This window comes from Balaenoptera physalus, assembly GCF_965194825.1.
Source record: "Balaenoptera physalus genome assembly, chromosome: 14".
NCBI classification, from domain to species: Eukaryota; Metazoa; Chordata; class Mammalia; order Artiodactyla; family Balaenopteridae; genus Balaenoptera; species Balaenoptera physalus.
The window spans coordinates 84,137,455-84,625,041 of NC_138893.1; the positions used below are offsets into that span (position 1 = coordinate 84,137,455).

The 487,587-nt window shown below is 38.3% G+C and overlaps 3 protein-coding genes, 4 long non-coding RNA genes and 1 pseudogene across 16 annotated transcripts in view; 4 read left to right on the top strand and 4 right to left on the bottom strand.

Annotated features, from left to right (window-relative positions):
* Positions 1 to 179,731, bottom strand: part of MCU (mitochondrial calcium uniporter) — a 221,220-nt gene extending 41,489 nt beyond the window's left edge. The window contains exons 1-2 of the mRNA XM_082424565.1: positions 179,556 to 179,731; positions 8,870 to 8,936 (exon numbers count right to left, since the gene is read on the bottom strand). Coding sequence (XP_082280691.1) covers positions 8,870 to 8,936; positions 179,556 to 179,702 — 214 coding nt within the window. The 5' untranslated portion in view covers positions 179,703 to 179,731. The remainder of the gene's footprint in view (positions 1 to 8,869; positions 8,937 to 179,555) is intronic.
* Positions 1 to 192,848, top strand: part of LOC309642731 — a 414,473-nt gene extending 221,625 nt beyond the window's left edge. Inside the window, exon 2 of the long non-coding RNA XR_014253347.1 lies at positions 187,615 to 192,848. This is a non-coding gene — a long non-coding RNA (uncharacterized lncRNA). The remainder of the gene's footprint in view (positions 1 to 187,614) is intronic.
* LOC309642739 lies at positions 109,564 to 114,870 on the top strand. Its single transcript, XR_014253355.1, has 2 exons — positions 109,564 to 110,348; positions 110,698 to 114,870. It is a non-coding gene; the product is annotated as an uncharacterized lncRNA (long non-coding RNA).
* On the bottom strand, positions 170,261 to 173,311 carry LOC309642660 (ATP-dependent RNA helicase DDX50 pseudogene; annotated as a pseudogene). Its single transcript has one exon. The product of its transcript is annotated as an ATP-dependent RNA helicase DDX50 pseudogene (transcript).
* A 47,489-nt stretch (positions 192,849 to 240,337) lies between the features above and the next one.
* Positions 240,338 to 457,728, top strand: MICU1 (mitochondrial calcium uptake 1). 2 transcript variants are annotated; one of them, XM_082424548.1, is made up of 13 exons: positions 240,338 to 240,482; positions 276,365 to 276,526; positions 280,677 to 280,851; positions 293,349 to 293,511; positions 318,140 to 318,183; positions 340,923 to 340,985; positions 341,812 to 341,926; positions 374,446 to 374,528; positions 380,427 to 380,624; positions 416,705 to 416,842; positions 426,307 to 426,415; positions 450,422 to 450,511; positions 456,736 to 457,728. In XM_082424548.1, the coding sequence occupies exons 2-13, from the start codon at positions 276,366 to 276,368 to the stop codon at positions 456,894 to 456,896; spliced, it is 1,500 nt and encodes a 499-aa protein (XP_082280674.1). In that variant the 5' UTR covers positions 240,338 to 240,482; position 276,365; the 3' UTR covers positions 456,897 to 457,728. The 2 variants fall into 2 exon arrangements, with proteins under 2 accessions (XP_082280674.1, XP_082280673.1); XM_082424547.1 differs by lacking the exon at positions 340,923 to 340,985 and having other exon boundaries at positions 240,339 to 240,482.
* LOC309642720 lies at positions 318,970 to 348,318 on the bottom strand. Of its 2 annotated transcripts, XR_014253333.1 has the most exons (3): positions 343,310 to 348,318; positions 333,387 to 337,301; positions 318,970 to 320,759 (listed from the first exon to the last, which is right to left on the bottom strand). It is a non-coding gene; the product is annotated as an uncharacterized lncRNA (long non-coding RNA). The 2 variants fall into 2 exon arrangements; XR_014253334.1 differs by lacking the exon at positions 318,970 to 320,759 and having other exon boundaries at positions 327,279 to 337,301.
* On the bottom strand, positions 454,338 to 467,209 carry LOC309642726. 3 transcript variants are annotated; one of them, XR_014253342.1, is made up of 4 exons: positions 465,711 to 467,209; positions 460,720 to 460,884; positions 454,930 to 455,039; positions 454,338 to 454,657 (listed from the first exon to the last, which is right to left on the bottom strand). It is a non-coding gene; the product is annotated as an uncharacterized lncRNA (long non-coding RNA). The 3 variants fall into 3 exon arrangements; XR_014253343.1 differs by having other exon boundaries at positions 454,338 to 455,039; XR_014253341.1 differs by lacking the exon at positions 460,720 to 460,884 and having other exon boundaries at positions 454,338 to 455,039.
* Positions 467,210 to 467,272: 63 nt separating this feature from the next.
* DNAJB12 (DnaJ heat shock protein family (Hsp40) member B12) lies at positions 467,273 to 486,540 on the top strand. Of its 5 annotated transcripts, none has more exons than XM_082424554.1 (9): positions 467,273 to 467,505; positions 475,181 to 475,361; positions 476,572 to 476,717; positions 478,727 to 478,912; positions 479,032 to 479,111; positions 481,047 to 481,156; positions 482,631 to 482,803; positions 483,400 to 483,550; positions 484,674 to 486,540. In XM_082424554.1, the coding sequence occupies exons 1-8, from the start codon at positions 467,373 to 467,375 to the stop codon at positions 483,519 to 483,521; spliced, it is 1,131 nt and encodes a 376-aa protein (XP_082280680.1). In that variant the 5' UTR covers positions 467,273 to 467,372; the 3' UTR covers positions 483,522 to 483,550; positions 484,674 to 486,540. The 5 variants fall into 5 exon arrangements, with proteins under 5 accessions (XP_082280680.1, XP_082280682.1, XP_082280683.1 ...); XM_082424556.1 differs by having other exon boundaries at positions 485,759 to 486,540; XM_082424557.1 differs by having other exon boundaries at positions 485,796 to 486,540.
* Positions 486,541 to 487,587: the final 1,047 nt, after the last annotated feature.

Genomic DNA, 487,587 nt, shown 5'->3' on the forward strand with positions numbered 1-487,587 from the left:
TGTTCCACTGAGGGCAACAAGGGGAAAAAAAGCTTAAGTTATACAAACAAATTCCATGTGCCTAGGTATTTTTGGATAATAGACCTCCTTGAGAACCTGAAGAAGGTATGGATTCCCTTCTTAGACCTACTTCTTGAAAAAATTCAAAGTGATTTATACATAAAAATTTTAGATACCATCATTTTGTTGCATTGGAAAATGACTTCCTTCATATTACCTGCTATGGACTGAATTGTGATATCCCAAAATTTGTATTTTGAAGCTCGAATTCCCCATGTGACTATCTGGAGATAGTGTCTTTAAGAGGTGATTAAGGTTAAAGGAGAAGATAAGGGTGGGGCTCTAATCTGATAGGACAATGGCTTTATATGAAGAGTAAGAGCTTTCCCCACCCCCCACCCCCCACCATGTGGGGACACAGTGAGAAGGTGGTCATCTGGAAGCTAGGAATAGTTCTTACCAGAGCCTAACCATGCTGGCACACTGATCTTGGACTTCTAGTCTCCAAAACTGTGAGAAAATAAAATTTTGTTGTTTAAGCCACCCAGTCTACAGTATTTTGTTATGAGCAGACTACTGCATTGCAGTATTTTAAAAATAAATGTTTAGAAAAACTGAAGCATTTTACCTAATTTTAAATCGAAATTAACAGCCATTTTCTGTTGTTTCTTTTTTTTTTAAGAAATAAAACAAAAATTTACAAATTAAAACAGAAAACAAACTTTAATTCTATATAAAAGAACATTTCAATTACAAGGCTGCTATTGTTTGGCTTGAATAAAGAAGTCACATAGTGGCCTGGTTTGGGAACATGATAACTTGGACATTATCTTTGATATCTAAAAAGGTTGTACCTTTCTGTTTTGATGAAAAGAAGTTGTAAAAACTCTGAGACTCTAGGAGAGGTATGTGGTAACAAACATAATCACAGCTCTCATAGTTCACTTTACCAGATGATGCTTGGCTAGGCATGTGCAAGGAACCTAAGATTTCTCTAAGACTCTTAGAATTGAATTCATATCACTCACTGTTTTGATGCAATATCAATAGTGAAACGATTGGAAATCCGAGTTCCAGTTTTAAGGTTTCTGAGTGGAGGTAATCTTCAAGAGCTCTAAGGTTTTTCTAATTCTTGTAGAGAAACTGACAAACCTCTCCATTCATGACTAGCCTAGAGAGAAACTTCCTACAGCAGCTGGAAAATTCACAAGGTTGTCTATTTCTACCTACTGCACAGCTACAGCTTGGTTGAAAGGGTTCATGATTTTTCTACCAAATCCATAATAATGACTGTAAGGTCTTGAATTGGAAGATTATGCTCATTCATAAAGGCCCAAATATCCCCAAGTAAATCAAGCCACAACTAAACACTTCCTTGTGATAAACTTTCTCTTCTCTTAAAAAGCAAACTCCTCTCCAAAGTTTAATCCAGCAAAGGAAAAATTTCTATTTTGATTCTTTTTCTCATAAAATCTTGTTCTCATAATAGTGATTACTTCTGTGGTAGCAGGCAGGCCTTCTTTTAGGGCTGTTCAAAGTCTTCACTGCCAGTATGTGCCAATGAAAAAAACCAATGTATTATTGCAATGGGTAGAGCTCCTTTCTTCTCTGAGGCCGTATACGTATGCATGTCTCTAAGTTTGGAAGATGTGCCATCTGTTCATAGAGTACCAAGATCTTCCTTAGAGTAAAAAAAAAAAATTTTTTTCCTGGTAGTTATTTTGGAAAAGAAATTTAACACTATTTCAAAGATGGTGATAGCCATTAATGTTAACAGCTTTTCTAATTTCCACAAGAAATCACATATTTGGGATTTTTCTTTGTATCAACATGCATATTAACAGACAAAAACTAGAAACTAACTCCTTAGAGCAATATCAGTAGTTTCATGAAGTCGCATGCATTCTGGACAAAAATTGGATAGTTTCCAATTCCCTCAAAACTTACTTCAAAATATTGAAACAAATGACAGCAATCCTAGAATGGATAACATCACCTGAAATTTGACATAAATTTACTTCTGCTCCACACTAAGCCAGTTTAAATACTGTCAGCACATAAAGCTTAAACGTCTTTCCATGTTCATGTGGCTGTTTTTCTTAGCAATGTGAAAGTCAATTTTATACAAGCCTTCAAAAAAAGACTTTTGTGATGGAACACGTTCAACCATATTTTGGTATTTTCAAAATATGAAACTTCTACTTACAAAAAAAATTCAACTGTAGGATATATTTTTAAAATGGAAAAATAAAATGGTGTTTCAGCTTTCCCAACTTCACATTTAGGTTGATGAGAACTCTGCCCACATTAAAACACTGTGGCTTTCTCTTCTATCATTTTTCATGATTTCATTACTTTCATTTCTTTTTTGTTGTCAAGTTTTTAAAAGTTGGAATGAAAGACAGTGGTGGGGTATGTTTATGTCCTCAATATAATGATGACAATAAATATAGAATCTCCAACTGTATATGAGCAGCTATTAATAATAAAACATGATTTAAAAAGTCCACCCTTTCCCACAAAATTATTTTAAAAGTAACAGGAAAAATTCTAGAATATAAAAAGAACCCTTACAAATCAATACTAAGAAGACAGTCCATTTTTTTAAATGGGCAAAAAGTTTGGGCACTTCATCAAAGAAAATATTTGAATGGTTAATGAGTATATTAACAGATGCCCAACATCTTGGTCATCAGTGAAATGCAAATTAAAACCACAGTGAAATAATACTACAAATCCACTACAATGTCTATAATCAAGAAGACTGATCATACCAAGTGTTGGGGAGGATACAGGGAAACTGGAACACTTAAACACTGTTGGTAGGAATGCAAAGTGGGACAGCCACTTTGGAAAACAATTTTGCAGTTTCTTAAAAAGTTAAGCACATGATGAAAGAAACTGAAGACCACACAAACAGTTGGAAAGATATACCGTGTTCTTGTATTGGAAGAATCAATATTGTTAAAATGACCACACTACTCAAGGCAGTGTAAAGATTTAATGCAATCCCTGTCAAATTACCAATGGCATTTTTCACAGAACTGGAACAAAAAATTTTTAAGTTTGTATGGAAACACAAAAGACCCTGAATAGCCAAAACAATCTTGAGAAAGAAGAACAGAGCTGGAGGAATCATGCTACCTGACTTCAGACCATACTACGAAGCTACAGTCATCAAAACAGTATGGTACTGGCACAAAAACAGACACATAGATCAATGGAATAGGACAGAAGGCCCAGAAATAAACCCACGCACTTACGGTCAATTAATCTATGACAAAGGAGGCAAGAATACAATGGAGAAAAGAAAGTCTCTTCAATAAGTGGTGCTGGGAAAACTGGGCAGCTACATGTAAAATAATGAAATCAGAAGATTCTCTAACACCATATATAAAAATAAACTAAAAATGGATTAAAGACCTAAATGTAAGACTGGATACTATAAAACTCCTAGAGGAAAACATAAGCAGAACACTCTTTGACATAAATCATAGCAATAATTTTTGGCTCTGTCTCCTAGAATAATAGAAACAAAAGCAAAAATAAACAAATGGGACCTAATTAAACTTAAAAGGTTTTGCACAGCAAAGGAAACCATAAACAAAACAAAATGAAAAGATAACATACAGAATGGGAGAAAATATTTGCAAATGAATTGACCGACAAGGGCTTACTTTCCAAAATATACAAAGTTTGTACAGCTCAATACTAAAAAAAACCCAACCCAATAAAAAAAATGGGCAGAAGACCTAAATAGACATTTCTCCAAAGGAGACATACAAGACGCACATGGAAAGATGTTCAACATCACTAATTATTAGAGAAATGCAAATCAAAACTACAATGAGGTACCACCTAACACCAGTCAGAATGGCCATCATCAAAAAGTCTACAAATAATAAATGCTGGAAAGGGTGTGGAGAAAAGGGAACCCTCCTACACTGTTGGTGGGAATGTAAACTGATGTAGTCACTATGGAGAAAAGTATGGAGTTTCCTTAAAAAACTAAAGATAGAGTTACCATATGATCCAGCAATCCCACTCCTGGGCATATATATGGAAAAGACGAAAACTCTAATTTGAAAAGATACATGCATCCCAATGTTCATAGCAGCAAGACATGGAACCAATCTAAATGTTCATCGACAGATGAATGGATAAAGAAGTGGTATATATATACAATGGAAATAATGCCATTTGCAGCAATATGGATGGACCTAGAGATTATCATACTAAGTGAAGTCAGACAGAGAGACAAATATTATATGATATCATTCATATATGGAATCTAAAAAAAAATACAAATGAACTTATTTACAAAACAAAATAGACTCACAGACATAGAGAACAAACTTATGGTTACCCAAAGGAAAAGGGGGGTGAGGATAAATTGGGAATTTGGTATTAAGAGATACACACTACTGTATATAAAATAGTTAAAAAACAAGGACCTATTGTATAGCACAGGGAACTATATTAAATATCTTGTAATAACATATAATGGGAAAAAAATCTGAAAAAGAATATATATATGTATGTAAACTGAATCACTTTGTTGTACACCTGAAACATTATAAATCAACTGTACTTCAATTAAAAAATATTACGCACATACTTACCATATGACCCAGTCATTCTACTCCTAAGTATCTACCCAAGAGATATGAAAACATATATCCATACAGGATATGTAAAAGAAGCTAGATGCAAAAGACTACATATTGAATGAGTCCATTTATATGACATTTTTAGAAAAGGTTTAACTACAGAGAGAAAAAGCAGACTAGTGTTTGCCTCAGGTTTAGGGTAGGAGCAGGGATTGGTTGCAAAACAGGAACAAGAGAACTTTTAGGGGTGAAGGAAATAGTCTAAAGCTGGATTGTTACTATGCTTGCATGATGATAGGTGAATTTTATGATATATAAAATATACATCAATAAAGTTTTTAAAAAAAGGAATGGGACAAAAACCAAAGAAAAAACTGGGGCATATATCCAGTTCCCCAAACCATCCACAGACTTTACTTAGGTTAAGAATTTACATATATTATCTATATTTGGGTTAGTTAAACAGATGATTGTTTATTATTAAACAGGAACTTCAATAACTGTTCAATGCTAACATTATTTGTCCTCAAACAATTTTTGTAAGGAAATCCTACATTTTTTGTTAACTACAAAAAAGACACAGCTTTCTACCGCAATTCCCAATACAAGGCTAATTGAGTAACATTACATTTCTGGATAGAGAAATGAAGGCAGCCAGAGAGACTATTTTTCTTGCTCTTACTCTAGCTTACCTACAGTGAAGACGTGTCCTGGTTTACCATATTTAAAATTGTCAGGACAACTCTGGGTGTCCTCCTTTTACTCTCAAAAGTGTCCTGGGTTGAATGATAAATTATACAGTCAACCTGTCTCTAACAGAATTACTTTCATCATTAATCCTTAATTTTCATTACCATGAAGGGGAACCCCTGAAAGATTTGAAAGACTTTAAATAGGCTATAAGCCATACAATCATAAAAATTTCAGTTAGTCATTTTACAATTGAGGATATGGGGCACAGAAAAATTAAAACAAGAAGCCCCAAACCACATTTTTTTGATTAGGGGTCTTTAACACTACCACAGCACTTTTTATAGAAGAAGAGTTTCTGGGAACTTCCCTGGTAGAGCAGCGGTTAAGACTCCGAGCTCCCAATGCAGGGGGCCTGGGTTTGATCCCTGGTCAGGGAACTAGATCCCACATGCATATCGCAACTAAGAGTTTGCATGCCACAACTAAGGAGCCCGCAAGCCACAATTAAAGAACACACGTGCCGCAACTAAAAGAGCCAGTGAGCTGCAACAAAGGAGCCCGCCGGCCTCAACTAAGGAGCCCACGTACCGCAACTAAGGAGCCGGTGAGCCACAACTAAGGTGCCTGTGAGCCGCAACTGAGGAGCCTGCCAGCCGCAACTAAGAAGCACATGTGCTGCAACTAAAGGAGCTGGCAAGTTGCAACTAAGGAGCCCGCCTACCACAACTAAGACCCGGTGCAACTAAGACCAAATAAATAAATAAATAAATAAATATTAAAAAAAGAAAAGAATAAGAGTTTCTGATGGGTAAGTACTATTTCTGTACGGTAAGTACATTTCTCTCTTGGAGGTGGTAATTATTACTATCTCCATTTCACACATGAGGAAGGAGGTTTTAAGAAGTTCATTACTTTGCCTAAGGTTAAAAGGTGGTCGAGTGGTGGAATTGGGATGCAAACCTTGATTCCAAAGCTTGACACTTAACCTCTAAGCATAATGCCTCTCATGAAAGGGAACACGGGCATGGGTACAGGGATGTGCATGTGCACCTGTGTGCAGTGTAGCCAAAGCAGTTCTTCTGAGGTTCAGTTCTTTTGAGCAGTTCAGTTGAGGTTCATGAGACTAGGGATTCCATGAGCTGGTTTGAGAGCCTGTATCATTAAGAAATTATATATAACATTTCCTATGTGTATATAACATTTTTTTTCTAGAGAGAGAATCTAGAGCTTTCACCAGATCCTCAAAAGTATTTATGACACAAGAAAAATTAAGAACCTTTTAGATTGCTTTGGTAGGGAGGTTAAACTTTTAAGATAACCTATATATTTTACATCGGCTATCATAGTCATAACTAGAAGATTTTGTCAAACAACAAAACTAACAAGTAATTATCGAGAGGCAGTATATATTAGGTATATATATTATATACTAGGTATATAAATATCACAATTATATAATGTGGTATTTTAGATTTTGTATTTTTTAAAAAAAAGGGTCAAGCCCTCACTTGCTATAGAATATGACCCAGTAGTCATAACAAGAAGCAATGAATGATGGTAGAGATGTTTACTAATGGTGGCTAAATTCTGTTGAAGTAGCTGTGTATTAAGCAGAGTTTTCATATATGCTATACCAGCCTAAGGTAAGATTAATTTAGAAGTACAACATAAGAAAGGTATATGATTTGGGAGTAGTAAGGACACTAAGTTGCATTAAATCAAATCATTTTCTGCTTCTGTTTCTTGATAATTAATACGAGTTGATTTTCTTAAGAAGGGCAATAGTATTGGTAGGAATTTTGGGAGCATCTCTTTCTTTTTTTTTTCTTTTTTAAGTATGTATCCTTTTACCTCTGTAAAAATATTGTCTTCAACCCCTCACACAACACAGAGGCAACATACTAGCATTTTTGTCCTGGGGTAACATTCAGCCAGATACTCCAGTACAACTGTACATTGTTACATTACTGAAAGACTTCCATACAGATTGTTATTAGGATAATAGTAACTGTATTACATGGTGAAATTCATAATAAAAATTTCAGTATGAATTCATTAGTTCAAATTATTTGCCACTGAATATCATAACAACTACTGGCACAAGTGTCCTGTTGTAGTGTGACTTAGTTGCCACTGAATATATATAACTTAATGAATATATATAAATACTGACCCTGAATATTTAAGTTTTCGACAACATTATAAAAACAAGAAATTTTTAAATGAATTGCTGCTAGTTCAGCAAAAGCTGAGAGGATTCAGCACTATGAACAATATTTTTATATTGGAGAAATTCTCTCTTTATTGAAACTATCCAATGATGTAATCCTGCAGTGGCAATGGAGGACAGTAATAAGACCTTGGAGTGGTGCTGGTATAGATGTGGACAGCCCCCATTTGGCTGTTTAATGGGCCAAGACAGTTCTAAGGGCAAGAGTGATACCCACCTACTGCTTTTTAATTTATATACTAATATCACTTTATCAACTCTGTATGTCTCTAAGAGATAGGAAAAAGAAAGCCAGCTACCATTTTTCATTATTTTGATTCTGGCCTATTTTTCCTTTTAACCTTTCCATACTACAAATGAGTAATCAAAAATGGATATTTCCTCCAAGTTTAGGGACTATGAGCACACTGTCTGTGTATTCCGACAACTAAACAGCTTTGGGACGGGTTCTGATAACACTGCAAATATCTATACTGATTAATTACAGGGGATCCTAGGAGTTTCAAATGATTCATCTGAGGTTTCTTCAACTTCAGGTGTCCTTGTACATTTGCAGGATGCTCTTTCAATGGTTGCTATGCCTATGAATTAATGTTTATAAGGTTGAAGTTAGAGTTCTATCACACTAAACTTTACAAAGAGAAAATATATTTAACAGTCAACTCTAAGCAAATAGTCTAAACTGTAAATGTGTAATGCTGGGTAAAAGAAATGAGAAGAAGAGTTGTAAACTTATCTCCTCCACTACTGTAAATAAAATCAAAGCTTAGATCCTCTTGCCAATTTGTATCATCATGGACTTTTCCAAAGGACTGTGGTCCCCAAGCATCTTTCTTCAATTTTTTCTCACAACAGAGAAGAGTATTACAGCCCTGAGCGTAAGGGAAGAAAAAGACAAGAAAGGACAGGAGGTTTCAGACTTTGAATTGCTTCTGTCTAGGCTCTGATACCCTGAAGGAGCTGGAGTGTTTGATCATTATCCATAGTATGAAGACTCAATGGTTAGGAAATTCCAAAGGTGGTCCTTCTGCAATCTTCACATTAACTATGTTCCCAGTTTTAAAACATAAATGGAAAGAGTTGACAGTATTATTCCATGATCTATGAAAACTTAAGTCTATTAGTTTTTCTTCCTGATCTCTCTTCCAAATTTACTATATCCTCATTCAAATTTTATTTCTCTTCTTTAGTCCCTCCCAACACCTTCTCCCTCTGACTCCAAGCCCACCTCAAGTGAAAGAGTAGGGTTTATAAATCTATATGTCAGTTTGAGAATGGGAAACAGAGTTAAAGAAAAAAAAGCATTGGACATAAAAATGGATTTGCTGAAACTCACCATCAGAGGGCACAACAGTACTGCAATAAACAACTCCACTAGGCCAAGAAGAGAGCCTCTGGTGCACCTAGAAAATGCAAAAAGACACATCCATTGTCAGGACGAAACAACAAATGTTATATGCATATGTGTATGTATATAATAAATAATAGCTTTTTAATTATTTAAATAGTATGTATCCTTTGAGAAAAATTTAAAAATACAGATAAAAGAAAAGACTCTCAAACTCCTATCATCCTAAGATGATAGTGATGAACATTTTGGTTTATTTCAAGATAAACCAGTATTTCACCATAATTGTAATTTGCATTTTTTGTACTAAGAGTGATAATCTATACATGTTTTAATCTAAGAGTTAGTTGTATTTGCTTTTCTATGCACTGAGTATTTACATCTTTTGCCATTTTTTAAGTTTGGATCTTGGTCTTTGAATATTATTTTGTAGAAGTTCTTTAAATATTAAGAAAATTATCCCTTGGTCAACAAAATATGTTACAAAAATTTCCCTGTTTTTATTTTTACTTTGCTAATGGTGTTTTTGTATGCACACAATTTTCAAGTTTTAAGAGTCAAACTTTTCAATCTTTTCTGTGTGGTTTAACGGTCCTGTGTCATATATCAGCAGCTTTCCCTACTTCGAGAATACTATAAAACTCTTCCATGGCTTCTAGTTTGATTTTTCAAGTTTAAATCTTTGATTTATTAGGAATTAATTTTAGTCAGTTAAGAAGCAGCAATCCAACTAACCTCTAATGATAACACAGCTATCCCTTATATTTAATAATTCATTTTTCCCTCTTATTTGAAATGCTACCTTTATAATTTTCCAAACACCTATATGAATTTGGATCTTTTTCTGTCCAATGATCTATATGCTCATGTCATAGTAGCCACACTGTTTTAAATATCCTAGCTTTATATTTTTACATCTGGTAGGGTGGGATAGTTTCCCTTATTACTTTCCTTTAAGAATTTTCCTGGCTATTTTTGCTTATTTGTACCTCCATATGAACTTCAGAGTCAGTATTTCTAGTTACACACAGACACACACACACACACACAATCAGCTTCAAAAATAACACAGCATTGTGATTAAGAGCATAGAATCTATAATCACTCCTGAGTTCAGATTCTGATTCTGTAACTTACTCTAACTGCAACCTTTGCAAGTTCATTAGCCTCTTTGTGCCTCAAGTTTCTTCACTGAAAAATGGACAAAACGTAATACTAGCACCTGCCACATAAAGTTGCTGTAAGGACTAAATGATGAATACACATAAAGCACTTAGAACAGTGCCTGGCATAGAATAAGTATTCAATAAATGTTAGTTTTTTTGTTTGTTTGTTTTGAAGTTGAGATCTTATTAACTCAATGGATTAACATAAGGAAACTGACATCTATGTGATTTTTGAGTCATTCTTAATCAAGAACCTTGTAAGCCTTTCTATTTTAGTCTTTGTGTTCCTGAGAAGCATTTAAAGGTTTTCTTTATTCAGATCTTATATGTCCCCTTTAATCTAATGTAATTCTTTTTGTACTAAGTCTTGTCCAATACTAGGATCATGACCCCTGAATTTTTTCCTTTTAGTTTGCAAATGCCTGTTAATGCTCTGCCTGTCCTTTAATTTTGTTACTTTTCCTGAGTTTCTTTGTTTTATGACTCTATAGCTTTCTTTGTGATCTAATCTGGGATTCTTTTAATAGAAAAGTTTAGCCTGTTTATATTTATTAATATAACGTATATTTAATGTCCTTTCAGTCGTCAAATTTTATGCTATAAAATTTTTATGTTTTTTGTTTTTATTGCTGCTCTTTCTTCTTAAAAATAGTTTACTAAATGGTCTATGTTTGCTTTGTTTTAGTTAAACACGTACTTCTAATATTCATATGGAAAGTTTTTTTTTTTTGGATTAGTAGTCATTTTAGAGTAAGATCTAAGTTCTTTGAACTGCCTTTAAGGCCCAATATTATCTGATACCCAATTATCTCTCTGACTTCACCTCATACCACTCTCTCAATCATTCTGCTTTAGCCCCTAGGCTCTTTTCTGGTTTTTGTACATACCAGCTATACTCTTGTTCCAGAACCTTTGCAATAGCTATTACCTCTACTTAGAATACCGTTTCTCCAGAAAACTATCAAGCTCCCTCACTTCCTTCAAATCTTTGTTCACATTTCACTTTTTGAGTGAGGTCTACTCTAGCCAACCCAATTAAAAATGGCAATTCCATCAGTTGGTACTCCTGATATATAGATGTATATATATATTTTTTCTCTTATTATGAGCAATGATGAACTTATAGTTACGTGTCTTTTTCCCTCCCTTCTACTATCCAGTTTATTTTATTTATTTATTATGTAACTTTTCTTAGTGTTTATCTATCTATCATCTATCTACCTATATACCTCCCCCCAACCCCACACACTTCTTTTATTGAATTTATTGATTTTAGATGACATATTTTGACAGCTTGTTAAAAAACTGGGGTTTCTACCACTTTACATCATTTGTCCTGCACCCTTCCAACTTTCGTTAGAAAACTGTCAACATTGTCAAAATTTTAAACATTCATACTCTGCAAAATCTAATCTTCACATTTGTTTTAATCTTAATTTTATAGATTGATGGACTCTAGGCTTACTAACAATACTTTAACTGTCATTTTTCCTTTCATTTCTTGATTGGCTGAACTTCATCTTATAGAGGTAGGACTCATGGAGCTAAATTCCCTATAGCTTGGCATGTTAAAAAATGTTTGTCTTTGCCTTTATATTGAATGATTATTTGGATTGGCACAAGATTCCTAAATTAATCTTTCCTTGAGGACTTCGTGGGTAGTGTTAGTGTTGATTGCTGCTTTGGAGAAGTCTGAGGCCAGCCACTTATTTTGGAGAACCAAGCTCTCTCAGCTTTGCTGGGGATCTGCAACCATATCATAGGCATCCTCTCTTGGGGTCTTCTCACACACTCTCTTTACTAGATCTGGCAGCCGTTCTTCAGTATTGTGCTTTGGGATTGCAGAGAGCTCTCTGGTTGTACTGAAGATGGAGCTTGTATTTCTGTTTCTTATTCTCCTTTCTATTTCAAAGTGATTCCAAGAGAAGGAAGAAACTGCTGCCTTTACTGGGCCATTATTTATTTAAGTGGTAACTTTTTCATATGGACTTTTTCAAACTTACATAGAAGTAGAGAACACAGTGTAATGAATTTCTTCCATTCACCCATCATCTGCTTCTATATTTACCAACATTTGGTCAAACCTGGTTCATCTATATGAACCAGGTCTTTTCCACAGAGTATCTTAAAGGAAATTCCAAACATCATATTGCTTTACCTGAAAATATTTCAGTATACATCTACTAGGCCATTTTAAAACAGGAAATCCTCTGTCTTCTATGATTTTACAGATTATCCTCAACTTTAATAAAAGATGTATTTCTGGGGCAGAGAACTAAATAAACACATGGCTGTTTATGAATATTATTTGTTAGAATGCTATAGAACATGGGTTGGCAGGCCAGCCACCAGTTACACCAGTTACAAAAGTAAATGAAGTTTTATTAGAACACAAACAAACTCATTTATTTACTTACTATCTAGAGCTCATTCATCTACTTTGACACTACAACAGCAGAATTGAGTAGTTGTGTAGTTGCAGGAGAGTTGAGTAGCTGCAACAGAGACCATATGGCCCACAAAGCCCGAAATATTTACCATATGGCCCTTTAAGAAAATGTTTGCTGATCTTTGTTGTAGAACCCCTCTGTTGTTTTGAGATAATTCACTTTCCCACTTTCCCAAAGTCTTCCCAGTCACTTCTACAATGACATTGGCAATTACAAAATATTACTTAGTAAGTGTCCACAAACACACATATAGGTCCTTTTCCTTCTTTAACCCTTCTAATAGCCTATAGTCTAATAAGGCCAATGGGAACAAAAATGATTTTGCTCTTGCCTTTTTTCTTTGAAATATGGCAACAATAACAACAACAAACAAAAGCAAAACAAAGACAAAAAAATATAAGGAAAGGAATATAAGTGTTCAAGACCAAAGAGGCACTGGCATTCTAAATTGTATTCCATGACTCTCCTAGACTGAAATGTATTTTGTTGTTTAAATTGTATGTTCTTAATAAATCACAAGAAAATAGGAAGAGTTTAATAAATACTTGACTGATGCTGAACATTTTAAAAATATGTCAAGAAAGTAAAAAAAGAAAAACATTCAGGCAAATGGCATGTATTATTCACATATTTAAATTTCATAGGCAGAGAACAAGATTAAGGTTAAGAAAGTAAATATTCAGAATGAGCAGAAATCATCAGAGAAAGAGTAAACCTCTAGGCAATCAATGCCAACTGAACAAGGTGATTTGGTGCCTACTCGGTCCCTTGAAAAGAAAATACAAATTTATACTTTTGGTATGAGATAGTCCATATCTTTGATAAGTAACTTGAGAACCTCTAGGAAAAACAGGGCTTTGAGTGAAAGTAAAGGAAAGTATTAACAACTGCCCTGGTATTACAACCATTACCCTTAAATCTTAACCCCAGGAGAAGAAAAATGCTAGCATTATCAAGTTAAGAGTCTGAGTACAAAGCACTGTAACTTTATTTTCCCAAGTCATAAGATTCAAGATAATTTTAAAAATCAAACTTTATTATTATAAAAAGACATTCCATTACCCCAGAGAAAATTATTAAATTCAAGTCAAAACTAACTTTAAAATCCTTTAGTTCTATCATAAATTATGCAATTTCCCCTACACACACCATTCACTGTTCAGAAGAGCAAACTCAGCAATGTATTCCTGCCAGCAACTTGGGAAGACTGTCAAGTCTAAATAACCTGTCAATACCCTCCAAATATTCACAGCCAGTTGGACATTAAACCAGAGGCGGGGAAATAGAAAAAAATAGAGAAAAAAAGAAAGAGGAAAAAGGTATTTCCATATTAACCCAGTTCCCTTTATTTACGAAAATTTTGGGACCTAATTTCATTAGGAAACAAATATCTGTTACCTATGTTAAACTGTATAAAAAATATATTAATTATGTCAAAAAGCTTTAGATGGAATAATTATATATACTTGTCCATGGCTAAAACCTTGTTATAAATAGCCTTACTATATCATGAGTTTAGATGTCAAATGATATTCCCGTTACATTTCCCGTAGTATATATAACAAGGAATGCTTATGAGAATGGATCCTTTCAATACATGTTCCAAAAGTTTCTCTTCTTTAAGACCAGGGTACCCAGGTTTCAACAACTTTGCCAAACTTACCTTTAGAATCCAGTGCTTACAAGCATACTAGGATTAACAGTGTAAAACTATTTCAGGTGTTCTAAAGCAGGACACACCGATAACAGCTTCTACAATTTGGCATCAGTTTTATCCGTGCCCTTGACGTAATAAAACTGTTGAAGCATTACATCAGTAATAATTTTTCACTACTTCAACTCTACCAATATACTAAAATAAGCACCATGACTTCAAACCCACAAGATACAGGAGATCTGCAGTTAGAAGAGTTGGGGCCAGCTGAAATCTTGAATTTCAACCCCAAAGTCTCAGTTTCCCCAGCTGTTAAATAAGACAGCAATGACAACAAAACTATTTCACAAGGCTGATTTCATTTAAGGATAAGTGACAGTATAAATGTGACAACATGTGAATGCCCAACATCCTACCAAAATTTAAGATATTCAGAAATATAAACTCAAAACAGGGACTTCCCTGGAGGTCCAGTGGTCTCCACTGCAGGGGGCACAAGTTCAATCCCTGGTCTGGGAACTAAGATCCTGCATGCTGCGTGGCGCAGCCAAAAAAAAACCCCCAGAACTCAAAACAAATCAATCTCTTTAAGGGCCTCTTATTAAAAAGAATTTAGTAAGTTTAACACATTTCAAAAGCCACAACCATCTCTAAACAAAGAGATATTATACAATATAAACACCTTGTGATGTTAAAGCTAGAAACCTGAAGGTTTAAACGAGAATCTCTTCAGAAAGCACTGTAAAAAACACTTAAAGGGTTAGACTAACTACAGGGCATATTTTATTCTTCTTTCAATAACTCACCAAGGAAACAAAGTTTCTGATACAGTTTAAGTGAAAGTGGTATATTTTGTGAGTTAAATTATATAATACAGTTTAATATTGGAAAATTATTTTCTCCTTGAATATATTATTTTAAATGGTTCCTACATTTTATTATAACATTGGCAACATTTCCCCATTAGAATATATTGTTACTTCATAATGGAAGTCATGATTGAGTTTATATACCTTTGATTTTCAAGAGAATTTCACATCTACAAAACAAGGCAATATGAAGGACTTTTCGTTGTATCTTTCAATATCAGTTTTCTAATTAGGAAATCAAATCTAGCTTCCAAATTATCAATAAGGTATTTAAAAAGTAATACTTGTTCAACAACTCACAGTGCTTTGAGGATCGAACGTATATAAAGACATATGTATATAATAGCATACATGTATATAAAAGCATACAAAGCAAGACCTTAGCCACACAATCTTCACTGCTGATCTAACAACAGACTAAAATAATCAGAGCATTCAAACCTTAACCATAACTAGCTGTATATCATATCATTTAACATAATATGAATTGACATAAAGGTCATTTAAAAATCCAAGTAAATACAAATATCTATCCATTTAATAGTATCAAGAAATGCTCATTAAAGCAAATTCTCTTAAATTAGGTTTTGAAATCAATATCTAGGCTCTAAGATTGAAAATATTACCAATATTTCTAGTATATCACTACTTATTAAGTTAATTTGGTATAAATTAAATTCATTGATAAACAATGTTTCTATTTAAGATTTTGATATTACCCCAAAATTACAACCTATCGTTTATACTGCATAAGAACTAGAGTCCAATATCTATTAAAATTTCATTGTGTAGTCGAAACCCCTAGTATCTGAGGCAATTCTACACCTACGTTTGGAATGTCCTCGCACCCTGATGGTTGCTACATTTTCCTTAATGGATGCACTTTTACTCTCTTGGGTCTCAGGACAGACACGTTCATGATACCAGTGCAAGGCATTTCTGCTTTACTTAAGTGACAACCTGCCTTCCCCACTGTGAACTGGTAAGTTCTCTTCTATTTTGTTCCTTTCCTTCTATTTATTAAGAACCTACACTCACTCACAAGAAAAGTAAAAATTGTGGCCCCTCTATATCATACTATATGTTTTTTTATAACTATTATTTTATCCAACATTTTATTATGAAACTTCAAACAAACAGCAAAGTTGAATTTTACAGTCAAAACTCTTTTTATACCTTTCACCTAGACTCTATATTATCATGTAATCTATCCATCCTCTTTTATAGAAATTCTGAATTCTCGTAGTTTCTTTAATCATTTTTAAAATATATTACATTCTCTAACTCCATTTCCTCTGCAACTTTCCTGCACTGCTCCTAGATTTTGTCCATACCTGTTTTCATTTGTCACACTGTATTCTAATTATCTGTTTGGATGCCTGCCTCCCCTTCAGAGCAATGATCACCTTGAAGACTGCCTTCGTTTCTTTCTTTTTTTTTTTTTTTTAATTTTATTTATTTATTTATTTATTTATTTTTGTCTGTGTTGGGTCTTCGTTTCTGTGCGAGGGCTCTCTAGTTGCAGTGAGCAGGGGCCACTCTTCATCGCGGTACGCGGGCCTCTCACTATCGCGGCCTCTCTTGTTGCGGAGCACAGGCTCCAGACGCGCAGGCTCAGTAGTTGTGGCTCACGGGCATAGTTGCTCCGCGGCATGCGGGATCTTCCCAGACCAGGGCTCGAACCTGTGTCCCCTGCATTGGCAGGCAGACTCTCAACCACTGCGCCACCAGGGAAGCCCAGTTTCTTTTTATATTGGTACCCCACCCCCCTACACTAGGAGAAAGTAGAAGCTTAATTAATATTTATCTGAGTTGTCTTCCTCCTTATACCTCACTATCCTTGACATGTTTTATGACTTTGCCTTGTTATTTTACTGCTAAAACTACTCTGAGTAACAATGAAGTAATTATTACTTCTATAAGCATTTTGGGAGATATTCAGAGAACAAATTTCTTCATATATATGAAATGTCTTTTATATTTATTTGCTCCAGTTACAAATGTATTCCATGTAGTATTGAGATGGCCACTAAGTATACTGCTAGTTATTCTTTTTAAACAACAACAAAAAACCCAAATGCAAAATCCTTAAAACCTAGCATTTGTACCTTTCAATAATCATTTAGACAATTCAAAACAGCATACAGACTTAGATATAAAGGAATGAAATCAGAATGTAAACTACATGGGAGTGTGAACTCTCAGTATTTGTTAAATGAATAAAGGTAGCTGGTTTAAAAGATCTTTTTATTGAGAGTAAAAATGGAACTTCATTGGTTGTGCTTTTTGACTGACAGTTCAGTTTGACTATGGTTCTTTTCATCACCTGAATTAATATTTCCTTCCTTAGTACCATTAAAGTCTGTGGAATCTCAGTATATAACAATATTGGGGAAATAGGTAGTTGCATCTATAAATTAATATATTGGGATAAAACTCCCTTCTCTAAAGTGACATAAAAGTTAGGAAAACAAGAACTCTAAAAAAAATTTTTCTTTTGCAGGTTCTTATTAGTTATCTATTTTATACATATTAGTGTATATATGTCAATCCCAATCTCCCAAATCATCCCACCCGCCCCCCGCCCCGCTTTCCCCCCTTGGTGTCCATACGTTTGTTCTCTACATCTGTGTCTCTATTTCTGCCTTGCAAACCAGTTCATGTGTACCTTTTTTCTAGATTCCATATATATGCGTTAATACACGATATTTGAGGAAAACAAGAACTTTTAAAAGTATTTTATTTTGGCTTGATGATGAGTAAATAGGTATTAGTTATATTATTCTCTATACTTTACATAACCTAAGTATTTTGTAGTTTTTTCTACTTTGCTGGTGTCCGGAGGCTATGAGATTTCTGTGCTGGTTCTAGATAACTGCTACTCAACATGTAGTTCACGGATCTGCAGCATCAGCATCGGATGAACATGTTAGAAATGCAGGTTCTCAGGCCCTATCTCAGACTTACTGATTCATAATTTGCATTTCAACAACATGACTAGGAAATTCACATGCACATTAAAGTCTGAGAAGCATGGCTGTAGTTCATCCAGATGAGATTACATTAGTTATTACATTAGGGATACATTAGTTAGTTAGGTGTCGTAGTCTCAGACATTTTACCTTTCGCATTTATCAAGACCCCAACACAAGCAACAAGGGCTCATGGGGAGGCAACATGACATAAAAGAAAGAATATTGCATTAAGAGTTTGAAAAGCCAGATTCTAATCTCATCTCTGGTGTGTGACCTTGAACTTCAGTTCTTCTCATCTGTAAAATGAGTGAGTTATACAACATACATTGTAAGGCCCTTCCAACTCTGAAAGTCTATGAATATATGAAAATAAATACTAATAGGTATTTGCGGAAATGATTCAACTGTATGTGATATCTTACGAAATTGGGCTTACTTTTAATGCTACAGGGGCCTTGTCCATCAATTACTTTATATTTATTTAGGTTTGAAAATCAACCTCTATCTTTCATTTTCACACTTGGTTTCTGAAAGATGCATAGTGGTGAATAACTGAGGAAGTGGGTGGCTGCTATTAATAATTCCCCTCACTGCTTCCTTTGTTCTTGAATGCTGATAAAACACAGGTAATAGACAGGATTCATGAAAAAGTAAAATCAGATTCTGTATTTTGAACAAGAGCAGGAGAATATTTTTGTTCTTAGGAAAAACATGGCTGAAGCATTTATAGCTGAAGGATTAGGATGTGTGACACTGTCAAATAAAGCAGAAAATAATAAATAATAGTATGCCTGTATATATATATACACGTGTGTGTAAAGAGAGAGAAATAAAGCAAATGTGGCAAAGTATTAATAATTGATGAATCTAGGTAAAGGGTGTAAGACTGTATATTGTAATCTCTCTGCAACTTTTCTGTAGGTTTGAAATTTTTTCCAAATAAAAGTTGAGAAAGAAAAATAATTAACATAAATATAATATTTACTGACCCCCAAATATCTTGTTGTATTATTCTCTCTTTTTTAAAGTATAGTGGATTTATTTATTTTTCTGAAACCTTTAAAATGCATGAGAAAAGCTAGGATGGAAGGGGAAAAAAAATCATTATATATAAAATTTCAGTAACTTATACCCCCATATTGCTCCTATATTTTGTCTTTTAGTTACAGACTTGCTTAATTTTTTATTAGCTTAGGATAAAATAAAAGGGGAGAAAGAAGTGGTAGTGAGAAGTTGTGTCACATCTTCCTTACATTAATGAAGTAAACGATTTCAAGCCAAAAGTAGGCCTTCTGTGATTTTTATTTTCACTCTAGCTTCAGCTAATAATGAAAAAGAATGTAGTTACCACTCACGAATATAAGTAACTACAGGCTCTTTTTATTCCTCTGCAACGAGAGGGACACAACAGCTGCTATAAAAATCACTCTCTACCCTCCCGTGTATTGTATAAGTGTAACAGACTTATACCATGAGAAGAGCAAAACATAAAATGGGAAAGTAGCTATTTTGTTTCAGAATTCCTTTTTCATTTATTGTAAGTTATTGTACCTAATTAAAAACAAAATAAACATGCTGCCTACATTTCTAATGTAACTGTCCTGTGTAATTGTAAATCTCAATTTGGAATACGAGCAAAAGAATCATGTACTAGCTGACTGGTGTTCTTCCTTCATTCCTTCCAGAATTTATCCAACAGGAACACCATAAGAACAACAAATCCAGCTTCAACTAATAGGAAATTTTAAAACATTCAGAAGTCTTATTTGTCTTTAACACTCTGGCCTCATATAGAAACACAGATTTTGGTTAACTTTCCTCCTTTTACTATCTTTAGTGAAGGGGATTTATCTTAATTTGCTTGATCTTTAAATATATTCTTAACAAAGCTGTTCCAGGGTGTAACTTCAGATAATAAATACATTACTGAAAATTAAAACAAAGGAATAATAGTCGTTAAAGGTTTTAGTAAGTACAAAGGGTAAGACCAAATATGATAGTTAAGATGATTTTCATATATAATTCAAAGCTGAAAACACTCAACCCAGAATCTTCCTCAGCCCACTCTGACTCCAGCTGACCTCTCCATCTGTTTAGGAATCACATGGGGGCCAATCTCTTAGCTAACAATTCTTTTTTTTCTTTCTTTAAAAAAAATTTTTTTTGAAGTATAGTTGATTTACAATGTTGTGTTTAAGTTCTGTTGTACAGCAAAGTGACTCAGTTATACATATATATATTCTTTTTCATATTCTTTTCCATTATGGTTTATCACAGGATATTGAATAGCTCCCTAGGCTACACAGTAGGACCGTGTTGTTTATCCATCCTATGTATAATAGTTTGTATATCCTAATCCCAAACTCCCAATCCTTCCCTTCCCCACCCCCCTCCCCCTTGGCTACCACAAGTCTGTTCCCTATGTCTGTGAGTCTGTTTTTGTTTCTCAGATATGTTCAACTGTGTTGTATTTTAAATTCCACATATAAGCGGTATCATATGGTATTTGTCTTTCTGTTTCTGACTTACTTCTCTTAGTATGATAATCTCTAGGTCCATCCATGTTGCTGCAAATGGCATTATTTCATTTTTAATTTTAAAAATTTTTTAAATTTTTGGCTGCGTTGGGTCTTCGTTGCTGCGCGCGGGCTTTCTCTAGTGGTGGCGAGCGGGGGCTTATATTCATTGCGGTGCGAGGGCTTCTCATCGCAGTGTCTTGTTGCAGAGCACGGGCTCTAGGTGCATGGGCTTCAGTAGTTGTGGCTTGTGGGCTCTAGAGCGCAGGCTCAGTAGTTGTGGCGCACGGGCTTAGTTGCTCCGTGGCATGTGGGATCTTCCCGGACCAGGGCTCGAACCCATGTCCCGTGCATTGGCAGGTGGATTCTTAACCACTGTGCCACCAGGGAAGCCCCCATTCTTTTTAATGGCTAAGTAATATTCCATTGTATATAAATATCACATTTTTTGTGTGTGTGTGGCTGCGTGGGGTCTTTGTTGCTGTGTGCAGGGGCTACTCTTCGTTGTAGTGTGTGGGCCTCTCCTTGCAGCGGCTTCTCTTGTTGCAGAGCACTGGCTCTAGGCATGCGGGCTTCAGTAGTTATAGCACACGGGCTCAGTAGATGTGGCTCACGGGCTCTAGAGCGCAGTCTCAGTAGTTGTGGCACACAGGCTTAGTTGCTCTGTGGCATGTGGGATCTTCCCAGACCAGGGCTCGAACCTGCGTCCCTTACATTGGCAGGCGGATTCTCAACCCTTGAGCCACCAGGGAAGCCCAAATACCACATTTTCTTTATCCATTCATCTGTTGATGGACATTTAGGTTGTTTCTGTGTCCTGGCTAACATGTGAATAGTGTGCTGTCTTAGCTAACAATTCTGGTCACAACTTTACGCAACTGAGACTGAGACTGAGAGACTAGCAGATCCTTATCTATATACAGAGAGAGGTCATTACCACTATCATTACCATCATCTTCATCTTCTAAGCATGCACAAGGTCTAAGTTTTCAAATTATTTTATTTATCCTTCGTCTGTTGTACAAAGAATTTGAGGCAACTATAATATAAACACACCACAAAATGGTGGTAAATTTTTTTAGAATTCTGAAATTGAAATTAAAAAACCAGGACCAAGAAAAATAAAAATATTAGAAAATAAAAATTGGGAGAAAAGAAGTTTTGATGTGGCCCATCAAAATCTTCAATGAGGTCAAGACTTCCCTGGTGGCACAGTGGTTAAGACTCTATGCTCCCAATGCAGGGGGCCCGGGTTCGATCCCTGGTCGGGAAACTAGATCCCACGTGCATGCTGCAACTAAGAGTTTGCATGTCACAACCAGAAAGTCCACATGCTGCAACTAAGAGTCTGCATGCCGCAACAAAGATCCTGTGTGCTGCAACTAAGACTCAGCGTGCCTAAATAAATAAATATTAAAAACAAAAACAAAAACCTTCAACAAGGCTAAATTAAGTTCCATACTTGGCTCTAAGTCTCTGCAGTAGCCAGAATAACACCCTTCCCCTGCTGCGCCCCTGCCCCACAAGATGTCCATGTCCCGATCTCTGGATTTTGTGGGCATGTTTACTTAGGCAAGGGAAAATTAAGGCTGCAGATGGGATTAAGGTTGCCAATAAACTGAGTTTAAAATAGGGAGATTATCTGGATAGGACAAATGTTATCACAGGGACCTTCAAATAGAGGAAGGTGTGCCTATAGAGAACCAGAAAGATGTAAGTGTGACAAAGACCAAGAAGGACTCTCCCCAGTGTTGCTAGAGGAAGAGGCCATGGCAAGGGTGTAGCCTCTGGAAGCTGGAAAAGGCAAGTAAACAGAGTCTCCCTTAGAGCCTCCATAAAGGAACACAGACTTGCTGACACCTTGGTTTTAGCCCAGTGAGACTTGTATTGGACTTCTAACCTACTGAACTATATAAGATAATACATTTATGCTGTTTTAAGCCACAAAGTTTGTTGTAATTTGTTAGAGAAATAATAAAAAACTATTACGGCCTCCTAGCCTCCAAGACAAAAAGGCGACATAATCAGTGATAATTCTCATTAATAGAAGGGACAAAGCATAGCAATTTGTCAGGAAAGGCAAATATTTTCTAGCACAAAGTTCTAAAAGAAATTTTTGATGCAGCGCTTGATATAGTAAGCTCTGAGTAATAATAGTGGATACAGGGATACCCCCCAAATTCTGGATATTAAATAAGAAATTTCACAAGGTTGTTTCTTATATCACTTTTTGATAAAAGATGAGACAGTATCATCTTAAAGTACAATTGAGTAAAGGCAATCTTTGAGGGAGTACAATAATACAAATCAAGTTGTTTTTTTTTTTTGGCAGAGTCAGCTTGATTTCAAAAGATTATAATTTAGAACAGCATAAAATATTATGAACAATTAAGTGCAATAATTCATATAGTAAAGTTCATTTAGAATTAAGAGCTATTAATAGATCTATAAGTTGATAAATCTCAAGATTTAAAAATTATAGAAAGATAAGCAAGTTAGAGTACTCTGTATGTTAAGTTTAAAAGAAACAAATATATACATACATATTATTGTTTTCCTTTTCACATGTATTTATATATAGTATATACAATAATATATTTAAATATTAACTATTAAAATAAATGGGAAAGATATTTTTATGGTAATACTCTCTGGGGAAAAAGGGTTTTGGAATTGGGGATGGGAACAAAGGTAGCATTGACTTTATTGTATTGTACTGTATATTTATTGTTTATTTTCTTAGTAAAAAAGATCTGATACAAATATATCAAAACACAAATATTTAGATTAAGGATAACTGTTTTTGTATAATTCTCCATAATCTTCTGTGTTAAAAATTTCCAAATTATTAAAAAGAAAGAAAAAAAAAAGAGCAGTTTATCCTTTAAACAGTCTTTGACAAACACCATTTCTCCAGTTAGGCTTTTCAGCCTGGAAAAAAGGTAGATTTTGTTTTCTGATAAAGGCCTGGACTTTATATTAATGGAACCATACAGAATTTATTAATTTGAATTTGGCTTTTGTTATCAACATTATATGTATTAGATTCATCCATGTTGTTGAGTACAGCAGTAGTTAGTTCTTTTTCATCATTGCATATCTATGTATCCATTATATGAATCCATTGTATGAATATTCCAAAAGGGACATTTGGGCTATTTCCAGATTTGGCTAATAATGCTCTGATGAACATTCTTTACGTCTTTTGGTGCACTTATGTATGCACATCCTCTGTCTGGGTATATAGCTAGGAGTAGAATTGCTCAGTCATAGGATATTCATATGTTCAGTTTTAACAGATATAGCCAGTTTTGCAAAATAGCAGGTAACAACTTAGACACCTACTAGCGTTAAAGAGTTCCAGATATTCCATATTCTTTTTTTTTTTAATTTATTTATTTTATTTATTTATTTATTTTTGGCTGTGTTGGGTCTTTGTTGCTGTGCGCAGGTGTTCTTTAGTTGTGGTGAGTGGGGGCTACTCTTCGTTGCGATGCGCAGGCTTCTCATTGCGGTGGCTTCTCTTGTTGCGGAACACGGGCTCTAGGTACACAGGCTTCAGTAGTTGCAGCATGTGGGCTCAGTAGTTGTGGCTCACGGGCTCTAGAGCGCAGGCTCAGTAGTTGTGGCGAACGGGCTTAGTTGCTCTGTGGCATGTGGGACCTTCCCGGACCAGGGTTCGAACCCATGTCCCCTGCATTGGCAGGCAGGTTCTTAACCACTGCGCCACTAGGGAAGCCCAACTCCACGTTCTTGTGAATACGTGGTATTGTCAGTTTTGTTAAATTGTGGCCATTCTGGTAGGTGTGTATGTTATCTCCGAGTAGTTTTACTCCTTGATGATTAATGAGGTTGAGATCCTTTTCCTATATTTAGTGAACATTTAGATATCCTCTTGTGAGTATCCATTCAAGACTCTCACTCAGTTTTTTGTCAGATAACCTTTTTTTCTTATTGATTATTAAATTTCTTAATATAGTTGGTATATGAGCCCTTTGTCAGATACACATATTGTTAGTATCTTTTCTCAGTCTGTAGCTTGCTGCTTCTCTCTTAATGGTACCTTGATGAACAAAAATTTTTAATGTTAATCCAATTAGCAATCTTTTCCTTTATCATTAGTACTTTTTGTATCTTATTTAAGATATGTTTTCCTACTCCAAGGTCATAAGGATATTCTGTGTTTTAACAAGTTTTATTATTTTACTTTTCACATTTATATCTATATTTTACCAGGAAGTTTTTTTTTAACTGCTGTGAGGTGAAGCCAAGATTAAATTTATTTTTTCTATATGGCATCAAATTGACCCAGCACCATGTATTGAAAGGACCATCCTCTCTCCACTGAATTGAGATGGAGGATTTGCCATAATCAGGTGTGTGGGTCTATCTCTGTGTTTTCTACTTTGTTCCATTTGTCTATTCATCTATTCTTGCACCAGTTCTACATTACCTTATTTACTATAGCTTTACTAAGTCTTAATATTTGATATTGTAAATACTTCAATTTTGTTTTTCTTAATGATAGTCTTGACTATTCTTAGCCCTCTGCATTTCCTTATACATTTTAAAATCAGTTTATTAATTCCCACAAAAATTTTTCCTGGGTTGTATACTGGATACATAGATCAATTTAGGGAGAAGTGACAATTAAACAATGTTTAGTCTTCCAAAATTTGTTTTATGGCCTAGCTTATGGTCAGTTTTGGAAAACGTTCAATGTACATTTGAAAATAGCCAAGTACCTACAGTTGTTGGATGTGGTGTTGCCAGAGGCTTTTAATACCACTGAGTTAAAGCTGACAATTTTTGGTGACAATTAAAGGGCTTAACTTTGTTTGTTGCTTGACTAGAAAGCAATTCTACTCCTGCAAAGAAACATGCTGTTTCAAGAAACTGTTGTGAGGAACTTTCCAAACAGAATAAACTGCTTCCCTAAACATGGTGGGGTTAAAGTCAAGCAGAAAAGCATGTTCGTTTCCTTCTGATGATTAGATAGATTTCATGTTAAGAACTCAAGCGTGCACATTAATCTTATTAAGAATGGAAGCAAAGGTTGGACTGGTTGTTTTACTCTTTAGAGCTACATGACTAATTGGTTTTTAAACCCGTTTTCTAGAAAGAATATACATTCTTCAAAAAGCTTATCACATATAACGGATAATACTTAAATACCAAATGAAGTTTAAAATTAGCTGATTACTTCACTATATTTTACATGAAGGGAGCACTTAATTAGGAAAATATCTATCTTGTATTTCATGCAGGCTTTGGGGACCAAATGTTTTGATGAAAAAGAATTTTTTAAGCCCTTATAAACTTTTGCTCTTTGAGTTTCATAACAGATCATTGTTCCCTTTCTAGTCTGTTTCCTGCAGTACAGAAGCCTATTGCTTCTCCTAGACAAGAGTAATGATCACAAGGGAGTTAGAAAGTTAAAAATGGGACAACACTTTAGAGATAAAGTAAAAATTAATTTCAGTTGGCAGAATGGGCACTGAATTGAGGAATAGAATTTGATGTACAAAGTTCAAATCCTGGTGTCAAAACTGAGTTGAAAGCAGATGACTGTGTGGAATCTAGTATCATGTCAACATTTGCGGAAAAACAAACAAACAGACAGAACACATACAGGATGTGGTAGGGAATAACTACTGACCAAAACACTGTGAAACTTCATGTTATTATTCCATTAAAAAAATCCTTGTCAATTGGATGAATAAGAAGTCCAAAAGGAGACATCTACTTGATGATTTGCCAGTAAAATATCAAATAATTCCTTGCTATGCCTCTCTTTCAAAGCAAAGCATGAGTAATTGTGACAATCAGCTAAACATTTGTCCTCCAGCTAACATAAGCATGAAGGCAAAGCAGCACCGAGATACCAAAAATATTTATTTCCTTCCAACAATGAAGCTGGGCAGTTCATGAGTATAGCTTGTCTAAGAGGAGAATGAGAAAAATTATTAAGAATCAAATCTAACAGTCCTTATGATACATGGCACATAATATCTTATTTCTTACTGACAAAATTCTCTACAAATGTTAGCAAGCAACAGCAATAAAAACACAAGGTTTGTAAATATATATTACACACATGCACAGCACAGATGAAATATTCTTTGAAGCACAAATGTAAGGCAAATGGATCACGCCTTTCAACAGATATTCACGGATGAAAGATGCCCACTTCAAGCACAATTATTACTTCCTGCACTGTAATGGATATATACTACTCAAATTCATAGAATAAATGGCAAACACTTTCCCTTCAAACTGATTTTCTTTTTTTTCAATATAATTTTTTAAAAATTTATTGATTTAGGGGGATTGGTTCAAGATGGCAGAGTAGAAGGACATGCTCTCACTCTCTCTTGCGAGAACACCGGAAGCACGACTAACTGCTGAAAAATCACCTACAGGAAGACACTGGAACTCACCAAAAAAGATACCCCACATCCAAAGACAAAGGAGAAGTCACAATGAGATGGTAGGAGGGGTGCAATCACAATAAAATCAAAACCCATAACTGCTGGGTGGGTGACTCAAACTGGAGAACACTTATACCACAGAAGTCCACCCACTGGAGTGAAGGTTCTGAGCTCCATGTCAGGCTTCCGAACCGGGGGGGTCCGGCAACGGGAGGAGGAATTCCTAGAGAATCAGACTTTGAAGGCTAGTGGGATTTGATTGCAGGACTTTGACAGGACTGGGGGAAAGAGAAACTCCACTCTTGGAGGGCACACACAAAGAAGTGTGCGCATCGGGACCCAGGGGAAGGAGCAGTGACCCCATAGGAGACTGAACCAGACTGACCTGCTGGTGCTGGAGGGACTCCTGCAGAGGCGGGGGGTGGCTGTGGCTCACCATGAGGACAAGGACACGGGCAGCAGAAGTTCTGGGAAGTACTCCTTGGCGGGAGCCCCCCCAGAGTCCGCCATTACCCCCAACAAAGAGCCCACATAGGCTCCAGTGTTGGGTCCCCTCAGACCAAACAACCAATAGGGAGGGAACACAGCCCCACCTATCAGCACACAAGTGGATTAAAGTTTTACTGAGCTCTGCGCACCAGAGCAACAGCCAGCTCTATCCACCACCAGTCCCTCCCATCAGGAAACTTGCCTCTTAAATAGCCTCATCCACCAGAGGGCAGACAGCAGAAGCAAGAAGAACTACAATCCTGCAGCCTGTGGAACAAGAACCACATTCACAGAAAGACAGACAAGATGAAAAGGCAGAGGGCTATGTACCAGATGAAGGAACAAGATAAAACCCAAGAAAAACAACTAAATAAAGTGGAGATAGGCAATCTTCCAGAAAAAGAATTCAGAATAATGATAGTGAAGATGATCCAGGACCTCGGAAAAAGAATGGAGGCAAAGATCGAGAAAATGCAAGAAATGTTTAACAACGATCTAGAAGAATTAAAGAACAAAAAACAGAGATGAACAATACAGAACTGAAATGAAAACTACACTAGAAGGAATCAATAGCAGAATAACTGAGGCAGAAGAATGGATAAGTGACCTGGAAGACAGAATGGTGGAATTCACTGCTGTGGAACAGATTAAGGAAAAAAGAATGAAAAGAAATGAAGACAGCCTAAGAGACCTCTGGGACAACATTAAATGCAACAACATTCGCATTATAGGGGTCCCAGAAGGAAAAGAGAGGAGAAAGGACCTGAGAAAATATTTGAAGAGATTATAGTTGAAAACTTCCCTAACATGGGAAAGGAAAGAGCCACCCAAGTCCAGGAAGCTCAGAGACTCCCATACAGGATAAACCCAAGGAGAAACATACCGAGACATATAATAATCAAATTGGCAAAAATTAAAGACAAAGAAAAATTATTGAAAGCAGCAAGGGAAAAACGACAAATAACATACAAGGGAACTCCCATAAGGTTAACAGCTGATTTCTCAGCAGAAACTCTACAAACCAGAAGGGAGTGGCATTATATACTTAAAGTGATGAAAGGAAAGAACCTACAACCAAGATTACTCTACCCAGCAAGGATCTCATTCAGATTTGATGGAGAAATCAAAAGCTCTACAGACAAGCAAAAGCTAAGAGAATTCAGCACCACCAAACCAGCCTACAACAAATGCTAAAGGAACTTCTCTAAGTGGGAAACACAAGAGAAGAAAAGGACCTACAAAAACAAACCCAAAACAATTAAGAAAATGGTAATAGGAACATACATATTGATAATTACCGTAAATGTGAATGGATTAAATGTTCCAACCAAAAGACACAGGCTCACTGAATGGATACAAAAACAAGACCCATATATATGCTGTGTACAAGAGAACCACTTCAGACCTAGGGACACATACCGACTGAAAGTGAGGGGATGGAAAAAGATATTCCATGCAAATGGAAATCAAAAGAAAGCTGGAGTAGCAATACTCATATCAGATAAAATAGACTTTAAAATAAAGAATGTTACGAAAGACAAGAAAGGACACTATATAATGATCCAGGGATCAATCCAAGAAGAAGATATAACAATTATAAATATATATGCACCCAACATAGGAGCACCTCAATACATAAGGCAACTGCTAACAGCTATAAAAGAGGAAATCGACAGTAACACAATAATAGTGGGGGACTTTAACACTTCACTTACACCAATGGACAGATCATCCAAAATGAAAATAAATAAGGAAACAGAAGCTTTAAATGACACAATAGACCAGATAGATTTAATTGATATATATAGGACATTCCATCCAAAAACAGCAGATTACACATTCTTCTCAAGTGCGCACGGAACATTCTCCAGGATAGATCACATCTTGGGTCACAAATCAAGCCTCAGTAAATTTAAGAAAATTGAAAACGGAGCTGGAGGAATCAGACTCCCTGACTTCAGACTATACTACAAAGCTACAGTAATCAAGACAATATGGTACTGGCACAAAAACAGAAACATAGATCAATGGAACAAGATAGAAAGCCCAGAGATTAACCCATGCACCTATGGTCAACTAATCTATGACAAAGGAGGCAAGGATATATAATGGAGAAAAGACAGTCTCTTCAATAAGTGGTGCCGGGAAAACTGGACAGCTACATGTAAAAGAATGAAATTAGAGCACTTCTAAACACCATACACAAAAATAAACTCAAAATAGATTAGAGACCTAAATGAAGGACCAGACACTATGGAACTCTTAGAGGAAAACATAGGCAGAACACTCTTTGACATAAATCACAGCAATATCTTTTTTGATCCACTTCCTAGAGTAATGGAAATAAAAACAAAAATAAACAAATGGGACCTAATGAAACTTAAAACCTTTTGCACAACAAAGGAAACCATAAACAAGACGAAAAGACAACCCTCAGAATGGGAGAAAATATTTGCAAACGAATTAATGGACAAAGGATTAATCTCTAAAATATATAAACAGCTCATGCAGCTCAATATTAAAAAAACAAACAACCCAATCCAAAAATGGGCAGAAGACCTAAATAGACATTTCTCCAAAGAAGACATACAGATGGCCAAGAAGCACATGAAAAGCTGCTCAACATCACTATTAGAGAAATGCAAATCAAAACTACAATGAGGTATCACCTCACACCAGTTAGAATGGGCATCATCAGAAAATCTACAAACAACAAATGCTGGAGTGGGTGTCGAGAAAAGGGAACCCTCTTGCACTGTTGGTGGGAATGTAAATTGATACAGCCACTATGGAGAACATTATGGAGGTTCCTTGAAAAACTAAAAATAGAATTACCATATGACCCAGCAATCCCACTACTGGGCATATACCCAGAGAAAACCATAATTCAAAAAGACACATGCACCCCAATGTTCACTGCAGCATTATTTACAATAGCCAGGACATGGAAGCAACGTAAATGCCCATCGACAGATGAATGGATAAAGAAGATGTGGTACATATATACAATGGAATATTACTCAGCCATAAAAAGGAACGAAATTGGGTGATTTGTAGAGACGTGGATGGATCTAGAGACTGTCATACAGAGTGAAGTAAGTCAGAAAGAGAAAAACAAATATTGTATATTAACACATATATGTGGAACCTAGAAAAATGGTACAGATGAACCTGTTTGCAGGGCAGAAATTGAGACACAGATGTAGAGAACAAACGTATGGACACCAAGGGGGGAAAGCGGTGGGAGGTGGGGGTGGTGGTGTGATGAATTGGGAGATTGGGATTGACATGTAAACACTGATGTGTATATTATATAATGGATGACTAATAAGAACCTGCTGCATAAAAAAATAAATAAAATAAAATTTTTTTAAAAATTTATTTATTTATTTATTTATTTTTGGCTGTGTTGGGTCTTAGTTGATGCATGCGGGCTTTCTCTAGTTGCAGTGACAAGGGACTACTCTTCGTTGCGGTGCGCGGGCTTCTTATTGCAGTGGCTTCTCTTGTTGCGGAGCACAGGATCTAGGCGCACAGGCTTCAGTAGTTGTGGCAGGTGGGCTCAGCAGTTGTGGCTCGTGGGCTCTAGAGTGCAGGCTCAGTAGCTGTGGCGCACAGGGCTTAGTTGCTCTGCAGCCTGTGGGATCTTCCTGGAACCCATGTTGCCTGCATGGGCGGGCAGATTCTTAACCACTGTGCCACCAGGGAAGTCTCCAAACTGATTTTCAAGGGGGAAAATGTATTTATCTTTGAGGTGGGCAGAAAAAAACATGTTTCCTTGAGTCAACAATACCATCTAATTATGATATGTTTCAATACACTATTAGTTAATAGCATTGTTTCAGTGCTAAATTTCTTGAGTAATAACTACATTATGGTTACACAGAAAAATGTTCTTCCTCTTGGAAAACACAGGCTGCACTTTTTTATGGATGAAGTGTTAATGATGTCTCAAAAGCCTCAGTAGGGGAAAAAAATCATAATTTGGCAAAATGTTAACAATTAGTGAATCTATATAAAAGGAATTTGGATGTCCACTATACTGTTCTTTCAACTTTTCTGTAGATTTAACATTTTTCTACATAAAAAGTTAAAAAGGAAAGCATTTACTAAAAATCCACAAGTGCAAAGGCTGATAGGCTATTATAGACTAGAGAACTGCAAGTACTAAATACTTATACTATTCTAAGCTCCTTGAATGAAAAAACTTTCTTCTCTGACTGCTTCTTATATATATCTTGATATTTTAAACTTAGTGTGCTGATATCTAAACTTCCTGATGAGTATTTAACATGTTGGGGTGAAGCAAACAGTGGGAAATAGGAGTAGCAACAAGTGATGAAAGGACTAACAACTTGCCTTAACATTGTGCACGTGCATGCATGTGTGTCTTAGTTCTTCCTTGAAACCCTTGCCTAAAAAAATACTCTTAATTTTAGGATACATTAAGATCTTCAATATCCCAAAGCTAATCTAAGCAGAAGAGAAGGAAGGTAATAAATTCCTCTATTAGTAAGTCAAATAGGAGCTGCTACAGTCATGATGGGCTATTTTGTTAGTCAAAAACACTTTGCAATATCTAAATGGAGGCCTAATGGTGACAGACTGGCAGTGGTTCAGGAGATTTACTCCTGCCCTCACTACTCTCCAATGGGAGGGTCTCAGTAATGCCTCCTTTAGTGTTTCTATATGAAATGCAGTGTCAATCCCTAAAGCCCATCTTTCATTAAATAAACATGCAAACATGTTTTCTCCTCTCTTTTCTTTCTCTATTACCACTCTCCCTTCTCACCAAAATGTCGGACTTGCACTGAAAGCTATTTCCTCAAAGCAGCTTTTCAGTTGAACTATGCAAGTTATAAGGCCTATCCTGGTTCACCCCAATTTGTCAAAATAATAAAAATTGACCTAAATCTCTCTTGCCTATTGATTTTTAGAGATGCTGGTTAGGATCCAGAAACCATTCTCTATGAGGTTCACCCACCAAATTTTCAAATGGCACTCAATATCTCAAATCTTTTCCTATCATACGGAGCAGAAGAAAGTATTTTAGATATACAACAACCAAAACTGACATCTGTTTATATACTGAATTAATGTTCTTATAAAAGGAGGAGTAAGAGCATTAAGAGCTAAAAGTTACTTTTGGGACTTCCTGGTGGTTTAGTGGTTAAGAACCTGTTTTGCAACGCAGGGGACGCGGGTTCGATCCCTGGTCAGGGAATTAAGATCCCGCATGCAACGGCGCAACTAAGCCCGTGCGCTGCAACTACTGAGCCCATGCGCCACAACAAGAGAGCCTGTGTGCTGCAACTAGAGAGAAGCCCGTGCGCCGCAAACAAAAGATCCCGTGTGCTGCAACTAAGACCTGACACAGCCAATAAATACATACATATATACATACATACCTGACCTGATTTTTAAAAAAAAAAAAGTTGAAAGTTATTTTTATTTCCAGTATATAAGAACATCCAGTGCCAATATGTTTAATGTCTCTGAATAGCATCATTTAAACAATGCTCTGAGTCAATGCTGTCTTTACATACCTTGACATCACAAGCTCTTTGAGGATGGCCACAATATTAAATTCTCTCTCTTTTAATTCAACACTACTAAATAATTCAATAGTTGATCTTCAGTAACAATTGCAATAAATAGAAGCTAGTTGATTCTTTAATCAGGTTGTGTTAAAGGAGTTCAAGGTTCTAAAATAGAAATAATCACAGAAGTCAGGAAGGCCAAAGGAAACTTAAGTGGCTTCCCTGAACAGTACCTTCTGTTTTAATTTCATAGAGTAAGTTAGCAAAAACACTGTGAACATCATTATTACCACAACAGACCAATCATGACTTGCTCACACTTAGTACACCCTTCCCATTAATCATTCTACATTTGAAGCACATGAAAATCTGAGAAGTCACAGAAGAGGACAAAGACCTATATTACCAAGTGAAACTTTACATTCAAAATCACATTTTTTCAATCCTATAATACAGCTAGAACAGTTGTTCAATTATAAGCTGTTTAAGTCTTTTAGGTTTTCTACTCTATTATTGCCCTATCATCTAATTCCTTTCCAAGAAGGAAGCTGAACACTGTTGATTTTGCCTATTTTCAAACAGCTGTTTTCCATTTTAAATAATTCTAAAAGAATAAAACAAGTCAAAATATTATCCACATTTAGAGATTAGAATTACTACTTGATTGAATTTTTGAAGTACTTAGTACATGCAAGGCACTCAATAAACATTAATTTCCTTTGGGATAACATTTCAGAGTCCTCTGGGTCACTCAAGTTCACTAAGTCTCCACTACTCTCCCTCTATCACTTTACTAATACAAAATAAGATACTTCCAGCTTTTACTGACATTTGTAATACTTTTCCCAAATAGATTGCAAGCCCTTTGAAAACAGAAACAGTGTCATGTACTTCTCTTAATACTAATTTATAGTAGCCACTTAGTAACTGTCATGTTAAAGACAATAATAATTCTAATACCAAGGCCATTGGCCGCTGCAAGCAACACCTAAAGAACAGATTCAAATGCTTATCCAAAATAAAATAACATTACGTTTCCTTATAAAGTATTAGCAAGCCAGCATACCTCACGCTACTATCAAGAAGGTGGTAAGGCTGGGACTGGTGGAAGTGGTTACGAATCCTCCTGCCAATGCAGGGGACACGGGTTTGAGCCGTGGTCTGGGAAGATCCCACATGCCGCGGAACAACTAAGCCCCTGCCCCACAACTACTGAGCCTGCACTCTAGAGCCCGCGAGCCACAACTACTGAGCCCGTGAGCCACTACTACTGAAGCCCATGCACCTAGAGCCCGTGCTCCGCAACAAGAGAAGCCACTGCAATGAGAAGCCCGTGCACCACAACAAAGAGTAGCCCCCGCTCGCCGCAACTAGAGAAAGCCCGCATGCAGCGACGAAGACCCAACACAGCCAAAAATAAATAAATAAATAAAGATAAATTTATATATTAAAAAAAAGAAGGTGGTAAGGTCAATAAAACCAAATAATATTGGCACTCCGCAGGGAAAGGATATGTGATGAGATGAAACTAGCTAAGACTAAAAGGTTCTATTACTGTATTGTGTAAATGCTGCCAGGTAGAAGAGTAAGAAACAAACATACCTGAGGAGAGTCTACCCTCCAAAGTAAAAGCTTACTTACATAATCATGTTATTTGAAATGTATATATACAAGGCAACAGAGTAATAGAGGTTATAAGGAGAGAACCAACCAAACACTATTTTCTGAATCCTTCTGGATTAAACGGATTTTAGAGTGTATGCCAGGGGAGGAGTATGAAGGAAACCAACTCCAATAAGTAACTATAAATTCACAGCAATGAAAAGAAATAGAAAAAAAAAAAAGATTGACAAAAAGTTTGCTGCATAACACTTTTTGTTAATCAATCAAACTGTTAAATTCAACTATTTAAATTATGACATTATGCTACCAACTCCTCATCCTGCTTATATGGACTTGCTTGTTTGCCTGGTTTCTCAGAAGACTATAATGAAGCTCAGTAACTTCACCAGGTTATGTCTTAGGTTATGCCTTATAATTATATCCTGTATTAGCTACTCGAAAGCACACACCAACTGGAATACTTTTCAGTGACTAAAGTACAGGAAGCAAGAGGAAATTTCATTTTATTTAAATGACTACTAAAAACTCTACTATACAACCAAATGAATTCTTATTTTTGGCCCCTTCCAACACATTTTTACATGTTATTCTTAGAGTACTTAAAAGTTTTCATTGAATTATCTGAAGAAAAAGGATCTGGTGTAAAACTGAAGAATTGCTAATGAGTGATGCATCACATGACATTCTTAAAAGATCCCTCTAGATTAAAGAAAAAAATTATGAAAAATATTAAGAGCCCAGAGCAATTTTTTACCTATGTTCAACTTTAAGGAGTATTTATTGATTACATGCTATGCAAGATGAAGAAAGGAGCACATTTATACTTCCTTTTATGCCCCTTCCCCACCTGATTTGTTAATTTTATTATTTTTATAATATCATAGTTTATAAATTTATAATCTATTCTAAAAGTATAATTTCCACTGAGGGATATAAGTTCTGTAATGAAATGAATTTAATTTCTCACTGTTACACTATTTTGTCATGGTTTACTTCTGAATATTTTGATTCATCTTTTGATTATATCGTATTTTATTACGATATAATTTTTTTATTTTTAAAATTTTTAAAATAAATTTATTTATTTATTTTTGGCTGCGTTGGGTCTTCGTTGTTGTGAGTGGGCTTTCTCTAGTTGCGATGAGTGGGGGCTACTATTCATTGTGGTGCGCAGGCTTCTCATTGAGGTGGCTTCTCTTGTTGCAGAGCACTGGCTCTAGGCACGTGCGCTTCAGTAGTTGTGGCACACGGGCTCAGTAGTTGTGGCTTGTGGCCTCTAGAGCGCAGGCTCAGTAGTTGTGGCACACGGGCTTAGTTGCTCTGCAGCATGTGGGATCTTCCTGGACCAGGGCTCGAACCCATGTCTCCTGAATTGGCAGGCGGACTCTTAACCACTGCGCTACCAGGGAAATCCTACAATTTGTTTTAAAAAGGTCTTATGGGTATTATGTTTGTTGAGCTTTTCCATGCTCGAGTACATTTATGTGTTGTAGTCATGCTTAAAGTATTTGGCTGGTTGAAAAATACTAGATAAACCTCAGGACATGGTAGACATTCCCCTGTTGTTTTCTAACATTGTTTCTTGTTGAGGAAAAAGCTAAAGTTCTGTCCCCCACCCCACTATCTAGATGTCCACAGAACTCTTTCTTTATTCTTCAAGTTCAGTAATTTGGCCAAAACATGCCTTGATATCAGCTCATCTATATTAATTATTCCCAGGCCAAAGGGTAGTCGTTTTGATTCAAGGTTTTGATTATTTCAGGAAAATTTTTCTTCTATTATAGTTCTAAATATTTTTTCAGTTCCATTTGTTGTTTTCATTAAGAACAGAGGTTGGCAAACAGAGCAGGCAAGATCCAGCCTACCACTTGTTTCTGTACATAATTTTTTATTGGAACAAAGCCATACATAGCATCTATGGTTTCTTTTGCACTATAAGAGACAGAGCTGAATGGCTGCAACAGAAGCTGTACTGACCACAGAGGCCTAAAATATTTACTGTCTCTTTACAGAATAAGTTCGCTGACCCCATATAGATGTTAGATCTCCTTTATTTTCCCTTATCATCTTGTCTATAATTTTTATATCTTATATTTTCTTATTTAACGTTATTAAATTTCTTCAAGCCTTTCAGCCATGTCTCTGACTACATTTACTCTCTCTTAAAATTTCTAATATGATTTTCATTATTCTAATGATTTTCCTTTTCTCTTATACTTCTTTCCTGAGGTTTACCCACTGATATTTCATCTCCTTCTATTGTCCTAATATCTCTTAACATTTGTGTTGGTGAGGTTTTAAAAAAATTGTTACTATATTTTCTGTTACAGATCATACCTATAATTTCTTTGAGTCTATGAACAAAGACATGTCACAACTCCAATAAAGGCTCACTGGTTAGACCTTTAAAGTATTACAACACTTACTTTTAGCAAAATCAGTGTATTGCTTGGGATTCCAAGGAGGGGTTCAGACATCCTTCTGCATGTGGTCTAGATTTTATAGTATTTACAGTATGTTTCTTTCCTTTTAAAATTATTTATTTATTTATCTGTCTGTCTATCTATCTATCTATCTATCTATCTATCTGTCTGCGCCGGGTCTTAGTTGTGGCACACGGGATCTCTGTTGCCGCATGCGGGATCTTCCTCGTGGCATGCGGGCCCTTTTAGTTGCGGCATGCGGGCTCTGGTTCCCCGACCAGGGATCAAACCCGTGTCCCCTGCATTAGGAGTGCAGTCTTAACTAATGGACCACCAGGGAAGTCCCAGCAAATTATGTTTCATTGTTTGTATTTTGGGGCTTAGCCTTATGCCTCGTTTCTCTAATGATGGACTTCTTTTCTATTTTCCTGTCTTCTTATTTTTAGTGAGTTTCAAAGGAGAAGGGAAGAGTAAAACTTTCTTCACTCTGCTACCTTTAACTGAAGTCTTCTCCTCACACACTATACTTTAAAATGAGTTAATCTTTTAAAGCAATAAATTATAGGCTTGATAGGTTTTAATGCATAGGGGAATGGAAGATAAAAATCCAACATCAGCAGTGTGAAAGAACTGCTTAGAAGAAGCCTGTGCCAGGAACAACATTTGTTTGGAGATCTGTTCGAGCAGCTGTGCCAAATCAGTTGTATCACTTGGATTAAAAGTAGTTGCAGAATGCTGTACTCTAAAAGACTTCCATAGCATGCTTACAATTAGGTTTAGGGTTACTATTAGCAGTTTCACCTGAGCATCCCTGAAATCCCTTGTTGTACTCTTTTATTCGATTTGGCCCTCATTTGTTGACACATATGTATATAATTGCTTTTACTTTTCCATCTTCTGCCACTCTGGTTCAAATATCTCCTCCAATTTTAGAAGGTTAGATTAAGTGATTTTTAATGCTTAAAATTCTTTGGGTCTAGGTCATGCTATTAGTTATAATATACATTGTGCAGTATGAAGCTGAATTATGTTTTAAAAACATCTATTTATTGACTTGAAGGACATGTGCCAAACAGATTTTAGGTGATTATATCTGTATAGTTCCCAAATTATTTACAGTAATCATGTATTATTTCACAATCAGAAAAAAAAAAATCACAAAAATATGCTGTCCATAGTGCAGATTTCAAAAGATATGGTATTCACATTAACAAACCCTCTTACATTCTTTCCCAAATTTTGCCTGATTTTTTTTTTTTAAACATGCCTGATTTTTTAAAATCACCATCTATAATTGAAGGTTTGGGTTTCTGCAGTCTTCAGAGTTGTTTACATGTAGCTCTTGAGTCTTACATCACATTGCTGGTTGATGCCTTTGCTCATAAAAGGATCCTCTGTCCCTAAGTGTTAATTTCCAAGTTGGCTGGTCAGCAGCTCTCACCAGCAGTGTATGGCTGACTATATCATTTGAATTTGTGTTCCAGTGGGTTCTATTCATCTTGCTAAAAGCTTGCCTCATTTCAGCTTCCTTCCGGGAATCTGTTTGGATGACATGAGTCATCCTCAATATATGAAATTCCAGAACGTTGGGTTGGGCTACCGGACTAACAAATAGACTGTGTTCCAAGTGCTGGCAGCAGTGCGTCCTCATGCTATTTAATGTTTATTACAGCTTAGAAATGACACTGATGAAAGTGATCCAGGAATAAGATGTGACAGTTAAAGCACATTTTCAGTCTCCAAGCCACAGAGATGACTAAACTGTCAAGCTGTAGATCTTATGTTTACTCAAGGGCTGGATGTCCCGCTCCACCAATTTCCCGCAGGACACTAATAAACAGACAACATAAAACCTAAGTATTTGATAAAAAATTATTTAAAGCAGTAATGGGAAGAAAGCTCACTTCCTCTTTATATTGCTTTGCAAAAATTTGCTTCATATTGCAACAATAATACGTTTTGTTAGGTATTGTCAGAAAACAGCCCCTCACTTCAAATGCTATTTTAGAGCATATCTTCAATAATGAATACTAAAGATTATTCACTAGAGACCACCCCTGAAGCTCCTTTGCCCCTTCACATCCTGTATTCAACCTTTAAATCTCTTTATAGAATTCTGTTCTCTCTGGTCACTGATCAGAGGTCCCTTTTCTTCCTTTTGTCTCTTGCTCTGCCCACTGTCTCCACCTCACATCAATAATGAAGTATAAGAAACCCTGAAATTACAATTAAAAGCATTATACTTTCTATATTTTAAAAAATCACTATACACATCCAAAATGAATAGAGATAATATCGTTTCCTAAAATATATAAAAATATATCTAATATATATAAAATATTAAATATATAAAATATAGGAAATTGCCTTCAAGTGTATCTAGCATATAAATGACAAGGAACACAGGCTTGGCTGAGTGAAATTTGTTTTTCTCCTGAAATGTAAGGAAGACACAGGGAAATGTTTTAGGTTATACCTGTAATGAAAGAAAAGACATCATTTAGAATTCTATAGGTACCAAAATTAGACTGAAAAAGCAAGTAAGGTCTTTCGGTAAAATTCTTTTAAAAAAATATTCATGCTATCTTGAGAAATTATCATTTATCTTCAAGGATAAGTTGGTTAATATGAAATTTATTTTTCAAATATTTAAACAGTCTCATTACTCAGTCTCTGAATACAGAGATAAAAGGAAATCATTAAACGATAAGCTCAAAGACAACTTACGCATTTTTATAACAGTGTGCCTTTTCTATCAAACTAAACCGAGTTTGAAAGATTCCTTTCCTCCTGCTCTGAAATTCAAATGCACTGGTTGAAAGAAAAGCAAACAAGGATTGGGTGGCTTTCTAATCAGGAAAAGGAAATTCAATTGTAAAAATAATCTGAATGAGTCCCACTGATCTTACAGTACAAATCTTATTAAACGGATTTACAGAAGATCAAGTCTATTGGTTGTTACCCGAATAACTACAAAAGGCACAAGAAAATGCTTATCTCATAAAAATGCCAATTCAGTTCAACAAAAAACATATATGAACACATCAACAAGATATCAACAAATGTTATTTTGGCTTATCGACACTACAACGTGAGTTTCCTTTAACATCAATAACCTTTTTCTCAAAACAACAACTATTACAAAAAAAACTGAAAGGTAATGTGTACTTAAGTCTGATCATCTATTTTATAGTCTGTTTTTCTTACATTATAAATTATGCATTTTCATTTAAAGAAACTGGCAGTACAAGATCTGAGTTTAAACTCCTATCATAGGATGAGGCAAGGACTATTAAAAAAGGCAATATAATTGTCTTAACAGATATTGTTACAAATTCACATTATCCAACCTTAGCTAGATGATGAAGTTTGCTCAGTAAATGCTTTCACACGTTTCTAGTAGACACTCAGACTTTTTCCCTAAAGAGCCTTACAGAAGTGCTTCCTATACCTCTCAGTAAATGACCTCACCTCTTACTATACCAAGGTCAAGATCTTCTGAAATTCACTCCCAAGACTTCTTTCTTTTCCATACAAAAGCTTCTGAATTTTCTTTCTTCCTCTCTATCTACCTCTTTATCTATCTATCTATCTATCTATCATCTATCTATCTATCTATCTATCTATCGTATAGTTGAATTACAGTGTTGTATTAGTTTCTCTCTTAATCTATATCAGGAGATGAAGCATCTGTATTCCTTTTCAATGTTACTCTCTTTACTCCTTCAGTTTTGGCTCTTTTTCCCAACCTTAAACATGTTTATTTATGTATTATATACATTCATCCACCCAACAAACTCTACCTTCACTGATACTACTGTCGACCCAAACTAGTTTTTTCACTGTCAAATTTTCCATCACCTTTTCCTCATTTCTCATATATTAATACCTTTTGGCAACATTTGACACTACTGACTACCTCCTCCCTCTTGAAATTCTTTTCTTTGAATTTTATGACGCTATAAGAATTCCTGAATTTACTTCTTGTCCTACTGTGTCTTTGATTAGTTGTCTCTTTCATTGACTATTGCTCTTTCAGCTATCCCCAAAATACTCCTTATTTAGGTCTCTTCTTTGCCTTTCTCTTGTCACACTTCATTATGCCTAAAGAGCACAATCTTTTTTAGAACTTCAAGTTATTACCACAATGAAAATAATAACTTGAGTCCTTTCTGTACTGATTTTCAGATCCAAATTTCCAATTGCTAGATATCTCTATCAAATATACCTACATTTTCTTGAACTATATGTTCCCAAACCTGTTCCACTCCTGTGTTTCCCATTTTGATTAATTAACTCCAATCTTCTGGTTATTCCCTCAGGCTTTAAGCCTCACAGCCATCTTAGAATCTTCACTTCCTACTCCTAGCCAATTCCATAGCTTATTAAGTCCACCACCACCCTTGTAGCTCCTTTTTTACTCCTTTTAAATCTTTTTTTTTTTTTTAAACCAACATTGGTATAATTCAGAGGTTAAGAGCACAGGCCCTGAAGTTGCAAATGGATTTGATTCTCAGCTCCCCCATTTACTAGCTTTGTGATTTCGAGCAAGTTTTGCTTTTGTTTTTAACTACCTCAAACCTTAGTTTCTGCATCTGTAAGTCCAGAGGTGAGGTATCAAAGGGCTAATGTATAAAAGCACTGACACTGACACTCAAAAACACTAAAAAAAAAAAAAATTTGCTATTGTTAACTACTCCTGCAATAGCCCCCATCCTTCTAATATATTCATCAGAGTGGTACCAGTCACACCCCTAAATAAAGACAGGATGATACCATCCCCTCTTCAAAACACTTTCATTCGCTTCTCTTTGCTTAAAGGATAACACCAAAACTTCTTATAATTTTCAATGTTTTCCACAAAATAAACGAACCCAACTCTTCCTCAAAGTACTAGAAGGATACTTCCTTCTAAATCATGACCTTAAAAATGTGTGTTATTAGAGGCTTATTGTTTCCTTTATCTAACAGCTGTCTATCCCATGAATATGAAGAATTCACCTGAAAATTTAACAATGTTTTTTTCTTTGGGAAACTTTGTTCTTGTGTCAAATTGTAAAATATTTTCTTGGGGTTATATAAGCCTTCTGAAGTTAGTATTTCAGATGCCCATGACTGTTCCTATCTCACAAAAAATTTCTACAGTAGATTCATCTAATTTCAGGGCAAACATTAACTTGAATCCTTTTTTTATTTGGCTGGTCATGAGCTCTGCATCAGAGCCAAAGACAAGAGGATCTGGCTGAGTTTCAGAGATAGCAGGTGGGAGAAAAGGTAAGCCAACTGCTAAATATAATGACAAAAGAAACCTAATATCCATTAGGGATGATATGTTGTTGTAAAATATATCTATTTTTTAAATTCATGTTATTCTTTTCCTAAGTATTTCTTACAGAAATCATTTATAATCAAGTAAAATAAAATAAGTGTGTCTAAAAATTATCATAAAGTTTCCTATTTCATCTTGCTTACTGACTAGATTGTATCTAAGTGACTATTTCTATTTGGAAAAGTAATTAGATGTTTAAATAAGTAAATAGAATCTGGACAGAAATCAGTGATTGCTTTTCAAGTTTTTTCTTTCATTAGTTTATCTTGCTAATAATTTATAAATACACATTAACAGAATATGTTATTTTACAAATAATACATGTTCCTGGGTGAGAAAAGGGAAGAGATTCTCAGCGCCCTGCCTTCTGTTGGCCACCCCTTAGTATAGCCAGTAAACACTTAAAAGTCCAATATCAGGGACTTCCCTGCTGGCGCAGTAGTTAAGAATCTGCCTGCCGCACTTCCCTGGTGGTGCAGTGGTTAAGAATCCGCCTGCCAATGCAGGGGACAGGGGTTCGATCCCTGGTGTAGGAAGATCCCACATGCTGTGGAGCAACTAAGCCCGTGCGTCACAACTACTGAGCCTGTGCTCTAGAGCCCGCAAGCCACACTACTGAGCCCGCGAGCCACAACTACTGAGCCCGCATGTCACAACTACTGAAGCCTGCGCTCCTAAAGCCCATACTCTGCAACAAGAGAAGCCACTGCAATGAGAAGCCCACGTACCACAATGAAGAGTAGCCCCCGCTCGCCACAAGTAGAGAAAGCCCGCACACAGCAACAAAGACACAACGCAGCCAAAATTAATAAATAAATAAATTAAAAAAAAAAATCTGTCTGCCAATGCAGGGGACACAGGTTCAATCCCTGGTCCGGGGAGATCCCACATGCCGCAGAGCAACTAAGCCCGTGCGCCACAACTACTGAGCCTGCACTCTAGAGCCTGCGTGCCACAACTACTGAAGCCTGCGTGCCTAGAGCCCGTGCTCCGCAACAAGAGAAGCCACCACAATGAGAAGCCCGTGCACCACAATGAAGAGTGGCCCCCGCTCGCCGCAACTAGAGAAAGCCCGCATGCAGCAATGAAGACCCAATGCAGCCATAAATAAATAAATAAATAAATAAATAAATAAATAAATAAATAAATTTTAAAAATATGGAGAGAGAAGGAAAAGGAGGCAGAAAAATCAAAGAATTAGATTCACTGTTCCAATAAACAATTTAGAATTTAGTTAAAATCTGGGCTTTGATTATTTCATGATGACTAGCCTCCCTTGCTAATAAAAATGACAAAAAAAGAACTAATTTAACTTGAGCAAATTTCATTAGCTTTCTTGACTTAGATCACATTAAAAGTTACTGGCTCCAAGGAGAAGCACCTCAGTGTATATAAAAAATTGTTTTTTTCAGAAGAAGCACACTTGACCTAATGAAAAGTCATTAAAATATTAACATTAGGTAACATCTCCCTCAAGATTCTCCTTTAGGTTTTACTTCAGCTGATTGTGTTGTTAATGAGGAACTATTAAATTACTGTTGGCACGTCCCTGGTGGCGCAGTGGTTAAGAATTCGCCTGTCAATGCCGGGGACACGGGTTCCAGCCCCAGTCCGGGAAGATCCCACGTACCGCAGAGCTACTAAGCCCATGTGCCACAACTGCTGAGCTTGCGCTGCAGAGCCCACAAGCTACAACTACTAAGCCTGCGTGTCACAACTACCGAAGCCCGCGTGCCTAAAGCCCATGCTCTGCAACAAAAAAAGCCACTGCAATGAGAAGCCTACACACTGCAACGAAGAGTAGCCACCACTCGCCGCAACTAGAGAAAGCCCATGCACAGCAACGAAGACCCAAAGCAGTCAAAAATTTAAAAAATTAATTAATTAAAAAATATATATATTATTTAAAAAAATAAATAAATTACTGTCAAAGAGTCTTTCCCCCCGTCTCTAAGGATGAATCACTTTGTAATGGTATTTATGTATGGCTAAAGTCAGGTTTTTAAACTTAACTAGGTATCCAAATAATAAATGAAAATGCTGCTCCTGTGTGTGGAAAGCGGCACAATAATTCTTGTTTCTCAAGGACTTAAGAAACCACATTAATTACTAAAGCAATTGTCACTCTGTATAGCTGTGCCACACAGACTGTAAAAAAGTAAAACCTAGATAAACTGGAGTAATGCTATGAAATTCACTTCCACATTTGTGTTTTACACTGTGTTAGTGAAAAGAAGTTCTATGCAGCCAAGTGAGATCATGATAGATTATATAAAGCTCCTGTGTAATTTCAGAAAGAAAAAATGGTAGAATTGAGACATCACACCACACTCAGTAATGTATGTATGATTGACTCAAAAGAATCCGAGCAGTGGTAATCAGTACCATAATCATATTTCATGTTGGCCATTTAATGTTAGCAAAACATTATCACGTAAAACCAAGGCCACTTGAATTTTACTAGTCTCGTAATATGGTTTTACAGCTGTATAGGAGCTATATCCCTCTTTAACCTTATTTTGTACCTCTGTTACCCACATTCCATAGATCCCAGCCCAGTGCTTTCTTACAGTTCCTTGAACTCACCAACCTTGTTCTGGTCTCATGGCCTTACATAATTTCTCTGCCTAGAATGTTCCTCATGGATTGGTTCCTATTTGTCATTCAGGTTTCATTAAACATCCCCTACTCAGACGGGTCCTCTCTTTCTGGTCACTCAGAAGTAGCTCAACAGTCACTGTGAACACAAGAGTCTGCTTTATTTTATTCTTGGTGCTTCTCACTATGTGATTCTTTCTTATTGATTTATTTGTTTTTGTTCCCTTCCCTTCTGCCTACACCACTACTAGAGCACAAAGTTAATGACTGGTTCAACTATATGTTCCTGGCAATAAGAGGAATGTACCTAACACATAATGGACATGTTCACTCAAATACTATCTGCAAATTTGAATGAATTATTGAATTAAAGACCTCCATATAGCTCCCTGTAAAGCCCTTCATGACCTATTGCCGACCTATGTCTCACACCAGACTTCTCCTCACTCTCTGTAAGTCAGTATACACTGCTTTTGCACTTACTTACATTCTACATTCTCTTCCTTGGGCATGGGGGTCTTTCCTCATTCAGTCCATTTAAAGAAAGACCCCAGTTTATTCCTTCAGCTGATTAATGACTATTCATTTTTGCAGATCTCATTCAATCACTACTTCTTTGATAACCAAACTAGGACAATCCCCTTAAAATATGCTCTCAGAGTTCTTCATAGCTCTATTCTAAGCACTTAAAAATTATAACTTTATATTTAATTGCTAGATTATTTGATTAATATCTGTTCCTTTACTAGACTGTAAGCTCCATGAAAGCAGGAACCATGTTACTTTTACAGCGCCTGGCACATAGCAGGCTCTCAATAAGTATATATCATATGTATAAATACTTGTGGAATGACGAAGGAAAACAGGGCTTCCCTGATGGCGCAGTGGTTAAGAATCTGCCTGCCAATGCAGGGGACACTGGTTCGAGCCCTGGTCTGGGAAGATCCCACATGCCACGGAGCAACTAAGCCCGTGAGCCACAACTACTGAGCCTGTGCATCTGGAGCCTGTGCTCTGCAACGGGAGAGGCCGCGACAGTGAGAGGCCTGCACACCGGGATGAAGAGTGGCCCCCGCTCGCCGCAACTGGAGAAAGCCCTCACACAGAAACGAAGACCCGACACAGCCAAAAATAAATAAATAAAAATTTTTTTTAAAAAAAGAAGGAAAACAAAACTTAAGCGAATCTTCCTTAATGTAACTAAGTAGCTTTTACACTGTATAGTTTTCATTTAAGAAAGTCTATTCTGAAGAAAAAAGAATTAAAAGAATCGAGGACAGTCTCAGAGACCTCTGGAACAACATTAAATGGACCAACATTCAAATTATAGGGGTCCCAGAAGAAGAAGAGAAAAAGAAAGGGACTGAGAAAACATTTGAAGACATTATAGTTGAAAACTTCCCTAATATGGGAACGGAATAAGTTAATCAAGTCCAGGAAGTGCAGAGAGTCCCATACAGGACAAATCCAAGGAGAAACATGCCAAGACACATATTAATCAAACTATCAAAAATTAAATACAAAGAAAAAATATTAAAAGCAGCAAGGGAAAAAACAACAACTAACATACAAGGCAATCCCCATAAGGTTAACAGCTGATCTTTCAGCGGAAACTCTGCAAGCCAGAAGGGAGTGGCAGGACATATTTAAAGTGATGAAAGGGAAAAACCTACAACCAAGATTACTCTTGGTTGACATCCCAGCAAGGATGTCATTCAGATTCGACAGAGAAATTAAAACCTTTACAGACAAGCAAAAGTTAAGAGAATTCAGCACCACCAAACCAGCTTTACAACAAATTCTAAAGGAACTTCTCTAGGCAGGAAACACAAGAGAAGGAAAAGACCTACAATAACAAACCCAAAACAATTAAGAAAATGGTCATAGGAACATACATATCAATAATTACCTTAAATGTAAATGGATTAAATGCTCCAACAAAAAGACACAGACTGGCTAAATGGATACAAAAACAAGACTTAGGGCTTCCCTGGTGGCGCAGTGGTTGAGAATCTGCCTGCCAATGCAGGGGACACGGGTTCGAGCACTGGTCTGGGAAGATCCCACATGCCATGGAGCAACTGGGCCTGTGAGCCACAACTACTGAGCCTGCGCGTCTAGAGCCTGTGTTCCACAACAAGAGAGGCCGCGATAGTGAGAGGCCCACGCACCGCGATGAAGAGTGGCCCCCGCTTGCCACAACTAGAGAAACCCCTCGCACAGAAACGAAGACCCAACACAGCCAAAAATAAATAAATAAATTAATTAATTAAAAAAAAAAACAAGACCCATATATACGTTGTCTACAAGAGACCCACTTCAGACCTACGGACACATACAGACTTAAAGTGAGGGAATGGAAAAGGATTCCATGGAAATGGAAATCAAAAGAAAGCTGAAGTAACAATTCTCATATCAGACAAAATAGACTTTAAAAGAGAGACTATTACCAGAGACAAAGAAGGAAACTACATAATGATCAAGGGATCAATCCAAGAAGAGGATATAACAATTGTAAATATTTATGCACCCAACATAGGAGCACCTCAATACATAAGGCAAACGCTAACAACCATAAAAGGGGAAATCAACAGTAACACAATCACAGTAGGGGTCTTTAACACCCCACTTTCACCAATGGACAGATCATCCAAAAAGAAAATAAATAAGGAAACACAAGCTTTACATGATACATTAAACAAGATGGACTTAATTGATATTTCTAGGACATTCCATCCAAAAACAACAGAATACACTTTCTTCTCAAGTGCTCATGGAACATTCTCCAGGATAGATCATATCTTGGGTCACAAATCAAGTCCTGGTAAATTTAAGAAAACTGAAATTGTATCAAGTATCTTTTCTGACCACAACGCTATGAGACTAGATATCAATTACAGGAAAAAATCTGTAAAAAATACAAACACATGGAAGCTAAACAATACACTACTTAATAACCAAGAGATCACTGAAGAAATCAAAGAGGAAATCAAAAAATACCTAGAAACAAATGACAATGAAAACACGATGATCCAAAACCTATGGGATACAGCAAAGGCAGTTCTAAGAGGGAAGTTTATAGCAATACAATCCTACCTCAAGAAACAAGAAACATCTCAAATAAACAACCTAACCTTACACCTAAAGCAATTAGAGAAAGAAGAACAAAAAAACCCCAAAGTTAGCAGAAGGAAAGAAATCATAAAGATCAGATCAGAAGTAAATGAAAAAGAAATGAAGGAAATGATAGCAAAGATCAATAAAACTAAAAGCTGGTTCTTTGAGAAAATAAACAAAATTGATAAACCATTAGCCAGACTCATCAAGAAAAAAAGGGAGAAGACTCAAATCAGTAGAATTAGAAATGAAAAAGGAGAAGTAACAACTGACACTGCAGAAATACAAAGAATCATGAGAGATTACTACAAGCAACTAAAGGTCAATAAAATGGACAACCTGGAAGAAAGGGACAAATTTTTAGAAAAGCACAACCTTCCAAGACTGGACCAGGAAGAAATAGAAAATATAAACAGACCAATCACAAGCACTGAAATTGAGGCTGTGATTAAAAATCTTCCAACAAACAAAAAGCCCAGGACCAGATGGCTTCACAGGTGAATTCTATCAAAGATTTAGAGAAGAGCTAACACCTATCCTTCTCAAACTCTTCCAAAATATAGCAGAGGGAGGAACACTCCCAAACTCATTCTATGAGACCACCATCACCCTGATACCAAAACCAGACAAAGATGTCACAAAACAAGAAAACTACAGGCCAACATCACTGATGAACATAGATGCAAAAATCCTCAACAAAATACTGGCAAGCAGAATCCAACAGCACATTAAAAGGATCATACACCATGATCAAGTGGGGTTTATCCCAGGAATGCAAGGATTCTTCAATATATGCAAATCAATGTGATACACCATATTAACAAACTGAAGGAGAAAAACCAGATGATCATCTCAATAGATGCAGAAAAAGCTTTTAACAAAAGTCAACACCCATTTATGATAAAAACTTTCCAGAAAGTAGGCATAGAGGGAACACTCCTCAACTTAATAAAGGCCATATACGACAAACCCAGAGCCAACATCGTTCTCACTGGTGAAAAACTGAAACCATTTCCACTGAGATCAGGAACAAGACAAGGTTGCCCACTCTCACCACTATTATTCAATATAGTTTTGGAAGTTTTAGTCACAGCAATCAGAGGAGAAAAAGAAATAAAAGGAATCCAAATTGGAAAAGAAGAAGTAAATCTGTCACTGTTTGCAGATGACATGATACTATACGTAGAGAATCCTACAGATGCTACCAGAAAACTACTAGAGCTAATCAATGAATTTGGTAAAGTAGCAGGATACAAAATTAATGCACAGAAATGTCTTGCATTCCTATACACGAATGATGAAAAATCTGAAAGAGAAATTAAGGATACACTCCCATTTACCACTGCAACAAAAAGAATAAAATACCTAGGAATAAACCTACCTAAGGAGGCAAAAGACCTGTATGCAGAAAACTATAAGACACTGATGAAAGAAATTAAAGATGATACAAACAGATGGAGAGATATACCATGTTCTTGGATTGGAAGAATCAACATTGTGAAAATGACTATACTACCCAAAGCAATCTACAGATTCAAAGCAATCCCTATCAAACTACCACTGGTATTTTTCATAGAACTAGAACAAAAAAATTCACAATTTGTATGGAAACACAAACGACCCCAAATAACAAAAGCAATCTTGAGAAAGAAAAACGGAGCACGAGGAATCAGGCTCCCTGACTTCAGACTATATTACAAAGCTACAGTAATCAAGACAGTATGGTACTGGCACAAAAACAGAAACACAGATCAATGGAACAGGATAGAAAGCCCAGAGATAAACCCACGCACAAGCGGACACCTTATTTTTTAATAAATTTATTTATTTATTTATTTACTTTTGGCTGTGTTGGGTCTTTGTTGCTGCATGCGGGCTTCCTCTAGTTGCGGTGAGTGGGGGCTGCTCTTCATTGCGGTGCACGGGCTTCTCATTGCGGTAGCTTCTCTTGTTGTGAAGCACGGGCTTTAGGAGTGTGGGCTTCAGTAGTTGTGGCATGCAGGCTCAGTAGTTGCGGCCCATGGGCTCTGGAGCCCAGGCTCAGTACTTGTGGCTCATGGGCTTTGTTGCTCCACAGCATGTGGGATCTTCCTGGACCAGGGCTTGAAGCATTTCCCTGCATTGGCAGGCGGATTCTTAAGCACTGTGCCACCAGGGAAGCCCCTGGTCACCTTATGTTTGATAAAGGAGGCAAGAATATACAATGGAGAAAAGACAGCCGCTTCAATAAGTGGTGCTGGGAAAACTGGACAGCTACATGTAAAAGAATGAAATTAGAACACTCCCTAACACCATACACAAAAATAAACTCAAAATGGATTAAAGACCTAAATGTAAGGCCAGACACTATAAAACTCTTAGAGGAAAACATAGGCAGAACACTCTATGACATACATCACAGCAAGATCCTTTTTGACCCACCTCCTAGAGAAATGGAAATAAAAACAAAAATAAACAAATGGGACCTGATGAAACTTAAAAGCTTTTGCACAGCAAAGGAAACCATAAACAAAACGAAAAGACAACCCTCAGAATGGGAGAAAATATTTGCAAATGAAGCAACTGACAAAGGATTAATCTCCAAAATATACAAGCAGCTCATGCAGCTCAATATCAAAAAAACAAACAACCCAATCCAAAAATGGGCAGAAGACCTAAATAGACATTTCTCCAAAGAAGATATACAGATTGCCAGCAAACACATGAAAGAATGCTCAACATCACTAATCATTAGAGAAATGCAAATCAAAACTACAATGAGGTATCATCTTACACCAGTCAGAATGGCCATCATCAAAAAATCTACAAACAATAAATGCTGGAGAAGGTGTGAAGATAAGGGAATCCTCTTCCACTGTTGGTGCGAATGTAAATTGATAAAGGCACTATGGAGAACAGTATGGAGGTTCCTTAAAAAACTAAAAATAGAACTACCATATGACCCAGCAATCCCACTACTGGGCATATACCCTGAGAAAACCACAATTCAAAAACAGTCATGTACCAGAATGTTCATTGCAGCTCTATTTACAATAGCCAGGACATGGAAGCAACCTAAGTGTCCATCGACAGATGAATGGATAAAGATGTGGCACATATATACGATGGAATATTACTCAGCCATAAAAAGAAACGAAATTGAGTTATTTGTAGTGAGGTGGATGGACCTAGAGTCTGTCATACGGAGTGAAGTAAGTCAGAAAGAGAAAAACAAATACTGTATGCTAACACATAAATACGGAATCCAAAAAAAAAATGTTTCTGAAGAACCTACAGGCAGGACAGGAATAAAGACGCAGACGTAGAGAATGGACTTGAGGACATGGGGAGGGGGAAAGGTAAGCTGGGACGAAGTGAGAGAGTGGCATGGACTTATATATACTACCAAATGTAAAATAGGTAGCTAGTGGGAAGCAGCCGCATAGCACTGGGAGATCAACTCAGTGCTTTGTGACCACCTAGAGGGGTGGAATAGCGAGGGTGGGAGGGAGACACAAGAGGGAGGAGATATGGGGTTATATGTAAATGTATAGCTGATTCACTATGTTATAAAGCAGAAACTAACACACCATTGTAAAGCAATTATACTCCAATTAAGAAGTTAAAAAAAAAAAAAAAGAAGGTCTATTCTGGGAATTTGAATTGACCTGAGTCTTTTTTTTTTTGTTAAGAAAACATTACATGTCTAACATTAGAAAAGAAAAACATAAATTTGTTTTGGGATGTTAAAAGTTCCAAACTGATATATTAAAGCAAAGTTTCAACATCAGGTTTTTAGACTGCTTAAAAAAGTTAAACTGAAAATTGGGGGTAGTGCTAATATATCTTAACAAAAGGAGAGATATATAAACATTGTGCCCTCTGATGTGATGCAACAGGAAGTATACAGAATCACCTGAGATGTATTCTTGCCAAAAAATTGAACTAGAATGTGATTGCACCTCTACATTTAATTAACAATATGTAGGAATACAGGTGAGAGGAAAATATGTTAAAAGATATCACAAGGCTTAGCAAAGTTTATAGGGGATTTCTACAGCACAAGTCATCTGATTTGTCTCAAGAAATAAATGACAAGGGGAAAAAATTTAAGTGGAAGATTCAGTTCTCAATCATACCTAGCCAAAATGATGTTCTCTTTTGTCAGAAATATATTTGATAACACATGCATACAATTATAATGCACCATACCTTTTTTTCATTTTTGTTGGAAATAGCACAAAACAGAATTACTTGGTACTCCTATTTGTAGTAATACTATAAACAATGAGTGCATCTGTGTGTCAGTTTGCTCTTTTTTTGCACCCAAACTTTCGACAATAAAAAACAAATTTCAATCAACCATGCTAGAGAAAAGGCTGAATTAGTTTTTGCCCTCTATAGAAAAATACCTTAAAAAACTGTTGTCATATGAAGAAGTGATCAAAGAGTATGAAGACAAAAATATGTAGGCATCAAAAAGTACTACAGAAGTGTTTCAGGAAGTTAATTAATTAAAAAATTTGTTATTATTCTGGAATATGTATTTGTTGGCTTTTGAAATGTACAAATTGTTAAAGCTCTTTTCTCATTCTAAATAAATATTCACTTATATTGCTAAAAAAAAGGTGAGGGAATAGGAACCTATAGATTAAAAGAGAATATAATGTATGGTCCTTGTTTGGATTCTGCTTTAAATGAACCAACTGTAATAAAACATGTATGGGACAATTAGGAAAATTTGAACAATTACTAGTTATCTGATGACATGAAGGAAATATGTTGATATTTCTAGATGTGATGATGGTACTGTGGCTATCCTTATATGTCAGAGAAATATACTGAAGTATTTTTTTGAAAATGATATGATAAATGATTTGCATAAAACAATCCAGTATCTGTTTGTGTGTGTGCAAGGAAATAGGTGAGGGTAAAGATGAAATATCGGCCATTTGGTTGATAACTGATGACGTTAGGTAATGGATACATGGGATTCATTAAGCTATTCTTCCAACTTTCACAAAAGTTTAAAATTTTCATAACAAAATACTAAGAATACAAAATGGAAGCTTAAAGTTATTGATTACAAAAAAACTAGGAGGATAGGAATTCAGTACCTACTGGGATTCTCCAAGAAAAGCCTTCAAAGACAAGCCCCCTTTCCTGAGTTTTCAGTGTGCTTAGATAAATTAATAGTAGAGGATGCTACTCAGGAACAAACAGAACAATCCAGATTCACAGGTTTGGATTTTTGTTTCTTTGTGGCAAGTATTTTTTCATTCTTTCCACTATCGCATCATTAAATGAAAGTTCTGCAGTGTCCTTAGGCTCACTGAGTCTTTATTACAATAAGCAAGCAGAAGGCAGGGGAAAATAAAAGCCAACTGGATGAAAAAATACAGGAAAAATTAGAACTGCTGCTGATTTTGTGAAGAAATGGTTTCTAAAGCAAACACACAAGCAGGAAAAAAATAACCATCTACTCTGTGAGCTATATTCTCCTCCACAATAACATAAAACAGATTATCCAGATGGAAAAACCCACCTAATTTTGCTCCTGGAAAGTATTCTAAGTCTATCTTCTCTGACAATAAATCTCACAAAGAAGAATGGGGCAGGGTATTATTCTATTATAAGAGAAATAGAGAAACAATGAGTCATGAATAATACAAATGAAATACGATACAATTCTTTTGGTACATGACCTGAAGGTTGTACAGGGAATGAAACCACGTAGATTAAGCTGTAGTGAAAAGCTACTCAATGTAACTACATGGGAGTTACAAATATTTCAAAATAAGTTTGAGTGGTGATGTTTTTGTAAAGGATTGTACAGATTTACCAGCTCACTTTTTATAGGCATTTATAGAATAAGAAGAAATATATAAACAAATATTATTTTAATGTTGAAATAAAGGCATAAAACAGAAAACAGAAGGTGAATCTTTAAAGATTATGCAAAGAAATTAACGTTCTGTTTGCTTTTAAAAACAAAGGCTGAGGGCTTCCCTGGTGGTGCAGTGGTTAAGAGTCTGCTCCGCCTGCCAATGCAGGGGACGCGGATTCGAACCCTGGTCCGGGAAGATCTCACATGCCGCGGAACAACTAGTCCCGTGCGCCACAGCTACTGGGCCTGCGCTCTGGAGCCGGTGAGCCACAACTATTGAAGCCTGCATGCCTAGAGCCTGTGCTCCGCAACAGGAGAAGCCACCGCAATGGGAAGCCCGTGCACCGCAACAGAGAGTTGACCCAGCTCACCGCAACTGGAGAAAGCCTGCGTGCAGCCCTGAAGACCCAACGCAGCCTAAACAAACAAACAAATAAATAAAAACAAAGGCTGAATATTTTGAAGATATATACATACTGAATACAGTGGCACAAGGCTGTCTCTGAGAGCAGCGGCTATCCAACAGCCTAAAGCAGCTAAGTATTTGCCTTCACCATAATTTTCCTTTTTCACTCAGTTTCTGATGAAATTACAAATTTGTAGGCCTCATTTATAGGTCCCTGCCAGTTTCACTAAAGGACTTTTAAGACATTCAGAAGCCCTGACCAGAGCTATTAGCTTTGAGTCACTCATTAACCTTTATTTTCTTTTTTAAAGAAAACTCAAATAGGCTTGATTTGTATTTCAATTAAATACAAAATTATTTTTAAATGGAAATGGGGTTAACAAAATTTCTTTGTCTTGTTTATCTTTTATGCTTGCTAGACTCACTGAAAATGCTGAAGTTACTGAAGCAAAGGATAGATGATTGTCTCAAAGGAGGCAAGGAAAATCCTCAGAATACACTAAGAGTCTGCCTCTAGAACCATTTGAATCAGGAAATGCCTTTTGGCCTTCAGGATAGTACGGGCTGACCTCTCAACTGTGGAAGTTTCCATTTTTCAGTTGAGCACTTGGTATCACAATTCCTCAAAGGCCACATATGTATTCTTAAAGGAAATCTTACACGAATGTGGAAAACATGCTTAATTGAGGGTTACCTTGAATTAATTACCTAGAACCCTCAAGAAACAAGATATGTTTCCTATTTTCTTTTAGAATATTGTAGCAATTTTCAAGAAAACAAGCTGGCAAAGAATTACCAAAGATAACCTTCTAAGAAATCTGTGGGTCAGAGTCAGTCCAAGCCTCTCAAAAAGAAATTGGGCTTGTGGGAAGAACACGTGACTCGAGTCAGAAGGCCAGAGTTCTAATGTTAGCTCCATTACTGGCTAAGACCATGACCTTTCTCAAGTCCCTCACCTTTCTCTGAACTTTGGTTTTTCCATCTGAGACGTGAGGACTGGATTAGATGATTTTTAAGGTCCTGACTATAAAATTCTATCAAATCATTTTCATCCTACAGCTTCTATAATACAATCCTAGAAGATGAAAAATAAATTTATATTCAAAATAATGTCCCTGAAGTTATTATACCTGGCATTATAATCATTCAAGAAAGAGTCATATTAACACACTGTATACCTATAAAATCAACAGAATAGATCTTTTGAAAATACTTGCAGCAAAAAGGACTAGAAGTGTCCAGTTAATACTAATTATCTAGAAAAATTATTTAATCAATTTGAACCCCTCACCACCTCAATTTTTAAAGCATTTTAAATTTCTATCACATAGTAATAGTTACCTAGCTTAACAGACAATATTGTATTGTAACACTAGAAGTACTACAAATTTTTTAGAGGGCAGTCTTCAAAGCACTATGGATATGGTCTCTGCCTACCCCCACCTCCCCAAGTTAATGATAATATGCTAAACTTTTTGGTTTCTCCCTTCACTGAAACAGTTTTTTAAAAATCCAACACCTAAAATTTGTGTGCTTAATTGGATGTAAATTATATTTCGGTTAAAAAAATGTTTTAGTGCTTGCTGGCAAGATTAAAAAAATCATCCAAACACAATTCAATTCAAAGATTTTCTTTAGGAAAGTACAACTTTCTCTTTTTTCAGTATTCTGTTAGAGGATGTTTGCCTTTATTTTCAGTGATTTTCAGGCTTTCAAATGAAGAGACTAACTCAGAGGACATAATTTCTAGACAGGGTAGATATATGGATTCATTAAGTCATTCAGTAAGAAAATTTTTACTTGCTGATAGATGAAAAAGAGGCTTTTCCATCTTTTTGCATTATTTGTCAGATTCACTATAAAAAAAAAAAATAGAAACTATAATGATCCAACCGTTAGATGTCTAATATATTTCAAAAGTAATTTATGACACACTTATCATATATTATTTACAATCCTTAAGATACAAATAAGCAATTCATAAAAGAATACAAATGGCCAAATAACCAGAAAAAATGTTCAATCTTAATAATGACAGTTATGAAAAACAATGAAATGAGTTGGGCTTTTCTTTAGAATAAAGAGATTTAGTAGTATCTAACAGGTGCTCTTTGCCCCAACAGTTCTGCTTTCATTTTTAATACTGAACTTGTCACAAGTATATAGATATGAGTGTTCACTGGAGAATAACTTCATGAAGGCTCCAAATTTAGTTTTGTTTACCACCATGTTTTCAAAACCAAAAACAGTGCGGGCTTCCCTGGTGGCGCAGTGGTTGAGAATCTGCCTGCCAATGCAGGGAACATGGGTTCGAGCCCTGGTCTGGGAAGATCCCACATGCCGCAGAACAACTGGGCCTGTGAGCCACAACTACTGAGCCTGCGTGTCTGGAGCCTGTGCTCCGCAACAAGAGAGGCCGCGATAGTGAGAGGCTGGCGCACCGCGATGAAGAGTGGCCCCCGCTCGCCGCAACTGGAGAAAGCCCTCGCACAGAAACGAAGACCCAACACAGCCAAAAATAAATAAATAAATTAATTAATTAAAAAAAAAAAAACAGTGCTTAGCACACAGAGGGTGCTCATTAAATATTTACTGAATGAATGAATGTTCACTATAGCACTGTTTATTATAGTGAATATTTGGAAACAATCTAAATAAATTATGATATAGCAATACAGTGAAATACTATATAGCTGTTAAAAAAGAATGAGGTTGATCCACATACAAATCTTTGAAAAGAATGTATCATGGACCTCTTATGTACAAAAATTAAGTTATAAAATTAAATACAGTATGATTTTATATTTGTGTTAAAATATATAATATGATTCTGTATTTGTGCTTAAAATATATCCACACATTTGTATATGCATAGAGAAGTCTGGAATCTACATCAAACTGTTAATGGTTTTATCTCTTAGGAGAGATGACTCACTTTTTACTCTATAACACTTTTGTATTTTCTGACTTACTTACAAATATCACATATTACTCTAATAAGAAAAGATTTCTAAAATTAAAAAAAAATTTTTTTAATGCACATAGAAAAAGGTTCTGGGAGGATGCAATAAAAATACATTGGTTACCTGTGGATGCTGGGATAATGGGTAGCTATTTTTTCCCTTTAATGCATTTAGTTTAATAAGAAATAATGCCACACTGGGTAGTTTTCTTACCCCTTTATTCATTTCTATAAATATCAAATTGAAACCTGCTGTATAGCACAGGGAGCTCAGCTCAGTGCTCTGTGATGACCTAGATGGGTGGGATGGAGGTGGGGAGGGAGGTCCAAGAGGGAGGGGATATATGTATACCTATAGCTGATTCACTTCATTGTACAGCAAAAACTAACAAAACACTGTAAAGCAATTATACTCCAATTAAAAAAAAAATCAAATTGGGAGAGTTCCCCAGTGGCCTAATGGTTAGTATATCAGGCTTTCACTGCCATGGCCCAGGTTCAACCCCAGGTTGGGGAACTGAGATCCTGCAAGCTACACTGCGTGGCCAAAAAAAAAAAAAAAAAAAAATCAAGTATCAAGAATATGAATTATTTTTGTAATTAGGGAAAAATAACATAAAAAATGTCAAAATCTCAAGTTATTTAATTATGTTAATACTGTTTTACCATCAAACTGAAGCTCATAGAGGTTAGATAACATTTACAAGGTCACATAGCTAGAAAGAGATATCTAAGGCAGTTCCCTAAGAGTTATGATTCACAACAAAAATATAACAATTATGAACATCTGTGCACCAAATAGCACAGAAGCTATTTATCATAAAGTAGAGAGAAGAGATACAAGATGAAACACACAGAAATATATTAGTAACAGGAGACTTTCACTTCTTAGACCAACATCATCAGGTAGACAAAAATAATAGGGAAAAGGCTAGTTAATCTAGTTAATAAGCTAGAATATGTATGTATATAGGTATGTGGGTATATTCTGTACCTATCAAATGTCCATGGAACATTTATGAAAACTGACCACATTAAGTCACAATGAAAATATCAATAAATTCCAAAACGTAGCAAAAATAAAGGAAACATTCTGTAATCATAGTGCAATAAAACTAGAAATTTGTAGCAAAACCAGAAAATAAAAAAGTCCTTCTGCCTGGAAATTCAAAAACTTTTTGTTAAACAATTCTTGGTCAAAGAGGAAATAAGGATTGTTTAAATTTCCCTCTTAAGGCTTTGGCCTTGCCTTATATAGGATGCAATATCTCTATAATTGTTTTAAATGTTTCTATTCGAGAAATGTTAAGGCACTTGCGTGTAGTTTAGGGCAAAGGTAATCAGAGCATGGACCTGGCTTTCCTGGTGTTTTGTGGAAACCCCTGGTAGATCAATGAGCTCTAACAGTTACAAAGTAGCATTATTTTAAACCAATCTGTTCACTTGGGCCAAGAAACAGATACCACATCATAGGCACCTTATCAGAAGCCAGCATCTCCAGTCACCAGGATCTGTGATCCAACTGAGGGATGAATAAGTTAACAGTGTGCCCAGGTGTTATTTGGTGTTAGAGGAAAACTTGGCACAACTCCCTAGAGTTTATTTATCTTGGAGTCTGATAGAAAGTATTTTGATATTTCCCCACTTTTTGAAAGTTTGCTTTACCTACTTCACTTTTATGGAAGACTTACATTAGTACCTGGTTTCACTAACCAAAAGAAATCTGAAGATGATTTTCATTTTTATGAAAAAAGGCAAAAAGCAAAAATAGCATTCAGTATTTGTTTTGCAATGAGCCGTGGTAGAGGCAGTGCACAACCCGAGCAATGAGAGTGGCACTGCCAACCTCCTTCCCTGGGAACCACACTCAGCATCTTGGCATCAAGCCACCAGAGCTTTCAACTGTGTCTGTGAGAATCTGTGCTTTACTTAGATTTACTTTGTGCATCCATTAGCAAGAGCTGTCCTAAAGTAATTGCTTCTTTGTTTTATGCCATTTCTGCTTACAAAGTTTCATAGGAATGCTCTACTTTTGGATACCAGTGAAACCTTATACGTAAAAAGATAGGGCTTCCCTGGTAGCGCAGTGATTAAGAATCTGCCTGCCAGTGCGGGGGACACAGGTTTGAGCCCTGGTCTGGGAAGTTCCTATGTGCCGTGGAGCAACTAAGCCTGTGTGCCACAACTACTGAGCCTGCACTCTAGGGCCTGCGAGCCACAACTACTGAGCCCACGTGCCACAACTACTGAAGCCTGCATGCCTAATAAATAATTTATTTATTTAAAAAAAAGATATACATACTTAGTACATAGTAGAATTTAAAAATGTATGCAAGCTTCAAATGGGAATTTGAAAATGGGATTTCAAAGAAACTTCACACCTGCCAAAGATACCCTAGGGTCCTGAGGGGGTCTATTTCTCACTCTCTGTAGTTAGGGGTACTGCAGGAGAATAGCTTGAAAATCACCTGGTATAGTAACTTTTTTGGTTACAATGCCAGGCAAGATCCAGTAAAGTAAACAATGAGGTAGCTTTTGTGGATAAACAAAGTAATCATAAAATTAAAAAAAAAAAAAAAGGAAAAAATTGAGAACAAAAGTTTCAGTGCACAACTGTAGGTGACCAAAAGCACCATATAATAATGCCTCATTTACTTGGCACAATCAGAAAATTGAGTATCCCACATAAGTGACTTTTCCATGAAACTAAAGCTTACCCTTTTAAGTATAAAATCTTTTTAAGTTTTAATTTTCCTCTGAAGAACTCCCAAAGTATTTTTACTTTAACTTTTTATTTTATTTTACGCAAATATATTGTACAATGAATCCCCATGTACCCGTCACCCAGATTCAACAATTGCTAACTTATGGTTGATCTTATTTCATCTGCCCCACACTCCATTTCCCCCACTTATATATTATTTTGAAGCAAGTTCCCAGAAGCTATATCATTTTATACACTAATATTTCAATATCTCTAAAAGATAAAATTATTTTAAAATATAATCACAATTATCATACACACACATTTTCAATTTTTAAGCAGTTTTAATGGGAATTTTTCTTAAATTTACTCATTTTAGTTATGGATTATGAAACAACTTTTATTTGACAATCCAGAGTCAATATTCCTGGAAGTGGGGTGCTGCTATATCAAAAACCTAAAACATGTGGTGCTGACTCTGAAATGGGGTGGCAGGTGGAGGCACAATAGGCCTCAAGGAGACTGCTGTTGAGAGCTTAAAGGAAAATGAGGAAAATTTCATCAGAAGTTAGAGGAAATATATGTAGTGGTGGAAATTTTGGCAATACTGTCACCTGCGGTAATGTGGAAAAAAGGAAATGTACCTAATGAACTCAATGTTCTAGCTAAGGAGATTTTGAGGCAGAGTTTTAAAGGTGCTACCTACCTTCTTGTAGCTATCTATATTAAAATACAAGTGGAAGAGAGAAGCTATTAAAAAAAAAAAATCTACCTTTTTTCTTTTCAAAAAAATTTTAGAGGATATATAAATAACCTGGGATTTTCTGGGTTTGAAAATAACATTTTCTCATTTCAAAACTTATCTCTGGGGCTTCCCTGGTGGCGCAGTGGTTGAGAGTCTGCCTGCCAATGCAGGGGACACGGGTTCGAGCCCTGGTCTGGGAGGATCCCACATGCCGCGGAGCGGCTGGGCCCGTGAGCCACAAATGCTGAGCCTGCGCATCTGGAGCCTGTGCTCCGCAACAAGAGAGGCCGCGATGGTTAGAGGCCCGCGCATCGCGATGAAGAGTGGCCCCCGCTTGCCGCGACTGGAGAAGGCCCTCGCACGGAAACGAAGACCCAACACAGCCATAAATAAATAAATAAATAAATAAAAAAGAAGCAACTGTCATAGATTAATTGACAAAGTCAAATTAAAAAAAAAAAAAACTTATCTCTATAGAAGGCAAACTATTCTCAAATTAAGAAATAGGTTCTAATGGAAATAAAAACAAAAATAAACAAATGGGACCTGATGAAACTTAAAAGCTTTTGCACAGCAAAGGAAACCATAAACAAGATGAAAAGACAACCCTCAGAATGGGAGAAAATATTTGCAAATGAAGCAACTGACAAAGGATTAATCTCCAAAATATACAAGCAGCTCATGCAGCTCAATGTGAAAAAAACAAACAACCCAATCCAAAAATGGGCAGAAGACCTAATTAGACATTTCTCCAAAGAAGATATACAGATTGCCAACAAACACATGACAGGTTGCTCAACATCACTAATCATTAGAGAAATGCAAATCAAACTACAATGAAGTATCACCTCACACCAGTCAGAATGGCCATCATCAAAAAATCTACAAACAATAAATGCTGGAGAGGGTGTGGAGAAAAGGGAACCCTCTTGCACTGTTGGTTGGAATGTAAATTGACACAGCCACTATGGAGAACAGTATGGAGGCTCCTTAAAACACTAAAAATAGAACTACCATACGACCCAGCAATCCCACTACCGGGCATATACCCTGAGAAAACCCTAATTCAAAAAGAGTCATGTACCACAATGTTCATTGTGGCTCTATTTACAATAGCCAGGACATGGAAGCAACCTAAGTGTCCATCGACAGATGAATGGATAAAGAAGATGTGGCACATATATACAATGGAATATTACTCAGCCATAGAAAGAAACGAAATTGAGTGAGGTGGTGGACCTAGGGTCTGTCATACAGAGTGAAGTAAGTCAGAAAGAGAAAAACAAATACCGTATGCTAACACATATATATGTAATCTAAAAAAAAAAAAAAAGATTATGAAGAACCTAGGGGCAGGACAGGAATAGAGACGCAGACGTAGAGAATAGACTTGAGGACATGGGGAGGGGGAAGGGTAAGCTGGGACGAAGTGAGAGAGTGGCATGGACTTATATATACTACGAAATGTAAAATAGCTAGTGGGAAGCAGCCGCAAAGCACAGGGAGATCAACTTGGTGCTTTGTGACCACCTAGAGGGGTGGGATAGGGAGGGTGGGAGGGAGACGCAAGAGGGAGGAGATATGGGGATAGATGTATATGTATAGATGATTCACTTTGTTATAAAGCAGAAACGAACACACCATTGTAAAGCAATTATACTCCAATAAAGATGTTAAAAAAAAAAAAAGAAATAGGTTCTAGGCAAACATCAAATTGAAAGTGAACCTTTAAGAACCTTCATTAAGACCTTGACAAGACTTAAGGTGATGCCTTATAGATCCTTTCAAACAGAAAAAAAAAGGCTATCAATAAGGGCATGATGCCTCACAGATACTCTCCGTTAAACAACAGGGTTTCTAAGAATCTGAAGGGTCTTGTCCCGCTGCAGTCTCACTGGGAGCTCGAGGTTGAGAAGGGCTTACCTTGAAGAAATTTTTGGTGCGGGTTTGTCTAATGGAGTGAATTTATAAACTGATTTAATAAGAAGCCCGCAGAAGTTGGGATACAGAAACTGTACCGACATGGACAGAAAAGGTCAGAAACAAAACAAAATGAAGGGAGGCTTTGGACCTCCCAAACTTCTATAAGGTTACTCAAGAGCAAAAAAAAAAAAAAAGAAAAAAAAAAGAAGGAAAGAGACTAATTTTTAATGCAAAAGCAAGGATGACTCAGCAGAATCAAGAGCCCAGAGGGCAGAGCCAAGAATTTTAGCAAACAACCCCAAAGACACAAAGACTGAGCCTAATCAAGCAACTGGCAATATGTGTTTGGTTAGATTCCAGAACTGCTATCAATACGTGACTGCTATGTATGGCTTGTTTTTCCCTCTTTTTCAATGGGAGCATCTATCATGGTTATCCTATAGTACCTGTCCTGCCATTATATGTTGCAATGTATGTGGAGCAGATAACTTATCTCTTTAGTCACAGGCCTTCAAATCAAGAAGGGATGGTTCTCAAGGAGCTGTATGCAGGGAACTGTACCTGTGGTACCTCATTCACACCTGGACTTGATATAGATAAGATCCTAGACTTGGAGTTGCTGCTGTAATGGAATGTGAATTGAGGATCTTGGTAGAGGGATTGAATGTATTTTGCATGTGGAAATGAATGCTTGTGGATAGAGGGCAGACTGGAAAATTGTGTTTACTAAAGATGGCCACCACAACATATCCTATCCCACAGGTTTTTCTCACAGTATGATGAAGCCAATAATTCTTTCCATCAAGAGGAGGATCTATGATTCTTCAAATCTGGGTAGACCAGTGAATATGGAAGAAGTAATGATACGACTTCTGAAACTAAGTCATAAAAGGCAACAAAGCTTCCACCTGGCTCCTTTGAGAGATTCACTCTTGAAAGCCAGTCACCATGTGCTTAGAAATTCTAGGTCACATAGAGAGGCCACATATAGATATTCCATAATACAGCCCCAGCTGAGGTACAAGCTAACAGCCAGCCCAGCCAGACATGTGTGAGGAAGACCCCATCATCATCTGACTGTAACCACATGAGACACCCCAAGCATGAACTATCTCGCTGCACCCAATCAACCCACAAAACCATGAGAGATAATAATATAATAACTGTTGTTGTTTTAGGTCACTAAATTTCAAGGTGATTTGTTACAAAGTAATATATAACATGAACCCAGTCTACCCCTCCTGAATAAATTAAACCCTCATGGCCACAAAAGGATACAGGACTGTTTACCTATATATTAAGTGGCCCAAGACTACTGAGCTTCTATAAAAATTTTCTGATAGTTCTTCCTTTTTCTGGTTATTCTCTTTTTGAGTGGTTTCAATAGCTGTTGCTCCTACTCAGATTACTGCAGTAAACCTTGAAAAGCAGCATAATCATCATTGCCACCAGCATCTATTGGGCACTAACCATGTAACACACTATACCTTACATGCATTGATGTCATTTAATCTTCAAAAGAAACTCCTGAGGTGGTACTACCATTATTCCCATATTTACATGGAGATACTGAATGACTTTATCCAAGGTCACACAGCTAGGAAGCGGAATAGCCAGGATTCAAACTTGACTTCAAAGGCCCCACACTTTATTATTCATATGGTTCCTACTGATAAAGGGAACTGAGGTAGCAATCTCCTCTGGATAAAGTCATTTAAAAATGTCTGTTGCTTTTCAGCATTTAGAAAGAATTTCCCACACATAAGAAAACATGTTCAGAAGGGGAAAATTTTTTAATAAATTAATAGAATTTCATATTCTTACATAAATACGCAGAGATCAACTTACAAGTAATATACCTGCACTCAAACAGTAATTATTCAGATTAGTCGTACTTGGTGATTCATGGAATTTCAATAACTAAGGGAAAGCAAATTGGCTGAAAGCCTTCCTGATATAAACAAAAGTAATTTATCCTATATCTAAACAGGCTATATAATTAAACAGAAACTTCAAAGAAAGAGAAAGAGAAAGAATATAACTTTTTCAGCACTGTTTTAAAGAGAAAAACATTCTCTAAAGAGAATCCATCTAAGGACTAGCATAAAAAACTTTGATACCCTTTCCCCTAGACTAGGTGTATAGATGGTATGGTAAAGAGAGTAATAATACAGAAAGGAGTGAAAATAATAAATACTAATGATTACAGTTTGCAGTCCATACATGGCATTAAACGAAAATTCTCTTTTGTCCATTTTGCACAACTTTAAGAGACAGCTGGCCAGCAGCTGAGTTTTATAGACTTAAATTTGACTTGAAAACATTATAGTCATTTAATAATATAAAGAAACTTAAGACACAAGACCCATCACTAATTTTAAATTGTTGGGAACAAGTAGGGCAACAAAGACAAAAAGTGCCACTCACCACTTCTTAGCCCTCAACAATGAGAAGATCATTTCTCTTAAAATACTTTCAACCCCTCCCCCATCTACAAAGACTATCAAGAGTATATCATATGAGGGCTTCCCTGGTGGCGCAGTGGCTAAGAATCTGCCTGCCAATGCAGGGGACACGGGTTCGAGCCCTGGTCCAGGAAGATCCCACATGCCGCAGGGCAACTAAGCCCATGTGCCACAACTACTAAGCCTGCGCTCTACAGCCCGCAAGCCACAACTACTGAGCCCGCGTGCCACAACTACTGAGCCCACGTGCCACAACTACTGAAGCCTGCATGCCACAACTACTGAAGCCTGCGTGCCTAGAGCTCATGCTCCACAACAAAGAGAAGCCACCGCAATGAGAAGCCCACGCACCACACGAAGAGTAGCCCCCTCTCACCACAACTAGAGAAAGCCCGCGCACAGCAACGAAGACCCAATGCACCCAAAAATAAATAAATAAAATAAATAAATTTATTTAAAAAAAAAAGAGTATATCAATATGAACACTATTCCTTCCAGGGAGAATCAATCACTCTGAAGAATATCCACTAAACATATACCAATAGAGCAAGGCTTTCACGATTTTGAAATGCCTCTAAAATATCTGATCTATCTTTGTCAGGCCACAATATATTTCTTTGTTTCTTTGTTTCTTTTTAATCAAAATGAAAAGCACTATTATGATTTAAATTATATACTGGATATGAGATCCTAGGAGATTACATTTCAAATGAAGTGCTATTATTCACAAAACTACTTCTGCAATCAAAGCTTTCTGAGCATAGTGGCATATAGCATGCCTAGCAGCTCTTACTGTGTAGCCAGAGCCTTCCCTAGACACAAACTTATAAATAATAAGGACCAGGGAATCCCAGGAATACCCAGGGTTATTATTTTATCAAGCAAAAAGAGATTCAATTTAACAGGAGATGGGGACTTCCCTGGCGGTCCAGTGGTTAAGACTCCGCGCTTCCACTGCAGGGGTGCAGGTTCAATCCCTGGTCGGGGAACTAAGATCCCATATACTGCACGGCGCAGCCGAAAATAAACAAATCAAACCAAACCAAACCCAACAGGAGATGTGTATTTCAACTCCACACTTACTATACTTTCATCTGCATTTACTTACAAAATAATAGAATTCGAAAATAAAACACATCAGAATTATCTTGCAGAGTTTTCTTTTTAATACCACAGTTTCCAAGAGGAGTATATATGATTCACCTTAGACCTCATTCAGGTAACAATCTTCATATGTTTGTTTAGGCTGCTGGGAAGTATATGACACATACAACTTCCTGTGTATCTTACCCGCCACACCCAACCCCAAAGGGGGGTGGAAGAAGGGGGACAGAAAGTACTGAAAATAGACAAGTCTGGAACTAGCCTAAAGGTTACTGCCCTTCTCATTCTATTGAAAAAAGCCAACATTCACTTGATACAGATTCAGGGAACAGCTTTTCCTCCCTCTCCTTTGCTAAATTTTGCAACATGAAAGACACACACTAGAACCAGACCAAAATGCTGGACTGTAATGCTGTAGGGGTAAGAAAGATCTACAGAATTCAGAATTCTGATGTATATGTCTACAGTTTCAGTGGTCTATGACAATGCATGGCACAGAACAGGTTCCCACAAAGTCTCCTGAATTGAGCCACTGTTCAAACCAGAACCAAAGCCAGTAAATATATCAGAAGTAGCTGGTGGGCCATGTAGTGAGAAGAGGAACTGACATCCTTTTGAGGATCTCTGATCATGCTAGCTGGTCTTCAAATTTCTTTTCTAGTACTCCATATTTTATTGTGTGACTTAGATGGCTTGATGAAGTCTGAAATGCCTTTGAAAGAGGATAACTGCTTTAGTACCATGATTAGAAATATGAATCTAATTTCAGAAGCCCAGAAGGGTCACAAAGATTAATGTAGTGATAGTCTATCTTTTTCTTGGATGCAAATTTGATGGAGAATTCTGAGAGAACAGGACTCAATAGGGGTTAATAGGAACAGAAAGGGAAAGCTAGAAGCCTTGGAGATGAACTTCACCGATCTTACATTTGAATGAAGGGATGAGAGGAAGAGCTAATCCTGTGTGTCAAATATGGTTTAACCTTATTTTATCTGGATGTAGTATGAAAATGGAGCAATTTCCCCATAAAACAAGATCAGAGAGAGAAAGCTCAAATAAGATGATTAGACTATAAAATAATATAAAGCTAGCATTATAAATTCTTATAGCTTCAACACTTGCTTGACATCAAGCTAAAGCTAATGTAGTTCTAAATACATCACAGAAGCTATAAGACATTTGAGGAATGCCGTAATATAATGAATATGCATTAGCAATCACTCAAATTCCAGCCATTTGACTCTGTTATGTATTAAATGGTACTCATACTACCAACGACAGAATGTGAATTACATAATATTATTTAAATCTAAAACATCTTACTGCCTATTGTGCTAAGATTACACTCTTAAGTACCCTGTTTCCAAAATTTCTAGCCATTCAATCCCATTTTTGGAACTGGTCAAGTTATCCAGCATGTCAGTTCTGCTCACTTGACTGTGATAGGTTTTAAGGTCCCTAGAGTGTACCTGAGCATTGGTGAACTTAGAGATAGTCAATGGGAGGACCCAAAGAAAAGATGTGAGAAATTACAAGCCTGCCCTCTACTTTTTACTCATCTAATACCCCAAACTCACCCCTTATAATAAGCCTCAAGGCGTAGACACAGTAATCATTCGAGACAGGCGCACATGAACCAGTTACAGGACTCAAGGACTCTAAGCACCGTCTTATTCTTCCACTTAAGGAAAGAGATAACAAGACATAAAAGATTCAGGAAAACAGCAAAACTGGCTCCAAGACATCATGCCCCATTCTAGACTGTTGCCAGAGGAAGAAATTCAGACATACCCAATGCTTATTCTCTCGAGTCCCGACTTAGCAAATGTGAGGTTTATTACAACAAACCACCTGGTCCGTTACAGCAGCTTTTAAAACAGGGGATGTTATAGACTACCAAGCGAGCACTCTGTTGAGTCAACTACTCAAGATGTGCTACTAGGTGACAACGCAAAAATACAAAATGATTTTTTAAACACATCTTCTTTACCTATCCCTTAGCAATATGGTGTGGTGTAACATTTCTAAATAGAACGTATTAGATGAAATTTACTCATCACTAGTTTGTATGTGCAACTATTTATACAGCCTACTACCTATGTGGTTTCACTACAATCCCATCATTTCAGTGCTACATTGGAAAGCAGTAACTGAGTTGTTTAACTAGCTGGAGTCATACACTCAAAGTCAACAACTACTTGTTTTGGTAATGGCCTAGATACCTATTAAATGAACAGGCCAGAATTCCCTCCACAGACTAGAGTACGGAATAGACTCTGTCCTTGTTTCCTGACTATTGTTATCACTTTCCTCAAGAAAAAGGTATCAATTCAGTATGTATTATGTACAGAGCAACACTGGGGTGCTGTGAAGAAAATAGAGAGGATTAAGCCAAGGTCTGTGATGGCTAAGAGGTTACAATCTAATTAGCAACACATGATACAATCATAAAATGCACATACACTGGTTTATAACAATGTTTAAGTGCCAAATCAGAGGAAACTCAATGAAATTTAAATAACCAAGAGAAACTGAATTTTCAGTGAGTCAAGATTATTGTGGGCAGGGGTGACCAGAGAAGCTTTCTTGGAGGTGGGACCTCAGCTGGGTCCAGCAAGATATTTTATAAGGTGCAGGGGGCAGCAGGTTTGTCTTTCAAATTATGTTTTGTTTGGCTTAATACTAAAATCTTTTTATATTACATTATAAAGCTGATAGGAAGTTTACCCTTTTGAGATTAAAATATGGTCCCTGAAAAATCTTTCCCTCTCTCTATAGAAATTTTCTTGGCTATTTTGCTGTTTGAAGTTCAGAAGGTATAGATTTATAAGAGAGGGTAGGAGAGCACTAATTTGATGGTTTGCATAAGAACAAGTACTGCAGGAAATACCTAAAGCTTCAAACTCACATTTTCTACCAGTGTTGGCATGTTTCCAGGAGGACTGAATTCAGTGAGAAAACTGGAGAAACAATGTTTGTGTTTCAAAATAATTTAATCCCAACAAATCTGTGAATTAGTAACTATTATCCTAATCCTTCAAACGAGAAAACTGAGGTGCAGGGAAGTTATACAGCTAAGAATCAGCACAGCTAGGATTTGAAATCAGATGTATCTGATTCTAAAAACTCATCTCTTTCTGCCATATGTGACTTGTTTTTAGGTAGCAAAAAGAATGGCTGCTCACTCCAGGCTGATGTGTTCAAATACAGCATAAAACAGGTATGTGTGTGTGTGTATGTCTGTGTGTATAAACCTAGCCAGAATTCCACCAACAGCTACCCTGAACTACATTAACTAAACTGGGTGACATCTCTGAACACTAATCTCATGTCTAATGAAAATATTTCTATGGCAAATCAGTCCATTATGTATCATTCTATTCTTGAACTTCTACTGCATTGCTTAATACCTGATTTAAAACAGTCTTGTTCACTTACTGTTCCATAGGCAACTTTCATCTCCTCAAATTGGTAAGAAACACCTTGTAGACAAGGACATATTCTTCTTCTTTAGAATCTGTAAAGTGCTCAGTATGTTCCCATAGTATATATTCGATAAACATCTATTAATTAAGAGTCTCTGAGCAACACCCCTTTAATTTCTATTAAAAAAAAATCTCTTTTCCAAAAGGATTCCTTCAACCACTTCTACTATTAGGTAACTAACACTAAATTAAAATAAGTGGCTACACATATAATGGGTTTTTTTTCTTTTTTACAAATTATACTAAGGTGAATATTGCTGCTCTTGTAGGATCTTACTTGTAATAAGACAAGGGTCAGAGATAAAGTGAGCCCTTACTTCCATGAAAGGAGCCAACAAAAATTACATAAACACTAAAAAGTGAATACAATTGCAATTCTGGAATATATGCCAACACACAAAAGAAGCTCATTTCAATTTGTCGGATAAATGCCTACTCAACAAGCGTGACTTCCTAGAATATAGTCTATTTTATATTCTGTTTCCTTAATCTGCCACTAACTGTGACAATTAGAGAATGTTTTTGGACATTGAAATATATTTCTGTAATACACTGTTTAAAAAACTCTAAAATGTATTTTTTAAATGCACATCTAGTCCCTGCATACCATTTGCAAGTTTATAAACCTAAGTGGTAGGGGGTGGTAGCAGGAGGGGAGCTGGGGAAATGTGTGGAAGCAGAGAGAGAAGAGAAAAAGAAAGTTGTAGCTTCAGTAAATACACAGCCACTAACCTTGCTGCAGAGACACCAAGGTTACTGGAAACCTGCTAGCAGTAGGACTGCCAGGTTTGTGTGGAGCTGCCACTATAATCATTTGCTTCGCTGACCGTGTGATATATGTGGAAATTGGGGAGATTCTCCTGCTGGATCGTGAAACTATATCTGCATGCTAAGTATCTAAAGGAAGGAGGAGCCCTGGGGAATGGAAAAGAAGGGCAATCCCTGAACTATGTGGAATCCCAACTCCCCTGACAACAGTTAAGACTCTGCTTGAACAGCTCTATCAAGCAAGTAAAAGACATACACTAGGAATTGGTTGATTCACGTTTTAAAATCATCCCCTATGTGCTTTTTGCTCCTCACTCCGACAAGGGCATTATCACTTTAGAGCTGAAAATATATCAGCATTTAGGAATCTCCCCAAATTCACTGGGTAGCAGGAATTCCTCACACCAGTGCCCTGAAAAGGCAAGGTCGCTCTGCAATCTACTTCAGCCAGGGAGGCAGATCGCCCAGCAGCCCTCTCACACTCACCCACGCCTACCCAGGGACAGGCTTTTCCCCAGCACTGGCTCCCTGCATAGTGCCACATTAACATTTATGGGAGCTGCTGGGTGCACAGAGGGCTTTTCCTGACAAACAAGGGCATCCAGAGATCTAATCCCTGCCGACAACTGCTTTGCAGGACTTTCTGCCCTTCTTAGACATGCCAGCAGGCAGCCAGCTTACTTAAATCTATTCTTTAACCTCTCCTAAAACTATATGTACCCAGTTAAAAAGTGTAACTACCTTCAACAAAATGCTCAAGAAAATTATGCATGGCTATAAGACAGCTTGATTTTAAGTAAGTAACTTACGCACATTAGCTTTTAAAAACCACAATTACTATCTGCATAAGACACATGCTTCTAAGAGATCTATTAAGAAAACAGACCCACATTTTCCCAAATTTGACAGTATTAATTTGATAAGATCTGAAAAAACAAAAGTAAAGAAAACAAAAGCCTATGTACTTCCTTTTAGTCAAATTCAAAGCAAGCAGTCTCTCTCTCTCTCTCTGAATTAGGCATTCTCTTTTCACTGGTTCTCAAGAGGGAGTAGAAGGAAATATCTTAATGCAACCCCTCACAGATCCAAGTAAATGGGCTATTCAACCTTGCAGCACAACATGAAGGGTTAAGCAAGGAGCTACATCATCCAACAGTGCCTGGTCTTCCCCTGGCTTCCCTTGGATCAAGCAGCAGGGTTAATTATGTGGAAAGGCCAAAAAGGTACAGTAATTAGATATTGACTTTTGGGGGCTGGTAAATTTCAATAATGCCTATGGTTCTAGACTTCATAATAAGCTTCTATTTAACCTGCTTTTGAAACCAAAAACTCAAAGACAAAGTAAAAGAATTTTTTAAAAAAGAAAAGAAGAAAATAAAAAACAATATTGCTTTTTTTTTTTTAAACATTTGTAGTTAATTATGAAGAAGATCCTTCCCACATGCATCTGATTTTAGGGACTTATATTTTGTTCTCCACCTCACTCCACTCTTGTGTTTTTCTTGGTATGATCTCTGCTCTCTCCCTTCCTCTGATAACACTTTGGATACTACAGCTCTCCCCATGCCCCTGCCCCAAAAGCCTCTACTCATCCTGCAATGTTTAACTTGACATGTTTTTCCCTCAGCAGAAAATGGGCTAGAAATCCCAACACTGTTCCACTAACCAAGCTCTCCTAGGGAAGAAGAGAGTGTTCACACAGTACATGCAAAAGTCTCTCAGATGCCAAAGACAGGCCCAAAGTAGTGGCATGTGGTAATTCCATATCTGAGTCCAAAACGCACTCCTTCAAGGAGCCACTAGTTTGCTTTTATCATACCTTTTGTCCTAAATAATATTCTAAAATGAATAGCATCACACTTGTTTTGGACATGAGGGTAGGGGTGAAGGAACGGCAGGGAATTAAAAACCATAATCTAATCCTTCGAAATATCTAGAAGTTTCACTAGATGCACCCAGATGGCATACCTTTGTCAGGTAATAAAATCCAACTTGAAAACAATCTACACAATGACATTCTCTAGCCAAGGTGGAGCACAAGCAATGCAGTGGTTTCATTTGAACTGTTCAGTGAAGTACTGAGGGTGGATATTGATTATGCTTGAAGTGCATTCAGCAAAAAAATTCAAACCACTTGAGTTACTGTTTCTTTTTTTTTTTTTGTCTGGGAATTCCCTTCACACTTTCCTGTAGAACTATAGGCTACAAATTACTCAGGTTTGCCTTAGCAGAAGAAGGGTCCAGTGAGAGACACCACCAGTCACAAACATTTCTAAATTCTCTGCATTCTTGATCATTTATCTTTTGATAAATGGGCTAGTCCCTGATGTACTACTGTAGGATGTTGGCTCATGGTTAGACAGCTACACTAGAATCACAATAACCTCTGTTGTTCCTGGCTTTGCTAACTACCAGCCAAGATACAAATAAAGCATGAGTCCTACATATAAGGGACTTAAAAAACTAGTAAGGGAAACTAGACACACATCCTTGCAACGTTAAATAAGAAAACAAAAGTTAAAACTGGGTTCCTCAGAAGAGGTAGAAATTCAGTTAGACTTTTAAAAATAAGTAGGATTTAGAGAAAGAATAAAGAACATTTGGGAGTGCATGGGCTAAGGAATACATATGGTATGAAGGTGAGAATGTACCAGGCACGCTATAAGTGGAAATGGACCAGTTCAAGTACTGCTACACCTCTATAACCACTTCACAACGGAGATTTTTGGGTAAACTGAGAAGGGATATGCATTCCTCTGTATTGCCAATTCTTGAGTTCCTCCCACTGAATGTGTGGTTAGGGTATATTTTGTGGAATCAGCAATGGTGAAGAACGGATCCAGGACAGAGTATGGAGAATCACGATCCAAGGACTACAGAGGGGAGTCTGTAGTCTCGGCAATAACCACTGGTTTCCCTCATGGAAGTGACCCCCCACTCTGATGAGAGTGAAAAGGAGTCTCCCCTTTTTGTGGCCTATGCATGACCACAGATCACAGTGTCCTCATTTCATTAGAACTGACCATTTGGATCATCTACAGATCCTCTCACTAAAATGGGTTCCAGGATCACTGGCCCTTCGGCCAAGCCACAAAGACTTTAACTATATCAGAGCAACCACAGGAAGGAAAAAAAAAAAAAGAAAGGAACTGACATGAAAAGTAGATAGCTATTTTTCTAAAGTATGTTTGGGAACTAAGCAACTTGTCTTTCTCATCCTTCCCTAAGAATTAGCTCAGGTTAAGCTTTCACACTTAAGTCTCAATCAATTCCCAGAAAAACAAAACACCTGCTTCTAGTACAACCACACAACCATCTGTTTCTGAAAACAGACATAAACACCCCAACTCCCAAAGCCTTGTTTTAATCAAAAATGGAATGAATGGATGATGTTTCACACGCAGTATACTTTGTGTATATTTTGCCTTTGAGAATACTCACAACCTAAAACCTGGCTGGTCTTAAGATGAATTTAACCCCACAATTCATTTAAAATTATTAAATCTAAGAAACTGAAGAGGCTGTATCAAAAAGCAAAGTGTCAGCAGCAAAAAGTAACACATGGGGAGAAATTTTAAAAGCTGGCAGCCCAGGCTGAGGATATGATCAGTTTATACATCTAAACAAAGAGGTCCCTACTGGCTCCAAGTAGCCTCAGCCTCAACAACTTCTTATCCCCAAACTCCTTGCCTGACAAATTCAAACCATCAAATCTTTCCTGATTACCAATAACAAGACACCAAATTCTACAGCAAAAAGCTCTCTAACATTCCCTCCATAGTGTCATCTCCCTTCACCCCATTCCAGTGTTCCAATTCTTAAAATTAAATTAAGATGGCAAAAATATCCAGAAATAAATGAATAAACTATTCATTGAATTACTATCTCCACGTGCCTGTCAGACCAATTAAATGGGCATCACAATATCACCAAATTAAAAGAACATTCTGGGGACTTCCCTGGTGGCACAGTGGTTAAGAATCCGCCTGCCAATGCAGGGGGCCCGGGTTCGAGCCCTGGTCCGGGAAGATCCCACATGCCGCAGAGCAACTAAGCCCGTGTGCCACAACTACTGAGCCTGCACTCTGCAGCTCGCAAGCCACAACTACTGAAGCCTGTGCACCTAGAGCCTGTGCTCCACAACAAAGAGAAGCTACCGCAATGAGAAGCCCGCGCACCGCAACAAAGAGTAGCCCCTGCTCGCCGCCAACTAGAGAAAGCCTGTGCGCAGCAACGAAGACACAATGCAGCCAAAAATAAATAAATAAATAAATTTATTTTTAAAAAACCCCTATTTTCCCTCAAAATTTAGAGGTCATTTCTCCAATATTTAGTAGATTTCACTGTTGAGAAGCTTGAGCTTTGATTTCTGATCTTTTGTAGTAAAACTTGTTTTTCTCTTGATTCTGTATGATTTTCTTTTTTAAAATCATTACTATGAAATTTAAGAGGTCCTTTGATGTGGATCTCACTATGCTTGGCAACTGTTGGATTATTTCAATATAGAAACTTGTATTTCAGTTATGGAGAGTTTCTTGGAATGGCTTCTTTGATGATTTCTTCTCCTCCATTTCTACTATTCTCTATTTCTGGAACTCCTATTACTTGAACCTCTTTTGGTTATTGAATCTCTTGGACGGGTCCTCTAATTTTCTTACTCTTCTCTCCTAAATTATATTTCTTTCTTTTAGTTCTAGTTTCTTGGTCACTTCAAAACTTTTATGGAATACTCTGTTTTTAATTTCTAAAATCTGGTTTTCTGAAAGTTCCTTTTTTAGAGCACCATATACTAGATGGATTACTTTTTTTCTGAGGATTATTAGTGATATATTAAAATTTTTTTTTCCTTCTTCCTGCATAAGCTCTGTTCCCTTTAAATTGCTGTTTCCTATTTGCTTTGGCTTTGCTCATATTAAAACTGTTTCTCAAATATCTAGTGATCTTTCACTGATTCCTCATATTTAGGAGTGGGGAGTGATGGCTAAAAAGCTGATTGGAAACTTTATGCAAATAGTGGTCTTCACTGCAAAAGTGATCTGGTTGTGCTATTTCCCTGGGGATACCCACATGATTAGTATCTTTAAGTCTTTTCTTTCAGATTATGTCAGGTTCTCCAGAGAAAATTACCAATCTCTTACTTTGAAGGTAAAAGCTTGTCTGCCAATGTTCTCAGAGCCAAATGAGGGAAGCAGGCTAGAAATACCAATATTCAATACGTCAATTTCCATTTATTCCTCCTCTTTCAGTACATTACCCCTTGCCCTCATGGTGTCCAGGGTTCCTCATTCCAGAAAATCTCTGTTTCATTTTTTTGGGAGGATTAAATTTTCAGTTTTCTTCCAGGATAGGGGAAGAGAATCTGGGGGACTAAGTACCATGTAAAGAGATTTTCAATGAATCCTTCAACTAATTTCTCCTGTTGTCTCATTCCCATTTCACAAAGGTATTGGAAGATGTTTCAGGGTAAGCCAGGTTCCTTTTCAATTTACACCATTACTAATTTCAGGATTCAGTAAAGAAGTACTCATTCTTCTTCTCTTCAGATTTCTGAATCTAAAATTTCCAGTCCCTTCCATTTCCCTCCCCTTTCCTTTGTCTTTTGTTCCCATTGTGGATTTATGCCTAAAAAACCAAAAACCTTTGTTATTTTAGTGGAGTTTTGAGAAAGAGTGAAGGTAAATCTGTGTTCAATGAACCATCTGACTATAGTTAACGATCTAACAGTAGTCCCCCCTTATCTGCAGGGTATATGTTCCAAGACCCCCAATGGATGCCTGAAACTGTGGATAGGACCGAATCCTAGATATACTATGCTCTTTCCCATACATACATACCTATGATGAGGTTTAATTTATAAATTAGGCACAGTAAGAGAATATCCAAATTTCCAGCATCACTACTCTTGTGCTTTGGGACATTATTAAGTAAAATAAGGGTTACTTGAACACAAGCACTATGTTACTAAGACAGTCCATCTGATAACCTGGATGGCTATTAAATGACTAATGGGAGAGATATGCTGGACAAAGGGATGACTCACATCCTGGACAGGACAGAGCAGGATGGCAAGCACACTACTCAGAACAGCTCACAATTTAAAAATTATGAATTGTTTATTTCTGGAATTTTTCATTTAATATTTTCTGACCGTGATTGACCATGGGTAACTGAAACTGCAGAAAGCAAAACCATGAATAAGGGTATACTTATAAGAAAGTTGTTAACAGAATACACCCTAAGAGTTCTCACCAAAAAGAGAATTTTTTTTCTTCTTTTCTTTTTACTCTATCTATATGAAATGATGGCTGTTAACCAAACCTACTGTGATAATCATTTCACAACATATGTAAATCAAACTGTACATCATGCTCTACACCTTACATTTATACAGTGATGTATGTCAATTATTTCTCAATAAAGCTGGAAAAAAATCTACCATCTTTAACTGGAAGCACCCACATTTCTTTAGATCATATCTGAAATCCAATACTATAATCCAGGGGCCGATCAAGCCACAGAATTCCAAAAAGCTATCTTGGTGATAATAGTAACAGTAAAGTTAAGGTACACTGTCTACTATACTTTCCCCCAGCCTTTAAAATTTGCCACAAAGCCGAGAAAGAAAAAAGTATAATATTCTAATAACCATTAGGTGTTGATGGCCAAAGGTAGCTCGAAGGTTAACTTCAAGGTTTTGCGATGTTTGTTATGGTTTTAAAGAATGATAAGAGTAATGGAGGTGGCACTCATTGAAATGCATTAGCATATGCTAAATGACACACCCACAGGCACCAGGACAGTTCCAAGGCTAACCATAAAAGGCCAAAAAGTGGGCGGCGGCCCATATCCTGGAAATCCCCACCCCTTCTCCAAAATAGTTGGAATAATCCTCCCACTTGTTGGTCTATGAAATTACCCAGCCCATAAAAACTAACCACCCCGTATTTTGGGGCCACTCTTGACTTTTGAGATGGACCGCATTCTGTCTATGGAATGTGAATCTCTCTAAATAAATCCACGTCTTACCTATCAAAAAAAAAAAAAGAGTAATGGAGGTGGGGAGACATAGGGATGGACTTGAGAAGCAAATCACTTCTTTTCAAAATTTATTTTTCTAAATGTTTTCCACTGGGTACCATTTTCCTTACTGTCTTTAAGTTTCATAAAGAAAATCTATTCTGTCCCGCCCCTCAGGCTCCTTTTGGGTGGTGGGGCTGGTTGGGTTTCTGCTGTGCTGAGGCTGCTGGCTTTTGCTTTACTCCCAGCCTCTCTGGCTCTGCTGGCAGAGTCCCTGCGGACAGCCAGATTTCTAGACCCTGGGCTGCTACATGCCATATATAGGAATTTTACTCCCTGGAGTTATGCAGTACAGAGTTTGAAGGACTGTATGAATTGGTCTTTCCCAGAAATAAGCAGCTAAACATTTACTAGTTTGGAGTTTAAAGCATGTCATCATCGAAGTTTCAAAAAAGGACTTGTATCATTTTGTCACTTTCTATTCTATTTATTTTCTCTCTGATGATAGGTTTAAAAATGGGAAGACCAAATAAAGCTACTTCTGGAGATCCTTTTGGACTTGATCTTCTTCCAGAACTTCATTGATGAACTACTCACTTGGGGGAAAATTTTGATTCCCCAAAGAGTGACACAATCAGCAGTGAAACAAATATCAAGAATTTAAAGCTGTTGAGATCACTATGAAACCCTCCAAAACCTCTGAACCTTACCTGGGAGAACTGTCACTTCTGAATTATTAGTTACATGTATTTTATTACAGTTGGTACAGAAATCTACAATTTGGTGGAATCATCTTGTCTTGGAGCTTTGGGATCCCAGAATAGCCAGGAATTATCCACAAGGGAGACCCAGCCCCCGAGATGACACTGGCTCCAGCTTTTACCCTGAGAGGTTCTCAGTGTCCTTTGGTCATAGAAACTCACATGAAACAAATGCACTCAGCTGCAATTAGTGTACTAGTATTAGCCCTATCTTGGTACCCACCTGATTCAAATGATGAGAATGATGAAACTACTGATGACTTACTACCAACTATTTTGGATAAAGATCATACATATAATCTGAAGCAGAAAAGAAAGAGGAGTAAAATGGTCTTTTGTGAAGATAATACAGAAATTAGTGAAGATTTACACACTAAATTTCTTAGGTGTCTACTAAAAACAAGAGTTCTTAATTATGAGAATTTAAGTATTTATAAAGAAGTTAAAAAATAAACTGCTCCAAAGAAGGAAGGAAGGAAGGAAAGAAAGGGAGGGAGGGAGGGAGGGAGGGAGAGAGGGAGGGAGGGAGGGAGGAAGGAAGGAAGAAATCTATCTTAACTAACGAATAAATGAAACTTTTGAAAGTTTCTTAATACATATATTACACTGACCCTTCACCAGGCAAAGAAAATTCTATGATGGAACAGTATTCTAAGAAAGTAAGCTTAGGGGTGCATGGAACAAGGAAAATCTGGGGTCACTTTCCCTCAGGACTTGGGCTTCTATCACCAGTGTAAATCAAACATCTAGTGGCCTCTAAGTTATAAAAGACAACTAAGTAAAGAATGGATGGGGGATTGGAGGATTCCCTTATAACATGTGCCCAACTTTCATTGTTATTTCTCTTGTCTACCACCTCTGGCATGTGACGGTCAGGTAACAAGTGTTGGTCCAGATAATGACTACACAAAACTTTCATGCCGTGAAGAAATGGGAATACAAGCAGCCCAGCAGATTTTCTTCTCATAAACTAGTTTAAAAGCATGAATGAAATCACAGTACTGCTCAAGTAAAACAATTCTCGTTTCACTAGAACACCATACTGAGAGTCAAGAGAAGATTCTTCCCCCGCGCCACTCACCAAATTAGGAAATCACATAGAAGAATATTTTCCCCACAAATCTGCTCTCTCCCTTGTACTCCTCCTTTCAGAAAATGGTACTATCATTTAGTTGTTGAAATTATAAACTTGGCTATCATTCTTAACTTCTTCCTCCCACCTTCCTTCCTTCAGTCACCAAAAACTGTGAGTTCTAGCTTTTATATAGCTGTTAAATCCATCTGTTTCTGTATCTCCAAGTCCCTGCCTCCCATCTATCCTCCACAACATAACCAAAATTATCTTTCTAAAATGCTAATCTTTTCATGTCACTCTCTTGCTTAAAACCCATTTCACTAGCTTTAAGAATTTTTAAAAGTGCAAATATTTAAGGGGAAGAACAAAAGCAGTAACAGATTTCCAAGAGTTCACTGTCATGAGTATATACTTGGGAAAAGGCCAAAAGAAAAGATATGGATTAGTAAAATGCCAGGAGGAAAGAGAGGAGCAGCAGTGGGGGCCAGGCTGTGATTAAAGCCAATGCTAAAATTAAAGGCGGCATAAAAACTATTTTTAAAAATGAGTAAATTGCCTTTGTGGCACATTAAAATTGTAATATTACTTCACACAATAACTTAGATTTTTCAATTCAATAAATATTTAATAGAGCTTCTACTACATGGAAGGCTTTGGGTTATCCACTTATTTGCAATAAGCCACCATTCCAAACACTTGCCACAATTCCACTTCCCCCATAGCCTACCCACAAGATAACACCTTCTCTGACTTCACTTAAAAACAGAGTTACAAAGTATTTATGGATGGAATAATATGTTGTCTGTAATGTGATTTAAAATAATTCTGGGAAGGGAGCTAGTGGGGGGAGGGGAAAGATATAACAAGATTAGCAAAATGTTCATATGCTGAAGTTGAATAATGGGTATGTTGGGGTTCATGGATTAATTATATTATTCTCCTCACCTTGTGTATTTTGAAATTTTTCTATGATAAGAAGTAAAACTAAACCAAAAAATATTAAAAGAAAAAGTGACCCTAGTGCTAAAACACAATGCTTTTTTCATTCAGCAAGGTTTCATACAGGATAGGTAGGTAGATTTTCGTATTTCAGGCATTGATTTGATATGATTTTGAACCACAATTAGAAAGGCTATTCTTTCAAATTCAATTGTGTAACATAAAGACTTATACCAAAAATTAAAGAGAAAGTGTATGAGAAATCAAAGTTTATTTTCTTAGGTAACAGCTTCTGCAACTGACATACAGAAACCACATTTGCTTTAAGAAAACCTGAGTAGTGGTCTTTCCCTGTGGCGCAGTGGTTACGAATCCGCCTGTCAATGCAGGGGACACAGGTTTGAGCCCTGGTCCAGGAAGATCCCACGTGCTGCAGAGCAACTAAGCCCGTGTGTCAAAACTACTGAGCCTGCACTCTAGAGCCCGCGAGCCAGAACTATTGAACCTGCGTGCCACAACTACTGAAGCCCGCACACCTAGAGCCCGTGCTCTGCAACAAGAGAAGCCACCGTAATAAGAAGCCTGTGCACCGCAACTAAGAGTAGCCCCCACTCACCGCAACTAGAGAAAGCCTGCGTGCAGCAAGAAAGACCCAACACGGGCAAAAAAAAACACCAAAAAAAAAAAACCCGAGTAGCACCATACTTCCATTCTTTTGTTCCTTGATCCATTATAGAAAAAAAAATTTTTCTTAAAGTTAGTATCTATTTCACAAATACTTGATTTTAAGTAGTCCTGGTTGATATTATAGGATAGGCTACAGGGCGTTTTGTACTTCCAATAATGAAGTTTCTATGAATATGATCATGCTGTTCTCTTTATCTCTAAAACTACCCTTGGTGTTGGTTATAATGCCCTACAGCAGCAGTGGGGGTGGGGGAGCATGGTTCAGGTGGTAATGTGAGCGATGGGGAGCAATAGGGAGCGGCAGATGAAGCTTCGCTCACTTGCCCACCACTCACCTCTTGCTGTGCAGCCCGGTTCCCAACAGGACCAGTACCAATCTAGGGCCCAGGGGTTGGGGACCCTTGGCCTACAGCAGGGTTTCTTAACTTCAGTACTACTGACATTTTGGGCTGGAAAGTTCTTTGTTGTAGGGGGCTGTCCTGTGCATTGTAGTATGTTTAGAATCATCCTTGGCCTCTAGCCACTGACGCCAGAATCAATGCTGCCCCCAATCAGTTTTTGACAACCAAAAATGTCTCCAAATATCTCCGTGGGGGGTGGGAGGGCGGCAAAATTACCTCCTCTTGAGAACCACTGCCCTCCAGCAATTACACAATATAATTTTTGCTTACTTAAAAAATACCTGGGACTTCCCCAGTGGTGCAGTGGATAAGAATCCGCCTGCCAATGCAGGGGACATGCGTTCGATTCCTGGTCCGGGAAGATCTCACATGCCATGGAGCAACTAAGCCTGTGCGCCACAACTACTGAGCCCGTGTGCCGCAACTACTGAAACCCGTGTGCCTACAGCCTGTGCTCCGCAACAAGAGAAGCCACTGCAAGAAGTCCGTGCACAGCAATGAAGAGTAGCCCCTGCTCGCCACAACTAGAGAAAGCACCACGCAGCAATGAAGACCCAATGCAGCCAAAATAAATAAAATTAAATCTTTAAAAAAAAAATAACCTTACTTCAAAAATACATTTTCCTAATCTAAGACAGTAAGACACCCTGGAATGTGTGTATATGTTGCCATCATTACTTACAGGAACAGCTTCCTAGTCGCAGAATCATAGAAGTGTCTTAATGATCTAGTTTGATGTTCTCAATATGGACCACAGCCCAAATCTGTGGCTGTATATTCAAGAATTTAGGAGTTTTCTATAAAACATTTAAAATTTTCTGCGTTTACCACTGATGATCTTTGAAAATTTGGGTCATCTGAATGAATACTTTATAATTAAGTGTTGCCAGGATATTTGTGCCCATATTTGTATTTACCAACACAGGAAATCATCAGTTTCCCTCACTATCCTAGGCTAATGAGAAAAGTAGAGAGGCAGGCAATACAGTTGAGCCAGTAAAGGCCAAATGATATCACGATACACTAAATCAAAGATTTATAATAGTTTTAACAAAAACAACACGTCAGGAGAATTAAATTATCATCTCATGCACTGTAGTCTAGGTAGCCCAATGCAAAAGAACCTACAGTGTAGCAAGGAATAACATATTCACATGGGAAGCAGCATTTTAGTTTCAGCAAACCATTATCATTCATCATGCTGATGTTGTTAATACATTGGTTTTGTAGTTTTGTTTGTACTACACTTGTTTTGGTTTTGTAGCTCTACATGGATGTAGCAGAGGGAACTTCTATTTAGCTTCATGTTTGTCTACACTAAAGCTGAGTACATAATTAAGAACAACAACAATATAGTTTAAGTCAAGAGTTTGGATATTCCCTTGAAAGGATCTGCACAATACTCAAGTTTGAAAATTGCTGATCTAGTCCACTGTCTTCATTTTACTCAGAAGAAACTATAGTCCAATGGTATTAGTAACTTGTCCAAAAATCACACACCTAACCACTGGCAAAGAGAGCATTACAACTATAGGTCATCTCATGCACCAATTGTTATTGTATACCTCCGTGTCCTGTTTAAACAACATACTTAAGTAAACATAACTGGAAGTCTTTTCTTTTCGCATACCACTTTCTAAATTGAACTTATAAACAGTGAAATAACTCAGTATTAGAGATACAGTATAAACAGACTATAGCAGTACATTATTTTACATATATTTGCCTACAAAATAAGACTGAGCTATCATTCTATTAAAAAATAAAAAAGAGTATATGGATGTTACTCTTGATCATGAGCCATCCCAAAATTCAATCCTCCAATCCCACACCTCATAAGGCTTCTTGGCATTTTAGAGGTTGCTTAAATGTTGCATTTTTTTTTTTTAACAACTGTGAAACATTAGAAAAAGTTTTCTAACAATAAAGAATTGTTACATTACCAATAGTATGTTCATGTAACAGAACACTTGAATAAAGATAGTGACCATTTATTAAATGATACTGTGTATCAGATTTTGTGTTAAATGCTTCACATGACCTCATTTAATCTTTACAACAATCCTATAATTTATCTCCATTTTACAAATGAGGTTTATTTTCCAAGTCATGTGTTAAGCTGAAAAGTCCAGAATCAAAGTCTGATTCCAGATTCTGAACTTAAGCTTTATGAAAAACTGTCACGTATTAAAATTCTCATGTCAGTGTCACATGAAAATATATTCAATGTAATGCTATGTGATAAAAACAGCTTAGAAATAACATATACAGGAAAAGTCAGGAAGGTTCTATACCAAACTGTTAACAGTGAATGTATCACTAGGTCTTATTTTCACACAATTGCATTTTCTAATTTATTTGTAGTGAATAAATATCACTTGCTAAACAACAACAGAGTTTTAAATAATAAAAATCAAACCAGCCAACAGACTTAGGCTGGGCAACCTAGTCATTCAGGGCAGTCTTGGCAACAAGACCCCCATGCTCTAGTTACAAATTATGACTTAGGCTCCAAACAGCTTAAAAATAAAAAATCTTCCTTTCCCTGTTTCTTATACTAGGTAGTCTCAGTGAGGATTTACCTATAAATAAGAAAAAAAAAAAAAAAGGAAGAAGAGAAAAGGAAAAAAGAAAGCATGTCATTTTACAAATTTTTTTCTCACATCAGTGTTGAACATCTTTCATGTGATAATTACTTAATACATGGCAGTTTTCATACAGCTTCCCAATGACACAATTTGAGAATTATGCAGGAAATTTTATAACTGCATTAAATGTTAATCAGTTTCAAAAATAATACTGTATTTGTGAAACTTACTAGCTAACCATTTAAATGGAACATTCCTTTCACTGTGCTTTTAAAATCCATTTACTTCTGAAAAAAGCCTGTATTTGCTCAAAACAGAAGTCTTCGATAAGCCTGTGATGATAGAACTTATTAGCCTTTAATAGTTATTTTTTTTTTTTTTTTAATTTATTTATGGCTGTGTTGGGTCTTCGCTTCTGTGCGAGGGCTTTCTCTAGTTGCGGCAAGCGGGGGCCACTCCTCATCGCGGTGCGCGGGCCTCTCACCATCGTGGCCTCTCTTGTTGCGGAGCACAGGCTCCAGACGCGCAGGCTCAGTAATTGTGGCTCACGGGCCTAGTTGCTCTGCGGCATGTGGGATCTTCCCAGACCAGGGCTCGAACCCGTGACCCCTGCATTGGCAGGAGACTCTCAACCACTGCGCCACCAGGGAAGCCCCTAATAGTTAATTTTAAGTCTTGGTTTTGAGGCAACAATGTAAGCAATCATATTAGTAATACAGAACAAAAAGGAAAGCATTAATTTGGTAATGTATAATAATAACCTATGGGATTATTTGTGTGAATTTAATTAAACCTTTCTGCTCTGATCTACTTCTCATTTCACTTTTAGAAACAGAAGAAAGGTGACATCAGATAATCTTAGTGCAGTCTAACTGCTAGGATATAAAACTATGAAGATGCCTAAACCTTTAAAAGTCAGACAAGTTTTTCCTGAAACAAAAATCAAAGTACTCAGAAAATACAAATATTTTATTAGCACTAGACTACCTTCACCACAGAGTTACAGTAAGTCAGGTCTTCCTTGTTTTATTAGTTTCCTATTCTTTCTGTAATAAATTACCACAAAATTAGTGTTTTAAAATAACACATATTTATTCTCTTATAGTTCTGGAGGTCAGAAATTCGAAATGAGTCTCACTGGGCTAAATAAAGTCAAGGTTTCAGTAAGGCTAGTTTCTTCTAGAGGCTCTGAGACAAGAATCTGTTTCCTTACCCTTTTCCACTTCTAGAGGCCTCCTCCATTCCTTGGCTCATGACCCCTTCCTTCCTCACATCACATCTACCACTAACTTTCATCTCCTGTTTCCCTATTATAAGGACCCTTGTGATTATATCAGACCCATCTATATAATCCAAAATAATCTTCCCAAAGAGTTTAAGAGTAGCAAAGATTTGTCACTCAGCAGTGAGGTGTGTAACTATATTGCATCAAGTCTCTGGAACTAGTGAAACTAAGTATTTCACCTTCTGCTAGCTAATGCCTAAAGGCATTTTTCTATTTGATAACAAGTAACAGCAATGAAAGGCAACCTCATGGCTTAATGCTGTTATGAGCTAATCACAGATACCCTAGATGCAAAAACTACTTCACTGCATTCAACATCCAATAAGGCCCAAGGACAAATGGTTATACATTTTCAGTATTTTCAACTGTTTAGGCATAATAGAAAACAGTAAATAATATATCCTCTCATGTGTGTGCTGCATGTTCTTCACTAGCTTGTAACATATATAACATATAAAAACCCCATGTAAAAAAATTACTGCAACTTTTGCTATTTTAAGCCATTTTGATATTACTACACTTTTGTATGAGTGTTAAAGACATTATTAGAGCAACATTATGCAGCTTACAAATAGATATTGTTTTCTAAATTTGTAAATAAGTTGTAAGGAAATTTAGATACTATCAAGCCACAGTTGCTATTTCAGAGGAGAGCAACCAAGAAGGTAGGCCTTCCTCTACACCCAAATCCCAATGGAGGATTATGATATCTGCTAGGAGGGGCAGTCCACCTGCATTTCTCCTACTTCCACCTCTTTGTTGCAGAAGCTCTGTAAGAGACAAGAGCAGCTGAGAGGTCTGGTCCTCACTTCTTCCAGCCAGCCCCCACTTGTGGGACAAAAGTTATACCACAGCAGGCAAGCCAGGAACACTGGGATCCCAACTGCCCTTGCCCCAGCTTGCTCATTCGGTTAAAGTTTCTGCAACAGAAGACGCCCAGAAGACCAAGCAGCAGTGTCATTTCCAAGAGAAGGGGCCACTAGCTCACTCCCTACTCCAGGCAGTGGCAGAGGTTTAGCCCAGGGGTAAAGGCAGGACAGAAAAAGAGAGAAAGCTCCAAAGTGTTCCCCAAGGGAAATGACTTTATTTGGAACACAGTGTGGGAAAGTTAATAGTGATGGCACTGCAGAAGATAATAGAGATTCTGGTGGTAAGCAATTAAGAGACTGGTAAATCTTTGAGAGTAACAAGCTAGAACAGCTAGAATTTTACTAGGGAGAACCAGGGAAAGAAGCAGCTAAGAAAAGTCCTCCTGACAAAAAAACCTCAAAGGGTGGCTGCAAAATTACACCTGCAGTGAGGCCCAATATTAATTGCATCAGCCTGTGGAAGAATTTATGTTACAGGCATTACTGATAATGAGCTAATTATAATGATAATGAGCAATTAGCGGAAGCTAACAGATGGGTGTGATACCTATAAAGACAGACAGCTAAACAAAGAGAACAGAGAAAGAGACAGCCAAAGAGAGCCCTGCTAAAACCATCATCATCCTAGGATGATTCTGTGCATGCCAAAGACTGTGACTTCTGAGGAACAATATCAGTAGCTACACACTATAGGGAAAACAGACTTCACTAAAATGGTCCAGACAAGCCACTAAACAAATAAACAAGTAAACAACAACATCCAATTTGGTGAATGTGTGGGAATTGGGGGTGGAATCATATCCTCAGTTGCTACAATATGTTATCTAAAATATCCAGTTTTTACTATATATAAAATAAATAACTGGGGCTTCCCTGGTGGTGCAGTGGTTGAGAATCTGCCTGCCAATGCATGGGACACGGGTTCGAGCCCTGATCTGGGAAGATCCCACATGCCGCGGAGCAATTGGGCCCGTGAGCCACACCTACTGAGCCTGCGCGTCTGGAGCCTGTGCTCCGCAACAAGAGAGGCCGCGACAGTGAGAGGCCTGCGCACCGCGATGAAGAATGGCCCCCGCTTGCCGCAACTAGAGAAAGCCCTCGCACAGAAACGAAGACCCAACACAGCCAAAAATAAATAAATAAATTAAATTAAATTAAAAAAAAAAAAAGAATTTATGCACCACAGCTAAAGCCATGCTTAGATGGAAATTTTTTTAAAAATCTGGAAAAATCTATATAAAAAAATGGATAACTAATAAGGACCTACTGTATGGCACAGGGAACTCTACTCAATCCTCTGTAATGACCTATATGGGAAAAGAATCTAAAAAAGAGTGGATATATGAATATGTATAAATGATTCATTTTGCTGTTCAACAGAAACTAACACAACACTGTAAATCAACTATACTCCAATAAAAGTTAATTTAAAAAATAATTAAAATAAAATGTCCAGTTTTTGGTAAAAAATTATGAAACATGCAAAGAAACAGAAAAGTATGGGCCCTACATAAGAAAAAAGAGCAAGCAACAGAAATTGCCTTTGAAAGAGTTCAGATGTTGGACTTAGCAGGCAAAGACTTTAAAACAACTATTATAAATATGTCTAAAGAATTCAAGGGGCTTCCCTGGTGGCGCAGTGGTTGAGAGTCTGCCTGCCGGTGCAGGGGACATGGGTTCGAGCCCTGGTCCGGGAAGATCCCACATGCCGCGGAGCAACTGGGCCCGTGAGCCACAGCTACTGAGCCTGCGTGTCTGGAGCCTGTGCTCCGCAACAAGAGAGGCTGCGATAATGAGAAGCCCGCGCACCGCGATGAAGAGTGGCCCCCGCTTGCCGCAACTGGAGAAAGCCCTCGCACAGAAACAAAGACCCAACACAGCATAAATAATAAATAAATAAATAAGTAAATAAATAAATAATAAAAAGAAACGTCAATCTTTAAAGAAAAAAAGAATTAAAGGAAAAAATGCTTTAAAAAAGTAAAGGAAGCCATGATAATTTCTTGTCAAATAGACAATATCATTAAGATATAGAAATTATTTTAAATAATGGAAATTCAGGAGTTGAAAAGTATAATAACCAAGAAGAAAAATGCATTCCAGGGACTGAACAGTAAATATCAATTAGCAGAAATATCAGCAAACTTGAATATAGATGGATAGACATTGTACAATCTGAAGAACATAGAGAAAAAAGAATGAACACATATGAACAGTCTCAGAGAAAAGCGGAAAACCATAAAGCACTGCAACATATGCATGGTGAGAAGAGAGAAGAAAACTTTTTTCACAGAAGTAGAGAAAGGAAGAGAAAAAATACTCAAAGAAATAATGGCTAAAACCTTACCAAATTTGGTTAAAACAATCTACACTTCCAAGAAGCTCAACAAATTCCAAGTAGGAAAGCACAAAGAGACATCATACATATACAAGTCATATCATAGTAAATATCTTGAAAGCAGCAAGAGAAAAACAACTTCTCACTCACAAGGAAATCCCAAAAAGATTACACCAGATTTTTCATCAGAAATAATGAAGGCTAAAAGGCAGTGTGATGACATATTCAAAGTGCTGAAACCCAAAAAATACGTCAACCAAGAATCTTATATTCAGGGGACTTCCTTGGCGGTCCAGCGGTTGGGACTCTGTGCTTCCACTGTGCGGGGCATGGGTTCAATCCCTGGTTGGGGAACTAAGATCCAACATGCCATGCGCTGCAGCCCAAAAAAAAAAAAAAAAGAATCTTATATTCGGTAAAACCATAAACCATCTTTCAAAATGAAGACAGATAAAGACATTCCCAGATAAACAAACATTGAAAGAATTAATTGCTGAGAATTCATTGCTAGCAGACCTACCTTACAAGAAATAGTAAAGGAAACTATTCAGGTTGAAAGCATATGACCCCAAAAGTAATTCAAATCCACTTTAAAAAATCAAAGATATAATATAAATGCACATTTCTTCACCTCTCAACTATTTAAAAAGCAATTATTGAATATATAAAACAATATGTATATAGTTGTATTATTGAGCCTGCAACATTTAGGAATGTAATATATTTGATAATAACAGATAAGATAAGTAAGAAGAAGCAAAGTTGTATAGGAGTAAGGAAATGACACCAAAAAGTTACTTGAATTCACAGAAAGGAAGATAACAAATGATAAATAAGAAGATTTAGTATAAGAAACTCTATAACAAAAACTTGCTTCCATTCTTCTCTCTGCTTCTTTAAAAAGCATAAAATTATATAAAGTAATTATTATTACACTATTAGGTTTTTAACATACATAGCTATAATATATATAATAACAATAGCACAGAAGGGGAGGAGGAAATAGAGCTAATTTGGAGTATATTTTGATGTTTCACTGGAATTTAGTATAAATCTTAAGTAGATGTTGGCAAGTTATCTGTGGTGAGCCCTGAGCACTCAGTAAGAAAATAATTCAAAAAAAAAATTAGTGAGAATAATCATCAAAGGAATTAAAATGTTACCCTAGAAAATATTCACGTAATGCAAAAGAAAGCAGTAAAGAATAAACAGAAGAATAGGAACATAAGACATCACATGCTGGGCCATAAAACTAGCATCAATAAATTTAAAAGGACTGAAACCATAGAAAGTACATTCTCTGACCATAAAAAATACAACCAGAAATCAATAACAGAAGGAAATTTGGGAAATACACAAATTCGTGGAAATTAAAAAAACTTCTAAATAACCAATGGAACAAAGAAGAAATCACAAGGAAAATGAGAAGATACTTTGACATGAATGAAAATGAAGACACAACATAACAAACTTATGGAATGTAGTAGCTAAAGTGGTGCTCAGATGGAAACTCTCAAATCAATAACCTAATCTTCCACCTTAAGACCACACAGTGTATGATTCTATTCGAGAAATGTCCAAAGTAAGTAAATCCATACAGGATGTATACTACTGGTTACCTAGAAGTGGGAGGATTGAGGGGGAAATGGGTATGCGGTTTCTTTTTGAGGTGATGTAAATATCTGAAAACTGATTGTGGTGATGGCTGTACAACTCTATGAATATACTAAAAAATAATTATATACTTTAAATGAGTGAATTGTATGGTTTTAAATTATAACTCAATAGGCTGTTAAACACACTCAAAGAAATAAACAAATAAATACAGATACTACATTACATCAATACAAACTTTTTTTTTCACATGTTAACATCTGTGAAATCAAAATGCATCTACCTTCAATGGAATCTCTCACAGCAAAGCAACAACTGGACACAGTTGTCATTGCCTGTGCAAGCAAGAACTTAGTTTTCATGGAGTATCTGCAACTTCAACCTCTTTACTTCCTTCAACAAATCACTTAATGTTCATTTTAGAAAGAAATATGAGTCCTTCTGTTGAATGGACATTCCACTGACACTAAAATCAAGAAAGTGCCAACCTAGAGATTATCATACTAAGTGAAGTTAAGTCAGACAGAGAAAGACAAATACTATATATCACGTATATGTGGAATCTAAAAAATGGTACAAATGAACTTATTTACAAAACAGAAACAGACTCAAAGACATAGAAAACAAACTTTACCAAAGGGGAAGGAGGGAAGGATAAATTAGGAGTATGGGATTAACAGATACACAGTACCATATGTTAAATAGGTAAACAACAAAGATTTACTATATAGCACAGGGACCGATATTCAGTATCCTGTAATAACCTATAATGGAAATGAATCGAAAAAAAGATTATGTATATAACTGAATCACTTTGCTGCACACTTGAAACTAATACAATATTGTAAATCAACTATACTTCAATTAAAAAAAAGAAAAGAAAGTGCCAGCATCAAAAGGTATAGAACATATGTCAGGAGCTTGGAAGAAAACTCCAGAGACAATAGTGGAACATTTTCTAAAAACACAGGATGACACTGTATAGAAAAATATGGATATCCACAACTCTGGGTAAAAAAAAAATGATTCCCAAGACCTGGGCTCTGAATATTAAGAAGTTTTAAGGTTACCTTAAGCAATTTATTTCACTTATGTATTCCTTTTTATGTGTGATATGTAATTTTTATATATCTAAAGAAAATTTTCAATGAGCATGAAATTTTGCATGATGAAGCATTATGTCATAGTTCAATCATTTTTTAAAATGCTACATAAAATAATGGTGTATTTTACAACTAATGGCATCTTAGAGGCAATTAAATACAGTATATTAGTAACAACAATCAATGTGAGTGGACTAAAGTTGATCATTTAAGAGGCTAAAATTATCACCTTGCTAATTGAGTTCCTATAATGCACAGAGTTCAAGGTTGATTTGCCTAATTCTAATTTACTGGAATTCTAAAATGAATATTAAAGCCTAGATTTATTGAAAGGTTTTTAAATCAAGAAATGAATTACCAGAATCCCTAGTAGAGAAATTCTTCAGAACCTATTATTACTGACTATAAAGCAGATTTTTTTAAAACTTATTTATTGTTTTTTAAAATTTATTTATTTATTTATTTTTGGCTGCGTTGGGTCTTCGTTGCTGCGTGCAGGCTTTCTCTAGTTGTGGCAAGCGGGGGCTACTCTTCATTGCAGTGCACAGGCTGCTCACTGTGGTGGCTTCTCTTGTTGCAGAGCCCAGGCTCTAGGCGTGCGGGCTTCAGTAGTTGCGGCTCGCGGGCTCTAGAGCGCAGGCTCAGTAGTTGTGGCGCACAGGCTTAGTTGCTCCACGGCATGTGGGATCTTCCTAGACCAGGGATGGAACCCGTGTCCCCTGCACTGGCAGGCAGATTCTTAACCACTGCACCCCTGGGGAAGTCCCTATAAAGCAGATTTTTAAAGAGAACATGTCTATCTTGCAACCTGGACAAGAGGGGTGAATTTTTATAATACCAAAATGACGTCAGAGTCAAGTAGTTTCATTTAAGAGGATTCTAGGATGCCAGAGATAGAATGTATGAAAGATTCTATGGTAATTTTATTTTGAGCAGAAATAAATGCAATTTTAAAAAAGAAAATTATAAGTCATTTTTTTCTTATTTTCTTCTCAGGATCAAAAATTGACTACTCTTTATTTCCAATCTTCTTCTTTCCCCTTAGAAAATTTTCACTCTAACAGATAGTACATGTCATTTTAAGAGTCTTAGCATTCTCTATGTTCCCTTACAGGTTGTTGTTTTAAGTTGATCTGATCATCTAGCATGTGCCTAAATTAAAAGAACCTAACAAGAAGAAGACAAAACAACCAGTACAATCTCTCCCAAAATTAAATAGACTTCTGTCCATTCATACACTCTGTTTTAATTCCTATGACAACTCTGAATTTTAATTTTAATTTTGCAGATAAGAAAACTAAACTTCAGAAACCTGGTGATTTGATCAAAGTCACTTAAAAAGTGGGGCAGGGGGAGAGACTCAGCACAAATCCTAAACCCTTATTTTCATTCTTTATAAATTCATCAGAACCGGGACTTTCCTGGTGGAGCAATGGTTAAGAATCCACCTGCCAACACAGGGGACACAGGTTCGAGCCCTGGTCCCAGACGATTCCACATGCTGCTGAGCAACTGAGCCCATGTGTCACAGCTACTGAGCCTGCGCTCTAGAGCCTGCGAGCCACAACTACTGAGCCTGAGTGCTGCAACTACTGAAGCCCGCACGCCTAGAGCCTGTGCTCCACAACGAGAAGCCACCACAAATGAGAAGCCTGAGCACCGCAACGAAGAGTAGCCCCCGCTTGCCTCAACTAGAGAAAGCCCACATGCAGCAATGAAGACCCAATGCAGCCAAAAATAAATAAAATAAAATAAATTAATTTTTTAAAAAAATCAGAACTTAATGTGCTAGAGACAAAAGAGGTAAAAAGAACTGATTTGAAACAAAAATGCACAGACACAGTCAAATCAAAATAGATATTTTCATTCCCTTCATAGAACTTCCAACTGAGCTCCTTTTTCAACAAGCAAGAATTCACACTGTCCTATACTATCTCTGGGTCTCTATATCCGTGTCTCAGTTTTCTTATCTGTAAATTGCAGGTAATATCTTTCCTAGGAAACCTCAGTGCTAAGAGGACCACCATAAACAGCAGAAGGAAAACTGTTTTAATTTGGAAACCCCTGAAGTCCTAAACCAACGTAATCCATTAAAATAGTTTTAAAAAACATAAAATAATCCGAATTTCAAAAAAACAATACTTTTTAATACAGAATCTATAACTAATCTGTAATGTCAGAAGCAGGTTAACTGACATTCTGTGGCCAGAAGCAGAAAGAGATTAACTGCAAAGAGGCACAAGGGAACTTTTGGAGCAATGGAAATATTCTGTGTGACTGTGGTGGTGGTTACATAGATTTATATGCTTGTCAAAACTCAGTAATTGTACACTTAGGCTTAGTTCATTGCATGGTAAATTATACCTCAAAACAATTGATTTAAAAAGGAAAAGAAGCCACAGAATCAAGGCCAGGTGCTTTAGAAGAGTTCCCCCCCAACAAGGAACAATCTCTTGAGTAACACTTTCACATCTACTGGTTTTTGGAAAAGTATTTGATGAGCATATTTAAATCGTAAGAAATAAAGAATCGTTAATTCATAGACGTTCATTTGAAGAACCACAGAATGTTAAACAACTTGGTTTTCAATCATAATTGATTAATAAGTATCAGAAAACAGGATGAGAAGGCCATGAAGTAGTGTCTTACCAATTTTACAGAGAATCAGAAGTACTGGGAAATGGACTATAATCCTGAATGTTCAGTTTTAATACCCTAGCTATAAGATTCTGCAATCTTCTAAAAGCACATTTGAAAAAAGACAATTATTTTTTAAATTATTTAAGGGTAAGATTGAAAAGTACTTAAGGGTCTTAGGAGTCCAAGCAGCCCTAAGCTACAGATTGCTAGTTTATGACTTCAATTATCTAAATGTAATGATTAATGCAGATTTTCTGCTTCTTGCATATTTTGGACCTAGCAATACAGAGAGGTCATCAAAAAATAAAAGCTCATATTTGAACTTCAGAGACTGTGGCAAGCCTTGATTTTACCGTAAATTAGTAATGCTAATTAACAGGTGAGACTGCATTTAAGCTATCTGACATCCAAGAAAATCTAGTCTTGTTGGACCTTTCCTATAAGCACAAAAATTTTTTAAAGGGAAAAGAGCTACGAAAAAGGTACTTTTAATTTCAAACCTTCTCTTAATTTTATTCCAATTGATATAAACTTCAAGAAATGAAAAATATTAGTCTGGATTGTTTTTATGCTGGAAAGTTTTAGAGCTTCTGTAACTCACTGGTGAGAAAAAAGATTACTTATCCTTGATGAAGATATTTGCCTCTGATACCTGCAATACAAAGCCCTACAGGTTATTAAAATAATAATCTTTGAAACATAAGACATGTCCCAGGAAATAATAACTTTCCAGGAGGAACTGACATAAAGCAGAACAAAAGGCTAACAAACTTTTCCCTCCCTCTTACTCATTACCCTCTCCCATTATCTCTCATTTTTTATGAGTAGCTCTAATGAAACCATTTGTAGATTTTGCAACATTGTATAGACAAAACTTTTAAATAATACATTTCTAAACTATGAGATAGTCAAATTAACTATCCTATGCTATCAACCACTGAAATTTTTATAGACTCATTTCATTTGGGCAAAGCACAGTATTTTCACTAAGACCTTTGTTCTCTGTGCCCTAATATCTAATTGTTCCTAAAGGCAAAAATCACATCAATGTAAGTCTCAGTTTTATCTAATTCTATAACTTTGTGGTCATTAATGAATCTATATTGTGGCTACTAGTCAAAGAATTTACAGTGAACTTGTGCTATACAGAAATTCAGAACCACCCTGATAAACCCCATTCTCTTCATGTAGCCAAAAAGTAACATTAATCAACTTTGAACTTCATGGCAATTACATTTCTTAGTTACTCTATGTAGATTGTGCCCCATTTTTCAACTAGAAATATTAAAAATATAACCCCAAATCTATTTAAGGGAATGCAAACCATTTAAATTCAAATTATAATTATTCCCTACTGCATACTCTTCCTCATGAAAAGGTACAGTTTACTGCTTAAACATTTTATAGTTTAAGCAGTGTATGTAAGAACTATTAGTCCAGTTGGTGAGCAGAAAATATTTGGACACATGTGCTATAGCATGTTATGCTACCTTTCAGCTACCAGGCCAAGCGCAGACTCAACTTTCAAAATAACTAGAATTCCTAGCTATGTAATACATTAAATTGCTGTATTACAACAAGGAAAAAATACTATGTCTACATGTAAATTCCACTCTTAATCAGCAACCACCTCCCCTGAAGTTTTTTGATATCCTGAAGTAACAAGTTCCATCTGTGGTCACGATTATACAGTCCATTAAATTGAATAATGGACTACTTGGCAAGCCAGAAACTGGTTCAATCACTACAACATAACAAAGGAAAGAGAAAGTAAACTAGAATAGACTTCTACAATGCCCTGACTCCTTAAATCATTTAGTGGAAGTGAAAGCCACAGGGCAGGGAAAGGCAAAATATGTGGCCAGTCAACATTATGTATATGTGAGGTAGATGTCAAAGGGAAACAAGATTGCTCTTAAGGACAGAAAAATCTAACAGTTCAACCTCAACTGTTTTGCTTACTTACTGATGGTAAATGGCTAATTTTAGAGAAGGAAATTAAGAATTTAGGTTAACTCTCTAAAAGGCTCTTCTTTTACTTTGCATATGTGTATGAGGGGGAGAGTATTATTATTACCTTAACATCTCTCAAGTTTTTCTTTCTGTACTCTTCTATGTCATATGGTATGACCCAGTCACCTAAGCCAAAAACTCAATCAACTGAATTATATATAAAGATACCTGAACAAAAGTAACAGCCTTTTCACTGCCTCTTTACCTCCAGTCTTATTCTCCCTCAAGACAGCTGAGAATGATCCATCGAAAGTGAAATCTGATCATGTCAACCCCCTCCTCCCCGTTTCAAATTCTTCACTGTCATGCCATTGCCTATAAGATAAACCAAAGCTCTGAAGCATAATGTGCAAAGTCCCATCGTAATCAAATCTCTCTCCCCATCCCCCTATCTCTCCCTATTCCACCATCACATACATCTTGAATTTGTGGTTCCTTGAAAATAAACACATAAATAAACAGGCCATGCTATTTCACAATTCCATATACAGTATACTTATATAGCTTCCCTTAACTCAAATGCTTCTCCCCCGTTGAGACGGAACAAGCAGCCACCTCTCTATATGCCTCCTTCACCCAATTCAAGACTCAGCTGATCTCCTCCTGGAAGTTTTTCCTGGATCCCTGAAATGGGTTAGGTGCCCAACTTTTATTCTTCCTTGTGTGGCAGGCAAAATAATGCTCCCAAAATATGTCCACACTTTAATCCTGAAAAATCCATGAATATGTTACATGGTAAAAGGGACTGTATAGATATGGTTAAGGACTTCTGAGATGAGGATTTAAAATAATCATCCAGCACATATATACAATGGAATATTACTCAGCCATAAAAAGAAACGAAATTGAGTTATTTGTAGTGAGGTGGATGGACCTAGAGTCTGTCCTACAGAGTGAAGTTAAGTCAGAAGGAGAATAACAAATACCATATACTAACACATATATATGGAATCTAAAAAAAAAAAAAAAAAAAGGTTCTGAAGAACCTAGGGGCAGGACAGGAATAAAGACGCAGACCTAGAGAATGGACTTGACACGGGGAGGGGTAAGGGTAAGCTGGGATGAAGTGAGACAGTGGCATGGACATATATATACTACCAAATGTAAAATAGATAGCTAGTGGGAAGCAGCCGCATAGCACAGGGAGATCAGCTCTGTGCTTTGTGACCACCTAGAGGAGTGGGATAGGGAGGATGGGAGGGAGACGCAAGAGGGAGGAGATATGGAGATATATGTATATGTATAGCTGATTCACTTTGTTATAGAGCAGAAACTAACACACCATTGTAAAGCAATTACACTCCAATAAAGATGTTAAAAATAAATAAATAAAATAAAATAATCATCCAGGATTATCCAGGTGGGTCCAATCTAATCACATGAGTCCTTAAAATCAGAACACCATTCCCAGCTACAGAGACCCAAAGAGACGGCAGTGTGAAAAGAACTGGACCCCCATTGCTGCTGGTTTTGAAGATGGAGGAAAGGATTATGAGCCAAAGAACATGGGTGTCTTCTAGAAACTAGAAAAGGCAAGGAAACGAATTCTCCTGTAAAGTGTCCAGAAAGGAACACAGCCCTGATGACACCCTGATTTTAACCCAGTGAGATCCACATAAGATTTCTGACCTACAGAACTGAAGCTAATAAATTTATGTTCTTTTAAGCCACTAAGTTTACAGTAATTTCTTACTGCAGCAATACAATCTAATATACTTAGGGACTTTTTCTATTACTGGCTGTGTCTGCTTGAGGGTGGGAACTTTATCTTACTTTAAATTGTATTCTCAGTAACCTAGCACTGTTCTTGTCTATAGAGATGCTCAGTAGTATTTTAGAACTGATACATGTTCATTATTTAATTCCAAAGATCCTACTACTATAATTAAAACATTTTTCTTCAATTTAGAATTGGCAACATGAACTGCTTTCATTCCTCACCAGTCATTTCAGGCACAGAGATCTATTAATACTTGTTTACTTCTTTTGACTTGTCTCCTTTTATTAACAGGATAAGTACTCACTCACTATGACACAGTCTTCTCATGGAACTTCAGGTATGCAGCTTTTTTTATCCATGTTCCTGTGTCCTACCACCTATATCAATATTTTAAAAATCATATATATTGTCATTAGGAACATATTTTTAGTTCTATCTATCCCAATATCCATTAAGAACTACAGTTAACCCTTAAACAACATGAGTTTGAACTGCACAGGTCCACTTACACATGGACTTTTTTCAATAGTAAATACTACAGTACTACACTATCCAAGGTTAGTTGAATCCGAGGATGCAGAACCACAGATAAGGAGGAACTGCGTACATGGAAGGCTAACTAACTACTAAGTTATACAGGGATTTTCCACTGCATAGAGGATCAGCGCCCCTAACCCCAACTTGTTCAAGGGTCAACTGTATTTTATTTATCCACAGTGTTTTTAATTTAGGTCTCCTGAGTATCTGACAAAATAAATTAGTACTGGAAGTTCATCTCCTGAATCAAGGTTTTAGAAATATTTAGACGGTACAAAGTACCATTTTATAACCCTCTAAAATTGATGTTATTGTCCCCTCTTCAGAGGCATGGTCAATACCATAGTTCACAATGATATCAGCTAACATTTTTGAGGACGTAATATGTGCCCGTCTCTGTGGTAATTGTTTCACAAGCATTCTTTTTTAAAAAATATTTATTTATTTTTTGGCTGCATTGGGTCTTAGTTGTGACACGCGGGATCTTTCGTTGTGGCATGAGGGCTCTTCGTTGCAGTGCGCAGGCTTCTCTCTAGCTGTGGCACGCAGGCTCATTAGCTGTGCCATGTGGGCTTAGTTGCCGGGTGGCATGTGTGATCTTAGCTTCCTGACCAGGGATCGAACCAACGTCCACTGCATTTCAAGATGGATTCTTAACCACTGGACCCCCAGGGAAGTCCCAAGCATTCTTAATCTTCACAATGACCCTTTGAATGTGATTCTATTACCCCCAGTGGGTTGAGGGTGGGAGCTCAGAGGTATTAAGTATCTTGCCCAAGATTAATTATACAGCTCAAAAGTCGTGGAGTTGGGAATTCAAATCCAAAGTCAATTAAACAGTAAAAAGAAGTGAACTTTTTAGATCAATACCTATATAGCGGGCTTCCCTGGTGGCGCAGTGGTTGAGAATCTGCCTGCCAATGCAGAGGACACGGGTTCGAGCCCTGGTCTGGGAAGATCCCACATGCCGTGGAGCAACTGGGCCCGTGAGCCACAACTACTGAGCCTGCGCATCTGGAGCCTGTGCTCCGCAACAAGAGAGGCCGCGATAGTGAGAGGCCCGCGCACCACGATGAAGAGTGGCCCCCGCTTGCCACAACTAGAGAAAGCCCTCGCACAGAAACGAAGACCCAACACAGCCAAAAATAAATAAATAAATTTATTTTTTAAAAAAAAACCTATATAGCTTATTCTACTAATCAAAAATGGCATTTCGGAAAAGTCAACCTTCACACTTGACAAAGTTTTCAGAGTGACAGGTACCCATGAAGGTATGGCAGTGGTTATCATAAAATACCAAAAAGTACCATCATTTGAAAGTGAGAAAAGGTATCTGGCCATAACTTCATTATCTTTGTATCTTAGAATCTGTTTTCTAGGATGAAGACAGGTCAGTAAATCACATGTCAGTACTATCCATCTTTCTTAACAACTGTTACTTCCATTCTTTGAGAGATAAAAAGTAGAAAGATTCTAAATTTCAGGCTCAGTTTATGGTTTAAGATTGGTTCCATATGCAACTCATTTTGTTCAACATCTTCTGATATTTCTCATGACTAATGGTTAGCACTTACACAGGCTTAAAAATGGACTGCAAAACGTTAGCAATATTGATCTTCACTTCTCTAATTAGCTCTGCAATCTTAAGTCACTTCACTAAGTTTCTGGTCTTTGCACTCTGCCTGGCATTCTACTGAGTGCAGTACAGTAGTAGAAACACAGAAGGAATTAGAGTGTAATTTAAAAGCTTCAGAAGGACTCTGAATCTCATTCCTATCACTTAACTAACTATACAACATTGGGTAAGTCTTAGTTGCCTTATCTGTAAAATAGGGACAAAAATATCTACCACCTACAGTTCTTCTGAGGATTAAATTATTAAATACATTTTTTAAAAATGCACCTAAAATAATGCCTGGTGCTAAGTAAGTACTCATTAAATATTCCTTTCTTTCTCTTTTAAAATATATTTTATTGAAGTATAGTTGATTTACAATGTTGTGTAGTAGTATTCCTTTCTCTTAAAGTGTGACTTTTTAAGTGTTAAAACCAGGTTTTTCAGCGAGCCATTTCTTGAATGAAGATTTAAAAGTTTTGTAGGATTTAAAGATAATGTAATGTCAAGGGTATCTTAAGTCTACATGGGCTGCCATAACAAAAATACCATAGACTGGGTGGCTTAAACAAAAGACTTATTTTTCACAGTTATGGAGGCTAGAAGTCCCAGATAAAGGTCTGATGGGGTTGGCTTCTGGTGCTAACTTTCTTCCTGTAGACAGCCATCCTCGTGCTGTGAGTTATAGTGTTCCTTCCACTTCTTATAAGGGCACCAACCCTGCTGGATTGAGGCCCGACCCTTATGACTTCATTTAATTTTTATCGCCTCCCCACGGGGCCTGACTCCAAATACGGTCACATTAGAGGTTAGAGCTCCAACGTACGAATTTTGGGAGGACACAAGCATTCAGTCCATAACAAAGAGTATTACTGTATTTTTGTACTGAGGGGCTTTTATTTTGAAGCAAATTTTATAGACCTCATTCAAACCTCATGTAAAGTTTCTGCAATGAATAGAAATACTATTATCCTACATGGAGACTCGAGGAACAGACACGGAAAGGTTAAGGAATATAACCTTAACGATACAACTGAATAGAGGCAGAGTTACAAATAGAATTTGAGCCTTTTAACTTTGAAGCTCATCCTATTAAATAACATTGCATTTTTCAAACTTTTATTTCTAAATGTTTTATCATTGTCCTCTCTCACATTACTTCTAAAATCTGTCTTAAAATTCTTTCAACAGAAATTTTAAGTAATATTAAAGAAACAGAAGAGTTGAAAAAAATGACTAAAGTTCTCAAAGCCAAGGAAATAGATTAAACAGAGCCACGAAAATCAGAGTTTAATTAACCTTATGGTTTTGTGATTTCTTCTTTTAGAGAAAGCCAAAAAACTGGCACATTCAGCAAAGTCACTGGCTTGCTTCTTGACCAACACTCATCAAGGATGCTAATCCACCCACGGGCAAGTTGGAGTTAGATAATTATTTCCAGAAGCTGAAAGCTGCCTATTCATGCTTGCAGAAAACAGGAATGTATTACTTTAATAACTATATTTCACTTCCTCTGAGTGGCAGAGATTTTATAAACCATCTCTTTGAGAATCAAATACTACAGGACACCTTTGGTCATGATACAGCATAAAGGTTACTTCAAAGAACATTCTCATGGGGTGGGGGTATGCACTTCTTTAGTGGGGAAAAACACTGGCTTATATGTGATCGGTATCACTCCTCAGACCACTTTGGCTACGCATTAAGTTCCTTCCCTCTTTTTAGAGATTTTTTAAAAACCCATAAAACTAGGTGATGTTATTACAGTTTTTATGGCTTTTTAAAAATACTTTTACCCTTTAGCATTGACATGCAGGCTGGCACATCCTAGAAAAAGTGAGAAGCTTCCTCTTCAAAAATAGCAATTTTTACAGGGCTTTCTGTGCTTATGGGGGGCAGGGGAAAAAGAAATAGAGAGTTGAATCACATTGTACTTGTCTACCTAACCAAATTAAATAATATTTCTTTTTTTTTTTTTTCAGAAACGATGTTTGTACTCTGTGCAATAATGTTGTACCTCCCTGAGTTTCTTCAGCTAGAAGGGGTGGTGGTGGTAGTAGTGACTTTTTTCTAACATCTTTATTGGAGTATAATTGCTTTACAATGGTGTGATAGTTTCTGCTGTATAAAAAAGTGAATAAGCTATACATACACATATATCCCCACATCTCCTCCCTCTTGCGTCTCCCTCCCACCCTCCCTATCCAACCCCTCTAGGTGGTCACAAAGCACAGAGCTGATCTCCCTGTGCCATGCAGCTGCTTCCCACTAGCTATCTATTTTACATTTGGTAGTGTATATATGTCAATGCTATACTCTCACTTCATCCCATCATACCCTTCCCCCTTCCCGTGTCCTCAAGTCCATTCCCTACGTCTTCATCTTTATTCCTGTCCTGCCCCTAGATTCTTCAGAACCCTTTTTTTTTTTTTTTTTTTAGATTCCATATATATGTGTTAGCATACGGTATTTGTTTTTCTCTTTCTGACTCACTTCACTCTGTATGACAGACTCCAGGTCCATCCACCTCACTACAAATAACTCAATTTCATTTCTTTTTATGGCTGAGTAATATTCCATTGTATATGTGTGCCACATCTTCTTTATGCATTCATCTGTCAATGGACACTTAGGCTGCTTCCATGTCCTGGCTATTGTAAATAGAGCTGCAATGAACATTCTGGTACATGACTCTTTTTGAATTGTGGTTTTCGCAGGGTATATGCCCAGTGTGGGATTGCTGGGTCGCGTGGTAGTTCTATTTTTAGTTTTTTAAGGAACTTCCATACTGTTCTCCATAGTGGCTGTATCAATTTACATTACCAGCAACAGTGAAAGAGGATTCCCTTATCTCCACACAGTCTCCAGCATTTATTGTTTGTAGATTTTTTGATGATGACCATTCTGACTGGTGTGAGGTGATATCTCACTGTAGTTTTGATTTGCACTTCTCTGATGATTAGTGATGTTGAGCATCCTTTCATGTGTTTGCTGGCAATCTGTATATCTTCTTTGGAGAAATGTCTATTTAGGTCTTCTGCCCATTTTTGGATTGGGTTGTTTGTTTTTTTGATATTGAGCTGCATGAGCTGCTTGTATATTTTGGAGATTAATCCTTTCTCAGTTGCTTCATTGGCAAATATTTCCCCCCATTCTGAATGTTGTCTTTTCGTCTTGTTTATGGTTTCCTTTGCTGTGCAAAAGCTTTTAAGTTTCATTAGGTCCCATTTGTTCATTTTTGTTTGTATTTCCATTTCTCTAGGCGGTGGGTCAAAAAGGGTAGCTGTGCTTTATCTCATAGAGTGTTCTGCTTATGTTTTCCTCTAAGAGTTTTATAGTGTCTGGCCTTACATTTATGTTTTGTTTGTTTGTTTGTTTTTCTTTTTAACATCTTTATTGGAGTATAATTGCTTTACAATGGTGTGTTAGTTTCTGCTTTATAACAAAGTGAATCAGTTATACATATACATATGTTCCCATATCTCTTCCCTCTTGCATCTCCCTCCCTCCCACCCTCCCTATCCCACCCTCCCTATCCCACCCCTCTAGGTGGTCACAGAGCACCAAGCTGATCTCCCTGTGCTATGCGGCTGCTTCCCACTAGCTATCTATTTTACATTTGGTAGTGTATATATGTCCATGCCACTCTCTCACCCTGTCACATCTTACCCCTCCCCTCCCCATAACCTCAAGTCCATTCTCTAGTAGGTCTGTGTCTTTATTCCCGTCTTGCCACTAGGTTCTTCATGACCTTTTTTTTTTCCCTTAGATTCCATATATATGTGTTAGCATACTGTATTTGTTTTTCTCTTTCTGACTTACTTCACTCTGTATGACAGACTCTAACTCCATCTACCTCATTACAAATACCTCCATTTCATTTCTTTTTATGGCTGAGTAATAGTCCACTGTATATATGTGCCACATCTTCTTTATCCATTCATCTGTTGATGGACACTTAAGTTGCTTCCATGTCCTGGCTATTGTAAATAGAGCTGCAATGAACATTTTGGTACATGACTCTTTATGTATTATGGTTTGCTCAGGGTATATGCCCAGTAGTGGGATTGCTGGGTCATATGGTAGTTCTATTTGTAGTGTTTTAAGGACCCTCCATACTGTTCTCCATAGTGGCTGTATCAATTTACATTCCAACCAACAGTGCAAAAGGGTTCCCTTTTCTCCACACCATCTCCAGGGTTTTTAATCCATTTTGAGTTTATTTTTGTGTATGGTGTTAGAGTGTTCTAATTTCATTCTTTTATATGGAGCTCTCCAGTTTTCCCAGCACCACTTATTGAAGAAGCTGTCTTTTCTCCATTGTATATACGTGCCTCCTTTATCAAAGGTGACCATATGTGCGTGGGTTAATCTCTGGGCTTTCTATCCTGTTCCATTGAGCTATATTTCTGTTTTTGTGCCAGTACCATACTGTCTTGATTACTGTAGCTTTGTAATATAGTCTGAAGTCAGGGAGCCTGACAGCTCCGTTGTTCTTTCTCAAGATTGCTTTGGCCATTTGGGATCTTTTGTGTTTCCATACAAATTGCGAAATTTTTTTGTTCTAGTTCTGTGAAAAATCCTATTGGTAGTTTGATAGAGATTGCATTGGATCTGTAGATTGCTTTGGGTAGTATAGTCATTTTCACAATGTTGAGTCTTCCAATCCAAGAACATGGTATATCTCTCCATCTGTTTGTATCATCTTTAATTTCTTTCATCAGTGTCTTATAGTTTTCTGCATACAGCTCTTTTGCCTCCTTAGGTAGGTTTATTCCTAGGTATTTTATTCTTTTTGTTGCAATGGTAAATGGGAGTGTTTCCTTAATTTCTCTTTCAGATTTTTCATCATTGGTGTACAGGAATGCAGGAGATTTCTGTGCATTAATTTTGTATCCTGCTACGTTACCAAATTCATTGATTAGTTCTAGTAGTTTTCTGGTAGCATCTGTAGGATTCTCTACGTATAGTATCATGTCATCTGCAAACAGTGACAGATTTATTTCTGCTTGTCTGATTTGGATTCCTTTTATTTCTTTTTCTTCTCTGATTGCTGTGGCTAAAACTTCCAAAACTATGTTGAATAATCGTGGTGAGAGTGGGCAACCTTGTCTTGTTCCTGATCTTAGTGGAAATGGTTTCAGTTTTTCACCATTGAGAACGATCCTGGCTGTAGTTTGTCATATACAGCCTTTACTGTGTTGAGGTAAGTTCCCTCTATGCCTACTTTCTGGAGGGTTTTTATCATAAATGGGTGTTGAATTTTGTTGAAAGTTTTTTCTGCGTCTATTGAGATGATCATATGGTTTTTCTCTTTCAGTTTGTTAATATGGTGTATCACATTGATTGATTTGCGTATATTGAAGAATGCTTGCATTCCTGGCATAAACCCCACTTGATCATGGTGTATGATCCCTTTAATGTGCTGTTGAATTCTGTTTCCTAGTATTTTGTTGAGGATTTTTGCATCTACATTCATCAGTGATATTGGCCTGTAGTTTTCTTGGTTTGTGACATCTTTGTCCGGTTTTGGTATCAGGGTGATGGTGGTCTCATAGAATGAGTTTGGGAGTGTTCCTCCTTCTGCTATATTTTGGAAGAGTTTGAGAAGGATAGGTGTTAGCTCTTCTCTAAATGTTTGATAGAATTCGACTGTGAAGCCATCTGGTCCTGGGCTTTTGTTTGTTGGAAGATTTTTTTTTGGGGGGGAAGATTTTTAATCACAGTTTCAATTTTAGGACTTGTGATTGGTCTGTTTATATTTTCTATTTCTTCCTGGTTCAGTCTCAGAAGGCTGTGCTTTTCTAAGAATTTGTCTGTTTCTTCCAGGTTGTGCATTTTATTGACATATAGTTGCTTGTAGTAAACTCTCATGAACCTTTGTATTTCTGCCATGTCAGTTGTTACTTCTCCTTTTTCATTCTAATTCTATTGATTTCAGTCTTCTCCCTTTTGTTCTTGACGAGTCTGGCTAATGGTTTATCAATTTTGTTTTGTTTAGGCTTCCCAAGAACAAGCTTTTAGTTTTATTGATCTTTGCTACTGTTTCCTTCATTTCTTTTTCATTTATTTCTGATCTGATCTTTATGATTTCTTTCCTTCTGCTAACTTTGGGGTTTTTTTGTTCTTCTTTCTCTAATTGCTTTAGGTGTAAGGTTAGGTTGTTTATTTAAATGTTTCTTGTTTCTTGAGGAAGGATTGTATTGCTATAAACTTCCCTCTTAAAACTGTCTTTGCTGTATCCCATAAGTTTTGGGTCATCGTGTTTTCATTGTCATTTGTTTCTAGGTATTTTTTGATTTCTTCAGTGATCTCATGGTTATTAAGTAGTGTATTGTTTAGCTTGCATGTGTTTGTATTTTTTACAGATTTTTTTCCTGTAATTGATGTCTAGTCTCATAGCGTTGTGGTCGAAAAAGATACTTGATACGATTTCAATTTTCTTAAAATACCAAGGCATGATTTGTGACCCAAGATATGATCTATCCTGGAGAATGTTCCATGAGCACTTGAGAAGAAAGTGCATTCTGTTGTTTTTGGATGGAATGTCCTATAAATATCAATTAAGTCCATCTTGTTTAATGTATCATTTAAAGCTTGTGTTTCCTTATCTATTTTCATTTTGGATGATACGTCCATTGGTGAAACTGGGGTGTTAAAGTCCCCTACTATTATTGTGTTACTGTCGATTTCCCCTTTTATGGTTGTTAGCATTTGCCTTATATATTGAGGTGCTCCTATGTTGGGTGCATAAATATTTACAATTGTTATATCTTGTTCTTAGATTGATCCCTTGATCATTATGTAGTGTCCTTCTTTGTCTCTTGTAATAGTCTTTATTTTAAAGTCTATTTTGTCTGATATGAGAATTGCTACTTCAGCTTTCTTTTGATTTCCATTTGCCTGGAATATCTTTTTCCATCCCCTCACTTTCAGTCTGTATGTGTCCCTAGGTCTGAAGTGGGTCTCTTGTAGACAACATATATATGGGTCTTGGTTTTGTATCCATTCAGCCAGTCTGTGTCTTTTGGTGGGAGCATTTAATCCATTTACAGTTCAGGTAATTATCGATAAGTGTGTTCCTATTACCAATTTCTTAATTGTTTTGGGTTTGTTATTGTAGGTCTTTTCCTTCTCTTGTGTTTCCTGCCTAGAGAAGTTCCTTTAGCATTTGTTGTAATGCTGGTTTGGTGGTGCTGAATTCTCTTAGCTTTTGCTTGTCTGTAAAGGTTTTAATTTCTCTGTCGAATCTGAATGACATCCTTGCTGGGTAGAGTAATCTTGGTTGTAGGTTCTTCCCTTTCATCACTTTAAATATGTCTGCCACTCCCTTCTGGCTTGCAGAGTTTCTGCTGTAAGATCAGCTGTTAACCTTACGGAGATCCCCTTGTATGTTATTTGTTCCTTTTCCCTTGCTGCTTTTAATATTTTTTCTTTGTATTTAATTTTTGATAGTTTGATTAATATGTGTCTTGGCGTGTTTCTCCTTGGATTTATCCTGTATGGAATTCTCTGCGCTTCCTGGACTTGATTGCCTATTTCCTTTCCTATATTAGGTAAGTTTTCAACTATAATCTCTTCAAATATTTTCTCAGTCCTTTGTTTTTCTCTTCTTCTTCTGGGACCCCTATAATTTGAATGTTGGTGCATTTAATGTTGTCCCAGAGGTCTCTGAGACTGTCCTCAATTCTTTTCATTCTTTTCTCTTTAATGTGCTCTGTGGTAGTTATTTCCACTATTTTATCTTCCAGGTCACTTAACCATTCTTCTGCCTCAGTTATTCTGCTATTGATTCCTTCTAGAGAATTTTTAATTTCATTTATTGTGTTGTTCATCATTGTTCGTTTGCTCTTTAGTTCTTCTAGGTCCTTGTTAAACGTTTCTTGTATTTTCTCCATTCTATTTCCAAGATTTTGGATCATCTTTACTATCATTACTCTGAATTCTTTTTCATGTAGGTTGCCTATTTCCTCTTCATTTGCTTGGTCTGGTGGGTTTTTACCTTGCTCCTTCATCTGCTGTGTATTTCTCTGTCTTCTCATTTTGCTTAATTTACTGTGTTTGGCGTCTCCTTTTCGCAGGCTGCAGGTTTGTAGTTCCCGTTGTTTTTGGTGTCTGCCCCCAGTGGGTAAGGTTGGATCAGTGGGTTGTGTAGGCTTCCTGGTGGAGGGGACTGGTGCCTGTGTTCTGGTGGATGAGGCTGGATGTTGTCTTTCTGGTGGGCAGGACCACATCCAGTGTTGTGTTTTGGGGTGTCTGTGAACTTATTATGATTTTAGCCAGCCTCTCTGCTAATGGGTGGGGTTGTGTTTCTGTCTTGCTAGTTGTTTGGCATTGGGTGTGTCCAGCACTGTAGCTTGCTGGTCGTTGAGTGGAGCTAGGTCTTAGCGTTGAGATGGAGATCTCTGGGAGAGCTTTTGCCATTTGATATTACATGGAGCCGGGAGGTCTCTGGTGGACCAATGTCCTGAACTCAGCTCTCCCACCTCAGAGGCACAGGCCTGACACCCGGCCAGAGCACCAAGACCCTGTCAGCCACTCGGCTCAGAAGAAAACGGAGAAAAAAAAGAAAGAAAGAAAGAAAAATATAAAATAAAGTTATTTTAAAAAATGAAAGAAAATATTATTAAAAATAAAGAAAAATTTTAAGTAATAAAAAAAAAGGAAGAGAGCAACCAAGCCAAAAAAAAAAAAAAAAAAAGACAGACAGAACCCTAGGACAAATGGTAAAAGCAAAGCTATACAGAAAGAATCACACAAAGAAGCAAACACATACACACTCAAAAAAAGAGGAAAAGGAAAAAAAATATATATATATATATAAAAAGGAAGAGAGCAACCAAATCAATAAACAATCTACCAATGATAATAAGCTCTAAATACTAAACTAAAATAAACATAAAACCAGAAACAAATTAGATGCAGAAAGCAAACCCCAAGTCCATAGTTGCTCCCAAAGTCCACTGCCTCAATTTTGGGGTGATTCGTTGTCTATTCAGGTTTCACAGATACAGGGTACATCAAGTTGATTGTGGAGATTTAATCCACTGCTGCTGAGGCTGCTGGGGGAAATTTCCCTTTCTCTTCTTTGTTTGCACACCTCCTGGGGTTCAGCTTTGGATTTAGCCCCGCCTCTGCATGTAGGTCACCTGAGGGCATCTGTTCTTCGCCCAGACAGGACGGGGTTAAAGTAGCAGCTGATTAGGGGGCTCTGGCTCACTCAGGCCGGGGGAGGGAGGGGTACCGAACGTGGGGCGAGCCTGCGGCGGCAGAGGCCAGCATGACGTTGCAACAGCCTGAGGCGCGCCGTGTGTTCTCCCGGGGGAAGTTGTCCCTGGATCACGGGACCCTGGCAGTGGCGGGCTGCACAGGCTCCCAGGAGGGGAGGTGTGGATAGTGACCTGTGCTTGCACACAGGCTTCCTGGTGGCTACAGCAGCAGCCTTAGCATCTCATGCCCGTCTCTCGTGTCTGCACTGATAGCCGCGGCTCGCACCCATCTCTGGAGCTCGTTTAGGCGGTGCCCTGAATCCCCTCTCCTCGCGCACCCTGAAACAATGGTACCTTGCCTCTTAGTCAGTTCCAGACTTTTTCCCGGACTCCCTCCCGGCTAGCTGTGGCACACTAGCCCCCTTCAGGCTGTGTTCACACAGCCAACCCCAGTCCTCTCCCTGGGATCTGACCTCCGAAGCCCGAGCCTCAGCTCCCAGCTCCCACTCACCCCGGCGGGTAAGCAGACAAGCCTCTCGGGCTGGTGAGTGCCTGTCGGCACTGATCCTCTGTGTGGGAATCTCTCCACTTTGCCCTCTGCACCCCGGTTGCTGCGCTCTCCTCCGTGGCTCCGAAGCTGCCCCTCCCCGCCCACCCCGTCTCCACCAGTGAAGGGGCTTCCTACTGTGTGGAAACTTTTCCTCCTTCACAGCTCCCTCCCAGAGGTGCAGGTCCCATCCCTATTCTTTTGTCTGTTTTTTCTCTTTTCTATTGCCCTACCCAGGTACGTGGGGAGTTTCTTGCCTTTTGGGAAGTCTGAGGTCTTCTGCCAGCATTCAGTAGGTGTTCTGTAGGAGTTGTTCCACATGTAGATGAATTTTTGATGTATTTGTGGGGAGGAAATTGATCTCCACGTCTTACTCCTCCACCATCTTGAAGGTCCCTCCTAGTAGTGACTTCTTGTTGCTAATCTCTAGATTATTTCACCATCTCTTACTTGGTTCTCAGCTCCTCCATTACCAGTGTTACAATTTTCCTGCATAAAATTCCTTGTGTTGTAAATACCTGAGAATAGCTGAGATGGTTTCTGTCTCCCTAGTGAGATTTTGACTGATAAAACCACTTACTGGCAATTTGTATCATTTATTGCTTTTTGAAATGTTAATTAGCTTTTTCATATAGTCTGTGCTTTAATACTGAATATAACTCCTCAAGTAAAAATCTTAAGCTTGAATTTATGGATTCTGAGATCAAAATTTCTCAGGGCCCATGCTGAAATAAGGACGGAGAGTGGAGAGGGGAGAAAAGGCAGACGGCGAAGGTCAGTGAACAAAATGGATGGCAAAAGCTTCTCAGGTAATATGCTGGGTGTGCCAAAGTAATGTCAACCAGGGAGTCTCTATGGTTGAGCTATTCTTTGAATACAGCAAAAGTACCATTAAAAACAGGTAAGGGGGGCTTCCCTGGTGGCACAGTGGTTGAGAATCTGCCTGCCAATGCAGGGCACACAGGTTCGAGCCCTGGTCTGGGAAGATCCCACGTGCCGTGGAGCAACTGGGCCTGTGAGCCACAACTACTGAGCCTGCACGTCTGGAGCCTGTGCTCCGCAACAAGAGAGGCCGCGATAGTGAGAGGCCCGCGCACCGCGATAAAGAGTGGCCCCCGCTTGCCACAACTAGAGAAAGCCCTTGCACAGAAACAAAGACCCAACACAGCCAAATAAATAAATTAAATAAATTAAAAAAAAAAAGAATATATGGGTATATTGTAAAATTCCTTTAAAAAAAAAAAAAACAGGTAAGGGGGACTTCCCTGGAGATCCAGTGGTTAAGACTCTGCACTTACAATACAGGGGGTGCAGGTTCAATCCCTGATAAGGGAACTAGGGTCTCACATGTCACACGGCACTGCCAAAAAACAAAACAAAACAAAAAACAAAAACAACCAAACAAAAAACAAAAAGCTAAGTATACCAACAATGAATGCAGCAAGCGATGATAATGCTATTATAACCTCTAAGAACCTCCACTGAACTATGAAGTTTCTTCAGAAAGGCTCCCCAAACTGGCTAATGATCCAAAAGAAATTTTTTATGTATGAGTAATTGTTAATGGCTATAACCTAGAGCAATCTACTAAAAATGCAATTCTTAAAGCACAACACAGTACAAACATTATTTTTTTCAGAAAAAATGAATGGAGAATACTATATGGCTATGCAAACCTCTTTTAGGAATTGGGCTAGTATCCCTAAAGCAAGTACTTTGACACAATCTTTGAAAACTCCTGTCTGGCAAGGAAAAGTCCCAAGAGACCATATTGATTTTTGTTTTGTTTTTGGGTTGTTTTTGGCCACGCCACGCAGCATGCAGGATCTTAGTTCCCAGACCAGGGATCGAACCCATGCCCCCTGCAGTGGAAGCACAGAGTCCTAACCACTCGACCACCAGGGAATTCCCCCAAGAGACCATATTTAGATGACCATTGATGTTTCAGCAAATCAAACTGCTTTGACTTATAGACACAAACTCATAATGATGTAATACTAATAACAATAATAACAACAAAATATAAACTAGCACTTAAATAGTACTTACTATATTTATGTGCCAGGCATTGTTCTAAGTACTTTATATATTTAACTCATACAGTAATTCTCACAACTCATTGGGATGGGAACTATTGTTCCCCACTCCACCTCAAATTATAGACAAGGCTTAAAGACATAAAGTAAATTTCCCAAGTTCACACAGTAAGTAACAGCTAGAATCTGATCCCAGGTAGTCAGAGTCCAGAATCCGTGCTCTTAACCATTATACTATATTTTTTCCCTAACATGGTCAAGGTCATACAGCTAAGTAGGTGGTGAAGCCAGGAATTCAGTATAAGTCACACTTTGTTATGAGACATGTGGGTTATAACTCTTTAGCTCTTCCCTGCTAAACCCTCAGAAGTCTTTACCATCACACAACAAACAATGCCTGTGAAACTGGGCAATGGGCATAGCATAGTATGGGAACTCCAGTGTCATTTGTAACTCAGCCAACCTGCATGGTATACAACAGAAAGAGTAAAGTGTTTATGGTCAGAAAAACTGGGTTGAAGGTAACTTTGCAATTAATTGGCAGTAATTAAACAGACTACGGGCTCTGGAGTCAGATAGACATGTTAGGTTGGCCAAAAAGCTCGCTCCATAACATCTTACGGAAAAACCCGAACGAACTATTTGGCCAACCCAATAGATTGAAATCCTGGCTTTGAGACCATTGTGTAGGGTGATAAAGTTTATGCATAGAACAAAGGCATCTGGTCAAGAAAGCAAAATGGGGATGAAATTCTGCCCATGTTCAGCTCACCAAGCCATCCACCCTGGAAGGGGAGCTCCATTTTCTAGAAGAGGTGGCACCTAACCCAGGCCCTAAGCTGCTGACTAGAGTAGTGTGGCAGCCCAGAAGAAGTTTCAGTTATTTTACTGGTTCACCACAGGGGGTGCCTTTTTCTATTTCAAAAGTGTCTCATAAGCTAGTGGTGACTTCCTACTCCAGTACTTACTACTAGTTAGGTAATGTGGGGCAAGTTACTTAACCACTCTAAACCTCAGTTTCCTTGTGTGGAAAAAGTGTTTGAAAATAGTACTTCCCTCATAGTGAGGTTTTGAGGATTACATAAAATGATGCAAGTAAAGTGTGTAGTACAGTGCCAGGCACTGAATAAGTGGTCAATAAATTGTAACCAATAAATTATAACAACCATGTGTAGTATCACACCTCTCTGAGCCTCAGATTCCTCGTCTGTTCAAATGAATACCATCTACTTCATAAGCCATTTCCATGAATGTTGAATTGTGACAATAAGAAAGCATTTTATAAACTACTTCATATTTACTTATAATTTTTATCTAAAGCATTAGCAAATATAGAAAGTTCTTGGTACCTAGTGCTTAGTAAATGCACGATGAACGTTAAACAATATTGTTGCTGTTAGAATTGACCATTTATTTAACAGTTTTACACCATATATTCATGTTTTGGGTATTACTTATTTTAGGGAGAATAATCATGCTCATGGATCATTTTAAATTGTGAGAGGAAAATTAACTCATTAGAGAGCTCTGTAAACAATACAAATTTAAGGGGTCTAAGACTAAGTGGTATCCGGTCCAAAAAAAAAAAAAAAAAGCCACAAATCCTACAATCTATCAGGTTTGAAATAACTTCTAAAAAGAAAAAAGGAAAAATCATCTCAAAGAACACTAAACCTTCTTGCTTAATATTAGAACCTCTCAATAGGAAAGACTGTGTTTTATATCCACATGACACACATAAATCACTAGATTTACACATAGTGGCAAAGTTGCAGTTTCTCTGAACTTGGAAACAGTGTTCCTTAGAAACTGCCTGTTGATCCCTTTCAACTTCAAAATAGATATTTGATCCTGCTCCCTTAAGAAAAGAGCTCTTTCCACCCCTATGGCAATGTTTGGGATATTTAAAGCTTCTATAACCGTAAATTCCAAGCTTATAGTCTCACAGCAGCCATAATTCAGCTACAAGGAACTTACACCACAGGCCTACAAACCAGCGGATTTAACAGGCCTCCGATTCTGCAACTGAATGATGCTTACTGTGACCATACAGCAGGAAAAACGCAAACGAAGATTTAGATTGCTATCAGATCTAAGATTGCTATCAGATCTTATCCTTCCTCCATGTCTCTCTATCTTCCAAATGTGCTCACAAGTTTTGTTGTCATTTTGTTGCTATTCAAGGTTATTAACACCACCAGAATGCTTGCTACACATTTGCTGATACAGTATTAAAGAACGAAAAGAATGTTTTCCCAACTTTATGCCTGTATCTTCTTGGCACTCTAACAAAAAGCACATTCTATATTTACTGTGGATTATTCTCCCCATCAAGACACATTTTGATAGGACAGAGACCAAGAAGCTCTGTATTCAAATCTGAATCTGTCACTAAATAGTGTTATGTCCTCAGTAAATCATTTAACCTCTGTGAGTTTCCTCTGACATAATGTATGAAAAAGATTTTTTCTATTATAAAATGACATACATATGGAAATAATTATTTCTGCCAATACTATGTCATACAAATAGGTATAAAAGTTCCTGTTTTATGCATATGTATGGCTGAGTCGCTTTGCTGTGCACCTGAAGCTATCACAACGTTGTTAATTGGCTATACTCCAATATAAAATAAAAAGTTAAAAAGAAAAGAAAGTAGAATGTCCAGTGAGGAAAAAAAAAGAATCCCTGTTTTAGTTATTTCAATGCACGATAAAAGAAAAGTGAAAGTGCTTCTCAAGAATAGAAACATTCTACAAATGCAAGCCTTATGAATTCCATCATCTTTTAATTCTTTGGAATCTTATTAGAGCACCTGCTACAAGTACTATACACAAATGGCTCAATCAAAAGGTAATCATAATTTGGAAACTTCTGGAAGCATAAGTATTGACAGTTGGGATAATCGGCTTCATCAGCAATACAATCTGTTTGCCAAAACCTGCTGCATTCTTTTGGCTTGTTTAGTAGCATTTCATGTGGCGCATGCTATCCCACAAGGGCAGTAAAAGTAGAGCTTCAAATATGCCTATCCTCACATCTCTCAGGGTTACTCAGGGCATGGGACACCTCCAGTTAATAAATGAGGAAAGTCTGAGCAATCACCTAAACATATGAAATAAAAGATAAAGCCAGAAGTGGAGCAATAAATAGGCTTAATTCACTGTTATTTTTCCTAGAATGCACTGCCTTCCTTGGGGCAGGACAAACCTCCAAACTGAAAACAACAAAAAACCTCCCTGTTCTTTCTCCCAAGCTTCTTTACTACCTGAGAATCATGCACAACAGAGCACAGAAGCAAAAAAGTTTGTCCTATGAGGCATTTCAAGGGATTAACTTCATGTAATCTTTGGTTTCTACTTGGCAGCTCTACAAACTATATATAAACTGACCTCCAATAAGATCAAGGCCAGACTCATGTGACTCAAGCTTCTCCATTTGGGAAGGAAACACTAGACATCCAGCAAAATAATCTGTCAAAGGACAAGTCTCCCTGTGTCATGAACAGGCAGATGAACACGGCTGCCAAACGTCAAGTATAATACTGAACTGCTATTGCTAATGTGCACTTTCCACATTTAGAGAGGAATTATTTTCTTTACTTAATGTGCAGTAATTATTACTAAAGCACAACATCTCTAATCTCACATATAAACATACCACGAAGAAATAAAACAACCACCTCAAATGGCTTTAAAAGACGACATAGCTAGAAGCCAGAAACACAATAGTTCCAAAATTATATTCCAAAATGAAATACTTGTGTGCTAAATAGTGTACAAATATGTTGTCATTGGTACAATATTTTGCTAACAATGTACGGCAACACTGATATCACATATCACAAGTTTAAAATGGCTGCTCATCTAGACCTGAGGTCCACAGATGAAGTAAATGCTGATTTGGTTTTAAAACACTAAATATGTTTCAGCTGCTGAAATGCATCACCAATTTGAACTTATACAGAGAACATAGTCCATAAAACATAACAAAACAGTGTGCAAATTTTCACAAGGCAGAAATGAGCAATGATTTTTTTTTTTTTTAACTAGATGTGTGTTTAAAGTTGAAACACAGAGGTTTTGACACAGAGGTTGTTATTGAAGATATGCATCTGATAGACGATCTATGCTCCTGTGGCCATAATTTATATGAAATGTATTTAAAAACCATTTAAAGTCAAATTTAAATTTTGAAACTCTTCAAGGTATAGTCTATTCACTTTAATTTTTCTCTCTTTCATGAAAACTGTGTTATGGTTTCTGAGGAGCTGGCTGGCTGACTCTGATGGTTCACAGATGCTCCAAACCTCATCTGGGATTGTTCTCCTGTGCCATCTTCCCTTTCCTGACACGTAACAACTATTTTGGGTTCCAGGACTCAATTCCAACATATGTGCGTGGAGGGTTTTCCCACACCACCAACAAGCAATCTTGAACACTAGCAGGGTGTCCGAGAATTCAACTGAATTCTGACACTATCTACCTGGAGAGAGAGTCAGAAACTTAGGAACAGCCAGATGGAACAGATGCACAGGGCAAGGTGTGTGGGCAGGAGGGCCTCTCCAGGAAGACCATTTCCCCTGCATCTCCACATGTTCACCAACCTGGAAGCTCCAAGCAATGATCTCTGAAGCAGAAGATCTGAAAAGACCAACTAAGGACCACTGATTTCATATCAGAGGCCATTAAAAGGGTTTTTCTGATGTAATGACATTTAAAACAGTGTAATTACACAGAAATCATTTAAAATTGATCCTGAGAGCTGATTTTAAATAGGAAATGGATTAAAGGTATAAATGGGCAACTCACAGTGGGAAAAACATGAATAGCTAACAAATATTTTTAAAATACTCTACCTCACTCGTAATCAGGAAAATGATTTAAAAGACTTTTAAGATTCCATTTCATATCCATCATATAGGCAAAAAATAAAAAGCCTGACAATAACAAGCGTTGAAAGGATATGGAACAACGTGAACTCTTAAACACTGCTGGTGAAAAAGTAAATTGCTATGACCACTTTGGGCAGCATCTGTAAAGAAAAATATGTAAACCTATATCCCAGCAATCCTAATCACAGGCAAACCACAGAGATAGCCTGGCACATGTACCCAAGGAGACTTGTACAATAATGTTCACAGCCACATTTTTATTAGAAAAAAAACTGGAAATAGCTGCATGACTATCAATAGGTGAATAATGTTCAAAAACTGCTTGCTGAATGAATGACACTGAGGGATGAATGGCAATGTTTTCAAAGGAGGTCAGAGCCTCAGGAATCTGTAGGACAATACCAAAAAGCACAACATCCATGTCATCAGAGAGGAGAAAACGATATGGTACACAAAAATGGAAGACAAACTGTGGTACATCCGTACAATCGAATACTATTCAGCAATAAAAAAGAACAAACCATTGGAACAACATGGAATATGTTGTTGGAACCACTGGAACAACATGGATGAATCTCAAAGGCATTATGCTGAGTAAAAGAAGCCAATCTCCAAATGTTACAAACTATTTTATTCCATTTATATGAAAATCTGAAAAAGGCAAAAGTATAGGAACAGAAAACAGATCAAAGGTTGCCAGGGATTAGGGATGAGAGGAGGGTTTGAGTATAACTGAGAGCACAAGAGAATTTTAGAGGTGATGAAACTGTTTTGCACTCTGACTGTTGAGGTGGTTACACAAATCTCCATGTGTGTAAAATTCATATAAATGTATACCCAAAAAAGCCAATTTTATTATATATAAACTTTAAAAGTCTGAAAAAAATCAAGATCTCCTCCAGAGATATGTATATCTGAGATTTACGACACCATATATCATATAACTTTTATACATAATACTTACGTATAAATACATAAATCATAGATCATATACTTTTATACATAATATAAAAGGCCATCATGCAGTTAGATGACGATCCACATAAATACTATGACATGTCCCTCAAAGATGGTTAACAAAAAGCCTAAATAAGGGCACTGAACAATAAAAATCAAATATGTAATCAGTCTTACAACAAAATTTTCTTAGGAGGGAAGTGCTCAGTTTTTTGTACTTGTTTTATGAAGTTAATTTGGAATTTAAAGACAATAACTTTGCACAATTAAAAGGAAACATTTTTCTGTCACAATGGTTTCATGCCTGCAAACCTTTCTTGCGGGAATGGGAGAAATTGCCAGTCTGTTAAATTAAAATTCTCTATCTTTTCCTTCTCATTCAACTTCTCAATTTCAGTGTTCCCTGAATAAAAAGTTATCTAAATCCTGAGACGAAGGAGACCCCACCCACAGATCAGGACATTAATGGTGAAAACTTCCAGAAATTCACTTTCCACAGCCTATTAGGATTGCCTAAAGAAAAGGTAGCAAAGCTAAAACAGTGCCCTTTAACTCAGGTGACCATGTGTCCTAGTCTGTCTGGGACAGCCCTGGTTTAACACCTTCTGTGCTGACATAAGTTTTAACAGCACCTTCTTTCACCCTAAAGGTGCTGAGGTTTAGACAATGAATTATATGGCCATTCTACCCTTAACCTATTTCCCTTTAGAAACCTAACTCACAAACCCTATCACCGAGACATACAAAGTAGTCCCACAAAGTGAAGCCCTTGTACTAGTTTTTTTTTTTTAAAAAAGGCAGGAAAAATGAATTTAATTAATCTAATGTGTTGTACTTACTTATTTTGTGAATTATAGCTAATAAAATTCTCTTCTTGGGATTCTATAAATAACCTGAAACTCTAGTTAATCCATACCCATAGGGTTAATACTTTAGGAGAAACTCTCCTATGAGTCATGCTGAAGAAAAACAAATCACCCATTTAAAATCTCTACCCATGTCTCCATTCTTGTTTTAAAGTCATTGAATGTGTAGAGAAGCCGGTGCTTTTTTTAAAAACTTGGAGTATAGTTGACTCACATGTTTATATTAGTTTCAGGTGTACAACATAGTAATTTGATATTTTTATAGATCATACTCCATACAAAGTTATTATAAAATATTGACTATATTCCCTGTTCTGTCCGTTACATCTTTGTAATTTATGTATTTTAATACCTAATAGTTTTTACCTCTTACTCCCCTTCACCTATTTTACCCCTCCCCCATCCTTCTTCCCTCTGGTAACCACTGGTTTGCTCTCTGTATCTGTCTGTTTTTGTTTTGTTATATTTGTTCGTTTGTTTTAATTTTTAGATACTATATACAAGTGAAAACATACAGTATTTGTTTTACTCTGTCTGACTTATTTTTCTAAGCAGAATACCCTCCAGGTCCATTCACGTTGCTCCAAATGGCAAAATTTCATTCTTTTTTATGGTTGAGTAATATTCCATTGTGTATATATACCACACCTTCTTTATCCAAGGCCAGTGCTTTTAGGGTGCTATTTGCCAAATTCTAAGGAAGCTAAATGACTCTAATATGTTATACCTCCATATGGAAAGTTTACCTCTGTTTCTTTGATGTGCTATCATTATCAAAGAAAGGACAGGTTTCAAATTACAATTATTTCTTGAGACTATAACAAACATGGACCAGGATGAATTTCTTTTAAAGTCTATCTAAAACAATGAACTTAACTTCCTCAGGGAATGAACTACCCAGACTCCTTATATCTCCTTATCATCCACCCTTTGGACAGGTCACTGGACAGGAAAAAGTTAATACTTGCTATTATTCCTTGGTAATAGATGTGATGGGATAAAGAGAATAAAACAATAGACCTACACTGTAATGTTACAACAGCCATTAGTCACATGATAATTGAGATGTGTGGTAAGATTTTGAGGACTTAGTACCAAAAAAATGTAAAATAACTCAATTTTTTTCACCTGTTTCTTTTTACCTTTTCTAATGCGGCTACTAAAAAGTTTTAAATTACATATATGGCTGCATTATATTTCTATTGAACAGTCCTGTAATAGACTATGTTTTGATGTGTTTCCATAATTTTCATAATAACAATAGCAGTCATAATACTGAGTTAGCTATAAAGTCTTTGCAATTGCACCAAAAGTTCCAAAGCAACAAAATTATCGGTAACAAGAACAGTCCTTGTTAACTCTATAGTAACAAGCACTATACTCTCTTTAACAGATTTTAAAAAGAAGAAAATGAAAACCAAAGCAAAACTTGGAATATTTTTTAAATGTAATGCTCCTCACTTTTTTGGTTCTTTTTTTTTTTTTTCTTTTTAAAAATTTCTGGTTCAAGGAGTATTCTTAACTATTTGTCTAGGCACTGTGCAATCTCTGAAATATCTCAAAGCAACCAACCATAGATTTAAGACCACAATGGCAGCTTAGGAAACCCACATCTACAGAGGAGTGCTACGCAAGATGAGGAAGCAGAACCTCGGCCCTGTACACAGACTAAATCAGGGGTCCCCAACCCCTGGGCTGTGGACCAGTACCGGTCCGTGGCCTGTTAGGAACTGGGCTGCACAGCAGGAGGTGAGTGGCAGGCGAGCAAATGAAGCTTCATCTGCCGCTCCCCATGGCTCACCATGGCTTGTATTACCGCCTGAACCATCAATTGCATTACTGCCTGAACAATACCGCCCCCATCCCACCCCCGTCTGTGGAAATACTGTCTTCCACGAAACCAGTCCCTGGTGCCAAAAAGGTTGGGGACCGCTGGACTAAATGTAGCAAATAGGAGACAACCTAAGTTCAAACAAAAATAAGCTCAAACTATTACTCCATAACACTTTGTCCTGCATCTCCTCCTAAACTTTTCCTTTTTTTTTTAGTTTATATTTTTAGCCACTTTTGGTCACATCTCCAGATTTAGGCTGAAAAGGCCTAAACAGTTTCATTGTTGGGTTCAGAATTCCCTTTTTATTTCCAAATTTCAAATAAAGTAACTTCATGCTTCACAACCTACCATGAAGTGTTTACCAAACTCCTAAGTAAGAGATAATAAATCAGGCCCCGCCCGATCCCCCTATATACTGACAAGTCTTGATATCTCAGAGTTGGCATTAGAAGAACCAAATAAATTCTTTCTCCTATATCCTGGCTTACCTTACATGGTAACAATTGTGACAAATCTGCATTAATTTCAGATGGCTCCTGACATTACAATTACAAAAATAGCATAAAATCTCCAAACACAAAGCAGCTAGTATAATCTCTGTTTGGAGGCAATTTCAGATATTTCAAGCACTGAATCTTATTACATATCCTAGAAGGAATAGGAGACCTAAAAATAATGGACCTTAGACTTACTGCTTAGGACAGACAGAGCTTCAATAAATACAATTCAAATGATATATCTCTCTAGAGCCAGATTTATCCAATTTAAAAAGGAGGTAATATTTATATAGATAGCAGGTGACATTTATGCCTCTTTGACACTTAAAGTTAACTAAAAATCTACTGTACAAAGGTTTTTTTTTTTTTTTTTTTTTTTTACAACCACAAAAAATCTTTTGGATTCTCAGGTATGTGCTATGACTTGGAGCTTCTGATCAAGTATTTTTTCCTTTTAAGTATTTTTCCTTTAAAATCTGGCCATATTCAAATATTTTATGGAGGCTTCTTCTTTTTGATTTTTGAAAAATTACAGCAGTGCTAGTGTGGTTGGTAACAGTCCTGTATTTGACTATTATAGCTAACGGTTACACCACTAGGTTCCATGCCTTACTCTGTACACAGAAGGTGCTCAATAAATATTTGTTGAGTGAATAAACGAGAAGATAGAAGTATGCAAAGAAAAACCTGATGCAAGGAAACAAAATACAAGCAGAACCAGGTGGGATGCCCTTCCACTAGAAACATTAAAAATAGCTGCTCAGTATGGAATGATGAAAGAGTACTGTAGATGGATAGTGGTGACAGTTCACAACAATGTCAGTGTATTTAATGTCACTGAACTGTACACTTAAATATGGTTAAAATGGTAAATTTTTTAATATGTATATTGTAACACAATTTAAAAAAAATGAATAGCTACTCAGCCAAGTGTGACTACAGGCTTTCACAGGAAGATACTGAGCCTACGGTGAGAAATTCTGGCCATGTAAAATATTATGGTACATGGTACAGTAAAAAAAACCTTCAAGATAAGCAAAAAGGCTCTCACTGAAAAAGTTGTACTGTGAGGATACTCTGTTTTACAAAATATCTGTGTTTGCTAAGTCCTTGTGACAAAAAGTAACATACTATGGTAGCTGTTTATGTATAAAATATTAAATACTATTTGCTCCATTGGAAGAAAAACTAAGTATACCTTTAGGTAGACAGAATTTGAGCCTTTACATATAAACCTGCTTGCTTAAAAAACTGAATTAAACTATTCTAAGTTGTCCATAAGCTTTTCAATTTTACATATATCTTTAACTCACGTAAACTAACCACATAAACAATTTATAATATTAATATGAAGTACTTATTTGCAGATCTTATTACACAAATCCAAAAGAAGAGGGGCAGGTCACTTTAAGGAGAGAAAACTCTTAAACCAAACACCCAGTGGCTGAAAGAAAATATGAAATCTCAACTGGTGATATGGGGACTATCTGCTGACTCAGAGGTCTATGTGAACATTCTTGCAATACTCTCCAATAAAACTCAGGAACAGGCCTGGCAGAAGGAAATCTGCCCTGTAGCTCAAAGAAATCTGGTATGAACCAGATGTTTTTAAGAAAGGAGAGGGGGCCTGTGACTTTGAACAACCACCAGCCTTGCAGTTTTATGTTCTGTCTCAAAGCTGTGACCTGTCAGCCAAAAATTCTAGTATTTTCTCCTCCTCACCAAACTCTTCTGGTTTTAAGGAGCTAGTTGGCAAAATGAAATCAGTCCATTGATCAAGTCTGCACTCAGTCTGTCACTAAGTAGGAACATCATATTATGGCTAACATTAACCATCCAAAAACAAAAACAAACAAAAAAACCCTGCTTTAGATCTAGGATAGGAAAAATGAAGCCAAAAGACAGTTATTACATAATACAAAGACAAAATTTATAAAATATATAGAATATACTTCCTATATTAAGGGTGGGTTTAAAAGGAATTGGGTTAAAATAATTTTCAAATAATAGAACAAAACAAAATAAAAAATATGTGAAGAAGATGAGTTACAGCATAATTTACGAAAAACAAATGGCTGGATTACTGGAAAGATCCCCAGAGCTTAATTATACTATAGAATGGTATCCTGCTCAGCATCTCAGAATCAGCTGCCATCATGGACCAAGAGAACTTCAAGTAGAGGTAAAGCTACTATATAGAACAAGGGTTATTTTCAAGTACAATTAGTTGTCTCAAACTCTACCATGCATATACTAATCTTTCACAGTTTCTTCACAGCTACTCTTCCAATAAGAGCCCTTCCAGCTGATAATGCAAGATCAATCTTTTTTGTTAAAGTTTCTTTCATTTGCCTCTAAGTTCATAATAAACTAATTTACATCATAAAGCTTATACTGCAAGCTTCTGGAAGTAGATATATGACTTATATAGCACCTTAAATGAACAAGTACAAAAAAGAAAAGCTTCCAATGATAGAACAGTGCCTGACATACAGAAGGTACTAAGTATAAATATTTGCTGAATGACTAAAGGAATGAATTATGGATAAGTTGACCATCTCCCCCTCATAATGATGTTTATGTTAAAGGGGATCGAGAAACCCTTCTCTAGACAGCTGATCTGCAGGCAAGGCCGTGAAACATAATGTGGTGACCAAGTGGCTCATTCTCACGCTCACACTCTCTCTTGCCCCCTCACCCCCACCCCCGCCACTCACACACACATATACATTTGATACCAAAGCCAAATATCAAGTACTTGTTTCCCCCCTTTCCCTGACTTCCTGCCTTGCATAAAATTCCTAGTAGTATTTACAGCTTTGCACCCCCTAAAAATCAGCTCAGGGTTGTCCAAAGAGCAAGCAGCCATTCTAACTCTGTCTTCAGGAGAAAGACCTTTCCTAACTCAGGTTCTCTGGTGCTTTCTATCTCCTCCAATGGGTAAAATCATTCCCTGAAAATTAGCCATAGTCCTGCCCATGGCCAACAGATTCCTTTTATAATTAATGACTCTTCCTTATCAGTCATACCCATATGTGTGAAAGTTGTTGGGCAAGACATATGTCTGCCTATCTTCCACTGTGTCCTACATGAATCCTACTAGCTACAGTTTTCACACAGTGACTTTAGTCAATGAATAGGCAAGCACTCAATGTACACATGAAAATGATGGCTCTTAATTTATAAGTAACTTTTTAAAATTATTTATTTATTTATTTATTTATTTATTTATGGTTGTGTTGGGCCTTCGTTTCTGTGCGAGGGCTTTCTGTAATTGTGGCAAGCGGGGGCCACTCTTCATCGCGGTGCGCAGGCCTCTCACTATCGCGGCCTCTCTTGTTGCGGAGCACAGGCTCCAGACGCGCAGGCTCAGCAATTGTGGCTCATGGGCCCAGTTGCTCCGCGGCATGTGGGATCTTCCCAGACCAGGGCTCGAACCCGTGTTCCCTGCATTGGCAGGCAGATTCTCAACCACTGCGCCACCAGGGAAGCCCATGATGATTCTTAACTTATAAATAAAAACACTGACCAGTGGTGACCAGTAGGTTGTGACTATAAGAGTTGTATTCATTTCTGAGCACTATTTACTTAATAAAAGGCCTAGAAGTCTAAAAAGTGGCTGAAATGTATCTAAAAATGATGAAAAGCTCTAAAGAAAAATGGTAATGCAACAGAGTATAAATTAAATAGAACTGCAAGCCTGAAGAAACCCCCATGTTGACAAAGACGGACAGAGTACACAGAAAAAACAGAAACAAGTGGAATCAAGAACACTAATCAAACAGAAGTTTTAGATATAAATAATCCACAAGCCACAGTCAACTTGGAAGCATGGCACAGGAAACGTCAACAGTGGTGACCACTGACCGCAGGGAACATGGACACTCTTCTCACAGCACAGATGTCTTTCATTCCACCTGGTATGAAAATACCTTCCACTTTCAAAAGAAAACTGTTTCTATATGTTTATCTTTTGCAGTGAATGTCTATAAATTACAGGGGCATATTTTTGACATAATTTGCCTATGTGTATTGAAACCTATATTCAGTCATGGCCAGTTAAATGCTGCTCTCTCAAGAGTTCGATTATTAAACTCATGAACTGTTGTATCTGAGGGGGAAAAAAAAGATAGTTAATTGTGTTTATAATTAAATATATGAATACATGCATTAGTATTTTATTAACAATTACTGAAATATGCTGGATCAGCCCACATTATGCCAAACACAGCTAGAAACTTTTTACACATCCAGTAAGTCTTTGCCTATCAGACTTAGAAACCCTTCTCTCTCAGAACCACGCTCTCATCTCCCCACTGCCACAACTGGATTAAAGTATCTGTCCTGACAGATAGTTCATTAAGAGATACGACCACACCTGAGAGCAACACACTGGCTATCCGGGCAAAGGAGCAAATGACTCACAGTACCTTTTGGTTTGAATTATACCAGCTTTTATGACCTCACTGGAGTCAGTTAGAAATCAAGAAAACAAATAACACCTAGGATATGCATACAGAAAGGTGTCAGAAGGCAGAAAGAAATGCAGAACTAAAAATCACACTTCTGAAGCTTGGTTGTTCAAGAAATTCCAAGAAGACCGATAAATAAGAAGTTTTGTTTTGGGAAAATCATTCCTAATAGGATAGTTTGACATTTCACTGTCATGATCAGCCATGAACTATGGAGCTTCCTATTTTGAGGTAAGAGAATAAAAAGCTTCACACTAGAAGGGAAAAAATCATGATGAGAGAGAATACACTTTTCCAGCTATTATTAATTAAAATACAGCAAGGTGAAAAAAAACACTGACTGACAGGTTCAAAGCAGAGTACCATTAAAAGTCTTAATTTTCTTCACTGGTTAACTTCATATACTAAGCCTACTTTAAGGGGAAAGAGGCTGAATAACCACAGCCGCCCCCTGCCCCCAGCCCTACTCCAGCAAAAAGTCAGACTACAGGAGCATAAGAAGTTGGCTTTCTTTAAAATGAAATTTTCCCCTCTATCTCATAAACAGAGCAGCCTGAAGGACTGCTGCAAGGAAGGCTATTAAAATGCTAAATTTGTCTAGAACTGAAATTAACACTTTTTAGCTAGAATTCAAAGAAAACAGGCATATATATATCTAGTCTGACTTTATCATCTTTCCAATTCCCAGCACTTCTGATTTGTGAAAACCCTATTTGACACAACGTAATTTTACAAGATTCAAATTATGCTAAACATAATCTCAAATGTAATTTTTAAAGTGTATAAAAGGGAATGGTCTATCTCAAATCTTAATATGGACTACAATGTATACTCATCATTCCAGCCTTTTCTTTTTCGGCAACTAGTCACTAGTAGTCAAAAAAATTTTAAGGAAAGTTACTCCTAGACACTCCAATTTACAGTTCGGACTTCAGTAATTCAAACAATTTCCTGTGCCTCTACTATGAGCAGCATATCCCTGTGGCACAACATTTAAGCCTAGGTATTTATACTAAGTGCACATATTACTTGCCTTCTAATACATATCCAAATATACTTTTGTCTCTAGCTGAATATAATAATAAGGGGGTATTCAAATAATAGTACAAATTACTGGGGCCTTGAATAAAGAGCTGGGGTCTTGAAGGACGAACAGCATTTTGACCAATAGAAAGGTTCAGGAGGACAGCCAACATAAAAAGAGGCCATGAACAAAGACAGAACCACAAGGCATGTCTCAGGAATCTAGCACAGCAAAAGCCTGCGTTGCTAAAGGGAGAGAAGAAAAAAGAAGAACCTGGAAGGTTAGACTGGGTTCAAACCATGAAGGACTTTCAATACCAAAGCTCACGAATTTTAAGCTTTATTCTCCAGGCAACAGGCAAAAGAGTTTAAGCAGAAGGGTGACCATTAAAAACTGTGTACCAAATACAGAATTTCCACAGATAAGAAATTACAAGTTTCATATAACATTTCCTCACGTTCTATTATTTATGACCCTGAACTACTGAAATATGAAGCTAGAATGTCAACACTATAGCTATCAGTATGCAACATTTCTTTTTTCAAGACAAAAATCCACATTCCCTTGCTTAGGATAAACTTTCTAGAAAGGCTTTGTCTTTTTGTCCCATTTAACCTAAAACAAACAGCACAAACCAGAGGAAAAAGTAGAGGCTTTTCTAACGTTTGCTCAGTCTGAAAGCTAAATCTGGCACATAGGGTACACACTACTTTATTACTATATATGACTGGTGCTATTCCCCACTCCATGAGGCTATTTTTGATTTGTTGAACATATAACTAAGGGAGGGATGAGTGGGAGGAATTTCTCAGTGCCTCCAGGGATCTTACCCATAAAACTTTACTCCTTTCCCCCCCCTTTATCTTCCTCAGAAAAACTTTTTGATGACTATAATTATAAGCTTTATTCCATTAAGAGAGCTAGAAAGCTTTCCAGTGGTTTTATATAACAGACTATAACTCTGTCCCCAGTTCTAGTCTAACTTTTCTCATTCTTTTAAATTATTACAGGATGTCTCCAGCTGCACTAACTCTCAGAAGCCTGCAAGTCCTCATGACTACTAAAGCAGCAACTGTACCTACAATTGTACCTACCCCATCTATACCACCGCTTATCCCTACTCCTATGCCAACTTACAAGTATTAGACAAAGAATTGTTAGCATGTAATCAACAGCTTGTTGCACCTGAAGCCGATATAAAGGAATTGCCCACTCTTGAAAATCAGATAAAAAGTTAAGAAGCAGAAAAGGGGGAAACACTGACAACTTTCCTCTTGTGGAGTTCATACAGGGTTGCTTCCCTTATCCCCTCCTTTTAAGCTTTAAATTATAAAACCTCTTAAAATTAGGTTATGTGCTGTTTGAGGTCTGGGGCCATGGCCTAGCAATGTGGGTCTTCTACATGGAAGGTACAGAATAAGTCAGTTTTTTCTTAAGTATTTTTCTTGAATAAGTATTTCTTGAATTGAGGTTTCTGCTCATCTGTTTTACCACTTTTGTTCCTATCCTGCTCTAACAGAAAGCTCCTACTATTACATTCGTGATCACCCTTCTTTATTTGTTTTCTTACTTCCAAGACACAGTTACTCCTTAACGTCTCTGAGACCCAAATCATGAGTGGAAAGTTGGACTTTTCATTTGGACTTTTCACTATTATGGGACTAACTGAAGAATTCCTAAAGTTTGGAAAAAGCAAGTTATTTTCAAGAAAAATGTTTGTGGCCATTTAGAGTTTAAGCCACAAGTCACATGCCCTGTATGCTTCACTAACAAGACTAAGAAGCTTTACATAATACTGTAGTGAATTATAAATAAGTTCTTATAGAAACTTTTCATAAACATTGAAAGCAACCAATCTGTGAAAGCACTTTGATCAAATGCTAACAGAACCATTTCTTCTTGTACTACAGTTTCTAACACCAAACAACTTCATGTTGACATCAAGCAACAATGTCCAAGATCACCCACCACTTAACTGCTAAATTCTTGGCCTAAAAATCATCAAAAGGGTACTGTTAAGCTAAGGCAAAGGAGTATGGTAATAAATCTCTTCCCTGACAAATATTACGGATTTTAAAATACATGAGAGAACTGCAGCATTTAAATCATTAAAATCCAAAGCTAAGGGGCTTCCCTGGTGGCGCAGTGGTTAAGAATCCACTTGCCAATGCAGGGCACATGGGTTCGAGCCCTGGTCCAAGAAGATCCCACATGCCGTGGAACAACTAGGCCCGTGCGCCACAACTACTAAGCCTGAGCTCTAGAATCCTCGAGCCACAACTACTGAAGCCCGCACGACTAGAACCTGTGCTCCGCAACAAGAGAAGCCACCGCAATGAGAAGCCCGCACGCTGCAACAAAGAGTAGCCTCTGCTCGTTGCAACTAGAGAAAGCCCACGTACAGCAACAAAGACCCAACACAGCCAAAAAAAAAAAAAAAAAAAAACCAAAGCTAAAATTTACTAAGATAATAATGAGGGGGAGGAGGTGTGGCTCAGAGTTTTTGTTTACAACTTATTTACTAAGGCAGCTTAGCAACATTTCTCCTAATACCTCCAGGAGGCAAATGTTGGTCATAACCCATCTTTCCCAACAAGAATAAAGGGCCAACACTCGGTCTCCAGGGGATAAAATAGAACCATCTGAGAGAAAACAAAAGATGTCTCTGTTGGAAGGAAACATTTTCCTAAGAGAATGCAACAATTTTTTCCCCTCTCACTTCCTTTTAGAACTATCAGCCTTTGCAAGTACAGGGGTACTAGGCAGCAGTCAATGGGGGAGAAAATGAATCACAGAAATTTGTCAGAATCTTACTATTTAGTTATCTAATAATCCAGACCTGAGGTTGGAGGTAAATCTGAGCATGCAGCATGATCTGCCAAAGCCCAACCAACTTTCACTGTCACCATCCAGAGAACTACTAAAAGGAACAAAGGCAAGCATTAAGCAAAGTACTCTCCCAAAGGCATAAAAAAAATCATGTACCCAACCTCCATGTGTACACACGCCTCTCAATATACATAAAGGGTTTTAAACACTAAAAATGCTTATACTAATTTACTGTTATATTTGAAACTTTAAAAATTAAAGTATTAAATTGTGCTGGTTTGCGAAACAAGAACATTTATGGCTTTCCTTGCTTTTTTAAAAAATGGTGTAATACATAATAATTGTAAAAACTGAAATTAAATACAGAAATACATAACATGGAAAGTGACAGTCCCCTGCAACTCATCCCCCAGAGACAACAATTATTAAAAGTTTAAACCCCAGGATCTTATAATGTTCTATAATTACAAAATCCCAAGGCTGAGGATCCATATAGGTTGTATGTATAATGGAGCACCTCCTCCACGCCCAACAGAGATACTAAAGTACACTACAATATCCCTGGACAGTGTTCAGCCAGCCTCTGCTTGAACAGATCTTTTGACAAGGACCTGATTACCTCCCAAGGCATTTCACAACAGCCTTTATTCTAATACTGAGTGGCTAATACCTTCCTGTCAGATCATTCTGGTTTCTCTCTTGAGGACGTGTGCTGTTAATGTGCAACCATAAAATAAGGTACCCAGAAATGAACACAATACTCTGGAACAATCATAGTCCTTATTCTGGACACTTTACTTCTATTAACAGAGCTCAAATCACACTGTGGACTCACATTGAACATTCTGTCAAATGAAACCCCCCCTGGTATTTTTCACGTTATTTGCTGTAAACCACATCACATCTAGCTACAATTACACTTATTTTTTGAATCATACGTGGATTTTTACACTTATTGATGTTCAACACATCTTGATCATTTAGTCCATCCTTTTAGTCTAATAACTATTTTCAATCTCTATTTTGAAAAAACACATTAGCTATACAATTTATTGCCAGCTATACGGATTTGCAAAGCAAGTCATCAATAGTTCATCCATGTTAATAAAAATGTTGAATGCGAAAATACTTCTCAGCTATTAAAAAAGGACTGAAATCCTGATAAATGCTACAACATGGATGGACCCTGAGAACATTATGCTTAATGAAATAAGCCAGACACAGAAGGAAAAATATCGTATGATTACACTTATATGAGGTACCAAGAATAGGCAAATTCATAGGAACAGAAAGAAGAGTAGAGATTACAAGGGGCTGGGGGAAGGGAAAGCTATTGTTTAATTGTTGGAGTATTTGGAGGGATGATGAAAAAGTTTTAGGTATAGCGATGATGTATTTAATGTTTCTGAATTGTACACTTACAAATGGTTAAAATAAATACTATGTTATGTATATTTTACCACAATAAAGAAAAAAAGGAATGAAGTATTGATACATGCTGAGTGAAAAAAAGCCCATTTTGAAAGGTTACATACCTCATAAGCCCATTTATACAACATTCCTGAAATGACAAACCTATAGAAATGGATAACAGATTAGTCATTGCCAGGGGTTAGGGAGTGGGGAGCAAAAAGATGGGTAGGATTTTAAAAGGACAAGAGGAAGGATCCTTGTGGTGATGGAACTGTTCTGTATCTTGACTGTGGTGGCAGATACAGAAGCCTACACACGTAATAAAATTCCATAGAACTAACGCACAGACACACAAATGAGTAGAAGTAAAACAGAAAATCTAATAAAATCTCGGGATTGTACTGATGTTAATATCCTGGTTGGGATATAGTACTACACTTTTGCAAAATGTTACCACTGGGGGGAAATGGGTAAAGGGCACGCTGGATCTCTCTGCAGTATTTCTTACAACTGCATGTGAACCTATAATTATCTCAAAATTAAAAGTTTAATTTGAAAAAATAAGTAAATTTTAAAATGCTGAACAGAAGATGAAAAGTATAGTGTCTGTCTATTGCTACCATGTTCCCACTGTCTGTTCTTATCATGGTCAGTACAACTAGAACATCCCACCATTAGACATATGCATTCTTTTTATCAGAATTCTTTGGGTTTAACTAGTTATAAGTCCACTTAATTATAAGAATGTAAAGTCCTCATTTTTTCCCATCTTGTTTACAAAGAAATTATTATAACTTTGGTTCAATATCCAATACCTTAACTTTAAATTTTTCAAAAATAACTTAGTAACTATACTATGTCTAAAGCACAGTGCTATCCAATATATTTCCAAGAGAAATATGTGAGCCACGTATACAATTTTAAATAGTCTAGAAGCTACATTAACAAAAGAAAGAAAACAGGTAAAATTAATTTTAATAAAATATTTTAACACAATATATCCAAAATGTTATCATTTCAACATCTAAATAATCTGATGTGTATTTTACACTTACAGCACATCTCAATTTGAACTAGGCAAATTTCAAGTAACCTGTGGCTAGTTACTACCACAATGGACAGCACAGACAAAGCATTTCACTCAACTACTAGTTTCACAACTCTATTTAGAAAGAACATTAGGGTACTCTGCAACTATTACTTCCTTCTTTAAAAAATATTTACAATTTTTTTTTTTTTTTTTTTGCCACACCGTGTGGCATGTGGGATCTTAGTTCCCCGACCAGGGATCGAACCCATGCCCCCTGCAGTGGAAGCACGGACTCCTAATCACTGGACCACCAGGGAAGTCCCTAATATATTTACAATTTTTTAAATCCATTTTTAATCATCTATTCTAGAATCCTGCCTGTGTCACTAATCTCTTTGGTCTGCAAATCTACTTTCTTCTCTTTCTCAGAAGAACCATCTTCAATTTTCCAGTATTTCTCTCATTTTCTAAGATTTCTCAGATAATTTCACACGTAAGTTATCTGTACCACAGATAACTTCATATGTAAGTTCTGACTACCATGTAGTTTATTTTTTTCTGGGATAACTCTATGCGCTCCTACAGGCTCTTCACTCTCCTCAGACTATCTTTTATTAGTGTCATTTTCATCCTTCAAGTCAAAGGAGGTTCTTTATCTGAAATGTGAATAAGAGGTAAGAAATCATGCTTTCATTGTCATCTGTTTTAACATCATTAAATATAAATAGCAATCCTATACTTACTTTTTCCTATTATTCCACAGTTTAAAAAATGTTTTTGTTGTTTTTGTCTGTTTAGACGCGTCATCTCATTTTGAGCTCATTCTGATAACAATCTAAAGTCACTCTTGATTGAATATCCTCCCCACTGGTCTTTTGTAAATGTCTGTTTTAGATCTGGGTAAAGCAAGAAATTTCTTTTGTAGTATGCATCAGTCTTTAAAGAGTCCTCTTCCAGTTCTTACTCATAATTTCCAATTAACATTGCTATTATTTACTTTTGAGGGATTCTTCTTTCCTTCTTGTACCACATTCTCATTTTAAGCCTCTGTTCACAGATTCCTATTTTTGAGTTATTTAAATGTAACTTTCAAAATAATTTCCCAAGTTTTCTTCAACAAGCACATTTTACCATTATAATAAAAAGTTAATAAAAAAAAAAAGTACGTTCAGATTTGCTTTGTCTACCTTCTGTGAAATTATATTATCAGAAAGTCTTGTCAAGATTGAGCTAAATAAGACTAAGACCATCTAAATCGAAACATATTATATAGCAGGTACCAACAACTGAGCACTAGCTTACGTGCTTTTCATACGTTGCCTCGACAACCTTACCAGGTAGATTTTATCCATCCCTTTTTATAGATGAGAAGACCAATGTTTAGTGAGATTAAGGTGGCTTGTCCAAGGTCAATCAAGGAGAAAATGGTAGATTTTGAAACCCAGTCTGGCACCAAAGCCTGTGTGAGCTCTCTCTACCTTTCCTTCAGTACTCTTTACAGATATTCTATTTATTTTTTCCCATTTAATACTAAACAGGCATAAGAGCTCTTACTGAAAGATTACACTCATTAAACCCACTAAATGTAGAGAAAAAAAAATCAAAAGGACGTTTTTGGTCTCATGGATGCTCTCTCCTGTAATTTAATCAAGCTGAGCCTCCATTTGCTACTACAAAAGATGGTACATATGATAGCTATATAAATCATTCTCACGGTCCAGTTAAACCAGTTATGAATTCTTTGAATACCCAAATTCATTTTGAGGGAGAGCAAAACAAACATAATCTAAATGTTACACACAAAACCTTGCAATACTAGGTACAAATGTTTCTTATATTCCTGGTGAGGGAATGTGCTGAAGGAGTGTGCCAGAAACCAACAGCATTTGTTTGACACATTTAGCAGTCATGCCTTCCTTGCTCAGTCAGATTCCCACAGGAATTAATGGGATTTAATTCAATTCACCGGATCCTATAACACTTGATCAAAATTTATAGTGCTTTATAATTTCTTCCATTTATCTGTCTGTACATCAACAATCTCCATTTTACTTTTTAAAAAACATGACTTACTCCCTTTATGACCAACACTTTAAAAAACTGAGACACTGAAAAGGACACATGACTGCCTTCTTTGAGAAAAGATTCTCTGAGTTATCAGTTTGAAAAATGAATGGATGATAGATTCATAATGAAGAAAAGCTTTAAAAAGGCATTCCTACTATTATGACTCAACAAGAGAAAAACAAACAACCCAAAGTAAAATTGTGCTAAGGATTGAATAGGCATTTCTCCAAAGAAGACATACAAATGGTTAATAAGCAAATGAAAGTATGTTCAACATCATTAGGTATTAGGGAAATGCAGATCAAAACCACAAAGAGATACCACTTCACACCCACTAGCATGGCTAAAATAAAAAAGTCAATAACGAGTGTTGGTAAAGATGCAGAGAAATTAGAACCTTCATAAATTGCTGTTGGGATTGTAAAATGGTGCAGCCTCTTTAGCAAATAGTTTGGCAGTTCCTCAAAAAATTAAACATAAAATTATCCTATGACCCTGCAATTCTACTCCCAGGTATATACCGAAATGAAAACATACATCCACAAAAAAACCTGTACAGGAATGGTCATAGCAGCATTATTCGTACTAGTCAAAAATGGAGGGCTTCCCTGGTGGCGCAGTGGTTGAGAATCTGCCTGCCAACGCAAGGGACACGGGTTCGAGCCCTGGTCTGGGAAGATCCCACATGCCGCGGAGCAGCTAGGCCCGTGAGCCACAATTACTGAGCCTGCGCGTCTGGAGCCTGTGCTCCGCAACAAGAGAGGCCACGGTAGTGAGAGGCCCGCGCAGCGTGATGAAGAGGGGCCCCCACTTGCCACAACTAGAGAAAGCCCTCGCACAGAAACAAAGACCCAACACAGCCATAAATAAATAAACTAAAAAAAAAAAAAAAAAAGAAATACAACCAAATTAATTAAAAAAAAAAATGGAAACAACCCAAACATCATTTAACTGATGGATAAATAAAATATGTATATCCACACAATGAACTATTATGGATTATATTATGCAATAAAAAGAATGAAGTATTGAAGTATGCTATAACGTGGATGAACTTTAAAAACATTATGTTAAGTGAAAGAAATCAGTTACAAAAGCCCATGCATTGTGTGATTTCATTTAAGTGAAATGTTCAGATTAGGAAAATCCGTAGATATAAGAAAGTTCATTAGTGATTACCAGGGGATGGATATAGGAGGGAACGGTCAGTGACTGCGAATGAGTACAAGATTTCTTTCTGTGGTGATGAAAATGTTCTGGAATTGGATAGTGCCGAACTCTGTGAATATACTTAAAACCACTGAACTGTATACAAAAGGTGAAAACTATGGTACGTAAATTATATCTCAAAAAAGCTGTCACTTAAAAAAAAAAGAGAGAGATCTCTATCATTTGACACTGAAGTTAAGGACAGCCATAGCCTCCCAATATCCATTCCACAGGTGCTCACTGACAAGAATACCAGACTGGAACAAAAGACTCTAAGTCTAAACGAGGTAGTAACTTTTGTTTTCTCACAGACTTGTTCTCTGTACATCTTTAATTATTAACATTTTTGGCCATTTAAAAAGGATGAGACAAATGATTTTTTTTTTCCTTTTAAATACTCTGAAGAGAAATAAATACAACCAAACATACCAGGAAAAAAAAAATCACAGCTGTTTTTTGAGCTCAGAAAAATGTCTTTAGACATTCTGCTCTAACTATACCTTTTCTGCCTTCTTTTAGACTGTATTCTTCTAATTGTCATTTCTAATAATGTCTGCTGGCCATATCCTGCAGGTACTTTCCAGAGAATGCATCCTTGTACAGTTTCTGAATATGACCTCCTTATCCTAAATATGCAGAAAGTTTTAACATAGTTTCAAAATGAGAAGATAAAATCTCTTTTCCTTGTGTGCATATCCCTTGGATTTTTCCAATACTACTTTTGTAAGATCATACAAGATAATGCATGTGAAAGTTCACGGTGGGCAATGTTAATTGCTGTAATGGCTGATGCCTCAATAACTATTTCACCTTTTCCCCATTGTGCAGTAGCAGTACCGTTTCTGAATTTGACCCTTGTGAGCTGTGATTAGCCTAAGCTAGTAGTTTTGAAACTGCCAGACATGACCTATTCAACTGTCAAAAAATCAGTTTAGTAGAGGGAGAACCAATTTAAAAAAAAAATAAGTGTAATACAAAAAATATCAGAGTTCATTGCGCAAAGTAAGGATACATATTATTTCATAGAATGATTGTTAACTTGTCTGTGTATGTGTATATGTGTGTGTACTGAATTTTGATGTAAAATATATTTCTTGTGGCTTGTAGTTGATTTCTTTTTAAAAAGGAGTCTAAAAAGCCGTTTTCTATCACTTCATTATATAATGCAATTCTTTAATAGGAAAGACCTGTCAGTACTATTTGGGGTTGGAGACTTTTGCTAATCTGAAGCAGTCACTAGAGCTAGTGCATTACAAGTAACTGTAACCACAAAACACTGTTCCTGTACATCAAGGGAAGAGGGATAAAGAAGCAATTTATTTCAAGGCCCACCGGCCTGGGGCACTGGAATGAAAACAGAAGGCTTAATCCCAATACTTACTGGCACATACTCTTTCTAGTATTTGTTATCTTTGCTTGAAACCTCATGCTGTTCTCCTCCTAAACAGTATATAAATAATTTCAGTCACTCCATGATATCCAACAGCTTATGGGGTTTAATAACACAGAAATCCCTTTCTTTTCTCCACATCTATAATTACAGCCCTACTCTCAACAGGACATCTCAGGGGAAGAAAAAGGAAGTAAGATGAGCATCTTCAAACTTCCATTAAAACAAAACCATCTCTCCATAATCTCACACTATAATCCCTTGCACTGAACACACTCCAGCAATATCAGCCATCCTTCTGTTCCTCTAATAGGCCAACCTCATTCACTATCTTGTGCCCCAGCCCTTCAACCTGATCCCAAACCAGGGCCTTTTCATTGTTCCCTCTACTGAAATATTCTTCAGCCTTATCATCACATGGATTTCTTCTTGTCATTTAGGTCTCAGCTTAAGTACCTTGACCCCAGAAAGACCTTCACTGTACTCAAATATAAATTAAACCTGCAACCCTCTCTACCGTATCAGATTCCCCGTGGTTTTTAACTACCTAGCACCTTTAAACACCTTCCACGTTTGGAGAATTTCTCATCTCATAAGTCCTGCCTCTCCACGTCAGAAGTCAGAAATTCACTTTCCCAGCCTCTCTTGCAAACAGGAAGCAGGTATGTGACCTATGTTCTGTCCATCAAACACATCCACATGACATTCCAATCACAAATATGATACAATGGAGACACCATGTTTTGGAATCCATTCTGAAGAACATTTCAGAGAAATATCAGCTTTCTTTCAGACACAGAATTGGCAAAGGTCCTGGCAGTTGCATCTCATACTCAGCATAGACAATGCAAATTCAAATACCTGTTCTCAGTGGCAAAAGCGGTAGAGTCACCAGTGGTATAATTTGGGCAATGTTCCTAGCTAAGTAGCGTCCCTCAACAGATGAATGGATAAAGAAGATGTAGTGTACACACACACACACACACACACACACACACACAATCAATGGAATATTACTCTGCCATAGAAAAGAATGAAATAATGCCATTTGCAGCAACATGGGTGGACCTAGAGATTATCATACTAAGTGAAGTAAGTCAGACAAAGAAAGACAAATATTGTATGTTATCATTTAGATGTGGAATCTAAAAATATGATACAAAGGAACTTATTTACAAAATAGAAATAGACTCACAGACGTAGAAACTTATGGTTACCCAAGGGGAAAGGGGGGAATAAATTTAGGGATTTGGGATTAACAGATACAAGCTACTATATATAAAATAAACAGCAAGGACTTACTATATACCATAGGGAACTATATTCAATATCTTGTAATAACCTATAATGAAAAAGAATCTGAAAAAGAATATATACATAGCTGAATCACTTTGCTATACACCTGAAGCACTGTAAATCAACTATACTTCAATTTTTAAAAATGGGAAAGAAATTTTTTTTTCTGTTTTAAATAACTAGAGGGGGTTCTGCCATTTGCAACTAAGGTATCAGATTCATTCCTCGTAAATGTTTTCATCAGATTCTTACTGTCTGCTATTTTCTTATTAATTATTTTATTTATTGGCTGCCTCTCCCCACAAGAATATAAACTCCATGAGGACAGGGACATCGTCTAGCTTGTTCATCCCCATATATCTAGTATTTAGAATAGTGCTGCACATACAAGAGGCATTCAATAAAAACTAAAAAACAAAACAAAACAAAAAACAAAAAAAACCTCTTTACTGCTACATAAATGCATAGTACTTGGGAACCAGTTTGAAGAAATTCAAAATATCAGTGCTATAGGAGTTAAGAGCTAAAAAGGATCAGTGTGGATTGGAGATGTCAGAGGCTTCATGAAGGAGCTGGCACCTGAGTACTGAAAAGATGGACTGTATCCATCTTTCTACAGGGGTGTAGAAGGGGAGATATATGACTTCTAAAGGATGAGAACAAATGAATAGCACTGGGAATGAGTGTGGCAAACATGAAATATGGAATTAAGGAAAAGTGTGTTGAGCTGGGGGGAAAATATCTTAGATATGCAAGATAGGCAATATTATGAATGGCTCTGAATGCCAGGCTTGGGGAATGGTATATTTGATGATGTTTCAAGAACACTAATCCTCAATGAGCATTTTCATCTATTCTTTATTCTAGATGTTATCAGCTGTGTAAAACTACAACAGCTACCCACACATTTTCTACAGCATTCCCTTTATGAACATTGGTGCTCTATATTTATCTGTTCAAGCTGAGAGACTACCAGAGAAAGAGATTCTTTAATTAATCCTCCTGTAACCAAGCGAATACCCAATTTAAACATAAAAATCTATTACCAAAATGGCCTTTATTTCCCAACCTCATCCCCAGAGTCAGATTTTAAAAACTGTCTCAATTCCATTTACTCTCTAGTCTATTAGACTATTACACTGGTACCAAGTACATGAACTAGAGCTTTGAGTAGGGAATTTTATTTTGTATTAAAGCAACACAGCCACCCAGAACACAGAAATACAATCAGTTTTATAAGGATAACTCTTCAGATAAAGTCTTTTAAGAATCCAGCAAATCCTATAACTAACAACTAAAAAAAGGCTACATAATTATATTTTACGGTCTTCCATGAATCAGCAGGGACCTTAGAAAGACTCTCTTACATAGTTGGTTTTAGAAAACAATCTGACAGTAATAATTAAATATTACTAAATATACATATATCATACGTATACATTCTTTAAACCAGCAATCCCACTCCTGATTGCTGAGGAGTGGGAAGTCCTGAATGTGGGACTTCCCTGGTGGCGCAGTGGTTAAGAATCCGCCTGCCAATGCAGGGCACATGGGTTCAAGCATGGGTTCGAGCCCTGGTCCGGGAAGTTTCCACATGCCGCAGAGCAACTAAGCCCGTGCGCCACAACTACTGAGCCTGCAATCTAGAGCCCGCGAGCCACAACTACTGAGCCCGTGTTCCACAACTACTGAAGCTCACGCACCTAGAGCCTGTGCTCCGCAACAAGAGAAGCCACCGCAATGAGAAGCCCGCGCACCACAATGAAGAGTAACCCCTGTTTGCCACAACTAGAGAAAGCCCAAGTGCAGCAACGAAGACCCAATGCAGCCAAAAATAAATAAATAAATTTATTTAAAAAGAAAAAAAAGAGGGCTTCCCTGGTGGCGCAGTGGTTGAGAATCTGCCTGCCAATGCAGGGGACACAGGTTCAAGCCCTGGTCTGGGAAGATCCCACATGCCGCGGAGCAACTAGGCCCGTGAGCCACAATTACTGAGCCTGCGCGTCTGGAGCCCGTACTCCGCAACAAGGCCGCGATAATGAGAGGCGTGCGCACCGCGATGAAGAATGGCCCCCACCTGCCGCAACTAGAGAAAGCCCTCGCACGGAAACGAAGACCCAACACAGCCAAAAATAAATAAATAAATAAATAAATAAATAAATAAATAAATAAATAAATAAATAAATAAAATGGGAGGAGTCATTGTATGCATTTCATAGAGTTATTGTGAAGTGGATGTGAGTTACTGCATGTAGATTTCTTTAAAAAAATAAAATAAATGTGCCACAAAAGATGAATACTACAATGTTCACAGCAACAAAAATGGGAAACAAAGTAAATGTTCATGGGCAAGGAATTAACTAAATAAACAATGGTACCAGCTGCACCAGGGAGTAATCTCATATATAATGCCATATTTTATATACCCATTAAATGAATGACTTAGAGCCACACTAATTGACTTAGAGGAAGTTCTACTAATTATTACTGAGCGAGAAAAACAAGATACAGAAAAGAAGGCATAATATGATCCAATTTTATAAAACAAAGTTAAATGAAAAACACTAAATACATGCATGTAGGAGAGTGTGTGTGTATGGATAGGTAGGTAGACAAGAAAGAGATAGGATAAAGATTCAAGTACGGAGAAAAATAAGGAAGGATAAATACTCATGGTTACCTTGGAGCAAAATGGAACAAAAAGAGAGAAAGGAAATTAGGCAAGAAAGGAGAAAAGAAATAAATTCACAGTTATATAAAAATATATGTAGACATTGAAATTAATATCTTTAAAATAAAAACAATATGGAAATTTAAAAGAAGCGTTTTTAGAAAGCAGCTAATCTAACCTTCCTGATCATCCAAACATTCATTTATTCAACACTAAGTGCCTATTTTGTGCAATGAACAGGAACAAGGGTTGGTATCTCCTTTCCAGTAACAGATCTAATAACAAAGAATCCAGCTAGTCCCAAGGATACCCATTCAGTGTTAAAGCTGACATAATCAAAGAAAATTCTTGCATGTGTTTAGCTGAAATTTGCTTCTCCATAAGGAGAAGGAACGAATCTAATCTAACCTCCATGCACATAATTGTCTTCAGATATTTTAAGGACTAATATTTTATTCACTCAGCAACTACAGGTAGCTCCCTACTTTCATACATAATACAGACCTTAAAATGTGCCTAGAAGTTGAATGTGTAGATTCAGACTTAAGGGATTTAAATGATAAAAAAAAAAAAAAAAAATGACGAACTAAAAAAAAAAAAAAAAAAAGGAGCTCCTATTAAATCACAAAGAAAAAGACCAATATCACTATAATACTTAATAAATTGGAGATCTGGTGCACAGAGAAACAAACAAACAAAAAACAGTTCTTTAAATAATGCTCAACTTCACTTACTTAATGCAAATTAAATATACATTGAGGTACCATTTTTTCACCAAAGAGCTCCTGTTAAATCACAAAGAAAAAGACCAACATCACTATAAGACTTAAGAAATAGGATACGTGGTGCACAGACAAAAACAAAAACATAAACAGTTCTTTAAATAGATGTTCAGGAACTTCCCTGGCAGTCCAGTGGTTAAGACTTTGCCTTCCAATGCAGGGGATGCAGGTTCAATCTCTGGTCAGGGAGCTAAGATCCCACATGCCTCACAGCCAAAACACCAAAACATAAAACAGAAGCAATATTGTAACAAATTCAATAAAGACTTTAAAAGTGGTCTATGTCAAAAAAAAAAAAAAAGTGGTCTATGTCAAACCAATCTTTAAAAAAAAAAATAGATGTTCAACTTCAGTCACTTGATGCAAATTAAATATACACTGAGGTACCGATGTATATTTAGACACAGTTTGGTGTTGTTATCGAAAGTTGGTAACACTTTACAGGGGCAAAGATGTAAGCAGACAGTAATTCTCATACCTTCTGCTTTTAGGAACACATTCTATAATCTCACACAGGAGCAATGATGAATGCACAAAGTTATTTACTATAGCAATGCAAATAATAGCAAAAAAACTGGAAACAAATGTATAACAGAGGGAACTAATTTTTTTTTAGTACAAGTACACACCTACATGAAAGAATCCCAAGCTATAAAAACACCAGATAGCAATTCTAAAAGAAGAGTTTATATGATGATTATTTCTTTTTTTTCTTTTTTTTTTTAATTTATTTGGTTGCACCGGGTCTTAGTTGCGGCAGGCGGGTGCATTAGTTGCAGCACATGGGCTCCTTAATTGTGGCACATGGGCTCCTTAGTTGTGGCATGCAAACTCCCAGTTGTGGCATGCATGTGGGATCCAGTTCCCTGACCAGGGATCGAACTCCTGCTCCCTGCATTGGGAGCGCAGAGTCCTATCCACTGCACCACCAGGGAAGTCCCTATACAATGATTATTTCTTAATATTCTTTTTTTTTTAATATAGTCAATTTACAATATTGTGTCAGTTTCAGGTGTACAGCAGAGTGATTTTTTTGTAGATTATATTCCATTATAGGTTATTACATGATATTGAGCATAATTCCCTGTGCTATACAGTAAATCCTTCTTGCTTATCTATTTTATGTACAGTAGTTTGTATCTGTTAATCCCATACTAATTTGTCCCTTCCTGCCCCTCCCGTTTGGTAACTATAAATTTGTTTTCTATGTCTGTGAGTCTATTTCTGTTTTGTAAATAAGTTCCTTTGTATCATATTTTTAGATTCCTCATCTAAATGATATCATATATTTGTCTTTCTCTGTCTGACTTACTTCCTTAGTCTGATAATCCCTAGATCCATCCGTGTTGCTTCAAATGGCATTATTTCATTCTTTTCTATGGCAGAGTAATATTCCATTGATGTGTGTGTGCATGTGTGTGTGTATGTGTGTGTTTCACATCTTTATCGGTTCATCTGTCAGTGGATGCTTAGGTTGCTTCCATGTCTTGGCTATTGTAAACAGTGCTGCTATGAACACTGGGGTGCATATATCTTTTCAAATGGTTTTCATTTTTTCTGTTTATATGCCCAGGAGTTGGATTGCTGGATCATATGGTAGTTCTATTTTCAGTTTTGTAAGGAGCCTCCATACTGTTTTCCACAGTGGCTGCACCAATTTACATTCCCACTAACAGTGTTTGAGCGTTCCCTTTTCTCCACATCTTCTCCAGCATTTATTATTTGCAGATTTTTTTAAAATTTTTAATTTATTATTTATTTATTATTTTTATTTTTGGCTGTGTTGGGTCTTCGTTTCTGTGTGAGGGCTTTCTCCAGTTGTGGCGAGTGGGGGCCACTCTTCATCGCGGTGCGTGGGCCTCTCACTATCGCGGCCTCTCTTGTTGCGGAGCAGAGGCTCCAGATGCTCAGGCTCAGTAGTTGTGGCTCACGGGCCCAGTTGCTCCGCGGCACATGGGATCCTCCCAGACCAGGGCCCGAACCCGTGTCCCCTGCATTGGCAGGCAGATTCTCAACCACTGCGCCACCAGGGAAGCCCTATTTGCAGATTTTTTGATGACAGCCATCCTGACTGGTATGTGTGGCTTTGCTTTGCATTTCTCTAATTAGCAATGTTGAGGATCTTTTCATGTGCCTCTTGGCCATCTGTACGACTTCTTTGGAAAATGTCTATTCAGGTCTTCTGTTCATTTTTTGATTGGGTTGTTTGTCTCTTTTGAGTTGTATGAGCTGTCTGTATATTTTGGATATTAACCCCTTGTTGGTCGCATCATTTGCAAACATTTTCTCCCATTCCATAGGCTGTCTTTTCCTTTCATTGATAGTTTCCTTTGCAGTGCAAAAGCTGTTAAGTTTAATTAGGCCCCATTTGTTTATTTTTGCTTTTATTTCTTTTGCCTTGGAGGCTGATCTAAGAAAATATTGCTATGATTTATGGTAAAGAATGTTTTGCCTATGTTCTCTTCTAGCAGTTTTATGGTGTCATGTCTTACATTTAGGTCTTTAAACCATTCTGAGTTTATTTACAAAGTATACTGTGTGAGGGGATGTTCTAATTTCATTGTTTTACATGCAGCTGTACAGCTTTCCCAACACCACTTGCTGAAGAGATTGTCTTTTCTCCATCGTATATTCTTGCCCCCTTTGTCATAGATTAATTGACCATAGATGTGTGGGTTTATTTCTGGGATCTCTATTCTATTCCATTGATCTTTGTGCCTGTTTTTGTATCAATACCACATTGTTCTGATTACTGTAGCTCTGTAGTATAGTCTGAAGTCTGGAAGGGTTATACCTCCAGGTTTGCTCTTTTTTCTCAGGATTGCTTTAGCAATTCTGGGTCTTTTGTGGTTCCATATAAATTTCAGAATTATTTGTTCTAGTTCTGTGAAAAATGTCATGGGAAATTTGATAGAGATTGCATTAAATATGTAGATTGCTTTGGATAGTATAGCCATTTTAACAATGTTAATTCTTCCAATCCAAGAGCACTGGATATCTTTCCATTTCTTTGAATCATCTTCAATTCCCTTTATCAGTGTTTTATAGTTTTCAGCATATAGGCCTTTCACCTCCTTGGTTAAGTTTATTCCTAAGTTTTTTGTTTTGTTTTGTTTTGTCTTGTTTTGATGCAATTTTAAATGGGATGGTTTTTTCACTTTTTCTTTTCTGCTACCTTGCTGAAATCATTTATTAGTTCTAATAGTTTTTGTACGGAAATTTTAGCATTATCTATATTGAGTATCATGTCATCTGCAAATAGTGACAGTTTTACCTCTTGCTCTCAGTTTGGATACCTTTTATTTCTTTCTCTTGTCTGACTGTTGTGCCCAGACTTCCAACACTATGTTAAATAGAAGCAGTGAGAGTGGGCATCCTTGTCTTATTCGTGAATTTAGTGGGGAGGCTTTCAGTTTTTCACCATTGAGTGTGACGTTGGCTGTGGGTTTGTCATAAATGGCCTTTATTATTATGTTGAGATACGTTCTCTCCATACCCACTTTGAGTTTATTTCTTAATGTTCTTGATTACCAAATCTATAGACAGAAGGATAAGCTTTCCAACAGCCACAGAGGAACCTGACAGTCTTTTTTTTTTTTTAACCTGACAGTCTTTACTAAAATAGCAAAAGGTTTCAGAAGACAGCATCTCAAACAGATGGACTTTTAAAGATGCTTTAAATAACTTTATTGTAATTTGTGGCTGTTACTTTTGAGTGTATAAGAATGTGGTCAGGACAGTAACCAATTCTGTTCACACAGTAACACACAACAGAAGGATCATCACAGGGGTGTTTTTGTTGTTATTGTTTTCAATTTTCCTGAAACTTTTTTCAAGGGGAAAGAATGTTTATTCTTTAAAATTCTCAGTGTCTTACAGTTTTCTGCATACAGGTCTTTTGTCTCCTTAGGCAGGTTTATTCCTAGGTATCTTATTCTTCTTGTTGCAATGGTAATGGGAGTGTTTCCTTAATTTCTCTTTCAGATTTTTCATCATTAGTGTATAGGAATGCAGGAGATTTCTGTGCATTAATTTTGTATCCTGCTACTTTACCAAATTCATTGATTAGCTCTAGTAGTTTTCTGGTAGCATCTTTAGGATTCTCTGTGTATAGTATCATGTCATCTGCAAACAGTGACAGTTTTACTTCTTCTTCTCCGATTTGGATTCCTTTTATTTCTTTTTCTTCTCTGATTGCTGTGGCTAACACTTCCAAAACTATGTTGAATAATAGTGGCGAGAGTGGAAAACCTTGTCTTATTCCTGATCTTAGAGGAAATGGTTTCAGTTTTTCCCCACTGAGAATGATGCTGGCTGTGGGTTTGTCATATACGGCCTTTATTATGTTGACATAAGTTCCCTCTATGCCTACTTTCTGGAGAGTTTCTATCATAAATGGGTGTTGAATTTTGTCAAAAGCTTTTTCTGCATCTATAGAGATGATCATATGGTTTTTATTCTTCAATTTGTTAATATGGTGTATCACATTGATTGATTTGCGTATATTGAAGAATCCTTGCATTTCTGGAATAATCCCCACTTGATCATGGTGTATGATCCTTTCAATGTGCTGTTGGATTCTGTTTGCTAGTATTTTGTTGAGGATTTTTGCATCTATGTTCATCAGTGATATTGGCCTGTAGTTTTCTTGTTTTGTGACATCTCTGTCTGGTTTTGGTATCAGGGTGATGGTGGCCTCATAGAATGAGTTTGGGAGTGTTCCTCCCTCTGCTATATTTTGGAAGAGTTTGAGAAGGATAGGTGTTAGCTCTTCTCTAAATGTTTGATAGAATTCACCTGTGAAGCCATCTGGTCCTGGGCGTTTGTTTGTTGGAAGATTTTTAATCCCAGTCTCAATTTCAGTGCTTGTGATTGGTCTGTTTATATTTTCTATTTTTTCCTGGTTCAGTCTCAGAAGGTTGTGCTTTTCTAAGAATTTGTCCATTTCTTCCAGGTTGTCCATTTTATTGGCATATAGTTGCTTGTAGTAATCTCTCATGATCCTTGTGTTTCTGCAGTGTCAGTTGTTACTTCTTTTTCATTTCTAATTCTGCTGATTTGAGTCTTCTCCCTCTTTTTCTTGATAAGTCTGGCTAATGGTTTAACAATTTTGTTTACCTTCTCAAAGAAACAGCTTTTAGTTTTACTGACCTTTGCTATCGTTTCCTTCATTTATTTTTCATTTATTTCTGATCTGATCTTTATGATTTCTTTCCTTCTGCTAACTTTGGGGTTTTTTTGTTCTTCTTTCTCTAATTGCTTTAGGTGTAAGGTTAGGTTGTTTGAGATGTTTCTTGTTTCTTGAGTTAGGATTGTATTGCTATAAACTTCCTTCTTGGAACTGCTTTTGCTGCATCCCATAGGTTTTGGGTCATCGTGTTTAAACTGTCATTTGTTTCTAGGTATTTTTTAATTTCCTCTGATTTCTTCAGTGACCTCTTGGTTATTTAGTAGCATATTGTTTAGCCTGTGTTTGTATTTTTTACAGATTTTTTCCTGTAATTGATATCTAGTCTCATAGCGTTGTGGTCGGAAAAGATACTTGATACGATTTCAATTTTCTTAAATTTACCAAGGCTTGATTTGTGACCCAAGATATGATCTATCCTGGAGAATGTTCCATGAGCACTTGAGAAGAAGGTGTATTCTGCTGTTTTTGGATGGAATGCCCTAGAAATATCAGTTAAGTCCGTCTTGTTTAAGGTACCATTTAAAGCTTGTGTTTCCTTATTTATTTTCATTTTAGATGATCTGTCCATTGGTGAAACTGGGGTGTTAGAGTCCCCTACTATGATTGTGTTACTGTCGATTTCCTTTTTTATGGTTGTTAGCACTTGCTTTATGTATTGGGGTGCTCCTATGTTGGGTGCATAAATATTTACAATTGTTATATCATCTTCTTGGATTGATCCCTTGATCATTATGTTGTGTCCTTCTTTGTCTCTTGTAATAGTCTTTATTTTAAAGTATATTTTGTCTGATATGAGAATTGCAACTCCAGCTTTCTTTTGATTTCCATTTGCATGGAATATCTTTTTCCATCCCCTCACTTTCAGTCTGTATACGTCCCTAGGTCTGAAGTGGGTCTCTCATAGACAGCATATATATAGGTCTTGTTTTTGTATCCATTCAGCCAGTCTATATAGTACCAAATGTAAAATAGATAGCTAGTGGGAAGCAGCTGCATAGCACAGGGAGATCAGCTCGGTGCTTTGTGACCACCTAGAGAGGTGGGATAGGGAGGGTGGGAGGGAGACTCAAGAGGGAGGAAATATGGGGATATATGTATATGTATAGCTGATACACTTTGTTATAAAGCAGAAACTAACTAACTCCATTGTAAAGCAATTATACTCCAATAAAGATGTTAAAAAATAATAATAATAAAATTCTCAAATGTGCCATCAACAAAATCTATTTTGAAAATTGTATTATAAACACAAGCAATGTACAGCCACTCTTTGGAGTATTATGCTGTCATTAAATGTTCATGACAAGTTTGTTAAATATTTGGTAAAAGGCTAAGCAAAGGAAGCAGAATATAGTTACATACTTTTATGTTGTATATAAAGATCAATGATTCTTTCATCAGAGTCAAGATGAACTCCATAAAAAAATGTGTGGGAGCTTCCCTGGTGGCGCAGTGGTTAAGAATCCGCCTGCCAATGCAGGAGACACAGGTTAGAGCCCTGGTCCAGGAAGATCCCACCTGCTGCAGAGCAACTAAGCCTGTGCACCCCAACTACTGAGCTTGCGCTCTAGAGCCCGCAAGCCACAACTACTGAGTCCGCGTGCCACAACTACTGAAGCCCGTGCAACTAGAGCCCATGCTCCGCAATAAGAGAAGCCACCACCATGAGAAGCCTGCGCACCGCAACGAAGAGTAGCCCCCACTTGCCACAACTAGAGAAAAACCTGCACGCAGCAATGAAGACCCAATGCAGCCAAAAATTTAAAAAAAAAAAAAAGTCTGGAAGGAAATACATAAAAATGTTCACAGTGATTGTCTCTCAGTAGTATTTTCTTCTTCCTCCCATTTTTCTGTATATCTCAATTGTTATATAATAGATACAAGCTTTTAAAATGGATAATAATTCTGACTGTGTTAGAAAAAATAAGAATCACAGCATCAGACACAGGAACAGAAAACTAAGTTTATCTCTGTTCTCTCTGACAAATTTGGCAATTATTAAAAATGTTGTTATTAAAAAAATCTGTATCTCTGTACCTTTCCCTCAATTTTGCTATGAATCTTAAACTGCTCTAAAAACAGTCTTAATTTTTTTTAAAAACTCCAGAAGATAAACATTTTCTGAAGACAAAAGTGACAGAACAAAGGAAGTTAAGCATTCATAAAAGAAAGGGGGCTTTTTCTCCAATGTTCAAAAGTCTGTAGGAAAGAAATACTGCAAATTTTATTTGGTGTCACTCAAGAAAGTAACACATACACTCATAAAGAAAACCAGACTTTTTCTTCATTTCTTAATTGTCTGCCAAGAAGCGACAGCTTTTAGTTCAAGTCATCCTTTTCTCTGACCTCTGTGAATCAAACCCCCAAACAAAAATGGGTTAATATGGTTACACCCAAAAGATTAATTTGAAAAAAGTAACTCTGGCTATCATGTTTTCAATTCTTACTGCACTGGAATTTTACTTGTAAAAATACTTAAGTGTAAAAGAAAGAAAGAAAGAAAGAAAACTCTGGTTAGTAACTACAGTTCAATCTTGCCACCTCAATGTAATGTTTGTCTTTGCCTAGACTAAGTCAAGTGGAAGGTTGAATTCCACTTCAGCATAAAAAACAGGCAGCAACTGACATCAAGAGGAAAAGGCAGCATCTAGTTCATGAGAAGTCATACACCTGCTAAATTATAATAAACTCAGTATGCTAAACTGGTCTATAAATCAATATTTATACATAAAAATGTCCCCATAAACCCATTTTAATCTTTGAATAAAGTGTACAAATTCCATTTTCTCATTACTTATCACAGATATTCAAACTCACAATGATATTGTTATGAGATTAACACACTACCAAATATACAGTTTTCCATAAATATTGTTGCATTCCTCATAAGGAGCTTAAGTAAACAGCAATTTCGAGTTGCAATTACCAGTGACAGGCCCAAACTGATTTGTTTATATGTATTTCAGATATTTTCATTTCAACCAAAATGAAATGCTTCATTTTCAGTCTCAACAGCAAATATAACCATTATCCCCACCTACAGAAAACACTGCCTAGAAAAAGCAATAATGCATCACTACAGGATGGCATCAGACAGGTACAGAAACACTGCAGTGTATTTTGGAAATCATCTCAGGACAACCAATAAAATAAAAATTAAAAATTCATTCCATACAAAGGATGTTCCCAGATGGGAAAATACACACACTCAATTTACATCTTTAAAAGAAGTACATATTAACTCATTCAACAACTTTTTGAGTGCCTATGTGTTAGGCATTCTTTTGGGTGCTAACAATTATATAGTGATGAAAATGCTCCTGCTCTAATGAAAGGTATAGGAAGGGAAAGCAAGTAATACATAAACATATTATATGTTGGAAGTGCTAAGAAAAATAAAGCAGAGTAGTGGAGAAAGAGAGTGGTGAGTAGATGTAGGGGAAAGACTACACATTTACATAGGAAGATCACAGAAAATATCTGAGTACACTTGAGAGAGAAAAAAAAATAAGCAAACCTGCATGCATTCAGGAGAAGAGCATTCTAACTAAGAAAACTACAAATTCAAAGATCCTGTGAGGTGGGTGCATGTCTGGCATGTTTGAGGAACAGTAAGGAGGGCAGTATCACAAGAATGGAGTGGGTAAGGGGGAAAGAAACAGCAGCTGGGGATGAGACGGGGAACCAAATGTTCAGCAGTGGTAAGATGGAGCTTGCTGGAACCAGCTGAAGAGCAGACTGTTATACATTCTAGAACTTTGAATCCCATAGTGGGAACAATTATAGCACAGAAATAGGCGTATGCTACAAATCAGAAGCTTTGCCTTCTCCAGAGATCCATTTTATCAGCACACTCCTGCCTGGAGGCCACTTAACATACTTTGTCTTTCACTCTGAGTGAGATCTGAAGCTGTTGGAATGGTTGTCTTCTGCCTGGTGTCATCACTTCCACTGCCTGAGTTCTGACCACGGAAAACAAAAGGCAAAAGCAGGGAGGCTAATTTGGAGGCTGTTGTTATAATCTAGGTGAGACATTTTGGTGGTCTAAAACAAAATGCCAGTGGTGAGACAATGAGAAGAAGTCAACCTAAGTGTTCATCAACAAATGAATAAAGAAGATATGGCATATACATACAATGGAATATCATTCAGCCGTAAAAGAATGAAATTTTCCCATTTGCAACAACATGGATAGACCTAGAGGCTAGTATGCTTAGTGAAGTAAGTCAGACAGAGAAAGACAAATACTGTATGTTTTCACTTATAAGTGGAATCTAAAAAATAAAACAAATGAACAATTATAACAAAACAGAAATAGACTGACAGATACAGAGAACAAACTTGTGGTTACTAGTGGGGAGAGGGTTGGGGTGAGGGGCAAAATAGGGGTAGGGAGTTAAGAAGTACAATTATTAAGTATAAAATAAATAAGATATAATGATGTAATGTACAGAACAGGGAATATAGCCCATATTTTATAATAACTCCAATCACAATGAATGAATTCCAAACAATGAATCACTATGAATCACTATGTTGTACACCTGAAACTAATATAATATTGTATGGCAACTACACTTCAATTTAAAAAAAAAAAGTCAGGGCTTCCCTGGTGGCGCAGTGGTTAAGAATCCGCCTGCCGATGCGGGGGACACGGGTTTGAGCCCTGGTCCCGGAAGGCCCCACATGCCACGGAGCAGCTGGGCCCGTGAGCCACAATTACTGAGCCTGCGCGTCTGGAGCCTGTGCTCCGCAACAAGAGAGGCCACGATAGTGAGGCCCGCGCACTGCGATGAAGAGTGGCCCCCACTTGCCACAACTGGAGAAAGCCCTTGCACAGAAATGAAGACCCAACACAGCCATAAATAAATAAATAAATAAAAATTTTTTTTAAAAAGTCAAACTCTTGATATGAAGAGCAGTTCTGATGTGAATCAGCATGTGACAATAGTTATCAAGCTTCCTGCTTACAAATCAGTGATATGTAGCTCTAAGTTAAACACGTCATTCCTGGTTCTGAATTAAGAAACACAAACAACTAAGACAGAGTCTTAGATTAGATGTACATTATATATCTTCAGCTATTAACAATTCTATTATCATTTCAAATGATCAACACATACACTTATTGTTATATACTGCAGGGGATATAAAAAACCCTATAATCCAAGCCCTCAACCTCAAGGAGGTTAAAAATCTAAAGACTAAACTAAATCATTCATATATGAAAAAATACAGATTCAAGGCAATAAAAGTAAAACAATATGTGGTCAGGCTAGTGAGTATTCTATAAACTGCCAGGAGGCAGGGAGGGAAAAAAAAAATCACTGAACAGATGGAACTTGAGCTAGGCACTGAAGGATGAATAGAATGAGACTGTGAGAGAGGGAAGAAAGGAACAAGCAAGGGCCTTCCAAGCTGTGGATCTGCAAAGTGAAAGAGCTAGGATGAAGGTGGAAATGTACTTGGTGGTTAGGGATGGGTCTACTCAAGGCATTCAGGAGACAGAAGTTACAACCATAACTTGTACTAGCTTGGGCATGTTATTTGGAACCCTCCACCTCTATTTCCTCAACAGTGGTAATTACAGTACCTACTTTATAGGAATAAATTAAATAAAACTATGCATGTATGGTGCTTCACACAACCTGGAAGTTAATAAGCAATCACTGGTTATCAAAACAACATTATTATTAGAGGTGGAAAGATAGACTGGAACTCAATTTTAGAAGGTCCTGAATATCAGACTAAGGAATTTGTACTAAATCCTAAAGGTGGTGTCAACCAAAAGTTTTGTGGGAGGAAATGCTGATTGACTGCAGAGGAAACACTGAAAGTTTAGATGCTATTTAGACAAAAGTCCAGACACACGATAAGAGTTTAAATGCAAGTAAGGATAGTGATAATGGGAACACAAAGTACAAGATAAGTGAGATGAGAAAGGTAGACTCCAACTAAGATTTAGTTACCAAATAAAAGGATGGGATACAGATATAGATATTACAGGTTTAGTTCCAGACCACCACAATAAAGCAAACATTGCAATAAAGTGAGTCACATGAATTTTCTGGTTTCCCAGTGCATCTGAAAGTTCTCTTTACTGTACTGTTAAGCGTGCAATAGCTTTATGTCTAAAAAAAATGGACATACCTTACTTTAAATATACTTTATTGCTAAAAAATGCTAACCATCATCTGAGCCTTCAGCCAGTCATAGTAGTAACATCAAAGATCACTGATCACAGATCACCATAACAAATATAATAATGAAAAAGTTTGAAATATTGCAAGAATTACCAAAAAGTGACACAGAGACATGACGTGAGCAAACGCTCTCAGAAAAATGGTGCTGATAGACTTGCTCAACGCAGGGTTGCCACAGACCTTCAGTTTGTAAAACACGCAATATCTATGAAGCACAATAAAGCAAGGTAAAATGAGGTATGCAGTACTGAACTGCACACTTAAGAAACAGTTAAGAAGGTAAATTGTGTGTTATGTGTATTTCAACCACAATTTTCTTAAGAGTAAGAAAGGGGTGCAAAGGAAAAAGGAAGAGCCAAAAAATAATTGTAATTCAACTAACTGGAAGAACAAAAGGTACCAATAAGAAAAAAACAGTAAAGTCAAGAAAAGGGGTGCCATTTGGGAAAAGGACTCTACACATTCTGTTTAGGTTTGAAAGCTCACTCACTGATCTAACGACAATCAGAGAGAAGGAGAAATTCCAGCATGTATAAACACACCAATACACCCAAGTCACAACTACTTGGCTTATAAGTCTTTTCCATAATAAAGAATGGACGGACAAGCCTCATCCACCAGAGGGCAGACAGCAGAAGCAAGAAGAACTACAATTCTGCAGCCTGTGGAACGAAAACGACATTCACCCCAGAAAAACAAGTGAATGAAGTGGAGATAGGCAACCTTCCAAAAAAAGAACTCAGAATAATGATAGTGAAGATGATCCAGGACCCCGGAAAAAGAATGGAGGCAAAGATCGAGAAGATGCAAGAAATGTTTAACAAAGACCTAGAAGAATTAAAGAACAAACACCTAGAAGAATTAAAGAACAAACAAACAGAGATGAACAATACAATAACTGAAATGAAAAATACACTAGAAGGAATCAATAGCATTATAACTGAGGCAGGAGAATGGATAAGTGAACTGGAAGACAGAATGGTGGAATTCACTGCCATGGAACAGAATAAAGAAAAAAGAATGAAAAGAAATGAAGACAGCCTAAGAGACCTCTGGGACAACATTAAACGCAGCAACATTTGCGTTACACGGGTCCCAGAAGGAGAAGAGAGAGAGGAAGGACCTGAGAAAATATTTGAAGAGATTATAGTCAAAAACTTCTCTAACATGGGAAAGGAAATAGCCACCCAAGTCCAGGAAGTGCAGAGTCCCAGGCAGGATAAACCCAAGGAGAAACACACCAAGACAGAAAGTAATCAAACTGACAAAAATTAAAGACAAAGAAAAATTATTAAAAGCAACAAGGGAAAAACGACCAGTAACATACAAGGGAACTCCCATAAGATTAACAGCCGATTTCTCAGCAGAAACTCTACAAGCCAGAAGGGAGTGGCACGATATATTTAAAATGATGAATGGGAAGAACCTACAACCAAGATTACTCTACCTGGCAAGGATCTCACTCAGATTCGACAGAGAAATCAAAAGCTTTACAGATAAGCAAAAGCTAAGAGAATTCAGCACCACCAAACCAGTTCTACAACAAATGCAAAAGGAACTTCTCTAAGTGGGAAACACAAGAGAAGAAAAGGACCTACAAAAACAAACCCAAAACAATTAAGAAAATGGTAACAGGAACATATATATGGATAATTACCTTAAATGTAAGTGGATTCAATGCTCCAACCAAAAGACAGAGGCTTGCTGAATGGATACAAAAACAAGACCCATATATATGCTGTCTACAAGAGACCCACTTCAGAACTAGGGACACATACCGACTGAAAGTGAGGGGATGGAAAAAGATATTCCATGCCAATGGAAATCAAAAGAAAGCTGGAGCAGCAATACTCATATCAGATAAAATAGACTTTAAAATAAAGAATCTTATGAGAGACAAGGAAGGACACTACATAATGATCAAGGGATCAATCCAAGAAGAAGATATAACAATTATAAATATATATGCACCCAACATAGGAGCATCTCAATACATAAGGCAACTGCTAACAGCTATAAAAGAGGGAACCAACAGTAACACAATAATAGGGGGGACTTTAACACCTTACTTACTCCAATGGACAGATCATCCAGACAGAAAATTAATAAGGACACACAAGCTTTAAATGACACAATAGAGCAGATAGATTTAACTGATATTTATAGGACATTCCATCCAAAAACAGCAGATTACACTTTCTTCTCAAGTGCACACGGAACATTCTCCAGGATAGATCACATCTTGGGTCACAAATCAAGCCTCGGTAAATTTAAGAAAACTGAAATCATATCAAGCATCTTTTCCAACCACAACACTATGAGATTAGAAATCAACTACAGGGAAAAAAACGTAAAAAACACAAACACATGGAGGATAAACAATACATTATTAAATAACCAAGAGATCAGTGAAGAAATCAAAGAGGAAATCAAAAAATACCTAGAGACAAATTACTACAAAACCCCGATGATCCAAAACCTACAGGATGCAGCAAAAGCAGTTCTGAGAGGGAAGTTTATAGCAATACAATCCTACCTCAAGAAACAAGAAAAATCTCAAATAAACAATCTAACCTTACACTTAAAGGAACTAGAGAAAGAAGAACAAACAAAACCCAAAGTTAGTAGAAGGAAAGAAATCACAGAGATCAGACCAGAAATAAATGAAATAGAAACAAAGAAAACAATAGCAAAGATCAATAAAACTAAAAGCTGGTTCTTTGAGAAGATTAAAAAAATGGATAAAGCTTTACCCAGACTCATCAAGAAAAAGAGGGAGAGGACTCAAATCAATAAAATTAGAAATGAAAAAGGAGAAGTTACAACAGACACCAGAGAAACACAAAGCATCCTAAGAGACTACTACAAGCAAATCTATGCCAATAAAAAGGACAACCAGAAGAAATGGACAAATTCTTAGAAAGGTATAACCTTCCAAGACTGAACCAGGAAGAAATAGAAAATATGAACAGACCAATCACAAGTAATGAAATTGAAACTGTGATTAAAAATCTTCCAACAAGCAAAAGTCCAGGACCTTCCAGGCTTCACAGGTGAATTCTATCAAACATTTAGAGAAGAGCTAACACCAATCCTTCTCAAACTCTTCCAAAATATTGCAGAGGAAGGAACACTCCCAAACTCATTCTATGAGGCCACCATCACCCTGATACCAAAACCAGACAAAGATGTCACAAAAAGAGAAAACTATAGGCCAATATCACTGATGAACGTAGATGCAAAACTCCTCAACAAAATACTAGCAAACAAAATCCAACAACACATTAAAAGGATCATACACCATGATCAAGTGGGATTTATCCCAGGGATGCAAGGATTCTTCAGTATATGCAAATCAATCAATCTGATACACCATATTAACAAATTGAAGAATAAAAACCATATGATCATCTCAATAGATGCAGAAAAATTTTTGACAAAATTCAACATCCATTTATGATAAAAACTCTCCAGAAACTGGGCATAGAGGGAACCTACCGCAACATAATATAGGCCGAATAAGACAAACCCACAGCAAACATCATTCTCAATGGTGAAAAACTGAAAGCATTTCCTCTAAGATCAGGAACAACACAAGGATGTCCACTCTTGCCACTATTATTCAACATAGTTTTGGAAGTCCTAGCCACAGCAATCAGAGAAGAAAAAGAAATAAAAGGAATACAAACTGGAAAAGAAGAAGTAAAACTGTCACTGTTTGCAGATGACATGATACCATACATAGAGAATCCTAAAGATGGCACCAGAAAACTACTAGAGCTAATCAATGAATTTGGTAAGCTGTAGGATACAAAATTAATGCACAGAAATCTCCTGTATTCCTATACACTAACAATGAAATATCAGAAAGAGAAATTAGGGACACAGTCCCATTTACCATTGCAACAAAAAGAATAAAATACCTAGGAATAAACCTACCTAAGGAGGTAAGTTTAGAGGTAAGTTTAGAGGTGTAAGTTTAGTTTTCCTATACTCAGAAAACTATAAGACACTGATGAAAGAAATCAAAGATGACACAGAGAGATATACCATGTTCTTGGATTGGAAGAATCGATAATGTGAAAATGACTATACTATCCAAAGCAATCTACAGATTCAATGCAATCCCCAGCAAATTACCAGTGGCATTTTTTACAGAACTAAAACAAAAAATCTTAAAATTTGTATGGAGACAAAAAAGACCGCGAATAGCCAAAGCAGTCTTGAGGGAAAAAAACGGAGCTGGAGGAATCAGACTCCCTGACTTCAGACTATACTGCAAAGCTACAGTAATCAAGACAATATGGTACTGGCACAAAAACAGAAATACAGATCAGTGGAACAGGATAGAAAGCCCAGAGATAAACCCATACACCTATGGTCAACTAATCTATGACAAAGGAGGCAAGGATATACAATGGAGAAAAGACAGTCTCTTCAATAAGTGGTGCTGGGAAAACTGGACAGCTACATGTCAAAGAATGAAATTAGAACACTCCCTAACACCATACACAAAATTAAACTCAAGATAGATTAGAGAGCTAAATGTAAGACCGGACACTATAAAACTCTTAGAGGAAAACATAGGCAGAACACTTTATGATATAAATCACAGCAAGATCTTTTTTGATCCACCTCCTAGAGTAATGGAAATAAAATCAAAAATAAACAAATGGGACCTAATGAAACTTCAAAGCTTTTGCACAGCAAAGGAAACCATAAACAAGATGAAAAGACAACCCTCAGAATGGGAAAAAATATTTGCAAACGAATCAATGGACAAAAGATTAATCTCCAAAATATATAAACAGCTCATGCAGCTCAACATTAAAAAAACAAAAAACCCAATCAAAAATAGGCAGAAGACATAAATAGACATTTCTCCAAAGACATACAGATGGCCAAGAAGGACATGAAAAGCTGCTCAACATCACTAATTATTAGAGAAATGCAAATCAAAACTACAATGAGGTATCACCTCACACCGGTTAGAATGGGCATCGTCAGAAAATCTACAAACAACAAATGCTGGAGAGGGTGTGGAGAAAAGGAACCCTCTTGCACTGTTGGTGGGAATGTAAATTGATACAGCCACTATGGAGAACAGTATGGAGGTTCCTTGAAAAACTAAAAATAGAATTACCATATGACCCAGCAATCCCACTACTGGGCATATACCCAGAGAAAACCATAATTCAAAAAGACACATGCACCCCAATGTGCACTGCAGCACTATTTACAATAGCTAGGTCATGGAAGTAACCTAAATGACCATCGACAGATGAATGGATAAAGAAGAAGTGGTACATACATACAATGGAATATTACTCAGCCATAAAACGGAACGAAATTGGGTCATTTGCAGAGACATGGATGGGTCTAGAGACTGTTATACAGAGTGAAATAAGTCAGAAAGAAAAAAACAAATATCGTATATTAACGCTTATATGTGGAACCTAGAAAAATGGTACAGATGAACTGCTTTGCAAGGCAGAAATAGAGACACAGATGTAGAGAACAAACGTATGGACACCAAGGGGGGGAAAGTGGCAGGGGTGGTGGTGGTGGTGGGGTGAACTGGGAGATTGGGATTGACATGTATACACTAATATGTATAAAACAGATAACTAATAAGAACCTGCTGTATAAAAAATAAATAAAATAGAATTCAAAAATTCAAAAAACAAAAAAAAGAATTGATAGACATTGTGACTTGGTTTCTCTATCTAATACAGACTAAAAAGAAAAGATGTCTTTTCTGAGGCATTCCCCAAACCTTGTTACAATAAAGAGCAGCCATTAACACCTACTTTATTCATCTCATTATACAAAGAGGACTATAACAGCTCCAGTAACACAATGGCACTTTGATAACCCTATAATTCAGACACCATATATTCTAGGATATAAGGTTAATTTGTTCAGTTTTTTTCTCCATATAACCCGCAAATGTTAGCAGTGAATTTTCTGTGTGTGTTTTTCAGAGTTGCTATTACTTTTAGTACACTTTTTTCTTTGAAGAATAACATAAATACAGAAAAATATATAAGCTTGGTGAATTTTCACAAAGTGAACACACCCACGTAACCAGTACTCAAAACAAGAAACAGAACATTACTAGCACCTCAGGAAGCCCCTTCATATCCCAATCCAAACACTTTCGCCATCTCCCACAAGGGTATTCAATCTCCTGACACCAAATAGTTTTACCTGTTTTTGAAATTTATGTAAATGGACACTCTTTAGTGTCTGGGTTCTTTCGCTCAATATTATATTTGTGAGATTGACACATTATTATATATAGTTGTTCTTTGTTCACTGTGATCAGTGTTTAACATTCATTGTGTGATTATGCCAGAAACTTACCTACCCATTCTACTGTTGATAGGCATTAGGAAAATTCCAGTTTGGACTACTACAATTAGGCCCACTATGAACATTTTGTCCATCTCTTCTGGTGACTATATGCACACAATTTTGTTGTATATAAATCTAGAAGTGGAACTGCTAAGTCACAGAACATCCATGTGTTTAACTTTGATAAATAACTAATAAACTTAAGGAAGAAAATAGTTTAAGGTCTTTACAGAGAAATTTGAATGATTAATGATTCATCAGAAGGTGCTGACTTCAAAAACTACTTTCAGAAGGATAAACATACTGAAATAGCACAGTTGACCCACACTGCTTCCAAAGAAAGCAATTTACTTTTGAATATTTTCACCAGCAATTCTGCATGTGACAATAACAGAAATAACCAAGTCTGTCTTATCCTTTCTGGAATTGATGATGCTGAAAAGCCATTATTACCAATAAGGTAAAAGTAACCACCTTCTCGACAAGTTACAGAATATAAATGTTACAAGTCAGAACTCTGCAGCAGTTAGGCCTGTACTCATTTAATCACACTCCTGGAAATTAAAAGAGACTTCAAAACTAGTTGAACCTTCAGGTGGTCATATAAATGCCTTCTACATCAGTGAACACACTAATAAAAATTCATTTAATCCCGGAACAGAAAAAGAATATTATGCAAAGACTAAGAGAATCTGAATAAAGCATGGACTTTAGTTAATAATAATGTATCAATATTGGTTCATGACAAAAAATATGTATATATAGGTTCATTAATTATAACAAATGTACCATACTAATGTAAAATGTTAATAATAGGGGAAATGGGGATGGGGTATATATGGGAATTCTGTGTACAATCTTAGCCATTTTCCTGTAAATTCAAAACTGTTTTAAAATAAAATTTATTATTAAAACTCCATTTAAAACTCTGTAACGTAATCTGCAGATTGTAATACACCTGCTAAACTCTTCTCAGAATGCAATCCAAATGCACTTTGAGAGCTGAAAGACACCCATACAGACATACATACACACACGCATACATACAATCCTGCTATCTGTGAGCTTAGACACATAGATACATGAAGGAAGCATTCTATCTGTGCCAATTTTAGTTTTGCTCCTAGCTATAAAATTATTATCAAGGCTCAGACTTCTTTTTATTCCAACTAACCTGACCTTTTTTGAGTATACACTATAAGCACTTAGTGATTCATTAAGAAGCAATTCCCCAGTTATCGTCAAATGATACAAGTTATCTAAACTCCAAGTAAGGTCAATTCTCCAATATATCATTTCTTTGTGGTTTAAATCATTGAGTCTTTGCTTTTACTTCACGGAAAATAAAGGAAAAAGACTGTGCCTTACAGCCAGTAAGGAAAACAAGTAGCCCTAACATGGTATAAGGCCTAGTAGAAGGAACCCTGGGCAACGAGGCAGGAGACCTAGCTTCTAGCTTCAGTTCTATCTCTAATCTGCTACCTAATGAATTCAACTGCGGTTCTACCAAGTTTATATCTAAATACAACTTGAAGTTTGGTTCTTTTATAGCAGAAATCAAACTTTTTCTTTAAGAGCCAGGTATTTTTAGGCTTTGTGGGTCACATGGGCTCTGTTGCAACTCAACTCTGTTGCTGTAGTGCAAAAGCAGTCATAGACAACATGTAAATGACAAATATATCTCTTCCAATAAAACTTTATTTACAAAAACAAGCAGTGGTCTCGGCTGTAGTTTGCCAATCCCTATTCTGTAATATCAGGGGCAAGAAAATCAATTGGCAAGATTGATTTTGTAAAACTACATCATGAGTGCACACTGAAATAAACTGTGTTTTGTTGGCAGGGAGAAAATGCTTATGAATCAGGATCTTCACATACCTGAGAATGTTCAAGTTTCCCCTGCGTGAACAGGTCACATCACCAATACCTAAGACAGAGCAGGAAAACACTCTCCCTTACATGGTTGTTAATGACATAACAGGGGGTGTGTTAATTTACATAGGCAAAATTTACAAGGTGACCTGCAAAAGTAAAATACCAGGTTTTAGCAACTTCAGCAATAAATACAGAAACCCAAACCTCATTAACACCAACAGTCACTTCTTCCTTACAGTAAGCTAAATAAATTCAGAAAATTGCCAAGGTCATTGGCTTCCCTGGAAGAGCTGTTCAGTTTCCATGTAACTCAAGTGGTTTAGACCAGCAGACGCTTGGTCATACATAACCTGTTAAATTTCCCGGAGGCCAGAGTAACTAACTGTTTGTGCTAACGTAGAAGCTCTGATTCATTCTGGGATGGGACAGGGGTTGCTCATCGCTATAAATGGTCTAATCAAGCCAAGATCAGATCTATCCTCCCTTAGGGTCTACCTTAGTAAAAATGTTCCATTCTGTGATAGTCACCTTGCTAAATGCAGCATCATGTTAGCTACCAGGTATTCAATAGCAGGCTGGAGCAAAGAGCCGGCCCACAAGGATCAAGCAAGTGCCTTTTTAAAAACTAATCTTAAGGAGTTCGAGTTCCTCTCCATGGCTTTGCAGAGTAAGCAAAAACCATGCCAAATAGTAAAAAAGGCACTTACTTGACTCCCACAGTCCAGCTCCACACTCTAGCAGCTAAGATGTCACTGGCATGGTACATGGAGAGTGAGGTGGAAACGATATCTTGCCAACCACTGTAGTGAGGAATGGTAGTGAAAGACCTAAAAGAATAGAAAAAAGTAAAGTCAATGTCAAAGGTAAAGGCCTTCCTGAGCCTGCTGACATGGGTACCTCAGCATATAATGCCGAAAAAGAAAAGAAAGTCTGAAAAGCTCTTGTTTAAGTCATTCTTAGCTGCTGGTTATTACAAGTTACCCTTAGGACAAGAGGGCACTTTTAAAAGAATATGAGTTATAACCTAGAATAAATCCAGACTGGTTATGAGAAACTCTGAAATAATACTTTTTTTCTTCAGAGAAAGAAAGTATTAAATCTTAGATAACCACATAGTAGGCTCATAGAGAAATAAAAACAGAATCTGAAGCAACAACTCATAAATCAATACTTCTAGAAATAATATTAAGGGAAATTTTTTTTCACCCCACCTCTACCCTTCCAGCATTTGAAAAACAGATAGAACCCTGATAAACTATGAAGAAATAAGAAATATTTTTAAAAACTTAAGGGGTCCCTGGCAATAGAAGTCTCAGGCTACCCAGGTTCGTTCAGCAACTTTCATTAATTTCAGAAACAAGTTTACAAAACTTAGAAATCTTGGTACAGTTAAAAAAAAAAAATCCAATTCAATTGCCTAGCTATACAACTCTCTGGTTTAGGAGTCCTGTTTTAAAATGCTTGACTCTTGGCCAATTAGTCAGAGATCATTCAAAAACAAGAACAGCAATTTTTAAAAGCCTGTTTACATACCTATCTCCTCTCTCCATACCTACACTATTTATGGGTGAAATAATTTGTGGGAAAAAATTAGTGTGATTTGCAAGAAAAATAGCAACAGTGAAACAACAAAAATCATTCTTAATTAGCAATATCCTCTCTCCTCTTTCCATCTAATTATTCCTACCAAAACAAAACAAACAAAAAACACTCTTCTTTTACTTGCAGGTCCATTCAGCACCCTTTCCATCAGAACCACAATGGAAAAAACAAACAGACAGTTGAGTTTAATCATTCTTGAGGCATCAGAATCCATCCAATAAGAAAAAGCAAATAATTTAAGTTTTCATTCTAAATAAATTACAGCCAAAAGACTATTCTTGCACTAGCCCTTAATTCTAATATGCTTAAAGTTGGGTCACTTTTTTAATAGATAGTCTGGTGATTCAAATTGCCTAGGCCTCAATTAATTTAATTAGAATGAGATATTCACTGTTAATAGCATATCTGACCACACTACATCTTGGGTCCCTAACTAATGTTTTCTTCTTAATTTTGGCTTGTGTTTGCTCTGCCTTAGCTACAGTCCCTGGAAAGCATCCCATTTATTAGTGTTTCCCTCGCTGCATCAGCATTTCTGGTTAATGCATTATAGCAAATCATTTGGAGGGAAACCTGAATGAAGTTCTGTACTGTGTATTCTGCAAAATTGTTCAAACCATATCAAATATATTGCAAATAAAAGACAGCATGAAACTGGGAAGAAAAAATATTTATCAGAGATTTTTTAAATCAATGACTACAAAGAAAGAATATACACTGACATATATATATATGATTTATTACTAAAACAAATACTTATTTCACACCAACTACCTTCCTCAAAAAGAAGTACTTCCCCTCAGACCCACACCTTGTTTTTCCCTTACGCCATCAAAACCATGACACAATCCAAGAACAGTTTTGTTTTTAACCATATAAGTGACATATCCTTTTAAAAAATAAAGCAGGTAGTTCCAAATTGCAAATTATTCCAAACACAGAAAAGAAACAATGAATAAATACCAACAAGTTTTCATCCACAGCTTGTCTGCGCTTGAAAAATCTGAGAATTTTAATAGAACTAACCAAGCTTTTGCTGCAGCTCAGTCCCTCATGAGCTCACTGTAATATAGCAGATGCTGTTCTGCATTTCGTACAAGACACGTTCATCTGTGTAATGAAACATTACTCTTCTCCGCCTTTTCTGGGGAAGTATAAAGGGTTTTCCCAGGAAAACGATAAATGAGGACATTCCACACCAAAAGAGGAAACTGGCTTTTTTGAAAGTCAAAACAACATTCCTAATCTAACTTTTAAAATGACATAACATATTTCTCTTTCCTGTCCCCCTAAAACATTCAGCTGAAAAGGCTTTCAGTCAACAGGAGAATAGTTAAATATGTGCAATAGAGAAAGAAACACCACATAGTTAAAAATGAATGAATCAGAACCACAGGTATCAACTACATAATTAAAGTGTTAAGCAAAAAAGAACAAATTGCATAAGGATATTATACAGTATAATATCTTCTAAATAAGGTTTAAAACATGTTTACAATATTGTATGAGATATATATGGCATAAACACATGCACGGGAAACACCGAACTGGACAGAATGTTACTTTTGGGAAAAGGGGAGAGGAAATAGGATTGAGGAAGGAAACTTGGGGTAGCCATTACAGTTGTATTGTTTAATTTCTCAAGCTAAAGGAAATACATTATTCTACTTGTTTTTATAGATATTACATACTTCATAATTTAAAAAGAAAAGACTTTCCCCTTATATGTTTGACTGAACACAACATAATTTCCTTATGAAGGACATCCACCTTCCCCACCCCCACCCCCATAAAACAACAACCCTCTGTGTTGCTATGGCCTTTCCAAGTGAGCTTCTCTGAGAGCCTGCTCCCCAGTAGTTACTTTCTGTCTATTCTTCTATTAGTGCTGCTACTTTCTGATGCTGGCTGTGATGTGACCTCGGATCCATAACTCAGAGCCTCAGCTTGTCTCTACTTTTAATCTTACCAAGAATACTTGTATTAGGCAAGAAAGCTATTACACATAGTTCCCTTTCATGTTCCCCCTTTTACTGCTAAAAGCTCTAGCAATCATTAAAAAGAGAGCCATTATGTATCTAAAGCTCACCAGATTTTGTGGCACTTGGCCAAGCTATGAACTCTATAAGTAGTTGATTCTGAATCAGTCTACCAATGCAGTCTGAGATATTAAAATTAAAGAAAGTACTGACTGGAGTTCAATTCTCCTTTTAATAAATGAATATTCCAAAATTCTGTAATATGGTATACTACAGTTCTGTTCTACCATCTCAACTGTGCATGAACAACATTTTGTTTTGAAGCTTAAGTCAGAGCTAGAAATGGAAAAAATAAATTTCATTTTCTTTGGGGTTAAAATGAGAACAAAATAAGGAAACAAAACCCAATTATTAACATGCATATAGATGAGACATTCATACAGCGTATACCCTTGGGATCCCCTCAGAAACAAAAAAACAAAAAAAAAATCACTACCACCTCTTTCTGCTCAGAAAACTCATTTTTCCTGTCTGCTCAGCAGCTTCTATTCCCAGCACTCAAAGATCAGGGAAAGAGAGGTAAGAAAGAGAAACTGACAGAGATAGACATAAGCTGGTATTCTTCTGTTTACAAAAGAAATGTTATTCCATCAAAACCAAATCAAAAACTTTCAATTTTCTTATTAGGTTTTTACTATTTTTTCCACTCCATTCAATCTATCTTTAAATACTTCTTTAAAGTATTCTGATATCTATACTGTTTTAAAATGAAAAAAGAGGTTTTTATCACACTTGGCCACTTGCCACAGCCCTGCTTCACAGCAGCTAGCAGAATTCTGGCAGTACAAGATACAGGATACAGTAGGGGTAGAATGGAAAAACAGAAGATTAGCTCCAAAATAAACACCTCCAAAAATCTGTCATCTTTGGAAATATATATCTGTTGGGAATCTAGAGTTGGCAGCACCTTGTTCAAATAGTTCCTTTCTCTCTTCGGCAGTGCCCAGCCCTTCACTCTTCTCTCTTCTCCCTCACTTGCTCCAAATACCTGCTAGGTAGTTGTCATTGTGTCAATTTCTTAAATTACCTATAGCATAACAGCACTACAATCTTTTTCCGTTACTATTTTTACTTAGCGTTTTATACAGCCATGCTTGTTTCAGCACAATCTGTGCACTCTTTTAAGATTATTAGCTGCTGCCTGAATCAAAGAAAAGTAATTCCTTCTTCATAGTTCTATGATTCCTATTACTGCAGAATCTAGGCAGAGAACAAGATGATACACAGCTGCCTTATTCACCAGGTTGAAGAATTTAGACAATGGTCCCTAGGACTTTTTAACTCAGTGTTGGACTCTCATTTGTCCAACACTGACTGAATGTCTACATTCATGACACTGTATTAGACTCAGTTCACAGAGTTTGGGAGAACAGACTAGTACTGGCAATTAATCACTTGTTAAGATTTTCCCACTGGGGATTCCTGTAGTGTAAATACAAAGAAACATTTTCTGTTTCAGGCTGGCAGGCCAGAACTCAGAATTAACAAATTACTAGCACAGTCCTGTCTCGCCTCAAACACTCCAGCATTAACTGCTTTTTTCCTCCTCCCCTCTCTCCAACTCTCTGAATTCCCCACCACATCTTCACCTCTTCCCCAACTCCCTCAGCAGTTTGAACTGGAAAAAGAAGAAAAAAGAGAAAGATGGGAATAAAGGCTTGATGAATTATGAGGAATGCAGGGTAAATTGTTCATCAAGATGTCAGAAAGTAATTATGCAAACTGTCCTGAAAAGGAATTGGAAGGCTCTTTTTCTTCACTTCAAGCCCTTGGCCCTTGTGAGAATAAGCAAATATATGTCCGTCTGTTTATGATTTTATACAAGCTACCCAATGAAACAACATAAAAGTTACTTGTCAAGTGTTATATAAAAATGATAAACAATAAATGCTGGAGAGGGTGTGGAGGAAAGGGAACACTCTTGCACTGTTGGTGGGAATGTAAATTGATACAGCCACTATGGAGAACAGTATGGAGGTTCCTTAAAAAACTACAAATAGAACTACCATACGACCCAGCAATCCCACTACTGGGCATATACCCTGAGAAAACCATAGGTCAAAAAGAGTCATGTACCAAAATGTTCATTGCAGCTCTATTTACAATAGCCAGGACATGGAAGCAACCTAAATGTCCATCGACAGATGAATGGATAAAGAAGATGTGGCACATATATACAATGGAATATTACTCAGCCATAAAAAGAAATGAAATGGAGGTATTTGTAATGAGGTGGATGGAGTTAGAGTCTGTCATACAGAGTGAAGTAAGTCAGAAAGAGAAAAACAAATACAGTATGCTAACACATATATATGGAATCTAAGGGGAAAAAAAAAAAAAAAAAAAAGGCCATGAAGAACCTAGTGGCAAGACGGGAATAAAGACACAGACCTACTAGAGAATGGACTTGAGGATATGGGGAGGGGGTGGGGTGAGATGTGACAGGGTAAGAGAGTGTCATGGACATATATACACTACCAAATGTAAAATAGATAACTAGTGGGAAGCAGCCGCATAGCACAGGGAGATCAGCTCGGTGCTTTGTGACCACCTAGAGGGATGGGATGGGGAGGGTGGGAGGGAGGGAGATGCAAGAGGGAAGAGAAATGGGAACATATTGTATATGTATAACTGATTCACTTTGTTATAAAGCAGAAGCTAACACACCATTGTAAGGCAATTATACTTCAATAAAGATGTTTAAAAAAAAAAAAAAATGATACATAACTTAGAATTAAAGAAGCCCTTTAGGCTCACCTAATCAAGCATCCTTATTTAATCAACAAAAATAATAGGATCAAAGAGGTTACATCACTTGCTCAAGGTCAAACAGCAAGTTAATGGAAGAGAAAGGAGCAGAACCCAGACCCCTAACTATTATACCACATGGCACCTAATTCTCTTCAATTACTTACTCTTTATTTTGGTGACTGCGAAACACACACACACACACACACACACACACACACACACACACACACTCTTACCACTTCCATCTTTTCATTTATTTAACTATCTCAGAAAACTATTAAAAGATTCTGTGATGGTACAGCTATTCTTTGCTCCCATAAGATTTCACAAGGTTCATCAACTACATCTCAAATACAATCTCCTCTGGTAGAGCAGATACTGTAATGTCTCTAAAAAATTGTTATAATTATCAAGTAAATACTTACCTTTGTATCATAACACCTAGAAGACCAAAGAATTATGTGCTCTCTAAATAAAGCAATCCAGTAAGGTCCAGTCAATTAAAATGTTAGAGAATCACTCCAAATAACTTGTTCTCAATTTTATATATATATAATAATGCTCTTGAGAAACTGGAGTGGCAGAAGCAGTAGGAATCTTGTGTATCTACATTTATAATATGGGAAGAAAAACTGCTAAAATTTTACTAAGATTTCATGCTTAGGAATGGCTAGTTATGTTGTTTGTTTTTTAAAAAGTAAGACCATCATACATATAATGCTTACTATTCCCTAAAGGGAGTCAAATATTACAAAAATGGAAAGTTAGAGAAGACAAAGTTCAAGAAAATTACTCAAAAGTATTCCTCTAGTTAATGAACATACTGTTAAGAGTTTCTGCTTTGGGAGAGTATAATACACAAGACACATTCTTTCAGCAAAGACTTGCTGAGTGCTCATCATGCTATGTGAACTTTTTCATACTGCTATGCAAATCTTCCAGATTCTGATAGTATGAGGTAGGGGTGGGGAGGCAGAAGTAAGGGGATAAGGTGGGTGTCTGATTTTATATATAAATTTTTTAGTCATTTAAAAATAATTAAACCAGATTTTTTTTTAAATACAAAAGCAGAGGTGTAGAAAAGACAACAAAGAAGAATATTTCACACGATGATAAAAAGGAACACGCAAAAAAGGTCAAGAAATAAAATTTCAGTACCTGAGTAACACAGTAACACAGGTCTTGAATTGAACTGTCTTTCTACCTAGTACTTAGTAGCTGAGTGATAGAACTTGACGATTGGTTGTGGACTATCAACTCTACTTCCTAAATCTCCCTTCTCTCTATTCTCTTTTCTCCATCCTCAAGGCTGCTGTCCTAGTTCAGACATCTTTTGCCTGGTCCATTAAGATGTTCCTTACTGGTGTCTGTCTTTCCAGTCCCATCCTCTCCAATTAAGCCTTCACAATGCTGCCAGTGTGACCTACCTAAAAGCACAAACATAACCATGTGATTCCCTTACTTGAAATTCTTCCAATGCTCACCTACTGAAAAGTAGTATTTTTCCCAACTGTGGCTTAAATTGTAGAATCAATTTAAATGAGTCTCAACCAGAACTTCCTTAAGAAAAGAGAACAGAAACTATGCATACATAGTAAAAATATTGTTTCATGAGACTTTTCCTAATTTTATGCATACATGCATGTGCTCAATCATAACATAAAAGGTATTTCTACTGTGGGTTGAGTTTTTTTAAAAACCACTGAACTACATCATAAAATGTCAGCTCCTTCACAAGTCCTTTCACAATCTGATCCCTCACCACAGTAAGTGGTGAAGAGACAGGCTCTGTAGCCAGACTACTTGGGTTTATATGCTGGGTATGCCACTCGCTAGCTGTGTTATCCTAGGCAAGTCATTTACTAGCTATGTGTCACTAACTGACTGTCTGGGCAAATCACTTAACCAATCTGATGCAACTCAGTTTCACTATCTGTAAAATGAGGATAATAACAATACCTACTCATAACAATGCCTACTCATAGGGTGTCACAAGAATTAAGTGAGACTGTGTACACTGCTTGGCACATGGTGCACTTCATAAATATTAATTATTATTGCTATCACTGCTACTGTCCAGCCTAATCTTCAGCTATTCTTGCCCATATCCAGTTGTAACAAATTACTGGCTGTTTCTCAAATACATCATACTCCCTCATATCGTCATGTTAGATACTAGTGCTGCCTGGAATATGAACCAACCTTTTCAGTCCCCCACACATTATATTTCCTCATATTTCAGCTCAAGCAAGGCCTCACCAGTGAAGCCTTCCCCAACATCCTCGGGTAAGTCTAAGTGCTCCCACTGACCTCCATAGGGAAAAAAAAAAGCACAGCCAGTTACAGTCTTGTTTATAGTCTTGTCTCCTGGCCAGACTGTGAACTCTTAGAACCACAACAGAAACATCTCTCCTTACCAGCACAGTGTCTCACAGAGTAGGAGTTCCACAGATATATTCTGAATGACTCTAGGTATTAACCTTTCTAGGTCTTTATTTTCTCATCTGTACAATGGGGATGGTATTTTGCCTGAAGGGTTGTTGTGGAGTATACTATACAATGCTATAAAAGTGTTTGATATAGATGCAATACTCAGTAATTACCAGGTTTACTGGGTGGGACGTTTTAGAATCTTAAACTAAATTTCAAAGATTTGGAGGGGGTGGGGGGTAGGCGTAATACCTTAGACTCTTATCAGTTAATACCTGGTGGGGGAGGGTGGAGAAAGAGATTTAAGAAATGTAGTCAGTGGGAGGGATGGTGAGGTCTCTTGGAAAAAACTGCAGTAGATGCTTGAGAAAGGAACAAAACTGAAGGAGCAGGTGCTGAAAAGGAAGGAAGACCCACACTGACAACCAGCATGGTACAGCTTTAATTCTAGCCAGACGTAGGCTTAAATCCCAGCTCCAAAACATTTGTCCATCTTTGCATCCCTATCATTAAAACAGTTTATGACACGTAAGAAGAAATGAACCTATCCCGTCCTCAATTTCCTCAAACTAGCACAATATATCAAACTAGCACAATAATACCTCTTATAGGGTTATGGTGAGAATTAAACATGGAAACACAGTGCCTTTAGCTCTTAGATGCTTTCTTCTATATCTACTCCTCTATCTTTACAGGTCAGGTAGTTCAGCTAACCTATTTGCTCTCCTGTTATTTTTTATTTATTTATTTATTTATTTATTTATTTATTTTTGGTTGCGTTGGTTCTTCGTTGCTGCGCGCGGACTTTCTCTAGTTGCTGCGAGCGGGGGCTACTCTTCAGTGCAATGCGCAGGCTTCTCATGGCGGTGGTTTCTCTTGTTGCAGAGCACAGGCTCTAGGTGCGTGGGCTTCAGTGGTTGTGGCATACGGGTTCAGTAGTTGTGGCTCGCGGGCTCTAGAGCACAGGCTCAACAGTTGTGGCACACGGGCTTAGCTGCTCCGCGGCATGTGGGATCTTCCCGGACCAGGGCTCAAACCCGTGTCCCCTGCATTGGCAGGCGGATTCTTAACCACTGCGCCACCAGGGAAGTCCTCTCCTGTTATTTTATAAACTATCAGTTGCATTAACTTTCTCTAAAGTTTAAAGCAGACATTAATACTCTTAAACACCCTGTAACACCATTTACTATAGGTAAGTAAGAAGTATTATACAAAGTGGGCCTGTCTGAGAAGGCAAAAAAAGAATTTAAAAAATCTTGAAACCTGTAAGGTAGTACGGCTCAGGGCTGTACATTTGAGACTGTCCTCTGGATAGCATCATACACCCAATGGGCTCTGCTCAGCAATTTTCTGGTGATTATTACAAGTGCTCTCCCCAAAATAAAGTGGACAATAAATTTTAAAAATGTAAAAACTGAAAACTTTAGTAATGAAGCATAAAAGGTAAACACCTCACTCTTTTGGATTAATAAATATTATTAATGTCATTAAAGAACTTTTGGAAAAGCCTCTTATTTTTAAGAGAGATGTCAAAATGCAATGTCATATTATCCAATTATTCCAGACTGTATTAGAAAAAGTTCAGTTTTAGTATGCTATTAGACCCAGTCGGTGATATAATTTACCAAGTTATGCTCTTATCAATAAAAAAAAATCAAGCCTGTACATGGTTTAGGAGTCAAGAATTCACTAAACTTATTAAAATTACTTTGCTTGAAGTCAACTTTCATTTTTACACAGGCTGTCTCAATGTAAGTGTTTAACAAAGTGCAGTGAAATAAATAAACAGATTGTTTCCCTTTTGTGTTCAGCTGCAGAGGTCAAGTTTTTTATCAGATGTCCTCAAGCTTGATCTAAATCAGGGAGTAACTATTCAAGATTCAGTTTGACTTTAGGGTCTTACTGGAAGAATCTGACCCCAATTCACTTTTTTTTTTTTTTAAAGGAGGTTTTTTTATTCAAAGGTATAACTGGATAAGTAGATTTGTTTACAACCATTCTTACGAAATACTTTAAAAAAAAAATACAACCAACTTCTTTGCAAATAGCAGACACAGACCTCAACTATGATGACCTAATTTTTGGTGGATAATGTACATGATTAGGCAGAAATAGGCAAGCTCACACTGGTAGATTAACTATCTCAGTCAAAACTCTGCTTGTGGCCCCCGCTTCTCGATCAATTTCTGTTCTCACTTCGTCTTCTACCATCTTGTCGACTTCCTGACTGACTCCCCTGTCGACTCTGTCTACCTGACCGGGCACCAGATCGACCACCTGCCCGGCCACTTGACCAGCCACTCCTCTATCTGGAATTAGAAGATGTGTTTCCATCATAATATTCTTCAATTTCAGGCAACTTGGCTGGCACTGAGAGTACCCAGTCTGAATCACGCCACTCTGCCTGTAACCATTCTGACTCAGTTGTGGGAACATCAAAGCAAATGCCCATATTTCCTTTTAGGAGGCACATTCTGGTAATTTGGGACATAGCATTACTACTCAACTTTCTGTTAAGTTCTTTCCAAGCACAGCTAACATCCTGTATTTCTTCTGGGCTTCCAGAGTCATGGTCACAACCCCCTTATCAGAGGTGATCAAAGAACATGGTTCAAAACTTGATGCGCCAGAGATGTGGGCTAATGCTGCAGCCAATGCATCCACTGCCCCTTTCTCTTCTATCAGTCTCTCAGCTGATGGTCAGAAAAAATCAACAGCAGCATAAGAAACGGAAGCCAGAGACCTGATGGCATCCATGCTTTTAGATTTAACTAAATCCATTGTAGAAGGAACACCTACACGTTTAAAAGTAATTCCTGCTTTTTGTTCCACATATCTTAGTTGACCTCTTTCTCTTGGTTGATAAAAACATATGCAAATGCCTGTCCAGCCAGCTCTATCTGTGCATCCAGAGCGATGAATATAGGACTCAACATCCTGTGGAGGTGAACTCTGAATAACCAGATCAACCTCAGGAATGTCCAAACCACGGGCAGCAACATTGGCTGCCACCAAAACTACCCTCTCTGAAGCCTTTCAGTGTAATTTCTCTTTGTGACTGTGCGATGTCGCCATGTAAACACTGGGCATTCTGTTTTATGTGTGGATTCATGGCCATATCAGTTACATTCTTTTTGGTCTCACAGAAGATAATAGCCCTCCCTTCAGACCCACTGTAGACTTGAAGGACATCTCCAATAACTGCTGGCCTCTGAGATTAATGGCACTGGATGGTCAGATGTTCCACAGTAGTTGCAGCCTTTTGAGTCATTTTCCCAACAAGGTCAACCTGTTCGTATCTGGATTTCATGTATTTTTTTGCAACTTTGTATACCCACTGTGGGCAAGTTGCAGAAAAATGTAAAGTCTTAGGATTGTCTTCAGAATCAGTTTTGTAGGATTCGTGGATAATATCTTCAACTTGTTCAGCAAAACCTAAATCTAACATTTGATCCACTTCATCCAGCACAACGTGGCGCAGTTTAGAAAGATCTAATCGGCCACTCTGCAGATGATCTTTGATACGAGCAGGGGTCCCAACCAGGATGTCAATACCATTTCAAAAATGATTAATTTGGCTTTGATATGATGTTCCACCATAAAAACACGCCACACTGAGCTTCCTAGTTATATCTTTGAAGTCTTTCGCTACTTGGTTTGCCAGTTCCCTTGTAGGAGCCAAAACAAGTACCTTTGGTGAGCGGCTTTTTTTAATTGTCTCTTGATTTCTTTGGAGTCTTTCAATCAAGGGGATGGCAAAAGAGAATGTCTTTCCTGTTCCTGTCCGTGCTTGAGCAATTAAATCTTTTCCTTCATATACAGGACCAAAAGTCTTAACTTGAATAGGAAAGAGATATGTTACCCCTAGACCTTTCAGAAGCTTTATAGTCTCTTCAAAAATAGGGAAATTGGAGAAGGCTCCTTCCTTCTGTTCACGTATTAGGGTCTCTTCTAGTTTATTATCACTTGATTTATGAGTAGAACTATCTAAGGATGACACTCGCTTTGATTTTTTTTCATATTCATCAATATCTCCATTTGACAGATCTTTTCTTCTTGACTTATGAGATTTAGAAAATTCATCTGAAAGTCTATGACATCCTTCCTCGGTGTCACATTTAGTTTCTCTTTCATTTTAGCTTTTTTGGGGTTTGGGAGCATCCAGGTCATCTGCAACACCATTTTCTCTTGTTTCTGATTTCTTATCTGAGTCATAATGGTGCCTTGACTTCCTTCTATCACTCCAGCATTGTGTAATATGTTTTCAGCTTATCTTGTTTAAATCTTCATAACAACACTATAAGGGAAGTACAAGTCCATAATCCCTTATCCGAAATTCCGACATCCACAGAGCTCTTTTGCCTCTCCTTCCTCTGGCTCTCGGTCTCCTCCAAAGGTGCTTCCAGCTCCATAATGTCCCCACAGAGGAGTTTCCCAGGCATCATTCCCACCGCTGCCGCCGCCTCCCTCTGGGCAAGGCGGCCACAACCACCTGCGGGCAGCGACAGGGTGAAAGGAAGCGGGGGCAGGGCGGCCTCCCAGACAGGGTCGTGCATCACTTCCCCCAATTCACTTTTAAAAACCAGTCTCAGCTTAATCATTTTTAGAAGGAAACACAGAATTTTGTAATTTCATAGGAAAAGAACTTAATGGGAAAACCAGCAGATGTGTGAGCCATTTTCAGCTCTGCAGTAACTTGCTGGGCTACCAAGGAAAAAGCCACTTTACTGTTCCTGAACTTTTATTTCCTTAACCTTGTCTTGTCGAGCTCTAAATTTTAGGACTCTTTTAAGTACATGTCTTCCATGGTAACATCTTAGTTTTCCTAATAACATGTTGTTCCAGTATTGTATTAATCAGTCAAATAAAGAATAGAGGATTCCCCTATATTGAGTGGTTATCTTGAGATCTTAAAAGGTAATCTTGTCCTTAATCACAGGAAAACAAACAGTAATTTTTTAAAGAAAACCCAAGGCGCACAAAGCTAGAATATACAAAGAAATAAAAGCAACATCTTAGTAGTTACTCAGACTATGGTATCAATGAAGTGCTACTATAGAAGACCATGACCACTCCTTGATTTCCCTTTCAAACAGTAGGCAGCCCCAAAACCAAAATTCACATTCAATTTATTGTCTTCAACATACACCATTCTTTTTTTTTAATTAATTAATTAATTTTTTGGCTGCATTGGGTCTTCATTGCTGCGCGCCGGCTTTCTCTAGTTGTGGCGGCGAGTGGGGGTTACTCTTTGTTGTGGTGCGCAGGCTTCTCAGTGCGGTGGCTTCCCTTGTTGCGGAGCACGGGCTCTAGGTGCACCGGCTTCAGTAGTTGTGGCACACAGCCTTAGTAGTTGTGGCATGCGGGGTCTAGAGCACAGGCTCAGTAGTTGTGGCGCATGGGCTTAGTTGCTGCGTGGCATGTGGGATATTCCTGGACCAGGGCTCGAACCCGTGTCCGCTGCATTGGCAGGTGGATTCTTAACCACTGCACCACCAGGGAAGTCCAACATACACCATTCTTTTTTTTTTTTTTAATTTATTTATTATTTATTTATTATTTATTTTTGGCTGTGTTGGGTCTTTGTTTCTGTGCGAGGGTTTTCTCTAGTTGCGGCAAGCGGGGGCCACTCTTCATCGCGCTGCGCCGGCCTCTCACTATCGAGGTCTCTCTTGCTGCGGAGCACAGGCTCCAGACGCGCAGGCTCAGTAGTTGTGGCTCATGGGCCTAGCTGCTCCGCGGCATGTGGGATCTTCCCAGACCAGGGCTCGAACCCGTGTCCCCTGCATTGGCAGGCGGATTCTCAACCACTGCGCCACCAGGGAAGTCCCAACATACACCATTCTTGATGCTGCATTTCTATTTAGATTCCCTCTTAGAGTTCCGTAAAGCATAAAATAGAGCCCCTTGAGACTCAGAAAAGTTCAAATCATCAGAATTTGTTGACTAAATCCAAATTTACTCCTTCGACTATTTTATGGGGTTCAAAATAAGCAAGATTTTAAGATAAAGTTTCCATAATAAGTCTGCTCTAAGCATATTTATCCACAACCTTCAAAATCTTAATATTATTGTCAACTAAAACAACAATAAATCTAGACTCTGATTCAAACATATATTCCTAATAATCTGGGTATTCATCATACTTCTGCTTCTTTGGGTAGAAAGTGTGTACCACTGTAGAGCTAATCCAATGTTACCAACTCTCTGCATCAGTCCACCATAAAGAAGTGTAATATACAACCAAAGACAGCACTGGCAATACCAAACTTAAAGCAATAACCCAAATGTACCTAAGCAACAGGTCATTAAACAAGTCAAACCAGGGGGGGAAATAGAGCACACCTTTTCACTGGCAAGCAGACAAAAGGGTGCGTATTCAATTAATGCTTGTTTGAGTGTTATCTATGTACCTAGTACTGCTCTGAAGTCTGTGAGAGACAAAAAGGTAACAAGATACACAATCGCTGCCCAGTAAGATAAGGTACTCACAAATGAAACATTTAGAGAACAAGGCAGTGTCAATCTGTGTCCTGAAAATAATAAGTCCTATCAGCATTCAGAGAAGACAGAATAGAACAATGGAAAGGGATTAAGAGCTAGGAAACACACATGAAGATTCAAACTAGGATTTCTCCTTGAATCCACCTCCATTTAAAAGAATTTTTATCCCAGATGTCATTAACCACAAACATAACAGAAAAGTCACTTCCCTCAGTTCCCATTAGGTCCGTTTTCTCATCTGTAAAGTGAGGAAGTTAGATTCAAACAGGAGTCAAAGGTCACAGTCTCTCACCTAAAATGAACCTTAGAGGTTAGAGGGGTGGTTAAGACTGAAATTCCGCTACAAAAACTGCACAGACATTTAATATGGGTATATGAGACACTGGCTTAAGTACAGTGGAGTATTTGTGCTGGGTGGATCTGGCAAAGTAAGACTTAGCCAGATCATGAGGAGCCCAATTAAAGAACTGGGACTTACCTCTGTGCCAGGCAATGTAACCTCTGTTAAAACTTTCAGGTTAAACTGAAATGACATCACTGCCAAAGAACTACAATGTGTAAAGTAAAAAGGGACAGCCACAATCTATAACAGTATAATGACAGACTTAAGTAAGAGATTTAGCAATTCAGCATAGCCGTTGACCACTAGGAAATGCCAACAGTCAGGCTGTCATAATCAGAGATGAGACAGTTTGATTTAGCAAAGGAATTACACAGCTCACAATAAAGGCAGTTCCCCTCAAAGAATCATCCTTGAAAATAGTCACCTTCACTAACCACACAGAAAAGCATGTAACAAACATTTTACATCAGACTCAGTTACAGTCACAAGCTGGGAAGCAATAACAGGCTCTTCACATAGGAAAGGAAAAATTACACTAGATGGTGCTACAAATACTGAATAAGCCCCTGCACCTTTTCTCCTATTTACTCAGTTGAATGATGTTTTAATTGGGGGGTGGAGGGGGGTGTACAAGCTATGTTTTATTACTTTGCAATCACATTTACCTATATTAGTTGAACTGTATTGCTCTGGACTTGTTCTTCAAACTTGGAAAAAATGAATTTCAAAAAACATACCTCTCAAGCAAAAAATTAACCAGTACTATAATTGGTTATGTCCCCCTGGCTCTAATTTACCATACCTACTACAGCAGAACAAAAGTGGCACAAGCAGGACTTGTGATCTAGTCCGACACAGAGTGCCATCTGCTGCACATACACAGGATGTCACCTATGCAAGATTCAACCTTAGTGCCTCTCAGGGACCTTTATAAGAGCCAGTGGTTTGTTCCTATATTGCCTAATACATGTGCCTCAAACCAACATAGGAGAATTCTCATTCATGGGGTTTTGAAATACCAGTACTTTCATAACAAACAATAGTAAGTTTTATAAGGGAGGAGAAAGATGTGAAGGAGCAATTGCACTTTATAATAAAAAGAACACAATAAGGGGGTCAGAATATCTGGAGTGGGTGGGAGTCCTAAAACTGTTGTATATTCATCGTGTAATCCTGGCCAAGTCTCTCCCTTTCTGGGTCTTAATTTCAAGCATAAAATGTCAACAGTTAAACAAATCTCTAAGAGATACCTTTCAAATTGAGTCTTGTGAGGAATCATAGAATAACAGATGGAGACAGCTAAATACATGATAGCTTCGGAGCAATCGTAGAAAAAGAAAAAAACTGTTTACATATTTTAAATAATCAGGCACAACTTTTTTCAAAATCTTACAATTGTAAGTTCATTTGCAAGTCACCATGCTTATAACACTTCTGCCCTTCAGAAATAACACTTCATTTTAGCTGTGCTTTCACCTCAAATTCAGCACATCACTTTTATCCACCCCAGAATAGCACAGAAAAACACCTTCATGAAGTACCCGCACAAGGAAGGCACTCACAGACTGACAGATTCACACAGTGGAAAATATAAAAGGCACTAATTTCAAAATGCTAAATGAATACCACACCCAAATAGTCTTAAAAACAAACTGTAAAGTCAGAAGATGTATTATCAAAATACAGAGATAAAGACAACTTGGGAAATCTTTAAATAGTTTGAGGGGGAGGGGAATGCAATCAGATTTTTGGATTGCCTTATGTTTTGTTTTGTTTTGTTTTTAAAGACAGTCAGATGTTTCTATTTATTTATTTATGGCTGTGTTGTGTCTTCGTTTCTGTGCAAGGGCTTTCTCTAGTTGTGGCAAGCGGGGGCCACTCTTCATCGCGGTGCGCGGGCCTCTCACTATCGCGGCCTCTCTTGTTGCGGAGCACAGGCTCCAGACGCGCAGGCTCAGCAATTGTGGCTCACGGGCCCAGTTGCTCTGCGGCATGTGGGATCCTCCCAGACCAAGGCTCGAACCCGTGTCCCCTGCATTGGCAGGCAGATTCTCAACCACTGTGCCACAAGGAAAGCCCTCTGCCTTATGTTTTTAAGAGAACAAAACACATAACTGGAGGCTATGAAACATGCAAATCTAAACTGAACTGTGGAAAGCTCGGCTCTCACCCAAAAGCTTCAGCAAAGCAATATGTCAGTATGCCAAAATGAAGTACAGTTTTCTCATAAGAACGAGGATAGGGTCCATACCTATGACTAATAATAACAATACCATCTTGCATTTAAAGAGCATTAGTTCTTTTCACTGCTCTTTCAGACACTTAATTTTATGCTGTCATCAGTCTTGGGGTATCCTCTGAAAAGCTCCAGTTCAGTTTCCCCTCAAGAGCTATGTGATCAGAACAAGACAGGTGGGTGTATTTGTTGAGAGCTGAAGATCCTAGTTTCTGCTATCAGGCTGTCTGCAGTGATTCTCTTATTACCACACTATACAACTTAGCCCTAGGAAATGAAACCTACACTCTTTCTCTTGGAGTTGGCCAGAGACCAACAGTATGGGTCTAGAAAGTCCAAGGGAAGAGAACCTGCTGACTTGTTAGGTCAAGAACCCCATGCATGCCAAGTTGATCTCTTGCAACTGAAAAAGAAACACACACACACACACACACAGACACCAAGGCTGTTCAAATAGAAACTCCTGTGCGTTGCCAGCCAATGAAAGCCAGCAATAACTGGTTAATACAACCACCAAATCCCTGCCACTGTGAACAACTTGTCATATTCTCTTCCCCTCTGCCTGCTGCCCACCTTCCTTCTTCAGGCACACGTGAACAAGCTTATAAACCAGCCCTCCAAAAGGACCACCGAGGACCTTTAAGGAACTAAGGAGGTTGGAGCTTGCCTTCTGAAGCAATGCAGCATCCATCGCAAGGGTGCTGTTCCCCATGCCCACACGCAGGAAGTCACACAGGGGGATAAAGTTTGATTTTCCGTCTTGCCCGTTCCCAGAGGGTCGAGAAGAGAACTAGGGAGCGGCCCCGCTGGGGTCCTGGGTTGCCCTCCGGGGGACAGTTCCCAGCAGTATGGCACTGCCACTCTCCTGACACATACACAAGGCAGCCGCGGCAACTCAGGACACCCCAACCCGCCTGGAGGAGGAGGGAAAGGGGACAACTTGAACGGGGCTCAGTTCGAGAGCAATGGGGCAGAGCTGTTAAGTAAAAAGGAGGGAGGGACCGAGATCGGGGGCGGGTCAGAGAGAGGTTCAAGTCCCGTCCCTTCCCCGCCCTGGTGTCCCCGGTCCTCCGGGAACATCCCTGCCGTCGCCCCTCCTCCTCCTCCTCTCGGCTTCCTCCGCCCTGCCTTTTTTCCTGGTTGCAGCCGCAGGCGCCTGAAGGGCACGGCGGCTCCTCGGTGCCCGGCAACCTCGGGAGTGGCCGCGAGTTGAGGTAACTCGCCCGCTGCCCCGGCGGCCTGCCCGCCGGCGGATCCCACACGCCAGCGCCGTCCCGCCCTCCCCGGAGCCCTCGGGCGCGCTCGCTCACCGTCCGGTGGTGCTGCTGCTGCTGCCGGTGGCGGCTGACGCCCAACGCGGGGAAGCAGCCCACAGTCAGCGCTCCGCAGCCGCCGGCGCCTCCGCCGCCTCGGGAGGAGAGGAGCAGCAGGAGCGATCTACCTGCGGCGGCCGCCATCTCTCAACTGGAAACGGCGCCGACCCAGGCAGCGCAGCGGACGGCCGGGGCGGAGCTAAGACCCGCCACTCACCGGCGCCGGTCCAACTGTCGCCCTTGACTGAGTTGATGAGGCGGGGCTTCTTGCAAGGCCCAATCGACAGGCGGGAGAACCACACTAGAGACTGCCTGTCACTTCCAGAGTTACCTATTGTGGGACATAGTCAATTACGGGCAAATTCTAGGGAACCGGTAATTGGCACCCGAGCCCCTCAGAATAGCAGCAATAGAGATGGCATATTCGATTCGGCTAATCCTCACCAAAGATACAGCTAAGATAAGGGTAACTGGGGAAATGGATATTTGTACAAAGCTCTGTGCTTCGTGTTTTAAGTTGGCAAAATAGACACCAGATTAGTAATCATTAGCTAGGTATGTTGGAACTCCCAACGACACGCCCAGAGTTATCATTCATAACTAATGGTATTTGGATACGCTGAAATTATCCCATCATGGAGTGATCTAATGACTGTGATATGTAGCATAGTACAGGAGGGGTAGAATGATTATGATACCAAAGTCCCAGAATGAGTACACGTTATCAAAGTGAATTAACAGAGCTGTATACATTTCAGATACTCAGTTCACTTTTACAGCACCTTTATACTGATATTCTTACACTCTCCAGAAGCAACACTCTATTTTCTTACCACTTTTGACCTTATGTGCACTTATTAAACTATAGAAACAGAGCATGCTGATAATGTAATAAAAATCACGTACAGGTTACCTTAATGAATTTTCATAATTTAGCTAAATTAGCCATTAGAATACACTTTGGAATAACCCTTTCTCTTGAAAAATCCTTCCACAGAGACAAGCTCATAATGACAGCTCACTGAAGACTGAAAGAAAGGAGATTTGAGGTTCCTGAATTTCCTCAGAAGAGGATTTCCTTGCTGTCTGCTTATTGTTATGAGCTAGTTAATTCTCACACCTCCTTTTAAAATCTGGAGCAGGAAAACAGTTTGGTAAGCAAATAAAAGTATTATCCTAAATTTTGGGAAACATCTTTCTAGTGTAGCCTAAGGTGATAAATTTAAAACAAAACAACAGGCACACAATTTTATTGTATCACTTATTCTAATAATGTTCTTTCAAGTTTGACTGAAATGTTACTATTTTGGCCAAGAATAGGTAAATAATGAAGTGGAGCTTTTAGTTTGTTTAATCCTTCCACCCACCCCAGAACTGTAAGATGATTGGCTTCTCCAGGTGAGACACTCAAACCACTCACCCAAAAGGCATTTATTGCTCAACAGTGGAACATGAGAGCTCAGGAATGAGATAAGCCCCCCATTCAACAGCTGCACACACTAATCCCCCTAGTTGGAAATCTGTGACATTCCTGGGGTAACTTCACTTACAATCATTTTCCACTCATCTATATTTATCCCATCTGCATTTTATGTATTTACCCATGCCATTTCCCCTTCTCTCTTGTCCCTTTACACCTTCTTACTAGTATTACCACGGGTTTTAGTTTTGTTTTTACTTTTTGTCTTCGCAAATCTGGCTATGAATCAGTATTGTGCCCTCCACTCCATCTTACACTTTGAAAAGTTCTACGGGAATTGCCTTTCCCCTATTTATCAAAATATGAAAATGAGACATGCATCCTGCATTACTGAGATTTAGTTCTGTGGATTTGCAAAAGAACCACGATAGTTTTTTTTTTTTTTCAAGTGCATATATCTGAAACTGGAGGGATTACCAAAAGCTTTCTCTTTATTTACCAAAATGTGTCATCTTTTATCTACCAAGATGATACCATTGATTAACCACAGGTAGGCTGCGTATTTTGAGGATCCACTGACTAAACTGAGTTCTAATAATCCAGGGATAGAAATTAATCTAAACAAATGTCAATTATCTCTTCACAGAGAAAATCTTTGCACAGCTGCAAAGGACATACCTCATACCAGCTGGTTGGCTAGGCCAAATAAGGAGAAAATGTAGATAGCTCAATAGAAAGTCATCCTCTAGACAGATAGTGGTTTCTGGAAGAATAAACAAAAAAAAACAAAAACAAAGTTACCTCTGGGAAATTTTAAGGGGTAGCTATCCTTTTGAATGGTTTAACTTTTTCCCATCTGCATGTTATTTTTATTATTACAAAAATATGTTCAGTGAAACCTACATGACTGCAGAATTATTTTCTGTGCCAATCCTTAAAACAGGTTGATCTTTTCTTTTAGCTAAAACTAATCAGAACAGATTTTCTGGAGCGTGAAACTCTAACTAGATTCCCTACTAAAATGTACACTAAAGTCAGCTCCAAAGTATGACTCAACTCAATGGAGTATTTGCCTAAGCATTCCAGAATAGCCAGGGTAGGTGACGCACACAGCTTATTGACATGAACAAGAAAACATGAAAGGGATCTGCTTAGAGATCTGGGGGCTATGTTTCATGGTTTACTGATAATATGAGTTATTCAACTGAAATCAGCAATTCTTAAAGATCAAAAAAAGTATGTGGGCTTCCCTGGTGGTGCAGTGGTTGAGAGTCCGCCTGCCAATGCAGGGGACACGGGTTCGAGCCCTGGTCTGGGAGGATCCCACATGCCGCGGAGCGACTAGGCCCGTGAGCCACAATTGCTGAGCCTGCGCGTCTGGAGCCTGTGCTCCGCAACAGGAAAGGCCGCGATAGTGAGAGGCCCGCGCACCGCAATGAAGAGTGGCCCCCACTTGCCGCAAATAGAAAGCCCTCGCACAGAAACGAAGACCCAACACAGCCATAAATAAATAAATAAATAAAATTTTAAAATGTCAGCTCTTTAAAAAAAAAAAAAAAAGTATGTGAAGGAGAGGGAGAAGAAAGGGGTTTTAGCCTTTAAATAAGTATCATAAACCGCAGCTTAGATCTGTTTTCTGGGGATTTGGCTTCACTATTTTTCCAGATGTCATTATTTCTATTTTTTATACCTACTCATCTGTAGAAGGACTCAAATACTCAAACCCCACAACATAGCTTTTCCTGGCTATAGCAATATCTGGTCTGACTTCATCAAACACATACACACATTTTTTTTCCTTCCTTATTTTTGTTTTTCTCCTTTTCTTCCCCCTTTAATAGAGACTGCAACCTCACACTGGATCATTTACATGCTTTATATACATAATTTACATAAATATGTTTACATACCTCCTCTTAAAACTTTTGTGTGGCAAGAATTTCATGCCCCGGCCTCCAAAGGATGATTGACTCCATATTCATTTATAACTTAGTGACCCTAATCTAACATTCTTTTAGGTCAGAAACATCCAGTCTGCAAGTTTATTTATTTATTTATTTATGTCTGTCAAGCACACAACACCGGGAAAAGATTGAGTTGAGGAGGGCAGGGATTGTTCAAATATGACTGTCTTTGTTCATATTTCTCAGGATCTGAGAGGTTGGCAGCTAAGTTTCACACTGTCCATTTTAATCGATTCTTTTTAAAATAAATTTATTTATTTATTTTTGGCTGCATTGGGTCTTCATTGCTGCACGCGGGCTTTCTCTAGTTGCGGAGCTCGGGCTTCTCATTACAGTGGCTTCTCTTGTTGCAGAGCACGGGCTCTAGGTGCGCGGGCTTCAGTAGTTGTGGCACGCGGGCTCAGTAGTTGTGGCTCACGGGCTCTAAAATGCACGCTCAGTAGTTGTGGCACACGGGCTTAGTTGCTCCACGGCATGTGGGATCTTCCCAGACCAGGTCTCAAACCCATGTCCACTGCATTGGCAGGCGGATTCTTAACCACTGCACCACCAGGGAAGTCCCTCCCACTGTTCTTTTTGTGTTGTATTGGCCTGTGGCCTCCTATAGCCTTTGCTATTTAGTAGACCTTTGGAGTCAGGAAGTATTTTGTCTCTATCTGAAGGGATCCAAAGGGGCAAGACACTGATTCTGCACTTGAATAAACCACACCTCCTAAGTGCATAGGAATTCAGCACACATTTTTATGGAACCCAACACTATCCATTCCAGAGTATTCAAAAGTGCCCCCCAAAATCCTAAGACAAGGCTGACAACAGCCTTCTCTGACAAGGCTGAATTACAACAAAATTCCAAATTGGTAAAGGGTTCCCCTCTCTCAGGACTCTCCAGGTATTTACTACCCATACCCTGAACATGCCCTGACCTTCCAACCTCCAACTCTTTGCTCCTACTGTACCCATAAGTCACCTGTTCTATTCTTCTGAAGACCAGTTTGGCTTCCTCTGAGAGGAAATGCCCAGGTAAAATTAAATTCTCAGAATTTGTTGTTTGACTTTCTATCACAGTACTTTGGTACTTGATGTGACCTGGTCTGACAATGAGGCTGCCACTCCCTTGAGTATCCAACCTATTTGATTAGACTAATCTGCCTCGCTGGGCCACAGTCCCCTTCTTCTCTCACTTTTTATGTGTATTTTCTATCAGAATTATTTATGTTACTATCTTTCTCCTACACAGCTCTTCCAGGTTAGAGTTGCCAATCTGGCAAATTAATTTAAGCTGACTTTTTAGATGATAAGTACTTCTTGGATTGCCTCTTTTACACAACATTTACATTTAGAGGACTCTCCAATGTTAATAGGCAAAATAATTTCACAAAGTATGGCAGGTCTAAGAAAATTATTCTCAGGTGAGATAGTCCATTAATAGTCTTCAAAAATTCATCAAATACCTAGTCACTTCCACCTGCCTATTTCAATGTCAGATACATCTTTATATTATGCTGGGTGTTGCCCAAAGTTCAGCTCCTCTGAAACTGAACTAATTTAGTGTCAAATGCTGTATTCATTCTCCATTTCTATGTAATGTATATAATCTTCATCAGTACTTTTATACGTGAACACAAATTCTGGGCTATGGGTTGCACTTGGTGTGAGGCAGAGGGTGGAGGAAACTGTGGGTGTGAGACTGGTCATTGCCAGTTAACAACAGGTGCGAATGCTGCTCTTTAAATTTAGCCACTGCACTTGGCATCTTGTCTCTCAGCCATCACTTACGGCAACCACGGCTGATTTGGAAAGGATCAAGGAAAGGATGACAGAAAGAGTCACGTTTATTAAAAGGCAGAGAGAAACAGTTTTGTTCTCTTTTCTTTAATAAAAACTAGCCTAAGGAATAAAAAGCAGCATGAGACTTGGAAAGTGTAAAGACAGCTTAGAGTGAAAAGGGGAAGAGATAATAATCATTAACAAATTGTTCTTAATTAGGCACTTTAAAATCATTCCAGCTCCCAAAACTTGGGAGCCAAATTATCTCAAATTTGGGTGGAGACTAAGAAAATAATTACTATTAATTGAGAGTTGGGATAAGAGTAGGGGACAAGAACTGAATGAGTATAATTTATTTATTCATTTATTCAATCAGTCAATCAAGAAAAATAAATTGAATGCCTATTATATGCCAGGCAATATGCTAGGAGAAATTTTCCAAAATTCACATTTTCTGCATCATGTATTTCTTTTTCTAAAATGCTCATTTATCCATCCTAACCTTGAAATGGGATCAATTCTTCCCATAACATTTATATATCACTCAAAATTCCTGAAAGATCCCTTGAGTTATCTCAGAGCATCAATATAACATGAATTTGAAACATATTACTAATGTAATAACCACCACACCCAACAACATTACTAGGAAGACATATGAAGAAATTGTAGTTTTTGCTATCAATGTGTAGTAGGGTTCAGTTCTACTTAAATAATTTCTGTTTTACTGCTTAGAGTATAAACAATATTTAGTCTCAGAGCATTTTAAGAAGACATTTCATTCCTATCTTCATGCCTTGCTTTGTTAATATGTATATATTAGTTTGAAACAGGGCCCTTTGGCTTATCCAGCATCAGAGGGAATAACTTGTTCAATAAACTTGTTAAAATTTAAGCAAGGTTTATAGCATTTATAGATGCTACTACTTTAAGGCCCTGAAGCAATTAGACCTATTACCTATTCAATCAAAAACACAATTATTGTCAAGAAGAAAATTTCACAAATACCTCTAGATTATAAACCCAGGAGAGCACGTGAAAGGATCCAAACTCAGAATCCCAAGTTAATTGGGAAATGCCATTTTTATTAATTCCCATGATGTAGAACCCACTTAAGAGGATTTGAGAAAGAGTGTAAAGATTTGATGGTTCTTTTAAAATGGACTTTTCTGCTTTCTTATCAATTTTGTATTTTAGAAGGTGAAAAAATATAAACATACACAAAAAACTTCCTGTTTGCCAACATGGGTCCTTCTCCCAGAAATAATCCTGGGAAATGAATGAACTTTTAAATTAAATTTTACATATAGGCCAATTTTTAAAAGTAAAACCCTAGTTAGTCATTTCTGGAATGCATCTTTTAGGATGGTAATTCTTGATCTTTGTTCCATCTTGGCAGATAAATTTTTCACACATGCTCATCACAAATAATAGCTCACTAAAAGCATCTGAATAAATAAGACAAACTTTGGCTTATACAGATTCCAAGTGTGTTAGTTGTAACTACATTGTGCCCAGATGTCTCTGTGTATTAAAGTATCTGAAATATTTCTTAAATATAATAAAAGAGTTTCTTCTGTAACTTCAGTAGTGGCTTTCCCTGAGTTTCAAGAAATACATTCATTATTTCAATAAATAATGTGATTTCTTGGTTGAGTTGCCACAGCTAACAAAATAAAGGCTCTGGTCTCACAGAACTTAGTGTTTAATGATAAGAGATAAGGAAAGCAGGAGAGTATTGTAGGAGGGCATCTAACCCATTTTTGAGGATCTGGGAAGGCATCTCAGGGGAAGTAATATTTGGTGAGATCTGAAAGATTAGTAGGAGTAAATGCCAAAGAGTCACGAGATGGGAGAGGCAACAGGAGCAGGTTACACAGGATTTTATAAACCCTATTAAGGAATTTTGATTTTACCCAAAGAGCACAGATAAGTCTCGAAGGATTATAGAAATGGGAGACATTAGAGAATAGTTGGAGACTAGAAAGACTAAAGGCAGGGAGACAAATTAGGAGATCTAGGCAAGAAATACCAGTTGCATGTTTTATAGTATTGGCCATAGGGAAAAACAGATTAATTTGAGAGAGACTGTATAAGAAGTTGAATTGAAAAGTATTGGTAATTAGTAGGATATTAGTGGGTGGGAAGGAAGGAGAGTCAAGTGTCAAGGGAGACTTCTAGGTGCCTCACTTGGGCAACTGGGTAGATGCTCATGCCATACACTGAAAGAGGAAACACAGAAAGAAAAGATTTGCTAGGGGAAGATGATGAGTTCAGTTTTGAAAATGTATGTCAGGTGCCTTGAGACATCCCAGCAAAAATATTCATCAGACATTTGGTTTTTTGAGTCTAAGACTCATGAAGGACATCTATGCTATAGAAATAGATGTGGGGGTCATCAGCATATAGATAGTTGGTAATTGAAGCCGGATGACCCCACCAAGGATGAGTATTCAGAAGAAAAGAAGATCTAAGAAATTAGTTTCCATTTAATGTGCTTCCATAATATGTGCTTAACAAATATTTGATTTGAGTAAATGAATAAAAACATGTCAATAAAATCTAGAAGGCCTTTTTAATATTTGCACAGGAATTTTTCAGGTGACTGACATTCACTGGCCTCAGATAGTGGCAATGATTGTTTGGTTTTCAAAAATGTTCTGGGCTCCTGAAAAAGTTTTTTAAATCTAATGTAAGATTCTTATTTTATTACAATGACACTATGTGTAAAGTTCCCAAGCTGAGTTCTAATACTTCAGAAAGAAGCAAACTTACATACTCAGCATAATTCCCTGCACATAATTCATGCTCAGTAAACATATATTTAGGGCTTCCCTGGTGGCGCAGTGGTTGAGAGTCTGCCTGCCAATGTAGGGGACACGGGTTCGAGCCCTGGTCTGGGAAGATCCCACATGCTGCGGAGCAACTAGGCCCGTGAGCCACAATTACTGAGCCTGCGCGTCTGGAGCCTGTGCTCCGCAACAAGAGAGGCCGCGATAATGAGAGGCCCGCGCACCGCGATGAAGAGTGGACCCCACTTGCCACAACTAGAGAAAGCCCTCACACAGAAACGAAGACCCAACACAGCCATAAATAAATTAAAAAAAAAAAAAAATTAAACTTTAAAAACATAAAAAATAAAAAAAAAACATGTATTTAAAGAGATTTGTGGAATGAATGAATAAACATGAATGAAATACATATTCCTATCTTCTCACAATAAAGAAAGTTTTTTTAATATAAATTTATTTATTTATTTATTAATTTATGGCTGCGTTGGGTCTTCGTTGCTGCGTGCAGGCTTTCTCTAGTTGCAGTGAGCAGGGGCTACTCTTCATTGCAGTGTGCAGGCTTCTCATTGAGGCGGCTTCTCTGTTGTGGAGCACAGGTTCTAGGTGCGCAGGCTTCAGTAGTTGTGACACGCAGGCTCAGTAGTTGTGGCGCACAGGCTTAGTTTCTCCGCGGCATGTGGGATCTTCCTGGACCAAGGCTTGAAATTGTGTTCCCTGCATTGGCAGGAAGATTCTTAACCACTGTGCCACCAGGGAAGTCCCAAAGAAAGTTATAGTACTTCCACTCCACTACTCTTATATTTGTTGAGGTACTACAATAAGAACAACATAGTAATTCAGTCCCTAGGAACATTTACTCAAAAGAAGCACATCTGAACTATTAAGGCTAACTGGGCATATTGAGAGAGAGCTGGGGTGATATATCCAACAAAGAACTCATGTTCAAAATATATAGAGAGCTCTCACAAATCAATAAGAAAAAGGCAGCAACTCAACAGAAAAATGGGCAAAAGACTTGAACAGATAATTCACAAAAGAGGAGATCAAAATAACCAGTAAACGAATGAAAAGGTGTTTGACTTCATTCCCCATGGGGGAAATGCAAATTAAAAACCACAATGCAATAGTACTTCAAGCCCACCAGAATAGTTAAAATGAAAAAGATGAAAAATATCAAGTTCTGGTAAGGCTATGGTGCAATCTCAACCTCCATTGTTGCTCATGAGAGTTGTAAATTGGTACAACCACTGTACCAGTCACAGTACGTACATTCAGGAAACAGAAACCACACCAGTTACTTGAAAAGAGACAATTTAATATAAAGAATTGTTAATAAGAGCCTCTTCTCTAAGTTGTAATAATTCTAACCATTTTCCTTTGTTTTCTCAGCCCTAGGGATTGTAGCTGCTTCCTGCAGTTGCTACCTAATGATTTATTCAAGTTTTCTTTTTACCCTTGTTAACATCTTTATATCTAGTTAACAATTATTTATACTAAATTGTCTCTGTTCATGTAACTGGTATAGTTTTTTTCTCCTGATTGATACAGAATTGGTACCAGGAATGATCCAGGAAACAGACCCACAAATATGGGATTTAAGGATTGTTATGATCAAGTCATTGGGCTTGACTACAGTGCTGAGCTCCTTGCCAAAAAGAAACATGATGCTAGTAATCAGTGACATGCAGTATATTCACACAATCAAATTATGACCTATGAGTGAATGTGATTATTTGCCTGCTGAGACAAATGTCTTGGGGGCTCCAAGTGGCTGCTGCATTTTAGCAATGTGGCAATAATGATGACTCCTAGGACTCTCGTGTGGCCGGTGACCCAGAAATCTAAAGGTGTAGGTTCTCATGTTACTGGGAGTAGAGGTACAGCGGCACTGGTTTGAGGATTAAAATTGTACAACTCATATCCTGGTAGCGAGCAATGATCCTCCCACACACAATGGGAGCAGTTCAGACTTAGTGATCTTTCTGGGAAACTATTCTGTGCACATGGGAGGGATAATTGAGCTACTTAATTCAAGACTGGCCAAATTTCTAAAACAAAATTTTCTATTACAAACATAAAAAATAGAGATTGAAAGATGGAAATAGAAAACACCTTAGAAATAATCTAGTCCTATACTCTGACTGGACCAAAAAAAATTTTTTTCTTTTAAGGAGACTCAGAGAAGTGAGTGACTTAGCCAATCAAGAATTAATCTAGTAGCAGAGTTAGGATGAAATATGCCATCACCAACTACTGAGGACTTACTAGGTATCAGGCACTGTGCTGAGTGCTTTCATATGTATTAGCTTATTTAATCCTCTCACTAACATTATGACATAGGTATTAGTATTCCTAATACTAATTAGGATGAGGAACAACAGATGAGGAAATTGAGGTTAAGTGATTTGTCCAAGTTCAGTACCAAAACCCAGGAATGAAGGACTCCAGCTCCTACACTCTTAACCATTAACATAATCTGCCTCTCTGGAAGCCAGCATTATACTACATTGATTTAAGTTCAATATAATACTCTTTAAGCTACAATTTAGCATTGCTTCCGCCACCTGCCCACCGCCAGGCTAATCAGTTTGCAGTGGGAAAAAAAGCAACATAGAAGGTTAGACGTGAAAAAGGGTTTTCTAATTCAGTCTCTTAGTCCACAGTGAAGTCATTGAAGTCTAAGCACGCAACTGACTTCCCCAATGCCAAAAGCTGTTTGGTGGTGAAGGCGGAACTGTGAGCCAAGTTTCCTAACTCTCAAGGCAGTCCTCTTTTCACTATACCACAAAATCTTCCCCTCCCACATTCTCTTCTTTCAGAAGTTGGTATTGGTATAGGGTCCAAAGTTCTTGTTTACTCTTTAATTGGACTGGCTGATATGGGACAGGCAAGGTTGTTCATTAAATGTACAGAGTTTCTACTTCCTGGTCCATATTCAATGCCATCTCCAGATAGACAGCTACTGTGTGCTGTGCTAAAAAGTCGCCTCTGTTTTCAAACTGCTTCTCTACATTCGTTTTACCTTGATACCTCAAACCCTCACATTGTTTGCTCCTTTGGGTTGGAACACTGGAAAAATACTTTATTAAAATACCAATGGACAGTATAACTAAAGGAAGGTCTTCCTTAGCTGGAAATCGTTTACGTAATTAGTACTCGTCTCTCAGAAGAGTACTGGAGGAGTGGGACTCTGGAAAGACTAGGATTTTCATGGCAGGATCCAATAGCATAGGATGACCTGAGAGGTGTGAGGTAGGTTACAGTGGGAACAGCAGTGACGGGTCGTGACCCTATGAGGCCACTGAGCACCTGGGGAAGGTGGGAAAGAACTGAAAGTCAGGAAGTGGTTTAGAAAAGGGGTGGAGAAGAGAGCATCTTTGTACAAATTAGCAAAAGAGGCCCCTTGCACATCTTGGAGAATGGAGCCCAGACTGGATTTCTACCCTCACTGGCCCCCTCGTACACTGACCGACCAGTTATGACAGACTTGTATAAATCACATCCATCATAATGTTGCTGAGCGGCTGCCCTGCCTGCCACCGCTGCTGTTGCTACTCTTTTCCCAAGATAGCTACAGAAGAACAGAAGAGAACTAACGTTCACAGTGCTGGCCACCGTCCTCAATTTACTGAGCCCCTACTCTGTGTAGTCACTGTCTTCACAAAAAGCTCAGTGAATTAGATATTATTTCCCCAACCTTAACAGATGAGAAAAATAATAGCCCAAAGAGTTTAAGTACTTTCCCAAAGGCACATAACTAAGAAATCATTCGAAGAGGCTAAGCACTCTGTGCAGAGCTGAATCAAATTGAGATCTGACTCATGCTTATCTTTGTCTCACTATACCACGCACCTATACAGAAAATTGCTTTCCTAGAATTTGTGTAGTTGTACATTTTCAGTTATGCCAACCCTATTCTTTACTACAAAGCATTGAGCTTCAGTGGTCTAATTTATCACAGGTAAGCACATAGGTTTCTCATTGGTAAGTGGACCATCTGGCAGGCAGTATGTGGAAGCAGACCCTTTGGCAAGGTGATAAGAAGGTTAATTAAGTCTAGATTTTAGAGTATTTTTTAACCTGAAAGAAAGAAATATTGTTAGCGATAATATTGAGTACTAGTTATTTGCAAGGTTTTGGGCTGTGTTCTACATAAAAACTACATTATAACTTCTTGTTTAATCTTCACAATATCCCTATGAGGAAAATACTATACTAGCCCCCATTTTTCAGATGAGAAAATTGTGACATTGAGAAGTAACTTGCTAAAGATCCCCTGGCTGGTAAGTAGTGAGGCCAAGATCTAGGATATCTGACACCAGAGTCCACACACTTAACTTATTCCACTATACTACCTCTCCTGGTATGGAATAGTTCAGGACGTGGTCTCAGAGTAAATCCTATAGAAACTTAGACTATTAGCTCCAAAGTAATCACTCTGAGCCCACCGAGAGTAGCATCATGATAAAAATACAAATAAAAAAGAGATTTGATGTTTTTAAAATAATTTCTTTGCTACATTAATTTCTTTGTTATGTTTTAGTGTACTAGATAGTCAGCACCTTCGGGGCAAATGCCATGTCTTTGATTTTTTTCTGTTTCCTTCACTCACTTAATCATTATTGAATGATATTGAGCTTTTGCTATGGAGAAGGCACTACAGTGCCTAACACTGAGGTTGGTGTATAATGGAGAACATTCAAATATTTATTTGGTTTATTGATTGGTTAGAGAAGGCAGAGGCTTTACCTCAAGTTCTCTAGGTGTAGTCCCATAGGAATTAATAATTAATGATTTTGATAATTTTATCACCAAATCACTGAGACAACATTTCACTGGGTAGGGGTTGAGTTAGAATCTATGTTTCATGTGACAACTTGTGAATTGGTGGTAGTCAGAAAATGCTCAATAATTATAACCTTTCTAGGGAGTAAGTAAATTGAAAATAATACTTGCTTGCCTTTTCCTCTAAAATTTAAAGGCTCTCTGATATGTTAGCCTGCAGTAATATCAAAAGTTTGTAGCTCAGTTTATCCACTAGGGTCCTCTACCTTGTTTTAGAAAGTATAGGAAATCCTTTATTTATAGCAAGTCAACTCACAGTTCTCACTTCAGGACTCTGCCTGCAACCGTCAAGTTCGACTTACAGTAGTACCCTTGGCGAACCCAAAACAAACAGGCATATGGTGCCCAGCACTTTTGAGGAAATGCATTTCTACCATATTGCAACAAAAATACCCACAATCTGATATCTAATGTCTACACTTTGCTGAAGAAATATACAACAAGAAAAATAGGGATGCAAAACAAATATTCTTGAATCTATTTCTCAAAAAGCCATTGAGTAGCCTAAAGGTTACCTAGACATTGCCTTAAAGGTAAAAATTAAAGTATTGCCATGGCCTTCTGTGACATAGTAGAAAGGGTATTAGAAGTGATTTTGGAGATCTAGATTCTAAACCCACGTCTAACTACTATGCAATCTGTGTGACCTTGGGCAAAATACTTAACATCTGCTTCCTTATCTGTAAAACAACATTCTCCTCTCTGGGTTGTTGTAAAGGTTAAAAATAATAATAATGTACATAAACCTATGTGGCACCTTTAAAAATATCAGTTTAATCAAAACCAGAAATTTTATGTTAAAGATGTTTCTCTTTTTTTTCCTTCTTTTTTATACAGCAGAAAAACCAACACAAGTTTAATAACATATATATGCCCTGTATATATGAGAGATACCCAGGGAAACTAATGTTTCTTTATCTACTAAATTGTTGTCAAAAACTAGGAAAAGAATTATGGAAGATAATAAAGTCTTTGTTCATTTGTCCCCCACCTTTCTGGAGTTCTGATTTATATGAGGAGTTTCACCACTGAGGAAGTCTACATGAGATTTATATCTCTTCCAGCAGGGCAAAATGTCCATGCCCTTGAAAATACATGAGAAGAGTACCACGTGTCAGCTTATATAAGGAGAACTCAGCTCACTATAGTGTATCTCTTAGAACATTTTTCATTCGGTGAAGTGTTCTGTTTTGTTATTGAGGTGTAGTTGATTTACAATATTAGTTTCAATATTAGGTATATGACATTCTAGAGTTATTATAAAAGTTAAAGTTATTATAAAATATTGGCTATGTTCCCTGTTCTATACAATATATCCTTGCAGCTTATTTATTTTATCCATAGTAGTTTGTACCTCATAATCCCCTACCCCAATCTTGCCCCTTCCCCTTCTCTCTCCCCACTGGCAGCCACTAGCTTGTTCTCTATATCTGTGAGTCGTTTCTGTTTTGTTATATTCATTCATTTGTTTTATTTTTTAGATTACACATATAAGTAATAACATACAGTATTTGTCTTTCTCTGACTTATTTCACTAAACATAATACCCTCTAGGTCCAACCATGTTGTTGCAAAGGGCAAAATTTCATTCTTTTTATGGCTGAGAAGTATTCCATTGTATGTATATTCCACATCTTCTTTATCCATTCTTCTGTTGATGGAACTTAGGTCACCACCGTATCTGGGCTATTGTAAATAATGCTGCTATGAACATTGGGGTGCATGTATCTTTTCGAATTAGTGTTTTTGTTTTCTTTGGATATACTCCCAGGAGTGGAATTGCTGGATCATATGGTAGTTCTATTTTAGTTTTTTGAGGAACCTCCATACTATTTTCCACCAATTTACATTCCCATTTTCTCCACAAGGGTTCCATTTTCTCCACATCCTCACTAACATTTGTTACTTGCGGTCTTTTTCTTTTTTTTAAATTTATTTATTTTTGGCTGGATTGGGTCTTTATTGCTGCGCGCGGGCTGTCTCTAGTTGCGGCGAGTGGGGGCTAGTCTTGGTTGTGGTGCACAGGCTTCTCGTTGCAGTGGCTTCTCTTGTTGTGGAGCATGGGCTCTAGGTGCACAGGCTCAGTAGTTGTGGCATGCGGGCCCTAGAGCGCAGACTCAGTAGTTGTTGCACACGGGCTTAATTGTTCCTCAGCATGTGGGATCTTCCTGGACCAGGGATCGAACCTGTGTCCCCTGCATCAGCAGGTGAATTCGCAACCACTGTGCCACCAGGAAGTCCCATTTGTGGTCTTTTTGATGACAGCCATTCTGACAGGAATGAGGTGATACCTCATTGTGGTTTTGATTTGCATTTCTCTAATAATTAGCAATGTTGCGCATCTTTTCATGTGCCTGTTGGCTATCTGTATGTCTTCTTTGGAAAAATGTCTATTCAGGTCTTCTGTCCATTTTTTAAATAGGTTGTTTGTTTTTTTGATATAGAGTTATATGAGCTGTTTACATATTTTGGATATTAACCCCTTTTCAGTCACATTATTTGCAAATATTTTCTCACATTCTGTAGGTTTTATCAATGGTTTCCTTTGTTGTGCAAAAGCTTTTAAGTTTAATTAGGTCCCATTTGTTTACTTTTGCTTTTGCCTTAGGAGACAGATCCAAAAAATGTTGCTATGATTTATGTCAAAGACTATTCTGCCTAGGTTTTCTTCTAGGAGTTTTATGGTTTCCCATTTTACATTTAGGTCTTTAATCCATTTTGAGTTTATTTTATTTTATTTTATAAATTTATTTATTTATTTACTTATTTTTGTCTGTGTTGGGTCTTCGTTGCAGTGCATGGGCTTCTCATTGCGGTGGCTTCCCTTGTTGCTGAGCACAGGCTCTAGGCACACGGGCTTGAATGGTTGTGGCACGTGGGCTCAGTAGTTGTGGTGCACGGGCTTAGTTGCTCCGTGGCATGTGGGATCTTCCTGGACCAGGGCTTGAACCCATGTCCCCTGCATTGGCAGGCAGATTCTTAACCACTGTGCCACCAGGGAAGCCCATTTTGAGTTTATTTTTGTATATGGTACAAGAAAATGTTCTAATTTCATTCTTTCATGTAGCTGTTCAGTTTTCCTGGCACCATTTATTGAAGAGACTGTGTTTTTCCCCATTGTATATTTTTGCCTTCTTTGCCACAGATTAATAGACCCTATGTGCCTGGGTTTATTTCTGGGCTGTCTATTCTGTTCCTTTGATTTATGTATCTGCTTTTATGCCTGCACCATACTGTTTTGATTACTGTAGCTTTGTAGTACAGTCTGCAATCAGGGGGCATGATACCTCCAGCTCTGTTCTTCTTTTCCAAGATTGCTTTTGTTATCTGGGGTCTAGTGAAAAGTTTCTTGATTTCTGAATTATGACTGGTCTCATTCATCTGAATCTACCAAGTTAAGCAATAGATTTCCTAAATGTAAGACAAAAGATGACCCTCCCCCCTTTCTCTTCTATATTTTCTTCTCCTCCTCTGGCCTATTCTCAGACTGACACAATGGACTAGCCAACCCATTGAAAACCTGAGCTCTCTAGCTTGCTGATTCACACCGTCTTTAAGCAAAGAGATAATTATTTTTAACTTGTAATGTCTTTTTTTCTGGTTCCTAATGAGCTTCAGTCAACCAAGGTCCTTTTTCACATTACACAAATAAACACTTAAATAACAGAAGAAATATGACAACGTCCAAAAAGAATTTCAATTTGAGATTGTTTTCCTTTAGAGATTGTTAAAATATGAATTATTCTGTCCACCTATAATGAAAAGTTAACTGAACTGACACTGGTTAACCTCTAACAGCATTACGCTGCCACTTTTTGATGAAGTCCAGTAACTTAGTCCTGCAGCTTAACAGCAGGATCAGTGGGCAGAGAGTTAGAAGACTTGGACTCTATTTTCATTTCTAGCTCTGGCTCATTACCATTACTTTGCCCTGACCATCTTCTGTTACTACTCAGAATCTCAGTTATATTAGCAGTGCAGAGTGATCTGGAAAAACCACCCTGTAAGCTAACAACTAAGAGGATGCAGCAGTCTTATTCCTACAATTGATGTACCACTGTGGTCTCAGGCAAGAAATTGTCTAACTTGGTGCCTCAGTTTCTTTATCTGTAAAAACATGATAAATTATTTGCTCCTCTTCCCCCAGCTTCCTCACAGAAATACAGTGATGGAAATTGTATCAGTGCTATTAAAGATTTTTGAGGGACTTCCCTGGTGGTCCAGTGGCTAAGACTCCATGCTCCCAGTACAGGGGGCCCGGGTTTGATCCCTGGTCAGGGAACTAGATCCCAAATGCTGCAAATAAGAGTTCGCATGCCGCAACTAAAAGATCCCGCATGCCACAACTAAGACTCAGTGGAGCCAAATAAATAAATAAATAAACAAATAAATATTAAAAGAAAAAGATTTTTGATCTCTTTAGACTGTTGCCACATAAAGAGAAATGTCCTTTTTATTATATCTACTGGTATTTTTGGGTACCAATTCTCCCTGAGTTTGAGACATATCAATTCTACTTACAAAAGAGTACTATTTATACTGCCATTCTTTGCAGAATCTTTGCAAAAATAAAATAGGCTATGGAGAATATGCTTTAAGAAAACAAAATTATTCCACAAAATTTGTGATTGTTGGCAGTTAAAAATTCTGATTCACATTATCACCCCTAATCATATTAACTTGAGGGAGACCGCTTATTAATTCAGAGTTGTCCATAGCCATCTTGTCTAGCTAGCAAATACCAGCTAACAAATGAGGATACTACTGAGTTGATCCTAGTTATTCCAGGATTTTTGTAAGTGCCTGAAAAAAGTGTGTAGGTAGTGAGGGATCTTAAAATCTAACCATTGTTGACAGCTACTCTATTTAGGTTTGTGTGTGTCAAACATAAGAATTTTATAGGGATATTCACCTATCTCATGTAGATAATAGGAGGGTTGATAGATAACAAGTAATAACCTATCTAATTGCTAAAAGAAGTATTATCCTTACAATGCCCATTTTAATTTTTAAAGATTGTGATGATAATGCATCTTGTTATACAATCTCTTTGTCACATTAGAGAACTAGCAAATCCAAAACTCAGACAGTGAAGGAAAAACTTCTCAGACTGAGTCAGAAAATCATATTAATTCAAAGACAGGTCTGAAACCGAAAGGTAAATTTAAAGGAATAGAGGAACATAAGTACCAAAAAAACAAAACAAAACAAAAAAAAACCTCAGCCAAGGAAGACCCAAGATGTAGAGCTAGCCTGGTAACTGACAGAGATCCTTGCAGGCTGGTCAGAGCTGTAGGTGCCTGGTAACAAGTGTTGAGGATTAATCACTAGGAAACTGGTGAAGGCAGGAAATCCAGTTACTAAGGTAGGAAATCCAGTTACTTTGGTTACAAAAAATACAGAAAGAAAACCTGTAAAACTCCTTGAGGACAGATCTTCATTTATTCATTCAATAAATATATATTAAGCACCAGTGTATGCCAGCCACTATTTTAGACACTGGGGAATCAGCAGTGAACAGAACAAAGTTCACTGGCCTTGTGCAGCTTATATTTTAGTTAAGGGGGAAGCAGAAAATAAACAAACAAATAAGTAAAATATATGGTATGTCAATAGAAATGAGTCTATGGAGAAAATTTAAGTGGCCAATTCTGGGAGTGGGAAGTGGGGTTGCAATTTTAAATAGGGTGGTAGAGAAGGCCTCACTGCAACGAGGGCATAAAAGCAAAGACTTGGACAAGACAAGAGGGAAGGAGAGAGTCATGCAGCTAAGGAAGAGTGTTCTAAGCAGAGAATACAGCAAATGCAAAGGCCTTGCTTGAAGCAGGATCCTGCCCAGCACATCTGAGGAAAAGTAAGGAGGCCATCATATTTGGAGCAGAGTGAGGAAGGGGGAAGAATAGGAAATGATGTCAGAGAAGTAAAGAGAGAGACACACCAATTATTTTGGGCCCTGAAGATCATTGTGAGGACTCTGGCTTTTACTTTGTGTGAAATGAGAAACTATAGGGGATTACTGAGCAGAGGAAGGGCACAACGTGACTTACCAGTTAAAAAGGATCAGTCTGACTATTGTTTTGAGACTAGATCACAAGGAGGCAAGATGGAAGCAAGACCATTTAGGATACTATTCCAATAATCCAGGTGTGGTAGAGGGGTAAGAAGTGATGGGAATATGGTTATATTCTGAAGGTAGAGCCATCAGGATGTGCTAATGGACTTGAAGTAAGAGGGAAGAGAAAGAGAGGAGTCAAAGATGACACAGACTTTAGGCCTGAAAAACTTGAAAACAGAGTGGCTGTTTATTGACACAGGGAAAATTGTGGGAGGGGTCTTAACTACTTTTCATCCTTATGGTCTAGAACAATGGGAAACAAATGGGAATGTTCAGTGCACACCAGTAATCTAATCTGAATCTAGTTTCCATGTATTTGAGATGAGTTGTTCTGATAGAAGACTGACTCATTTGAGTTACTAAACTAGGGCTTGGTTCTAGAATCTGGGGCAAGGTTAAAACCATTGGTATGTTAGAGGTAAGTTGTTCTAGCTAGCAAGAGCCAATTGCTATTTTCAGGATATTATTGCAAGCCAGGTGTTAAGCATAGCCATGTTTTAAACTTTAGTATACACACTTACAGCTAGAAAATTATATTAAATACAAAGGTAAAAATATTGAAATTCATTATTTCCTAATTATTTTATTACATTTTACTATTATCTATGCTCTTGAGGTTATTTATGTTTGTTGTGTCTATATGATAGAAATACTGTATAATGGTGTGCTACTGTGCATCTCTTCCCAATTCTGTGTTCAGTGATGTTATGTCAGTAGCTTTAAATTGGCCATGGTGTGAGTATTTACAGTACAAAAATTGGCAAATGCTACAAATGAGGGCTCCCCCATCCTTCCCCGTCCCCAGAGCTGGTTAAATCTGTAAGTGAGAATTTAATGGTACCAGCTTTGAAGGCAATGATAGGGGATGAACCAACATATTTACAACATTTATATTTTGTAAATATACACATGTATAGGCACTGAACATGGAGTATTACAGTATGGTTTTACAGGAGGTCTTCCCTGTTGGGGCGAGGGAGGGTGGAGGACTGAGGAAATTGTGGTAGGAGACAGACACACAAGGAATTCCACATAAGGAAAGAAAGGCCTTAATTACTGACCAAACTAGGAATTGCTAAAAGAGATTAGCATCTATATTCAATCAATGCCTTAATAGAATTAATCCTAGAACAAATTACAAACTGTTAACAAGGGAGATTAACAGCTTTGGACTGCTTATTTGTATACCTGATATTGCAAGGGATGAAGAGAAAATGGGGATGAGTCAATGCCGTGAGTAGTGACTGCATATTTGTGAGAATTTCCTATATCCAGAATTTTATATTATGTTGTTAGGCCTTGTAAGAAAGAAACAGTAAGGATACTTAAGAAATTGTCTAAGTATTCCTGTGAGCCAGCTAGAAAAACAATACAGTTTAGTCTTACTATATATATATATATACACACATACACACACACAGAGTATATATATAGATATATATACACACAGAATACATATGGACAACAATGAAAAAGCGCAGCATCTGGTGATTCATTTCTCAAGAGAAGCAGGAATAAAAATATCTATATTAATTGTAAACATGGTAATTAAAAAAACAAAAACTTGAAAATGACAAAGGAGACTATGAAAAAAATACGTCTTTGATCCCCAGTTTTCCCCAAATCTTTCCACTTCACTGTTTCTAAATGTTCCCAAAAATGTTCTTTTTTCCCTTCCTTAAATATATTCATTCTCCATTTCCCATTCTCCCCTCCTGGCTTTTTGTTCAAAGCTTTAATCTTTTTTTACTTAAAATGTTTTCATAAGTTGTTTTCCATAGCTCGGTAAAACTTCCTATTTAGCAGAATCACTTGGTTTGAGCATTAGTCTTGTTTTGCCAGACATATTTATGTGTATGGGGATGTGGAATTACTGGGTCAAAGGATAGGAACATTTTGATGACTTATTGGTTTATCAAAACTTTAGTCAGGAATTCCCTAGCAGTCCAGTTGTTAAGACTCCAGGCTTCTATTGCAGGGGGCACGGGTTCTATGCCTGGTTGGGGAATAAGATCCCGCAAGCCGTGTGGTGCAGACAAGAAAAAAAAAAAGACTTTAGTTATGTATGAAAGTACTGTTCATTGTACCCTTGCTTATTTGATATGATTGCTTAAAATATTTATAAGTTCCTAAGTGAAAATGGATACTTTAATATAGTTTTAATTTGTACTTCTTTGATTACTAAACAATATTTTTTTCTACATTTTTGATCACTAATATTATGTCTTTTTGCTCTCCATTTCTTTGAGGCCTAGTGTACTTTTATCAATTTATATGAGCCCTTTATATAAGAAAGATAATAGCCCTTTAGATTTAGTAGTTTTTGCAGATATTTTCCCATTCTGTTATTGTTTATTCATTTTGGTTACTTAAAGAAAATCTGAAAATCTGTTCATATTTTCCTTTGATTTTTAAAAAAATTGCTGCTAAGTATAAAAAATAATCACCGTCCAGAGGCTTATTACACATTCCATTCTAATTTTTTCTGGTTTTTTATTGCTTAACCATAATTTTATACCTACTCTTTAATTCATCTGGAATTTATTTGGATGTATAGTATGAGAAGCTGATCTAAGCTATTTTTTCTAAATTGATAACCATTCCAAAATGGTCCTTTTTCTCTACTGATTTATGAAATCTCCTGTATCACACAGTAAGTTCCTGTACGTAATGGGACTATTTCTGCACTAGGCTATTTTTTTAATGTGTACTTCCCTGTTTTAATATAGTAGTTTGGGTATATTATTATATTCAGTTGGCTTAGTCCTAAAAATTTTTTTTCTCTTCTATTATTTGCATTCTTATTCTCCCACATCAAGTTTCAGAATCATTGTACCTATTACAAAGACTTTGATAGTAACAACAGTCTTTTTTTTTTGCTAGAACAATGTTATTTCCCCAATATTACTAATTATATTAACAATTACTTATTAGGTTAACCACGAGGAAAGAAGTCTATAAAGTTAACTCATGCTATTGAATTCTACAGTATTGTCTGAAACAATACCTCTATGTCTCGGAAGTTTGATGGAAGAAGATTTTTTAGGACTTAAAAGTGACAAAAACATCTATGCAAAGTTCTCCCTGGGAAGCTCTCTTATGATTTGCAAGAAGAAATATTTCTCTTTGAAGCAAATAAATAAAAAAAATAAGAAACTCAAAGTGATTGAAAGTATAAATTTACATGTCTTTGAGTATACTATATATCTTGCAATAAACCTTTCACAATGCTCCTGAAACTTAAGCCTAAGCATTGTGAACAATTTAACAATAGAGCTACTTTTACTCATTGTCCTAATTCAAGTTATTTCCACATACGTTAATTTGCCTACGAATCACTTTGAGCCTCCTAGAAGTTAACAGAGGAAAGATTTTCTTTCTCAATTTTATTTTTTTTCTAAAATAATAAAATTCTTAGATACCATGTAGAAATTGAGAGATGTTAAGAATCTCTATAAGACTCTTAATTATGGTACATATTTCTTGGTACTTAAAAAAGTGAAAATTGTACTCCCATGTTCATTTCAGTATTACTCACAATAGCCAAGATATGGAAACAACCTAAGCATCCATTGATGATGAATGGATAAAGAAAATGTGGTGTATATATATACAATGAAATATTATTCAGCCTTTAAAAAGAAGGAAACCTTGCCACTTGTAACAACATGGATGAACCTCAAGGACATCATCCTATGTGAAATAAGCAACATGCAGAAATACAAATACTGCATGATCTCACGTATATGTGAAATCTAAAATATTCAAACTCAAAGAAACAAAGAGTGATGGCTGTTAGGGGCTGAGAGTAGGGGGAAGAAATGGGGACATGTTGGTCAAGGGATACAAAGTTCCAGTTATGCAAGATCTAATGTACAATATAACTATAGTTAACAATACTATATTGTATATTGTATACTTGAAATTTGCTGAGTGTAGATCTTAAGTGCTGTCAACACACACATACACACACACACAAAAGGTAATTAGGTGAGGTGATGGATATGTTAAGTATCTTGATTATGATGATTATTTCATGATGTGTATGCATATCAAAACATCAAGTTGTATACTTAAATATATACAATTTTTAAATTGTCAATTATATGTCCATAAAGCTGGGCGAAAAAAGAGAAAATTAAATTCCATTGTCCTAACATGAACTACTTACTTAGCTTTCATGCTTTTGGATAGGTCTCTACAGAGCTCCACTATGTCATCTTTTCTTTAATATATAACTCAGGTGAAAGGTAATAGAAACATTCACTTTGAAGTATTTTCCTAGGAGTCTATGGTAATGCTTTAGAGTCTTATCCACAGTTGTTCCTAACAATGTTTAAGTTTCTTAATTATGTGACAAATGCATTAGTTCTCCAAAAATAACCAGGAAACTGGACTTGCCCCATAGCAACGGAGCTGTTTTTTTGTAAAAGGAAAGCATAAGGCATGAGCGGGCACTCACAAAAAGCAGCTTCATGTGCCCTACATCTCTTTTTCAAAATGATTCTATCAAAGATATTTCATTATATTATTGGCTTCTGTTATAATTGGCTCCCATTTCAAAAGAAGCTGGCTACATTGGAAAAGAATGTCAGGCGTGTCCAAGACTTATTAATTTATATGTTCCCTTTTGTCATTTTAAAAGTCTTTGAGATATGGTTTCATTTTCTCATCTTGCTTTCAAAAGCCCTTGCTTATGAAACATATATCTTCTGCTTTTGATTTATCAAGTTTCTTTACACTGAATATTTATACATTTTTCTAGATCTCTGTAATTACTTGATTTCCGGTTACTAAGCCTTGCTTTGTTATCTTAAAGCATAAATGGTGTCTGCTGTGGAACTGGGTTTACGCATCCTATTGAATAACCACACCCTTATAATTAGAGATTTGGTAGTCATCAGAGAGTGGTACAGTCAGCACCAAAATAGTACGCCACAGGTATTATGTAAACACTATTTTTTTTTTTAAGAGAACCTTTTTTTTTTCAATTTTATTTATCTTTGGCTGCCTTGGGTCTTCATTGCTGCGTGCTGGCTTTCTCTAGTTGCGGCAAGCGGGGGCTACTCTTCGTTGCGGTGGGTGAGCTTCTCATTGCGGTGGCTTCTCTTGTTGTGGAGCACGGGCTCTAGCCGCGCAGGCTTCAGTTGTTGCTGCACACAGGCTCAGTAGCTGTGTCCCGCGGGTTCTAGAGTGCAGGCTCAGTAGTTGTGGCACACGGGCTTAGCTGCTCCGCGGCATGTGGGATCTTCCCGGACCAGGGATCGAACCCGTGTCCCCTTCATTGGCAGGCGGATTCTCAACCACTGCGCCACCAGGGAAGTCCCGTAAACACTATTTTTTAATGAATTTGGAAACTAGTCAAGAGGCATCTCTTGACTAAACACTGGGGACATAATGCTTATGTTACGGAACCAAATTTGGCTCCTCTTGCCGAATGCAGTAAAGCCAATCTATTGACCCTGGGCTGTGGTGAAGAAAAGAGCTATGTTTATAGCAGGGCGCCAAGCAAGGAATCCAGGTCAGCTAGTGCTCAAAATACCCCAACTCCCAGATGGGTTTCAGGAAAACCTTTTTAAAGGTGATGTAAGGTGTGGGGTGGGGTGGGGGCTCCCAGGGTATGTGATCAGCTCATGCACAGTTCTCTGATTGGTTGATGGTGAGATAATAGGGTGGTGTCACAGGGGTTAACATTATCAATCCCTAGGCCATGTGCTCATCAAGTAGTTAATTTCTTCCGTTTGGTGGGGGTTTTAGCATTTGTAAAACAACTCAGGAAATGTGCATCAGCTACTGTTATCCACCTACTTCAGAGCGGAGTTAAAGCAGAGGAGCTAAAGCTGAAAGTGTTCTGGGGGAGGGGTCTGTCCTGGGAAGGCCCCACAGGGTTCTGCTCAATTGTGCTTTCTCTTCATTTCTATGAAATTAATAAGCTTAAAATTTGGTAAGAAAGATCTCATGGTTACAAAAGTACTACTTTCTATGCTTTCTACAGCTCAAAAAATCTGCTTCTACCTCACCTACAATAATCTGCAACGGTTTGAATTATGCCAGGAAAATTTAGAAAAAGGGGAGAGTGATGAGGAATCAATCAATGTAAGATTTAGTGCTTTTTCAGAAAACAACCAAAAGCTTTTAAGAGCTGTCTGCAGCAACAGGGGTGGTTAAGTAAATTATAATTAACTTACACAATGGAATATTACATAGTTTTAAAAATAATGATTAAATATGTCTTTATTGACATGGAAAGATATTTATGATACATAAATTGATGAAAGGAGCTTATAAAAAACAGGATCTCACTTTTGTTTAAAATAAGGAAAAAATAGCACTTGTATATATGCATGGGAAGAATATCAAAAAGATAGTTTGTGGATGTTGAACTCAATATAAGTTTAATTTTCTTCATATTTTCTGATTTTTTTGCAATGAGCATTTATTACTTTCATAATCAGAAAAAACAAGAAGGATATTTCTACTTTAAAAATAGTATGTATGAGGTTTTGTTGATGAGAAAACAAGTGCTCTCACTCTCTCCATCTTTCAATTCTGCTTGCCTCTAATTGGCTTACTACTACTTACGGGTTCACTACTACATACAGGTTCTAGTCCCAAAGTGGGAAAGACGACTGTCGCTGGCTCCAGACTCCAAAACTGTATCTACAATCGACTCTGACAGATAGAGACAATCTTCCCTATTAGCTCCAGCAGAAAGTCATAGGGCAGGCTGAGTGTCTTGACTTGGATTAGGAACTAAAATGTGGAGGGGAGTGAGTAGGAGCGAATAAGGGATGTAATCATTTTCTGATGGGACAGGTCTTGGTCACTGTACACCCCCTACGGCCTGTGACGAGAAGGAGTCTACATTGAGTTGGTTCCCAATGAGAAAGAGGAGTTTCATCATCTGAAGAAGGAGGAGGAAGTGATGCTGGAAGGACTAAAATAACAGATATCCATTGTAACATTCATTGTAGACTCTCATAATAATAGTGACAAAAATGAAGTTCTTAAAGAGTTTCCAGAGTTTTTCAGTGTTTGGGAATTGGGAATCACCATTCAACACCTAAATTACAATACCTATTCATTCAACAAAATATTCATCAAGTATCTACTATGTGCATAGTAGTCTATCTTACTGGGATGACCAGTAAACAAAAAACAAACAAAATATTCCTGCCCTCAGGGATCTTATATTTTCAACATCATTAACAACTCTAAAACATGAGTCTGAAATTGGCCTCTGGCTGGAAATTTTATTGCAGTAGTTGAGACAAAAGAAAATGCAATTTGGCTTTCATATAATTATTTTCTTTTACTTGTCTGTGAACACCATAATAAGATCCTATCCTTAAAAGAAACCAAGCTGAGATGAGTCATGAGATTTACAAGCAAGTTAGAAGAGTACAGGCTTTTGTGCCTTGGAATTAATAGAATATTGCATTATCTAGACACACCCCAGGGTGTTCTGTTGCACCCTTGAGCTTTAACTTCTGGGTTACCTAACCTGCCCTTACAATGACACTGGGCAAACCAATCTTGTGGTCTATATTTAATTTCAAGCAAAAAATCTTTTTACAGTTGACTAAGGTAGCAGTGAGCAAACTTCCTTTTTCAGGTCAATAGGTTAATGTACATGGTCAGAACAAAAATATCTTGTTCTGTTTTGTGTCTTGTTAGTGTTTACCTGCTATAGACTGAATGTTTCTGTTCCCGCCACCGCCCCCCCAAGCCCTAATCCCCAATATGTTGGTATTTCAAAGTGAGGCCTTTGGGAGGTGATTAGGTTGTGAGGGTAGAGCTCTCATGAATGGGATTAGTGTCTTTATAAAAGAAACCCCAGAGCGCTCCCTTGCCCCTTCTGCCTTGTGAGGACACAGCAAAAACATGGCCATTGGTGAATCAGGAAGTGGTTCTCACCAGACACCTAATCTGCTGGTGCCTTGATCTTGGTCTTCTCAGTCTCCAAAACTGTGAAAAATAAAGTTTTGTTGTTTAAGCCACCCAGTCTGTGGTATTCTGTTATAGCAGACCAAACAGACTAAGACTATTTTTGGTATAGCAAACACCTAACCCCGAATTTTAAAAGCTTTGGAAAGAAAACAAAAACAAGTTTTGGGGACTTCCCTGGCAGTCCAGTGGTTAAGACTTCCCCTTCCGGGCTTCCCTGGTGGCGCAGTGGTTGAGAATTTGCCTGCCAAGGCAGGGAACACGGGTTCGAGCCCTGGTCTGGGAAGATCCCACATGCCGCGGAGCAACTAGGCCCATGAGTCACAACTACTGAGCCTGCGCGTCTGGAGCCTGTGCTCCGCAACAAGAGAGGCCGTGACAGTGAGAGGCCCGCGCACCGCGATGAGGAGTGGCCCCTGCTCTCCGCAACTGGAGAAAGCCCTTGCACAGAAACGAAGACCCAACACAGTCGAAAATAAATAAATAAATAAATTAATTAAAAAAAAAAAAAAAGACTTCCCCTTCCAATGCAGGGGGTGTGCGTTCGATCCCTGGTCTGGGAGCTAAGATCCCACATGCCTTGGGGCCAAAAAACCAAAACAGAAGCAATATTGTAACAAATTCAGTAAAGACTTTAAAAATTGTCCACATCAAAAAAATCTTAAAAAAAAAAAAAAAGTTTTGGCAAATGTATCTTTTCACTTTTTTTTTTTAAATCTTGAAGAACAATTATAATTTCCTAATGCAGTGATTCTCAGCTTTGACTACACATTAGAATCACCTTTTAAAAATACTGGGATGGGGTGGAGGGTGGGGATTAGGCATTGATGTCTTTTAAAAAGTACTGTATGTGATTTTAATATAATATGTAATATAATAGCTAGGCTTGAGGACTACCTAAAGGATAAGATATACCCACTGTGGCTGGGACGGGGAGTGAATATTTTTAGTCTAGAACACTTGGGTATGTTTGTTTTATTGCCAGTCTGACTTTCATCAATGAATCACTTTAATTCATCATTTATCCACCTTCAAAAGAGGGATAAATGATCCCACATCCATTCATCCATTCATCCATTTGTCTTCCTTCCTTTCATTCTTTTTCTTTCTTTTTCTCCTTTTCTCTTTCTCTTTCTCATTCACTCAATCAACAATTCATCAAACCAGCATTTAATAGCGTAAGTACTGTGCTAGGTACTAAGGATACAGAAATCGAATTCATACTTTCATTCAAGTAGTAGTTTCATTAATAAGGTAGCACATATAAATTAGTCATCCTGAGATTCTCAAATGAAGTTCAATTTTTAAAAAACAGTTGCAAAAAATATACACCAATCTTTCCCCTGCTTGATTTACTTTGCAAAAGCTTGTGTTGAAGCTTGAGTTGTTGTATTAGGCAAATATAAACATTCCTGACCTATCGTACTTTCAATGAGTCATAGTAAGCTCTACATCTGCACAGTGTAATTTTCAATCTTTCGTATATTGAATGAAAGGAGGTAAATGCCTATAATTCATTAGGTTCTACATAAGAAAAGATTTATTTTCTTTTATCTGGCCGTGCCCAGCAGATTGAGGGATCTTAGTTCCCTGACCAGGGATTGAACCTGAGCCCCCGCGCAGTGAAAACTCCTAGTCCTAACCACTGGACTGCCAGGGAATTACCATAAGAAAAGATTTAGAGATACTATCAACTTTAATTAGGAATTATTCTAATTTAAGACTCCTCAGATGTTTTGGGGATATTTTGTGAAGTTCTGTTACTGCCGATATACCAAATCCCACCCGGAGTCCAGCCATGTAGCTTCATCTTCGGCTCCTAACCAATTCCAAAATCAGGTTACTATGTAGATGAAGGTGGATCCCTGAATACTTAAAGGTAAGCAGATACTTTCCTCTGGACTGTTCATGCCATCTCCTCCATTTTTAAGCTCCAAGTTGCATCATAGCAGCTGGTCAGAAACCACTTCTGTGGTCCGAGACTAGGACTGCCAGATCCCTCCTAGGAACCTGGACGTAATCATACTATTGAAGTAGTTGCTGACACATATTTAAAACTAAGAACAAATGCAGGCTCACCTCACCCACAGAAGCACCACAATCATGTCTGATGCAATAGTGCACCCACCCAACACCCAAAGGCAAAAGAGAAATATTTTGAATTAAAATCAACATCAGTAGGAAAACAGCACAGGGTATAAAGAGAGAACACTCTTCCTGCCAAGAACAAATTCAAAGCTAACGGGTTCCAAGAGAGCAAGCCTCATCCACAGCATGAAGTTCCCTGTAACCTGATATTTGATATAGGTACTGTCATAAAATTATATAGTTACTATGAAGCATGAGTTTGCTCACAAGAAGAAAAATACAATCAAAGGAAAAAAAGGAGAGTCAACATGAAGAGAATAAAGTAATTCTATATCTAGGGGCAGATGGATTTACATTTTTGAGATATATAATCATTTGGTACTCACCATGAATAAATCATTGTGGCCTGAGAAATAATAATAACAGTTACTACTACTACTAATAATAACTAACAATCACTGAGCACTTATTTTATGCCAGGCACTGGTAGTGCTTGACATGCATTATCTTATTTAATCCTCACAACAACCTTATTTATTATTATTCCTATTTTCCAGATGAGAACAATGAAGCTCTGTGAATTTATGTAACTTGCTTAAGTAACACAGCTTGTAAATACTCAAGCTTTGATTTGAAACCCAGACCTGTCTGACTCCAAAACCCATGCTCTTAACTATTACACAACTCACTCTCCTAATTTACAACTAGAGATTACATAGCTAAACCATCTGGCTCAGAGGGGCTTACAGTACTTTTAAGACTTTTGTACTTTTTGTAACTACTCTGGGTCTTTTGCATTGTATCTGTCACCAGTAATAAACAAATCTCTAATGCTGATACAATACCCTGGCAGGTAGTTGCAAATGGAAGCAATTTGCGGCTGCTGAGTGTACACTGTACAAAGTTAGGGATTGCAGCAAATTGGGTACATATGTGAAGCAGAAAGCAAAGCACATCAACATATATTTTGGTAACTAATTACTAGAAAGAATATTGCTAAGACTAATTGCTCCTCTTTAAAATAAAAAAAAAGGAGCTAAAATTTATGTTTAAAAAAACTATTTGTTCTCACGTTGTATTGAAAAGTAGTAAACACACACACACACACACAATCTCCAGACAATCTTGGACACTGTTAGCTTCATGGGGTTATTAGGTATGTTGTGCTAAAGTAGCAGCTTCAGTCTCTATTGGGGGGATTTATACTAGTAATGTGATAGGGAAGTAATCAATTTTCACGGAATTTTTAAAAAATGAAGATTCTCTGGCAATGGCAGCTCTATTGTATTGCACTAAATGGAATGAGCTGACTTCATTAGGAGTTGATCATGAGTTGCTAGGACAGGTTTTGGCCCATGATTTACATTTCCATATGCTTGAACAGCCTACATACATCCAATTTAGGTTTCTATTCAACCTCTGAATTTTAAAACTTTTCTTTTGTTATAAAATCCACCACCCATAACCTTCAGTTTAACATATTTCCATGATACTTAACTTCCATGTATATATTGGAAGGTTTAAAAAAAAAAAATCACTGTATCAGGAAAGGAGGAAAAGAATTTCTGAGAATGAGCTTCAGGAGATATAAATGTGTAACTTGCTTTGGTAACCTCTTGAAGTGTATACCCACGAACACTTCCAATAAATATAGGAAACTTTTGACTAATGGCTACAGGCTGTATACCCTGTGTTGGCTGTGGTGTCTGAAAATCGAGGGTCAACCCTCAAAGTTGATATTGCTGCTAGGTGCCCCAGTAGCATAGTTGAATCTAAGTATGGTGATACAGGGATATTACAGTTTAGCAACTGTAAGAAACCTAGCGCAGTGCTTCTCCCACTTTATGGTGCACAAGAACAACCTAGAGAGCTTGTGAAGCAGATTATTAGTCCCCACCTCAGAGAATCTGATTCAGTAGGTCTGGGGTGGTATAGAAAAATTTGCATTTCTGATGATCATTTTTAGGTGAGAGGGGAGCTGCCTATCCAAGGACCATGCATTGGTTAGTACTGATATAAAAGAATCTGTAAATTAAAAAGTTCACAAATTCTGAACTTTAATCACATGCCTGTCTGAGTGCAAATCTGATGCCTATAGAAGGTACACTTCAGAGAAAGGAGAAACTGGCAAAAGGTATATATTTCTTGGCTGGATAGAGTCATGATTCTTAGAACTGTAAAAAGCTCTATGTATTCAATAGAGAACCTTCTTGAAACATTTATAAAGAAAGGGCCATTTGCTATATGATGATACTGGGATGATGTATAAAGAAATTAATGGGAGTGTTTGTTGAGTTGATGGGTTTAGCCATAAATTAGAGAAATAATTCAGCTTAAAGCAAATATCCTGATTCTAAGCCCGTCTCGGTTGTATTTTGACGTTTCTGGACCTGTGGCTAGACCAGCAGCAGCAGCAGCATCACCTGGGAATTTGATAGAATTGAAATCCTTGGGCCACACCCCAGAGTTACTTAATTAGAAATGCAGAAAGTAAGGCCCAGCCACCTGTGTTTTAACAAGCCCTCCAGGTGAGTTTAATGCACGCTAAAGACTGAGAATCACTACCAGACTAGGGGTTCTCCGATTTAGTGTTCATCACAATCAGAATCACCTGGAGTATTTGTTTAAAATACAAATTCCTGTTCCTTCCTCAGTGTGCGCCTAAAATTTTAAAATACTTTTGGGAATTTCCATGTAGACAACATTTTGAGAAACAGTGCCCTAAACCAGAGGCTTTCGAACGTTTTTGACCAGGACCCACACATTACATCAGGATTTAGTGAATATAAAAATATTTATAACTAGGGACTTCCCACAACTAGAGAAGGCCCATGCACAGCAAGGAAGACCCAATGCAGCCAAAAATAAATAAATATATTAAAAAAAATTTAACTAAAACAAGAGTTTCACAAAATAAACTAACACAACACTGTAAATCAACTATGTTTCAATAAATTTTTTTTAAAAACTGAAAAAAAAAGAGTTTCACAAAATAATACTTACTCTTGTACAGGCAATGCACTCTGATATTTTCTATTTCATTTAAAAAATGCTGGTGGCAGAACCATTAAATTGATTTCATGACCCATTAATGGGCTGCAACTGCAGCTTGAAAAACACGCCCCAGATCAGTGCTTCTCAAACTTTACAACTGGGATGGGGGTGGATTCAGTACACTTGAATCACCTAGAGATCTTGTTATAATGCAAATTCTAATTCAGTAAGACTGGGATGGGCTTGAGAGTCTGCATTTCTAACAAGCTTCCAAGTGTTGCTAATGCTGCTGGTTCATATATTACCCTTTTAAGGGCAAGGCCTGAACTGCAATGCAAGAAGGTAACAGCAAACTTGATTCCTTTCCCTGTCATGAACCTACCTCTATGATAGTGAGCTTTAGAAGAAATTGCATCTAGACTAGACTAGTGGTATTATCCTGTCCAGATGTAGTGGACAGTGAGTTGTCCTTTAACATCACTGCCAGTAGCAACGGGGTTCAAAATCTCAGTCTGTGTGGGTGTATGTAGGCACTGATTCTCAAAAGATCATGTCAAATTAGTGCATTCATGAGAACCCAACAGGAGATTTTCGTCATTTATCATCTATCTGACTTAGTACCAGAATTGGAAAAATAAAAGACTAGGATCACTTAGTTCTAGAACAATGATATGTGTATCTTGTGTCACATTATTAAAATACCCCTTCATGCATAAGTGAGGAAGTTCAAAGGAGATGGTGGTACATAGAGAAGTCAGGGTATTGCCAAGGTCACCACCTGAGTGAATTCACAGGCTAGGATCTAGCCCTCAGTTTCAAAGGCTCAGAGGCCTCATATGTCAGCCACACAATGGTGTCAAGACACTCAGAGGGCTGTCTGATATTAACCTAGTTCATAGAAACTAACGTAAAATAAGAACACTTGGATTATTTATCTCACAATGAAAAGTGTAATTGTCAAGAAAACTAACCCTTGTAATCCTTTCTCATCATTTAGGAAGTTTACATGGGAAGGCATATTATAATTACAAGGTTGCTGGGTGAGCATGGAATCAGAGAAAAAGAAGTTTGCTAAATATTTCAAATGTTTATGCATCATCTCCAGAATAGAGCACTTGCTACAGGGCACCGTTTCACTTGGCCAGGCTTTAGACAGGCACTGCCATTGTCAGTCTCTGAGAGCCTTTATTTTCTAGACTCCTGTGGCTGAATGAGCCACATTCTAATTGAATCGTTCTTTAACCATATTAGTACAGTTAGTCAGTACATCAAGTGTTCTGTATCTTTCAGATATGTATCTATCTACATATTATTTCTGTGGTCTCTCCGAGAGCAATTTAATATCCATTTTTTTTTGAAAGACATCTCATTTGCTCCCTTTTATTAACTACCATAGGTTTAACTATTAGACTACTAGCATCAAGGAAATATCATTCTCTCCCTATTTTAGTCTAAATATTTTCCATTCTTTTAAAAACTTTTATTTTTATCAAATTATTATAATACATAACATAGGTTTAAAGGTCAGTAACACTAAAATGATTATAGCAAAAAATGATAGAGCACTGCCCCTCCTCTCCCAACACTTTCCCTGCAACTAGCTACCCAGAGGCAGCCATTTTCAACTTTTAAAAACTATTTCTACTGGCACTTACCTCCATCCATATTTCTAAATAATATATTTATGCTATTATTTCTTGAGTTTTCTAATTTAGACATTATTTACTAACTTCTTTCTATGGAAGATGAGGATTTGGAAATCTTATACCTACACCCACACATTTACTTCTCCTCTTTCTTAACTCAATTTAATTATGTTTCATGAAGTCAATAATTAGTGTTTACATTATTAGGATTAAATAAATATTATTAATTGCTAAGCCATGAGATATACTATGAGAGCATTTCCTTATATAATTTTTTGGCTTTCCGGAAGTTAATGATTGCCTCCCACTTCTCCCAATTAGCTCTTTAAAAAAACAAACTTAGAATGGTTTTAGATTTACAGAAAAATTGTAAAGATAGTACAGGGGGTCTCCTAAACTATATCCAGTTTCTCTTACTATTAACATCTTACATTAGTATGGTATACTACTGTTACAATTAATTAATTATTGTTACAATTTATGAACGAATGTTGATAGGTTAAATAAAGTTCATAATTTATTCAGATTTCCTCAGTTTTTACCTACTGTCCTTTTTCTGTTTCAGGGTATCATTCTGCTTTGCAGTCATGTTTCTTTAGGTTCCTCTTGGACTTACATCTGACAGTTTTTCAGACTTCCCTGTTTTTGATGACCTTGACAGTTTTGAGGAGTACTGCTCAAGTATTTTGTATAGAATGTCTCTGAATTGGGATTTGTCTGATATTCTTCTCATGGTTAGACTGGGGTTATATGTTTCTGGGAGAAAGACCAAAATGGTAAACGGACATTTTCATCCTTTCAATATGCTCACTATATCTGGTTGTTGTTGTTTTTGCTGTTGTTGTTTTTCCCTCCTAGAGTAATTTCTTCTAGAATCCTCTGCCCTGCTCTAATTCAGATGTGGTGTTGTCTCTAGGCCTACTAACTGTCATCCTGAGATTCAATTTCACAGCTTTCCTTTGGATTCTCTACACCTTCCTTCTGTATTGAATTTCTGTTTCCTGGATCTCTTTTCTTCCCTTTTTTTTTGGAGGGGGGGGCGGTTAGTTTTGCATTTGGGTATCCTCCAGTAGCCTCCTGAGAAAAGTATAAAGGAGATAAATTTTTTTGAGTCCTTGAACTCTGAAATGTCATTATTGTTACACTTGATGGATAGTTATGATGATTTTGTTATATTATTTATTTGATCCTTTCTTCCATTCCACCTTCTCTGTTCTCTCACAGTCCCTGGATTGATTTTTTTCATTTTCTTATCTCTTCTCTCCTATGCTTCACCTCTGACTTCTTGTGTTACCTTCTAGGAAATTCCTTTAATCTTTAATTATATCATATGTCTAATTTACCAGTTATTTATTGTTCTTTAAATGTTTTCATGAATGAAATATCTTCTTTTATCTGAGGAAACTAATTTTAAAAAATATTTTCTTCAGCTCCCTGTGCTCTCTCTGTTTACTCCAAGACACTTTTCTCTGCGTCTATTTCTGGCTTTCTTGTTAACAGAGTTTCTTCACTTTTCTGGTGATTCTTGAGTGTCCATTCATATTTAAGAGTGAGGGACTCAAAGACCTGATTGTAAGTTTACTGTGTATGAGTGAGGCTTGTTGCCTAGCGGGCATTTCCATAGGGGGAGAGGCTGGTCAGAGGCATCTGCCTGGGGACTCTCTGACTGGGTACTAACGTTCCAGGAGTTGAGTGGGAAGGGGGCAATCTCAGGATTTGGGAGACTCACTTAATCCTCTTTTTATGTCTCAGCTGGGCCCTCTACTTTGCCTCATATCTCTGACCTCAAGACCTTTCTAGTTCAAGAGGATATTGCTAGAGTGGACAAGGGATGCTTGTTGACTCTGCCAAGGGGACAGAGAGGATCTGTGGGTCTAACACTCATTGTACATTAGAATTATCAACCTACTCACCTGTTTTCAGCTCACCTCTCAGCTTCTGATATATCCGATACCTCCAATTCCTGAACTTTTTCAGCTTCTGCAACATAATCTGCTTGCTTCTTGTTGGCTTCTCGTTTGGCAAGACAGATTTCAATTTCTCTTTTTAACAAATTAGTTTTATCAGATTAGTGACTGGTCTTCCATCCATTTGCATCATCTTGGTCTCCTCCCTTTCCATCTTCATCCACATCTAATAAGTCATTGGAACCTTTTGATTCTACCTTCTAAGTATCAGTGAAATTCACCACCCCTCATCTCTCCATTCCCATTGTCACTGTTTTAGTTTAGGCCTTCAACATTTCTCTCTTACACTGTTGCAATAAAAGTCTATGTCTATGTGGTTTTTAAAAAAAAGTTGTTTCATTTATTTTTTGGTTGTGTTGGGTCTTCGTTGCTGCACGGGCTTTCTCTAGTTGTGGAGAGCGGGGGCTACTCTTCGTTGCAGTGCGTGGGCGTCTCATTGTGGTGGCTTCTCTTGTTGCAGAGCACGGGCTCTAGGCGCGTGGGCTTCAGTAGTTGTGGCTCAAGGGGTCTAGAGCGCAGGCTCAGCAGTTGTGGCACACGGGCTTAGTTGCTCCACGGCACGTGGGATCTTCCCAGACCAGGGCTCGACCCGTGTCCCTTGCATTGGCAGGTGGATTCTTAACCACTGTGCCACCAGGGAAGCCTTGTCTATGTGTTTTTAATCTTTTTCCATATCCCCAACTCCCCCAATTTTCTTTCTAAAACATAAATCTGATTGTTTCACTCCTTTGTTTAAAATTAAAGAGTTTCCCACTACTTACTAGAATAAATTCCAAATTCTTCATACACAATTCCCCTTCAAAATCTGGACCCTGCATTCCTTTCCCAGTCTCATTCCTTGCCACCATCCCCAATGTGGTAGTCTACATTGCAAAGCAAACTATTTGTCATTTCCTGACACACCTTCAATACCTTTCAAAACTCCTTTCCTCTCCCTAAACATCCTTCCCTTTTCCTCTTTCTGGCAGAGTATTACTCATCCATCCAAGCTCAGACCAAACATCAACATCACCTCCGAGAAGACTTTCCCAATTTCCCAAATGAATTAAGTCATTCTCTCCTCTACACTCTTACAGCACCTCTCACAAACCTCTATTATAGTCTTTTTACATTGTGCAGTGATTGTTTATGAGTCTATTTCTCACACAACCTATCCTATGCATCTTTGTACCCTCCTTTTCCCTACCCACCATCCATCTCTCAGCTTGCAGCATACCTAGAACATAGTAACAGGCAACTTACATGTATTGAGAACTTGGGCTCTTAATAAATATTTGTTTAATAAATGAAGGCAACACGTGAGAGATCTGAGGAAGTCTGAGAGTTCCTACCCTTAGGGTTTCCTAAGGTCCTAATTATAGGGGTTTACACAAAAATATACTTGCAGGCACATGTGTGCACTTCCTTAATCGTGACTCATAACAAGACAGGCATATGAATTTCAGACTGGGAAGGCTATAACTTATGCAGGCCTGACTATAAGGCATTTTGAAACTGGCTAGAATGTAATTTCCAGAAAGTGGGAATTTTAATCACTATGTTTACTGTTATATCATCAGTCCCTGGTACATAGTAAGTACTCATGCTAATTAGGGTACCAACAGGAGACAAATGGCACACTCAGAATAGGATAACTTGAGGAGAGACCATTTGTAAAGGGATAGGTGGAATGCAGGGGAGCCGCAAATGATAGTGAAGTAACCCAGGGTTTCTAACAGTGAGAAACCTTACAACCACCCTAGGTCTAAAGGGAGAGGTTATGTAGAGTGGGCTCTTCTGCCTTGAGAAGAACAATGACTGTCAGTCACAGACACCTAATGGTTAGAATGGCCATGACCATGAGGGTAACCACAGTCCAAATCACAGTGTTCAAAAGCATGTGGAAAAATTCAGGTTTAATGGCTGGCATTAAAGCATAAGGACTCTAACCTAGTATGGGGATCAAGCAGTAGGAATCTCTGAGCCAAGGCTGGCTGATATGTGGCACCACCAACCTTTCTCTTTCACATCCCCCAACCTGGCCCCCAAGGCAGACTTTCTTTGTCAGTTATGGTTCTCTCCCCCACCAGAAAGAGCCCTCTACTACCCAACACAGTGCTCCAGGCAGTGACTACCAGTAACGTGCTGTTACCTTATATGAAACCTATTTGCCAAACTGGTTCTGGTCATATAAGGATAGAAGTAGGGTTAGTAGGATCTTTCCAGTTTGTGGAAGGTCCCTAGGGATACAGAGTTTGGGTCAGCTCCAGGGAGAAGGGACTGCCAAGCACTACACTAAGCAGATTTTTTTTCTGAGCCCCAGACAGCCAGGCCAGGTTCAAGTTAGGATACTGATCCTAAGGGAAGAAATAATGCAAATCAGCAATCAAATTAAAAATTCTGCAGACTGTCAAAGCAATGAGAGTTGAGGAAAAGGCATACAGTAGGTATATAGGATATGTTTTCAAAGCAAGATTGATTTCAGACTCATCTGCTGGTGGAAATGGTATTTCCAATATATTATTAGGCATGATGCGGATTGACTCTGAAATTCGGTGTGACTGAACTCACTGAGTTAGAAGATCTTAGGCACCTGCAGCTAAGTAGGGCAAGATAGGGAAAGGAGTAATAAACTGCTTTCTTTTTTCTTCTCCCCTGCCTTTAAAATTTTTTTCTAAATTAAGCCAAAAACTTTTGCTGTGAATAATTAAAACAAGCATATGAGATCATAATAACTACCATTTACTGAGTATCTAGTACTATGTTTTATGCTTTAGATATGCTCTCATTAATCTGCATAACAACTCTATAAGGTAGATATAAGTATACTTAATTTACAGATGAGGAAATGGGAGTTTAGAGTAATAAAGCAAATAAGTAGCAGCTTTAGGGGTTTGATCCAAGCTTATTTGGCTTTAAAGCTTGTATTACTTCTGATACTTCAGCTGCCTATGCTATCTTATTGAGACTGTGATTTCAATCAACCTCAAGTCTTGGATTCCTCAAGGTCATCACCATAAATGATGAGAACAAGCAAGCTTAATGTGATAAGGCCATAGGAGAATGGATATTAGTGTATTACCAAATGTTAGCATGGTTAAGAATAACAAGAATATTTTATTCATCCTTAACTTTTTTCATTTCAATTATTGTACTTGCCGTACTCAAAGTACTTTCTAAGAGAAATCATCTCACTCATGGTTTCTGATGACAGAGCAATCTGTACTTTGTTACTTTTCTCTTTCATACTTCCCTTCCCCAGGTGTGTGGCCCAGGGACAAGCATCTGTCCTAAGAGCTGCCAGTCTTTACGCTAGCCTGTGTCTTCCCACACAGCCTGGCATGAAAAACAAAACAAAACAAATTGAGTCAGTTGCCTCAGATTTTCTCACTCAAATATTGGCATTAGCAAATACAGAGAATGTCAGGAAATGGTAGAACTAGAGCCATGGTGGAACATGGTGAACTGAAGGAGAAGGTGTAAGATAAAAAACAAAAACAAAAACAAAAGAGAAACAAGTATGTAACTCAGGATCCTAACAAAAAACTTGACATGTGCAAATGAGGATAAGGTGAGGAGAGTTTATCTACAAAGGAACTAATGACAAATGTGTGGGCAGGGTGTAGGGGAACCACAGAGATAGTGGAGGAACCCAATCTAAGTAGCAAGGGAGCTATTACCACCCCTACACCTGAAGGGGCAAAGGAAAGAAGTGGTTGGAAGGGGAGAGCTGTGTAGAGTGAGTCATCTTGAGAGGAGCGGTGGTCTATGGTTGAGGGATACAGTCTGCCTAAAGTAACCTTGCAGAGAGGAAGCCAGGAGAATAAATACACTGAGCTCATTCTGTTGATATAATCTGTAAGGGCCAGGCTTCCGGGAAAGAGAGCATTGTGCAGAAGGCTGAAGAGTGGATCTGGAAGGGCAAACGGAAGATATTTTAGGTACAGCAAGATAAAAAGAGAGAATAAAACAATGGGTAGAAGGAAGACAATAGAGTAGACATGTAGAAAGAAAAAGAGAAAGAGAGAGAGCATGCTGCCCACAAGAAAGACTGAAAGGACAGCTAATTCTTAGAGTTGCCTCAGATCCTGCTGACTTTCCAGTTTGAAATCCAGTTCCAGTTTTAGTCTAAGTGTAGCTTTACAATAGACTCTCTTTCTTTAAAATAGCCTACGAGTAATTCTCCATTTCTTGCAACTCCAAAGCTTAATAAAATGCTGGGTACAATGAGAAAAGTTTATTCCTTTTAGAAATTCTGCAAAGATATTGGAGACAGGTAGGCTACCTACTGAGAAAGAATCATAACACTCTCCTCAGCTTTTTGTAAAGTGTCCAGATTTTAAAATAAAGGTGTCAGTGTTGTAAAAACCACTTACAAGTCAAATTGAGAAATTATTAAACTGACCTAATTAAATGAACTCTCTTGAATTATGGACAACATAGGCTGCTCTTTGAAAGAATCACAGATCATTCTACAGGAAATTAAAACAACAATAAATTTTTCTTTAATTGTCTCCCTCCTCCAGCTTGATTTATTTATTGATATACTAAACTGCTCATGTTTAAAGTGTACAATTTGATCGGCTTAGATACATGTATTCATCACCACAGTTAAAATAACATTTCCATCCACTCCAAAAATTTCTTCATACCTCTTTGTAATCCTGCCCTCCCTCTCTACGCACATCCCCAAGCAATCACGAATCTACTTTCTGTCACTATACATTAGTTTGCATTTTCTAGAATTTTATATAAATGGATCAAACCATATATATTCTTTTTGCCTGCTTTTTTTTCACTCTGCATAATTATTCTGAGATTCAACTATGTTGTTGTGCAAATCAATGGTTCTTTTTTTTTAAAATTAATAGCTACTCTATTTATTTATTTATTTATTTATTTTTAGCTGTGTTGTGTCTTTGTTTCGTGCGAGGGCTTTCTCTAGTTGCGGCAAGCGGGGGCCACTCTTCATTGCGGTGCGCGGGCCTCTCACTGTCGCAGCCTCTCTTGTTGCGGAGCACAGGCTCCAGACGCGCAGGCTCAGCAGTTGTGGATCACGGGCCCAGCTGCTCCACGGCATGTGGGATCTTCCCAGACCAGGGCTCGAACCCGTGTCCCCTGCATTGGCAGGCAGATTCTCAACCACTGTGCCACCAGGGAAGCCCAATGGTTCTTTATTATTGCTAAATTATTTTCCTTGTATGGCTATACCTCAATTTGTCCATTCATGTATTTTTTTAAATTGAGGTTAATTGACATGCAACATTATATTAGTTTCAGGTGTACAACATAATGATTTGATATTTGAACATGTGAAACTGGCACCACAATAAGTTTAGTTAACATCCATTACCATACATATTTACAGAGTTTTCTTCTGTGATGAGGACTTTTAAGATTTACTCTCTTAGCAACTTTCAAATATATAATACCGTATTATTAACTATAGTCACAATGCTGTACATTATACCCCCATGACTCACTTATTTTATAACTGGAAGTTTGTACCTTTTGACTCCTTTCACCCATTTCATCCCCCCACCTGCTGCCTCTGGTGTCCTCCAACTGTTCTCTGTATCTATGAGATCATGTGGTATTTGTCTTTCTCTGTCTGACTTATTTCACTTAGCATAATGCCCTCAAGGTCTATTCATGTTGTTGCAAATGGCAAGATTTCACTTTTCTATGGCTGAATAACATAATTGCCATATTTTGTTTATCCATTTATCCATTGATGAACACTTAGGTTGTTTCCACATTTTAGCTATTGTATATAATGTGGCAATGAACATGGGGTTGCAAATATCTTTTCAAATTAGTGTTTTTACTTTCTTAATGAATACCCAGAAATGGAATTGCTGGATTGTATGGTAGTTCTATTTTTAATTTTTTGAGGAAACTCCATAGTGTTTTTCACAGTGGTTTCACCAATTCACATTATTGGTAACAGTGCACAAGCCTTCTCACTTCTCCATATCTCCACCAACACTTGTTATTCATCTTTTTAATAACAGCCATTCTAATAGGTATGAGGTGATACCTCACTGTGGTTTTGATTTGAATTTCCATAATAATTAGTGATGTTGGGCATCCTTTCATGTGTCTGTTGGTCATTTGTATGTCTTCTTTGGAAAACAGTCTGTTCAGATCTTCTAACCATTTAAAAATTAGATTGTTCTTTTTTTTTGCTATTGAGTTGTATGAGTTCTTTATATATTTTGGATATTGACCCCTTAGATAAATAATTTGCAAATATTTTCTCCCATTCAGTAGGTTGCCTTTTCATTTTGCTGATGGTTTCCTTTGCTGTGCAGAAGTTTTTTCTTTGATGTAGTATCACTTGTTTATTTCTACTTTTGTTACCTTTGCTTTTCATGTCAAATCCGTACAAACGATCACCTAAACTACTGTCAAGGGGCTTATTGCCTGTTTTCTTCTAGGATTTTTATGGTTTCATGTCTTACATTCAAGTCTCTAATCCATTTTGAGTTAATTTTTGTGGTATAAGCTAGTGATCCAGTGTGTGGCTGTCCAATTTTCCCAGCACTATTTATTGAAGAGGCAGTCCTTTCCCCATTGTGTATTCTTGGCTCCTCTTTCATAAATTAATTGATCATATATGTGTTTATTTCTGGTTTATTTCTGGGCTCTCTATTCTGTTCCAAAGATCTTTGTGTCTGTTTTTATGCCAATATCATACTTTTTGATTACTATAGCTTTGTAATATAGTTTGAAATCAGGAAGCATGATGCCTCCAACTTTGTTTTTCTTTCTCAAGATGGCTTTGCTATTCAGGGTCTTTTGTGGTTGTCCATTCATGCAGTGGTGAACATTTGGCTTGTTTCCAATTTTGGCTATTACACAACTGTCAATTTTCAGGTAGGATTAGGAATAATATTTTTCTGGAAGACCCAGAGATGTTAGAAGAAATTGCTTCAGTAAATGGAAACTCAAAGCACTGGACTTGGAGTTAGAAGATCTGGGTGTGGGTCTTTGGACCAACAACTTTAAATGTGTTGAGCTTTGATTCCCTAATTTGTAAAAGAAGATTAATAATACCTGCCTTGAGGAGTTTTGTGAGGATTAAATAAAATAATTCATATATTTAAACTTTCTTTAAAATATTAACTTTGCACTGTAGTAACCTAAATGGGAGGGAAGTCCAAAAGGGAGGGGATATCTGTATGTGTATGGCTGATTCATTTTGTTGTGCAGTGGAGGCTAACACAACATTGTAAGGCAACCATACTCCAATAAAAATTAATTAAAAAATAATAATTACAATAAAATAAAATATTAACTTTGATCACCATGAAAGTAGAGGGAAGAACATTGAGAAGTTATGACAAAACCTTTTTACTTTTCTAGGACCCCTGTATTGAAGACCAAAAGACACTATCAAATATGGCTTTGAGCAAAACAATAAAATATGTTGGTCATGTCTCTTTCTCCTTTGTCCTCCACCTCCTCCCCCTCCCTTTCTCTTCTTCTTCCCTTCTCCCTCCTCCTAGCTGTTATTGTTGCAGGATGTCTCTTTCTTCTTGAGGACAAGATCCATTTCTTTTCCTCTGCTTTCATATTACTTAATATGTTATTCTTATATTAGGTTCTCCATGAATATCTATTGAGGTAATAATAAGTACTCATATACTGTTTTATAGATGATAATGCATTTTCAGATACATTATCTCATTCTGACCCTCAAAATTCCCCAGGGAAGTAGGATGGCAGATAATATTATATCCTCACTATCAGAGGAGGAAACTAAGGCTCAGAGAGGTTAAAAACTAGCAGAGATAACAACCTAGCTCTGCTTCAAATGCCAACTCAGAGTGCCTTTCCCCTTGGCACACAGCCTACCAACATTCTTGACAGAATTCAGGTGGATACTTCAGTCTCCAGTTAGTACTAATGTATAAAATCTTTGCAGGATAAAGGACTGAACTTTATTTTTAGAAAACTAACAGTTGGTGGTATTTTGACGCTTGCACTGCAAAATATGCTTTTACAGGGAAACAAAGGAGATCTGAAATGTTCAGGATATAGTATTAGGACTGTAACTATTTGCAAAATTTGAGATAGATATAACTATTATTCTCCTTCATCCTAAATACAATTCTCAGCAAAATAAGAATTTATACTATAAAGTACTCCACATCAGGTAAAAGTAATTTCTTTCTGGAATATTGTTTCTGATTTAACCAGTATATAAACATTGACTGAGGATCATTTCCCACTTCTGCTTTTCTCTTTTTATCTTATTTTACTTAGAACAGTTTTTTTACCTATTGCAAAGGTGTAATGATTGATAGTACACAGTACATCTATTTTGCATTGTTATCTGTGTAGAAAGTTCAGGGTTTTCATTTTCTTTTGGGCTAATCTTCCCCTAACTCTCTCTTGCGGGAGAATTTTTTTCCTGTAGATAAAAGAACAAGAAGTGGTTGGGGATCCTTCTTAGATAATCACTTGTATTTCTATTGCTTCATCTTAATTTAGATGTTATCCCATAGGATCTAAATTGGTACTTTTTATGGTTATCACATGACAAAGAGCTTAGCAAACGCACCCTGATATCGGATAAGCAGTACTATGTATTATTCAAAATTAAAGTTGTTGATACTATTACTGTAAGTTCTTATTTTGAAAATTTAATTAGAAGTATTTATTTATAAAGAGGGACTTAATCTAGCTGAATTACAATAATTCTACCTCCTTCTCTAATAAAAGTGAATTGTTGAGGAGATGTAAAAATGGTGATAAATTCTGGGGTAAATTGTTTTAATTCATTTTCATATAAATGAGATTTCATATTTCATAGAGTCTGAGTTTATAACAAGGGTTGTAAAATATTTTTTTCTCAAAATCTAGAAATTCTATAAACCTATTGCTAATTTTTATTAGTTTGATACTAAATGCTCCATTAGTTAAAGAATGCTGATAGTTTTCAACTCCATAGAATTATTGGCTGTATTTTAAATGCACTAGATAATGCACCTGTCTTGTTCTAGACATTGATGGCAATCCCACAATACATTAGCCTGGTGAAATGAAATATTTTTCAAACCAAAATTGAGAGATTAAGAAAGAAAGAACTAATAAAGTTATAGATAGAAATCCCAGAGATAAACCCACACACATATGGTCACCTTATCTTTGAAAAAGGAGGCAAGAATATACAATGGAGAAAAGACAGCCTCTTCAGTAAGTGGTGCTGGGAAAACTGGACAGCTACACGTAAAAGAATGAAATTAGAACACTCCCTAACACCGTACACAAAAATAAACTCAAAATAGATTAGAGACCTAAATGTAAGGCCAGACACTATAAAACTCTTAGAGGAAAACATAGGCAGAACACTCTATGACATACATCACAGCAAGATCTTTTTTGACCAACCTCCTAGAGTAATGGAAATAAAATAAAAAATAAACACATGGGACCTAAGGAAACTTAAACGCTTTTGCAGAGCAAAGGAAACTATAAAGAAGACGAAAAGACAACCCTCAAAATGAGAGAAAATATTTGCAAACGAAGCAACTGACAGAGGATTAATCTCCAAAATATACAAGCAGTTCATGTTGCTAAATATCAAAAAAACAAACAACCCAATCCAAAAATGGGCAGAAGACCTAAATAGACATTTCTCCAAAGTAGACATAAGATTGCCAACAAATACATGAAAAGATGCTCAACATCACTAATCATTAGAGAAATGCAAATCAAAATCACAATGAGGTATCACCTCACACCAGTAAGAATGTCCATCATCAAAAAATCTACAAACAATAAATGCTGGAGAGGGTGTGGAGAAAAGGGAGCCCTTCTGCACTGTCGGTGGGAATGTAAATTGATACAGCCCCTAGGAGAAAAGTATGGAGGTTCCTTAAAAAACTAAAAATAGAACTACCATATGACCCAGCAGTCCCACTACTGGGCATATACCCTGAGAAAACCATAATTCAAAAAGATACATGCACCTCAATGTTCATTGCAGCACTATTTACAATAGCTAGGACATGGAAGCAACCTAAATGTCCATCGACAGATGAATGGATAAAGAAGATGTGGCACATATATACGATGGAATATTACTCAGTCATAAAAAGGAATGAAATTGAGTTATTTGTAATGAGGTGAATGGACCTAGAGTCTGTCATACAGAGTGAAGTAAGTCAGAAAGAGAAAAACAAATACCGTATGCTAATGCACATATATGGAATCTAAAAAAACAGTACTGATGAACCTAGTGGCAGGGCAGGAATAAAGACACAGACGTAGAGAACGGACTTGAGGACATGGGGGTGAGGGAAGGGGAAGATGGGACATAGTGAGAGAGTAGCACTGACATATATACACTACCAAATGTAAAATGGATGGCAAGGGAAAGCTGCCCCATAGCACAGGGAGATCAGCTCAATGCTTTGTGACAACCTGGAAGGGTGGGATAGGGAGGGTGGGAGGGAGGCCCCAGAGGGCGGGGATATGGGGATATATGTATGCATATAGCTGATTCACTTTGCTGTACAGCAGAAACTAACACAACATTGTAAAGCAATTATACTCCAATAAAGATATTTATAAATAAATAAATAAACAAAGTTATAAAGCCAACTACTAGAAAAAAACAACTAAAACTGAAGGGAGATAAAATAAGGAAAAGCGAGAAGTAATTTAAGAGTGCTAAATTTTGTATCTTTCATAATTAGCAACCAATATATATTGTTGAAAGTTGATAAATCAAGAAATGGAAATATCTTTATTTTTATTTTGTACCTTGCAGTACTGTTTAAAAAATTTTAGTCATGTGCGTATGTCACTTTTTTTATTAAAAAATTAAAACACAGCAAAGTACTATTTTTTTAATGTGACTTAGCTAGAGCAAGTATTCTGAGCTCTGATTTCCCATCGCTAAACTAATTCAGGAGACAGGGAGGCAGCTTCCCAAGGGATGTGGCTGTACTTTAACTGCTACTCAGAATAAAGGCTTATCTAGGCTGTGGAGCTGTGTTCATTACTCCCCATTGGGAAACTCTTCCTACCTAGGGCATAATGATGGTAAGCAAGGGGAAAAAAAGGGGTGGTCTTCTAGCCCCTGGTCAAGAAGTAGTCCCTTGGAAGAGAAATATTTAACGTGTTTGTGGAGAAATAGGACAAGCAAGGGTTGGATTCACAACAATATATGGTTAGTATTGCTGACTAAATGCTTTAGCTTAGAAAGAAATTAAGTTTTTTAAAAAAATTTATTTTTATTCTATTTTATTTATTTTTGGCTGTGTTGGGTCTTCATTGCTGCACGCGGGCTTTCTCTAGTTGTGGCGAGTGGGGGCTACTCTTTGTTGCGGTGCACAGGTTTCTCATTGCAGTGGCTTCTCTTGTTGTGGAGCACGGGCTCTAGGCGCGGGGGCTTCAGTAGTTGTGGCACGTGGGCTCAGTAGTTGTGGTGCACGAGCTTAGTTGCTCCGCGGCATGTGGGATCTTCCTGGGCCAGGGGTCGAACCTGTATCCCTTGCATTGGCAGGTGGACTCTTAACCACTGCACCACCAGGGAAGTCCCAAGAATGATTATTAAGATTCCCAAAACATCACCCTGTTACTTCACCACCAACCAATCAGAAGAAAGTCCATGAGCTGCAATCCTCACCTCATATGTTGCCTTTAAAAACACTTCCTTGAAAGCCATTTGGGGGTTCCGGTCTTTTGAGCATTAGTTGCCCTTTCTCCTTGCTTGGCACCCTGCAAACAATGCTGTAATTTCCTTCACCACAACCTGATGTCAGTAGGTTGGTTTTGCTGTGTGGTGGGCCAACAGATCCAAGTTCAGTTCAGTAATATTGAGATTTCTTTAGTTTTTTACTGAATGCCCTTTTCCTGTTCCAGGATCCCAACCAGGATACCAAGGCTGTCTTACTTTTAATGATGTTCATTTTGACCAGTAGATTCAAGTGTTTTCAGGTAGATGGATCCATCATAAAGTTCTCCACTCAACCTTCCTCTTAATGGTTTTAGCATCTATTGGTTATCATGGTCTAGGTCCATTATTTCACTAGGAGCTGCATAATTTAAAATTCTATGATTTCTCCTGTAAGTATTAGCTAGAATTCTCCTATAAAAAAGAACTTTCCATTCTCAGGTACTTGGTTACTTTTGAAATACTGAACAATTTATCTTGCATAGATTTTAATGGTTCTAAATGTTAATGATTCTAATATACCCATGTGATATGTGTGAGAAATTCCAATTACTTTTAACTTTTAAATTATTTGCACAAAAGTACAAAGAAAATGTCTTATACTGCTAGTCAAAAGCTGTGGCTTTCATCTTCCTCTAAGTAATTTCTGCCATTTATGAAGACTGACCAAAAACATGTTGCAAGGATAATTGTTAAGTTGCCTAAAAAAGAAAACGACTATAGTATATTTGTTTTGAGCCAAAAAATTCCAGGCACTTAACTGGTATTAACAATTAGTCCTCACAGATGTTTTAAAACTTAGTTATAATAAATACTATTCTGATTTAATTTGCATGATGTAGTGACAAATACCATAATAGATTATGGCTGAGGAATTGAGACCCAGAGAATTAAAGAAAGTGGCCTAAGGGACTTCAGTACTCTAAATACACAGAATTATTAAAGAGAATTAGTAATAAAAATATAAAAGAATATAACCCTTCTACAAAGGTATGGCATGTCACTTGTTTCCCTTCAACCAAATACTGTACAATCTACCTGTGTAGAGCAAACTTAATTTTCTAATAGTAAAATATATTACATAATATTAGAACCATTGAAAAAGAATAAATATCTAGTAATCAATCAAAAAGGGTTTCCAATAAAACAATGGCCTCTTCATATTCCCCATGTTTCACTATCTACTTTATTTTCCTCACAAATATAGACACCACAATTGTTTAGAAATTAAGAGTGCATGATCCAGGACTTCCCTGGTGGCGCAGTGGTTAAAGATCTGCCAGCCAATGCAAGGGACACAGGTTCGATCCCTGGTTCAGGAAGGTCCCGCATGCTGCAGAGAAACTAAGCCTGTGAGCCACAACTACTGAGCCCACATGCCACAACTACTGAAGCCCACATGCCTAGAGCCCGTGCTCTGCAACAAGAGAAGTCACTGCAATGAGAAGCCCACGCACCACAATGAAGAGTAGCCCCTACTCACCACAACTAGAGAAAGCCCGCATGCAGCAACGAAGACCCAACGCAGCCATAAATAAATAAATAAATAAATATTAAAAAAAAAGGAAATTCAGAGGGCATGATCCAAATTTTTAAACACACATGTAAGATGGGGTCCTTGGCTAGTTCTTGAAGGAACTTTCCACATTGTCTACCTCATGAACATATTACTGGAAAATATGTTCCTAAAATTGGGGCATATACTCTATTGAATATACTACACTTACCTGATTCATGCTAATGACCTGTGGAGGTAATAGCTGAGAGCAAGAGAAACTTAGAATGCATAGTGAAGGAGGGAAATGAGGAACACTAGTTGTGACCTGAGATTAACTGCTGTTGTGGGAGACTGTAGCTTGTCCCACTAATCTTCGTTTCCTAGGTTTCCCCTTAGGAAAAGAAGTCCACAGGAACCATGGCAAATCTACTTCCCAAACATACATGAAGAAATGGGTTTGTGCAGAACAAGAGGTTTACTGTGGTAGCCACTGAGGTACCACACTCAGATCTCCCTTTAAGAGATTCTGCTGCAGGAGCCTAGCTGATTGACAATTGATACACTTTTGGCTCTCATGCTTTTAGGTCAGGCCATACTTCCCCTAGGCTACTCCCAGCCAATGAGCACAGCAGGGTGTAAGAACCAGTCCATTCCTACACAAAGCAGGATTCCTTTAACTGGCAACTTCAGCTCAGGGACTTCCCATTGGCCTGGGTGAGATTTTCTCAGAATTGCTCTATGGTTTGAGGCTCTTCCCACACAATCCTTCCTTCCCTCTCTCCTGTCACAGGTGTTAGACCTGCCTCACTCTCCCTATATGCCCCTTCTCCTTTCCCCTTTGTCTTTCATAAGCATTCTCTCTAATGAATCCCTTATACATCAGATTTCATCTTGCTGTCTGCTTCTCCAAGGATTCAAATTGACACATATTACATAAGAATTTAGCCCCCTGGGTTAAACTCACAACTGTTTATAGCAAGTATAAACAATTTCTTGGAAAACTATATAGACAAATAGATGGCTTAATATTAGAATACATACTTTAACTTAAAAATAATGTTAATGCAAATATACATGTAAATTATTGAATGGTTTTAAGGTCTTAATTAGCGATCAGAATATCTCCTGGGTTTGATCTTAGAAGGTGTATCTAGCCATCATTTAAGCACTATTTTCTAGTTTTGGGGTGGTGTGATTATGTATAGCAGAATTCTTCTCCATTCAGAATCAAATTCTACTCTCTCACTTGTTCTTAGCTCTTAAGGGTGGCTATGAGATATTAAGGACCTGTATTTCTACGTGCCGTTAAGTAATGCATATCAGCAGAAGTAAAAACAGAAAGTAAAAGAAGGAGAGGTCAATCATAGTTCACGGTTTATTCATATTTTATAGTGCAAAGCAAACAAAAATGGAAACAGCAAACCCTGGGCATCCTCAAAGCCAACTGATACTGGACCTAATTCACCTACCTTGTGTCTCAAATACCATTCTATACCATGCTGGGAAAGCTGTGGATTCCTTGAGGGTATTTGTCTTGATTTCCTAAAAGAAAAAATAAAGTCATGGTCACTTGGCTTTTTTTTCCTCATCATGTGACAAAATCATATAATATCCATATCCATGAAGAAAAATGAAGGGAAGTTTGATTTGGGGAAAAAGGAACAGTATCATACTTTCTTGGCTTATTTCTAAGCCCCTCACCTTGGAAAATATCCAGCACTTAATAAAAAAACTTTAGGACTTCCTTGGTGGTCCAGTGGTTAAGAATATGCCTGCCAATGCAGGGGACACGGGTTCGATCCCTGGTCCGGGAAGATCCCACATGCCACGGAGCAACTAAGCCCATCGCCACAACTACTCAGCCCGTGCTCTAGAGCCTGCAAGCCACAGCTACTGAGCCCGCGCACCACAATTAGTGAAGCCTGCGCACTCTGGGGCCCGGGTGCCACAACTACTGAGCCCACATGCTGCAACTACTAAAGCCCGCATGCCTAGAGCCCGTGTTCCACAAACAAGAGAAGCCACCGCAATGAGAAGCCCACGCACCGTGACGAAGTGTAGCCCTGGCTCACCGCAACTAGAGAAAGCCCGTGCACAGCAACAAAGACCCAGTGCAGCCAACAACAACAACAACAAAAAACCTGTATACTAAATTTTTGACAATCAATGTCAAACATCAAAATGATATTGAAATTTTGAAATATCAAAAATGATACTTTTGTATTGTAGCAAAATAGCTCCCTTTACTCCAGAGTGAATGTGAATTGTGACTCCAGGTTGATAGAGAAGTAAATGTGACAAAAAATGTAAATATTAGATCTTCATTATTTTAAATGTTTTAAGGGATAAAAATTAGGGACTCTCCAGAGATAATGCTGCTTGGGGTGTGTGTGCAGTGTTTATTTTATATTATCTAATGAATGTACTTAAGTGCAAATACTTGTGAAGGACATCTATTCATTCAATTAATATTTACCAATTTCCCACAATGTGCTAGGTACTATTTTAGGTTTTAGGATATCTGGAGAGACTTGAAAGGGGAGATGACTTCCTGTTTGGCCCAAGAGACACCTTTAGCTCAGCTATTCTTAGAAAGTGATAGCCTACTAATTTTGTCTCTTGATGAGGATATCATGTGTTATTAAATCCTGGATTATGTTGTTTCTTTCAGTTCTCTTTCTGTACTATTGTGCAAATTATGTCTAATAAATAGAATCTAGACACAAATCTGCTGAGTGTTTTTTGAAAAGAGATGCCACATCTGAAGAAATTCTAGAGAGAACAGAGAAAACAGACAAGAGGAAATTATCAAAGAAACAAATCAAAGCTTATTAGAACTAAAGGACTCAAGTCTCCTGATAAAGGACCTACTGAGTGGCCAGCAGATTAAATAAGAAAAAGGCCCACAACATGGCATATCATGCACTGGGGAAAAAAGGAGAAGACCTAAGAACTTTCAGAGAGAAAAAACATGTGAAAGATCAAGAACTAAAATTTCATCTCACTTCTTGAGACCAACACTGGAAGCTAGAAGAGAGTGGTATAATGTCTCAAAAATCTTCAAGGAAAATTGTTTCTAATTTAGAGTTCTATACCTAGTCATGCTATCAATTAAGCTTACAGCCAGATGAAAGACAATTCCTGACATATAAAATCTCAGAAGTTTTGCATTCTTTCTTAGAAAGCTACCACCAAAAAGAAAGAATAAACTAAGAAAAAGGAAATGCTCATGAAAAAGAGGGAGAAAAGCAATAAAGAAGACAAGGGTCTAGGTACTAGGAGATCTACCATAGGAGAGAGGTGAAGGGGATTCTCAAATTGATAATGAAGGCAAGTTCATGAATAACAGATGTACAGGAGGCCAACAAAACAAAAGGTAAAGACAGGGGGTTCCAAGAGGCACAAAAATAGCTTTTCTGATGAGTTGGAACATATAAAGAAAAAAGATATTAATTCACAATAAATATTTATTGAATATTCACCTTGACGCACAAACACTATCCTCATGGAGCTTTCATTCTAGCACAGAGAGTAAGATAATAAATGTAATAAAGAAATAAATTCTATATTAGAAGGCAGTAAATGTTATTAAAAAAGAAAAAGTAAAGCAGGGTAAGGAAGATTAAAATTGCTCTAGGTGGGGAGGGCGGTAGGGTGTATATGACAATTTAAAATACGATGGTGAGGATAAACCTCACTGTAAAGTGATGCTTCAGGTAAGACCCAAGAATTGGACTGGAAAGGATTGGAATTAGGGAATTAGTCATGTGGCTATCTGGCAGAAGAACCTTCTAGGCAGAGGGAACTGCCAGCGGAGGTGAAGAAACATGAGGGGGAGAAATGGCAGAGCAGTAGTAGAAAATGAGGTCAGAGAGGTACGTGGTGGGGGATGTGTCATGCATGGCCTTGCAGATCACTGAAGAAACTGGCTTTTCTCTGAGGGAAATGGAGAGCCATTGTAGAAGTGAAATGATTGGCTTACATTTTAAAAGGATCACTCTGGCTGCTTTGGGAGAATAGACTATAGGCAGATAAGGGTGGAAACAGGGAGATACAGTAAGTCCCCTACATACGAATGAGTTCCGTTCCAAGAGCGAGTTCACAAGTCCAATTTGTTCATAAGTCCAACAAAGTTAGCCTAGGTACCCAACAAACACAATCAGCTATGTAGTACTGTAGAGTAATAGGTTTATAATACTTTTCACACAAATAATACATTAAAAAACAAGCACAAAAAATAAAGAAAACATTTTTAATCTTAACAGTACAGTGCATTGAAAAGTACAGCAGTACAGTACAACAGCTGGCATACAGTGGCTGGCATCAAGTGAACAGGCAAGAAGAGTTACTGACTGGAGGAGGGAGAGGAGGTGGGAGATGGTAGAGCTGAGGGATCGTCAGCAACAGGAGACAGAGGGCAAGCTGCAATTTCACTCACGCCTGACATTGACGGCACAGGTTCTGGTTCCTTGCTGGATTCAATTCTATCTAACCTCTTGAATAAACGTTCGCATGTTCACACCTTTGAAAGTTCACAACTTGAAGGCTCGTATGTAGGGGACTTACTATAATAAGGAGGCAATTGGATTGCCTAGTAATTGCCTAATAAAGAAGCAATTATCCCAATAATTCAGGCAAGAGATGTTGGTAGCACACACTACAGTGGTACATCATGGAAGGGATGAAAGAGGAATTAGTGATAGACACATACAAAACTAAGCAAAGTTAAGAAATGAGTAAAGTATTAACTATAGGAAAAACAGAAATGATATAAGAAAGGAAAGGTCATAATGATGGAAACACAAAATGTTAATTTAACCAAATATTATTGATATATGGTTATATTGGGAGGGTATGTGGCGAGAGTATGGTTAATTTCTTTAACACTAAGAGTTCCTACAAATTACGTAAAAAAAAAAAAAATTAGCCTAGTAGGAAAATATGCAAAGGATATAAACAGACAGTTCAAAGGAAAAAAAAAAAGGACAAAAAGAAGTTGAACTTCCCTCAGAATAAAAGAAAAGAAAATTAAACCTATACCAAGACATCATGTTTCACCTAATCAGATTGGCAAAGATCCAGAAGTTTGATAAAATTCTGTGTTGGGGAGGACATGGGTAAACAGGCATTCTCATATGTTGCTGGTGGGAGTATAAATTGGTACGGCAATTTGGCAAAATCTACCCAAGTCACATACCCTTTTCGGTTGGACATGGAGATGGGCCTCCCAGATATCCCCTTTCAAGGAAGGTCTTGTTGTCCCAGCTGCTGGAAGATCTGTCAGCTGACAATCTTCAACTGTCAGCCCCTGCAAGTTTTGCCTCAGCTACAAAGAGTTGCCCCATCTAAAGTCAGTGCCTTCTTGGGGCAGCCCAATGATGGAGCAAGGGGTATAAAAGCCTTTTCCACCCAATGTGGGCCAATTCTGGCAGGTCATTTCAGCTCCACAGCTTCCCTGTGGGGTTGGCTGAGGCTGCATGGGGCACCTTCAAAGCTCAACTTCTCCTTCTGCTCAATCCCACTTCCTCCTTCTCCCTTCGGCAGATGTTGAACCCAAGGGCACTCCCTAATAAACAAACACCCTGAACTCTAAATTTCTGTCCCAGAATCTGCTTCCCAGAAAACCTAACCTGTGAAAAATTTGACCCACAACTCCACTTTTAGGAATTTATTCCATAGATTACCCACATATCAGCAAAACGATATATATTTGAGGTTACTCTTAGCAGATTATTTTTAGAGGAAGAATTAGAAACACTCTAAAGGTCTGACTAAACAAATCAGGTGACTGATTAAATAAAGGCATGTCTATACAATGTAATACCACATTGCTATGTAAAAAACTGGGGAAGCCCTTTATATATAAAAAGGTCTTCAAAGGGTATGTGGGTGTATATATATTTGTACATGCATGAAGGATGTATAAAAATTAATGTCATTTGTTGCCATGAGTAGATTTGGGTGTCTAAGGGACTGAGGTGGAAGACAGATTTTTCATAGCATATACCACTGTACTTTTAAAATTTTAAACCATGTGAATGTGTTATATAATGATTAGAAACAATTTTTACTAGTCAAATTATTTGACTTTTATACTACTTATAAAAAACTATATATGCTTAGCTTATATAAACTAAAAATTAGTTAGCTTTGGTAAACTAAAAATTAAATTTAAAAAGACTTGCTTGTTAAATGCTGACAAAGCAAGAGACTTTATTGGGAAGGGGCACCCAGGTGGAGAGCAGGAAGGTAAGGGAACCCAGAACTGCTCTGCCACATGGCTCACAGTCTCAGGTTTTATGGTGATGGGGTTAGTTTCAGGGTTGTCTCTAGCCAATCATTCTTTTTTTTTTCTTCTAATAGTTATTTATTTATTTGGCTGCACCAAGTCTTAGTTGTGGCATGCGAGATCTTTAGTTGTGGCATGTGGGATCTTCAGTTGTGGCGTGTGGGATCTAGTTCCCTGACCAGGGATTGAACCCAGGCCTCCTGCATTGGGAATGTGGAGTCTTAGCCACTGAACCACCAGGGAAGTCCTTGGCCAATCCTTCTGACTCAGGGTCCTTCCTGGTGGTGTACACATTGCTCAGCCGAGATGGATTCCAGCAAGAAGGATTCTGGGAGGTTGGTAGGATGCATGGACTGGTGTCCCCTCTCTCCTTTTGACCTTTCCCGAATTCTTCCAGTTGGTGATAACCTGTTAGTTCCACATTCCTTACCAGGCTCCCCTGTTCTAAGATAATGCATGCAAGTGGCTACTATCTTGCCTGGCCAAGGTGGGCGGTTTCAGTCAGTGTTAACAGTGCTAACAGTTAGGACTCAGCTCTTTCACTGCCATGGCCCGGGGTTCAATCCCTGGTTGGGGAACTAAGATTCTCACAAGCCATGCAGTGCGGCCAAAAAAAAAAAAAAAAATCCAAATCGGAATGTGAGTATAAAATAAGTATAAAATACACACTGATTTCAAAGACATGTTATCAAAAAAGAAGACTGTAAGATATCTCATTAATAATATTTTATGTTGATTACATGTTGAAGTGATATTTTGGATATGTTGGGTTCAATAAAAATATACTATTTAATTAAAAAAAGGAATTGTTTTTGCCTTTTGTAACGTCAGTTGCTTTCCTTCTTACTGGTAGTATATAATCAACTAAAATTATAAAAGATAATTACCACCTGACTAGTAATAATAGTGGAAATAAAAAAACTAAATAAATTAAAAGGTTCATGACGAATGTTCTAGCCCATTTGGAATGAAATCTAAGAGAGAGAAATTGGAGAGCCCTTAACTTTTTTTCTTTTTAAAAACAATTTAAACTTACAGAAATATTGCAAGAATAGGAGAGAGAACTCCTGAATATTATTTATTCAAGTTCACCAACTTTTAACTTTTTGCTGCATTTGCATTCTCTCTCTCTAGATATTTTCATTTATTTTTTCTGAACAATTTGAGAATAGATTGCATGTATCATGCCTCCTTACCTCTTCATACCTCGGTGTGTATTTACTATGAATATATATATTACTTTATATAATCATCACATAGTTATCAAATGTGGGAGCTACCTTTTTCTAATCTATGGTCCATATTCCAATTTTGTCAACTGTTTCAATAAATCTTTTATAGTATTTCCCCTGCTCTGGTACAAGTTCCAGTTTAGATCATGTATCGACTTTGCCAAGTCTCTTTAGTCCCTTTTATATGTAACAGTTCCTCAGCATTTTGGGGGGGGGTCTTTCATGACAGTTATTTATTTATTTTAAAATATTTATTTATTTTCCTGGCTGTGTCGGGTCTTAGTTGCAGCATGTGGGATCTTTTGTTGTGGTGTGCAGGCTTCTCTCTAGTTGTGGCCTGCAGGGGGTTTTCTCCCTCTAGTTGTGGCATGTGGGCTCCAGGGCGCATGGGCTCTGTAGTTTGCAGCACACTGGCTCTCTCGTTGAGGCGCGCGGGCTCAGTTGCCCCGTGGCATGTGGGATCTTAGCTCCACGATCAGGGATCGAACCCCGCGTCCCCTGCATTGGAAGGCAGATTCTTTACCACTGGACCACATGGAAGTCCCCCTCATGATAGTTATTTAATAGAATGTTCTTCAGTATGGGTTTGGTTGATGTTTCCTCACGATTAGATTCAAGTGATATTATGTCTTTCTCAGGGTATCACATCAGGAGGCATATGGTCACTGATCAAAGTGTTGCCTAGTTTCTCCACTGTATAGTTACTTTTCCCCCCTTCTAACAAATACACAATCTGTGGAGAGATACTTTCAAGATCTGAAAGTATACTGCTTATCAAAATTTCCCCCTAGATTTAGAATCCATTGATGATGTTTTCCAAACTAATCTTTTCTATGATAGTTGCAAAATGGTGATTTTCCAACTCCACCACTCTCTGTATTTATCAGTGGGCATTTTCTTTAGAGAACAGCTTTCCTTTTCCCCTATCTCCCTCTCTTTCTCTCTCTCATTAGAATACATGAATGAATTCTTATTTTATTCAATAGATCATAATTCATTACTGTTCTTATTTTGATACTCTAGTTATCCCAGATTTGCCCAGTGAGAGGTCCTTCAAGCTGGTTGCTGTTGGCATGCCCCCATTTTATTTTCTGAGCACTTTCTTATTTCTGGCCCAATAAGATGTTCCAGATCATCTTGTACCTTCCTGCCCTAGCCCTGAAATCAGCCATTTCTTCAAGAAGCTTTGATTCCTTTTCATGGGGAAAGGCATTTAGAAATCAAGGTCTGTGTAGGGAGTCTTTAATTTTGAAGTTATTTTCAATCATAAGGTCAAGAGGAATATATATCAATTTTTATAAATCATCATATTTACAGCTGATTTAGCTATTTCCTTTTTTTTCCTTTGTGGTAGGAAGGAAGGAAACATTAAGCTTATTTTTAAATTTTTTCATATTTACTTGAATATAATTCTGGCTACAATATTAGCAAAGAACACAGATTGCAATAGCAACTATGGATCATAAGTCTCTCAATAGTTGCTTGAATATAATATATCCTCAAAAGAAATTTGTGATGGAAGATTGCGTAGGTTTTGAAATACTATAAGCTAATCTGTGGAATCCTGAAGATAAGTGTAATGAAACATGGGACATCTCGCTGAATTCATTTTAAAGAAATTAAAGAAATTGAATCAAAGCTCTATAAAATAACATTTTTTGTCATCAGATTCTTGTTGCAAAAGATGTTTTGCTTCTTGTGCTGCAAACTGCTGTGGTAACATCTCACATTATTTTTATGTGATAAAGGCATATGAACTATAAAATGTTTGAAATAAGTACATCAATTTCTATTTTAACTGAATGAAATTAAATATGTACTCTGTCTCTTGGTAACACAGGTCTTTGAACAATGATATACTTTTGAAATACTGAAGATGAAATAAAGAGATCACATTTTATGTGTGACAGTACTAGGGACAAAGACCAAGTCCCTTTCTCTGTTGCATGTACTTTGTATTCATTCCCAAACCCATCATTATATGGGAATACTCGGGTCACTTTTTAAAAATCCAAATTCCTGAGCATCACCCTGGTGCACTTAAACATCATATTTCTTACTCTAGGAATATGTATCTTTAAAATCTCCCCAGATAGTTCTGAGACAGTTGATCATAAAGCTGATTTGGGAACTATTGAATGTGGCAGAAAATACATTTATACCAGGGTGTAAGTCTCATTATATATACATAAGTTGCCTGAGGGCAGGAACTGTGCTTATAAATTTTTATAAGCCCAGCACCTATTATGAGTCTTGAATATAGTAGACATTCAATATATGCTTAAGAAAATAATTTTAACTTCAAATTTTATTTGAGTCTTAATATTAGTTTGTGCAGGGGATATAAACCCACTTTAGTGATATTATATATTCATGTGACAGGAACCTCCTTGCATAGCAAGCTGAAAGACAGTATTGGTGGACTGGTTTCTAATGCAGAATGTAGTGTGTTCAGTTATGATCCTAAATTCTGCTAACTTACTCTATGCTCCTGATAAATGAAGAAAGAATACTCCCGTTTACAAGATTGGTTTATTCTGTAAATTATCTCTGTCTTGTTCCTCTTTCCACTAAATGTTCCACTTGATGACAAATGGTTTAAAAAAAAAAGTAGCTAACATTTGTATGGTTTAAAACAGAGGTTCTCAAAGTATGGTCCATGGATTCCAGGGGTTCCCTGAAATCCTTTCTAGTGATCTATAAGGTCAAGACTTTTTTCCTAATAATAAGAAGCTGTTATTTGCCTTTATCACTTTCATTCTCTGAGTGTACAGTGGAGTTTTCCAGAGGCTACTTGATGAGTGATATTGAAGCAGATTAATGAAGAAAAATATGAGAATCATCTGTCTTCTATAAGCTAGACATTAAGAAATTAATAAGACTGTAAAACCATGCTGCACTTATATTTTTGAAAATATATAGTTATTATTAAAAATATGTTGTTTATGTTAACATATAATGGGCTTATTTTTAATGACTAAAAAAATTAAAAATTCCCAGTTTTAATTTCTAAAACATGATAAGTATTGATAGTTATACATACATAAACAAAAGTTGTTTGGGGTCCTTAATAATTTTTAAGACTGTAAAGGGGTCCTGAGACCAAAGAGTTTGAGACCAGTGATTTATGTTTTTACAGGTTACTTAACAATTAGCTGAACTGGTTATTTAGTTTTATACAAATTTTGACCGAAATCAGTATTGAATTTCACCAAGTATTAAAAATTGATCTTTGTTCAACATTTATGTATTGATAACTTTCTTTTTCTTATTCTGAGACACACTTGACTCAGCTACGAGTTAAGATTCCAGGAGCCCCCAGAGTTCTGGAGAGTAATCTATGACACAACTTGAAATTCCCATCATCAGCGTGAATGGACATGCTGCCCGAGAAGGATACCATGCTAAGTGCCTACTAGTAAACCTGGAAGGATGTCTTTATCAGATTTATCATTTAACAGAGAACAGGCTCTAAATGGAAAGTAACACAGAAAAGGCACATTTTGATAGCCGAGAAGCAAATCAGCAGATTCCTAACTCCTGTGGCAAGTAGATCCAGAGGACAGCAGATTGAAGAAAACTGCTTAAGATGTCCTTGGTGACCTTTCGATTAGGTCTGTGCCAGCTCCAGCATTTTCTGAGTCACTTAAGGGTCTTCGCCTGCTTCCCTACCTGCAATGGAATAAAAGTTTCCATCGACAGGGTGGTTGTAAAGAAACATTGGGTTGCCTGTAAAGTGCTAGCAGCAGTGCCATGAACACAATAATTTGTCGTTCTTAGGGTAGTGGGGAGGGACGGTCCTCTGAGAAGAAATGGAGAATAGTTGTTCTGCTTACTTCACAACTTAACCCAGTGATAGTTCTGTCTGCCTCCTTTTGTTTCCATGGTTGTAGCTTTTCTACAGCTCTAAGTAAATTCTTGAAGAAATTTTTATTTGAAAGTTCTGTCATATCATAATCAAAATATTGTCATTCTATTTCCACAGCAGAAAAGAGGACCCCTCTGGAGCCTCAGTTCGGATAGCAACATCAGAGAAAAACACGCTACTAACAGCTTACTGACTAAACTCTCCAATAACATTAGTTTGCAAAGAGAACATTTGAGAAACCTCACAGTAGAGGAAGCGGTGAGGCGGTTTCTAAATTGAAAAAAGCTTCAAGGTCGAGAAATAGACAAATTTTGTCAGACGCCTAAATCTCATAGATGCAGTTCGAAAAGAACTATTCCCAACTCACTGTGGTCCAATTTCCTTTTCACTGACTCCTTTTTGCTTAGCCAACACGTAAAAGGGTACCAACAAGGTGGCAGCACGCACAATAAATCTCTTTAAAAGACTCCTGTACCCCTTGTGTGGGGGAGCGGGGAGGGAGGAACGCCAGAGAAAAAGCCAGAGATCTTCCGGGTACTCGCTCACCTTCCCGCCTAAACACTGAGGGGGCGGGGCCCGAGGCCGGGGCGGGGCCCGAGGCCGGGGAGGGGCCGGTTGCTTCCCTGGGCTCTCCCCACTCCTTTTTCTCCGTGCCCCTCCCACACGCGTTTCACCACGATCCCGACAGGCTCAGCGGCTAGGAGAGTCACGTGAGGGTGGGCGGTGGAGGTGGAGCCTGGTCTCGCCTGTTTCTTCGTCTCTATGGTTTTCAGAGGTGGGCGGCTTTGACGGAGAAGCAGCTGGAGCTCCAGCGTGGACGGGTAAGTCCTGGACTCTGAAGGGTATAAGGAGACAGCCTTTTAGGAAAGACGAAAGGGAAGGGGATGCGAAACAGCTTTAGGGACTTGACCTGCGGGGCCGGCTGTTTCCGGCTGTTTGCTCTGGGGTCAGGCGACTTCTCTGGTCGAGCGGGATAGCTGTCTCTCCCTGATGTGCTCAGTTTAGGGGTTTGAGAGCAGTGCTTAGTCCTGCCTTCTTCCCTTCCTCAGCTTTACCTTCACCTCACCCAATCCCTTCTCCCTGTCCCAGGAGAACTTCTACTACCGAGTTCCCAACCGCAGGGTTCACTTGAGCGCCGACGTCCCTCTTCTCACGGGTGACCAGGGACACATCCTTGGGATTTGTGGATGTGGTTGGAAGTGGGTGCGGAGTTTACAGTTAGATCTCTGATGGGGGAAGTATTAATCTTTGAAACGAAGAAAGAAGTGGAAAAATCACTGGGACCTGAAGGAACATAACAAAGTGCAGGCTTCTTGGACTGTTCAGTTTTTATCTTTCCCAGTGCCGTAACCAGTTTTCATTCTCTGTCAAGTTTCCTTCTCACCATACTATCCTGGCCCACAATACGATGCTTTGAGAATGAGCCGGGCGTTATTGACTCAATGTGACTGTTCGGAAAAGAGTTTAAAACAAACTGTTTTTTAGGTTGCGATCTCTGTTATGTCATGGTTTCTTTATCTTCTCTTTCAGATGCCTAAAAAGTATTGTAGATATTTATAAATATAAGTAGAATAACCATATTATAGTTAAGGGACTAGAGTAAAATACTTTATTTTCCTTGTACCTGGAAAATCCTATTTTATTTCTGTTTTATAAGTATCAATAGGTGTGTCTATCGGTTTGGGGGCAGTTTCTTGTGTATACCTTTGTTTATGTTAAAGTATTCCTTTGAGTTACATGTGCAAGTGATCTAGCAGTAGAAAGGAGTGAAACAGTTTGGGGTTGATAGCTGTAGGAGAGTTTAGGTTTCATTAAACTGTATGACAAATTAATAAAATGCCAGCATCTTGAGACAGGTGTTGGCCAGTTCGACCACCCGTTATCTTCCTAGCGTTGGGTAAGGTATTGAGCTTGTTAAATATTGCCTTACTCTAAAAAATTTTTAGAACCCACTGCCACTTGTTTGTGAGAAGGTGGCTCTGGCCTCTAGCTGCTCTAAGTGTCCTTACTGAGGATTATAAGACACAAAGTAATGCTAACAAAAAGGAAAGATTCAGGAGTTGGTTGTGTGCCTGGGGGGAAAAGGAAAGAGTGATAGAAACTAATAAGAGCAAGAGAACAAAAGAGTGTATTGCTATCTTCATTTATAATCTATAGAACATTTACTATATTCAGTAAACTTTTTAACATTTCCAAGGGGTGCATTTTGAGAGTGACTTTCCTGTATTTACCAATGGTATCTAATTTCTCCCATAATGCAATATTATGTAAAATAATTATAACTGAAAGATTTAACTGACACTTCAGATTTTATATTATTCAGAATTATAGGACTAAAGTAATTGATAAAGTTATTATACCTAATTTGGCCACTTTCAATCTTTAGTTTTCCCTCTTGAGCAGTTTTTACAATGGCTGCAGCAATTGCTGAATGTTTACCATTTTTTTTCTATAAGGAGTAGAGTTTTTTTTTTACTATTTCCTTTAAAAGAGAGCCAATTTTTTAAAAAAGTTTACTCACAGCTTTTTTCCCCCCACTCAAAATGAAAATAGCTTGATTTCGTGCCAAGGGAAAAAGCTGATTCTTTTTAAGTAGATGTTTACTCACTTTTGTAAATTATGAGAAAATTATTAATGCTTTTAAGACATGAGATATTGATATCTCAGCATATATGAGAACAAAACACAAGGCTAGTATTTTTAAATGTTTTATATTTCCTATTATAAAAGTAATATGTGCCTATTTTTGAAAAATAAAAACATTGTAGAAAGTATGACACAAAGTTGAAATCCTAATTTATCTTTTCCCTGCCACCAGGTAACCACTAGTTCCCCTTGCATTTTTGGGAGTCAGTGTGGAAAAGTAGAGTCTGGAGTCAGACTCCCTGGGAAAAATGGTACTAATAGTATTAGGCTTACATCCTACAACCTCAGAAACTCCAGAAGAGAGAAGATTTCCCTTTCTCTATGATAACACCAAACGACTGTGTGGGAGTCTCCTTGGCCTGACTTGGGTCATTGCCCATCTTAGAGGCAATCTCTGTGGCCAGACAGTTGGAATGCTTTGTGTGGCTAGGATTGGATCTTATTCCCACCCTGGAGTGGGGTGGAGGGGGTACATTTTCAAACCACATGAATTAAGGGTAGGTGACATACAGTTCCTAAAGGAAAATTGAGGTGTCATTTCCTGGAGAAGGCAGAAAGATTGCTGGGTAGACAAAAACAGCAAATGTTCACTAAAATAATATTACATATATTTTTAAAAAATTAATTGCTTTCCTTTCCCAGTATAAATTAATTGTATTTTAAAATTTACATGTTGATGTTTCCTTTTTTAATGTGTATTATTTTATTAATTTATAAAACTTGAAATTTAAACTCTTTGCACCTATTTGTATTGTTATTACATGTGTAAGTACTCATGCTCTGGAGTATTCAGATTTTCTAACTTTAAATATATTGTATATTTGGCCAGCTTGTTAAAATTGATTATTGGTAAGTATTTTTTGTACTGTGGGTGAACTTGATTATATAAACTGTAGTTTATAAACAGTAAATAAAAGTGTTTTAAATATTTAAGTGTATATAGTAAATATGATTACATGCTGATTCTTTTAATTATTCCGTGTTCAAAAATCTGCATAGAAACTACTTCATTTTGACATTGTGTAAAATATAAAAGATAATAGTCACTAATTGTTGTCACTGGGTGTTAACTTTAAAACTACAGTTAACATTAATTTCTGGTTTTATATCTTTATGGATTATTCTGTCGGTTCATTATATTTTAAGAGAAAATATGATAGAATCAGCATATTGTTTACTCTTGTTTTCATTTAAAAGATGTTAGTAGCTCGATTCAATGGACATTTGAACTTTGATTGCTAACATTGGTGGCTAACAATTGGCTACCAGGCTTTAGTTTAGACAGGCAGGTCTATATTCTAAAACCCAACTCCATCACTTGATATTGAGCAAGTTACTTAATCTCTCTGAACCTGAGATTATTTCATTTACAAATGGAGATGATAATACCTATCTCAAAGGGTCTTGTAAGGATTAATTAATATATGCCAAGTGCCTAGGATGTAGTAGATTCTCATTAAATGTAATTGTTAATAATAACAATGACAAAAAATAATGTCTAGAAGAGTTTATTTTCCCAATTTCAGAATGCTTAGCCCCAGAGAGTTTAAAATATATAGGTGTCTGCAGAATTAGCAAGATTGTTCTTTATTCAGCTTGTCTTGATTTTAGCAGGTTTTAAAATTCTATATTGCATATATAGCAATAAACGAGAAAACTTTGTTTAAACTACATAATTATTAGCAGACTGCCTAAGTTTTTAAAGATTGCTTAAGCTCACACAGCTTGATATATATAAAAAATACAACCCAGTCAAAAAAATGGGCAGAAGACCTAAATAGACATTTCTCCAAAGAAAACATCCAGATGGCCAACAGGCACATGAAAAGATGCTCAATATCATTAAGTATTAGAGAAATGCAAATCAAAACTACAATGAGGTATCACCTCACACCAGTCAGAATGTCCATCATCAAAAAATCTACAAATAATAAATGCTGGAGAGGGTGTGTAGAAAAATGAACCCTCCTACACTGTTGGTGGGAGTGTAAACTGGTGCAGCCACTATGGAGAACAGTGTGGAGGTTCCTTAAAAAACTAAAAATAGAGTTACCATATGATCTTGCAACCCACTCCTGGCCATGTATCTGGAAAAGATGAAAACTCTAATTCGAAAAGATACGTGCACCCCAGTGTTCACAGCAGCACCATTTACAATAGCCAAGACATGGAAACAACCTAAATGTTCATTGACAGATGAATGGGTAAAGAAGATGTGGTACATATATACAATAGAATATTAGCCATAAAAAAGAATGAAATAATGCCATTTGTAGCAACATGGATGGACCTAGAGACTATTACATTAAGTGAAGTAAGTCAGACAGAGAAAGACAAACATATGATATCACTTATATGTAGAATCTGAAAAAATGATACAAATGAACTTATTTACAAAACAGAAACAGACTCACAGACATAGAAAACAAACTTACGGTTATCAAAGGGGATAGTGGGGCTGGGGCAGGGGAGAGATAAATTAGGCGTTTGGAATTAACATATATACACTACAATATATAAAATAGGTAAACAACAAGGACATACTATGTAGCACAGGAAACTATACTCAATATCTTGTAATAACCTAAAGTGGAAAAGAATCTGAAAAAGAATATATATATATATATATATATATATATATATATATATATATATAGACACACACACATATATGTGTGTATAACTGAATCACTTTGCTGTATACTTGAAACTAACACAACACTGTAAATTAACTATATTTCAATTAAAAAAACATAAAAAGTAAAGATTGCCTCCTCCAAGAATAACTGTCAGGCTGGGGGAATGTATTGAGTGAATTTTACACAAACTCTGAGCTCAGTAAAGCTCAGTAAGTGGAAGATAGCATGTTCCTTCACTATACAAAGGGAGCTAAGCATTGAGCACCTTGAAAGTTCAGATCAGAATTTATGGTGACTTTAGGTAATTGGGGTATAGTTGTTTTACAATGTTGTGTTAGTTTCTACTGTATAGTGAAGTGAAGTAGAGTTCCCTGTGCTATATAACAGGTTCTCATTAGTTATCTATTTTATATATATTAGTTAGTGTATATATGTCAATCCCAATCTCCCAATTCATCCCACCACCCCATCCCCCCCTTGGTGTCCATACGTTTGTTCTCTACGTCTGTGTCTCTATTTCTGCCTTGCAAACAGGTTCATCTCTACCATTCTTGTAGATTCCACATATATGCATTAATATACGATATTTGTTTTTCTCTTTCTGACTTACTTCACTCTGTATGATAGTCTCTAGGTCCAACCACATCTCTACAAATGACCCAATTTCGTTCCATTTTATGGCTGAGTAATATTCCATTGTATATATGTACCACATCTTCTTTATCCATTTGTCTGTCGATGGGCATTTGGGTTGCTTCAATGACCTGGCTATTGTAAATAGTGCTGCAGTGAACATTGGGGTGCATGTGTCTTTTTGAGTTATGGTTTTCTCTGGATATATGCCCAGTAGTGGGATTGCTGGGTCATATGGTAATTCTATTTTTAGTTTTTCAAGGAACCTCCATACTGTTCTCCATAGTGGCTGTATCAATTTACATTCCCACCAACAGTGCAAGAGGGTTCCCTTTTCTCCACACCCTCTCCAGCATTTATTGTTTGTAGATTTTTTTTAATAAGGTTACTTTTTTAAATTTTAATTAATTAATTAATTAATTAATTATTTATGGCTGTGTTGGGTCTTCGTTTCTGTGCGAGGGCTTTCTCCAGTTGTGGCAAGCGGGGACCACTCTTCATCGCGGTGCGCGGGCCTCTCACTATCGCGGCCTCTCTTGTTGCAGAGCACGGGCTCCAGACGCGCAGGCTCAGTAATTGTGGCTCACGGGCCCAGCTGCTCCGCGGCATGTGGGATCTTCCCAGACCAGGGCTCGAACCCGTGTCCCCTGCCTTGGCAGGCAGATTTCTCAACCACTGCGCCACCAGGGAAGCCCTGTAGATTTTTTGATGATGGCCATTCTGACAGGTGTGAGGTGATACCTCATTATAGTTTTGATTTGCATTTCTTTACTAATTAGCGATGTTGAGCATCTTTTCATGTGCCTCTTGGCCATCTGTATGTCTTCTTTGGAGAAATGTCTATTTCGGTCTTCCTCCCATTTTTTGATTGGGTTGTTTTAGTGGTTACTGTGTTGAACAGTGCAGATATGAAACATTTCTATTATCCCAGCACATTCTATTTGACAGAATTGTGGATTATTATAAATACACTTATATCTACATTTGCTAGTTTCAGATGATAGTTAATTTGTATTTCAATCATGTTCCTTCCTTGTTCAAATCAAACTTACTTTTAGATTTGGAAATTGTATTTTTAAAAATGATCAAGTAGATTCTATTGTAATGTATTTCAAATAAAGAAGCATTGCTAATTTTCTTGGGTCTTTGATCTATGATAACATTTAAATTAAGTTGTTTCAGAATTTGATTTTCAACTTAAGCATTGATATCATCTGACTTTCTATCCTCATAATTCCTGAGATGGTAATGAAGCATAATGGTTAAGAGCAATGGCCTTGGGATCAGAGAAACCCTCCCCTGCCATCCACTGGCAAATTTCTTAAAAGTGTTGAGCTTTGGTGTCCTTCTCAGTAAAATAGAAATGATAATAATACTTAGCTCAGGGTTATTGAGGATTAAATAAGGCAATGGATATCAAACATTTAGCATAGTATCCCTCACAGAGTAGTGTTCATTAGATGCTAGCATTAAAGAGAATTTGAACAACCAGTTGTTTACAAGGAAAAGAATTTTTTGAAAAGTTGGGGAAATTGGAATATGGACTGGACATTAGATGATACCAGGGAATTATTGTTAAATTTGTTAAGTATAACAGTGACATGTTTATGTAGAAAGAAAGTCCATGTTTTTGGAGAGGCATACTAAACTATATAGCAGTGAAATGATACCATGTCTGAGAGTTGCCTTAAAATAATATACAAAGACAATGAGGAATAAAAGGGACAGAAAAATTGATCTTAACTTCCATTTCCTGTGAAGAAGGAATAACAGGGACCATATTTACCCTCCCACCTGGAGCTGCTACAAGGGGAGACAAAATATACAAAACAGTTGTTTCCTGGATTTTGGACATTGTGCAGCAAAGGAGAGTGATCCCTGAGAGATGGGAAACAAATGAGGTGAGCTCTGTGATTGTTCTGACTTGCTGCCTGGAGAGCATTTCCCAGCTGCAGAGTAGGGAGGGCGAACCCAGGCAGAGCACAGTGGTCTTCCTGAATTGAGAGAGTCTGGGGAGGCCAAGACAACTGGAGTTTGCTGGGCAGAATGCTAGAGATGAGAGAGCCAGAAGGAGGGAGAACCCTCATGTATTCAGCTGAGAATTGATCAGTGACTACATGTGAGGAAACTACCCGAGGCTAGGAGAAGAACTACCTGAAAAGAGCGAACAAAGGCAGGGATAGTGTTTTTTCCGACCAGCCAGAGTGGAATATATTTTAACAGGTCACCAGGTGGAGTACAGTAGTCCCCCCTTATATGTGGGTGATACATTCGAAGACCCCCAGTGGATGCCTGAAACTGGGGAGTACCAAAGCCTGTATATACTAACTGGTGAGTAGCATATAAAGCATGAATATGATGGACAAAGGGACGATTCATATGGGGGGCAGGCGGGACAGGGGACGGGGCACGGAGCAGGACAGTGTGAGATTTCATCAGGCTACTCAGAATAGGACATAGTTTAAAACTTATGAATTGTTTATTTCTGGAATTTTGCATTTAATATTCTTGGATCAAGGTTAACTGCTGGTAACAAGCTACAGAAAGCCAAAACCACAGTTAAGGGGGGACTACTATACTCAGAAGGGTTTTGCCTGAGTAGTGGGGTAAATTAGCCTTAAACTAAACACTGCTCTGACCCAGCCAAAAAAACTTAAAAGCAAGACCTGAAACAGTCAAACTGTTTCCAAGTAACGTATTCATGTCCTAGAACTAAGCTCAAGAACAGATTCAGGAATACAAAAATATCCAGCACCCAAAAAGGTAAAATTCACAGTGTCTGGCATCCAATCAGAAATTACTAGGCATGCAAAGGAGCAGGAAAATATGACTCATAATGACAAGAAAAACAATGAAAACTGAAACAGAAGGACACAGGTGATAGAATTAGTGGAGAGGGATGGTAAAACAGTTTTTTAAAACTGTATTCCGTATGGTCAGGAAACTAGAAGAAAGAGCGAATGTTTAAATAGAAACATGGAAGATATAAAAAAGACCCAACTGAACCTCCCGAGATGGAAACTACAATGTCTGAGATGAAAGATACACTTGATGTTATTAATGGCAGATTAGACATGGGAGAAGAACACAAGTCAAGATGTAACTTCCAGTTTACAGGAAATAAAGGGGCTAGAGAAATATTTAAACCATTCTACAAGGAAGCAATTAGATAAATACAGAATTTGAGAAATGCAATATAGATGTCCTGTTCTGTTAAAAAATTAGGGTTGTGCTGTGATTGCACAGTGTGGTGAATATACTTACTATAAGCTTTAAAATGGTTAAAATGGTAAATTTCATGTATATTTTACCACTGTTTTAAAAAAATTACCATTTTAAAAAAAACATTTAAAAGTACACAATTGGCAGGCATAAAGTGTATCTGCATTGTTGTACAATTATCACCACCATTCATTTCTGGAATTTTTTCTTCTTCCCAAACAGAAAACTATACCCATTAAACAATAACTCTCTACTTCCTTCTCCCCTCAGTCTCTGGCATCACCATACTACTTTCTGTTTCTTTGAATTTCACTTCTGTAGGTTTGTCATATATGTGGAATCATATAGTATTTGTCTTTTAGTGATTGGCTTGTTTCACTTAGTTTAAGTCTTTAAGGTTCATGCATGTTGTAGGATGTATCAGAATTTCCTTTTTCTTCAATTTTAAAAATTGTGGTACAATACACATAATATAAAATTTACCATCTTAACCATTTTTTAAGTGTACACTTCAATGGTATTAAGTACATTCAGATTCTTGTGAAACCATCACTATCATCCATCTCAAGAACTATTTTCATCATGTAGAAGTGAAATGCTGCATCCATTAAATAACTCTCCAATACCCCTCCTTCCAGTCCCTGGCAACCACAATTCTACTTTCTGTCTCTGTGATTTTGACTACTCTAGGTGCCTCATATAAGCAGAATCATACAGTGTTTATCTTTTTGTGACTGATTTATTTCACTTAGCGTAATGTCATCAAGATTCATACATGTTGGAGCATGTGTCAGGATTTCCTTCCTTTTTATGGCTGAGTAATATTCCATTGTGTTTATAAACCACATTTTGTTTATCCACTCATGTTGATGGACACTTGTGTTGCTTTCACCATTTGGCTACTGTGAATAGTGCTGCTATGAGCATGGGTGTACAAATACCTGTTTAAGTCCCTGCTTTCAGTTCTTTTGGGTATATACCCCAGAGTGGAGTTGCTGGATCATATGGTAATTCTATGTTTAATTTTTTGAGGAATTGCCATACTGTTTTTTGTAGTGGCTGCACCATCTTACATTCCCATTAGCAGTGCACAAGGATTCCAATTTCTTTTTTTGTTTTTTTTCCTAAGGATTCCACTTTCATATAATGAATAAACAAACAAACATATAATAGCCATTCTACTGGGTGTGGATAAATTTTATGTATAGCTAATAAAATAAGATTAGGGTGGTCAGGGGAGAAAAAGGTTGTATGTGAAGGAACTATTCTAGATTAGAGAGATTAGAGAAACAAAACCAAAGATAATACATGATTTTTGTGTGGATCCTAGTTTGAAAAATCAGCTATATATTTTGTGGAAGTTTGAATACGTACTACTGTTAGAAGATATTAGGAAATTGCAATTAATTTGAATAAGTGTGATAATGGTATTGTAGTTATGTAGGAAAATATTATTGAAATATTTAAAGTGTTTTAATGTCTGTAACTTTGAAGTTGTCAGCCTTAAAAATAGCCTGATAGACATAGATAGATGAAGCAAATAGGTGAAATGTTAATTGTTCAATCTAGGTAATGTACATGTGGTGTTCATAATAGTATTCTTTGAAATTTTCTGAGTGTTTGAAAGTTTTTAAATGAACTATAAAGGTTTGATGTTAATATCTTTCTTTTTTAAAATATTTATTTATTTATTTTGGGCTGAGTTGGGTCTTTGTTGCTGTACGCAGGCTTTCTCTAGTTGCGGCGATGGGGGCTACTCTTCGTTTCGGTGCGTGGGCTTCTCATTGCAGTGGCTTCTCTTGTCGCGGAACATAGGCTCTAGGTGTGCGGGCGTCAGTAGTTGTGGCTCGCGTGCTCAGTAGTTGTGACTCACAGGCTCTAGAGTGCAGGCTTAGTAGTTGTGGCACACGGGCTTAGTTGCTCCACGGCATGTGGGATCCTCCCGGACCAGGGCTCGAACCCATGTCCCGTGCATTGGCAGGTGGATTCTTAACCACTGCACCACCAGGGAAGCCCCGTTAATATCTCTCTTTAATGGAAAAGAAGTCTTTTTTTTTTTGGCTTTGGGTCTTCGTTGCTGTGCGTGGGCTTTCTCTAGTTGCAACGAGTGGGGTTACTCTTCGTTGCAGTGCGCGGGCTTCTCATTTCGGTGGCTTCTCTTGTTGCGGAGCACAGGCTCTAGGCGCACAGGCTTCAGTAGTTGCAGCATGCAGGCTCAGTAGTTGTGACAGGCGGGCACTAGGGTGCACAGGCTTCAGTAGTTGTGGCACGTGGGCTCTAGAGTGCAGGCTCAGTAGTTGTGGCACATGGGCTTAGTTGCTCCGCAGCATGTGGATCTTCCTGGGCCTGGGATCGATTTTGTGTCACCTGCATTGGCAGGCAGATTCTTAACCACTGCGCCACCAGGGATGTCCCAAAAGAAGCCATTTAAAAAAAAAAAGAATTTATTTTATTTATTTATTTTTGGCTGCATTGGGTCTTTGTTGCTGCACGCGGGTTTTCTTTAGTTGCAGCGAGCAGGAGCTACTCCTCATTGCTGTGCACAGGCTTCTCATTGCAGTGGCCCTTGTTGTTGCAGAGCACGGGCTCCGGTAGTTGTGGTGGGCAGGCTCAGTAGTTGTGGCATGTGGACTCAGTATTTGTGGCGCACGGGCCTAGCTGCTCTGCAGCATGTGGGATCTTCCCAGACCAGGGCTCGAACCCGTGTCCCCTGCATTGGCAGGCAGACTCTCAACCACTGTGCCACCAGGGAAGCCCAAGAAGCCATTTTTAATTTGCTTTTACTTTTATAAATAATTTAATCCTTAACACTTAGTTTCTCAATCCTTTTTTTTTTCATTAGTTTCTCTTTATAATTGATTTTATGGGTTTTGTCTTCCAGATACTCCATTTGTACTCTTTTTTTTTTTTTAACTAAGTATATAATTAGTGTCCTTTTTAGGAAGTGATTTTTGTGTTCATCCTGACCAATGGAGTATGCATTCTTCATATATATCCTAGCTTTTGAAGGAGCAATTCAATTGTCAAAGCTTTAGATTACTCCCATTACTTACTTAACCCAGAGGTTTTAATTTCATGCTCTATAGGAAAATGGCTCTCAACTCATTGATAATTTCTTTCCTGACTGCATATTTTCTTAAGCTCAGGTTAAGTCTCTGTTCAACTTCTAGGTACTATATGTACTGTATTAAGATTCACATAGTGTCATTTTTTGGTTAAGAGGGTAGAGGGCAGAATATTGTTATTGTGGGAAACCTAGGGTTCTACTACTATAAGAAGCATTCTAACCTATGAGTCTCGGTGGTGGTTACTGTTTTTTAACTTGTTTGATAGTTAATTTTCCCAATATGAAGCATTTCCAGCTTAATTTCTATAGTATAAGTATGATGAGAAGAGAATTAGACAAGTAGTTATGGGAGTTACTAGACCTAGTTTCTGTTTCCAACTTTGCTGCTAAGTAGCTTTATGATTTTAATGACGTTTCTTGAAGAATCATCCTCTCTGGCCTGTTTCCTTTTGTATTGAAAATTTGAAAATTTCTAAGGTCTCTTTTAGCTCTAATATTCTGGTATATTGTTCCTTTTTCTTTCTTCATATTTTATCTCTGTGTTTGCAAAGGTATTGTGGCAGACTGTGTACTGAATCCTCTTGTCAAAAATGTGTGGGTTTCTTTTCTTTTTAAATAACAACAAAAAACCTTTCTCTTTTTAACCTATTCACTTCCCTACTTTTTGTGGCAACAGGAACAACTTCTTTGTACTGAAAAATAGGTTTATTATAATTCTTCCTTTTGTATAATAAAATAGAAATGTGAAGTAAAGTAGTATGTCATATTGTGCTCGATAGTCTTCATTTGCTCCCTCTATAGTCACTCTTTTTTTGTTTTTGGCTGTGCTGCGGCACGTGGGGATCTTAGTTCCCTGACCAGGGATCGAACCCATTCCCCCTGCAGAGGAAACGTGTAGTCTTAATCACTGGACCGCCAGGGAAGTCCCTATATTCACTCTTTTCCCTTCTCCATCCTGCTTGTGCTCCAAGAAGCTGACCTTTATGGACTACATGCTACAAGCTCCATTCGCTCTGGTATCCAGTAGGGTTTGGCCAGTGGCAGAGGATGGGAGACGAGTGAGGTCTGGGTTTATAGTTTCTTGGTTCCCTCTTTGTAGGTTGGTAATTATGGTTGACCCTTGAGCAAGGTGGAGGTTAGGGACCCTGACACCCCCCCGACCGCCCCCGCCGAGCAGTCAAAAATCCACATATAGCTTTTGACTCCCCCCAAACTTAACTACTAATAGCCTACTGTTGACCCATGTTGGAAAGCAGAGATATTGAATAATATTTTCTGAACTGAGAAGGAACTTTGAGACCAAAAAACAAAGCAGGCAACTCCATAAAGTGCATTTATGAAGTTTGTTGTGGGTAGCTTACATACAGGCAGGATAGGGTGGATGATGATCTGGAGGCGTTTGCAGCTGCACTACACGCTGCCATAAGGGGTACAAGGGAATTTAAAGGACCCAAAACTAAAAATAGAATCTGACTACTATGTTGTAGTGTGTATCAGAATTTCATTTCTTTTTAAGGCCAAATAATCAATTGTATGTACACAGAATATTTTTTTAATCTGGTTTTCTGTTGTTGGACTTCTGGGCTATTTCCACCTTTTGGCTATTGTGAATAATGTTGCTATGAACACTGGTATACAAGTATCTGTTTGAATCTCTGCATTTATTTATTTATTTGGCTGTGTTGGGTCTTCGTTGCGGCATGCAGGATCTTTTCATTGCGGCATGCGAGCTCTTCATTGTGGCGCGCACAGGCTTCTCTCTAGTTGTGGTGTATGGGCCTCAGAGCTCATGGGCTCAGTACTTGCTGCATGCAGGCTCTCTAGTTGTGGTGTGCAGGCTCTAGAGTGTGCTGGCTCAGTAGTTGCAGTGCATGGGTTTAGTTGCCCTGCAGCATGTGGGATCTTAGTTCCCTGACCAGGGATCGAACCTGGTCATCTGCATTGGAAGGCAGATTCTTAAGCACTGGACCACCAGGAAGTCCCTGAATCTCTGCTTTTAATTCTTGTGGATATATACTTAAGGTTGGAATTGCTGGATCACATGGTAATTCTATGTTTAACTGTTTTCCATAGCGGCTGCACTGTTTTACATTCCTACCAGACGTGTACAAGGGTCCAATTTCTTCACATTTTCTCCAGCACTTGTTGTTTTCTGTTTCTTTTTTGTTTGCTTTTGTTTTTTTGATAATAGCCATCCTCATGGGTGTAAAGTGGTATCTAATTGTGTTTTTGATTTGCATTTCCCTAGTGACTAATAATGTTGAGCATCTTTTCATGTACTTATTGACCATTTGTATATCTTCCTTGGAGACATGGCTGTTCAAATCCTTTGCCCATTTTTGAATTGGGTTGTTTGTTTTTGTCTTGTTGGAGTAGATAGTTTTGAGTCAAAATGCAAGGTTTCTTAGAAATGGCAAAGTGATTCCATGGATTTGAAATGGTATTTAGATTAGAAAAAGAAACAAAAATGTCCATTTCCTTGATTAGATAGCAAGGATAGATTATAGATAAGTTTACGATTGGAGTCTTACTCTGTGTTTTAATTAAATGTTTGCATTAAAAGGAAAATATTTAGGCGTTATATGTTTATGTAACATTTTAGTGAAATTTATGTTACACTATACAGTTTTTATTTGATTTATCACCGTTAGCAGCATTCTCTTATATTGCCTTCCAAACAAACATTTATTCATAATTTGCTACTGTGCTCAGCTTTTTACAAGCATTTTCTCATTTAATCCTCCTCATAGTTCTTTGCAGTAAGTATCCCTGTTCTATGGAAGCACAAAGTTGCCACAGTCAGAAACACAGGTCTGGCTGACTTCAAAATTAATGGCCCGTAAGAGGTCAAGTTAACTAGATTACCTTGAGTAAGACACTTAACTTTCTGGGCCTCAGTTTATTAAACAAAGCAGAACAAAACAAAATATACAACAATACAAACTTATCTACATGTTTAGTAGAACTTTAATTTGTGATGTTCTAATTTTGCTTTAATTAAATCCTAAGGTTTAAAACATCTTCAAGTAAATAAGCGAAAGTCTTAAAAAAAAAAAGTACCTGGGTAAATAGAAATTGGAGTAAAGGTAAAAAAGGCAGGAAAACAACCTGTGAAATATCTAATATTACTGTCAGCCTAGCAGGTTTGTTTCTAGAGAGAACATAAATATAGACAGATTGTTATAAAAGAGTATCAATAAAGGTGTCTGTTGTTGTGAACACTAAAAAATTCCACTGAAATTGTTATTTATGTAGAAAGAGACTTCCTTTGGCAGAAATGTATATTATTCTTACAGATTCTTTGCTGTTGAATGAGACTCTGAGAAACATGTCATGGCCTCACAGTTGAGTTCTGACATGGAATTGTTATTACATTTTAATACAGGTACCTCGTTTTCCATTTCTGGAAACTGAGTATAGTGCAAATGAGAGTATTCGTTGGAGCATTTTAAAATATAAAGTTCTCTGCAAACGTAAGGTGACATTCTTATTAAATATTGATTCCTTCATTTTATGTTCACATATTTCTATATCACAGTAGGATTTAGAGCTTTTAATTTAATAGGGAAGCGCATAAAGTATTCTTTGTTCTGTGGTACATATAATACATTATTGTTGATCAAAATTTTGTGTTTCCCTTATTTTTAAAAAATGTGCTCTTCCTGGGGTTAGTCTCAGCTTTTTGTAAAGTTAGGTTTAGTCAACCACTGCTTTTGCTATACATTCCCATGTTACAGCTTTATGAGCAAAGCAAACAGACTTAGCAATGAATGAATTAGACGGTTAGCAAATTACAAATGAGGATATGATTGTAGGTTTACATAGGCCACTTAGGTTTGTTCTCTTGTATGGTTAGATTAACTCAGCCTAATATCAACTTTTGAATGGTTGGGTATCGTTAAAAAAGCATTTCATATTGTATATATCACATATAGATATGGCATATAGCACATAAAGAAGACTACATCAAACAGATATGTACACTTTAAAGAATAATTTTAAAAAGTGAGCCATATCAGGCCAAAAAGAACATTTACATCACCCCAGAAGTCCCAGATGTGCCCTTCTTTGATCACACAGCTTGTTGTGTGTTGGTTTGTTATGATTTCATACCTACTTGTTTATGGCTTAAGTGAAGTTGTTTTGATCTAAGGGTGAATTTGTTTACATTGGGGAGGCTGTGTCAAGATGATATCATCAAAGTTGTTGTGCTACTAAGTGCTTGTTGATGTGAACATATGGAGGAGTGACTATGTTGTAATGAACATTTAAACTTTAAATACCAAGAACTTGTGAGGACTTACTCAGAGTGTTCAATCTGGGCAAGGCTACTCTTTGCTGATCTAAAATAACTCTCCAAAGACCTGCTGTGGCAAGGTTACTCTTTGCCAGCAGTGATGAAAACAGTGCAGCGGTCCTGTGAAGGAGATCGTCTTGTCAGCCAGCACTGGTGCCTTCATTCCACTAGCATCCAGCTCTAGCAACAAGGGACTTCAGTTTGCACTGGCAGCTCTTGGTTGGCTAAGCTGACTGTTCAGAAAACCAACTTATAGAAAGGTACACCTCAACTAAATTTGGGCTTTATTTCTTTCATCTCCTCTTTGCCTGGAACAATAGTGTAATCATTTGAATCAGCCACCCAAAGCAATCTACCATTGCTTTAGAGTATATTTCTGTATTGGCTTATTAAGAGACATTATCCTGTATGCTGTTGGCTTGTGACATATTATTATATAATTCCCGCAATGAACCTGTGTTAAATAAGTTATTGGCAAAGACAGTCTCAGTCTCTGAGCATAATTTGATAAAACAATTTATCTCTTCAGGAGATAAATTATCTTCCAGAATTTTGGTGATAATCATGGTTATGTGTATCACTAAACACTTAGTTTTGTCTGTTTTTGAACTTTATATAGATGAAACCTAACCATGTATATTCTTTTATGATATGCTTCTCCACTGAACATTATATTTATGAGACTTACGGTGTGTTATTTGTAAAGCATTTGGTGGGGGGGATGTAAATTTTCCAAAATTAATTTAATAATTCTTTTTTTAAAAAAAATATTTTATTTTGAAGTGAAATGTGTAAAAAAATAAAGGTACTCATTAATGACTATAATGTGGATCCCTGTTTATTCATTATCCACATTAGGAATTAGGACATGTTTATCCATTTAACTGTTGATAGACATTTGGGTTGTTGCTAGTTTTGGTTATTACAAGTAGTGTTGCAATGAACATTCCTGTTCATATCTCAGAATATGTTTGAATTTTTCTACAGTAAAATTGCAGGGTTAAAGGTATTCATGTCTTCAATTTATCAAGATAATGTAAAACTTTTCTAAAGTGATTGAATCAATTTACACTTCCAACATCAAGTGTGAGAGTTCCCCTTGCTCCAGATCTTTGCCAATATGTGGTGTTGTTGGACTTTTAATTTTACCAGTGTGTAAGGCAACCCTGTCACCTCAGAGCACAGGTGAAAATCCATTAACTCTAGAGAAGAAGAAAAGAAAAAGAAATCCTCAACCCCTGGGGGAGGGGCAGGAAACTGTCAGAAGCTGAGATCTTCAGAAGTCTACCTCTGAGGAGAGACAGGGCCACTGAGAAAGCTCCATGCACAAGACCCAGTGACACAAGGTCACTGTTGAAAATTGTGGCTATCCCAGGACAACAGAGAACCCATTGCTACCATTCTAGCATGCACCAAATAACAAGTACTCAGAGGAAAAATGACATATTACACACAAAGGAACAAAGGTAAGAGTTACAGCAAACTTTTCAGAAACGATGAAAGCCAATTTCTGTTGCTCTTCCTTCATTCCCGAATTTCCAAGTTTCCCTCCAGTATTTTTTTTTTCCATCTGAAGAAGTTTATATAGTTTTTTGGAGTGGGTCTGTGAGCAAATAATTCTCCTAGAATATCATGTTTTGACACTACAGCTCTTACTTAAATCCTGTAAAGAATGTTGGTTTTTTTTCTTTAGCAGGCAGTTGGTCTAATTAGGTTCAGGCTGCAAATTCCAACCCACCTTTTATGGGTTGTAGTTCCAATGTCAGTTCAGTTTTCATAGCCTTTGCAGTACTATCCATATTTGTCCCTTTTGTGCCCCACACAGTGGCCAGTCTTGAACCTTGGTGGTGGTCTACCCCATATTTTAGTTCATAGATCCTTTGCTATACTGCTTAGGGTAAGATCTACGTGTGTACCTTGGAGGTGAGCTCAGGAGATCATACTGAACCTTATGGTTTCACTTTATTGAGCTCCCCTTCTTTGTGATATCCCCAACACTTACTTGCTCCCAAGGACCCCGCTTCTCATGATTCAAACCTGAAATTTTCCTTTCCCTACCCTGTCATATAATTCAACTACATCAGCCTCCTGGGTCTAGTGAACAGAGGATAGAAAAATAGAAGAGCTGCCCCAGTGCTCTTGGAGCACAGTTCCTCTGGTTAGAAAAGAATTCTTCCCTTCTTCTGATTTTAGATGACTTCCCAGCTGCTGGTTCCTCTGTAGGAGTGCTTTGTTGCTGGGATGGGAGAAAACAAAAAAAGACACACAACAAACACACACACACACGCAAATCCAGGGAATTTCTCCCACTCTCTCTTACTCATCTAAGTCCCTTTTCCCACTCATCAAACCAGAAATAAATGGCTCTTCTTGGAGATCTTTCTGTCTGCATCCAGTGCACATGTTTGGTGTCAGGCTAAGTTTGAATTCTGGCATGGAGAGACCAGAGGAAAAAATTTGGAAGCTCACTTCCATTTCAGCGCTACCTTGAGATCTATTTCCTTTTCCATTCTGCCCGCTGACATTTACTTTTCAGAGTCCTCAGATAGATATTCCATCCAGGGCTTTCAGTTGCATTCAGTGGGACAGACAGGAAGGAGTGTGCTCATTTCATCTTAACTGGAGCCAGAACCTCTATAATCTCTTTTTAAATAATTTTTGTTATGAAAATTTGAAACATATGAAATTATGAAAAATGTCTTAATATACAATACAAAACTCTCATGTACCCATTATCCAGCTTCATTATTTATCAACATTTGGCCAGTCCTTCATCTGTAACTTCCCACTCCCACTGTCACTTGACTTTTAAATGTGAAACTCTGATGTCATTTCATTTCATGTGGTTAATTTCTATAATTTTTGTGTATATTTGAAAGGAATGTGTAATATACAGCTGTTCAGTGTTCTATTATATATGTGTCCATTACATTAAGTTGTTGACCATGGTGATAAAAATATATCCTTTCTGGTTTTTAAAATATTCTTTCTTGATGCATTTTTTCTTATCCTGCACAATCCTTTTTGAAGTTCTGTAAGGTAATAATGTGTAGTTGTGTTATTCAAGTCTAATATATTGTGTTCCAGGGCGTTGAAATTTTTTTTTTTTTGTGGCCTTGAATTTTTTGTTTAAAGTAATTATTTTAAGCTCTTCTGGAAATTAACAATTAAGAACTTTAGGACTACATATGATAAAGATATTATTCCCATGATGTATTGTTATCATGCCAGTACATTACATATTTGAGTTCTAGCTTGAAAATCTTAAAGGTTTGAGAAGTGCATTTTTAGTTTTGACAATAGCCATTCTAATGGGTGTGAAGTGGTATATCACTGTGGTTTTGATTTGCATTTCCCTGATGGCTAATGATGTTGAGCATCTTTTCATGTACTTACTGGCCATTTGTGTGTCTTCTTTGGAGAAATGTCTATTCAAGTCCTTTGCCCATTTTTAAATTGGATTATTTGTTTTTTGTTGTTCAGATGTAGGAGTTCTTTATATAGTCTGGATATTAATCCTTGCTAGACATATGCTTTGCAAATATTTTCTCCCCTTCTATGGGTTGTGTTTTCATTCTCTTGATACTATAATTTCACGCACAAAAGTTTTTATTTTGATGAAGTCAGTTTATTCTTTCTTTTGTTACCTGTGCTTTTGGTGTTCAGACCAAGAAGCCATTGCCAAATTCTGTGTTATAAAGATTTTCCCCTATGTTTTCTTCTAATAGTTTTATAGTTTTAGCTCTTATGCTTACGTCTGTGGTCAATTTGAGTTAATTTTTTGCATAGGGTGTAAGCTAAGGGTCCAGCTTCATTCTTTCGCATGTGGACATGCAGTTTTCTCCACACCATTTGTTGAAAAGAGGCCTTCTCTTTGTTGAATGGTCTTGACACCCTTGCTGAAAATCAGTTGACCATATATGTTAAGATTTACTTCTGAGCTCTCTATATTTTATGTCATTGGTATATGTCTGTCTTTATGTCATACCACACTGCTTTGATTGCTGTAGCTTTGTAGTAAGTTTTGAAATCAGGAAGTGAGAGTCCTCCACTTTTGTTCATCTTTTTTTCCAGATTGTTTAGGCTTTTTGTGGTCCCTTGAGATTCCACATGAATTTCTTAAAAGAGTTTACTTTTTTTAAGAGCTATTTTATGTTTACAGCAAAATTGAGGAGAAGGTAGAGATTTCCCATATAACTTCTGCCCTTATGCATGGTTTTCATGTAGTTATTTTCCCCTTCTTGTTCTGCATTTCTTTTGGAGAAATATTGGGAGATAGGAATGAGGTGTCTGCTAATGTCTTCAGCTACCCCTCTTTGTTGTCTTGAAATCATATACATCATAGCAAACCTTAACCTAACACTTTATACTTTGATTTGATGATAAAGATTAAGTTTTGTATTCTGTGAGAGTTGACATTTAGAAAATTCCAATTGAATAATCAAATATTGGTTAACAGCATATTGCTGGATTATCCTATAATAAGAATTGTTTAAACAGAAACATTTTAAATGAAATTTTATGTTATATACTAAGATTTTGTGACTGCTGGTGTTTCCAAAAATATGGCAAAGTGACCATAAAATTTTTAAGGCTTAGATAGGGTTTGAAATTGAAATGTATCTTAATTTTGGATAAACCAAAGATGTTTAGGCGAGGTGGAGAGTAAAAAATGGTTTTCCACAGTGCTTCCTCTAGACTACTCTTCTTCCTCTTCACTTCTACACACCCTGACCTTTGCCTTGTACAGTTAGTACTTTCTTGGCACTATTTTCTTTTGGAGCAGTGCTTAAACTGTCCTTATTGATAGCTGATTTTTTTTTCACCCTGTAGTTTTCTAATGGTTCTTAAGTACATTAAAAGTATTTATTAACCATTAAAACTCCATGGCTACCTAATTTCCAAAAGTTGAATCGAAAGTTGGAGATGTAGTTTTATGGAAATTTTAAATATTGAAAGAAGCTTACTCATCTCAACACATCAGCACATCCTAGTGGTTTTAGAAAATGTATATTGGTTATTATTTGTGTAGTTTCCTGGATGGTTTGTTTGCTTTTGTTTTAAATAGACTTTCTTTGGTTGATTTGTTCTTCTGTGCAGTTGTTCAAGGAAGGGAAATTGCTACTCTTCCATTCTTCCCTTGTCAGACAAGAGTTTCAGGTTTTATTATTGCAATAAAAAGGCTCTATGGAGATGGCTTCACAGGTGAATTCTATCAAACATTTAGAGAAGAGCTAACACCTATCCTTCTCGAACTCTTCCAAAATATAGGAGAGGGTGGAACACTCCCAAACTCATTTTACGAGGCCACCATCACCCTGATACCAAAACCAAAGATGTCAGAAAAAAAGAAAACTACAGGGCAATATTACTGATGAATGTAGATGCAAAAATCCTCAACAAAATACTAGCAAACAGAATCCAACAGCATATTAAAGGTATCATACACCATGATCAAGTGGGGTTTATCCCAGGAATGCAAGGATTCTTCAATATACACAAGTCGATCAATGTGATACACCATATTAACAAACTGAAGGAGAAAAACCATATGATCATCTCAATAGATGCAGAAAAAGCTTTCGACAGAATTCAACACCCATTTATGATAAAAACCCTCCAGAAAGTAGGCATAGAGAAAACTTACCTCAACATAATAAAGGCTGTATATGACAAACCCATAGCCAGTATCGTTCTCAGTGGTGAAAAACTGAAACCATTTCTACTAAGATCAGGAAAAAGACAAGATTGCCCACTCCCACCACTATTATTCAACATAGTTTTGGGAGTTTTAGCCACAGCAATCAGAGAAGAGAAAAAAAAAAGAATCCAAATCGGAAAAGAAGAAGTAAATCTGTCACTGTTTGCAGATGACATGATACTATACATAGAGGATCCTACAGATGCTACCAGAAAACTACTAGAGCTAATCAATGAATTTGGTAAAATAGCAGGATACAAAATTAATGCATAGAAGTTTCTTGCATTCCTATACACTAATGATGAAAAATCTGAAAGACAAATTAAGGAAACACTCCCATATACCACTGCAACAAAAAGAAAAAAATACCTAGGAATAAACCTACCTAAGGAGATAAAAGACCTGTATGCAGAAAACTATAAGACACTGATGAAAGAAATTAAAGATGATTCAAACAGATGGAGAGATATAGCATGTTCTTGGATTGGAAGAATCAACATTGTGAAAATGACTATACTACCCAAAGCAATCTACAGATTCAGTGCAGTCCCTATCAAGCTACCAATGACATTCTTCATAGAACTAGAACAAATAATTTTACAATTGTATGGAAACACAAAAGACCCCGAATAGCCAGGGCAATCTTGAGAAAGAAAAACGGAGCTGGAGGATTCAGGCTCCCTGACTTCAGACTATACTACAAAGCTACAGTAATCAAGACAGTATGGTACTGGCACAGAAACAGAAATATAGATCAACGGAACAGGATAGAAAGCCCAGAGATAAACCCATGCATATATGGTCACCTTATCTTTGGCAAAGGAGGCAAGAATATATAGTGGAGAAAAGACAGCCTCTTCAATAAGTGGTGCTGGGAAAACTGGACACTACATGTAAAAGAATGAAATTAGGACACTTCCTAACACCGTACACGAAAATAAACTAAAAATGGATTAAAGACCTAAATGTAAGGCCAGACACTATAAACCTCTTAGAGGAAAACATAGGCAGAACACTCTATGACATACATCACAGCAAGATCTTTTTTGACCAACCTCCTAGAGTAATGGAAATAAAATAAAAAATAAACAAATGGGACCTAAGGAAACTTAAAAGCTTTTGCAGAGCAAAGGAAACCATAAAGAAGACGAAAAGACAATCCTCAAAATGGGAGAAAATATTTGCAAACAAATCAACTGACAAAGGATTAATCTCCAAAATATACAAGCAGCTCATGTTGCTGAATATCAAAAAAACAAACAACCCAATCCAAAAATGGGCAGAAGACCTAAATAGACATTTCTCCAAAGAAGATATATAGATTGCCAACAAATACATGAAAGGATGCTAACATCACTAATCATTAGAGAAATGCAAATCAAAACCACAATGAGGTATCACTTCACACCAGTCAGAATGGCCATCATCAGAAAATCTGCAAACAATAAATGCTGGAGAGGGTGTGGAGAAAAGGGTACCCTCTTGCACTGTTGGTGGGAATGTAAACTGATACAGCCACTATGGAGAACAGTATGGAGGTTCCTTAAAAAACTAAAAATAGAACTACCATATGACCCAGCAATCCCACTACTGGGCATATACCCTGAGAAAACCACAATTCAAAAAGAGACATGGGGCTTCCCTGGTGGCGCAGTGGTTGAGAATCTGCCTGCTAATGCAGGGGACACGGGTTCGAGCCCTGGTCTGGGAAGATCCCACATGCCGCGGAGCAACTAGGCCCGTGAGCCACAACTGCTGAGCCTGCGCGTCTGGAGCCTGTGCTCCGCAACAAGAGAGGCCATGATAGTGAGAGGCCTGCGCACCGTGATGAAGAGTGGCCCCCGCTTGCCGCAGCTAGAGGAAGCCCTCGCACAGAAACGAAGACCCAACACAGCCCAAAAAATAAATAAATAAATAAATAAATAATAATTAAAGGTGCTAAAAAAAATAAATAAATAAATGTATTAATAAAAAAAAAAAAGAGACATGTACCACAATGTTCATTGCAGCACTATTTACAATAGCCAGGAGATGGAAGCAACCTAAATGTCTATCAACAGATGAATGGATAAAGAAGATGTGGCACATATATACAGTGGAATATTACTCGGCCATAAAAAGAAATGAAATTGAGTTATTTGTAGTGAAGTGGATGGACCTAGAGTCTAGCATACAGAGTGAAGTAAGGCAGAAATAGAAAAACAAATACTGTATGCTAACACATACAAATGGAACCTAGAAAAAAAAAGTGGTTCTGATGAACCTAGGGGCAGGACAGGAATAAAGACGCAGACGTAGAGAATGGCCTTGAGGACACGGGGAAGTGGAAGGGTTAGCTGGGATGAAGTAAAAGAGTAGCATTGACATATGTACACTACCAAATGTAAAAAAGCTAGTGGGAAGCAGCTGCAGAGCACAGGGAGATCAGCTCGGTGCTTTGTGACCACATAGAGAGGTAGGATAGGGAGGGTGGGAGGGAGGGTATATGGGGATATATGTATACATATAACTGATTCACTTTGTTATACAGCAGAAACACAACATTGTAAAGTAATTATACTCCAATGAAGATGTTTAAAAAAAAAAAGGCTCTATGATATGTGTGTGCATCCAGGTGTGTATGTATTTTGAAAAAGTGAACTTCGGAGGTTCTTAGCTGGATGAAGGAATGTTTCACAGAGTTTCAGAAAGTTGAGTACTATGGGATATTGACCTGCTTTTCCATAGCATCTTCATTTAGCAAGAATATGTACAAAAGTTCTGTGTCAAACCTAACATTTCTGTGAGATGATTTTTGTGCCTACAGTTACTGTGTTATTTTTTTTTTTTAACTGTTAGAGACTTCTGTGACTTAAATTAACTTTACATTCCCCAGATCATTAAAATAGCTCTTTCTCTGCTGTTGAAAAATACTCACTTCTCAGAACAGAGTGAGCTGAAGTGTGAGCTTTCCTTATTTATACTGTCAGTAATGTCTCTTTGAGGTATGAAAATGCATCTTTTCTAGACGTGAACATTAATCTTTACTGTATTTTGGCAGTCATCCTGGTGTCTTCATTGCAGAACTTTCAGTCTGATTCATTTCATCTAAAAGAAATGTATAGAGATGTTTTAAAAATTATTTGGCATAATTGAAATCTAATATATTATTGCATTTTTAGAAGTGTCATTGTTGTGCAGTAAAGATTATATTTCTGGTACCTTATCCCATTCCTCAGGTAAAATAACAAAGGCTTCTGAGATAATACATTCAAAGTCTTGTAAAGAATGCTTAACTTTTTCCTACCCTAAGTAAATCTTCCTTGGATCCTTTCTTACGCCTTTTCCACTTACCCACCTAATGTAATTTTTCCTTTCTTTGACTCTATGTTACTGTGTTCTTATAGCTCTTACCTTTTTTCCTGCGTTGCATTATGGTTATTTGAATAGTTGTTTTATGTCCACTACCAAATTATAAGGTGTTCTTGGGCACATTATGTCTTGCTCATCTTTGTGCCTCTTGCAGTACCCTCACAGTACCTTGCTCAATAAATAGCTAATGACTTAAATGAAATAATGACAATTGGACATTTTGGATTATATGAAATTTTCTTAAGCCAGTGAGGCTAATGTAGGATGTTATGTCATTAATAACCATTCAGGATGACTTTCTTCCAAAAAGTACAAAACACCTTTACATTTTGTTTTTCTGAAATGAACTCTTAAAGCCAGAAAGAATTTAGGAATAACCACCTGTGCTGTGCATCTCCCTGCATTATTAGAGAAGATAAGGCTTTTACTGATCACATAGCAGGATGGTAGTAGAGGTAGAAAGAGGCCCTAAGTTTTCTGTATGAACTCTAGTGTAATTGAACATTAATATCTGTTATTACTGTTAGTAATAACTTCAGATTTATTAACTGGCACTTAGGATACTAAGAAGCCTAAAATATACTTCATATCTTTCTTTAGATTTGCAGTCTCTTTGGCAAGTTGGCAGGTATACATGAAAATGATTTAATAAACAAGGTACCATAATAATGGTACAGAATGTTAATTCTACAGGAATTCAGAGGAAGAAATCAAGAGTGGTAATTATTTTACATAGCTTTTATGGACGATGTGGGATTTCATTTGCATCTAAAGAGGGCCTCGGGCTTCCCTGGTGGCGCTGTGGTTGGGAATCTGCCTGCCAATGCAGGGGACACGGATTCGAGCCCTGGTCCAGGAAGATCCCACCTGCCGTGGAGCAACTAAGCCCATGCGCCGCAACTACTGAGCCCGCGTGCCGCAACTACTGAGCCCGCCTGCCACAACTACTGGACCTTGCGCACCTAGAGCCTGTGCTCCACGACAAAGAAGCCACCGCAGTGAGAAGCTTGCGCACCACAGCGAAAGAGTGACCCCGCTCACTGCAACTAGAGAAAGCCCGTGCGCAGCAACGAAGACCCAACGCAGCCAAAAATAAATAAATTAATAAATTAATTTAAAAAATAAAAAAATAAAGAGGGGCTGGTCAGAGGAGTAATACAGAAATAGTTTGTCATGTTAAGACATTTAGAAACAATAATAAAACCAAGCCAGAAACTTGACTATCCTCACTTCCAGTCCAATAGCCTATTATATAGTCAATATTTTTATAATTATTAGGCATTATTCAAAATATTATATTTCTATTTAAATCTGTCTAATGCCCAAAGTATTGTATTAGGCTTTGTGTATTGTATTAGTTACAGTCCTCATGTTTGTGCTTTCATGAAGACGTATAAGCCCAGTTTGTTGAGCTCTGGGGGTATATAAACTATGAATATGAAATCAATTATGAAAATATTAATTACAAAAATCCTTATAGTTTTCCCAAGGAACAACTTGACTGACTAATCTGAAGCTACTTAATTCTGCTCTCAGAACAACTTTAATAAGTTGTTCTAGGTTGTAGCTTTCATAAAATAAATTACGAAAAAGTACATACGAAAAAGTGCATCCGTCTTTGTTGTGAAACACTGAAGTAGCTATGTCCCTGTACTGCAGTTGAATTGGGCACACTGTAATTTTTAGTATGTGTGAAGTGTAAATTTTAGCTTGTGTGAAGATGAAACACTTGAGGGGTATTTTTGAGAACTTTGTTACTGTTTAGATTAAATCATTCTTTTCAGTAATGTGATGAATGGATAATCAATTCAAGTATTTTGAAAGTATAACTAGCCATTAGAAAGCAAAACATTAGATGGAAAAAGTCTTCCCAGTCAGATCTGGTGGAGCTCAGTCAGATTGAATAAGAAGAGTATTGAAATGGTTCAGATTAAGGAAGTTATAGCCTTTTTGTTGTTTAATAAAAATAACATTCTACTCAAAAATAACATTGAATGCAATAGTGTTAATATTACATCTAACGTAAACATACTATTTTATAACTGAAAAAATCTAGGTGAAACAAATGCCGCTCCCCCCCCCCCCGCCTTTTATTTATTTTTGCAAATAAGGAAAGATGAAGGCTGAGGACTGGGAATATGACTGGAACAAAAGAAAATAAATACAGCTTAATATTCGAATGGTCCTCAGAACACTAAAGAAAGATGGACTCTTGAAAAGTAAACAAATATTAACAAACTCATTTACTAAACAGATATTATCAAACTCATTTACTTAGATTTTTTCTCTCTCATATAAATGGAAAAGATTGAGAATAGCAAGTACAGGGAAAGGAATACCCTCATACACTGCTGGTGGTGTGTAAATTGGAATGTCAGTATTGAAGGGTAATTTGGCAGTATCTATCAAAGTCAAAAATGGGGGTAGGGGAGGGAAGGAATGGGAGTTTGGGATTAGCAGAGGCAAACTATTATATATAGGATGGATAAACAGCAAGGTCCTACTGTATAGCACAGGGAACTATATTCAGTATCCTGTGACAAATCATAGTGGGAAAGAATATGAAAAAGAATATATATATATATATCTCTGAGTCACTTTGCTGTACAGAAGTAATTAACACATTGTAAATCAACTATACTTCAGTAGAATTTTTAAAAACCTTAAAAACGATCACACTCTTTTAACCCAACAGTTTCATTTTTAGATATCTGTCCCACAGATGTACTTGAATAAAAATGAATAAAAATAAATGCATAGGGAAAAAAGTCTCTGAGCTATATTTGTAATGGCAAAGTATGGAAACAACGTTACTGTATTAATTGGCAAATAGTTAAACAGTCATAGTGGAACAGTCATAAAATGAAATACTCTGTAGTAGTTAAAGAGGTATGTCTGTATATCCTTTGATGGGATATACAAATATGCATTCTTATTTTCTCTCTTCTGTTCTTTCTTCTAGGGAGAGTGGTGGAATTTCAGATGTATGAAAAAGAATACATAGTTTCTTACGTATTTCTCTACAACAACATTTTCAACAATAAAAGTGTATTCCTGTATTATTATTGTAACAAAAATGCAAGTAGTCTTGCTTATTCCACACAAAAATCTGTATCATGTCCAGCAAAACAATATTCCCATGATTTTCCTTTCTTTAGACTCTTCCTTTATTCTCTTCCCCTAACTTGATTACACCCTGGGCAGAAGGGAAAGTGAGTGTGGATCCCTAGGTTCAATGACTCTGGCCATACAAAGCTTTTGAGAAATTCTCACTGGGGTGTAAGTTTGAATGAAATGGCAAGGCAGAGGGGCAAGATGTCACCATAGTCCAAGACCTTGGCTTTGAACCTTGGAAGTCCTTAAACTGGATCTTATCACTGCCTTGGAATTGGTTGGATTCAGAGAAGCTTCTTTAGACTGAGTAATATCATGGGAGATTAAAATTATAAACCAGATTGCAGATTGCCAATTTAGTAATTTACCATAAGAACTAGAAACTCCCATCTTCTGATCAACATGTTCTCTCTTTGAAGGCAATCTAAATAGGAAGTACAAATTACTTAGTGAGCATGGAAATAGAATAAAAGAGAGTTAAGTGTATAATTAAGATACTTAATGGCTGAGGCTCTGATGGCCTACTGAATCCAATTCTATGGTTAGTATCCAGCTGCCACTGGGATGACTAGAGTGAATTCTTGTGGGCACTCCAGATAGTGCTGATTTTATAATGTGGTTCTCAGAGAGCAAACATATTTCCAGGTTCATGGAGTGCACTGACCCATCAGCTATGTATACTAGCTCTAGACAGAGTCTAGAAATACAGATATAAAGGAGACTCAGTCCTTGTTTTCTCAGAATCTTAGTTCATGTAGACTAGACACTTTGAAACCTTGAAGTTTTAGTTAACTGAGGTCTGAGTTTTGTTGATAGCCAAATTTAGGTAGATCTCAGAAATTTATTTTGGCCTCAGTATTAACAGATGTTGCTTTTAACAATAGTGCTGGGTAACAGTCAGAAATAGTACAAAAGAGGTTTATGTAGGCCAGTGTCAGGAGTGGAAGAGCCAAGCAGTTGTTCTATAAATGTGCAGTTGCCAGAGGTCATGAATACCAGAGGCATAATAATATAGAAAGTGCAAGCAGATATATTAAGTCAGGCTCAGGATAAGGTCTGGAGTTCTCATAGTTTGGTAAGTTGAATCAGGATGTGCCAGTAATCAGAGTATCAGGATATGAATTTGATTTGAGTAAGGCTTATCTTACTAGGGAAATTTACCATGATATGGGTTGATTTCTGAGACATTATTGGGCCTGAACCCACTAATAGGTCTGGCAAATTACAGTTCTTGGCTGAGGAGGATGAAACATCAACCTGGGCCTGCCTTTATTTTTCTTTAAATGAAAAAGTTTGAGTAAAACTCTTCCCCCAGAGTAATCTTTAAATTTTATTTGCATCATCTAAATTTTTTTATAAATTAAAAAGGTACACATATTTTACATTATTTTAATTGGCATGCACATATTACTTTGTATTCTGTCTTTAAACTTCGCTGAAGATGCTTGCATGAAATACTGTTTGTCTGGATAAATACATAAGCATAGTTTTAAAACTGAAATAGTATGTGATAAAAATCTCCCTATCTTGAAAAAGCTTTTGACAATATTCAACACCCATTTATGATAAAAACCCTCCAGAAAGTAGGCATAGAGGGAACTTACCTCAATATAATGAACGCCATATATGACAAACCCACAGCCAACATCATCTTCAATGGTGAAAAACTGAAACCATTTCACTAAGATCAAGAAGAAGACAAGGTTGCCCACTCTCACCACTATTATTCAACATAGCTTTGGAAGTTTTAGCCACAGCAATCAGAGAAGAAAAAGAAATAAAAGGAATACAAATCAGAAAAGAAGAAGTAAAAGTGTCACTGTTTACACATGACATGATACTATACATAGAGAATCCTAAAGATGCTACCAGAAAACTACTAGAGCTGATCAATGAATTTGGTAAAGTAGCAGGATATAAAATTAGTGCACAGAAATCTCTTGCATTCCTATACACTAATGATGAAAAATCTGAAAGAGAAATTAAGGAAATACTCCCATTACCATTGCAGCAAAAAGAATAAAATACTTAGGAATAAACCTACCTAAGGAGACAAAACACCTATATGCAGAAAACTATAAGACACTGATGAAAGAAATTAAAGATGATACAAACAGATGGAAAAATATACCATATTCTTGGATAGGAAGAATCAACGTTGTGAAAATGACTATACTACCCAAAGCAATCTACAGGTTCAGTGCAATCCCTATCCAACTACCAATGGCATTTTTCACAGAACTAGAACAAAAAATTTCACAATTTGTATGGAAACACAAAAGACCCCGAATAGCCAGGGCAATCTTGAGAAAGAACAATGGAGCTGGAGGAATCAGGCTTCCTGACTTCAGACTATACTACAAAGCTACAGTAATCAAGACAGCATGGTACTGTCACAGAAACAGAAATATAGATCAGTGGAACAGGATAGACAGCCCAGAGATAAACCCACACACATATGGTCACCTTTGATAAAGGAGGCAAGAATATACAATGGAGAAAAGACAGCCTTTTCAATAAGTGGTGCTGGGAAAACTGGACAGCTACATGTAAAAGAATGAAATTAGAACACTCCCTAACACCATACACAAAAATAAACTCAGAATGGATTAGAGACCTAAATGTAAGACCAGACACTATAAAACTCTTAGAGGAAAACATAGGAAGAACACTCTTTGACATAAATCACAGCAAGATCTTTTTTGATCCACCTCCTAGAGTAATGGAAATAAAAACAGAAATAAACAAATGGGACCTAATGAAACTTAAAAGCCTTTGCAAAGCAAAGGAAACTACAAACAAGACAAAAAGGCAACCCTCAGAATGGGAGAAAATATTTGCAAATGAATCAACGGACGAAGGATTAATCTTCAAAATATATAAACAGCTCATGCAGCTCAATATTAAAAAAACAGACAACCCAATCCGCAAATGGGGAGAAGACTTAAATAGACATTTCTCCAAAGAAGACATACAGATGGCCAAGAAGCACATGAAAAGCTGCTCAACATCACTAATTATTAGAGAAATGCAAATCAAAACTACGAGGTATCATGTCACACCAGTTAGAATGGGCATCATCAGAAAATCTACAAACAACAAATGTTGGAGAGGGTGTGGAGAAAAGGGAACCCTCTTGCACTGTTGGTGGGAATGTAAATTGATACAGCCACTATGGAGAACAGTATGGAGGTCCTTAAAAAACTAAAAATAGAATTACCATATGACCCAGCAATCCCACTACTGGGCATATACCCTGAGAAAACCATAATTCAAAAAGAGTCATCGACAGATGAATGGATAAAGAAGATGTGGCACATATATACAATGCAATATTACTCAGCCATAAAAAGAAACGAAATTGAGTTATTTGTAATGAGGTGGGTGGACCTAGAGTCTGTCAAACAGAGTGAAGTAAGTCAGAAAGAGAAAAACAAATACTGTATGCTAACACATATATATGGAATCTTAAAAAAAAAAAAAAGGTTCTGAAGAACCTAGGGGCAGGACAGGAATAAAGACGCAGATGTAGAGAATGGACTTGAGGACATGGGGAGAGGGAAGGGTACGCTGGGACGAAGTGGGAGAGTGGCATGGACTTGTATATACTACCAAATGTAAAATAGATAGCTAGTGGGAAGCAGCTGCATAGCACAGGGAGATCAGCTCGGTGCTTTGTGACTACCTAGAGGGGTGGGATAGGGAGGGTGGGAGGGAGACTCAAGAGGGAGGAGATATAGGTATATATGTATATGTATAGCTGATTCACTTTGTTCCAAAGCAGAAACTAACACACCAGTGTAAAACAATTATAGTCCAATAAAGATGTTAAAAAAAAAATCTCCCTGTCTCATATCTCACCCATCTCCCACCCCCTCTGGCACTATTGCTATTACTATTTTGTGTGTCCTTCCAGAATTAATTAATAAGAACATACAAATATGCATTCTTGTTTCCCCTCTTTTTACATGAAAGGTAGCATACTATATATGTTGTCTCACACCTTGCTTTATTAAGATAACAGTATGTTTTGAGAATCTTTCCAAATCTCTACATAGGTTTTTCATTTTCTTTTTATTGCTATGTGGTATTGCCGTGTATATATTGATATTTATCGTAGTTTAACCAGTTCTCTCTTGGTGATCACTGGGGTGGTTTTTAGTCTTTTGCTGTTTGTTACAAACCATGTTGCAATGAATGTGTGCGTGTGTAGTTTCAAAGGTGTGCAAGTATATCAATAGCGTATTATATCAGAAGTGGAATTGCTGGGTTAATATATGCAGTTTATATAGGTGATTTTGATGGATATTACCAAATTGCCCTCTGTAGATTGTACCAATTGACACATTCCTCAGCAGTGCCATTTCTACAGCATTGCCAACTAGTATGTTTTAAAACTTTTGGATTTTGCCAGCTTAATGAGTGAAAAAGTTTGTCAGTATAGTTTTAATATGCATGTCTTATTATGTGATATTAAGTATCTTTTCATAGATTATAGAGCCATGTTTACTTCTGTTTTTCAACTGTCTTTTTATATCTTTAGCCCAACTTTCTGTTATTTTGTGAAATAATATTTTAATACTTTTTAATGGTTATCATTTTTAATATTTATACTACATTGTATTCTGTCATTATAACATTGTTTATCTTTCTGTAATTGGACACTTGATCTCCTTTTGAAGTGTGGCTATTATATTTATTTTTCTGGGAACAGTTTTGAAAAGGCTTCCACCCCTTACGTTATTTATTTGGGAATCAAGAATTTTGGGATCTATTGTAGGTTTTTGTACTAATTAGCTATGAGTAAACTACATAACTTATCTAGATCTTAGTTGCTTCACCTTTAAAATAAGGATGTTGAATTAAGTGATTTTCTGGTTCTGTGACCCTTTGAAAGTTACCAAAAGCAATACATTAAGCATGATAGTTAAAAAATAATAGATATAGAAACACAGCAGTGATATACTGTTACAGGTTTTTTGGTTTTTTGTTTTTTTTAAAAAAACAACTTGTTCTGTTTCTTGTTGGATAGATAATGCTTTTCTTTGGTAACAAGATTATCTTTTACTTGCTTCTCTTGACATTTCTTGATTAGAAATACCTCTTCATCTTTTTTCAGTTGCAATCACAGCTATTTTTTAGAGGCATGCCTTTTTTTGGGAGAAGGATGGGGACTGATAGGAAAGAGAAAAATGCACTGGTTTTGATTTAATTTAATCCATGTCATAAATCTGCATGTTAATCTTCATTACTGCATAACTGCTGCCAGTTGGCCTATTCAGTTTTCCAGACTCAGTTGGAAAGCTGATCTCCTTAAATCTGTTTAAACGGTCTCTCATCAAAAATTAAAACATTCACCTAGTTACACTATTTCTTCAGTACAAAGCTGAGAATTAAATTATAATAGAACCTGTTCTCAGTGTGATAATTTTTTTCCTCTGTTTACTTGGCATCTATTGGAAATTACACTAGAGTAGATGACTAGATATATATTGATGTGTACTTTGGGGAATGAGATTAAAACCAGTGGTGAAATGAGATGTAGACAGTAACATTTGAATTACAACATCAAATGTAAGTGGAATGTTAGTATAACTCAGAACCTCCGAAGTTTAAAATCCTCTGGAGCCATAGCATACAGATATGGATTCTCAAAGCTAATAAATCTTGAATATATGATATGGTCTTAGTCCCTCCCCCCCAATTGAAGTAGATTAAATTTTGCCATACCTTTTTTCACCAGAGGTATGGGACCATTAAAGAGATAAAAGAAGCCCTAAAGCTCCTGTAGGTAGTTCTCTCAATGGGTATACTCTTCTCTGAGGAGGAGAGATGTACTTCCTTTGTGCACAACTGTTCAGTAGTAGAGTTGAGACTAGATCTTGGGTCATTGGATTCCTATTCCATTTCACTTTCTACCATATTCCTTAGTGTTGTCATTATTTTAATTTCTTTCCCCTTTTTGTCTTCCACATCTTCTATGCAGTTAGATTTTTTTTTTTTTTGCCACACCACACGACTTGCAGGATCTCAGTTCCCCAACCAGGGATTGAACCCAGGCGCTCAGCAGTGAGAGTGCAGAGTCCTAACCACTGGACCACCAGGGAATTCCAATGCAGTTAGATATTGATGTGTGTCAAACAGTGATATCTGATAGTTTTGTTTCTCTTTGGAAAATTTTATTTTATTTTATTTTTGGTTTCTATACTTAACCATCCTGATCTAGGTGCTCATCACAATAGTTTTGGTTATTAGCTGCCTCTGACTGTACTCATTACTTCCCTGTTAGCTCTCTCTGCCTATGGTTCTTTGTAGTTTATTCTATTCACTGCTATTAGATAGATTGGAATTCTTTTAAAAATGTTTGCATCATGTTATTTTCCTTTTAAGAACTTCAGTGGCTCCCTGTTTGTTGTATATGTGATCAAAATTCTCAGTGCAGCATTCAAAGGATCTTCTCAAGTGATCACAGCTTTCCTATTCGATCATTTATATATTCTCCATATCTGATCAGATGTTGTAAACTTTTCTTCCAGCCTTATACCCCTTGCCTAGTCCAGCTTTTGAATTGGTTATGTTATTTGTCTTTCACATTGAGAACTTTCAAATGCTCTTTTCTTTCTGTTGTCAGTGATGAATAATGTTTTCTCCAGATATGAATGTTTTAGTTGTGCTTGTCTTTGTTACAGACGAAAGCAGTGCTACGTATGAATGCATTTGTGGGTTTGGAAAATGTTAATTTTAAAATGAATCAGAAGTTGACGGATGGAAGAAAACATAAAAGACAGTCTCCTTGGTGCTGGAATTTGCTAGAGTATGTGCAATAAAATGAGGTGATTTCTAGGATTGGAAGGGATGTAAGAATTGTGGTGCTGAAGCTTAGGTCATAGCATATAGGAGAAAAAATTAATTATTTCCCACTTTATCTTTAAGGGCAAGATTTAGCTCCAACTTTGGCAGTGGACCTAGGTTGAATGAAGGAGGCTAGGAGAAAGGTTTACTTAAGAGATTATAGGTATAGGTCCCAGAGAAGAATCAGTAACCACCTCGGTGATGTTAGGAGACAGCTAAATAGTCTAACTTGACCTGAACCCAAACAATAAAAGACATAGTTTTCTTAGTGTCTTGGGGTTGAGAAATGTACGTAAATGTTCAGAGCCAGTACCTGTATAATTTGCAACTTGACATTTTTCATATTAAAGTAAAATAGTTAAATATTTTAAGCAGCTGTAATGTAACAGGCTCTATGTTAGACTGTGTGTTTTCAAAGATGAAAAGAATAATTTTGGCCTTAAAGGAAGCTCAGAAGCAATTGTGTATATTGAGTGTTGAGGGGAGGCAAAGTTATGTATGAACAAATATGTGAATATGTGGATATACATACAAAGTGCAAGGTAATTTAAATCAGGAAGAAATAAACTATGCTTTGAGAAAATCAAAGGGGAGAAGTATGGATACTTTGTGTGATTTGAATGAACTGCCACTACAAAAAGTCATGTAATCAAGAAGAAATGTCTGTTTCTCCTTCAGTCACCTGTAGATGGCTTTACAGTGAGTTCTTTTGGTGTAGCACTTTAGTAAATTTCTCAGACATCCATGGCTGCGTCCTCACCAGAGTGTCCGGATCTCAGCCCTGTTGGGAGTGGCCCGTTTACAGATGTATTCCTTTTTTGTTGCTCTGCAACAGCCCTTTAAGTAGTGACTGCTCCCTGTATCTAATGTCTCTTTACCCCTTGGTACTTAGTTGCCTGTTGTAATTAATAATGCTTTATATTAAATTTTCCCTGTTCAAATTACCATGTGGTTTCTTCTAATTGTACCTTGACTGATATATAAGGTTTATAAGTAGTAGTACTTTTCTCATCTGATTGTTCTGAGGATTAAATGGGATAATACATAGTATTGCCAAGTGTTTAGAATACTGTCTGCCATTAAGTACTTAGTATTTGTTGGTGATGTTAATACTGTTATTATCATCATCATCACTGTCACTGCCACCAACTAGGAATAACATTTCTACTTTTTGTCCACAGGATGTTTCGTCTTAACTCTATTTCTGCATTGGCAGAGCTGGCAGTGGGCTCTCGATGGTACCATAGAGCATCACAGCCCACCCAGATCAGGCGACGGCTGATGATGGTGGCTTTTCTTGGAGCATCTGCAGTAACTGCAAGTACTGGTCTCTTGTGGAAGAGGTGAGTGTTATCTGAGCATCCTGTTCCTGCATGTACTTTTATTCTTCCAGTTGTCTCTGTTATCTAAAAGGGATTGATTTCTGGCTTGACTTTGTATCAGAATTTCTTTGCTAAATCATTTGGCATTGATAATATTTGTCTATGAAATGAGATGTTTCAGGGAATTAAGCTATCATGTCAAAGCAACAAATCGGAAATATTCTGCTTCAAGGTCTGCCTGTCTTTTATAGGGTGAAAAAGAAGTTGGGAGGGGTATAATAAACAGAGTCCGTGGCTTTTTATTGGGTGAGTCCTTGTCAGGAAAGAAGAGGTGTCTTTCTTCTTCCTGTTGGGCTCTGCTATCATTACAGAGTGTGAGAGCTCCCCCTGGCTCTAATTGAGGCTTCTGTTTATTAATTTTTTACATTTTCCCCTTTTGACCAAGATCTTTCTCTGAAAGCATTGCTGATCAAGAATCAGGTTTTCTACTGTCAGTGAGTTTTCATATTTCAGTGCCAGGGAGGAACTTTCCTGGATCTAATGTCTGACGTTGGAGAGGAAGTGCACAGGTTGGAAACCTGTTGAGGTCACATTTGAGTAACAAGGAGGTGTAAGAGGGAGAACTCTCATGCACGTTTTATCTGAATTTCACTGTTACCAAGATCATAGACGTTGGAAATCATCTGAAACATTGTCATCATTAAAGGTTTTGGCAACACATTTCCAACAGGCCTTGTCCAGATACCTTGGGATAGCTGTCTCATCAGATGTTGTCTCCTTCAATTTCAGGAAATCTTTGGTTTCAGGTCACCAGATGACGTGCAGGTCCAGTCAGGGTTTGGCGCTTTCTTTAGGTTTTTGATGTGAATCTAATAGTCTCTTCCTTGGAGTTTGGCAGCACAAGGGTTGGTTAGCAGTACCTGATAGAGGCCTCTCCAGCAAGCTTGAAGAGAGTTCTTCTGGAGATGTCTTTTCCAATAGACAGAATCTCCAGGTGCAAGGTGTGATGCTTAAGGTCTTCATCTCCAAAGAGTGCACTGTGAAAAGATTGCTTTACCAAAGCATGATTGTTTTTAATAGAAGCAATTAGGTCTTTGGAATATTGGAGTATCTCTTCTTTTATCATTTGTAGGTCAGAAGAAGCAGGAGACAAGTGCATTGGGCATCCTGTGACTGTTTCAAAGGGTGAGAGTTGATGAGTTCCAAAAGGGGTGGATCTGAGATTTAGAAGGACCAATGACAATGCTTTGGCCAAGGTATTTGGAGGGCCTCTACAAATTTTGCCAGTAGAGTCTTACTAATGCCTTTAGTCCTTTTCACTAAACCAGAGGGTGGTAAGCACAGTGAAGGTCTTGTAAAACCAGCCTAAATTACATGTTAAGGTTCAGTCACTAAATAGTGTAGGAGTTTGAAGGAATAGAGTCATTACCTTGGCTGAGTAACTAGGAAAAATCTTTATAGAATAGATTATCAGTTTCAATCTCTGGTTAGCCCAAGGGGCCTTTACTGAACATTCAGTTTTTTTCTTGCTGTTCATAATAGGATGAACATGGGAAGCCCATCAGATGATTTGTCTTCATGTAGAATTTTCTTTCAAGTGCAAGCTTTTATCTAAATACCTGTTTGTGATTCTTTTGGTCTCACGTTTCTTCTTTCAGTGCATTTTTGTTGTTGTTGTGGTAAAAAATATGTATAACATAAAATTCACCATCCTGCAGTATAATCTTTAAAAATTGTGAATCACTATATTGTATACCTGTAACTTACTGTACATCAACTATACTTCAGTTTTATACAGTAGGTTCTTATTAGTTATCTATTTTATATATAATAGTGTGTATATGTCAGTCCCAGTCTCCCAATTTATGCCTTTCCCTACTTTCCCCCTTGGTAACCATAAGTTTGTTTTCTACATCTGTGACTCAATTTCTGTTTTGTAAATAGGTTCATTTGTACCCTTTTTTTTAGATTCCACATACAAGCGGTATCATATGATATTTGTCTTTCTCTGTCTGACTTACTTCACTCAGTATGACAATCTGTAGGTCCATCCATGTCGCTGCAAATGGCATTATTTTGTTCTTTTTCATGGCTGAGTAATATTTCATTGTATATGTGTACCACATCTTCTTTATCCATTCCTCTGTCGATGGACATTTAGGTTGCTTCCATGTCTTGGCTATTGTAAATAGTGCTGCAGTGAACATTGGGGTGCATGTATCCTTTCAAATTATGGTTTTCTCCAGATATATGCCCAGGAGTGGGATTGCTGGATCATATGGTAGCTCTAGTTTTAGTTTTTTAAGGAATCTCCATACTGTTCTCCATAGTGGCTGTACCAATTTACATTCCCACCAACAGTGTAGGAGGGTTCCCTTTCCTCCACACCTTCTCCAGCATTTATTGTTTGTAGGTTTTTTGATGATGGCCATTCTGACCAGTGTGAGGTGATACCTCATTGTAGTTTTGATATTCATTTCTCTAATAATTAGTGATGTTGAGCATCTTTTTCGTGTGCCTGCTGCCCATCTGGATGTTTTCTTTGGAGAAATGTCTCTTTAGATCTTCTGCCCATTTTTTGCTTGAGCTGTTTTTTTTTTTTTTTTTTTAAAGAGATACTTTTTTTTTTTCTCCCCACCACGTGGCATGTGGGATCTCAGTTCCCTGACCAGGGATTGAACCCGTGCCTGCCCCCTGTGATGGAAGCACAGAGTCTTAACCACTGGACCTCCAGGAAGTCCCGGGTTGTTTGTGTTTTTGATAGTGAGCTGCATGAGCTGTTTGTATGTTTTGGAGATTAATCCCATGTCGGTCACTTCGTTTGCAAATTCTGTGTTGATTGATAGAAATTTAGGTTTCTCCCACATCTTGGCTACTGTGAATAATACTGTACTGAACATGAGAGTGTATATATCTCTTTGAGATCCTGATTTCAGTTCCTTGTGATGTGTAACCAGAAGTGGGATTGCTTAATCATATTCTAGTTAGAAAACTAACATATTCTATTGTTAGTTTTTTGAGTATCCTCCATACTGTTTTCCATAGTGGCTGTATCAATTTACTTTCCCACCTACAGTGTACCAGGCATCCCTTTTCTCCACATGCTTGCCTACACTTGTTATCTTTTGGGTTTTTGTTTTGTTATTTGTTTGTTTGTTTGTTTGTTTTTGAGCAAAGCCATCCTACCAGGTGTGAGGTGATATCTCATGGTGGTTTTGATTTGCATTTCCCTGATGATTATTGATGTTGAGCACCTTTAATCAAGTTATTTATTTTGTTGCTATTGTGTTGTAAGAGTTCCTTTTATACATTTTAAACATTAACCCTTTATTAAATATATGGTTTGCAAATATTTTCTTCCAGTGTGTAGATGGTCTTTTCATTTTGTTGATTATTTCCTTTGCTCTGCTGAAGGTTTTTAGTGTCACGTAATCCTGCCTGTTTTTGTTTGTTGCCTGTGCTTTTGGTGTCATATCCTTTTTATTTAAGGCTGAATATTATTCTGTTATACAGATATACCATATTCCCTTTATCCATTTATCTATTGATATACATTTGGGTTGCTTCCATGTTTTAGCTGTTGTGAATAATGCTGCTATTAACATGAGTGTGCAAAAATCTCTGAATGACCCTGCTTTCAATTCTTTTGGATATATAACCAGAAGTGGGATTGCTGGATCATATGTTAGTTCTATTTTTAATTTTTTGTTTTAAAAATTATTTATTTATTTATTATTTATTATTATTATTATCTTTTTGGCTGTGTTGGGTCTTCGTTTCTGTGCGAGGGTTTTCTCTAGTTGTGGCGAGCGGGGGCCACTCTTCATCGCGGTGCGTGGGCCTCTCACTGTCGTGGCCTCTCTTGTTGCGGAGCACAGGCTCCAGATGCGCAGGCTCAGTAGTTGTGGCTCATGGGCCCAGTTGCTCCGCGGCATGTGGGATCTTCCCAGACCAGGGCTCGAACCCGTGTTCCCTGCATTGGCAGGCAGATTCTCAACCACTGCGCCACCAGGGAAGCCCCTATTTTTAATTTTTTGAGGAACCTTTTCATGTAGAACTTTTCACGAATTTCATTGCTGTTGCTCCTGCTAAGTTTTATCTGAAAATCTTTATTTGTTTAATATGATGGACCTCCTTGATTGATAGATTTTTTTTTTTTTTGCATATCCAGGGCCCTTGCACAGTCTCCACCATCTGTAAACAACCTAAAGAGTGAACTTGGTGATAAAGGGAAGAGTAAAGATGAAGGGGAAGATTGTAACCACGAAAAAAAGGCTTCAGGTGTTTGTCTTGAGCCTTATCCAGAAGAGAAAAAGAAGAAACGTTCTGGATTCAGAGACAGAAAAGTATGGAACACAGTCTTATAAATTAATTAAAACTATAGTTAATTCTATCTTAGAATAATGCTTTTGAGTCTTTTATCATATATTTCAGATGGTTTATATTCACTTTGAAGTTATTCACCTCTTTGCTATTTTCCGTCATGTTCTAAGGCAAATGTACTCTTTGAATGTGAAGTTAATTGGGATAGTGAAAAGGACCTAGGATTGGTAATCAGGATTAGCATGTATTTTCTTTGTTCTTTCAATTCAACCACCTGAGGTGATTATTGCTTTTTAGATCTTTCTGATGCTGAATGTTTTTATATATGTGAAGTTGAGTCTGTGATATACTGATTTGTCGTGATGCCAAATTGTAAAGGCAGAATAAAATCTCTTTGGAAATATATAAATATTTCCAAAAAATCAACTAATTTTGAAGACAGCATAAATTCAACATAATTCCGGCATTTTATATCTTTAACACAATATGCTGTTATACAGTTTTACCTGAGAAACGTTTAGCTCCTCTGTAATAATGCCTATGATATTGGGCATTTGAATTCAGCAGACCAGTGATGAAAAGGCAAAAGGCTTAATTTCTTAGACATTTTGCATGTTAACATTGAAATTCAGGGAATTACCTTTACTTGCTAAAATATAGCTAATCAATGCAACAAGATAATTTGAGTTACTTTGTGTGTGTTGGGGGGGGTGTATAATTGCAAGTAAGAGAAATTTGAGAAACTTGGATCTTCTGTTTATTTGGATGAAGCTATTAAATATGTCTTCTCATTTCCAAATCCACTTCTGATTAAACTGAATTTGAACAAAAGTTATGTATCACAAGTTAATTATCTATCATGCCATTTTTTCCAAAATGATACATTTATTTAATCTTTTGCCCTGAGTGAATTTGAGGAAAGTTCAAATTTATCTTGCACAATCAGCTTCACTTATAGTCAAACTTTACATTTTACAGTGTTGGGCAAAAATGACCCAAATGTTTATTTTTGAATCTTCCATTTTCTGCTCCTGCTTTCTGCTTAGCAGATGACTATATCTTATGCTTCACAGAAAAAATGAAAGCTATCAGTGTAATTTACTTAATTAGTAGCTCCCAGAGTTATAAAACCTTTCTAATCTATATCTGAAATAGTTCTTATTTCTTTCACTAAAGTCTCAGTGAATGGGTAACCATTCCATGTGTCATTTTGTCTCCCCAAGAACCTATTTAAAAACGTACTCTTTTTCTATCCCGTTTTCTTTTTTTTTTTTTTTTTTTAATTTATTTATTTTTGGCTGCGTTGGGTCTTCGTTGCTGTGTGCAGGCTTTCTCTACTTGTGGCAAGCGGGGGCTACTCTTTGTTGCGGTGCGCGGGCTTCTCACTGCGGTGGCTTCTCTTGTTGCGGAGCACGGGCTCTAGGCGTGCGGGCTTCAGTAGTCGTGGCACGTGGGCTGAGTAGTCGTGGCTCGTGGGCTCTAGAGCACAGGCTCACTGGTTGTGGCATATGGACTTAGTTGCTCCGCGGTATGTGGGATCTTAGCGGACCAGGGCTCGAACCTGTGGCCCCTGCATTGGCAGGCAGATTGTTGACCACTGCGCCACCAGGGAAGCCATATCCCGTTTTTAAGAATTTTGTTTAATTAAGAAAAAAAATTTTTTTTTGGCCACACCTGTGGCACGCGGAATTTCCCTGACCAGGGATTGAACCCACATGCCTGCAGTGGAAGCGCTGTGTCTTAAGCACTGGACTACTAGGGAAGCCCCCAACTTCATTTTTTTGCATGTGGGTATCCAATTTTCCCAACATCATTTGTTGAAAAGGCTGTCCTTTCTCCATTGAACGGTTGTGGCACCCTTGTCAAAATCATTTGATGATGGGTCTGAGGGTTTATTTCTGGGCTTTCTTTTCTATTTGTCTGCTCTATATGATTGTCTTTATGCCAGTACCACATTCTTCTTATGACTGTAATAAGTTTTGAAATCAGGAGGTTGGAGTCCTCCAACTTAGTTCTTCTTTTTCAAAATTATTTTGGGTCTTTGGAGTCCCTTGAGATTGCATGATGGACACATAAGTTGTTACCGTACCTTGGCAATTGTGAACAGTGCTGCAATGAACATGGAGTACAGATATCTCTTTGAGATGCTGATTTCATTTCCTTTGGATATACACCCAGAAGCTGGATTATTGGGTCATATGGTTCTATTTTTTTTAATTTATAAATTTATTTATTTTATTTATTTTTGGCTGTGTTGGGTCTTCATTGCAGTGCATGGGCTTCTCATTGTGGTGGCTTCTCTTGTTGCAGAGCATGGGCTCTAGGCGTGCGGGCTTCAGTATTTGTGGCTCGCAGGCTCTAGAGCACAGGCTCAGTAGTTGTGGCACACGGGCTTAGTTGCTCCGCAGTATGTGGAATCTTCCTGGATCATGGCTTGAACCCGTGTCGCCTGCATTGGCAGGCGGATTCTCAACCACTGCGCCCCCAGGGAAGCCTGGTAGTTCTATTTTTAATTTCTTGAGGAACCTCCATACTGTTTTCCCTAGTGACTGAATCAATTTATGTTCCCACCAACAGTGCAAAAGTGTTCCCTTTTCTCCATACCCTCACCAACACTTGTTATCTCTTATCTTTTTAAAAAAAATTTTATTTTATATTGGAGTATAGTTGATTAACAATGTTGTGTTACTTTCAGGCATACAGCAAAGTGATTCATTTATACATATACAAGTATCTACTCTTTTTCAAATTATTTTCCCATTTAGGTTAGTACAGAATATTGAGAAGAGTTCCCTATGCTATACAGTAGGTCCCTGTTGGTTATCTATTTTAAATATAGCAGTGTGTACATGTCAATTCCAAACTCCCAGTCTCTCCCTCCCCCCAGCCCTTCCCCGCTGGTAACCATAAGTTTGTTCTCTAAGTCTATGAATCTGTTTTGTAAATAAGTTCATTTGTGTCATTTTTTTTAGAGTCCATATATAAGTGATATCAATGATATTTGTCTTTCTCTGTCTGACTTACTTCACTTAGTATGATAATCTCCACGTCCATCCATGTTGCTGCCAGTGGCATTATTTCATTCTTTTTCATGGCTGAGTAATATTCCCTTGTGTATATGTTCCACATCTTCTTTATCCATTCATCTGTCGATGGACATTTAGGTTGCTTCCATGTCTTGGCTATTGTAAACAGTGCTGCAGTGAACATTGGGGTGCGAGTATTCTTTCAAACCATGGTTTTCTCCAGATATATGCCCAGGAGTGAGATTACTGGATCATATGGTAGCTCTATTTTTAGTTTTTTAAGGAACTTCCATACTGTTCTCCATAGTGGCTGTACTAATTTATATTCCCACCAACAGCGTAGTAGGGTTCTGTTTTCTCCACACCCTCTCCAGCATTTATTGTTTGTGGACTTTTTGATGATGGCTATTCTGCCTGGTATGAGGTCCTCATTGTAGTTTTGATTTGCGGTTCTCTGATAATTAGTTATGTTGAGCATTTTTCATTTGCTTTTTGGCCATCTGTATGTCTTCTCTGGAGAAATGTCTATTTAGATCTTCCACCCATTTTTTTTTTTTTTTTTTCCTCATGCCATGCGGCTTGCAGGATCTTAGTTCCCCTATCAGGGATTGAACCTGTGCCCTTGGCAGTGAAAGTGTGGAGTCCTGACCCCTGGACCAGGGAATTCCCTGTTTGTTTTTTTGACAGAGCTGAATGAGCTCGTTGTATATTTTGGAGCTTAATCTCCGGTTGGTCACTTTGTTTGCAAATATTTTCTTCCATTCTGTGGGTTTTCTTTTTGTTTTGTTTATGGTTTCCTTTGTTGTGCAGAAGCTTTTAAGTTTAACTAGGTCCCATTTGTTTATTTTTGTTTTTATTTTTATTACTCTAGGAGGTGGATCAAAAAAGATATTGCTGCAATTTATGTCAAAGAGTGTTCTGCCTATGTTTTTCTCTAAGAGTTTTATAGTGTCCAGTGTTACATTTAGCTCTTTAATCCATTTTGAGTTTATTTTCGTGTGTGGTGTTACGAGAATGTTCTGATTTAATTCTTTTACATGTAGCTGTCCAGTTTTCCCAGCACCACTTATTGAAGAGACTGTTTTTTCTCCATTGTATATTCTTGCCTCCTTTGTCATAGATTAATTGACCATAGGTGCGTGGGTTTACTTCTGGGTTTTCTGTCCTGTTCCATTGATCTATATTTCTGTTTTTGTACCAGTACCACACTGTTTTGAGTACTGTGGCTTTGTAGTATAGCCTGAAGTCAGGGAACCTGATTCCTCCAGCTCCGTCTTTTGTGTCTTCACACAGGTCTTTTGTGTCTCCATATAAATGTAAAAATTTTTTGTACTAGTTCTGTGAAAAATGCCATTGGTAATTTGATAGGGATTGCATTGAATCTGTACATTGCCTTGGGTAGTATAGGCATTTTGACAATATTGATTCTTCCAATCCAAGAATCTTCTTTCTTAATGTAGGCATTTATTGCTATGAATTTCCTTTTAAAACTGCTTTTGCTGCATCCTATGTTTTGGTATTTTGTGTTTCCACTTTCATTCCTCTCAAGATACTTCTTAATTTCTGTTTTCATTTCTTCCTCGACCTGTTGGTTTTTCAGGAATGTGTTGTTTAATCTGCACATATTTTTGAATTTTCTAGTTTTCTTCTTTTTGTAGTTGAACTTCAGTTGGATACCATTATGGTCAAAAAAAGATACTTGATATGATTTCAGTCTTCTTAAATTTATAAAGCCTTGTTCTGTGACCTAACATGTGATCCCTCCTGGAGAGAGTCCCATGTGCACTTGAGAATAATGTGTATTCTGCTGCTTTTGAATGGAATTTTCTGTACATGTCTTCGAGTTCATCTGGTCTAAAATGTAGTTCAAGTCCAATGTTTCCTCATTTATTTTCTATTCAGATGATCAGTTCAAAATGGGATATCAAAGTTCCCTACTATTATTATATTGCTGTCTTTTTCTCCCTTCAGTTCTATTAATATTTGCTTTATAAATTTAGGTTCTCTCATGTTGGATATAAAACTGTTTACAAATTGTTTTATCCTCCTTATGAATTGATCTTGTATAATTATATTATTCTCTTTTTTGTCTCTTGTTATAGTCTTTGGCTTAAAGTTTATTTTTTCTGATATAAATTTACCTACCCCTGATTTCTTTCAGCTTCTATTTTCATGGAATATCTTTTTCCATTATTTCCCTCCAGTCTGGGTGTGTCCTTAAAGCTGAAGTGAGTCTCTTGTAGGCAGCATATAGTTGGATTTTTTTTTTATTCACTTAGTCACTCTGTGTCTTTGATTTTAGAGTTTAGTCCATTTACATTTAAGGTAATTGTTGATGAATATGGACTTATGATTGCTATTTTGTTATTTGTTTTCTTGGTGTTTTGTAATTCCTCTGTCCTTTTATTCCTCTCTTATTCTCTTCCTTTGTGACTTGATTTTTTGCAATGATATGCTTAGATTTCTTTTAGTTGTTTGTGTTTCCAGTATAGGCTTTTGCTTTGTTTGTACCATGGGGTTTACATAAAGCATCTTATATTTATAACAGTGTATTTTAAGCTGATAACTTCCAACATATACAAAAACTCTATATTTATATACTCCCCCCCATATTTTATGTTTTTCATATCACAATTTATATTTTTTATATTCTATATCCATTGTAAAATTATTGTAATTATTTTAATACTTTTTCCTTTTACCTTTCATATTAGAGTTAGAAGTGATTTACCCACTACTATTAAAAATTAGAGCATTCTGAATATATTTACCTTTACCAGTGAGTTTTCTATCTTGATATGTTTTCCTGTTAATAATTATTACATTTTTGTTTCAGTTTGAGGAATTAATTAGCTCTTTAACATTTCTTGTAAGATTGGTCTAGTGTTGATGCAGCTCCCTCAGCTTTTGCTTATCTGGAAAAGTCTTTATTTCTTTTTCAATGCTGAGTCATAACTTTGCCAGGTAGAGTTTTCATGGTTGTCAGTAGTTTTCTTCTTTCAGCACTTTGAATATATCATCCCCTTCCCTTCTGGCTGCAAAGTTTCTGCTGAAAAAATTTGCTGATAGTGTTATGGGAGGTTCCTTTGAATATAACAAGTTGCTTTTCTCTTGCTTTTATGATTCTCTCCTTGCCTTTAACTTTTGACAGTGTGTGTTTTTTTGGATTCATCTTGTTTAGAACTCTATAGGCTTCCTGGATCTGGATATCTGTTTCTTTCCCCAGATTAGGGACGTTTTCATCATTATTTCATTGAATAAGTCTTCTGTCCCCTTTTTCTTTTTTTGTAATTTTTATTTTTAATTCATTTTTTTATTGAAGTATAGTTGAATCACAATGTTGTGTTAATTACTGCTGTATAGCAGAGTGACTCATTTATACATATATATATATATATATATATATATATATATATATATATATACACACATTCTTTTTCAAATTCTTTTCTATTATGGTTTATCACAGGATATTGAATATAGTTCCCTGTGCTATATAGTAGGACCTTGTGGTTTATCCATTCTATATATACCAGTTTGCATCTGCTAATCCCCAATTCCCAATCCAACCCTCTCCCACTCTGCCCCCTTTTTCGTGTTCTTTCTACTTCTAGGACCCCTTTAATGTGTATTTTGGTTCACTTGATGGTATTCCATATGTCCCTTAAGATATTTTTATCCTCTTTCATTCTCTATTCTTTTGGCTCCTCTGTGTGAGTTCCACTGTTTGTCTTTGAGTTCACTTATTCTTTCTTCTATGTGATCTAGTCTGCTGTTGAACCCTTCTATTGAATTATTCAGTTCAATTATTGTATTCTTTAGTTCTGTGATTTCTGTTTGGTACATTTCTATCTCTGTGGGGTTTTTTTTGTTTTTTTAATAAATTTATTTATTTATTAATTTATTACTTTTGGTTGCATTGGGTCTTTGTTGCTGCATGTGGGCTTTCTCTAGTTGCGGTGAGCGGGAGCTACTCTTCGTTGTGGTGCGCAGGCTTCTCACTGCGATGGCTTCTCTTGTTGCGGAACATGGGCTCTAGGCACGCAGGCTTCAGTAGTTGTGGCACGCGGGCTCGGTAGTTGTGTTTCGCAGTCTCTAGAGCGCAGGCTCAGTAGTTGTGGCACATGGGCTTAGTTGCTCTGCGGCATGTGGGATCTGCACGGACCGGGGATCAAAACTGTGTCCCCTGCATTGGCAGGCAGATTCTTAGCCACTGCACTGCCAGGGAAGTCCCTATCTCTGTGTTTTAATTCTTTTTTTGTTCGTGCATTGTTCTTCTGACCTTGGTGAGCGTCTTTTTATAATTGTTATTTTGAACTCTAGATCATGGAAATCACTTACCTTTGTTTCATTAAGGTCTGTTTCTGGAGTTTTAACTTGTTCTTTTTTGAGAACATATTTGTCTGTTTCCTTATTTTCCTAGACTTTCTGTGTTGGTTTCTAGTCCTTAGATGAAACAGCCATCTCTCCCTGTCTTGGCAGAGTGGTCTCATGTAGGAGATGAACCTTGCCAGTCAGCCTGGCCCAAGCTGTTGATTGTCTCTAAAACCTTTTTGATTGTCCAAGTTGCCTTCTTTGTTTTTGGTGCCTCCCTGTAGTTGAGAGTGTGCCAAGACTTGTCAGTGTCCCAAAGCAGAGGATCACAGTCAGCACTTAAATGCATGTTGATTGGAAGCTGGCTTTTCAGGCAACATCTGGGAAACTAACTAGTTAAGCCCCTTCCAGGGAGAAACTGGGAGATGGAGGTTTTTGTCTGCTTCTCCTGAGCTTGGCCCAGGTGTATAGCCATAGGGTTGTCCTCCTGCACCCATTACAATCTGCTTCTTTTTTTGCTACAGTCCTGTGGGACTCAGGAACGCAAGCCCTGTTGACTTGCAGAGCCAGGTGATTCAGGGACTTTTACCTCAGATGACAGCTAATAAAGCTGAGGTGCAGACGTGTGTACAAGCTCCTTCCAGGGAGATCCTAGCAATTTGGAGTAGGCTAGATGGAGAAATTGGATGAGGCATCCACTCTCTTCCCCAGTCCCCATGGAGGGTGTCAGCCAGCCCTTAGATGTGTGCTAAATTAGAAGCCTGACCTTCCGGCAGCAGCTTTTAATATGTGCAAATAGACCTTTTTCAAGGGAAGACTGGGAGGTAGGTGTTTTTTGCCTTCTTCCTCTGCACTGATCCCTGGGGCAACAGAGACTCTGAGTTCTCCAGAGCCTGTTAAAAACTGTTTCTTTGTTTTCTGTAGTCTTGTGGATCTCATGGATGGAAGTCCCATTGGCTTTCATAGTAGTTGTTTTGGGGGCCCATCCTTCAAGTGGGAGTCTTACAAGTTGGGGTGCTAGATGTAGCATCCAAACCCTTTACTGCTCAGGGAGAAGCTGGAGGTTGAGAGTTCCCTCCCATTTGTATGGCACTGTGCTAGAGGTGGGATTTATGGCAAGAGTGTGTCTCAGTCTTTCCTACCAGTTTTGATGTCGGTACTTTCTCGTTGACCCAATGTATAGGCATTGTTCAGCTAGTTTCTGAATTTCTTTCAGAGGGAAATACTCCATGTATAGCTGTACATTTGGTGCATCCATGGGAGATGGGGAGTTCAGGAGCTTCTGATGTCGCTATTTTGGTTTTGGAATGGCATCTTCATATTAAGAAGCCAAATTATTTAGTTCAGTACAGTTGTAAATACTTTTAAATTGATTGATAGGTGAGCATGAATAATAAAAGACATAAAATATGCTCTATATGCCAAACAAAATCCTTAGGAACTTAGGTGACTAGAAAACCCAGGTAAGTTTACTTATTATACACATAACAGAACAAATGAAAAACGGAAGGAAAGTAACATTTATTGAGCATTTTCTGTCTTCCAGGCATAGTATATGTACATACATGTGCACACATGTAAATGTGTGTATGTTTGTGCATATATGTGTGTATGTACACACATATACATGTATGCACACATACTTACATACATATATACTTAATGCTTGAAACAACTGAGTAACTTGTCTAAAGTAGTATAGCTGGTTACTTACAATAGAAGGAATCAAATATAAGTCTGTAACTCTAAAACCCTTGCTCTTTCCATTGCATTCTTCTAACATAACATGTTTTGGTTACAAAATTTTGCTCATGGTGTACCCTAGGTCAGTTAACATCATGCCATTTCAGATTTCTAAAGGTGATCCTGAGCCCTGATTTTTTACTTTATCTTTTTTAATGGATATTACTAGTTTGCTAGTTTTCCACTGACTGGAAGTGATGTTAGCCATTTCTAGACCTGGCACATAATATCTCCCACAAGGTTTTTCAATGCCCTTTCTCCCTTTCTTGCAGGCTGGAATGGCCATGAGTAGAATTGACCTTGGAAGCCACATGTTGGCTGCTTTCATCTTGACATTGGTTCTTTACTTTTTTTCCAGGGGTTGTAGTTGTCAGGGCTGTGAACTGTAGAGCTGAGAGGGACCTATTTCTCCCAGGCACAAATATTGGGGATGGATTGGGGGTTCTTTCATCCAAGTTGGTCTGGGCCCTTTCTGGGATCTTCTGAGCTTTCCAAGAGGCTCCAGAAACAGAGGCTGCATCTCAGTGCTGACTTCCCTTCACATGAGCCCCCTAAGCCATCAGGGGAAACTGGTGAAAAATGGGGGTTGGGAGAGGCTCCATCCAAGCAGACTCAGAGTGGGGGCAGATCAGGACCCTTGTCTCTGGAGCTCCAGCTGCGGGTAGGAGCAAGGGTCTTGGATGCAGTAAAATGCCCAGGGCAGGTAGTGTGAGCCCAACTGTGTTGCGTGGCATTAGGGTAGGGTAACTAGGCACAGGGTGGGGGTGTGGGGAGGGGGTTTTGGCTGGGTGGCTGAAGGCATGGATCTGGGAAGTGCCAGCAACCTGGCCTATCCACCCAGCCTATCCGCCCTGCCATTTCTCATAGTAGTTGGTTGCAGCTACTATTTGGCTACTCTTGTGCATTTCATATAGGAAATATAATGCTGAATTTTGATACAAGTAAGTCTGGCTGTTTTAGTGAAGACAGCTGTCTTAACATGAAACTCAGGAATGTTTTAAGTAGATGATTGAATGTAACTATTATAATTTCCTTAGTAAATCTTTTCACCAGGCTAAATGTTCCAAAATTCTTCAACAGTTTTCTATATATCTTAGCTTCCAAGCCTTTGTTATCTTAGATGCTATATTTTAAACCCTTTATATAATAGTTGTTAGTGTTCCTTTAACATGACTACTTAAAAAGAGGCAGCTCCATATCAAATTGTGTGATATGGTCTTTAAGATACATTGCTAAGTGAAAAAAAGCAAAAATATACTATACAGTATGTCTATACTAAACTCTTACCAGTGCAGGAATGGAGAAGGTCTATCTCCTCGACCTATTATTTCAAACTAAAACTAATTAATGATATTCAGCAGCATATTTTTTTGGTAACAATCAAGGATCTGATTTTCAGTCTGTAAACCATTGACTTTTAAGTTGTTATTTTTCTATCTTTATCTTATATATGATTGACTTTTTAGTTTACAAAGCCATCTTTGGCAGTAGCTGTAGCCCATACCCTAAATATTGTAAACCGATTATTTTTTTGTTCTATAGCTGGTATGACCCAGCAGATAGTTGTAGTTAAATATAAAATGCCTTTGATTTAAGACTTGTAGCTAAGTCTTAAGGCTGCTAAGGGAGGGATCCCCAACCCACGGGCCACTGACTGGTACTAGTCTGTGGCCTGTTAGCAGCCGGGCCTCACAGCAGGAGGTGAGCGGCAGGCGAGTGAGTGAAGCTTCATCTGCCACTCCTTGTCGTTTGCATTACTGCCTGAACCATCACTCGCATTACTGCCTGAACCATCCCCCCACATTGCTCTCATTACTGCCTGAACCATCCCCGCCCCCCCAGCTTTTTGTGTCTTCCACAAAAGCGGTCCCTGATGCCAAAAAGGTTGGGAACTGCTGTGCCAAGGGACTGCTTAGTGTGTTTGCCACATGCCAAATCTATTGAAAATTTTTCTGAAATCAGTATTCAGACTTTAATGCAAATTAGCATTAGAAAGGTTCCTGTCATGTATAGTTACAAATTAGCATTCCTTTCTTATTGGTTGAAAGCACATCTCGTAGTGGAATTGAGACCATTTTTAAGCAGCTGCCATCAATGACCTCAAAGTGACCATCTAGCCAGAAATGACAGTTACACTAATAGCTGTGTTAATAAGGTAAATTAAAACATTAATAATGTTTTTTAAAATATAGTGAATTGCTTTATAGACATTGAATTCACTGGATTTTTAGATCATATTGCCTTGACACATTTTCTAACCAGTTATTTATAAGATACTATTTAATGTTAGTTAACTCAACATATAAAATTCAGGTATGAGAGACATCTTTTCACCAAAGTACTGTGTAGGCTGTAGAAGAATATTATGCAGAAGATACAGTATTTTGTATGTTTCGTGTACAGAATGGGGGCTTGGGTGCAGGATAAGGAAACAGGCTTTTATATTAACATTATAATCTTTTAATTAAACGTATGCCATATATAATTTTGTTCCTATTCAAATATTTGCTTGTGTTCTTCCCAAGTCTACTCTTTTCTAAATATGCTATATTTAAATGTTATCTGGAAGTCTGCATTTTTAAATTAATTAGTAATTAATTAATTTGGTCACACTGCATCTTAATTGCAGCAGGCAGCCTCCTTAGTTGCAGCTCACTGGCTCCTAGTTGCAGCAGGCAGGCTCCTTAGTTGCGGCAGGTGGGCTCCTTCGTTACAGCTTTCCCGCTCCTTAATTGTGGCACACGGACTCCTTAGTTGTGGCATGCGAACTCTTAGTTGCGGCATGCATGTGGGATCTAGTTCCCTGACCAGGGATCAAACCTGCGCCCCCTGCATTGGGATCGCAGTCTTATCCACTGCGCCACCAGAGAAGTCCCTGGAAGTCTAATTTTTTAATCAAAAGTAAAAGTCTTATTGCTTCAGACCTGTTAATAATTGAGTTTCCATGATATGTAATTTTATTTTTTTGTGTTATTGTGTAATGTACTTTCTGTTTGAAGGACTGTTAGCTATTCAGACCTGTGAAGTCCCACGTCTGTTTTGTTTTTGAATTCAAGAAATTGCATGGAAGTAAAAACTGTAAAATCAGTCCCTTTTTAAAAACTCGGTAGGTATTTAAAAAATGATAGGCTCCCATATATATGGTATTATACTCTTTTACTGAGACCTTTTGAATTCTTTTATGACATTTTTCAATTTTGCTAGCTTTCAATGATTTAAGAAATTAGAAAATATTCAAAATTCTGAAGAAAACTTATACAAGCATTGCCTAAATTGGAGTATGAATCGTATATCACAAGTGTTTGAGACACAAGTAATTTCTAACATAAAAAATCCAGTTAGAGAAAAAAATGATATAAAATTGCCCCCCAAATAAGAGAATATACATGAAAATGAGATGCTTAATACAGTAACACTCTCTGAATTTCCAATTTTAGGTGATGGAATATGAGAATAGGATTCGCGCATATTCCACACCAGACAAAATCTTCCGGTATTTTGCCACCTTGAAAGTAATCAGTGAGCATGGTGAATCTGAAGTGTTTATGACACCACAAGATTTTGTGCGATCCATAACACCCAATGAAAAACAACCAGAACGTAAGTTGCTGAAGTGAAAAATAAGATTGTGATATTTATTTCTTTATATGCTTCTTTGTTTCTCTATGTATTGCCTAAACTGTATAAGTCCATGTAATAATTATATTCACTATGTAGCTACTGAATGTTAGGCATTATGCTAGGGTTTAGGAGTAGAAAAGAGGAGCCTGTAATCTAAAGCGCTAAGGAGATTATACACCTCTGGCTGAGAGTCACTGCTTGTAATTAGACTGTTCCTGAAGGCAATGGATTACAGATGTCACTGCTGTCAAGTTACTCTTTGGTGGGATAGACAGAGACAGTAACAGGTAATTTCAGGAATGTGGCAATTTGTTAAAGAACAGGTGCTATGGCAGTATAAAGAAGGGACACTTAACTCAGTCTGGAAGTTTAGAGAATGGTTTTAGAGAATACATCTAAATTTGAATATAAGTTAGACAAACAAAGAGTAGAGGAAAGAATGTCTCATTTAGAGGAAATGGCCAAACAAACAAGTTGTGAGGAAAGAAAATAAAGGGCTTAATATTGTAAGTTAAAGGTAATTATTTACAAATGTATATGGGAGACGTGGTGGAAAAAATGACAAGAGTAGGGAGCTTCAAGAATCAATTCTTTCACTGAAGCAATCATTATGCTGCCCAAAATGGATGGAATCAACTTTTTTTGGATCACTGGAATCTAATAAAAAAGTTATAGCAACCAGTGAACTGCTTAATGAAGAAAGAAGCTGTTAAATTTTGGAAAGAAAGTGTCCTGGCCTTTTGTTTACCTGCCTACCATGCCCTGTTTCCCAGCTTAGCAGCAGCCATGAGGATGGCAGCCTCCATTCCTCGTTTGGCTTACTAGTGATGGGGAGATCGCTGGGAGGCAATATAGACTATTTCTCCAAAAAAAATGGTTGTGCATTTTGACTCATCTGGTAGTTTCCTGAGCTACCAGCACAAAGGCTTGCCTTTTGTTTCACCCACCTCAAGCTAAAGTACCTTTCCAGGTGTCATCTACTGAAAAAATTTAAAGGCATATACCACCTGTAGCCATTGGGCCAAGAGAGGGCAGATGGGACCAGCAGCAGACAGACTGAAAAGCCTCTGAAGGAGGAGGCTGAGGATAAAGACATTTCAGGGCATAAGAGCTTTCAAGGGCTACTGCCTGGGGAATCCAGAGTGATGCTCAGGCCAGACACATACTTGGAAAAGACTTGAGTGGGCTTGTATAGTTGTGCTCCATGCAAGAAGGAGGTGAAAGTTAAGGTGGAGTTGTAGGAGAATCTAGCTAAACATCAAAAGAAGGCCCTAGCTCAGAACCAATCTACAAACACTAGGAGAGCTGGGTTCTGTTTTGTTTCGTTTTTTCATTCTTTTTGCCTCCAACATTTAAGGAAATCTCTGAGGTCACTTGATGGCTGCTTAGATAATAGAGCAGAAACTTCAATGATGACACATAATGAGGAATATAATCTTTGCAAAAATAGTTTGGAAAAATCACTAAACAAAGTGATGACTGTAGTCCTCAGCAAGTTACCATGTCAAACCCTGGGAAGAAGGGAGAATATGATTTCCAGAATTACCACATTGCAATATTCAAAATATCTAATTTTCAATTTAAAAAATTGCATGGCATATCAACAATAATCAGGAATGTATGACCCATTAATAGGAAAAAAAAAGAAAGAAATTGACAGAAACCATTCCTGAGGAAACCCAGGCGTTGCACTCACTAGACAAAGACTTTACATCAACTATCTTAAATATGTTCAAAGAGCTAAAGGAAACCATAGACAAAGAACTGTAGGAAGTAGGGAGTATTATGTATTAATAAATAGAGAATACCTATAATAAAGAAATAGAAACTGTCAAAAGGAATCAAGTAGAAATTATTGAGCTGAAAAGTAAAGTAAATAAAATGAAAAATTTACTGAAAGAGTTCAACACAGATTTGAGCAGGCAGATAAAAGGACCAGAAACTTGCAGATAGGTCAATTGATGTCCAGTCTGAGGAGCAGAGCAAGAAGAATGAATAAAAATGAATAGAGCCTAAGATACTTGTGGGACAATATCAAGTGTACCAACATATGCATATTAGGAGTCCCAGAAGGAGAAATGAAGACATTTCTAGATAATCAGAAGTGGAGGAAGTTTGTTGCTAGTGGACATTCCCTATAAGAAATGCTAAATGAAATCCTTTAGGCTGAAATGAAAGTATACTGGATAGTAACCAAAGTCATACAAAGAAAAATTTTAAATGATAAAGACCAGTAAAGGTAACTACATAGGGAGATATCAGTATTGTTTTATTTTTGGTTTTTAACAACCTTTTTTTCCTGTATGGTTTAAAAGACAAATTTGTAAAACAACAATTTAAATATGTTAATGTTGATTCAAACTAGATTATTTTCAATTTAAGATGTTAATTGTACTCTTCAGGTTAGCCACTAAGAAAATAACTAAAAAATATACAGAAAAGGAAATGAGGAGGAAATAGAAATAGTACACTAGAAAAAAATCAATCAAACACTAAAGAAGGCAAGATTGGAGGAATCCAGGGACAAAAAAGATATGACATATAGAAAACAAATAACAAGATGGAAGAAGCAAGTGCTTTCTTATCCTTAATCACTTTAAATATAAAAGTATACTCACAAGTTAAAAGACAGAGACTGACAGGAGAAAATAATATGATCTAATTGTATATTGTCTACAGGAAACTCACTTTAGATCCAAGACACAAATAGGTTGAAAATGAAAGAGTACAAATAGGTTGAAAATGAAAGAGTACAAATAGGTTGGAAATGAAGGGTACAAATAGTAACCAAAAGAGAGTTGAGGTGACTATACTTATATCAGACAAAATAGACTTTAAGTAAGAAATTGTTGCAAGAGACAAAGAAGGATATTGTGTATTGATAAAAGGGTCAGTTCATTAAGTAGTTATAACAGTGCTAAATATATATACCCACCAAATGAAAGACCCCAAAATATGTGAAAGACTGACAGAATTGAAGGGGGAAATAGTTCTACAATAATGGTTGGAGACTTCATAACCCTTTTTCAGTAATGAATAGATCATTTAGTCAGAAGGTCTTTAAAGAAATAGAAGACTTAACACTGTAAACCAACTAAACCTAATAGACATGCATAGAACACTCTACTCGAGCATTAGAATACATTTCTTCTCAAGCACACATCAAATATTCTCCAGAATAGACAGATAGACCATATGTTAGGCTACAAAACAAATCTTAATAAATTTTAAAAGATTAAAATCATACAAAATATCTTTTCTGATCACAACAGAATGAAACTATCCATCAATAACAGAAGGAAAAATAGAAAATTTATGAATATGTGAAAATTAAACAATACATTCTTAAACAACCAATGGCTCAAAGAAGAAATCACAAGAGAACTTTAAAAATACTTTGAGATGAATGAAAAAGAAAACAGAACTTAGCAAAACTGATGTGATTCTGCAAAAGCAGTGGTCAGAGGGAAACTTATAGTTGTAAACACCTACATTTAAAAAGAATAGGGCTTCCCTGGTGGCGCAGTGGTTAAGAATCCACCTGCCAATGCAGGGGACATGGGTTCGAACCCTGGTCTGGGAAGATCCCACATGCCATGGAGCAACTAAGCCCGTGTGCCACAACTACTGAGCCCGCACTCTAGAGCCCGTGAGCCACAACTGCTGAGCCCCCACGCCACAACTACTGAAGCCCATGCGCCTAGAGCCTGTACTCTGCAATGAGAGAAGACACCGCAATGAGAAGTCCGCACACCACAACGAAGACCCAACACAGCCAAAAATAAATAAATAATAAATAAATTAAAAAAAAATAAAATAAAAAGAAGAAAGTTCTCAAATCACTTTCCTAACTTTACACCTTATGGAACTTAAAAAAAAAGAGCAAACAAAACCCGAAGATAGCTGAAATAAGGAAATAATGAAAGTTAATGCAGAGATAAATGAAATGGAGAATAGAAAACAATAGAATCAATGAAACAAAAAGTTGGCTCTCTAAGAAGATCAACAAAATTGAGAAACATTTAGGTAGACTGACTAAGAAAAAAAGAGAAGAGAAGCCAATAACTAAAGTCAGAAATGAAAGTGGGGACATTACTACCTACTTTACAGAAATAAAAAGGATTATAAGATAATACTGTGAACAATTATATTCCAACAAATTGGATTACCTAGATGAAACAAATTCCTAGTAATACACAAACTGCCAGAAGTGAAAAAGAACTCTAACAACTCAACAAAAAATTAAACAACCCCATTAACAAATGGACAAAGGACTTGAATAAACATTTCTCCAAATAAGATATACAAATGGCCAATAAGCAGATGAAAAGATACTTAATGTCATTAGTCACGAGAGAAATCCAAATCAAAACCATGATATACCATCACACAGTTTGGCTCTAATTTAAAAGCAAACAAGTGTTGGTGAAGATGTGGAGAAATTGAATCCCTCATATGTTGCTGGTGAGAATGTAAAATGGTGCAGCCACTATGAAAAACAATTTCTCAGAAATGTAAGTAAAAAATTACCATATGACCCAACAATTGCACTACTAGGGTAAACCCAAAAGAATTGAAAACAGGTACTCAAACAAGTCCTTGTATATGAATGTTCATAGTAGCACTATTCACAATACCCAAAAAGTAGAAACATCCTAAATGTCCTTTAACAGATGAATGGATAAACAAATTGTGATACATACATACAGTGGAATATTATTCAAATGTGGATGAACCCTGAACCAGACACAAAAGGCCACATATCATATGATTTCTTTTTTTTTTTCATTTTTATTTTATATTGGTATATGATTTCATTTGTATGAAATATCTATATAGATCCATAGAGACAGAAAGCACGTTGTTGGTTGCCAGCAGCTGGGTTGGAGGAATGACTGACTGCTTAATGGGTATAAGGTGGGTTTTCTTGTTTTTGTTTTTGTTTTAGAGTGATGAAAATATTTTGGTACTAGGTAGAGGTGGTAGTTATGCAACACTATGAGTGTAGTAAATGCCACTGAACTGGATACTTTAAAATGGTTGTTTTATGTTATTTGAGTTTCACCTCAATTTAAAAAGGGAATAAAGAATATATGGTCAGTCCTCATTATTTGCAAATTTTGTATTTGCAAATTTGCATGCTCACTAAAACTTACTTGTAACCCCATAATCAGTACTTAATGGTGCTTTTGCAGTCATCTGTGGTTATGCGCAGTGCAGCAAAAAACTTGAGTCACCCTGTGTACATGTTCCCAGCTGAGGTCAAACAAAGTAATGCTCTGCCTTTTTGTTTCAGCTTTCATATGTGTCCTTTGCTTTGTTTATTTAGTGCCATGTTTTTAGAATTTTTGTGCTTTATCTTGGTGATTGCTGTCCCTCTTCCCCCCGCCCCATGTAGTATTGACGTGCTGTCTAGTGTTCTTAAACATAAAAAGACTGTAATGTGCCTTAAGAGAAAATATGTGTGTGAGATAAGCTTTCTCAGGCTTGAGTTGGCCATGAGTTCATTGTTAATTAATCAAGGATATATATAGAGAAAGAATGAATCAAATATATATATAGATATATCAAATATGTATGGAAGGAGGGGAGAGAGAAAAAGGTGTCTCTAAAAAAAAACACACATAAAATAAGGTTATGTATTGATTGGTTTAAAAAAAAACTTGTGACCAGAGGATCATAGGAACCTAACCCTGTATTTCCCCTAGGAGTAATAGGTCAATATTCACTGATTCTTTGTTCATGGCAACTTTATAGAACATAACTCTCACAATTAGTGAGAATCAGTCATATATGTTACAGTAGTAGGCTATGAAAAAGAAACTATGTGTTGTAAGGAAGGCATCCTAAAGGGGGTGGCATTTGAGATGGGTTTTGAAAAGTGAATAATAATAGTTCATTGTATACATGAGCGGGCAGAGGCATCACTCAGAGTGAGTAAATTGTGTGGTCAGAAATACAGACATGTGAAATAACAATGTGAGCTTGGGAAACCAGAAACAGTTACGGTGTTTTCTAACCAAGGAATTTATAATGTTTTGCCCATGTTTATTAACATTCATATATCTCTAGGAAAAATGAAATATTCAAAGGTGCAGGAAATTTGCCGTATATTTAAATTTTTTTCTTAGGGAAATTTTCAAACATAGAAAGTACAGAGGGTAGTATAATCAACCCATGTGTACCTGTCACTTAGATTCAACAACTATCAACACGTGGCCAATCTTATTTCATCTATAACCTTCTTACTTCTTCTCCTCACCCCAGATTGTTTTAAAGCCAATTTAAAGCAATTTTAAAGACACCTCTGTATGTGTCTCCAAAAGATAAGTACTTTAAAAAAAAAACAATAGTAGTACCAGTAATAACAATAATTTAAAAATATTACAGTAATTTCTTTTTTTTTTTTTTTTTTAAAGATCTTATGTGGCCAATTTACTAGATTTTTTTTTTTTAGTTAATTAATTAATTTTTGGCTGTGTTAGGTCTTCGTTTCTGTGAGGGCTTTCTCTAGTTGCGGCAAGTGGGGGCCACTCTTCATCGCGGTGCACGGGCCTCTCACTATTGTGGCCTCTCTTGTTGCGGAACACAGACTCCAGTCGCGCAGGCTCAGTAGTTGTGGCTCACAGGCCCAGTTGCTCCGCGGCATGTGGGATCTTCCCAGACCAGGGCTCGAACCCATGTCCCCTGCATTGGCAGGCAGATTCTCAACCACTGCGCCACCAGGGAAGCCCTACAGTAATTTCTTAATAGCAAATATCTAGGCATCGTTCAAATTTCCCTATCTAAAATATATTGTTTACAGTTGATTTGTTCAAATCAACCTCCAAAAATGGTCACATGCTATGTTTGATATCTCTTCAGTTTTTCTTTATGGGTTTTTCTTCTCTCTTTTTCTTCTTGCCATTTTTTCCTTGCCATTAAGCAAGACAAGTTTTATGCCTTGTTTCACATCTCTCAGCCCACCTTTTACCTTTTGCTCAGATTATTGCTGCAGCATTTAGCAGGATAGAGATATAGCCTGACAGGAAAGACCCTCAGCTACACTATGTATCTCTTGTTTCTGCTATAGAGCATCTCTGCTGCTATAGCATTGGTCCCCTTCGGGAGCCTGCTCAACCGTGTTGGCACATGCGCACATATAGAGGTATAAAGGACTTTACTCTTTGTTGAGATTTGGTGCATAAATACTCTACTCTCCACTGTCTTGGATGGTCAATTCTGAGGATACAAACTACATGGTTTCTTGGGTGGGCTAAGGGATATTGAGCCCTAGTTTTCTACAGCAGTAATCAGCTCAATGACACACCCTTGAACTGGCTTTCCTTCCTTTCCTGTTTCACTTTTCCTGGTCCTCCTGCACTGACTCTACTTTTTAAGAAACTCAAACTGTACATCATTTATTCGTAAAAGAATGTAAGTCATTTATATTCTAGAGTTTCCCACATTTTGGATTTTACTGATTGTATCTCCATGGTGTTATTTAATATGTTCCTCTATCCTTTGTATTTCCGCCATGTAGAAAATATGTACAAAGCAGCTGAAAGAGAATATACCAAAATGTTAACTCTCTGAATGTTGAAATTATGAGGAATTATTTTATTCTTCTTTGAATGTTCCTTGTTCCTTTATTTTCTAATAAACTTCACATGCATTCATTCAACAAGTATTGATCAATTAGCTCTGCTATGGGTTAGACACTATTTTATGTGCAGGGCATGCAGGAATGAATAAAACAGACAAAAATTTCTTCCTTTATAGAGTATAACCTCTTTTATAATCAGAAAGAAGGTATATAAAGTTTCCGTTAATTGCATTGAATTTTAGATTTTTAGCCTTTTGAATTAGTTTTAGCACCTTGTTTTGTGACATGTGGAAGGAAAGATTAAAGAAGACGTGTGTAAGACAGAAAAAAGGATTGCAAGATATATTCCTGGGTTTTATGATGGCAAAATATTTTGTACTTGTCAAATTATTTCTAAAACCAGATGAAATCTAATATGTAACAGTAACTTTAAATAAAACTGTACTTTGCTTCCAGTGTGACAGTGAAAATGAAGTAACACTTTAGGTAGTTTACTAAAGATTATCTGGTCATTTAAGGAAGTTCTTTTTTTTTTTTCCTTTGGAAATCATTATATACTCTAATTGCTTACACACATTTTGGCATTTAACTTTGTAATTTTGTTTTTTTAATTATTGAAAGACCTGCCACATGGACAGAATAGTTACTAAATGTCTAATATGCCAAGCACATTTCTGGTTTTCATAAAAAGCCAGAATAATGAATGATTGCTTTTCTTTTAAGATAATAATCATGAGGGAAAATTGTAGTATATTAAAATGAGATTTAATGGAAAATTTAGCTTCATTTTTGTTTGCTCATGAACACAAATTTCCACAAATGTTGATGTAGCAGAAGTAAAAATATGTATTATTCCAATGTGGGTTGAAATAAAGAAAAGAGTGAGGCTGTAATTCAAATTGTAATTTGAATTTCTATCATCAGATGTCTGGACTCTAGCCAGTAGCTCATATTTCAACTTTGTTTTGTCATGTCTTTCACACATACCATATCCCAGGATACCTAACAGATCTAAACTTGTAAGTTTTAGTTTTAGAACAGTTCAAAAATAATCACAAAGCCCTAAAATTAAGCAGTTTTTAAATGAGTGGAGTGCTGATGAATTTCAGTAACAAGCTGATTAAGAATAATTTTGTACTGAATACCAAAAGAATTTAGAGTAGCCATAGGTAAATAAGAAGAACATTAAAAGGAAAAAATATGTAGAGTGTATGACTGGAATACATCTCATCTCCCTTTCTGTGCAATCTTAGTATCATCAAAACCTCTGGATATAGTGGATAAGGGAGTTGCTTCAAGCTCTGGGTCGTGCTGCTTGTAGTAACCAGTTTTGCATAGCTAGCCAATGACTTGGAGAAGCAGCAGCATGGGGAGAGTTTTTAAAGTACCATATAGAAAAACTTGAGCTTTTGTCAGAGCAAAGCATACTTGAGCTTTCGTCAGAGCAAAGAGGATCTCTCTTTCCTTTCCACCATATCCCACTGGCTGACCTATTCATCTTGATCTGATTTTGTCTACATGGAAGACGAAAAGGATGTGAAAAGGGGAAACACAGATCATACTGTGATTTACTTGTCCTGGACTCCATATTCTCTCTAGGATAAGAGTCATGCCCTTAATGATACCCTTACCTAGAGCACTTTTAGTTTGAGACACATAATTTTACACTCGATTGTATACAATGATTTTGGTTCAAGGTGGTGTTGTAGGAGGATCCTGAACTCACCTCCTCCAACAGACACACCAAATCTACAGCTATATATGGAACAATAAGAAACCCCAGAACTAGATGAGCAACTCCTACACATCAGGCAAATGAGGAAAAACCCACACCGAAACAGATGGAAGAGGCTGAGACACAATTTCACCATAAACTCTACCCCTGGCACAGTAACCAGTGGTCAGGAGGGAACTCACAGACCTGAACTTCTACCTGAGGAGCGGGTGCTTTGAACCTCAATCTAGCATGCCAGCTTTTGAGACCTACACCTGAGAGATGAGCCCCCAGAGCACCTAGGTTTGAAAGCCAAAGAGGCTTGCATCTACCAGACCCACAAGGCTATAGTGAACTGGGGAGCATTTCTTAGAGTGCTCATGCCCGGCTGCCCCACAGGGCCCAGTGCAAAGGCAGCTGAGTGAAAAGTGCCCAGTCTTTCTGTGAAAGAGACCTATTTGCTTATCTTAAAGCATTGGCCTGATGGTCAGACATCTAATTTAACACATATCTAGGGGCCTACTGAAATATTCTCCAAAGACAGGCTGGTGGGCTCTGTAACAAACAGAGAAACCATTCTTAACTGGCTACCACCACCAGGGCACAGCACAGAGACAGCAGACTGAAAGACATCTCCAGTGTTTCTGTGAAAGAGGCCCATTTGCTTGCCTTGAGCCTTTGGCCTAAGGGGCAGGCTTCTGGTGTAAAACACATCTGAATGCCTACTGAAATACTCTCCAAAGACTGCAGAGGCCAGTGGGAGCCATCTTTGCGTATCTTTCTGCCTTGCTTGAGGTCACTGGTATCTCCCAGAAGGGAATTTGTGTACATGTCTGGCGTCCTGACTTTTGCAGCTGGCGCCCAGGACACATCCCTTGATCACTTGACTCTGGTGGCCTCTGGGGCTTACGTTCTCAGGTCTCATAGGACTGTAACAAATGGAGAAGCAATTCTTAACTGGTTATCCCATTCCCAGGGCACAGCACAGATAACCAGCATGAAATATACCCCAGTTGTTCTGTAAGAGAGGCTTATTAACTTATCTTTATAGCTGTGGCCTGAGGGGCAGGCTTCTAATTAAACACATAACTATGGTCTGACTACAATCCTCTCCAGAGACTGGGAAGGCCAGTGAGCATCATTTTTGTGCCCTCCCTCTGCCCTGACCCAGGTTGCTGGTATCTATGAAAAAGGAGCTTGTGTATATGTCTGGCTCCCCAGCTTTTGTGGCTGCCACCCAGAGGACACATCCCTTAATAGCTTGGCTCTGGTGACCAGTGGGGCTTGTGTTCATGGATTCGATAGGTGGTAGCAAACAAAGTAACAGTTCTTAACTGGCTATCACCCCAGGGCTCAGTGTAGAGGAATCAACACTCATCTCCCAGCCTTCTCCTGAAAGAAGTTTATTTGCATACTTTAAAAACTGCTGCCTGAGGGTCTGGCTTCCAGTCAGCCTGAATCTAGGTGCTGACTGAAATCCTCCCCTTTGGGACACTGATGGTTCTTGGCACTACTGGGAGCCTCTAAGAGTAAAGTAGGAGCCTCAACTACTGGGAGCCTCCAAGAATAAAGTAGGTTACTTGGACAGTCACAAAGGCTTGAGGGACAACCAAGAGCTAGGGCAGGGTTGAATGATAAGGTTCAGCTTCCCCAAGAGGCCACTCCTTCAAGACTGGGAGAGGTGGCTGTTTTATCTAATGCATAGAAACCAACTCAGTTACAAAAAGTGAAGAAATAGAGGAATATGTTTCAAACAAAAGAACAAGATAAAACCTCAAAAAAAGACCTTAATAAAATTGAGATGAGTGACTTACTTGATAAAGGGTTCAAAATAACAGTTATAAAAATGCTTAGCAAGCTCACAGGAACAATGCATGAATAAAGTGAGAATTTCAACAGAGAGATAGAAAATACATGAAAGTACCAAATAGAAGCCACAGAATGGAAAAACAATAACTGAACTGAAAAATACAGTAGAGAGGTTCAGTAGCAGACTAGATGAAGTGAAAGAAAGGATCAGTGAACTTGAGGACAGTGGAACTTACCCAGTCAGAGCAGCAAAAAGAAAAAAAGAATGAAAAAGAGTGAAGATAGATTAAGGGACTTATGGGAAAACATCAACAGACCAACAACAGTCACATTATGGGGGTTCCAGAAGGAGAAAAGAGAAAGGGGCAGAAAACTTACTTGAAGAAATAATGTCTGAAAACTTCCCTAACCTGGGGAAGGAAACAGATGTCCAGATCCAGGAGCCCAGGAAATTCCAAGAAAGATGAACCCAAAGAGACCCACACCAAGACACATAATTAACGTGTTAAAAGTTAAAGACAAGGAGAGACTCCTTGCAAGCAAGAAGAGGCAAACAACTTGTTATGTACAAGGGAACCCCTATAAGACTATCAGCAGATTTTTCAGCAGGAACTTTGAAAGCCAGAGGGAGTGGCATGGTATGTTCAAAGTACTGAAAGAAAAAAATGCCAGCCAAGAATACTTTACCCAGCAAAGTTGCCCTTCAGAATTGAAGGAGAGAGAGTTTTCCAGACAAGCAAAAGCTAAAGGAATTTTTCATCACTAGACTAGCCTTACAAGAAATGTGAAAGGGACTTCTTTAAGCTGAAATGAAAGGGCACTATTAAGTAACAAGAAACATATGAAAGTATATACTATGAATGTATTTTTGAAACATTTTTGTTCTAATGTTTTCGCCCCAACAAGGTAAGTTCCTTCCATACAAGAACCTTGTCTTCTACTTTTATTTTATTTAAAAAAATTTTTTTATTGGAGTAAAATTACTTTACAATATTGTGTTACTTTCTGCTGTGCAATGAAGTGAATCACCTATATGTATACCTATATCCCCTCCCTCTTGGACCTCCCTCCAACCCCCCCCATCCCACCCATCTAGGTCGTCACAGAGCGCCGAGCTGCGCTCCCTGTGCTCTACGGCAGGTTCCCACTAGCTGTCTATTTTGCACATGGTAGTGTATTTATGTCAAACCTAATCTCCCAATTCGTCCCACCCTCCCCTTCCCACCCTGTGTCTACATGTCTGTTCTCTACGTCTGCGTCTCTATTCCTGCCCTACAAATAGGTTCATCTATACCATTTTAGCGTCTCTATTCCTGCCCTACAAATAGGTTCATCTATACCATTTTATTCCACATATATATGTTAATACACGATATTTGTTTTTCTCTTTCTGGCTTACTTCAGTCTGTATGACAGACTCTAGGTCCATCCACATCTCTACAGATGACCCAATTTTGTTCCTTTTTATGGCTGAGTAGTATTCCATTGTATATATATACCACATCTTCTTTATCCACTCATCTATCGTTAGGTAGTTTCTGTGTCTTGGCTATTGTAAATAGTGCTGCAGTGAACATTGGGGTGCATGTATCCTTTTATTTTAATTTCCTGCAGTGATGCTGAGTATAGAGCAGGTGTTGGTCATCTACAGTGAACTTCCCTGTTTCTGCATGGCCCATGAGCAGAGAATATTTTTTACATTAAAAAAAATAAATCACATGAGGAATATTTTGTGCTGCCTGAAAATTATATGAAACTCAAATTTCAGTGTCCATAAAAAGAGTTTTATTGGAACACAAGCACACTCATTCATTATGTATTGTCCATGGCAGCTTTTGTACTATGATAGCAGAGTTGAGGAGTTCCAATAGAGACTATAAGTGGCCCACAAAGCCTAAAATATTTACTATCTGGCCTTTTACAGAAAAATATTTGCTGACTTCTTGTGGAATAATAAGAAACAAGGGTTTCTTATAGTAAGAAATAAGGGTCTCTGCCCCTGGTTCCTGACACCACTGTCCTTAATTTGGTGTTTATCATTCTTTTTTATTTATTTATTTATTTTTATTTTTGGCTACATTGGGTCTTCGTTGCTCCGTGCGGGCTTTCTCTAGTTGCAGTGAGCGGGGGCTACTTTTCATTGTGGTGCTCAGGCTTCTCTTGTTGCGGAGCACGGGCTCTAGCCACATGGGCTTCAGTAGTTGTGGCACAGGGGCTTCAGTAGTTGTGGCTCATGGGCTCTAGAGCGCAGGCTCAGTAGTTGTGGTGCACGGGCTTAGTTGCTCCCTGGCATGTGGGATCTTCCTGGACCAGGGCTCAAACCCATGTCCTCTGCATTGGCAGGTGGATTCTTAACCACTGTGCCACCAGGGAAGTCCCTGGTGTTTATCATTCTTGATGAAGACTATAACATTCATGTATATCCATCGTCCTTCCGTAGGGAATGATTTTATTCATCTCCTAGCATTGAGTTTGGACCTAACCATGTGATTTCCTCTGACCAATGAAATGTGAGCAGAAATTATATACATTATATTCAAGCAAAAGCTTTAATAGTCAGTTTGTGGTTTGCTGTGTTCTCTTTTACCTCTGCCATGTTCCAAATAGAGGTTGCTGCCCTGTCAGCCTGGATCCCAGATTCAATACCATGTGAAGCAGAGCTGTAGCCAGTATGATAGATAGGTAGCATGAGCACTATATAAACCTTCCTTGTTGTAAGCCACTGAGATTTTAAAGCTGTTACTGTAGCAGAATTTAGCCTTTTCGAGCTGCTACATTTCCCATGCTTTTTTTTTTTTTTTTTTTAATTTATTTATTTATTTATTTATTTTTGGGTGTGTTGGGTCTTTATTTCTGTGCGAGGGCTTCCTCTAGTTGCAGCGAGTGGGGGCCACTCTTCATCGCGGTGCGCGGGCCTCTCACTGTCGCGACCTCTCCCGTTGCGGGGCACAGGCTCCGGACGCACAGCCTCAGTAGTTGTGGCTCATGGGCCTAGCCGCTTCGCGGCATGTGGGATCTTCCCGGACCAGGGCATGAACCCGTGTCCCCTGCATTGGCAGGCGGACGCCCAACCACTGTGCCACCAGGGAAGCCCCCCATGCTTTTTTTATATGTTAAATATTATGTTTATATGTGTGTGTTTGTTGACACAAGTAGCTGTTGTTCTCTTATTTTCACTGCTATATGGTTGTGTATATCAGTTGTTTAAACTTGTATAAATATGCCCGTATTTAATTTACCCATGTTCACGTAGATGAGCATTTCCAATTTTGTCAGTCAGCTATTGCTGTATAACAAACAGCCATATAAAATGTCAGTGGCATAAAACACAAGCATTTATTTACCTCATGCATCTTCAGGTCACAAAGGGTGTGCTCTGTTGATCTCAGCTGGCCTTGCTTAGATAGGCTAGGGGCTGGCTAATCTAGGCTAGGTCATCTCTGCTTGATGGTTTTGTCAGATTTGTTAGTTTGTTCTATATGTTTCTCATCCTTTTTAGACGAAAGGGCTATCTGGGATATTATCCTCTCATACTGTTGGCAGAGGTGCAAGAAAGCAAGCCAGCGTCAGAAGTCCATTTTAAGGATCTAGTCATGTCATAATTGCCAGTATCCCATTGGCCAAAGCAAATCACATGGCTAAGCCCAAAGTTAAGGGATTTTCCACAGAGGTCAAGGAGTAGGAAGTGAAGATTTGAGAACAAAAATCTAATATGCCAGTGTTTTTTCTGTTGTAAACCATACTGAAGTGAACATTCTTCTGTATGTCTCCTGGTGCATATTTACAAAAAGTTATTTTCAAAATATATACCTGGAAGTTGGACTTGCTGGCCCGTAGGATACCCTCTTCAAATTTGCTAAACATTGCCAAATTGATTCCCAGAGTGGATAAAATAATTTATTTTTTCTCCAAGAATGTATGAGTTTCCTCCTTTGCATTCCTGCCAAGACATGGTATTATCAGACTTAAATTTTTAGCAATCTGATGGAAATTATTGTATCTGGTTTTGTTTTGCATTTCATTAGTAACTAGTAAGGCTTATCTCCAAATGTTTATTGGCTGTTCACATTGCCATGTGTATGAATTGCCTATTTATCTTCTCTACTCACTTTTCTATTTGATTTCTTTTTGATTAGTAAAAGTATTATGTGTATTCTCTATTGGAGTCTGCCATATATATTGCAGATATTTATTCCTAGTCTGTGGCCCATCTTTTTATTTTGTTTCTGATAATTTTTAATATACAGAAGCTGTCAGTATTCTCAAACATACCATTCTTCTCCTTGGTTGTTTGTACTGTCTGTTTCTTTTTACTGATTTATTAAGGTGTAATTAACATAGAATATCAGCATATATTTAAAGTGTTTGATGAGTTTTGATACACTAATCGCATGTATATGCTAGTGAAACCATAAGCACAATCAATATAATGAACGTATTCATCACCCTCTAGAATGGTTTCATACCCATTTGTAATCCTGCCTTCCCACTTTTTCCCAGGCAAGTCCCAGGCAGCCCATCTTTCTGTCTTCCATATCCTTACTGATTATCTGTTTCCCTTCTCTGTCAATTATTGAGAGAAGGGTGTCGATCTCTGACTTTATTTGTGGATTTGTCTATTTATCTTTTCCATTCTATCAGTTTTTGCTTCAAATATTTTGAAACTCTTATTAGGTGAATACACGCTTAGGGTTATTCTAGCTTCATGGTGAATTGACCCTCTTATCATTATATAATTGACCCTCTTTATCCTTGCTAATATTTTTTTTGCTCTAACATCCACATAGTCTGATATTTATGTAGCCACTCAGTCTTTCTTTTGATTCATTTTTCATGATGTATCTTTTTCCATCGTGTTACTTTTGACCTACCTATATCATTGTATTTAAAATGGGTTTCTTATGGACAACATATAGTTGGATCTTGTTTTTTATCCAATGTGACAGTTTCTACCTTTTAATTAATGTGTTTAGATGATTTATATTTAATGTAACTGTTGATATGTTTAAATTTAGGTCTACCACTTTATTATTTGTTTTCCCTTTTTTATGTTCTTCTTTTACCCCTTTCCTGCCTTCTTTTCAGATTATTTGAAGATTTTTTAATATTTCATTTTAATTGATTTTGGCAGGGGGGTTTGACGATATTTCTTTGCGTATCTTTAATTTAATGGTTGCTATTGGGATTATAATATACATAGTTAACTTTTCACAGTTGGCTGAGAATTTATAATTTTACCACTTCAAGGGGAATATAGATATCTAACCACTATAAAGATTTCTCCCCAGTTTATGGTGTAGTGTCATACGTATTACATCTACATATATTGAAAACTCTGCCAGACATTGTTTTAAGTTTTTACTTCAACCATCAAAATAGTCTGTTATATATATATCTAGATATTAGCTACTTCTGTTGCTCTTTATTTATTCCTTAAGTTCCATACTTTCCTCTGGTATCATTTTCTTCCCTCTTGAAGGACAGAACATCTGTTAGAGCAGTTCTGATGGTGATGAATTCTCTAGGTTTTCCGTCATCTGAGAACATTTTTATTTTGTCTTCATTCTTGAAGAATATTTTCACTAAATAAAGAATTCTGGGTTGAAGTTCTTTTCTTTCAGCACTTTAAACTGGCTGCTTCAAAGATTTTTTTCTTTGTTTTTGGTTCTCAGCAGTTCAATTAAAAAAAATTTATCTCTCATACCTGATGAACTTGAACTGTACTTTTGCTGACTTACGTAAGCTGAAAATATAATTATTTTAATAAAATTTTAGGATATTCTTTGGGTACATTTTTTAGGATAAATTCTAGTATTAAACTGAAAAAATGAATCTCTAAATTTTTGAGAGACATCTGGGACTTTTTAAGTAAAATTGTATAGAGTTTCCATTTACCTAAGCTCTAATTTATAGATATCAGAATGACATATTTGATTGTTTCACTTTTGTCTTTTGGCAAAATGAGTAGCTATTATCTTTAAAATAAGCCTCCTTTTAGATATTCACTCTGAAGCTAAAACTGAGACTATTCTTATAGTATTTCTGCATGTTTACATTATTTTTGCCATGGATTCAAAAAGGCAACTGCCACCATTTAAAAAGATTGTTAGACTTAAAATCAGAAACAATCGTTTAATCCTTTTGAGCGTTAGCTTTCTCATTAATGAAAAGGGGGAGATAGTGTTAGCATTAAATGACTGTGAGAGTTCTTTGAAGAGAAGTCTGAGATTCATAGAAAGCACCCTAGGGAAAACAGCATAACATCCAGTGTTTCTAAGCTGGGACCCAAAGAATGAGGGTGGAGAAATGGAAGGATAGTCATTTGATTATATTTTCAAACTACACATGCTGTGTTTTTTCCTTTCTTTCTCCATACTCTCCGTCCCCCCCAATAATTTGGCCTATTAGAATCTCAAGAGGAGTAGTGAGTAAGGATAGCATGAATTCTTTCATCCATCCACACTTTGCATACTCCATCCCCAACCATGTTAAGAATTGATCTAATCCAACCATCTGCTTCATTTGACAGGTAAAGAAATCTAAATATAACAAGATGAAATAATCATTTCTTCCAATTTGAAATTATGAATCTCTTGGCCTACTTTATGTCTGTATTTGCTTCTATTTATTTATTTAGGCTGCTCTGGGTCTTCCTTGTGGCACGCGGGCTCTAGAGTACACGAGCTCAGTAGTTGCAGCGCACAGGCTTAGTTGCGGTATGTGGTATCTTAGTTCCCTGACCAGGAATCGAACCTTGGCCTCCTGCATTGGGAGCATTGAGTCTTAACCACTGGACCACCAGGGAAGTCCCTGTATTTGCTTTTAAATGAAGGAATTCTCACTACATGCCAGGCTGTCCTTACATGCCCCTCCTTTATTTGGCAGATGCACACGGTAAAATATTTTCCCAACTATAGTGAAGAGCTCTTAATGAAAAACACAGATCTGTTCCAATTTCTCCACCCTCCCAGTTATGTCACAGAAGCAATCACTTTAATATTTTTTAACTTTTGAGTTCTTCTGGATATTACGATAATAACTTGTAATGTAGCTAGTCTGAACTGAGATGTGCTATAATTGTAAAATACACACCAGATTTTGAAAACTTAGTGTAAAAAATAAAGTGAAATATCTCAAGTTTTATATTGATTACATGTTGAAATGATGCTATTTTGGATATATTCATTTAAATAAAATATATTATTAAAATTAATTTTACCTGTTTCTATTTGCTTTTTTTTTTAACATCTTTTTTTTTTTAAACATCTTTATTGGAGTATAATTGCTTTACAATGGTGTGTTAGTTTCTGCTTTATAACAAAGTGAATCAGTTATACATATACATATGTTCCCATATCGCTTCCCTCTTGCATCTCCCTCCCTCCCACCCTCCCTATCCCACCCCTCTAGGTGGTCACAAAGCACTGAGCTGATCTCCCTGTGCTATGCGGCTGCTTCCCACTAGCTATCTGTTTTACATTTGGTAGTGTATACATGTCCATGCCACTTTCTCACCCTGTCACATCTTACCCCTCCCCCTCCCCATATCCTCAAGTCCATTCTCTAATAGGTCTGTGTCTTTATTCCCGTCTTGCCACTAGGTTCTTCATGACCTTTTTTTTTTTTTCCCTTAGATTCCATATATATGTGTTAGCATACTGTATTTGTTTTTCTCTTTCTGACTTACTTCACTCTGTATGACAGACTCTAACTCCATCCACCTCACTACAAATACCTCCATTTCATTTCTTTTTATGGCTGAGTAATATTCCATTGTATATATGTGCCACATCTTCTTTATCCATTCATCCGATGATGGACACTTAGGTTGCTTCCATGTCCTGGCTATTGTAAATAGAGCTGCAATGAACATTTTGGTACATGACTCTTTTTGAATTATGGTTTTCTCAGGGTATATGCCCAGTAGTGGGATTGCTGGGTCATATGGTAGTTCTATTTTTAGTGTTTTAAGGAACCTCCATACTGTTCTCCATAGTGGCTGTATCAACTTACATTCCCACCAACAGTGCAAGAGTGTTCCCTTTCCTCCACACCCTCTCCAGCATTTATTGTTTCTAGATTTTTTGATGATGGCCATTCTGACCGGTGTGAGATGATATCTCATTGTAGTTTTGATTTGCATTTCTCTAATGATTAATGATGTTGAGCGTTCTTTCATATGTCTGTTGGCAATCTGTATATCTTCTTTGGAGAAATGTCTGTTTAGGTCTTCTGCCCATTTTTGGATTGGGTTGTTTGTTTTTTTGTTATTGAACTGCATGAGCTGCTTGTAAATCTTGGAGATTAATCCTTTGTCAGTTGCTTCATTTGCAAATATTTTCTCCCATTCTGATGGTTGTCTTTTGGTCTTGTTTATGGTTTCCTTTGCTGTGCAAAAGCTTTTAAGTTTCATTAGGTCCCATTTGTTTATTTCTGTTTTTATTTCCATTTCTCTAGGAGCTGGGCCAAAAAGGATCTTGCTGTGATTTATGTCATAGAGTGTTCTCCCTATGTTTTCCTCTAAGAGTTTGATAGTGTCTGGCCTTACACTTAGGTCTTTAATCCATTTTGAGTTTATTTTTGTGTATGGTGTCAGGGAGTGTTCTAATTTCATACTTTTACATGTACCTGTCCAGTTTTCCCAGCACCACTTACTGAAGAGGCTGTCTTTTCTCCACTGTATATGCTTGCCTCCTTTATCAAAGATAAGGTGACCATATGTGCGTGGGTTTATCTCTGGGCTTTCTATCCTGTTCCATTGATCTATGTTTCTGTTTTTGTGCCAGTACCAAACTGTCTTGATTACTGTAGCTTTGTAATATAGTGTGAAGTCAGGGAGCCTGATTCCTCCAGCTCCGTTTTTCGTTCTCAAGATTGCTTTGGCTATTCGGGGTCTTTTGTGTTTCCATACAAATTGTGAAATTTTTTGTTCTAGTTCTGTGAAAAATGCCAGTGGTAGTTTGATAGAGATTGCATTGAATCTGTAGATTGCTTTGGGTAGTAGAGTCATTTTCACAATGTTGATTCTTCCAATCCAAGAACATTGTATATCTCTCCATCTATTTGTATCATCTTTAATTTCTTTCATCAGTGTCTTATAATTTTCTGCATACAGGTCTTTTGTCTCCTTAGGTAGGTTTATTCCTAGATATTTTATTCTTTTTGTTGCAATGGTAAACAGGAGTGTTTTCTTAATTTCACTTTCAGATTTTTAATCATTAGTGTATAGGAGTGCAAGAGATTTCTGTGCATTAATTTTGTATCCTGCTACTTTACCAAATTCATTGATTAGCTCTAGTAGTTTTCTGGTAGCGTCTTTAGGATTCTCTATGTATAGTATCATGTCATCTGCAAACAGTGACAGCTTTACTTCTTCTTTTCCGATTTGGATTCCTTTTATTTCTTTTTCTTCTCTGATTGCTGTGGCTAACACTTCCAAAACTATGTTGAATAATAGTGGTGAGAGTGGGCAACCTTGTCTTCTTCCTGATCTTAGTGGAAATGGTTTCAGTTTTTCACCATTGAGGACAATGTTGGCTGTGGGTTTGTCATTTATGGCCTTTATTATGTTGAGGAAAGGTCCCTCTATGCCTACTTTCTGCAGGGCTTTTATCATAAATGGGTGTTGAATTTTGTCGAAAGCTTTCTCTGCATCTATTGAGATGATCATATGGTTTTTCTCCTTCAATTTGTTAATATGATGTATCACGTTGATTGATTTGCGTATACTGAAGAATCCTTGCATTCCTGGAATAAACCCCACTTGATCATGGTATATGATCCTTTTAATGTGCTGTTGGATTCTGCTTGCTAGTATTTTGTTGAGGATTTTTGCATCTACGTTCATCAGTGATATTGGCCTGTAGTTTTCTTTCTTTGTGACATCTTTGTCTGGTTTTGGTATCAGGGTGATGGTGGCCTCGTAGAATGAACTGGGGAGTGTTCCTCCCTCTGCAATATTTTGGAAGAGTTTGAGAAGGATAGGTGTTAGCTCTTCTCTAAATGTTTGATAGAATTCACCTGTGAAGCCATCTGGTCCTGGGTCTCCTTTTCACAGGCTGCAGGTTTGTAGTTCCCGTTGTTTTTGGTATCTGTCCCCAGTGGCTAAGGTTGGTTCAGTGGGTTGTGTAGGCTTCCTGGTGGAGGGAACTAGTGCCTGAGTTCCGGTGGATGAGGCTGGATCTTGTCTTTCTGGTGGGCACGTCCACGTCTGGTGGTGTATTTTGGGGTGTCTGTGGCCTTATTATGATTTTAGGCAGCCTCTCTGCTAATGGATGGGGCTGTGTTCCTGTCTTGCTAGTTGTTTGGCATGGGGTGTCCAGCACTGTAGCTTGCTGGTCATTGAGTGAAGCTGGATCTTGATGTTGAGATGGAGATCTCTGAGAGATTTTTGCCGTTTGGTATTACGTGGAGCTGAGAGGTCTCTTGTGGACCAGTGTCCTGAAGTTGGCTCTTCCACCTTAGAGGCACAGCCCTGATGCCTGGCTGGAGCACCAAGAGCCTTTCATCCATACCAAGTACCTGGGGAGTTTCTTGCCTTTTGGGAGGTCTGACATCTTCTGCCAGCGTTCAGTGGGTGTTCTGTAGGAGCAGTTCCACGTGTAGATGTATTTCTAATGTATCTGTGGGAAGGAAGGTGATCTCCGCGTCTTACTCTTCCACCATCTTGCCCCCGATCTCTTTTTTTAACATCTTTATTAGAGTATAATTGCTTTACAATGGTGTGTCAGTTTCTGCTTTATAACAAATTGAATCAGTTATACATTCTATTTGCTTTCTTAAAAGTAGCTGTTTGAAATTTTTTTTTTTTAGTAAATTTATTTATTTTATTTATTTATTTTTGGCTGTGTTAGGTCTTCGTTGCTGAGCGTGGGCTTTCTCTAGTTGTGGTGAGCGGGGGCTACTTTTCGTTGCAGTGAGTGGGCTTCTCATTGTGGTGGCTTCTCTCGTTGTGGAGCACAGGCTCTAGGCGTGTGGGCTTCAGTAGTTGTGGCACGTGGGCTCAGTAGTTGTGGCTCACGGGCTCTAGAACGCAGGCTCAGTCGTTGTGGCACACGGACTTAGTTGCTCTGCAGTATGTGGGATCTTCCTGGACCAGGGATCGAACCCATGTCCCCTGCATCGGCAGGTGGATTCTAAACCACTGCGCCACCAGGGAAGCCCCTAGAAAATTTTTAATTATACATGTGGCTTACATTTATTGCTCACATTATATTTCTGTTGGACAGTGTTGCTCTATTTAGGAAGCATATATTTCCCTTAGTTGATGTACCAAGTTTTACTCATGAGATATCTGATCCTAGACTAATTCTCATTTCTTTTTAAAGGACTAGGAAGGTTTTTTTCTGGAAACTCTGAGGATTTTCTTGTTCTTGGTATTCTGAAATTTTACAAGCATACAACTGGATTACAAGTAGGTTTTGTTCATTTTGATTAAATAAGTTCTTTTAATTTGTGTCACTCTTCAGCTCTGAGAAATTTTCTGGTAATACTTTTTGGATTATTTCTTATCTATTTCTGAATGAGAAAAGGTCTTGTATGACATAGGGTCTTGTATTGAGTCTCTGTTTCTCTATAATTCTCTCTTCTATTTTCTGTTTTCCATCCTGTGTTCTTTTTGGCAGTGGTCCTGAGAGATAACCTTTTCCTAATCTTTTGACAGTATGTTAAGAAATAGGGGCTTCCCTGGTGGTGCAGTGGTTGAGAATCTGCCTGCCAATGCAGGGGACACGGGTTCGAGCCCTGGTCTGGGAAGATCCCACATGCCGCGGAGCAACTGGGCCCGTGAGCCACAATTACTGAGCCTGCGCGTCTGGAGCCTGTGCTCCATAACAAGAGAGGCCGCGATAGTGAGAGGGCCGCGCACCGCGATGAAGAGTGGCCCCCGCTTGCCACAACTAGAGAAAGCCCTAGCACAGAAACGAAGACCCAACACAGCCATAAATAAATAAATAAATTAATTAATTAATTAATTAATTAATTAATAAAGGATAAGCCCAACTTTAAAAAAAAGAAAAAAGAAATAGGGGGGAGATAGGCAATCATAGTTTTAATTGTCTACAACTCTTTCTTGTTTTCTGTTCTCTTATCATAGAAACATGTTCTACCTTTATGACTGGTATCTTCTTGAGTATCTGTGAGGTTTCAAATTAGATTTGTTTTTAATTTTTCCTTTTTCCTGACTTATCTCTTTCTTTTTCAGTCAGTGGTTCACTTTGTTCAGGGCAGGCTTCTAGAAGGTGAAGCATATTTTAGATAAGGAGCCTGTGTAACCAAATGTGTAGAAGCAGAAATGCAAAAAGCTTTCTTTGGGAGCAGTGATAATCCTATCATTGTAATACTGTGGGCATAATGAGGTAAGGGTCTGAACTGGCATGAATAAAGTGAGAACTGAAAGAAAAGAACTGAGTAATTATGCAAGAAAAATAAGTGTAATTGGGAACTGATTTCTCCACTCTAAAAACTCCCACACCACCCTCTTATTGAACTCATTGTATCCTTCCTTGTAATATTATTATATGCATATGTCTTTCTTACTAAATTGTGACTCTTCAAGGAAGGGATTGTATGTTACTCATTCAATTTTTTTTTAGGTATTTATTGATCAACCACTGTTCCAAGTACTGGGATAAAGCAGTCAGCAAAGACAGAAAATCCCAGCCTTCAGGAGCACTTAATATAGTTGCTTTTATCTTTCATAGTGCTTAGGATTTCACAATGCTAGGGATTCCCAAGGTTAAATTTATTATTTAACCCATCTTTATTTTTATTTATTTATTTATTTATTTAATTTATTTATTTAATTTATTATTTATCTGGTTGTGCCAGAGCTTAGTTGTAGCATGCAGGATCTTCGTGCGGCCTGTGGGAGCTTTACTTGCAGCATGCAGGATCTTTAGTTGTGGAATGTGGGATCTAGTTCCCTGACCAGGGATCAAACCCTTGCCCCTGCACTGGGGGCATGGAGTCTTAGCCACTGGACCACCAGGGAAGTCCCTTAACCCACCTTTAAAAAGTAATATTAAGATGGTCTATTTATCTGTTTAGGTGTGTTGCAAAATGTTTTCTGATATTAAAGTCTTCTCTCTTTAACTTTATACAAAAGATTATTATGCATTCAGATTAAACTAATATCCCTCACCTTATTTAGAGGTAATATATATCATTTTGATGTAATGGAAAAGAGCATCACCTTGGGAAGAGTCCAGGGTTCCAGTTTGACTCTACTGTTGAATAGGTTTGCACATGAACTTTTACCCTCTTTATCTCAGAGCTTCATATTCTCATATATAAAGTAAAAGGTTGGTATCTTTTAGCACTGACAGTTTGAGTCTGAAGGTGGGACAAAATTTTCATTTCTATGGACTTTGAATAATGTTGTGGCTAAACTGTCTAGTACATTTAATTGAATGATTGGAAACAAAACTGAGAGCTGTCATTTCATATGTTTCACCTGAGTTATAATCAGTGACTAAGTATTGCTTTTTTCTTTTTTACAGACTTGGGTCTGGATCAATATACAATAAAACGCTTTGATGGAAAGGTGAGTGAACTATGATGCAACGTATATATCCTGTTGTTTACTAAGAAGATTTTAAAGTTCCTCTAGAATTATTTGTGAGAAATTTCTGAATACCTGTTTTTCTTATCAAAAAAGCTTGTTGCTTAGGTTGGGAGGCCTGTAAGTGCCTTCAAATGCTTCTACAGAAAAAAATCAAGCAGAATGCTCTCCTGTGTTTTTCCATATAGGGTATTACTGATGGGTTACCTGCTGTATATATTAAGGGCTAATTCAGTGTATGTTGACATTTGAATTTTAATTCAATAGCCATTATAAAGGTTAACAAGCCCCCCAATATTACATTTACATTTCTTATAAAAACACCTATCTGATTTGACCTTCCTTAGGCTTTGATAGTATATAGCAATAATCCTAACTAGAAAATTACAGAAGTCCTTACAGCTTTATAACAATTATGAAGAGCACCCCAAATTGCATGTAAATTTGCATTAGGCTTACTTTCACTTCTTTATTTTATGCCTGAATAAATCATATAGTAAATCATTTAGTATAGAAAATAAAACTTTCAATTTTATTGTCTCAAAACAGTCAGTTAAACATGTTTTCCCCTTTCAGGCTGAATTCTCCAAAAAGAAAAAGAAAATATTACACAGGGTCAGAAAGAAAAGTAAAAGGTCAATTTTAAAGAGGAGGAAGAAAGCGCAGAAGGAAGAGCGAGTCAGGGATGGCTGTACAAAGCTTAAAGAGAAGGAAATCAGAAGGAAAATCATGAAGTGGCTGGAAAAGGCAGGATTACAAACAAAGGTCTAGGTGGGTAGAAGTCAGGATTAGTAGAAACTGATCTTGCAGGGATGTGTCAATCCTGCATCCTTATGTAAAACTACATGTACTGGTAAGGTGAAGATATAAGTGCTAAGGTCTTTTGCACAAGTAGAAGGAATGAGTGGCTGCCTTAAGAGTTGAGAGATGTCAGCCAAGGCTTCCAGCCTAAAAATTACCTTTTCTATTCAGGTGGCACATATTCTAAAAGAAAGCATGAACAAAAAGAAAGGGCATTTAGATGTTAGGAGACCCAGGTTCAGAGTCCTGGCTCTGCTTTGGGGCAGACCAGTCTTCTCGCTGATCCTTGGTGTCTCTGCTTTATGTATGATAAAATACCTTATCCATGTGAGGGGTTGCTGCAGACATTGATGTCAGGGTCTGATTTCAGAGTCTTTGGCAGGTTAGGTCCCTATCTTATCTGTCTTTATGTCACTCAGAGTCCAGAGCATGCCTGGCACATAAGAGGTAATCAATAAATGTTTGATGACTTGGAAAAAAATCAATTAGTCAATCACATATTTCTTGGAGGTATGACTCATTATGCCACTAATATCTTATTGCAAAATCAATTTTACAGATCACTTTTTTTTTTTTTTTTGGCTACTGAGGGAATCCAGAGTAGCATGAGAATTCAGTCCTCTCTCGTAAACCTGAAAACATGTAAAGAAGTTGAATATGTGCAAGTTGAACAGCAACTTTACATGTTAAAGGGGGAATTTCCATTCCTAGAGAGCTCCCGAATATAGAAGTCCTAATGGTAACTCATGTTTCATATGTGCTGTTTAATTTTTTCCTGTTTTGGCCAGTACCTGTCCACTTGATGCTAAAAATTTGCAACTTTTGGCATGACTGATGAGCTCCGCGTTTGTTTCAATTGTATTAAATTTATGAGCTCTACATTTCTTATCATTTGTGCCATTTGCATTTTTTTTGATTTCCACTCATTTTTATAAAATAGCAAGAGTAAAATGCAGTAAAACATTAAAGTATTTGTGTACCCATCTTGCTATGGAAACAAAAATGGCAGTGCTTCTATGTTTGGAAGGCAATCTTAGCAGATTATAGTTGCAAGTGTTTATGCACTGAAGCATAAAATTCTGAAATCAGAGTAGGAAAGACAAGATTAAAGGATATTAATGTATAATCTTTGAAAGTATGACCTACATGAAAGTCAGGCATATGAAAGTTGACTTCATCCAGGGGAACGGGTTCTGAAAGCAAATAGAGGAGTGGGATACTTATATAAGGAGGTATAAAACTGAGACAGTGACCCTGAGCCAGATAGCTTGTTCCCCTAGCAGAGTGCACAGATTTCCCTTTCATCCATGTTGTAATATGCATGTTTAATTCCTTTTCCAGGTTCTTCATTTAAGTCCTGTAGTAATTTCTATCAAATATATTATTAAGGTTTTGTTTTGGAGTGAAGGTTATGTTTCCTAAATAGGATTCTTAAACTTAGTTCACCTCTAGTTTATATCTTTATGAATTGTCTTTTATTTCATATGAAGTCTAAGAAAGTAGTTTCTATACTGTTTTTAAATCTTATATAATGAAGAGTGCAAATTTCATTCAGTGTTTAATCAGTTTAGTAGTTTTTCCAGGGATTTTTGCCATGCATCAAGTTCTTCACTCGATAATTATAAGAATCAATGCTTATTCAACTGTCGATCTTAATTATTTTCCTTTGGATCTTCATGACTCTTTTGTTTTCCCAGTCAGAAAATCTCAATTCTTGAGTAGCAGTTTCCAGAGTGTATAACTCCTAAGATAATATCCTGTTGAAAAAACAGATGTACATGGTAATTACAGTAAATTTCATGCATGATGATTAGAAATTAGTAGAAAGTTAACACCCGTGAGGAATTTCCTTTCAAACTTACTTTGAATTTTTTAATGGGTAATTTTCTTTCTCTCTCGCTCTCTTTTTTTTAAACTTGGAAGATGAACTAATTATAAATTGCTTAGAGAAATATTTATTCTCATCCTCTTATTCCCCCATTGTTTTAACATTCAGCACACCATTTAATTAAGTCCATCATTTGACCAGTAAGAAACACTAGCTTATTTTATTGCCCTCTAGTTGAATTGCACTTTAGTGCTTTTGTCATTGAAAGCAAGAACAAATGTAGAAGTAGTATCATCTTCCTGGGGTGTTTTCTCATTTGTACTTGAATTTCATACAAACTCCAGATACAAAGTAGAAAAGAATGGCCCAACTGATATTGACAAATAATTGAACAGTTATTTCTTACTTTGATACTTGTCATCTTTTCTCCTATTCTTTTTGACTAGAAAATTCTCAAGAAGTAAATGAAGCATTCCTGTTTCAACTGATAGTCTGTGAAACTGAATTTGATTAAGCAGCTTTTGAATTTTGGGGAAGATCTTTTTCTAGAGCTTATCACTGCCTTATGTTAATGTATGCTAATCCCTTACTCTAAGGATGCTTAGCAATTTCCTTTGTAGAAAAGTCTTGCAGTACCTTGTTATTGGCACTTGCATCATTTATGCATTTCACTATCTACCATCTACTAACACAGGCCTTGTATTTCAATATAAAGAAGCTATAGTCAGTGACCTTTGGTTTTAAGAATATATTTTTTAGTTAAGTGATATTTGTAAAAATATTCAGACTAGGTTTAAAAGTTTAAAAACCTCAAAGCTTGAAAGAGTTCAGATTTTCTATTAGAGGATATTTGAAAATTATTATAAATAGAGTGTTAGCACTAGTGTATAGATGGTAATACAAAATATGGTCTGGCTTTTGTTTTAGTGTAATATATCACAGATTTAAAAAAAATGCACTCTCTCCCTACATTGTCCATGCATTCTCCTTATGATTTGTTAATGCAGTTATTTCATGAATTTTGGATTATTTCTTTAATGAAAACTATATTTTTTCCTGAGTTTAATTTTTTATCATCCAATAATTGGTCTATAAAACAAAGCACCATTTCTAAGTGGAGCCTGTATTTTACATAATCATCAAATATTTGTTCATTTAATCAGTTAATTGCTGTCCTGTATTGGTGTGGTTTATCTCAAGTGGTTTATACCCTTCATTATCCTGTTTCTCTTACTTCTCCTTTTTTTCCTCAGCATACCAAGTATAGAAATTATGTTTTGTATTTTCTGTTCCTATCGCCTATAATAGACAACTTCCTCCATCTCAAACCCTACCTTTTTTTTTTAAGTTACAGTAGAAAACTGCATGGGCTAGGTAAAATTTTTTCTAAGCAAAGAATACCAGTATTCCGGAGCTTTGATGTAGTCCTCTTCTCTCTTCTAAAAACTTTAAAGTTCATACTCTTCTTTTAAGTAACAGTGAATCGCCCATTGAAACTAATTGTTCATCATATCATTCCACCATGTATTTCTTTTTTCGGAAAATAGATTTTTTATTCTTTCCTTTCTATCAAGTTGCCTTTTTCCCTAACCTCTCCCTGAACATTTCAGAAGTCCTGCCTCTGGAATGAATTTTTTCATTATTTGTAATTACAGTCCTCTTAGAATCTCTCCTAATTTGGAAGAAAAAATTAACTTGTGTTTTATTCCCATCTCCTTTATGATACTTACAAGAATGTTTGTTTACATGGAACAGGAAAACAATTTAAATCAAATTAAGATGAAATGTTGTCCACATTGAGGTGAAAGAGATAAAAGTATGGTCAAAGTCTAGAAAAGGAAATACCAATTACAGTGTTTATAATAGAAAAGATATGCAGAAAAAAAGATGGAACTGTAGTTAAAAAGCAAAGCTTTAATATAACGAAATGCTTTTAATTGCTTACTAGGTAAAAGTTCTTTTAAAAATATTGGTAAATGAAGTTTAAAAATCCAATCCCTTTAAGGGAAAGTCGTGGTTCCCCAAGGGGAGTGTGGGCACATTTTTTTTTCCTGTAATGTAATACTCTTAATGCTTTATTTGAGTTGTGATTATTTACTTCATATCACAGATAAAATATGAGTCTGGAATAAGGTCTAGTATTACTATTACTCCTTGACGTGTATAGTAAGTTATGTGAGGGATTTCCTGTCTTCTAAGAGTGAATTGTATTGCAGATCAAAGAAATGTAAATTGGGGGGGTGTTGCTGAAATTCCTATAGGATAGAGTTTGGTGAATCTTCACATTTATTTGAATTGCTTTAATTTTGCTCAAATTTTTATAGCAGGATTGATGTTCTTATGAATTCTGCATTGTTTATTGGGCACATCTCTCTCGCTCTCTCTTTCTTTTGGTTTCCAGAGACTTGAAACCAGTCAATTCTAAATTCTTGGTGAATTGATGTATTTATTCAGGTCTTTCTATTGATAAATGTGAATATATAGGCAGAATTTTATTATTTTTGTTCCATGTCTTTTTGATCCATGTTTCCATTTGCCCTAAAAAGTGTAACATTCTAAGAGGATAAAGTACTTCAATTCTTCGAATGCTGAAGTTCTCCACAAATATTTTCATAATTACATATTATTTTAGGGGTGATGATTGAGCCCTTTTAAAAAACCCCATTAACATATCCACTCATTGGTTGTCAGTGGTTTATTTTTCCAGTTGAAAGTAAAATCTAAATGAAAAATGCTTGACTCTATTTGTCTCTTGAGGGAACTATTACTGCTACTAATCATAATAATACGAAAAAGAAGAATAGTTGAAGTTTTTTGAGTGTTTATTATATGCCAAACACTGTTCTAAGTGTTTATACGTAATTACTCTAATCCACACAGCCACTCTTTTAGATAGCTTACTGTTTTCATTATTTTACAAATAAGATACTAAAGTACATAAAAGTTAAGTAACTTTTTTTTTTTTTTTTGACCTTAGATCATACAGTTAGTAAGTGGTGGAGCCAAGATTCCAAATTGGTAGTCTGGCTCTAGAGTTCACCATCTTAAGGACTATGCTATACCACCTTTCGTATATCTAAGCTACTTGTCTGCATGATCTATTTGTAAATAGAAATTTCTCATCAAATATTTCTTTTATTTTACTAACTTAATGCTATTTGTGTGAGAAAGAACTTGCTATTTCACATTGTTTTTGGTAAGAGTATTGAAGTTTATTTTTTCTGCTTTGATGAAGTACAGCTAGAAGCCAATATTAACCTGAGAAACCACATAGTGTTTCATTTTAAAGGAAGAAAACAAGAGATATACAAATTTTAATGCCTGAATTTAGAAGTTAGAATTTCAACTTCACTGTTATTTGCTCCATTGTTTTCTCATATGCCATGAACACCACTTGCATTTTGAAAATGCTGTCGTTTTTTCGTTTTTTTTTTAATCGAAGGCATCCCTCTTAAGGTGAAAACTGTCATCTATATTTCAAAAACTGGATCCTGGCTCATTGTAGTCAAGATAGCAGAGAAAATAGTATTTCTGTTATAAACTAAACTATTTACTCTTTCAAATATTGATTGGTTGTGTGTTAAATGTAGAATAATTTGAATAGAGCTACTCATTATAGTTAGTCTTTAGACAAGCAGAAGTTTAAAATGTAATTATATTACCAAAATGAAATCAAGTACAGATTCAACATTTCAGAAAATCCTTTGACACCTGTTGTAATTTTCTGTTTTATTTTTAGTCTCAGATTTTTTTGTCTTCCTTCTTTCCCATCCAAAGTTCTTTAAATTATTTTAAAACCATTTTCTCATTTTTCTCTCTTCTTACAAATTAGCAATTTTAGTTCTCTTTTATACACTGCAGTCCTCAGAAAATCTGGTTTTGGTGTCTGAAATATTTTACAAGGGATTTCCAATTTGAGCATCTAAGTATTTGACAAGCTACATGTAAACGATTAGTAGATGTAAGTATTCTGAATCGAATATGAAAAATACAAAATTATGGATTGCTGTACTCGTTAGTGTGTAATAGTGCAGGATGAGAGAATGTGGTTTTGGATATAGACAATCCTGTATTCAGATATGGACTCTGTGCCACATACTTGATGGATAACCTTGGGCAAGAGACCACTTAACCTCTGAGTGTCAATTATCTTCTGTAACTGTAAATTCAGGACAATAGGTAAAGTATCTGGCTCTACAAATTATAGCTATTTTGCATGACTTTCAGCCCTTTACTCAATTTATGAAAGGAGTTAGCTGCTATCATGTATGTTATCTTCTTTCTCGGTTTGTATGAAATGCTATAGAAAAGCATGTGCTCTTCATAATTGCCCTCTCCGTTGTTCTTTCCTTCCCAGTTAAATCAGCTATAAAAATCTCCTTGTGTTATCTCTGTAACAAGCAATTGGCCGGGATTAAATGGCTAGTCTATGAACTGGAGAGAGACCTCTGGTTTGATTTCTCATATCTGAGCTGTTCTGTGTTCACAGTGATTCATCTCACCACAGTACTGTAAAATCCTTTGGGCCTCTGTCACATCAGTCCTAGCCTTAGGCTTGTAAATTGTTGATAGCATATATTTTTCAGTCAAGAACTTTTATCATGCTGCTAAGGTTGGTTTGAGAAGTATGATAAGTTCAGGTCAAATTTTATTTCACAGCCAATGAAGTTTATTTGTTGAAAAAAATTTTTTTAAACCATTTGATATATGAAGGTACTTTGGAGTGGTACCCAGCTGAATTAGCTAACTTAAACTGCTTCATCAGTGCCAGCCTTCATGATGGCTGGCTTTTTGTTACTAACATGAATAGTACTTTATTTAGTGCAACATAATTTTGCAAGAGACCTGTTTCTAAGTAGTCATTCTGAACTCTTCCTTAGGGTAGTTATTAATCCTCTGAACTCATCTGAGTTTGGTTGCCTATATGTTAAATATAGGTGCTAAAGCAATGAATTTGCCATGAAGTTAAAAAATAGTATATCATGAAATGATAGTGAGATACCCTTAAAGGAAACCTTAATTAAAGAAATGGTTTCACTACCCATGGAAAAAAGTTAAGTGTTTGCTTTCCCTTTTCTTTAAGAAATAGGTAATTATTCATGCGTTTTCTTTTTATAGTAATGTGAAGTTTTTCTGTAATTGTATGTTTTATTTCGGCAAGGCTATTGAGTTATTTGGGTTTTTGTTTTGTTTTGTCTTACTGTACCTAGCAGATAATATATAAAATATTTTTATGTATTCCTCATTTCCTGTTTCCGGTGTTAAGTGATTTTATTCCAAATCACATTTGGTCCTTTATATGTTATAATAGTTTGTGATATAAATATATTTGATTTGGGATTTTTTGTTCATATAATCAAACAATGTTATTTATTTTTCTTTTTCTCGTCTTCTGATCAGGATTCCTGGCAGGTACTGACTCAGCAGCATGTGCCTTAAATTAATTAATGTTTCAAAACCCATAGTAACGCTTCAGGCACAAAGGTTCAGTGCATGTTCATGTCCTTTCCCTGCTCCCTTCAGAGTGATTCAGTTCCTGTCACTTTAAATTAACAAATCTTTAATATGACAATTCAAACACTGCACAAGTCCTTGAGAATATAGTACCTAGCATAATTTAAAAGGAAGTTTTAACATTATGTGTCACACCAAAGGTCAAGAAACTGTTTTAATCATTGTATAATGGATACTCAGTTACTTGGGTCATTTAAATAGTCTTAGTAGGGATGCCGTGTTCCTAGTTGAACTGTAGCAGGGATGGTGAGACAACAGTAACTTCAAGTGAAAAATCAGTAGTTTTTTTTTTTTCTTTTGAAATTTCTTAAATAATAAATACAGATAAGCAGTTGCTTAGTTGTACTTTACTCAATAAAATGACTTAAGGGGAAACAGATGGAACATTTAGAAAGACTTCATTATTTTGCTTTTTTGAGCTAATCAACAACTTTAAATGGAAAAGCAGCAAATACATGGAGAAAATCATAAAAAAGAATATATAGATTATAGGCTGACAAACGAGAATTTCAAGGGCACGCCTAAGAAGTACTTTTCAAATTGATCTTTGAAGGCTTAGACTTCTTAATTATAGTTTATAAACTATTAAAATGTATTCAACATATATTCATTAAAAAACATTACTCTTGCATTTCTTAATAAAAATATAAACTAAGCTTAATTAGAACCTCCTTTGGTTTAAAATAATTATTTAATTAATGAAGATCACAAGGTGCTGTTTATTTTTATACATTTTTCCTGTGCTTCCTTGTTCTTAAAATGGTATATATTTTTAGTAGTCTCCTTACCAAACCCCCAAACCAATCATCCTGTTATTGGTGCAGTAGACTATTTTACCACCTTTGCCTTTAATTGCATTCTGAAACAAACCAACAAATATTTAAATTACTGTATCAAAATAATTTATTGATAATCCCATTATCAATGTTTCTAATCCTGGAGATTTTGTTTTAGAATAGCTGTGGCACAACCATCATGCAGAGTGCTAAGGAGTGTAAATCAAATGAGGTGTTAACACCTGTGATTGAGGACAGCCACTTCCAGTTCTCTGTTTATGGCAGGACAGTTTGTAGGAGGCAGCTAAAAATTCTTCCTCTCCTTTGATAATTGTGTGGTTTAAGGCTTAGAGGTTTAAAATGACTTGCCTCACTTAGGTGCCCTTACTAGACAATGAGGAGAAGAGAAAAGAGGTAGGAATTGGTAAGGACTTGGAAGTCTCCAGAACCTGCAGCACTGAGTAGTCAACCTCTGTAGTTGACAAAGAGCATCAGTCTTCTTTAAACTTTGACTATTGAAGGTAGTATCCTTTGTTGATCAAGGATTCAGAATCAAGTTTTATTGTATTCTTAAGGATATTTTATTAATAAGCTTTGTATATTATATACAAAATATATTTATATTTTATATTAAAAATAATAAATTCTTTCTTAGAATAGGTAGTGGAGGAATTGTTTATATTGGGTTCTATAAATATCACTCATTTTGGTGACACTAGTATAAATTGTTTAAGCTTCCAAAGGTCAATGAGCAGTTACTTTATACAAGAGGACTTTCTTGCTTGCTTCCTTACAGGGATTTGTCCTTTGCATGCTAAGTTCCTATTGCCTGTGGAAAGGCTGGGATCGTTTTGTTTTTCTGGTAGCATAGTATGAGTGCTGTTCTTCAGATGCAGCTTATGAATGGTGTCAGTACTTATTATATTGCTGTGAGGAGTATCCATAATGTCTCTTTCCAGTCTCTGAGTTCCACCACTACTAAAGTCTGTTGATTTAACCCATGTGCTTGATTTTTCATCTTGAACAAAGAAACAATAATATAATCATTAAGTGCTCCCAAGGAGGGTATAGTTTACTTGGTTGTCCCAAATATTAAGACTTCTATTAAGATGTCTTTAAATATGTTTTTATTTTAGATTCTGTTGTGTTTGAATTTGGGGTCATCTGTGAACCCATTTGATTTATCATTGTTGATTTGAAAGCGTAAACATGACTAACCATTACATTTCCAACACCTTTATGTTTAGCTTTTCCATCATGAAACAAGATTTGAAATTCACTTTGATATGAGAGGACTTTGTTCCAAACTAACTTCCGTTTTAAAATTATTTTAGCACAAACACCCTATCATGTTTCAAAGTTGCACAAATAGATTTCTATGAAAACCACTCAAAACATTTTATTTCTTCTGTTCTGGTAAAAATGGGTTCTCAACTGATATGTATTGATGACCTTTGGTTGCAGAGAAAGTGTGAGGATAGTTCTTGGTTTGCATATTTGGCTTTGCCATGGTGCATTTTTTAAAAGTTCTATATATAAATAAAAAGCTTCTCCAATTATAGATCAATGTAACATCTATTAATTAAGAAGATTATAGAGAATCATAACATTCTTTTATAGATACTCATTTTGAAAATGATTAAAATATACATTTGAACAAATCAGGGCATAAAAATACGATGTGCACCTACATCATTAACTAGATTTTCATCTTCAACTTCAAGATAAATGAGCTAATACAAGCTAAGCCTCAAGATTAATATTTTACAATAATAAACTATGTTTTGCTCCAAAAATATTCAATCTGCATTAAATTTTAGAAATTGCAAACAGTATAGACACTTGATGTATTTCTGTGCATTTGATACAGTACAACATATAATAGTTCATGCATGGGTTCTGGAGTCAGACCATGACCTGTCCTGCCACTTTATAGCACTGTCACCTTGGCCTTCTTATTTAACTTCTCTAACCCTCAGTTTTCTCATCTGTTAAGTGCAGACAGTAGTATCATCTATCTCATAGAATTGCAGTGAGAACTTAAAGAGATAATGCAAGTGTTTAACACAGTGCCTGGCAGAGAACATGCAAACTATAATTTTTAAATTCTTGATATGTCTTTAATGGTTGGTGGTATTCAAGGAATACCTAAAAATGTTTGATTTCAAAATGATTGAAAAATTCTTCATCTAAAGGATTTCCTGGGAGATGATAGTTACTATAACAGTGTAAATCAAGGGTGTGAACAGTGATCCTCAGAGTGAAACTCTTCTTTTTTGTTCTTATGGTGCATTTTTTCTTGGAATAATTTTTTCCAAATGGGAGAAGGTGAAATACTATATTGACTTATTTTTCAAAATTTGTATGTGAGGTTGTTTTTCCATGAAGTGATAGGGAAGCCTTTTCTAACCCATGTGACTGAAACCAAGACTGCTGCTGAGCTCAGGACAGTTCTTCTCAGCACTGATTGACTTGAGTGGCCAACATTCAAAATTAAATTCTTAGATTTGGGTAGCAGATAATCAGTAATGACAAAATATAGATTCTCCCACCCAGAGCTTCCTTGAAGCAAGTTTGCAGGCATAATGTGGTAGAAACTAATAGAGTTGATGATTTTCCCCATCTAGGGTTTTGAGAACACCTCATCAGATACTGAAGACTGAAATAAATCATTTCAATAAAGTTATATCATTTCTTTGAAGTTAATGCTGTTCCAGTAGACTTTTGAATTTTTATCATTGCTTTAATCAAATCTTCTGCCACTGTTTTTCTTAAGCATCTTCATTTGTATCCATATTCTCTTTAGCCATCTAGTTAATGAAATAGGAAAACATTTGCATTCTAGGTGTTTGGAGTTGTTCTCAGAGCTGAAGTGGTTAGAATTGGGACTGAAAAGAGAATGGCTTTCTGGCAGAGTGAAGTTTCCAGGATCTTAAGCATTCACCTTCCACAGTTTGTTGCACAGTAATTTGTGTTTGTTGCCTCAAATGCAATAATACCTTTATAAAGTTTGGAACCTCTGAGTTAGAAGTAGAAATCATAAAGTACTGTAAATTAGAAACATCTCGGTTTAATTTTTATCTGACATATCCCCAAATTCTATCTTCTGCAAGTTCAGGTATGGGATGGGGGAAGAAGAATAACACACATTTTAACTGTGCAACATTTTCTGTTTGATTGAGAATAGTGTGATTGTTTAAGATTGATATCTTACACAAGGCTTTGGCATCTGTCTGTGCACCAACTAAATAATGAAGAGTGAGCATTAATTGCATGGGGAAATTGCTGAATTTTCTCTTTCTTTCTAACACCTGTTCTCCCTGCCCTCACCCCAACCTTAGGTAGAAATACTATTTATCATTTGGAAATTATATGCTGAAATTGCATCTTTTGGGAGAAGCATACTATTATCATTAATTTGTTTTTGAAATACAACACAAGGACTTCTTGAGGGATTTAGATAGGCTTCGAAATGTATTTCAGCAATATAGAGAAATGTTAATATTAAAACAGTCCAATTATTTCAGTTTCATAAAGGATGACATCTTAATTTAAATAGTAAAGCTGCGTTCTTTATCAGATTTCCTATATACCAGAGATGTTTTAAGGTTCTAGATGATGTGTTAGCATTTATTTTGCTGGCATAGTCCATCAACTTCTACTCGATAGAAAAAAGTTTACTTCAAACTATAGAACTTGAAAAGTGGATCTTAACTAGAATAAATAATGAGGTTAAACTCCTAGATATGATTTTTCTCTTTGGCTTTATCCAGTCAAGTCCTAGAAGGCAAAGTTATTGGCCCTATTTTGTTCAATCCTTTTATAACAGGATTCACTGTTTGAGCACTGTGAGTATTAACAAGTTGGAATCATGTCTGGAATTCCCAGTCCCAGGGCTCCTAATGGTACCTGCAACTTTAGCCAGATGTTTTATAAGTTTTTGTGATTGGTCAGAAACAAGAGTGTGAATGCTTCAGCACAAAGCCATCCTGGTAAAACAATTGAGGTTTTAGACTAACTGAGAAGTGTAGTAGTTACACATGTAATTGCTGATTTGCTGTAAGTTTACTCTTAAGTCTTTCTGCTTATCTAAAAAATTAAAAGATTCAGGATATGGTACAGTTGAGATCACTACCAGGATTCTTATGAGATTATTAATTTATTTGCCTGTACTTAAGGTCAGTAATTTGAATGTTTTAGTGATGTTGAGTCTGTAGCTGTGTTTTAAATTTTAAAACATATAAGACCTAAGACTAGGTCATGTAAATGAACAGTAAAACAGTTAAATTTCATTTTAAGTCAGTGAGCACACTGCTTTGAAATAATTTGCATAGTCTTGTTCTCCACAACGGGAGTAACATTTGTCAGTAAATTGAATAGAAATTCTATTGTGATCAGTTTACCTGCATTCCACTTTCACAGCCTTAACTTCAGAGATTCAAGTGATTAGAGTAGTGTCTGATATGTAGCTTCTAAGATGCATAAAATAGTATAATGCTCTGTAAGGTATCTGCAATTATAGCTTCTTTTTAAAATACCCAGTTCTGTTTAATTTTCAGCATATACACTGAAGTAGTTGCTAGACTCTTACCTCAGGAGCTTTAATATAAGTTTCTATAAATTTTTTTACTGAATGATATGTTAATATATTACTTAATCTCACATTATATGGTCTTACAATAGAATTGAAATATATTCTATTTCTTTTGACTTTTATATAGATTTCTTCCTTTTAGTTTGTCTTATGTTTATTATTTATATTGAATTTATTACTTATATTGAATTAAATACAAATCCTTGTGATAGACTTCACTAGTAAAAATACATATTAATATAAATGTTCATTAGGAACAAAAAATATAAATAACCACCTCTGAGACAGTGAGAGAAAATGAACATTACTACCAATCTGCTAAGGAAGGTTATGTTTTCCTTGCACTGTGCCTCCATATTACCCCTGAAGTATATAAATTGTATTTGCTTAAGACAAAAATGACTTAAAATTTAGTCAAAGATTAAACTTTATCTAAAAGATTAAGTGAAGGAACAATTTACTTGACATTCTCAATTTGCAAAATTAAACACTGATAAGACTTTAGGAATAAGAAAAAATAACCAAAAACCTTCCTTCCACTCTCCTTCTTTGAATCTTGATTTTCCATTTTCACCATACTTCGGTGCTTTTAAAAATTTATTCATTATTAAACTTCAGTATATCTATTTTCACAGTTTCTCCTTGTGCCTTGGCTGTTTGACTTGAGGATATCATTTATGGTAGAATCAGGCCTTTGGTTTAAGAATATCAGCTACCAAACTGTCATGCAACACAAAATAGTCTAAAAATTGGTTTCTGGTAACTCCCACTTCTTTCCAAATCTTGACATATTTATTTGATTCTCCTCCTAACTTTAAATAATTTGAGGGATCAAATATGATGGTTTTATGACAGTTTAGGTGTTTGTGATTAATATATGTCATGAATTTTATAACAGTTATCTTTGGAGTTTTGGATACTTGAAAACACACTTATAAATTCTTAGAGTTAATATTGATAGATAGTTGTGTAATCCTAAATGTACCTGAACTACTCTTTGACAAGTGGATGCCTCAGAAAACATAATGTAACTTCTCTCCCTGTCTCCTTCTACCCCCACCCCAACTCCTGAAGCATGGAAGAACAATGTAGACCTTTACTAAAGAATTAGAAGACTGTATTGCACAGGGCACATCACAAAGCATAGCTAATTTAAAAGTCCTCTTTAAACATCTTTCTTTCTGGTTTTTATTTTATTTATTCATTTTTAAAATTTATTTATTTATTAATTAATTTATTTTTGGCTGTGTTGGGTCTTCGCCAACTGCGAAGACCCAACTGAACTTCGCCGCTGCGCACGGGCCCTCTCTAGTTGTGGCGAGTGGGGCCTTCTTATTGCAGTGGCTTCTCTTGTTGTGGAGCAATGGGCCCCAGGCACGGGGGCTTCAGTAGCTGTGGCGCACAGGCCTAGCTGCTCCACAGCATGTGGGATCCTCCTGGACCAGGGATCGAACCTGTGTTCCCTGCATTGGCAGGTGGACTCTGAACCACTGCACCACCAGGGAAGTCCCTTTCTTGTTTTTAAAGAGCTACTGCAAAACATGTACTCTCTGTCCTTTCTCTCAAACACATGTGTGCACATATGTGCTCACATGCTTTCTTTTCTCTGTTTTCCCAACTTTGATACTTTCTATTACTCTCTGGTCACGTCTCCTTCCTCTTTTCGGCTCACCTTTCGAGGGTCCCTTTTCCTTCTATATTTTTTCTCCCAGATGTCTTCTTCAACTTTTTCTTATGTAGAGCAATTTGACCTTCTTTTGGCCTCTCCTGGTCCCTGTAACTGTATTCAGTACAGCAGAGGTCTCATAGATAGCCCTGCAAACAGAAATATTTTCTCCTTTAGAGGACTAGGATTGCAAACATGGACATATCCTATTTAATGCAGTAGAGTAGGGGTTGTCCTCCTGGAGACAATCACACTAACTGAATTAGCATTGGAAAGTGTCAGTATAAAAAAGCCCCTATGGAGGTATGTTCTGGTAGTAATTCTCAATCAATATACAATTTAAGGTCTGTTCAGTGACGTCTTTGTTATCTCTGCAGACTTTATAATTGCTTTAATGGTAGAGGTGGCTAGGCCTAAACTATGACCCCAGATGCATCTCATGCACAGTCTTTCAAGCTGCATTATTTATATTTTGGAAAACAATCATATACTTTGCTAGTAATCAAAAGACCTTCAAAAGAAAATAGGCTACTCAAGTCAGAAGCTATTATAGAAGAGTGGATGCACACTTACATGGTAAATTGATTTTTAACAAAGGTGCCAAAATAATTAAATGGGGGAAGGGAAGGTGTTTTCAACAAATGGCTTAGAAATGGCTTCTGTCAGCTGTTGGCTAGGGCCTTCGCCGTCTAGCTTGACCAAGGATAGAAGATTTATTTCTAATGTGGCTCACTCAAATGGCTGATAAGATAGTACTGACTGTGGTTGGGAGGCCTCAGATCCTCTCTCTGTAGGCTCTCCACAAGCCTGCTTGAGTGTTCTGTTCAAATGAGACCTGGCTTGCCTCCAGCAGAGCAAGGGGCCTTTTATGCCTTAGCCTCAGAAGTCACATATTATCACTTTTGCTGTATTCTGTTAGTTATACAGACCAACCCTGATTCAATGTGGGAAGAGACTAGATCTACACAAGGACATGAATACCAGGAGGCAAGAAACACTGGGGTTATTTTGGAGTCTGGCTACCACATTGAAAAGAGTCTCATATCCAGAACATATAATGATCAGTAATAAAAAGACAAACAACCCAATTGAAAATGGGCAAAAAACTTGAACAGATACTTCCCAGAGAAAGATATATTGTCAATAAGCTAAGTGCTTAAAACACTTGGTCATCAGGGAAATGCTCAAAAAAACCACAATGAGATACCACTAAAATGGCTAAATTAAAGAAACTGGCCACATAAATGTTGACAATGATGTGGAGCAACTAGAACTGTCGTACACTGATGGTGCAAGTAAAAGAAGTACAACTTTGAGGAAAGTCAGAATAGTCAAAAACTGAAAAGTGACTGTTTAATCATTAAAGGAATGAATAAATTGTGATATTACTTGTGTGCATTATTATATGCACAATATAATTATATGCAAAATAAATTGCATAAATTATTTATTTTTAATATTTTAAATTTTATTGGTGAGTATTATACTACTCTGCAATAAAAATGAATGAGTTACTGATAAATAGAGTGTGGATGAATCTCCCCAACATTATGCTGAACCATAGAAGCTGGACACCAAAGAGTATATACTGGTGATACCATTTATAGGAAGTTCTAGAATAAGCAAAACTAATCTGTGGCACAAAAATATGGTGGGAATTAACTGTGGAGAGGCATAAAGGAAACATCAGGGATGGTGGAAATGTTCTATAACCCAAATATATATCTGGGTTACTCAGATATGTATTTCTAAAACTCATTGAATCGTATATTGGATTTGTGCATTTCCCCATAAGTGGATTTTACTTAAAACTGTAACAAATATTGAACTCTAGATGATACATTCGTTTTTTGCAGAGATAATTAGCAATTGTGAAACTATCTTCCTTGTATTCTAAGCTTGAGCAAATGAGTAAATATATTGCAGATAATGGGAACCAGATTTCTCTCTATTGGAGAAAGGAGTAGTAACACATGTGTAAAGGGCAAGACTAAATTGTGCTCTGTGGTATTAGAATGGAATTAGAGATATCATTATGAATTCATAGTTTATAATAGACAAATAGATATGAATGTAATCATGAGGAAACAGCAGCCTAATTCAAATTGAGGGATATTTTACAACATAATTCACCTGTACTTTTCAAATTGTTCAAGGTCAAAAAGTACAGAGTAGGTAACGCCAAAACTACACACCTCCACTAAGACAATAATTAAGCTAGTGAAAACTGTCGATCAGCTTTTTCAGATCTGTGGAATCTAACTAATCAGACTTTAAGCAACTAGGGGAATGCTTAAAGAAGAAAGAAGCTGTTGAAATTTGGTAAGAGAATGTTGTGGTGTTTTAACTTACCTGATGACCACCCCTCACCCCCCAGCACAGTGGCAGCCATAAAGATTGTGCGTTCATGGTATAGCTCCCTGGTGCCAGAAGGGGCAGGGCAGACCTTGTTTTCAGAGAATGTGAATGTGGGCCTTGACCTGTCTGGCCAATGAGGAATCAGCTTGGGGGTTTGTGTTTGTTTTGCCTACCTTGGAGCTTTCTTAGGGCTGGGGTGACCTCCCAGGTGGCATTTGTTAAAAGCATAAAGGTAAATATACTAGCCACAGCAGCTGAAGACAAGCAGCAGACAAACCAAAACAGCTGGGAAAGGAGAGGGTGCCGCAGGAGATGGGTGAGAGAACAAGGACTTTGAAATGCTCTACCATATACTGGTGAATCTGAAAGGCCATGTGCACACCCAGGGCCAAATGAATACTTAGAGGAAACCCCAACAGACCCTAACCTCTCACTTCTGGCTGATGTTTAGCTTCCAAGCAAGCAAGAAATGAAGGCAAGGGCATAATTATAAATAGTGACTAAGCATTGAAAGAATGCCCAACACAGAGCCAGTCTGCAAGGATCTTGAGAGGTTTTTTTTTTTCCCCACCCTTTGGATCCAGGAGCTTAAGGAAATCTCTGTCAGATCACTAGCTGACTACTAAGGTATGAAACAGAGACTTGAGTGACCATGCTGGACCAAGTATTTACAAAAGAATTTACAAAAATCATTAAAGAAATGACTACAACCCATGCAAGCAGCAACAACAAACCCTGAGGAGGTGGGCGAATCCTGTTTACAGAATTACCACATTGTAATATACAAAATGTCTGGTTTTCAAAAACATTATGCTTGTAAAGAAACAAAGTATGGCCCAGGAAAAAAAAGGAATAGGAACTATCCTTGAGAAAGCTCAGATATTGCAACTTATTACAGACAGACTTTAAATCAACTGTCCTAAATATACTCAAAGAGCTAAAAGAAACTACAGGCAATGAACTTAAAGGAAACAAGGAGAATGATGTATGAACTAATAGCAAAAAATAGATAGAAATTTTAAAAAGGTATCAAATAGAAATTCTGAAACTGAAAATTTCCTATAGCTGAAAGGAAAATTTTAGTGAAGGGGTTCAACAGCAGATTTGAATACACAGGAAAAATGATTAGTGAACTTGAAGATAGGTCAATTAATATTTTCCAGTCTGAGAAACAAAAAAAAAAGGAGATGAACAGAGCTTATGAGACCTATGTGACACTACCAAGTGTACCACATATGTACAATAGGAATCTCAGAAGGCAAGGAGAGAGAAAAGGGGACAGAAAGAATATTTGAAGAGATAATGGCTCAAAACTTTACAAATTTAATGAAATATATGAATCTACCCATCCAGGAAGCTAAATAACTCCAATAGGATAAAATCAAAGAGACCCACACTGAGATACATTATAATCAAACTGTCAAAAGCTAAAGACGGTGAATCTTGAAAACAGGAAGAGAGAAGCAACTTACCACACACAAACTGTACACAATAGGATTAACAACCAGTTTCTCATCAGATACCATGAAGGCCAGAAGGCAGTGGGATGACATATTTAAAGTGCTGAAAGAAAAATAAAATTGTCAACCAAGAATTCTATACCTGCAAAATTATCCTTCAGAAGTGAAGGAGATAGATATTAAGCCATTCCCAGATAAACAAAAGCAGAGGAGTTTGTTGCTAGTAGATCTACCCTACAAAAAATGCTAAAAGGAGTACTTAAGGCTGAAAAGAAAGAACACTAGATAGTAACTTGAAGCTATATTAAGAAATAACACCAGTACCAGTAACAACATAGGTAAATATAAAAGCCAGTATTATTTTATTTGTGGTTTATAACTCTTATCTATCCCTCTGTAATCTGAAAGACAAATGCATGAAACAGTAATTATCAATCTATGTTAATGGGCACACTGTATAAAAATGTAATTTGCAAAAATAACATAAAGGGAAATGGAAGTGTACAAGAACAGAGTTTTTTAATACTATTGAAGCTAAGTTGGTATTTATTCAAACTAGGTTGCTGTAAATTTAAGATGTTAATTGTAATCTGCAGAGTGGCCACTAAGAAAATAACTAGGTATGGTTCCATTTATATGAAATATCCAAAAAATATGAATCCATAAAGACGGAAAGCAAATTAGTGATTTCCAGGGGCTAGAGGGAGGGGGCAGTGGGATGTGACTGCTTAATGGATAAGGGGTTTCCTTCCAAATGGGGTTACGAAAACATTCTGGAACTAGGTAGTGGTGATGGTTACATAACATTGTGATTGTACTTAATACCACCAAATTTTACGCTTTAAAATGGTTCTGTGGTAAATTTTATATTATGTACATTTTACCACAGTTTTTAAAAATTATAAAAACGTAAGCAGTGTGGTACTGGCATAAGAATAGACACAAGGATCAATGGAATGAAATTGAGAGTCCAGAAATAAACCCACATATATATGGTCAATTTATTTTCATCAAGGGTGCCAAGACCATTCAGTGGTAAAAGAATAATCTTTTCAACAAATGGTATGGGGTCAACTGGATATCACATGCAAAATAGTGAAGTTGGACCCCTACCTCACATTAATACAAAAATTAACTCAAAATAGATCAATGACCTAAATATAAAAGCTGAAACTACAAAACTTTTAGAGAAACAGGGTGAATCTTCATGATCTTGGATTTGGTGATGGAGTCTTAGATACGACATCAAAAGCACAAGCAATAAGAGAAAAAAATAGACAAATAGAACTTCATCAATATTTAAAATTTCTGTATACCAAAGGACATTATCAGGAGAGTGAAAAGGCAATGAACAGAATGAGAGAACATATTTGCAAACCCTATATCTGATATGTTTAGTGTATAGAATATATTGATATAAAGAAACTTACAACTCAACAACAGAAAGACAAATAACCCAACTCAAAAATGGGCAAACGATTTGAATAGAGATTTCTCCAAAGAAGATAATACAGATGGCCAACAGACACCTGAGAAGATGCTCAACATCATTAGGCCCTAGGGAAATGTAAATCAAACCTCAATAACATACCATTTCACACTCACTAGGATGGATATAATTTTTTAAAAAAAAGAAAGAAAAAGAAAATTGAGGATGTGGAGAAACTGGAACCCTTTTACATTGCTGGTATTAATGCAAAATAGTGTAGCCGCTGTGGAAAACAGTTTGGCCATTCCTCAAAAACTTAAACTGAGAGTTATGATATGACTCAGCAATTCCACTCTCAGGTATATACCCAAAAAAACTGAAAGCAGATATTCAAACAAATACTTGTACATGAATGTACATGGTAGCACTATTCACAATAGCCAAAAGGTGGAAGCAACCCGAATATCCTTCAGTGGATGAATGGATAAACAATTTGTGGTATATATACAATGGAATATTATTTGGCGATAAAAAGGAATGAAGTACTGATTGATGCTACAACATGGATGAACCTACAAAATATGATACGTGAAAGAAGCCAAACCTAAAAGGCCCACACATTTTATGGTTAAATGGTTAAAATGGTGAATTTTATGTCATGTGAATTTTACCACAATCAAAAATAATAATAAACCTCCAAAGGAAAAAATAAATTTGGGCATAAACCTCCAAAGGAAAAAATAAAGATGGGCAAAGAAAGCTGTTTTAGATTAATGGAGATTAAAAAGACATGACAACTAAATGCCATTTATGATTGTGGACTACATCCTGGACTGGGGGGAAGATAGCTGTAAAGGAAATTATTGGGACAGTTCACTAAATTTGATAATAGACTGTGGATTAGATAATAGTACTATCAGTATTAAATATCCTGGTTTTATGAAATGTATACTGTAGTATGTAAGAGAATGTCTTTGTTCATAGGAAATATATACTGAAGTATTTAAGTGTAAAGGGGCATATGTCTCCAACTTTCAATGTGGTGTAAAAGAAAATATGTATCTATATAAAATGAAAAGCAAATAGGGTGATAACATAAACTGTTGGTGATTCTGAGTAAAAAGCATATGAGAGTTCCCTATACGGATCTTTCCACTTTTATGAGTTTGAAAGTATATCAAAATAAAAAGTTGTGGACAAACTTGGATTTTTCTTTTTATCTTCTGAGCAGCAGCATAGTCCAGATGGTTCTTAGAAAAATAATGTTAGATACGCTTTTTTGGCTTATCTGCCTCATTTCAGTTTGTCCTTAGACTTTTGTCTGTTTCTCGACTTCTGGATCCCAATATATTATTTACTTTATTTGCTTATAGCAATCTCTCCATAAGATTATTACATAATTAATATGGGTTACTCAGCTTCTATACAAATTTATTCTGGATAGTAATGGTATGCTTTTGACAGCCTGTTCTCATTTTGTGTATTTTTTCTTATTCACATGCTTTACTTTTGCAGTATCTTGGATAATGTTAAAAATGTACATTTTTTTTCTTTTGAGAAATTAAAATATTAACTTCCCAGTGAACAGCTTTGCTGCTCTTTTCATCCAGTAGCCTTCTTTTGTCTGAAATTTGTGTTTAATCTATTGGTAGACGATCAAGTGTGATATGAGATCTAACCTTAATTGAACATATTGGACCGTGGGCTCATTTTTGGTTTTGACTCAAAGAAGTAATCTCTAAATGCTGTCAGGCTGGACCAGGCTTTCTGCCCATCACAAATGAGTCAGAAGCACTTTCCTAAGAAGAAACTGCCATCAAAACCTCTTACCACTTTGCAGGCGTTCAACTATGGATTTTTGCCTGTCCATGGTTACTGTTTCCTATTACAAGCAAATATCCAGTAGAGGCTATTTTGAGTGGGTTTACTAAGAAGATCATGATGATTCATTTGGTACTTGTGTCTTCAATTGGTTAACCAGTTTTCTTTCCTTTGTGGTGTATGATGGGATCTTCACTAGACAGAGGTAACCTATTGGATAGTTGTGTACCTGGATGGTGGTGTGGTGGTGCTTGTTGGTTTAATTTTCATGATACTCCTCCCAAGGTTATGCTTGCAGTGCTGCTTCTTATTTTGTGCTTGCATGATGTTATTACTTTGTGCTTTGTTGGTTTGGGTTTTTAAAACCTCCTATTTCTTTTTTTGGTACCCAGAATAATTCCTGAAATTTCTTTGGTTGGTCCAGAACTTATGGAAATGTGTTTCAAGTCTAACTCTTTGGTGGATCCTTTTCAGTTTTTGAAAGTATCTTCAATGTCACCACTAAGTTTATGGTTTGGTAGCAAATCAGAAAACAGGGTAAGTTTCCTTAAACACCCAGGAAGAGACTGCTTCCCACATAGACCATTACTGAACCTGAGAATTAACTCTCTTTGTGAGCTTTATAGATTAAAGAAAATAAATACATACTTAGAGTAAAAGCTAAGTTTTGGGAGAGTTTCTTCAAATAGCTGAAATTTAGGAGCCTCCACCAAGGTCACAGTAAATATAATTAAATTAACTCATGCCTAAAGTTTGGTGTGTGTCTGATTTGACATTATATTTCAGAGATGCTGTTTACTTTGTAAACTGTTCTACATTCCAAAACTAAGGTTCTTGGGGTTCATAAGGTAAAAGTTAAAATTAGTATTTCAGAAATTAGTTTTCTGAGCATTTGTGTGGGTGTTGACAATAGTTGCTTACCTCTTCATTTCTCATTACTAGTTGTATAGTTTCTCTTGGGCATTTAGAACTGATTTTATTTTAGTTTTTCATTTTTTTTTCTCTACCTTATATACCTCTATAGAAAAAGGTGGATTGTTTTTCAAACTAAGAGATAAAACCAGCCCTGAAGTGGGCCTATTATATGTTAAATGGCAGGAGTTCATAAAATTGAAAATTTTATTCCATTGTTCACATTAAGCCAGTGTTGAAACAAACAAACAAACAAAATCATCTTTTTTCTTATAATTTTAATCATCTTAAAAACTGTAAAGGATCCATTAATTTGGAATGGCCATCAGAGAAATGCTTATGATAAATAGCATAAAACTGTCAGATAAATGGTGATTCATCTCTAACTATTTATATTCTCATTCTGTTATATCTTCTTTTTATCTTTTGGTGGAACCCATACATTCAATAGAAAATTGCCCAGGAACGAGAAAAATTTGCTGATGAAGGCAGTATATTTTACACCCTTGGAGAATGTGGACTCATATCCTTTTCAGACTACATTTTCCTTACGACTGTTCTTTCTAGTAAGTATAAACTTTTCTTTTTATTCATTTATAGAGAATATATAGGACTATAAAAAGAGTTAAGTCAATTGGAGGGGGAAACAAGGCATGTTTGCAAAGTTAATGAATGATAAGTTACATCAAATTTCATTTCTTTTGAGTTCTCTGTAACTTGTATATAGAACCACCTGAGAAAGAGGAAGGAAAATAAAGTTAAAATGTAAAGTTAAAAGAAAAAAACAAAACAAAACTGTGAAGTCACATCTACTTTTAACTGTTTGAAGCTCAAGATAAATTATATATTGCCTGCTCCTCTAGCCCTCATTAATGTTTATACTTCCTCAGTAAAACACATATTGATCTAGTATTTCCTCTACTAAAGAAGAAGACTGGCTTGGTTGTTCTAATTGTGTTGAATATTGATTTTTCAACCTTGGACGGTACCTTCTTAAGACACAGAACTCAAATTTGACTCATTTAGAGCACTGATGAATTTCTAATTTTTCTAAGCTAAACAATTTTGTTGATTAGTATGCTACTATGAGTGTTCTTAGTATTATTTTCCTTTAGTGTGACTTTTTTTAACCATTCAGAAAAAAAAAAGTATGTCTGTAGCTCTCCATGTACATTCTATTAAAATCTACCTAAATTGATCCAAAGAGATCTGATTTATATATTTCAGAGAAGTGATTCTCAATTTTTTTTCCATGGGGGAACATATCAAACAAAAATAACCATATCTTCCTTCCCTTCTCCAGGCTAGGCATCTATAAAGATAAAACTATAAACAGTTTTCCAAACTTATGGTTACCAGGGGGGAAGGGGTGGGGAGGGGTAAATTGGGAGATTGGGATTGACATATACACACTACTATGTATAAAATAGATAACTAATAAGGACCTACTGTATAGCATAGGGAACTCTTCTCAATACTCTGTAATGACCTATATGAGAAAAGAATTTAGAAAAGAGTGGATATGTGCATATGTGTAACTGATTCACTTTGCTGTGCAGTGAAATTAACACAACATTGTAAATCAACTATACTCCAATAAAAATTTTTTTTAAAACTATAAACAATTTTCAATAAATAACATACACAGTTCCTGCCATAGCTGTGACTACCCTTCACTCTTCTTCCCTCCAATTGACAGAAAAATGAAGAAATATAGACTAATATGCCAAGAAATATAGACTAACAACTGTCTTGGGCTACCAAAGCATCTGAATAAATTTGTAGTGGACCACTGCTCTAGCAACGTAGATGTGCATTGACTTGTTACGAAGATCCAAGATAGTAAACTAAGAGCACTTTTTTTATCTTAAATTGTGTATTATTAGTTATTATTTTGGTGTTTTTTCAAAACAGACTTCAGTTCAAATTCTGGTCCCACCACTTCTTACCTGTGATTAAGTGTCAGGAGAACCACGGCAGAATCTTCAGAATACTTTGCACATTGTGTAGCTCCCTAAATTTAGGTTAAAAAAAGAAAAAAAGGTCACATTGACCTGTGAGTTCTGGAAACCCCTCCAAGTAGCTCTACAGGTCTGGGCACCTTTACTTACTGGTGCTCAGCTCCTGGCATAACCATGGTGAGTAATTTACCAAAAAATGCTTAATATTACAATGTCATATACTTTCTATATTTGTCAGGAATGAGATAATTATGATGATATGATTTTCTCTTTATCACTAGTTTTAAGCCTTTTGATTATTACATGCTTTTAGTATTTCTCAACCTTAGCACTATTGATGCTTTAGGCAGGATAATTCGTTGTTGTGAGGGCTGTCCTGTGCATTATAGGATGTTTAGCAGAATTCCTGGCCTCTACCCGTTAGATGCCAGTCACACACGCTCTTCCCCTCCCAGTTGTGACAAACAAAAATGTCTTCAGAAATTGTCAGATGTCCCCTGGGGAGTAGGAATGGGGAGGAATAATCCCTGGTGGAGAACCACAGATGTAGTTTTTAGCAGGGTTGTTTGGTTTTGGTATTATTATGTACTTCGAAATAGTGTTCTTTATGTTTCTTGTCTTGGGATTCTTTGAGTTTTGGGGTCTGTGGGTTTATAATTTTCATCAAATTTGGAAAATTTTCAACTGTTATTTCATCAAATACTTTGCTTCCTCATCCTCTCCTTTGAGGACTTCAATTACACATATATTTTCCTCATATCAACCCTATAATGTTTGTAGTTTCTTATCTTCATTTTGAAATTGAGGCATACAAAAAATTAAAGAACGTATCTCAAGTCCCACGGTAAGTAGATGATTCAGGGTTTGAACCCAGGCCATCCCATCATATGGGCTCCTGTCACTTGGCTTTACTGCTGTGGTCACATTTTCAGCAGTGATAAGCCATAGCTTACCATAGTGCCTCTTCTTTCTCTAAGGCTGGGCTGTGGCAAGACTGGTCCTAAAACTCTCCTGTAGATAATGGGCAGTTCAAGCATCCTTGCAATCTGAATGTTGTACACTGCATTGCTTACTTTATTTAACAAGACATGGAGGAAAATATGCCACAGAAATTACATTGAGACAAGTTATTTCCCACATTCTAATTGCTGCTAGGACGATAAGAAATGAGGCACTCAGTGGATCAACTTCTTTGTGGATAACCAGGAATCATTACATCTAAATACACTAAATTGTTCCCAGGTTGTCCTGCAAGAAGGAATGCAATTCTTTAAACACGAAAAGCTTTGCTGGGGAGTGGCTTGGGACTAGGGGAATTGCATTAGCATATTTATTCATCTGTTACTGTGGTGGACAACATGGACCGTTCTTGACATTTCCAGTGGAAAACCAGCCACAGCAACGTGAACAGCATAACCCAGATAATGCAAGACTGTTGTATTTCTAATTAGCTGGGTTTTTTTTCAAAATTAATAGACTCAATGATGTTCAAGAAATTGCCATCATTTTGAAGAATATAAACACTCTACCCAAATGGATTGACACTTGGAACCTCTCAGTACTTTAGAAACTCTACCATGTTGTCTAAAATAAAATTCAACAACCTTATATAGTAAATTATTTGTTTTCTCTCTTTCGATTCATGATTCGTTTCCTAAAAATAAAATTAAGAAAGCTGCTTTACTGAGACTTCCCTGGTAGTCCAGTGGCTAAGACTCCACGCTCCCAATGCAGGGGGCCCGGGTTTGATCCCTGGTCAGGGAACTAGGTCCCACATGCCGCAACTAAGAGTTCACACGCCACAACTAAAGATCCTGCACACGGGAACGAAGATCCCATGTGCCGCAACTAAGACCCGGTGCAACCAAATAAATAAATAAATAAATATTTTTAAAAAAGAAAGAAAGGAAAGCTGCTTTACTAAAAATGCATGTTATGCAGTGTAATTTCCTGCATTAAATAGAGTTAATTCTTCTTATTTAAACTTTTTAGAAGTTTCATTTGTTTAGCTAAACAAGAATTTTTTGGACACACACCCAGAATAACAACCAATTTGGCAGCAATATCTTGTGCTTATAATAAGCAGTGGCATAAATTTCTCACTCTTCTTTGTATGTGCTTTGGATAATGGGGGCCTTCTTTGGCCAGCCTAAAATTTTAAATACCTTTTATCATGTCATACACACACACTTATGCATACACATCTCCTAAATCCCTTTTTTGCTTTCTTTTTTCTCCTTGGCACTTGTCACTATTTAACAGTCTATATAATTGATTTCTTTTTTAAAAAAATTATGTAAGTTTCAGGTGTACAACATTATAATTCAACATCTTGCATACACTACAAAGTGATCACCATCACAAGTCTAGTTACCATCCATCACCATACAGTTAACCCCCTTCACCCATTTTGCCTACCCTTCAACCTCCTTCCCCTCTGGTAACCACTAATCTGTTCTCTATGAGTTTGTTTCTGCTTTATTTTGTTTCTTCATTTGTTTTTTTTAGATTCCATGTGTGAAGGAAATCAAATGGTATTTGTCTTTCTGCATCTGACTTAACTTCACTTAGCATAATACCCTCAAGGTCCATCCAGGTTGCCACAAGTGGCAAGATTTCATCCTTTTTTATGGCTGAATAATGTTCCATTATATTTATATGTATACCACATCTTTATCCAGTCATCCATCGATGGACACTTAGGTTGTTTCCATGGCATGGCTTTGTAAATAATGCTACATTGAACATAGGGATGCCTATATCTTTGCAAATTAGTATTTTTGTGTTCTTCGGATAACTACCCAGAAGTGCATAATTGATTTATCTTCTTTATTGTCCATCTTCCTACCTAGAATGTAACTGACTGACAGTGATCATAGGTTTGTAATGATATTCGCTACAAATTTGTAATGATATTCATCACAAACATATCTACTGTATAAAAAGCATTGTGGCAAAGTAACAAAACAAGAATTTTTTTTTCAATCTTCTCCAAAAGGAAGTTTTATCAAACATGAGACTTGACTTTGCTGTTTATATCCTGAATTGAGAGCCGTTCTTTTAGCCGTTGATGTCCTCAGTCTGCATCCAGTACCAGTGGAGTGAGGGAAACATGTTTTTAAATTAATCTACTTCTAAATAAGCTTTCTTCTAAGAAGTATATAAACTTTCTAATAACTACAAGGTTTCTTATAATTCAGAATTCACATATTTGTATCCCCCTCTTACCCTAATCCATAAATTCTATTGCTTCATACCTTATCTCTCTGATCAGGTTTGAAGGATTAACTTGAAGAGTTGTCAACATGAGCCATAACATCTGTATTAAGTAGAATATTAGGTATTTACTAAATAACTACTCATTAATAAAATAAATTCAGATTCATTCTAGGCAAGATAAAGAAGACTGTTAATAATTATTATTAAATAATTTCCAAAGAGCCTTTGATCCTTAAAGTAGGTTAATAGGAATGGAATGAGAACACAGAAGCATGGCTTAGTTCTCTGCACTAACCAACTACAACATTAGCGATGGTCTTAAATCTTATAGTTGAAGTCAGAGATTTTTCTCCATAACTAGATACAGAGAAAGGTTGTCAAGGTTTATCTTGAATGCTATATATTATTTATTGATTTGGATCATTCAGTAGCTAATGCTAAGATTCACTAGGTTATGATAATATAACTTAGAATCAGGATCTTTGCCACTGACAGTTATGAAATATTTATTTTTTGTTCTTTGTCTTCACACATTTTCTAACTAAAGTTATTGACCCTGTGGGCTAATAACATAAAAACAGTTCTAGATAGCTTGAGGAGACAATAATAAAATGATCAAAAAGTTGATTATTAAGCATTTTTACTATTTACTATTAATCTTTGAAAAGCCACCAGAAAAATCAAAAGCAAAAAATGCTATGGCATGTTCAGTACCTAGGAACAGACCTAATGAAAATCAGGCATAGGTCAATGTGTTCTAATTTTGATTCCCTCTTTATATTTGAAGGAATTAGTAGAGAAATTTAATTAAGTGGGTTTTCACTGTAGGAGAATTTGATTTACTGACAAACTACATCCTCATTGTGATGCATCTTTCTCACAAATATACAAACCTTTTGGGAAATTACAACAGCATTCAAGTGAAAGTTTATAATATTTTATTCCTCTTGCCATATTGAAGTCCAGAGCTGATCACAAAGTGTATGTGGCTTGGAGATAGCAGTACCATTCTGTGCCATTCTGGCTAATGAAAATGTTATAGAAGTTATAGATGAAAATAAGTTTTTCAGGTTGAATGAGTCTGTTGAAAAATATGGCCAAGGGCTGTTGGTGGGAATGTAAATTGATACAGCCACTATGGAGAACAGTCTGGAGGTTCCTTAAAAAACTAAAAATAGAACTACCATATGACCCAGCAATCCCACTACTGGGCATATACCCTGAGAAAACCATAATTCAAAAAGAGTCATGTACTACAATGTTCATTTCGGCTCTATTTACAATAACCAGGACATGGAAGCAACCTAAGTGTCCATCAACAGATGAATGGGTAAAGAAGATGTGGCACATATATACAATGGAATATTACTCAGCCATAAAAAGGAACGAAATTGAGGTATTTGTAGTGAGGTGGATGGACCTAGAAACTGTCATACAAAGTGAAGTAAGTCAGAAAGAGAAAAACAAATACTGTCTGCTAACACATATATATGGAATCTGAAAAAAGAAAGAAAGAAAGAAAATGGTCAGAAGAACCTAGGGGCAAGATGGGAATAAAGATGCAGACCTACTAGAGAATGGACTTGAGGATATGGGGAGGGGGAAGGGTAAGCTGGGACAAAGTGAGAGAGTGGCATGGACATATATACACTACCAAACGTAAAATAGATAGCTAGTGGGAAGCAGCCGCATAGCACAGGGAGATCAGCTCGGTGCTTTGTGACCACCTAGAGGGGTGGGATAGAGAGGGTAGGAGGAGGGAGACACAAGAGGAAAGAGATCTGTATGCTCTATGAGCTGATGCTGCCACTAAAATTATTATTATGTCTGCATACATTTTGTACTCTCTTGAATGGCTTATATTGGCCTGTAAAGCTTTCTGCCACTTTTCCAGGGAGCCCCTTCTCTGTGATATATGAAATTCATATAGGAGCTCTAGAAGAGAGAAGAGGAGGAGGTCTGCCCTTGGTTTTCCTTCTCTGCTCCTTAGGTTCTCGGAAAGGAAGACCTAACAGGGGAAGGCTTCCCTCTTTCTTAGGTCTCATTTATCAATGGGAGAAAATTCCTGAAGCAAGAAAAGTAAAACTCCAAATAGGCTAAATTCTCTGCCTTCTAGAAAGTACCCTAACCTATAACATTATTTATTTATTATTTATTATAATATTATTATTATTATAGCATATCTCAGCTAAGATTTTACTTGTTTTAAACATCAGAATTTTTAAAACTTTTTTACATTGAACTGTGAATGAATTATGGCACCTCGTAACAGCTCCAGAGGTATTTGTTAATTCAAAAGAATCTCTAATTGATGCAAGTTTAGACAGTGTGTTATCACTAAGTAATATCTTGAAGTAGGAACTATGCCATATGGCTTTGTATCCCCAAAGTACCTAACACTGTATCTTACTAATACTAGTCATTCCAAAAATATTTGAATGAAAGGATATTTGGGATGTGGCTTCTTTGGGTCTCTTCTAGGTAGAAAGGAGACCCAGCCACCCATCCATCTCCATACATTACAGTGTCAAATGGACCTCAGTTTACCTTCCTGCCAGAGTCTTCCCTTCATTTCCCAAGAACAGATTATAGAAACTTCCCCTCTTATAACTCACCTAACATCTGTCCTATCCTCCTCAGCCTCTACCATGTCTTGTTTTGTTTATGATTGGGGTGGCTCTGTAGGAATTCAGCCCTCAGTAATTGATGATGTGTAAAAATCTTTGCTGTGGTCTGTGAGTCCCACTTTTTTGCATTGTTTGCCTCTTAGAAGCTGGACTGGAATCAAATGTATCTGTCCATTCTATATGTCTGACTTTTCCCAAAAACCCACAACTTAATAGTATTTGGTTATGCTTAGGCTTCATGATGTGTTGCTTACCTATTCCTGGAATAGCTTTAGAAAATGCTTATTTGTTATGCTGAAGAATTTGAAGGTGCAAATAGGAAACCAGGGAAAGAAATAGTGGTTGTCATGGAATGGTTTACCTAATCACTATCCCTTCTGGAGAAGGTATCCAGCCCAGTATCTGGCACATAATAAGTACTCCATGTATATTTGTTGGCTAAGTATCTAAGAATTTTTCTGAGTAGTTACTTTAGTATACATACTAGAATGTTATATTGCTCCAAGTACCCTTAGCATCCTGCCTAGTATTTAAAACTTTTAAAATAGTAGCTATTCTCTATCTATATATACACGATGAAAGCTAGAAAATTAATTAGAATAGAAAACTTTTTTCTATTTGGACACTAAACTGAAAAGTAAAATAGTGTTTTGGGTGAACACCAAACTAAGTCACATGTAAAGAGCGTCCTTCAAAATGAGCATAAATTAAGTATCAAATATCCAATCTCTTTTTTAAAGCAGCTAATTGTAAGCATGTATTCATTAAGTTGTATCTTGGCATAAGTGTGGCTGTTATTGAGCACATGGAATGGAAACCACATAGAATGAAATGAATGTCAAGCAGATGATTATTTTTTTTTTAGATCTCTGAAGATAGGGGTGGGGAATCTATCACACAGGCATATGTAACTTGGGCATAAAAATAGTAACATGCATTTGAAGAAAATATATTTCGAAAGAAGAACGTGACCTTAATACAAGGCTAAAACACTGGCATGCCTTTTAGAATTTATCTCCCAGGAACTCTTGGGGAATCAAAGCTTTTTGACATCTCTGGCATTGAATACTCTTCCTGTAGCACAACTGTCAAATAACAGTGTTAAGGAAGAGCAATTTAAATGAGGGACTGTTTCTGGCAGCTCTCTGAAGGTCATCCAGTAAGTAAGGCTGAGATATAACTCAAAGACAGGTTATGTACTGTGAACTATGAACATTAGCTATTTCTTTTCTTCAAGTGTAAAATTTTATTTAGAGATATATAGATAGATATATAAGCATATAAATTTTATATATAGATATAAAATATTTTAGAATCAGGGCTGAAATGTATTTTCTAGAAAAGAGGTAAATGGAAGAAGAGCAGTAGTTCGAAGGAATAAGTGTCTATACAGCTAAAATCTTGCTGAAGGAATTCAGAAACATTTCACAATCTTATGAAGTTTTTAAACTCAGGTTTTTGACAGGTAGTGTTTCATATTATTTAGAAAACCTTGCCAGTTGACATTAAATAAATAAATCACACTGAGACACAATAAAGAATAAAGAGCTCTCTCTGTAGCTATTGCTGGTGGTAACCTCATAGTAACATCTTTTGTGGTTTCTTTCATTGTCTTAGGATTTTCAAATGAAAGCAAGACTAAGTCAATATGAATTTTAAGTCTGTTCTAAGAATATACGTTAAATTTCTCAGTGTTTTTTCCTTATGGTCAAAATCTGTTAAAGTAGAAACATGGGTCTTCCAAACAGCTCCTTCCAATTATTGCTGCTAGGAATAGCAACTTAATTCCCTTCCTCCTACCCCATATTCATGGGGTCCTGGCTACCCTGTGGCTGACTATAGACCTGTAAATCAAAGGTTATGGGTTTGTCTAGGACCTATACAAAGTGTAGGCATCGTGGCTGTACCTTGCATCTCAGGCAGCTTTACCACCTGGTCTACCCTACAGCTAAACTAGCTTAGACTTGGGCTTAGTCCTCAAAACTACATGGGGTGAATGAAGTCTTTCCTAAACTGAGATCACTCTCAAAGGTCTAAAGGACTCCAAGAAACTAGGATAAAGATTAGTATTGTTTACCTCTTTTGAAGGGGCAATTAGTTGCTCCTCCTCTCATTTGACTACCAAATCCATAGTGTACCCAAAACTCTTTGTGCATCAGAATTAACTATTGGAATGACACTTAAATTTAGTTGACTGTATAGTGTTGGTAAAAGTATAAAATATTAACATGCTTTTTTAGAATCTTGTCAGTGTTTCCCAAACACTTTCATTAAGTGGTTACACTTTGGCTCAGCAATTGCAATTCTACAAGTTTAGACTAATAAAATGATCACATGTATAATGATGTTGATGGTCAAAAAATAAACTGGGAAGAACTCAAATATCAAACAGATGGCTGAACAAATTACAATAAATCCATGCAATGAAATTTAATACAGCACTTCATATATGTAATGCAGAGATTTATTAGCATAAAAAACTGTTCACAATATACTGATGAGTCAGTACATACTTATTGCACGATTCCATTTTGGGAAAAGAAAAAGTGTGTGTGTGTGTCGAGTACGTGTGTGTATTTTTTAAAATAGCCTGAATATTTGTATTGTTCATCTGTCAGCAAATTCTGTCAGCTCTACTTTGAAATAATCCAGAATCCCGCCATAAAATCACATCATCCCTATGCTCAAAATCCCCCAAGGCTTCCATTCTCTCTTGGATTTTAATCTCGAAGTAAAAGCCAAAGTCATTACAGTGGCCTTCAAGGTCCTATGTGCTCTTGCCACCACCATCCCTCTCAAGGAAAACACAGATATCAGTGGGCACTAGAATTCTCTACACTTTTTTTCCTTCTTCCTTTTTCTTGTTCTTTTAGCCTTTTTCCTTTTTATTTTAGACACAGTGGAAAAAGGATAGCTACTCTATTGCTAATTAACAACAATAGTTAAGGATGTTTGGGATGATAGCCATAGTTTATTAAGCTTCTCTAATGGTTCTAAAACTTTTTCCTTTTTTTTAAACACCTCTTAAAATTAATTATTTTTTGTGTTTGAAAGCCTGTCTTTCAGTCATGTCTAGGTTGACTGGTACTATAGAATTCCAAAAGTTTATTTTACTGGTACCTTGGTGTACAGAAATAAAAAAAGAAAAGATGTTAGATTCTTATAGTGAAAAAACATAGAGGCTTAGAGTATAGTTAAATGTATTTATGTATCTAGAATTCCTCCATGGGCCAAACACATTGCATATCTAATCTGTTATTTAGGAGCAAATTAGATACATTAACCCTGTGAAGCCCCTAGACAATTATATAATTAACTGCAGTCTTTCTGTGTCATTCATCTGTCACAGAGTTGCTTTTAAGCTGAGTGAATATGAATCTTTGAGAGAGAGGGTATTGGATGCCTCACGTTAAGAAAAGCAATGATGCAAAATCTAGACTTATAAAGCAGATGAATTAAACCATAATTATTTTCTTCACAGAAGGACTCACTGCAATGTTTCCTTCAATAGTTTCATTTCAAGTGTAGTCTAAATATAAAGTAATATTTAACTGTTTGATTCTAATGAGGAGAAATTGTCTCATAGACCTAAGAGAATAACAAATCACATGTTGGGGATTGTTGCAAAATAGTGCATAATTCAACTTGTTTCAGCACCCAGAGGTGAAAATATTCAAAGCAGAGCATAGTTTTATCCTAACACCATTATTCTCACAGATGGAGTTACCTGTCTTCTTTTTTTTTTTTTTTTTCTATTTAAAATATTTATTAAATTATTCACATTCAGACTATAATACAGCTTGAAGAAAACAGGGTGAGTTTGGAATGTTTAATTATTAAGCATTTTATAAATGACTCTTGATATGCTATTAGTAGTTAGTGCTTTTTAATGGAATTTTTTAAAAACCAGTATCAGTGATAACTTCATGCATCTTGAACCTTTAGGCTAAAGCGTAATTCTTTTTTTTTTTTTTTTCTTTTTTTTTGGCTGCACCATGCGGCTTATAAAATCTTAGTTTCCCAACCAGGCATCAAACCTAGGCCCTTGGCAGTGAGAGCGGTGAGTCCTAACCCCTGGCCCACCAGGGAATTCTCTAAAGCCTAATTCTTTCTTAGAATAACTAGTGAGGTAGTTAGAGCCTTAATTATTAAACCCACTTGGTGAGCTGGAGAACTGAAATTAGAGAAGTTATCGTGTGTTCAAGATATTTATGAATACTAAGGGAAAATCCTCTCCTCTGTTATGGAACTGAGAGCTCTTTTCATTAAAATAATTGTTTGTAAATAGGGTTGCCAAATTTAGCAAGTAAAAATACAGAACACAAATTGAATTGTAATTTCAGATAAACAGTGGATAATTTTTTAAGTTTGAATATATTCTACGTTCTATTTACAAACCACAGTCCACAAAACGCTAGGTCTGCAGAGTCCATTTATGGAATTCCTTGGTGGGAGGAAGAGGGAAGGTAGGCAAGGCTCAGGGTTTCCTCATCCCTTTCCCTGTTCAGTCAGAAAAGTTATAAGCTTTTACATAAAATTTTCTTTGATGAAAGTTCTGAGTCAAAAAAAAGGAGTTTAAGAAAAAAATTTTTAATGCTAGAAGACTTCTTGACTTCACTGTGTGGCAAGAGTTTTGATATGAAAAAATAAGAGTTTCAACAGAAGTGGATGCATAAATTTGCTGAGAATCAAATGAAACCTACAATTTACAATTTTAAAGCAATTACCTCTGCTGATTTGAAAAGGAAAAAAAAAAATTGTAACCAGAAGGTATATCTTTTATATGTTTATGTTTAATTGTAACCAGGATAAAACATATTTTATAAAGCAACTATATTAGAATCAATCAGTAAATATGTGTATATATAGATACACATATGATATGCGATATTGTATGTCACGTGCATTTTAGGATATACATCTATAGATTTTGATATAGATCCTCTGTGTGTATGATATAGGATGTACCTAAATAAGAATAAAAATTATAAGATGTCATATTCTATGTATAGAAATATGGCTGTTTGAATAAAAGAAGATCTATTTTCCTTTATTTCTAGCCAAAATAGAGGATTCTAATAGAACCCTCAAAACAAAACAAGTTGCCTACAGTTTTAAAAAGAAATCTATTTGGGTTCACCTACTGCAAATTAGCAGCATAAACCATACATTGTCATCTATTTATTCCTAAGACTTTAAGAAATTTATTTTGAATTCTTAGGAAAACAACAGAAGTAGTGAAGATTTTATCTGAAATCAGAGCAAATTATTCTGGTAATTTGGGCAGACTGTAAATATTGCTTTCTCTTTGGGCTCATCCGATTGACCTATGCACCAATAGTAACACCCTTTAAAAATGGACTCATTTCAGTATATAAAATAATACAGTGATTCCTGTTTATGTTACTATAGCAACACTAATCTATCCATTTTCATAAAACTATTTCATGTTAGGACAGGAAGCAGAGATAAAAAGACAGTCATGACTTGACCAAGTTCATATCTAGCATTAGGGGCAAAAATGGGGTACTTTTGCTCTAATACTTATAGGTATTTATGAGGAAGAGAGATTCAAAAAAAAAAAGAGAAGGGAGGACAGGAGACTAAGAGTGGTACTGTGTATCATAAAGAAGCATCTGTTTCCAGATGTGATACTGTATCATATACAGTCTCTTTCCAGGACAGTGCCTGAGCAGCTGCATTCCTGAGGCTGAGAATCCAGGTCCCTGAAGTTCCCGTTCTAATTCTTGATCTCAGGAAAACAACATTCTTGCTTAGAGACTGAGGAGAAGAAAGAATGTGTAGCACATTTCCACAGATCACAGTAATGACTCTCTCAGCTGTTGAACCCCTTGGGCTCGCTGCCTCTGGAGATGGTGGGTGAAGCCCTCTCAGATCCTGACTCTGCAGTTTTGCTTTATGAGTGTCCAGACTTTGCATATTTCTTTTTCTGGACTGGGTCTGGAAACCCGCCAGAGTTGGACTGGGTCCAATGTCAGACTCACCTGTCTTTTTCTTTATGCTGAATTCATCAGGAAATCCTTCCCTGGCCTTTTATAGGACTAACCCAGCTCATAATTCTGTTTTGTGCTTGGCTGCACAGGCTTTCCAGCAGTGGAACGTTAGTTGGACATATGGGGCTTCTTTCTTCCCTGGGCTCTCTCCACAGATGGAAGCCCTTAGATCTCTACCAAGACAAATTGAGAGGAAAATACTGGTCTTTGGTGAAATGTCGAGGTAGACTAAGTTCTCTGCCTTCTAGGAATTTCTTCATCCAAAAAAAATTATTTTCCCTTTCATTATGCAAAGGGAACACCAACACACATACTACTGGTACTATGTAGTCTAAATGTAATCTAAAGTAAGTTCTAGTGGGGAAACTCACAGGCAGAGAAGCAGCAAAATTACCCAGTCCCCATCCACATGCTATTTAGCAGAAGAAAGTGCTTAGACACAGCTGGAGCACATCAGGGAGAGGGCTCTAAGAAAAAGACGGTGCCCCCCTGACTCTCTCTGTAATTATTAGGATGAGGGCAGGGACCATCCAGGAACATCCAGGAGTTGTGTAACAACAGGAGCATCCTGGTTGACAAAGTGGTCTTGTTAGAAAGAGGGAGCTTCCTGCTGTACAGGTGGCATTAGCCTTTCTTTCGTTGAGCTAATTCAGATCTACAAAGACAGCTTTTTGCTAAGCTACCAAAGGAATATCTCTATTTGTCTCTTTTCACCCTTCCTTTCAAAAAGACAGTTTCCTTTCTCATAATACAACAAATTGAGGTCAAAAAATTTTGAATCCTCATATTAAATGAATTCACACTAAATTATAAATGACCTATAAATTCCTGTAATAGTTCTAGAAATATTTTCAAGAAGATGCTTGCAAAGCCATAAGATTCCCTAAATGGTGAGGTCCATGCAGTGGACATGATAGTAGTGTAATAAAATTTTTGAAAATAGGGATATGACCTGATGTTGAAATCTCAGAAACTTCTTTAAACATAAATGGAGACCCAGAAGTGGATTCACCGGAGTGAGGGTTCCACTTGGTGATATCACAAAGATGACGGAATCGGAGACCCCAGCTTCCATCCTCCCACAGAGATCAACAGTTAGCTGTCTACAAACAAAAACAGCTCTGGGAGAGCTCTGGAGTCGACTTAAGAAACTTCATGAACGCAGCAGAATGAATAATTTGAGAATATCCACACAAAAAGGAAGGAAAAACAGCTCCATTTACGTGCATCTTCCCAGCCACACAAAAGACTCACTTCAGTTTCACCCAGAGACCAGCAAAACTGAGACATATAGAGATGGCTAAGAATAAGGAAGAATAGCAAGAATACCAATGTAAGCCATACAGTGGGAGCATCAGGATTGCCAGAGACATGCTCTGTAGAAGACTCCAGCACCTTTTCCCACTAAACAAACCAATGTCCAGCACAGCTGCCACAGATTTCTGCAGATTTCACTGGTTTTTATCCCACAGGTATTTGCACTTGCTGACACCAGCTCCAGAGTCTCTCCCCAGCCCCTGCTCCACTGGAACCTGGGACCCACACCAGCAGCAAGTCCAGGCTTCTGAGGCTACACAAATGCAAGACTCCAGCCTAGATCCCTACCACTGTGCACATGCTCAGGACTAACCCCTGCAGCTATGCCCTTGCATGCCGCCAAACTCCGTTGCCATGTATGCACCAAGGAAAGATCCTAAAGCCACGGTAGTGCATGCTGACTGCCAGAGCCACCACAGCCTGCAGTGTGTCTGCAGTTGGCCCTGGCCCTTACTGCTTGCTTTGGCCTCCACCACTGCACGTGTGTTTGCAACTGACCTCTGTCACTACACAGGCACCTGTAGCTGGCCCCTACAGCCAAGTGTGTGTACACCACTGGCTCCAACTACCACCACTGTCTACCCTGGTCCCTACCTGCTGGACCCAGAGGTGTCACCCAAGGGCCCCAACAGCCCTTGCAGCCTCTGTGGACCCCCTGCAATGCTCGCCAAGAACTACACAGTTGTTGATGCTATGGACTCCATCAGTCTGAGCCAGTGAGTCACCATTTCTCCCCTGGACCCAGAGATGCCACACACCCCTACACTTCGCACCCTGCACCACTAGGCCCAAGATCACAGCACACTCCAGTGTGCCCCCATCCTCAGATGGAGGTTTTCCTTTACCAAAGTCAGCTCATAAAGTCTGGAAAAGATGACTGCTTCTTCAAATGTGCAGACACCTACACCAGGCAATGGGGATCATGAAGAATCAGGGAAAGAAATATGACTCCACCAAATGAACACAGTAAACTTCCAGTAACTGACCACAAAGAAATGGAGATACAGGAATTGCCTGGCAAAGAATTCAAAATAATTGTTCTAAACTTGCTTAGAGAGCTATAAGAGAACACAGATAAATAATTTAACAAAATCAGGGAAAAAAAACAAAATGTGAAGTTCAACAAAAAATAGAAAACAAAAAAGAAGCAAACAAATATTGGAGGTGAAGAATATAATAATTGAAATGAAGAATTCAATAGAGAGTTTCAACAGCAGACTGAACCAAGCAGAAAAAAAGTATCAGTGAGCTCAAACACAGATCATTTGAAAACATCCAGGAGAGGAACAAAAAGAAAAAAAAATGAAAAGGAAGGAAGAAAACCTACTAGACTTATGAGACACCATTTAAAGAAACAATCTAGGACTTCCCTGGTGGCGCAGTGGTTAAGAATCCACCTGCCAGTGCAGGGGACACGGGTTCAAGCCCTGTTCCGGGAAGATCCCACATGCCATGGAGCAACTAAGCCCGTGCGCCACAACTGCTGAGCCTGCATGCCACAACTACTGAAGCCCGCGTGCCTAGAGCCTGTGCTCCACAACAAGAGAAGCCACTGCAATGAGAAGCCCGTGCACTGCAACGAAGAGTAGCCCCCGCTTGGTGCAACTAGAGAAAGCCTGCATGCAGCAATGAAGACCCAATACAGCCAAAATAAATTTGATTAATTAATTAATTTTAAAAACCTACACATCATTGGAGTCCTAGAAGGGGAAGAGAGAAAGGTGTAAAAAGCTTATTTAAAGAAATAATGGCTGAGACCTTCCCGAACCTTGGGAGAAAGTAGGACATCCAAGTTCACAAAGCTAATAAGCCACCCCAAAATTTCAATCCAAAACAATCCTCTCAAAAACAGATTGCAATGAAACTGACCAAAATCAAAGACAAAGACAGAATTTTTAAAGCAACAAGAGAAAAAAAAAATGTCTCATACAAGTGAACCCCAGTAAGCCTATCAGCTGAATTCTCAACAGAAACCTTGCAGGCCAGGAGAGAACAGAATGATATATTCAAAGTGCTAAAAGAGGAAATCTGCCAACCAAGAATACTTTACCCAACAAATTTGTTCTTCACAATTGAAGGCAAGATAAATACTTTGCCTAATAAAAGCTGAGGCTCTTCATTGCCTTAAAAGAAATGCTGAAAGGAGTTCTTCAAGCTGAAATGGAAGGAAACTAACTAGTAACATGAAAATATACAAAACACTGATAAAGTTAAGTAGATAGCCAGATTCAGAATACTCTAATATTGCAATATGGTGGCATGTTAACCACTTAATTCTAATATAGAGGTTAAAGGACAAAAGTGTTAAAATTAGCTATAGCTACAATAATTTGTTAATACACAATATAAAATATGTGTGTTGTGAAATCAAGAACATAAAATGTTGAGGGAGGGAGGGTAGAATTTTTGTATGCAATCAAAATTAAGTTATCAGCTTCAAATAGACTGTTATAGCTACAAGATGTTTTGAGTAAGCCTCATGGTAACCACAAAATAAAAACCTATAGTAAATACACACAAGATAAAGAGAAGGGAATCAAAGTATACCACTACAGAAAGTCATAAATTCACAAAAGAAGACAACAAGACAGGAAGAAAGAACAAAGGAACCACAAAGAAAAAAATTTAACAATCTAGCAATACTAAATCCTTACCAATAAGTGGATTAAATTCTCTAATCAGAAGGTGCAGAGTTGCTGAATGGGTTACAAAAAAAAAAAAAGGCCCAACTCTGTGCTGCCTACAAGGTACTCATTTCAGCTAAAGGGATTACAGAGGCTCAAAGTGCAGGGATGCAAAAAGATATTCCACACAAATGAAAACCAAAAGAGAGCAGGGGTAGCTATACTTAGATCAGACAAAATAGACTTCAAGTCAAAAACTATAGCAAGAGATAAAGAAGGTCATTATATAATGATAAAGGGGTTAATTCATTCAGATAATATAACAATTTAAATATGCACAAACTCAACATCAGAGTACCTAAGTATATTAAGCAAGTACAAACAGATCTGAAGGGGGTAATTGACAACAATACAATAATAGTAGGGAACTCCCATATCTCACTTTCAACAGTGGATAAATCATCCACACAGAAAATCAATAGGGAAACATTGAACTATACTTGAGATCAAATGGACCTAACAGACATTTACAAAACATTCCATCCAAAAGTACAATATACATTCTTCTCAAGTGCTCATGGACATTCTCCAGAATAGATGATATATTAGGTCACAAAACAAGTGTCAGCAAATTTTGAAAGATTGAAATCATATCAAGTAACTTTTCTGGCCACAGTGGTAAGAAACCAGAAATCAATAGCAAGAGGAAATTTGGGGAATTTACAAATATATGGAAATTAAACAACACACTCCTGAACAACCAATGAGTCAAAGATGAAATCAAAAGGGAAATGAAAAATATCTTGAAACAAACAAAAATGGAAACAATGTACTGAAACTTCTGGGATGCTACAAAAGCAGTGCCAAAAGAGAAGCTTATAGTGATAAATGCACACATTAAGAAAAAAGAAAGATCTCAAAGAAATCGCCTAACTTTACACCTCAAGGAACTTAGAAGAACAAGAACAAACTAAGCCCAATCTAATAGAAGGAAGGAAATAACAAAGATCAGAGAAGATATAATTGAAATAGAGAATAGAAAATTTCAATGAAACTAAGAGTTGATTTTTTGAAAAGATAACAAAATAGACAAAACTTTACTAGACCAGAAAAAAAAAGAGAGCGATGACTCAAATAAAATTATAAATGAAAGAGGAGGCATCACAAATGAACCAAAGAAATACAAAGGATCTCAAGAGACTACAGTGAACAATTATACACCAACAAATTGGACAACCTAGAAGAAATGGATGAATTCCTAGAAACATACAGCCTATCAAGTCTGAATCACATAGAGGTAGAAAATTTGAACAGGCCAATAACAAGGAGCTAGAATCAGTAATCCAAAACTTCCCAACAAAGAAAAGCCCAGGACCAGATGTCTTCATGGGTGAATTCTACCAAATATTTAAAGAAAAATTAATACCAATTTTTCTCATAATCTTCAAAAAATTGAAGAGAAGGGAACACTCCCAAACTAATTATATGAAGCCAGTGTTACCCTAAAACCAATGCTAACAAGGATAATACAAGAAAAGAAAACCACAGACCAATATCCCTGCTGAATATATTTGCAAAAATTCTCAACAAAAATATTAGCAAATCAAATTCAACAGCATATTAAAAGTCATACACCATGATCAAGTGGGACTTATCCCTGGAATGTGAGAATGGTTCAACATAACGCAAATCAATCAATGTGTTACACCAGTTAATAAAATGAAAAAAAAAATCATGATCATCTCAATAAAGGCAGAAGAAGTATTTGACAAAATTCAACATCCTTGCATGATAAAAGCTCAACGAATTGGGGATTGAAGGAATATACCTCAACATAATAAAAGCCGTATATGACAAACCCACAACTAATATCTCAAGGGTAAAAGGTTGAAAGCTTTCCCTCTAAGATCAGAGATAAGACAAGGTTGCTCACTCTCACCACTCCTATGCAACATATTACTAAAGTTCTAACCAGAGCAGATAGGCAAGAAAAAGACATCTAAATTGGAAAGGAAGAAGTAAAATTGTTTCTGTTTGCTAGCAACATGATCTTGTATATAGAAAATCCTTAAGACTCCACCAATAAAACTGTTCGAACTAATCAACAAATTCTGTAAACTTTTAGGACACAAAACCAATGTACAAAAATGAATTGCATTGCTGTACACTAACAGTTAAATGGCTGAAAAAGAAATAAAGAAAACAATCCCATTTACAATAGCATCAAAAACAGTAAAACACTTAGGAATAAACTTAACCAAGGAAATGAAAGAGCCATACACTAAAAACTGTGAGACACTGAGGAAAGAAATTGAAGAAGGCACAGGTAGATGGGAAGATATTCCATGTTCATGGATCAGAAGCATTAATATTGGGGTGGGATAGGGAGGGTGGGAGGGAGATGCAAGAGGGAAGAGATATGGGGACATATGTATATGTATAACTGATTCACTTTGTTATAAAGCAGAAACTAACACACCATTGTAAAGCAATTATACTCCGATAAAGATGCTTTAAAAAAAAAAAAAGAAGCATTAATATTCTTAAAATGTCCACCCTGCCCCCCAAAGCCATGTACAGATTTAATGCAATTCCTATCAAAATTTCCATTTTACTTTTCACAGAAATAGAAACATTAAAATTAATACTTGTATGGAACTACAAAAGACCCAGAATAGCAAAAGCAATCTTGAGAGAGAACTAAGCTGGAGGCATTGTGCTTCCTGATTAAAAACTATAATATATAAAGCTATAGTAATCAAAGCAGTATGGTACTAGCATAAAAAAGAGGCACATGGGTAATGAAAATATGGCATATATATTCATATAAACATATATATGACACATGTATTTAAAGGAAGTATATATCATAAAAATATGACATAAAAATAATATATAATGGAATACTATTCAGCCATAAAAAAGGGAATTCTGCCGTTTGCAACAACATGAATGGACCTTGAGGGCAGTATGCTAAGTGAAATAAGTCAAAGTCAAATGCTGTATAATCTCACTTATATGTGGAATCTAAAAACATCAAACTCAGACACAGGGGGTAGTATGGTGATTGTCAGGGACTGAGGAGCAGGGGATACAGGGAGATGTTGGCTAAGTGCTATAGACATTCAGTTAGAAGATGAATAAGTGCCAGGATCTAATGTTCAGCATGGTGACTGTAGTTATCAATACAGTACTGTGTACATAAATGTTGCTATGAGAGTAGAGCTTTAACGTTTTCACCATAACAACAAAATGGTAATTATGTGAGGTGAAAGATGTGTTAGCTAACCTTATTGTGGTAAACTTTACAATTGTATCTCAATAGAGCTGGAAAAAATGGAGACAGGACTTGATATCTCATACCTTTATAAATTATTTACTGAACTTGTCTGAAACTTACTGAAACAAAAACAGACACACAGATCAATGAACAGAATAGAGAGCCCAGAAATGAACCCACACTTGTATAGTCATTTAATCTATGACAAAGGAGGCAAGATTATACAATGGGGAAAAGACAGTCTCTTCAATAAATGGTATTGAGAAAACTGCACAGCTACATGCAAAAAAATCAAACTGGATTACTTCCTCACACCATATGTAAAAATAAACTCAACATGAGTTAAAGATTCAGTTTTAAGACCTGAAACCATAAAACTCCTAGAAGAGAACATAGGCAGTATGCTTTTTGACATTAGTCTTAGGAATATTTTTTGGATATATCGCCTCAGGCAAGGGAAACAAAAGCAAAAATGAACAAATGGGACTACATCAAACTAAAAGGCTTTTGCACAGCAAAGGAAACTACCAACAAAATGCAAAGGTCACCTACTAAGTGCGAGAAGTTATTTGCAAATGATATCTCTGATAAGGGTTAATATCCAAAATATACAAAGAACTCATACAACTCAGCATAATGAAAACAATCGAATTTTAAAATGGGCAGAGAACCTGAATAGACATTCTTCTAAAAAAGACATACAGATGGCCAACAGGTACATGAAAGAAATCCTCGACATCACTAATCATCAGGGAAATGCAAATCAAAACCACAGTGAGATACCACCTCACACCTGTCAGAATGGCTGTTATCAAAAAGACAAGAAATAACAAGTGTTGGCGAGGATGTGGAGAAAAGGGAACCCTTGTACACTCACTGTTGGTGGGAATGTAAATGGGTGCAGCCACTATGGGAAACAGTATGGAGGTTCCCCAAAAAATTAAAAATAGAACTGCTATATGTTTAGAAATTCCACTTCTAGGTATTTTTCCAAAGAAAACAAAAACACTAATTTGAAAAGATATATGCAACCCTATGTTCATTGCAGCATTATTCACAATAGCCAAGATATGGAAGCAACCTAAGTGCCCACTGGTAGATGAATGGATAGAGAGGATGTGGTGTATATATATACAGTGGAATATTAACCATAAAAAGGAATGAAATCTTGCCATTTGTGACAGTGTGGATGGACCTAGAAGTATTATGCTAAGTGAAATTAGTCAGACAGAAAAACACAAATACAATATATTCATTTACAGTGGAATCTAAAAAACAAAATAAATAAACATAGCAAAACAGAAACAGAGTCATAGATACAGAGAACAGCAGGTGGTTGCCAGAGGGGAGGGGTTGTGGGTTGAGTGAAATAGGTGAGGGAGATTAAAAGGTACACACTTCCAGTTATAAAATAAATGAGTCATGGGAATAAAATGTACACCATGGGGAATATAGTCAATAATATTGTAATATCTTTGTATGGTGATGGATGGTAACTAGACTTATTATGATGATCATTTTGTAATGTACAGAAATACTGAATTACTGGGTTGTGTAACAGGAGCTAACAGTGTTGTAAGTCAGTTATACTTCAAAAACAAACAAACAAAGAAACAAAAATCCCAAACAAACAAATGAACTCAGAAAGACCTCATGAAATAGGTCAGCTTTGTGGTTACAAGAGGCTGGATGTGGCAGGAGGGGGAATTGGATGAAGGTAGTCAAAAGGTACAAACTTCCAGTTACAAGATAAGTACTAGGGATGTGATATTCAACATGATTAATATAATTAACATGGCTATATGTTTTGGGTTTTTTTAAATAAATTTATTTATTTATTTATTTATTTTTGGCTGTGTTGGGTCTTCGTTTCTGTGCGAGGGCTTTCTCCAGTTGCGGTGAGTGGGGGCCACTCTTCATCGCGGTGCGCAGGCCTCTCACTGTCGCAGCCTCTCCCGTTGCGGAGCACAGGCTCCAGACGTGCAGGCTCAGTAGTTGTGGCTCACGGACCTAGTTGCTCCGCGGCATGTGGGATCTTCCCAGATCAGGGCTCGAACCCGTGTCCCATGCATTGGCAGGCAGACTCCCAACCACTGCGCCACCAGGGAAGCCCAGCTATATGTTTTTTATGAAAATTGCTAAGAGAGTAAATCCTAAGAGTTCTCATCACAAGGAAAAAATATTTTTTCTTTTTCTTTATTTTCTATTTATATGAGATGATGGATATTCACTAAACTTTTGTGGTTATCATTTCATGATGTATGTAAGTCAGATCATTATGCTATATAATGCCTTCAACTTGTACAGTGCTGAATGCCAATTATATCTCAGTAAAACTGCAAGGAAAAAAATACATGTTAAGTTCTATGTATAAATGAGTATTATCCCCCTAAAAGTCGTTCTCTTCTCTTCCCATTATTTGCCCCTCCCTATACACACACCATTTAGTCAATAACTAAAAGCAGGTAAAATCAAAAGAAGTCAGCATTCTTCAACTTCCAGAATTGTTCCAACCAATCATTGGTTTCATGAGTTCTCCCCCCACAACCCCCAAGAGGCTTAGAAACAGGACTTTCCAGTCATATTTATATACTCCACCTATCCCAGATATAAATATATCTATTATATATTTATCTTATAACTGCACATTACCGTTATTAGTAGTTCTGAAAGTTTTTTGTTCATTTTCTTGGAGTTTTTAGGAAGACATTTATATTTATATAATCTTCAAATAATGATAATTGTTTTTTCTAACATGTGTGCTTTATTTTATCTCATTATATATTTGCTTTGGCTAGAACTTTCAAAATAATATCCGTAATAGTGAGCATCCCCACTTCGTTTATTATATTAAAATAAATGTCCTTGGCATTTTTCAGTTAAGTATATTGTGAATCTTGGTGTCAGATAAATATTCTTTACTATATTGAATAAGTTCCTCCTACCTCTATTTCTCAGGGAAAAAAAAGATTAGGAAGACTTAAAATTTTGTCAAATGCTTTTTCAGCATCTAGCCTGATGATCAAAGTGGCTTTATTCCTGTGACCTAGTTTTATTGCATTATAGTTGTAAAAATTCTGCATTTACAATTTCTTCTTTTACTTGTGTTTGTTGTGTGTGTGTGTTGTGTGTGTGTGTGTATGTCGACTAATATCTAATGTCCTTCTAAATTTCCCTTGAAGATTTAAAAAATATATGCAGTCTCTGTTTACCAGAAAGCAATGTTCAATATATATCTGTTAAATTGAACTTGTGGTTTGTATTATATAGTGTCCATAACCTCATTAAATTTTCTGCAAAATATGTCAAAGGCTTAGATATTACAGTAGTTTTTGTAATTTATTCTTTACATCTAACTAATATTTTGTTATATATTTTGATGTGATGTTGTCCTGTACATAAAAATATATAATAGATTTTCATTATGGATGGTACTTATGAGTACTATAAAAATGGTGTTTGTTCTTAATCCTTCTGCTCTTAGTTCATTTCTGTCTCATTAATATTACCACCTCTGCTTTCTTACTGTTTCGTTTTCTTGTATTTCCTCTTATTTTTTATCTTTCTATATTATTTTGTTTTCAATATATTTCTTATAAATAACAGACCCAGTCTGAGAGCATGTGTTCTCATAGAGGAGTTTAGTTCATTTAACTTTGTTGTGATTTATTTGTTCTTACATCTATCACCTTATGTCTTGTTCTCTATGCTTTCTTTCCATTTTTTTTTCTTTTAAGCTTTTGCTTTATTCATTGGGTTTCTCTCCCAAGTAATTTTAATGCTCTCCTATTCGTGGTAATCTTTGAGTTAATTTAAATGTGTATGTGTATATGTATCTGTGGGGGTTGGGGGGAGACGTGGCTTTTTTTTTTTTTTTTTTTTTTTTTTTAGCTGCACTGGGTCTTATTTGCCACATGCAAGATCTTCGTTGCGGCATGCAGGATCTTTTAGTTGTGGCATGTGGGATCTAGTTCCCCCACCAGTTCTCTGATAGTTCCGGGCCCCCTGCATTGGGAGCATGGAGTCTTACCCACTGGACCACCAGGGAAGTCCCAGTATGTAGCTTTCTTATCTAGGACAGAATCATCTATTTCTTTTGATGTCTTCTATTGGAAGTCAAGAAATTTATCTTCCTTTCACTTTCTTCTCTCCACACAGTTTTTACATTTTTAATAATCTTATATTTCATTATTTTATAGCCATTCTCATATAATGGCTAAGAGTGGTGCATACTCTAGTAGACTGTCTGCATTTGAATCCTGGCTCTTTGACTCTGGACACCCAATACCTTAGTTTCCTCTTTTTTTTTTTTTTTTTAAGAATAGTCTCTATTTTTTAAAAAAATATTTATTTATTTTGGCTGTGCTGGGTCTTAGTTGTGGCAGGTGGGATTTTTAGTTGTGGCATGCAGACTTCTTAGTTGCAGCATGCATGCAGGATCTAGTTCCCTGACCAGGGTTCAAACCCAGGCCCCCTGCATTGGGAGCGTGGAGTCTTACCCACTGGACCTCCAGGGGAGTCCTAGTTTCCTCTTTTTTAGCAGGGGATGGGTATAATAGTACAATGTCACAGAGTGGTTGGGAGGATTAAATAATTCATATAAAGTGCCTGATACATAATAAACATTTAATAAGTGCCACATGCCATGATTATTTTATCAATAACCATTATTTAAGCTTAACTCTGTTCTACTGATTTTATTGCTCACTTAATTTACTGCTCATTTCTTAATTGATCTCATCTTCCCCGTCTTTATTTATTTATTTTGATTGATTTTTTTGTCATTGTTGGCTGAAGAATTTCCTCAACCAGGGGTTGGCAAACTTTCTCTTAAAGGGCAAGATAATTATTTTAGGCTTGCTGGCCATAAGGTCTCTGTCACAGCTACTCATTTCTGCCCTTGTACCTCAAAAGCAGCCATGGACAATACATAAACAAATGGCTAGCCAGCAGATCATAGTTTACCAGTCCTTGCTTAAGACTTTTGTTACTGTTTTTTGTGGAATTTTGTTAGGAAGAATCTGTGGATTATATAGTTTCAAAGTCCTTGCCTGTCTGAGACTGTCTTCTGTTGCTAATATAGGTAAATGATGAGTTGACTTGTATGTAATTCTTAAAATTGTTTTCCCGGGACTTCCCTGGTGCCACAACTAAAGATCCCATGTGCTGCAACTAAGATCCGGTGCAGCCAAATAAATAAATTTTATAAATAAATAAATAAAAGTTGTTTTCCCTCAAGATTCTATAGAACTTGCTCTGCAGTGTTCAAGTGTTGTTGAGAATTATGATACAACCCAATACTTTCTTCTTTACGATAACTTTGTTTTTCTTCCTGGATAGTTGGGGTCTCTTTTTCTTTATCCATGGCATTTGTCATTTCACCAGGGAAGGGTTTTTTTTTCCCTGTGTTAAAAGAGCAAGCCCAAGAAGAAAAACTAGATTGTTACATTTACACACCATGAACTTCAGCTATTTCAGATCACTTTATTGTCTTTCTTTTTTCCCCACTAAGGAAATTTTCTGGATATTGTATTCCAAAAGTTAGCAATAAAAATGTCATATCATTTTATCATTTCAAATTGCACATCATGGGAGAAACTAGATATTTTAAGTGGTAGAATGTTTACTATTTTATATAGTTTGGGCCCCCTGTATTTCAATTTAATGGGAGCATACAGCTGCACAGCCACCGAAAACATATTCAGGAAACAGTCTAAATAAATAACTTACCCATGTTTGAGCATATTCAATCACTAAATGGTTTTTAACTAAAATTTGTTAGTATAGTCAAAAAGTTATTACAGTGTTTTTTTAAAAATATTTATTTATTTATTTGGCTGTGCCGGGTCTTAGTTGCAGTACGTGGGATCTTCGTTGTGGCATGCGGGATCTTCTAGCTGCAGCATGCAGAATCTTTAGTTGTGGCATGCAAACTCTTGGTTGTGGCATGTGGGATCTAGTTCCCCGACCAGGGATCGAACCCCAGCCCCCTGCATTGGGAGCACAGAGTCTTAGCCACTGGACCACCAGGGAAGTCCCTACAGTGTTTTAAATTGTAATTCTAGCACAACCAACAGCAAAAACCTTGATTTTAACTTTATATCATAACACAGTGTCTTCTATAACCAATTATAGTAGATGTGGATTTTTTTTTATTTGCCATTTCAGATCTTGCATTTCAAGAATAATCATTTGCCTGATTTCAGAGCAAAATGCCATAGTTATTCTCATCATCACCATTGACTTCAGATGGCATGATTAATAGTGGATATTTTGGTCAATAGATAATTCTACAAGACAATGATGAGGGCAAGCCTGACTATGGGACTTCTGAGTTGATGCAGAAAGTGTAATTGTTAAATTTTTGAGCCACTGATATTGTTCATGCTATGCCTTGCTTCACATAAATACATCTTTATACAAAGTTAACTGTGTATAAAAATTAAATAAGATACATAGCTTTATAAAAGGAAATATTCCTTGACTTTGTCCTTATCTTTTATCATTCTGTAAGTCTTCTGTTTTTCAAATATCTGCAGTCCTTTTACTAGGTATAATGTTAGACTGGCTCTTATCATGAAACCTAATACTAGAAAATGCTGAAGAGACTAATAGATTATCAGAGAGTACCTGTAAAATAGTTACTAACAGAAGTCAAATCAGACTTAGAAGGCAATTAGGTCATTGAAAAGAAAATTGATCTGCTGTTGCTTAAGTATTAAGTATGTTTTTAAAAAATTCTTAGAACATTTTCATTTAATGTAGCACCCTTCTTTGGAAGCTAAATCATCCCAAGGAAATGCTATAGTACAACTACAATGCATCATACCATAGGAACTTTTTTTCTCCACTCTGTGTAAAAAGGGCAGAAAGATTCTTCCAGGCTGCACCTAGGCATCATACCTTGAAGAATTCAGAAGAATTGAGAGAGGGGCACTTTTTTGAAACCTCATCTTGCAGGTTTTTCTTCTCCTTTCCCCAAGCCTAATGTGAGAAAACAAGACACTAAGCCCTCATATAAGAAAAATGTTAATATATTAATCTACAAAGAAGAAGTCCTATTGTTACTAGAAAGGATAAGTCATTCCAGAATTAACTATGTTTAGAATACTGCATTTATGGGAGGCATTGGCCATCTAAAGTACCCCAGAGAGGGCTATTAGGATGTTGAAGTTCTGGAAACAAGTTCTGAGAAACCTTTAGTAGAGACATGACACTATGCTTTTATGTATTCAGAGGGCCAGCATATATGAGGAAGCAGTTATATTTTTTTATTTCTCTAGAAAATTAAATTAGGACAATTTGTAAGAGCTACAAAGAATTAGATTTGGGCTCTGCATGAGGAAAAAAGTTCAATTAATATGGCCAACAATGGTTACACCGCAGAAGTGGTGACCTCCCTCTCAGAAATAATCAGAGGCTGTGTGATCATCCTTATAAATTCAGTACGCAGGTTCATCATTGAAGAGAGGTGCGTCATATTATATGAAGTTTTTTTCTAACTCAGAGTTCTCTGATATTGCATATTAATTACCTCATTTGTCCTATGCATCATTTTAAAACAGGAATGGTAGAGGTGGGAATTTTGTGGTAGGAGAATCAAACCAACAGAAAATAAGAAACTGGGCTTCCCTGGTGGCGCAGTGGTTGAGAATCTGCCTGCCAATGCAGGGGACACGGGTTCGAGCCCTGGTCTGGGAAGATCCCACATGCCGCGGAGCAACTGGGCCCGTGAGCCACAACTACTGAGCCTGCGCGTCTGGAGCCTGTGCTCTGAAACAAGAGAGGCCGCGATAGTGAGAGGCCCGCGCACCGCGATGAAGAGTGGCACCCGCTTGCCGCAACTAGAGAAAGCCCTCACGCAGAAACGAAGACCCAACACAGCCAAAAATAAATAAATAAATAAATAAATTTATTAAAAAAAAAAGAAAATAAGAAACTTGTTGATGTTATAACCTGTCCATTTTTTTGTTGTTGTTCATTCCGTCAGTACTACCAAAAGAGAATTTAAGGCATAATGACTCATTATGTTGTGGAAAAGCCAGAATTAGAGTCCAAGTCTTTTGTATTGCTATTAAAGAAAAATAAGTGAAAGTCATGAAAATCTTGAGAAAGGTAGTGTTGTTGCTATCTGATTATTTGACTTACCACACATAGAAAAACGTTTTTTTTTCTTATTACTAAAACAATGTAGAAAAATCTACTGTGCTTTGAACAAGTCTAGAGTTGTTATTGCTGTTGTCATTATTGTCAATGATAGAATAATGTAAAAATGTTTTATTCTTAACTAGAACAGATCTAATGTATCTCCATTTACTTATAGCAAAGACTATCATGGAATTATGAGTAACAGATGTATAGTGATGAACTTTGTATAGAAATCCATTGTTTTGATCAGTTCCAATGTATAATTGTTTTAGAAATTGATGTGCAGGAAGTAGATTAAGCCATTAACACAAGGAGCGGGCAGAGCAGAGCTTCACTGTCACTCTACAAGCAGCCTGGAATTCAAAAGAATTCCTCTCTCTCTACCTTTCTATGGAAATAGGTTGTGAATTAATGTAAACTCAAGACACCTTTAGCTTTCCAGAGCAGCTAGATTTAAAAATTACTCCAAAGCCTACATTTAAAGGGAGACAGGAGAGTATGAGAAAATTGCCTAGCAGCATATTCCTGTGTAGCATGTTTCACTTAAAGCAAGCTGGTTTTTTACTTAAGTGCTTTGACGTGGTCAGCAGATGAAGATTGAATAGACTGAGAGAACTACACCTTGAAGGACCTTGCCTGATACACTGCTAAGGCCTAAATGAGAGTGTGCACGGCTGCTGCCCTGTCTTGCCATTATCAGTGACCAGGGCACAGGAGCTCAGCCTGAAAGTGTCAGCACATATTCTTTAATAAACACTCTGAGTCGCTCCACATAAAGCAGATACTCTGTTTGGGAGTAAGCCAGGATAAAAAGATATAGAAACCTCAAGCAGTACAGGATGTGCTTTGTTTGGTAAAGTGAATTTAACCTTAGTTGTAGGAGAATATATAAGTATGATTTGCCATAATAACTCATTCAGTCATTTAAATGACTGGGCATATGCCATCACAGAACTCACAGGACAGTAGGAATAACAGATCATGATAAAGCTAAAATTTTAAGAACTCTGTGTCCCCTCTGTAATCAATGGAGATAGGGAATGAGAATGCTGCTTTAATTCAGGAGTAGCAACACTTTGACTGCTTCTGGCCAGATCTTTCCCTATTTCTATTCATTTGGACCACATTTCTCTTGATGTTGTGATACCGCCTCCTCTGTCACTGCTTCCTCTCTCTTTCCTTTCACCTTAAATACTGGTTTCCAACTCATTCTACCCTTTCTTTACCCTTCTCCTCAACCTTCAGTTCTCCATGGACAACTTCATTTCAGGTCTTTGCGGCTAACATATTTATGCTAATGATTCCCAGCTTTAACCTCTCTCTTCTAAGCTTTAGACCAATATTTCCACCTATCTCCTGAACATTTTCATCTGAATATGCTATGGACTCCTTGAATTCAGTAGGTCCTATCTGAATTCATTTTTTTCTCAAACTTTTTCTATTTTTATCTCTTGATTAGTGATATGCAGGCTACCTGGTAGCCTAAGCCAGTCATGCTGTCCACCTTTTTTACTCTTAACTCATCACAGCTAATTAATCATTAAGTTATATACTTTCTGCCTCAAGTTATTTCAGATACCTTTCCTTCTCTCCATGACCACTGCCATCACCTCAGTTCACATTTGCAACATTTACAAGAGCTTTTATGATCTTCTCTGAGGCTGGTTCTTGTTTTCCAACTCATCCTTCACACTGTAGCCAGAGAAGTTCTTTCTGAATGCCTGTGTGATTGTGGCACTCCTCCACTTAAAACTTTCAGTGACCTCATATTGTCTGCAGTTGTTACAATTTCAAGTATCTATAAGGATTAGGCAAATAATGTATGTGAGTGCAGTGGGCCAAGTTTGAGACAATAGGGGAGAACAGGGAGGCACTCCTGTTTAAAGAAATTCATATTTAGAATTTTTAAAAATATGTGACAAGTCTATCAGAGAATCTGATGTTGTCTATGCCTATGAGTGCAACCAAGCTTAAACTACTGAGCTCTGCACATGCAATGTTTCTTTGATATCAGGTAAATCCTTTAGATGGACCACTTGAAACTCTGAGCTATTGCAGAGACTGACGTAACCAGTGAGTCATGTTTGGTTGTTTTGTTTCTAAGTCAAAACATACCAGAATAAAGACTATTGGTTTATTATTTTAAGTACCACTGTCTTCATATTGGAGGTTGTGGAACATAATGAAAAATTTATGGGCTTTGGAGTCAGTGTTGACCTAGGTTCACTTACCAGTTCCGCTGCCTATTAGCTGTGTGATTTTGAGCTAGTCATTTAGTGACTTTGATCCCCAATTTCCTACTCTGTTACAAAAATTAAGAAAGAAATAAAATTTTCAGGATTGAGAATACAAAATCAGATAACAGCTTAAAATTATCCAGCCCAATGCTTGGTACATAGTAACCCTTCAGTAAAAGATAGCATCCAGACAGGTAGGAATAATTTAAGAAGTGACAATAAATATACGAAAATCTAATCCCCCCCACTGCATCCTTCTCAGCAATCATACTGGTGGCCTAAGAAGAGCAAACCTATTGGAAGCCATTATCAAGTGAAACAGGCAATTGGAAACTGACAAACACATGATTCACCCAGGCAACTAAAAACCAGGAACTTACCCACCTAGTTGTCTGGCTAGCTGAAAATGGAATTTAAGCCTAGAAAGTGTTGATACTGACAAATTCATGAGCATGATGGGAATATGGACTCTCTACAACAGTGCATAATACACTAAGCCCTTTTTTACTCTTTTGTCTACATATAATCTTTAATTATTATTATTTTTTTTTACTAAAAGTGATATTAACTGAAAATTTAATTCAGTAGTATTAGGATATATAGGAAATTTTATTTTGGTTTATTCTCTATACTTATATAAATTTGAAGCACCAAAGGAAGGAGGTAAACGACTTAGTTTTCTTTTTTTTTTTTTTGGCCACACGACGTGGCCTGTGGCATCTTAGTTCCCCGACCAGGGATCGAACCCAGGCCCCTGCAGTGACAGTGCCAAGTCCTAACCACTGGACTGCCAGGGAAGTCCCTAGTTTTCTTTACTAGAACGTTTAGCATTGGTAAGGAAGGAGGGCTGTTCTATTTATATTTTATCCTAATGCACAAATATATTAATTTTATTTTGATTAACCTAGGAACATTAAAGAAGTCTTGAAACACTTTCATCATTCACTTAAGGGAAAAAATATATACTGTCTTCTCAAGCTTTGCACTTTTCATTTTGTTTTTTAAACATTTAAGTGTACTTTGCGTAGTAATTTGTGTACCCAGCTGACATGGTTAAAATAGGGGGCTGGGTAGCTGACAGTGTGCTTTTGTGCCTTACCACAGAGCTATAGTGACATTGAGTAGAGCGGTGTAGATAATAACCTGTTGGCAGAATGATATCCACTGAACTCCTGTTTGTACTTAACAGTGGAGAGACTAGAAAAAACAAAGCAGAAAGCTAGCTTGTTTTAAAAAGGCAAGACAAAGACTTAGAGTTTCAGCTTCTTACTTTGCAGCAGTATATCTCACCCCAAATAGACTTTCATGCCCAGATAAATAACACTATATTTAAGTAACAGAACAACGTTAATATTATTCAGTTAAGAGAGGATGGTTTCTAAGAAAGCAAAGCTGAAGTATTTAAGAGAGTGTTGAAACACAAAGATAGACAAGTGCTATCTTTACTGGCCATGGTAAAATTCTCTTTTGGTTTTAAGGACTATTGCTAAAAGGTTGATTAAGATACATATGGTGGCATTCTGTGACTTGATATTACATTTTAATGTTTAACTATCTTTTTTTCTTAAAGGAATGATTATTTTTGGTCGATACCTTCTAAATATTTTTCTTTTTTCTTCTTCCTTCCCTCCTGTCCTTCCTTCCTTCCTAACTTGCAGCTCCTCAGAGAAATTTTGAAATTGCCTTCAAGATGTTTGACTTGAATGGAGATGGAGAAGTAGACATGGAGGAGTTTGAACAGGCAAGTTTTCCTGGAAATTTCCTTTGAATACATTAATATTTAACACATTTTCATGTGCCTTGGAGTTACTGTGGCCTTGGTCAGTATATACTGATGCTATCCAATTTTTGAAGTACCTAATGTATCATTTTTCAGAATTATCTCACTTTTAATAGGTGAGGTTTTTTTGTTTGTTTTTACTCTAAATGTAAGGAATTATTTGAGCATATTATTAAGGTCAACGTTGCTCTGATTCCCCAACATGAATTAGACTCTAATGCTGAGAGGCTAAGTTATGGTTATTCAATCATATATTCAATCAACATTTATTAAATAGCTCCTTTGTGCCAGGCAGTTCCAGAATACAAGGATGAATGACATATGTTCTGAAAGGATTTCTGTAAGAGAAGGAAAAATGGTACGATGCCTTTTACTGTAGCAGGTTCCAGCCATAAAAGTATATAGTTTCTTCTGAATCCTAGGAAGAGACTACATTTCCATCAGACTTCTGTTCTTGGAGGGCCATGGTATCTCTCCAGGTATAATTATTATGATTGGTAGAAGTGGTTTCAAAACAGAAAAAAATATGTATGTGGGAGATAACATTTTTGTATTCACAATGAGTAAAGGGGCAAAAAGGAAGTGGGAGAAAGTATCAGGAATAGTGTATCTTTAAGTAAGAAATGCATAGAGACAAATATTTCAAAATACCTACAGATATTTATTCAAATTTGCAAGCTATGTCCATCTAAAACCTTCACTTTTCATAATTCTGCACGTCACTGGTGTTACCAGATGGCCTCAAATGATTATAAATAGAACTTATTTTGGTATTTTTAATTTTATTTTACACAGAACTATTTTATTTTTATTGAGATATAGTTAACATATAACATTGTTTTAGGTGTATGACATAATGATTTGACCTATGTATATACTTTGAAATGATTACCACAATAAATTTAGTTAATATTCATCACCACACATAGTTTTTTTTCTTGTGATGAGAACTTTTAAGATCTCCTCTCTTGGCAACTTTCAAATATACAATTTAGTTTTGTTAACTATAGTCTCCATGCTTATATCCCCAAGGTTTATTTATCTTATAAGTGGAAGTTTAGACCACCTTTACTCATTTTGCCCACCCTCCATCCCCTGCTTCTGGCAACCAACAATCTGTTCTCTGTGTCTGTGAGTTCAGCTTTTTTTTGGATTCCACATATAAGTGAGATCATATAGTATTTGCCTTTCTCTCTTTGACTTATTTCATCTAGCATAATGCCCTCAACGTTCATCTGTGTTATCACAAATGGCAGGATTTACTTCTTTTTTTATGTCTGAATAACATTCCAGTGTGTGTGTGTGTATCATATTTTCTTTATCCATTCATCTGCCAGTGGACACTTAGGTTGTTTCCATGTCCTGGCTATTGTAAATAATGCTGCAATGAATATGGTGGGGGGGCTGAAGATATCTCTTCAACATAGTGATTGGTTTCCTTTGGATAAATACTCAGAAGTGGAATTGCTGGATCATATGGTAGCTCTAGTCTTAATGTTTTGAGGAATCTTCATGCTGTCTTCCATACTGGCTACGCCAGTTTACATTCCCACTAGTGCCTGAGGATTCCCTTTTCTCCACGTCCTCACCAGCATTTTTGGCATTGCTGTTGAAATGCTGAATGACTTGGAGTAGTCACTCCACCATTCTGCTCACTTGACGGAGAAAGGAGTATTAATTTCATCTAATATGATCCCTTGATAACTGGCCTTGTTAAACTGATGGAACTTGTAATATTGATCACAAGAAATTTTGATGTAAAAACTCTTTAGAGGGCTTCCCTGGTGGCGCAGTGGTTGAGAATCTGCCTGCCAATGCAAGGGACACGGGTTCGAGCCCTGGTCTGGGAAGATCCCACATGCCGCGGAGCAACTAAGCCCGTGAGCCACAACTACTGAGCCTGCGCTCTAGAGCCTGTGCTCCGCAACAAGAGAGGCCGCGATAGTGAGAGACCCGCGCACTGCGATGAAGAGCGGCCCCCGCTTGCCGCAACTAGAGAAAGCCCTCGCACAGAAACGAAGACCCAACACAGCCAAAAATAAATTAAAAAAAAAAAAAAAAACTCTTTAGAGAAACAAAAATAATTATAAGGTGGTTCAGGAGTGAATAGCTCTCATTAGAAGTTTCTCTGCTTCATTGTTCTACGTTTTACATTTTTGGGCAATATAATAATTCTTTAAGTTGAAAGTGCACTAAGCTTTAAAACATTCAAACTTTGATTTCCAGCTAAATAGGTATTTTCTTGACGGTAAATTTGTCAGGCTTACAAAAAAAGTTAAACAGAACCAGTATGAGGACACACATATTTCATCATTGTGTATCTTCAAAGTCAATGTGGTGTGAAGCAAACTAATACCTAATATTACTTTTATTCATCTTTTTCAAAAATCACTTTGATCATGCATAAACATAAATTACTAAAAAACATTACTCGACTGTAAATAGTGTAAGTTTTCTCTGACCTTTCTTTTCTTTTTTTATAAATTTATTAATTTTATTTATTTATTTTTGGCTGCACTGGGTCTTCATTGCTGCACGTGGGCTTTCTCTAGTTGCAGTGAGCGGGGGCTACTCTTCATTTGTGGTGCACGGGCTTCTCATTGCGGTGGCTTCTCTTGTTGCAGAGCACAGGCTCTAGGCGCATGGGCTTCAGTAGTTGTGGCATGTGGGCTCAGTAGTTGTGGCTCGCGGGCTCTAGAGCGCAGGCTCAGTAGTTGTGGCGCACGGGCTTAGTTGCTCCACGGCAGGTGGGATCTTCCCGGACCAGGGCTTGAACCCATGTCCCCAGCATTGGCAGGCAGATTCTTAACCACTGTGCCACCAGGGAAGCCCCCAGATCCTTTTCTTTAACCCATTTCATAGCAGATCATAAAACAGAACTAACCTAGCAAAAGATATTTTTTTAAAAATCTCATAACTGTTTGGGCTACATTCACCTGAGGCTGTGACAGAAATGTTTTTTTAGTATGAAAGTATGAGTTGTGAGACAGAAGAAAGGGAATGAATTTTCCACATACACTCTTCAGCACCACACTTTTGAAGCTAACACACACATTTCCACCATAGGAAGGGTATAAGCTGCAATATTATAGCACAGACAAAATTTAAATCATGACAGGTCTTGACGTTGATGCTCAATACTGGTTCACTGCTATTGGAAAATTCTTCAGTTCTCACACCCAGGCAGAGAAAATGAATTGTGTATTGCCTTCAAATAGAAGCAGCACTGTACTGATTATCCTGTATTTCAATTTAATGTCTAAAAAACTTCAACTTAAATAATTTTAAAATCCATTGTATACCTATCTTTCAAGTCTCCATGTGCATGAAAAACAAATGGCAAGAAATCTTATTTACATGATAAAACATGAACCCAGAAAAAAATCATAATCAGAAGCATTTATGATATTAACTTAGAGGTATAAGGAGACTTAGAGACAATGATCTCTAATCGTGAACTTTTCCAGTGAGAAAACTAAGGCCCAAAGAAGTTAAATGAACTGCATAAATTGTGCTTTCACTGCAGAGCAACAGAATTAGACCCAGTGTGTCCTGATTCCCCATCTTGTGTCTTTCCATTATACTACTTTTACCTTTTAGAGCCAGAGACTTTTAAATTGTGTTAAATAAGTCTTTTTATGGTCATAGTTAATAAATAAAACAAATAAAAGACACTTAACCATGGAAATCCACTGTTACAAATCTTAAGTTTTTAAGTATTATGCTTTTCTAATTTGGCAATTTAAAAATCATTATCCACAAAGCTAAATATATTATTTATTTATATAATATACCTTTATTATCTATCCTTACATATCACAATTTTAATTATTCTGAATAGTTGTTATTTTAGCTTGTTAAGAGGTAGAAAAGATAGCAGGAACTTGTGAAAAAAATGCTTTATCAGTCATAGACTTGCCTCAAAAAGCTCATTTTATATAGTTAGGCCATGGTTGCTAGTCCCCCAAATTATTCTTTCCCAAAAGCTCATTTTTTTTTTGTATTTTTTATTTTTTTAAACATCTTTATTGGAGTATAATTGCTTTACAGTGGTGTGTTAGTTTCTGCTTTATAACAAAGTGAATCAGCTACACATATACATATATCACCATATCTCCTCCCTCTTGAGTCTCCCTCCCATCCTCCCTATCCCACCCCTCTAGGTGGTCACAAAGCACCGAGCTGATCTCCCTGTGCTATGCAGCTGCTTCCCACTAGCTATCTGTTTTACATTTGGTAGTGTATATATGTCCATGCCACTCTCTCACTTCGTCCCAGCTTACCCTTCCCCCTCCCTGTGTCCTCAAATCCATTCTCTATGTCTGCGTCTTTATTCCTGTCCTGCCCCTAGGTTCTTCAGAACCATTTTTTTTTTTTAGATTCCATATATATGTGTTAGCATACGGTATTTGTTTTTCTCTTTCTGACTTACTTCACTCTGTATGACAGTCTCTGGGTCCATCCACCTCACTACAAATACCTCAATTTCGTTTCTTTTTATGGCTGAGTAATATTCCATTGTATATATGTGCCACATCTTCTTTATCCATTCATCTGTCGATGGACACTTAGGTTGCTTCCATGTCTGGGCTATTGTAAGTAGAGCTGCAATGAACATTGTGGTACATGACTCTTTTCTATTTTTAGTTTTTTAAGGAACCTCCGTACTGTTCTCCATAGTGGCTGTATCAATTTACATTCCCACCAACAGTGCAAGAGGGTTCCCTTTTCTCCACACCCTCTCCAGCGTTTATTGTTTGTAGATTTTTTGATGATGGCCATTCTGACTGGTGTGAGGTGATACCTCATTGTAGTTTTGATTTGCATTTCTCTAATGATTAGTGATGTTGAGCATCCTTTCATGTGTTTGTTGGCAATCTGTATATCTTCTTTGGAGAAATGTCTGTTTAGGTCTTCTGCCCATTTTTGGATTGCGTTGTTTGTTTTCAAAAGCTCATTTAAAACTTCTCAAAGATTAAACTAATTCCCCATCTTCTCTTGGAGAATTACTTCATACCAACTTTATGTTTCACATTATCATTCTAATAAATGTGTTATCTCAATATCTGTGTGATATCAAGTATTTGCCTATAGCTATACTGCCTCTCATCACAACTGGAGAGTCAGTAGTGACAAGTGTGAAATTTTAAAAAGTCTCCTGAGATATGGAAGGTATTACTGTGAGGTTGATGATTATTTTAATGTTGTATGTGAGGTTTTGAGCCTAAAACAAATGCATACTTTTTTCTAAAGAGAGATTTTAAAAGGCATCCCAATTATAAAGGTGTCAAGCATGTGTGTTAGAATACCAGTTCAATTATTTGCTAGCTACTTGACCTCAAGCAAGTTATTTAATAGTGTACCTCAAATTCCTCATCTGTAAAATGAGAATAATCATGGGGCTTATCTCATAGGACTGTTGTGAGCATTAAAAGAGAGCATTGTATGCTTGGTGTCAGTCTATTTATCTCTTGTAAAAATAAAATACAGTGTGTGTGTGTGAAAAAAAAAAAAAAAAAAAAAAAAAAAAAAACCACACACAAGATTACCCCCACCATAAAAAAAAAAAAAAAAAAAAAAAAAAAAGTCTTTCCAGACCAACCTTAGCCAACTGATATTTCTGTATACTTGGAATCTAATTTTCACCAAATTTCAGACATCAAAGGAACATTAATGATGAGGAAACAGAAGTTCAAATAAATTAAGTGACTTGGCAAAAAAAAAAAAAAAAAAAAAAAAGAGAGCATTGTAGCACAGTGTAGGCAAACAGTAAGCAGTCGATAGTCAGTTACTATTCTTACTTTTCCATATTTTCCACCTTGTAATGTTTTTCTGGACGGGGGTTTGCTTCTCCATTAGGTTCAGAGCATCATTCGCTCCCAAACCAGCATGGGAATGCGTCACAGAGATCGTTCTACAACTGGTAACACCCTCAAGTCTGGCTTGTGTTCAGCCCTCACAACCTACTTTTTTGGAGCTGATCTCAAGGGGAAGCTGACAATCAAAAACTTCCTTGAATTTCAGCGTAAACTTCAGCACGATGTTCTGAAGCTGGAAGTAGGTATTCCTTGGACTTCAGGGCACTGTCCATCATGTATGCACGTAGAGCTGCTGGGTTGGGAGGGGCCTGCACTATAAGTATTCTTTCAATCTACCTCCAACCATGAGAACTGATTGGTTTGAGCCTTATCAGTGATCTACAGCCTGACAGCAGTAGGAAATAATATGTCTTACAATAAGTTTGTTCTGGGACTGAAAGCCAAAAAAGTCTAAATTGAAAATCTTAGTTGTCTTTGGATACTCAGCTTGAGGAAAAAGAAGTTCAGGGGTCAGAGCAGTTCTCAACCTGAGCATGTATGTTTATTGTGTAGAAGGCACCAAAGGGGTAAGGAGAGGGGGATAATAAGGAGCTCTTTCTGTGAAAGTTTACAAAGGTAGTAACAGCTGGAAACACAAAATGTCAGAAATAAAAATATATGTGCTCAGAGTTACAAAGGTGTCATACTGGGTTTGGGGATTTACTTTTCCACTTAAAGTTTAGACCATCATGGTGTTCAGTTCCTGGACACAACTCTGTAAGAGCATTACCTTTTTCTATGCGTGTACTTGTTGAATTAAGTATGTTTGGGGTTAATTGGCTACTGAGTCTGTTCAGTTCAAAACGTTCGTTAAATGCCTTCTATATGCACTTTAGTCTGGAGACAAAAAAATGAAATCTCTGATTTCTTCTGATTATTAAGAATTCCCTTATGCTGGTGTTCCTCAGCCTCTGTTTTTGGTTAACATATGCCCTACCTTAATGTTACTTGAAATTTCAAAACATTAAATACTATGACTAAAAACACATAAAAGTATTGGAGAAAAGCACTGCTTTGTTTTTAAACTCTGAATATTACTTCTCTATCGGCTCTCCTGTTTTTCCCTGGAGATTCTAATATACTACTCCCACCTCTTCCACCCACTTCCCTCAGTTGAGACAGTTTGAAAAATCACAACTGAATTCCCATTACTGATAAGAACACTGTTTAATATTCATTCTCTAGGAGAAAAGCAGAAGAATAGATCATACTAAAAATCAGATCTAACTTTGGAATGTGCTTTTGTACTGTTTTTTTTGGAAATGGTATAATTAATATTCAAGGAACTTACCTCAAAATAATGGTTTTCCACAATTCAGGAGGCTCTTGTAGCCCTTATAATACATGGTAAGTACTATATATTTATTGTCTATATAGTGCAGGGGACACAAAACTTTACCTCTACCCTCCTAGGGTCTCCACCTGGGCCTGCGTCTTAAATTGACATAAGACAGATTAACAAGAGAAAAGTATACAGATTTTTACACATACATGAGAATCCCCATAGGAAAATGAAGACCCAATGGAGTGGCTAGGCCTAATTGTTTATATACTAAGTTGAACAAAGAGAGGCAACTTAGCTTTGTGAAGTTTGCATTCTTATCACCAGAAAAGGGGAGTCAAAGTTGAGAGTAATTTGTACAAACAGATCTTGTTAAAATAATTCTTATCTTCCTTTAGTCCCCCATATATTTTAGTTACTTGTCCACAGTTGCCTGTCTTTGTTTCTTTCCTGGTAGTATAAGGAGGACATCTTTCACGTGGGAGTTTCACTTCCGGCTTTGAGGAGTCCAACAGTTTTTGTGTAAGAGTTGGTATGTACCAGGATTCTAGACCTATGCCTTAGTATGCATACCTGTAATGGTCTTCTTTGGAAGCATTATAACATAATCTAGGAGTGTAAATTATTTAACTTATTAATTATGTAATTACAATTTAACATATAGTATACATCCATCAAATGTAGTTAGAGAATAAAGCACAAGCTAGAATGGTACTTTTAACAAACTTTAAACAACAATACAAGGTTATCAGAGCATGGAGCAGATGCCTGCTTCACCACAATCTAGCCTGACACTCATTCCTGAATGGAGTCTCCAGAGACAGAGCATGGGACTTTTGTCTTTTATCCTGAGATGCTATAGAGCTTAAAGCCCACTAACATATTGTGTAGATTGCCAACGAATGTTACAGAGCAGATAAATGTAGAATGTTATAAAGCAGATAAATGTAGAATGTTATGAAGCAGATTAGGGATTTCATACATGTATACCTGCACATAACCTACACCCAAATGCAGAAGAAAAGAGATCTAAAAGAATATATCTAAGATATTTATCTAAGATATTTATTTTATTTATCTAAGAAGAATATATCTAAGAATATATCTAAGAATATATCTGAGATAATCTAGAAAGCCCTCTTGTATTTGACATTGACTTGGATCATCTGTAGGCTTTGGGTCAAGACATACCAAGACTGTTCTGTTTGACAGTCAGCAACTCCTCCTGTAAGGGAACCAATAGACTCTTTTGTGAAAGAACCCAGCCTAAAACGTAATAAATATTCTATTTGTTACATAAATGTTTAGTAATCCTGAGTCCCTTCTTTCCATATAATACACAAGTTCAATGAATAAGTGCCTCCTTATCAAAAAGCCCCATATTCAAAGTTTCATCAATCAGTACTGTGTCTTCCCAACTAGATGTGTAATTCTTTGAGGAGGTGTGAATAGCAGAAAGAGCAAAGGCTTTGGTGTACTCATAACGAGACCTTGGTTAAAATTTTCTTTCTACCACTTACTGGCTATCTGACATTCGATGAGTTATTTATTCTCTCAAAGCCTATATCCTCATTTATACAACACGGTGATGATTAAGTGAGATGATGTTTCTTATAGGCTGAATTGTGTCTTCCCCCAGAATTGCTATGTTGAATCCCAACCCCCAGTCTGGAGATAGGGCCTTTAAAGATGTGATTAAGTTAAAATGAGCCTATTAGGGTGAGCCCTAATCCAGTCTTCCTGGTAGCCTTATAAGGAGAGGAAATTTGGACACACAAAGAGACACAGACACCAGGGGTGTACGTACACAGAGGGACAACCATGTGAAGAGACAGCAAGAGGGCAGCCAACTGCAAGCCAAGGAGAGAGGCCTCAGAGGAAACCAACACTGCCTACACCTTGTTCTTGGACTTCCAGCCTCCAGGACTGTGAAAAAATAAATCTCTGCTATTTGTCACCCAGTTGGTAGTGTTTTATTATGGCAGCCCTAGTGAACTAACACAGTGGTGCATGCCTAAAACACTTGGCATGTACTATGCCTTTAACAGATACTTTCACCTTCTTTTGTATACCCTCTGCCCTTTAGTATGACAGTTGGCGTGTAGTAGACACGTAAACAGGTCATCTCAGATGAATGACTGAAAGTCCTTACTTTCATTTTGAAATATTTTTCTGATAAAACATCTAGAAAATGGAAGAAGTTTTTGTTTTTGTGAAACACTTTTAATTTTACTTTTCAAAGTTTGGGTAATTTATCCCCTCACTGAATACGAAATATAATATCATCACAGCCAAGAGGAAAATAAGAATGATTAACAGTATCTTAACTTTCATATGGGTTTTATAGTTCCATCATTCTTTCTATTTATCTCTTACCAGTTTTATTTCACTGCTTACTTATCTACTTTAAAATTTTAGATCGAGAAGACTTATAGCTCCATTTGGTTATTTCTATCTTTTTCTCACCACAGTAGCTTTGAGAGTGAAGAGAACACTATTTATCTGTCAATTTTAATTTCCACAGTGTTTAGGGAAGGGGAAAAAGTCCATGAACATTTATCAAATGCCTACTATGAGCCAGGCATTGTACAGATATTACATGCCTTCTTTATTTTAGTTCTCGCCCAACCCTATTGGAGTTTGGCAGTATTATACCGGTGTTACAGAGGTAGAAACTGAAATTCGAAAAGATAAAAGTTGCAGAGCTATTAAATGGTACAACCAGGGTTCCAACTCACTCTTTCAGACTGAACTCTTCTATTCATCATCTGATTGTTATTACTTTTAGTCTGAGATGAGGTTTCTGTGCCTGACTTATTTAGAGCTCTAAAGAAAAACAAAACGTTCTGAAATTTAGAAACAAAAAAGAAATTGTCTTGAATATTTATAGTCTCCCTTCTTCAGCACCATGTTTTTCCAGTTCCTTTGCCCTTCAAGTTGAATGTTATGACAGAAGAAATACACTGTTCTTTTGTGTTGATAAGATACTACATAAACTAGCCGTTTAGTTTCTTTTCATAACAATCATTAACTTGTTAGATTTTTTTAGAGTGTTCTAATGCTCTTATCTCTGGTCATATTTGTTTTATTCTACCCTTATGTCTTTATTTGGGTACTCAAAAAGCATGGGTTTGAAAGAATGACTTAAGAATGCACAGTTTTATAAGAAAAGATAAGTCAATAATGGTGAAATACCTTTGTGTTTAAGGCTGTTGGGAAAAGGAGTTATAATGACTTGGAATAAAATTATGAACTATTTATTTAATTAAATACTTAAAATTTCATATGCATATAAGAGCCACATATACATGTATTTTAATAAATCATAATGGCTTAATGTCAAAAAAAGAATGCACAGTTTTTTTAAAAATCCCTTTTGAAGTTATTAAAAATTCCATCTAAGTCTCCCAAGAACTATTTAGCTGAGTTCCTTGGAGACAGGTGCCAAGTCTAATTTCAGTTAATATATTCATTGATTTCTTGAGGACTACAGCAAGTAAGATGTCAGTCAAAAATGAAAGGTAATACAGAGCTCTTTGAAAGATTATGATTAATTTTAATTTGGGGGGAGGAGAAAAAGGAGCTGTCATTATGTCAAAGAAAAGCAAAAACTAATTTATACAAGAAGGAAGAAACCAACTCCAGAATACACAACAAGGAAACTGAAAGAGTATCATCTAATGGAATTCCAATCTGTAGCATGATCCTTTTTATTAGTTTTGGGGGTTCGCATGCTTATTGCATAACCAACAAGATTATCACATTTTAAGATAGAATGAGTATCAACAATCTGAAGGTAAATTAGATATACTTCAAAGGGTAACAGTAACTGTCTTACATTCCCAGTCTTCAAGAAAAAAAATATTGAAGTTAACTAGATTTGTTCAGTCAGAAAGAAAGATAACAGGGAAACATAAAGAACTATGCTAATTATTCCCATCTACCAATAAGAGTAGAGCAAAAAAATGAGGGTTAATTTAATTTAAATATTAAGGAACTCAATATTAAGGAATTCCAGAATTACCTACCCTTTAGATCATCAGGCTGACATCTTTGTACTCATCTCTTTAAAGTACTAAAGTAGAGTTAAATCTTTCTTGTCCCGATACAGAGGGCCATATTGAAAGACAAACTTCAGCTCTTTTCTTGGCTGAAAGATTGTGGGAAAGGAGACCAGAATGCTTTCAACCAAACACTTTCTGGAACTAGAACACTCTTGGCAGAGCAGATTTCTTTTTATCTTAATATCCTGGTTTGGGTTTTTTTTTCCCTGGGAAACTGACTCTTATTATGGAAACTTAAAGATGAGAGTTGACTTTGATTTAATTAAATCTAAGAAACAGAATGTGATATGTTCATTGGGTTTCTTTTAGTTTTATTCTTCCACTTTTGCCTCTACAAAGCAGAATGTGGATAGTAATAAATCTATAGTTCCTTATTCCATCCTTAGATGTTTTCAGCTTGAATTTTCCAAAAGTCATTAAAAGGGTTATTAAAGAGTACTTGTCTCTTTTAGGGATTTATAACTTTAAGGAGCCAAGTACATGTTTAAAGGTTTAAAAAAAAAAACCTTTATTATTATCTTAATAACCTTGTTTTAAACCTAGTCTTTCTTTGCCTGGGACACCAAGGGACTTTTTAGGAAATAATCATCACTTTAAAAAATAGAAATATAGAGACTTCCCTGGTGGTCCAGTGGATAAGACTCCATGCTCCCAATGCAGGGGGCCCAGGTTCAATCCCTGGTCGGGGAACTAGATCCCACATATGTGCCACAACTAAGAGTTTGCATGCCACAACTAAGGAATCTGCATGCCACAACTAAGAATTCCACATGCCACAACTAAAGATCCCGCATGCTGCAATGAAGCTCCCACATGCCTCAACTAAGACCCGGCACAGCCTAAATAAATTAATTAATTAAATATTTTTTTAAAAATAGAAATATATAAAAATAATAGAATAAAAATTTAATTGCCCTCAATAATTCCTTATAAATCAGTCACCCATGACTTGATGTCAACACTTTTTAAAGCTCATTCTGTCTTCTCTCTGTACCACATTGTCAGGTAGGTTCAAAGTCTTGCCCTGATGAAACCAAGTTAGGTCTCAGGGTGAGTTACATATATCTTCTCATTAAAAGAAGATATGTAACACCCAAAACCAAACTCATTTAACTTCTTGCAGTTCCCTTTATACCCTGTAGCTCAAGTTTGCTCTCATTTGTGACTTATAGGTAGAATCAGACTGGAAATACTATACATGGTAGAATGTCCATGGTGATATAAAGCTCCTTTGATGTTGTAAATGTAACCTTGACAATTATTCTGTAAAAACTATACAAAACAGTGCTTTTTTGTTTCATATTTTTTGGAGAATGAAGGGAAAAGTTGAGTGATACTTTGTTGTTTAAAATACATGATCTAGGCATGATTTTTAAAAGGCATTAATTAGTACTTCTGAATCTGACCTTTCAGATTGATCATTAAAGTGCAGAAAACTGTTAGAGATTAATACTTTTTTTTGATTTGCAGATGGTGTTGCAATTCCAAAGTCAATATGTTAGTCATACCTTTTATCATACTTGGCAATCACCAGGATTTTCCTGTCGTCAAATATCTCTAATTTACATTCTAAGTTAATTTTAAACTGGCCACAAGAAAAAAGGGGCTCATAAATAAATCATGAAAATCGGATCTTTCTCTGAGGGAAATTTTTCCTCAGTCTATCATTCAAATAGTCTTATCAACCATTTTTTAGTAGAACACAAATGCTTCTCAATTTATGAATGAGCTGTGTACCAGCATATCAAAAGTTCATAGGTCAACTCTTTGGAATTCAGAATACAGTGATAATTTTTTTAGTCTTACAGCAGAATATTTAATTTACAATATAGTTGAATGCGATACAGTAAAATGAAAAGTAGTATGAAAGAAGATGATTGTGAATGTATAATCTGTGTTTAATCTGTGCCTACTCTTCTAGCCACAACAGTCTGTGGGTGTAGACCTCTAGCAGTACCAAGCATTTTAACAATAATTTGAGTACATATTACCTAACAAAAATACTAGCCAACATCTCTTGAGAGTTCACCATAAGCCAAGCACTATTCTAAGTGCTTTATGTACATTATTTCCTGTAATCTTCACAACACTATGAGGTTGGTATTATAATTATCCACATTTAACAAACAAGAAAACTAAGGCACAAAGAAGATAAGTAACTTGCCCAGGGTCTAATAAAGGAGGAGCTGAGATTTGATTCTAGGCAGTCTGCGTCTAGAGTCTGCTCTTTTTTTTTTTTAATTGAAGTGTAGTTAATTTACAATGCTGTTAGTTTCAAGTGTACAGAAAAGTGATTCAGTTATACATATATACATACAAATATATATTATTTTTTAGACTCTTTTCCAATATATGTTATTATAGGATATTGAGTAAAGTTCTCTGTGCTATACAGTAGGTCCTTGTTGTTACCTATTTTATATATAGTAGTGTGTATATGTTAATCCCAAACTCCTAATTTATCTCTCCCCCTCCGCCCCTTTGGTAGCCATAAATTTGTTTTCTATGTCTGTGAGTCTGTTTCTGTTTTATAAATAAGTTCATTTGTATCATTTTTTTTAGATTCTACATATAAGCGGTATCATATGATATTTGTCTTTCTCTGTCTGGCTTACTTCACTTAATATGATAATCTCTAGGTCCATCCATGTTGCTGCAAATGGCATTATTATTTCATTCTTTTTTATGGCTGAGTAATATTCCATTGTATATATGTACCACATCTTCTTCATCCATTCCTCTGTCAGTGGACATTTAGGTTGCTTCCATGTCTTGGCTTATTGTAAATAGTGCTGCTGTGAACATAGGGGTGCATAAATCTTTTTGAATTAGAGTTTTCTCCAGCTATATGCCCAGGAGTGGGATTACAGGATCATATGGTAGCTCGATGTTTAATTTTTTAAGGAACCTCCATACTATTTTCCATAGAGGCTGCACCAATTTTACATTCCCACCAGCAGTGTAGGAGGGTACCTTTTTCTCCACACCCTCTCCAGCATTTATTATTTGTAGACTTTTTAACGATGACCATTCTGACTGGTGTAAGGTGATTCCTCATTGTGGTTTTGATTTGCATTTCTCTAATAATTAGTGAGACTAAGCATCTTTTCATGTGCCTGTTGGTCATCTGTATGTTTTCTTTGGAGAAATGTCTCTTTAGGCCTTCTGCCCATTTTTAGAGTCTGCACTTAACCACTAACTTATACTAGCTTTCCAGGAGCTGTGCTGAATGCTCAAGATTCAGGGATGAACAAAATATTGTCCCTACTCCCAAGAAGCTTATAAAAGTGAGCTGAATAAACCAAAAATTCTTGCACAGTGTTATAAGTACAGTACTAGAGAGATTTATACAGTGCAATTAGGGTATAAAAGGGGACATGTAAATCAGTCTGTGAAGTAAGAGGGCAAGGGACTGCTCAGGAAGTTTTCCCAGAGATGGCAATACTTGAGTCAGCTTTAAGTCTGAAATTTCTTCTATCTAAATTCTAAAGAAAGAATTTTTGTTCGCTCTTAGTTCTGGTTGTAGAACAGATGAGAAGAGGCAAGGGAGCGCTGAGTAACACTGGGACTACAGCCAGGAGAGGGTGACAGAGAAAATGACCTTTCTTATCAAGTTTGTCCCAAACCAGACTTAAATTAATGTGTCTCTTAGGTGTTCTCAGGTTGGTAAAGGGTCCCTGTGCCTTCAAGTCTGGGTCTACAGAGATCCTTAAGAAACATGAAAAGCAGGGGGCTAGATAAGAGAAGAGAGAACTTTCTCCAGATTTCTGGAGCTAGCTGGACCTGTAGAAAGATCAAATTTGGCCTCTAACTCAGACTTAGAATGAAGAAGTTGGGATTAAATGATGTCTGAGGGATCTGAGCAGGTCTTTCCATTTTTGTTCCTCTTCTAGCCATGTTTCTGAAGATGCCTTTCAAAATTACGGTCTTCAGAATTTATGGATATTTTAAAAGAAAGAATTTGGGCTTTAAAGAATAACAACTGTACTAATGAGTGGAAAGAAGCTTGTTTGTCCTTTTATTTTTTCCCCTTCTTTTAACTAATTTGGCCTTTTTTCTTTCTTAGAGGGAAAAGAGATTTTTTTAAAAATAGCTTTATCCTCTAGCCTGCCATAACCTTAGAGGAGAATGGGGAGTCTGGACAATGTCTTAGGAACCGGAGCCAGCTTCACAGTAATTTGTGAATAATACATTACAGCCTGTTGAATTCAGACTCTGAGCAAAAATGCCACTTTAGAGGGTCATAGGTATTACATCAGGTTATTATCCTCTGAATTCAGTTAACAGCACAAAAAAAATTTTTTGTCAATGCCTTTTCTCCTTCCCCACCCACATTCTCCTTATTTATTTTGTGTCAATCTACCACAACATTAGCATGAATGAAATATAAACTACTTCAATCATTTTTAGCATTAAAAAAAAAGCACCTCAAATAAAGTAATGCCAAAAAAATCTTTTTGGGGATGCCCCTTTTCTTTACCAGTCTTTCCTTGAGATGTGGTAGCCTATCTACCTAGCAGAAAAAATAAAAACCAAAAATGTAAAACTTAGTCTTTTTTTTAACCAATAACAAATTTAAATTATTGAGTGTTTAGGTATACACCAGGCATTGTGTTAGATACTGGATATACGAAAGCAAGTAGACCCTGCTTCCTGAATTTAAGGAATTATCAATATAATCAGTCTGGGAAATTAGACAGTTATTACAGTACAGGAAGAAAAGTACAATGATGGAGGTATGCACAGAAGAGGTGCACAATAAATATTTGTGGAAAGAATAATAGTATACAGCTATGTCATTTGGATTTTTAGAAAGTCGATCTGAATTTGAGTTTTACCTCTTTGGCCTTGGGAGCCTCTATTTTGTCAATTGTATGACTGGGATAATATCCACCTCACAGAGTTGCAAGGAGGACTGCCTGAGATAAGAAAGCCCCCAGCACCATGCCTGGCATCCATCATGCACTCTAGGAGGGTTTCTTCATTTATTCAGTCATCTGTGGCTGCCTGTTTGTAGTTTTGGTGCCTAGTGTTGGGCTGCTCCACAGAGACCCTTCCCAGAGACTGCTGGTGTCTCCTGCGCTTCTTGCTTTATCAGAAAAGGAAGTGAGGGAAGAATCAGTGACTTCCTGACATCTCCGTCCAGTGGCCCATCTTGATATCCTTTGCAGTTTTGTCACCTTTAATGTTTGAAAAGATTCCAGAAAATTGCCAGTTTCACAGTCATTATGTTGATTCAGTTTTTTACCCCAAATCAGTGATTTCCAGTATCTCCAACTAGAAAAATAAGTGAAGTGTACTGAATTCATTGTGCTGGAAGATATCATTCAGTGAGATGTTTGGTAATATTTTTCAAATTTCCAGGTGGATACATTATGGAGCGTGATGCCAGAAATTAAGGAACTGAAGTAGTTTCCTTGAACACATGCGATGTCTCCTTAATGGACATCATATACAGAACCATTAATACAAAGTTATTGCTGTCATCAATGCCAAGGATATTAATATACTAGTATTCACCTTCCTATATAGTAGTTTTCATGGATTTTCTGTGCTATTAAGTCTGGCAAAGTGCAAACTCAGAAACTCTGGAAGCATCTCATTTGCTGTAGTGCAAGTACCTTACCTATCTGGTGGGTTATTTTTGTTGTGGTGGTAATTGTTTCTCTCTCTCTCTCTCTCTCTCTGACATGTAGGGCGAATTAATGTTAATAGGGTTGATTCACAGTTGGTCTTGTCCAAGGTAATGTGTCTGATGCTGCAGCTCCAGCTCTGATATTGGTGTCACTACCACTGCTGGTATAGATTCCTGCTCAAGCTCTAGTGGTTCTTCAAAGTAGGAAGATGGTTTCTAAACCATTCCCTCCAAAATTGGAGCAGTACAACTCTGTATTAGCCAGCTGTTATCACATAAGAAATTATCCTAAAACTTAGCCGTTTAAAACAACAAAGATTTATTATATCACACAGTTTCTAAGGGACAGGAATCCAAGAGCAGCTTAGCTGGGTTTTCTGGTTCTCTCTCATTAGGTGATAGTCACAGTGTCAGCCAGAACTGCAGTCCTCTAAAAGCCTGACTAAGCTGGAGGATCCTCTTCCAAGTTCACTCACATGCCCACGGGCAGGAGGCTTTCAGTTCCTTCCTCTGTGGACCTCTTCACAGGGCTCTCATGACATGGTCCATTGTGGGAGGAGACTGCACAAGAGTGAATATTAGGAGATGAGGAACACTGGGGACCATCTGTACAGGGTACCACCTGTGCACACTCACCACCTTCCCCAGGGTAAAAGAGTAGCGTTCAGAGGGCTGTGTCAAAAACAGTTCCAGTGACATGCCATCTTCAGTAGTGCTGTCTCATGGACCTACCACCATCTCTCCCTTTCCCAGCAATTGACTCACTGTAGAGGCCAAACCACCAGTTTATCTTTCTGCCCTGGGCTGATTTATTGCAGATGCCTCATTGCCTTTCTGGACCACCTGGCACTACTCAGGGTCACCGCAGTCCTCCCCCACATGTTTCATTAGCTGTGAATCTAGTGAACAGAGGATTGCAGCCCATTTTCTTCCTTCCCAGAAGACGCTTGCTTCCTAGTAGTATTCAAGCACCATATGTCCATAGTTCTCTCCACTTCACCAGACACCCAGCTGCATGTTCATGTGATCCAGACTCTGCACATGCTTGCTATATTCTCGTCCCAGTCCCTTCTGTCTCCAGAGAAATATGCCCTACTATGCAGTTTTTGAATTGATGAAGAAGGCTCTTCTAAATCTCTAGGATTCGATTTTTCCCCCCAAGGGATGGAGTTCAATCTCTTTTATGCTATGCACCATGGTATATTGCTCCCCTTAGTGGCAGAAGTATTGGACATTTTAAACAAATGTACAGCCAAAATGATGTGATGTGTTTTAGTTTCCATGCTCGTAATTTAAGGAAAATGTCTGTTAAGATCGCTTTGAAATCACTGTCCATTATGAGAGTACTTTGTAGATTTTTTCTGAAATATTTTGTAATCAACTTGGAAAATTCCCACTGTAACACAAAATAATAATGTGTTAAAAACCAACAGATTGCTTTTTTTACTCAGGATTTACGGAGTTTTGCACTCGTGATACATAGAATATGATACATATTAAAATACCTGGATAATGCATCGCTTAGTGATAACCTTCTGGATGTCTGAAAATTTTTATTTCTTTGGTCTAATGGACTTTGAACTTTTAGGCAGAAAGTAGCTACTGTTTGGTTATCCCCTTACACAATTTCCAATTATTCACTTAGGTATAAACTCATCTTATTCAGTGATGTTAACTAAAGAAATGGGAACAGACTCTGCTCTCTGTCAGGAATTCCCCTATCAGCTAAATTGACCTAATTTTTAGCATTTCTTAAGTAAGTGAGTATCAGGTTGAATTTGATTGAGACTAGTTTTTAAGTTTGGATCTAAAGTAATGCTGGGATTTTTCTAATGCTTGGGAAATTGTGCTGGTTGGTTTACTGATTTTGTCTTAATTTGACTTTTTAAAGAAAATATTGTTATTTATTTATTTATTTATGGCTCATTGGGTCTTAGTTGAGGCACGTAGGATCTTCATTGTGGATGCAGGATCTTCATTGTGGCATGCGGGATCTTTCGTTGCAGCATGCAGCCTCTTCGTTGTGGCGCATGGGCTTCTCTCTAGTTGTGGTCTGCAGGCTCCAGGGCACGTGGGCTCTGTAGTTTGCGGCACGCGGGCTTCTCTCTAGTTGAGGCGCTCGGGCTCAGAAGTTGTGGAGCGTGGGCTTAGTTGCCCCGCGGCATGTAGGATCTTAGTTCCCCGACCAGGGATTGAACCCATGTCCCCTGCATTGGAAGGCAAATTCTTTACCACTGGACCACCAGGGAAGTCCCATCTTATTTTGACTTTAAAGAGCCCATGAAGGCTTTGTCTTTTCTCCATCAGGAAAGGTTAATCAAAACTCTCTTAGTATATCTCCACAGCTTGTCTTAAAGAATATTGTGGTGTATTCTTTTCCTGACTGTAGATTTGAATTAAGTTTTTTAGTTCACTTTTAATATATATATATATCTTTATGCTCCTACAGGGGTTATGATGGCTAGGGGAACAATCTCTTTGGTTTTCCTCACTTGTGAGTATGTATAACCTCAAATGTGATGTCAATGTGGCTTTGCATTCAATTTATGCCAAGGAAGAATAATAAATTGTAGAGTTGTTTGATCCGCTGAGTGTACTAAGAAGTCCATTTATTTGAACATGCAGTCATTAGCTCACCAAAGCTGATCAGGTTTTATACATACTTTGTCAACTGTGTCCAGGAGCCTGCTCTGCCTAGTGAAACATAATTTCAAACTGGCGTAATGGGATGTAGCCTTAGATGCCCTTCTAAACCAGCTTTATAGAGGTCATCCAAAAAGATTCACCTTCCCACTCGGGCTTTTCAGTGATCATAATGTCCATTTGCCAGAGGGCTCAACAGGGCAGATCCTCAGAGCAGAGTAAAAGTTACACAGTTTTAGTAAATGAATACTGCTAGACTATAATTAGTATATGTCAAACCATAGTTATTAGATAGTTTCAAATATTTGAAATACCTGCCTCTCTCTGCCAACATGTGCTGGTAAATATGTGACAGAAGAATGTACAATTTTCCTCATTATATTACCATGGTGGCATAATACACATAATTTAGTGTATTTAATTGGTTGGTTCTGATCTGAAATACTGATTAACTTCCTCTTTGCCTCTATACTGAAAACGGTGCAGTAATTTTGACCTCGTGTTTATGTGGCAGTCTTCTCTGTATTACAAAGCCATGGACAGCCTGTTCCTCCATAGATAATTTGAGGCTTATTTTTGCCTCCTAGCTGCATGACAGCCAGAAGGGAAGAAGTGGGTATTTGAATTATATTTGACTTATACTATTATAGTAAAGAGATAGACCAACCAATTGGTTGTGAATGACCAACCAATATTAGTATCTTAGTCTTCGATGTTACATCTAGCTCTTAAGGTCAAATACCCTTGAAAGTAGGGGACCTCTTCTACTTTGGAGAGCTGCAGGAGATTACGAGAGCAGCTTGCTTAATAGTTACCACTGCCCCTATTACCTTGTATTGTCCGTTCACATGAATGTATCAGGTGTTGCAAGTCTAATAGGACCCCAAGAAGTGAAGATATTAAAAGCAATTTAAAGATTTGAGGAAGATAATTTCACATATGAGAACATTCTGCTGGCACCAGCAAGGAAAGACCTGCCAGGCAGAAATGAGGAGTTATCTGACCTTTTAGTAAAGGCTTCAGGTTAGCAGTGAGAAAGCCAAGCAACCATAGGCTTTGCAAGTAGCTAGAAACACATTCAAAGAAATATGTGTGAAGCAGAAAAGAACCTATTAGGCATAGATAGCTTCATCACACCCATTCGCACAATCACTGTCAAAAACACCATCTCATGTTACCACTTCTGTCCGTATCCAACACCATTCGAGTCTAAACTACAGTTATCTTTTGGCTGAGCTACTTTAGTTGCTTCCCAACTAGTCTTACTATAGCCACTCTTGCTTTCCTCATTCTTCTTAGAATAAAGACTTAAACCAGTACCCCTGGGCTCTGTATAATTTGACCTCTGCCACCTCTTCCTCCAAGTTCATCTCATACCAATCACTCTTCCACCCAAGGGCCATTGCACTAATGTTGATTTGCCTGGAATACTCACTTCCTCCTTTCCCTTCCCCTAGTTACCTCCTTCTTATCCCTCAGAGCTCAGTTAGACCTCATTTTTTAAAAAAATTTATTTAGTTTATTTATTTTTATTTTTGGCTGTGTTGGGTCTTCGTTGCTGCGCACAGGCTTTCTCTAGTTGTGGTGAGCAGGGGCTACTTTTTGTTGCGGTGCGCGGGCTTCTCATTGCGGTAGCTTCTCTTGTTGCGGAACACAGGCTCTAGGAGTGTGGGCTTCAGTAGTTGCGGCACGCAGGCTCAGTTGTTGTGGCTCATGGGCTCTAGAGCACAGGCTCAGTAGTGTGGCGCATGGGCTTAGTTGCTCCGCGGCATGTGGGATCTTCCCAGACCGGGGCTCAAACCCATGTCCCCTGCACTGGCAGGTGGATTCTTAACCACTGTGCCCCCAGGGAAGCCCCTAGACTTCATTTTATGTTACGTATTTCCAAAGCACCCTGTACTTTTTCTTCAGATAAGTTAATTATACAGTCATCTGATTATTTCTTAAATACCTGTCTCCAAACACTCCTCAAGAACTTTTTTTCTTTTTCCTGCTGAGTCTCTTTATTTTTCTTGCCAACATAATAATTTGCATACGTTCAATAAGAATCTGTCCTACTTTCTTTTTTTTTTTTTGAGTTTCATTTTATTTATATTTTTAAACAGCAGGTTCTTATTAGTTATCCATTTTATACATATTAGTGTATATATGTCAACCCCAATCTCCCAATTCATCCCACCACCACCACCCCCTGCCACTTTCCCCCCTTGGTGTCCATACGTTTGTTCTGTACATCTGTGTCTCAATTTCTGCCCTGCAAACCGATTCACCTGTACCATTTTTCTAGGTTCCACATATATGCGTTAATATACAATATTTGTTTTTCTCTTTCTGACTTACTTCACTCTGTATGACAATCTCTAGATCCATCCACGTCTCTACAAATGACTCAATTTCATTCCTTTTTATGGCTGAGTAATATTCCATTGTATATACGTACCACATCTTTATCCATTCATCTGTCAGTGGGCATTTAGGTTGCTTCCATGTCCTGACTATTGTAAATAGTGCTGCAATGAACATTGGGGTGCATGTGTCTTCTTGAATTATGGTTTTCTCTGGGTATATGCCCAGTAGTGGGATTGCTGTGTCATATGGTAATTCTATTTTTAGTTTTTTAAGGAACCTCCATACTGTTCTCCATAGTGGCTGTATAAATTTACATTCCCACCAACAGTGCAAGAGGGTTACCTTTTCTCCACACCCTCTCCAGCATTTGTTGTTTGTAGATGTTCTGATGATGCCCATTCTAATTAGTGTGAGGTGATACTTCATTGTAGTACACTCCTCGAGAACTTTTGATAGAGTATTGGGCTCATTATTATTTCCTTAGCGACTGTCACAGTATCTGACACAAATTAGATGCTCAGGAAATAGTGATGAATAGTCCCTCAGATATGGACAAAAGCTTGATGAAGGTGCACACACATGCACACACCCTCTCAATCTCTCTCATAATGGCATCATTATGTTTTAGTAAATTAGGCACCTTTTGGGTTATCTACTCAACTTCCAACAATTCCTCTTCTCCAGGATTTGTCCCACCCTACCTCCCAAACACAGGTGTGGGCTCCTGGAAGCCATATTTGTACCTTGCGCCTCCCACTGCTTCTCCTCCCATCACCCTCCCCTTCCCCCACCTCAGCTAATTGGATTGGCAGTGGATACCCAACCCAGGTTGAACCAATCAGTTTCTCCACAGGAAATTTGAAATTGGTACTAGGGATAGTTGGTCTTTTCTGATAGTTGCACTATAACATACAAACTCCAGAACTCCAGGGTAACCATCTGCTGCCCACTGTGTAGACCCATGAAGTGCAGAGGAAGAAAGGCTAACAGAAAATGAGAAGTGAGGCAGCTACATAGAAATGAGAGCCCTGACAATGTTCTAGTCCTGGCTTTCAGTCTTTTCCCTTTCATGAGCTTGCCTTTGTTTCTTGGGGCTCCTAAATTTCTTTTTTGCTGAAGCTAACTTGAGTTGGTTTCCATTATGTACAACCAAAAAGAAGCCTTACTACAACTAGAAAAACTAAAAATAATGACCTCAACACATGCCCAGAATAAGACTCAGTAGTCTCTGAACCCATAAAGTAAATGAACAAACTTCAAATGACTTTCAGGTACCTTATAGGGTATCATAGTGAGTTTAGATTATTTTAACTAACTGCCGTGTTGAAGACCCGTATGCTTAAGCATGAAGAATTCCTAATTAGCTCTTTTTAAAAACTGAGAATCTACCACGTAATTGAAAAGTATCTCCTATGTCTCTTAATTTGCTTTAAAAAAAATGAAAAACTAACATTTAAGAAAAACCTTCTTAATTAGCTCGGTGACTTAAAAAAACAAACAAACAAACAGAAAACCTTTAGTGCTGAGGGATTTAGCATATAACCTCACTCAGTGGTTACTCGTTGGTCTCTAAAACATGTAATTGGCCTGGCAGAGACAGCTAAACTTATTGTTAACCTAGAATACAATAGAAATAGAAAGCAAGTTCTCTTTCTATTTTTAACCATTGTCATCTAAAAGAATTTAATGACTTTCCTCATTTTCCTATGTCAGGGGAAAAACATATTATCTTTTTTTTTTAATGAAAGAGAATGATCACTGAAGTGATCTTGTCCATTAGATACTTTGCCTTTCACCTGCCTATGTTCGGACTCATCATTTCTTCCCACTTTCTACATTAAAGCTTCAGTGAGCTGCGTATTTCTAAGCTTCAGTCTCAGTCTTTCTTGCATTTGTCTTTATGCTTGTCAGTCAACGTAACCTGAATTCTAATTTCTGTATATTATTTCACTCTCTAGCTCTCCATTTTATGTTCCAAAAAAATATTGGCAGCTTCCAAGGTAATTTTTAGTATATTAAAAAATAATAACCAGTTCCATAGTACCTAATAAGCATGAGCTCACTGCCTATGTAGTAGCTTTCTGAATGGTCAGATATGGGTGATAAGATTAAGCCAATCAAAACGGGATCAGTCATTTCAAGAAGTGAGATAAATTGAGATTTGAGCTCTGGAGACCAAAGAATGGAATGAATGTATTCCTAATTTTACAGATAGTGTCGTCAAACTATAGTTTTTTAGTATTTTCCAAGAAGGTAGAAATTTGAGAATATACAACTTAATATTCAGCTTAGTTCATGTGGGTAAAAACAGATAGAACCGTTTCATTGTTTTAGTGTAATAAACCTGTGTTTCTTTCAGTTAAACTGTCTAGCTTTTGTGAAGCATAGAGAGTTGTCATGATGAATTCCTTGAACACAGATGTTTTTCAAATTGAGCCACAATTGATTTTTTCATATCTTGCATCTGTGACATTGTTCCTATAGAAAACATCAAGCAATAACTATTTTTAATGATGCTGTCTCCTCCTGGGTATAAACTAGCAGTTTAACTTATAATTGCCTGAGTAGGTTTTCTTTTTTTCATATTTTTTTAGGCATATGTGTAGTTACATGATATTAAATCAGCCTCTGGTCATGGGCTTTTTAAATCATTTACTCATTAAAAAGTAATGTTACATAATTTTATCATGCCTATAATCATGTCAGTAATACACATTCATGTAGGGTAATTTTAAAACCCACCAGACTGTGTTGTGGTCTTGGCTTTGTCCCATTTACTCTTCATATCTCAGGTTCCTCTTATGTAAATAGAGATAGTCACTATTATACCTATTTTTTAAAATATTTTTAATAAATTTATTTATTTGTTTTTATTTTTCGCTGTGTTGGGTCTTTGTTGCTGTGCACGGGCTTTCTCTAGTTGGCGAGTGGGGGCTACTCTTCGTTGTGGTACACGGACTTCTCATTGTCGTGGCTTCTCTTATTGCAGAGCACGGGCTCTAGGCACGTGGGCTTCAGTAGTTGTGGCTCACAGGCTCTAGAACGCAGGCTCAGTAGTTGTGGCACATGGGCTTAGTTGCTCTGCGGCATGTGGGATCTTCCCGGGCCAGCGCTCGAACCCGTGTCCCCTGCATTGGCAGGCAGATTCTTAACCACTGTGCCACCAGGGAAGCCCTATTATACCTATTTTAAAGGTAATTATGAGAGTCAAGAGAATAGGAAGCATTTTGTACATTATTATTTCTCAGCCCACTTGTTTATTTGTGTCCCATATGTAGTAACTGCAGGGTTTATAGTTTATTCTTACATCTCCTATTTCCATAAATTTTTTGCAGAAGTCCAGTTTTTATAGGGAAAGAGAGTTTATCATTCAACTTTCCATGCCCTGAGCATAGTTCCACTCTTGCCCACCTCTTTTCCTTTTCTTCTCATAAACATGAAAAACATTCATGTGAAGAGTAGAAAGGAGAGAGTTAAGAGAATTACTTAGTTGTAGTTTTCCTTTCCTTTCTCAATTTTTTTTCTGTATTGTCTTTGTAGAGGACAGAAAGTTTGTTTCTCTTTAAACAGAGCTGAAGTTAACAGAAGCAAAATTATTATTGTTGTGTTGTATTATTATTATGTGTAGCTAAATAACATTTTTTATTAATAGCAGCTAACATTTACTGAGCTCTTAGTGTGTGCTAGGCAATGTACTACTGTATTTCATTGAATCTAAAACACAAGCATTGGTGAGATGTACCATTATTTTATGTACCACTAAAAAAGAAAAAAATGCTGTCAAGTAAATCATAACAAAAACGCTTTCTTTGCACTAAAAATATTTAGTTAATGCCTATTAAAGTACTCCTTTAGGCTTAGATTTTTATTATATGTCATCCGTGTGCATTCATCAAAGGACATTATAAGCAAAATAAATTGGTCTAAAACTTCCTCACATTCAGGGCCCAGTTCTTCTGAATTTCTTTTTGACTCAGAATCATGAATGTCTGTGTTTTTCCACACCAAACTGTCCTTTGAACCATCAAGAGCATTGGTAGTGCAGCATTTCTTAAAGGAATACTCCACTGTTACCTGGGATTTTCTTCCAAGCCACTGACACTCATTCTGCAAGCTTTGACATCTTGTATAGGCAGTGACAACAATGTCACAACTGCTGCCTGGCCAACAGCAATTGTAAGAAGCATATTGCTTTCAGAGGTATTAAAATGTAAAAAATATAAATAAGTAAATATATCAAAATATTAAATAAGGTGATTATTTCACATGTATTATCTAACTTAACCCTCAGAATAATCCCACGAGGAAAGTACTGTTATAATACCCATTTTACAAATGAGGGACCAAGGGGTTAGAAAGGTGAAATAGATTGCTCAGGAGTTTACAGTTGGTAAGTGACCAACTGTAAAAAAAAAAACTCAAGTCAGTCTGACTGCAGATCCTATATTCTTGCCACTGTAATATATTGGATTCATTTATACACCCCAAATAATAAAGATCTCTGATATGGACACAAGAAGAATACCCTAATTCTTCCAGAGAGCCAGAACAGAGAATAAATAGAACTGCATAAAGTTATTTCCCAGAGGCTACCAAGCTAGAATTTCAGTGAGTAAAGACTAAATGATGACTCCTGCAGATACCTTCAGCTGAGTATAGATGCTACATTTCAGACTTTTAATTTAGATGAGTGGGTCTCTGTGTTTTGATCAAAATATTCTCATTTTCCTAATGGACTGAAGTGTGACTATAATGATTTTATGACATCTACCCTGGCTTGAATTTTATGAATATTCATGATATAGTAGTGTTTTTTTTTTTTAATTTATTTTTATTTATTTATGGCTGTGTTGGGTCTTCGTTTCTGTGCGAGGGCTCTCTCCAGTTGTGGCAAGCGGGGGCTACTCTTCATCGCGGTGCGCGGGCCTCTCACTATCGCGGCCTCTCCCATTGCGGAGCACAGGCTCCAGACGCGCAGGCTCAGTAATTGCGGCTCACGGGCCCAGTTGCTCCGCGGCATGTGGGATCTTCCCAGACCAGGGCTCGAACCCGTGTCCCCTGCATTGGCAGGCAGATTCTCAACCGCTGCGCCACCAGGGAAGCCCGATATAGTAGTTTTTTAATACCAAGTGACAGAAGAAGGGAAACTTTACTGATGGGTTTTTGTGGTTTTTACTTGAATGAATAAATATACCTGCCGTTCTCAACTAATTTATCATTCCAGCATAGTTCTCAGACTCTGAGTACAAATTATTTTGGCCTACAGAGTCTGGCATTGCCTATCTTGTCTGCATCCTCCTGTGTGCTTATTGATTTACCTACCTATTTTTATTGTTTCTTTTAGTTTGTTAGAGGCAAACTGAATATTATTGAGAAATTTTATGTGTAACTGGACTCAGGTAAAGGAGCAAATGGAGCTTCATAGCAGAGGCCACGGCTAATCATATCCTTGAAACTCTAGGGGCAATGTTAGGATTTTTTTTCTCCCCCTGGGAATAATTACAGTTCTAGAGTAGTGGCACAGTCTTTCCTTCGGTATTCAAGAGTGTAGGCTGAAAAGGGTGTCTTAGGTTCCTACTAGATGATAAGTAAAGAATTGTAGGTGAGTCTTATAAATGAGGCAGAGATTTAATCAGCCAACCAAAATTATTTATTGAGCACATGCTGTGTGGCCCAGCTCTGGCTATGACATAGTAAAAAATACAAGGCATGGACTCTTCCTTCAAGAAGTGTATAATGTTAGGGACTTCCCTGGTGGTGCAATGGTTAAGAATCCACTTGCCAATGCAGGGAACACAGGTTCGATCCCTGGTCCAGGAAGATCCCACATGCTGCGGAGCACCTAAGCCCGTTCGCAGCAACTACTGAGCCTGCACTCTAGAGCCCGCAAGCCACAACTACTGAGCCTGCGTGCTGCAACTACTGAAGCCCACGCACCTACAGCCTGTGTTCTGCAACAAGAGAAGCCACTGCAATGAGAAGCCCGTGCACCGCAACAAAGAGTAGCCCCCGCTCGCCGCAACTAGAGAGAAAGCCCACGCGCAGCAACAAAAACCCAACACAGCCAAAATAAATAAATAAATAAAATAAAAAGAAGTGTATAATGTTATGAGAGATATATGTACTTTCAAAAAAGAAAGGAAAATATAACGCAAATTATTTTCTTCTATGAAGCCTAGACCTTACCTATTGTAAGATTTCAGAAAACTCAGGAAAATCAAGTGTGTTTTGGAATAATCAGTAGGGCCAAAAAGAGAGGTTAAGTTCAAGAAAGGACAGGGTTTGTACATATAGATAAGAAGGGGGAACAACATCCCAGACAGAGAAGATAAAGAAAAACCCAAATGCTTAGCATAAAACAAAGTCCTTTCCCTAGAGCCATGAGGTATTCCAAATCCTTTCACAGATGATGAAAGACTCCTTTAGAATACAGAATGTCTAAAATTGATTGAATTCTTCTTGCCATAGAAAGGCTTTATGTTTATATATATTTTTTTAATATTTTAATTAATTTATTTATTTATTTATTTATTTATTTTTGGCTGTGTTGGGTCTTCGTTTCTGTGCGAGGGCTTTTTCTAGTTGCAGCAAGCGGGGGCCACTCTTCACTGCGGTGCGTGGGCCTCTCACTATCGCGGCCTCTCTTGTTGCGGAGCACAGGCTCCAGACGCGCAGGCTCAGTAGTTGTGGCTCACGGGCCTAGTTGCTCCGTGGCATGTGGGATCTTCCCAGACCAGGGCTTGAACCCGTGTCCCCTGCATTAGCAGGCAGATTCTCAACCACTGCGCCACCAGGGAAGCCCTATATTTTATTGTTATCAAAAAACATTAGGTACATAATCAACACAGCTTGGGGGAGTTTATATTGCATATTTTAGTGAGTTGATGGCTAATTTGCATCATTCTGGTGAAAACCACACAACTCAGATTGGGACTTTTTTTTTTTTGGCTGCGTTGGGTCTTTGTTGCTGCACGTGGGCTTTCTTTAGTTGCGTCGAGTGGAGGCTCTAGGTGCGTAGGCCCAGTAGTTGTGGCTCTCAGGCTCTAGAGCACAGGCTCAGTAGTTGTGGTGCACGGGCTTAGTTGCTCTGCAGCATGTGGGATCTTCCCGGACCAGGGCTCGAACCCATGTCCCCTGCATTGGCAGGCAGATTCTTAACCACTGCGCCACCAGGGAAGCCCTCAGATTGGGATTTGAACCCACTGTCTTTTAATTGAGATCACACACCTGGTCTCAGGACTTAATGAAGCTCAGGTTCTTTATGTCTCATCGCAGAAAGAATTCAGTGAGAGACAAAGTGATAGGTAAGAAGTGGGATTTATTTAGAGAGATAACACATTCCATAGACAGAATGCAGTCCATCTCAAAAGGCTAGAACGGCCTTGGGAGAAACACACTTCACAGACAGAGTGTGGGCCATCTCAGAAGATGAGAGGCCCCGAAACATGGGGTGGTTGGTATTTATGGGCTGGGTAATTTCATAGGCTAACAAGTAAGAGGATTATTCCAACGATTTTGGGGAAGGGGCAGAGATTTCCAGGAATTGGGCCACTGCCCACTTTTTGGCCTTTTATGGTCAGCCTTGGAACTGTCATGGTGCTGGTGGGTGTGTCACTTAACATGCTAACATAGTACAATGAGCGTATAATGAGGCTTAAGGTCCACTGGAAGTCAAATCTTATGCCATCTTGGACCTAACTGGTTCTAACCAGTCTTTGTCATATCCTCAACGGCTCTGTCATTCTTTTAAAAGTTTTGCTCTGCCCCCTTCCCTGCTGTTTCACTGGGACCCACTAAAAATGTATATCCTCCTTGCCTCTATTAGGCAAGTTTTGATATTCTGATCATTTGCCAGTAATTGCTGCTGGCAAGCAGTAAGTCTGCTGACTTAGAGAGTTTTTCTCCCATTATGGAAGTGGGAGAAATTACCCGTATTCTCTTATGAAAATGGTAGCAAGAAGAAATGTTTGCGTCTCTCCCCATTTTTTTTTTTGATTATGTAGTTTTTGACCTTTATTTTCTTAATGTGTCTTACCTTCATTGACTTTCAGTTGTTAAACTATCCTTTCATTTATGGGATATATTTCACTTGGTCACAGTATTTAATCCCTCTTATATATTGCTGGATTGGGTTTGCTAATATTTTGCTGAGGCTTTTATTTTTCTTTATTCAGTCATTCACTGTGATGAGGAAGTGATCAACTATGAATACACCAAGCCCAGAGTAGACTGTATGTCTTAACTGTCATCATTATTTTTTAACAGCTTTTCACACTGGCTCCTGCCTTCCAGTTCACTACACCTATAGGTAAAATCAGCACATCAGGCCTTTTATAGTGGTCATTAGGTGTCAAGTAATGAACACGCTAAACTTCCAACTTTTTTCTGAGTGCTGACATACTGTCAGCAATGCTCGGACAAAAGCAGTATGGAAATATGTTGTATTTTCAGCTAGACAGTAGATCCCAGAGAGCTATCTGCAGAAATAATGAAGTCAGAGGAAAACAAACTTGACACTCAAATGAGAAAAAATAGCACTTTGCTTTCCTACCACGATTAATCCTTGGTTCTTATCTCCTAAAATTGGAGCTTTTATATTTTTTTCCAATAGATAGTCTTTCTGTTTTCCAAAACTCTTGTGATCTCATGAAAAGAAGAATGTCCTTGAACTCTGAATAATGTTGGGCCTCAAATCTCAAAGGAATATATAGTGCCAAGACTAAGGTTTTTTTCATGTTGCTGTGATTTAGAATAAAATGGTTGTTGAAAGCAGAAATTGGATATGGTAAGATCTACTGCTTGCTGAAAGAGTTACCTTAGAGAAAAAAATAGTTTGAGACTAACGTGATATAGCGATTCCATGTGGAGACACTAACTTCATAGGTTGATTAGAATATTAAATAGCTGTTAACTTTGCCAGAATTTGGGGCTTGTTCATATTGATCAAGGTCATATCTTAGGAAAAAATAACCGCACAAATTTTATATAATTCAAAATGCTGTGTGAGTTAGTGTATGGAAAGCACTTAGAACAGGATCTGGCACATAATAAGTGCTATATAAGTATTTGCTATTATGAATGATAGAGAATGGATTATTCTTTAACAACCTGAGGAATTTTTCTAACTAAGTCCTTTTAGGCCTTCTTTTCTTTGGAACTGAACTATTTTTTTCTTGCTTTCTCCATCACTCCATAGCTGATTATATACCTTTAAACAAAAAAAGGAAGTTAACTGGAGTGAATTTCCTTGAGCTTATTCCCTCAATAAGGAGAATTGGGTTAAGTTAGGCTTAAATGACCCCATTTTAGTCTAAATTCCCAAACATTAAGACTAGTTTAAAAAAAAGTCAGCAGACTGGAGGATTTTACTTTACTTTACTTTAATTTAATTTATTTATTTATTGGGTTTTTTTTAAAGATTCCCAGTTGATTTTATTTTTTTAATTAATTTTTATTGGAGTATAGTTGATTTACAATGTTGTGTTAGTTTCTGCTGTACAGCAAAGTGAATCAGTTATACATATACACATATCCAATCTTTTTAAGATTCTTTTCCCATGTAGGTCATTAGAGAGTATTGAGTAGAGTTCCCTGTGCTATACAGTAGGTTCTTATTAGTTATCTATTTTATATATAGTAGTATGTATATGTCAATCCCAATCTCCCAATTTATCTTTTCCCCCCCTTCCCCCTTGTTAACCATTGGTTTGTTTTCTACATCTGTGACTCTATTTCTGTTTCGTAAATAAGTTCATTTGTACCATTTCTTTAGATTCCACATATAAGCAATATCATATGATATTTGTCTTTCTCTGTCTGACTTACTTCACTCAGTGTCTGGAGGACTTTTTAAAACAAACTTAGCTTTTGTTCTGAGGATTTAATCACTTTCATTGATAGACACTGAGGAATATGTTTTAATATTTTAGGTTACGTTTCCTTTTTTTAAATGAAGAAATGATAAGTCAATACTTAATTAGCCTCTTATCTAACAAGGAAAGAGTTGCTAGATATAAACCAGTGAAACAAGTTGCGGAGAGAAAGATCCATGCGTTTCACCACAATAAAGATTTAAAACTTCTGCACATAAAACGGACTTAAGCAAAATTAAAAGATGGGCAAACTGGGTAAAAAAATTTATACTGTATTAATTAAGGGCAAATATTTTTAATCTTATAAATTAATGAGACAAATATCCGCACTTCTGTAAGTAAACAGGCAAGGAACATAAAAAATTCAGCGGAAGAAATAGAAATGAGCAGTACACATGTTTGAAAAATGGTCAGCCTCACTAGTAATCAAAGAAATACTAATTAAAATGGGTTACCATTTTTATTCTAGCAAAGATTTTTAAAAATTATACTTGATGTTGTCAAAGGTGTTCTACTATACTATTAAGATTATAAATTGATACATCTTTCTGGAGATCAATTAGGCAATATATATCAAAAGCATTCAAGAGTTTATACCTACCATTTTTTTTGGAAACATAGCTCGAAGATATCTCCAAGTGATTCTTTTTTTTTTTTTAATACATTTATTTATTTATTTATTTTTGGCTGAGTTGGGTCTTTGTTGCTGCTCCGGCTTTCTCTAGTTGTGGTGAGCGGAGGCTACTCTTCATTGCAGTGCGCGGGCTTCTCATTGCAGTGGCTTCTCTTGTTGCAGAGCACGGGCTCTAGGCGTGTGGGCTTCAGTAGTTGTGGCTCGCAGGCTCGAACCCGTGTCCCCTGCACTGGCAGGCGGATTCTTAACCACTGCGCCACCAGGGAAGCCCTATACCTACCATTTTTACACACACTAGATTGGCAAAAAACTAAAAGTCTGACAGTACCAAGTACTGGTGAAGGTGTGAAGCAATGGGAGCTCTTATACATGGCTGATAAAAGTATTGGTGTGATTCTTTTGGAAAATAATTAGATATTATCTTGATAAGCCAGCAGTTCCACTTCTAGATATATACCCTAGACTTGGAACTCTTGTTACTGTTTCACCAGGACACTGGTATAAGAATATTCATAATAGCATTGTTCATAATAGCAAAAGGCTGACAATAACTCAGATGTCCATCTATAGGAAAGCTGATAAATACTGGTATTTTCAAATAATAGAAATCTATAGTAGAGTAAAAATGAAAGAAGCATGCTTAAATGTAGCAACATGGATGAATTCTAGAAATATAATGTTGATTGAAAAAAAGCAAATCGCAGAAGAGTACATCCAGCATGATACCATTTTATAAAGTTCAAAAGCAAGAAGAAATAAATAATATTGTTTAGGAACACAAACGTGTTTTAAACTAAACAAAAATAACAAGACAATAGAGAAAGAAGTCCAGTGGTGGTTACCTCTTAGGGGAGGCAGAGGGATGAGCTTCAACTGTTCGTTCTAATGCTTCCTCCCTCAGATTAGTGGTAGGTTCATGGGTGGTTTTTTTTATTATGCTTCATGACTTGTCTATTATATATATTATTTTGTATATATCAAATACTTCATAATAAAAAATTGTAAGAGCCTATAGATTTTTATTTCATAATTCATTTCTAGAGATCAACCCCAAAATAATGATGAAAAAATAAATACAGAAAAAGTTTATCCCAGTGGTGATATTTATTATAACCAAAAATTGAAAAAACCTAGATGTCCAACACTATTTTTTATATCCTGCTTTGTTCAAAAATGATTTAAGAAAGGCTTAAAGAATACATTCAGTGAGAAAAAATAAAACTTGCTGAAAAATGAAAGTTAAAAGATGGAAGAAGGTTGGGACTTCCCTGGTGGTCCAGTGATAAAGAATCCACCTTACAATGCAAGGGACGCGGGTTCAATCCCTGGTCAGGTAACTAAGATCCCACATGCCACAGGGCAACTAAGCCCATGTGCCACAACTACTGAGCTAGCGCAACTCAGCTAGAGAGCTTGCGTGCCGCAAACTACAGAGCCCACGCACCCTGGAGCCTGTACGTCACAACTAGAGAGAATCTGGTGCGCAGCAACAAAGAGCCCGGGCGCCACAACAAAAGCTCCCACATGCCTCAACTAAGATCCTGCATGCCAGAACTAAGACCCGATGCAGCCAAAGATAAATAAAATAAATAAATCTTAAAAAAAAAAAAGATGGAAGAAGGTTGAGAGAAAGCCAGGAGTAAGATTATCAAAAATATGTCATAAATTCCTGTTTTTATTAGAGGGGGGCCACAAACTTGACTCTAAGCTTTTAGTAACCAGGATAAAAAAGGAAACATGATTGTTGGTACCTTTCAGATAAGAAAACAAATCAACTGTTTTGATTGAGACCAGAGAGAAGTTTCTCCCCAGATTAACTGTGTGAGCAAGTTATTTAACTTCTCTCTGCTTTTGTGTCCATGTCTATAAAATAAAACAACAACAATAGTAATAATAATACCTGTTATATAACATTGTGAGGATTGCATAAGGTAAGTTCCTAGGACAGCACCTGGCAAGTTAATAAGAACTCAAATATGTTACTGATTAGCCATATTTAATGACATTCTCGGGAGTTCCCTGGTGGCCTAGTGGTTAGGATTCTGGGCTTTCACTGCTGTGGCCCGGGTTCAATCCCTGGTTTGGGGAACTGAGATCCCACAAGCCTCAGGTGAGGCCAAAAAAAAAAAAAAAAAATGACATTCTCGAGCGTATTCTTACAGAAATCAATATCATGGAAGTAGGTATTAAGGGAGAAATGGAGAGGTAATCCTTGCCTCAGATAGGAAATCCTCTCAACAGTAGGACAGAGTGCTGTGAATTAATTTTCTGGTGTTCTGTCTCTGTTCACTTGCTACATATTTATTGAGCACCTCCTTTATGGAAGTTTTCTGTCTAGTAATATATGGCCAGATTACAGGACTTATTAAGTTGTTCTGCTTCAGCCACCTCTAAGTAGTTTAATCTTGAAATTATTCTGTTGTGTTGAATAATAAATAAAATTTGTTGCATTCACTTTTTCTGCTCTTCATATATGAAAGTAGTATTCTGTAAACAGAGACTGGCCAAAAGCAATTATGAAAAGCAAAGTGAGACCTAGTACGTTGAATTTAATTAATACCTACTAAGAACAGAATAATCAATTGAGGCACTTTCCTGAGAAGTGATATCATGGTGATAAGAATATTAATTGCTACATTTATTGGAACTCTAACTATGCGCCAAACTCTGGACTAATTTCTTTACATACATTATCCCATTTAATCCTTACAGCACTTTGAGGTTGTGAATATTATCTCTATTTTTTAGTGGGAAGATTTTGAAGCCTTAGAGGGAGTAAGTCACAGCAGCAAGTATGTGTTCAAGCTGAAATTCAGACCGAGGCCTTGCTGATTCTAAAGCCTGTATTCTTAGTCATTTAAATATATTACCTTGTATGGAATGAAACCCAAACTTATCAAACCTTGAATCCCTTTGTTCCAGATTTAAAATATTTTTCTCCAACACCCTTAGTCAAATATGATGATGTTTATTATCCTGTATTAACTTCATACATCAGTCTTGTTATCTTCCTAATTTTTACTATCAGACTGGAAAATTAATCTTTTTCTGGTCTGTGTGATTGGTACACATGTCTTTTAGTCACTTGATTTGCTCTCCAGCATGAACTTTCTTAATTAAGTGAGATAATCCTATATTACTGTACAGGATTGAAATTATGACTATACACAGCTGCCTGCTCTGTTTTCAACCCCAAGGCACTGACTCCCCTCTGCCTGTTTATCTTAATTTTTTTATTAATTAATTAATTTATTGCATTATTTTGGCTGCACTGGGTCTTCATTGCTGCGCGCAGGCTTTCTCTAGTTGCGGCAAGCAGGGGCTACTCTTTGTTGTGGTGTGCGGGCTTCTCATTGCGGTGGCTTCTCGTTTGTGGAGCACGGGCTCTAGCCACGCGGTCTTCAGTAGTTGCGGCGCGTGGGCTTAGTAGTTGGGGCATGCGGGCTCAGTAGTTGTAGTTCACGGGCTGTAGAGTGCAGGCTCAGTAGTTGTGGCACATGGGCTTAGTTGCTCCGCAGCGTGTGGGATCTTCCCAGACCAGGGATCGAACCCGTGTCCCCTGCATTGGCAGGCGGATTCTTAACCACTGCACCACCAGGGAGGTCCCTTAAAAACCATTTTAAATGGAAAGAATCCTTGGATTTGAAGTAGAAGAGTCAAGCAGCTTAGTTTGGTAATCTATAACCTCATGGTCCCAGATGCTAATGGAGTGTTTTGGTCCTTGCTCAGGGCACTGAACCATGTTGCCTTCATTCCAAATTGTAGGCCTTCTTCCTTAGCCAAAAGACAATCATATTAGGGTTGACAGTGAAGATGCATCTTATAATTAAAGATCAAGAAAATTCAGGCTCCAAGCAGTTTGACCTGGGGCTCTCTGATGTCCGTTGCCAATTTTGTAGAAACATAGATTTCATATTCAAACTGTGGAATGTATGTTATGCTCACTGGGTGGTTTGCAGTAGAGAACTTTGCCTGTAATCATTTTTCCTCCTGATGGGCAAAACAGTTTTTCTGAGACTCCTGGTAGTAGCAGCAGTGACATGGTTCAGATCTCAAAAGCCAAATACTGTCAGATTGAAAAACATAGATATATTCAGCTCAGTGGCTCAAGATTACTATGCATTACTTGAATCATACAGTTCAGAAGCTAGAAAAAGCCTATGAAGAAAATTATCATTCTGAAATACTTGTAAAAGGGCAGGATTTACTCTGAGGGATAGAGTCTCCTGAAACATAATTTTGTGAAAGAGAATAAGGTTGACGTTTACATTTGTTGAAATATATTAACTTCAAAAGACTTTAATAAATCAAGACCCACTTGCAGATACTGATTTCTTTTTCCTTTTACTATTTTTCTAGTCTTATTTTGGCCTTTGTTTATAATACATGTTTTCTTCTCTTCCTGACTTCCCTTCTTCCTTAAATCATTTCATCTCTAGATGCTAATGGATATATAGACCATCTGTCCTTCCAAAAAGCTGTTCTTTCTCTCAACAAGGGGCAAGGGTGGGAACAAGAAGCCAGGAAAAATCTTGCAGACACTCTTTTGGCTCCTCTCCTCTGACCCCTCTTTGCCTGCCCTGCAGCCCCCTGGGGAAACAACAGGGAGCCAGCAGCTTATATCCATTTGAGAAAGTGGCAGTGGCACAGAAGAGAAAATGCTAAGTTGTTCATTTCTCTTCCTAGACTCAAAGAAGCAATGCAGATGGTGAGTGGTGTGCTGGAATACACACGTTCTGTGCCACAGGATCCAACAGAATGGAATTTCTTTTTTTTTTTTTTAATTTTATTGAAGTATAGTCAATTTACAATATTGTGTTCTTTTCAGGTGTACAGCACAGTGATTCAGTATTTTTGCAGGTTATACTCCATTATAGGTTACTACAAGATAATGGGTATAATTCCCTGTCCTATACAGTATATCCTTATTGTTTATCTATTTTATACATAGTAGTTTGTATCTGTTAAGCCCATTCCCCTAATTTGTCCCTCCCTCCTTTCCTCTCCCCTTTGGTAATCATAAGTTTGTTTTCCATATCTTTGGGTCTGTGTCTGTTCTGTATATATATTCATTTGTATCATTTTTAGATTCCACATATAAGTGATATCATACAGTATTTGTCTTTCTCTGACTTATTTCACTAAATATAATGTTCTCTAGGTCTACCCACATTGCTGCAAATGACTATATTTCATTCTTATTTTTATGGCTGAGTAGTATTCCATTGCATATATGTACTACATCTTCTTAATCCAGTCATCTATTGATGGGCACATGAGTTGCTTCCATGTCTTGGTTATTGTAAATAGTGCTGGTATGAACATTGGGTTGCATGTATCTTTTGAATTAGTATTTTCATTTTTTCCAGATATATATCCAGGAGTGGAATTGATGGGTCATATGGTACTTCTATTTTTAGTTTTTTAAGGAACATCCATACTGTTTCCATAGTGGCTGCACCAATTTACATTTGCACCAACAGTATAGGAGGAGGGTTCCCTTTTCTCCACACCTTCTCCACCATTTATTTGTAAATGTTTTGATGATAGCCAATCCGACAAGTGGGAAGTGATACCTCATTGTGGTTTCAATTTGTGCCTTTCTCTGATAATTAGCAGTGTTGAGCATCTTTTCATGTGCCTGTTAGCCATCTGTATGTCTTCTTTGGAAAAATGTCTATTCAGGTCTTCTGCCCATTTTCTGATTGGGTTGTTTGGGTTTTTTTGATATTGACTTGTATGGATGGTTTGTATATTTAGGATATTAATCCCTTGTTGGTCTCAGCATTTACAAATATTTTAAGTTTGATTAGGTCCGTTGGTTGTTTTTTTTTTTCCCTTTGGCCTTAGGAGACTGATCCAAGAAAATATTGTTACAATTTATGTCAAACTGTGTTTTTTTCTGGGGGTTTTATGGTTTCAGGTCTTACGTTGAAGTCTTTAAACCATCTTGAGTTTATTTTTATGTATGGTATGAGGGAATGTTCTAATCTCTTTGTTCTCCATGTGTCTAGTTCTCCCAGCACCACTTATTGAAGAGATGGTCTTTTCTCTGTTGTATGTTCTCGGCCCCTTTGTCATAGATTAGTTAACCACAGGTGTGTGGGTTTATTTCTGGGCTCTCTATTTTGTTCCATTCATCTTTACGTCTGTTTTCATGCCAGTATGCTGTTTGGATTACTGTAGCTTTGTAGTATAGTCTGAAAGAGCAATGAAAATTGTGGGTGGTGTCCTGGAACACACACATTCTGTGCCACAGGATCAAACAGAATGGAATTTCTTAATTGTCATTGAAGTGGAACTTAAGAGGCTCAATCAATATTTGGTAAATAAAATACAAGCCAATCATACGAATTGCCTCCAGATATACAATTAGGAGCTTTCTACACTGTGATAATTTTGCAATAACCTACGTCTTTCCCCAAAGACCCTCTCATGACCTTGGGAATTACATTCATATGGTGCCACATGATATCGAGCTATTGCCCTTGAAAATTGAGCCATAATGCAGGTCCTTGAGAAACGACTCTTAAAGCTCCCTAGCCTAGTAGGTCTTCAGTGCTGCCCCAAATCAAATTACAGAGGAGGTAGTAAACTTTGAAGTGGGCTATACTGCATGGAGCTGAGTTTTATAGTTTTTAAGCTATTTCAGGTTCCAACCACATTAAAATATTAACAATAATAATAATGATAGAAAAAGATAAGTCTGTGTTTTCAAAGAACATTAGTAAAAATGCTAATTTGAGCACTGGAATTGTTACTTGGGGATGTCCACTGGAAATTGTCTTTACTGCCTTTGAAACATAGCAGAGGTGAGGTTTTATGCACCTGTGGAGAGCAGATGAATGCAGTCTTTCATAAGCCTCGAGCACACTGCTGCTGCTGCCAACGCTATGAAAAGAGACATTGCAACCTTGAATCCATCTTGTAGGATACAGCTTAACTCATCTAGTTCAAATGTATGGGATTTCTCCACAGCTGTGAAATCTTCCAGTTAAGGGTAAAATGAGCACCCTAAATTGTTGAAGCCTAGGACCATAGCTTTGCTTCGCTTGCTTTAAAGAAGCCCAACTTTGGCCGGGGAATCACATTTCACTGAAAATCTGATTTAAACACTGCAGATAGTACTCCCATTTGCAAAAATTTTATCAGTCCTCCATTTTGTTTCAGTATGGTAAATTGAATCATAAATCAAACTTAAATCCTGAAAACTTCTGGTACTGTCAAAAATTAATCAGCTCTGTAGAAGTGATGGTATGACAAACATGAAATACTGAGTGGTTGAGTTAAAAGTGAGGCTTTCACTTAATATTGATGAAGTTGATTTCTTTGGAAGTAGTTTTGCTTCTCACTCAAATATGATTAAATCCCATTGCTTTATAAGTTCATCCAGAACAACATAATGCTATCCTATAGGATGAATATGTACTACTGCTTAAAAGGAGGAAATAGTATGATATTGAGATACAGTCTTTGGATCCAGATAGAGCCGCGTTTGACTCCGAGCTCTAACTTCGTGTTCACTCAGTTTTCTCATCTGTAAAATGGAGCTCATAATATCTACTCCACAGGGTTGTTACAGTGATTAAATGAAAGAATATATGGGTGAAGTACCTGGCTCGTAGTACATTTTCAGTAAATGATTGCTGTTGTTAAAATGTAATTTTTTGTCTTGCTCACTGACATAGCCTGACCCGTGAGGAGACAAATTAAGGTGTATATCAACTTACCAAACTAACCAAGGAAATAAAAACAGAGAGGGGAATTCCCTGCCGGTCCAGTGGTTAGGACTCTGCGCTTCCACTAAAGGGGGCATTGGTTCAATCCCTGGTTGGGGAATTAAGATTCTGCATGCCGTGTGGTGCAGCCAAAAAAAGAAAAAAATTGAGAGAGAATTTCATTCTTAACTACATACTTCCTTATTTTGTGTCTTATGTGTAAATCTTATCCTATTACTAGATGGTGAAGTTCCTAAGGACAGAAACTGAATCTTCTACTTTCCGGTACTCCACAATGACTAACACACTGCTAAACAACTAGTAGACATTCAGGAAATGTTTGTTGACATGACCTTACTTGGCCATGTCTTATGTCTATATATAACCCTCTTAGGAGAAGAGGATTATGCCCTGCCACATAGGAATCTGAAAGTTTCCTGGTAACTGATATTTTCCAATAAAACCATGGGGAAATTTTACCATCTTGAAATCGTTTTGCTTTCTAATTGGTTTCTGGGCCCATCTTTAGCCATTTTATTATTTATGCATTTGTAAGTATCATTAACACTGCAGCTGGCATTGAGATAACTTTCTTCTCTCCATTTTTATTTTATTTTTATTTTTTAAAATTTATTTTATTTATTTATTTTTGGCTGTGTTGGGTCTTTGTTGCTGCGCACGGGCTTTCTCTAGTTGCGGTGAGCTGGGGCTACCTTCGTCGCGGTGCGTGGGCTTCTCATTGCGGTGGCTTCTCTTGTTGCGGTGGCTTCTCTTGTTGCAGAGCACAGGCTCTAGGCACCTGGGCTTCAGGAGTTGTGGCTCGCGGGCTCTGGAGTGCAGGCTCAGTAGTTGTGGCGCACAGACTTAGTTGCTCCGTGGCATGTGGGATCTTCCCCGACCAGGGCTGGAACCTGTGTCCCCTGCATTGGCAGGCGGATTCTTAACCACTGTGCCACCAGGAAAGCCCCTTCTCTCCATTTTTAAATGAAAATCTTAGTTTTCTGATATCACTTAGATTAGCTAGAGGTCCTTTATACTTAACCTTTCCATCTGCATGTTTAAATACACTTCAAGATTTTTTAGTAGCTTTATGATACGTATGCATGTCTAATTGAGGCATCCTACGCTCTATACAATTTTTTCAAGCTCTGTTGTTGTTCTAGCATTTGATTACCATTTTGGGGGAAACCTGAAAACACTACTCTTCTTTGAAATGCTTAGAGGTCTGAATGTATAACAATATTAAGTACAGATCAAGGAACTGATAAGACTTTTACATATGTATAATTGATCAAATTTGTAATAATTAGCTTTTAAGTTTTCTCTGAGTAGCAGGGACATGGATGATCCAGAGAGCACTTATTACTAATACTATTACTCATGAATTTGAATGGAGTTTTAACATTGTTTTTATTCCCACAAGGAAGCTCCTGATCTAGAAGGTATATAAGATGTTATAGCAGCTCTTTTTATCCGTGAGGAAATTGAGTCTTAGAGTAGTTGGGTAACTTAGTGGCAGAACTGGAATAAGAACACAAATCTTTTGGGCTTCCCTGGTGGCACAGTGGTTAAGAATCCGCCTGCCAATGCAGGGGACAAGGGTTCAAGCCTTGGTCCGGGAAGATCCCACATGCCGCAGAGCAACTAAGCCCATGCGCCACAGCTACTGAGCCTGTGCTCTAGAGCCTGCAAGCCACAACTACTGAGCCCACGTGCCACAACTACTGAAGCCCATGCGGCTAGAGCCCGTGCTCTGCAACAAGAGAAGCCACCACAATGAGAAGCCTGTGTACCTCAACGGAAGAGTAGTCCCTGCTCGCTGCAACTAGAGAAAGCCCGCGCGCAGCAACAAAGATACCAACGCAGCCAAAAATAAATAAATAAAATAGATACATTAAAAAAAAAAACACACAAATCTTTTGTTTCTGACTGATTTTTTTAAATCTTGGTGAGAATTATAGTTCAAAATATGGTCCCAGCCATCAGCTATTCTCTGCCATCCAACACAGTTGATCATTCCGCATTCCATGTCAGAGTACTTTCCATTTGACCCCATGAACACTCTTTCTGTTCCCTTCCCAGTTTGAACGCCATGACCCTGTGGATGGGAGAATCACCGAGAGGCAGTTTGGTGGCATGCTGCTGGCCTACAGTGGGGTGCAGTCCAAGAAGTTGACTGCCATGCAGAAGCAGCTCAAGAAGCACTTCAAAGAGGGAAAGGTAGGTATCTTTGCCTAGAGGAAGAAAAGGAACCATGGGAGCATATTGTTATTGCAAAGGCACTAACATAATGAGAGTGAAATAATGACTAATAATGACTGATTTATCTCTGGTACCTGAAAAAAAAAAAAGAGCAGTGAGTGAGGAAGAGGGGAGAGCCCCAAATGACCCCAGGTTTTTTGTTCAGACCACGGGTGGCACCATGAACTGAGATTACGAATTTAAAGAGACAGGCTGGTTTACAGGGGGAGATAAAGAGTTCACTTGTAGATATCTTGAGTTTAAGATGCCTGTGGACTATCCAAGCAGAGATGTTTAGCAGCCAATTGGATATTGAAATCTACTTGAGAGGACTGAGATAGATTTGGGAATCATCAACACACTATTGGAATTAAAACCACAAGAATGGATGATGTTGCCCAAGGAGGATATTAAACAGAAAAGAACTATGAGCCAAGGGCAAGATCAAGTAGAACACAAACATTTAAAGAGCTCCAGAATGAAATCTTGAGGAAATGGTTAGAGAAATACCTAGAGGAAGTAGTGAAATCAAAGCCAAGGAAGAAGAGTGTTCATGAACTAAGGGATCTACAGTGTCATATGGGACTGAAAGGGTCCAGTAAAATGAGATGATAAATACCCATTGTTTTTGGTAAAATGATGACCTTTGGGAGAGCTGTTTTATTACACTGGTCCAATTGGAAGGTATATTAGAACAAGAAGTAAGGAAGTAGAAAAGAAGGAAAGAGGAAGGAAGAACGGAGAGGAAGCTCCAGAAAGAAGGAATAGCATATGTTTAAAACTCTGAGGCAGTGTATTACTCTGCTTAGGCTGCTATAACAAAATACTACAGACTGGGTGACTTAAACAACAGGAATTTCTTTTCTCACAGTTCTGGAGACTAGAAGTCCATGATCAATGTGCCAGCAAACTGGGTTTCTAATGAGGGCTCTCTTCCTGTCCTGTAGACAGCCATCTTCTTGCTATGTCCTCACATGATCTTAGTGTTTGTGCAGAGAGAGCATGCTCTCTAATGTGTCTTCTTATAAGGACACTAATCCTATAGGATCAGGGCCCCAGCCTTGTGACCTCATTTATCCTTAATTATTTTCTTAGAGACCCCATCTCCTAATATAGCCACAGTGGGGGTTAAGGCTTCAGTGTGTGAGTTTGGGGGGTGGGGGAGACACAAACATTCAGTCCATAACAAGGAGGAAAGATGAATCTGGCATGTGTGAGGAACTAAAAGGGGACTATTATGGTTGGAGCATACTAACAAAGAGGATAATGGTCTGAGGTGAGGTCTGAGAGGGAGATGGGGGCAAGAACATGCAGGACCTTGTAGGCGTGGAACAAGTTGGGGTTCTCTTCATAGTGCAAAGAGAAGCTGTTAAAGGGTTGTGATCAGTGAAATGGCATGGTTGTGTGTATGTTTAAAGAAATGACTCTGGTTGCTTTATGAAGAGTAGTTTGGAAAGGAGCAAACGTAGAAGCAAAAAGATTGAGAATAAGATTATTAGAGATTTCAGGAGATGATTGGGCCTTTTTTGAGCAGCACTGAGATTAGAGACCATGGATTTGTGATGACACTTGTCAACACTGCTCTGTGACACCCTCCAGAGCTGTACCTCGTACAGGAAGAGGCAGATGGTAGAATTGAGTCCGCATCTGGGGTTTTCCAGGGGGTGGGATGAACAAACTGAACCAGAAACTAGTAAAGAGGCCAGATCTCTTAAAGATCACAAGCGCGCGCGCGCGCGCACACACACACACACACACACACACACACACACACACACACACACACACACACACACACACACACACACACACATACATACACAGAGAGCAATGCAAGGGCAAGAACCCAGATCTCATTCTCAATTCAGTACCCTTTCCACCTGACAACATTTAACCATTTGGCCGTGACTGGGAAACTGACCTGGCACTAAACATGTTCCATGAGGGATTGCCAAGGTAGTGTGGTGTGGTAGACATGGAGCTAGAAGATGAGTTCAAGTCCTACCTCAGAGATTTCTGTGGACGTTAGACAAATCACTTAACATTCCTGGCCTCATGAATTGAAGAGCCTTGTCCTAGATGCAGACTCTAAGCTTTAAAGACTCAGTAACTGAAAATAAGAAATAAGATTGCTAGTGCTTGTCTCAGTTTTCTTAGTTATTAGTCTTCGTGCAGGAAATCTTGCATGAATAGCATCGCCCCAAGTTGGTGGAAAACAGTTCTTATCAGCTAGACTTTTTCCTCCTTGTCTTGGATGTTGAAAAGCTGAACAGACCTCTGAACAGGCTGTGGACTGCAACTGAGAACAGGCTGGATTCTGAGAAAAAGTGTCAGCTTCTCAGTTCAGTCCAGCCCAAGGTGTTCCCTTGGCTGTGGAGGAAGACTCATTAACAGAAAGTGACAGAGGACAGTGCTTTTCTCCCAGAGAGAACTCCTACACTACCTAGAACTCAGCTCATATCTGTTGGAAATTGTAATTCAGAAAATTAATTGCAAATACAGGTGGATTTTATAGGGAACACTCCTTTCTTTTGAACAGACTTATTTTTAAAGTTTAGTCCAGGCATTGATTTGACCTTAAAATAATTCTATATCATGATAGGCTAATTTATGTTTTGTTGTGAATTTATATTTAAAAGCAATAAATTGGTTGTTGGAGACATCTCCCTTAAAGGAATAAAGTATTTTAGCTTTGGCAGGAGTCAATTTAGGACCTGAAGACCTTGCAAAAGAGCCCTGAAATGAAAGGACAGATTTTGTCAGATGATGAAAATCTGGGGTGCTAAATTATTTCTGGCCCAGAATTTCTAACCTGCCTTAGCAGGGAGATTGAGATTGATTTTACTCTCATGTTGATTAAATAGTTTGTGAACACAGCAATTAACTAAAATGAGAGTTAATGAAGGGCCTTTGCTCCTAAGGTTACCAGCCCATCTCTCGGGGACAATTTCCCATTATAGGGGGATCACTGTCTGCTTCCTAATTGCTTCTTTTGTTCCACTTTGGATTTGTTAACATGAAAATGTGTTTTCATTTGGCACATGTTAATCATTTTCTCTGTGGGGTTCTGTACAAAATATGAAACCAGACCTAAAAGATTGAAGGTCCTAGTGGTGGTATTAAATAAATATTTGTGTATTACTTTATGACCATGCAGTGCTTCACAGCCATTTTTCTTTTTTGTGTTTCTAACAGCTTTGTTAGATCTCATTTTGCCTTTGAAAATACAGAGACAGAGAGAAAGAGAAATTAATGAACCGCCCAGAGTCTGGACTAATAAAATCCAAGGCTTCCTATTACAGATCTTGTCCCTTCTCTAGCAAAATTCTATTTCTCCTAACCATACTCTTCCTCTAAAGCAGTGCTTTAGACCTGGTCTCCCAGTAGGCTCGCTTGGGGAATTTTTCACAAATGTGGTGTTGGAACCCTCTTCAAAGTAACTGAATCAGAAGCTCAGTAGGTGGGTCCAGGCATCAATAGTTCTTAAAAGTCTCCCCAGGTGATTCTAATGTGCAGTTAGGCTTGCGAGCCACTGCTCTGGAAAGGCCTGCTCCATCAGCGTCTCTAGTTTTGTTCCTGAGTAATAGCTGGAAGAATTGGGGAACCTGCCATGCCTGGAAAAATTACTCTATTCATGCTCTGAGTAACTGCCATGTTTCTTATTTAACAAAGACAGATTTTTCTTCTCTTTCTTTCTTTTTTTGCTTTATGGGAAACATGTTTTGTTTTTGCCTTGTTTTAAAGTTTAGTCCCTATCCTCTATCAGATTGTCCCCATTCCCCTCAATATCTCTTTTTTCTGTGACTTTTTCTTCTAGGTCAAATCTGACTCAACTTTAACTTTTTTTTTACTTTCCATCCTCCAAATTACCTTCTTCTCCTCATTAAAAGAAAGACAGAATTTTCTGAGACTTCGTAAGTGTAATTCACAGTGGCGGTTCTCTATGGTTAAGAGTGCAGAAACTGCAAACTTTAATAATTTAGCAAATCCACTCAAGGATGAATTGAAAATTACAGTTCAATGGCAGACATTGCTATGTTCAAGACACAAAGCCAGGTGCTGTGAGAAAGATAAAAGATAAAACCATCACCTATCTGTAATAGTTTAGTAAAAAATAGATGTATGCAAAGAACTATATAATTTCATATTCAGTATTTATTGAGCACCCACCATGTGCCAGGCACTCTTCTAAATATTGGGAATACAGGAATGAGCAAAACCAAGTCTCTGCCATCAAGTGGAGGGAGACAGATAATAAATAATTATGGTACAAGACAACTCACTCAACTTTGAGCCTCTTGAGAGCATTGTCTTACTCATCTTTGCCATCCTCTATACGATGTTTCATAGGCAAATGTTTGTCAAATGCATTGATGAATGTATATTAAGTACCCTAATAAAGATAATGAGATCTTTTGGGAGCACCAATGAGAAAGATTAGAACCAGCTGAAGAGACTGAGTAAGAATTCTTGTACCTTGGAGGAGGTACAATTTGAGCTTTGCCTGAAAGGCAGAGTAGGATTTTGACAAACAGAGGTTATAAAGGTATTTGCTTTTGCTATGTGTTTCCTGTTACAGCTCTATCCTTAACAGTCTTTGTGTATAGCATTGCTTATTAATCTTGCTACTAGCCATTAAGTAGGGTTAGTACTTATCAAACAATTTTAATAAAACTATTAGATTATTAACTTTTCATGTTTTCTGTGGATAACATTCATGTGGGCTCCCCTGTTCACATATTCTCACAGATATTTGAGAGTTGAACCACATTGTGGCCTTGAGAGGATATCAGATTCTAGAAACATTGCTAGCAGAGCCCTTGAAAAACTCTAACTCCAATTATTGGGTGCCCACCAAAGCCACTATGTATAGCACCCAAGGTGTGACTGTTAAACTAAAAAAAGATTAGAACTCTACTGATTTGCTTTGTTTTACTGATTAGCTTTGAAACCTTTACTTCCCCCAAAGGAGTACTAAACTGTGAATTACTATTAAGAGATTTAATTTTATGGATTTTTCCCCTATTTTATTTTTGGTTTTCCACACACACAATTAGTTTCATATACCTCAACCTTTTCCCTATTTCCTATCCCTCAAGGCCCTACACATACCAGAGAAGAGAGTGTATTTCAGAGCATAACAGAGTAAATTCACTGCCGGTGGCTCTGTAGTAATGAGCCTGCCAGCTTACTAAGGACTTTGCCCTACTATTTATTGAGTACTTTTTATGTACTAGGCATTTTACTTATCTTCTCCCTAATTATCACATCCTGCTTGGTGAATAGAATCCCCATTTTTGAGATGAAAAATACTTTTTCTGAGCCTTAGTTATTTGTCTGAGATCACACAGTGTCTTAAGAGGTGGCACTAGGATTCAAAGCCAGGACTGTCTCATTCCAGAGTCCATAATCTTCCTACTAATGAACCTGTTTATTGTCACTGTTTATTCTCCATGATTTGAATAAGCAGAAAGGTTTAGAGGAAACAAGAAAAACAGTGTTGCTATACTCTAGCCTATAGGTTCTTAGTGAGATAGCTAGAAAGGTAAATTATGGAATCAGATTGTAGAGGACTTTGTATACTAGGCTGTGAAGTTTGCGGTCTTTCCAGTTGATAGTGGGTGTCACTGATATTTTGTCAGCAGGAGGAATGAACATATGAAGAAAGTGATGTTTCAGGGCTATTAGAGTCTTATAGAAATGCAAGTAATGGAAATGGTGTAATTTCCCCCTGCTGCCAGACACCAACCAGTTGAAGAAAAGTCTGGGCTTTGCAATGGGGAAATGCTTTATTGGAGCAAGACAAGCACAGAAACATCTCTGAAAAGGTACCCAAGAAGTTGGTGACAGTGACCACATGTAGGGAGGGAGACTGGATGACAGAGGGAAAGGAAGAATTACTTGGTACTGTGTAACATTTTGTACCATATCCATATATTACCTGGTGTAAAAATAATTTAAATGTTTTTAAAAACTAAGCAGAAAATGGAGCAGATGAGAGATTAGATTGGTGAGAAACATAGCATATAAGGAAGAAGGAAGGAGACTTATTTTTTTAATGGGCCACAGAGGGAGCTCAGGCAATTAGATTGATTCTTGACAGATGGATTTGCTATGACCAATTAAAAGACAAGGCAAGGAAACATCGTTACAATGTGTTTGTACTACCTATGGCCTGTCAGCACTAGATATCTGGCTTTAGAGCTGACTCCAGAGGAAGACAAATTTTCCTTCCCCCTCTTCTCATTCTACTATAACTGCTTTTTATTTTTTAACAGTTTTATTGAGGTATAATCTGTATATCATAAAGTATATATAAATTATTTTAAGTGTACAGTTCACCAATTTACCCATCAATGATTTTTAGTAAATTTACAGAGTTAGGCAATCATCACTGCAATCTAGTTTTAGAAGATTTCCATCACCCCAAAAAGATCCCTCATGCTAGTTTGCAGTCAGTCCCCATTTCCGCCGTAGCCTTACACGACCATAAATCTTCCTCTGTCTCTATAGATTTGCCTTTTCTGGAAATTTCATATAAATGCATTCACATAATAATGTAGTCATTTGCACTAGCTTGTTATGTTAATCACTTTGATGTTTGGGTTCCATAAAGTTCAGCGAAAAAAAACCTTCTTGACCGTATTTCCACATGTGATTCTCTACTTAAACATAACAAAAACGTTCTGTTTTAAAACAAATTGTGATGGGCGATGAAAAGTGGATACTGTACAATAATGTGGAATGGAAGAGATCATGGGGTAAGCGAAATGAACCACCACCAACTACACCAAAGGCCAGTCTTCATCCAAAGAAGGTGATGTTGTGTATATGGTGGGATTGGAAGGGAGCCCTCTATTATGAGCTCCTTCCGGAAAAGCAAACGATTAATTACAACAAGTGCTGCTCCCAATTAGAACAACTGAAAGCAGCACTTGACGAAAAGCATCCAGAATTAGTCAACAGAAAACACATAATCTTCCATCAGGATAACGCAAGACCGCATGTTCCTTTGATGACCAGGCAAAAACTGTTACAGTTTGGCTGGGAAGTTCCAATTCATCTGCCCTATTCACCAGACATTGCACCTTCGGATTTCCACTTATTTAGATCTTAATGGAAAAAATTTCAATTCCCTCGAAGACTATAAAAGGCACCTGGAACAGTTCTTTGCTCAAAAAGATAAAAAGTTTTGGGAAGGGACTTCCCTGGTGGTGCAGTGGTTAAGAATCCACCTGCCAATGCAGGGGACACGGGTTCGATCCCTGGTCTGGGAAGATCCCACATGACGCAGAGCAACTAAGCCTGTGCTTCACAACTACTGAGCCTGCGCTCTAGAGCCCGTGAGCCACAACTACTGAGCCCACACACCACAACTACTGAAGCCCATGCGCTCTTGAGCCAGCGTACAACTACTGAAGCCCACGCACCTAGAGCCCATGCTCCGCAACAAGAGAAGCCACCGCAATGAGAAGCCCGCACACCGCAACGAAGGGTAGCCCCCACTCGCTGCAACTAGAGAAAGCCCATGCACAGCAATGAAGACTGAATGCAGCCAAAAAAAAAAAAAAAGTTTTGGGCAGATGGAATTATGAAGTTGCACATCTTTTGATCTTTGGAAGAGAAGATGGTATTAGTGTATCCATCCACAAGCAGGTGATATTGTAAAACTTGTGCTTCTGATCCAGTGGAATTCTTCCCTCTTATAATGTTGTTTCTAGCCTAGTGCTTACATTTGATAGCAAACTATGGCATTTGTACAAGGAATGAACCCTACCTCTGAGAATGACCTTAAGAGAATGACCTCAAGTTGGGGCAGAATTATTTAATATAGGCCTTTTTCACTGCCAAAAGTTATGGAGCTTGGTATATAGTAGGTGCTCCATAAATGTTTGAATGAATGCTTAAATACAGATGGACAACCGTTCGTAATTGCCAAAAACTGAAAATAGCCCGAATAGAATAGATAGTCACACGATGGAATACTTACAGCAATAAAAATGAACAAACTACAGATACACACAAAAACATCGAAAAATCTTAAAGAGAGAATCCATATATAGTAGAATACATATTGCATGGTTCCATTTATAAAATTAAACATACATACTTAAACTCTTTAAACATATGTCTAAAGATGCATAAATAGGTAGTAAAGCTATTTTTTATGAAAAGCAAGGAAATGAATATCCTAAAAGTCGTAATAGTTATCACTGGGAGGAGAAGAGGCTCATAACTGGGAAGGGTAATGTTGAGGAAGAGAGGGAGATTTCTGGGATGCTGGTAATTGTCTGTTTCTTGACCTGAATCGAGATTTTATGGGTGTTCATTTTACAACAGTTTGTTTCATGTGCCTTTCTATATGGTCATCATATTCCATAATTTAAAAATTTTTAAGTTCTATGATTCTAAGGAGAAAAACTAAAAAGATCAAGTGACATAATCATACACATAGTATTTTAGCTTTTAGTTTGATAAAATGAGAAAGATACCATTGGCCAGTTTGGAGAGTACCAGGAAAGTTCTATAGATTGTCTATATTAAGGTTTCCTTTTTACTGAGTTACCGATGTGGATTCCTGGGCTCTGTAGTTTGGGGAAATGGAGATCGGAAGAGGATCAGTACTGAGTAGAAGCCCATCAACATCTGCAGTCCATAAAAGGACCTGATGCTTCATTAGAAGGCGTTAACCTGAGTGTCTCCCCAGTGTTACTCACTTCTTAGAGATTGTATTCATTTCCATCACAGCATGATGTGTGAGAAATGGGAAACAGGCAATAGGACAAATCTTCCTCCCTCTAATCCCTGTTTATCCAGCTACTCTCTTGAGCCATCATAGAAAGTAGCATCAAAGATCAGCAAATGTTTGACCAGCTTTTGGAAAGAATTTCCTCATTCACAGACTTTCATCAGATTAAAGTTACATGGCAAATTGCTTCATTAGTAGCTTTTAAATTGAGATAATGAACAATTTTCCCAGTTGCTTGGGTTCTGCTAAATGCTGAAACCGTTCCCATGTATATTACTGACTTTGGTGGTTCTTCAATTAGCTTAAGCCTCAAAAAGCTTGACGGGCCTATGAGTAGATTATTAAAATGAAAGTCCTGATGGGTCTTACTTGTTATGATGTATAACAGATCAAGTGGCTACAGCTCATTTAGGAAGTGTTACAACAGATATTGTGACTAATTGGAGGGTATAGTTAGAAATATTTTCTTTAAAGATATCCAGCCATAACTTTAAGCAGCTTCATGTCAAATTTTACATATGAGGGGAAAGCAGTTAGCCAATGTGCGTTTCTCAGGGTAAAATACCAGAGTTTTGTTCCCCTGTTGTGTACAAATTTGACATTCCTTGACTAATTTGTTGAGTCTCTGTTCTAGACATAGCATAAATTTCTGATTTATAGGCATGAATAACTGCCTTCTTCTTTCTTCTTTCAGGGTCTGACATTTCCAGAAGTGGAGAACTTTTTTACTTTCCTAAAGAACATTAATGATGTAGACACTGCATTGAGCTTTTACCATATGGCTGGGGCATCTCTTGATAAAGGTAATGAAACCCAAAATTTTTTTCTTGAAGCTATAAACACTGAATCTGTAATCTATTAGGTGACTACCCATCCTTAACAGTAATACGTGAATTTTTCTTGACATTGTTTTTTGATTTGTTTTGTTGACACTGTATGAGCCTTGCATTTCACCCTGAGAGGCCAAATTGAGCAAATATATTGTCTTGTGCTAAAGGCTATATAGTCAAGGCAGATTCCCATCTTTAAATGATTAGTCTTGGAAACAGGCATCTAAGCTGAGGCACAGTGAATGAAATTCAGAAATTCTCTCTTTAGAGCCAGAGTCATGACATATATAATGTGAAGGTAAAGTTGCTGTTCATTTTAATTCATTCTTTGTTGAGAAGGAATAGTTTGGTTTGTTTTTCATGTTAAAGTTTTTGTGTTTTTCTTTAAAAGATAAAATCATGATTCTGAAAATAGCACCCCCTATTGGCTTACTTCATACAAATTCAGTTCCAGCTTGTACAGTCAATGTGAGAGAGCAGAGGAATTGAAAACAGTTTTTTCCCCAATATTTTATTATGCAAAATTTCAAACATACATAACAGTTGAAATAATTATTCAGAGAACATCCATATATCCACCTCAATGAATATTTTGCTATATTTCCTTGATAGAATATCTATGCATATATTCATCCTTCTGATTATCAATCTCTCTTATTTTTTGACGCATTCAAAGTTAAGTTAGAGACATAAGTACTTCACTCCCAAATACTTCAGCATGAATATTAACTGAAGTTCAGTAGTTGTTTACAGTTCCCTTGTGCCCTTTCACAGTCGATTTCAGCCCCTGGTTATCACAAGGCAATCTTAATTCTGTGTATTTTTCCACCATAGATTAATTTTGTTTGTTCTAGAACTTCATACAAATGGAATTATACAATGTACACTCTCTCTAAAGTTTCTCTCAGCGTGTGCTTGAGATCCACCCATGTTGTTGCACGTACAGTAGTTTGTTCCTTTTTTATGAATAGTAATCCGTTGTATGAATACACCACAATTTGTTTATCCACTCTTCTGTTGGACACCTTGGCTGTTTCTAGTTATTGGCTATCTTGAATCAAGCCACTATGAACATTCTTGTGTTAGTCTTTTTGAGGACATGTATTTTCAGTTTTCTTGGATAAATACCTAGGAGTAAATTGCTGTGTCCAGAGAAAGGTATTTCGTTTATAAAAAAAAACTTTCAGACCCTTTTTCACAGTGTATCTTTTTTATACTCCCACTAACAATGTACAGCAGTTCAAGTGGTTCCACATTCTTGTCAACAGTTGGTGGTATCAGTCTTTTTTAATTTTTGTGATTCTGGAATGTATATAAAGGTATCTCGTGTTTGTTTGGTTTTTTTAATATTTATTTTTTTATTTTATTTTTGGCTGCGTCGGGTCTTTGTTGCAGCACGTGGGATCTTCGTTGTGGCATGCAGGATCTTTCGTTGTGGCACGCGGGGTCTTCATTGAGGTGTGCAGGCTTCTGTCTCTAGTTGTGGCACCCAGGCTCAATAGTTGCAGCACGCAGGCTCAGTATTTACAGCGCGAAGACTCTCTGGTGGCACACAGGCTCCAGAGTGTGTGAGCTCTGTAGTTGTGGCACACGGGCTCCAGAGCACGTGAGCTCTGGAGTTGCGGCACTCAGGCTCTCTAGTTGTGGCTTGCATGCTCAGTAGTTGCAGCTCATGGGCTTAGTTGCACTGTGGCTTATGGGATCTTAGTTCCCTAACCAGGGATCAAACCCATGTACCCTGTATTGGAAGGCAGATTCTTAACCACTGGACCACCAGGGAAGTCCCCTCATTGTGTTATTAATTTGTACTTCCCTGATGACCTCTGCTATTGAGCAACTTTTTGTGTTCTCATCATTCAGATATCTTCTTTGGTGAAGTGTCTGTTCAAATCTTTTACCCATTTTTATAAGTTTGCTTGTCTTATTGAATTGTGGAAGTTCTTGATATATTCTAATATAAGTCCTATATCAGATATATATTATGTGAATAGCTTCCCAGTCTGTGGCTTGCCTATTCATTTTCTTAACAGGGTCTTTTTTTTTTTTTTAACATCTTTATTGGAGTATAATTGCTTTACAATGGTGTGTAAGTTTCTGCTTTATAACAAAGTGAATTAGCTATACATATACATATATCCCCATATCTCCTCCCTCTTGCGTCTCCCTCCCACCCTCCCTATCCCACCCCTCTAAGTGGTCACAAAGCACCAAGCTGATCTCCCAGTGCTATGCGACTGCTTTCCACTAGCTATTTATTTTACATTTGGTAGTGTATATATGTCCATGCCACTCTCTTACTTCATCCCAGCTTACCCTTTCCCCTCCCCGTGTCCTCAAATCCATTCTCTATGTCTGCATCTTTATTCCTGTCCTGCCCCTAGGTTCTTCAGAACCATTTTTTTTTTTAGATTCCATATATATGTGTTAGCATACAGTATTTGTTTTTCTCTTTCTGACTTACTTCACTCTGTATGACAGACTCTAGGTCCATCCACCTCACTACAAATAACTCAATTTCGTTTCTTTTTATGGCTGAGTAATATTCCATTGTTTATATGTGCCACATCTTCTTTATCCATTCATCTGTCAATGGACACTTAGGTTGCTTCCATGTCCTGGCTATTGTAAATAGAGCCGCAATGAACATTGTAGTACATGACTCTTTTTGAATTATGGTTTTCTCAGGGTATATGCCCAGTAGTGGGATTGCTGGGTCGTATGGTAGTTCTATTTTTAGTTTTTTAAGGAACCTCCATACTGTTCTCCATAGTGGCTGTATCAATTTACATTCCCACCAACAGTACAAGAGGGTTCCCTTTTCTCCACACCCTCTCCAGCATTTATTGTTTGTAGATTTTTTGATGATGGCCATTCTGACTGGTGTGAGGTGACAACTCATTGTAGTTTTGATTTGCATTTCTCTAATGATTAGTGATGTTGAGCATCCTTTCATGTGTTTGTTGGCAATCTGTATATCTTCTTTGGAGAAATGTCTATTTAGATCTTCTGCCCATCTTTGGATTGGATTGTTTGTTTTTTTGATATTGAGCTGCATGAGCTGCTTATAAATTTTGGAGATTAATCCTTTGTCAGTTGCTTCATTTGCAAATATTTTCTCCCATTCTGAGGGTTGTCTTTTTGTCTTGTTTATGGTTTCCTTTGCTGTGCAAAAGCTTTAAGTTTCATTAGGTCCCATTTGTTTATTTTTGTTTTTACTTCCATTTCTCTAGGAGTTGGGTCAAAAAGGATCTTGCTGTGATTAATGTCATAGAGTGTTCTGCCTATGTTTTCCTCTAAGAGTTTTATAGTGTCTGGGCATACATTTAGGTCTCTAATCCATTTTGAGTTTAATTTTGTGTATGGTGTTAGGGAGTGTTCTAATTTCATTCTTTTACATGTAGCTGTCCAGTTTTCCCAGCACCACTTATTGAAGAGACTGTTTTTCTCCATTGTATATCCTTGCCTCCTTTGTCATAGATTAGTTGACCATAGGTGCTGGGTTTATCTCTGGGCTTTCTATCCTGTTCCATTGATCTATATTTCTGTTTTTCTAACAGTACCATATTGTCTTGATTACTATAGCCTTGTAGTATAGTCTGAAGTGAGGGAGTCTGATTCCTTCAGCTCTGTTTTTTTTCCCTCAAGATTGCTTTGGCTATTCGAGGTCTTTTGTGTCTCCATACAAATTTTAAGATTCTTTGTTCTAGTTCTGTAAAAAATGCCATTGGTAATTTGATAGGGATTGCACTGAATCTGTAGATTGCTTTGGGTAGTATAGTAATTTTCACAATATTAATTCTTCCAATCCAAGAACATGGTATATCTCTCCATCTGTTTGTGTCATCTTTGATTTCTTTCATCAGTGTCTTACAGTTTTCTGAGTACAGGTCTTTTACCTCCTTAGGTAGGTTTATTCCTAGGTATTTTATTCTTTTTGTTGCAGTGGTGAATGGGATTGTTTCCTTAATTTCTCTTTCTGATCTTTCATTGTTAGTGTATAGGAATGCAAGAGATTTCTGTGCATTAATTTTGTATCCTGCAACTTTACAAATTCATTGATTAGCTCTAGTAGTTTTCTGGTTGCATCTTTAGAATTCTCTGTGTATAGTATCATGTCATCTGCAAACAGTGACAGCTTTACTTCTTCTTTTCCAACTTGCATTCCTTTTATTTCTTTTTCTTCTCTGATTGCTGTGGCTAGGACTTCCAAAACTATGTTGAATAATAGTGGTGAGAGTGGACATCCTTGTCTTGTTCCTGATCTTAGGGGAAGTGCTTTCAGTTTTTTACCATTGAGAATGATGTTTGCTGTGATTTTGTCATATATGGCCTTTATTATGTTGAGGTAGATTCCCTCTATGCCCACTTTCTGGAGAGTTTTTATCATAAATGGGTATTGAATTTTGTCGAAAGCTTTTTCTGCATCTATTGAGATGATCATATGGTTTTTATTCTTCAATTTGCTAATATGGTGTATCACATTGATTGATTTGCATATATTGAAGAATCCTTGCATCCCTGGGATAAATCCCACTTGATCATGGTGTATGATCCTTTTAATGTGTTGTTGGATTCTGTTTGCTAGTATTTTGTTGAGGATTTTTGCATCTATATTCACCAGTGATATTGGTCTGTAATTTTCTTTTTTTGTAGTATCTCTGTCTGGTTTTGGTATCAGCGTGATGGTGGCCTCGTAGAATGCGTTTGGGAGTGTTTCTCCCTCTGCAATTTTTTGGAAGAGTTTGAGAAGGATGGGTGTTAGGTCTTCTCTAAATGTTTGATAGAATTCACCTGTGAAGCCATCTGGTCCTGGACTTTTGTTTGTTGGAAGATTTTTAATCACAGTTTCAATTTCATTGCTTGAGATTGGTCTGTTCGTATTTTCTATTTCTTCCTGGTTCAGTCTTGGAAGGTTATACCTTTCTAAGAATTTGTCCATTTCTTTCACTTTGTCCATTTTACTGGCATAGAGTTGCTTGTAGTGGTCTCTTAGGATGCTTTGTATTTCTGTGGTGTCCATTGTAATGTCTCCTTTTTCATTTCTAATTTTACTGAGTCCTCTCCTTCTTTTTCTTGATGAGTCTTGCTAAAGGTTTATCAATTTTGTTTATCTTCTCAAAGAACCAGGATTTAGTTTTATTGATCTTTGCTATTGTTTTCTTTGTTTCTATTTCATTTATTTCCTCTCTGATGTTTATGATTTCTTTCCTTCTTCTAACTTTGGGTTTTGTTTGTTCTTCTTTCTCTAGTTCCTTTAGGTGTAAGGTTAGATTGTTTATTTGAGATTTTTCTTATTTCTTCAGGTAGGATTGTATTGATATAAACTTCCCTCTTAGAACTGCTTTTGCTGCATCCCATAGGTTTTGGATTGTCATGTTTTCATTGTCATTTGTCTGTAGGTATTTTTTGATTTCCTCTTTGATTTCTTCAGTGATCTCTTGGTTACTTAGTAACATATTGTTTAGCCTCCATGTGTTTGTGTTTTTTACGTTTTTTTCCCTGTAACTGATTTCTAATCTCATAGCGTTGTGGTTGTAAAAGGTGCTTGATATGATTTCAGTTTTCTTACATTTACCAAAGCTTGATTTGTGACCCAGATGTGATGTATCCTTGAGAATGTTCCATGTGCACTTGAGAAGAAAGTGTAATCTGCTGTTTTTGGATGGAATGTCCTATAAATATCAATTAAATCTATCTGGTCTGTTGTGTCATTTAAAGCTTGTGTTTCCTTATTAATTTTCTGTTTGGATTATCTGTCCATTGGTGTAAGTGAGGTGTTGAAGTCCCCCACTATTATTGTGTTACTGTCGATTTCCTCTTTTATAGCTGTTAGCAGTTGCCTTATGTATTGAGGTGCTCCTATGTTGGGTGCATATATATTTATAATTGTTATATCTTCTTCTTGGATTGATCCCTTGATCATTATGTAGTGTCCTTCCTTGTCTCTTGTAACATTCTTTATTTTAAAGTCTATTTTATCTTATATGAGTATTGCTACTCCAGCTTTCTTTTGATTTCCATTTTCATGGAATATCTTTTTCCATCCCCTCAATTTCAGTCGGTATGTGTCCCTAGGTCTGAAGTGGGTCTCTTGTAGACAGCATATATATGGGTCTTGTTTTTGTATCCATTCAGCAAGCCTGTGTGTTTTGGTTGGAGCATTTAATCCACTTACATTTAAGGTAATTATCAATATGTATGTTCCTGTTACCATTTTCTTAATTGTTTTGGGTTTGTTTTTGTAGGTCCTTTTCTTCTCTTGTGTTTCCCACTTAGAGAAGTTCCTTTTACATTTGTTGTAGAACTGGTTTGGTGGTGCTGAGTTCTCTTAGCTTTTGCTTATCTGTAAAGCTTTTGATTTCTCTGTCGAATCTGAGTGAGATCCTTGCCAGGTAGAGTAATCTTGGTTGTAGGTTCTTCCCATTCATCACTTTAAATATATCGTGCCACTCCCTTCTGGCTTGTAGAGTTTCTGCTGAGAAATCGGCTGTTAACCTTATGGGAGTTCCCTTGTATGTTACTGGTCGTTTTTCCGTTGTTGCTTTTAATAATTTTTCTTTGTCTTTAATTTTTGTCAATTTGATTACTTTCTGTCTTGGTGTGTTTCTCCTTGGGTTTATCCTGCCTGGGACTCTCTGCACTTCCTGGACTTGGGTGGCTATTTCCTTTCCAATGTTAGAGAAGTTTTTGACTATAATCTCTTCAAATAATTTCTCAAGTCCTTTCTCTCTTCTCCTTCTGGGACCCCTATAATGCAAATGTTGGTGCGTTTAATGTTGTCCCAGAGATCTCTTAGGCTGTCTTCATTTCTTTCCATTCTTTTTATTCTGTTCCATGGCAGTGAATTCCACCATTCTGTCTTCCAGGTCACTTATCCATTCTTCTGCCTAAGTTATTCTGCTATAGATTCTTTCTGGTATATTCATTTTAGTTATTGTATCATTCATTTCTGTTTGTTTGTTCTTTAACTCTTCTAGGTGTTTGTTCTTTAATTCTTCTAGGTCTTTAAACATTTCTTGCATCTTCTCGATCTTTGCCTCCATTCTTTTTCCGAGGTCCTGGATCATCTTCACTATCATTATTCTGAATTCTTTTTCTGGAAGATTGCCTATCTCCACTTCATTTAGTTGTTTTTCTGGGGTTTTATCTTGTTCCTTCATCTAGTACATAGTCCTCTGCCTTTTCATTTTGTCTATCTTTCTGTGAATGTGGTTTTCATTCCACAGGCTGCAGAATTGTGTTCTTTTTGCTTCTGCTGTCTGCCCTCTGGTGGATGAGGCTATCTAAGACGCTTGTGCAACCTTCCTGATGGGAGAGACTGGTGGTGGGTAGAGCTGGGTGTTGCTCTGGTGGGCAGAGCTCAGTGAAACTTTAATCTCCTTGTCTCTTGATGGATGGGGCTGGGTTCCCTCCCTTTTGGTTGTTTGACCTGAGGTGACCCAGCACTGGAGCCTACCTGGCTCTTTGGTGGGGCTAATGGCAGACTCTGGGAGGGCTCATGCCAAGGAGTACTTCCCAGAACTTCTGCTGCCAGTGTCCTTGTCCCTTCAGTGAGCCACAGCCACCCGCCACCTCTGCAGGATACCCTCCAACACTAGCAGGTAGGTCTAGTTCAGTCTCCTATGGGGTCACTGCTCCTTCCCCTGGGTCCTGATGTGCACACTACTTGTGTGTGCCCTCCAAGAGTGGAGTCTCTGTTTCCCCTAGTCCTTTCGAAGTCCTGCAATCAAATCCCACTAGCCTTCAAAGTCTGATTCTTTAGGAATTCCTCCTCACGTTGCTGGACCCCCTGGTTGGGAAGCCTGACGTGGGGCTCAGAACCTTCACTCCAGTGGGTGGACTTCTGTGGTATAAGTGTTCTCCAGTTTGTGAGTCACCCACCCAGCGGTTATTGGATTTGATTTTCTTGTGAGTGTGCCCCTCCTACTGTCTCATTGAGGCTTCTCCTTTGTCTTTGGATGTGGGGTATCTTTTTTGGTGAGTTCCAGTGTCTTCCTGTTGATGATTGTTCAGCAGTTAATTGTGATTCCGGTGCTCTCACTAGAGGGACTGAGTACATGTCCTTCTACTCTGCCATCTTGAACCAATCTCATCTGTTTTTCCCTTTAAATGATGTCAGTCTTTGCTTCATTAATTTTGAGCTCTGGTATTAAGTGCATACATACTTAATGATTATGATTATTGTCTTTTCCTGATGAACTGGCCATTTTATCATTATGAAATATTCCCCCTTTATGTTTAGTAATATGCCTTTTCTTGAAGTCTATTTTATCTGGTATTGATTTAATTACTCCAGCTCTTTGGGTAGTTATTGTTTGCATGGTATGTCTTCCTCTATTCTTTTATGTTAAACCTATCTGTGTCTTTAAGGTGTATCTCTTCTAGACATAGAGTTGGGTCTAGTGGCCTTTTAGCTGTACTTTTTTGCATTTTATATTTTAGTGATTTCTCTAGAAATTATAACTTTTCATGGTTTACTTAAAGTTAATATTGTACCACTTCAAGTGAAATGTAAGAACCTTGCATTCATACAGTTCCATTTACCATCATCCCATCCTTTATGCTATAGTTGTCATTTTATATTTCCTCTGTATATGTTATAATCCCTATCATATAATATTAGAATGTTTGTTTTCAACAATTATATTTTTCAGTAAATTAACAGAAAAAATAATTTTTATACTTAGCCACATTTACCATTTATTCATACTTACCATTTTGAGTGTTTTTCATTTATTCCTGAATATCTAAAATTTTATCTGGTATCACTTCCCATCAGTTTGAAGAACTTCCTTTATCATTTATGGTACAAATCTGCTGGCAGTGAATTCTCTTAGTTTTTGGTTTATCTGACAATGTTTTTATTTCACCATTGGGTACTGTGATTTGTGATTTTTAAATCTCTCCAAAGCACTGACTCAGGTTTTATAAGCACAGTCTTGCTTATTCAACACTTTTTGGTGGATTTCTTAAGATTTTCTAATATAAGATCATGCTATCTGCAAACAGAGATCATTTTACTTCTTCCTTTCCAAGCTGGATGCCTTTTATTTCATTTTCTTGATCCACATAACTTTTTAAAACAACATTTGTCTCCTTGCTTGTTTACATATTTATTTTTGTTTGTTTAAAATAATACCTCCTCTGACCTTTGTAGAAGCTTTTGGAAAAAATTAATGAAATCATGGAGGTTATGTATGTGTATGTGTAACACCACAGGGTCATTTCTCCAGAATAGCTTTGGTTGTATTGCTTTGTTTCACAAAACAGATTTGACAGCATCTGCAAATCCAAAGATGTAAGATTTGAAGTCATCACTTATTATTAAAATAAAATTAATAAGCTCCTATTTATATTTGCATACCTTTTTTTGAAAAGTCCAACTAAAGACAATAGAGTCACTTTAAAGAACAATTATATAGGATAAATCACTGTCTGTGTTAAAATTACAGGATGTACAAAATAGAATGATTCAGGGTAATGGTAGCAAAGGAAAGTACAACCTAGTGGTTAAAAAAAAAAAAGATAAAGTGTTTCTTTCAAATGACTTCAAACCATTTCCTGGGATGTTTAGTCTCTCCATAGCGTTCATGCCTCATTATCCTTGTTAATAGAGGCAGTGGTACAAATTATACAGTCATATCTGATATCCAAAAATATGTTTGGTTTTGAGATAGATGATATTTGGCCTTTTTTTTTGACTTCTTAGATTGTTTTATCTGTCTAACTTTGGAGTCCCTGAGTGTAAAAGATAGATATCTAGGGAAAACTGGCCTAGATTCATACTAAATAAGAGGGAGAAGCCAAGTGTATTCATTTCCCAGGGCTGCCGTAACAAATTACCACAAACATGGTGATCTAAAACAACAGAAAGTTATTTCACAGTTCTGAAGCCCACAAATCTGAAATCAAGATGCTTGCAGGGCCACACTCCCTCTGAAGGCTCTAGGGAAGAATCTTCCCTTGCCTCTTCCAGCCTGTGGTGGCTTAGTCACGCCTTGGCTTGTGGCTGCATAATACCAGTCACTGCTTCTGTCTTCACGTGGACTTCCCCCTCCTTCTCTCTTCTGTATATCTGTTTGTCTATCCTCTGTATATCTCTTGTAAGGACACTTGTCATTGGATTTAGGGCCCACCTGGTATCATCTCAAGATCCTTAATTACATCTGCAAATCCCCTTCTTCCAAACAAAGTCACATTCACAAGTTCTCGAGGCTAAGATGTAGACATATCTCTTGGGGCAGCCACCATTCAATGCGCTGTAGCAACCAAGACCTAAATATCACTCATACATAGTCCACAAAGTAAGGCAAAAATAGAAACAAAAAAAATATGAGTTTAATTTACTGTGAGAATATTTGTATTGTCTGTTTAAAAACTCATTTTTTTAAACCTAATTATACTCTTTACATGGCTAACTTCTATTTCTTCAAAGAGGCCTTCCCTAACTACTCAATATACATTATAAAAAACTAACTATATTGTCTATAGCTTTTATAGTTTTTTTAAAAAGAGGCATTAACCTAAAATCTTCTGCCTTCACTATTGTCATCAATTTCTATCCATAAATTATAGACATGGGCTTGAATTTTCACAAATATGGCTTATCAGGTAGAGCAGAGACTACTAACTGTGATATTTTGTACATAGATAGTAGGCCCTCAATAAATACTTATTAACTGAATTATGCCTCATCTGTGCAGGAGCTCGAACAAACAAAAGTAAGCATTATCCTTGATTCTGTACTCGTTCATCCCCATATTTATTTCTTCAGTAAATCCGTGTCCCTGCTTCTAAAACATCCTGAATCTGACTCTGTTTCTCCACCTAGCCTACTCTAGCCCTGATCTCTTTACCTAGGCTTACAGGGCTCCATATGGCATGGCTCTTATATACTCTTTGAGTACATCAAATATCACTTTCTTACCAGTTCACTCCATTCCACATGTTCTTTTATATTCTAGATATATCAAGTTCATTCCCACCCAAAAGCCTTTGTTCGGGCTGTTCCTTCACCTCAAGTGCTCTTTCCCAGGATCTCTGTGTATTTGGCTCCTTGTAACTCAGGTCTCATATAAATACTTTCCTGGTAACTCCATCAGCCTGTATCATAGCCTTTATCACTACCTGATATTTTCTTGTGTATTTATGTGTGCATTTATTATCTGTCTCTGTTTACTAGAATGCTTATCTGTCTTGTTCCTGGATATATTCCCTGTGCCTAGGACAATATCTGGGATATAGTAGACACCCTATAAATATTTGCTCAATAAATGAATGAGTGAATGAACATCTTGATAGATGTGAAAAAGACATAGGATCTCAAGCCAATAACCCCTCACCTTTGACAGTAGACCCAGAGAACAAATTCATGTCATGAATTCATTGTGTACTATAACCCCTATCTTTTAGACTTAACATACATTTCACCTTCATCCGAGCTTAAGGGGGTCATGATATCAGCAATGTTAAGTGATGTACTGCAGTGTGCATGGAAAGACTAGCCTGTGCTTGGCTACCGTTCCAAGTTCCTTCCCTCTGCCAGATGTGCCTGTCTTCACTTCCTTTGCTCTGCCAGATGTGCCTATCTTTTGCAGGCTTTCCTTGCACTCTCCCCTTTGCTTTTAAACATTCCTGATCCTAATAGTCATACTAGTGATTTTTCCATTCGTTTGAGTTCTATGCCAATTCTCCTTCCACTGAATCATGGAATTTCACTGCTGAGAAGAATCTTAGAAGAGAGGAAGAAAAGTGTAATAGTTAAGAATACAAGTCTGGATTTGAATCTTGGCTCCATCATTGGCTAGCTTTGTAGCTTTGGGCAATTTCTGAATTTAGTTTCTGTGTTTTTAGAATCAGGATAATAATATCCACCTCATAGGATTGTCCTGAGGATAAATCTACATAAAGCACTTAACCTGGTGCCTATCATGCAGTGAATGTTTAATAAATGTCTGCTGCTTCCATTATGAGGTTGATGATGTAACCAGATTTAGTGTGGTTCATCCATTCATTCAGCTAGCAGCATAGGCACTGTGCTGGGCACAGGGTTCTACTCTCAAGAAGCTCACAGTCTATTAGGGGAGAAAGAAAAGGATACAAGCTGTTCAAGTTGCTGTGATAGGTGCTAATTAGGGCCTCTGACCCCTATGAGGGGTGGGGAAAGAGTGAGGCAGGGGTGGACACAGGAGTACTTTTGTCTGCCTGCTGCTCTCAGTCTCAGCTGTCTTCATTTTTTCTCAAAAGGTTAGGACCTTCAGAAATTGGCACCTTTTAGAGGCCCTGGAACTCTCTCTTCCTTGGCTATTTTAGAGCTTGCAAACCTGTCTTTAGACATAATTTAGTACAGAATTTCCGAAACAGCATTGTGAAGAACATTATATACTGCAATATGTTAATGGTTTTGTGGGTTTAAAACAAAACCCAAAAAAAGTGTTCCATGGTTCAAATAAGTTTGGAAAATGCCAGGTTATACAGAATTTCTTCCTGCAGCACTACTCCTGCCAACTTTTTAATATGCTAATGTGCATTATTAATCTCCAAGAGAGTGATATAGTTCCCAAACTTGACTTGCCTCAGAATGTCTTTTAACAACTTATAGAGCTAATGTTCCTCAGAACAGTTGGAGAACCCAGGCAGGTGACAACTGCAGATTTACATTCCAGCGTGATGTAATCCCTCAGATTGAAAATGCCAAATTTCATTGTGGCTATTTCTTTAGTTCTACATGGTTCATGTGAGAATGACAACTCTCAGGCAAGAATGACATGCCTTTGTTAAATTTTGACCATTTGGAGAAAGAACCTTTCTGCATGAACTATAGTACCTTTCTACTATAGGTCATCTCTTTTGTTTAGCACTTAAGAGGAATTGGTTCTATTGCTTATTCATATACATACTGGGCATAAAATTAGATATATTACCTCTCAAGGGCTGTCTGAATGATTTACCTAGTCTGCTGAAGAACGTAATGGAAAATTGAACATGACTCCTTCCCCATGGCATCCTATGATGGAAAAGTTAGAAATTATTTGAGTTGGAGCTCTAGAATGAGCTATGGCCTGTATGACTTAGAGTATTCTTATTTCTGCCAAGAGAATAAAAGGTTTCTAGGTATGGTAAAGCCCCATTATAAGCACCTTAGGATATTAGAGATTTGGGAAACTTGTAGGTCCAGTTGTGTCCCCCATGTACTTTGAACTATAATGCAGGAAATAATCGCACAAATATAGGCCATGGCCTTTAGTACTCATGCCCCAGCACAAGCCCATTTAAACTGAAAATCATAATTTATGACAGGGTTGTCCTTAATTCTTTATAGTCATCCTATACGTACAGTTTACCTTATTACCTGACAAGCTAAGAAAATAAATAGTAAAACCTGTGGCATATCCCCTACAGGCTACTCTCTGCAATCCCAAGTATTTTTACTGAAAGTTAGGTAGTATTATACCCCATTTTATGAATAAGGAAATACAAAATGAAGCAGCTTACTCTTGGTTACCCTGCTAAGTAGAGCTAGAATTCAAGCTCAGGTCTCTCTGATCCCAGTCTGTGTTCTATCCAGACTGTCATGTTGTCTCTCAGTATATCCCAAAATGCTGCTGGAATTTGAAAATCTTTGCTGAAACGCAATCCAGGAGGAGATAATGCAGGTTCACCATTTTGAACTATGGTTCTCAATAGCTTAGGGAAGACAGGCTCTAGGCTATTTCCTCCCAGTTCCCTTTGGCTAAGAGTTGACCATTCTTGGGTGAGAATAAAGTCCTTCTGGTAAACTATGATGTTTTGGAGTTAGTGTCCTTCTCTTGAAGATGAAATATGACATTTTCCCCCTACAATTGTCTCTTCTGTTTAGGATCAGGTTCTCCCACTCAGACACGCTCTGACATCTGTAATGCATACCCTACAGTGACACAGACTCTTGGAGTTGTCTAATCTAGCTTCTTATCCCACACAGGAACATCTTAGTAGACACATCTGTGTTCTTCACTTTTCTGACCATATAACTTTTAGGTGAAGAAACCAATACACAAAAGCCTAAAGTTACTTAAATAAGGTCATGTAGCAAGGAAAGTTAGTATCCCTTTAAAGGATACCACAGAACAGAAAAGACATATGTATATACTAAGCTGTCAGTTTCTGGACATCAAATTATAGGATATACAGATATGGATGGACTTCTCAGCTTTTAATGATCCAGCTGTTCCTCATCACCTCTACTCATTGGTGTAGCAATACTTTGTTATACTTTTAGAGATGGTTCCAACATCTAGCATTTATTGAGAGCTAAATATATGCAAGACATTTGTAAGCATAAATTTTGGGTTTAAACTCAAACCTGATTTTGAGTCCCTATTACTCATTAGCTTTGTGACTTTGAACAAATCACTGAAACTCTCAAAACCTCAGTTTCCTGATCTGTAGAACAGTGATAAAGGCTACTTGCCTCAGGGTTATTGTGAAAATTAAATGAGATAACCCTAAATTACTATACTAGATTGAAATTATGACTATACACAGCTGCCTGCTCTGTTTTCAGCCCCAAGGTACTGACTTTCCTCTGCCTGTTTATCTTATTTTTTTAGTTAATTAATTAATTTATTATTATTATTATTATTTTGGCTGCTTTGGGTCTTCATTGCTGCGCGCGGGCTTTAGTTGCGGCAAGCGGGGGCTACTCTTCTTTGCGGTGCGCGGGCTTCTCATTGCAGTGGCTTCTCTTGTTGCAGAGCACGGGCTCTAGGCACACGGGCTTCAGTAGTTGTGGCACACGGGCTCAGTAGTTGTGGCTTGTGGGCTCTAGTGCGCAGGCTCAGTAGTTGTGGCACACGGACTTAGTTGCTTCGCGGCATGTGGGATCCTCCCAGACCAGGGATCGAACCCATGTCCTGTGCATTGGCAGGCAGAGTCTTAACTACCGCACCACCAGAGGAGTCCCAAAAAGTTATTTAAAAAAAAATAATAATCCTAGAACCTGATGAGGCTTAATTTTGTTCTCTTAGAAAGTAGTACCGCTTTTTTCAGTAGATACTTTTTGAGATTCGTATTAGTTTAGAAGTTATAAGTTGGGTTTTTTTGTATTTTTTTATTTTTTTTAATTTTTTAAAAATTAATTTATTTATTATTTATTATTATTTTTTTTGGCTGTGTTGGGTCTTCGTTTCTGTGCGAGGGCTTTCTCTAGTTGTGGCAAGCGGGGGCCACTCTTCATCGCGGTGCGCGGGCCTCTCACTGTCATGGCCTCTCTTGTTGCGGAGCACAGGCTCCAGACGCGCAGGCTCAGTAGTTGTGGCTCACGGGCCTAGTTGCCACGTGGCATGTGGGATCTTCCCAGACCAGGGCTCGAACCCGTGTCCCCTGCATTGGCAGGCAGATTCTCAACCACTGCACCACCAGGGAAGCCCTTTTTGTATTTTTTAAATAGGAAGATTGGAGCTTTTAGTTTCTCCTAAGTTTCATCATTCATCCAAAAATTCTTGGGATCATTGCTTTCAGAAGGCATTATCATTATTTAACTTCTCTGTTCCTAGGAATATCTAAGCAGTATTAATATCTCTAGTATCCACAGCATTCAAGGGGGAATTTTCTACGTGACTGTAAACTCCTGAGGACAAGAACCATGTTTTCCACCTCTTTGTGTCCTACTCTGAGCCTAGAAGAATTATGTATATTTATACAGTAGATATTTAATTAATGTTGAATAAATGAGTGAATTAATTCTAAACATGGTCAGATCCTGAAAAGGATGCTAAAGCTCTAATAAAAACCTAGAGTGAGGAGGAGAATGATAGGAGTATGACACCTTCCCATATCATTAATTTCCTTGACACATGGGCAAGTCACAATTTCTCTGACCTCAAGTTAGAGTTTTACTAATTATCTCCAAGCGTTCTTCCAGATTTGAAATTCTATAAATAATCAGCTTTTTACTGAATGTTGTAATGTTTTAAGGGACATGTTATAGCCTAAGTATCCAAATCTGTGTTAAAGTGAACTAACTTATAATTATCAGATACATTTGAAGTCAGAGCAAGGCTGTTGAATTCCCAAAAGAAGCATGGCAGTTTTATTTTCTTGTTAAGAAATTTAAAACTTAATTAGATCTTGGCTAGTGCCTCTATAAGAGCTAGTTTATGGAGCTTGGTATAGTAGTTGCAGAAAAGTCACAGTTCCATAAAATGTACCTAGAATTAGTGTAGCTGTATATAAAGTATGATTTGAGGAACCTCAAAAGGACATTCCCAACCATAAATACCTTCCCTACTTAACTTTGTTGCTTATAACAAATTACTACAAATTTGCAGCTTAAAATACCACCTGTTTATCCCCTAGTTTCTATAAGTCAGGGTCTGAGCATAGCATAACTGGGTTCTCTGCTCAGGGTCTTAACAAGGCAGAAATCAAGACATCAGTAGGACTGCTTTCTCATCTGGAGTTCATAGTCCTCTTCCAAGCTCATCTGGGTTCTTGGCAGAATTCACTTCCTTTTGGTTGTAGGACTGATGTCCCTTTTTCTCGCTGGCTGTCACTCGCAGCAGGCTGCTGCAGTTCCTTGCCATGCGGCCCTCTCACAGGCCCTCTTACAATATGGCAGCTCACTTCTTCAAAGCCAGCAGGAGAATCTCTTTCCCCAGTGTGCTGAGATGGGTTCTTATATAACTGTAATCATGGGAGTGACTATCCCATTACCTTTTCCGTATAAAGTAACCTAATCACAAGAGTGGTATCACATCCTATTCACAGGTCCTGCCCACATTCAAAGAGAGGAGATTTTACAGGGTGTGGGGATGTTGAGAACCATCTCAGAATTCTACCCACCATACCAGAAATTACCACTATTCTATTCTTTGAGGACTTCTGAAGATATGGACATTTAAACTGATCTAGGCCATGTTATCTAAAAAGATGTTAAGAATGGCAGTCATAAAATTTTAGGGCTAGAAAAGAGCTTAGAAATCATTTTACTTAAACCCTTGCTTTGTTGTTTTAACCTCTTTGTTTACACTTGAAGGAAAATGACTTGCTCAAATCACAGCTAGTGCGATGCAAAACTGAGACCAGAGATTCAGGTTCACTCGCTTCCATACCATTGTTCTCTTTAGTACGCGGCATCCACTGCCACGAGAAGGACCTAGAGAATTCTACTGGGGACTCAGTGCTTTTATGGGAAGGCAGAAATAGGGAAAAGTTCACAGCAGAAATGTATGGGAGAGCATCCCCAGACAGCCATAGAACGAAGGCAGGAAATGGGAATGTCATAAAGATGTGTGGGGAAGAGGTTATGGGAACAAAGCTCCTATTTTATAAATTCTTTTAAAGTTTGTGGAGGCAAGCCCCTATGCTTCAGTTCGTTATTGCATTTTGTAAAAACATTTATGTGTGAAGAGGAGTGTTGGCCAGAATTTCATTCATTTAAGACAAAGTCATCAATTTTTTAAACACAATTATTCATGATGTAGGCAGGGAAGCTCAAATTCTGAAAGAAACGTTTGCTTCATGAGGCACTTTCTCTGCAGAGACCTGATTTTTTTCCCCTAATTTAAAGTTACTTAGCAATTCTAAAGATTGATTCTGGCTTAACTATGTTGCTTTGAATATGTTGTGATTTAGTAAAATTATATATAAGTGCCCCAAGGAGGAAGAGAGCTGCTTTAGGGATTCATGATTACCATTGGGGGAGAGAGGAGAGTGAGGGTAGGATAAACTGCCAAAACATCCACTTAAATAGATAAGTGAGAACAACATCAGCCAACATTACATCCTGCTATGAAAAGAATCAGAAAGGAATTATACCAACTGGGGAAGTATAGAGATTACTATTTAACGCATGTGCTGCTTTTGGGGGGCTTAAGGGGTTACTACCCTTAGAAACCTCTGAAGTTTTATTAAGACACTTGTTAAGGTGAAGAGTATTTAGCCTTTTGGCATAATTTCAGCAAACTGAACTTAAATATCTCAGTTGCTTTCAACTTTAGCCATCAGAGATTCAGACTCTGTTGAAGCTGACAACCATAGCCCACCAAAGAAGTAATTTTGTAAAGAGGGGATAAAAGGCACTTCCTCCTCAAGATTGAGGTTAGAATAATATGAGGAAGTGGTTATCTAAATAATGATACATCCTCTTGGTGGAATACTATGCAGCTGTTAAAAAAGAACTGTTTATGTATTGGAATGGAATTATTTCTTAGATATATTGTTAAATGAGTCAAGCAAAACCATTTAATATACCAACCACCATTTTGTGGGAAGAAGTGAAGAATAAATATTTGATTTTTATATCTATAAAATATTTCTGGGGAAACTGGAGATATTGGTTGCCTCTGGACAACTAGGGGGCAGGGGTATAAGTTTGGGAGGGAGATTTCAGCCCTTTTGAAATAGCTGAATGTATTATCTAATGAAAAATAACTTTTTAAAATAAAAAATAATGAAAATTTAAAGACTCAAAGAGGGAAAAGCAAGTTAATATGGTAAATTGGTCTCCAAATAAGACCTGGCTGTGTTATAAAGGTTTCCCTGCAAGGAGACTTGACTGGCCCCCTGCAAAATCTCATCTCCACCTGCACCTCTGTTCTAGCTCTCTAGTCAGGCATTAGCATCCTTTCCTGCTTTCAGTACTTTACTCAGACCCCCACCCCCCATCACCTACTATTGTACCTGCCAAATCTGGAGCAGTATGTCTCTTTAATCCTTTAGAATTAGGATCCAAAATGTACCTCCAACGAAATACAGACTATTCCACTGTGACCCATATGTGTCTGTTAATGTCTGATAGTTCTCCTATGTATTTCTCCATCTTAATGGTTTGTATGGTTTCCCCCACAGAACTGTGATTGCCCTCTGAGCGTGGCACCTGAAATCACTGCCTAATGGTGCTGATAGAAATGCTTGCCCTTTGTGGACAAAATGTGTTGAGTGTTTTTAATGACGCCAGATACGATACTGGACAATGGCAATAAACCTTACTGTAAATCAGTTTTATTAGATTAATCATGTAAGCCCATTGAAGCAGTCATCTGGGATGATGCTCTGAGATTCAGAAAACCTGACCACAGGTTTTCTCTGTGGCACATACCAGTATTTAAGAGCCAGGATCACCAGCGTCACCTCTGACAGTGGACTGCCTGAGCACACAGAGGGGATCAACCTGCCTGCAGCTCAGAAGCACCGCGCGGAACACAGAACTGTTATATTTTTCATTATTAGTATACTGCGTTGCTCTTGGCTCCTTAAATTGCTTGTCATCCTAAATATTGTCCTTTCCTCCCCACCCACACCCCCTCAATCAGGCTGAAATGTGTATGTTGTATTAGCCAAAGTATCTTGGAAGAAGATGCAAAAGAAAGGACAGGTGCTTTTTAAAGGAAAATCCTTCCCCCGTCCCCGCCTTCCCCGAAGCCATCTAGGCATGGATTTAAGAAACTAGGACCTCTGCATCATAAGCCCTTCCAAAGCTGAAGCAGAAATGTCTTCCCTCACTTAACCTTGGCAGTCACCAGCCAGCTTTTGATTTTCTCCACTGCAGTCCAGGAAAACAGGAATAATCACATGGCCGCACAGCTAGAGACTGTCAACCCAACGTGGCGTATCACCTTTCCAAACATCTTTGCATTAGGAAGAGACAGGCAGTTCCTAACTGGGTCACATTGTCCGTAGGTCTTTCTATGCATCAGAGGTATAGAAGCTCCCAGGGCCACCTTTGTTTCATACGCTTTTCATTGGGTTGCATTTTAATAAACTTCTTTAAGTTCTTAAAATTGTCAGTATGCCTTCCAAGGGAATGCTAATGTATAGGGCAATCAGATATGTGGTCAAACTATAATGCTGGCTCTTCACAACCCCTAATTGTTACTCAGTTATTCGTCCCTGCCCACTAGCAAGGAGTAATCCCCAACTTGGCTTTTCTTTCATCTGAGCTCTTTCTCTTGTTTAGAGTGACAGATTCATGGGAATTCCCTGGCGGTCCAGTGATTAAGACTCCGCGCTTTCGCTGCCGAGGGTGTCGGGGAACTAAGATCATGCAAACCATGAGGTTCGGCCAAAAAAAAAAAAACCAGAGTGACAGATTCATGGGGGGATCCGTTGTCCATATAAGGGATCGAGTGGATCCAGTGTGTATAGGGAAAAGAGCATTGGCTGGAAGTCAGAAGATCCAGATTCTAGACCCAGCTGTGCTACTAGCTAGCTTTGTGACCCTGAGCAAGTTATTCAAATTCTCTGCATTTTACCTTTCGTCTGAGGTCTCTTCCAGTTCTACGATTCTGATTCCAAGTGGATGTTTGGGCTCTTATCCCTCCAGAACTCTCCTTTCCTCTGTTCAACTACTGTTGTGAATAGTTTTATGTAATATAGCTTCTGACATTATAGTCACACAAACTCAGTATGTGTTTCTGTCTGATGCTGAATTGTCCAGTCATGGACTATGCCAGAGAGTAAATTGGGGGTCCTGGCACAATTCAGATTCTGCCTGGACTTTTCAAAAAGCCAGATGGTTAACACGTTTTTGAGTGCCAATTCAGCACGCTTCTGCAAATTCCTCCCCATCCCAATCTAGTAGAAATCACCCAATCTCATGTCCATCTATTGTTCAGGCAGCTGGACCAGATTTGTACCAAAGGAATAGATAGGCCTTGGAAACGTAGGCCTTCTCCAGGGTGACTTCATGCTCCATAGAGACATCTTTCAGATTAGAATCCCAACCATCAATCAAATAGCATCATCAAATAAGGGAGGCCCAAATTCCAGTACCAACAACTGTTCTGCATGGGGAAGTTGAGATCTGGGGCAGAGGGGATGAGGGATTGTTCTCCTTGCTGTGATTTAATTATGGCTTTGTGGTTCAGAGATGTGGAAGCAAATCTGAATGAGCCAACTCTCAGGACCAGCTGTCAAGCACTTGGCTTGTAATCTGCTGTCATCCTACTTGTTCCAAGTGCTCTTGGCTGTACAGCTCACCAGCTAGTTTAATGTTTGTTTCCTCCACTGCTCTGATTCACACCCTGGGGGCTTATCTGAGGATTTTGGACTGTGAAAGGGCACCCCAGCCAGGCTCTTTGCTGGCTGGTAACATCCCAGTGGTTTGAATAACTTAGCTCCTGTAGTACAGATGGCGTCAGAGCCCTCTCCATGTGAGATGGAACATATTCTGTAACTGTTCTGTCAAGAGATGGTATTTGTAATGAGGGATTCCTGACAGTGGCTTCCAGAAGTCCCTATTCTACAACCACTTAATACCACTTTAATGAGCTTTTCACTAAAAAAAAAAAAAAAAAAAAAAAAGCCAAGAGCTCTCACTGACATTCTTGGATATTATTTAGTTAATGGTTTATTTAGAGGAAAGGCTCTATCTTCATGGGGAAAAGGATAGGCACTTGGAGCATCAAGAAGAATTAGCACTACTATATAGCACAGGGTACCCTACTCAGTGCTCTGTGGTGACCTAAATGGGAAGGAAATCCAAAAAAGAGGGGATATATGTATATGTGTAGCTGATTCACTTTGCTGTACAGTAGAAACTAACACAACATTGTAAAGCAACTATACTCCAATTTAAAAAAAAGAATTGGCAATAGGCACTCTGCCCTGAGAAAATGGAACTGGGAAAGAGAAAAAGAGGGTAGTTATCAGTTATAACAGTGTGGTATTGGTGTGAAAAAGGCATGGTTAACAAACATTGGCAGAGAAAGGAATGGTTAACATAAAGCGTTCATGTTTATCTACATCGAACAGGTTTTGAGCCACTTCTCAGGACACATTTCTGTGGCCGCAGAGGGTAATTCAGTAAATGATCACAGTTTGAGAGCATCCAGTGTCTTCTGATCTGATTCTCTTTTCACTGAGCAATCTTCTGAGGTGAACTGAGTTTCCTTAGTAGATTTTCCTACTGAGAAGTATAATGACCAGCTGTCATCAGTTTAGTTCTCTTAACAGTTACTGTTTTCATTGTAAATTGGCCTTCTGGTTTCTCTTCCTTCCCCAGGCCATTTAGTTAGCAGGAATCAGTTCTTCCTGAGCTGACTGAGAGAATCAGGTGTCTAGACCTACGAGGCTAAGTTTCTAAACCCTAGAATTTCTACAGTCTTGTAGAGGCCCCATCTCCCCCGTCAGCACTTAACCACATCTTGTGAACATCCACACAATAATATATTCTGCTTAAGTCTTTTAGTTCCAAGGGATGTTGATTCCTCTTTCACTCTAACTCACATTCCGGGAAGAGGGGCGGTATGAGCAGTAACCTAAAGCTGCAGGAGGAGGAATCTGACTCTTCCTGCCCTCGTGAGCAGCCTAGTCCCCCTCCAGCCAGAGGCTGTGGACACTAAGGTACAGCCCAGCTTGTGGCCCTTATACCTTTCTTCTACCCTTCGCCACACAAGATCTTCAGCTATTTCTGTGTACCTCCACCCCTATCCCTCACCCTCAGATTCTAGGAAACACCAATAAACCATTCTTTGCACTACTAAGCCACCTCAGCCGCTATCCTGTGGCATCCCCTCATTTGAATATGAGAATATTATACCTAAAGAGATCAGGTGACTCCACCACAGCAAGTTGATGGAGCCAGGACTAGAGCTCAGGTCTTGTGACTTGCAAGCACAGTTTTTCTACTGCGTCGCCTTGCTCCTCTGCATTGTTCTGGCATTTGTATCAGCTGACCTCAAGGGCCCTGTGGTGAATATAATGGAGGCTATAGAGGTGAAGTGAAAGAGCAAATGCAGAAAAAAAATGACAAGAAAGAACTGAAATTATAGGAATGAAATAAGCAGAGAAGGCACACTGCCTTTAAGTTCACATTGCTTCTAGAAGAATCTAATCTGAGGTTTATAGATATGAACACTTCGTTGCTAGTTGGTTCATAAATAGAAATTCATCTTTTTCTTTCCTCTGAGTTTTACCTCACTGAAGAGTGTGTCTATAAGCAATAACATAATTTATAGATGTAGCTGGATCAGGCTTGAGGATAAATGGCAGAGAGGGCAGGGGAAATTGCCTCGTCCTTCCTGGCTTGTTTTTTGTGAGAACCCAGTTCTCACGTGATTGCTAGTGTTAAACAGTAAATGTCACAGAAAGAGAAAATGGCAAGAGAGAAGAGATTTTCTGATGAGATCTGGAAAAAGAAAAAAAAAGAGAGACTGTATTGATCTAGTGAGATGGGGGCCACCGCTTCTCCCAAGGGGCACGGTTGGAAAAGACAAAGTGGCTGATGGAAAACCTGTTGGGAGGAAGGGCAGGAGCTCAGCCATGCAGATTCTCCACTGTCAGTCAGCAAATGGGGGGTGAAGCCTCAGTGCACTGAGACAAGTCTCCTTGTTCCCCACTTCCCCATCCTTTCTCTGCCTCATTGTTTCCTTGACTTTTTGTTATTGTGTTCTTTCCAGTGGGAGGGAAATGCCAAGATGGAGACTATCAGGCATTCTTTTTTTTTTTCAAGGCACTCTTCTGGTAATAATTTATTAGAAAAGCCACCACTGCATGCCGAAGACTTAGAATTCCATCCTTAAATATTATGTAGATTTTCACTTTTTAAATTTTTATTGTGGTAAAATATATATAACAAAAGTTGCCATTTAAACCATTTTTAAGTATGTAAGTCAGTGGCATTAATTACATTCACAGTGTTGTACAACTATCACCACTATTTCCAAAACTTTTCCATCACCCCAAACAGAAAATCTGTACCGATTAACCACTAACTCCCCAGCCCCTGGTAACCTCTAATCTACTTTCTCTATAAATTTAGTATCAGGCATTCTTACTTAATTATATATACCTCCTAAACTGTGGCAGCAGTAGAAAGAAAATGGAATCTGAAGTGAAAAGGAAAGGGGGTTATGGATTAAAAACTGAATTATCATTTTCTTAAATGTGACGTAAATACACTTGAAAATTTTTTGTGACTGAATAGTTTTATCCTTCCATTCAGAGAAAGCAAAACGGAAGTCCCTCTCCTGTGCTAACTCAACATCTTTCTTCTTTCAGTGACCATGCAGCAGGTGGCCAGGACAGTGGCTAAAGTGGAGCTCTCAGATCACGTGTGTGATGTCGTGTTTGCGCTCTTTGACTGTGATGGTGAGTGGGGCCCTCTGGAGTCTGCGGAAAAACCAAGCCTTACTGCCCTTGAAGTAGACACTTTTATGATGGAGCCTTGCAGCCAGCTCCAGGGTACCAGCCTGGACTGCTTCAACTTCCCCATTTCCCACATCAGTAGCTCAGCCCTCAGACTCATGACATTGAGAAATACCACCCCTGGTCCTGGTTTGTGTTCTCCATTTCTTCTTATAATTCTAATTTGCCTGTAGGCCTAAATTCATTTATGACCCTAAGGATCTTAAAAATAAAAACAAGGGAATTCCCTGGTGGTCCGGTGTTTAGGACTCCCCGCTTCCACTGCAGGGGGCACGGGTTCGATTCCTGGTTGGGGAACTAAGATCCCGCATGCCGTGCGGCACAGCCAAAAAAAAAAAAAAAATTAGACCCAGCTTACTGCTTAGTAGATAGGAGCACTTGAGTATTTGAATGTCTCTAGGAAGAAGATGGTACTGATCATTCCACCACCCAGGGCACATTTTAGTCATTTACAACCCATCATAGCATTCCAGCTGCACACCAAGGTCTGTTGTGTCTGTGAGCACTCTGCAGTTTATTTAGCCCATTTAAGAGATCCTGGTTCTGCTCTGGCCTTATTTCTCAGCTATGTTGGCTGATACAGTGATGATAATATTAACAATGGAGGCTCACAGTTTTTTGTCTCTTTTTTTTTTTTGCCTTAAATTTTTTTATTTTTATTTTTTAAAATTTTTATTGGAGGATAGTTGATTTACAATGTTGTATTAGTTTCAGGCGTGCAGCAAAGTGAATCAGTTACACATACACATCTGTCCATCTTTTTTAGATTCTTCTCTCATATAGACCATTATAGAGTACTAAGTAGAGTCCCCTGTGCTATACAGTAGGTCCTTATTCGTTATCTCACAGTTTTTTCATTGCTTACTGTGAGCCAGATACACTGTGCAAGCTGCTTGTTTAATCCTCTGACAAAGGAGTAGTTATTAACCACATTTTACAGATAAGGAAGCTGCAACTCAGAGAGGTTAAGTAGTTTTCCCAGGATCACAAAGGTAGTATTAGATAGCGAATCCAGGATTTGAAGCAAAAGTGCACTGCCTCCCTCTGTACTATATGACCTCAATTCCCTGTCTCACAGCCAAGATTCACTGTTCATCTTCCTCCAGGAAGCTAGGCTCACAGAATTCAAGAACAGATCAAAAGCTCCTGCATGTGTGAAACCTTCCCTTTTGATCCCAGCATAACGAATCACTCTGGTTTTCTTATTCCTTAACTTGGTTCAATCTGTCTGCATTGCTGCATGTTACACTCCATCTCTGTGTATGTGACTTAATGTCCCTACCTAACTGTGAGCTTTTTATGGGTAGTTACAAGTCCTGTTCACCTCTGGATCCCGCCTCCCCTGCAAATAGGACCTCAGACAGTACTTTGCACATAACAGGTGTTCATTAACTTTTTGTTTGTTTGTTTTTTAATTTATTTTTAGTTGTGCCAGGTCTTAGTTGCGGCAGGTGGGTTCCTTAGTTGTGGCATGCAAACTCTTAGCTGCGGCATGCATGTGGGCCCTGACCAGACAGAAATGGAACCCACGTCCCCTGCATTGGGAGGTGGATTCCCAACCACTGCACCACCAGGGAAGTCCTCACTAACTTTTTAAGTTGAACTTGAGTTATTTAAATCTCCCCCCTGAACCCACAACCGAGGTCTGAGTGAAAGGAAGCCCAAGAGCGAGGACAGGGAGAGTCCTCACCCACAGGGAAGGGTGGTTATTCTCTAGAGCTGCCCTGTCCAATATGATACCACGGTTACCTGTGGTTATTTAAATTTAAGTTAATTAAAATTGAATACAATTTAAAACTCACTTCTTCCAGTATCACACGTGGCTGGTGGCTCCTGTATTGAAAATAGCACAGATAAAAACGTTTCCCTCACCGCAGAGAGTTCTAATGGACAGCACTGCTGCAGAGAGAGTAACTCTCCCCAGATTTTGTTTTTACTCTAATCACTTTTAGGTACTTTGAGTTTTTCTCCAAAGAACATTTTTATAATTTTTGAAGCCAGTATCCAAGAGCTGGTTTGTGAAGTGAATATGGGAGTAATGGCAACCAGCATCACAGTTCCCCTCTTCTCCTGGGAAGTCCTGGGAAATGTTTGATTTTCCAGCCTTTTAGAAGGAGGCTGTATCAATATCTACTTCTATTACCTTTAAAAAATCATTTTATCTCTGGGACCTAATTTTTTAATTGAGATGTAATTGACATATAACATTATATTAGTTTCAGGTGTACAACATAATGATTCAATATTTGTGTATATTGTGAAATGATCACCATAAGTCTAGTCACCATACATGTTACAAATTTTTTTTCTTATGATGAGAATTTTTAAGATCTACTCTCTTAGCAACTTGCAAATATGCAATACAGTGTTTTTAAATATAGTCTTTTTAAAATTTATTTATTTTTATTTTTGGCTGCCTTAGGTCTTTGTTGCTGCGCGCGGGTTTTCTCTAGTTGTGGCGAGCGGGGGCTACTCTTCGTTGCGGTTCGCAGGCTTCTCATTGGGTGGCTTCTCTTGTTGCAGAGCACGGGCTTTAGGCGTGTGGGCTTCAGTAGTTGTGGCACTCGGGCTCAGTAGTTGTGGCTCGCGGGCTCTAGAGCACAGGCTCCGTAGTTGTGGCGCACGGGCTTAGTTGCTCCGTGGCATGTGGGATCTTCCCGGACCAGGGCTCGAACCCGTGTCCCCCGCACTGGCAGGTGGATTCTTAACCACTGCACCACCAGGGAAGTCCCTTAAATAGAGTCTTCATGCTGTACATTATATCCCCATGACTTACTTATAACTGGAAGTTTGTACCTTTTGAATCCCTGCACCAGAATTCATCCACCTCCACCCCTCACCTATAGCAACCTCCAATCTGTTCTATATATCTATGAACTCAATTATTTTTGTTTGTTCGTTTTAGATTCCACATATAAGTGAGATCATACAGTATTTGTCTTTCTCTGATTTATGTCAGCATAATGGCCTCAAGGTCCATCCATGTTGTCACAAATGGCAAAGTTTCCTTCTTTTTTATGGCTGAATAATATTCCATCACACACACAATATATACACACACACACATATCACATTTTCTTCATCCATTCATCTGTCCATGGACACTTAGGTTGTTTCTGTGTCTTAGCTCTTATAAATAATGCTGCAGTGAACATAGGGGTGCATATATCTTTTCAAGTTAGTGTTTTTGTTTCTTTCAGATAAATACCCAGAAGTGGAATCTGGATCATATGGTAGTTTTATTTTTAATTTTTTGAGGAACTTCCATACTGTTGCCCATAGTGGCTGCACCAATTTACATTCTCTCCAACAGTGCACAGGGTTCCCTTTTCTCCACATCCTGGCCAACACTTGTTATTTGTTGTTGTTGTTGTTAACAGCCATTCTGACAGGTGTGAGGTGGTATCTCATTGTGGCTTTGATTTGCATTTCCCTGATGATTAGTGATGCTGAGCATCTTTTCATGTGTCTGTTGGCCATCTGTATGTCTTCTTTGGAAAGCATCTGTTCAGGTCCTCTGCACATTTTTTAATCAGGTTGTTCGGTTTTTTGCTGTTGAGTTACATGAGTTCTCTATATATTTTGCATTTTAACCCCTTATCAGTATATGATTTGCAGATATCTTCTCCTGTCTAGTAGATTGCCTTTTCATTTTGTTGATGGTTTCCTTTGCTGTGCAGAAGCTTTTTAGTTTGATATAATCCCACTTGTTTATTTTTGCTTTTGTTACCCTTGCTTTTGGTGGTAAATGGGGTTTATTTTCTGTTTGTTCGTTTGTTTGTTTTGTTTTTTGGTTTTTTTGGGGGGTTTTTAAATTTTTTTTTTTGGCTGCATTGGGTTTTCATTGCTGCTCACGGGCTTTCTCTAGTTGCGGCAAGCGAGGGCTACTCTTCATTGCAGTGTGCAGGCTTCTCATTGTGGTGGCTTCTCTTGTTGCAGAGCATGGGCTCTAGGCGCGCAGGCTTCAGTAGTTGTGGCACACGGGCTTCAGTAGTTGTGGCTCACTGGCTTAGTTGCTCCGTGGCATGTGGGATCTTCCCGGCCCAGGGCTCGAACCCACCAGGGAAGCCCGGGGTTCATTTTCTTAATCTATAGAAAAGGGAAGTAGATATTAAATTCGAAAGCCATTGTCATTTCTACCAGTGCAAGATCTTAGGTCAAAATGCCAGGGGACAGAGAATTCCGATTTTCAAACAGACGTGTTTGTCACAGAATTTAGAGCTGCAGTCACAGATCACACATGCACACAAATGACATTCAGTCATATATCCAATTCACGGGTAACAAAGGCCGTTCAGACTGGTCAGCCCTGGCCTTAGGGAAGCAAGAAGCAAATCCCAGAGCAGTTTGAATGAAATAACCTCAGGTTTTGGGAATTCCCTGGTGGTCCAGTGGTTAGGACTCCACGCTTTCACTGCCCGAGGGTACAGGTTTGATCCTCCATCGGGGAGCTAAGATCCTGCAAGCCGCACTGCCAAAAAATAAATAAATAAAAATAACTTCAGGTTTTTCATCTTAAGCTTCTTTTTATACAAAATATTAAGACTCCTTTTTAGACCTTTTTGTTCTTTTAATTGCATTCTTAATAAGCCATATTACTGATTAACTTTCAGCCCAGCCAGGCTACTTTTTAACTTTTTAAGTTAAAGTATAATATACATACAAAAAAATGCAAATACCGTTAAGTGTGGAGCTTGATACATTTTTAAAAACTGAACACACCCATGCATCATCCCGAAGCAGCACATCACCAGGACCACAGAGCTGCCTGGTGCTGCTGCCCTCCGGTCACTTATACCCCCGAGGGCGGCCACTTCCCTAACTTCTAGTGCCATAGGTTAGCTTTACCTGTTTTTTGTTTGTTTTAATCTTGCGCTGAGGTATCCCTGAGGCTGCCCATGCTCTTTTCAGACAGCAAACATGGGCCCGTTTAGGTTTTCAGGTACTCTATACAGAAGTAAACCAATTATTCCCTCTTACCACTTTCTTCCCAGACTGATCATTAGTAGAGGTCTGTTTGCTAGTTTCCTGTCACCACCAGTAATGGCTGCCATTCTTTTAATCAGCAGACATTTACTCCTGGGCACCTAGTCAAATGGTAACTGTCCTCTACTTTTGGAGTGGTTACTATTCCATGTGGCTTGAGAAGTGACCTTGGGTCAGACCAGATGCTCTCCAGGTTCTCCTCCAGACCTGAGAGTCTGCCACTGAAGAGGGTCAAATGAGAAGCCATGAGAAAATGGGCTTAACCCAAAGCCAGGTTTTGATTTTAGTTTTCACCATGAAAAGCCTCATCATGTCTACCTGGACTATTGCAGCAGCCTCCTAACTCACTCCCACTCCCACGGCTCCCATACTCACTCCATCTGTGCCACTCTCCAGTCTATCACCATCATCCAGCTAGAGAAATCTACCCAAAATGGAAATCCAACTACATCTTACTCCCTCTCCCAGTCCTTTCCTGCCCTGAAGATAAAGTGCAAACCCTTTCATGAGGATACAAGATCCTTGAGGACCTGTCTCCTGCCTTCCTCTTTGGTTTACTGGCCATACCCCTATCTTTGTGTGTCCAGCAATACCTAACTCCTTGTAGTTCTCTAACAGCTGTGCTGCTTCCTACAGGTGCCTTTGCTTATGCTACTACCACTACTGCAATGCCTCCCCCATCTCATTCCCCTCTGCTTGGCCACTTTCTGCTCATCCTTTGGGATTCAACTTAGGAGTCACCTCCAGGAAGCCTTTACTGATCTGTACTTGCACCCTCCCCAGCCTGGGTTAGATAGTCTTCCTCTGTGCCCCCATAGCATCCTCTGTTTACCGCACTGTGGCATTCACCATACTACTGAAATAATGTACTTGTCTCTCCCATAACCTGATGGTATTTCAAGGGACAAAGTCATTTTTATCTCTTTATTCTCAACACCTAGCACAGGACCTGACATATATATTCTCATTCAACTTCTGTCACACTACACTGAACTATCACTGAGTTGCAATTGGAAACATCAAGGACAGTACAAACCAGTTCATTTTTAACCAAGAGAATTGAGTTTGGCTGTGAGAGAGCGCTAGGCTTTGGGACCTACATGATGTGAGTAATGGAATTGTCTCATTGTCTTTGTTCCAAGGGCGTCACTTATCCCTGTTGTGTTTGCCTCTTCTTCTAGGCAACGGAGAGCTGAGCAATAAGGAATTTGTTTCTATCATGAAGCAACGGCTGATGAGAGGCCTGGAGAAGCCCAAAGACATGGGCTTCACCCGCCTCATGCAGGCCATGTGGAAATGTGCACAGGAAACTGCCTGGGACTTCGCTTTGCCCAAACAGTAACCCAGAACTGCACGAGGAGCCGCGCCTCCAGGCCAGGCACCCTGGCCCCTTGGGCAGAGCCTTGGCACAGTCCTCCCTGCTGCTGCTTCCAGAAGAAGTGCTCCCCTCCTCCTGGGAATGATCTCAGGACTCATCAAGTTTCCCCTCTCCCAGTGTTCCGCTAGGCCCTGGTTCTAAACCAGTGATTCTCCCTAGAGGTCCTCAAAAACATGAGCAGGTCCTAAAAGCGCAGACCTTTGGCACGTTCGACAGTACTACCTATTCAAGCACCCTACAGACAAAGAATGCAGGAACCATCCATGTACCTGCCAACCCTGGGAAACACCCATTTCTTGAGTCATCTTGGTGTGGATTTGTATTAACAAGAACATTCCTTGCTTCTCCTCCTGCTGGTGTTTTTTAAGCTACAAATTGGGAAAACCTCTGGCAGAAAAAGGAAATCAGTGATGAATGATAACGAGGATGACCTAGGCACCCTGAGCTGGTGGGAAGCCTGGGCCAGAGGAAGGATCTGTGTCAGTCCCCAGGGTGGCTCTGAGGCGATGTGCCCAGTGGGAATGGAGCGAGATTAGGAATTTAAAGTAGCTGCTGCATGGCTCTCTCCACTCCCTTCTTTTCCTCTCAGGCTCCCTAAGAAGACTCCAGCACGACTGTGCTTATTAAATGAGCAGCAGTGATTAAGCTCATGGCCCCTGCGAGTGCCATTTCCCCTCCAGGCGTGTGCCTCTGAAGCTGAGTCCTGGCTCAGAGCCTGTCTGCCCTGTCTTAAACACTTGTAAAATAGCACTTTAATTATAACGGTTTGCAGTAAAGCCCCACCACCACCACCAAAGGCTCTTGTCTCCTTTATTTTAGGGTCCTCTGGGGCCCTTTTCATTTCACTTCTCCACTGGCTTTGAGATTCTAGCAGCAGACCTGTTTTCTTTCCACCAGAGCCTGGTCCTTCCTGTTGAGAAGGCACTTCAGCAAGGTTTGGATAGCATTTCATCCTGGACCAAGGCTACCAGGTCCAATGTAGTCCTTGATTACTCATGCCCCACGAGAAGGAACTAAGACAGGGTGGTGGGGGATATGAGACATCATCTGGTACGGTGGACCTAAGTGTTAAGAACCATAGCAACCGGGAATTCCCTGGCGGTCCAGTGGTTAGGACTCTACCTTCTCACTGCTGAGGGCCCGGGTTCAGTCCCTGGTCAGGGAACTAAAATCCCACAAGCCGCGCAGCACGGCCAAAAAAAAGAAAAAAGAAAAGAACCATAGCAACCAGTGTTTTATGTGGATTCAACTCTGCCACCACCTCAGTGTGACCTTGAGCAAGCAAGCAATTTCCCATCTGTTTTCTCAACTATAAAATGACAGATAGGGTTGAGCTTAATGGGCTTAGAGGTTTCTTCCAGGTCCAGCAACCTCTCCTTCAGCTCTTCTCCAGAATTCCTACAACCTCCAGAACCTCCAGGTTGTGCTCCTTGGCACGATAGAGTCTCGCATCCAGTGTAATAGCACCACCACACCAAAAACCCAGTGCTTCCTGCGAGGCCTAGAAGTTGGTAGGGAGTGTTTATCAGGCAGAGAAGAGCAGAGACATAGGTCTGCACCTGTGGCTCTACAAGGACAGTACCAACCCCAGCATTTCCTCCAGAGCAATTTAATAACCTCACTTCTAACATCCTTTCTGGGAGCAGATTAGATTATCTCTCAAAGGAGTTTGCTACTCATGCACCTCATCTATCTTCCACTGTTTCCTTTTTTGTGGTAGGTATTCCTGGCACCCTAGTGTAGCCTTTGCCTTGCTCATTGCCCCAGGGCTGAGGCATCAGCAAAATGTGAGCTTTTTCTTAAATTTGTCCCATAATCCCCAAATCACTCTTTTCCCCAATCCTCATTTCTCCAGCCTGAAAGAGAAGTCCCTTTCACAGCCTCTGTGGGGCATTCACTCCCTCACCAGAAGAGACCTGCCAACTGGCCTGGGTTCACCGAAGCTGAAAGCCAAAGCATAGCAGGAAAGGATAAGGATCTCACCTGCAACATCTTGAAAGCCAGGGTCAAGAGCACCTATGACAAGTACATGGAATTCCAGCTGAACTCCATTAGCTCCTAGGAGAGCCTGAGGAAGCAGAGGCGGTCCAGGTGCTCAAGAAGACAGGATGGCCACACTTTGGCACAACAGGGCAAATGTGCAGGTGAAAGGTACAAGCTAAGTCACCCAGAAGAGGCCAGGATGCCCCAAGGAAGTCCCTGACCAAGGAAGCATGTGAGCTCCCTGGTGGTGTAGTGGCTAGGATTCGGCGCTTTCACCAAGGAAGCATGTGAGTAGGCTGAGGGGACTTTAGTAGGCAGAGTTTGGGGGTAAGGCTGGGAGCATTTGGGAATACAGAAGGCTGATACGTGCTTCTCTTTTTATTCCCATTGTTTCTTCTACCTAGACAGAATAACCTTCCCCTCTGCCTTCAAGATTCAGATCAAACTGTCCCTTCCTTAATCCTCTTCCAGACAAGATTAGCGGCCCCTCCTTTGCCCCCCAAGGATCGCTTGCCCACCCATAACAACGCAGCTGTAATTTGATGTAATTTTTGTGAGATTGTCACCCACAAAGTTCAGACCCAAAGCAGTGACATAATCAAAGAAAGAGTCCACCACCAAAAGCAAATTTAAAAATATTTCTCGGACGAGGTAAAAGTGATACTAGCAGTGCCTCAATAAATTCCTCCTGAGACAGGCTGGGACCTGGGCCCTTTACTGCAGTGCTTGCACCTGGACACACATCTCCTCAAGCAACAGAATACAAAGAAACTAATGGAATTAAAAATAACTGCATGCATGCTGCAATCCGGGCAATTATGAGCAATAAGATAAAAGGCCACAAACCGACTGCCACTTAGGTGCTGGGCAGAGCACCTAAGCCACTCCTCCGGCCCCATCTGCAGATCTGCCTCCGTCCTCACCCCACTGAAGGAACCAGCCTGCCCTCCACGGAGAGCGAGCAAGGGCACCTGTTACTTGTTCTCGCTCCCTCGTGCTGCAGCACAAGTCCCAGTAAAGCCTTGCCTGAATTCCTCATCTGGCCTCTTATCAATTTCTGTTGGTTAAAGAGTCCAAGGACCCACGTCAGTAACACTCCTACACACCCACAGCTGTTGTCTACTTTTGTTATTGTTCTCTACTTCTTAAAAAAATAAATAACTCTCCAGTTCCAGCCTTTAAGCTTCGGAGAGGAAAAGAAACTAAGAGGGGAGCCAGGCTGCCGGGCTTCCTCGATGGGCTCAGCTGGGCTTCCTAGATGGTCTAAGAGGACAAGCAGGGAGAATGTGGAGAGAGAGTTACTAAGGAAAGAGCATAAGAACATACATGATATACAAAAATCATCATTTTAATAGTTTTTAGTGCCCCACCTAGTTTTACGTCTGGTTGGAGCATAGGCACTGAATAGGACTCTTAAGACAAAGGAAAAGGCCAGACAGTGACTGCTGCTAGACAAGGAGGAAAGGACGGCAGCATGGGAGCCAGGAGTCAGGTTCCCAGGCCAGAGCATCCTCTCCAAGCCCAAGCACAGCCCAAGCCAGATTATGTGTCCCAACAAGCAGCTCAGAAAAGGAACGTGGAACAGAGTAGTTCAGCTTTCAGGCTTTAGGTGCCACCTGCTGGCAAGAAGGCTCAGCGCCAGGAGTCACTGGCAGGGGAGGGGCAGCTGCTGGAGTCCAGCCTAGCCCCAGTCCTGCCCCAGAGAATAGGCCTCCCAGGGACCTGGGTGGCATGGGGCGGAGGGGGATGAACAACCAGAGATGAACCATCACCCCAAAGAGAGACACGATGGATATGACGATACCTGAGGGGAGGGAAGCAGCCGTGTACTGTTCTCTGTGGCTCCAGAATGGGAATTTTTACCAGCAAGTGAGAGGGTAAGAGTCACCATTCATTCTACAGCTCTTTACTGATCACCTACTGTGGGCCAGGCACTGAGCAAGGTCTTCAGGGAGTTTGCAGGAGGAATCTAAAAATGAGAAAAACAGAAAAGAAGCAAAAAGGTTAAGTACAAGCTGTGTGAGAGCACTTAGAAAAGCAGAAGGCTATCTAATCCAGATTTGGAAGTTCAAGGCAGGCTTGCAGAGAATTTTTTTTTAATTAAAAAAATACTGAGACCTGAGGGTTGAGTAGGAGTTAACAAAGGGGGAAGGAGGAATGTCCAGGCAGCAGGTACGGAATGTGCAAAGGTCCAAAGGCCAAAAAGCATGTTTCTGGGAACGGAAGTTCTAGGGTGTATCCAGTAAGTACAGATTGGGGAATGATTTTGTTACCCAAGGATGAATTAAGATGGCGGTCATTCACAAAAAAAGATGACAAAAAATACTGTTGGGCATTTTGAAACACACTTATAGATAACTAATAGGTTATAGAAAAAATCATGATGGAAATGTTTAAATGCTTGGAACTGAATATGATAATGAAAACACTAGATATGAAAACTTGTGAGACACAGCTAAAGGGAAACTTAGAAACATCTTAACAACTTCCATACTTATTTACAGAAGATGGGCTGACAGTTAATAAGCTAAGCATCTGCCTCAAAAAGTTGGAAAAAGGGACTTCCCTGGTGGCGCAGTGGTTAAGAATCCGCCTGCCAATGCGGGGGACACGGGTTCGAGCCCTGGTCCGGGAGGATCCCACATGCTACGGAGCAACGAAGCCCATGCGCCACAACTACTGAGCCTGCGTTCTAGAGCCCATAAGCCACAACTACAGAGCCCGAGTCCCACAAGTACTGAAACCTGTGCTCCTAGAGCCCGTGCTGCACAACAAAGAGAAGCCACCACAATGAGAAGCCCACACACTGCAACGAACAGTAGCCCCCTCTCGCCACAACTAGAGAAAGCCCGCATGCAGCAATGAAGACCCAACGCAGCCAAAAAACAAAAATAAATAAATAATTTTTAAAATTTATAAACAAAATATTCAATAGCTATAGTAAATTGGATCAATAGTTAAAAATCTGCTTACAACAAAAAGTACCAAACCCAGATGGCTTTACATAAGGGGAAAAAAAGAAAATAGGACCAGGTTCTATAGGACCCTGTAAGCTCCAATAAGGAGTTTGGACTTCTATCTTAATGCCACTTAGGAGCCACTGAAGGGTTTTAAGCAGGAAAATGACATAATGAGCTTTGCATTTTGGAATGATGACTTCGCCTGCAAGGCTACAGATGGATTGGAGTGGGATCCAGGTTGAAGACTGCTATAATAATCCAGTTAACAGATGCTGGAAGCCTGGATTAGGGGAATGGCTGCAGAGTTGGAGAGTTGCTAACAGATTTGGAGATTTGGAAGATGTTCAGATCACGCCTGAGGGGTAAGCGTGGGGCATATAAACTGGAGGATGGTAAGGGAGAGGAAATAATTCAGCATGAAACCCAAATTTGTTTGGGTAACTGGGTGTGTGATAGTGCTCTTCAGCGGGGTAGGGAGGCTGAGAGAACCAGGTTTGGGTGGAGAATGATGAGGCAATTTTTTGATATGGTGCCTGAGAGATATCCCAGTAGAAATACCTAGTAGGTAGTTAGATATGAGTCTGGACCCAGGAAAGAGGTCTAGGGGATCTCCTAAAAACCTGGGTTCTCCCAATTTCAAGGCCAACTAACCATGAACACATGAGGTCTGAATCAGTGTCCTAATACCAGCTCCATCTCTTCCCCAAGAGAAGCCGGGAATAGAGACCATCAAAGTGAAAGGAATTTGAATCAAAGAACCCATACTTGGTGGGACGTCCCTGAAACAGACATGTTTGGGAGAAAGGACTTCAAGTGCCCTGTGCCCTTATCCTGCAGCCTCTGGCCCTCCCTAGATGTGAGGTCTCCTCCTTCTTTAGGGAGAAATAGGGAGCAAGGGACTGAAGTGGAGATCCCGAGATGCTATGGAGATATCTTCATGTGTTCATTCAACAAATAATTTATTGAAGCTAAAATTGAAAATTCAGTTACCTATCAGTCATTCACACTCTTGGGTGAATTTTCATCATCTTCAATGTGAGGTTTAGGTTTCTCTCTCTCTTTTTTTTTTTAAATAGGTGAACATTCACATGTTTCCAAAATCAGACTTACATTAAAAAAGTATACATTGGAAAGCCTCATTCCCAACCATTCCCACAGCTGTATTCCATTGTGTTCCATAGTTTAATCAGTAAGGGTAGTTTTTTTGGAGAGAGATTTTGGAGCCTGGAGCTCTCTGAAAGGGAGACCTTGGTGGGTAGGCATTTGGAGGCAGCAGGGGACACTGGGGAGTCAGCGATCAAAAGAGCAAAGGACAGGAATTAGGGGACATTCCACTGACTTGGTAATTCTTCCTGGAGCCTTAGGAAGGAATTTATCCCCCTGGCTAGCTTAGGAAAACTCCGGATAAAGTGTTTGGGGAGAGAAAAACCTGTCTCTGGGATTCATTTATTCTATTCATTTAACAAATATGTATTGAGCCCCTATTCGGTGTCAGGCCTTGTGCTCAGACTATGAGGAGCATAAGGGCAAGATCTCCATCCTGGTTTAGCTGGAGACAGGATGTAAACAGACTTACAAGCAAAGGGCACCAACTGTGCAGGGCAGTGAAGGTGGGTGTCCATGGAGGAGCCAAGCTAAGTGCTATGGGAATTCAATGCAGGGAGAGCTCTTGGAGGAGTTGGTCCTTTCTCAGCCTCAGACCCAGGCTCAGATGTCATCTCCCCCAGGAAACCTTTCCAATTGTACACACACAAATAACAGCTCCCTCTTCTGAGCCTCTTCAAGCTTCCACTCAATCCCACTGTTGTACTTACCACACTGTCCTCTAATTCTTTTAATATCTCCCTTACTAGACTGAAAGCTCCCTGATGTCGGGTCCTGTCCTTTATTCTCGGTGCATCTCTGAATCCCTAAAACTCTGCACAGTGCCTGGCTTTCAGTGTAGACATCTATTAAATTTATTCCATCTCTCCACAGAGGAGATAGAGTTTAAGCTGAGCCCTGAAGAACTAGTTAGATTTAGACAGGTGTAAAAGATAATTAAGGAGGACAGGCAGATGGATGGGGGGCAGGGGGAGGGGGTGAAATGTATCTTAAGAGTGATGGGAAGGGGACCATAGGAGATTAAAGCATGTTAAGGTCAGACTGAATTCTTGGTGTCCCCGGAGGAGAGGAATCCGGAGGCTGGTGGTCACCTAATACAGCACAAGGGTTTTTTCAGCTCTAGGAGCAAAATGAGGAGAAGCTGAGATTCATTGGGAGAATCATTTTCCCAGTGACTTCACCTGGATTTCTATGAAGGCAATTAAGGATGTTATCTCTCTTTTTAGGCCTTATCCTCCCACCCATGCCATGATTCCAGCTAGTCAGGATAGAAGTTTCTAATATTTTCCTTAGATCAACATCATGACATCTTGATTTCAAGAACTATCAAGGAGAAACTGTAATTTCAGGTCACCCCTGGCATACCAGTTCCATTTTTAAACAACATCTATAGACCAAGGGCCATAATGTTTAACATGAACTGAGCAGGAATGTGACTCTCTTCCTGGCCTTTGGACTGAGAAGGAACCACAGAAAGTCAAATTGCCTCTGGACAAAAAACAAGACACCCGGTTTGAGATCTTTAAGAAAGGTAGGGAGTGATAACATGGAAGCTGGTTAGACCAGCATTCAGGCTGAATTTATAATCCCTTCTGAAACAACACAGCCTTTCTGAATTGAAACAGTTCCATGAAACGAGGCAGGAAGAGGTCCTACCACGCACGCACACACTCCGCTGCCTCTCCAGACCCTGCCGACCAAGCCAAATTATTGACTATGGACTCAAAATTGATATGCCTTGTGGGAAGGGAGAGGAGGGCTGACCAGCCAGTAGCTGAGCAATCACAGTCCAGTTCCTTAACACAACAAATTACAGGCCTTTTACACAGGAGCAGCCTTCTCACAAAGCGATGTGCCTGTTGTCAGCCTGACAAGGGGGGTGCCTCGTGACACTCAGGAGATGGAAGAGATACTTGGCAAGAGAGGGGACTACCTAGTAGTCCCGGTCAACAAACCTCAGAGAGGCTATTTGAAAGGTGCCCCAGTGTTTATCCTTTAACACATATGAAGGACCGATCAACTTGTGGAGACCTTAACTTTCTCTAAGCGTAGGGCTGTCATATTAAGGAGACGCTGATTTCTTCACAGCCCAGCTTGGAGTTTTCATTGGGAAGAGAACAGTGGGAATGGAAAGAAAGGTTGGATGTGAAGAAATTTCCAAGGGTGAACCTGTAGCCAAGGAGGCCATGACCTTGCTTCTCGTTACACTGAGAAAATAAAAGCTATCTGAAAAGAACTTCCTCGTGTTCCCACTTCCAGATCTGCCAGCTGGCCCACAGTATACCCAGCCACACTCCTGAAAATCAATGAGTTGTCCATGCCACTATCTAAAGCCATGCCATCACCATGCCCGGTATGCCACCTCCTCTGTCTATTCCTATAATTGTCTCCTCTCTTTCCTTTTACCAAAATTTCTTACCCAATTAAATAATTCCTATCACAGAATGCTATATCCCATCTTAAAAAACAAAAACAAAACTTCCCCACAGTCTTCCTCACATTCCCCACAGTCTTCATCCATTTCTTCCTTACCCTCACTCTCTTCCTGTCAGGCTTTCACTGCTTATCATCCGCTGAGAGCAGTCCTGTCAAGGTCACCACCGACCTCCACCTTGTAAAATCCATTGGTCATTTCTCAGTCCTCACAAGTGCTTGTCCTCCCACAGGGTTTACCAGAGTTTGGCCCCTCCCTCCCACTGGAAACATTTGTTAAGTGAAAGTAATTTTCTACCTTGCCGACCTGCTTCTTCATTCCGCCTTCCTGGATGCTCCTGTTCCAGACCTCTAAATATGAAACTGGCAAAGGGCTCGGTAACCAGACCTCTCCTCTTCCCTACCTACACTCGCTTCCTTGGGGCATTTAGTCCCACGGCTTTAAATACTATTTATATTTCTTTGTCCACCTAGCCTCGAAGCTTTAAATGTCATTTATATATAGTGATAATTTCCAAAATTATATTTCCAGGCCCATCCTCTTCCTTACACCCTACTTATATACAAATTCCTACTCTACGTCTCCACTTGACTCCAAAAGGCATCACGAACTTAACACACCCTAAATCAGACATTTAATATTCCTCCTACCAAACTGCTCCTCTCACAATCTTCCCCCAGTTTCAGTAAATGGAAACTGTTCTTCCACTTACTCAGGGCAAAATCTTGGAATCATCCTTGACTCCTTTCTTTCTCTCACATCCCACATCCAATCCATCAGCAAAATCATTTTGTCTTCAAAATATATCCAGAATTTGACTATTTCTCACCACCTCCACCTTTATCCAAATTACTATTAATTCTCACCAGGATTATAGTAGTAGCCCCCAAACTCTCACCTGTAGTAAGACTCTTACCAAATCTCGCTGGGAAGGCCACATAATATAAGGACTGAAAAATGACTGATGGGGACTTCCCTGGTGGTCCAGTGGTTAAGAATCCTCACTCCCAATGCAGAGGGTTTGATCCCTGGTCAGGGAACTAGATCCCACATGCTGCAACTAAAGATCCAGCGCAGCCAAAAATAAGGTTTTTTAAAAAAAAAAGAGAAATGACTGATGGATTTGCCAATGTGGGTCACTGGTAACGTTGGTAAGACTGCTTTCACTGGATTGATCGGTAGGCATAAAAGCCTGACAGAACTGGATTCCACTCTACGGTGGAATCTTACATGCTCCTTGTTGATCTGTAATAACTCACCAAGAAAATTTCCCTTTCAGAGCCCTTGTATTTGCTCTTCCTTCTGCCTGGACCACCTTTCTTCCAGGTAGTCACATCTGGAATACCTGCTTTCTCTCTCTCTCCTGAATTCAGATTTCTATTAAAATGACAGCTTCTGAGAGAAGATTTCTCCTATCAGGCTGTTTAAAATAGCACCATCCACTCTCAGTCCCTTTATTTCATTATCTTTTCTTTTTCTCTTCATAGCATTTATCACTATTTGAATATATTTCTTTATTGGACGTCTCCCCACCCCACTACACACACTAGAATGTAAGCTCCGTGAGGGCAGGGGCTTTGTTTTGTTCATCTACTGCATACCTAGCCGGGCAAATAGTGGGTACTCAATGAACATCTGTTGAATGAATAAATAAGAGACATTCGTCTCAAACGCATAGAGTTACTACCAAGAACGTGCAAGCATACAAAACTTTAAGACCTCCGAATATGCCCCCTTGGACTCCAGGAATGTGGGCTTGCACCCTTAACGCCTCTCTTTGACGTCCCCCTCTTAGAAGACATACGGTAGCGCCTCCGCCTTCGCTCAAATCTCGGAAAAGGAGGGGCGGAGGGTTTATGTCATCACCCTGCGACCGCCTGCCCCGCGACGCGCCGGGTGCTGGCGCAGCCCTTCGCTCTCCCGGCCTCCCCCTCCCTGGTTCCGCGCTCTGGTTCCGCCATGGAATCCAACAAGGATGAAGCCGAGCGCTGTATTAGCATCGCCCTCAAGGCCATCCAGAGCAACCAGCCCGACCGGGCGCTCCGCTTCCTGGAGAAGGCGCAGCGGCTGTACCCGACGCCGCGAGTTCGCGGTGAGTGTGAGGTGCCGGAGACACGGAGGGGACATTAGAACTGATGGGGGGAATACGGGAACGGACCGACAGGAGCAGTTGGAGGAGGGGGAGGGGTGGCGAGGCGCGGCTACGCCTGCGCACTGAGACGCGCGGTGGCCGCCGGGAGGTGTAGTCTTTGGCTCCCACGCCTCTCCGGGATGCTGGACACCTGATGACAGGGGCGACAGCGACTTCAGATTTCCAGGTGCTTGCAGAACGCTCTGAGATTTGGAGTTCCCAAGAATGAGAGGCGCTGGCAGACGGGGCGAAAGAAACTTACGTGGAAGAGAAATCGAAACTACTTTTCCCAAGGGGCCTTTCGGTGGCCCAAGGGCAGTTGCCGGCCTGAAAATATTATAGTTCAGGAAAATAAAGATAACTCCTCTGAAGGAGAGAATGAGTTCTATAGAGGGAAAGAGGACTTCCGACCTTCGGACGGCCTGAAAAGGCATCTCCATATCTTCACTCCCTCGCACGTCTCCCGGCGAGGGCCGGGGACCACCCTCCCCAAACTAGAGCCTGCCTTTTTCACATTCCACACACCACCTTGGAGCGTCTGTCCTGAGACCGGGCTCTTCACTCCCTCCTGGAGACTCTTCTCCCGCTTGTGAGATTCAGAGCGATGGTCTTATCCTCCCCCACCCACCCTCGCCCCCAAGAGTCCATCAATGGCCGGCCATATGGACGGCTGGACAGCCACAGGCTGCTAAGCGGCCCTGGTCTGTTTCCAAACCAAAGAGGGAATAGTGAGGTTGTCTATACTACTGATCACCTCCCTCTACCCAGGAACCCTTTTTTTCTTTAACCTAAGTCTTCTTTGGAGTTTTTCTTCATACACGCTGGAGGGGAGAAAGAGGTTGTCCATTAAAGATACAGATTTTGCGCCTGCAGTTACCACTTAGTAAAGTGGCCTGTAGCAAGTACTCAGAAGACCTGGGTTCTCATCCTAACTGCTACCATGTGATCTTTCTGAGCTTGGGTTTCCTCAACTGGAAAATTAGAGGGTTGGCACAGATAATGTGAATAACAATCATACCCATAAGGCTTTTCAGTTTAGAGAGCTCTTTCAGTGCATTTTCTTTCTTGAGCCTGCCCTATCAGGGAGGCAGAGCAAAGATCATTATCTTTATTCTATAGATGAGGAAATAACCTCAGAGGCCAGGGAATTACCCAGGATTACATAGCTAGAAATTGCAAAGTTCTGTGACTCTCTACATGTTTAGTAAAGGAATGAAATGAAACTGAACAGCAGCAGTCAGCCTTCTAACCCTTCTTGCCTGCGTTATGAAATTGAGAAAGGGTAATAGTGGTGGAAGAGGCAGCCTGGAATGCCTGAATTTTTCTCCCTCCTCATTCTGCGGGTTGATCTTTGGCCTGTTTGCCTTAGAGAGAGTTTCAGTCTGTATTTTCCAGGACTCCTGAGGTAACCTGCTCAAGGAACTTTTCTGTGAAATCACACTCTGTAAAAGGGGAGCCCTCTATATGGGGGGGGGGGAGGGCTTCCAGCTCTCAGCGTCTGTCTGACTCTGATACTTAAAGGGTTCAGAAACAGGCAGCCAAGAAAGGATGGTAACAACATGGCCTGTGGAGCTCTTCTGTCAGCAAGCCCCCTGGTCCAGTTCAGGTGCTTGGATGGGTGTCCTTCCTGGGGCACAAGTACTGGAATTTGCTCAGGCAGAAGAGTGACCTGCTGCATATTTGTCATATTCATGTTATTCTGAAAAGAGTATATGGCTCGTGATTCTCTGTGAACTTCACCTTGTGCCATCTGCAGCCCTGCACTGAGCTGACAAGGATGTGGGGGTAATTTGGGCTTGAGATGGGGAAACCTTGGTTAAAAAATATTAGGTAGTTGTCTACACTTGATGTTTAAAGTTTGAACTCATTCCGGATACGTATTTAATGCAAAGACTTCTTTCTTTTGTTTCATTTATAAAGTCTCTGCTTGTTGCTAAGTGGTAATAAGATTGGTAAGACATGATTGTTCACCTTAAGGAGCTTCCGATCTAGTGAAGGAGACAGAGTTACAGAAAACATAATATTGCAAACCATAAAACAAGAGCTGTGATTAAACAAAAATTAAGCACAGTGTTAGATGCTGAGAACTTAAAGATGGATGTGAAAAATCCAGTCCCTTTCCTCCATGAGTTCAGTCTGCTGAGGTGGAGATGAGGGGGGGGGTGCGGCGTGGAGGATGAACTATAAGCAGTATCATGACAGGGACATAAAAATAATTGTAGATCACAGCGAGGGAAGGCTTCAGGGAGTAGAATGGGAGGCCGCATTTGAACTGCACTTTGGAGGAAGGTAGGAGACTTGAGAAGGGCATACGGGGGAAAAAGACATGGAGGCTGGAAGTTGTAAGAGGTGTGGGGGAAGGAATTGAGTTTAACAAGATGTGGAGGCTGTGGAGGTAGTAATTTGAGTGTACAGAGGACTATGGTTGGAAAATAGGATGGAGCCAGATGGTGGGAATTCTTTCCTGCCATGCCAGGATATTTTCACTTTATTCTGTAGTTAATGGAAAAACTACTGAAGTTTTTGATAGCAGGAGGAAGATAAGGGTACTGTTCTTAAAAAGAGAACAGCATGAAGATCCCACATGCCACAGAGCAACTAAGCCGTGCACCACGACCACTGAGCCTGTGCTCTAGAGCCTGCGAGCCACAACTCCTGAGCCTGCGAGCCACAACTCCTGAGCCTGCGTGCCCCAACTACTGAAGCCCGTGTGCCTAGAGCCCGTGCTCCGCAACAAGAGAAGCCACGACAATGAGACGCCCGCGTGCTGCAACAAAGAGTAGCCCCCGCTCACCGCAACTAGAAAAGCCCACACACAGCAACAAAGACCCAACACAGCCAAAAATAAAAAACAAACAAATAAATAAATTTATTTTTTAAAAAAATAGAAAACAGCATAAAGGGTTAATGAGAGGGAAGAGAGACTCAAGGCAGAAACCTGTTGGGAGACACTTGCCTTGAGTGGGTTAGGAGTTATGAGGGCCTGAGATAAGGCAGCATGGATCAGGATAAAGTCACTGGAGGAAAGGTACTGAGCCTTCTGTGAGAGAAGGATGCTGAGGAGAAATGGGGACTCAGAATTCAAGCATGTGTGACCAGGAAGAAACCAAGGCTGAAGAGCATGGGTGGGAAGAGATGGGCAGAGTGCAAGGTGCCTGTGGGATGTTCCAAAGAAGCTGTCAGCTTGGAGCTCAGGAGAGAGCTCCCGATTCCTGCTGAAAGTCTGCTGTCATCAGTTGGTTGGAGCCCATTGGAGTTGTGCCTGGCTGAGGTAACTGTGGGAAAGTGTGAAACGTGTAGCAGAGGCTGCTGCAGGCACAACCATCGCCACATCTGCCCTTAGGCAATAGGCAGAGACAGAGGAAGCAGGAGAGTGAGCTAGAGCAACAGCAGGAAGAGGCAGTCCCAGGAGAGGGCAGTGGCCAGGTAGCCATGGAGCCATGTGTCAGGGAGGCTGTGAGCAGCACTGTCGGTTGCTGCAGAGGCCGCGTGGGAAAAGGGCAGGTCGAGAAATGAAAGGGAAAGGCGCGAGAGCATGGGTGGAAGCTTGGCCTTGGAGAAGTGGAAGGACAGACGGAGGGCTGGGGTGAGAGGAGGCTCAGAGGAACCTCGAAGGGCCAAGGGACCTCACAGTGAAAGGATGTGAGGGGACTTGAAACTCTGCCTTAGGAGGTGGGATGGGGAGGCACCGAGGGCTGGACAGATGTAGCGGGGCCCTGAGCTGGGAAGTCACAGGGCAGGGGGCCAGTCTGTCCCTTTCTGAGAGTTTCTGTCCAGCTCCTGCAGCCTGGTAGCCCTTGGCTTCACTGCAGGCTTAGCGACAATGATGGAAGGCACTGTGTTTTCCAGGGAGCTGATGAGAACATCTGCAGGCCTCAGTTTCCCCAGTGTACAAAGTGAGGGTTAGCCATGGAGGACAGCTCAGCTGCCTCAGATTCTGTGGAAGCACCTGGCACAGAGACTGACACAGTTCAGAATGAGTAGCTGGTAATATTGTGATCTGGGCTGATGAACTGGCCAGCCACGGGAACAGGCTGGCCAGGGAGGTGAGGGAACCCAAGGTGGGGCGCTGGGGAACTCAGGGCTTCGGAAGGTAAAGTCTCAGCACTCAGCAGGCTTTGGACCTAGTTGTAACCGTGAGATGTCAGGCCGTCCCAGACTCCAGGTCCATGCCAAAGGCTGCCCAAGATTCTATGCAATGGCTGGCTCTGGGGTCCAGGCTAAGTCAGGAAGGCCAGCGCACGGGAGAAGGGAGGATTGGTAGCTGAGAGAGTTTGGCATTCAGGGTCCAGGAATGAGGGATGTACCAGGGCTGGCAAGGTCCAGGGTGGGGCTGTCTATTGAAGGACTGAGCGCACCCCCCATTGTGTGATCAGTCCTTCCATTTACCTTATTTCATGGAATCTTACTTACCCCCTGAACAACTCTGTGAGGGCAGGGACTGTGTCTTCACTGAGGAATTAGATAACTTGACAAGGCCACATGGCTAATTAGCAAAGGCCCCAGACTGTCCAGCCCCACTCCCAGGCTCCTTCCCTAATCCAGCGTACCTCTCCTCACTTAGCTTGGGCACTGCAGGTACATAGAGACACCTGGAGATGAAGTTACAGTAACACATGACACAGTGTTTGCTGGGCATTGTGCTCAGTCCTTTGTAAGCATTCACTCATTTACTGATTTACTCTTTCAAGTTTCTTGAGGGAGATACAATTTTACATGGAGAAGCTAAGTTAACTTGTCCAAGGTGACTCTGCTAGCAAGTGGCAGGCCAGGTTTGAAGCCGGGCAGTCTGACTCTCCAGTCTGGGTTTGAGGAGGGGCCTCCCCTAGTAGCTTTGGCCGTAGAAATGCTCTCACATCTACCTGAGCTGCTACTGCCCCCACCCCAGCTTTGGTCTCTTCCACCAATTTCCCTTCTTTTTAAATGTCTGCCAGCTTTACTGGGAAGGGGCAGAGTCAGGATTTGAACCCAATCATGTCTGTCTAACTCCATCGCCACATTAAACTATTCTATCTCCTACTCTTTTGTTACTTTGCCTATCAGCCACTGTGCCATGAGGGATGTAACAGTGAGACAGGATGAGGCGGCCACATTCGGGGCCTAGCAGAGGGGATGTCCAGGCCACAAGAGAGACTTAATTGTCAACACCAGAAATCTTGAATTGCCACCTCAAACAGGAACGTTCTGTGTGACCCAGAGCACATCCATTCCCCTTTGGGCTCTCTTTTTGCAGTGTAGGGAAATTAGAGGGGCTGATTCCATGTAACTGCCTAAAAAGCTTCCAGAGTCTTCCCTGAAAGGTACTGGAGAGAGTCCATCCCATCTCCTGGCTGATGCTCCTGTGCATCTACAGCAACTGAATGGCTGGTCATGTTGTCCTTAGGGCATCAGCCTGGACCACTGGGGCTTCCAGAGAAATCGAAATAAACAGCTTCTTTAAAAGCCCTAGGAAACCAGCAAACCAGCTCCTGCCTCAGTGCCATCTTGATCAGCGTCGCTTTACCTGTTGGTTTCTTCCTTTGCCATTTCCTTGGTGCCTGGCATAGACCTGGAGCCTGGTACGGCCTGATGTCTCACGGTTACAACTGGGTCCAAAGCCTGCTGGGTGCTGAGACTTTGCCTTCCTAAGACTTGCAGCTCCCCAGCGCCCACACCTTGGGTCCCCTCACCTCCCTGGCGAGCCAGTTCATCAGCCCAGGTCACAGTATTAGCAGCCCCTCATTTCGAACTTTTACTCTATGTCAGTCTTTGTGCCAGGTGCTTATACACATCTCATTTCATCCTTATCTACTGTGAGGAAAGCGAGATTCCGAGCAATTTCACAGATCAGCCAGGGTCAGAGTGTTAGGAAGTGGCTGACCTGAGATTTGAAACCTGGGTCTTTGTGAATGAACTTCTCTCTTGGAACAGCTGTGCTGGAAGGGGCTCCCCCTGCCAGGCTCCTGTGGTCTGGGATAGCAACGTAGTCAAGAGCGTGGTTTCAGGAGCTGGACATGCTGGAATTTAAGTGCTGCTACTCATCTCGTATAGCCACAGGCAAGGTGATCAAACGCAGCTCCTTCCTTACAACAGGGATGGCAGTAATAAGACCCAGCTCTAAAGTCACTATCAAGGTTAAATGGGCGAATACACGTAGAGCACCGTGTCCAGGCCTGCTGACTCATAGTCATCACTCTCTCCTCTCTGAGCGCCTTCTCAGGCTTTGCTACAGGAGCCTCTCCACCCCATCATGCAGGGCGGGCTCACCTGTCAGCCTCTGTGTTTGGATGTCCCAGCTGCTGACTCAGTGAGAACACGTGAATTTACTGCAGTTCACGGGCAGCGGTGGCTCAGGACACAGTGGTCCACTTGAGCCCCAGTGCTCTGCTCTCAGCGAGCCCTGCTCCAGGCTTTGGGTGAGACCCGCACGCGTCGCAGTAGGGAGTGTCTGACACCCAGCACGGTGCCTGGAGCCCCGCAAGCACCTGGCACATTGGAAGGAAGCTGATGACCATCCCGGCTGTGCTGCCACCCTTGCTCTGCACAGAGGTGTCCTGGGTCCCTGCAGTGGTCCAGATGCCTGGTTCCCCAGGGCGCTGTACCCCAGGCGTGACTAGGGGGCTCACAGCTGGTTATGTGCCTGTAATAAATGGGCACAGGGGACTCCTGCCAGAGATATGGGCCTTTCCTCATTGAGTCGGCAGGCACCAAGGACTTGGGTTTGAATAACTGTGACCCTCTCTGAGGGTGACAGCTAAGGCCCTGTATAGACTATGAACATTGAAGTAGGACATTTGATGTGGCCAGCCATTTGGAAAAGGTAAACAGTAGCAAGCAGTGAGCACAGCCGATGTTAGTCCTGAGTCTCACACCACCCCTGGCCCTCTGGGGCAGAATCAGTGCCCCCCCATTCCTCTCCATGGCTAAGGGAGAGGAAGCCTTCTCCAGGAAGCCTTCCGACCAATCCCAGCTGACTCAGATGGTCCTGCTAAGTGGAATCCCCATTACAGAGTACTTTGCCCATCTTCTCACTCAACGAAGGGTGGCTATTAAACACATTACTTGGGGATTTTATTTATTTATTTATTTATTTATTTTTGGCTGTGTTGAGTCTTCATTGCTTCACGCGGGCTTTCTCTAGTTTCGGCGAGCGGGGGCCACTCTTTGTTGCCATGTGCAGGCTTCTCCTTGCGGTGGCTTCTCTTGTTGCAGAGCACAGGCTCTAGGCGCGGGCCTCAGTAGTTGTGGCGTGCAGGCTCAGTAGTTGTGGCTCACGGGCTTAGTTGCTCCGCAGCATGTGGGATCTTCCCGGACCAGGCATCGAACCTGTGTCCCCTGCATTGGCAGGCGGATTCTTAACCACTGCACCACCAGGGAAGTCCACTTTGGGATTTTAAAAACCTAAAGCGTTAATGGTTTATTTTTGTGCTGAGTTTAAAAATGATCTATACCCTAAGAACTGTGGATCCTAAGAGAGCAGGCAACTATCCCGTTAGCCCTCCACAGGCCCAAGTCAGGGAAGGAGCGAGCTTCGTTGGGAAAAAGACTGGGTGGGATGTGGGGGTCCCGGGATCTCCCAGGGCCAGGCAGTCCCTCAGCCATTGCACATGGCCTTGCTGGAGGAGGAGCCCTGAATAGTTTCCTTGCTTTTGCACAGCCCTGATCAAGTCCCTCAACCAGAAACCACAGTCGGCCGGCGACCAACCGCAACCCGCCGAGGCAACCCAGGAGACCCATAGGAAAGCAGGTGGGGCCGGCGCCCCCTCGGCCAACGGTGAAGCCGGAGGAGGAGAGAGCACCAAAGGCTACACTGCGGAACAAGTAGCGGCTGTGAAAAGGTAGAGGGCTGGGCGGGCGGGCAGGGGCCAGAGCCTGGTGTGTTGGGACATTTTCAACTCTAGAGAAGGCTTCCTGCAGCCTGTCATCCACCTCACCTGGGAGGGTCTTAAGGCTGGAGGAGGTTCAAGAAGCCGAGCTCACCAGGCCCTCTCCTTGTTTCCCACGAGGCTCTGGAGTGCCGGCCTCAGGGCTCCACTGTTCCTCCCACCAAGACAGCCCACAGCAGAGGCTGGAAAAGCTGACGCTGCTGGCTTCCTCTGCCACTGGCCAGCAGGTCCTGGGCCTCTTTACACAGCCCTGTTTGTCAGAGATGAGGCCTGGTCTCCCCTCCAGATACTCCCCCAACCCACACTCCTGCCCCCAGCAAAGGCCCTTTCGGATCAGAGCCTGTGTGGGGTAGAGTGGAGACGGGAGACGGTTATCCCTCCAAGGCTTGGGCCGACCCTGCACAGAGCAGCTCGCTACCAGGCTGAGACGGTCCAGCCAAGGCTTCTCAGCAGTAGCTACTCCTGCTCCCCTTTCTCCTGAGGCCTCCCTACCAGCTGGCCTCAGGAATCCCTCTGCAGTCATTCCCACATGGGCCTGGGTGCTAGTGAAGACATTGGCAAGCTTCAGGCCTGGGGTTCAGCCTCTGTGTGACCCAGCGTGACTATAGTTTGCCATAAAAGCATTTGCCAAATTTACGTCTTTCTGACCAGACAGGATTTTGACCAGACAAGCCCATGGGTTATAAACAATAGAAACTGATTGTGGGCCAAGAGTCAGGGGTTCTCCAGGGACCCCAGGAATAAGAATCAGTGGAAGAGAAACAGCGTCTCTTCAGGGCCCTGTGATGGGGTGAACAGACACCTGCCGTGTCTGGCCTCTCTGTTACCCCCTCAGACTCGGATAGCCAGGAGAGTAGAGCTGGCAGAGCCTGGAACACACCTGCCCTTGGGCAGAGGCCCCTGATTGACGGACACCGACAGTCCTTCTGTGGTTGCCTGCAGTGAGGGTGCTGTTAGCTCAGGGAAATGGTTCCTGGCCTGGCAGAAACAGCGACTGCCCCCTCTTGAATCCTGAGTGTATTCTTGCTGTCTCTACTGGGCCTGTCCTGCTGGTCCCCAAGCCTGCTCAGCTGTGCACCCACACTGCTCTTTCCTCGCCCGCCACACCTCCCCGCCTGGGCCCACGTAGAGGTCCCCCACCAAGCTCCTCTCCCTTGTCTAGGGTCAAGCAATGTAAAGATTACTACGAGATCCTGGGGGTGAGCAGAGGGGCCTCAGATGAGGACCTGAAGAAGGCCTACCGCAGACTGGCCCTCAAGTTCCACCCTGACAAGAACCGCGCGCCTGGTGCCACTGAAGCTTTCAAAGGTGAGCCGGCCCTGGTTCCCTAGTGTTTGGCTGTTTTGATCGCCTGTCCTTGGGAGGGAGGGAGGGAGGGAAGGAGGGAGGGAGGGAAAAGGGGCTTTTCCAGGAAATGGCCTTGGGAAGTGGCTCAAGTCCTCCCAGCTCAGGAGCTGCTTCTTGGGAAGAAGGTCCTAGTAGCCACCTCCAGCCACATGGTCTGTCAGAGCACAGATGGCGCCACTCCTCTCTCTCCTTGCCCCTCACTCCCCGGGGGTTACAGGAGGGGAGCTGAGGCAAGAGAGGACCGGTGGCTTCTCCAAGGTCACATGGTGGTTGAGGGGCAGAAGCAGGCCTCCTGACTCACCCATGTTCACTTCCTCATCCTGGGATCTTGGTAATAGTTTCCCTGTGCTGAGAAACTGGGTGGCCCTGAGTCAGAGTTTGGTGGCCTCCTCAGCACCAGCAGCCGTGGCCAACCCACCCTGGCCTCTTTATACACACCCCCTGTCCCTCTCACACCACACGCAGCCTAGGGCCTGCCCTGGGGGGATGTGAAAGTCTCTCTGGCCTCAGGGTCTGTTGGTTCTGGGGTGGGTGCTTCAGTTCTGGCTGAAATGATAAGCTGCCCTTTAATCATTTATATTTTCACTGAACAAATCAGGCACACTTGCCGGTTCTGTGCCAGCACTGAGTTGCTGGGCGCTGCAGTTCCACAGACATCTCTTCTCTCACACCCACCTTGTCCTCAGTGGAACCTTCAGGATCTTAGGCTCACTCCCTCTGGGGGATGGCATGGTGACTAGCCCTGTCTGGCCCAAGCAGGGTGCTGTGCAGTACGGGGGCTGGGACCACAGCCAGTGGGGAGTCTGCGGCAGAGCAGACCCCAAGACCCAGTGTGCCGTCTCACAGCACTGCCCCAGGTGCTCCATTCCAGGCTGCTTGGGGTTGGTCCCCAGTGAGGCAGTCTGCAGGCATCTTCCCTCTGCTGGTCCGCCAGCCCCAGGGGAAGAAGGAGAATGGGACTGGGGAGGCAGGGTAGCTGTGGTTCATGTTTCTCCAGCCCTGACCTCTGCCTGCAGCCCTGCCCCGACAGGCACTGAGAGACCACACCTGGCCTCGGGGCCCTGTCACAATGGGAGCAGGAGGAGCATTCTCCTTATTCTCAGGGGTTGCAGGTTGTGAAGAGATGCAGCTTTGACCTACTCCTTTGAGAGAGTGGGCCGCTGGAGAAGGAGCAAGAGACGAAGGAGGGCTCGGAGCTGGGGCCTTCGGGGCACAGGCCTCCCACCTGGGGAGCTCTAATGGGGAGGCCGCAGGGCTGTGCCAAGGAAGAGCGGCTGGGACCTGGACCCCAGGGAAGACAGGGCTCGCCATGCCACACCGCCAGCAGTGGTGATCCGGGGGACGTGGCCCCTCCTGGGAGTTCCTGCTGCTCTCCAGTTTACAACAGCACATCACGTGTTTGTTCAGCCCTCATGTCGTGCTATGACTTCAAGATTACATACCCTCCAGAAAGGGATGCCCCATCCCACTGGACACCTCAGGAGAGAGCGATGAGGTAGGGGCATTTTGGTGGTTTTCATAAAGTCAGAGAGCAGACTTGAAGCAAGACACACCTGGGTTTGATTCCTGGTTCTGCAGCATCAGACGTGTGTGAGCTGACACTTCAGCTCTCTGAGCCTCAGTTTTCTCATTGGTAAAATGGCGATGGGTTGTTAGGAGTAAGAAAGATAATGCCCATAAAAGGGCCTGGCGTGTAGAAAAAATCGGACCGTCATCGCGAGGTGGAGAGTAAGGAGCCTGAGCATTAATCCTCCACCCAGCCCAGGATGCCCGCATTCACTTAGAGGTACTCCTGCATGTCCCCCACCCGCCCCCTCTTGCTCAACAGCCAGACTTCCCGCTGGCCCCTAGGACTCCTGCTTCCTAGAGCACCACTTGAGTACCTGAAGGAAGTGAGCGCTTGACCGCCATTGGCGCCTCCAGCTGCACCCCCAGCATCCTCGGGCCTGACCGTTCTACCTTCCTTCTAGCCATTGGCACAGCATACGCGGTACTTAGCAACCCAGAGAAAAGGAAGCAGTATGACCAGTTCGGCGATGACAAGAACCAGGCAGCCCGGCACGGCCATGGGCACGGGGACTTCCACCGCGGCTTTGAAGCCGACATCTCCCCTGAAGACCTCTTCAACATGTTCTTTGGAGGTGGCTTCCCGTCTAGTAAGTGCCCCCGCTGTCCCCACAGCCAGGCCTCCCTGGTGGTGATGGTGGGAGACTGGATGCCAGCCTCTCCTGTTCCCAGCAGCCCCACCCCTGACTCAGTCCCTCTGACCCCCCAGGTAACGTCCATGTCTATAGCAACGGCCGCATGCGCTACACGTACCATCAAAGGCAGGACCGCAGGGAGAACCAGGGTGATGTGAGTGAGGAGAGCGCTGGGGAAGGGACGGGGAGGGTGCCCGGTGCCACCCGAGGGGATGGGGCCTGGGCTGGGGAGTGATACCCCTCGCTGACATTCTGCGGCAGCAGTGCCCCCAGAACTTCAGCCGGGAAGCCATCTTGGTCCCCCCGTGCCATCCCGCTGAGGGACACCAGAGGGAGCCATACTGCCCAGCACCCACAGCCAGAGTTGGGGTTTCATGGCCTCTGCTGGGGAATGTAATGCAGAAATTTCTCTACCTGCAGGCAGGTTCCAGTGTGAATGGCCTTTGTGAGGTCCATTTGTTCTTTTGGGTTTTTTTCCTTTTTTTAAGATTTAATTTTATTTATTTTTGGCTGCATTGGGTCTTTGTTGCTGTGCGCGGGCTTTCTCTAGTTGCGGCGAGCGGGGGCTACTCTTAGTTGCGGTGCACGGGCTTCTCATTGCGGTGGCTTCTCTTGTTGCGGAGCACGGGCTCTAGGTGCGCAGGCTTCAGTAGTTGTGGCTCGCGGGCTCTAGAGCGCAGGCTCAGTAGTTGTGGCGCACGGGCTTAGCTGCTCCGCGGCATGTGGGATCTTCCTGGACCAGGGCGTGAACCCGTGTTCCCTGCATTGGCAGGCGGATTGTTAACCACTGCACCACCGGGGAAGTCCCGGTCAATTTGGTAAATCCAAAGTGACATTTTCCAAGCAACGGAAAGTTAAACTTAACGATAGAATTGTAAAGGATGACAACATAGGGCTGGCTCTTCTTGCTTCTTTTCAGCACTCTTTAAAAATGTATACAGGGACTTCCCTGGTGGCGCAGTGGTTAAGAATCCGCCTGCCAGTGCAGGGGACACGGCTTCGATCTCTGGTCCAGGAAGATCCCACATGCCGTGGAGCAACTAAGCCCGTGCACCACAATTACTGAGCCTGTGCTCTAGAGCCCGTGAGCCACACCTACTGAAGCCCACGTGCCTAGAGCCCATGCTCTGCAACAAGAGAAGCCACCGCAATGAGAAGCCTATGCAGCGCAACAAAGAGTAACCCCTGCTCGCCACAACTAGAAAAAGCCCGTGCCCAGCAACGAAGACCCAACGCAGCCAATAAATAAATGAATGAATGAATAAATAAATAAATAAATAAATAACAGCAAAGAGTAGCCCCTGCTCGCCACAACTAGAAAAAGCCCGTGCCCAGCAACGAAGACCCAACGCAGCCAGTAAATAAATAAATAAATAAATTTTATTAGAAAAAAAGTATATAAAAGCTGTAACAAGACAGTGCATCAAACATTTTGAATGCCACAGATTATAAGACCAGCTGGCTGACTAAAATTAAAGCAGTTAGCTAAGATTAAAATACTGCGGACAGTTGCAGAATATTTAAAATTACGCCAGGCAGAGGGGTTCTCTTTTGCTCTGATAATGTGGCCTTCTGTTTTTATCCATGTTTTAAACTTTTATTTTGTGTGTATTTAACATACAGAAGAGTTTTTTAAATCACAGATTATCACACAGTGAACAAATTTTTTTATTTATAATTTCTTAACTGGCAGCTTTTAAATTGTTAATATAGTCATATGGTTCAGAATTCAGAAGGGTGTATATAGGGAAGGTCTCTCTCCAGCCCTGCCTCCCAAGTGTCTGGAGGCAGACGCTTTTGCTCACTTTTTTTTTGGTATTCTCTCACAAGTAAATACGTATACCCACCTCCTACCCCAGCGTGTAACCCCAGTTGCTGCTTTGTTTTTATCTGGGGAAACTGGCAGGTAGAGGAGTTCTGTATTTTGGGGACCCGTGGGAGGGAAGGGGAGGGAGCGGCGTCATGGCCTATCTGCATGGCAGCTGGCTGCCATCCGGACTCCATTGTGCTGGGGGAGCTGGTGGCGTTTGCTGCCAGCGTCGCCCCCCGCCCAGGTCCGGCTTGGGTGACCGTTGGCTCTTCCCTGCAGGGTGGGCTGGGGGTGTTTGTCCAGCTGATGCCCATCCTCATCCTGATCCTCGTGTCAGCTCTCAGCCAGCTCATGGTTTCCAGTCCACCCTACAGTCTCAGCCTGAGACCGTGAGTACCTGCAGCTGGGGTGAGGCCGGGATGCTGGGTAGACGGGGGCCTTTGAGTCTCAGCCCCCATCAGGGGCCTTCCTTCCCGTCCTCATCCAGCGGGTTCTTGATCAAAATGCAGAAAGCTGCTTAGAATCCAGACTTTCCCTGTGAAGCTGAGGTTCTTGATCTTTTAAGCATCATAGTCCCCTAAGAAAATGCAATGAAACCTGCAGATCTTTCCCCTAGAACACTGCACAGACACCTGGTTTGCATATGATTTCACAGGCTGCATGACACTCTCCCCATCTTACCTGCTGGCCTTGAAATAAGAACCTCTTCTCTTCCATTCTGGTTGAGGGCCCTGGGGCCATGGGAAGAACAGGGGCTATAGAGTCAGAGCAAGGGTGGTTTTGAATCCCAGCTCCTCTACTAACTAAGCATCTATGTGACCCTGGAGTAGTTACATAACTTCTCTGAGCCCTGGTTTCCTCATTTATAAAATGGGAATAATAATAACATCTACCTGCTTATGAAAAATGAGTAATACACATAGAATGCCAGGCTCATTAGAAATTCTTGACAACATTTGTTGAATGACTACATGGTCTCAACCACCGATAGTGAACTTGGGCAAGTTATTTGCCCTTTTAAAGCGTCAGCTCCCCTCATTTATTTCCAGCACCTGGCCCAGGATCGGGTGCTCAGCTTCTTTTGCTGGAAGCCCTCTGCTCCCATCTAGTGGCCCGGCTCTGCCTGGGAGCCTGACAGGATCCCTCTCAGCCAGCAGGGAGCAGAGTCGGTCCACTGGACCCACACCAGCCGGCACAGGCGCTCTGTGGCCCTTTGCCAGCCTTTTTCTCTGCAGCCCGAGAGCTGAGAGGCAAGAATGGGCAGGCAGGGGCTGTCCTCACCAGAGCACTAACTCCTGTCTGCATGTTGAGGCTCTTCCCTGAGCCTGCAGAGCCTGCAGTTGGAGCTGGAAGATAGAATCCAAGAGCTGGAAGGATACAACTCCTTGGAATCCTTCCTGTCATTTTGTTCCTAAGACTCTTCACTCTATACTGGGAGCTCCTGGATACACAGGCAGGCCCTTAGCAACGACTGGCTTAGGGGATGAATGAGGGAATGGAGGCACAGGGAGCTCAGGTCACACAGCTCGGTAGAGGTGGAGCCTCTGCTCGCTCCGGGTTCCCTCCTTCCCTGACCAGGCCCTCCCAGAGAGGGGCTTCTCCGCAGAAGCCCTGGCAGCAGTGTGGTAATCAGAGAGCCTGAGGAAGGCCTTGCCGTAGTCTGTGCCACTCATACGGGAGGGACCCCCTGCCTTTTCTCCGCACCCTCATTTGGGTTGCGTGGAGTTCCTGCTCTAGTTTGGGAAGGAAGCAGCTGCTCCTGTGGCCTGTGTGACACCTCCTGTTGGGAGCCCCAGTCATCCCTAGAGCTGCCCTGGGCCTGGGGACCCAAGCCCACTTTGTGCCTCGTCTGTTTCTGGCCAGATCGGTGGGCCACGTCCACAGGCGAGTCACCGACCACCTGAACGTCGTTTACTACGTGGCAGACACGTTCTCTGAGGAGTACACGGGCTCCAGCCTCAAAATGGTTGAACGGAACGTGGAAGACGATTATATTGCCAATCTCCGAAACAACTGTTGGAAGGAGAAGCAGCAAAGTGAGTGTGTGAGTGTGTGTGTGTGTGTGTGTGTGTGTGTGTGTGTGTGTGTGTGTGTGTGTTGGGGGCACAAAGCTTGAGAGCAGGGAAGGAAAAAGCCCTGCTCCCCCAGTGATCTGTGGGCCCAGCACCTGGCACCGCCCTGCGCCAGCCACATCCTAGCCAAGAACCGGCCTCCACCCCTGTGTTTCCCTGGGGCTGGGAGCCAGGAGCCACCTGGAGATGTCCTCCAGCTTCCCGTAAATCACTGCAATCAGCCTGTTGTTTGGCTGCCGCAGGTAAGTATGTAGAGAGAGATCGGGACATTTCTCCTCCCCACCCACTGACTGGGCATCTGGATCTATCCATGGGACCCTGGGGCCGTCTCACCAGAATAACAGGTTCTCTCTTTGGCTGGCCTCGCCTATACTCTATAGAAAGGGGCCTCTATTCTGCTCCCAAGGTGGGACCATATTTCCTCCTCCAGGGTCTACCCTAAGGGAAGCCAGCCCTGCCCCAGCTCCTGGGCCTGTAACTACCTTTCCCCTCCCGCACAGGCCAAGCAGGCATTGTAGCAGCCTTAGAGGTTGCCCTAACCCTGCCCCATTGCTTTGCAGAGGAAGGCTTGCTGTACCGGGCCCGCTACTTTGGCGACGCAGATATGTACCACAAAGCACAGAAGATGGGCACCCCGAGCTGTAACCGACTGTCAGAGGTGCAGGCCTCCCTGCATGGATAGTCCTGGGCCAGCCTGCCACCGAGGTCCAAGTATGAGCCAGGGCCTCCTCTGCCCTGCAACTCCTGGCAGCTCTGGTCTTGGTCATGAGGCAGAGGAGGGTGGGGGGAGGGAGGGAGGGAGCCTGTGATCGTGGCACAGTTTCCCTGTCCCCAGCCTGGCCTCCAGCCTGCAGAGTTGGGACAGCTCTGGGGTGTGCTGGGAAACTGAAGTCTTCAGTGCCCTTTAGTGCCCCTCCACAGCACCCTACCCTGCTCGCTGGCTCTGGAGCTGTGGGGTGCCCAAGGCTGCTGCTGAGGGCCACTCATGCCTCCTTGGTCTACTTCAGCCATCCAGTCCCCCATGGCCCTTTCCCAAGTGCAGCAGACTATTATCTGTGCCCTAGGACTTAGGCTGCCGAGTATTACTGAGCCCCTGAAAGCCCCCACACACTCCCCAGCTGACACCAGGATGAACCACGTGGGAACGGGTGGGCCAAGAGCCCTTCCTCTTCCCCTGTCCTTCCAGGCAGGAGGAAATGGAACAAGATGGTTGGGCAGCCAGACAGCGCCCAGGGGAGGGAGCCGACAGGCTGGGAGCAGGAGGGGCCCGTGCCCCCAGACTGGTCCTTGTCTGGTGGGGTCAGAGGCCTTCTCAACACCACTGCACCTGGAAGCCGCAGGCATCCGGCCCACCCAGGCATCTCACCTGTGGTCTGAGGAAGGGAACAGAAGGTCATGAGTTCAGGGTCGAACGAACAGAGAACCCTTAGCACAGAAGGAGTGGGGGAAAAAAGGTGCTGGTAGCAGGCTCCCTGCCTCCTTTACCCCTGTGTGTGGATAGCAGGCTCTGTTCCCAGCATTTGCCAGAGGGGACAGCTTGGACCAAGCCCAGAGGAGTGTGGGCAGAGCCGCTAATGGTTCTTTTTTGTGTTGGTTCGCTGCCCACCCCCTCCTCTGCCTGTGTCCCCTCAGCAGGGATCCAGCTACAGACTCTGCTTTGAGGCCGTTTGCTGGTGCCTCTGGGAGAGAGAAACAGACTGCAGGAGGGCGACGGGGCAGGGGCTGAGGTGGGCAGCGCCGGACAGGGCCGAGGAGTTGGCTTGTTAGTGTGGGCTGAGCTGGAGGCTCTGGGGCACGTAACTGCCAAGCTAACTGTTACCACTCTCCTCCCCAGACTATGAAATCCCTGGAGAATTTGTGGTGACATGCACTGAGCCAAGGTGACGAACTGTATATTTAAGGAAAGACAAAAAAAGAAAAAAAATTAAAATGGAATTGGAGGCCGGACGCTGCACAACTGCCCTCTCTCTCACCCAGTAAATGCAGAAAGCTGTTAGGACAGACAGGAAAACCTGCCATGGGGCTGCTTCCCTTCCTCCCAGGGCTGGCAGAGGCTCAGGCTCCACATCGGCTCTCTCCTAGGATACAGAAACCATGACAACGAAAGTAGAATGTAAAACTTGCAGCAAATGTCTGTAGGAAGGGCTGGGGGAGGGGGCACCCAACTGCCTTTCTTCCCCCCTCCCAGGAGCTACCACCAGTCACCTCAGTGGAGGTAATCAGAGGTGTTGGCCAAGGATAGAGAGGAGGAGGAAAGAGAATTCTCTGTAGAATGTAATTTATAGATGCGTGTATATGTATATATCTATTTATATGTAAATAACATATATAAAGATATATAGATATATAGAGATATAGTCTACTTTTTAAACTATGCAGGGATTTGGTTAAGTTGTTGAGTTGATTTCTTCCCTGTTTTAGAAAACAAGGCCTGTTTGGGGAAGGCAGCCTGGTCCTTCGAAGGCTAGACATTAGCCATAGCTGACAGCATGAGGAAAGTTGGGCCACAGCTTTTAACGTTCCCCTCAACCCCAGCCTGTTTTTGATGGCAGCAGTAATCATGATAGCATAAATCTGCAGAGAACTTGGAAGGTTGCCAGCGGTATGGTTAAACTGGAGAGGAGCAGGCTGCGGGGGAAGAAAGGACTCCTGGGGCCAGGTGCCAGGTCAGTATTGAGTCATGGTAGAGGCCCCAGATGGCCTGTGGGGATGAGACCACCCACCGCAAGTTTGGCCAGCTCAGGTGGGCGTTTTGTCCTGGTGCCCAGGAGCCCCCTGCCCCCCATGCCACTGAGAGCAGCAGTGTTGGAGAGGGGAACCAGGTTCTGCCTGACCACCTCCCCCCTTAGTCCCTATGTGAGTTTTGCCTTATAGGTGCCCCAGGGCACAGCCCCATTGTTGCTACTGGTTTTTCCTAAGTCATGTACCAAGGACTCCAGAAGGCTTTTCCTCCCAGAGTCAACCACGTGGGGCCCAGGACGCTGGGGCAGAAGCCGACTCCCGAAGAAAGTCCGTGACCGTGGGCGCCTCTGTCTCTACCCTCCATGGACATGATGCCACCCGGCCTTCTCTTGCATGTTGGATAAAGGATGCACCTGAACCAGAAGGGTTTTCTTATGGTCACCCTCAAATGAGGATTTTTCTCAAAACAGCAGTTGCTGCCAGGGGAAGAGAGGGAGGTTTTATTTATTCCCACAGTTTATACTGGGCCTTTTGGAATTACCGTTTTTCCCAAATTTTCCTCTGGTGGTGGGTGTGTCATTGAGCCTGCCATCCTCCAAAGCCTTACTACCCCAAGCTGCCAGCCAGGAGGGGATCACCACCCTCCCAGAGCTTCTCTTGGCTCTTTTTATAAAAGTCCCCCAACAAATAGGATTCTTGCTGGGAAAGGGAGCTTGGTTAAGGAGAAATGTCAAATACGATTTTTAAACAAGGTCCTGCCCTGTGATGAAGCACCCTCCCCCCCCCCCCGCCCCCGCCCAAAGAGATGCTCAGAACTGGATGTGGGTGAGAGCACACTGCCCGTGGTGGCCCTGGTGCTCAGCTCCCACCACCCCAACCCTCTGGTCTCAGTAGATGTCCCTAGACGGGCTGAGCCATGTGCAATAAGAACATAGATCCTAATGGATCCACTGAGAAGCTGTATTTCTTGAAATAGAATTCTGAAATTGTATATCTATAAATATATGTTTATTATGTGATTGGTTGGCCTTGGTGGGTGTGTGTTGAGCAAGGGGGTTGAGCTGCGTGGGGAGCAGGGCACAAGCACCTGTTGCTGCTGACACTGTCCAGCCCATACCACAAGGAGTTTTGGTGGCAAGCCTGAATGCCCCCTCGCCCCAGCTGACAGCCACTTCAGTCACAAGTGTTGTTCCAGGGCTGACTCCATCTCCGCAAAGGGTAAGAGGCTCAATTAGGCCAGGACCCTGGGGTCCCTGACACCAGTCCAGGGTGGGCAGCCCGGGCCACGATCACAGCCCCCACCTCCCCTTGGTCCTGCTCCCTCCCTTCCATCCCTCTGATTCCATCAGGCCTGCTGTGAGCCCAGCAGATTTCCCTCTCCCCAGCCCGGAGGAGCTCCAGCCCACCCTGGCCCAGAGCAAGGGAAAAGTTCTCCGAGTTTCTTTCAGTCTCTGGCTGCACAGCCTTCCCAGCCACCCTCCTCCCCCAGAGGGCTGGAGAAGTTCGAAATGTGGCAGCCCGAGTAGGGCTTTACGTGAATGGAGCAGCAGATCTGCCCGGGCCTCCCAGAGACAGGGCCCAGCAGCCCTGACTGGTGGCCCCAGGCCCCTCCTGCTGCCGCTCCAGCCAAAGACAGGCAGGCTGCCCGGTGGTGCCACTGCAGCCCGGGAGCTCATTGGCTGCCCCCACCCGGGTCACCGCGGCCTGCCCAGCCCGGTCTGCGAGCTGCCACTTGTTGGCTGCAGTTGGCAGGGGCGTTGCCAGCCGCCCCCATTAACCCACCCGAACCCCCTGCCCTCGGCTGTGTGGCTCCATGAGCCAAAAGGGGTGGGACAGATGCCCTCGACTGTTTGCTGCAAAAAAGAGCCTTTGACAAGCGTCCCCACCCACTGTCAGGTGGCAAAACAAGCGCCTAGTCCATCCAGGCTCCTGGGATCAGCCAGCTTATCTCCTTGTCCCAGGCTGCCCCCAGGTCTCGAGAAGGGAACTGCTCCAAGGGGCAAGGAACACACACCCCAGCCCGACTGTAACCTCATCCCTGCCCCGAGTTCCCCGGGCAGGGTCAC

Excerpts from the sequence above, each read along its gene's own strand:
- DNAJB12 (XM_082424553.1), top strand. The coding sequence starts at position 467,373 with ATGGAATCCAACAAGGATGAAGCCGAGCGCTGTATTAGCATCGCCCTC. Across the intron at positions 467,506-475,180 it reads CCCGACGCCGCGAGTTCGCG|CCCTGATCAAGTCCCTCAAC; the intron begins GTGAGTGTGAGG and ends GCTTTTGCACAG. Across the intron at positions 476,718-478,726 it reads TGCCACTGAAGCTTTCAAAG|CCATTGGCACAGCATACGCG; the intron begins GTGAGCCGGCCC and ends CCTTCCTTCTAG.
- MICU1 (XM_082424548.1), top strand. The coding sequence starts at position 276,366 with ATGTTTCGTCTTAACTCTATTTCTGCATTGGCAGAGCTGGCAGTGGGC. Across the intron at positions 280,852-293,348 it reads CTGGATTCAGAGACAGAAAA|GTGATGGAATATGAGAATAG; the intron begins GTATGGAACACA and ends TTCCAATTTTAG. Across the intron at positions 416,843-426,306 it reads AGCACTTCAAAGAGGGAAAG|GGTCTGACATTTCCAGAAGT; the intron begins GTAGGTATCTTT and ends TTCTTCTTTCAG.